Here is a 576716-nt window from a genome sequence, read left to right as displayed (position 1 = left end):
GTCTACCCCAGGGTACAAGTGTGGAGGATACAGTCACTGAGCTGAACAAGGACATTTTCTGGTCACTGAAGGAATGTTTTTGCTAGGGTTTTGGATAGGCTGCTTTGTGCCCTCCTAATCACTAGAAGGAAACCTTGTCTTCACTATAAGGCCATTTAAGGAATCACAGCTGTTTTCTTTTTTTAAAAAATTTCATTTTAATTCTAGTGTAGTTAACATGCAGTGTTATATTAGTTTCAGGTGTATAATATAGTGATTGAACACTTCCATACATCACCCAGTGCTCATCACAAGTGCACTCCTTCATCCTCATCACCTATTTCACCCCTCGCCTCTCCCCTCTGTAACCATCAGATTGTTTCCTATAGTCAAGAGACTGTTTCTTGGTTTGTCTCTCTTTTTTCCTTTGCTCATTTGTTTTGTTTCTTAAATTCCACATGTGAATGAAATCATATGGTATTTGTCTTTTGCTGACTGACTTATTTTGGTTAGCATTATACTCTAGCTCCATGCGCGTCGCAAATGGCAAAATTTCATTCTTTTTTATGGCTGAATAATGTTCCATTGTGTGTGTGTGTATACACCACTTTTTCTTTCTTTTTTAAGATTTTATTCATTAGAGAGAGAGAGCACAAGCAGGGGGAGCGGGTTAGATTTACTCTTAGGTATCATATTATTTTTGGTGAAATTTAAATGGGATTGTTTTCTTAATTTCTCATTCTTCTGCTCCATTATTACTGTATAGAAATACAATAGATTTCTGCATTTATTTTGTATCCTGAGACTTTTCTGAATTCATTTATCAGCTCTAGTAGTTTTTTGGTGGAGTCTTTTGGGTTTTCTATAGATAGTATCATGTCATCTGCAAATAGTGAAAGTTTTACTTCTTCCTTACCAATTTGGATGCTTTTTATTTCTTTTTGTTGTCTGATTGCTGTGGCTAGCACTTCCAGTACTATGCTGAATAAAAGTGGTGAGAGTGGACATCTTTGTCTTGTTCCTGACCTTAGGGGTAAAGCTCTCAGTTTTTCCCCATTGAGGATGATGCTAGCTTTGGGTTTTTCATATATGACCTTCATTATGTTGAGGTATGTGCTCTCCAAACCTACTTTGTTGTGGCCTTTTATCATGAATGGATGTACTTTGTCAGATGCTTTCTCTGCATCTATTGAAATAATCATCTGTTTTTTGTTTTTGTTTTTTTATTATGTTAATCACCATACATTACATCATTAGTTTTTGATGTACTGATCCATGATTCATTGTTTGCATATAACACCCAGTGCTCCATGCAGAACATGCCCTCTTTAATACCTACCACCAGGCTAACCTATCCCCCACCCCCCTCCCCTCTAGAACCCTCAGTTTGTTTTTCAGAGTCCATAGTCTCTCATGGTTCGTCTCCCCCTCCAGTTTCCACCCCTTCATCTTCCCCTCCTGCTATCTTCTTTTTTTTTTTTTTAAACATATAATGTATTATTTGTTTCAGCAGTACAGGTCTGTGATTCAACAGTCTTACACAATTCACAGCACTCACCATAGCACATACCCTCCCCAATGTTTATCACCCAGCCACCCCATCCCTCCCACCCCCCACCACTCCAGCTACCCTCTGGTTGTTTCCTGAGATTAAGAACTCCTCATATCAGTGAGGTCATATGATACATGTCTTTCTCTGATTGACTTATTTCACTCAGCATAATACCCTCCAGTTCCATCCACATCATTGCAAATGGCAAGATTTCATTCCTTTTGATGGCTGCATAATATTCCATTGTGTATATATATCACATCTTCTTTATCCATTCATCTGTCGATGGACATCTAGCTCTTTCCACAGTTTGGCTATTGTGGACATTGCTGCTATAAACATTGGGGTGCACGTACCCCTTCAGATACCTACATTTTTAACCTTGGGGTAAATACCCAGTAGTGCAATGCTGGATCGTATGGTAGCTCTATTTTCAACTTTTTGAGGAACCTCCATACTGTTTTCCACAGTGGCTGCACCAGCTTGCCTTCCCACCAACAGTGTAGGTTCCCCTTTCTCCGCATCCCTGCCAACATCTGTCGTTTCCTGACTTGCTAATTTTAGCCATTCTGATTGGTGTGAGGTGGTATCTCATTGACGTTTTGATTTGGATTTCCCTGATGCTGAGCGATGTTGAGCACTTTTTCATGTGTCGGTTGGCCATTTGGATGTCTTCTTTGCAGAAATGTCTGTTCATGTCTTCTGCCCATTTCTTGATTGGATCAAGAATGGATGTTGAGTTTAAGAACTTCTTTATAGATTTTGGATACTAGCCCTTTATCTGATATCTCACTTGCTAATATCTTATCCCATTCTGTGGGTTGTCTTTTGGTTTTGTTGACTGTTTCTTTTGCTGTGCAAAAGCTTTTTATCTTGATGAGGTCCCAATAGTTCATTTTTGCCCTTGCTTCCCTTGCCTTTGGCGATGTTTCTAGGAAGAAGTTGATGCGGCTGAGGTCGAAGAGGTTGCTGCCTGTGTTCTCCTTTAGGATTTGGATGGATTCCTGTCTCACATTTAGGTCTTTCAACCATTCTAGACCTATTTTTGTGTGTGGTGTAAGGAAATGGTCCAGTTTCATTCTTCTGCATGTGGTGGTCCAATTTTCCCAACACCATTTGTTGAAGAGACTGTCTTTTTTCCATTGGACATTCTTTCCTGCTTTGTCAAAGATTAGTTGACCATAGAGTTGAGGGTCCATTTCTGGGCTCTCTGTTCTGTTCCATTGATCTATGTGTCTATTTTTGTGCCAGTACCATACTGTCTTGATGATGACAGCTTTGTAATAGCGCTGCAAGTCTGGAATTGTGATGCCGCCAGCTTTGCTTTTCTTTTTCAACATTCCTCTGGCTATTTGGGGTCTTTTCTGGTTCCATACAAATTTTAGGATTATTTGTTCCATTTCTTTGAAAAAATTGGATGGTATTTTGATAGGGATTGCATTGAATGTGTAGATTGCTCTAGGTAGCTTTGACATCTTCACAATATTTGTTCTTCCAATCCATGAGCATGGAACGTTTTTCCATTTCTTTGTGTCTTCCTCAATTTCTTTCATGAGTATTTTATAGTTTTCTGAGTACAGATTCTATGCCTCTTTGGTTAGATTTATTCCCAGGTATCTTATGGTTTTGGGTGCAATTGTAAATGGGATTGACTCCTTAATTTCTCTTTCTTCTGTCTTGTTGGTGTATAGAAATGCCACTGATTTCTGTGCATTGATATTTATATCCTGCCACTTTACTGAATTCCTGTATGAGTTCTAGCAGTTTTTGGGTGGAGTCTTGAGTTTTCCACATAAAGTATCATATCATCTGCAAAGAGTGAGAGTTTGACTTCTTTTTTGCTGATTCAGATGCCTTTTATTTCTTTTTGTTGTCTGATTGCTGTGGCTAGGACTTCTAGTACTATGTTGAATAGCAGTGGTGATAGTGGACATCCTTGCCATGTTCCTGACCTTAGGGAGAAAGCTCTCAGTTTTTCCCCATTGAGAACGATATTCGCTGTGGGTTTTTCATAGATGGCTTTTATGATACTGAGGTATGTACCCTCTATCCCTATACTCTGAAGAGTTTTGATCAAGAAAGGATGCTGTACTTTGTCAAATGCTTTTTCTGCATCTATTGAGAGGATCATATGGTTCTTGGTCTTTCTTTTATTAATGTATTGTATCACATTGATTTGTGGATGTTGAACCAACCTTGCAGCCCAGGGATAAATCCCACTTGGTCGTGGTGAATAATCCTTTTAGTGTACTGTTGGATCCTATTGGCTAGTATTTTGGTGAGAATTTTTGCATCCATGTTCATCAAGAATATTGGTCTGTAATTCTCCTTTTTGATGGGGTCTTTGGTTTGGGGATCAAGGTAATGGTGACCTCATAAAATGAGTTTGGAAGTTTTCCTTCCATTTCTATTTTTTGGAACGGTTTCAAAAGGATAGGTATTAAGTCTTCTTTAAATGTTTGGTACAATTCCCCTGGGAAGCCATCTGGCCCTGGGCTTTTGTTTTTTGGGAGATTTTTGATGACTGCTTCAATTTCCTGAGTAGTTATAGGTCTGTTCAGGTTTTCTGTTTCTTCCTGGTTCAGTTTTGGTAGTTGATACATCTCTAGGAATGCATCCATTTCTTCCAGATTATTTAATTTGCTGGCATATAGTTGCTCACAATATGTTCTTACAATTGTTTGTATTTCTTTGGTGGTGATTGTGATCTCTCCTCTTTCATTCATGATTTTGTTGATTTGGGTCCTTTCTCTTTTCTTTTTGATAAGTCTGGCCAGGAGTTTATCAATCTTGTTAATTCTTTCAAAGAACCAGCTCCTAGTTTCATTGATCTGTTCTACTGTTCTTTTGGTTTCTATTTCATTGATTTCTGCTCTGATCTTTATTATTTCTCTTCTCCTGCTGGGTTTAGATTTTATTTGCTGTTCTTTCTCCAGCTCCTTTAGGTGTAGGATTAGGTTGTGTATTTGAGACCTTTCTTGTTTCTTGAGAAAGGCTTGTATTGCTATATACTTTCCTCTTAGGACTGCCTTTGCTGCATCCCAAAGATTTTGAACAGTTGTGTTTTCATTGTCATTGGTTTCCATGAATTTTTTAAATTCCTCTTTAATTTCCTGGTTGACCCATTCATTCTTCAGTAGGATGCTCTTTAGCCTCCATGTATTTGAGTTCTTTCCGACTTTCCTCTTGTGATTGAGTTCTAGTTTCAAAGCATTGTGGTCTGAAAATAGGCAGGGAATGATCCCAGTCTTTTGGTACCGGTTGAGACGTGATTTGTGACCTAGGATGTGATCTATTCTGGAGAATGTTCCATGGGCACTAGAGAAGAATGTGTATTCTGTTGCTTTGGGATGCAATGTTTGAATATATCTGTGAAGTCCATTTGGTCCAGTGTGTCATTTAAAGTCTTTATTTCCTTGTTGATCTTTTGCTTAGATGATCTGTCCATTTCAGTGAGGGGGGTTTAAAGTCCCCCACTATTATTGTATTGTTGTCGATGTGTTTCTTTGCTTTTGTTATTAATTGCCTTATATAATTGGCTGCTCCCATGTTAGGGGCATAGATATTTACAATTGTTAGATCTTCTTGTTGGATAGGCCCTTTAAGTAGGATATAGTGTCCTTCCTCATCTCTTATTACAGTCTTTGGTTTAAAATCTAATTTGCCTGATATAAGGATTGCCACCCCAGCTTTCTTTTGGTGTCTATTAGCATGATAAACGGTTTTCTACCCCCTCACTTTCAATCTGGAGGTGTCTTTGGGTCTAAAATGAGTCTCTTGCAGACAGCATATTGATGGGTCTTGTTTTTTAATCCAGTCCGATAGCCTGTGTCTTTTGATTGGGGCATTTAGCCCATTTACATTCAGGGTAACTATTGAAAGATAGGAATTTAGTGCCATTGTATTGCCCGTAAGGTGACTGTTACTGTATATTGTCTGTGTTCCTTTCTGGTCTATGTTGCTTTTAGGCTCTCTCTTTGCTTAGAGGACCCCTTTCAATATTTCTTGTAGGGCTGGTTTTGTGTTTGCAAATTCCTTTAGTTTTTGTTTGTTCTGGAAGATTTTTATCTCTCCTTGTATTTTCAATGACCGCCTAGCTGGATATAGTATTCTTGGCTGCATATTTTTCTCATTTAGTGCTCTGAATATATCATGCCAGTCCTTTCTGGCCTGCCAGGTTCTGTGGATAGGTCTGTTGCCAATCTAATGTTTCTACCATTGTAGGTTACATATCTCTTGTCCCGAGCTGCTTTCAGGATTTTCTCTTTGTCTCTGAGACTCGTAAGTTTTACCATTAGATGTCAGGGTGTTGACCTATTTTTATTGATTTTGAGAGGGGTTCTCTGTGCCTCCTGGATTTTGATGCCTATTTTCTTCCCCAAATTAGGGAAGTTCTCTGCTATAATACGCTCCAATATACCTTCTGCCCCTCTCTCTCTTTCTTCTTCTGGGGTCCCAATTATTCTAATGTTTCGTCTTATGGTATCATTTATCTCTCGAATTCTGCCCTCGTGATCCAGTAGTTGTTTTTCTCTCTTTTTCTCAGCTTCTTTATTTTCCATCATTTGGTCTTCTATATCACTAATTCTCTCTTCTTCCTCATTTATCCTAGTAGTTAGAGCCTCCATTTTTGATTGCACCTCATTAATAGCCTTTTTGATTTTGACTTGGTTAGATTTTAGTTCTTTTATTTCTCCAGAAAGGGTTTCTCTAATAACTTCCATGCTTTTTTCAAGCCCAGCTAGTATCTTTAAAATCATCATTCTGAACTCTAGTTCCTACGTCGTACTAATGTCCATATTGAGTAGGTCCCTGGCAGTCGGTACTGCCTCTTGTTCTTTTTGTTGTGGTGATTTTTTCCATCTTGTCATTTTGTCCAGAGGAGAATAGATGAATGAGAGAACAAAACGCTAACAGGGTAACAACGTCCCCAGAAAATATACACTAAACAAATCAGAAGAGACCTGAAACCAGGAGAAAAGGGAAAGAAAGAAAAAAGAAAAACAAAAACAAAAACAGAATATGATCAAATATGATCAGGCTGGTGCATAGATCAGTGCCACACATTAGATTTTGGGTGTATTTTGGTCTGTTAGAAGAAAGTGCCTCCCAGAATTTTAAAGAAAGAAAAACTTATATATGTACAAAAATAAGGATTAATACAATGAAGGGATGGAATATGACTGTAAAAATGAAAATTATAAAAGATTTTATAAAAGGAATTGATAAGTTGGTTGAAAAAAGAAAGAAGAGGCTTAAAAAAAAAGGGAGAGAATCTGATCAGGCAGACCCATACAGTAGAGATTTAGGGTATATTTTGATCTGTTAGAAGAAACTGTATTTCAAAATTTTAAAGAGAGAACAACTTATATATATACCACAAATAAGGGTAACTACTATGAAGGGATAGAACATGACTCTAAATACGAAAAAGAAAAATGTTTTTTAAAAAAGGGATTGATAAGATGTTGGTTGAAAAAGGGAAAAAGAAAGAAAAAAAAAAGTTAAAAAAAACCCCTAACTTTGAAAGACTAAAGAATCATGGCAAAAAAGCCATGGATTCTATGTGCAGTATTCCCCTAGCGCTTGAGTTCTGCCGTTCTCATTGATAGTAAACTTGGTCTTGGCTGGCTGTTCTTGCTGATCTTCTGGGGGAGGGGCCTGTTGCTGTGGTTCCCAAATGTCTTTGCTGGAGGTGGAATTGCCCCGCCCTTGCCAGGTCCGGGCTAAGTAATCTGCTCGGGTTTGCTCTCAGGAGCTTTTGTTCCCTGCAAGCTTTCCGTACAGCTTTGGAGGCCGAGAGTGAAAATGGCGGCCTCCCAACCTCCGCCCAGAGAACTCAAGGCCCTGCTCCTCAGTGCACCCCCAGAGAAAAGCAGTCAGTCACTCCCGTCCCCCTGGTCTCCGGCCGCACTCCGTGCTCACCCGGCCTGTGACTGAGCATTTCCATCTCTGGCACCCGACCCCATGTGGAGTCTCCAAACCCAGCAGATCCCTGCGGTGCGCACCTGCGCCGCTCCTCCCGGGGGAGGAAGGGGAGTCTCCCTGGATCTGCCACTTTTTGGGTCCCTGTTGGAGGAGCAGGGGCTCGACTGTGCCGCAGATCACGGTTTATGGCAACCTCGAGTTGAGATCCCGCGCCTCGGCTCCGTCTCTGCAGCCGGCTTCCCCGCTCCGATACTTGGGAGCTCTGTCACACTCAGGCACCCCCAGTCTTCCTGTGACACCGAGGGTCCTGAGACCACACTGTCCCATGAGGGTTCCGCCTCCTGCTTAGCCACTGGAGTGACATCCCTCAGCGGAGCAGACTTCTAAAAGTTCCGATTTTGTGCTCCGCGGCTCTATCACTTGCCAGAAGCAGCCACCGGAGGCCCCCTCCCCCGCCGTCTGTCCTCCAGAATATTACCTCGGATTCACTTCTCCACACGTCCTACCTTCCAGAAAGTCGTCGCTTTTCTATTCAGAGAGTTGTTGCTATTCTTTTCTTTGATCTCCTGTTGAGTTTGTAGGTGTTCAGAATGGTTTGATCCCTATCCAGCTGAATTCCTGGGACCAGACGAAATCCAGGTCTCCTACTCCTCTGCCATCTTGGTCCTCCTCCCATTTCGATGGGAGGTTTTTATCCTTTCTCTGATTGATGTGATGTATCAGGTTGATAGATTTGCAAATATTGAACCACGCTTGCATCCTGGGAATAAATCCCACTTGATCGAGGCAAATGATTTTTTAATGTATTGTTGGATTTGGTTTGCTAGTATTTTGTTGAGGATTTTAGTATCTATGTTTATCAGAGATACTGCCCAGTAATTTTCTTTTTTGTAGTGTCTATCTGGTTTTCTATCAGGGTGATGCTCACCTCATAGAATGAATTTGGAAGTTTTCCTTCCCCTGTTGTTTGGAATAGTTTAAATAGAATAGGGATTAAATTTTAGGTAGAATTTGCCTATGAAGCTGTCAGGTCCTGGACTTCTGTTTTTGGGAATTTTTTTGATTAAATCAGCTTGCTAGTAATCAGTCTGTTCAAATTTTCTATTTCTTCCTGATTCAATTTTGGTAGGTTATATGTTTCTAGGAATGTATCCATTTCTTCTAGGTTGTCTAATTTGTTGGCATATAATTTTTTGTAATATTTACAATTGTTTGTATTTCTGTGGTGTTGTTTGTTATTTCTCCTCTTTCATTTGTGATTTTTATTTGAGTCCTTTCTCACCCTCCCCCTACTTCTTTTTTGATGAATCTGCCTAGCGGCTTATCAATTCTGTTGATCATTTCAGAAACCAGCTTCTGGTTTCATTGATCTGTTCTATTGTTTTTTTTAGTTTCTATATCACTTATTTCTGCCCTGATCTTTATTATTTCCTTCCTTCTGCTGGCTTTAGGCTTCATTTGTTGTTCTTTTTCTAGCTCCTTTAGGTATAAGGTTAGATTGTTTGAGATTTTTCTTGCTTCTTGAGGTAGGCCTGTATTGCTATAAACTTCCCTCTTAGAACCAATTTTGCTGCATCCCAAAGGTTTTGAGTCATTGTGTTTTCATTTTTGCTTGCTTCCATGTACTTTTTGATTTTTTTCTGGTTGACACATTCATTATTTAGTAGTATGTTATTTAACCTCCGTGTATTTATGATCTTCCAGATTTTTTTCTTGTAGTTGACTTCTAGTTTCATAGTGTTGTGGTCAGAAAAGATGCATAGTATGACTTCAGTCTTCCAAAATTTGTTGAGACTTGTTTTGTGGCCTAATATGTGTTCTTTTCTGGAGAACGAATGTTCCATGTGCACTTGAAAAGAATGTGTATTCTGCTGTTTCAGGGTGGAATGTTCTGATTATATTTGTTAAATCCATCTGGTCCAGTGTGTCATCCAGAGTCATTGTTTCCTTGTTGGACGATCTGTCCATCAATGTAAGCGGGGTGTTAAAGTTCCCTACTTTTATTGTATCACTACTGATTCACTCCGTTATGTGTGTTATTAGCTGCTTTATGTATTTGGGTGCATAAGTATTTACAATTGTTATATCTTCTTGTTGGATTGTCCCTTTTATTATTATATAGTGCCCTTGTCTCTTTTTACAGACTTTGTTTTAAAGTCTATTTTGTCTCATACAAGTATTGCTACTCTGGCTTTTGACATCCATTTACATGATAAATGTTTCTCTATCCCCTCACTTTCAGTCTGCAGACGTCTTTAGCTCTGAAATAAGTCTCTTGTAGGCAGCATATAGGTGAGTCTTGCTTTTTTATCCATTCCATCACCCTACGTCTTTTGACTGAAGCATTTAGTCATTTTACATTCAAAATAATTATTGATAGATATGTATTTGCCATTTTGTTACTTGTTTTTGTAGTTTTTCTCCAGTCCTTTCTTCTCTTTCTCTCTTTCATGGTTTGCTGGTTTTCTTTATTGATATACTTGGATTCTTTACTCTTTTTTTGCATATCACTGTTTTTTGATTTGTGGTTACCATTTGGCTTATATATAATATCTTCTGCATGTAAGAGTTTGTATTAAGCTGATGGTCACTTAATTTTGAACTCATTCTTTATTCCTCTCCCCTCCACATTTCAGATATTTGATACCATATTTTTCATCCTTTTATTTTGTGCTTCTCTTGACTGATTTTTACAGATATACTTTTTTTTTTTTTTTTTTGCTTTCATGCTTCTATTTTTATTTTTACTTTGGGTCTTTGTTTTCTACTCACAGAGTCCCCCTTAACATTTCTTATGGGGCTGGTTTAATGGTCATGAATTCTTTTAACTTTCTTTGTCTGCAAACTTTCTCTCTCTCTCTCTCTCTATTCTGAATGATAGTCTTGCTGGATAAAGTATTCTTGGCTGCAGATTGTTCCTTTTCAGCACTGAATACATCATGCCATTCTTCTGGCCTGCAAACTTTCTGCTGAAAAATCAACCAGTAGCCTTATGGAATTTCCTTTGTATATAATTGCCTTTTCTCTTGGAAACTTTAAAATTCATTCCTTATCATTTTTTTTTTTTTTTTGCCATTTTAATTACTATGTGTCTAGGTGTAGATCGCCTTGGGTTGAATCTGTTGGGGGAATCTCTTTACCTCCTGAATCTGGATCTCTGTTTCCATCCCCAGATTTGGGAAGTTTTCAGGTATCATTTCTTCAAATCCATATTCTGTCCCCCTTTCTCTCTCTTCTTCTGGCATCCCTATAATGTGATTGTTATGCTGAGTTCTCTAAGTCTATGCTCATTATGCGGTATTTGTTTGTCACCTGTTTAGCTTGATTGCTTTCCATTACTCTATCCTCAGGTCACTGATACATTCCTTTGCTTCCTGTAGTCTACTACTTATTCCATCTATTGCATTTTTAATTTCAAGTATTAAGTTCTTCATCTCTGATATTTTTTATCTCTTTGTCAGGGGTCTCATTGATGTCCTCCATGCTTTTCTAAGTCCAGGGAGTATCTTTATGATCATTACTTCAAATTCTGTATCAGGCATATTATTTCTGTTTCACCTAGATCTTCTGCTCTGATTTTGTCCTGTTCTTTCATTTGGGACATATCTCTCTTGTCTCTTCATTTTGTCTACCTCTCTGTGTCTGCTTTTCCTGTGTGTTAGGTCAGTCAGCTGTGTCTTCTGCTCTTGCAAGTAGTGACTGTATGAAGAGGAGGTCCTGTAGTGCCCTGCAGGGCAGTGGCTTCTGTTCACCAGAACCCGGCACTTCAGGGGAGTCTTCTACTTGTGTTGCTTGTGTCCTGCTCTTGTGTCTGAGTCCCATTACCTTTCAGGCCAGATGTCTGTATGGACTCTCTGTTGTGGCCAGTGCTTGCTCTCTGTGATGTTCACGAGAGCCAAGCATGTAGGGTCTCAGGAGGCATGACCACAGAAGGACTCAGGGGCAGGGCAGCAGTGTTAGCAAAATTTGCACTGAGCTGCTGGTCCCAGGTTGTATCCCCTGCAGCCTGGTGGCTGCCGCGGGCAAGTCCTCAGAACTCGTGGGCAGAGCACATTGCTAGTGAGGTAGGTAGCAAGTGTCTGTGCCATGCCACCTCCCTCTGGTGGCTCTGTTTATGCTGGGGGGCAGGGGAGGAAGATAGTGCCTGCCAGCTCCTTTGTTCCCAGAGGAGTCCCCCCAGCTCTCTCTGAAATTACTATAATCAGATCTCCCTCCTGTTGTGCATACAGTGGCTTCTATGTTGATTCTCCTTCGGTTGTTGTCTCTTCAGGGGCAGAGACCCAGCTATTACTTTCTATCCTGGCTCAACCAGTGCTAACAGTGCTAAGTCAGCTGACTTTTAAAGCTCCAGGCTCCCAGTCCCACTGGTTATACAGACTCACAGAATTCAGCCCCTCTGGTTTTCAAGGCCAGATGTTATGGAGATTCATTTTCCCTGTGTGGGCTCCTTTGTGTTTTCCCCTCTCTGTGTCCACAGCTCTCTCCTTCCTTTGGTCAGCTCAAAACCACCATGTCTGCTCTTCCTAACCTCTCTAATTCCTAACCTCTCCAACAAGGCTGCTTCTCTACATTTAGTTGCAGAACTTGTTCTGCCAGTCCTCGGATAGCTCTCCAATTTATTTTCTTGGATATGAGTGATAACTAGTTGTAAACGTGGGGCGGAGTGAACTTAGGGTCCTCCTACTCTGCCATCTTCCCAAGCCTCTTTTTCTATCAGAGCTGATTTCTTTATATTTTCCTTTCCTGCCTCAAGGCTAAATAAACTTTAAGGTAAAGTCCATAAAATTCAGAACATTTGGGAAGAAGAGTTTGCTGGAGCACTCTCTGAAATGACTGATGATGTCTGCTCCTATTTGTGAGAAGCAGTGATTTTTTGGGGGCTTGTCCTTTTGTATTTATGTTTTCAGTACTTCAGTGAGATCTAGCAAGATGTTTTAAGCTGGTGCTGGGGTAGAATAATTCTCAAGACTTAGAGGAAGTTTAATTTCATAGCCTATGCAACAGCAATTAGCATTCCAACCCTTGCTTTAACAGAGAATCAGAGAGTTATTTTATGGTTTGTTAGGAATCATCCTCCACGCCCTGTGAATGAAGGGGATGCCATGATCATTTACAGGGCTGCTTTTCCTTTGGGAGATTTTGTTCTAATTTACCTTCGCTCATTACCGATTCATGAGCTGCTGTTTTGGCTAAAGGATGATGGAGGAGCAATATTAGGTGAGAGGCTAACAAAATTTGCTACAGACTCTTCCACCATCTCTCTCCTTATGGGATTTGCTATAAAAAACCCTACTCAAGACTTTCTTCTCCTCCATCCCTCCCCATGAGTGCTTTTTTCCTATTAAGGTCCTCTTGTAAAAGGACTGCATTCACGGTGCTTGTTTCTGTCATTTGCTCTTTACAAGGTACTCTGCTTTTATTAAGCACCAGTCCATAAAATGTTCTGGGTTTTTCTGTTCCCCACTGGCAGTTGATTTTGACTTAGTGGGGAGATAGGAACCCCCTCAACATTTCTAGCTCAAGTGGAGTCTTTGGTTAGATGGCAGAACAGTTTAGCTTTGAAGGCTCTTTGCTGCATCATTAGACTAGTTTGTAATTATTTTATGGTTAGTGCAAGGTATGTTTAAACTATTATTTCTGAAAGTGGACTTGGAGTTATCTTGGTAGACAGGTGTTTGTTTATTGAGTCTTATCACTTTAAAATTAGAGGTGGCTTTTTCAAGTGTAATACTAGCTAATCTCAGCTGATTTCTGAAGTGTTATTTTTCTGAATAATAGAAGCATTGACTTGTTTATTTAAAGATTGTACTTGGAACCTAGCAGATAAGGGAGTTGTACAGATAGTCCTTGGTAGATACTTGGTACATATAGTAGATAATAGAGTAGGAATTCTTGGCTTATGGAAACCAAGTACAAACTACTATTTTGCATGTGTTACTCTGTTTCTGATTTGGATTACGTGAACTCACCCAAATTTATTCAACATAAGAGGAGTGTTTTTCTGTTCCATCAAACTCTAGATTACTTTGGGACTTTTCAATTCCATAGCACTACATATTGATAGTTAAAAATATACAGATGTACATGTACATCTATATACCTAAACTCTCTATAACATTTGTGCCCAAGAGTGAGTGATTTTAATTAGTTTGTATGATAGCAGGTTGGGGGGAGTGCAGGGGACAGAGAAAGAGGGTTACAATATCAAATCACTGCACACAAAAGCACCCTTTTTCAGCATCACCTTGATTTATTTTCCTAGTCTTTTTTTTTCTCAGAAGGAAAAATAATTTCATCAAGAAAACAAATGTTCCTGCCAAAGTTAAAGAATTTAATGCTTTTCTTAAAAAAAAAAAAAAGTCAACATTGAATTAGAGCATGCTGTGCCCCCTTCCCCATTTTGCTGACCAAAGTTTTTTTTTTTTTTAATCCACTGGCAGAAAACAAGATATTTTCCTCCGATTGGATGATTATATTTTATTGCTGCTTTGTTTAGTATAGATTTTTCTCAGTTGGGAAAAAAAGTCTAGGTGAAAAAATTATCTAACAAGAAAAGTAGTTTACATGGTCATAACACGTAAATTGCTGCCAAAAGAAAAAAAAATGTAAAAAAAAAAAGATTTTAAATGTAAAATATCACATAACTTCAAAAAACTTACCTCAATTTTCTACCATGTATCATGTACTATAAGTCAACTTTCTAAATAGGATTACAGTCCTTTATTATAAGCCCCTAGTGGTCCTATGGTATACATTTAAAAACACTACTACAAAATTTTTCTGTTCTGTTTCTGCCTATTGTGTACTTAAGCTATAGATAATTTTTGAATAAAAAGCCTACATAGGTATAAATGCAATAGTTAACTGATCCTGTTTGCTGATGTCCTTTTCATGTTCCACAGAAGGTGGCATCTATTAGTCCAGCATCTTCTCCTGTTTCTTTCCCTCCTTTTTCTTTTTCTTAGATTCTGCTGTGATAAAAAAAATAGAAAAAGAAGCATCGCATTAGTAAACAGTGGGGGCACTTTTCTTATACAGTAAACCCTTGAACAATGCTCAGGTTGAGGGCGCCAACCCTCCGTGCAGTCAAAAATCTGCATGTACTTTGTACAACCCCCAAACTTAACAGCTTACTGTTGACTGGAAGCCTTACTGATAACGTACATAGTCCATTAACACATATTTTGTGTATGTATTACATACTGTATTCTTACAATAGAGCAAGCTAGAGAAAAATGTTGATATAGTTTTATAAAAAAAAAAAATTCACATCTAAGTGGACCAAGCAGTTCCACCCCTCATTTTTCATGGACCCACTGTCACTTTCCAGGAATGAAATGATTAGATGGAGAGACAAGGTACATGTGCGTGCCAGGGGAGTGCCTAGAATAGGCCAGAGTAACACAGGAACCTCCTGTAGATGCCGGTCATCTTATTGGTTGCCCCCATTTGATAGAAAAAATACTGAGGGTCCTGCTTAGAAAAGAGAAACAGGGCAGACCTCCCTGAGAGAATACACCAGGATACTCACTGCTCAATGGAGAGCTATAAAAGCTCTGCTTAGCCCCTCACTTCCCATACGCCCTTTCCATGGGGCTGTTGATAAGCATTTTTGCTGCCAATTTCAAAGTGCCTCCTCTCCTGATTTGCCCTTTGCTTATATATTTGCCAGCTATTCATACTTGAAGGACCAGCTGTGAAACACATGGAGCTTTGACTCTATAGAGTCTCCTAGTCTTGGAGGAAGCAAATGGAATGTACCAACCTGGGCTACACCAGGTAAGTAAAACCATGAGGATTTAAATCAAAACATCCCATCCTTTTCCATTCCGTCATCGTGCTGTCTCCCTTTGCCTAGGCAGAGGAGAATGCAGTGTAGAGTAGGACATGTCAACTTGGGCTCCAAAGATGAGAATGGTCAGAATCACTAGGCTACCAAGTGAAAGGATGTTGCTCAATGTTTGTAAGATCCTTCCCCCTGTTTGGCCCACAATAGTGGTAGAAACATAGGGGTTAGGTACAGGCTCTGGAGTCAGATGGCTGGCATGTAACTCGTAGCTCCAGCACTAAGTTACTTTGAGGCTTCCTCAAAGCCAATTCATGTATTTGTGTCTCAGATCTCTCACTTGTGAATGGGCATACAAATCGTACCACTTTATAGAGTCAATATCCATCTTAAATGAGTGGTAGAAAATCCCCTGAGCACAGAACATGGCAAAATAGCCTGTGCTCAATAAAGGTTAGTCTAGGGGCGCCTGGGTGGCTCAGTTGGTTGGGCGACTGCCTTCAGCTCAGGGAGTCCCGGGATCGAGTCCCACATTGGGCTCCCTGCTCAGCAGGGGGTCTACAATAATGATGGCCAGCAGGGATTGTTTACTGGATCACAGGGCCTGTGTCCAAGAGGGGCCTATGGGATATAATGCCAATCATGTATGTTATAAAAACCCAACCTTATACTTCGGGCAGAGCTTGAACCTTTTTTTTTCTTGTCCTCATCACTTCTGATAAGTTCGAAAGTCCATTATATACTAGTTGAAATAATATTCTATACAAAGTAATTGTCCTAAGCTCCCTTTACTCAAGCTTCAAGAGTACACTGTACACAATTACGTCAGGAGTTGTTGCTAACATCCTGCTAAACCACTGTTCACAGAAGACCGTATCTATCATCTACATCTGTGTCTTCAGTGCCTGGCACATAAGAGCTCATGAAATACCTGTTGCATAAAAGTGAAGAAATGAACACCTGGATGGGAAACACAGAGTCAATTCATTAGTATATAATTCATTAGTATTTCTCAAGGAAAGTACGAGTGTAAATTCACTCAAAATCTTGCCTTATTTCAGTACTTCTTTAAAGATACTTTATGAAGAAAAAAATTACATATATCCATGAACGTTACCAAATTTCTCAACCCTTTCCCGTCTTTACATAAAAGACTGAATTAACTCTAAATAAAAGTTATGTCCCATTTTAGTAGCCTGTCAAGCTCACAGAGTAATCTGCTGAGCATGAGGGTCACGAATTGGCTCGGAGCAGAACTACACCAGCGTAAAGCTAGTGCTTGGTAATAGAGTCGCATAGCGGCTACTCTCAAAGGTTTTAAGAGCCATTGTGATCAGTATCCCGATGTCAAACGGTAGGGCACCTTAGTTCACAGTGAAAAGAGCCAAGGCAACAGAAGGAAGTACACTCAGGCCATGCTACATGTCACTCTTCCCCACAGGGATGGAGGCTGTGAAGCCTCAATGGATGCAAACAGGAAGGGAGCCACTGTGGAAATGCGAGCACAAAGGGCACCTGCTGGAAAAGTGACTGGTTTTGTTCCCTTGGATGATCCCTACTGGGACATCACTGCATTGAACACTCAGTGTTGCTCTTGGTGTGCTTTAACTTCCTGGATTTATAAGCCTTCGTTCTTTCTCTGGCCAGTTTTTGAGGTGGTGGAGGATGGTATTCATCCTTCTCTCCTGGTATGTGTGTACTTTGTATTAAAACAACCTGTGTCTTTCCGAGTAAGATATAGTTGAAAGTGTTCAGAAAGTCCTAAGACTTATACCATAGAAAGGATCAAGGCTCCTCATATTGCTATGAACCACCTGGAGGGCCATCTTGACTGTATTCTATTTAGAAAACTCAAGACGATGCAGAGCAAGTTCTGATAGGGGAGAAAAGAGGCAGTAAGGAAACATAGGAATTAATATGAGTCATGGTACACTAAATTCTGAACCTATACATTTTAAAAATTCTGATTAGAAAACAAAATCCTTAAGACGTGGCATATGGCCCTTTGTTTAGTAGGGCAATGAGGAAACAGTGAAATTCTCCTAAAATCATACTAAGAACGAAGTCCTCAAAGAATTGATTCTAATCCAGATCTTCCATTTACCAGCCCTGTGATATTGGGCAAATTGATCATTTTGCATCTGCTTCCTATAAACATCTGTTTCCTATAAACTGGGGATACTAACACCTAGTCTGTCCTCCTCAGAGGGCCATCATGAATATTGTGTGAGGTTACCACCTCTAATATCCTATTTGACCACTACTGTTCAAAAAACACTCATTTAGCAAATATAACCCTATATCCACTATATACCTGGCACTGTTCTAGATGCTGGAATATGATGGCAAACAAGACAAACTTCTGCTTTCATAGAGCTTACAAGATTTCAAGACTGCTTGCTGTGAGAGTCTTTCAAAATTGTAAAGTACTCTAAAAGTATGTATTTTTTTAAGAGTCATGGGTATGTGACAGCTTATTTTTATGACCTGACTGCCTATTTCTCTTCTTCCTTGTTGACTGTGGCATCATAGATGCATACGATGTAAAAGAGTATCCACAGGGAGAAAAAGAATGAGATTTAGCCTGAAGGTAAGACTGACATTCTTCTTTAAAATAATTACTTGTCTGGTTTTAGAAGTAATACAGGCTTATATACAAAGTAAAGAAACAGATATGTTAACAGAAATTACCCATATTTTCACAATACAGAGATAACACGTTCCACAGTGGGTTCCTTTCAACGAATATATGTAATGTATACTTTGAGTAGGAATATATTGACAGTTGATAAAGTATTTTATACTAAAACTTGTTATTTCCATACCATTGCGTGTACTTTGCAGCATGTCCATGGAGGATTCCTTTATGACATTCCATTCCATTTGTAACCTTCTTCTCACTTTTTGTTACCATAAATAATGATGTAATGCACGTTCTGTAGACAAACCACTATATTGTCAAGTGTGGGCTTAGTATAGATTACTGGAAGAGGATCTGCTGGACCAAAGGGCAGGGCATTTGTAAAGCTCTAGATATGCGCTGATGAATTTCTTTCTTGAAAGGCAGTACTCATTGAAATTCTTAGCAGCGACTTATATAGGACCCCATCACAGCAGACTTGTTCTCAAAAGGCAAAGAAACAGCACGCATCATCTCTTTTTCATCTGTCACAGGCCTTTTTAGGAACAGGATTGCCATGCAGTTGGTACAAGTAAACACCTGTTTCCATTTTCAATATTTGCGGGGGGTGGATGTTGGAAGAAAGATAACAATGTAAAGGTTTTCCGAGAACTCGAGGGAGATGTTATTTCAAGACTGGAATAAGCTGATCTCATTTTCTTATCAAAATGTCTTGGTTTGATTCATTTTTCAGGCCTGCCTGCGCCACCAGAAAACATAAAAAGGAATTGGGAGATGAAATTTGAGTGGAGCCTGGATTTTTACTAAAGTGAGTTCAACTCTGTTTGCTACTGACTCCAGTGAAGTAGCTAGCTTTGGGTCATTAAACCAATGGCAGGAACTACTGATTTGAATAGGAAAAAAGAGATTTGCACCTTCTCAGGGGCAGAATTCGTATAGGAGGCAGCTATGGACAATCAGAAACGGACATTGTAGATTCAAAGAGCAGGAGGGCAGGGCCAGCCGGGGCCAAGCCCGAGAGACCATGGAAGCTAGCCTTTGGAGACTCATGCAATAAATCATGAGAACTGGGGTGCCTGGGTGGCTCAGTCGGTTAAGTATCTGCCTTCAGCTCAGGTCATGATCCCAGGGTCCTGGGATCGAACCTGTGTTGAATCCTGCTTCTCCCTCTCCTCTCTGTTCCTGCTCTCAGTCACTATCTCTCAAATAAATAAAATCTTCATTAAAAAAATCATGAGAACTGAGTGAAGGAAAAGGAATCACTGTCAAACAGTACAATTACAATGTAAATATGCCCACAAGGCTGGAAGCCACCAACATCCTTTTACTGTTTCATGAACCTATATTAAAAGAACTTGCCTGTGCTTAAGAATTAGCTGCCCACCTACCTGAAAGCTAGCTGTTCCTCAGAACTGGTAATAAGGCTTGTTGAATCCTGAGTATGTAAGGTACTGGACGGCTCATGGGGTTGCATATATTAAGTTGCACAACATAGGAAGAATTTTCTATTTAAAAGTCAACAGTATAATCTTTACAATTTTTCTTAAATCATTCTCAGATCTGTTTAGTCCAATGTCTGTGCAATTATTCTGTTATTTCTTCTTCAGTTTCTTCTTTTGTGATACCATTTGCTTTGTTTCCTCTTAATGACTCAAGGCATTTACTTCTAGGATTATGTATGGAATACACACATACAAACAACAACTCGATGCTGCCCACACGCTACTACCTGTTCTTTCCCTCACCGTCCATCTTCCTTTGCACAACACTACCTACCTCTCCCGCTCAACCATCCTCCTAACATGTCCCTTCTGCTATCAAGTAGATAGGATGGTACAGGCCAGATAAAAGACCGTATGCATCTGTCTAGACACAGGCTAAACATGTCTGGACTCCACTGGCAACCTCTGTCTTGCCCCCACTTACTCTGAGACGTGACTCAGCATTTAACTGCATCTCCTCAAAACAGAAAGTTTAACTATGAAAATGCTGGTGGGTGCTACAGATTTAACTGCACGTTTAGTGGATTATTTCATCGACCACACAGAGGAAGCTTAATAAAAGTCACTAACCATGTCAGTTACTTTCCAAAGCAACTCACCCAGCATTGGTAAAGTAAACCCCTCTCCCTTCACCCAAGACTCCTCTCTCTAGCCTTTTCAGCCTCTTTTCCTGCCCATCTCTCCATTCCCCTTTCTTTAAAGGAAGCAGTTGAGATACCTATTGGCTTCCCCAGCCAATCATGAAAGGGACCCTTGTTAGGATGCACTTTCTTTACTCAATAGGTCATGAGTGTGTGGGGGTCACTCCCTGATCTAACCTATATGTATGTGATACCAGGAAGAAAATCATCAACACACCTATGGTATCCTCATGTATTAGCTACACCTACTCATTGGTTTGGAACAGCTGAACGTGGGTGTGGATTTTCCCTCTGAGTCCCAGGAGAGAAGAGCAGTGAGGAAGGGAATCAGAAGTGCTTCCTCTGTGAGGCCTTTAATCCACGGTGTTCTCACTTGTATACAGTTAAAGAAGGAAGACAAAAGGTGTGTGTGGTGGGGTGGGGGTTGAATTTGATGTTCACTGGCTAAATTTTGTTTTTAACTACTAAATAAGCCCGAAGAGAGGGAAACATAACTAAGGCAAGGGAAACTGCATGTGCAAGGTGTGCGTTTCTGATACCGATGTTAGGGTGTGTGCACGCATGTGCGGTTGGTGTCCCAGTCATTATGTGTTGTCACACCTGCTAGTAATGGGGACTCTAACTTCATTCTCCTGTCTTTCAAAGTTTGAAGAACTCTACGGAGTTAGGCAGAGCGATATACATACATATGCATGCACACACACACACAACCATGGAGGGGGGAATTAACGTAGGGTTTCCTATGTTCAGCAAAAGCATCTGCCCCTTCCTCAATCGGTACACCACTCTGAAGACCTCACACTTCTTCCCTGTGACGTCCCCAACACAGATGCACTGACTTCTTCCACCCTCACCACAGGAAAGATATATTTCTGCTATCATATGTAAATGTTCAAAAGCTTGTTTCTGCAAGAATGAGGGCCCAGGTAGAAAATGTCTTATTATCAAATCTTATAAATTATATTGGTACCCTAAGCCAGAAATGAAGTGTATTACTAGCACATCATTACTTTCTCTTATCATACCTGATGTTCAACATTACATGACTGGTGCTACTGAAAAATCAAATTTTGATTTATGTCAAAGGGGAGAAGTTTTAAAATTTCAGTAGGTACAGCTCCGTAAGTCATTTCTTATTTGCTTCTCCAACTGATTTTTTTTTTTTTTTGGTCCCAACTGATTCTATGTATCAATTGTTATGGGCTGAATTATGTCCCCCTCAAAAATTCATACTGAATATACCTCAGAATGTGAATATACTTGGAGAGGGTCTTTATAGAGGTAATTAAGTTAAAATGAGAACATCAGCATGGGCCCTCATCCAATATGACTGGTGTCCTCAGAAGAAGAGGGAATTTGAACACAGACGTGCAGAGCGCAAGACTATGTGAAGACACAGGGACAAGATGGCCATCTATGAGCAAAAAAGAGAGATCTGAACAGCTCCTTCCCTCACAACCTTCGGAAAGAACAGACCCTGCAGAAGCCTTGATTTCAGCCTTCTAGCCTGCACAACTAGGAGAAGACAGACCACACTGGCTGAGGTACTGTGTTGGAAGGCGTGCTAGCGAACCCACACATCAGTGAATTAGACTTCACGCTTGCATTTCTGTATAGCTTTCAGAGTGCCCTCATTAATTACAGAAGTGCAAAATATGTGTCAGTTTACTGTGTCTTAAATGTGTCCCCCAGCATTTTAAATATACATCATTTAAGTATGTGACTTTGGTAGTATGCAGTATAGGATTTTAGGCCCCCTTAATAGTTTCACGGATGCTCCCTGCAGTCGCCCGTTCACCCGTCTGCATGTGTGTCCTCCAGATTTCCCCACCACCCAGTTCCTCTCGCCCCCATGCACCCGGTGCTCTGTCTAGGAAGCGGCCAAGGTTAGACTTGAAGAGGTGCCCCCAGACTTCTCTCTCTTCAGAGAAAAGCCTTCACAGCCGCTTAATTTCGTGCTTTTCTGCATCTGGGTGAAGATCTGAAAATATGCTTTTCTATGAATGAAAATAATACTCAAAAGCCTTGCAAGAGCAAATGAATATGTGAACCCACAGTAAATAGCTCCGGGTCTTGTCCCCTGTGTGCCCGAGCAGTAGGACACCGGGGACAGTTTTACCTGCTTTCTGCTCTTTGCATTTCTAATGAGCTCTTGTACAAATATTGTTTATCCCTCTAGAAAAAGTCTGTCGTTCGTTTTTTTTTCCTTTCCCTGCCTCTTGTGCTGAGCAATAGCTAGCCTGCTGTGATTTCCCTGATGCTTCCCAGAGGCCTCGCATCGGTGCAAAGCTGGCTGGAGTCCCTGAGGGTACGCGAAGCGTCTCCCCTGGTTCCCAGGACAGCAGGGCCTCAGATCCTTGTGAAGCACCAGAGTCGCTGTGACCCTCACCGCACCACGGCGGCAATCCTGAATCCAGCTCAGGGCCCGGCCTGGGAGGCCGCTGGGTAGCAGGCTGCACTGCACCGCTCTTACTCTACAGGAGTGTAGCCCCTTTAAAGGACCCCAGCTTGAGAAATGTAGCACTAAAGGTTATTTGCTTTGGAGCGCTTAGTACACAAAGGCTTGAGCCAAAAATGATCTAACACAATTCAATCATCAATGACCCCGAACATGTGTTTTAGGATTACTGTAGAAATACAATCCAAAATTCTTAATTTCTTTCAGAATATCCAAAGAGATGCCATACGGAGCACTCAGTTTGGGAAGCATGGGTATGATAGAAAGAACTCTGGAAAAGGACTGTTCAGAGTTCAAGTTCAAACCTGACCCCTCTCTGGCTTGGTGACTTTCTGCACATTGCAACCTTCATGTCCTGTTTGCAAGATGGGAACGAAACTCCTTGGAGCTCCTGTGAGGATTGAGACAATGCACGCTAACAACTGAGTGTGACAGCAGTCACATCATAAATCCTCCGCGGAAACAACTTTGAGGTTGCTCAGCAATGCTCATGATGAGCGCTACAACTTAAAACGCAAAGCACACGTTTTCAGTCCAGAAGTCAGAAGGGAGAAATGCAAAAGCTGCAGGGGGCAAAGAAAGAAGGTCCCTCAACCCAGGAACTCATTCGTGTGACCACTCTTCTATTTCGCAGCCTTCCTTCATACTCTGATTCTATAGCTGTCACGTGTGTGCACAGCTCGTGAGCCTCTGAGCGTGGACTTCATCAAGGGAGATGCAACCAGACACCCAGAGTGAAGTAAACCCGACAAATATTTATAGTCCCTAGTTCTCACATCTGTCCCAGCTATGAGGACTCAAAATCCTCTCATAAGGATGGGAGTAAAACACCCAGGTGACTCTTCTTCCAGGTGAGCAAACGGTGCCCCAACAGTGATTGCTCTGTCGGTTCGGAGCCAGTGAATGAATGATATGCTCTAGTGAGCCCACCCAGGACAACTGGGTCGGATGCTTCAATGATTGACTGACTGATTCATTCATTCAAATCAGTGCTATTCATTGAATTCCTCTCATGGACTAGGGACTACAAAGGTGAACAAGCTGTGACTCCTGCCCTCAAGAGGTTCGGGGCTGAGAGGCAAAGATGCACTCACTACAGAGGAACGAATGAGTGTCTAATCAGAACAGCCAGGCCTGCCGAAAGGCAGCAACCTAACGCTTGGGAAGGGAAGCCTTGCAAGTTTTAACCCTGATCTCTTTTCTAGTCCTTGAACAAAACAAAGTCTGTTTGGCCTCCAGGCCTTTGAACTTGTCCTTGTTTCATTTAGAAACTAGTATGGCTAGCCCCTGCTCTATATTCAAGACCAAGTTCTAAACTTACTCTCAGAGAGGCTTTCCCTGGTTTCTCTAACTCAGCCGCCCTCCCCGCCCCCAGCCACTCGAACACTTGGCTCTTCAGTTTGTAAGACCACTTACTCTAATACGGAGTAATCCTTTTAGTTCCTAATGGTCTCTGTCACTATTATCTACCCACCACCCCCACTAGAACATAGCAGTAAGAGGGAAGGAAACCTGCTTCATATCACCAGCACCTGACATACTGCCCACTCCACTGTGGCGTGGCTGGGGCAAAGATCAGGTGAGAAGCCAGTCAGGTGATGCCGGAGCATGGCGTGCTTAGAGCCAAGGTCTGATTCTATTGCTGATGGGAAGCCAGGACAGAAGAGGGAGTTTAGGGCTGAGTCTGAAATTCATTCTTTCTTCGATAAGAAACTGAATACCTGTATGGGGCGCCTGGGTGGCTCAGTTGGTTAAGCGACTGCCTTCGGCTCAGGTCATAATCCTGGAGTCCTGGGATCGAGTCTTGCATCGGGCTCCCTGCTCGGCGGAGAGTCTGCTTCTCCCTCTGACCCTCCCCCCCGCGCCATGTGCTCTCTCTCTCAAATAAATAAATAAAATCTTTAAAAAAAAAAACAAAACTGAATACCTGTATGTATTTGTATTAGCTGTACAACCTCACACTAAGCGTCTAACTTCTCGGACTCAATGTCCTCATATGTAAAATTAGGAATGATGATGGTAACTATTTCAGAGTTTTTGTGATTATTCAATGACACAGTGTTTCCTCAATATACTAAAATATCCTCCAAACATACAAGTCTCTCAATAAATATTAACTGTAATTACTACTGTTCTAATGGCCATAAGTTCTTTTGCCTAAGAAGGTACGGAGGGCAACACCCACCTCAAGATTTTCATTTGGAAGGAAGGAAATAGTTTTAAGAATACCGCACATTTATCAAGCATCGTTACATATTCACTCCATCTTGACAATAATGAGGTATTCATTGTAGATTTTAGTTTACAGAAGACAAAACTGTTATGCTAATAAGAAAGGGGCAGAACTAGATCTTCTCACTTCAACTACAGTATCATGAATGGGAAATACATTACAGATGTTGAAAGACATTTCCACAGCAGAATGAAAACGAAATCAAACCTTAAGACCAAACTGAGCAAGGGTTTCCCTCTGATCAAGAAGGACAAAATTCCCGCAAGGTTCCCCAGGCTTCTCTTTCTGGTCAGATGCAAGGGCAGCAACCACCAACCCTGTCGGGGTCTCAGGAAGAAGGGAGCCCGTCCCAGGCTCCCTTCCACCTCCCTCAACACAGTGGAGAGTCTCTCAGCCTAGCAAAATGCATCCGCAGAGTAGTGGCACACTCATTGCTAAGGGATGGCAGAGCCCAGAGTCTAGAAAGAAATGTTGGGAACTTCTTTTATCTTTAAAAGAAGCAACAACAACAAAAAAATCTCTTGAGCAGGGGAGAATTGAGAATGCTGGGAGTAATCACTTTACTGACCCCCTTTCTCATTTATAATCAGCTGCCAAGTGCTATGTCCTGCACACAGCTGAGTCCTGCATTGAAACAGTTGCTGTTCTTTTGATCTTTAAGGATGAATTGTCAAACCTAAGAGAGGGCTAGGCAACTGTCCAAAAAAAAAAAAGAGCAGCAAGATGGTAAAGCTTTGAGAAATAGCTGGGAAGAAGTAAAAGGAATTGGGGTTCTCAAGAGCAGGGGAAATGTAACAAGGCTCTGGTGACAGTTAATAGTGAGACCATTAACACGGTTCCCTGGCCCACCTGTAGCACAGACCCGCATTCCGTTGCTCCCACCTCGCCCTGTCCCAGGCAAACCTGGAGGCCGACACAAATGCCATGCGCCTGTCAGTATCCCCCCCCCCCAAAAAAGCACCACCCCTCACAATACCCCTTATTTATGTATCTTGTTTAAATAATAATGACTAATAATTTCTATTTCAACAATAACAAGATTCTAGAATGTTCTAAGATAATCATTAGGCCACATCTTCTGTAGTCCCTAGGAAAATCTCAGCTCTTACAAAGCCTTCTGCACGAGCCCTGATTCAGCCTCAGCTTAGACTCTGCACTCCAGTGGTAACTCCCAGAAGCCTGCTCCACTGTTCTGCACCTGCTCACTCAGACGGGACTGCCTGGAAGGCCACGGCTCTCCCACAGGTGGGCCATGTTGCCAGTTCCTGTTAGCTTGACCGTCTTCTCATTCTGTAGTGAGCCCATCCTCCAAGGGGACCACTGAGAGACACTGCGGCTTAGAGACCCATTCTTTGCCCTCTGAAGGGTTCTGTGCTCTGATCGTTCATGCAGCACTTTTGGCATAGACTGGCCATGGTTCCCACTTTCTTCACTTGTCCACAGCTCAATTATCCCCACTTCCCCCCCCCAAACTGAAAAGACCATAATGACTCAACAACAACAACAACAAAAAAACAACAAAAAACTACCTGTGGTTCCAACAAGGAGAGACCTAACTCGCTCTACAGTGGAGGAATGGTCCCGATATGAGATTACTCTTGGCAACGTCTTTTCGAAGAAATATCATCAATGCCTCATCTAGGCAAAAGGAGTAAGGGTTAGGTCTGATGAGGACTTCAATACATTCCAACAGTCCTGCACACTTCCTGGCCGATTGCTCACTAAATACCAATTCAAGACCCACTCGCCTGCTCCTCTCATATTTATAGGGAGAGTTTTGAAAGTTAAAGATGCATTTCCCAGAGTCTCTTGCAGCAGGATTTTATAGGTGCCCTAGTTTCCAGCAAGCAGGCACACTTTGAGTCTTAGAGGTAGAAGTCAGCAACCAGGACAAAAAGTGCCAATTTTGGGGAAATTGGGTATTTGGGCAAGAAGGGAGGCAAAAGTATCTAGTTTCAAGGGAACAGGTATGGTGTTCAATTCTTAGCATATGTGCTGAACTGTGGGTAATTTTAGCAGCAGGGCTTCTGCTCCATCAGTCACGTTTGGCATGATTAGACATTTCTCTTGGATCTATTGCCTTCTGCTGCAATCCTGCTGGACCCAACTCAAATCCTCTGGCCCTTCTGGAGATTCTGTGAGCTATATAATACCCCTGAATAACCCCTTTCTGCTTAGCTAGCTAGAGTAGACCTTGCTGCAACTAACAACCTGGACAGATACAGGATTTGCTTAATTAACAATTGTAATTCATACTCTCAATCTCTTTTCCTGAAAAAATAAAAATCTCCAGTGTCCAATGCAACTGCTCGCCAATTTAGCCCTGGTAGATTCTGGCAGCAATGAAGCAAATTCCAGTTACAATCTTTCAATCGCTGACCTCTCCGGAGTGATCCCCCATCCCCAGGAAAGCTATATTCTAGTTATGCACCTTTCAATTCTTATGTTTACATAAGAATATCAATATTCTCTCTTCTCTGGGTATATAATACTAAAACCTCTTCTCAGATTGAGTTTCAACACAGGAGAATCTTCAGGTAAGAGTTTCCAACTTGATATCTAGTGTCACTGAAATTGTACCAAGGCTAGAATGTGGAGTTTCTGCAATATTGACATAACAACAGGAAGAACCATTTCTATCCAATGGACTGGAGTGTGGTGAGTTTTAAGGCGATTTTTAACTAAAGCAGGGGGGGATAGTTAGTAATCTCCCAGAGTTCAGGTGTCAACTCTGGATATTAAGTGCCCTCTCACCCCCAAGCAAGTCTTTTAAACTTTTGGCCTTATTAGGAATCAAGTCACAATGATATTCTCCTGACTTTTCTCAATTTAATGCTGGGTAGTCACAGCCTAATCAGGCATCTTAATGTTCCATTCTAAAATTTATTTATTTATTTATTATTATTATTTTTTAAAGATTTTATTTATTTGAGAGAGAATGAGAGAGAGCACATGAGAGGGGGGAGGGTCAGAGGGAGAAGCAGACTCCCTGCCGAGCAGGGAGCCCGATGTGGGACTCGATCCAGGGACTCCAGGATCATGACCTGAGCCGAAGGCAGTTGCTTAACCAACTGAGCCACCCAGGCGCCCTCCATTCTAAAATTTAAAGAGCATCTTTTCCACACCAAACGTTATGTCATTTGCATATTAAGCCATTACCATTTTCCAAAACAAAAGAGGACAGAAATCAAACCAAAAAGATGTATAAAACAAACATGTAAAAAAAAAAAAAAAAAAAAAAGACAAAAGACCAGAACCTGATGCTGCGTTTGATGAGAAGGATGACGATGGAAGGCGAAAAGGTACTTTCTGGCTATGAGCTCAGGGACTGGGTTAAGAAGGCAGAAAATGGCACTGAAAGACAAGAAAGCCCAGAACTGATTCTGCTCCTAAACAACAGGATGGATTTAAATGAATCACTGATGTTCTCTGTCCTCATCTATTCCATCAGGGTTACATCAGATGACAAGCAAGGTCCCCAGAAGCTCTACTATTTAATGATTCTAGACGTCGAGACTTATCTAACATGGCCAAAGCTTCATGGGTGTATAATACCCAGACGCAGCACAATGCAATAGAAATGGCAGCGGGTCTTTGCTGTCAGTCTGACTCTGAATCTGAATCACCACTTACAAGCTGTGAAACGTTAGACAAGTTGCTTACCCTCTCTGGGCCTGTGCTTTCTCAAATACAAAGTAAGATAAATACAATTTAGTGCACAGAGTTGCTTTAAAGCTGAAATGAGGAGTGCCTATCATATCATAGTGCCTGACTCAAAATTAGTGGGTTCCCTACCTCCCTCTTTCCTGAGTTAAAGTAGCAGGAAGACCTGATGAGTTATTCTTTCCTGAAGAAAGGGAAAAAATAATTTATAATTGTGTAACTGTATGAAAATATTACTTAAATGACTTCTTTACTGCAGCTTCCACCAGCCTATGATAAATTTAATGTGTGAAACCTTTTTTCTTTTAGCATTTATTTTTTATACACATTCAGCACCTACTATGTGCTACTCCTTGTTCCAAGCAAAAGGGATACAGTAGAGAACAGCACAGGTCAGGTCCCTGTCCTCCTGAAACTTACACTCTGGTAGATGTCTTCCAGAACAGTTTTAGAAATAATATTCGAGAGAGCACAGGCAGTAATTTCTCTGACATCAGTCATAACAACATTTTTCTAGATATGTATCCTAAGGCAAAGGAAACAAGTGAAAATAAACTATTAGGACAACATCAAGATAAAAAGATTCTGCACACAAGGGAATCAATGAAATTAAGACAACTTACTGAATGGCAGAAGATATTTGCAAATGACATATCCAATGAAGGGTTAGTATCCAAAATACATAAAGAACTTCTACAACTGAATGCCAAAAACCCAAATAATCCGTAAAAAATGAGAAGACATGAACAGACAGTTCTCCAAAGAAGACATCCAGATGGCCAACAGACACATGAAAAGATGGGCAACATCACTCACCATCCGGAAATGCAAATCAAAACCACAATGAGATTATCACCTCACACCTGTCAGAATGGCTAAAATCAGAAACACAAGAAACAACAAGTGTTGGTGACGATGTGGAGAAAAAGGAACATTCGTGCACTGTTGGTGGGAATGCAAGCTGGTGCAGCCACTCTGGAAAACAGTATGGAGGTTCCTCAAAAAGTTAAAACTAGAACTACCCTAAGATTCAGTAATTGCACTACTGGGTATTTGCCCAAAAAATACAAAAACACTAATTCAAAAGGATATATATACCCCTATGTTTACTGCAACCTGATTTATAATACCCAGATTATGGAAGCGGCACAAGTGTCCATCCAATTGATGAGTGGATGAAGAAGATATGGTACAGATACACAACAGAATATTATTCAGCCATTAAAAAGAATGAAATTTTGCCATTTGCAATGATGTACATGGATCTAGAGTACAATGCTAAGCAAAATAAGTCAGAGAAAGACAAATACCATATGATTTCACTCATATGTGCAATTTAAGAAACAAAACAAACAAAGGGAAAAAGAAGAGGCAAACCAAGAAACGAACTCTTGACTATAGAAAACAAACTGGTTACCAGAGGGGAGGGGAGGGGGTGGATGGGGGAAATAGGTAAAGGGGAATAAGAGTACACTTGTCGTGATGAGTCCCGAGGAATATACAGAATTCCTAAATCCCTGTATTATACTCTGAAAACTAATATAACACTATGTCACTGGAATTAAAACTTCTAAAAAAGAAGAAATCATGCTCTAGAAAGTGTCTTCCATTTGGAAGTCACCTTTGCACACGGTGTTGGGCTTTACCTAGTGCTGTGAAATACAGAACTCACTCCGGCTAATCCCATTTTCAATTAATTATATACCGTAATTTCTGATACAGAAATAAATGACAGAATGTTTACCCACTTGAAATATTTTTACCACCATTTTTCAAGGTGAAAGCCTGACCAAACTTATAACCTTCATTACATATTACCAGATGAGAAAATGTAAAAAGTCAACTATCTGCTGGACCAGGTCAAAAGAAGTCCTCACTTAATGTCTTCACCAAATACCCTGAAGGCTCCTTCTGAATTATGTCCCCACTTTGTCCTATTTATTCCAAACTTTTCAACACTTTCCGGATCCATCTAGCCCTACCACCACCCACCGCCTAATCCCTCTCTTATTTTTTCCTCCTCCTTCATTAGACTGCAGTTTCTCTCACCCACTGGAGAGAAGCAGAACAGACTGTGTACACGTGTATGCACGCATGCATGCGTGTATGTGTGTGTGGTCTCTCTGAGTTTCATACTAGCACAGCAATTCTTGATTCTGGCTGATACTGAAATCTTTTAAGGAACATCTTAATTTTCAAAGCTACGGAGGCTGAGACAGTTGGTCTGGATTATGCCTGGGTACTGGGATTTTTAGAAGTTCTCACAGGAAATTCTAATTTGCAGCCCAGGTTGAGAACCACTGTGGTAGAGCATGGGGACTTCTTCAATTCCTTTTCTTCTCCATGCTCTATTTATGCTGAATATTTTGGTTCTCTGACTGGCTGAAAAATAAATTAATTTGAAAACTGTGTATCTCTGAGTTCTTCCAGTTTTGGAAATGTCTCACTGGATGGATATGGCCGCTAATTTTCATTAGATCTGTATGGTTGTCTTCAGACAAGTAATACTTATAAAGTTGGCCCATACATTCATATACTGACCCCACTTCATGCCTTCCAAATACACACTGCAACCAGCAGATTTCCGTGATCTGAAAAGGGCAGCCCGAATCCTCGATGTGCCATCTGCAGGTCTAGCCTGCATCTGGCCACCCTACCGTTGGGGGCAACCATGTCCACGGACAACTCCATCAGAGACTGAAGAGCTTCGTCCGTGAAATGAGTCCTTTCTGACTATCAGCAGCAAGCCAGCCTATCCTTCTGATTACTGGAGGTATTTTTTCCCCTATTTTCATTTACTGTAGGCTTCATGTTCATTTTTTTTTCTGAGTTTCTCCTTATATTTAATCTGGACAGTATGGATTTTCCAGTCCCGTATTTATTTGCAAGAGCTGCCATGCCCCATACCACAGAGCAGATCGCTTCAACAGCAGGAATTTACTTTCTCAGAGTTCTAGAGGCCAGAAATCTAAGATCAACTGTCAGCAGGGTTCATTTATTCTGAGGTGGGTCCTGTTGGCTTGTCGATGACCATCTTCTCGCTATGTGTTCATATGGTCTTCCCCCTGCATGTATCTGGGTCCTAATCTCCTTTCTTTATATGCCAGATTGGCCTGGGACCCACTCATACTACTTCATTTCACTTTAATGACCTCTTTAAAAGCCTTATCTCCAAACACAGTCACATTCTGAGGTACTAAGGGTTAGAACATCAACATTTGAATTGGGGGGGTGGTGGTGGTTTAACACCATTCAGCCCATAACACCCATGAAATAAGAGTATAAGACCTCCTTGTCTTCCCTCAGCTGGGATCCTATTTCTATGAAACCACAGCCATGCTATTTGTTTTTGGTTCCCTTTCTCTGGCAGGAGAGCAGAGTGTAACTTTCTGGGAATGAACAGAAAGACAGCTCTACATAATTTGAAAATTCCATGATGAATGTAGTTGGTAAAAAAGCTAACAACAACAATATATATATATATAAAGGCTGAAAGAAGCGGAAGAAATATAGGACCTATCAATTTATGCAGTGGAGAAAGGAAAAATGTAAAATAATGTAGCTGACTTCATGAAAACTATGTTTGTTGGATAATCTAGGAGAGACCTGATTTTAGATTTTCTGCCTCATGATCTTCATAAATTTGTTCCTACTTGTCCAGGATGCAGTCCCAGTTTAGGGCTCGGAATATACAGTCACCATACAACAACTGTCTTAATTGGCCTGTTCTGCTAAGTTGTTTATTTGTGCGAGGAGACTGTTCCAATCCCCGCCCCCACGCCCCATCTGTGCAGAGGACTCTAATTTGAACTCATCAATTGCCTGCCTAAAAGCACTGGTGTGATGCTCAACATACAGGGCTTGTTCAATCCCTTTCTTAAGGTAATTCACCTAAGATTTCCTTCCAGAAAATTCGAGTTTCCACATCTGAAGATCCTGTGTGAGTCCATCAACATTTGCACCTGAAAACTGTGGTATAATGACAGGAACCTACCTTGAGGTTTGGGCTTAGTCAGCTTGCCACAGGGCTTGGAGATGGTGACTGTCTTCTGGCAGTCGGCGTTGTGGAGGGCTCGCTTCAGACTTCCAGTTCTGGTCTTCAAGGCGGTATTCAGGTCGCATTCTCCCCAAGCCTGGAACTGGTATTTGCACTCCGCTAGAGGCAGGGTAGGACCAAACAGAAATCTTTGAATTCCTCTAGTAGTGCCATAAAGGTAGACACACTTCTGTTTTTACCTTTTTGTAGTGAGATCTTTGCAGAGTCCCATGCAGTTGGAAGAAAGAATATGGAGATCCCTATATCCTTCACCCTATTTCCCCTCAATTGTGATTATCTTGCATAACCAGAGTTCCTGAGCACAACCAGGAAATGAACAGGGATACATCCCACAGAAGTGATCCAGGTTCTGCCAATTTCCAACGCACTCATTTGTGTGTATGCGTGCGCGTGCGCATTCAGTTCTGTGCGGCGGCGTCACGTCTGTAGGTAAGAGTGAACACCGACACCATTAATGTGCAAAAGAGCTCCAACACAACAGTCCTTTGGGTTAATCCCGTCACAGCCTTAGCCGAGGCACCTTCCTCCCTTCCCATCTGCTTGAGCCCTGGCCATCACTCATCTCTTTTCCATCTCTATAATTTTTGTCATTTTAAGAATATTATATAGGGGCGCCTGGGTGGCTCAGTCATTAAGCATCTGCCTTCGGCTCAGGTCATGATCCCAGGGTCCTGGGATGGAGCCCCGCATCGGGCTCCCTGCTCTGCAGGAAGCCTGCTTCTCCCTCTCCCACTCCCCCTGCTTGTGTTCCCTCTCTTGCTGTGTCTCTTCTCTGTCAAATAAATAAAATCTTAAAAAAAAAAAAAAATGTTATATAAATGGAATCATGCATACAGTGTATAACCTTTAGAGATTAGCTTTCTTTTCACTCAGCATAATTTCCTGAAGGCCCATCCACTTGTGTTTCAACAATCAGTTCCTCTTTATTGTTGAGTCATATTCCATGGTAGGTATGGATCACGGATTGCTTAACCATTCACCAGTTGAGGGATACCTGGGTTGTTCCCAGCTCTTGGCTGTTACAAGTAAAGCTGCTATCTGCTATTCGTGTACAAATTTTTAGAGGAATGTAAGTTTTCGTTTCTCTAGGATAAATGGCCAAGAATGAAACCACTGTATTGTATGATAAACAGATGTTTATTTTTTTTTAAGATTTTATTTATTTATCTGAGAGAGAGAATGGGAGACAGAGAGCATGAGAGGGGAAGGGTCAGAGGGAGAAGCAGACCCCCCGCTGAGCAGGGAACAGATGTTTATTCTTATTAAAAAAAAAAAAACCAAAACCTGCCATACTCCTTTTTAATGTGGCTGTACCATTTTACATTTCCATTAGCAAGGTATGAATGATCTAATTTCTCTACCTCCTCTCTAGCATTTGGTATTGTCATTTTAGCCCTTCTGATAGGTATGTGGTATACAGTGACAGCTCACTGGTTTTTATTTCCATTTCCCTAACAGGGAACAGATGGTCAACGTCTTTTCGAGTGTTTATTTGTCACCTATATCTCATCTATGGTAAAATATTCGTCCATGTCTTTCACCCACTTCCTAATTGGATTCTTACTTTTGAGAGTTCTTTATATATTCTAGGCATTCATTCTTTAAGACACTTTTAAAAACTTTTGTAGGTGAGTCTTTAGGGAACCCATATATAATTTAAGACCAAATGTATCTGAATTTCACCATGTGCTTATAGAACTTACTACCATTCATAAAAAGTACCCCAAAGGTTATAGAGAATGAAAAAGATACAGTGTGTATATTCATTGTCCTTCTTTACTGGCTTATAGGTCAGAATACATTTCTGCCAAGAATAAGAACATTTGGGGCATTGAGTACCACCACGGCCAAGAAAGACAAAAAGTCTGGAACGTGGAAGAAACAGGTAATCTGGGTGTTCAATAGTGGGTTTCAAAGTTGGAAGTGTTGAAGGACTCCTTCCCAGACAGTCAGAGGAGGCCAGCAGGAGAATGACAATAGTCAGCAAGAGAAAAGTCTATGAAAAGTGACTATAAGCAGCCTTGCTGGATTTGATAAGTAAATCTATTAACCAGTGTGGATGGTGGGGAAAGATCAAAAGGGGGGGGGGCCTGAAAGGCCCAGAAAGACATCTGGAGAAGGAGGAGAATAAATAAGAGAAGGGGGAAGGAAGAAAAAAGGAATGAGAACTAGAAGAAGGAGAGAGAGGAGAGAAGATAGATCAATGCACACTTAGGAGGGACCCAAGGGTATATTATGTCCCGAAGGGTACGAGAGTGGTTCTCGATCTAAGACTATTTTGACCCCGGGGATCATCTGGCAATATCTGGAGACATTTTTAGTTGTCACAGCTGGTGGAGATGGGGAGTGCTACTAGAAACCAGTGGAGAGAAGCCAGAGATGCTGCTAAATATCCTACAGTGCACAGAACAATATCCTGCATTGCTCTCCCCAACAAAAAACTACATGGCCCCAAATGGCAGTAGCACCAAAGCTGAAAAACCTCGGGGGTGAGGCAAGATACCTGGTTATCTGCGACCTGATAAAAATCAACTTATTTAAAATAAATGGTAGTCAAGCTCAAAAAGGTAACTGGCGGAAGAATGCAAGCATTATCCCAGCGTGGAAGGTTAAATTAACAGGACAGTAGTGGTGGGACTTACCTCCAAATTGCTTTTTCCAGTTGCAGGGGATCTTACATCTCTGGGTCTTCATGGTTTGCTTACACTCGGCTCCGGTCCGGGTGCCCTCCCGGGTGCCCAGGCCACAGTCCCCACTGGTGGGCACGCACACACTCCACTGCCATTCCCCACAGTCAGACTTCTTCACTTTTTTTTCTGGAAAGAAGAAAGGAACCGCAGTCAACCTCTGGGAAACCCTGATTTCTATAACAAAGTTCACGCCAGAGCACCGTAATTGTGGGGTCTGTGCTTTTGACCTCCGTCTTCACTGTCCAGTGAATCGTAGCACCTTGACACGTTAGCCAAATGACTGAGTCGGTGAATGATCAAGAGAAGGGAGAAGGAAAACTGAAGGAGACAGAACTCATTAATTTAACTCTACGTGCTAGGGACTGTATAAGGGATCTAATGACATCCCCTTTTAGAAGCAAACACTTCTGTTAAAGATGTTCAAAAACAGTGAAACATGAAAAATAAGGCAACGTTCTTTTAGAAGTAATGGTTGTCAGATTAGCATTTCATTGCAAGTCAATGTTCCTTTCTCTGTCTTGGAGATGGAATAACATAAGCTAAATGTGGTGGATCACAGACATAAACAGACTCCCAGCTCCACAGCCTACTATTTATGACATGGGAGTGACATAGAAAAGCGGCTGTATCGCTCTGAGCTTCAGTTTCCCCCTTTGTTAATATGAGACAAAACAAAATGTCCCTGCAGGACTCTTTTTTGAGGAAGAGACTCAACATAAGTAAAACACCTGCTTGCTCATCACTGTTCTGTACATAGTAGCTACGAATATGACCATTATGTTCATCATCATCATCTATATTTTAGGACTTATGGTGGGGGGATCAGGGGGATGTCACTTAGGTTCTTCTAAGGAAGGAACAAAGGAAAGGAGAGAGGGAGGGAGAGAGGGAGGGAAGGAGGGAGGAAGGAAGGAAGGGAAGAAGGAAGGAGGGAGGGAGGGAGGGAGGACAAAAATCAGGCAGTTTGGATTAGATGGACTTTAATCCATGAACAGTCTTGCCTTCATAACCCTACAGCCTACCTGGCTTGTCTTTCTTCCCTGCTTCAGCAGTGTCCACAGCTGCCAAGATGAAAATGAATGCCAGGAAGGCAGCTGCAAGTTTTCGACGCGGCTGCACATACTGTTGGGACTGCATTCTAGGAATAAACAGAGAAACAGAAGAAGGTGGTGTCAGCCTAAGTCAGAGAGGAAGGCTGGTGGAACTCCTTAATGAAGGGCGCCATTTTCCATTTCTGGAATAGATTTTCGGAAGATTTCTATCAGTGCTCTTGGGCAGAATTCTTTCTTTTCCCTCCAACAGCCACTAAGTGTTCTTCTGCAATTAGTCAGGTATTCACTGAACAAAAATACAACAGTTCTCCATTTAAGAACTTCACACACAATCACTTGCTAAGTATGACTCAAGAATTATGGAAGCAAAAGAATTTTCATGGCATGTTTTGAATGGACTCCTGCAGTTGATCTTGCTGATGGGGACACATGGTAATGTCAGTAACTATGGTCATCTCTGTAACTCCTGACACTTCCTAGCAACAACCTTGGTGTTGCAGTCCACATGGATAATTTGAATGGACACAGTTAATGGATTATCTGTGCCAGTGTATGGTTTGCCTTTATCTTTAGATGTGTCATAATAACCAACATCTCTGACTTTGTTTCCCATGATCATGATTATTTTATCATCACTGTTCCATTATTCACTGGTCCACCAAAGAGGGAAGCACAAGACAGAAGTTGAACTGGCACACATTGATTTATATCAAATACATGTGTATGCTCACATAAAATCTAAAAATCTTCTCAATTCTAGGGTATAATAAAGAGATTACACTCACTCATAATTTGAAATTCTCCACATTTGATATGAATCAAAAATCCCAGAATAACATTAGAAAGACTCCCTTGGAACTTGAAGTCGCTCATGACAACTAACTGTCAACATGGTTACCCACGGTCATTAGCTCTGAGGATTTTTTTTTTTTTTCTAGAAGAATGACTTTACATTCCCTTGAGTGTGAATAAAACCTCTCTCACAATAAAACCTCTCTCTCACACACACACGCACACACACACACATTCTGTTCTATAATTTCTCTTGTTCAAAATCATCTATGAAGTGACATCCTTGTCAGTAAATTTGTCTCCCTTTCTATGTCATGGGAGTGCCATTCTTTATTTTTTTTCAATTGATGACTTTGGATTCCATGGTATAAATGAAGCCTATTTCATTTACTAATTAAAATGAATATTTTGGTCATTTGGCCCTTTCACTGATGCTTAAGTCCTAACTAGCTACTCACCATCTCCATCACTTTCTAAAATCTAATACCGGATGCTTTGTTAATCCTCCTAATGCTAAATTTTTGTAACTGTACCTCACTGATGGTCACACAGAAACGTTCCTGTTGATTCTGAGACTTTTCCCGTGCCTTTCCTTGGGCATGAATGATATGAGGAGCCAGTCTAGACTTCCTGGCCGGCAAGACTTCTTAGAGTTGACCACCCTGGTGCCTCTATACTGCTATACATTCTCATATATTTGAACATCACGTAAAATTATTAGGGGTGAAGTGAATCAAAGTGGAGGTCTTCTGTTGTTTTCTCCAAAGGCTGTCTGAAAACCTACTCTCAGTGACTAACCGCTTTAGAGGCAGAGAATTTTCATTTGAGTTTTCTTTTTTTTAAGGATTTATTTATTTGAGAGACTGAGAGTCTGCATACAAGCGTGCAAGTGGGGGGAGGGGCAGAGGAAGAGAATCTTCAAGCAGACTCCCTGCTGAGCGCAGAGCCCAATGCGGGGCTCAATCTCAGGACCCATGAGATCATGACCTGAGCCAAAACCAAGAGTCAGATGCTCAACTGGCTGAGCCTTCCAGGCGCCCTCATTTGAGTTTTCTTAAAGGGTAAATTAACTTTTAGATTCAAAACTTTTAATGTATTTCTTTCCAACTTAGAATTTGCCTTTGCATTTAACAATTACCTATGAACACCTGAAGCATTTACATTGTGATTTAGAGTCCTTTGAGAATTCAGAAGTTCCCACTGAGAAAGCACAGCTCATGAGTGAACGTTCTGACCACACAATGGGCTGATCCTTGTAATGCCCTTGGAGACCCTCTGAAGAACCTTGGCCATCTAGGCGGGCACAGTTCTTAATGGAAAGGTGCTGTCACTGGCTACTTTTAACCTCAGCATTTCTAGTTTTACACTGCTAAGTTCTTACTTTTATATTTATTTTCAAAAAGCTTCTCTTACTCAAGTTAAATTCACTTATAATTTCAAGGAAAAAAAAAAACCTCACCCAGACCAGAATGTCCTAAGGATACACTTGTTTTGAGTCATGGGATTATCTTACCCATAGTGGGAGCTGACAGGAAGAAAGGAGAGAGAGGAAGTGGATGAAAGTTGGAGAGTTAGAATAGAAACGTGCCCTCTCTGCTTCTGATATTAATTCAGAACAATTCAGAGCCTGAAGAAGTGGATGAACGGTGCATTTCAGTTGTAGATGCACTAAGGAAAAATGCACCCTAGTCCCCGTGCACAGAAAGTCGCCTGTGTACCATGTGCCATCATCAATGGGGCTGAGTTGGAGTATATCTTTGTCCTTCTCACCTCCTTCTCCCGTTCCTCCCGCTTTGCTTGCTATCCTGCTTGAGCCTCTATTTTGATAGCTTCGATTTTTCTGGCTGGTGAAAACGAACAAAGATTATTTAAGAGTAAGGGGTTTTAGGAAAGGGAGGATTAAAATTATCCCCCAATTCAAGTGTTCCCCAACAATGCCCAATTAGCACGCTGATGCCTCTGTTGCTGTAGTAAATACTTGAGTAATTAGTACTTGTGTAGCTAATAGTTCCCCTGCTTGTGGTATTTGCATAGCTGATTGTTTATTTGTCCTCAGCATCAAGTAAAGGCAGAAGTTCTCTCTGTAAATAGTTTAACCCTGTCCGCTCTCCAGGGGCGTGCTAGATGAACAGAGGCAAGGACCTTGATCATGGCTAATTTTTTGCACTGAAGGAAATAAAACAGGGGAAGAAGAAGACTTGCGAAATCGGCTGTTCTTCTGAATCATTTCCTTATCTTCACCTCCTCTTACTGCCATTCTTCGTTTTGCTTGCCCTGACAGATTGAATTTCATCGGGTTGAATGGTCAACTGGAAAACTGCCATAGAGGATCGTGGTGTCTGGAAATTCCTGTTGAGTTCATCTCAATCACTAATAAGTCTAAAGCTCAGAGATTAAAGGAAATTAAAGTTAAAGAAACTAACTCAATGGAAAAGCATTAGTTTACTAAATCCTCGTCCCTTCCCTGGAGAAAAAGGTGAGGAGAAGGAAAAAGAGAGCTCCCCTTCCTTTGGCATTTTAATAGGATCTAGAATTTTAAAAGGCAATCAGCCTCTGGGTAAACACAAGACAAGGATGCTGGAATCGAATTGGCCCCTTAGTGATCTGTTCGGAAGGACAAACGTGGGACCCTGAGACAGAAGCCTTGGCTCAAACTTCAGCTCCACCACCTAATTTGGGGGATGTCCTCAGGCAAATCACAACCATTGGCACTTCTGTTTTGACATCTGCAAAGTGGGAGTGATTATAACAACTACTTGAGAGGCTTGCTGTGAAAATGAAGATGTAGACATACAGCCAATCCAGAATATGAAGAAATGTATTATTAGTTGCTGAATAAAGTTAATTCACCCTTACACTCATCTTACTTACTACCAGGAAATACTTCTCTTCAGTTTTTTAAATTGAGGTATATTGACATATAGCATTATATGAGTTTTAGGTGTCCAGCATACCGATTCAATATTTGTATTACAAAATGATAATATTGCTTTTTACTGAGAAATAACAGGCATCATGCTTTGAACTATCTAATATTATTCAAAAGCAAAACACAAAACAATGAAACAGAAAAAGAGAGAGAGGGATGATTTGATTGTCAACTAAAGACTTGTTCAGCATTATCAGGGCATAAATTCATTCTGCCCTTTGACTTCTTAGGTTAAAATAAACTCAAGGCCCTTTAACCCCAGTATTTTTCTGAAGTTCATGGAAGTCAAGAGGTTCCATGTTGAGAATTAGGGAACATGTCAGCGCAATTAAATTTGTATGAAATGGGGGGAAACAAATCTCACTTTGCAACGTACTTTATGCCCTCTGGTTGGAAAAACCATTCCAATCCCCTCTTCCTGTTTTAAATACCTAGGCCAGGGCCCCAGCCCATAGTAGCTGCTCAGTAAACCTTTTGCTAGTGAAAAATATCACCAAAACATGATATCAAACAGAAGAATTAATATGCATGCTCAACTGATTTCTCCATCCTTTGTCTAAGCCAGGGGATATGAAATTTACTGAAGAAGTTGGGCTTGAGACCACAGCCAGAATCTAAAGCAGAGTCATAGGTAATCAGTGTATACATAGTTACATACTCAGAGTCATCAGTGAGTGATGTGTAATGTTTCTGTACCATGTATTACACATCACTAGGCCTTTCTAGGCTTTTTGTGATCTATTTGCCCAAACTCCTGGGAAATAGTTTTTTACCTTTTTTATTGTAAAATAAAACACGAGGTATAGAAAACCACACAAAGCAAACATATAACTTAGTGAATTATAAGATAAATTAATTTTCCACTCATATCCAAAGGCTTTACCATGTTCCCCACCCCCATTATTGCTCTGTACCTCCAATACTAATAGGCAGTAATTACTTCTTTGCACTTCTTGAGGCTTTGATTCGAGTGAGCTTCCTTAGACACATCTAATTTTAAAAACTGATGTCTTTTAAATTGCTTTTATTACATAGGATTATCCTCCAGCCCCTTTTGTTCCCTTTTCTTGCTTTTCACTTTTTACAAGAACCAGGACATTTAATCAGCAGTATCCCACATTCTGGATTTTGATGATTGCAATTTCACGGTGAATTTCAACATTCCTTTGTTCAGCTGCAAATTGGCAGCTGGATGCAGAGGCTTAATCGGACTCAGGTGTTACCCGTTTGGCGAGACTGTAAGTGGCACTTCGCTGTTTCACCAGGAGCTGCATAATATTTGTGTTTGGCTCTTTTGTGATGGTAACAGCAATGGGTACTACTCAGTGATTACTGGTGGACTAGTATGGACTGAATATTCGCATCCCCCCAAAACTCGTATGTTGAAGCTCCTCATCCGCATGGTACTAGGGAGGTGGGGCCTTTGGGAGGGAATAAGGATCCAATGAGGTCATGAGGGTAGAATGGGATCTGTGCCCTTATAAGAGTCCTGGGAGAGTTTTCTTCCTGTCTCTACTCTCTGTGTGAGGTTACAATGAAAAGCTGGCAGTCTGTGACCCAGAACCCAGTGATCCTGGCACCCTGATCTTGGACTTGCAGCCTCCAGAGCTGTGAGAAATAATAATAAATAAAAAATCTATCCTGAGTGTTGCTTTAAACCTTGTCCTTAGGTTGTAGTTTTGTTATCTGTAAAGCTGCCCCGTCTGTATTTATGTGAGGGTTCAGGAAGATTCCAAAAATATCCTGATACCTCCTTCCTCCCTACATTAGCACATTATTTCATTAAACATTTTTGGGACACCTACCTTATGCCAGCCATTGAGCTATATTCTCAGGATACAACAATGACCAGTGATAAGTTTTTGGTTGTTCTCATGAAGCTTGCACTCCAATAAAGTTTATACTGTCAAAGAGCCAATTATGGTTCACTATATTCTGATAAGAACTACAAAATGTCATGAAGTATAAGGGAAGGACAACTATTCTGCATTTCTCTTTCTTAAAGGTAAACCAAAGACAGGGATTCAGTTAAGGCCAAAGATTTAATTTCCTTTAGGTTCCCCATAAAGCAAACAAAACCACTGATGGTCAGAAATTCTGTTACAGGGGTGCCGGTGGCTCAGTTGTTAAGCGTCTGCCTTCGGCTCAGGTCATGATCCTAGGGTCCTGGGATGGAGCCCCACATCGGGCTCCCCGCTCAGCGGGAAGCCTGCTTCTCCCTCTCCTGCTCCCCCTGCTTGTGTTCCCTCTCTCTCTGTGTCTCTTTCTGTCAAATAAATAAAATATTAAAAAAAAAAAATTCTGTTACAGAGCATTAACTGTTAATCATGTTCTAGATGATTGCAGTCATAGAATTAAATGTCTATGTTCTTTTATCAGAAGTGACTTTAATTTAGAATGAGGGAGATTGGTCAGCTCGTATTAGTCAGGAAGATATTCGTTTAGTTAACAAGCATGTATTGTATTATGTGCAAGGACCTGTTTTAAGTACTTTATAAATGTTATGTTAATATTAACTAATACTTGAAGTATCACAAATGGTGTATCCATTTACTCAATTATTCAAAAATCCTGTGTATGTAAGAGTTGCATCCTTCATAGCATAGGTTGGTCTAGGCAGTGGTGACAAGGAGTTGAGGAACATGGACCAGAGTATTGACCCCGTGGTGCTTACACTTAGTGGGCAAAGTCAGAAGATAACACATAAGCAAATAGGCAAGTAAATAAGGTAATTTCTGACTGTGGTAAATTTTATGACTAAAATAAAAAGGTGACGTGATAAACTGAGTCGAAGAGGACTAGTTAGGTAGAGGGTGGTTATAGATGACTGAGAAAGAGCCAGAAGAATATGGTATCTCTTACTAATACTTTGCATCAAGGCCCCTAGTTATCATTTTCACTACTCATTATTGTCTTCTGAGATGGAATAGTATTAATAAGCTTTTATAATTCCTCTGGAATTCAATAATTAGCCATCTGATCCTCTTCTCTGATCTTGTTCTCTCCACTCTGCTACAGTTTCTGGGTCCACTTATGGTTTGACCAACAATCAACCATTTCTCACTCCTACTGACTTACTAGTAAGCAGCCCAGTCAAACCTGAAATCTTACCAGCATATAATCTGTATGAATATCTCATATTTCAAAAAATAAAACAAACCAAATCATTGTTTTAAGAAATGTTTACCTTTCCCAAGAAAAATAATGACCACTGTTTATTTAATTTAAACATGATATCCCAGAGTGTTCTTTTCTCCTGTTTTCTGACTTGGTAATACAGCAGGAAACCCATTTTGACTAAAACCACGTAGGCTTCTCACCTATGACCCTTATTAATCTTTACAGGGATGTGGAGGTTTCTTGAAAATGGGTTTCCACTTCAAATTCAACTCTAAATACACAAAAACATTCAGGGATGAGAAAGGGAAAAAAAAATCAATAAACTGAAGCAAGTATTCAATGGAAGTCGATTTGGCTACCCTTCATAATCCGACAGGGATGTGAAGGCATGCTTTTTCAACTACTTTTCGGAGCCACATGAGTTCAAATGCGACTTGGGTTAGTTGTATTATTCCTTCACTGCTTTCATTTGTCATAATCAAAAGCAACTGGAGAGCGACTTTTAGAGTTTTAGAATATTCTAGTTTCCTCCTAATCCTTTTCGTATCTGTCTGCTGCAATCTGATACAGAGGCCTAAGTAAGGGTTTTGTAGTAAGCCAGCCCTCAGTTAGGATCCCAGCTCTGGCTAGGTAATGAAGCCCTACATTTAATTTCTCTGGAACTTACTATCTTTAGCTGGAGTCATGGCTATAAAGCCTGTCTCACCATGTTTTGAGGTGAGAGAGGACACATGAAAAGTTAGCACCACACTACCTGGCACATGGCAGACCCACAGAGCCTTCTGTCAGTAGACTTTCTTAACTTCTGTTGCAGCCCCTTTGCCCCTTCATCCTTAACGGTATTAGGACAACAAACTGGCATTTGGGGTGGGGTTTCCTAGAATAGAAGGTAAACCACTGAATTTCCACTGGGCAAAAATGGCAATCCAATTCTCCTCACAGCTGACTGTACTATCTTGTGATTTACCTTCTAGCACGAAGTGGCCTTTCTTGCTTCCTTCTGATCTATACTCCCGTGAAGCCAAGGTGTAGACGGAATATCTAGAACATTTGCAAATCTTTCTTTCTCACAGGAATTCCTTTCACTTATGCTCTCCCTCCTGCACCCAATCCATGTGTCTTTAGCCAGAAAGAAGGACTTCTAATTCTCTAAACTCAAAAACACTGTTTCAGTCAACTGATCCTTTGCTCCTGCCATCCCACACAACTAGTTCTTTCCCACATCTCTCTACCTAGCAAACTCTTATCACCTCCCAAGGTTTGCCATAAGAGATTTCACCCTCAACGAAGCCTTTGTCAAGGCAACATTGTCCTCTTTATCTTGGGAGCTCACTGTGCCATGTCCAATCCTTAGGCTCTGCTCACTTGCAAACCCTGAATGTAAAAGTGGCATATTACTGACTCTATAAACCGAAGCATATAAAACTGAAAAATATGAGCCCACTACACCATTATATTTAGTAACCATCACTTGGCAAGGCCCCTTTGACTTTTCTTTTGTTACCATTACTAGCAATTGACTCTCTCTTACAATTATTCCTTTCTTAAAAAACAAAACAAAAAGATACATTCTGATTGTAATGCACAAAGCACGTAGAGAATTAAAAAAACTATAGTCACTGAGCAGTCAATGGATTTTCCTCAGGTTCCTGGCTAGCTAGTTGACTCACTCCCACACACCAGCCAGGAAGTAAATGCTCATCTTTGGAAAACTGCCAATGATACAAGCCATGACCCTTTTGAGGTCCTATTAGAATGACTGACAGAATATCCTCTAATGCTGAAGTTCTATCAAAAGTCTTAACATCAGGGGTGCCTAGGCGGCTCAGTCAGTTCAAGCGTCCGATTCTTGATCTCAGGGCAGTGAGTTCGAGCCAAGCATTGGGCTCCACGCTGGGTGTGGAGCCTCCTTAAAAAAAAAAAAAAAAGCCTTAACATCTAGTATAACTTTCAGTGTGCGCATGTGTGATTGAGCCTATGTTTGTGTATTTGTGTATATAATTGTGTGTGTACACAAACTGTATGCATTTTCCTCCAGGAATCCATAAACCTTTTAAGGGACAGGACACTATCTTTTCCTTACGTTCATTTATAAAGTTTAGAAGTGTTTGACATAGAGATGTCACTGATATATTTGTTAAATGAATGAAGAGAATCACATAAATAAGAAAAAAATAGCCCAGTGTCCAGTAGGATAACTCACGCCACTTCCTAAAATGGCACCAATTTCACACATGGATGGTTCCCTCACCTGGCTTTACATTTTCCTTGGCACAAATCCATGTTGGCTGTATTACGTCTTTATTTGTGTTTGCTAATTGTCTTCTCTCCCAAGACAGCAGACCTCTGGAGAAGAGCAGTAGGTTCTGGCCACTGAGATCATACTAAGGCTGGGCTGGGGAAACACCCAGAAATGTAAAGACATCCTAGGAGATGTGCTGCGCACCGGGTGTTATCTAGGTGCAATAGTAACAAAAACACATTTGAATTCATGTGTTCCTTAAACAGCTCAAGACCCTTGATTTTGGAGTTTATTATTCTTTAGTTAAGTCAGCTTTCTCCACCTTGCTTGTGAAATGCAGAGTATTCATTAGAGGTAGTTGACTTCTAAAGTTACAAAGGGTCAGCTAGACAGATACACCGTTGTAAATTTATCTTTCCACATTATTGCTGTACTTAATAATGGTGATTTCTTCTGTCTCCTACATTTGAGAGAGATTTGTTTCTATGGGGGGAATTTAGTGGTTTTTGGGTTTTTTTTAAAGATTTTATTTATTCATTTGAGAGAGAAAGAGAGAGCACGAGCAGGGAGCAGGAAGGAGGGGAGAGGCAGGCTCCCCACAGAGCAGGGAGCCCAACATGGGGCCAATCCCAGGACCCTGGGATCAGGACCTTAGCTGTTGGCAGAAGCTTAAGCGACTGAGCCACCCAGGCACCCTGGGAATTTAGTGTTTTAATTTTATTTTTCCAGGGCACCTGGGTGGCTCAGTTGGTTAAGCAACTGCCTTCGGCTCAGGTCATGATCCTGGAGTCCCGGGATCGAGTCCCGCATCGGGCTTCCTGCTCTGCAGGGAGTCTGCTTCTCCCTCTGACCCTCCTCCCTCTCGTGTGCTCTCTCTCATTCTCTCTCTCTCAAATAAATAAATAAAATCTTAAAAAATATATATATAATTTAATTTTATTTTTCCTTATTTATATGTTCCCTTTATTTTCAGTAACTTTTCTTCAAGACTAAAATCATCATACTGATTTATTCTCGAATGGTTTGATCATTCCTAAAGTCTCACATAAATAGGCATTATGTTTATAATGAAAGCTGTTACTAAATCAGCCCTTCATTTTGGCCTTGTTAAGCTGTCTTATTTAAATACTAAGCCTTGAAAAGAATGCATCCCAAGCACATACATGCATAACTTCAGATGTACTCTGCTCACAGCAGAGAACTAAATTCAACAGCGTTCCACCTTTGATTTTAACTAAGTGCATATCAATTAGATTGATAAAGTAGGGCATTCATTTAATTTTGCATAACTCAATGCAAATACAGGGAACTTTCAGGCCAAAATATTTTTATGGCATGGTGGCACCTGCTGAAGAAGTGTGATATTTTAGGACATTTTTGTTAGATATCTATTTGCCAATTTTTTAGAGCACCTGCTAAGGGCCGGGTCTGTGCTAGGCATGGGAATATGAGAAATGAACATGATACAGCCCTTCCTCAAAAGAGTTCTAACTGGGAGAAAAGAGAGATAAGTACGATGATTCACTGTGGTAAATAATATGGAAAAATTATACACACAGTGCTATCTGAGCGCATAGGCCCAAGTAATAATTTTGCTTAGCAAGACTGAATGAGGTAGAGGGTTGGAGCATTTTTGTCTGTTTTTTTGAAAAAAAAAAAAAAAAAAGTAGTTGAAGTCTTCTAAGAAAGGAGGCAAAAAGGGAACTTCAGGCAGAAGAAACCACATAAGCAAATATGTGAAGATGTTTGTAATATCTACAGGGGTGAAAAGTGATTAGAATATAGAGTATACGGTAGCAGGTAGCAATGGATGGACCTCAAGAGGAGGAAGAGGAAATGAGTACATCCTGGGAGCTGTGAGAGAGGAACATAGAGTCACTCAGTAGTCTGGAAAAGGGAAGCAAGGGAAGATCACAGAGTGAGGAAAGGCTGATTGTTGTACAAACATGGCTGAAACTGTAGGTCACTGCCAAGGGGTCAACCACCACACTCAACAGTCCATCCAGATACTCTTTATGTGATTACTCTTTGGGCTGTGTTTTGTTGTTGTTGTTTATCAATTTCCAGATGTTTTAGGGACTTCATTTTGGGAGGTTTATTACAAAGGTACTATAATTGGGAGTCAAGAATAAGACCTAAGACTCAACCCCCCCCCACACACACACACCCCTTCTGATTTTCTTTAGGAAAAAGAATCACTGGGCTAAAGCAGTGATTTTTTTTTTACAGCACTGGGGTTTCCACAGAGAGGCATCAAAGGCTGGTGCAAGGTGTTAAGTGCATCCTGAGCAGGTCAGCTGAAGCTTCCCATGTCCCTCACATTTATCTCCGCTTTGGCTAGAGCAGCTCTTCTTTCACAACTTTCCTCATTGGTTTCCTTGTAAGTTTCATTAGTCAAAAATGAAAAATGAATTTAATCATCACCTGTCTAGCCAATCTCATGTCTATACTGGAGGGGATATGCCAATAATACAAAATTATTTGTTTAAAAAGCAGAACTGAACAGATGTCTCAAGTATGGTGATGGAAATATTAAATATATTTTGAGTATGCAAAATACCTTGCTTGTGGTATTAAGAGGAATTTATGTAATTCCTGTATGTAAAAATAGAAATTTTACAAGTGTATGTTTCAACTATTCCATACTTTACAAGAATTTGACAGGATTTTATCCTCTTATCAAAGATCAAACACATAGTCTAACAAGTATGATCATAATTATGAGGATGATATAACAGGAAAGTCATATGGCAATAAAAATTTTGTTTTAATACTATGGAAAGAGAAGAGGCTTTGGAGTCAGCAAGATTTCCTCCACATTGACTCCATTGTTTATTATATCAGTGATCTGGACAAAGTAGTCAATCTTTTACACTCAATATCCTCCTTTATGGAAACTTACTATGTAGGCTTACAATCTGTTTGAAGATTACAATGAGATAACAGATATAATATGACAGGCATCTTAGGTTCTCCATCCGTGGTAGCTCCGGTGGTTCTTAGAGGAAGATAGTGGAAGAGAGTGTATCTTTATGAAAGGATACCAGGGACAGCTTAAAAAACAGGGTGGCAATATGATCTTTTAAGATGGTTTGGATTCCGATAAGTAAATCTGGAACAAGAGCATTCCAGTGAGAGAAATAAAATTAGCTAAAGTTTTAGGTGGGAAATCAAGAGACCAATTTAAGTAAATAGTTCAATTTACAAGCTATAGTTTACTGTAGTTTTGTAGTAAAAAAGAAGAAAGTGTAGTGTAGCTAAGCTGGAGTCACAGCAGGCAGAGATTTGAAATCCTAATTATTATCAGTAAATATTTAGTGACCACCTGTTACATGCAAGATAATAGGCTATGTTATAAGGGAGACACAGATGTGAATTATACCTGATCTCATGAACCCTACAAGATTATTAACTCATTATAGAGACCAAGGCAATAAAAGTATATACCATATTTTGTGTGAGATACAAAAATGCTATAACTAAAAGCAAATGTGTTTATGATAAAAGAAAAATGTCTAATGTTCTCCCAAAATCTCTTCTGAATAGTTGAAAGGACACTTCTCAATTTGGGGCTGTAAAAATCAAAAGAAAGTCATCTGTATTGATGAACTGAGTTAATTTCTCAATAGTATTAACAAGTCATAAACAAATGCCCCATGTGGCCCGAAAACATATTCATTCAGCCTAGCTCAGCAAAGCAACCACATGTTCTTGACCTTGATCTGAGCAGTGGTTTCATGGACACACCCATATGCAGAGATTTATTGCAACTTTCATGTTACTTAAAAAAAAAAAAAGAGTATAAAGTCTCCTTAGGTTAAATAAAAAAGCAATATCCACAAAGCAATCAAAGACAGTTCATTCCAACCTTACACAACTCTCCCAGAGAATAAGAAGAATAAAGAATATTCATTAACTGATATTATGTGGCCATATAATCTTCATGTCAAGACCAGACCAGGAAAATGAGGAAGTAAAAGAGCAGGCCCTTCTTATGAACAGAAATGAAAAAATTCCTAAACAATGTACCACCAAAATCAACCAGGAATTATGCTGGGTTTGTTCCCAAAAATGCAAGGTAGGTTTAACAGTCAAAAATCAAGCATCAGCCACATAACAGATATAGAAGAAAAAAAAAAAGTATAAATTTCAGTTTCAAGTAAAAAGGTATTTCCATCAAGATCACTACCATGTTTTCATACTCTTCTCAACAGGTCAGTACAGCTTAATTAACTACTGAGTTCAGATGGGATCTCTAAGAGCTGGTGGCTTTATTTGTCCACATGAAGTGACTCAATTAAAAACATAACCAGGGGCGCCTGGGTGGCTCAGTTGGTTAAGCGACTGCCTTCGTCTCAGGTCATGATCCTGGAGTCCCGGGATCAAGTCCCGCATCGGGCTCCCTGCTCGGCAGGGAGTCTGCTTCTCCCTCTGACCTTCCTCCCTCTCATGCTCTCTGTCTCTCATTCTCTCTCTCTCAAATAAATAAATAAATAATAAAAATCAAAAAAACAAAATAGCATGCAGATTTTCATGTTCACTAATATACCACTAAGCGAATGAAGATTATCCAACAATATTGTGTATTTTGGGGAGGTAAAGAATAAATATCGTATGGCTGTGTGAGACAGAGAATTCTCAGGAGAGCATTGAGCACCAACTCAGAGAAGAAGCTCTTCTACATTTGCCAAAAGTCAAACACCTAATGAAAGTGCCCACCTGGGAAGTGAGACTTGAAGAGGGACCTAAATTTGTTGATGGGTCTGTCACAGACTATTAAATCCGTACTCACAGACTATTAAATCCATATCAGAAAAGGAACTGATTATTACTTTTGATTGCAAAGAATTTACGGAAAATCTTTATCCAGTAAATCTTAATTGTACCTCAAAGGCTGTACCGGGTTTCTCAAGAACCTAGAATTACCCAAGAGCCTGCGAGGAGCAGGATTCTATTCACAATTTAATGGAATTACCCAAAAAGCTACCAGGACTAACAAGCGAGTTCAGTAATGTTGCAGGATACCAGATCAATATACAAATACCAATTATATAACTATATATTTGCAAAATATGTATCTACCAAAGGATGTTTATCTAGACTATATAAAAAAAAATTACAACTCAGTAACAATAAGAAAATCCAATAAAAATATGGGCAAAAGAATTGAACACTTTTCAAAGAAGATATACAAATGGCAAATAACCACATGAAAGATGTTCGATGTTATTGGGAAAACCTCAATGTGATACCCCTATATACTCCCTCAAGTGACTTAAAGACTGACCATAGCAAGTGTTGGAAAAATGTTGAGTAACTTTAACTCTCTTAATCTTCTGATTACAAGCACGTTGGAAGTCATTTTGGCAGTTTCTTAAGAATTCAAACATATCTACCATACAAACCAACGACTCTACTAATTGGTCATTCTCCCAAGAGACATGAAAACTTAGGGCTACACAAAGACTTATACACAAATATTCATAGAAGCTTACTTATTTCTAATAGCCAAACTGGAAACAACCCAAATGTCCATCAACAAGTAAACTGGTAAATAAACTGTGGCATACCCATTATGTTATCCTACTAAGCATAAACAAAGAAAAAATAATTGATACATGCAACATGTATGATTTTCAAAATTGTGCTGAGTAAAGGAAGTTATTCAAAAAAATAATATGTACTGTACAATTCCATTTTCATAAAATTCTAGAAAATGCAAATTTATATAGTGACAAAAAACAGATCATTACTTAGATATGGAATCTGGGGGCATTGGGAAGACCATGAGAGAAAGATTACAAAGAGGCATCAGGAAATTTTTGGAAGTGATGGACGTATTAATTATCTTGATTGTGTTGATAATTTTGCAAGTATATACATAAATCAGAAGTCATCAAATGAATACATTAAATGTGCAGTTTGTGGTATATCAGTTAAATTCAATAAAGCTTTAAAACTGCACATGCCAAAGAATTGTGAAATAGGGCATAATTAAGAGAAACTGCAGTCAACAGAAATAGATTCCAAGGGGTGCATGGGGGGGCTCGGTTAAGCAGCCGACTCTTGATTTCGACTCAGGTCATTCTCTTGGGGTCATGAGATTGGGCCCCACATTAGGCTCTGTGCTCACTGGGGAGTTTGCTTGGGATTCTTTCCCTCTCCCTCTCCATCTGCCCCTCCCCCTGCTCACACTCTTTCTTTCTCTCTCAAATAAGTAAATCTTTTTTTTTTTTTTTAAAGATTTATTTGTGAGAGAGAGAATGAGAGAGAGCATGAGAGGGAGGAGGGTCAGAGGGAGAAGCAGACTCCCCGCCGAGCAGGGAGCCCGATGCAGGACTCGATCCCGGGACTCCAGGACCATGACCCGAGCCGAAGGCAGTCGCTTAACCAACTGAGCCACCCGGGCGCCCCTCAAATAAGTAAATCTTAAAAAAAAAAAAAAGATTCCAAGATGACATAATGTTGGAATTAACTGAGAAGAGCACTGTAGATATAAATACTGTCAATGGTTCCATGAAAAGATAGAAACACCACAATAATAAATGAGGAATCTTAGCAGAAAAGTGAAAACTGTAAAAAAGGATCAAATGGACATTACAGAACTGAAAAAATACATATGCAATGTTTCCTGGATGGGTTAATGAAAGATTAGATACAGCAGAAGAGAGATTCACTGAACTTGAAAATAGATCAATAGAAATGATCTGAACTCAAAACTTGAGGTATAAAAAAAAAAAAAAAATCAGTGCTTCAGTGTCCCGGGAGGCAGCATTAAACAGTCTACCAGGGAAGGAGCCCCAGAAGTAGGGAAGAGAAAGAATGTGGCACCACAAGTATTTGAAGAAATAATCACTGAAAACTTCTATAGTTAGATTAAAACATCAACCCATGGAACTAAGAAGCTCAGCAAACCCCAAGCATGATAAAAATAAATATACCTCACATAGGGACTTCATATTCAATCTATTGAAAACAAAATTTAAAGAGATGAACAAAACAAAAAATCTTCCAAGCAACTACGGAGGGAGGTACACGATGCCAACTAAAACAACAAGGATGACATTTTCTGATTTAAACACAGGAAGCAAAAGACAGTGGAAGAACATCTGACAGAAGAAAAAAAAAATCACAAACTGTAATTATATTTCAAAACTGAGGGCAAATAAATACATTCTCAGGAAAAAAGCTGAAAGAATTAGATGCTGGCAAGTTTTCTTTATAATGAATTCTAAATGCAGTTATTCAAATTGAAGGGAATAGTCTATGTATGTATGTATTATAGATGTTAAAATGTATGTAATAATTATAGCCATATATATTTCATATATATAACATGTTATAAATATCATATATTGTAAATAAATTGTTGTAGAGTTTACAGCACATGTGGAAGTAAAATGTATGACAACAATTAAATAAAAATGAAGGAAATGCAATTATACTGTTTTAAGGACTTTTGCATTTTACATAAAGTGATATAATGTTCATTTTAAATAGAAAGTTATGTGTCAAAGATACATATTTTGATTAACCCAAAATAATCAGGAAAGGAGAAACAAAGGAAAAAAGAACAGATGGGATAAAAAGAAATAGCAAGATAGTATATTTAAACCCACACAAATAATTGCATTAAATACAAATACACTAAATATATTGACCCAAACACAGAGGTTGTCAAACTAGATAAACAAGCAATACTGAATTGTATGCTATCTACAAGAGACACATTTTAAATATATATATTTTTAAAAAGGTTGAAAGTAAAAAGATAGGAAAAGATATTCTACCAAATTAGTAATCATAAAAAGGCTGGTGTCTATAGTCGTATTAGTCAATATAGACTTGAAGAAAGAGACAATTAAGAGGGACATTTTGTAATTAGAAAATATATATTAATCTATAAGACATACTACCAAATGGATTTGTACCTAACAAAATTTCAAAAAACATGAATTACTCAATCACTCAGAACTCTAGAAGGAAATAGATCCAGAATCATAATCTGAGGTTTTAAAAATCTGATTAATTAAAATAATTAGGAAAAAAATTCAGTATAAATGAATTTTACTTGATACCAAAACCTGACAAGGATATTAAGGAATCTGCAGACCAATATTCCTAATGAACATAAACATAAAAATATTTTTTAAATACTAGTAAACCAAATCCATACATCAAATATTTAAAGAGCCAATAAATCATCACCAGTGGTGTTTATTCCAGGATACAAGGTTGTTTTAACAATCAAATGCTCATGTATTTCACTGCATTAACAGGAGACCAGAATAATGGAGAAAAATCATAGGATCATTTCAATAGATGCCATAAAAGAACTGAATCAAATCCAACACTATTTCTATGTGTAAAATTACGATGCACTAAAGTTTAAAAACTGCTGTAATCATTTTTTTTAATGGGCATAAAACAGTTACCTAAGTATGTTCAGAGATTTTAAGAAAAACTTCCAAAGAAGACTAATTTTCAGTTTCGTTCCAAATAACAGATGAGCTGAGGGAAGGAAGAACACTCGGGCACAGGCCAGCAGATCTGAGTAAGTGTGATATATTCCAGGAATCAACTATTAGTTAAAGACTGCTAGAGCATCAGAGAGAAAAGCTCGGAAATAGAAAAGGAACTGAGAGAAGCCACGTTTCTGGGTGTTTCTTCCTTGTGTATAAGGGTCCCGTGAGGACGGCAGTGATGTTTTACCTTAGGACATGTGAACTCCAAGGAACCCTCGATCGGCTGTGGTTTCTGAGAGGGCACCCTGCGAGCAGTCAGCACAGTGACTGGAGGACACAGGACTGGAGTCAGGGAGGCTGAGAGAAGGCCGTCTGACCCAGTCCAGGTGAGGCATGACAAAGACTTAAAACTGTGACACTGGAAAAGGAGTGAAGGGAGAAAGAAAAGGTACCGAAGAGCTAATACTGATTGGATTTATCAAATTAACTGAATCTCCTATGGATGAAGAAATCTCGGCCATCTCCCCAATTCTGATCTTAATCCAGAGACAGGTGCCAACGCAGAGAATAGGGGCTCATAGACCCCTTCCTGAGGAATACGGACTATGACCTATTCTAAGGACAGTAATCTAAGCCTCTGACATGGATTAAATGTGACTGAATTCTCAGCAAATACAATTTAGTTTCTTTTCCTATCTTGACTTTTCAGATCAGTCATTAAGGCTTAAAGACGTTAAGTGACTAAGGTTAAGAAGAGACAGGAAAGACCTGTTTGGACATGTTGAGTTTGAAGTGCCGGGAGGACATCTGAATTGAAATCGATAGGGGTAACTGATCGGGAAGAGAGCTCTGGTCTGATCAAAATGAAAGTGGAATCAACACAGGCTACTTGAATGAGTGGGAAGCGTTGGGGCTGCGCAAAGAGACCAGAGAATAAGAAGACACAGAGTAAGAACTGAAGAGGTACACAAAACGTGAAAACAATTCTAGATTTTATGTAAGTCGGGATAGCAGCAGAAAGGTAAGAGTAACAGGAGTAAGCAAAGGGAGTCGAATCACGGAAACCAAGCAAAGAGGAAGTTTTCAAGAAGTAAAAAATGATGAGCAAAGTCAAAGTCTACAGAGAGGTGGAATTAGCAATAAGAGGTCACTAGCAAAGTCAGAGAGATACATTTCTGTAGAACTGTGAAGTTAAAAAAGCAAATAGCTAACTCAGAAACAATCACTAAGATAACATTAGTTGAGAGACCGTTTCTGGGCCAGTGAATATCCTGTGTGACTTTGCCAAGTTATTATGTTAGAAGAGCCTAATAAATATTCAATGCGACATCATGAAAGGCTTTGAGAACCAATACAATATAATGGAAAAGGCTGTCCAAGAGTCAAGGGACCAAATGCCTGCTAAAGGAGCTGGTGTGACTCAAAAGGATGGCGAAGACAATGACTCCCGTTAGAAACAGAATCCGATGAGACCCTGTCAGGTAAATTTGATTAGAGAGAGGACGCTTTTACTCATAAAAGAATAAGAGAAATAAGAGACCATCCCACTGCTTTTGGTTGTGATGCGAGGAGTCCTAGCACTGGATACTCTGTGTTTTTATAAAGCTCTAAAGATGACATCCATACCCCGCTTCTGAAACCGTTACTGCACAAAGTGCTGCTGTAGGGCCACGTGGTATCCACCTCACCTGAGAACATGTTAGAAATGCAGATTCTCAAGCCCCGCCCCAGAACTTCTGACCTAGAATCGACATTTTAACAAGGTCACGGTCCCCAGGTGAACTCCTACATAGATGGAAGTTTAATAGACACTTCTTCTGAACCATAATTTCTTCTGAAATAAAAAACTGAATATTGGGGTGCCTGGGTGGCTCAGTCGGTTAAGCGACTGCCTTTGGCTCAGGTCATGATCGTGGGATCCTGGGATCCTGGGATGGAGCCCCATGTCCCCAGCTCCCTGCTCAGTGGGGAGCCTGCTTCTCTTTCTCCTCCCCGCTCGTACTCTCTCTTGCTATCTCTGTTGCTATCTCTGTCTCTCAAATAAATAAAATCTTTTTAAAAAAATTGAGTATTTGCTCTCCTTCCTTCCTTCCTCCAGCCTCTTCAAGTTTAAAGTAGGTTTTAAAGATACATACATTCTAGAAAGATTAAAAAATAAAGAAAAAGGCTGAGGGAAAACAAATGTAGGGAAAAATTAACAGCCACCATGGATTAAAGACTGCCCTGTGCTAAGAGCTTTATCTGACTTTTATCCACACAACTTTAGAAGGCAGTCGATATTATTCCAATTATACAGGTGAGAAAATTTAAGTGAGAAAGTTGAGATAACTTGCCCTCGATCACGAAGTCTGAGAAACGGGGTCAGAACCTAGACCAGTTAAAACCAAATTAGTCACGTGCTCTTATCCACAAAGTGAAAATACAAAACGCCTGTTACATACTCTTTATGTGCATGCTAATGATCTACCCTGTATTTGGCTCTACACTTTCTAGAAGCTGATGTGATGGCAGCACATAGGAAGAACATGCACAGAGTTTGTATTTAATTCTTTATCAAAATGTAATATGTGCAGGGGCGCCTGGGTGGCTCAGTCGTTAAGCATCTGCCTTCGGCTCAGGTCATGATCCCAGGGTCCTGGGATCGAGCCCCCCATCGGGCTCCCTGCTCCCTGGGAAGCCTGCTTTTCCCTCTCCTGCTCCCCCTGCTCGTGTTCCCTCTCTCGCTGTCTCTCTCTGTCAAATAAATAAATAAAATATTTTTAAAAAATTTTTTAAAAATGTAATATGTGCAGAAGACAGTTATCACTTTTTTTTTAGAGGAGCTATACGTCTTTGTAATAAACTGAAATGCCTACTGATTTAAGGTCCTGTTCTTAGCTAATATGTATATAAAGTATATCCAGAGAAATGTTTAGATTACAGGAAAATCTTGTACAAACTTTAAATGGATGACTGATAATTTATTATTCTGAACTTGACAATGAGGTGGGAGGCAAGTTGTGGTACAGAAGTAGAACACAGGGTCGGGAATGAATTCCTGGCATCCACTATATTCAGAGAGTCTAGAACCAGAGGCTTTTTGGAGGGTCTTCAAAAATGTTTGAAATTTGGAGGGAAAAAAAAAAGGGTCTCTCTAAAACAAGAAAATAGCAAATAACAAAAATTGAAATTAGTGTTTAATAATGGCCACAAAATAAAGCATGATGTCAACTTCATAAAGTATAATATTTAGCAATAAAAAAATGCACTATGCTTGAAAACCATCTTGAGATTAGATTTTCTAATTCTGCAGGAATTCTTGGATACACTTGGTCTAGAAATGAATTACTTGCAAGTAAATAATTTTCTAAAGCAAAATTACAATTAATTTTGCCCCCTCCCCAAAATGTGTGTATATATGGAGACAGATATATATCTGATATATACATATCTGAGAGGGCATTAGAAGTCCCTGCCCTTGACATAGGTACCAAAGTGAGCCCTGTGCTAGGCTAGGATGGAACCGGAAATATCGAAGAGCATGAGGGCTATCCAGCTTCCCTCCAACCCCATGACTCAAGTAAAATCCCTTCCTCCACAGTTCCCACACTACCAGGAAGTGTTCAGATGGGTACTAAGACACCGCAAGGTAAAGACGTGATGTGTATTTTCTTGGGTTAGCTTGCAAGAGCTGGGTTATTAATGTCTGGTTCCATACCAGGAACAAAGTCCTAGGATAATCAAAGAATTGCCCAGGAAGCCATTTGGATTGAAGTTAGCCTTTCCTTCAAGAACGGAAGAGCTGAAACTTGGCCGCTTTGATTTGCATGCCTTTCAGCTACTAGTTCCAGCCAATTCAGTTCATACAACTCCAGCTTTCATTTGGGGCTGAGTTCATTGACTAAAAAAATAAAGAAGAACGGGGGGAAAAAAACCTCACAAGAAAAGAAATCAAGGAAAGGCTTAATTGATTATGCAGAGTGTTGCTTTGGGAAAGGGGAAAATCTTATTAGAAGGCTGGCAAACTCACTTCATTAGGGACCTAGTGACATCTTCTAAAACCAGAACATTACATCAGGTTAGTTTAAAACATCAAATGACCTTGTCGTTTGGTCGGGATACCCCAACCCCATTCATTCTGTCTGGTTCATTCCTCGCATTTTTTAACCATACTTTTATTGATGGCGAAAAGGTTGCAACCAAACAAGCTGAATGAAATGGGACTTATTAGAAATTAGAAACACTAAAATCAGGGATTGTGATTCTGCTCGCTCACTTTGTCCTCTAAAAGCCCACTTTCTTTTTCTACTTTTTTTTTTAATTTTATTTATTTATTCATGAGAGACAGAGAGAGAGAGAGAGAGAGAGAGAGAAGCAGAGGGAGAAGCAGGCTCCCAAGGAGCAGGGAACCCGATGAGGGACTCGATCCCAGGACCCTGAGATCATGACCTGAGCCGAAGGCAGACCCTTAACCATCTGAGCCACCCAGGCGCCCTTTCTTTTTCTACTTAACATGATCATTTGCCCCTCTTTCCACCATCCTTCTCTCTCATACATAGTCCCACTCATTATCCTTGCACCTGATGATTCTCTGTATGCAATGTCAAAATAAATGCAGACATGAGCATCAGATCTCATAAGGGTGTGTGAGAATCCACTACTTCCTACCCCTTCAGAGATCCCCTGAAGTGTGCCTGCATGGTTTCCACACCAAAAAAGGGGCTTATTTGTTTCCTTCCTTTCTTTGGGAGCATCAAATGCCCCACTCACTGAAACCCCCTGCTTCCTAGAAATAATTAGCCTAAGGGATAAAACTACCATTGCAACTTATAAAAGAGGAATTAAGAGATCAAAATGGTTCAGTCATGCCAAATAAATCTTATTCAGTTATGTGAGAAAGTGGCTAATAATCATGATCTCATGGCCAGTTTCCTTTTTGCTTTAGAAAATTATTTACCTGCAAGTAATCCCTATCTTGGTTTCAGGCAACATTTGACACATAACTGAGAACATAATTCTGAGTAAGACAATGAAATTCGAATTAGACAGTAATGTTTTAAGGTGGGTACACTTAAAATTTAGGTAACTACCACTCTGGAAAAGTCAACTGGAGAGATACCTACAAGAAAGTCACAGAAGATTCTCTCTTTAACCTTGTTCTGTAAAACACTGTATGAATAAGCGAAATAAAAGTTAAATGTGCACGCTACTTCAAATCTGAGCAAATATGAAATTATTTTGATGACAAAATCAAAATGACATGCTCAATGGACTACTGTATCAACTTGAAATAAATTAATTAAAATAGAACAGTGAAGACCGTCAAGTCCTGCATTTAAATGTATTTAAATCAATAACTGAAGCAATCAAAGATAACTTGCTTCACAGTGGTTCACAGGATACCAGGAAGGTTTTACTGCACCACAAAACTTATACAGATGGTAAGTATGAGTGGGAAAAGGAAGCTAATGAGCAAATCAGTACATTCCACTTTTGAGAGGCCCCAATTGTTAAAAAGTTCTTCCTTATATGGAGCTGGAATCTATTCACTGTCAATTTCATTTAATTTTTCTCAGAGAGGAATGAGGTTGAGTTCCTGGTAACTCAGATATAGACACCAGGATATAAAATTAACTCTGATTATGTCTAAATGTGACTCTGACAGCAGGGAACAACACTCAAATGGATTAGAGATTATTACCTTGCAGTTGCAAATTTGAACTAGATTTTGAGTAGTTGCTAACCTAGATCATATTTATTTCCTTAAAAACCATACAATAACATCTTATTTTATTGGCATATAAATCCAGCAACTTCATGTTTCTAAAACACTGGGTCCTATATGTCTTTCTACCCCCACACTTACTAAAGTACCTAAGTACTTGGCAAATATTTACTGAATGAATGAATAAAATTTAAAAGACTGACCAGCCAAACCTAATGAAATGATATAATGTGGTGGATTCCCTTAGGGAATTAATCACTGTATGTTGAATTATACTTGTAATTCTGCAGGCTTGGCTAATTGGTTTTCAGGCCTATAGTAAATTGGAAGGAAAAAAAATAAAGGCCGTCATCAAGAATGCTGGTATCAGCATAAAAATAAAGGAAAATAGGGAAATTTTTAAAAAATTCATATGCACATATGGGTCATTTAGAGTAGAGTCAAATAACCCCCAACAACTCAGTTTTCCCCGATTAGAGCGCCCATAGACGTCAGAGTACTGGTAGATGTACGAAAGCACCAAGGTACACTTATGTTTATAAGGCGTTATGTGATCAGCAACATAGGAAAGTATGCACAAAGTAGCTTTACAAGACTACACCCACAAAGTTAATTAGTTGAAAAAATTATTAGTACACAAAGGCATAAACCTTCAGCTCTCTAAAAATACTCCAGACTCCACTCATTGTGGTGACTTGCTTCGCCTGAGCTCCTGAGAGCGTCAGTTTCATGACACGTCCAGAAAACCTCCTTAGCAACTTCCGTTCTTATCTTCTGGCAATTCCTGCTTTCCCCTCAATTACCCTAACAGCTCAGAGTGGTAGAATGAGGACATTAAATCCAGTTTATGGATATGCAAGCCAAATTAACACAAAAGAAAGTCAATCAGGAGAAAGTGAGGCTGGTCTCCTCCTCAAAGGTCAAGATTTTTGTTTTTCACTTAATCATTCATGTAGACAGAAAACATTTATGATGTGGATGTGTACTAAACTCTAGACACCAGGCTGGGTGATGCACGTGTAGAGCTAAAGCAACTCTCTTGGGAAAACAAACACATAAATAATTGGAGGATGTGCCCAGCTAGCTCAGTCGGTAGAGCATGAGACTCTTAATCTCAGGGTCGTGGGTTCGAGCCCCACGTTGGGCACAGGTCCTTTTGAAAAGGAAAAAAAAAAAATAATAGTAATTGGAGGAAGAGTCGAGAATGAGTTAAAAATCAGAAGGCCTGATAGGTTTAAAACACCATATACGGTACTAGATGTTTTTCTTTAAAGCACTTTTCCATTTGAAGCTCTAATTAGACTAAATAACCATTAACTACTTTTCAACCCCCAAAATGATGTGATTCTATCTTGTTCAATTTCACAAAATCACTGTGAAATAACCAATGTCAAGCATTGTTAATCTGCAGTTAATAGACTATGAAATTGAAGATTCTATAGATTGCATAACTTACCCCAAACCACACACCTAGTTAACAGTGAAGCCAGATAAGAAGCTAACTTGATTTGGATCCTAATTAATTATCCTATTATGTAATAAGTGTCATTCATGTTTTATGATAGGAAATCACTAGCTGTCCCATTCCATAGACTGAAATCTCACCCTGCTGTTATATTTATGATAAAGCACATCAAATAAATGAGGCTTGTTCCCCAAATGGTGGATGATTTGCTGTTTCGCTAGCAAAGTTTTTCTTTTTCTCCTCTTGGCATTCCACATGGACAATTTGTGTACGAATCCACTGTTATCTCTGCTTATAGTGCTTCTTTTAAATAGCTACTGCTTCCAGAGTGCTTGTAAAAAGCTTATGAATTGCCAAGCTTCATTACTGTGTATACGTAAAGCTTGTCAGCTATTTTGGGGATGACACAGAGTTCTTTTCTACTTAGGGTCCTTCAGGATGTGATCTAAGTACAAATAAAATGTGCATTTTTTTCCCAGAGAAATTTAGAAAGAGGAGTGACCTTAAATTGATCCTTCAGCTACTCAATCATCAATGAGAATTTATTTAGTGCTGATATATACAAGACCCTGGGGACATAAAAATAAATACGTGACCTTCATCCTTAAAGAACTTAAACTAAAATTTGAAGATTTTCATGAAAATTTAAGCGTAGCTCCTTTGCTCGATATGACAAGGTGTCCCACAGAATTAAAAGCTTATGCTATGTGTGCTTGTCAAAATGTTTATAGCACAGTCCACTGGTAAGCCAGGGAGATCTATTAGAGGACTTCTTTTCTTTAATGAAAATTTTCCAAGTTATAAATGGTGGGTATGGTAATTAATATCAGCTGTGGACTTCCCCCCCCAGAAGACCAACCAAAAAGATCTATTGACTAAGCAAAGCTAGCTTCACTAAATCTACAAGAGTAAGGAAGAATGTAACCTTGACTATGTCTCAGTGTCTCAGAAAGAGTGGGTTCAGGAGGCTATTTGTGGGGCTTTGAGGTCCGATCTCAAGTGGTTGAAGTTCAATCTTTCAAGGCAAGAAATTGACCAGGAATGAGAGAGTCTCAGTAAGTGAACTGTTGTTTAATAAGGAAACTGTTTACCCAGGTAAGCAATCTATTGTTCTAGTAGGAGAACAATTTGCTTAGATGAGTAAACCGTGTGTTTGGATATATTAGCTCTCAGGAATCTGATGAAGCAACAAAGTTATGACTTGGTTTTATAGCCCTATCTTGCTGGCCAATATTTCCTAGGATGATGGGAGCTCTGTGTAGGTCTAGTTTTTGCCTCACTTCCCATTTTACTTACATGTAAAATACGATTTATGATTATTGTTTATACTTTAAAGGATATTCAATCACATTCTAGGGGCTTCCAATGAAAATAGCACATGCATTTATTATCAAATATATTTAATGTTTATTGAAAGCCAATTTTTTTTTTCAGTTTTTAATTTAGTGTTCTGTATATATTCATTTGCATAGAGGTGGAAAGAAACATTTCTTTGGGGAAAACAAAATCTTCATTCGGAGTTTGCCAAGTTTGGACCTACTGTTCAAGAAAGCTAAAAATATAAATTATATATTCATTAAAAGTGGTATTAGTATGGGATATCACTTTCAGTAAAAGCACTAAAAAGGCAGAATCAGCCCTTTGGCTGGATGGTGGATTTAATTTTAAAAGTCCAAGAGAAAAAAATAACCTAAATCTGCATTTTCTCTGTTTTCCTCCCCACTGAAGCAATCCTGAGATTGTTACTCATTTTGCACTTAAATGCAGGTGCCCTACCAAAGCTTGTTACACACGCATTCTTACTTCATAGTCAGAACGCCCTTGTCAAACAGGTAGCATTCACCATTTTACAGGTAGAAAAACAACAGAATCAAATAGATGACATATGTTGCCCAACTCATAGAGGTGTTGGTATATTTGAACTTCGTATATCTGATTTTTTCCTTTTTTTTTTAAGAGAGGGAGAGGGGTGGGGGGAGGGGCAGAGAGAATCTGAAGCATGTTCCACGCCCAGCGCAGAGCCCAACACGGGGCTCCATCTCATGACCCTGAGATCATGACCTGAGCTGAAACCACCAGTTGGATGCTTAATCAACTGAGCCACACAGGTGCCCCTGTATATCTGATTTCTAAGCCTGTTCTCTTGGGCCTGCTAAGAGGAGGTTATCATCATGAAGTTAGAACCTCAGTAATGAAATATCATCTCCCAGTTCTCTAGAACGCAGACCTATTAATGACTTTTGCACTGGGGTGGGGGTGGAGTCTCTTTATTCAGAGAATAAGAGCAGTCCTTTGAATCACTGGGAGAGAACCCTGGATTCGGGGGATGTGGTAGGCAGAATACTAAGATGTCCCCCAGATTCCCAGCCCCTGGGTACACATACCTTCTCCTAGTTACTCAAGCAAACACTCATGTAAGTGTTGCTGCAGGGGGATCTCACAGATGCAGTCAGGTCCCAAAACAATTGACCTTAATATAAGGAGACGATCTGGGTGGGCCTGACCTAATCCTATGAGGCCACTAAATTAGGGTCATGCGGTCAGAGACAAGGGAAGTGTGAGAAGTATTTGGCACAAGGGACATTCTCCCGCTGGCTTTGAGGGTCACGTGGCCAGAAAGTGGATGGCTTCTAGGAGCTGACAGTGACCCCTGCTGAGAGCCTCCCAGGAAAGGGGGACCTCAGTCCTACAACTGCAAGGAACTGAAGATGACTGAAGATGACTAACGATCTGAATGAGTTTGGAAGCAGATTCTTCCCCAAACCTCCCAAAATAAACCGATACCTTGATTATAGCCTTAAGACCCCGATGGGGGGACCCGACCACATCACTGCCCAAGCTGACCTGCAGAAATGTGAGCTAATAAACCACAAGGTTTATAGTAATTTGTCACATGGCAACAGAAAACAAAAACAAAGGGCTACAGACTTCTATAAAGTGAGAGTGTTAACTTGTGATTAGAACTTGTGATTCTTAGAAGTAAGAATGCGTGTGTAATGAGCACTTCTGGTTAGTTTGAAAGTGAGCTTGCCTTATCTGCAAGTAGTATAACCAATTTTCTACAAACACAGTTTCAAGAAAACATCATTGCTGTATAAACAAATTACAGGTCCATCAAATTCCTCTGGTCATCTAACCATGTGGACTTATACATAATAACAATAATACGGAAATAATGATTTGGAGTGTTCAATGTACTTCCGCATTCCCTGTATCATTTGAGCCTTATTATAAATCAGTGGAGCAAATTATTATTATTATTATTATTCCTCCCTATAGCACAAGAAATGAGCATGTAGAAAGGGCAGGTGACTAACTCGAGATCAACCACAGGAATTCGGCGGCGCAATGCCGTGGCCAGTAGGTGACAATCAAGGTCTTCGGATTTCTCTCAAAACCACATTTTACTCTCAGGGCCGACTAAAACATTTTGGCAAAACAAAGAAGTTATGTTCTCCTTTCCTCCTCTGTTTTAAGAAATAGAAGAAAAATAGAAGAATAACTAGATGATTTTATATTTGGAATAACTGCTTTTCTTCCCACATCACCTTTCCTACCCTTCACACAATGTGGGTTATTAAAAAACATTTTTTAAACATTTATTTTTATGTTGAAAAACATCTTTAAAAAATTTTTTTTACTGTTTTAAAAGAAACAAACTGAATTTGTAAAAGTTTGAACTACGCTTCAAAATGATTCAAGCTGTAAGGTAATGATAATTTTTCAATAGCCAATATGGGATTCATTAAATGTGTCTGCGAAATGAAATTCTATTGTTCCCATTAAAGTGAGATCTACGGGGTGCCTGGATGGCTCAGTCGGTTAAGAGTCTGCCTTTGGCTCAGGTCATGATCCCAGGGTCCTGGGATCAAACCCCGCGTCAGGCTCTCTGCTCAGCAGAAGCCTGCTTCTCCCTCTCCCTCTTCCCCTGCTTGTGTTCCCTCTTTCGCTGTCTCTTTCTGTCAAATAAATAAATAAAATCTTTAAAAAAAAAAAAAACGAAGTGAGATCTACAGTTATCCACATGAAAAATGATATATATTTATTCACACAAGAAGTTGTTGATTCCCTTTGTACACTCCAATCCTATTTTGTAAAAAAATATATATATATACACATAGGCACGCATCCACACACTGATACATACATATACCAAATTTTTGACAGAGGTCATCTGTGGAATGGGGGCATTTTAATGCTTTTCTAAATTTTCTGCATTTCTTCTAAGGACCGCATTTTATAGTGTATTTTTATCCAAAAAAATCCCACTTTTATTCTTTTACAAAATAATTTGCTTGAAACTCTCAGTCTAGTTGTATTAAAGCAACACGGTTATGATAAAGTATTCAGGAGTCTATATGAAGGTTGGGAATTAACGCTTTGTTCCCATGCCCCTAGCTGGCTGTGCTCCCAGACACCCCCCGCTCAGCATCTACACCTGCGAGCACGGCCACCCGTGGTGACCGAGTGCCAAGGGCCAATTACCATGGCCAACAGCATCCGAGAGCCGGCCAGGAGCCCAGGCAGGCAAGTGAGCCTGAGGGAACTCCTACTCCTCCCTGACTCCATGTCTTCAAGGCTCCAACTGAAGTAAGCCGAGGAGAATTTTCTTCCTTCATTCTCTCCTTCATGGCCTGTGAAACGCCAGCCTCTTTCAATGGGGCTTCTAATCAGGGTTGCAGAGACCTATAAATCTGTCGCCAAAGGCAGTGGGATAAAAATGACTGCGAGTTCTTGTGACACACTTAAAAAAGTAGGTGTAACTTGGCCGGGGTTTCCACCGCCCCCTCGCACGGGGACCGTGTCCTGGGGCCCCCTCCTCTTGTGGCCTCACGTCACTCAGCCCCCGTGTTCCTCTGTGTCTGAAGAACAAAGCTATGAGTCTAATAAAGCGTGGAGACCCTGAGTTGTCCTTCTGCGTGCTTGGAACCGATGAAAATGTACGTGAATTTAATGGTTTTCCGTCCACTGCCGCCCCTAGAAAATATTCCACTTAGGGTCAAGGGGCTGAGTTTTGGCATCTCGGGAGGGTCATCTTAAAAACTGGGAAAAGAAATCATCACAATGCGGAATAAAACAATAGTTTTAAAATGTGAAAAAGAAGAAAACCGGATTCCTTCGTCCAGACACCCTACCAAAACTACAGTAATGTTTAATTGTCTTTGGTACTCTACCCAGCTCCGTATTTACTTTCACACAGTTGCCATCTTGGGATACTCACAATTTTTCATTGTTCTTCTCAAAATTTAACAAGCCGTAAGGCTTTCTCCATGATTCTAGGTAATATCTTAACTTCTCTTTGTAGGAGGCTGCATCATTCCTCTCAAGTAGATGAACCACCGTCTGATACGCCAATTGTTTCTCCAAAATGAAGATTCTTGCCTGGACGTCAGGCAAAGATGGGTGGAGAGCAAAGCCCCATCATGCGGCCCCCCCTCGGGTCTCAGACTAGCTCTGCCCATGTCACTCCCAGGGCTGCCCTGCTTTCCTAAGCTACTTCCAGTCCTACACACGGGTTAACATAAGCTGGATCTGACTCACGGGACCAGAAATAAGTAACTGAAACTGGTCTGTGCTGGTATGGGGCCGGCATTCTTCCACCTCCCAAACAGTACAACTACTCACTGGGGAAAAAAGCAAAACGCAAGCTCTCCTAAATACATCTACAAGCCATTCATCATGCAATTGATAAAGTTTCTAGGCTAGCATACTTGAAGTGATCAAGGGTGCATTTCTTTGTGCAGGGTGCCAAGGGAAGATAGAAATATTTTATCTTGGGAAACGAAGCTTTGGATGAATCTACCAGACGCAGCACCATGAAGAGGGCAAACTAATGTCCTGACCTTACTTTCTAAATTGAACGATGTTATGAAAATAGAGAGCATGTTAAGAAAGGGCAGAATAATTTGCAACGATGTGGATGGAACTAGAGGGTATTATGCTAAGCGAAATAAGTCAAGAAAGACAAGTATCATATGATCTCACTGATATGAGGAATTTGAGAAACAGGATAGAGGATCATAGGGGAAGGGAGGGAAAAATGAAACAAGACGAAAGCAGAGAGGGAGACAAACCATAAGACAAACCATAAGAGACTCTTAATCTCAGGAAACAAACTGAGGGTTGCTGGAGTGGAGGGGGTGGGAGGGATGGGGTGGCTGGGTGCTGGACATTGGGAGGGTATGTGCTATGGTGAGCACTATGAATTGTGTAAGACTGTTGAATCACAGACCTGTACCCCTGAAACAAATAATACATTGTATGGTTAAAAAAAAAATAGTAGGAAAGGAAGAATGAAGGGGGGGAAATCGGAGGGGGAGACGAACCATGAGAGACTATGGACTCTGAGAAACAAACTGAGGGTTCTAGAGGGGAGGGAAGTGGGGGATGGGTTAGAAAGAGGGCACGTACTGCATGGAGCACTGGGTGTTATATGCAAACAATGCATCATGGAACGCTACATCAAACACTAATGATGTCCTGTACGGTGACTAACATAATAAAATTTAAAAAAAGGGCAGAACAAGGAATCTTAAGTGTTATTTTTTCATTAGGTGTGATAATGGTATTGGCGGTATGATTTTTTTAAAGCTTTTATCTTGGCAATTTCAGATGAAAGAATAAAACGTCTAGGATTTACTTTAAAATACTTAAGGAAAAGAAAAGCCTTGGCACACCATCCGAGCAAAAATGTTGACAGAGCATTACATGTATATCTTGCATCTGTTCTTTATACGTGTACTTACAGAGTTTCATTGTGTTTTTTTCCTTTTATTTCCTAGAAAGAAATAATAGTCACTCATATTTAGACCAATTTCAAGTATATTAGGGGCTTCTGTATTTTAGAGATTAGCTATAAATTGCTTTTTCATTACCACTGTTATTTATTTATTTATTTATTTATTTTACAGCTTTAGCAGAAGGGAGCTCTTCCTTCTAGCCATAGCTTGAGTGTTGAACGTGACTACTTAGGTCCTGGAGGTGGCCACCAATGCTCCATGAAGTATCCTTGTACAGAATCTAACAAGGTACCACTTCCTCCGGGTGAACACGAGCCCCCCCACAGGGAACACTGGATATGCCTTTTGCTACGCCTGGGTTGGGTGCCCTTGTGGGGAGCACAATCTTGCATCATGTTGCATGACCTGGAATAGTCCTGGTCCTGAACACTTGGGGTTTTTTTTGGTGTTGTTGTGTTTTGTTTTGTTTTTTAGTCTCTGGCTGCTTGGCTTGGCAGTCAAGTATCTAGTCAGAAGCCAAATTAGGATCACTTGCTCCCCAACGGGACATCTCACGCCCCACCAAGAGAGGCTGGCCTGTTAGCAAGTTTCTCTGCCATCCACCCTGGCCACCAGAAAACAGGCCAAGTTGTAGTTACTGAAAAGCCTATTATCTATTATGTCTTAACATAGCCTCTCAGTGCTTCTAGTTATGTGTGTTGATAGTATTGTACATGCGTACCTTGCGGAGAAGGTGAGGAGGGCAAATAAAATCTATGCCATTTTCATTGGCCAAATTATTTGGAGTGTGAATGAAGGTAGCGGTAGTTGCTTTGGCTAAGTTAGCATGGGAGACGGGCATCTCTGCCATCTTGTTTCCTCTTTTATAAGGGGACTCAGAGTTTTAAGTTGGAATTCAGGCTTCCAGAGAGCTGGCAAAGAAAGAAAGAAAAGAACTCGCCCCGGGTCACATATCTGGTGACTTAGTTTGGCGACAGAGTCAGTCCTAAATCCCAACAGCCTACACCTACCCTGTCCAGCCCGAGAGCCACTAGCCACACGTGGCTGCTGAGGACACTATTCCATGGGGGTGGTCTGCACTGAGATCCTGTGTTGTCGGTGTGAAACGCACACCAGAAGCTGCAGATCCGGTGTGAAGAAAAAAACAACGTAAAACTACCTGAGAGATAGTGATCTTATTCATTTCATCAGTGGTTTCTTCATTCATTCAAGAGCTGGGCACTGTGCCAGTCATTAAAAATAGAGCAAGAAGACAGACAAGGTCAGTCCTCGCCCTCGTGAAGCTTCAAGTCTAGTAGATGTCATGGGAGAGTCTCTTCTCTCCGTGGTTGGCCGTTCTTATGAATACTAGGACTACGCTCCTGATACTCTCAAAGCAAACACCACGGTCACCCCGCTGCTATTCAAACACAGGGGTGCGTGCTAGGGGTACATGCCCATGGCCACCCAGAAAAGGCGCCATTTCTCACCGTTCAACCAAACAGCCACTCCTCCCAAGCGAACACCTGAAATGTCACTACTCTGAATTTCCATGTGCTGGCCATGTACAAGGCACACGGGATTTCAAGGACAGGCTGAAAAAAAAAATGAATATAAAGTATTTCCTTCCTATTTGGTATTGATTCCATGATGAAATGATAATACTGTGTATGTGCTGGATTAAATGAAATGGATTAGGAAAATTAATCTGACCTGTTTTTTGCTTTTTTAAAGGTGTTTCCAAGAGAAAGAGGACTGTGGCTCACATAGTCATCTACACTTCTCTATACAGATATTTTTCTACTCCACCAGTGCAAATAACCACCCCAGCCGGAGCTCTGCCCCCAGGGAAGCTGTGGAACCACTGATGGAAGAACTTGATCTAACTAGGGGCGCCATAAGCTGCCTCCGTTTTCCCTTCTTTTATTTTCTGCTTGAGGTTACTTTTACCTTGGGTGACTAACGGAGGCAGCGTAAGGCAAGGGAGAGGTACTAGTTCTCAATCAGAAAGCGGACTCCTTCGGTTTCAAGAGTTCTTACGGAAAAATCAAGAGCAAATCCTGAGATCTTGCAGAATTCCCATCTCGTTAGGGATAAATATAAAAACAACCTGTCCTATTTCAGACAGAATTGTAGTTAGTGAGATAAATGTATATGAAACCACCTGATAAACCGTAACCCAGAATGCCATTATCATCATTTATGATCATAATAAACACACCCGTAAAGAAGAAAATTTTTGAGGTAGAGAAGATTAAAATGCCTCCATTCTGGGAAAATTCCAAAACAACAAAAATTCAAAGACAAATATTACAATACTAATGTTTCAGTAGTAAAGTTAACAAGGGCGGAGGTGAGTTGAAGAGGTGGGGACCTCGAATGGAAGCATGTCCAAGAGTTGGAGACAGTTTGGTTTCAGAGCTCACATCTGTATCAACTGCCTGCTTCCAAGAGATCACTTTGATATTATTTGCCTTTCGAATGAAAATTCTCTTATATACACGACTGATTAAAAACCAACCAACCAACAAGCAAACTCACCCTACTTATATTGTGATCAGCTGTTGGGAGTGTTTCTGCAGTAACAAAGGTGGGCGGTCAGCCTTGATTTCACACTGCGTAAGTGGAAGCTTGTTGGAACAGAGGCCGCTTTGTATAACTTCTGGCTTAGCAATGCCAGGCACCACACCACTTAGCCCATAATCACACACAAGTGAAACACAGAGACGTGATTATTTTTCCTGGTGTCTGAACTGGTCCCAACATTCCTGGTCTCCATCAAACCCTAAAAATCAAGGCAGATCCAATGGCTTCAGAAATCCTACTTTGGTTGTGCTTGCTGCAGTCTAGGAAGCTTTAAAAAACAAAACAAAACAACAACAAAAAACAAACCTGGGTTGTTTTATGCCTGGCTGCACAATAGATTCAAAAAGCATTCCAAATCAGAGCTAACTTGAACCAGTAAATACATTTGCCAGGATGTATGACAAAGAGGTTGATATCATGGGGAAATGTATAGAGTTGAAAGAAACTGATTTTTCCTAAAGAAGCTTCCAAAAGACATGATTAGATCATGTTGAATTTTTTTTTAATATACCATGTTATAAGACAGCACATGATCATTTTTTCCAAAGAATCTGGACCATCACTTTCCTTCAGAACAGCCAGCCAGGGGAGCATGGTTAAGCTTAGATCTAGTGTGGTTTTGTGGCATGAGAGGGCGTGGGACACCACACACGTGGAGGTAGGAACGCCACAGTGAGGGTGTTTAAGACCCAGCGAGCAAACCTGTCTGAAGGAACAGAGGTTTCACCTCACGGTATAGCGGCATAGCGAGGAGAGTCTCAGCAGGACGCAGACGGCGGCATGCTCAAGTGGGTTCTTGGAGGAGAGTTTAATGATCTCATTGTTTAAAATGATGCAAGGGGCACCTGGGTGGCTCAGTCAGTTAAGCGTCTGCCTTCGGCTCAGGTCATGATCCCAGGGTCCTGGGATCGAGCCCCGCGTGGGGCTCCCTGCTCAGTGGAGAGCCTCTTTCTCCCTCTCCCACCTGCTTGTGTTCTCTCTATCTCTGTCACTATCTCTCTCTCTCTCTCTCAAATAAATAAATAAAATCTTAAAATAATAAATAAATAAAATGATGCAAAGAGAGTTAAACCAAACCAAAGGAGATACTGGAACATACTGGGGTGAGCAATGGCAAGAGAGGTTGACACCATTAGGTCTAGATGGAAAGTAGAAGGGATAATTGTCAGGGCCTCAAGAAACAGCGAGAACTACAGGAGAGGACAGGCCAAAGTCGATCACACTCTGGAAACTCACCAATGAGCAGAGAAGGAGGGACAGAAATAAACAGCCTGGACTCATTCTTTTCCCCTTTTATGAGCCCTTGACAGCACCTCTGTGGGCCAAAGCCAACCAAAAGCCAGATGGCAAAGGAATCTGGTTTTCCATGAAGGTCAGCCTCCTGGTATTCAGAGCAGAATAGAGAAGATTGGAGAGGGGGCCTGGAGGGGCAAATGGAACATACCCCAGAGAGCTGATGAGTTCAATCGAGAGGATTCTGTGGGGCTAGAAGCTTCCCTATGGCGGGCGGGCGGGCGGGAATGGGGGAAATGTGCGTTTCCCATCTACCCACTCCTGTCCTAAGCTTGCCCTCATTCTGGTTCCCATTGTCCAGTAGCTCGAGCTGCAGGCAGCAGAGAACTGGTACAAGCAGTTCAAGATGAAATACCTGCATCAAGGATTAAGGTGCAAGAATGAACAAGAAATAAGTCCACGTGCAACTTTAGGAATACAATAAGAATTCTTAGATATCAAAACATTATTGCTTCTAATCTTGAGCCTTCTACAATCCTGAGATTTGGGTTAATCCAAATTTTGATTAAATTTTGATTGAACTAATCCTAAACTCTGTATTCATTAGCTGAGCAAATATGCTTTGGATTTTCTTTTTCCTGACTTGGCCAGATATTGATCTGAACCGCCTAAAAGCTTACAGTCTCTGAGTAGATATTAAACAGAGAAAAGTATCCTAATCATTTAATATAGCAGATTCTTTAATGAGAATTTTTTTGGTTCAAATTTTCTGATCCTTCCACGGGCTTTAACATAAAAATGTTGGTAATTAAAGAGTTCTAAACCTCTTATTATAATTCATAAGTACATGGCCACTGGGTGGCTGGTCAGGAGACACCGTGAGACCCAGTGAAAATTCTCTTGGTGGCTCAGCACAGCGCATTAAGAACAGACTGTTTTAATAGAAGCCCTGCTTTATTCCCAGCCCTGTTGCCCATAATTATTGTAAAGCAGGACTATTTCCTGCCTTTCTGCCCAAAATAGCAGGAAGCATCCAACTCTTTCAACCCACTTTGCTTATGGCACCACCTCTCTGCAGGGGTTAGGGTTCACTGCCAAGAATTTCAAAAAAGCTAACTCTGTTTTGGTTACTTATCCAGAACTTAGCTTGTGAGCAGAGAAATGAAGGAGGATCTGTAATACATCCAGGGGTTTAGAGAAATGACATGGCTCCAGGCCTGGTTCAGCGCCCCGAGGGATCGCCAAGATGGCAGCCCTGCTTTTTTCCAGATTCACTGTGAGAATCAGTTCCAGGTGACACCTGGTGAGCCTCTGGCTCATGAGAAACGGTTGGGGAACTCGAGAGAGTTCTTAGTAAGTACTAAGAGCAAGGGACCAATCACTGGCCCTTGGGATTTAATAAAAAGTTGCCCTGAGCCTTCCTCCATGCTTCCCCTATGGGTCCATGTTACTTGCCAGTGGGCATTCACAACCTGACACTTCAGCGTGTCCAGCCCCACGTCCAACCTTTGGTAGCTTCTGAGGTCGTGTTCTTCAGGTATCCCAGAGCTTGGACAGGATGACTCCTAACTATAAGAGTTCATGTTAACCGTGATCTGTTTCTTTTTTCTTGTTGGTTCTGGGCTCCATACTCAATGCCTTGCATGTTCTTATCCCATTAATCCTTACCACAACCTCATTAGTCATCACCATTAACCCTACTGGTCAAACAGGAGAGCAGAGTTTAAAAGGATCAAGTCATTTGGCAGACTTAAGGAACAGAGAGCTAGGGCCCAAACTAGGAAGTGCTGTACCAACCAGTGCAAAGTGCACGGCACCAGGCACCTCTGAGTGGTCTCCAGGGGACATGTAATAGCCTCGTGCAGCACAAAAAGTAGCATTCCCAAGGAGACCACCAAATACGGTGGGTAGTTATCTTCAAAGGGGAGGCAGCTCTAAAGAACTCAGCTTCTGACTCTTTTGCCAGAGACCCTGTCCTGGCTCTAGAATCATAGTGGCCTCCAAGTAAAACGTACTTATTACTTAAAAGGCCAGGGAAGCCCCAATTTTACCAAAATCCTCAAAGTCCCCTTCATTAGATCTGAGCTGAAAGTCCTTTCGCAAAGAGACCAGGCCCTTTTACCCTAAGTCTTGTGGTGGAGGCAATGTGGGGACCAAAGACCTCAGGGGAAGTGACTGCCCCACCCAAGGAAGCAGCGTCCCTTCTTCTCTAACCCTTGAATCCTCTTTCTTTCTAGAAAGATAGATAAATGGACGGATGGATGGATAAAAAAATGAACAATGATACTACATAAAAATTCACTGTTTAAATGCTTTTGTATCTTCTACCCCATTTGGCTCAGAATTTTGTGATCATCAGAATAGCCTTAGGGCTTAAGACACAGGTTACGAAAACAATGAATTGTGGATCACTACATCAAAAACTAATGAGGTATATATATACCACATCTTCTTTATCCATTCATCTGTCGATGGACATCTTGGCTTTTTCCACAGTTTGGCTATTATACAATGGAATATTATGCAGCCATCAAAAGGAATGAAATCTTGCCACTTGCAACTACGTGGATGGAACTGGAGGGTATTATGCTGAGCGAAATAAGTCAATCAGAGAAAGACATGTATCATATGACCTCACTGATATGACGAGTTCTTAATCTCAGGAAACAAATGGAGGGTTGCTAGAATGGTGGGGGGTGGGAGGGATAGGGTGGCTGGGTGATAGACATTGGGGAGGGTATGTGCTATGGTGAGCACTGTGAATTGTGTAAGACTGTTGAATCACAGACCTGTACCTCTGAAACAAATAATACATTATATGTTAAAAAAAAAAAAGAAGAAGAAGATAGCAGGAGGGGAAGAATGAAGGGGGGAAATCGGAGGGGGAGACGAACCATGAGAGATGATGGACTCTGAAAAACAAACTGAGGCTTCTAGAGGGGAGGGGGGTGGGGGGATGGGTTAGCCTGGTGGTGGGTATTGAGGAGGGCACGTTCTGCATGGAGCACTGGGTGTTGTGCACAAACAATGCATCATGGAACGCTACATCAAAAACTAACGATGTAATGCATGGAGATTAACATAAAAAAAAAAGACACAGGTAGCTGATCGCAGCAGTACAATTTGAGAAGCATAAAAATGCACCAGCTATTTCAAGTGAACTTAACAATTTGTCCCTTCTTTCTTCATGCATTCGTTTATCACTAAGGGCTTCCTAGATGTCAGCAACTGTGGAGAGCAGGGGCACAGAGCCAAACACAGCACAGAACCTGCCCTCATGGAGATCGCAACCTGATGGAGGAAACTGACAAGTCAACAAAAGCAGAGAGGATGTTGGGGCAGTATGGAAACAGAGAAAAGCACGGACCTAACTCTTCCTTGGGAGTCAGGGGTGAGTTAGGGCAGGTGTTTCAGAGACAGTAAAGCCTGGTGGACCCTGGAGGGAATGAGAGGTCATTAGCATTGGCTGATCTCATGGCAGAGACAAGGAAGTTCGATGAAGAGGATATCGTAGGGCTAGAAGCTTCCCTATGGCTGGAGGTGAACCAGCTGGGAAAAATCTGGACTGGATGTTTAAGAAGAGAGAGGAATAGTGAGCATATTGATCAATCAGATAAATAAGTAATAAATAGAAGGATCCACAGTTTCTCTGTAGGATGCCAAGAGCAGCTGAGAATTACAGACATAGAGTCAATAGAATTGTATAGCAAGCCTGCCTGGGGGCAGAGTGCCATGTGTCACAGAGGTTTAAATTTTGGATTCTTGTGGAAACGTACCAAGGAGCTCCCTGACAGATGCAGAATAACCAGAACTCCGGGAACTCAGATTAAAACGAATAAACAAATATGCAAACCATTTTTTTTTGTTCTTTGAACTCAATAGAAGTATGTTTGTCCTGTTTTGTTTTTTCAATCAATGTCTTAATTGAAAAAAATTATCTTAGCATTTGAAGATCAAGACCTAACAAAGTAGGGGGTGACTGGGTGGCTCAGTCAGTTAAGCGTCTGACTCTTGATCTCAGCTCAGGTCATAAGCTCAGGGTCGTGAGTTCGAGCCCCAGGTTGGGTCTACTTAAAGAAAAAAAGACAAACAAAAACGACCTAACAAAGTAGAGGTAACCCCCCAAACCCTTTACTCTGGATTGTCAAAAATCCAGGGTAAGAATCACAACATGAATACATGTCCCTTAAGAGTTCTAGTAATTTATCATTTTTGTTAATTGGTTTTATTTGTTTGTTTGACAGAGAGAGAGAGCACAAGTAGGCAGAGCAGCAGGCAGAAGGAGAGGGAGAAGCAGGCTCCCCGCCAAGCAGAGAGCCTGGCATGGGACTCAATCTCAGGACCCTGAGAGCCGAAGGCAGACACTTAACTGACTGAGCCACCCAGGCACCCCAACTGGTTTTTTAAATAGTAAATCCTAAAGGCATTCTTTTTAGAAATATGTATTATAAAAAATTTTTGTCTGTGTAAAATAAAAATTATTCCAAGGTTTAAGAGAAGTCAATATGACACAGAAAGAAAGTAAAGCCTAATCAGTCCCTACACTGATTTAGTAATTTATGGTTTGCAAAGAATGTGGTACATATTTTCTTATTTGATCCCAGCCATCGTGTGAAGCAAGCAGGGCCATTTATATTATCCCCATCTTCCAGAGGTGAAACCTAATCCCCAAAGAAACTAAGTATCAGGAAGAAGTTAACACAGCTAGTTAGAAACACAGCAGAGGCAACAAACTTCATCTGCTGATTCTTAGTTCCCCAAAGGCTTGAATGTTGTCCCTACTGTAATGTAGTTTTTAACTACTGGTAAGAGGAAATATTTGCTTGCTTGTAAAATGAAAATAAACACTTCTGGCAGTCAGGTGAAAGTCAGTGAAAAAATTCCGAAGACAGACTAGATAAAACAAAGAAAATGCGAATCAGAAATGAATACAAAGGAGTTGAATTTACCACCAACCAATGCCAGACCTCACGTGGAGTTCTACTGGACCACGGGGCCCGCTCCCTCTAAGCACTTCTCGGTTTGCTCTGCAGACTGACATTTTTGATAAGGAATTTTAAGAGGTATCCCTCACTGCTGTCACTCTTCCTGAAATGAAACTTTGTAGAGAGGAATACAATAGTGAACTTCAGCTCACACTTACTTGGTGCTTATAATATTGTAAGGTACTTCCATTTGAATGATCTCATTTTATTGTCTTGATAGGTGGTTGAGACATCAAAATGTCTCAAAAAGCCTATCAGTTCAGCTCTGCTCTCCCTTCCATCAGTAAACTATATACAACGCAGTTCCTTCGTGAAACAATAGCTATTACTTATATGGCCTCAAAGAGCGAGCACCTGATGTTCATGTTTATTCATTGTATAGTATTTATTGTGATCATATCAATAAGGCACTGTTTCTATGGGCCAGCTGCATGAGACACGGAAATAGCTTTGTTTTATAACATTCTCTTTGTATTTGTTGTTGTTGCTGTAATGGAATTTGTCATATATAGCCGTGAATTCTACTAAGGGTTTCAGACTTGGAGAGTGTATTTCCAAGACTCATTCCCTCTTTACTTTCCCTGTTCTGTGATAACAGTTTACAAAACAAGTCACACACTGGAATCACAAGTTACAGAGCCCAGGAAGAATTTTTATATCCCCCCTCCAAGTGATTCCGAGGACTTCCCAGATTTTAAAATGACTGTTCTACGGAACATTCTTTTATTTTGTTGTTGATTTGAGTTGAATCACTGTATTCTGAGGATTCCATCTGATTCTTATTGTATTATTAGCATGAAAATCTTTCCCCAGACAAAACTAAAGCCTAATCATATGAAAACCTCCCTTAGTAAGACTGTTTATACTAGGACCATTTGCTATAGGCCAAGTAATATCCTAGCATATAAAAAGTGTTTATGATGTCCGAGAAATTCTTAAATCCTCCTTATCATCTATTCTTTCCACACACATTTACTGAACACTGCTGAGGTTTGTGCTGTGAGCAGAAAGACAAATAGGATGGAGACCAAGCCCTTAAAAAGTCAGTGGGAAAATAACGGCTTGATTTTGTTGTTAATCCATTTCTCATCAAAATTAAATCTGGAGTGGTAAATAGCACGTATGAGTGAAAAACCAAGCAAATCTCATTCGCTGACCTACTTCTATAAAATTTCTGGCAGTTTAGCCACGAGACAATCACTAACACCCTAAAAGAGGCACACTTAAGTGTGTGCATATGTGCAATAGGACACAAATGACCTTGAGTGCTGGTCTTGCAAAGTCTCTAAGAAGAGACAATTTAAATTTAATTTGTAGCGTAACCTCCCACCTCCCAAAAAAGCTTTGATGTTGCACAATAGTTTGCTACCTAAATAGTTTTGAGTAGAGTTGTCTATAAGATAGGAAGGTTGTAATCTTCTCTGTATAGAGTGCACAATATACACCAGGTCCAACCCTTGAGAAGATATGCAGAGCGGTATGAAGCATAACACCTCTTGTGTAGAGTCACCAAATACTATCTTAAAAGGCCCTGCAGATAATGTTAACTGACTCCAGGGTCTGCATTCCTTCCCTTCTCTCTGATCCTTCCCTCCTTTTTTTCCTCCCTCCCTTTGCTTTGAGCCTTCTGACAGCCAACGACTTGCAGTTACTTTGGGTTACAATATGTTATCCCCAGTGGAAATCAGAAGCTTTAATTCAAAACGTGACCAATCTTGACCTCTGACCCCAGTGCCTCCCACCCTGCTGCTCCCCTCCATTTTCTGTCTCCATGGAACTGAACAGCCAAGTGGAAAAATGGGAGCAAAGTCTATAGCTATTCACAGACCACCCCACTCCTCCTTCCCCTCCCCCCCAAAAAGAGAGAGAGAGAAAGATGAATGAAACTCATTCATCAATAAGCAGGAGATGAAGAAGAAAGCCTTATTGGCTGAAAAGCAAGCTAAGAAATAGGGAGAGCAAAAAACAAGGAGTGCCAGGAAAGAAATAGAGAGGAATAAGGAACCAGCATGGACCGTAAGTTGTGAGATCTCAAAAAGAAAAACCCCAAAGATGAAAAGCAGCATTGCACATTTTCTTCCCCCAACTGCGTTATCTGCGAGGGGCCAACTGTTCCAAAATGAATGCCTGTCACTCGCATCACACCTTCTTACAACAAAAGCACCCAAAGAAGCACCAAAAGGAGAAGGCGCAGAGTCTCTGGGACTGTCTTTTCTCTAAGCACCGTGGGGACACCCTGGGGCAGCTGGGAGATATGGAAAGGGAGTACCTGCCAGAGAGAGGGGAACCGAGAACTCCCCTCCAATCCCACACTCATTCAGAGGAAGAGTTTTTATAAGACAGAAAGCAAGTTATAGCCTTGACAGCCGATGTATTCTTTGGGTTCCTCATATAGTCGATCTTTATTTCAACAGTTGTGTCTCAGCAACTGGACGTGCCCAAGGTCAAACCGCCACCTAAGGAAGTGATCCAAATGAGACTGGCCAATGGCTTCCCCATCCACCAACTTGGTAACAGCACAGAGGTCAGCAAACCCAAGAGCATTTCCTCCCAATAGAAGAATGTTAGATGGGGGGGTGCGGGGGTGGGAATCAGTATTAAATTCAGGTCAATCTCAAGATAATCTCAAGATAGAGCTTGATATTTCTGCAGCATTCACCATATTTCTCCTTCACCCATGAGAGATAAACATTTCTTCATATATTAATCATCTATCTGAAAAGCTGTTTTGTTTTTCCCATGTGAGTGCTAAGCTCGGAGATTAGTCCCCCAAAAGGTTCTCAGTTTCTGCGCATCATGTGCAACATTGGGCAAGAAGATGTTTCCATCACCCCTCAGTTCATTCCTCCTCCACCAAAGGGACCTTGGCCCTATCATTATAGCTCAAAAGGTAGGAAACAGTCTCCCTCCTTCTTCATGGACAGAGTCCAGCTACTTTCTAATAGAATTCTAAAACTCTTCTGCCAGAAAATTTCACCTTAGTCCTCAAGAACTGTTTGCATGCCCCTCACCACCTTTATTTTGATCTCTGGTGATGCTTGTCTAGCACTGTCAGATTTTGAAGCATGGGAATGTGCATGAAGGAGGTGAGGTATTGTCACAGGGAAACAAGGATGAGGCAGATAGTAAAAGTGGCAAATCTACATGAGCTCGAATCATCAGGTGGAAGCTCATGCACTTCAAGTTCACTAACTTACCACTGTGAAGAGCAAGGACCCTGAGCATCTCCGGAAGTCACAAGATGGGACATAGAGATGAGTGTGGAAGAAGCCCTCATTGAAGAAACACCCAGAGGCTCTTTGCATTGTCACCAGACAAAGGACAGAGATGACCCTGCGGTAAATATTGGGGTGGGTGGTTACCCCTCCCCTGGGCTGTTCCCTTACCTCCTCCACTTCCAATTCTGCAGCTTCTCATGAAAAGCAGTGAAATGGGGACTAGAATGCAGAGGCAGAGTGGATTCAATTCCTTTTGGGCCTCTGCCAGATTCTCATTAGGTCCTGGACATGTGAGCCAATGCTGATTTCCATGGCTGATCTACCCTAAATCTGCCCTTCCTGAAACACTAGCCTTTGTCCTTCCAGTCGCCGTCTTTAAATGGGGATTTGGGTGAGAGCAATACCAAACGGACCGTCATTATACACCCATTATTATGAAATTGATGGGCTCTAAGTCTTTCTGGCTGAAAGCTCTGACAGGGTGAGATCACATCAGATTGTAGAATCATGGCTCTCCCTGGTAAATCAGGTTACAAATGAGAGCTAGAATTGGGAGGGAGGGTCAGTAGGAGGATAAAGGAGGAGTGTTTTTCCTCAAATTCACCTCACTTCATGCTGGAGTGAGAGGCCATCCATACTCACGAAAAGCTAATTATATAAATCAGATGCCCTGGCTGAGTTTCCGACCCCCTGAGAGCAGGGAGAGCTAGGAATAAATGAGTCCTCTGCAAAATGAAAGAAACCCTTTGAAAAAATGCCAAAACCAGTGGTTATACAGCTTAACTCACAAATTTTTTTTAATGGAAAAAGAAAAATCTGGACCAAGGATAACAAAAATAGCTGAGTTTTCATCTTCCAGCAGATTTGGAAATGTACTCTGCATTTGTTTACCTCATTGCCAGTATTTACCGGTCTTTACTTTGGCATCACTAAATATGACCCCTGAGATGCTTAGATTTCTAAATACATGCTCAAAATGAAATCTGACTCGTGTCTTAGGAAGATCACATTTATGTTAGGATGTCATGATAATAAACCATTGTTCAAGGAGGAGGCTAACTGTCGTGGGAAAAATCACAGCACTAAGAATGAGGGATATCAACCTTTAAGTCTCTGCCACTCACCAGCATGCCATCTTGGGCCGTCACTTCCCTTTCCAAGGTCTCAGATTCTACAGATGAAATAATGGGATTGATGTACACTAGCAACTAGCACCACGTGATCTATGATACTAAATATCCATACAGGCCACACGCTGTCAGCGCTCATATGAACAACTGAAACTGAATCCAGATATCAATGGTGCACATGCCACTTAATTTGAATTTCAGGTTTTAAATTGGGGCTTTGATGTTGACATTTACCTTCTCTATGGATAGTCTCAGCCTCCATGAAAGCGCATTCCTATTCCGTTCCCAACTCACCGACATGGCGTCCTGCAGCATCCACTGAGGTCCAGTGTCTGAAAGCTACTTAATTCCTGACAATGTAAGTTCCTTTTTAGGGCAAGACAGAAAAGACGCCTGGATTCCCAAGCCTGGCACCTAGAAGTACTCAATTACATTCGTTTATGAACTGAAAAGCCACTTAAATGTTTTTCAGAATGCCTCTAATTGGATGGAGGGCTGACTTATTCACACTGGTTTTGCTTTCCAAAAATCCATTTTTCCTAATCTTTATTTCTGACCAGATCAACTGATTAAAATTAGTTGCCTGATTAAGAACTCAGACTAAACATATAAGCATAAGTTGTCAAAATCATAGTGATATAAAGAGATGGAACAGATTACAGAGGCCATCTGGTCTATCCCATTTTTCAGAGCTACAAGGCTAGGAGAGAGATGAATTTCTTGCTCAAAATCATACAATCATATATATGGCTTGTGGTGGGGCTGAAATCAGAATCCGTATTTCAGGATACCTAAGCCAATTCGTTTTCTATCACATCATATCCTGATTCTATTATAAGTTTCTCTTATTTGAATATATATTTATATATAGTGTATATCTATTCAATGTATACATATATAGCTTTAACATGTAGTTAAAATATATATTTAATGTGAGCCACCAGGTTGGTGTTTTCTGTGTGTAATATGGTTTATAATTTTGTGATTACCACTCCCAGTGTGCTTTAACATATAGCATTCCACCTGATAATATCAACAACACTGCCCAGTAGAAAGAGATGCTGAGTAACTGGGCAAGGTCACTGGTAAAGGACAGAGTCAGGGCCAGAATATATCTGTGACACCCCTCACCACACCTCCCCCCCCCCAACACACACACACAAATGCCCTGCACAGCCACTTCTACTCCTGCCCTTATCCCATGCACAGTGTCAGGGGCTAGAATGAAAGGACATTGCAAGGTTTGCTGTGTTCTTTGGAAGTGAGAAATAGCTTCATCTGTTCATGGGATCTCTCAACTATCTAGGATTATATTTTCTGCCCTCTTTTCCTCAAGTTACAAAATCCCTACTGAGAGACACACCTACGTCTTAGCAACCCTTCCCCCTCTGACTTGCTTTTCTTATAGCCTATAAAATCTTTATCTAGCCTAAGGGGAAGAAGCTAGGTCTTCTTCATTGTTCAGTTCATTGTTATGGTTACAACTTTTATGCCCTGAGTCCCCCATGGCTTTGAAAGCCCCCAAATTGATTGCTACTCAAAAGTCAAAAATTTTGCCCTTTTCTCATGATCTCCTATAACCACTTTCTCTTGAGGGTTGCATTATGGTTTTGTGTGGCTGCTCAAGGGAAAAAGGGATACAAGAAAATTGGATTTACAAGTAGGGAAAAAATTCAGTTGAGAACTAATTCTTCCATTGCACATCATTACTTCATAGAAATACATACATACTTATGTACACTCATATATCCTACCAGTGGTGATTAGATTCTCAGATCAGCTGACCAAAGCCTATAGAAACTTCTAGAGAAATTAGCCATCTGCCTCATTTCCTTTTCAATGGTAGGTTATGCCCAGTTGCTCATGAGTTCTCATGCTCGGACCTTGGGAAGGCAATATTTGTTAAAGATATCACCATAAGGGCTCTCCATTGGGATGACCAGGTCACGATCACAGTTTATATGCTAAGATAGGTGAGGATTAAAATCTTCGCAGCAAACAGAATGGCCAAGGATAAGATACTCCCAACCCAAATTTCATCTCTCCAGTTCTCTCTAGCACGTTGGCTTTCTGTAAGTTCCCTGGAACTCAGACACTATTCTGGGAGTTATAAAGATTAGGGAAGAGCAAGAAAGTTTGAATCAACTGGCTATCTCTACATTTACTGGATTACTCTCAATTGTCTGAGAATGGTATTCTGCCATCTAACAGGCTTGGCTGGAAATTAAGTTACCTCTCCACCTGTGAGGTTGATTTATTCTATCAATTCAAATGGCCATAGGAAGCTGGGACTGAAAGAGAAAGTAAGATGATGGGATACAAAATAGACACTGAAATACATCCTAAAGCAAAGTGAGGAAAGAGAGTTGGATACAGTTTCTCGGGGGAAATGGATGGTTGGAATGCCTAAGGAAACCAGTTTGTATCAGTGATTGGCCATGTCACACAAAAGTAGATGGATCTGGTTTTCAGATGCAGGTAGCAACTCTGAAGCTCTAAGAAATCTTTAAAACCTACCAGACAATGTCGACAAGGGAGAAGTGCGATGTCTTCCAATCTGAAGGACAGTTTATTAATTACTGTCTATTTTTGGTGCCAACAGTTTTCAAAGCCAATTTTTAAATTATACTGTTGCAATCATTCTCCAAAAAAAAAAAAAGAATATAAATGAGGTGTACAGCCATGAGGCAGCCAAATGAATCCATCCCTTTCTTTTTGGGGAATCTCTGCAGTCTACACTTCTGAGGAGAGTTTTACCTGAAGGCACTTTCCCTGCTTTGCTACCAATGCCAGAGAGCAGGGTAAATGAGACAGGGAACTAGGCTGCGGGATGTCTACTAAAATGGAAGTGGAAGATGCTCGAAGACAAGTATTGCTTGGTTCGACAGTATGTTTGGTTTGCGCTGTACGCTGCTTTCCTTTACCTTCTGCTTAGTTATAATCTCTGCCCACTCTTTACCCCGGCTTTCCAATTCACTTTCACTACCTACCTTCTGAAAGGTTGTGGCAATTTAACTTGCTTTAAAAAAAAAAAAAAAAAAAATTGGGCGCCTGGGTGGCTCAGTTGGTTAAGCGACTGCCTTCGGCTCAGGTCATGATCCTGGAGTCCCGGGATCGAGTCCCGCGTCGGGCTCCCTGCTCGGCAGGGGGTCTGCTTCTCCCTCTGACCTTCCCCCTTCTCATGTGCTCTCTCTCGTTCTCTCTCTCTCAAATAAATAAATAAAATCTTAAAAAAAAAAAAAAACACTCCGCCACGCCTCCCCCATATTTAATGAAAAATAGAAGCTGTTAACATGAGATTTTCTACATCTGGTCCATGAGGGAGACCAAAAAAAAAAAAAAAGTAGGGTTAGGAAAGGGCTAGAAAATTCTATTTCTTTTTATAAAAGTTTTAAATATTTAACTTTAAATAGACTCATACTCTGGTTTAAAATAACTTACCACAAAACAAATGCATAAAAGGCCTGAAACTATAAAACTCCCAGAAGAAGACAGGCTGTAAGCAATTTGACATTGGTCCTAGCAATATTTTTTTGAATCAGTCTTCGCAGACACAGGCAAAAAAAAAGTTAAAATAAACAAATGGGATTACGTCAAACTAGAAAACTTTTGCACAGCGAAGGAAACCATCAATAAAACCAAAAGGTAACCTACTGAATAGGAGAAGATATTTGCAAATGATACATACAATAAGGGGTTAATAGCCCCCAAATATAAAGAAGTTACACAACTTAATATCAAAAAGGAAAAAAAAAACCCAACCTGATCAAAAAATGGGCAGAGAGCTTGAATAGACATTTTTCCAAAGAAGACGTGCAGAGGGCCAACAGGCACATGAAAAGATGCTCAACATCACTCATCCTCAGGGAAATGCAAATCGCAACCACAATGAGCTATCCCCTTACACCTGTCAGAATGGCTAAAATCAACACAAGAAACAGCAGGTGTTGGCAATGATGAGGAGAAAAGGGAGCCGTTGTGCCCCGTTGGTGGGAATGCAAATTAGCGCAGCCACTCTGGAAAACAGTATGGAGGTTCCTCAAAAAACCTGCACCCTCTTGGAGTATCCCTCTCCTCAGGACTGGATGTTCATCATGCCCTGTCGTACTGGCCTGGGCCCCAGGCAGATTTGTTGCTCGTCTTTAATCAGCTGCTGGGTGAGGAGCAGCAGGTGGGAAATCACACTATGAAGGCAGAATATCTACTTTGGAGTCATTGAAGGCTATCTTTCAACTATACAACATAGCCAAAATTTTCAGAAGGCTATATAATGCCCTAAAACATACAAATCCTAAGACATGCTCTCGAGAATAACGTCTATACTAAATACTCCATTAACTAAAGCAAGTTCAGGGGTATCATGGCCCACTATTCTTCTCTACGTTTCTTGACCTACTTTGTTCCATGTCACCATTGAGATACCCACCGTTAATGAAAGATAGACATGTATAAAGATATTTATAGCAGAATGCAAAGTTGGCATTTTAGAAGTGGACCATGTTGCAAGAATACAGACTCTATCTCAGGAGATTTAATAGGCTTAGAAGCCCAGGGCAATTATATATACAAATGTACGATATACACTATGCCTATTTTTATCTCTTAGGTCCAAACCCAACCTTCTTTATGCTGCTTTGTGATGCTCCAGGATTCCTTAGTGTTTTATTTTCAGTTATCTAGTTAACTTTATACATAGTTAGCTAATATTTATATTCATTCTGTTAAAATACTTGGTACGGTTTCTCTCTTGGCTGGTGCTAATTGATACAGAAATTGATAGCAGGCGTGAGATCAGGAATCAGACCCTCATAGATGGCCTTTAAGATTGGTTTGGTTGTGTCCTTGGGTTTGAACACAGGGATGGGCTCGCCACCAATGAAAAATAGCATGCTAATAATTATGTGATCGACGGCATCACAGTTACTCAAATGAACACCTGTGGAGGACTGTGATCAAGTGCCTACTGAAGAAAGGTCTTGAGAGCCCAGAGGTTGCTGTCCTTGACCATTATGTCATGGTATGAGCACTGTGATGCGAGCTGGATTCTTCTGAGTTCTCTGGAGAGATTACAGAGAGAAGTGATAAGCTCAATTCTAAATTCTTACCACAAATCACTGAAGAGAACCTATCTAGCAGCCCGAAAGACTCTTATCTCTTGTAAACTCTGGGCTGATCTCCCCGAAAATCAAGCACAGTATCTATGAGTGTGTGGTACAGAATGACAAACCATGTTGAAATTAACAACTTGACCAATTCTCTCACGTGCCAGTCAGGACATTATTTGGGAAGTAGATTTCCCGAAATTTGAAAAGGGGAGATCTCCCTGGGCTCTGACAAAAATACCCAGGCTCTTGAACCTCTGAGTTACCTGGAGCTTCCCTTTAGCGCCCCTCATTGACAGCTTCACATGGAGCCTTACTGGCCAAACAGAAATGTGGTCTGCGGTGTCCCAGCCCCAGAATCCCAGGACAGAGCGGAGAAGGGTGGGTGCGGAGCTGGGAGAAAAGAGTGCTGTACCCAGAACGCGTGAGCAGCTACGCTGTTATGTAAGTAAGCCCATACTGCAGTTCTGTGATCTTAAGTCAGTCTCAGCCTCTGTTTCCACATTTGCATACTGAAAAGAAAATACTGGACTCGGTGGTAGTTTCACTTTGGTTGTAAGTAGAAAAATCCTATCTAGAACTCTAATATATAAAATGCATAAAAACAAGCTGCTCTGATTTGATCTTGTACCAAAACAGGAGACCCTCCCCTTGCTTCCCGCATCTACCCTGAGGCCCCTCTTCAGAACCCTACACCTCTACTGCATATAATCAACTTCTGAAGAACATAATCTCTTAATACTCATTTTGCTCTACCCGTAACTGAGGCAGAGATTTTTCTCTTCACGTCTAAGGAAAGTATTTTTAAGTAGGTCCCCAGACCAGCAGTGCGCGCGACCAGGAGGCTTGGTAGAACATTCTCAGGGCCCTGAACTCCAAAGGCCTCTGCCCACGGCTCAGCCTCCCCGCTGGCTTGCTGTGTACCTTCGGGGCAAGGTGCTTACCCTCTGGCTTTCTACCCCTGGAATTCAGATCTTGAAGGCCTGCTCCAGAGCTAGGGAACACAATTCACAGAAGAAAATCCCTTGGGGGCACAAACAAAGTCCTGTTCCTGAGAAACTGAGAGCGAGGCCTTTTCCACGACTCCACATGTCAGGTGACACAAGGGGAGAAAATGTTATAAAGACAGGCCAGGGTCACCTCGCATTAATAACGGGGGGGGGGGGGGGACTCGAGGCTTTCAAACAGGAGGGGGCTAATTTCAAAAATGACGGCTGGCAGAGACCAGAGGACCGAGAGAGCCCCAAGGAGAGTGCAAAGCACTTTCTTTGCTGTAGAAACTGGCCGGCAATTCAGCAAGAACAATAAGCAGGAGACTAAAGGCCTCCTGGGGCGCGTGGGGTTGCACAGTGGGTTCCCAAAGCATTACCTTTGCTACAAACGAGCCAGCTGCCAAATTTGGTAAACATCGTAAATCTCCCAGAACAGGGCTGCACTCAGGAGGTGACCCAGGTGTTTGATCATCGAGGATGCTGGAATATGCACAGCCAGCACTGCTTGTGCCAAAAGGGTCACAGCCGCCCCTCTGTGCTGCCCCGTTTCCCAGGCCCCCGCGTGGACCAGCTCACAATTCCCTGCTTTGTCTGTCCCCAAGCCCGCCTCTCCGCCAGACAGGGGCTTCCTCTCAGTTTGGTGGACCCTCTCCCTCCTGCCCACACGCCTAGCAGCCTTCATCAGAAACCCCATCAGTCAGCTCGAGCTTTCCTGACGCCGAGTGAGCGCATCCATCACTTGCGAGGGGACACCTTACTACAGTGAAATAACTTTCTAGAGCACCCAATATGTATGTAGTGATGCCTTGTGGGGTATTGTGCTATAGGGAAATTTTTAAAATAGGCACATAGTTTACGGTCTCTGCAGGAAGAAGAGGCATCAACTGAGAAGGTGAGTGACATAGCACGTGTGGATAAGGGTCGACATGGTTAAGTACCCTTGGAGCTCGAGGAATGGATGGTCAGGCGGGCTGGAGGGTTTAAAGAAGACTTTCTGGAAGACATGGACTTGACTCTTTGTTCACAGGAAGTAATCTAGTGGCAGAGAGCCTGCTGGAGATAAACATCCTCAACGCGCCAAGAATTTCAGCACCTCGTCCTTCCCAATTTCAGCGACTCCAGACACTTCCAACAACAGGATAGTCAGGGAGAATTACAGATTCTTCTAGATAGCATTTTATCACATGTGACTCCACATTCAGTATTAATTTTTGTATACATCGGGCTCATCATACATAATTTTAAGGCAACAAATGATAGGCTCTATGCCTCTTTTAACTCTGTGTTCCTTTCTGGAGACCTGACACGCGGATGTGCGTGCTCTGAAGGAGTGAGTGAAGGACCGGCCGCGGGCGTTTCTGGAAGGCGAGCTCCTCCTCCGCCTCTCAGGTGTTTGCTTTCATTCACCCTGAGGCTGGAAACAGCATGGATTCTGGAGTCAGACAACCAGAGTTCAAATCTAGCCTTCGCCAAGTACTGGCCGGTGACGGAGAAATTGACCTGCCCCTTCTGAGCCCTCATTTTCCTTATGGATAAAATGGGATAATACCACCTCGCATGAATTAAGGGATGTAAAGGCAGAAGCAGAGCATCCGATGCTTAGAACTAACTTGCCTCCACCAGCACTTAAGTTGGTTCGTTCTCTGGCATGTTGGTGACTAGTGTCATTTGTCTCTCTCTTTTGGTGTTATGAAAGGAGACCTTTCTGATCCACATTATCGATTAGCTTCCCCCACTAATGTCTAAGCTACAGATGGTACGGATATCGTGTGTTCCAGAGCAATGCACACACCTGCCATCCAACCTCACCTACTAACCCAAAGACCATGTGCATTTTACTTACCGGCTCTCAGCCTCAACTTTCTCATCCATAAGATGGGACCAACTGGGTCCCATCTTACAGAATTACTGTCAGGATTCACTGAAGTCCTATGCATTAAAGGATTTATCAGAGTTCCTGGCTCAAAAAAATGTTAGGTACTATGAAGGTCAGCATTTCCTCCCTTCCATTTCTTTGCAAGCAGAAGCCTCCGAAGAGGGCATGACTTGAATACCTATAACCAGAGAGCTTTCTTTTGAGTACCTTCTTAAAACTTGACATTGAAGCAAGGCCCTCCAAGGGACTGAAAGCAAATATCTCTTCCTCATTTCACCAAGACAGCAGTGGCCCTCCTCAAATAGCTCACAGGTCTTTTTTTTTTTTTAAGCTCTTCAGCTTCCTCCGTAGTGACTGAAATGGAAAACTTCAGGATTTCTCCCCTGTAGGGTTTTGTTTGCCATTTTATCAGAATCTGACTGAGATCTCAGACTGTCCTCTTGGCATCCATAAAGGGTATTCAAACCTGCACAGATGAGGAGGACAAGCTGCCAAGACTGCAGGCCCCAGAGCCTGGGCTCAAGGTCCGTGCTACCTTGAAGCAGGCAGGACACACAGCCGGTTCTACACCCTCTCCGGGTCTGCTGGGACTCAGTGACATTGCAGCTTTCTATATGTAGGGTAGGACTTCAGTGACATCAAAAGGTCAAAAGGACTGTTAAGATGGTCTGGACCGGGGTGCCTGGGTGGCTCAGTCGTTAGGCGTCTGCCTTCGGCTCAGGTCATGATCCCAGGGTCCTGGGATCGAGCCCCGCATCGGGCTCCCGGCTCAGCGGGGAGCCTGCTTCTCCCTCTCCCATTCCCCCTGCTTGTGTTCCCTCTCTCACTGTGTCTCTCTGTCAAATAAATAAAATCTTAAAAAAAAAAAAAAAAAAGATGATCTGGGCCATTTTTCCAGTCTGTACTCAATACTCCTGGCTTCCTTGATAGGCCCCTTGAATACACATCCCACCCATTGAAAATCCACATGTCCGTGTGCCCACAATACTAAGAGGCAGAAAACAAATCCATCCCTCTTTTCAGCTCTGAAATTCCCTTGCATACCGTATGTATGCCCGATATGTGCTTGCACGCTTGGAAGACACAAACATAGGTATTCATATTTGAATGACAACTTTTGTGCATCCTCAATTTTATTATTTCATGCCACAGAGGAATAAAGTAGTCCTATATTTTCTTTTTCTACTCATCGTTCACTGACATTCACCCATGCACCCCAACACCTTTGCTCACTTGCCTGATAGAAAATTAAGAGCCACGCATTGGCACGTAAAATCTTTCTCGAACATTTTAGTGTTAAATTTAAAATGTGGACTGCATTTCCTAACTATCCTATCCACTGTACTCAATTGTCAACTGGATCATTTCACACTTCTAGGAAATTTCACACTGCTCTTTTTCTGTGTTTAATACCTGTCTCTGCATTAATAAATACGTATTTATTACAAAGATTATGACCACGTTCGCTCCTTCTCAGGCTTAAAGCTGTAGTAGAGAAAGTAAGGGGGGGGGGGATCTCTAGAAGATGTTTAAATAGGATAAAGAGCTAATACACAAATGGGGAGTCCTATAGAAAGAAATATGATGCTAGAGACTGAATTGAGAAAAATAAGCAAACTTCTATTACACTATGAGTTTTTTTTTTCTAGTTTGCACTATACACTTTCTCTTGGTTTTCTGACATGAGCTTGTCAATTCAATTTTATTCCTAACAGCAACAGCCTTACAAAAACCAGCACCCTGGCTTCTCTGGTCCATCAACCCTATAGCCAACCTGCCTCACGGGAGACCTTGTTGTTCCTCTTTGGAGGCCCTGATGTGGCCACTCATCTTACGGAGCAAGCTCGGATTGGGAGAACCCTCCGTGCTTTAACTTCAGGCTTTATTTTTCAAAGACTCAAAGTAAGCTTTGAGGTGAAGTGTATGTGCTGACTCTATAGTGAGTATTCAGCAAAGCCCGGAGAGTCCACAGGTGTTCAGAGCATCCAAGCTAATGGACAGTTAAGGAAACAATCCAACAGCTGGAGGAACTCCCTTGCTATCGCCAACCTAGTTTCCAAGCTCCGGGCGGCGCTCGATTATGGGACACGTGCACAACTCAGCCAGCAGCGATGCTTCCCGCTCATGCTCTCCCCGCCCATCCAAGTCCAAGGTTCATACCATGCATCCAACTGGCTTCAGGGCAGGCTTTCTACCTGCTCACAGCTTGGCTAAGAATCAAAGACATGTTGGTTTTGTCAAAAGAAAACCCTTTAATCCAAATATGGTTTGGATTTCTGTTTGGCTTCAAAACAGTTCTTAACCAAATACTTTTATATATATTTTTTTATAGAGATTTCTCTAATTGGTGAAAAATACATAGGTTATATAGAGTATATACTCTCAATATATTTTATCTTTATATTCTCTCTGTATATATTCATATGATAACAGTGGCAAGATTTCTCTTATCAATAATGTTTTATCATTGATGCCAAGTTCCTAGATGACAGGTGATAAAAGACATTAAATACATGAATTTATAATGTCTCTGAAACAATATTATCTTTGCTAGATATTGACTAAAGCTTCAGAGTTTGTTTTTTCTTTTTCTTTTATGGACATCAGAACATGGTTTCCTCTTCTTGTCCAAACACTATTTAATATCTGTTTCTCAGTTGAAGTATGGCCACAGCCTTTGGAATTCCAACACAGGATCCCAGATTTCAATATAAGTGTTCAGCAGAAATAAAATATTGTCTAATGCTTAAGTTATGTGAGAAAAAAATGTCATAGTTGTAAGTTAAGGGTCTATTTATAGATTTATGATTTTTTTTAAATTTGTTTTACTTAAAAGAGGCCACACATGACTAGGATAAGTAAAACAGTATGTTTATTATTAATAACTATTTTATTTTCATAAAGATATTACACTGCAAGTTACAGAATAAGAAATTTGGACCCAGTCATTGAAATTGGAGGAGATAAAACGTAACAGTGGTTTTATCCCCGCCCAGGGACAGCGTGTGGTGGAAACTAAATAGGCCTCTCTTGACACCCTCCTTCCCTGGCCCAGGCACCCTCATAATGCGTCTCATTCCCCTCTTTGATTTTCTTCCTAACCCCAACACTAACTGAAATTGCATCTGCTTATTTGGTTCTTCTTCCTTTATCCAGAATGAAAGCTCAGTGAGAGCAGGCACCTCTTTTCACCCGTTTTGCAAGGATTAGAAGAACAGTATGTGAGTATCCTATAAATATTTGAGAAGCAAATAAATGGATGGATGTTTTCAGGTGGTGACCTCTATTCTATTTTAAAAATACAAAATGCATCATCTCATAGTTATTGTTCGGAAGTGACACACACACACACACGTAGTCATGGCCTTGCACAGTAGTGCCTACGTAAAAATGGGCATGCAGACTGAAACCATGGGAAGCAACCTTAATAATCACTAGGAAAAATTATGATTGTTCCTTGAACTTGGAAAATTTTCACCAAATCATTAAAACCTGTCAGTTATAAATGCCCTGGGAAATAAAAAATACAGCAAAACTAATAGTATACTGTCATTTACAATGTTAGCAATATTGAGATTTAAAGTGTTTCATCGTTGTTTTTGTAAATACTTCTCAAGAATCCTCTGAAGAGCTTGCTTTCCTTTTCTCATTGTCTAAATCACAATATAGAGCAAGCATCTTTTCTATGTCTTGGCAAATGTCTGCGCCATTCTAGGCTGAGATTATTTTATTCTTTCATTCTTCAGGTTTTCAAGTCTTAGCATACACTGGAGAATTCCATTCAAGTGAGTTTTTGGCCAGCATCAATCACTTTGGCACATCTTCATCCTCTTTGTCTTATCTGTCTTCCTTGTTTATATCAAGTTTGCACTCACCAAGTGTCTTTGGCTACATATGTGCGGTCTCTCAAAAATGGCCGTGTGTCCACATTCCCACCTCCCGTTTCTTCCTATCTCCATTTGGGTGTCCTTTTAATTTCACTTCCAGTGGTAAACCACTTCTCATTTCTTGCCCACACTTTCAACGTTATTGGCCAATTTCTTTTTTTAATTATCCAATTTTGGAAAATGTCATGTGGGTTTATACTGGGGGACAAGGAGGCAAGAAGACTACCTTCTGCACTCTCCTTGCAGAACATGAATGACAGACACAAGGTGACCAATCCGGACAAATGATCAAAGAAGTGATGTGATTGGTCACCGATTAGAAGGCACATTTGTTACTTACACAGTGATTTGCGGAATGACGAGCCGGGGTGAAATCTATACTGTGTACAATTACTTATGGTTAATATACTAAAATCGAAATCATGTTATTGGGGGATTAGGGTTAATTAACTAACCTGTAGTAACCAAAATTCATGCCTACTGGAACCATGCAAAGTAAAAAGTGCCTATAATTGAAAATTTCATTCCTCTGCCAAGCTTTCCTGTACCCTCCAAATACTTCTGTGTATGGGAGAAGCTACTTTAGAAACATGGGGAATTGGGGTTTTACCCTCAGAAGTCTTGGATTATAAAGAGGGATTATACTTTTCTTAATGTCTTTCCCTGAGAAACAGACAGCAGCATGTAGTCACAGCCCAACTCCAGGAAAACAAAAGGTAATTATAGAGCAACAGATTTGCATTTACTGGCCAGGATCAGAAATGCTTACACTGGTGGTTCTTAAGTTTGATCATGTATTACAATCACCTGGAAGGCTTATTCAAACACAGCATGCGGACCCCACCCTCAGAGTTTCTGCGTTAGTAAGTTTGAGGTGGTACCTGAGAAGGAGGCTTTTTAGCAAGTTCCCAGGTGAAAGTGACGCTGCAGATGAGGAACCCCAATTTAAGAACCACAGATTTAAACATAGTCAGAAGGTTATTCCATGGGGAGAGTGCAAAGTCTCAGGAACCAACGTCTGGTAGGAGCATAGACATTGAATCCAAGTGCTTAAGGGTATCTTAGCGATCCTTTGGCTAAGGCCCCTTATTTTACAATTAAGGACATGAAAGCCTGCAAAATTCAAATGATTTAATTAAAATACGAAGTTAGCCAGTCTTAGAGTCTGGTCTAGAACCTAGAACCTATTTCCTATAATTTCTGGAAGACAGCCAGCATCATAATAGACCCTATTCTCAACAGACATATGATGAAAATATCACACACACACACACACTCACACTCTTTTCTCAAACTTCACTGACTATGAAATGGCCTGGCTAAAAATTGCTGTGCCTAAGCCCTCACCTAAAGGTTCTGACTTCACAGGTGGAGGACGAGGCCCTTTAGATTGCAACCCCATGATTCAAATGCAGGTGAACTGTTGTTCTTCAAGAAACATTGGCTTATTTGGGGACCTTGAGAATAGCTGGCTTAAGAAAATACATCAGAGTAGAAAGACAGAAAAACTGTCCTTGATGACACAATGGAGCCTCTGAATCCACAGAATTTTTATGTTAAAATTGTGGGTTTTGTGTTAAATAAATAAATATTTTGTTAAAGTCAAATTAAAAAAAAAAAAAAGAAACATTGGCTTACCCAATGTTTTAAGCCAAAGAATCTACACAGAGCAAAGAATAGAATACCAAATGTCTTTGAATTTTTTATAAAATACTTCCACAGATTATGAGAAATCCCCCAATTCTCCTATGAGGTGGATGAGGTAACATCAATTCTCCCTTCTTAAAGAAACTTTGGACAAGTCTTCCCCTTCCTAGAGCCTCCTTTTCTTCATCTGTGTAAGGGGTAAAAGTATTTTTTTTAAATATTTTATTTATTTATTTTGAGAGAGAGAGAATGCAGGGGTAGGGGCAGAAGGAGAGAGAGAATCTCAAGCAGACTCCATGATGAGTGTGGAGCCTCACTCAGGGATCGATCTCACAAGCTGAGATCATGACCTGAGCTGAAATCAAGTGTTGGATGCTTAACCCACTGAGCCACGTAGGCACCCCAAGGGGTAAAAATATTAAACCTGATCTCATACAACTGGTCTGAGGACAAAATGAGATAGGACCTTTGAAAGCAAATTGCAAAGGGTAGAATATTATCGAGATATTAGTTACCTTCATTACAGAGAAGCCTAAAGAGTATGATTTTTTTTTAATCAAGTGGGATATCTGCAGATAAAAGTTTTTTTTTTTTTTTAGGATTTTATTTATTTATTTGAGAGAAAGAGACGCAGCAAGAGAGGGAACACAAGCAGGGGGGTGGGAGAGGGAGAAGCAGGCTCCCCATGGAGCAGGGAGCCTGACGCGGGCCTCGATCCCAGGACCCTGGGATCATGACCCGATCTGAAGGCAGACGCTTAACGACTGAGCCACCCAGGTGCCCCAAAAGATTCTTAGTTGTATTATAATTGGCTCATCCTGGCAGAAGCTTACTGATTGGTCAAAGGAAACAGAGGTGGCAAAATCTCCACGAAATCACAAGATTTCAGCCTCAGAAGCCCCAGATTACCTGGCCCAGAATCTGCAGACTAACCTCTAATCTGGAACAATTTTAAGTATAATATATGCAGGGCTAAATGGCTTTCTTTGAAAATCTCTTGTCTAATCTCTATCCCCAGGCCATTTCCTGCCTCTTCTGACTCAAACTGGATTGGAAACCAGACAACTGTGACTTTGAGCTTTCTTTTCTTTTAGCAAAGGTGCAAAAATTATTTTTAAAGCAGAAAAACGACAATGATCCATTTACCTCCACTCTGCCCCCACCGTGAAGAAGAGCCCCGGGGTTGGGTGAAGAAAATGCCAGAAAGGAAGGGAGAGTGCTCCTACCGCCGCAGGCTGTGTGGAGGGTGGAGGAAGGGGTGCTGAGTGAGGCCAGCGAAGCAGCCATCTTGGTATAACACATCCTCCCCCACAGGAGCCCTTTCAACAAAGAACACAAGAACCGTTCTCCCTTTGACGGCCTGGCTCTTGTTTTTCCCCACATATTTCCATCAAAATTTGTTGATGCGCAAGTCTGGCTTTCACGGTTCTTCTGCTATCGCGTATCGGGCTCACCTCTTTCTTCCACTGGCTGCTCAAGTGAGGACTCTCCCCTGACAGGCACGAGGTCGTCCATTTGAGGAAAGGAAAAGAGGCGGTTTCGGGGAAAGAGTGGGCACCTCGGTATGAGTGACTGGTGCTCATCTCAAAGGTGGTTACTTGAACTACAGAAGGCTCCCGGACAACCACTGATCTCTTTTAGAAGATGTAGCTTCAAACCCATTCCGTGTGAAATGCCTGGGCCTGATTACAGAGCCTTCTCAAAAGCCGACGCATCCAAGGAAGATCTAAAGCGAGGAGCAAAGGAATCAAAAATATTCCCCAGAAAATAAAATTGTTAATGGGGTCTTAGCTCATTGTAGCTAGAGTATGTTGCAAGATCTCCTGGGGCAGAAGGTACAGCAAGGAGCCTGGTGACCGCTGACCCCGTGGTGACACGCCTGGGGCTCGAGCTCATCAAAAGGCCTCCCCAGACACTGAGGAGGCCCACAAAATTCAGAGAGACCTGGGACACAAGGGTCCAGCTCATGCTCGGGTCTGGGGGTAATCCCATCTTGCCATATTTTCTTCAGACCCAGGACATCCACCTCTTCTCCCAAATCAGCCCTTTCTTTAGATGTCTTCTTTCTATCCATGGCACCAGAATTCTCCCAAACTGGTCAGCTTCAATGTCCCATTTTCCAACCACCCTTCAAATACCCACCTTCCAACCTAACATCTAGACTTCAGATCGCTTGTCTCCAGAAAGGATCCCTCCCAAGTACCTCGTTACACCAAGGCATCAGAAATGCATTCATTCGGTATTGTGCCCAAGCATTGGGCAAAGAGCTCCACAGATAAGTAAGGAAGGGACAGTCATTTAAAGTAACTGTTCAAGAATAAACTCAGGATTCACACTGTTTTCTCTATCTAGAACGCCCCCTTCCTTATCTTCTTCAAGCTTTAAACACAAGTTAGGAGACGTGATCTCCTAGAAGCCTGCTTTGAATCCACCCCCAGCGGACTTAGGTGTCTCTCCTACGGACTTTCAGACGTGCGGATCTAGATCACTGCACGGGCACTCCACTGATGTGCGTGCCTGTCCCCCAGCCAGACTGTGGGATGTGAAGACAGAGACGGGGCTGTATTCATCTCTGCATTCCTAGCACTTAACGTAGAGCTCAGCACACGGTGTTCATTGCATGTTTTTGAATCAATGAATGAAAACTAGAAATCATAGAAAGTTGGGGAACAGAAAAAGAAGTATTCATTTCAACTGGGGCAGTAAAGACAATTTTCATGGAGGAGATGGTATTTAAGCAAAGCGCTGAAGCATGAACAGGATTTCCAGAATGTGAAAGGATCAAGGACTTGAGGGGGAGGGCTGGTATGCAGAGGATTATTTTTTAAAACCTAACAGATTCTCTCCACCTCTAATCTATTACTTTTCTAAAAATCATCTTTCTTATACTTCACCACTTTTTTTCCCCCCCTTCCTTACTGGTGGACAACCTTCAGTGATTCCTTTCTGTCTAACACAGTGCAATTCAAGCACGTTAGCTTGCATTCAGGGGTCTTACTCTTGCTGTCCTATGCTTTTTTTCTGCTAACTTTGGTCCTCTGGTCACCTACTGTGTGCACACATCGGGCCCGTCTGCAATCAGTCCCCTGTATCTTGATTTTGTCATCTCCTTGGCTGTCCCCTTCCTTCACCCCTCACCTGGATGCTTCCCCCGCCCCACCCTTCTCCCACTCTCAACAGCCCTCTGTCTTTGCAAATCCTACCTCCTCATGGGATCCCCCTTTGCCGCTCCAGACCAGAACACTTTCTTCCTCTAGGTAACTTGATCGAACTATTCTTTTACCAATTCATCATATGCTATACTGTATAGTTTTCTAACTACAAGTCCACTGTGTCCCTCTTAGGAGGACCCAGACAAGGGACCTACAGGCTAAGATAATGGATGGTGTCCCTCTGTAACATGCACAGTGTCTCAGACAAATACTCTACTGGCTAAAAATTCTCACTGAATTAAATACTCCTCTAAGGATCTACGAGGGGTCTGTAATTCGGGCAGATACCTTCTTATTCAGCTACCAGTGGATAGGGTGCTTATGACAGAAAATTTAATGAGAATAAAATTCTATTATTCGTTTGTTACAAAATGACTAACTCTGCCTCTGTTACGAAATAAAAACTTCCCACTTCTCTCTTTTGTTGATAAAATTACAGTCACAGTTACTCCTACCTTGTCTACACAGCCAAGGTAATGCCTTTTTTTTCTTCATACTGGGTGACTAGCCCTTTAAGACAGGTGCACCCTTCCCACTGTTTTCACGCCAGCCCTTGTAACTGTGGGACTCCTTCACGCTCTTCAGCCTCCCAGGCTTTGCCTCGAGTCAAACCACATCAATACCAGTCTCAGACCTAATCGTGAAAGACATCGGGAGGCAGAGGGCTCAACACTTCATCCCACACAACAGGCTGTGGGGCATGGAGAATCCATCGCCTAACCTTTCCCAGCCTCTGTCCATCTGGGCCCCACTGTTGGATGTCCAGGCTTGACAGGGAATGCTTACCAATGGGGAACTGTAGCAGGATTTTTTTCCCCCATCCTTTGGTCCCTATTGTGTGTTCAGCTGCTGGAGCTAGCTGCTAATCAAAGCCAGAGGCTCTCATACACAAACACAGCATTGTGGCCTCCCCAGGGCTGGAACACAGCAATCCAACAATTTAGTCAGGTGATAGCAGGCCCAGACAGAGCATCTCCCGGACACCCTCCTGCCTGTGTTCCCCTGTCCCTTCCTCAGCACAAGCCCCTTGAACCACCAGGCCAGGCCAAGTGATGCTTGAGGAGACAATGGAAAATGAACCAATACATGATAATATGCAGCCGAAGAGGTCTAGCCTAATGACAGACTTCTTTGTCCAAGGGAGGGTATTCTCCCGATCGGTGGGAGGTAGAAATAAATTACACAGTACAAGACCTTATTTCTAGACCCTGGCCAGGGGAAAGAAGGGAATACTGAGCCAAAACCTCTTCAGATACTCACGAGACCCTTGTCATGGACCAGGGGGAGGGAGGTAGAACAGCATGCTGCTTAAGAGCCCTGTGGTCAGAACTATTTGGACTACAATCTTAATTCTACCTCTCACTACCTGTGATCTTGGACAAGTTACTTAACGATCCTGAGACTCTGTTTCCTCATTTTTAAACTAAGAAGGAAAATGGTCTTTCTCCCACGGGGTTGTTGGGAGTATTTAATCTGGAACTGAATGTAAAGTTCTAGCACTGTGTCCTACACGTAGAAAGCACCCGGCAAAACATTAGATAGCATTATTCGAGCTGGTGGATGGTGCTCAGAAGGGAAAAAGGGGAGGAAGTCACACAAAGAGTGAGCAACGTCTGCAGCTTCTAGAAATCGCTGATGGTAAGGGACAAAGTCTGGCCCTGGAAGTTCCCAGAAACAGCACCTCAGAGGTGCTGGCAGGTCCTGAACTTGACCAACTGCCATGTGCGCCCAGAGCACAGCAAGGGAAGCGAGGGATGCCAATGGCCAGCATGAAGCCTGGATAAAAAGATGCCTCATAACAGCAGAAGGCAGGCCTCTGGGTGTCTGAACATTGATAGTGAAAATATCCCTGAGTATGAAGGATCGAGGGGAAAAGAAAAGCTGGAGATGCCAAGGAAAACAATTGCTCAGGTCACAATTTGCGGCTAGGGCAGCCAAGTAATATTAAATCTTGCCAGGGTTGGCGGGGGGAAACCAGTGGGGATGGGAGGTGGGGGGTAGAAACTAGGTAAAATGTTATCCTAATTCTATGAAGCAACAAATGTGAATTGAGTACCTGGCTCTATGCCAGTTGCTATTTGGGCAGTGATGAAGAGAAAGAACTAGAAATGATTACCAAGCAATAGAGTTTTAGAAAGATGAGATTCAGTGACAAGACACATGACCACTGAAACTCAGAATTAATATAATGATTTCCATTAAATACAAAGGACCAATGACCCAAAATGATTTAACAACTGAAGCATCTTCAGAGGCTCCTGAATGCCTCAATCAGTTAAGCGTCCGACTCTTGATTTCAGCTCAGGCCATAATCTCAGGGTCATGAGATCGAATCCCACGTCGGGCTCCATGCTCAGCAGGGAGTCTGCTTGGGATTCTCTCTCTCCCTCTGTCCCCACCTCCCCACTCGTGCACACCTGCACACATACCCTCTCTATATAACAAAAAATAAAAGCTTTTAAAAAAATGGAAGCATCTTCATATGGAGATCAACAAATGGAAATAGTATCAGATGTTATCTTGAGGAACAGGTCCTAAGATCTGCAGATTTGTTTCAAGAAACACCAGTCAATATTTGTATGTCTTACCCTTTCTAGTATGTACCTCAAGTGTCCCTCCGTGAAGCCTTACTAATTGGTCTGTACTTCACTGCCCTGTTTGTTACCTCTTCCAACTCAGAGGTTCCTGGCCTCTCTGCAGGTCTCACGGATATCCCAACCCCACTGCAGCATGATGAGTCATAACAGATACAAATATTTAACACTCTCAAGGGACAGAGTGTGATTTTGTTAAAATTGCACCAAGAATAGAGATAAGCAATCCCTTATCACTCTGGAGTCCATCCCCTTTTGAGAAAAACAGCCTCTAATACTTAGGTTGATCTTCTTCACCAAAGATATACTTAAAATCACGGTAAGAAGAGTAGTTACACTTTCCCCCGATTCTGTATTGGTTTTCAAATGTTGCTTAGGTTCTAATGGATGATAATAACCTGGGCCACACCTTGGTGTGAACTTGGAAATCAGATAAGGAAGAGGTCAGTTGGAGGAGGGAAGAAGACAAGGGGATACCAATTTGTTCTTCAACATAATATTGGACTTTTTAATAGAAAGGGCCAAGCCTAAACTTTTTCTAATTTAAACAAGATACTTAACATTACCCATTACAGCTGATAAATGGATGGCAAGGTACAAAGCCAACCCAGGAAGCTCATTGGCATGTGTGCAGCCAAGCCGTGGGCCTGGAGGATCCTGCTGTGCTCCAGGGCATGAAAGGGAGCCTCTCTGTCTCCTCCTTGATCCCCTTTCATGATCCCTCCTGAGGGTGGAGAACACATGGATGGAGACAATGGGCTAGAGGACGTGCACCTTTATGGAAGAGTTGGCTCCAGCGACCAAATCGTCTACCTCTCGGTCTTGCACCCAAGATTGTTCAGGTCCTAATTGAGACACTGGAATTGCTGCTACTGTTTTTGTCTTCAAAAGCTTCCTCTGAGAAGAACAAAGAGGGGCCACGGTTGCTCCACAAGAGCTTGACTTCATGATGTCTTTATACCAAGAGGCATCAAGAGCCCAGGAGATTGGGAAAGCAAACAAGACCAATCCAGCCCAGAGAAGTCTCCTAACAAACCCCACCAGAGCCAGTGGGCTCATTGGTTCCTCCACAGTGGAGGAAACCTCAACTCTATCTAATAGAATTTTCTGGGAGGCCTGAAGTTCCTCTCCCCAAGCACAGGGCTTCCGACTATTAGGTTTGGGGATGTTTTCCCTAAAATCTCAAACCAAGTCCACTTCCATTTCTTTTGTCTACTGGTTCTGCTGCCTTTGAAGTTAACCACTCTCATTTTAACCACTTGCAAGAGCACATCACTGGATGAGACGTGAGACACCCAGAGTTAGGCTGCCTTTTGGAAACATGGATCTATTTTGAGAGAAATTTGTTAGAAATCCACCTCTACCCACTAACTCCTGCTGAATTATTCTGATCTACTTCTCCAAACCAAATTCATTTATGACAGCCTTGAAGTTACATCTCCAAATCCCCAGATATCACATATCAGAGGGCAAACTCTGTGATCCCTGTCAGACTAAAACCGCTATTTAAAAAAGGCTAAAAATCATTTCAGGCTCAAGTTGGTGGGAATCCCAATACTGACATAGACAATCAAAGCGTTTAACTACCGCCTGTCCTCTCCGATCAGGAATGTGGTTGTCAAACGCCAATTTGATCTGACTCACTTTCAACTAGAGCCAATTTGTACCTTAGTCATTCCAAGTAACAACAGAGCAAATGGACAACTCCCCACTGGGTGCCAACGCATCAAAGAGCCACAGGCTTCAAAAGGTTTGCTGCCCCCGCAGGTTACCCACCTGCAGTGCTTTGGGCCCAGAGGGTGCCTAGCCTCCTGGGAGTGGCTAAAGGGGTTAGATGGGCCCTGGGCAAGATCAGGCAGCTGTGGCTTCCCTGGGGACACTTTTACCCCCCCCCCCCGCCCCCGCAAACACACACATGTATCTGGAAGGGTCCTCAAGGATAAGAATGGAAGATACTGTTTACTCAGCTTGACCTTTAATTGGCATACACTAAATTCCACAGGATTGCTAAATTCCACAGGATTACGTGTTCTTGGTTAAGCAGTACATCCTTTGCTGGGACAAAGATTTTGTTTGTTTGCTTCCAGGGATTATATTTGTTTTCATTTTTCTACTTCCAACTTTATTAGGAGACTCTGTAATAGTAATTGACTAGCTTTTTTTTTTAGGATTCAAAGTTCCCGATGTCAAGCTAAATAAATTGAATTTCCATCTTAATTGGCCTATTTAGTAAAAAACAAATGCACATGAATGTGTGTAAAGCTATTAAAAATATAGCATGCATTAATTATAATGTTGGTTTTTGAAAGACATATCATTATTCATTCAACTACTTTTTAAATAGTAGATCAGTAGATCTGAAACTGTAGATGTAGGTCAGAGATATCAGTAGATCCTAAAACTGTAGATGTCAGAGAGATCAGTAGATCCTAAAACTGTAGATGTGTATCAGAGATATCAGTAGATCCTAAAACTGTAGATGTATATCAGAGTGTTAATAGCAGTATCTGTTTGGAGCAAGACTGAGTTTTTCTTCTTTATAGTTTTTAAAACTTTGAGCATCTTATACCATGAACACATATTTTTCTAGGATGAGGAAAAAATGATGTTTGTTTCAGGTATATATTTCTGTTTTTCTAATAACGAATATAATAATGAAAAAACCTTTATTATTTTTCATATGATTAAAGTGAAGCCACCTTTTCACAAGTTTGACATGCATGGAGCTATATTTGAGATTCTGAATATTGCCAAAGACATTGAATTTAATAGTTAAATGTATGTTGTAAATTAAAAAAGAGGATAGGAATAAAGGCTCTTGTTACAAAATTTAAGTATCTAAATTCGTTAAAATAATCTAATAAACTACCTGCTTCCCTTCCTAGAACAGTTCAGTCTTCCTCAGTTATACCCCTTGGACCACATCCACAGAAATATATTGCACAGAGAAGGCAACATTTTTTTTTTTTTTGTAGAAAATATTTTTTGAACAACAAAACTGACCCTTGCCTAAGATTCTCCAAAGCTGCAGGGTATTTCTTTTAAGCTAAAGATCCCACTTCAGGCTTAACATGGACGCCCCATAGGACCAGCTTGCACATACCCACTTACAGCCCCTATGGTGTTCTTAGGATCTCAAATGAAGACCACTATCTGTCAAAACCTCAGGGATGATCCTTGGATATTATGGGCAAGAATCCCAGGGCTAGGTTTAGAAAAGGCTACATTATTAGCAAACAAGGAAGGCCGGTGTGAAAATATCATTTGAAAATTGTGTGTGGTCTCCATTTGTTTTAGCTTGAGTGAAGATTTTCTATTACCCAAGAATGGTACTGAGATATGTTCCTTATTGCTTAAACCTGGCTCTGAGGCAAAAATCTCTGGCTCCTTCTCTGGGGAGCCCAGCGTCTTCTTGGAAATCACAAAGATGGAGGACACCTGCTCGACTTCCATTACAGTATGGAAGGGACAATCAAGGAGAATCCTACTCAAAGCCTAAAGAAGAGAATATTCTAGCATCAAGAAGACAAATGATATTATATCCTTTTCATACTAAGAGTGAAGTTTCCTAAACACGTCTCACTAGCTTTTAAGGCCAATTAAGGCAGCAGGATTTGGATCACTTGTCCACTCCAGGGAAAGCACTGGAAGGAGATAATTGTACACACCTGGCAGGGGGGCCTCTTACTCTAAGGGTCTTCAGTTGAGGCAAGTAAGAATTCAGATGGTGATTGCGCTTTTATAAATAACCAAACACTGTAAATATTTGGACATGAAGTATAGGCATGAGCAGCTTTTGCCTGTAGCAAGAAGGGTTATTGCCCATGACCCTCAATGTTTGTATTAAGCTGTGAATGTCATGACCGGAGAGTTCGGATCCCTCTCCCATTCTCTCAAGTTCGTTCATCTCCACCCTGGTGGCTGGCTACTCAAAGTCAGGTCCCCGGGCCAGCAGCTGGCTATTGCTATCTGTAGGAGACGTGCAGGCTCTAAGAGTCTGCCGAATGCCTGCTAAACCACAGTCTGCATTTTGGCAAGATCTCCAGGGGACTGAAATGCCCGTGAAAGTGTGAGGAGCGCCTGCTACAGTGTAAACAGTGTTGCTATTCAATTGCAAAGACTAAATTTAGCAAGCATAACCGATTGAAAAATTTGGTATGTCTCCTTGACAACTCTTAGGAAGAACTATAATATAATATTTAGTAAAAGAATGCAAAACCATTTTAGTTTAGCATTTTTTTTAGGATTGTCTTGGTTTTTTTTTCTCCCCCCCACTCCGACTCAGATTTTCGTTTCTTCATACCCTTCACACATCTCTCCTCCTACTCACTTCAACCGGTCAAACGTACCTTCGGGCACCTTAAGCCATCTCTAGGCATCCTCAGAAAGTGACAATGACAAGCAGCAGAATCAGGGAAAAAGAAAGAACTGGCCCCACTGATTTTATTAGGAACCGCTCACATCTAGCGTAAGAGTTTACAGTTTATGAACGCCGGATTGTCACAATGTACCTTTATCACCGAAGGCAAAGCAAGTGATACCATCACCATCCTCACCGACACCTGACGGCTAAAAAATCCTGAGGTTGCATGAGATTCCATGACACACGCACCATCCCACACCGAACAACAGGCAGAACTGCAAGGAAACCATGTGGGTTTCTGCAGCTTCACCTGGACTCCTTCCTCTGAGCTCATGCTTCCTTGGTGGTAGCAGGAGTCAGGGAGAATGCGGTTATGGGCATCCCCAGTGTCAGCAATGGGATGGCTGCATTGGACTGGGGGGTGCCCTGAACGCACAATGCTCTCCTAGATGCTACAAGAAAGGCCACGGTCAGCAGAAGCCTGATTTGGAGACCCCAGGCCTTAAGCATGACCACACGTTGTAGGTTTCTTTTCAGAGGAAGGGAGTTTGGGAGCTGCCTTTGCAGAGAATGATCTGAGAGTGTGGAGAGCAGCAGAAGGGTCTCACCCAGGTTTCCGTCTGCCTATTTGAGAACCCAACTGGGCCTGAGAAATAAAAGCCGTGGGGGAGCGTGGTGTCATTGGGCACAGTGTCATTGTGTCCCCCCCGTAATTAACACCTTCATCACCCTCATCCAACACTCCCTAGCTATCAGACTCTGGGTTCAGTCCTTCATGTTAATTTTCTCGATTAATAGTCATGGCAATCCTACAAGGGAAGTATTTGTGCTCTCATTAAAATGAGAGACCAGGCAATTGAAGAAAAACCACAGTATCTGCTGATGGTCACAGAGCTAGTAGTAAGTATTTCTGTGGTTTCTACCTTGATTTCCTTGACCTTGGAGCTCAAATATGGGAGTGTTAGAGCTAATATGTCTACTGCATCACCAGCATCCAGGTGGCCTGTCACATGTCCGGGTTCCTTGATTCCACCCCTTAAGTCAGAATCTGTAGGGATGGGCCCCAGGCATCTGGAAGCTAGGACAGGACTCTAGTTATTCTGATAAGCACTGAAGACAGGGAACCACTACCCTAGGTTATTTGGCCTCGTACTATATATACTTTGGAGTTTAGGTTTGATATAAGAGGCAACTGGGACATGAAAATTAATTAGCCAAAGGAAGAAATGGCATTATGTTATAGACGAGAACAAAATACCCAAAGTAGGAATTTTAAAACCTTTAATTTTTTTTTAAGATTTGTCAGAGAGAGAGAGCATGAGCAGGGGGAGAGGCAGAGGGAGAGGGAGAAGCAGGCTCCCCGCTGAGCAGGGAGCCCCATGCAGGACGTCAATCCCAAGACCCTGGGATCATGACCTGAGCCAAAGGCAGATGCTTAACGACTGAGCCAACCAGGCACCCCAAAATCTTTAATACTTTCATGGCACTTACTGAGAGGTCACCTTAACCTCTCTAAGCTTAACTGTATCCGTTTGGGGAAAAAAAAAATCTTTCTCAGCCTACCTAACTAGAATTGTTACAAAAATATAAAAAAATAAATGTAAAAAGTCCTGAAAAGCAAATGTTTTATAGCCACATTGGAGTTATGATGAAAATAAGTCTTCAAGCGATTAGTCTTATAGCTTTGAATTACATGGTCTGTTAAAGAAGAGATAAGTCAGATTTCTCTCCCCATTATGGAGGTAGCCATGAGTCAGAGACCATTCAAGGTTTGGGCATAAAGTGGACAAGGGGGAGTATGATTAGGAAGACAGGTCAGAGAACTGGCAGGCTTAGATGACCCTTGGAATGAAGGAGGTGAAGAAATGAGAGATGGAGAGGCTTTTTATAGAGGTTCGAGGCTGAGAATGGGGGTGCTCAGATTTAAATAAGAAACTGGCACCAGGTGATGTTTAGAGGGATTATGTATAGAGAACAGATCATCAAGGTCTTTGGAGCATGAGAGGCAGAGAGAATGGTATTGAGTCATTTATTTTTTTCACTCATTTCCCAGACATTATTGGTCATTTTCAATGGTCTGGTGCTAAATATTCTAGGGTTCTTGAGATGAATGGGAGAGAGTCCCTGGCGTTAAGGGTGCATGGTGTGGGTGGGGCGGAGCTTGTGGTAATGGTGAGTAACTATGACAGGGGAAAGATGAGCTCCTCCAGGGTCAACCCTGCTGGGAAAAGCAAGAGTTAAAGTCACTTGAAGGGGAGAAGAGAAGAGCAGGGCAGAATCAGAGCTCCACCTAGAGGACAGATTTGCCTGGGAAACCCTCCTTGGGTGCCTTCAACCTCTGACTCACAGTTTCATCCAAATTCCACAGCTAACAGGGAGGATTTGCTTTCTTTTCCTCCATGCATAGATTTCCACTGAAGGACAGTCATCTCACGTCCGGTATATATTTTCCTGAAGAGGCCATCTACGGTGATGCGTCAAGTCTTTAATATTATATTTATTCCAAATAACTCCGAGTGAATTCTCAGATGTCACTTTCACTCATTTCCTATCTGCCTTATCACATGGCCAATGTGAAATGAAACCACAAAGGAATCGAGAGTTCAATTTCTCTTCCAGAACAAATGGCAATGAAGTAACCGAAAGACAGTGATGATTCCGAAATAAATATTATCACCTTCTCCGTTCAGCCTTTTTGAGTTAAAGTTCCTTTTTTCTCATTAAAAATTTTTTTTTAATCACTTTTTTGCTGGAACTGCTTAGGAAAAAACTTTGTATGTACATATCTTACTGTAACTTGTGTTGTAGTTATTTTAATGGTATTCACACATACACTGAGTGGCCCATAAGCTATTTGAAAGCCTATTTATTTTTGTATCCCCTATTACACTACCTGACATGTAATGGGACAGTCAATATGTGTAGAAGTCTGTTGGGATTAAGAATAAAATAACAAGAAGTCCTTTGCTTTAATCTCCTTCCCCAACTAGGATTGTGCTCAAAGCATCCCCTTTAGTATTCATTTAAAAAAAAATTTTAGGGTGCCTGGGTGGCTCAGTTGGTTAAGCGACTGCCTTCGGCTCAGGTCATGATCCTGGAGTCCCGGGATCGAGTCCTGCATCGGGCTCCCTGCTCGGCAGGGAGTCTGCTTCTCCCTCTGACCCTCCTCCCTCTCATGCTGTCTCTCATTCTCTCTCTCTCAAATAAATAAAATCTTTAAAAAAAAAAAATTTTAGATGTGACACCAAAACTCAATAGAGAATGGAGAGATTTGAGAGTTCTCTCATGAAAATTGGAGTAGAAACTCAAAGAGTCATGATCAATACTGAAGCATTTGGAGAGAGAGGGAGGGGTAGGGGGCGAGATCTGAATATTTGGAAATGAATGTCCACATGTCTACATTTGGAAGTTGGGAAAAGAAAAAAAAAAAAATGCTGAGAGGAGTGGCCAAGGAAGTTGGAGAAAGTTAATATGTCAGAGAGGTTGCACTAAAAGATAATCAGATAATCATAAGAAAGCAGCGTTGGCAAGCCATTTGTTTGATGAAATGACCTGTAACTTTTAAAGTGTTTTTCCAGAGATGGGGGGGGGGAGCTATAAATGGATTTTCACTGTCTGACATCTCTTTTAAATGTATTTGTAATAAAGGATTTCACAAGTTAGCACCATTTCCATATACAAATGGAATTGTAAAACTGTAAGCCTTAGAGAAAAGAAACTGTTTTATTTCTTGAGCATATTACATTGTCTAGCACGGCATTAGGCAGCTAGCATTTATATAATAAAAACTGTTTATTATGGTTAAATTGACTCGTCATAGGAGCAAGAAACATTGCATTGCTGTGGGAGGACCTGGGGGGATGGAGGTGAGTAATCCTGGCTCCACTGAAGTTGAGAAACTAGAGGAAAATGAAGCCAACACCTCTCATAGTGATGAAAGCATAAACTGATCCTAGCCAGGGTCTTAACCAAAAGGGAAACAATCCAGGGTAGTCCACAGAGAGCACATTGGACCAATAACCAGATTTCAGTGAACCAGGTCAGAAAAATGTGAAAATTTCAGCTAAAAAAAGCCCAGCCTTCCATGAATCCCAAGATATGGGCAACCCTTCCCGATACATAGGTACATGAAGGTGTATACACCACCACAGATATGGCAAAGGAATTGGGCAAGACACCCTGGGACTTGTTAAATGGGAAATGATGGCACTGGATGAATAGAAGGGAATAATGAGAGCCAGACGAGGGGGATAGGGAAGTGTTAAAGTTGGAAGAAGTGGAAACAAAAGGTTAGGAATACAGCATGCTATTTGCCTTTTAAGTGACATTTTGGTTTGTACTAAGCACATTTCTTAGAATTAAGAGTCAGTTACGATGACTCACTTCTTTCAAGATTCATATACAAAATGACTTTTTTTTTTTTTTTTACTAAGTATGATGTTTAGGAATCTAAGAATTCTGCTTTTAGGAAATACATCATGATGATTTTTTTTTTTTTTGATATGTCACTTCACCTAAACCCACTGTGAAGAAATGGTTAAAAAAACAAATCCCAGAAGAAATTAAATTTTATTTCTCAAACTATCTCAAGCATCAACTATTCACTGTATTCTTTGCCTATGCTGAAGAAATAGGGATTCATGGCAAATGTGATCTACATAATCGAATCCACAATGTTACCATAAATATAACACCCTCTGATGATGTCACATTATAGCTACTCTTTTAAACCGCAGACATTTTAACTTTTTTTTTTTTTTTACCAAATATTAAAACAGGGCAGAACGAAAGCCTTGTTATATTTGACAACCTAGGAAGATCGTATGACACTGAGAACTCTGCCACATATGAGACTGGCATGAAGTGGGTGGAAAAATGGCTCGATGGATGGAAACTTGAATTGGCCATAAACATCAGGAATGAAGAACAACTTTCCAGAGTCAGGCTGTGGCCCAAATCCCACTCAGGCCAGTTGGCTCTGGATCGAAAAAAGCCAGCCCAGCTCGTAAAGAGAAGATCCGTATCTGAATATTACCTTACACAGAGCAAAGGCATGGCCTTGTGCCAAGAGGAGACAGAAGTGCTTCTGATTATTCATTAGAACGGCAGCCTTAACCTTTTAAAGGAGCCCCAATCAGCATCCCAGCAATGGAAGGGCACAGAGCCTGGACTCCCCCCAGGGCTCCAGAGTAAGCCACACCTTAAACTAGACTCCAAGGCACTCAGGTGTAGACCATGCTTGCTCTCTGATCCCCCTGGGTGCTCTCAATGTGGACATTACCTTCAGGAGAGAAGTCAAGGACCACTCCCCAAAGCCCTACGCCACCATATTAAAAGCAGGAGTGGAGAACTTTTACACTCCGAATTTTGACTTCTGGCCTTCGATCTGCCGTTAGCTAACCACACAGACCATTTAACTCAGTCTCCTGAGAAAATTTGAAGAGTGATAAAAAAAACAAACAAACAAACAAACCCAAAAAAAACACCACATGTGAGAAAGGATCAGAATCCACATGAGAGGTCATTTAAATGAGAAAGCGAGAGTATCTTCAAAGGGGGGGTAAAAAGCATCTAAACCTAAAATATTTCATTTCTAAGATTGATTTTATTGATAAAAGCGATTAAACTATTTGGGGACCTTATTTCTCTCAGGTTATTTCCAAAGATCAAGTGTCGTGAAAAATTCAAACAAGGCAACTGGCTTTACTAGAGAAAAAAAATGCCCATTTAAAAAAAAAAAAAAAAAGTGTGTCCTGCTACATATTGCTGTATGTAAAGACCAAATGAGGTGCACTGAAGCTCTCAATAAATGTGCAAATTTATTACTCCAAATATCATGCAAAGAGGTCTAGGAAACCACAGAACTATGTATTATGATATAATATATATTATATTATATGTACTGTTAAATTATCCTCATTCTCTGTAATACCTCATTTAAACATCAGGTAATACAAGTTATATATTAACAGAATGTTAATTGGGCATTAACACTGCTCCCTCTTCAAAAATACAACGCGGGGAGCCTGGCGGCGCAATCTGCTAAGCGACCCCACCTGGTTTCAGCTCAGGTCCTGATCTCAGGATCGTGGGAATGAGCCCTGCGTGGGACTCTGTGCTCAGTGCGAAGTCGGCTTAAGACTCTCTCCCTCTGCCCTTTGCACGCGCTCTTTCCCTTTCTCAAATAAATCAATCTTTAAAACAAAGAAAATACAATGCAGTTGTATCCCCACGTGACCAGCTGAAAGAGAGCACCTACTGTGGTCCTGTATGGCTTCAGGTGGGCACTCCTCACAGATCTCACTCATGAGAAAACTGTCCTAAAGGGAGCCTGGGAACAGTAGGGATGGGGGGGGTGGGGGTGGAGATTACCTTCTGAAGATGTAAAGCACAGTTAGAGAACTCACAGCACAAAAGTTTCTTAAAGCACAGAATAATGGAAGTAGGGTATTGTTGTTGTTTAAATAAGAAAAAAATCTGCTCTAGTTTCAATGAGAAAGTATGAGTATCTCCACTCTAAAGGAACCCATAGCCCAAAAGAGGAAAAGAGCTAATACCCGCTCTAATTTCCTTTGAATTTAACTGGACTGTGAGTGTTTTTTAATGATTTGGTCTTTAAAGTGCATAATTTACTTAAAAAGGCACATAATGAAGATGGAAAATGCATGCTTTATTTTGTGCTGGGAGACACTTCTTTTGTTTCGCTATCAATACCTTGAAATATCTCCACATATCAATTAGTCCCCAGTAATCAAGGGGCTAAATGGGCTCTACTGTTTCATCAGCTTCACATTTGCCTGGAATCATGAAACTGCTTCCTTATGTTACTAGTCCCAAAGCTCTTCTTGGTAGCTCCTCAACCTCCTCCCAGGCCCTTGCTCCCACACTCACAGGCACACACCACCTTTCTCAAGCTGCTAAAACAACATGCCCAGCCAGACGAAAGATGCTCAGACAGAGGGAAACTTTGATGTCCCGCCCATTGCTGATTCTCCCTCATCTGCCTCCTCTCCGCCCCCCATGCCACTCCTATTTTTTTCAATGTATCCCCAAACTTAGAAAGCAGCTGTTAACATAGATAAAAGGAGTTAACAGCAAAGTGTGTCTAAACTAGAGGTGTGTGTTCTGTGTGTTTTTGTTAAGGAGAAAGAGGTGTGTCTGTGTGTGTGTTCAAGACAGGAAGTTTGAGGTTTTGCATGGGAAGGAGGAAAGGAGGTGAGTACGTTCCTTGCTTTAAAAACGTTAATTTCTTAGAAACTAAGTATCCGGCAAGTTAGTAATAAACATACCCCACCCTTATGTACGTGAGCTGCAAAGTTCAAGTGCCCGCGTCCAGGGCGGTGATTAAAGGTAGCATTCAAATGAGGAGACGGGGTTAAGGTGTGTCTTTTAAACTTTGGATGCGACCCTTTCTAGAGCCCCTCCCGGGCTGGCGGGCAAGACCAGGAGCGTCGCGGCTCCGTGCGGGATTCTCGCTGTCCCCCGGCCCTGGGAGGAGCAGCCCCCCGCAGAGAACCCACAGGAGCCAGCGCGGAGGCCGCCGCTGGCAGGCCCCGGTGCAGGCGGAGACGCGGGGAAAGGCCGGGACCCCGAGCCCCGCGGGCTCAGGCGCCGCAGACACACCTCCCAAGGCAGGTTTTACAAAGCGCGAAGCCCCGGCGTGGTGCCCCGCTGCAAGCAGGCGCGCGGTGCACAGGCATGCAAGGCAGGACGCAAGCTGCTTTCCTCCCACTCACCTACCCGCACCCTGACTCCCAGACCCGCCCCCCCGCCCCCGCCTCCCCGGCCAGCCATGCCTCAGTTGGCCTCCGGAGCAAGTCCGTTTTGGAGGCAGCCCCCTCGCAGGGACTACCAGGCAGCCTCTCTGCCACTCGTCCCGCCATCAGCGGCGGCACCCGGACAAGTGGGCGAGGGTAAAGGAAAGTCGCCCGGGGCCGCCGCCGAGGATCGCGCTGCTTCCCACTTACTTGGAGTGGCAAACGCCGCACGCGCTCGGGCTGCCTTTGTTGAACGCGGCGAGGCTCTGCGCTCGGTCGGGTGCCGGGTGGCCGCTGGCTGCGCCCTCGCTGCCGGACGCTGACCGCCCGGGCTCCCGCTCCCCTGTGCCCGCTTCGGCTCGTCCTCCGCGCGGCGGCTCCGTCGGCGGGATTTGGGACGGGCAGGCGGGGAACCCGATCCAGCCTCGGCCTCCGCTGCGCCCTGCCGGGGAGGGAACGGAAGGGAAGTGGAGAAGGGGAGGGATGAGCGGAGCGGGCAGGGCGAGGACGCGGGCTGGGCGAGGGAGGGAGCGCGCCTTTCCCTCGCGAGCTGATTGGGAAGCTCATTAAAGGCAGGAGTCTCCAGGGCCGCTCTCGCCCCGCAGGAGCGAGCGCACGGGTTTGAACCAAGAGGCCCGGAGATGAAACGTTGTTTTGTTGGGAGCAGAGCCCCGCACAACCTTTCTTGTCCAAACTTTCGGCCCGACCTGTGCTTTAGGTGGGTGCGCACCCCGGCTTCACAAGGGGGGTCGCTTACATGGACAGCTGATAGCATTTTAGGATACAATTTGGGCCCCATTTTTTTTTTTTCAAATGATATTCGGGATGAAAGAGCCCAGTCTTCAAAAGCGGCCTCTCATTCCTCCCCCCACGCGCACACACCCTCCCCTGCACCCAGCTCCGGTTCCTCCAGCTGTCAGTCCCGTCCCACCTGCGCGTCACAAATGTGTGAAGTCCTTTCTTGCGCTTGTCACCAAGAGTGACAGATGTCTGGAGGTTCCCAATTAAATGCCACTTTCCTTTAGGGGGCTCTTTCCTTTCTTGGCTTCCTTGGTGCCTGGAGTGACCTACTTAGTGACATGCCTTTGACACCCAAGGGTTTAGAGGCTTAATCAATGTAGCTCAAACTCTGGTCTTAGTGAAACTCAGAGGCTGGGCTGCTTGGCTTTCTGGATTTCCATTATGTTGGCTTGAGAAACAATGCTAAGGTAATACAGCTAGGGTTGTTTGGATAACCTATAGATGTTTCTGATACAGATGAGATAAAAGTATCGCATAAAATAATTGGGAAGTATAAAACAAATTTCCCCAAACATTTCAAAAAGTGAGTTTTGAGATTTTCTGCTACTCATCAGTTCTTGCCTGCTGCGTCTTCCTTTTACTTCCTTCCAATTTATCATTCGATGGCATCCTCCCGCAAATGGTTGCAAAATAAACTTCCATTTTCCACAGTTCTGAGGTCACATCCCTTCAATTCAGTTTGGTAAATATTAAGTGCCTTAAATAACTCTGAAAATTTACATTTGCTGAGAACCATACTCAACCCCCCAAATTAGAAGCACTGTTTTGTGGCAAGTAGTTCTCAGAGATTTGGGGCTCTTACGTTGACTGCTACCTGGACAAATGTCCCAGGAAGGTGCCCACTAGGGTCCAAGAGGTGTCTCTACAAGTAGACCTTTTAATCAGTCAACCAACCATTTTTTTTTTCAAAAGGGGAGGCATCAGAAATTCACTTACAAACCTCCCATCTATCCCTATACCCAAATTCTTCATACACACACCACATATCATCCTAAAGCAGAAATAAATGAATAAGGAGCTGTGTCCCCTCTACTCACAGACTTTATGTGACTTCTTTCCCCCTTGTGATTCCATTTTCCCAGTGATGAAGCAATATTTGTTTTAGTGTGATTTCATCTGTATAAATTAGGGAGGAATGCACATTGTTCTTCATTATTTTTATTTTGCCAAAGCTCTTTTCTGAAAGAGACTTCTCAACATTCACTATCACTCCTGAAGGGTAGAGTTTCTAGGCCTTTAAACAAGGGGGTATCCATTTTCTATTTCTTCCTAAACTTTATCTTAACATTTACAAATGTAAATGTTGCTACCGGTCATTATGTGCTTAGACTACAGGGTTGAGAAAGCAAGCATGATATCCCCATGACTTCCACTCCATTACATGTCTTATATCAAAAATATAACCCCTTATTCAAATAGGAATATATGAAAATTACTGATATCAGTGGTTCTCAACCAGGAGAGTGTTGCCCTCCAGGTGACATTCACCAATGTCTGGAGACATTTTTGGTTGTGACAGCTCAGGGGAGGGGCTTGCCACCAGCACACCTCGCGTAAGGAGAGACCAGGGATGCTGCTGATCACCCTACGATACACAGAACAGCCCCCACCACAAAGAGTTATTTGTCCCAAAATGTTAATAGTGCTGAAATTAAGAAACCCTGACTAAATTATTAACTATCGTTCTTTTAAAATATAATGGAAGATTAGAGTCTTTTTTAAGGAATAGCAATCTCTGAGGTTGAGATTAGACATAATTTACTTCAACCCAGCATTTACACCAAAGTTCAAGTGGAAGATATGTTCAACCGCACTCCAAAGTGTTCACTCCAAATCCAACCTTCATCCTGCTGCCTCATCATGAGCCTGCTGATTCAAGATTTCAACTCATTCTGTTCATTTAGCCAATATCCTTTGAAGACTCAAGTTTTTGAGTGAATAGAGCCATGAGCAAAAACAGATGAAAATCCCTACTGTGCTAGAGCTTAAATTTTTGTTTACATAAATAGACAAGTTTAATTAGCTAATTAATTAAATTTTTAAAAGATGTGAGGAGTGCCATGGGGGGAGGGGGAAGGCAATGAAGGAAGATAAAATTGCCAATTTGGGAGAGGAAAAGCTCCCTGGGGTGAAATTTGAGTGAAAACTTAAAAGAATTGAGGGAGGGAGTTGGCCAAGTAAATATTTGGGAGGAGACTCACCAGGCAAAGGGGTCTGTGCAAAGGCCCTGAGGCCTGAACTTGCCCCACGTGTTAGAGGACCAGGAAGCAGGCCACTGTGGCAGGAGCTCAGTGAGTGGAGATAAGCATCCAGGCCAGATCATGCACAGCCTTTGTCTAATGTAAGGAATTCCACTTTTGCTCCGAAGAGGTGGGAAGCCTTTGAGAGTGACAATATCTGACTGATTTACTATGGTCCCTCTGTGTTGAATAGACCACAGGTGGGCAAGGACAGAAACAGAGGTCCCATATAAGAGGCTACTATAGTAATCCACTGTCTGAACTTCTTCTCCCTGTTTCTTGGTGAAAAATAACTGCAAACACCCTTTCGCACTTTTCTCTGGCCCCCAGACATGCCGCAGTGGTTGCTTCAGCTTACTAATGCTTGCCCTCCCTGCCAGGGACCAGCCTCTCTAGGTGTAATTAATGAGCCCCTTCATAAGGGCTACAGGTGAAAATATGACCCATGTAAGACAATCTGAAACCACAGAAATTATAACATGTCCTAGGGGTGTTCTGAAAATGAGGCCACTGATTTTGCAGTGACAAATACAAGAAGTGTGAGCAGCATGGAGTGAAAAGATGTGAAGGAACCAGATGAAAAGTTTGTCGTGTATCTCTCGGATTGCCTACTTGTCAGGATGTTTAGATTCTTGGTTATCATTCTGAGCGCTGCAATATCCCTAGAATGCAAAAGGACAAGCCATCAGGCTCACAGAGTTTGATAGAAGTCCCATTAATATACTTCTCTTCCTCTCTCTGAAATATTCCAAAGGTCATAAAATAAAACTTTATTGTTTTGATCACTGTAACTAGATTACAAAACGTACTTCTCTATTAGATAATCTTTGTAATGCTTGTGCTTTTTTTTAAATTAAAAAAACAAAACTCAACTAAAATGGCTTACGTATTTTGGGACTTTATCTCAAACAAGACAGGTTGGTAAAGTCAGTATTTCAAAGTCTTCAAGGACCCAGGTGTTTCCACCTTTTGACTGCATCTTCAGTTTGTCAACCAAGACTTTTCAGGATGGTTTTGAGGAGCATCAGGCATATTTGGCTTAAAGTAAATAAGGCCCAGGTGGGTGGGGAGGGATGGGGCCATGGGGTGATGGGCATTAAGGAGCGCACTGGATGTAATGAGCACTGAGTGTTATATGTAACTGGTGAATCACTAAATTCTACCCCTGAAACTAATACACTATATGTTAGCTAAATTGAATTTAAATAAAAAATTTTAAAAAGAAAAATAAATTAGGCCCAAACCCCAGTGGAGAATAGATCCAGCCTCCCCAGTCATGTGGCCACACAGACCATGCCAGCAAAAGGAAGAGGTAGACTAGATTTGGGAAGCAACCAACAATGCCTATAAATTTTATAAATTTACACTTTTATCAGTCAAGCTGCTATGAGTCTCAGTAGCTTGACTTAAGCCCCTCAATCTTGTCTCTCTCATCAAGAGCTGTTAAAATAACAACGTTCTCAACTGGCAAAGCTGAGGAGCAGGCCTTGAGTCTCCTCCACACTTACCCAGCAAATCAGGCCTGAAATACCCAAAAGAGTTTGAGCACAAGAGTTACAAGAAAACTAAATCTGCAAACCAATATCCCTCAGGAGAATAAATGCAAAAGCCGTTAACACATACCATCAAATCAATGCCAGTAATGTGTAAAAGAATATGGCTGTATATCACATTGGGTGTTTATCCCTGGAAAGCAAGTTTGGTTTTCCATGTGAAAATCATATAGCATAATTCACTCTATTAGCAGACTAATTAGAGGAACAAAAAGAATATGTTTGCATATAGAGGAAAAGGCATTTGAAAACATTCAACACCCATTCATGATAAAAATTCTCAGCAACTTAAGGATATAACTGAACATCCTTGTTCTGATCAGACCTTATTCTTGCAGAAAGCGCCCAGCTACGGTGAATACTTACGTGAAAGTGAATGCTTTCCATCAAAGATTAGGAACGGGGCAAAAATCACCATTGCTATAACTTTTATTGGATATTGTACTGGAGATCTTAGCCAGTAAAATAAGGCCAGAAAAAAGAAATAAAAATAATGGAAAGAGGTACAATTTTTATTCCCATGTGACATGAGTGTATATATGTAGAAAATTGTACTTTATGGAGAAGCTTCTAGAACTAAGTGCCCTTAGCTAGATACAAGTTCAAATTATAAAACTCAATTTTATGTCTATATGCTAGCAATTAATCATTGGAAAAACAAATATTAAAAAATGTATCTTGAAAGCATGAATAAGTAGTGAGATAAGTTTAAGAAAACATGTCCAAGACTTAGACACTGAAAAGCACCAGACATATCTGATGGAAGCGGTGGAGATAAGTGGGAGGGATTCGTTATGTTCATCAATCTGAAATTTTAACACTGCTAAGATGTAAATTCAATCCATATTTATCTACAGATTCGGTGTAATCCAAGCCACATGCCAATAGATTTTCTTTTTTTTTTTTTTTTTTAAAGATTTTATTTATTTGACAGAGAGAGACACAGCGAGAGAGGGAACACAAGCAGGGGGAGAGGGAGAAGCAGGCTTCCCGCCGAGCAGGGAGCCCAATGCGGGGCTCGATCCCAGGACCCTGGGATCATGACCTGAGCCGAAGGCAGACGCCCAACGACAGAGCCTCTCAGGCGCCCCACCAATAGATTTTCTAATAGAAATTTATACACTGGTGCCAAAATTTCTACGGCAGTGCAAAGGATCTCAAGCAGGCAAAACATTCTTAAAATAAAGAACACAGTTGGAGGATTCATACGGCTTGATATCAAGTCCCAGAAAGCAAAAATAAGATTATTGTGCAATATTGGCATCAAGATAGACTTTTAGATCAATGGAGAACAAAACCATCAATTTACAAATAAACTCAAACATATTTCACGAGGAAAGGATTGTCATTCCAAATGGTCCCCAGAGAACTGAATAATCGTGGGAAAAAGGTAAATTTTGACACTGCAGAGAAAAATAAACTCAAAATGGATTGTGGCCCTAATTGCAAAAGCAAATGCTATAAAATTTCTCGGGAAAATAATAGGAGAAAATCTTTGTTACCTTGGAGTAGGCAAAGGTTTCTTAGATAAAATATGAAAAACACGTAAATTGTTATTAAAACATTGATAAATTGAATTTTATAAAAATAAAATTTTGTTCTTTGAATGCTACCACTAAAAACAATAACAAGGCAATCCTGAGAATGAAAATAAATATTCTCAACTACATGTCTGACAAAGATTATGATCTAGGAAATTAAAGATTTCATGTAACTGAATAATCAGAAGTCAATCAACCCAATTTAAAAAATGGTCTCCACAGACACTTCACAGAAGAAAATCCACAAATCCCAATAAGAAAAAATGCTTCGCATCCTTTTCCTTATCAAGGAAATGCAAACTAAAACCCCAAGGAGATACCACCACATACCTACTGAAAGAGCTAAAATTAAAAAGACCGACAATCCCAAGTGTTGGTGGGAATATAAAATGGTACAACCACTATGAAAAACAGTTTGGCAGCTTCTCATAATTAAACATACATCTACCATCTGATGGAGACTTTTCCCTGTTGGCTATTTACTCCAGTTAAATACATACATGTGTCCCACACAAAAGTGTACACATAAATGTCCATCACAACCTTATTTATAATTGACCCAAATTGGAACTCTGTCAGTTGATGAATTTGTTAATAAAATCTGGTTGATCCATTCCATGAATATTATTCAGAAATAAAAGAATAAATGTTGATACATACAACAACATGGATTAACTGCAAAAACATTACACTGAGCAAAACAAGCCAGACACTTCTGAGCACATACTGTATGATTCCATACTGCTGTTATTAATAGATATTCAGTTGATAGTTAACCCAAAAGGATGTCTGGTGCGTTGAGGCCTGACCAGGCAACCCTCTGAGATTCTGCCTCAGGACCCGCTCACGCAGGGCAGCTAGGGACACACAAACACAGTGCCACGTGTGAAGACGTGTCCCCTGTCCTCAAAGAACTTACACATACAGCATCACTGATAAAAATATAGTTTATAGTAATAGGTGGTTTTTCTCAGTTTAGAGGAAAAAGGATCCACATCAAAGGTTAGGAAAAGAAAAAAAAAAAACAGAAATGGAAGGATGTATATTTGGGTTTTGAAGAATGGGTTTAAAGAAGTGTGGCTGGTGGAGTCAGAGAGAGCAATTATTTCAGCGTGTGAAGCCCACGACGTCCAGCAAGAATAATGGGTATGATTCATAGACCCCTTTGGCTGAAGCAAGGGGCTAGGTCTGGGAGCAAACCTGAGCTGAAGTGAGGTTCACGTGTGGCAGATCTGGAATTTGCCTTTGTGGTGGACAGGACAGAGACATGGGGGCTTCTAAAACAGATGGACATGGTTTGGGTAGTATTTATGAAGAGTGATGTCATAAAGCATGGAGGCAGCCTCAGTGCAAGAAAATCTACGAAGAACTTGTCATCTCATCAATCTCTCATTCCAGAGCCTAAGCTCTGATAGCGTCCGGTAAAATTTATTTGAAGGGCATCCTCTGAAATTTGGCCTTTAATAATGCACTTAATTTCTTACTGTCTCCAGTGAATTATGTCTACTGGAGCCGGGTGGCTGTCCCCGGTGCTCTCTGTGTACAATGCGGCATGACGCCTCACTGGCTCTTGCTCTGTTCTGTAAGATAAGGTCTTCCCTGCTCTGCATTCACTAACACCCTACCCTTCCGTCAAGTGCCTCCTCCTGTGGCATGAAGCCTTCCAGAATGACACAGCCACACGGAGCTGCCCCATCCCCATCACCACCTCTCTCAGAGTTCATAGTTCATTTATCAACAACAGCAAAACCCAGCGAGTTGTCCTTTGTAAGGAATGCAGTTACAAGAATATGGGGTTAAAGTGAAGAGTGAGATGCCCTCCAGCTGCTGCTGATTAGTTTCAGACTTCGGATAAATCACGGATGGCTCTCGATCTTGATTTTCTTATCTCTAAAATATAGTAGGACCAGGAATCTTCAAGCTTCCTGCCATTCTGGGTGTGGGATTAGACATTTTATTACAATTTTTGGAGTTTGGAAGCCCTAACATGTATTCACAGGAACAAAATTCATCTTTCTTTTAATTTCCCCTCTTAAACAGTGCCATCCCCAAGTGATACGCAACTTCACCCCCTTTGAATAATGTTAAGTTTCACGAAGTCTTCCACATGTATTTTCTCACTGAGTACACATCAGGAACCCTATAAGGATGGATACCATTATTACTACTTTATAGCTGGGGAAACAGAAGTTTAATCCAGTAACAAGGAGAGAGGAGGGTGACAGCTTTTCACAAAGACATTTATATGTCTTCTCTCCCCACCCTTCGCTGACTCCCTCTACCACTCAACTGGTTCGAGAAAATATACATATTTCGTATCTGAGATTAATTTCTCACTAATGACAGTTCTGTAATATAACGAAAAGCTTATGCACATGCACCCCATTTAGACCTTCCTTAAGACTTTAACACTTCCTTTCTTGTATCAAAAGGGTTTTTTTTTTTTTTTAGGGGAATCAGGCAAAGAGATGTGAGCCTGAGTCATTTTGTTATGATATGTTGGGGCTCTGTGGTTTATTTTAAGATCAGTTGCTATTTAGCAATTCATAGTCCTAGTTTTATTTTGGAAATGACTTTCAGTTTCTATTGCATATGAATATTTAAGACAAGATGAATATTATTTGAGACCAAAGTTTACTCTGTGGAACTCAGCAGAACATTTTCTGAGATTCAAGTAGAATGTGGCTCTAGGACCTATTAGTACAGATGGATTCTGCCAAGCATCCACCACCTACCCTTGGACAAGTACACGATTATGCACACACACGCAAAGAAGGAATGGAAAGGAAAGCAATACACGCAGGTACACACGAACACACGTGTCTAGAATGGAAGGAAATGTGCCTGCAAGTTCTGTTTACGAAAATTGCTGCTCCTTGAGATGAAATTTCAGAAGTCATTAGTTCATTCGAGAGGGAGAAAGCAAAAGAAGCCTAAAGATACTGAATACCTTGTTTGGCCAAGGTTAACCCACAGTATCTTATGTCTATAAGGCAATTTTCCTTTCAAGGACACACAAGACTATCCATTTCCTGCTAAATGTGCATAACGAAATAGATACAGATGTTGGATTGCTGAGTTGGAAATAGAAATTTTCTTCTTACTCCAAGGGGTACCAGAGCCCCGAGTCTGCAGTCATTTCTGCTTCTGCCCTCCCCCGCCCTGGACCCCCACACGGGCTTGGGTTGTGCATGAAAAGGGAGATTCTGTGACTAATATCAATGAGACAAAGAAATGAAAGCTCTCTAATCCCTGGGCCGGGCGCCAGTCGTCCCCGCTATACGGGGCCATTGGCCAGAAATCCCACTGTATGCTGGGCCCAAAGCCAACCAGGATTGGATACAATGAATTTCACAGCCACCTTTTCAGAGCTGACAGCAAATGTCGGGGCACCAACAGCCTTTGATAAGAGCTCCAACTTTCTCTCTAACATTTCTACCCAATAATAATAAAGCTTTTTTTATTTATTAAGTGGTACTCTCTTGAAGATTATTTTGTGCTTTTAGAGACACCAACTCATTCATCTTAATGCTTATAGTGAGAAGGGGTGGGGCTGGTGGCCAAGGCTGGGAAATCAATATTCTCTTCCTGTTTTGAGAGAGAGAGAGAGAGAGAGAGAGAGAGAGACATTACTTTATGCAACAGTTGATGCTATTATTGAAATTTCTAGACAAAGTCTCACATGAATATTCTTCCTTAAATTAAATGTGTTGCTGTGTGATTCTTAATGAGTTGTTTACTTAGAATACCTTCTCTCCTCTTGAGACTGGGGGCTTTTGAAAGGCCAAACACATACACAAACCAGTTAATGCTGGCGCCCTTCATGGAACTTTCTGGCTGTTTCAGATTTAAATATTGATTTCTTTCTCTCACTCTCCCTGTCTCTTCACAATGGCAGCAGCTGTCAGGAAGCTGGGAACTTCGTGCCAAGAAAGTACCCAGGAGAATATGAACACCATTAAAATATTTTTTACCTTTTACCGTATTGTTGTTTTCCAAAGCTCTTGAGTAGCTCGCCGGATATCTGGTAACCAAGAAGGGCTGTGCTTCCACTGGGGGAACATTGGATCTGATTTCCATTAGGGATTCTGAATTATTTAGTGGGACTCGAGTGCCCCAATCAGCTGCTTTCTGAGTAGTTGCCTCACGGCATTCATTCACATCCAGTGTGTGTTGAGGTCTTCTCTTGAAACCAGAGCATTCACAACTGGTCACTGCTTCATTTTCATTTTCTATAGTGTAGAAAAAAAACCCTTACTTTCCAAGAATTAGGTTGAATATAATACATATCTTGTATGCAAAGGGAGGCGTAGATTATTGAAAATTTGAATAATTGCGACTACCTCACTTAATCACCACCTCCTTCTCATTTCCAAATCCTGTCATAATGTATTCTGGCATGTAATTTCCAGATTTTGCATTCTTTCAAACTGTAAACGAATAGTAATTGCTGTAAGAAGTTAAATTCCTAGCCCTCGCGTTACCTTGCTGACTCATCCTGTTGTGTTTAATGGGTTGACATTTTTGATTGACACCAGTAGAAATTCCGGTGGAAATCCAGACAAGAAAATAAAAGGTTGGGTTGAAGGGAGAAGCCAATGTATAGATACTTATATAGATAGATATCCCTTTCTATTTCTTGTTTGTTAGAGAGAAATCAAAACTGAGACACAGCAACTGACTATTATATATAGATTTGCCACTTTTTAAATACATAGCATGCTTAGAAAGAGACTGTAGCAAACATGTCTGATGAGATGAGCTTGGGTCAGGTCTATGGATAACCTTGCCAACATTCATATGGAAGCTAGAGTTTATTGTATTGTTTTAGGCATTCGTTGGTATATTGTGAGCTAAGAAGCACCATATATTGGATTTCCATTTTAAAGGTCTGGTTCTGGCTGCCTGGATGAGGGGGAGTGAAGATGCAGTGGGGATATGGGTTAAGATACTGCAACTGGGAAATCATGGTGGTTGAATAAGTAAGCCAGCAATGATGATGGAGGGACAGCAGATTAGAAAGCAAATAATGGACAAGAATCAGTAGATGACTGGCTCTGGATGGCAAAAGGAAAAAAATGATCAGAAATAACCCCTAGGATTTGAGCTCTGTGGATGGTTATGCCAAACTTTGAGACAGGGAACAGGACTGGGCAACTAGAAATAAGTCCACTCTCAGAAATGCTCTGTTTGGAGGTTTACGTGAGATTCAAGTGGAGAGTGCATTACTTAAGCAAGATTTAAAAGAACTATATACCTATACCACGGCACAGACTGACAGTTTTAAATTCACTTTTTATGTATTTTCAAAGCATGATCTAAGCCTCTGGGCCACTCACTTTGATTAGTCCATTTAGAATGCCTCTCTAAATCAGTTCATGTAAGAAGCTCTCAACCCTGGAATAAAAATCTTCCCAAACTAGAGTTTGCCCATTAAAAGGGGGTGTTTAATTTTCAATGCTTCCATTTCTGAAGTGAAAAGGAGAAACTTTGCTCATGACTAATTCTTTCATTTTGCCCCCACTTGGAAGTAACCATATTTTGGAGGTTCCTTATATCGAAGTGATTAGAGAAATAGGAAGTTGTGTCTTTGTTTAAATAAAAACCTGGTTATCTGCTACATAAGGGACAAATTTGGTAGCTTAACTAAGCCTTGTTTTCCACCCCAATTCCTCCTCCCTGAGTGCCCTGCTCTTATCCATTTAAACAATTATTCTCATGAATATTTAGTACATTTGTAACCAGATTTTTGCTATTGCCCTATAATTTCAATGTCTTAAATCCTACTTGCTTCTTACTTTGCTTTGTGTTGTATGTTTGTGAGTCTTCTTTCTCGTCATATTGTTGTTTTCTTTTGTTTTGGCTCTCTGTGTACACAAGTGAGAGGATCAGAGCCACCCTAATTTATGCTCCATTCCCCTACCCCAGCTCATTGACATTTCTTGGGTATTGCTTTTATATGTGTAGGGCTGGGTATTTCCAGTTCCTTTTACGTAGCCATCTTGCACCTTGTTCTCCAAACTTCCCTTATATGACACTAATTTTGGTCCCATCCTACTCAGATGAGTCAGGGAGAGGTTGGGAAGAAGAATGCAGTGGTTGATTTGTGCATAATATCTAAAGTCAGTCTCCTGACTACTCAGGAGAAACTTGGCACCAATGGGAATTTTATCAAAAAGGAAGAATGAGTATATTTAAGAAGTAAATACAGAACAAAGTTTTCCTGAAAAACTGGAAAAGAACAAGTTGATACCAAGGAGATGACTATAAGTCGAACATATATTTTGCAAATTCAGGAGTATGTAATAACAGGCCATAATCTTCTTCATCTTCCAAGCGCTGAGGTAAGCAATTTACAAAGATCACATGTAATTCTCACAACAACCCCATGAGGTAAATGACTCATTATCCTTATTTTTCAGACAAAATCACACAGCTTGAGGTGGTCAAGTCGGCGTCTGAGCCAGGTCTGACCTAGAATGTACTCGGACCTTCTTTGGTCATCATCTTCCCAGACTCTTCATTATCTTTTTGCCACATTACATAACATTTTGATCTGTGGGAAATGAATCGTTATGGTTATTTACCTTTTGAAACTAAACTGTTAGAGAAAAATCATGATGGAATTCAGACGAGAAGATACATTTCTGTCCTAAAGTGTGGCCTCCATTTTTAGGAATAGTTAGGAATGCTTTCAGCTTCAGATAACAGAAAACCTGCCTAGCAATGTCTCACATAACAAGACTTCTGGAAATCTGTGGTTGTTGGCAATGGTTCAGTGTCTCCAAGATTTCAGAGCCCATTTGGTGTCTCTGCCATGCTCTTGTCCTGCATCTCGTGTCTCACAAGATGACTACATCTCAGGAGTGGTGCTCAGCAGAGGGTCTCTCCTTGAGTATCTCCTTCATGTGGGGAAAAAAATAAATCCTTCCAAGGCCCCCAGAAGACCCTTCCTTGCATACTATTAGCCATGACAGGGTCAGATGTGACCTTTCTTGGAAGAAAGATTGAGTAAGTTGGAGATACGATTTTTTTCAGCCTCCATAATGGGGGGCAGGCAGCAGAGATGGAGTTTGCAGAAGGCAGACATCTGCACCAACTCTTCCACAAAACAGGCAGACTTTTTCCCCTCGGTATGATGAATAAACTGTAATCACATGATCTCTTCCCCTGAAGACCAAACACTGTTACCTGTACTTAACCTGGGTTTTTGTTGATTTGTTTTGGTTTGTTTTTCTAATGCTGGATTTCAGCTCCTTTATCTGTACTAAGTTTTAGCAACATTTTAATTTCCTGTTTTAATTACCACAGGCTTAATAAAAAGCTGTTGCGTGGGAAAATAGTTCTTTTCCTCTTCATCTCCATCAGGTTACTTACTTCTGCCTGTGCAAACAGTCTGTAAGCAGTTCTGTTCTTTTCCTTAGACTTTTCATTTTCTATTTCAGTCTCTTTAGAGTTCTTTGTTGATCTCACCATATAAACTCAGAACTCCTTAGCAGGATCTGCTGATAACTGGTTCATGTTTCAAGCACTTTTTCTGTCATAATGTTTAGAATAAGAAAACACTTAGAGCCTAAGATAGACTCCCAATAAGTGATACTAATGCCTCATTCAGCCAAATATTTTATCTCTAACAGTGGCACAAAAGATGTGTGTGTGGCCACATGTTATTAAAGGAGGAAGTTATGCTAAAGAAGATTATTTTTCCCAATCAGCCAATCATATATCTCTTGCTGATGAATTTTCTAGACCCCAATTGTTCCAATTCATAGTTCTTTTCCACTTCCAGAGTAGGAAGACTTGAGGAAACAACATGCAATGCCATCCTGTGGGCTGTGTCCTTCTAGAAGCCATAACAGCAAGCCCACTAGTCCATCCATATGAACCACATTTCCAGTATCACATTTATCATTAATAAAAGCAATATTTTGGGCTCCCATTTGCTTTGTCCTGCTTTATTTGTATTTATTTATTTTTAATGTCTCAATTGGCTTGGAACTTAAACAGTAAGGTGGTGTGTTATTTAATGTCTCCTTGAACCCCATCGATAAACAACTTATGATCATAATTCCTTTTCTTTCACACAGTACCTATCTGAATTTATACAAGCTACTTAAATCCTAAACCTTGGTTTTTCTCATTTATAAAATGGGATTACTGGTAGGTACTTACTCCAGAAGGTTGTAACGAGGATTAATAATGAAAAAATGAGTGTAATGTGTACTCAGAGCAGATCATGGAATGTAAAAGACATTCAATAAATGGTCATCTCTTTCTGTCCTTTGTATCAGAAGCTGAATAATGCATATAATACAATTAATAAGTACAGGAGGGACTCATTATCTGAGCATAATTAGAACCTGGAAAATACCTCTTTAGATAAGTGACCACCATTTCATAGTAAATGGGGATTGTTATATTGAAGAATAAAATGAAAATATTCATATTATTTAATAAATTTAGGTTATAATTAAAAATACGCACTAATTATTAACCCAAAGAATACGTCAAATGATAATTTATTTTTTACATTTTGTTTCTGTTTTTCCAGCAAATTGTACCACAATATAATATGCCTTATTTCACGTTTTAAATCTGAAGCATGATTATATTTACAATAATTTGTAAAGCTTTCATCAATTTTCCAAGATTCCCCCTTTTTCTTTGCAATTCAATTATTCTCACTTCCAGAAACTACACTGCCATTGTTCTATATCTTTTAAAAGGTTTGTGATTTATTTTTATAATTTATTTTCCTTGTATTATGATGTATCGTTAAGATATTACAGCATTCAAAAAATCAGTGAGAGACTGCCCAATAAGATGTTGGTTCAACAGTTGAGGGTAGATGCTAGCATCAGGAATGAAAGGCTAAGTAGAGACTAATTTTGCTTGTGATGTGTTCAAAAGCTAATGGTTCTATGCCACCGCAACTTTTGATCTGCTGTGCCTTTGCAACCACAGGAACCTGAATAGTGAAGTGTTGAATAACTAGGATATTACTGGTCAACTATCTTAAGTTTATTGTAAACTGGATAAAATATGTCATAAACAGTTGGGTTTTCTTAACCTCAAAGATGTATCTTAAGAACCTACAGTACAGAGTAATTTTTAGTAGCTTTTCTAACCTCACGTTTTGTGATTCCTTGACCCCATGGCCAGAGGCTTATCAGACCGGCATACCTGGGGTTTAGAAACTCACAAATGATTAGTGTGCACTATCTTCCCCAAGAACCTAAAGTAGCTCTTCATTAGGAGCCAAAAACTCCTCCAAATCATTGAGTGAGTGGCTTTTTATAAAAAGAAGGAAGAGAGGAATGTAGGAAGGGAAAGAGAGAAAGAGAGGAGTAAGGGGGAAGGAAGCAGGGAAGGAAGGAAGGAAGGAAGGAAGGAAGGAAGGAAGGAAGGAAGGAAGGAAGGAAGGAAGAAAGAAAACAAATAAGTTCAAGTGCCTTGAAAGCTTGGGACTGCAGCTCCTTAAATGTCCATCAAGACCTGAAGCAGAGTTCTCAAATCAGGGGTCATTGAGGCTGAAATACCATATTATGGAGTGACTGCAGACACAGCTGCTTCTTTATGAAGTGAGAAAGTGGCTGGAAGCTATTTTCCTACTGATAGTTTCTCAGTCTTTCACCTCACCTTTCCTCTCAAAGACTTGATTATCAGCATAAACTATGTCCTCTGATATGGATATAGCCATAGATCTGATAGCTTTAGATGAACATTAGCAGAAAAAGTACAGTAAAGCAAACAAATTAATTCACATTAATTTAGCATTAACTATGTTCCAGTGTTGTTAACAGTGGTCTGTGTCCATGAAAGTGTTGGAAACCACTGGAGTCAACATAATGCAGATACTGGGAGAATCATGAGGCTTGAATTCTATTCCTAGTTTAATTTCTGTGGACTCCAGTTTTTGTTTTTGTTTTTTTTAATTTTCAAAGTGGAGTGTTTGAAAATACAAATAAATACCTTGTGAGGACTGTCCAACTCCATAATTCTGATTCTATAGTGTGGTATGGGCCACTTCAATGCACAAATTCAATTATTGGTGGGCTAAAAAAATCATGTAACTATTCCCTCTCCTGTCTTCACTAACATAAGGGAATGGATCACAAATGGTCAAGCCAATTGGGCTGTGTCATTTCAGATGCTGAGACTCTGATTCAGTTATCCATGGCTTTGTTTCAAACCACCCCAAATTTAGTGGCTTTAAAAATCAGCAATCATTTATTTGCTCATGATTCTGCAGTTTGGACTGGACTTGTCAGGGCAGCTCTACTCTGCCACACACTGGGACTAGACCATCCGAGATATCCTCTTCAATCACACATTGGATGGATGCCTCCACTGGGGTGGCTGAAACAGATCAGGGCTGGCTAGACATCTTTCTCTCTCTGCATGTCTCCCCATGTGGCTAAGTTGGGATTTGTCATAATGGTGCTGGGTCCCCAGAAAGAGCAGACCAAAGGGACAAGCCCCAGTGGGCAAGTGCCTATGAAACCACTACTTGCTTCACACCAGCTAAAAGGGACATTAGCAAAAGGGACAAACCCAAAGTTAATGTGGAAGGGGATTATACAAGACATTAAGATCAGGAGGCAAGGTTCATTGGGGTCATAAAATAACAGTCAACCAGAGATCCCATTCTGGTTCAATTTATACTAGTGAGGAGACTGGAATAGCTTCTGATCCAGGCACCCACAGCCTCTGTTTTATTACTTGAAAATAAAAATTACAATATAACTAATAAATTTCTGAAAGATTCATTTTTCTTGAGTGGAGCTAATAAATCAAGTGACTAGGACATTATTCTAGCACGAACCATATGGATGATATTTAGTATTTGTTGCCCATCCAACCTTTACTCCCCACTTCTTTTTAGACAAGATAAATAGAATGAAAACTATGAGTTGGGTTTGGGTTAGAGCAAGAAAATTCCTTTCCTTCAGTATCACCCTACTCGTGACAACCTAAATGGCTATTTTGCATTTGGGAGTTAAGCATGTGCTTTTTACCAGAGGCTACTGCTAACGGAGTTGAGAATCTCACCCCTGATTGCCTCTATCAGAGGAATGAGTATATTGTTGGCAGACAGAGCAGCTGTAATCTCTTCCTGCAATGAGCCAGCCACTCACTGAGCTGGCGCAAACTGCTGCTATTGATTTTTCTATACAGATAATTAAAAACAGCTTGTATGCCTGTATTTCATACCCATCATCAGTGACAATGAAAGGCCTTAATTCCTGCGACTATATCATGGTGTTCATTGCAAACCTTAGGTTTGGGCTGAAGAAGCATTTTCCTTTCTGTGGAGTACAAAACAAAAACAAAAACAAAACAACACACACACACACACACACACACACACACAAAACCAACCACAAAATACCAAAAACCTAAATTCAGAGGAGTCAGACCAAATGTAATTCCAAAGCTGAGAATAAAAGTTATGAATAGAGGATGTTTAAAGAGAGGCTTCAGGCAACGGGGCTAGACACAGAAACTGGAACTGAACCCTATGGGTAGGCTGGAGAACATATAGAATATCACTACAACTTATGCATTGGCAGAGGTTTCAATGTTATGAAAGAATCTTCTGAAGTTTGGCTCTATACCATCTGAATCTGGAAATTTGGTGATTCTCAGAAGAATAAAGACAGTTTTAAACCAGGCAAATTAAAATCAGAAAACTATCCCAAGACCTAACCAGATCGTTAACAGGGTTATGTGTGCATGCATATTAGAAGAGACAGCACAGTGGTTTCTTCTTAAACCAGCAATGCCCACAGACTGACATCATATGAAACTCAACTTAGGACAAGCCTATGAATGTTCTTTTCCATTCTCAGTTCAAGCTTTTGGGTCTATTTATTCCACATTTCTCCCAGTTTAAGTTTTCAGAATTGTACCTTATTTATCACCGTCAAAGTGTGTATATCTTTAATTTTTAAGGCACTTTTACAAGCCAGAGGGAGTAAAAAGGATTGAGGCATACTTTAGATTAGGAACTTCCATGTCAGAGCAAACACGATTAAGTATACTAAGTCATCTAAGTTCTGTACAGGCCCTCTCCTTTCACCCGTCCCCCACCCCACAGTGCAGGGAAAGTACAAGAAATGTGATAAGCATGTCATCAATGTTATTCTCCCCAGCATATTTTCATAGGTACAATTGACTGAGCACTTACTATGTGCTAGGCGTTGTTCTAAGTATTTTTCCAGCCAATGTCTCATTTCACGTCCACAAAAATCCATTTGGTTGGTGGTACTGTTTTCTACAATTTTGATGAGGATGCTGAGGCTGAGAAAGAGTGTTACATGACAAAGTTCACCCTGTCTGTAATCAGCAACATAGGTGTCAAACCCAGGGCTGTCCCCAAGGATTCAGAAAATGTTAAGCAGAAAAGAAACCCCATGACCCAACTGGATTGGTCAGTGAAGGAGAAACATCCTTGTTATCATTACCATGGCTACCATGTAGTTATAACACCTAATAGTTACAAGCATTTGTGCTCCATGTAAGTTCTGGTCCTTTCCATCTGTATAAAACTGAGCTAATTATCTTTATACCTCTGACGTGATAGACTGTAGAGTTGGGGAGCTAGCCACCTGTGACTCACTGTACCGATCCCTGAAAATAAAGACACATAAAAATTCTCAAGGGTTGGAGCCATAGATATCTTATTAAAAAGGCATTTGTTTTAGATTTTTAAAATGCTGACCAGTTATGAATGCTATGGCAAATAGTGCTCAAACAATACATTTGGGGGATAATTTTAGTAATGTTTTCCGAAGGGAGGACCTTGAATGGAGATCATTTTGAAGCTTTTTCCATCTTTATAATGACCTTCCATTAAAAGATCCTCTTCAGGGACACCTGAGTGGCTCAGTCGGTAAGAGCTCAACTCTTGGTTTCAGCTCAGGTCATGATCTCAGGGTCGTGGGATGGAGCTCAGCATCTGGCTCTGTGCTCAGCCTGGAGTCGGCTTGAGAGTCTCTCCCTCTCCCAGGTCCCCTCTTCCCCCCACTCTCTCTCTTTCTCTCTCTTAAGTTAAATAAATAAATCTAAAAAAATAAATCCCCTTCAGAGCATCTTACTACTTGAGAGAAGAAAGGGGCCCTCTGGAGACCATCAGTTTTACAGGCTCATTCTACCAATGAGGAAAGTTGGACCCAAGGAGAACAAGAAACATACCTTCTCAGGAGCAGAGCTGGGCTGAAATCCAGTGCATTCTCTTTGTTTCACCCCAGTAGCTCCTTCAGGCGGCATCTGAAGCATTTGAACATACCATTGCAATACAAGTTGCAAATGGGGAGCCCCTGAGCTTTGGTGAAGTCTCCCTATCACAGTTAACTATGTGATCTTGAGCAGAATTTTCAGTCTCTTTGAACCTTGGTTTCCTCCTATGCAAAATGAAGTTATTCAACAGGCTTTCTAGAGTCATTTTGCTTCCATAACATGTGACTCTGTGATTTGAATGTATTGGCAAATTAGTTTCTACTTTTCACAAAGCACACGGGCCTTCTTCTTCCTAAGATTCTCCAGATTTCTAATGAAAAATATCACAATTGGAATCCCAAAGTCAGACAAACTTTAAGTAAAAGACAAAACAGCCATCTTCAGACATGCAAGAACTCAGGGAATTGATTTCCCTAGTGCTTAGTTTTAAGAAGTAATTTGTGACTATACTCCAGCAAATCAAGAAACTAGTGCTTAGTTTTAAGAAGTAATTTGTGACTATACTCCAGCAGATCAAGAAACTAAGAAATATGTGAGTCAAAAGTGGTAAGACAAATGCAGGGGCACCTGGGTGGCTCAGATGGTTAAGCGTCTGCCTTCGGCTCAGGTCATGATCCCGGGGTCCTGGGATCGAGCCCCACATCAGGCTCCCTGCTCAGTGGGCAGCCTGCTTCTCCCTCTCCCTCTACTTCTCCCCCTGCTTGTGCTCTCTCTGTCAAATAAATAAAAAATAAAAAAATTTAAAAAAGTGATAAGACAAATGCAGAAGTCCAAAGAAGAAAAGCATAAGGTGATAATTATACAGCATGACTAGGAAAAAGTTCATCAAAATTAGAACAGGAAGCCAGTGGACTCCGAGATGCCTTCAGAAGAAAGAATGAAATGGACTCCAGAATGACAAGGGAGATCGATGATACTAGAGACATAATGAAAAAATTGTGTGTGTGTGTGTTGTATCTTTCAACAAAAACAAAGACAACCAACACCAAAAGAAAGAAAAAACAGTATCAAAATGTCCAAATATGAAGCAGAGCAATCTAAAAAAATAGTAAGAAAAATGATTTGATCTGAATGAGAGAAGCATTGTCTTTCATTGGCATTGGGGTCCTGGCCTTGAAAAGCTTCAGAAAAAAATGGAAACATAGCTTAATATTTGCCTCTGAGAAACACATTAACCTGCCATGCTAATAAATGTCCATGTTCTTAACTTTCAAATCTTAGAATTAAAAAAATTGACAACATGTAGAATTTTTAACATCAGTACAAAATAGAATGTAAAATGTACATCTGTAGACTGTATCAAAATCAACAGCTTCTGCACAGTGAAGGAAACAATCAACAAAACTAAAAGACAACCTATGAATGGGGAAGATATTTGCAAATGACATATCTGATAAAGGGTTAGTACCCAAAATATATAAAGAACTTATACAACTCAATACCCAGAAAACAAGTTACCCAATTAAAAATGGACCAAAAACATGAACAGGCATTTATCTAAAGAAGACATCCAGATGGCCAACAGACACATGAAAAGATGCTCAGCATCACTCATCATCAGGGAAATGCAAATCAAAACTACAATGAGATAAAACCTCACACCTGTCAGAATGGCTAAAAGCAAAACACAATAAACAAGTGTTGGTGAGAATGTGGAGAAAAAGGAACACTTTTGTACTATTGGTGGGAATGCAAACTGGTGCAGCCACTGTGGAAAACAGTATGGAGGTTCCTCAAGAAATTAAGAATAGAACTACCTTACAATCCAGTAATTACACTATTGGGGGTGTTTACCCAAAGAATACAAAAAACTAATTTAAGGGATATATGCATCCCTATGTTTACTGCAGTATTATTTACAATAGCTAAACTATGGAAGCAGTGCAAATGTCCATCAATAGATGAATGGATAAAGAAAAGGTGGTTTGTGTGTGTGTGTGTGTGTGTGTATATGTGTATGAAATATTATTCAGGCATAAAAAAGAATGAAATCTTGCCATTTGCAACAACATGGATGGAGCTAGAGAGAATAATGCTAAGCAAAATAAGCCAGTCAAAGAAAGACAAATACCATATGATTTCACACATATGGGGAATATAAGAAACAAAACAAAGGAAAACAAAGAGAGAAACAAATGAAGAAACAGACTCTTAACTATAGAGAACAAACTGGTGGTTACCAGAGGGGAGGTGGTGGGGGGATGGGTGAAAGAGGTGAAGGGGATTAAGAGCACACTTACGTGATGAGCCCCAAGCGATATATAGAATGGTTGAATCTCTATGTAGTACACCTGAAACTAATATAATACTGTATGTTAACTATACTGGAATTAAAAAATGTAAAAACAAAATAAAATGCACATCTGTGACAGGGAATGTAGTTAACAGAAGTTGAGAAGTGGAAGAAGGGAGATGAGACGGGGATGTGTTAAGATTCACACGAAACCCTTATGGTGATTGCCAATGTAGCCCGAATGCGCAAGAAAAGGAACCAGAGTGGAAGCAGGAGATTTGTAATGTTTTTGTTAAGAAATAAAAAGCTGTGGCCGAGTAGATGGTAGGGGTGCAGCATGGCTCGTGGCAAAGGGCATTATTCCCAGTCAGGTGTGAGCATTGGTCGTTGTTCCTTCTCAGCATTTGGGATGGTTCTCCAAAGTCTGGGTGGGTCTCTCTCTCTCTCTCTCTCTCTCTCCCTCTCTTTCTCTCTCTCTCCCTCTCTTTCTCTCTCTCTCCCCCTCTCTTTTTTCTCTCTCTCTCACACATACACACACACATACACACACACTGGCAAATGTTTTACTGAATACCTAAATGGAGGTCTCCTCAGATATGTGGGGTTCTCTGTGCACTTTCCTGATACTCTGCTCTATAAGCTTGAGTTGCCTTGGTCTCCCCAACTCAAGAAATCTGCCAGGCTCTGCCTGAATTACCCTTCCCTGAGCCACTGTCTGGAAACTCCAAAGTCTGTAAAATGGCGTAGTCATGCAGCTGACAGCCATCTCTTAGGGATCACTGTCTTTTTTTGCCTAATGCCTGGTGTCTTAACAATCACTGTTTTATATATAGATGTTCTTATTTCAAGTGGGAGGGTCAATCTGGCTTCTATTAGTCCATCTTGAAAGAAGAAATATATTTTTTTTAACTTCTGCCTTGTCAGGGATCCCTTTTAGTTTCTGCCTTGTCTAACAGCCAATCTTTGCTTAGTTCCTGATATTGAAAATCTAACTTAACCACTGTTAAGGACAGTACTCATACCATCTACATCTAGCAGCCAGTAAGAGAAGAAAAGAAACTAGTTATGTTTCTTAATTTTTATTCTGTACATTTCCACACAATTCACAATACAGAAAAAGTGTCCAAAAAGTAACTGTAACTAGTCAATTTCATTTTCAGAGATTAGTTCAGTCTCCCAAATTAATTCCGTTGAAAATCTCTGTAGAGCAACACAGTGATCAAGATACTTTATATAAATAGGAAATGCAAGAAAATTAGGGAAAAATACTTTATGACTTTGTTACAAAAAAAACTCCATTCTTCCCTTCCCCACCCCCCCTTCCCACCCCCCCCCTCCATTTCATATTCTCTGGATCCCACTTCACCTGGAAATAAAACTTCATCAACTTACTGCCACAGCTGCTACTTTTTTGTTGTTGTTTGGATTCCACCTGCTAGCTGGCAGCTTTGCAAAAGCATGTCTCTGGGATGTGATAGGGCAGAATCAGAAATCATGAAAGAGCCCTTTATAATGTGACTGAAACTCTTCATACAGATGTAGACTCTGAGAGGGAACTACCCACAGCCAAGGGTATTCTGGGTGCCTAAGAATCTTTTCCCACTCAGAAATCAAATTCAACGAAGTATATTCATTTGTATGGAACTGAGATTGTCCTCTGTTCCTTAACTCTTTACAGGAATGGTTTGCCCCACTTTCAATCAGCTGTGATCCATACTATATTCAGATTCATGGTTGTCACTTAACCATTGGTAATAAATAAATAGTAATTTAAAAAAAACAGACTAGCTAACCTTTACTGAGACTAATTCAGACTCTACCTTCTCAAAGACATGAGTTGCAAAATATTCTATTGTGCTAGAATATTTTATCAAATATTCTATTGTGCTAGAATATTTTGTCTATGAAAGTTCTGAATCTCATTTCCCAGGATAGCAAGAAACCCACACTTCCCAGCCCACAATCAGGATGTTAGCAAGCATAGAACTGAGTTCTAATCGCATTGGAAATTAGGCATGTGGTCAGAGCCTCAGTCCAACCAATAAGGAATGGAGGGCAGGGAATGAAAAATTGAAGTGTTAATAAAACCCAAAAGGTCAGGAACTATTTGGATTCCTTATACAAGGTGCAGTAAATATCAAAGCTGGATAGCATCTTAAAAATGATAAATCTCACCAACATATCTCACAGGGTTACCCATAAATTTAAAACAAAATATAAGGTAAACCAATTTAGAGCTGTCATCGGTTTATTTTTACAAGTAAAAACAATTTGTAAACATCTCCTATTCTATAATTTTAAGAAGAAAGGTTATATGTAACCCCCAAAATAAAAAAAAAAAAGTTAGCCTTTGAATTTCTAAGGATTGAATATATTTAGACTTATGAAAAAACCCTAAGTCGTCCTTATTTCTCTCAAATTTTACCATAGAACATCACAGATCTGTGGACAGGTCTAACCTCCTATGAGCACGTAGAGAAAGTCCTTCAACAAACAACCCAGTCCTGAGGAAAGCTCTATTAGAGTTCTCTTATAGGAACTCTCTCCTCCCCTAAATTCCACACATAATTCTTCTAAGCTGCATAGATTGAAAATTTCATGATATTCCTTCAAGCCACTTTGAACAAGTTAATCTTTTTCTACATCTTCTGAATTTGCTTTTCATGAGGATCAAAGTTTGCTGAGGGTATATATTATTTATGTGTGGGTTGTCATGGCAATTTGTGTGAAGACTGGAGTCTTATTATTGTACTACTCTTGAGAATCTTTTTTGCTCATATCTCTGTTCTTCCTTTACCTTCAGGGGCAAGAGGTGGGGGAGAAGGTGGAGTGGGAGCATTTTCTGAGCAAGAATCCAGATAAAAGTCCATTTTTTAAGACTATCTCAACGGTGCCTTCCATCAAGCCAACCTGAAATCTAGGAACTCAGGTCTTATTATGGAAGAAAGGGAGGACAGGCAATTAAAACTATAGTCCACAGGACCCGTGGGTGGCTCAGTCAGTTAAGCGTGGGACTCTTGGTTCAACTGGAGTCGCGATCTCATGGGTTGTGGGACTGAGCCCCACATCAGGCTCCTCACTCAGCAGGGAGTCTGCTTGAAAGATTCTCTCCCTCTGCCCCTCCCCCAACTCATGCACGCATGCTCTAAAAATAAATAAATCTTTAAAAAAGATTAAAAAAATGGGCTTAAAAAAACTATAGTCCACAAACATTATAGCAACACTAGTCTAGTGATATAAGATTAAGTCCTACTTAATGGCAATAAGTTATAAAAACTGTCTCTATGCCTCTTTACCAGAAAATAGAGATCTTCTGCCCCTTCTCCAAGCCCCAGCCACAACCACATACCCCAAACAACAAATGGGTAGAAAGTAGGAAAATGAGCACTAGATCCTTTTTTTTTCTCTTTAATTATTGAACCTGTGACTGTTCTGCCTTAGTAGAAACATATCTTACTCAAGAGATTTGGAAATTGGCTAGCAACAAAGAGAGTTATGTGTGTGTATGTGTGTGTGTGAGTGTGCACGCACATGCAAACGTGCAGGTGTGTATGTAAGCAAAGCAAATTGTTTTAGGGTCATGAAATACCTGCTTCTCAATGATCTGGGATATATTTGCAATGACTAGTGTTTTTACAAAAAAGCTTTAATTGCCATCTACATGGCAGGAACCTAGAGAGGCTTAGGGTTCTAAATGAGTTCTGCTTGAATCCAAAAATCACAGAAATCCAAAACTAGAAAATATCACAGAAGTCTTTTAGTCTAAGCGTCCTCACAGTTAAGGAAGGGCTTTTTCCTGTTCCCTCATTTGGTTGTTTAATTTTCACTGAAATACTAGGAAAAAACCCTAGCTACAGTAAGTCACTTTGTTTTTCAGAAAGCCCCATCCATTTTTCTGGATGTAATGTTTAGGAAAAAAAGAAATCCTTCTAGAAGTAATAAAGCCACCTCCTTTTCATTTCTGTTCTGAACTCTTCTGTCTTTGCTTTCTTCTGCAAATTGTCTGCCCTAGAGAACCTAAATCTCACCATTCTACTTCACCCGTCTCCTCCAAACATTTCTGTTCCTGATCTAACTTTGTCCTCTTTCAAGATCAAACATCCTTCTTCTACATAGTCACTGATCTGTCTGCCGAGGTGCCTTATAAAAGATGAGAGCAGGAATTGAAGAATCTCTCTGGTTTGTTTATTCTTCCCATATCAAGGTCAACAGAACTTCCCACAGGTGTATCAGACCTCTGTGTATGTGACAGTAGGACAGACATAGCTTTGCATGCCCACCTGCTTAGAGCAAAGAGGTCTTGAATGGCAAGCCCATTTTCAACACTTTTTGGTACAGAATTCCAAAATATCATTCCAATAGAGACTTCCAAGGAGAGAAGACAATACTAACATTTTTAAATGTTGAGACTTATAGAGAAACCAGGAAGTCATCCTCAGTATTAGCTTCTCGTGAAATGCCCCCCAGCACCAAAACATTTGACCTTTTTCCCCTTGAACTTTGCCCAACCTGATAAGCTTCTGATAGCAAAAACTCTGATTTTTAACTTCATATTTTCCCTCAGTTCTACCCAACTCTTACTGTGGGATGCTATGTCATTATCTTTTCAAGGAGGCACCTTCTAAATTATGGAAATCTGCATGATGTAAAACAGCAGTGAAGGCTAGGGTGGGAAACTGTTTACTTAGCAAACATCTACCGTGGATGTGTTAGTCTGCAATATGTAGAGATGTCAGTTCTGATGGCAGTTCTACCATTTACTATATGAATCTGCACAAGTTGAATACAGTGTGTTGAGATTTGGTTTATTCATCTAAAATGATCTGCACGATCCACCTCATGGGTTTGTACTGAAGTTCAAAGCTGTCACAAGGGCATCGAAATGTTAAAACACTAAAATTTTAAAAATTACTGAAATTGTAATAAACAGTATAATAACAGTAAGCAGTATACATTCATTCGAGGTGTTTAAACTATTTTCTATTGAAAGCTATATGTGTTTCACTAAAAGATTGAGAGACAAGATCATTTCAGTTGTTCCCACCACGAAGTGATCCCTTTCAGATGCCATTTGGCTCAAAATATGAAAACTCTGGAAAACGTTCAGAATCATCACTTATCTCCATGGGTGAGTGCTCCCTAGCAGTTATCATGTCTGCAGCAGAAGCAAAGCCATTTTCCATGATTGTCTTTTGTGTCTGTTACTTGGATCCCAAATACCTTTTAGGCAAAATTTTCTTCTGTGGTTATAGTAGATTACATTTAATTGTGAGAAAACCAGTTTCCAATATGACTTAAGAATGCCTAAGAATATTCATCAAAATCCGTGATGCTTCCAGAAGCATTTTGGAGTAAGTTAGACCCCTTAGTATGTTTGCTTTGCACTAGCTCTTAAATTCAGGCTTAGTTGGTTTAAAAATTTTTTAATGATAACCAAAAGTAATTCTCTCCCAGATTTTTCCTCTCAATGTGGTGTTTTAAAGATTAAAAATCAAGATTTTCAAAAATTTAAAAAATGAAGTCCTGCCATTCATCATTAAAAAAAAAAAAAAAAAACTTCAAAAACTCACAGCATCTGATTCCAGCCCCTTGGATAAAGGTCCCTAATCACAGCATCCTTCCAGGTAGTCAGGAAGCCCCTGTTCAAACAGTCCCACGGGCTGAACACATGGAATTCTGTAAGGGTGCCCACTCCACTCTTGGACAATATTTATACTTCATTGTTGTATTCAGTCAAAACCCACTGCAAATTTTGCCTATTGCTTCTAGTTTCGTCCTTGAGAAAGAGCATGAGTTTTAGCTCTCATATGAGTCATATTTCTGTCTCATCTTAAAGTCTTGGTTGCAAATACCTTTTGAAGAACAGGACCAAGACTCTTAGGAAAAAGAAATGCAAAATATCACTTCTTTCATATTCATATTCTCATTTCATATTTCATAGAGCCCAAACATTGCTGGCTGAAGAGTGACTGGCACGATAAAGGCCTGATGGATTCCCCAGTGCACGCTTCCCTGGTACCATGTGCATTTCCCCTAGGTTGCCAGCTCTGTGAAGTCAAGAGTTTTGGCTCTTGCATTCATTCTTAGATCCTTAGCATGCTGCCTGCATCAGAATAAGGGATAAAATTTTTTTAATATAAATGATTAAATATACGAATGTATGCTTGACTCATGAACATATGATTGCATGCAGAATGCCTGAATACATATATAGACTCTGGAATCTGTCTACCATGAGGATACCATTCAATATTCAAATTTCTAATTTAAACGACAATGCTTCAACAGCCTAAGAATTATTTTTTCTGCTTTCTTTTTGGGACCAGGTCCGTGCTATGTGTCCTGGGAGAGCAGGTTTTCCGAGGGCACTCCTCCTTGCTTAGTTCCTATTTTTAGGCTTCTCAGTAAACTGTGGGGAGACAGCCCAAAACCCACGGATGGCCACTAGGGGTATAACACGTATCTAATCCAGTTCATCTAGGTGACTTAGGGGAGTACATGGTTTACGTCACCGGATGTGGAAGAAGCTGCCATGATTGTGGACACCCACGGTGGAACTGAGACAGACGTGTGCTAAACCTCTATGGCAGATGGCTTCTCAGAATAAGGCATGTTGTAGCTCTGTAAGATGATCAAAGACAGTGGACATCTATTTGTCCTTCAGGCAAAATGGATACTTGTCCCAGAGGGTAATTTCATTCTGATCCGTTCTGAGCAGAATACCTGCAGAAGATTTGGGTGTCTGTATGACAAAATGACTGAAGGTGGTGGCCAAAAGTCCAGGAGGACTCTTGTCATGGTCAGAAACTGGAGGGACTAGAGATGAGTCAAGACCAGGACACAGAAAGGGACGGGGCCAAAGTCCATCTGAGAGACCAGACAGAGAAAAAAACTACAGTAATCAGCTGAATATGGAATTCAGAGAATGAGAAAGTAGACAGATTCAGAGAAGGTTCTAATGAGACCTGGGCAGAAATGATTTTATACAAATAAATGTTAAAAATCAGTTAGAAAAGCCTCTCATTTAATAGATGTTCTACTTTTTTCTTACCTGAACTGAAAATAATCCATTTAAGTAGAGCAATTAGTTTTTTTTGATGGCTATGATGCATCATTTCAACAATGATCCATCTTATTTTTAAACAGCATAACTGAATAAAAGATGGTGCTGTTTTCAGTGATTTTCATGAGCTACTCCTACTGGAAGGAAGCCAAGCTCCTCAGACCCCAGCCCATACCCAAGTTCCTACACCTTCCTGGCAGCAGCTTGCCCTCATTAAATATCATTAGGCAATGTATGGAGTGTTAGCCCTGCAAACTCAGCCTTGTAAAGTGGAATGAGCATGACAGAGAAAGAAATTTTCCATCTGTGATCCAAAAATAGCACAGACAAGTCTCTGGGCTCAGGTAGGTCTCATGCTTCATGGAAGGTAACATAAAAAATTATAAGACCTCTTGGTCATGGATTTTATGACACAGGCAATAGCAAAAGCCACGTGTAATTGGAGTGGCTGCAATAAGAGAACTGAGCTTAGCAGCAGTAAAAACAACAAAGAATAAATGAAGAATTCCTGTTAGCTTGTCTTTGCCTGTTGGTGTTAACTATACATAGAGAGATGATTAGCATGCTTCTAAAATGTTTTGTCTACTGGAAACCTATGCAATAATGTATGTATAGTATATATATATATTATATATTTGTATATTATGTATACAAATAAATACATTTCTATATGTGTGTGTGGGGGGGGCTGTGTGCACAGAGTCTTTCTGACATAACATACAAGCAACAATGCTGATCAGTGTTAACACTGTTTATCTCTGGGGTGTGGGACTCAGGCCACTACACGAGCACAGAGGAACATCTTGACCTTGCCTGTGATTCTCATCTGTGCTATTAGAACTTTTTTTTTTTTTTAATAAAAAGCATGTCCTATCTTTATGATAAAAAAAAAAACTAAACATGTGAAATAAAATTGACATGTAAAAAAATAAAACTGCTGCCCCACATATTATAAAACATGGATATTACGAGAAGTCTAGGAAATACATTTCAGAAATCCTTTAGGCAAAGAAATGGTTACAAGGTCCAAATGCAAACTGCCTGTTGAGTATCTCCCAATGCAAACACATCGGCCTAATTGCTAAGGCCAGCTACTACAATGGGCTAGGGGGGGCTGTCACTAATGTCATGGCTGTGCACTTGCCAGCTAAATTCTCTTCTTCAGAAATTGCATGGGTTTTAGGTTATAGCCTCCATAGAGGTAACCAGAACTCTCAAAGTGAGATTTGCGGCCATGGTATTTATTTCCTTCTTGGCTTCTGGTTTTTTTTTTGTTGTTGTTGTTGTTGTTTTTAATCAGTCCTTGAATGTGATAAAGCACAGCTTAACTAGGTGAAGCTGGGTTCTAAACTGGGTTCTGTTTCATTAAATGTGTACTCCTGGAATATAGGGCTCCGAAAATGACTACCTTTAAGGTTCTCTCATGTGGTCTTGTAATAACTCTCCATTTCTCATACCCCTCCCTGTCAACCAAACCCACAAATGGAATGCCCATGAGGGGCTCTTCTGAGCCAAACACAGAGGATTGGCAGCTAAGCCAGCCATGCTCCAGTACTGTCCCGGGAGGTTTTGTAGAAAATGGTATTTCTGTGAGTATACAGTGTCATGTCTTTTAAATTAAACGTTTGTGGGTTTACAGATCCAGACCAGGGCCAGACCATTGGCTTCTACCCTTTCTGATGGCCCATTAAAGGGGAGACTCTATACTTGAGCTGAGCTGGAAACTCTTGGAGCATGTGGCCTCAGCTCTTTCTGAAGGCCAGGACTGTCCCACGCAGTGATCAATTTTAAAAAGTGCTACAGGAGGTAGGTTTAATATTGAATCCATTAAATATGTAACTGTTCCGTTCATTTTTGATGTCCTTTCCTCGGAAAACCCGAGTCCTGAGGGTGTTTGCTTTTTCAAAGAGACATTTGCTTGTTGTACATAGTTTCCCATCCATAATGTAGAACTTTTTTTGGCTTGGAATGATTTCCAAATGTACCAGAACCCCTATAGTAGTCATTACCTTACCTATTTTCATACCAGGAATTTACTGTGACTTCAGTCGGACCTATTTAAATTGGCCTGTAGCCTTCTATACCCTAAGTTTTCTCTGGGCTGCTTTGAAGCATCACAAAGAAATATGAGATGGTAGTTGGTGAAAATAGTCCTTTATCCCAGAAATGGCGGCTGGGTAACTGACTGTGTGGCCAACTGTTTGGCTTAATCTGGGGAATGGAAGGCACCATTCAAAGCCAGATCCAGTCTGTTTTAAGGATTATATTTCTGTCATCACAACATCTCTTAGACAGTCCCACCAACTGAAAAACTCCCAGATGAAGCCCAGTGATTAAATTCTCCTGGAGCCTATTTTTTCCAGTTTCTGGAAACAACATACTGCCCTCCTCCTTACCTCCCCATAAAACCCAACAGATAATTCCATTTCTAAGACTGATAGATGGAAATAGATTACTCATAACCAACCTATTCTCCCCCCACCGGAAATAACACCAATAATTTGATTTTGAAAAGGCTAAAGAGATGCTTCATCCCCACCCACAGAGAAGATATTCCTCCTTAGTACAGTACTCATATCTGTCCTCTCAAAATGATAGGTGACCAAAATGCAATTCAGGTAAGCAGTGCGTCACCACTGGACCTTTAAAGTAAATGCAGAAATACGATCATTTATGTGTTCACATGCAGAGACACCAGGGAAGCACTTTGCTTGTGTCTAAGAGCCAAATGGAAGAAAGCTCAGAAGACCTCAGCTTTAGTCTGAAACAACTTTGGATCACCCACTTGTGTTTCTGACTCCTACCCACGTCAAGTAGGCCTCTTCACTGAAAGTTAGAAGCCTTTTCCTCCTGCTCTTTTAGTTATCACAGAGTCCCTACTGGAGGGACCTGTAAGTACCAACTGATCCGTGGCAGGATTCGAAGTCGTAATTCCAACGCCAGAGACACATTTCTGGCTCAGCTCCCACAGTGGTTTTGTACTAAGAATTTCCTGGTAGGGGGAAACGAAGAAAAGAATAGATTAGACAACCCCGTATGTAAGAAATGGGGTTACAGTGCTATCAGGTATAATCTTGGGACCTGACAAGTAAAAGGTGAGGCGTCCATCGGGAAGATCCAGCCGTCCTGGAAATCCAGCAGTGGAACTCATAAAACAAGGCTTTGTCCTTGGGACAAGGCTTACTCGGGGTAGTGAAAACCAAACACTTAGAAGGAAAACCTAAAATGGGCCCCCTCTCACCACTACACCCAAGAGTCTCTACTTATTAGCCTCTGTGCAACATGCCCACAACTGTTTTCTTGCTTAAGTGAGTTATTTTGACATATGTTGCTGCTTTTGCATTGGCTGTTTTATTTCAAGTCAGTTAGCCTGCTTTCTATTATCACTAGAGAAAGTCTGGAAGGGAACGCAGTCACAGTGCTCCATTTCCTGGAACCACAGTCCCCACACGTGGTTTTCTGCTCAGCACCTTCAACCGCACTTAAAATCCAGCGGTTCCGCCAAACCGGCCGTGGGCCTTCGTTCAATCCTGTGCTGGTCTCTTATCGTCTACATCGCAGCAAAAGGCAAAGATGGCTACACGGAGGCAGTATGGGGCTGTGCAAACAGCCCAAGCTGAACCAGTCCTTCATGGCTATCAGCAACAGCCCCGCCCCCAGGGCCGGGCCCTGGGTCCCCTCCCATGCCACCTCACCATACTGCAGAGGTACAGCACACAAGTTGACATTATCCATGTGGCACGTCCCAGCTCCTACAGAATGACAAGGGATGAGGGAGGAGGGCAGGGGAGACATGCAAACGGTCACTAATAGTCTCTGTATATTTCATCTTGGAAAGAGAAGCAGCTTTACAGTTGTGTTTCTGCGGGACTTCCAGAGGGTTTTCAGAGACCTCCAGAGTGCCTTGTGGTCTTCAAAGACTGAATGTAGAGAGAGCAGATCGTATTTACTTTTTTTTTTTTTTGAATGATGGGTAGTTGCAGTAGAATTGTGGGGTACAGAGGAGTCGTGAATGCACAGGGGGAGGAGGGAGCAGTGCCATTTGTACGAACATCCTTTGAATCTCGAAAATAAATTATACAGGTGAACACAGAAGTTCATGCTACTTGCTGGAAGCAATAAGGATCAAATTTTGTGGAATGTGTATTCCACAAATCTCCAGGTACCCTGCCTCTTCCTCAGAGGGCTATCGTGTTCTGTTGGACATCCTGGTAGCCCTTAATAACTGGTGGCATGGTCTCAGATAGATTCTTGCAGAGAGAGACAGATTTGTGGATTCCATCAGCTTCTTCCAGGGGAGCTGCCCGATTGCCGGGAGGGCACAGGTGATACGCTTGCTTAGGTTCTCTTTGCAATCTACCAGGGTCAAACAGCAGTTTCCAGGTCCTCATGGCCAATGATCTTATAGTTCTGGCGGCTTTCTAGGTATGCAGCCAAATCTGGGTCTCCAGCCTGCTGTGCTCTGTCTTGAGGTGTCTTCCCCTAAAGGTGACAGTGGGAAGGAAGGAGACACAAATACGTGGAATGAGATTTATTTTTTTTAAATCATGGGGGTATTCAAAGATTACTCCCCAAAGGATTTTTCCATGCTTATGGTTTTAGAGTTGACGAGACACTTTCAAATCTATTGTCACATTAAACCCATGAGGTAGGTAAGTTCGAGAGAAAGACACGATCACTTGACAGGTGGGGCTGAGGAAAAGGGGGTTCGGAGTAACAGCTGAGGAAAAGGGGGTTCAGAGTAACAGCAGGAAAGAGTGTGGCACAGTGAGTTTGGGAACCCCAATTCTTTCTGGGAGAAGGGGGATAGAAATCACTGAAGAGAAAAGTAGGAAGTAGGCTTTCAGATGCCCGATGCCAGACTCTTCCTATTACACTAAACACTAAACTCTGGGAAGCAGCAAGCAGAAAATGAGAGTACCGGATGGTTGTAAATGATCTAAAGATGTTTCTTTGCTGGTTTCAAAGTCTTCAGTTAAGTTCTCCCAATTCAGAACTATCTCATCTCTCCAAAAAGTGAGTTAATTTCTGACTACAAAAGTGATGGATGTTGATTAGATAAACTTGGAAAAGCACAAAAGTGTTAGGAAGAAAATAAAAATCACCAGTAATTCCTATACTACACTAAGATAACTGCTGTCAACCTTCCACAGAGTAGCTATTTTGTCTTTTTTTATGGCTCTACACATAACAATTTTTGTAAATAGAAAACCATACTATGGGGCACCTGGTTGGCTCAGTCGGTTAAATGTCTGACTTCTGATTTCAGCTCAGGTCATGATCTCAGGGTCATGAGATCGAGCCCCATGTTGGGCTCCATGATGAGTGTGGAGTCTGCTTAAGATTCTCTCTTTCCTTCTCCCTCTGCCCCTCCCCCTGCTTGCATTCTCTCTGTCTCTCTCTCAAAAAAAAAAAGTCTAAAAAAACCCCATACTCTGTTTACATACTATTATATAACACACTTTTTCACTTAACATGTCAAACCTTTATGTCATTCAGTGTTCTTCTACATCATCTTAAAGGACTGTATCATTTCTTGCAGCCTACTATAATGCCATATGCATGTTTATACACACAAATGATATTTTTGGAATAAGGTCAACGAATAGATTCGGTAGTAGAAGGAAGGAAGGTCTCCATTCTTTTGAATGCATATAGATATTACGTAATGCTCCTTGAAACTTCTAATTTTTGTTCAGGGATAATGGCTTTATCTATTTAAAAAGTAATATAAGGGGCGCCTGGGTGGCTCAGTCGATTAAGTGGCTGTCTTCAGCTCAGGTCATGATCCCAGGGTCCGGGGATCAAGCTCCACATCGAGCCCCACATTGGGCTCCTTGCTCAGTGGGGAGTCCGCTTCTCCCTCTCCCACTCCCCCTGCTTGTGCTCCCTCTCTCGCTGTGTCTCTCTCTGTCAAATAAATAAATAAAATCTTAAAAAAAAAAAATAAAAAGTGATATTAAATTCAAAAAGATGGAGGCATGAACATTGTACCAAAGAAATAGCTCCATGTATAAATGCACGCGAGTTTTACGAAAATTGCTGAAGGCTTCTCAGCCTCCATCTGAGTCACTGCAATGGAGAGTGTCAAGCTCAATTAAGCCTGTAGCTTACAAGGGTATGTGGGTAGAGAATAAAAGGAAAGTAACAGTGGCTCTGGATTCTTTCTAAAATTTTACTTATTTATCTGGGATTTAATATTGAACCACTAGCTTAAAGTTCCTATATAAGTTTTTCCAACTTGTTTATAGTATTAGTAGATTATCTGATCTTCAATATTAATAAGGTTGGAATTACTAGCTTCCAAGTATTCAGAGAGGTGGACTGGAGTGGCCCTTGAGTTGATTTTTAAAGGAACTGTTCTCGGGGCGCCTGGGTGGCTCAGTTGGTTAAGCGACTGCCTTCGGCTCGGGTCATGATCCTGGAGTCCCGGGATCGAGTCCCACATCGGGCTCCCTGCTCAGCGGGGAGTCTGCTTCTCCCTCTGACCCTCCTCCCTCTCATGCTCTCTGTCTCTCATTCTCTCTCTCTCAAATAAATAAATAAAATCTTTAAAAAAAAAATAAAGGAACTGTTCTCATCAAGAGAAATTATCAAGATATTGCTTCTCCCCAACCCCAAAAAAAAAAATCTAGGAAAAGATCCAGTCATAATTATCATGTTCTGCTTTAACTTAGCATAAAATTACAAAATGGGAAAATTAACAGGTCTCCCAAAAGGATGAAGCATAGACTATTTCATACAGTAAGACCTCTAGAACACAATGTTGGGGGAACATAAGCATTCTATAATAGCATGAATAGTATGACTTCACTGACTAAAAAAAAAAAAATGAGAGAGAAAAACAGGCATACCTACATGTGAAGAGAGATCGTTAAAATTTTAATAGTATATAGGTCTAGAGTGTGAGATTTCTAGTGATTTTTATCTTTGAAGAATATCTTTGCATTGCTTGAGTTTTCTATATAAGAATGCACTGTATTTATAATCATAAAATTAATGAAGCTGTGTTTTGAAAAAAAAGCACACACATACATAACACAAAAGAGGAAGCAATCTCAAGGCATGTTGAGCCCATTTATCTGATTCAGAAACTTAGAAAGATAAAAAAGAGCAATCTGCTCAGGGGCCAGGTCTCCTGCCCAGTCTTTTAAAGAGCAATCTGCTCAGGGGCCAGGTCTCCTGCCCAGTCTTTTGTTTGTCTCTTTCAGGTTGCTCCTCCTTTTCTTTTGATTTCCTGAGGTGAGTGTGAGAGCAGTCTTTTGTGTGGTCAATAGGCAACTGCCACGCTGGAGTGTGAGTTGGCCCCAGACAAGCCAAACCTACCTGAAATCGAGGCCTCCCCTGATCCTGTCTATAGGGTTTGTGTTCCTCCATCGGATTACTCGACGAAGAGTTTAAGCGCAAATATCATCTGGGAAGAATATCACATGGAGCACTTATCTGCCACTTGAAATCCTATACCCACTTAGCTAACCAGGTAACAGACCAGCTTAACATGTCCCACAGCCCTAGGGAGGAGGAACCCAGGTGGCCAGGGTCCTCTGTCGGAGAGCAGGGATCCGGTGGACTGCAGGGGCGTGGAGAATCACGCAACGCAGCTGGCTCAGAACTGGGGTCGAAGGAAAAGAGGCCCACACAGGAGATAAAGTTATTTTATGGCACTCACTGCAGTTTGAGGAACCCCCAGGGTGAAAACTGCACATAAGCAGTTGCTCGTCCCTTAAAGAGGTCTCATGGGGAATATGTCTGTGTTCCTTGGCTACATTCATCAGCCCCAAACTTAGGCTATTCAGTGCCTTAGCTTAATGAAACCCTCATCTCTATATTAAAATTCTTCTCTGCAACCCTCTACAGTTAAACGGTTTGTCCTTAGCATCTACCCAGGGCTGCTCAGGCTCCCCTGCGGCACCGAGGTATTAACCGTCTTCCACCCCCCTCCACCCCGCCCTTCCCTTCTCCTGGGCTGCAGTCCCCGGGCTGCACCACTGAGCTACACCTCTTCCTTTGCTCCAGCTTTCAGCCCTTGCCTCGGTGCTCTCTGTAAATGAACAATTCACAGTGCAGCCTGATCTCAGGTCTCCTGAACGGAGTTTCTCCTGATGCCTGACCTCTACCTGTTGGCATCTTTCCGGTCAAGGTCGGCACCGTAGGTCACTCTATCAGTTTCTGGCCTCACTGCCCTCTCCTTAAGACACTAACACACTTTAAAGCCAGATTGACATGCCTTTTGCTGCAGGGGAACCAACCACATTTCAAGTCACGATGCCGTAAGTACCACTATAAGGCAAAGACATGATCCAAACCATTCAAGAAAAACCCACTTTGTGACTTTGTTGCCACACTTCATCCCATTGGATCCAGGGGGGTGTTCTGTCACCACAGGAGAACAACTCATCTGCTGCGCTGGGTGTCAAAAGAGCTAAATTTGGATTTGGGCTCAGCTCCTGGTCTAAGGGTACAGAGCTTTCTTTGGGTTTCAGTTTCCACGTCGATGAGAGAAATTCCCACCCTAACTTCAGGGGTTAACTTTCAGGGAAAAATATAAGAAAATAAGTAGGAAGAAACTTTTAAAAATAAAAAGCCAACGTAAAGGCACCAGATTTAAGGCTGTAACCTCTCCAAGTCCGGGCTGACCATCCTGACAGCGGCGGCTAATAACCCAGGCACCCGTAAACCACAGATCGGAAGCTACCCTAGATAAAGCCACTGAAGGAGAAATTCCAAAGCAGGCCAATGTCTTCTACGCCTCTCCTAGGGCTTTGAACCTCACCTCCCCGCAACTTGGCTGCTGGCATTCGGCAGGACAACCCCAAAGTCCCAAGGCCAGCACATTCAGAGGTTTATAAAGTCCCATAGGCAAGCACACACCCTTCCCTTTGTGCTTATACATTTAAACTACAGTTGCTCTAAATGAAGCACTTTATTTTTTCCTCCTTTTTTCCAAAGCCCCAGGCACTTCCATAAGCACAGAAAGGATGCCTTTGCCCTGGGCACAAGTGAAGGCAATGGTGCCGGTGATCCTGCCCAGGAGGAGGATGTTTGCACTCACTCATCAGGTTACCTTGGAGTCCGTCTTTCTCAGAGATGCTCCCGCATCCACCAGAAGCTGGCACACGGCCCGGTTCCGCTGGCAGGCAGCCTTGTGCAGGGCGGTCTCACCCCTAAAGCAAAGAGGAAATGGGAAACCACCCATAAAGGGGTTGGGGGCGGGGGCGGGAGTGGGGGTGGGGCTGGAGGCTGCAGGGAGGGGGTGAGGGTAGCTTCCTATCCCTGCTGCTGAGGTTCTGGGCTCATCCGCCTCCTTCGCGATCTGCAGCTGAGATCCGGGCACATTCTGGGGAGGCGGATGAGGGGGTGTCTAAAAATGCCTTCAGTTAGTCATCAACGAACCAGAACTCCAATCGCTGTCTCAAGAGTGTTAACTAGGCTGAGTGATTTTGTTTTCAACCACCGACGTTTGATTTAGGTAACACTCCATGGCACTGTTCAACAAACTGATGTGTAGAGATGGGTCTGAGCACGGTGGAATGATTTTCTCTGTGGACACATGTGGGCAGAACATAGGGGCACCGGATCAAGTACACACGGGGCAGGCATGGAAAACCACAGGCCCCTCAGGCACCTCACACAGGTCTTGGCAGACCACCATCTGGCCCTCCGTGGAGTATCTCTGGGGGACTCGGCGTGGAAGGACCAGGTCAACACAAGCCACCCTACCTACTGATTTCATGCGAATGGCAGGTGGGAGGGTGCGGGCAGCCGCAGAGGACATCTGGGAGAGCTGGGAACACAAGCTCTACCCTGTTGGCCATAGGCCTCTCAGTATAGGAAGAGGGCAAAGCAAAGTAGCCATTTCTACCCCCTCTAATGGGCAGTCTAGGGAGGAGGAGGTTTCCATTCTGAGTCCAAAATTGAAAAGATGCTTAATGCCAAGCATGTGGAAAATCAAATGTAGTCCTTAGAACAAACGGGTTCATGACAACTTTGCCAGTAGGATGTGGTATGTGGACAAACTCTGTCACGACAGTGTCTTCCCTGTCTAGTAAGTCATAACTATAGAACTCTACCCTTCCCACTCAGCTTCCATTCTATTCATTTCTACTTTTCCTCCTCCAGACCTACTTAACTACTCCCCATCCATCTTTATCTCTTTTCAAATGTCTTTGAAGTTTTATAGTGCTTCTTATATGGCTTTCAGGGTGAGATGGCGAGCCTTTCTTTGTTCCTACTTGGGGAGTAGGAGCTATTTTGCTGCCCTAGGAATAAAAATGTTGAAAACAAACATTATCAGTTTGGGGACCACCCGAGAGAAGATGACTTTCTCAACCGGAGTTTCTCTTCTGAACCACAGAACATAAAAATGATTGGATTTACTATAGTCTTAATTCTCCAATGGTTGTATATACCTAGTTCCATTCCAGACCCGGTATAGAGGTTTCATTACAAACAAAGGATTCCGTAGGGTATTAGGACTTAATTTTCTCACAAACCCCAGTTGAGAAAGAGTAAATAAAAAAGGTAAATGTATTTATCTAGACTTCTCAGTAGTCCAAGATGCATCAGTGCAAAACTACCTTGCCTATAGGAAGCTCTAAATGATGACTAGCAATGACTGTGCATGCAACCATTATTGATTCTTGTCATCAATTTTTATTGTGTAATTTTTGATTTAGAAGATTAGCCCTGCACAGTTATAAATACAATTGAAAGTGAACTTCTTATCACTGACATTTAAATTATGTGCTGTATGCTCTATAGGCTACATTCTTCTCCCAGATATGTTCTAAAGAAAATAATCTAGACTATGTAATGAAAGGAAACACTCACGTTTCGCTGTCTGCCATATCCAATAACTCGGAAGGTCCTAAATAAGAGGAAAACAAGATGCCATCAAAAATAAGTTCAGAAACTAACATTAACAAAAAAATCTATAGTCACAGAATTAAAACACGTTGGAAAGCTGAATAAAGTAGAGTCATTTGGTGCAAGGGATATTAAGACCACCTCCCCTGCTCCACCCCCCCCCAAAAGAATGGATTTCTCTATTCCCACTCACCAACCTCCCAACCGCCACCAACCCATATGTGTGGAATAATACAGCCTATGCTTTTAAAGCAGCTTTCAATCAGGTTGAAGACATAAAATTAGTCAGAATAGAATAAGTGAGAAATAACTAAGTGGTTACCTTGGGGGAATGGGGACACTTCAGTGGGCTTTAAGGATTGTTTATCATTCCCCAGAGGCAGGTTGTTTAAGACGGGGTTTTATACTGGATAATTTTAAAGCTACAAGATACCAGAGATATCATCCAGTCCAATATCTATATTTTAGAAACAGTAAAATTACATTTTTCATAAAATTTCCCTTCCAAGACCTGGAAGAAATGTTATGCACAGCAAATGATTATAGATGCTTCCTTAGGAACTGAGATGTCTGATGAGTTTGTGCACTGATGATGTTCTATTTGTTCACCAATTAAATCATTCAATCTGCAAACAATGCTTGGAATGACCACCTTTCCACCTTCTGCACCAGTGATTCCTTCCCCAACCCTCCTGTACTCTAATCAGTCTACGGGTATCAGCTGAGACACATTTTCCATAAAGCCCTCTGCAACCCTCACTCCAAATACTGCATTAAATGTCCTGCCTATGTGCCCCCTCATTTTGTACACTAACCCTATGTCCTGTACTTGGGAGGGTAACATAATTTATCATCCAAATTGAGACTGTCCCAGACAGGTGGGGATATGTAATTACTTTAGTGATCATGACATTTAAACCAGAATAAAACCACCTGCGGATTTGTCTCTCTCCATAACTAGACTGTGGTAAACCCCCTGGAAGCTGTGGCTTATGCCTTGTTCACCACTACATCCTTCCTTGGTGCCTGGCATAGAGCCTGGTACCAAGCAGATGCTTACATGTTTGGTTGAATTAATGAATAAATGTGCTTGGACATGCCAAACACAGTTCTAGGTATTGAGCATTTTAGTCTTTAAAAATATGATCCTATTGATTTGCTCTCTGTCTTGTTGGATATCATTATAATTGAAAATTTGCTTTTATGATTACTTATTACATAAAAAGAAGAAAGGGGAGAGATTAGGACTTCCCAACCATGAAAGTCACTGGCCAAGAAGATGACTAAGATGCCATGGGACCTTCACAATCCTCTTGGTCATCCAAGAGCTGGCTCCTCTTTCACATCTACTGGCCGTCTAGGCCAGGTGAATTTTCCCTTGCATCCTCTGCCCTATTTGTCTCTCCTCTTTGTCCTATTTGACAAATAGGCTTCCTAATTGGTCTCTGCCTAGAGCATAATTAGCATTCAGAAACAGGTACTAAGAAAAATGAGAAGGTCTCTCATCATTCAGATTTCTAATTCAGCATATTGACTGCTTACTGCCAAGTATTCAACCATGAAAGTTTGCAGTCTTTCACCTGGAACTACCCTTCCTCAATTTGTTCCAGGTTCCATTTCTTCGTATCAGCTCAACTGGTAACTGTGCCATCACCCGCCTCTCTCTGGGGCTCTCCCAGCTCAGAGAGCTTCTTCCCTCCACTCTCCCGACCCAGAACAGCCTTCCCAATTTCTAGCCACATACCTAAGTCTGACCTGTCCTGTAAAGCCCAGTCTGTGACAAGGTCTTCTGAAACGACCAGCTTTGACAGAAAGAATCTATCCCTTCTCTGAACTCCTTCTCTCGTAACACTTACTTGGTTCCACCCTTGTATTATGTATTTGCTTTTCACTCATACGCCTTGTCTCCCTAAATGAATTATACTAAATCCTTGCCGTGTAAGAACATTTATTATTTTTCATTTATTATTTTTCTAGCACCTATCCTACATTAAGGATTCAAAAAGACGTAATGCATTTATTTTTGTTCCTCAGTCTTGTGGTTCTAAGGAAACATGAACGATAATGACCACAACAAACACCCAAAGAAGTGCAAGGCAGTACCATGTAGTGATGGGTACTAGAGCTGAACCTCCTTGCTTCAAAATTCTGGCTCTACTTGCCACTTACTGGATCTCGGGCCAGTTCATTTAATCTCTAGGTCTCTTGATTGCCACGTACATTTGAGAAGGATTGATAATATGTATCTCACAGGATTCTTGTGAGGTTTCATAAGTCAATATAAGTTATAGGCTTAAAATGGGAGCTGGCACGCTACATGCAAATTCAGATCGGAAGTGTCCTATTCTCTGACTTAAGCAGGTTACGCTAAGTGGAGATGTGGAGCATCAGCCGAGGGAGGAAATGTACTGGGCTCTGCACTTACCTCCATTCACTTCTGAAGCCACTTGTTGACTCAAATGCTAGGTCCTGAGAACCAATACTCCAAACCCCTTCAACTGTTGGCAGGGCATTCTCCACAAGGTCAAGAACAAGGACACTTACAATGTCCAGTGGTCCCCAAAGAGAGTGCCTGCCACCTTCAGCCAACCCTTGGAGCCGTTCGTTTGCAAAGAAATTCCATGAATAGGAGCACCCCAGCCCCACTCCACTCCAGCAGCTCTGTTCCCACCATTCACTGCTAAGTGCATTCTTATCTGGGCACCAGAGGCCTCAGCCCCTTCCCCCTTCATTCAGCACTCAGAGCTGCACCCACGGTGGGTCCACCAACTCCAGGGTCCATGCCACCATGTAACGAGAGGCTGTGGGACCAGCTACATCAGTGCCAAACCGCCGTTGTTTGACACTCTGAACGTGGGGACAAGGCAGAGAAGGGACCTTGTTCCTCAAGGGTCTTACAAGAATCGCCATAAATGCAGCCAACCCAGAACAATGGCAGAGCTGATTATCCAGTTTCTGAGTCAGGCATGCCTGTAGCTGCTTATCACCCTCCCCTTCTCTCCTTTTAATCCTCGGCAGCTGACAGAGGTGAGAGGAAGAGGTGCTGCTCCTAAAATGAGACATTCTTGCTCTTAATTAAAACCTAACAAAACTCCAATTACAGGTTTCAGGAATGGAATGGGCTCTGGAATGATGGACTTAATTAACCCAAACTTTCCTCATCTGCCCATCAATACATATAATCACCAAAGAGCAGAACGTTTTGAACAGTGTCAGGCAAATCACCAATGAAGAGGCAAGGGTGGCAGCGAACTGATGACAGGCGGGAGTGTGGAGCTATTTTTAATAGTACAGGTACATTTTCTAGTAATGTTTTAACCTGCTTTAAAATAACTGTGTTTGCATAATGCTGGTGAGAGGGGGTTGCAGAGGAGGAAATAAGAAGAGGCCTGAGTGCCAGGTGCAGCCCAGGAACAGGCTGGAGGTTCCCTCCCTTCCAATGATCTGCTGGGAGCTCCTTCAGTAGTATATTGTGCTGTTTAGTAGTGCTCCGTGCGGGTTAGTAGCATTGATTCTCCAATCTTACAATTTGGAGAAAGGGGGCATGGCCAGAGAGACAAAAAAATAATCCACCCAGACCTCACAAATTCTCTTTAAAGGAAAAAGTATTTTAAAAAAATAGAATCTATGATTTTTGGAAAGTTAATTTGAGTCTCACTCATAAGGGAGAGCCCAAGAGAAAGAAAAGACGATGGAATTCTTCCAGTTTATATCCATGGTGACTATTTGGATCTAAGGCTTATTGCATATTTTAGGTATGCATATGGTCTGATTGTGGATATCATGCCATCTCCCTTAGGGAACTGGAAGGAATACCATGACTTTGTTAGCAGTGAACTCACATTTATTCCCTGAATATAAAAGGACGTCTTGGTTCTCTGTCCCTTCTAGGGTTTATTACAATGTCCACACTCAGTCCCACAGGTGACCTACACCAGAAAACAACTGTTAAGTCCTGACTGAAGGGACACGTGTGCAAATTTCTCCATGAAACTTTCAGAGGCTGACGATCGATCACTGCCCCTCCACAGCTCTGCACCAGTTGTCACTGGAGCCCTGCATATAATACCTCTATCGATCTACCCTGCATTGTGGTTGTTTATCCGTGTTTCATTGCCCTCACCAGGTTTTAGAACTGTGGAGGGCAGAGACCATATACTACATACAAGTCTTGGCAAGTAACCTAACATCACTATGCTTCAGCTGTCTCCACCTGTCAGATGGAGATAAGAGAGCTCACTATGTAGAACTGTTGTAAGAATTAAATATGTTAATACATACAAAGCAGTTAGAACCATAAAAGTTAGCAGTGACTATCACTATAATATTTTTTCTCAAAAGTTCATGGGGGCAGAATTCATTTTTTTTCTAATAAATGAATGAAGACCTTTAAAAATCAATGTGGATCCCAGCCAGCATCCTATTTTTTCTCAGAGAAAGATCCATAAAGGTAACATGAATTCAAAAGACTGTGCTACATAGGGAAATGGTCCAAAAAATAAGGGGGAAAATGTACTAAGAGGATACCCACATCAGTATTCGGGCGAAAGCCAGGGAATGCGAGAGGAAGCCAAACTTCACAAAGCTCCCAACACGAGAAAGTGAACAGCATGGTTAGGCAGTCAAGCCTTCCAAACTGCAAGTTTGCTGCCCGGTGCTCATTCCACTGGCTCTCCCACTGGACACCCCAGCTTTTGCTGGCGCAACCCTGTCATCAATACTGTCCTCGTATTCTATATGATGTGTCTTTTATCATGTGCACCCTTTAGTTTGCTTCCCACATCAAGGCATCCAAATCCCCTTTGCTATTCCTTCCACCTCTCCATGGCCTCTCTCTCCCTGGACCTCATTTCCCATTAGTCTCCCAGACGCTGCCAGCAGACCATTCCAAATCCTCCTCTGCCCCAGGACAAAAGCCGCACAGATGTGGGGAGAGCTGGCTCTGGGAACTCTAACAGCACCGTCATCCTGTCCCAGCGGGGTGGTGGTCGTTTCTCTCGGGGGACCAGAGGCTGAAAAAGGGGGGTAAAAAAGAAGAAAGAAAAGAAAGACTAGAGACAGAAAACGAGGGAAGACAAAATAAGCCATTGAAATCAAAAAGGAAATGCATGAGTGAGATTTCTATCAGGACACACGGTAGGGGGGCAAAGGGGTGGGAGTGGGGAGAATAAAAACAAAGGAGCGAAATGTGTGGGGTGGTAAAAGCCTAAAACAACACAAAAGTCTCTTGGAGGGGTACAAGGCGGGAGGAGGGAGTGGGTAGAAAATATGGTTGAAAGGAGCTGAAAAGCAGGAACCACTGGGGGACCCAGGCTGGAACCCCTCGGCATCTTTCCCTCTCCACCCTGTCCCCATGGAATTTTAGCTCTCTTCCTCCTCCATTCTCTCTGCAACCCTCCCAAGGCCCAAATTCCAGTTTTTCATAAAGGAAAACAGCAGGTTGTGCATTTGAGAGAAAGTCCCAAAGAAGATGCAGGACAGAGAAAAATTCAAACCGCCTGCGGCTTGTCAGAGTCTACCACACACTCCTGCCCCTCGCCCCACAGCCTGGTTATAAAGAGCACTTAGATGAGAAATACATTGCTTAGTGTGGTGTCTGGGAAGACAACGAATCTCTCACGACTCCTGTTCAGGGGGCGCCCTCCTGACTGTGGACCCCATTGCTCACCATAAATAACCAGTGAAGAGGGGGGCAAAGCAGAGGGAGAGGGGCTCCCGCCTGAGCAAGAATGCAGGGCGCAAACAAGCCCCTACACTCTCAGGCATCTTGAAAAGGGCCCACGGATTTCTCAGAACCCTTGTCAGGAGGCCTGTTGTCGGGTATTTGAACAGATTTTACGATTTATATCATATGAAGCCACAGGAAAGACTTAAACCAAATTAAAAACAAAAAAACTAAAACTTCAAAAGATTTGCAGCATTCGAGATTGGGAGGAATGTCCCTCTCCATCTTTGGCACCGTGTAAAATTGTACTCTTTTCCCATTTACATGAGTTCGAATTGATCAGACTTGTCTACCACAAATCTGATGCTGGTTTATAAATACAAAACTTCAAAAGATTTGCAGCATTCGAGATTGGGAGGAATGTCCCTCTCCATCTTTGGCACCGTGTAAAATTGTACTCTTTTTCCATTTACATGAGTTCGAATTGATCAGACTTGGCTACCACAAATCTGATGCTGGTTTATAAATACATTGCTGGTTTATAAATTCAGGATGCATCCCAGCCTCACGGAGGCCTCTTGGAAAAGGCTATTTTCCTTGTCAGACCAAGGGGATTCTAGAGCCGCCACGACATAAAATTGGAGAGATTATTTCACTGACCAGGGGTCACATTAAGAGGATTGTTACAGAGCAGAAAAAGGGTTGTGTTTCCCTTGAGCTTGTCCCTGCCTTCAAGAAAACTGTAATTTACAGGGGTTTCTATTATTTAAAAGAGACAAATTTTTCTGCAAAAAAAAAATAGTTTACAATCGCAACATGCACAGGCTAATATAAATTGTTATCAGCGACTAAAGATGTAAAAACAAACAGCAACAATGAAAACAGGGGAGCTGAAGCGCTTAGCTCTTGGGGAACCTGCTGATTTAGGAGGGCTATGTCAAAAGATTTGCATGCATATTCCTGAATAAGTAGAAATAATGAGATCAACGTTAAGGCTGAAATCGACAGTGCCTATCAGGTTGATAAATGCTAGTTTCAGTAAAAAATCAACTGCGAGTTAGTTCGACTAGAGAACTATTTGACTAGAGAACTGAAGGGCTAAAAACTGCCATCCCTCAAAACTGCAGTGATTCTTGGACTGGAGAGCATAATAAGATTTTATTTTCATACAGAAAGATGGAGTGTGCTTCATATCTCTAGTCTCTCTCTCGTTTGTACTGGCCAGTGAGATCCTGGTGAGGCAGGGAGGGAATCAGATGCCTCCCGTGACCTTGACCTTAACCTTGAGCGTGACCATGGGAACTGCTTGCCTGTGAGGGAAGTAAAGATGAGTGCAGGAATCTCCAGTTGTTTTTCTCATTATCATAAACATTAAACCAACTAATTTATTAAATCTAACCCCCCCCAAAAAACTGGAAAAATAAACACCTTCTCCCCCCTAATTAACAGATTGCTTCGTGTCCTTCAGTTTTGATAGAGAGAGAGCTGTATTGTGTGATTCACCCTTTACAAGAGATGCTGGGGATGGAAGAGAGACGACTGTAGTATTGGAATGTCAGGCTTTGGTTACAGCACTAAGACTAACATACCAGCTTGATTTCATGCCAGGCAAAGTACGTGTGCATCAATCCACAGGTGGGGTTAGAACTTGCAACCTTTTAGAGGCCCTATTATTTAAGGTAGTGGAAAAAGGAGTGGGGGAAGTGAAAATCTGTGATTTTAGACTAATATCATCTCATGCCTCATCACTCATGCCCCTGGGGGCATGCAACTGAGGAGAGAGATTTTGGTTTGTTTTTAGTATAAGTATGTCCCAAACATTGCACGGGTCATACTTAGGCTTAAAAAGGGGGGAAATTGCTGTTGTTGAAGAACTTGCAAATTTAAAGAATTATTGTTGCTAATCAACCTGAGGACCCAGAACCAAAGGAAAATATAAAAGCTGAGGTCCTGGGGATTCCAGGTGGGACAGTAGTTCAGGATATTGAGAAGGTAAGCTCATCATTTTCAAATGAAGAAGACAGAGGGTAAGGGAGGATGGTAGGTTAAATCTGGCCACAGATTATTTGCAGCTCCTTTCATGGGGCGGTGGGGGCCATTTTGCCCTCCTTTGAGTCAGGGCCAACTCTGTGACCTATTTTAGCTAACAGAATGCTGCAGAGATAATGCAGAACTTTCCAGCCTGGCCTCAGGACATTTGGAAGCATCTATCCTCACCCACCTGGAACCATAGGACTATCATGCCGTGAAGAAGCCTGGGATAAAAGAACAGGTAGAGAGGGAGGCTGTCCCGGGAGGTGTCACAGCCATTCCGGCCATCTCAGCTGAGAGCCCCAAATGTGTGGGGGAGTCCATATTCAAGACAGACTCAATCACAATTGCAGCTCCCCCCAGCCTTGTGAGTGAGACCAAGGGAGACACCAACAGGTGACTAATACAGGGAGGTTTCCAGAACTGTGCGTGGTGGGGGCGGGGGGCGGGGAACACTAGCTCTTCAGGAGAGGTAGAGAGAGAGAGAGTTCCTAAATTGTGTTAGCACTCAAATAGATGGCCAGTGTCTGACCTAACTCGGGAGAGGGTCTGTGGGTATTGAATAGGTTAAGGTATGCGAGCAAACATTCAGTCTCATGGGGTGAAGGACAAACTAGGAAGAAAGGATTGAGAGTGGTCAAGAAGACAGCAACCAGGAGTACTTTAACCCAGCGAAAGACAAGTAAACTGACAGTATGTATATCTAAAGCTCATCTGCATTCTGTGTGGTAGAAATCCTGAGATCTTTTTGATTACGAGAAAGATAATCATAGAAGCTCTGTGACTTTATGCGTTGTCTGTGGGAGCCGGGTTCTAACATTTGATTTTGCCTCTCACCAGCCTTTGGAGAAGTCACTATGGGAAAGAAAAAATACCTATGGTTTTTTTGTTTTGTTCTTTTTTTTTTCCACAAAGGAGGCAAGCAGAACTTACGCCATCACTGCTTTGTAAGTCTTGCTCCCCCCCTGCCCACAAATGCTTTTGTTGCAGTGGGTCTAATGGGTAGGGGAACAGCAGATGAGAGGATGCATATCCCAGACACAGCACCAAGGAATACAGCTTACCACCTGAGCTTTCCAGCATAGACAGGCTTGGGACTGTCCAGCCCAGCCTCCAAGGGGAAAAGAGATGGTCTAATGATCTCCATCCTGCTTTCACATGCTTTCCTTTTCCTAAACTGTTCTCTCCACCATAACTCAGGCCAAGGGTTCAAGCAAACTCATCATGGTGAGAAGGAACTGAAGACAAAACAAGGTGAGTCAAACGTACCTGATAGTCTAATACCTACCTTGCAGGTCCTTGTAAAGATTAAATGATAGGATGTTTAGTATAAGCATCTGAAAATCTAGTAAGCGTGTGACAAATGGTAGCTATGTTATCTACCTGTGGCTTACAACAGGACTTAAAACATCCATATAGAACTATTTTCAATTTAATTCTGCATATGATTATGTTTTTTGGCCTCAATTGCCTGGAAATAGTGACTATACTGTGCGTGTGTGTGCGTGTGTGTGTGCGTTTGCATGCGTGCGTGTGTGTGCGTGTGCGTGTGTGTGCGTGCGTGTGCGTGTGTGCGTGCATTTGCAAGTGTGTGTGTGCGTGTGCATGCATGCGTTTGCATGCGTGTGTGTGTGTGCGCGCGTGCGCGTGCATTTGCATGCGTGCGTGCGTGTGCATGCGTGTGTGTGTGCGCGTGTGCGTGTGTGTACACACTGGTCTATAACAGGTAGCTCCTCTTAACCACTCCCCACAAATATGTGTTGACTGAAAGACATGTTGAAGTGAATAAAAAGAGGAGTGGGGTGCCTGGGTGACTCAGTCGGTTAAGCGTCTGACTTGATTTTGGCTCAGGTCATGATCTCAGGGTTGTGAGCTCCATGTTGGGCTGTGTGCTGAGCGTAGAGCCTACTTAAGAGTCTCTCTCTCTCCCTCTCTCTCTTCCTCCTTTGTTCATGCACGCATGCTCTCTCTCTCTCTCCCTCAAAAAAAAGAAAAAAAAAAAAAGAGGAGCAAAAAGGACTGTGCATGTCTACGAATACGCTTACTATTTTCAGCCTGGATCTGGATGCCAGAGCTTCACTGCTAGGGCGCAGAGAAAATCCTCCAGGATCTCTGTGTACCTACATCTAGCAGACCTAGAGGCTGCTCGAATCCTTCCCCTCTCAAAGACAGCCAAGCCAGGCAGGTTTTTCCCTTTACTCCTGTTCTTAATTCCTAGAAACACTATGAACATGGGAAGCTGAAAGTACTGGTCAAGATATGGGATCTATCCATGTGTTTATGCCTCTAAAGGACCATGAGAGAAATATGCTAAGGTACATGCTACTTCCAGCAACTATCTAACCATGGAAGACAGGGGAGTCCCAGATGTTTTCAAAGAGAATGAAGCGTGGCTTAAGTTGAAAAGATGAATGAGATCCAGGCAGAAAAAAAAGAGAGAGAGAGAGAGAGAGACAAGCCAAAAAACTGGAAAAAACCGTGCTCATGTAATCCTCAGAATGATCAGCTATGAACATGGATTTGGTACTGGGTCCCAACCAGGCAACTTAAAACGCTTCCCAAAACAATCCAGCGTATTATGTCGGGATGCATTTGTTTTTGTCTTTTATTTTTCAATCAATCAGCTCACCAGTATCCTGCGAAGACCTGGATATGAGAATTATTTCTAGGAGCCGTTCGGTCACAGCGACCCACATGGGTCAGCGGTCTGTGGTTCCATTTGCCTCACATCAGCAGGGGGTGTCAGCTAAAAGGTGGGGAGCATTTCTACTGTTCTGAAGACAGCCAGCTTGAGAGCCCACTTAGACGGTTCAGTTGCTTCGTGGATAAGTGCCCCTTGGTTCGTTGCGCCTACTTACCGTGGTCCAGGATGTACTTCACGATCTCCCCGTGGCCGGTTTTGGCTGCATGGTGGAGGAGGGAGCAGTGGTCCGGCCCCTGAATTAGCAGACTGCCTCCATTTTTATAGCTTTCCATTAGCTGACAAAGAGACACAGGAAAAGAAGCTCAGGCAGAGTCCGGAACAAGGGAAAGTACAGCTAACCGGTGATAAAATAAGAGTGATGTAGCAAACCACAAATGTTTCTAGCCTCAGAGGACGCCGAGAAGTCAAAGGGATGAAGCAACGTTCCTGCACCGTGTTAGCACTCAGATAGCTGGCCAGTGTCTCCCCTCACTCTGGAGAGGGTCTGTGGGCACTAAAATGTGGAAACTGAAACGTGCTGAGTGAGTTATTTCTTTTCTGTTTGATGTCTTTTTCTTTTCTGGGCACTGGTCGCTGTCCTAAGAGAGTGAAGGGCAGCAAAGAGAAGAAACGCTTTCCTATGTTGGCTCGGGTTTCTCTTGAGTGAAAGAGTAATTAAGGCCGGAGACAGGAAGAGCTTGGTGTCTGGTAGCTAAGCTCCTTTCCGAGCCTATGGTTTCTCTCCAACCTCTAATGAACCTAGCTACCAAATACAGAAGCTCCTTCCCATTTTCCCGTGGGAGATGGTGGCACACGTGTGTACAGCCTCTTTCTTCTTCCAGATCTGCAACCCAGCCAGCACGCCTTCTGTTAATCATCCAATCCATACCCAGTGAGGCTAGAGATGATCCACAGGATGAGAACCCAAAGGATTCAGAGAATGTGGCAGGAGAAACCTAAAATACCTATATTGTGAGAACAGACTGGAAAAGGACCAACAGATTTTGCAGCCTGAGAATCATGTGGTGAAATGAGGATGCGGTCTGATTTCATGAAATACTGAACATTACAGAAAGTGTAAATGGGTCCCTGTTCTCCAGGGTATGGGAGATATACCTAGAGCAGTATAGGAGAACAAAAAGAGTCTTTCTGGAACTTCTAAAAGGTAGTTTCAGGACAAAGAAGAATACAATAACCCGGCAGGTACCAAGCAAAAGGAATGGATCTATCACCAAGAAGTTAGATGGCACACTAAAAAAAAAAAAAAAAAAAAAAAAGGTAAGCATCTCATAAGGTCAAAGAAAGTAAACTCATATCCAACCATGGAACTGCCATTGGCAGATGCCAGGGAAACAAAGATGAATAGGACTTGGTCATTGGCCTCAAGACCTTGCCATCCACGGCGAAGACAGATATCAAAGACACATACAGGAATGGAGAAGAACATAAGGAGGTTATCACGGGGTGAAAAAAGAGTCAGGGAAGGCTTCCTAGAAAATAGGCCAAAAAGGAATAGTTGAATGGAAGTAAAGAAGTTATGGGGACTTTTTCCCTAAACTACGAGGCTATAGGACAGCAAGAGGTAGCTAATAGTTTTCCAGAAAGAATCTAAGCATATCCAGTACTGTTCAACATTAGTCTTACAATGACACTCCCTTTCTTCATTGGCAGATCCATAAGGGATTTGGGCTCAGTGGAGCAGCACAGACCCAATCCATCAGCTGCCTGGATGCTGCCTTTCTGTGGGGTTTTTGGACACTGCGGACATGAAGTTAGTCCGTGGGTATCTTATGCAGCTCAGGTGCACAGCAGACGCTCCCAACAGCCTTCACACTGGATGGCTCCTGGGGTCTTCGGTTCTCTGCTATCTGCTGTGTGCTCTCTCTCTTACAGACACGCACACAGTTTAATATCTAATATTTCTTCTGCTTTCTGCATGGCATGGAATAGACAAACAGAAGAAGGTGGAAAAGAAGAAAGAAAAGGGGAAGAAAGACTTGGGAAGGAAAGAGAGAAAAAGAATGAGAAAGAAAAACTAAGTCACTGTATTTCATCTTTCCATAAATAAGGTTAAGTAATTTCTTAGGCACTTAGGAAATGATTGTAACAGAGAATGTAGTAAGACAACCTACTGAACATGGCAATTTCCTGTATTTCAAATAGTTCTCTATTAAGTACAAAAAAAGTGGGGTTGTATACACAAGGGACCCAAAAAATATGCTGCCTAGACTAAAAGCATATGCAAAATGAGATAAAAAGATTTCAAATGTACAGTAGTTTGCACATTTTTTTGGCTTAGAAGCTCTGCGAGGGCAGGAATCACGCCTTACTGCCCAAAGCATCTAATATAAGGCCTTGCAGGGAGTCTGGGATAATATTGGTTCAATCCACTGCTTGGCAATAGCATCAAACTCCCAGGTACACTGCTTGGAAAGTACTTTTTCCTTGTGGGTGACAATTCTTCGATGTAGACTGTGCCATGGGCACCATTTCCAGAATTCTGTGTCTAAAGATGGCAGTTTATCAAGATGCTTGCAACCTTCTCGCCACTTCTTTCCTATTAGTAACCTGTTAACACTGTAGCACAGAGGTTTCTCAGTTGATTCAACAGATGTGCTTTAAAAGAAGTTGCATGCAAGGTCAGTGCTTCTCAGCTCCCTTTTAAGGCTTTTGGTTTCTCGATCTGCAATGGCACCATACTCCACAGGCTGGCGAGTAAGGCAGAGCCTCTGTCCCTACACAGCTGCTGATCTTACAGAGCAGATCGATGCCAATGTGGGTTATACAGGGATATACAGGCAGTCATGAGTCCCAATGCCTGAAAATGACATGAGGCCAAATAGAGCTTTTAGAATACTCATGGACTATACTATATAACAAATATTGGCATCTTCACTATGTTTATTAAAAAAACACAGACTAACACTACTAGCTAGCATTTTAGAGTCCCTTCTATGGAATAAAAACAGTCTTAAGAGGTTTACATGTATTGTTACAGTTGATCCTCACAACAAAGGAGAGAGGCAACATTATTCAAGTTTACAGATGAAGAAACTGAGGCGCAGAGAGAATCAGATAATTATACAAAGTCACACATACAGTGAATGGCAGAGCCAAGATCTGAACCCAGGCAGTCTGACTCCAGAATGTACATTCCCTCTAGAGGCAGCAGGGACCACTTCCTTCTCTCTGAACTAAGAAAACATAAGCATGAATTAAAGTGTTTGAGGGAGATGAGACGGAGCATGTTCTTTTGGTTTGACTGTGATCCCCAGAGTACAAAACTGTAATCATGTTGGAAGCTGTAGGCTCTGGCCTGGAGAATGTATTTCTGAGTGTTGTCCAGATAATTCTTACAGATGAACTCATTTCAAGACCTGTCTATAAAGAAACCTTTAAACTGCAAATATCAGCTTCTAGAGAGCAGGAATTCCAGACACTGTGAGCACTGCATCCGGGGAACATGCAGCCCATGTTAACTAGTCAAGACAACCAGCATGGTACCCCTGCATACATTCTCCACTGTTGGGAAATGTGGAGATGCTCTGAAGACTCCTCTGGCCCTCCCTGCCCGGTCCTCAAAAGAGCATCCTTCCCCTTCCAAGTCATTTAGCACAGGCAGGGGGATGATACATGACATACGAGAGACCATGACTATTTGGTGAGAAATGATGTTAAAGTTCTTAAAGAATCACCAGAAGTTTGGGTAGGAACATATCTTACCTTCATAAGATCACCAGCTATTACTGCCTGCAAAATTGCTGTGGGAGACAAAAGAGAGATGTCCCATTAGTAGAAGACCCTCTCATTAAAAAAATCCCAAAGGGCTGGATCCATATTTTGTAGAAATAGTCTACGTTTGGGGCAGGAATCAGGGAAGGAGAAGCATGCCAAAGGTTGAATCTTGCAACAGGCTAAAAAGCCTTCTCTTCATCCCTTTGCTACCCGGGCACCCATTCTATCCTACCAGGACACCCCCTCATGAAACCTGGAGCCACAGAGATTAGATTCAAATCTTAGCTCCGACACAAGTTGTGGGTGAATCACGGAAACCCTCTGAGCCCGGTTTCCACATCTGTCAACCAGCAAGTCTAAATCTTACAGAACGACTAAAATGATCGATGAAATCATACGGCTGTTCTCAACTCATCTATGAGGTGGACTGGGTGCCTAACTGTGATTGCTTCTGCTCCCTTCTTTCCAGTTCCTTCCACTTGGTCCTCTTGGGGTTCCAAAAATCACTAATAATTTTGCTCTGTAGTGAGAGACAAACACCTACCCTTATGGAAATGAAGAGGACTAGAGGTAGTGAGGAAAGAACATGCATGCTTTTTTATGTTCTGAAGAAAATAACCATACGGTCAGCATCTAATCCACTGGCGACTCTTATGGAAAGAACTCAAAGACTTAGGAAACCTAAACTAATTGTAAAAATATGTAACTCCAGGGGCAAAAATCGAAGCGCACATACAAGTCACTTGGGAGGTAGAGGAGGAGGAGGGAGAGGAGCGGACTGGTGAGAGAGGGCAGGATGTGTGAGCATCTAATGACAGTGTTGGTTCCTGAAGGGAACATGTGCATCAGGTTGGAAATGGTCCTTTAGAAAAACAAATACCTAGATTCCAGGACTACCGAAAAAATAGATTATTGTAAGGCTTGAATAGCACAAAATTTTAGAAGTAACTTAAATTTTATTTCTTAAGGTGTCATTTTATTTTTATCTTTTTTTATGATTTATTTGTTTATTTTAGAGAAAGAGAGAGCGTGAGTGGGAGGGGTAGGGGGAGAGAGAATCTCAAGCAGACTCCCCGCTGAGCTCAGAGCCTGACTTGGGGCTCAATCTCTCCCTCTAGGGCCTCGATTCCCAACAGTCTGCATATCCTCACCACCCTGAGATCATGACCTGAGCCAAAATCAAGAGTTGGACGCTTAACCAACTGAGCAACCCAGGCGCCCCAGTGCAGTGCCTTTTCACAATACTATAAACTTGATAACTTATAAAGACTATTTCCTTCCCTTTTCTCCAGGCCTTACAGAGCTGGTGGAGCTCTACTGGACAGAGGCCTGGATTGGACACAGGGACCTGCATTATGGTGACAATTGGGCTGCTCACTTGCACACGCATGTGTACTCTCTCTCTCAAAATAAATAAATAATTTTTTTTTTTAAAAAGGCACCAGACTAGAGTCTAGTCTATTCTAATCTCTAACTTAGCAGACATGTAAGCTTAACAAGTCAATGTTTCTGAACTAGTTTTCTTATTTGTATAATAAATAGCTGTCTTGCTCATCTCTCTATCATAAGAACAAAACCAACAAATGAAAGCTTTATAAGTTCAAAACAGTAGAGTGCTTACTTTTTCAAGATTATATTGAAACATTTCCCAGAAATGAAAAGAAAAAGAAAAAGAAAAGAGAAATAGAGAAAAGAAGAAAAATGAGTTCATTACTTTAAAGCACTTCTGTCATAAAATTTGGTATATATAAGCAGCAAATCAAGACAATAAAGGAATTCCCCAGGACAAAGTCTATTCGAGGAGCAGCAGGAAGGGAAGAGAGAAAAGAAAAAGAAAGGAAAGGAAAAGAAGGGAGGAAGAACGAAAAGAAAGAAAAATATCAGAAGTTGGGGGAAAACTTATTGGTTAGCTGTGGAGTTCAAAGATTTCTTGGAGGAGGCGAAGTTCAAGCCAACTCTTCCATGGTAAGTGGAATTAATTAGCAAAGAGGATTTGGAAAATCTTTGCAAGACAAAGGTAGGATCCGAACAAAGACATGGAAGTTAAGTTGTGATGTCTAAGGGAACCTTCGAAGAGCTGAATATCATCCTCCCTGGGGTGGGGAGTGGCTGCAGATAAGGTGCTGCAGAGTCGGAGGGACCCCCCCCGCCCCCCCAGTGAGCACCTCTTCTGTCAAGATAAGGCACTTGGAGTTTATCCTGCAGGTGGTGAGAAACCATTGCAGAGGTAAAAGTACACCAGAGAAGCATATAAATGTCAACCATGCCAGTTTGATCCCACCTTCCCCTCCTGGAAAGAGAATTATGACCTGCTCTCCGCTCATTTTCTCCAGATTGCCCAATATTATAGCCTCTTTAAATGTCTACCCCAGACTCATTCACAAGTACTGCTACGTTTGTTGGTTTCCAGCAGCCTCCCGATTTAAAGTCCCCATGAACAGGTAGAAGATCATATAACAGAATCATAACCACAAATAATTTCCAATTGTACTGGAGATGGAAAGCGGGATATTTATTCTTAAGTCAAGCAATACACCCAAGGGTAGCTATTATGCAAACATTATTAGGCTCCAGGCTCACTTCTCTCTCCTGATTAATGTCCTTCCCCATGAACACTGTTGTTTAAGATTTCCTCTGCATAAAGACAGCTTGAATCTATTAGTATTCAACTCCAGATAATAACCTTCTGAAAGATCAAGCTTCAAAAACAAATAATGAGTTGTTATGATTACAGTATTATTCTTTATTATTTCTTGAGCTCCAAGCTTACCTTCCTGCCCTTTCCAAAACTCTTTCCAACTGGGGAAATCATGATCCCAAATGCAAAGAAGGGAAGTCAAATTGCTGATGGGACGTAAAGGTAATTGAGTAGATGGATAGTAAGTTTCCTGGACAATTAAATCACAGAAACTTATGTAGTTAGGCAGGAGAGTAAGGGAGTAGAGAACTGAGAGATCTGTCATTTTTAGAGCTTAGAAGCAGAACCATTAATTCATATGAAGTGGTTGATATTTCCTTCAGTGCTCTGCCTTCCAATAAATTGTTATCCAGTAAACATCCTGGGACTGAGAAGTCAGGACTGCCAGAAAGGAATCCCCCATCTTCCTTCTTACTCTCTCCTTCTAGGGCCTCGATTCCCAACAGTCTGCATATCCTCAGAAATCGTGCATGAAGGCACAATGGCTACCCACTGGAATCAGGAGAGGGACAAAACAATCCACAGGGTCACTGGCTGGCCACCTGCTCCTGCCCTGCCAGCCCCTGTTTGAGGTTCTGGGGATACCCCCATACAAAGCAAACTCCGTCCTCTTAGGGAACTGGCATTTTTGGCAAGAAGTCCAAATTAGGAAGGGATACATCATAACTGAGCCAAGAATCAGACTGCCTGTGAGTCCCTGGGAGCACCATGAACTGGCTGTAACCTTGGGCAAGTTATAGTTTACCACTGTCAGTTCTCTCATTAGAAAAATGAAGACAAAGTCAATACTTTTGGAACTCTGCCTTTCAAATCAGCTCCAGGAACAGAGGACTGACTATTACAGTCCCCTATGTAGAACACCATGGAATCCTGATGTTTTTGACCTCATGACACAGAAAAAGAACCATTTCTCACCTATGAAATGAGAAGGTTAGATTAAGGCCAATTACAACTATAGAGTTTGCCATATGATTACTTCCAAAGGGAGAGTTTAAGGTTGCAGTTTTTGCTATGCCAATGAAAATATTTAATAAAATGTACACAGGGCTTGGCAAAGCCACGTATATGCGTTCCCAATAAATCAACTGAAATAACTACATCATATAGTCTCAACTCTGAACACTTAGGTCTATTTAAAAAGTTTAAGCTTTCATGTTATTTCTCAGTTCTTAAGTTAATATTCTATTTCCAAACTGCTTGTCACCTACTAATGATAGCAGTCACATAAATCTTTTTAAAAAAAATTTATGGAAGAAAAAAATTAAAAGTACAAACAACCACCATTAAACAAAGAATAGCTTGTAGAGCCCTGGGTTGGGGAAGAAATCAGTTGCTGCACTGAGAAGCATAAATATATATCTGGCTTTGCCAAGTTCTGCATACTTTTTACTCCTAAATTTCATCCGTGAAGCAAGAAGCACATCCTAGAACTGTCCCTTCAGAAGCGGTCATATTCTACATTCCAGGGCTATTTTGGGTCCTAGCCTAAACTTCTCATTTCATAGATGAGAAAACAGGCTTGAGAAGTAAATGGACTTTTCCAAGGTCACACAGATAGTTAGCAATCCAGATGACAGAGAGACTCTTATTTTTTTTCCTTTGTTTCTTTTACATTTTCTTATGTTATTGCATCTGACCCCTATGTTAGAATTCCTTCCACCATGCTGTTTCCCCTTGAACCTGGAGAAAGGTGGGCAAAAACTAAAACAACCCCAAATAAAAGTTTCATGAACGCATCACATGCAAAATGAAGTCAATTTAAGGCTTCAAGGCCCAACTCCTTTCATGCCAAAGGAGACACTGCATATCGAGTGCACCCAGGGCAGATGTTGCGTTCACAATTCCATTGATCTGATCATGATGGGCATCTTCCTACTTCTCCTTTATTCAAAGTCATTCATTGCTTAGGCACCAGATGGCTTGCATTGTCAGCTGCTCAAGAGCCTACTTCTTTTAGATACCTACTTCTGCAGAGCTTTTCCTGCATTTTCCTTACCAGAAGTATTCTGTCCAATTTTTCTACTTTGTAAGCAGTCAGTCATGGGACATGAACAACAAACTGAAGGCTTAGCTCCCCAAAATGGAACTTAGTATAATCATCAGATACGGCAAAGGTAACTAACACTCATTCAATGGTATGGATAACTACTGTGAATTATGCTAATGAGGCATAAATGAGAAGCAGCTCATGAAAATGACTGTAATTAGTATTATTTTACATAGTCATACTCAACAAGGTGAGGTGAGAGAAAGGAGGAATTAGATATTTTGAAAGACCTTTGCATTTTAATATGAGCCTAGAGGAGGTTTTGACAACTGATAATAAGCTACGTGCCAAATTATTTGTTAATAGCTACAATACTGAGGGTTTTTAATATATTGGAACAAATTCAAGATTATTCTTATAATGACGCACAAATCTGTATCAGCTCTCTGTGACTGCATAACTGTTAGGCAGTCACAGAGAGCTGCATCATCCCAAAACAGAGTGGCTTTAAACAATTATTTTTGGTCAAAAATCTGCTATTGGGGCCAGGTTCAGCCAAAAGTTTGTCTTCCCTCCACCTGGCATCAGGTGGGGCAGCTCCACTGAGAGCTCAAAGACCCACTTTCAAGATGATTACACACGACAGGAAACTCGGTGCTGGCTTCGGCTGGGAGCTTTCACTCCCTGAGCATGGCATTCCATGGCTTCTTGGGCTTCCTCCCAAAATGGCGACTGGGTTTCAAAAGCAACCATCCCCAGAAAGCTTCGTGGAAGTCACCTTTCCTTGGAAATCATGGGGTGTCACTTCTGCCGCTACAGTCTTAACTAAGTCTGCTCATATTCAAGAAGACCCAGACCCCACATCTCAATGAAAATAATGTCAAAGTCATACTGCAAAAAGAATGTGTGGGATGGGAGATCACGCTGTGACTGTTTTTAGAAAATTCAGTCTTTCACATCATGCACTTACATTGTGATGCACTTTGAGTAAGAGGGTTGACACTGACTTTTGGTTAGCATTGGGAAATGGCCATGAATGGCCTTTGTTACCTGTGTCCTCTATGGGCGTGTGTTTTGCACGCAATATCATCTGTTTATGTCATGAGTATCTCAGTAGAAAAATGCAAAAGGCTGACAACTGCTTATCTCAAGGATCAGCTTTTTGGAGCAGGAGGAAGAAAGGCAAGTAGAAGATGATGCAGACAACAAGTGTTTGTTGAGTTGAATTAAGACTATCTAAGGTAAGCTTTACCTTGAATCTCTCTTTAATAATCAGATGTAAGAAAAAAACACTGTCTCTCCTCTTTTTCCTCCTCCAGTCAAGCAAGCACTCACTTATCAAACTCGAGCCCCATATCCCTCCCACCTGGTCTACCAGCTTCTCCTCCTTTGCCAAAATACAGAGTGGAGGGCTCAGGGCACACACTTCCAGGATCTCCTCCTCATTGGGATTAATCCATCAGCGGTAACCATAGATGGGAGACTTAAATAGGTTTTGTTTCTCTCTAATGACAGGGTTAATCCTCAAATTGAATTAGTCCCTGCTAACTGAATGCATGAACGCATATGGGTTCTTTCCATCTGCTGCAGCAATCCTTTTGAAGCTACTATTGGCATGGAAGGAGTTTCCTGTTTGGAGAAAAAACAAACAGCCCCCTATCCAGTGTTCCCTCCTGGCAGAAAACCTGCACCTTGTTGCCAGAGGACTGGGACATGCTCCCTTCCAAAGCAGTTGGTTCTATTTCTCTTATTTCCCCCCCTAGAATTAGCTATAAACAGCACGGGGACCAGATGTCTCTCCCCGACAGCCCATTTGTTTACCTGTGGTTGCGAAATTGTTCTCTGGTTGCTGCACATGTGGAAACCCCAGCTCTGCCCTTAAGCCACAAGCACAGGAGCTGGGTTTTCACTTTATCTATATCCCATCTTTCAATAAAAGCTCTAGTACAAGAAATACCTGAAGTGCTTAATAAATACTTGGTTGATACCTGGGTCTGGTGATTCTGCGAGCTATCATTCAATATTCTTCCAACCCCGAATCAAGGAAGACATGTTAAGGAATGGAAGAAAGCCCACTTTACTGGCCCCTGCTACACCCGGCAGTCAATTTTGGAGTTGGGAATATTTTCCTATCTTTTCAGGTACCTAATCGTGTTTATTAGATGCAGCAAAACAACATCATAAGTATCTCAATAAACCAGAAGTATTTATATTATGGGTCAAATCAGAGCCCTATACTAAGCAATAGTTATTTCCTAGAACATCAGTCGTAAGCCTTGGACCAGTGTTAAGAGAAATTTCATGGGTTGATTTGCTTTGAGCACTGGGCTAGAGAAGCCAAGTTCACAGGTCTTCCTTGGTCTTCCCCAGTCACGGTAGGTTACTTTCAGCCAGCTGTGTAAAATATATGCCAATAGTCACAGGAGGAATGAGAGAGGTTCTTGAAAATATCCTCCTGAGAATCTATGCAACTCAAAATTAATATGTTCTCTAGTAATGACATATTAATATTATGATCTTTGGATGTAGTAGCCAACACTTTTTAAAAAATAGAGTCCACCTTCTAAAGTAATATCCAACTATTCCTTTAAAACTAGAAAAATATCAATTCCTTTTTAGTGTCAATATTACAGAATCCCATCAACTATTTCTGTCCAATAACTATTAAGCCTCCACCAACAGGGAAGATTTTTCATATATGTAAAGGGTTTTAATCTGGTTACACTTTATTAAATTCATATTTATGAACCCCAAATAATCATAGTACATGATAACACTCTTTCTCCTTTTTAACATTTGAATAAAGTAGTTACATATTCAAATCCATAGTATGCTTTATCTGTTTTAGTGATGGAAGAGATTAAAAGAAAATTCTAGCCTTCTCCAAAAGTCCCCCATCTCTAGAATGTCAAGAGAATTTAACTTCGATTGATGAACTTTATTTTTGCTTTCCCGGCATTTGGATGATAAAGCTATAATCCTGAGAGGCTAAGAGAAATGGAAGAACTAATAAATAAGGTCCTCCTTCACCTCACAGGTGAGAGGAAGGTGCCAAGTAGAAGCTGGACGTTGTTCCTAATGACTTTGACTGAGGACCTCAGAGATAGCATCAGCGCCTTGGCTTCATCCAGCTTCTCAACGTCAGGCCGCATTCCTCCTACGAGAGGTCTCCTTGAATTCATCTGATATATTGTAGCTGTGTCCTTCAGGACGTCTAAAAAGAACTTAGGTTGAAAAGCTGTGCTCATATTTCATTCCGTGATAGCCGCGAGCAGATCTGACGTGTCCTGCAAGTGATGGATGGTTATTGGTTTTAACCAAACATCAAGACTGCATATGGGAAACAGTGTTTAAGGTCAGGATCCAAGTACAAATGAGTGTGCTCTGGAGCTCAGAAAGATGATGGGTTTATGGGTCATCCGGTCACCGGGATGCACAGTAAGTACCTTATCACTGCCTAGAAGTGACCACTCTGGACAATGAAGGCCTTTTGAACTAAGAACAGGTTTAGCCAAAACACTCCTCACTGAAACACAAGTAAAACCAGGGAGGAGTTAACACAGCAAAGTCACTTTCAGGGACAAACACCAGCAAAATGCACATTTTTTTAAAAAGATAGTTTCTAGAGCCTGCTTCACTTTAAGTGTAAATATAGACAATTTGTACTTGTAACTAAGTTATAATCAAATGCTAAGTTTGAACCTTCCCTAGATTGGCATAACACTAACTGAAAGCATAGAAAAATAAAGTATTTGACTTCAGAGAAATGAACAGTAAGTTTTAACTTTTACTTGGACATTACGCTAAGTTGACTTAAGCAGCATTACACCTTAAAAGTAAGAATTCTAAAGTAAATGGTTAGTTCTTTTTTTTTTTTTAAGATTTATTTATTTATTTGACAGAGAGACACAGCGAGAGAGGGAACACAAGTAGGAGGAGTGGGAGAGGGAGAAGCAGGCTTCCCGCGGAGCAGAGAGCCTGATGTGGGGCTCGATCCCAGGACCCCGGGATCATGACCTGAGCCGAAGGCAGACGCTTAACGACTGAGCCACCCAGGCGCCCTCTTTGGGTTATTTTAATGTTCTTTTTCTAACTTCTTAAATCAAATACTCAGTTCCTAGATTTTTAGCCATTTTTATTTCATAATATAAGTGTTTAAGGCTATAAAATTCCCTATAACTGCATTTCACAAATTTAGATATGTTGCATTTTCATTATTTTCAAATCAGAGCATTTTATTTTTCACAAAACAGCATAGAGCCCCATGATTTATTACAAAATGAACATTCAATTAACCAACAACCAGGTTGAAAAATAGAATATTACTTGTACCCCAAAAAACCCTGAGCATCCCTTTTCAGTCAGTACACTATCCCACCCTCCCCGAAGCGAACCATTACCCTGACTTTTATGGTTATCTTACCCTTTTTTAATATTTTTTTACTCTTAAGTGTTCACCCCTAATCACAACGGTTTTGTTTCACAACATTTTTGGTTTTTCTGTTTGTTTATATAAATGGGCTGATCCAGAATATATTCTTTTGAATCTGGTTTCTTTTTTTTCTTTTTTAAAGATTTTTTATTTATTTATTTGACAGAGAGAGACACAGCGAGAGAGGGAACACAAGCAGGGGGAGTGGGAGAGGGAGAAGCAGGCTTCCTGCCGAGCAGGGAGCCCGATGTGGGACTCGATCCCAGGACCCTGGGATCATGACCTGAGCCGAAGGCAGATGCTTAACCGACTGAGCCACCCAGGCGCCCGGTAAATGGTTAGTTCTGAAGCTTGCTTGGAAGATACAAAATAGAATAGGCTTCAGTATATGGACAAATCTTCAATAATATTTACTAAAGAACAGATTTTACCAGTTGCTGTGAAGGGAAATATAAAACTAAACCTTCATTCTTCTTAGGAACTCCTATATTCTTAAGGAAGAAAAGAGTTATCTAGAAAGTAACACGTGTGTCCTTACACATCCACACGGAGCCCCTGACTGCTAAGAAAAGAGAGTGGTGTATGGAATGATTTCCTAGGGAAGTTGTAAGACAGTGTCCATAAAGGGAAGATCTGCATTGGCAGAAAATACGGATGGAGAATTTTCTACGGAGACGTCCAGCTGGCTGAGAGGCATGGGTAAATAAGCGATAAGCAGTTTCACTTGATAAAGTGGGATGTCAAGAATGGGGGTAGGGGGCAAGGAGGCAGGGAGGGAGTGAAGAGGGCATCCCGGGAGAACAGCTTCCAAGACGCAGAGAGTGATGTGAGGCCAAAAACTTTTTTTTTTTTTTAATGTCACTGAAAATCACTCACCAACTCCATTTTCAGAATCCAACTTTGGCCAAGATTATCACTCTCTTTCTCAAATATAAAAGAAGCTTAAATAGAAAGACCACTGGGAAATCAGAGCCCAAAGAACATCTTGGGGTGAGCCATGCTTTCTGAGAATGAGAAGGAGCCCAGAGAGTTAGGGAAGATATGAGGCCCAGAGAGGCACATGGTCAGAGAAATACAATAAGCAGCTACACAAACGATATGGTTTCAATGACCTTTTTTGTGGTCTTATAAAACACCACCTCTAATTTTTTTTTTTTGCAATGGCTAAAGTAATTGCCTTTACTTAGTAGGGCAAAAGAGCGGATAGAAGTGTCACCGGACTGCACAAAATTGAGGGGGCTCTGGCTGATTACAAATCCTTTTTCAATAGGCACTGGGGCCTCACTTTTTCAGGAGAAAAGCTAGAAACTGCATAATTAAGTAGTAATGTATTTTGTTACCTTGTTAAAGAAAGCTACCAGTGTGAAAGCTGCCTGCAGCATTTATGCACTTGCAAAGATGATTTTCTTTCTTTTCAGGAGGCGAGTACCTGGTGAGGTGTGGAAACAGCAGGTCTGTGTGTCGTCACAAGCAGAAATAGTAACAGGCCAGCACTCCTCTGCAGGCATCCATATGCCTGCCCCATAGAAAGCAGGACATGGGTGTCTCCCAAACACCCTTCCAAAACTGAAGGTGACATTTTGGGGTTCTCCTCATGTATCTCATTGCCCAGGATTCTTCCGTGCCTCGGAGGCCTGAGTCTAGAGGACAGAAGAAGCCTTAAATGGCAGCCAGCTCAGCCTGCTCTCGAAAGAGACCAAGGCCTAAGGGGAAACAATCTGCCCCAGATTCCCCCACCCTGCGGAGAACAGAGCCGGGGCCTGGTCGGGTCCTCCCCACTCTGAGACAACACTCTCGTCCTTGCCCGACGCTACCATCCATACTCAAGTGTCCACTGCCCAGAACAAAACGAGTCACTCTCTGCCCACTGGGCTGTAACCTGAAGGACATGTTTGGTTCCAGCAAAGTTAGAAACCAGTACGCTTGAAGAATATCCTAAATCCATGCAAATATGACATATCAGGTCTATTTATAGAAAAAAGATGTTCCCATTTTGGGTATTTGACACTGATAACTTCTCTTGCTCTCTGTGGCACATCTACTCTCCAGCTCTGTCCCTTTCTTTTGTGAATATTTGCAAGTAAGCTATGTGCTAGGCATGGAGCTGAATACTATTGAAATTAATCCCCATGATACAACTGCTAGATCTGTACTGATAACTGTCATCATCCCCATTTCAGGACAACAAACTGAGGCTTCGTGGGCCGCCACGTTGACCGGGAGAAGGCACGTTGTGTGGGGCTACGACCATGGTGCCCCGACATGCAGAGCCCCCGGGAGCACCCAGAAAATGAGGACTGACTCAGAAGGCTGGCCAGATGAGGCAGCATTTCGTTGACCTCATTAGCTTGAAAACGAGCCGACTGATGGCCATTTCTACAGCTCCAAGGAGCTAGCGTAGACAGCGTGGACAAAAATTCACCCAGAAAAAAATGCTTCCAACTGGAATGTGCCAGGACGGAACATACTACAAAATACCCAAGGCTAATCTTCCAGGAACCGACTGAAAAAGTGATGAGGCATTCTAGTGTTTTGCACCTGGTAAGCATGATAAGGGAGGCTTGGGCCAAGACCATCATTCAGGGAAAGTAGTCACCAGCACCCACACAGTTCTTTGTGGGAGGAAGGCATTAAAGAACAAATAAGCTTTCAGTGGAGCTCACTGGGGAAAAAATGTTCATTGGATCCTGGGGTTTCTCTAGTCAAGTAGACAACAGACAAACGGAGTAACAGTGACACTACTTTCAGGACTGTACTACCATCACTGTCAATGTATCTGCCCCGCCCCTTGGGTGTAAACACAGCTCAGATCCTATCATTTCATACACTAGAAAGCTTAAGTAAACATAGTATACTTTAAAAAGTAAGCACAATTCAGTTCTTCGTTTCTGCTCTTATACATGACTACTTGGAGACCAAGTCAGGCACCTGCCAAGCCCTTTCACACACTTACCTGGGGGACAAGTGACCGATTTGCAGGCATGAAATCTGTGATAGCTTCATCCCCGGCCAGAGGAGCCATGACACACAACCTTCTTTGATGACCTCTCCTGACCCATCCATGTACAAGCAAACCAGGGGGTTAGCCTTCTCCCCTCCTCTCTCCTTTCTTGTCACTTTCTTATTTCGAGATGTTGTAAATACTTAGAATATTCTCTGAGGCCAGAGAATCTCAAGCCAAGTTGTAGGTAAATCTCAATAAAGAGCACTCTTCCTCCTCAACATATACTCATCTCTAATGAGGCTTCAGAAGAGAATTAGATGATGATCACCAACAAAGCCCTCCAAAGAAACTACAGGATCAAAGGATTATGTGGTTATAGTCAATAGTGAGATTTAAGAAGGCGGGAGGAGAGAGAAGAGCAGGGTCAGGACACATAGAAAGTGATATAACCTGATCCTGGAAAGCCCAGGGGTTTGGGTTTTGTTTTGTTTGCTTGTTCTGTTTTATTTTGTTTTTTAATCAGCAGTGATTGTTTTCCTAGGAAATGTGAAAGAAGGCTAGCCAAAGAAAAGCATGCTGTCATTTTTATTCCTTTCCTTTCACACAGTCTTTGGGGAGCACCCAGTGAGACCACCATAAAAGGCCATTTTTTTTTTCAGCACAGTACCAACTGAATTTCTTTGGAAAAGGACCAGGACTAACCTATCTTCTACAACAGGGAACAATGTTAATGAGGCTACAGTGGAATTCAAAGATGCGTATTGAAAGTTTCTGTTTGCCAACACCACATACTGCAGCGAATGTAACAGATTTGTATAGAGAAAATCAATTCTGTGCCAGGGCACAGGATAGAATGGGGCAACATCTCTATTCACTGGGTTCATAGTCAAATAAGAAGGCCAACGCCACCCATGGGGAAAAAATTTTGGAATACACTCAAAAAAACAGTAAGTGAATAGGGAAGGGAAAATCGTGGGCATTTGAGTTGTCGGGAAAATTCATCATTGTTTGTCCTTAGAATCTATGGAGGTGGTTCCAACATGCAGGAATTAATGAGCACCAAAGAGGGGCTTGAATGAAAGACAATGAAGGTGGTCTGCCAGGGAGATGGTAGGAGGTGATACAAACCATATGGCTGGGTGAATATAAGGGAGATGAACCTGGAGAGGGGCCCACAAGCAGGGGAGTAGAAATAATTCACTAAAGCAACATGAACTAAACCAGGGTAAGAAAGGGCCTCAAAAGTGAGCACTAAAATGTTTGAATCTAATTAAAAAGCCAATGGGGGATTGGATAGTCAGAAACAGAACATGGGGCAAAGAAGAACACTCTCGCAACTTAGCATTAGCTAGCCCAAAGTCATTGCAAAGTGGCATACTGTGATGGCCAACACTGAAAACTCTTCCCAGAGAGGCAATTAAAGATCTGTGAGGTTTCCATCTGTATCATCAGTCGAGTTTACTTTACTCATTGCATTTTACTAATAAACAACTTATAGAAAATACAGGGAAAAACATCTAACTTTTCAAATCTACATTACTATTCTGGTCATAATATTGTCTTCCTGTTGTGATATTTCCTTAAGGAAATAGCTACCTTTCAAGAATTCTACCTTTTTAAAAATGGATGTTATTGACAGGAAATTGTTTCCTTGATTAGTTTCCTTGATGAAGGAAACGGTTTCCTTGATTATGGAAGTATGAGGATAGAAGTGGATCAAGAACACATCTTTGAATTGTTCTGTGTCAAGGGTACTGGTCACTGATATGAAAAAATACATATACCTCATTTTTAATGATAAATTACCGCCCAATAATTAGGAGATCTCCATTCAACTGAAAGAATCAAGATTTCCTACTACATGAGCTCAACCCTTCGCGATGCTATTGAGGGACTGTATGGAGGAGGGGCTGAAAATGGGACCTGGATCTAGATTACCTGAGTGTAAATCCAAGTTCTAAGCTTTACCAGCTGTGCATGGGACCTTGGAAAATCACCTAAAAGGTCTGTGCCTTAGTTTCCTCATCTGTAAAGTGGGAATAGTAGTATTACTATGATTGTTTCATAGAATAAATATATCTAAAACATCTGGAGTAGTTGGTTCAGTATATACTAGTTTGGTGTGACCTAAAAGAAAGCATTTAACCTCTCTGAGCCTGAACAGAACATACCTTAGGACAATGCCTGGCACTGATTACGTTTTAATAAACACTGACATTTTTTTAAGTTTTAAGTACGTCTAAGAGTATATTAACCCACATAGTTCCAAAGGAGTAGTTGAAATTATTTTGCTGAAACACAAGGACCCAAACCTTAATTAATCCCTCCATTCTGAGTTTCTCAAAAATCAATTATTCTTGTTTTAATTTTTCAATTTCTGGAGATAGCAGAAATTTAAAAATATATATAACTTACAAGATGTTTAACTTTTATTTGAATAAAGATGAATATAGGCTTCTCTTTTTGATAATAAGGGGAATCACAGACACTAACCTTCCCTAACAATTTAAGTTAAGATGATGGATTTTTAAAAATCAGGAAATATGGGAAGGTGGTGGTAATAGTTGCAGCAGGCTTTTTTGTTGTTTCTTTTTTGTCTTTTTCTCAAGTTTTTATTTAAATTCCAGTTAGTTAATATACAGTGTAATATTAGTTTCAGACACAGAATTTAGTGATTCATCACTTACATACAGTACTCAGTGCTCATCACAACAAGTGCCCTCCTTACTGCCCATCTGGAACTCCACAGTGAGAGAGAAACTTGGTAAAAGAACCAAAACACATGGTCAATCCTTTAAAGGAGGTAACAAGATATCCTCATAAACTTCAAGATTACAAATGGCTGAGGAGAGGCCATTAACAGCCCAAAGACCTGCATTCTCCCAGTGTCTGCACAGGGAGGCAGTGGGGTGGCTGACGCACCTGACGGCAGGAATGCCACAAAACAGCCAGTAGGTAGTCGTGGAAAAGTCCAGGGCGCCCGTATGAGAACAGCCGCAGAAGCTGTTCCCATTTCCTTGACAAATCCATGCAAGGAGACCCAGTAAAAACTGAACTACCCAGAGCATTGCAGCTCCTGGGAACTCTCAAAACTGACCACCTAGGATGCCCCTTCAAGACAGGACCCAAACTGAGGATGAATTTCTGAGTGGAATACACACTGAGCTGAATATGGCTAATAGGAGTAAAGGAAGAGGTCTGGATAAAAGTGAGGATATGGATCAAAGCCAGGAAGTCTGAGAAAGCAAGCCATCACATTTCAACAGGACACAAAACCAATAGAAAAAAGAGCCCTCTGAAGTGAGAATAGCTAACTGAACGTATTTTTCTTCCCACAATTCAGAAAAATGAATTTCATATAAAAATAGCAAAGAAAGAAGTAAAATATCCTATGAAGTTATTTTAGGAAAAAAAAAGAATAAAGAACAGAATAAAATCTTAGAAGCAATGAAAGTGTACCACAAAATCTTGCTCAAAAAATAGTAGCATACTATTTCAAATAAGCTTAATGGCATTAGTAAAGTGATACACAACCTCAAGAATAGCATGAATCAGAATAATACAGAAATGAGGCGATGTCATTCAACAAAGAACTAGAAATAAGTGAAAAACTCATTTTCCAATGAAGACAAACTAGAAGGAACACGGAAACAAATTCAACCAATAAAGTCTGAAGGAAAGTAGAAGAAAAGTAGATAAAGAAACTCTTAAAAAAGTAAGGAAAGGGGCAAAAAAGAATGTGAGAGGAAATGACAAATATTAAAGATACGTAGAGAAGATCAAACATACAAAAGGAGCTCCTGCAGAAGAAAACCAAAGCGAAAGAACAGAACACATATAAATACTTTATTCAAGAACACTGTTCTGAATTTCAAAAATGAACCGCACATTTAAACAGTATATCATGTATCTGAGAACTGGAATGTCTCAAAATGATCTACACCAAGGTATATTTTTGGAAATGTATTGGACATTAAATAAAAATATCCTGGGGCACCTGGGGGGCTCAGTAGGTTAAGCGTCCAACTCTTGGTTTCCACTTGGGTCATGATTTCAGGGTCGTGGGATCGAGCCCCGCCCACATTGGGGAGTTGGCTTGTGGATTCTCTCTCTCCCGCTTCCTTTACCCCTCCCTCTGCTCATGCCCTTTCTCTAAAATAAATAAGTCTTAAGAAAATATATCCTTTGGGTATCTAGGAAAAAAAAAAAGAATTTTATAAGGAAAATATCCAGACTTTAAAAGCAATGCTTTATGCGACATGTGACATGATGAGTCTGTATGGACCACAACTAATTTTTAAGGGTAAAAGTCCCAGAAAAGCTATTACATGAAACAACTCAAAAAAATAATGTTCTCAAGAGATTTTCCTAAGGGATCTAGTGGAAAACATGGTTCAGAAAATCAAAATAACTAGAGAGACTTCAACCTAATGACTTGTGATGAGCATTAATTAGTTACTTTTGCAACTAGGTCAAAAATGAATATTAAAAGGGAGAAATTATAGTATGCAGTGGCTATATGATCTTAATACCAATATATCATAAATCAATAAAAATGCAAGGAAATATGTTTTAATTCCTTTCAGTAATTCTAATTGAATTGTGTGGGCTAAAATAAAAGATTGAGCATATACATGTGAATATACACACATATAGACGCACACACACATATAAATCCCGAATGCAAATATAATTGTCTTATCTCTGCTCAACCAGAAACAATGAACTAGTAGTATCTAGTGCCCAAATTGTGGTCTTGAAATACTATTTTTCATTGAAAGAATCTAAGAGGTTTTAGAGAAATGACGTCTAGGGCAAGAAGCAAGAACTACAAAAGATGAGCCTGAAACATCTTGTAATGCTGGGTATCAAGGAAATTATCTAAGAATATTAGGATAATGTTAGGAAGACTTAGAAGTCAACATGAAGGGACTGCCTTCTTGCCAAAGATAGAAAAATTTAAACTTCAATAAGAATAATAACTGCAATGCACTGAAGCCCATGAAATGTGTTAAAATTCATGGGGTGCCTGGCTGGTTAGATCAGTAGAGTATGCGACTTGATTGCATGAGTCGTGAGTTTAAGCCCCACACTGGGCATGGAGCCTACTTAAAAAAAAAAAATCAGGAATTCATCAAGATTTTTGAACTTGGTCATTTTTACAGTGATAAGGAATCAACTAATTATCTTGATAACCAGATAAATAAAAGGACAGACTTGAACATTTATTCTGTTTTCCTGTATGGGCCTGTTTCACTGAATAATCAAACAGTAGAGGAGATGAAGTGGCTCTTTATAAAATGACAGAAGTGGAAAACTCCCAAAGGTAGAATTAGAACAGCACAATTTTATAACCCCAATTAATAAATCTAGGTACTGGACATCAATAAAACAGTGAAATCCAGACATCACTTGCCCTTGATCAAAGAACACATTCTCACCAATAGACTTGCCAAAGAGATCAGACCTGAGTTTGATCAAGCCTCTGTGCATCAGTGTTCATTCACTCAGCAAAATCCCCCCTGTGTGGAAGTCTGCAGTTCAAATGGCCTGAGCACTTCAAAGATAAATTCTAAATAAAAGAAAGGAATAGATGGAGAATGTGTGTTTGAAAGAGACCCAAAAGACATACTATATTTTTTTAAATGGGCAAGATTAAACTATAGTATCTAGAGTGTGCTAGATGAAATTAGAGTGAGTGATAAGATTTTATAGATACGCCAAAAAAAAAAAAAAGAAAAGAAAAGAAACAAAACAACACACATAAAAACAGAAGCCAAGGTAATGGTTACTTTTAGAGGCCTGGAGACATGCAATTAGGATGGAGACACATGGAAGGAATTCCATTTTTTTTTTTTTAAAGATTTTATTTATTTATTTGAGAGAGAAAGACACAGCGAGAGAGGAAACACAAGCAGGGGGAGTGGGAGAGGGAGAAGCAGGCTTCCCGCCGAGCAGGGAGCCCGATGCAGGGCTCGATCCCAGGACCCTGGGATCATGACCTGAGCCGAAGGCAGACGCTTAACGACTGAGCCACCCAGGCGCCCCTTAATAGATGAATTCCTAAAAAAAATAGTTACCAATACTGATTTAAGGAGAAATAGAGAATCTGACTAGCTCTTTAAATACTATGAATCTGCGATTGAAATTTTCCCACCAAGGAAATGCCATCCCTAGATAGTTTTACTGATGGGATCTTCCAAAGTATTCCAGAGATTGATAAACCAAGTGCTATACAAAGTCTTCCAGAGATTAGAAAACAGGGGAAAATTTTCTAATTCCTTTTATGAAACTAGATATATCATACATGCTCTGTACAATAGAAAGGAAAATGGGAGGCCAAGCACACAAATGACCATGGATGCAAAAATTCTAAATAGAATAGGAGCAAACTGAATCCAACAATATATAAAGGAGACAAATATAATAACCAATTTGAATTTATCTCATGCACATGATACTGGTTTCTACTAGAAATAGAAGCACACCGTAACACCAAAGAAAAAAATCAGTATCTCAAAAGATGAAAAAAAAAGTATTCATTTAAATTCTAATGCCTGTTGAATCTAACACATTTGGATGAAAGGGAAAATCCTTAAGAGGCTATCTACAAAACAGGGCTGTTCACCTCTCAGTGAACTTCACACTTATTGGTGACTTATGGATGGCAGCCACTTTGAGATAAGGAAAAACCGATGATGCTGACTATCTCTACTTCTATTCAATACTGTACTGTTCTAATCAGCACAGAAAGGACCAGAAAGAGATATAACAAAGCATAGTCACTGGAAAGAATGAAACAAAATTCTCATTATTTGCAGATGATAATGCCTCTGCAGAATTCCTTCCTCATAAAAGACCCTTGAAGTAAAGTTTATGAATTTAAAAAGTTTAGCAGGAACCTTGACTCAAGATTTTGAAGCAAGAACCTTGAAACAAGATTCCAAGTGAATTTCACTTTACTGTGCCAACAATGATCATTTAGAAAATACAATTTTTAAAATAGAAAAGATCACCAAAAAATATAAAGTACCTAGGAATATATTTAACAACAGATGGCCAAACCCTTCATGAAGAAAATGATGAAATTCTATGGATCATAAACAATTAAATGTAAACAGATACGGTTTGAGATGGAAAGACTTATTGTCATAATATCAATTCTCTTTACACTGATTTTTAGATTCATGCAATTTCTATGAAAATTACAACACAAAACTTGGTGAAGGGCTTCTAAAATTTATAGGAAGGAGCAAAGGTCCAATTTAGACATTATAGAAGAAGAACAAATTTTAGAGTATGTGCTCTCCCAGATAGCAAGATTTATACCAAAGTTAGAGCAATTAAAACAATGTGCATTATACAGGAATTGACATATGGATCAATAACACAGAAACGAGAATCTAGAAACCCACATATAGGGGAAGATAGAACAGGCTTTGCAAGTCAGTGAAGGATTAAACAATAATGACTGGTTATATACATGAAACAAATCAAAATAAAACTGGATCTTTACCTCTCATCAAACCACAAAAGCATTTCCAAAATAATGAAGACACAATTGAAGGTGAACACTATAAAAATAGTAGAAGAGATAATGGGAGAATATCCTTAGGATATTCTATCCTATGAAAGGATTTCTTTAGAGAACATACCAAAGGTAGACACCATAGAGAAAATACTAATAATTTGATACATTAAATTAAAGAATAACTATTCCTCAAAAAAAGTTTGGAAAGATAAATCACAAACTGGAAAAAATTGCAACACACATAGTCAACAAAAAACCTTTACCTAGAATCTACAGAGATGTTTATGAATCATTAAGAAAAAGACAACCCAGTGGGGGAAAATTTGGCAAAAGAAATAAAGCGACATTTCATAGAAAGGTAAACACAAATGGATTATATAAAAAGTGCTTAATCTTATGTGTAATCATTTGACACAAATTAAAACCCCAAGATAACATTTGACACTCCCACTAGATTGGCAAAATATTTTTCATTAGTTAACATCAAGAGTTGGCAAGGATGTGGGTCAATGGGAACTCTTCTTAACTGCAGTTCTGAGAGTAAGCTGGAATGATTACTTTGGAAAACAACTTGTCATTATGTGATAACTTAAATAGGTGTATAACCTATCACCTAACTATGCCATCCCCAGGTTTAAACCCTAGAAAAATGCTTACATATGGAAGCCGGAGGAGTTATGAAAAAGAATGTTCATAATGATATTGTTTGCAATAGCAAGAAAACAAACAAAACCAAAAAACTTGGAGTCTATACATTCATCAGAATTTGGATAAATAAATTGGTATATATTATTCATACAATAGAAGACTATACAACATGAAAAATTAATGAAATAAATATGGCACTCAACAAGGATGCATCACAAAAACATTTTGAACAAAAGAAGCAAATCACAGAAGAATTTACAACAGGATTCAATTTATGAAAGTTCAATATAAGCCAATCTATATATACACACATACATACACACACACACATATCTGGAATATATATATACACACACATTCATATGTGGAATATATGTATATGTAGTAAAATGATCAAAAGAAACAAGGAAATTCTTAGCAAAAAAGCAGAATAGAGGTATCTCTGTAGGAGAGGGAAGGGAATGTAAACAGAAAGGGAAACATGAAGCTTCTAGAGGACTACAAATGCTTTATTTCTTAGGTTGGGGGCTTGGCAAGCAATAGTTCCTTTCGGTTATCATTTAAACTGAGCTGGTAAATGTTCTGTACATTTTTATGAATATTATCTATGTCAGTAAAATTGCATATATATATATGTTTATATTGTAGAAAAAAATCAATCTATGATTTTGAGCCAAGAGATAGTTATTGATATATTAGAGAGCTTTAGGCCACCGCACAATGTGTCGTTTGGGGGTTTTGTTTTGTTTTTGTTTTTGATTTTTTGCACAACTACTGCAAAGTAAAATTGCCTCCAAGTCCGATAGTAGACTCCTCTTTGGGCACTTACGCTAGTGATTGTGGTCGTTAAAATTTTATTTCTGATACACCTGCTATTCCCACCCTTGTCCACTGTGTTACTGTTGCAACAAAAAAGCTACCATATAATGTGAGAGCCATTATTGCCAACAGGTCTAGGAGCGAGGACAGGAAGGGGATGCCTGCTTCAGACTGCCAGGGGAAGCAAACAGATGGTTGGCTGGCAAGAGTCAGTGACTGTCCTGTATTTGGGAAGTGAGCAGACATTAGCTGGAAGATAATCTTCCAGTGCAGGGCCATAGGTAGCAGGTGGCAGAGAGACATTCTCAGAGGCCCCCCAAAATAAGCAGGCTAAGATGACAGAACAGAATCTGAGAGCTCAGGCAAAGCAGCCTGGGCATGGGAATGGCTCCTGGGGCCATTTAAATGATGAGGTGATAGGCACTGAATGCTGAGGAAACTCCTAGGGCAGGGCAATCAGTCACTGCCAGGCTTATCTTCTGACAAGGGGTAGGACCCCAGCTTGCAGCTGTAACATTAAAACGTAATGTGTCCACTGGGATTTGGTGTGGCAGGTTTCCCTGAAGCTTCGGTTTCACTCAGTTAACTAATTATGAGAGAATGTGACATTGGTATTTACTTTTTCTACAGGGACAAATCATTCCCAGCAGGAGAGACAGTTTGTTATTTTTGTTCTGTTTTGTTTTGTCATTAAAAAGAGATTACTTACACAGTAGTAAATAAACTCTTGTTAGAGGGAATTTTTTTTCCCTCTATAATTCTATCACTTCACCTTAATGCTGACAATCATTTCTTTTGGTTTCCAGAGACATGGTACATAAATGAGCAAGAAGTGGGTATTAGAACTGGGTTTGAAAATTAACTCTACCACTTACTAGCTGTGTGATCTTAAGCAAGTTATTCATTTAAGTACCACGAGCCTGTTTAACACATCTACTGTGTACTATTTGTTCAAGATGAAATGAAATAACATAGTTGAAGTACTTCAGCACAGTGTCTCTGCATAAAAAAAGTGCTCAATAAATTTTAGCCTTTATTCTTAATGACTCTGATACTATATTATACAAATAGGAACATTTTACATTTCATTTATGCCTCATATGGTCAGTTTTCTATAGGACCCCGCATCTAATCATGAACTGTATCTTCACTTTGTCACTTCAAGCTGCACTGTGTATTAACCATCTTACTCCTCCTCATCCAGATATAAGAAGGTTTCCAATGAAAACACAATATTTAATAACATAGAAGCAAACAGTTTTCTACCCCTCCTCCATCCCCAGTACACCTTTTAACTTTTCAAAGACAGTAGGCAATGCTGAGCAAACATCACTAATCAACTCACATCTCCTTATCCACTGCCTGGACAATAATAGCATTGTGTTTGGGGTGCTTTTAGCAAACTGGAAAGTGATTGCACAGATGATTTCCCACTTGAACTCATAATCCCATGAGGTAGGCAGGGTAGGTATGATGAGCTCCACCTTACAGATAAGGAAGTGGGCTAAGAGAGGGTAAATGACAGAGCCATGACATTCAAGTCTATTTTCTGTGAAAGGTAATCTGTGGGAACTGAGAATGCTGGGCCTATTGGACTTCAGAAAATTAGATTTTCTCAAGAACAAAGTCTGTTTTGAAGGTAGCCAGAGCAACTGTTATTAGAGAGAAAAGTAAGATCATTGGTAGTAAGCTAACAAAATAGAAAGTCAAGAGGCATGGGGCTTTATATCCCAATTTCACAATCCCTTTGCCCAATGAGCCTCAATTTTTCTATCGCCAATCTGAGAACGCAAAAATGTTACTTCTCACCATTCTTAAAAGCACACATACTGCAATATCATTATCACTTACAAATGTAAGCTTGATAGAATATTCAGGTTTAATGAGAATCACAAAAACATGAACAATTAAAAATGTATAAGCATGAGAAAACATATTTTAAGTGCTAGTAGAAAATCTTGGTGGTAAAAGAAAAGGATAAGAATATTCTACAAGGATACATGGGCTAAAAGCTGATGGGAAATTAGTAAGATTAGACAAGTCAGCACTGAAATTTCACATTACATATTTGAGTAATTTTTCGAATTTGCAGAATCAAACCTAGACGCATGGACATGTAATAACTTTTGAAGCCATTCAAATTTGGATAATGTTTCTTTAACTAATCACATATACTAGTTCTTAAAATGATTAATTTGGACAGGCTATTCATACTGAGCAAGTCTTTCTGGTGATAGGCATTTTTCAAGGACTTCCAACGATGCTACCACCTACTCACCGATAGCTCATAATCCCTTAAGAATTCCTAGCAAACTACAGAATAACAATTCAGAAGTCCTCCCCTCCCCACCCCACCCCTTGTTTAGGCCTAGGGGATAAGTTCCAATAGATTGGAAGGCCAAAGCAAACAAAAGTCATTTAGGGGAACCATAGATCAAAATAAAAACAAAACACAAGTTTTGAATCAATGGAACTTGGAAGCTCAAGGATCTCTAAACATGCAATAAAAAACCTAGTCATACCAACACCGATGAGCAAAATAGCATGCCATAATAGATCATCATTAGGTGGTTGGTTACCTAATTCTGACTTAATAGGTCTACACATGATTTGCCCTATGATCTTCAGAGAATGTGATACAACTTCATGTCAGTATTATGAGAGATTTTACGATATGGCAGAATATGCCTGCCTAAAACTCCCTCTTTGTCCTTAACTCACTCACTTAACAAGCATTTGTTGAATGTTTGCTATTAGTTGGGATCTGTATCAAAGAACTCACAGGGGAGACAGGTAAATCAAGCATCAAATTTATGTGTTAAATTCTAGAAGAAAACTATTTCATGCAAATGGTAAGTGAGTCAGAAAGCTCTCAGAGAGGATGAGATGATTAACAAGGTCTCAAATGGTAAGTGTAAACCATGTATATCGCAAAAGGAGTAGATTCCTGTCACAAAGAACAGCACGGATAAAAGCAGGCAACGTGAACACATGGTGAGTTCCAGAAACTAGATGCAATACCACATGGCCAAAGCATTCAGCATGGGTAGGAGAAGAGGGAAAAGATGTCAAAAGAAGCAATAAGCAGTAGAAGTAAACAAAGATACCATCATTTAGGATTTCCATTCCGCATTAAAATACAATATTGGAAATCTGAATACAATGATTGGTCTATTGATAAGATTTCAGCCCATAGGCAAAGGGAGTAGATTTTTGCTGTAGAACAGTGTGGTGTTATCCAAGTGTACAGTGAACTAGAGGACAGAAAACTAGGGTATGGACACCAGTTTCAAAACAATTTTAAAATCCAAGTAAGACATGGAGAGGTCCTAAGCTACAACGATGGGGATGGAAAAGAGACTAGAGATAAAAGAAATATAAAAACCAGAGTTAATAAAATTTAGTGACCAACTAGAATAAGGGGACGAAGAGGGAAGCTTACAGCAGCTTTCCTGTGTTATACTTAGCTGGCTGAATGCATAATGGTGCCCTTCACTATTTAGGGACAGCATGAAGAGGAATGCCAGTAGTACTCAGAGTCCTGGTGTATCTCTCTTTTATAAGATTAATCACATTTCACTTTATATTGCAGGAGGTATGTGTCATTCAACCACCCCCTTCACCACTAGACATATAAAGCTCTTTGAGGGGGGAAATTCTGTCATATACCACATTGTCTCTGCAGATGGCCCCAAAAGCATATTTGTATAAAATGATTACATAGTATCACGGACCCACTGTAGACACTTAGTGAACATTTTTGAATGAGTGACTGAATGAACTCCCAAAGTTAGATGTGACAAAACTATTCATTTCATCCTTTGAATGAAATAATTGTGTCTTAACTGTGAATAACTCACTTCAGCTGGGTAACAATTCATACCACTACTGACCTGGTTCATTTCAGTCTTCTAATACTTTTGGCAAATTCCAACATCCAGTCTTGAAGGGACTTTTGGGAGTATCTACCACAAACTCTCATTTTAAAGATGAAAATCTATGATCATCCAGAGAAGTTACATGGCTAGCCCCAAGTCACAAAAAGTATCCAGTGATGGGACAGAAATCAGGCAGATACATTAAGCTTCGAAATATCTGTCGACCAAAATGGTTATAATAGATTTGAAGATACTACAAGATACCACATTTAGCTAGGATTCATTGAGTTTTTAAAAACGCATAACATTTCACATGAAAAAAAATACAAGGCCAATGTCTTAGAAACATTTCCTTGAATAATTCTTTCCTCTGACAGTGAAATGCAAGGAATGAAGCTCAACCTTTAATCTTGAATTAGTATAAGTAAGACAGATTCTTACCGTGATCTTCTGAAGAGACTGGTGACCTAAAACGAGATAATAAACATGATAAATGTTTTGTAAATGATACTGATAATTATAAATGCAATAATGATCAAGGATAATCTCCTAGAAATAGTACCCCCCAAATTCAATTAAATAGAAAGTCAATATAGCAGAGAGTGTAATTAATTTGTTGGTCGCATGGTATATTCTAATTGATCACTCCCAAAGCTTACCTGGATTGGTTGGATGGTTGGGGTTAATAAAATTTCAGTCCACTGCACCATGTCACGGGACTGCAACAAACTTAATTAATTCTGGATTTATGACACACAAATAGAAAAGTCATAGAAATGTGGTAATGGATGGAATCCTGTGATGTCACCAAAGGCCAGGCCTCCAGAAAATGTAAATAAACACTAGACTGAGTGTAAGTAAAAAGAAATCTACTTGGACAGTAAAAAATGAGACAAGTAAAATAAATGATATGTACCCTTATCATTATTGTTTTTTGTTTTCACTCTTTGTGGAATTTAAGGTTTAAGTGAGCATGACATAGACCCTCTGTGTGCTGGCCTCATAGCTCTAAACCATAATGAGGCAAGAGTGCAACCACTGGAGTCCCACAGAACTTTTATAAATCGATGACTTTTGCATACCATTTGGGGCTCAGCTCCAATTGTGTTAGGAAGACACCGATGAAGCATCATATCAATATCAATCAATTTTCACAATAAAAAACCTTTCTTTCTTCCTCAGCTGACCACTGATTGAGTTACTCTGAGCAATACAGATACAACCTTGAGGATGAATTCCCCTCAAGCTTGAAAGATACAGTCTTGACTCTACCAGCTCATTCTTTCCTTGGGATAAAGTGAGATGTATAATTCTGTGCTAACAGGTGATAGAATTTTGAAGGGAAAGGCAAGAAACCAGCCAGGAGGCAACCTCTGTTCTAAATGATCAGCCTGCTGGGGACCATAGCAGGAGGATGACAAAGGGAAATGCCAGAGTTTAGTAATATGCCCATTAATATAACTAGTGTTGGGGCAAGAATGATTCCATGGATGCACAGCAGTTGAAGGAAGATTTTGGCTACTTCGGAATGCTTTACTTTATCTACTGATCAGTGATATTTTGTCCATTATGTGACTTATCAGTAAAGTATAAGGACACAGCAGTCATGGTGGGAAAGCCTTAAACTTTCCTTAGTGGCAAAGTGTCAAATCATTTCAACCTTACCAGTCTCTTCAAGTGAAATTTTGCATGTGAAAGCAACAGAGGATCCCCAGATTTGGTAGGGAGAAAACTGGCATCTGGGTGATGGGCACAGGGAGCCCTGAGAGGGAACCTGCCCCAGGCTAAGTCATCCCTACAGTGTCGGCCGCCTGAGAAGTGCCACTTGGCCTCCCCAAGTGGAGCGGATCTGGACTTTCTTTGGGATTCCCCTGTTTCACACTATCACACACCCATCTTCCCCACTGGGCTGTGAGCAAATAGAAAACTAGGACCATTTCTTACGTAGTACAGAATGGGCCTCTGATTAACATATATTGAATTGAATTAATGTCAGCACCACCACACTGGGTGTTTAGACTCAAACGCATTTTGGAGCACCTCAAAAAAATCATCATGTCACCTTCAAACCACACGCAAGACAGGTTTGCCAAGCTCCTAGGCCAGCCATGAGGGAAGGGCCTAGGGAGTGAGACAAGCGCCAGCATAGGGATAATGTGAGCACTCCCAAAGCCAAAAGACATCCAATACACCCAGCAACAGAGACCCACAATCTGCCCTAGTGGTTAGGAAAAAGAAAGGGGGAGAGAGTGCTGAATAGAGGTGAATGGGATTGAAAGGTGAGTCTAATGAGAAACATATATTTGAAATAAGATCGTTTCTTAAGATGCCTAGGGCATAAAAAGAAGTCAGCAACAAGGTAACATCTTCAACCCTGGTGTTTTCTGTTGGGAATTAAGCAAAAACACATCTTGGATTGTTGGCAATTAATTTCTCACAGAGCTCTGGGAACAAAGAAAAATCCATGCCAACAGATAACTAAATGTCTCAGGTAGAAGGCTTGCGAAGCACGGCTTTTGGTGCCTTTTGTGAAAGCAAAGCACTAATATTAAATTTGAAAAATTCCAGATGGCTTTGTTAAAGTCCCGGGAGGATGCAATCGTCCAGGCAGTGGGGAAGAACTATCCATTTCAGAGTGTTTGCTAAGGATTAGTCATGTTGAGTTTCTGTGCGGAATGTTTTCCACATGCCTGGATTTGTGGAATTTTAAGACATATGGAGTATTTCAATCCTCACTCAGTATTTCACCTTTCACTCTAACGAGTCACTAAATTATACTACTGAGACATGCACATCATCCATTATTGCTGTAAAGGGGCATAAAAAGTTTTACAGAACTTAGCCCAGGAGAGAGGAAAATTCATGAAATCAGCAAGAGAAGTAGTTATTTTTAAAACAGAGGTTGAACCCCAGGAACAGATAATCTTCCTGAACCTGACAACTGAGGAATGCAGGAGAGTTCACTGCTCATTCCTCCCACTGTACCTGCAAGACTTGTGGTTCTGTTCTAGGCTGTTTACTTCTCCTCCATCTGCACTTTATCTTGGTGTTAGCATTGTTCTCATAATGCAAATTATGACCAGCATTCAAAGAACTCCAGGATTTAGAATTCTCGCCTCTTTCCTCAGTACCAGCCTTTTATGACAGTCTGTAGAATATTTACACTTGATTTTGCTTCATTTTGTTTTGTGGTTTTTTAAAAAAACATTTTTATTTACATTTCATTCAAATTCAGCAAATAACAAAAACAAAGTCCTGGATTTTAAAATCTCTCTATTTTAAATCTTTCTATTTATGTTGATTCAAACCTAAACAATAATGATTATTTGAGACCCTATTAGGTACCAGGCCCTGTGCCTCATTAAGGGGGTACAAAGACGAACAAGCTACCAATTTCAAGGAATTCAATCTAGTGAGGGAGAAAAATAGGTAAAGAAATGATTATAGTGAAAAAAGTGTAATCATCAAAATATGTATGAAGTAAAGAGGGAGCATGAGAGAGAGACCCATTCTGTTCCAGAAGAGTGAAAGAGACTTCAGAAAGCAAGAACCATGGGAACTGGGCTTGGAAGGAAAAGCAGAAGCTTGTTAGGTAAGTAAGAAAGGAGAAGAATGCCAGGCAGAAGCACCAGGCATACGACAAGGAATGTGGATAGGAAATTTCATAATACATTATCAGGCAGACAAGGAACTCAGTGTTGCTAAAACATAAAGGAGTGATAAGTTAGGACTGGAGACAGAAGAGGCAGGGGCCATTTCATACAGGGCCTGGCAGGCCATTTTGACGTGCTGGTAATTTACCTTCTAAGCTAAATGAAGTGAATTTTGGAAGCAGTGAGGTCATACATTTTCATTGGTGCTTCTGACGAGGCAGGCTGTGCAGAGTAGAAGAAAAAAGCAAGAATAAAGGCAGAAGATAAGATAAAAACTATTACTGCAAAGCTTCTGCTATTTTCTTTGAAATTCATGAAAAGTAACAGGGCGAATGAGAAACAGAAAAGGAAGCATCATCTTTGACTAAGCTAGAAGATACCCATAACCCGAAATCATCTATAAAGAAGAGCTACCAAGTGCAGGAAAAACTGGGCCAAGTTTCAGGGAGACAGAGAAAGCATATTTTGATCTCAAAAGATATGAGCTACACCATGCACCATAAAATCTAGCAAAAAGCCCTCCGCTCTGAGCCAGGTGTCCTGCTAGTCAGAAGTGGAATCAAAACCCCAGAGGTTAGTGCTGTTAAAAAAGAATTTGAAAACAGACCCAAAGTCAACTTCCAGGAACACACAAACCCACTATCCCTAATTATCCGTTCCAAACTAACAGTTCCAAAAAGAACTCCTCCAAAACAAATATGAGTAATAAAGAAAAAGGATGTTATATTCGACATCCTTTTATTTTGTGAGTTCCTTGACTGATTTTTTCTTTTTTACAAAAATATTCATTTTTACTGCTTTTGTTTCCTACCTTTATACTGTCACTTTTGGTCTCTCCTTTTCACTCAAAGAGTCCCCTTTAATGTTTCTTGTAGTGCTGTTTCAATGGTCATGAATGCCTTTAGTTTTTGTTTATCTGGGAAACTCTTTATCTCTCCTTCTATTCTGAATGACAGTTTTGCTGGATAGAGTATTCTTGGCTGCAGATTTTTCCCATTTAGCACTTTGAATATAGCATGCCATTCCCTTCTGGCTTTGAAAGTTTCTTCTGAAAAATTCCCTGCTAGCCTTATAGGTTTCCCCTTCTAAGTTACTGTGTTCTTTTGTCTTGCTGCTTTTACAATTTTTTCTTTATTGCTATATTTTGCCATACAATTTGTCTTGGTGTGGATCTGCTTTTGTTGATTTTGATGCAAGGTCTCTGTGCCTCCTGGATCTGGATATCTGTTTCCTTCCCCAGATTAGGGAAGTTTTCAGCTATTATTTCCTTGAATATATTTTCTGCCCTCCTTTTCTCTCTTCTTCTTCTGGAACTTCTATAATGTGAATGTTATTACATTTGTTGGGAGTCACTAAGTTCCCTAAGACTATTCTCATTTTGCATAATTCTTTTTGCTCTCTTTTGTTCAGCTTGATGACTTAACATTACTTTGTCTTATATGTCATTAACTCATTCCTCTCCTTCTTCAGCCTGCTGTTCATTCCACCAAGTGTGTTTCTGATTCATTTATTGAGCCCTTTATCTCTCTGTTATTCCTTATCTCTGTTAAAAGTCTCACTCATATCTTCCACTCTTTTCTCAAGTCCAGTGAGTATCCATATGATCATTGCTTAAAATACTCCACCAGGCATGTTACTTACATCTACTTCACTTAGATATCTGGCCATGGCCTTGTCCTGTTCTTTAATTTGGGATAAATTTCTCTGTCTTCTCATTTTTGTCTAAGTCTCTGTGCCTGTTTCTCTGTGTTAGGAAAGTCAACTATATCTCCTGTTTTTGTTTTTTTTTTTTAAGATTTTATTTATTTATTTATTTATTTATTTATTTGGGAGAGAGTGCTTTGGGGAGGGGCAGAAGAGAAGGGAGAGGGAGAGGGAGACAGAATCTCAAGCAGATTCCATGCTGAGACTGATATGGGGCTCCATCCCACAATCCTGAGATCATGACCTGAGCCAAAACCAAGAGTTGGACACCTAAACGACTGAGCTGCTCAGGTGCCCCTACATCTCCTGTTTTTGAAGAAGAGGTCCTGTAGTGCCCTACCATGTAGTGTCCCCTCTTCTCCAAGGCCTGGCACTTCCAAGAATGTCTCCAATGTGTGTTGCGTGTGCTCTGCTGCTTTGTCCTGGTCACTTTATCCTTCAGGCCAGTTGTCTGCAGAGGCTCTCTTTGCCTGTTGTGAGCACTGTTTGGTCCCTGGCCTGAATGTGGCATATTTTAAGTAGGTTTGCTCTGGTCTGTTTATGAAATGAGACCTGTCACCACTACCCCAGAACTGAGGCTCTGCAAAAGTCCCCTGTTGGGAGACATAGCGTGAGTAGGGTTTTAGGCCGGTCTTCTGGGGGTAAGGAGGCCCCCTGTGCTGGGACTGAGGAAAGTGTGACTGGGAGGGGCAGTTCCAACAAAGGGCAAGGCTTGATGTAAGCAAGTTAGGCAGTGAGTGTTTGCCTTGCACTTATGCTGAGGGATGGGGAAGGGAAATGGCGCTGGCCACTTTGTTCCCAGAGGGGTCTCCCTTTGAAAGCTGGCCCTCTGGGACATGCTCCAAGATGAGTGAATAACCTCCCCATTGTAGGTCCTAGGTGCTCTTCAGATTACTGTTTCCATGCTGTATGTCTGCAGGTTGTTTGTTCTGCCTTTTCTCCAAGAGCAGTACAATGCTCTCCAGGCTCTATCCCAGCCAAGCTTGTTGACCTTTAAAACTTCAGGCTTTAAGCCCTGCTGGTTGCAAGAACTCATGAAATTTGGCTCTTCTCGCTTACCAAGCCAAATGCAACAGGAATTCATTCTCCCCATGCACTCCCTGTTAGTCTGTCTCTTGCCCTTCTCCACGACTGTGGCTCCCTCCTTTCCACAGGAACTATGTGTTTATCTCCCAAACTGTGTTTCCACACTTCCTACCTTCTTCAATGTGGCCTCTTCTCTTCCTTTAATTGTGGGGTTTATTCTGCCATTCTTCAGGTCAATTTCTGGGGTATTTAGGATGATTGATAGTTATCTAGTTGTATTCATGGGACAAGGCAGGTCTAGGGTCCTCCTACTCCACGGCTATCTTCCTGGGATTAAGACATCTACTTTTTATAAATTTTGATTTGAAGATTTGCTGGTGAAAGTCCTCTTTCCAATGTTAACCGTGCTAAGCAGGATATTCATACTGTTCTCTCCTTTTAAATGAAGGTAACACTTCTCAAACTAGGATATACACAGGAACTTGAAAATAAGGGAAGCCCCCAGGAAAAACAGCACACTAGTTTTAGATGGGGGATTATGTAATTTAACTGGTAAAAATTAAAATATTATTTTTTATTGAAATCGGCACAGACATATAATGGGTCCCAAAGCAAAAGTCACTTGACTTCTTAAAATCAAACAACAAACTTTAAAAAAAAAAAATCTGTGTAAAAAAAATCTGTGTTTGAGGCAGTTAGCCTCAGGCAATGTCTCTAAGGCCTCAATGGGGTGAATTTGTTCTCCACCAGAATAGGAGTGTTTCCGAGGAAAAAGTCTGAAAACATGAAAATATACAGAGCTATAACATTTTGGAATAAATCATTTTATCAGATTAATGTATGTACATATTAAGAACCTGAAGGAATGAGACATCAGGCACACATTGGCTAATTGCTACTATATTGAACAGCACAGCATATAGTCCCTGTCATCAGTCACTAAAACACAAGGAATCTCTAAGAAAATCAAAGATAGTTATTTAGATTGCCTTCCATCAGCAGGTTTCCCTTCAAGGCCTCTAATTCTTCAAGTAGACCAATTACAAGGCTTAAAGACATTGGAAAACATGCCCAGTTTTCAACCAGCAAAATAACACGTAAGAGCCAAAGAGCCAAAGAGTGATATATTTATGAAGGCAAAGTCTTTAACAGGTACTACACTTCTTGTGATGTCTTGTTGTTTTAATCAATAAACCTAGGCCTGAGATGATGAGCATCATAACTACTTCAGCCTGTAGGACATGGTATGATCCTTTTCAATACATTTCAGATGAATGTTTTTTCTTGGCAACCTCCATGAAATGCTCTAACCCTATAAGCTCATCCTAACACAAGATCTTTTTATTTGACTACTCCTGTCCTATTTTTTTAAGCCTCCTTACAATATTTTGCTTTTATTTTCATTTTGTGGCTTAAATCAATAGCATCCATGGCTTTCCTACTTGGCCCTTCCTCAGAACGTCTGTATCGTTTCCTTCCTAGGAGGTAGGTAGGAGATCAAGACTGTCTAGTTTAGATGAGGTCTTTCTTAAAGACAGATGGGATGAATATTGGGGACCCATGTACTTTTTGGAGAGAATCATTCACAAATAAATGTCAATGTCCCTTCCCAGTGTCCCCAACCCAAATATCCTCTACTTAGCATTTCTAAACCATCACCTGATGGACAGTGGGCCAAGGGATGGGGTTACCAGACAGAGGTGAACTTGGAATAAACAACAGAACAGGTATAAGAACCAAGTCTCAATAGGCACAAAGGCAGAGATCCAGATTCTGAAAATACTCAGCAAGAGAATATTTCTCTGTGGATGGGGGAAGGAAGCTCTGACATATTCATACCAACTCACAGGCCTGTCTGGAAGAGCCAGGGCCCCTTTATTTCCTGGTTACTAACATGGAATTATAATAGAAAGCAAATGAAGAATGGTAGGTTGAACTAGAAGCTCTGCTACCCCACAGTCCACTCGGCACACTACGAATAAATAAACTGTTTCTTGGCTGTGAAGTCCTCATGGGGAAGACAGCCCATGCCCTCTACACTGAAAGCAGCTCTATGAGTATTTCATCAATGTTCCTTTTTCTGTCTGTCTTCCCTCTTTTACCCTCCAGCTTTAGGGATGAGGACCACAGCAAAAACACCACCTTCAATAAGCAAAGGTGACCATCCATCCTACTCAGGAAGAGGAAGAGAAAATCGAAGTCTCTTGTTTCTAGCTATTTATTTCAATTCTGAATGTTCTTCCCCTCTCTCTTTCATCATTCTCCTTTTATTTCTCTTTCCTTCTCCTTACTGCAGCCCTGAGCGTTCCCTGGGCTTATCTCACCCACCTTCCTCACATTTTGGTAGAACCCAATCTCTCTGTAAAACAGCCTCCCATCATGTGCTAACTAATGCTCTTGTTCCAACTGAAGAACACCAGGAACATTCAGGTGTGGGCCAAGTTCTCTGGGTTGGATGCTGTTCCCTGCCTGTTCCATTACTGCTAATTGTCTGTTACCAAACTCCTGAGAAGTGGCCCAAATGGAAACTGATTTCCCACCTGGATACCTCTTCCAGGCACATTTCAAGAGTCCATACCACTGCTGCAGAAACACTAACTTTATTTTTCCTTAGTTTTACCTTGAAGTAATGATGCTACACAAATTCAATTTGTTTCCTGAAACTGTTGATAGACAAAGAATTTTCATTTAAGTAAGCCAAGGGATGATTTAATGTGATTTGAAGGTGCCTCGTTAGCGCAGTAAGTAGCGCGTCAGTCTCATAATGTGATTTGAAAACATGGCTGTAGATGATCATCTCTGGCAATAGCTTTTCTCCCTTGAGATTCCCTCAAGGACATGCACTGCCTGGAGTACTGTTATGTCCACCCTATGACATCATTTTGAGAGCTTGAGGGAGAAATAATGAAATCACAGATCTAGGTGACAACTTCATGACCATTAACTCTCACACCAGAGCATCCCTAACTAGGTAAAACAGAACCAGGAATCCCTGAGCACTGAGAATCTCCATCAACCAAACAATCCTCTCTTTGTTTGCTTTTCCTCCCTCTAATTATGAATATTGCTTTTAAGACAATAAACAAAGCACATACAGTAAAAGAGCTACGGAGAATGGGAGCCAGAGAGATGAAAGTTACAGCAACCATACAAAGTGGCATTGAGATGAGAGACAAACACATTCTCTATTCAAGTGGTCACAAACCCATTCAGGGAATGCCAAATAGCCTCAAAGGTAACATTCACCACAAATGAGGTGCCGGGGAGGGAGAGGGTGGCTTGTGCTGCGGAAAGAGCAAAATTGAAGGAAGGAGAGCGAGATGGGTATTTGTATGGAGGTAACGAAATAAGACCCAGAAGCTAAATAATAAAGGCTGTTTGGTAATTTCTCCATTTGATGTAAATTTCCTCTAATTCCCTTCAGGCTCCTAATTTCCTATTCTTTGAGAGTCTCCTACCCAAATATATACCTGATGATCCCCACATGAGTTGTACTTGAAATAATTTCTGGGTTTTTTAAAAATAAGTTCCTGTATTTAGTTGGCATTTTAAAAATACCACTGTTTTACCACTGGCTTGTAACAATTCGATTTCTCCTATCCATCCTCCACAATCAGTTTGCTGAGGAGGAAGCCCCTAAGGGCCCTTTGAGCTTGAAATTGTACTGCCACCTAATGTTCATGCCTGAGAACTGCAACAAAATGAGGGGAAAGGCTTTTTGAAATCTGAGGGGAAAGATGAGGACAAATGGGCAAAAGTGGGCAGTAGACACAGGGAAGAAACAGAGATGGTGTTGAAGAAACCAACACTGACCAAGTTCATTCAGCATGAGAACTTGACCATCACACTTTGTTACCTAAAATATGAACATTCCTGGGCGCCTGGGTGGCTCAGTTGGTTAAGCAACTGCCTTCGGCTCAGGTCATGATCCTGGAGTCCCTGGATGGAGTCCCGCATCCGGCTCCCCGCTCGGCAGGGAGTCTGCTTCTCCCTCTGACCCTCCCGACCCTCCCCCCTCTCATGTACTCTCTCTCTCAGTCTCTCTCTCTCAAATAAATAAATAAATAAAATCTTAAAAAAAAAATGAATATTCCTGGGAAACATTTTAGCGTTTTTGAAGACATGAAAATAATTGTGTATTAGACACAGTGCAGCCGTGCAGGTACAAAAGATGTGATACTTCATGTTAGAAATCAGTTTTTGCAATATAGTTGCCTGCTTAATTTTTTTAAAAAAAGGGGGGGAGAGTAAAGGAATAGAAAAGGCATGTTATTCTGAAATCAAACCAAAGGAGATACACCTGCAGAGAGCCAAGAGGGAGTATCAGTAGGGAGAACCTGTTAGCAAAAGCCACTGGCTTGGGTGCCTGGGGGGCTCCGTCATTAAGCATCTGCCTTCGGCTCAGGTCATGATCTCAGGGTCCTGGGATCGAGCCCCGCGTCGGGCTCCCTGCTCAGTGGGGAGCCTGCTTCTCCCTCTCCCACTCCCCCTGCTTGTGTTCTCTCTGTCAAATAAATAAATAAAATCTTAAAAAAAAAAAAGGCATTGGCTCTAGCTTAGTGACTCAGTGAATGCTGGTCAACAACTCTGTTGAGGCACAACTGACCTGGAGTTTTGTGAATGTGGACTTTTTTAAAGTGTAAATTGAAATGAAGCTCTGGGATCTGAAGGCAAATTGTTTAGTGTTAACACAAGAAACTTCCATGCAAGGCTATCTCACATATAACAATATTCAGGATAAGCAGTATCTACCTTGTGGGGCCAAGGTAATTGGGCAAAGGCTTACTCACAACTAATTTTTATTTTTATTAAATAAGGACTTCTGAATCCAGCTTTAGACAATGGAAGAAAAAAAGAGGTGGGGTTGGAAGCTGCTTTGGCACTTCTCCTGAAGATAACTGTGATATATTCCAGAAGTTTTCCTATCAACATCTCCCACCTCACCTACTTCTCAGAAAAGGGAATTCATGTTCAAGATACTGGCATGGGAAACAGAATCTGAAAAGTGTCTGTCTCCTCCCCACGTTTCTGTGTCCAAGGACAGGACAGTTTCTAGGTAATAGATTACAAACAACCCAAAATAGTAAAGGAACTCTATGAGAAAATGAAAAATTAATACAAATGAATCCCAGCAAAAATGAGAAAAAGAAGTGAAAGTGGGCTCCACAGACTCTATCTTTGAGAATAATTAATTCCATATGTGAATATCAGGCATGACTATAAACTTAATTCCATTCCAGGAGTTGTCGGAGGTAGAGAACTTACATTTTATCCCACTTTTAAGGAGACTCTAAGGGGTTTATGGAGTGAGACTAACATCAAAGAGAGAATTGGAGAAACTGTAAAGCAATGCTGTTGATGTTCTTATGCTTGGTGATTAGCACAAGAGCCAGAAAGGTTAGGAAAAGGGAAAACGTGGTCCTTGTCTCCCTGAATTCCAAGCAAGTAGTTTCTCCATGTTACAGAGTTGTTTCTTGTGCTGGTCTCCTCAGGGCTGTGGGCTCAGGGGTCCCCAGAGGTTCATGAGAAAAGTTCCACACTCTATACCCACCCCTTCATTTCCAAAAGCAATAAAGCGACCCCTTCTCACCCTGACCCCACACCTGCACATACCAGGCAATTACTAGTCAACATCCCTCCGACCCAAGATTCGTGGGCAAATATTTTTGGAAGGATTTCAAATTTATCACTCATACTTTAAATCAATTTAATCAAATTACTCATCTAAGGCAGATGCATTGAGAAAAGAAGGGCTTGGGTGGCAGTTTGAGAAAGAAGCAAAAGGATGAGCAGGGTAGTGTGGAGGTAAGTCAACAGGAGGCAGGTGAAACCTTGAAACAGACCCTTGAACACTGAAAGCCATGTACTCGGAAGAAGCAGGACAAATGGGATGAGGAGGGGAAGGGCAGGGCAGGAGGCTCTCTAGGACTGCCCTGCTCTCCCCAGCACCTCTTCCTCTGTGTTGCCTGAGTGCTCTGCCCCTCTGTGGAGGTAGGGAGGAGGGCAAGAGGCAGCCAGTACTGAGCTGACTCCTCGGGGACCTTCAGAGGAATGAGGGGATGAGGGCAGCCGGTGGTCAGGACAGAGGACTCACATGCATCAACATTTCAGATCACGGGGAGGTGCACCAAAATCATATTCAGGAAAAACTACAGCCTCTTCTCTCTACTCTGATTGTCAAAATTAAAAACAAATATTTAGGGGCTGAGTCGGTTAAGCATCCGACTCTTGATTTTGGCTCAGGTTATGATCTCAGGGTCGTGAGATAGAGTCTCACTTGGAGCCCTGAGTGGGACTTTGTGCTCAGTTCCGAGTCAGCTTGAGATTCTCTCTCTCTCTCTCTCTCTCTCCTGCCCCTCCCCCACTCACGGACATGCGTGCTCTCTAAAATAAATAAATAAACAAATATTTAGTTCCGATCTTATTAGGCACCCTTACTTGTAAAGTGATCATCTATGGGAAAATTGCCTCCCACCTTCCCTCCTGTTGCCAAAACCTGCTATGGATGCCCAAGGACACAGCACACGTCCCAGGGAACAAGGACTCCACAGGATGGGATCCTCTGGGAATAACGTGACAGAAGACCCAACTCTAGATTCTGCACCCTTTCAGAAAGGAAGAAGAGATCACTGATAGAGTCCCCAGAAACTATACAATCCCCTGATAGCAGGGACATTTTCCCAGCAGGCTCTGGGAGATGATTCTTCTCACACTTGACTACATTTTAATCCTGATGCTTAGAAAAAGTGGGCCCTCAAGGAGAGACGTGCCATCATTTTGTAGGATTAACATCCCCTACACCTATGCCAGCTGTTTGTTTCTTCGTTTGTTTTGTTTTTGAAGCTTGGACCCCATTCAACACACCCTAAATCCCTCCTCTACCAAACTGACGAGATTTCAATGTCAAGCTCTTAAAGAAAATCCAGGGACTGATTCAGAAAAGAGAGGACCAACTGTGCAAAAATGGACTGAGGAGTAAGCCAGCCACGAGCACACAGCTACTCCCAGGGGACACAAGACAGAGGAATGAGAGAAGATTCCCCCTTGCACCCAGGTCTCCATCTCTGGCACAGCCCCTGAAAACAAAGAAAAATTCTCATTCCTCTATTGGCTTAACAATACCTGCTCTCACTTTTGGAGTACAGAGGGAGATGGCGTTATTTCCCTAGTTTCAGAATGGTGTGTAAGTGCTTTTGTCACGAAAGACTGTCACCTTAGACTAGCTTTCCTTAATGCCCTAAGGCAGCATGTGTTGTTGGAAGGAGAGAGAAATCTCCTTTGTTTTGTTGAAGACTGATAATTTCCTGAGGTCCTTCTACTGCTCCCTGCTTGTTAAGGGAACTCAAGAAAAGTGCTTTCCTTCTGCACATCTTGCCCCCATATTTTCTCATGCTCTGGCTGTCTTGTCTCTTTGGGTTGGAAATCCTTAGGCAATCCCAGAATTCTCTTCCATCCATAAAAGTTGATGCTTTATGGTTTCCCACTTGCCAATGTTCTTCCCCTCCATCCAAAGAACATCCAAAGCCTCCTCAAGTACTCAACCTATAACCCAAAGGATCCAGAGATCTGACATGGGAAACATGCTGGCATCACAATGCACAGGGTTCTAGTTGGGGTTCTTCCCCTCCACCCCCTGTCCCCATCTCACCTTTGTGCTCATCATCAGTGCCTACAATTCTCTATACTCGCCATCGTTGCCTTCTACTTTCTCACTTGTAAAACAGCAACCTCTCTCTGAGTGAGGGAATTTAAGGCATCTTTATTATTTTAATGCGAATTCCCTGGGTCAAACAGATCTACATGAAATTTGAAATATATAAATGGATTCCACAACTTAACAAAAACGTCTAACATTTAATGTATCATTTTGTTACATTTGTGTGTGTGTATGTGATTAGAACTGGACTTGCTGCAGTATTATAAATAGACATCTCTATTTTCATTAGAGTGCCTTCTCTCTAACATCCCACATTCATCCATTCATCCACTGTAGCTGGTATACCAGCTACAGTGCAAAGGGCTGTGGATGTGGAGTGAGCAGTACAGTTTGTCCATCCAAGGAACTCAGATGCTTTAAAGAAGGATCTGATCAACTTTCCCTCATTCACCATGTTCCTCAAGCATGAGTAGGTAAGGCTACCACATCCTTTACAAATGAAAAGAGAGAGCCCTTTAAGTAATATTTCCTCAGGTGGTAATCACCGACCAAACTTGAACTCATCAAAATGGAAGGGCAGGATTTCTTGGCATCATTTTAAATCAAATGGATGTTTAATATTAGAGCTTATTTACCTTAGCAAGATTTTTCTTCCAAGTGGGTCAAAATGAGATCTGATATCTAAAGAATTCTATTCTGGCGCTGCCCCTAACTGAACTTGGAAATGGTACTCCGTATCTGACAAAAGGTTTAGGAACCCCTATGCCTAACTGTTTGAGGAGCAATTATAAGAAGAAGAGAGCAAAATATTTTATTAAATATTTTGTATACCCAAAGGAACAGAGTATCGTGTGCTTGGCTAAATAGGGTGGGGGACAACTGGAGGGAAGTAGGGCAGGGAGAAAAAGAAGAAAGGAAGATGTATGTCAGATAAACTGGAGCTCTTCCAGCTTCAGGGATTAGGCAGGGAGAACAAGATTTAGACCAAAGGTAAGCAGGATGGGAACCAACCATCTTAGTGAAACAGACGCAAGGGACTCCAACCAGACAGCACTGATTTCATCTCTAAGACAGATTCCAGCAAAACCCACATCCCACTAAGAAGATTAATTTTCTCCCTCTTATCAGATTGTGATGCTCAAAGGATATTTCCACAACCCAATCACTGCCCTATGGTCGGTCCTCCTGGTGAGAACTTGGAGCCGTGACAATAAGCACAATTATCCTTTTTATTAGAGTCAGGCCATCACCTAATGTTCCCGAAGAAACTGGGTAAGGGAAATAGTTGGGAGACAAGAGCGGAATCTGAAGCTCTTACTCCCTCTCACTCCGAGAGTGACTCTGAGTTTGTGGAAGGGGGAGGTTTCAGGATTATCTTCTTGATATGGTGATTCAAAATTTTAGACTACCTGAAAAAGCCAATTTTTAAAGTATTATTAGGTGTTCCGGATATCCCTAAATAACTTGCTACTTGTACAAACTTCCTTAAGCACACATCAGGTAGAGTGATGCTAAACTGAGTACTGAGTACATTAAATTATTTGGGGAGCATTTCTGGTTATATAATGGTGAAAAGCAGATACTTATCTGCTCATGTACAAAGGTGGAAGAAAATAAGCTTGGAGTCCTTAAAAAGCCTCTTTCCTTTGAGGCTAAATTTTCATTATTTCTTTAAATACTCATTCTTTTCATATAAAAATAAAAAAGTGAAATCTGGAGGAAGCAGCAAATCCTATTCCTCTTGTTTCCAGAACACTTTATGCATCTATCCATTACAGCACTTAGCAGAGAGAACTCTAATAATTGATTTGTGGAATATTTCCCCTTTGAATGTAAACTCTTCAAAGGCAATAATAATTTCTTGTTGCGCTGTATATCTTCAGTGCCTAGGTATGTAGGAGTGTGTGTATATATACATATACTAGATATACAGTTCCTACCTAGAAGGTGATCAATATTTATTTGCTCAATAAATGAATGAATGACTCAACCTGTTTCTTGGAATCCCAATGAAAATAATCAGACCAGATACATTATAGTTTGATTTTTGATAACATAATCTCTTAGAGACTGCAGATCATATAAACCCATTAGCTCTGCTTAGCTGATCAGGTAGCAAATACTTGCCTAGACACAGATGTCTGGATGGAATGTCTGCCTTCGGGTGGTTCTCTACACTCTTCCCCCTTGTCTTAGTCCTGTGGCAAGATATTCTCTTTTTACCTGTGTGACCTTTATCTTAGTTCTTTCAGATTTAGGATTTGGAGACACTAAGAAAAAGTGCATCTCTTTTAGTGAGTTTTGGGGGTTTCACATAAACAAACAAACAAAAAAGAACTAGAAAAGATCATTATTTTTCAGAAACTAAATACCTCCCAGTCCCTTAACCTGTTTTCCCTTAACCCATCTGACTCACGGTAAGTCTGTCCTTCTCAAAAAATTACTTGTTAAGAATATACTAGAGTTTTCAGTCAGCGCTATTTTTTTTTTTTTTTTTAAATCTCAAAGATCCTGAAGTTGAGAAAAGTCTGCCTTAGGACTGAGATTCTGTTTGCTAAAATTTCAGTTAATTCCTCCCTTACAAATCTTCTGCCAAAATGAAATACAGCCTTGTCACTAATTTTGGTGGTATAATTAATGATGAGAGCAAACATGTTTCTAGAATCATATTATTTTAAGTAGAACCTTCTTAAACACTGAAAACAGTTTTGAACCTAAAGACAAATTCATTATGGTTCTAGCATTAGTAGTATGAGTCAACCACCTCTCACCAATTTATCTCAAAATTGGTTCTTAAAGATTGTTTTTTACTATGTTCACAGGTTTTGAAGACCGTATATGTGTGTACATCCTTCTTTGGAATGATATTCTCTCCTAGAGGACTTGTGTGTAATTGGACTATCTATACCTTCCTTATAAAATTATGATGTTTCTAAATGGAGTTACAATATAAAGGTAATAATAGAATCTAAGAATAATAATAGAAATCTAATTCATTCTATTTGTTCATTCCATCTCACTCTTCCTGAAGTAGAAGGGAGGCTGATGGCTCTTAGAAATAAAAGTTAAAATGAGGAGAACTCTGAGGAGACCCCCAGGGGGTTGGGTCATATGGAATTCGGAGGGGAAAGGGTCACCTTGAGCAGGTGCAGGCCAGGTACCGTGGAGGAAGAATGCGGTAGTAAAGCATTGCAATTATAGTCCTTTCTGTTTCCCATATTTACTATTTTTAAAGTCACTTTTCTCAGGATTTTGTCTCTTACCTGCCTTTTTATTAAAGAATCAGTATTTTAACATTTGAGTCTCGGTTAATCATTTCTTTGTTTTATTCTCCTCATCAGTGATTTCTGTCTTTATTATTATTCTTCCCTCTTGTTTGTTTTCTACTCTGGGATTCTTTTTCCAGTTTATAAAACTGAATGCTTTATTTGTATGAATCATTTTTCCTTTGATAAGTGAATTTAGAGTCATAAATCATCCTGTGAGTAAGACGTTAGTGGGTTCTGCAGACTCTGATAGTTATTTTCAGTTCTAAGAATTTAAAATTTCCCTTTTGATCTTTTTATATAGTGAGTTATTTAATATTGTGAACATGATGTTAAATTTGGACTTTCCCTATCTCCAAGCTGACTGGGGCTTTAAAGCTGAAAGCGGCAGATGCTGGTAGTACCTAAAATGTTACAATAATTCTTTTTTCATGTTTTTCATATTCCTGATGGGAATATTAAGCAAAGCTGAAACTGCACATACACCCTGCAACACAGGACCCATGCCCCAGGGTATTCATGGCATTTTTTAAATAATATTAGAAATTGCTATCAAAATCGAGAAATAAGTTATGGAGTATTAATGATGCAATATTCTATACCAACTAGAGTTAATTAAAAACTACATATATCAATATGAACACATTTTAAAAATACAACCGTTGAATGAAATGGCAAGTCTGAAAAGCATATACATTGTTCAATACAGGTAATGAAAAGTAGAAAGATAATACAAACAAAAAAATTCCATAAAAATATATATATATTTGTATGTTACTGTATGTTGTTTATGGACTGAAAGACCTAATGCAAATAATAACATAAAACAACATAATATATCAGTGTGTTTGGCACATGAGTACCCTTCATATAATTTTTTTACAGTTTTTATTTAAATTCCAGTTAGTTACCATACATGTAAAATTAGCTTCAGGTGTACAATAGAGGGATTCAACCCTTCCATACAACACCAGGAGCTCATCACAAGTGCCCTCCTTAATTCCCATCACCTATTTCACCCACCCCTCCTCCCACCTCCCTTCTGGTAACCATCAGTTTGTTCTCTATAGTTAGGAAGTCTGTTTCTTGGTTTGCCTCTTTTTTAAAAAAATTTTTAAGTTCAATTTAATTAACATATACTGTAATATTAGTTTCAGAGGTAGAATTCAGTGATTCATCAGTTGCCTACAACACCCAGTGCTCATTACATCAAGTGCCCTCCTTAATGCCCATCACCCAGTTACCCCATCCACCACCCACCTCCCCTCCAGCAACCCTCAGTTTGTTCCCTATAGTTAAGAGTCTCTTGAGGTTTGTCTCCCTCTCTGTTTTCCTCTAATATTTTATTTTTCCTTCCCTTCCCCTATGTTCATCTGTTTTGTTTCTTAAATTCCACATATGAGTGAAATCATATGGTGTTTGTCTTCCTCTGACTCATTCTGCTTAGCATGATGCCCTCTAGTTCCATCCACATCGTTGTAAGTGGCAAGATTTCATTCTTTTTGATGGTTGAGTAATATTCCTGTGTGTGTGTGTGTGTGTGTGTCTCACATCTTCCTTATCCATTCACCTGTCAATAGACGTCTGGGTTCTTTCCATATTTTGGTTATTGTGGACACTGCTGTATCTTTGGGGTAAATACCCAGTAGTGCAATGGCTGGGTTGTGGGGTAGCTCTACTTTTAACTCTTTCAGGGAACTCTATACTGTTTGCCTCTTTTTTTCTCCCCCTTTGCTCTTATGCAGAATTTAAGAAATAAAACAAATGACCTTTCGAATAATTTTTGTGCTTATTTAGATTGGGGCAAATTTAATATATATTTAATAATTTTTAAATAAAAGTCTACTTTTTTTTAATAAAGATTTTATTTATTTATTTGAGAGAGAGAGCACAGCAGGGGTAAGAGACAGAGGGAGAGGGAGAAACAGACTCCCCGGTGAGCAGGGAGCCCGATGCGGGACTCGATCCCAAGACCCTGAGATCATGACCCGAGCCGAAGGCAGACGCCCAACCGACTGAGCCACCCAGGCATCCCAATAAAAGTCTATCTTTTTAAACATTTCAATCTCTTTTTAAAGCTTCCCCAGACACTTTACAAATGCTAAAATAAATAGAAGCCAAAGTAAACCTTCCTCAGGCCACGGGGCTGTAGGCACCATGCCTTTACACCAGGCCTTCAGGAGATAGTACAGTATGGTCAGAAAAAGCATGAAGGGGCGCCTGGGTGGCTCAGTTGGTTAAGCGACTGCCTTCGGCTCAGGTCGTGATCCTGGAGTCCTGGGATCGAGTCCCGCATCGGGCTCCCTGCTCAGCGGGGAGTCTGCTTCTCTCTCTGACCCTCCTCCCTCTCATGCTCTCTGTCTCTCATTCTCTCTGTCTCAAATAAATAAATACAAAATCTTAAAAAAAAAAAAAAAAGAAAAGAAAAAGCATGAAGTCAGAAGTCAAGCCAACCCGACTCAAACCACAATTCCCACTCCTGCTGTCTTGCGTGATCCAAGATGAGTATTTTAAACTCTGTAAGGCTCACTTTACTCATTGTTAAGCAACGGCAAGATTTAAAAGTTGTTAAAAGAATTAAAGATAATTTAGCTATGATACAAAGCAAGTAGGAGACATTCCATCAATACTAGCCATTACTAACACGGTATATAATATCTATGTATTATATAATTGAATTATTCCGTAACAGCAATTATACCTCTTTGCATCAGAGATGATCTCTGAAGGAAATAAAGAGATGTTCTTTCTAAGGAATTAATGGACACAGTAATAATAATAAAAAAAATTAAAGATGGGCGCCTGGGTGGCTCAGTTGGTTGAGCGACTGCCTTCGGCTCAGGTCATGATCCTGGAGTCCCTGGATCGAGTCCCGCATCGGGCTCCCTGCTTGGCGGGGAGTCTGCTTCTCCCTCTGACCCTCCCCTCTCTCATGTGCTCTCTCTCACTCTCTCTCTCTCAAATAAATAAATAAAATCTTTAAAAAAAATTAAAGAATTAATGGGCAAATTGGGGTAGGGTACAGTACTTACTTATTTTAGTGATTTAAAACAACTCTTTTATTATGCTCCTATGTTCTGTGAGTCAGGGATTCAGGCAGAACTTGGCGGGGGGGTGACTTGTCTTATTTCACAATGTGCAGAGATTCAGCTAGACAGACTCAGAGGCTAGGGGTGAGTGTTTGAGTGTTACTTTGTTTTCGAGTGATTTAGCAGGAAAAAAATTTAAAGTTAATTGCTCTAGTGCACCTAAGAGCTAAGGTAGTGTAAATGACCAAGGCAACTGACAACTGCCAAGTAAAGATCAATAAAAAATTAAGAGAAATCTCTGAAAGGATAATACAACCCAAATGAAGAATAAGAGTTGATTTTTATATAGAGTTTTAAGAACATGGCTATTACATGAAGTAGTATGTATATTTGTGATTTGGGAAGAATATTTACTACCTTACACTTCATATATCATGATATATATATACTTTAATATACTCCACAGAGAAAAATCAGGGAACAGGAAACCAGAGTGAGATCACTCTACTTTTTGGAAATAGCTTGTCTGTAAGAACAACTACAATACTCATCTGGTTTGTCTAGGCATAATTCCTTTGTCTGTGTCTAAACTCTAATTTTTCAAATAAATCTGCCCGCAGCTAGGTGGCCACATTTTTAGCCATCAGGGGGTGGCTGGCTCATTGTGGTTCATAAGCATCAATTCCATATAAAAAAGAAATGGAAAAACACCCTGAGTTGTAAGCAATCAAAATGTGATCAAAATCTAACTTGGTTTGATTAAAAAGGAAAATCCACAGTAATTCACTTTCTCCTTTCTACTCTTCACACAACAAAATAAGAGGTAGTACAGAGAAGCAATTAAAATGAAATTGCCTTTTGCCCCTGGGATATCTGAGTAGAACCTTCCCACCAATGAAGTATTTAGCTCCAGATTTCTCACTTTTCCCCCCTTTGCCATACCAAAATTGCTGTGGTCTTCCTTTAGAAACAACGTCTGTTCGGTTAACCCTGGGCTTCTAAGACTCTTAATCTTTTTATTTTGTAAAAATTGTAAGACTGCACAGTAACAAGGCCATCGGCCCTATTCAGTTAGGACCTTGGATAGGATTGGAAACCAGCCCAGTATCATGAATTCCAACAAACTTGTATAACCTCTGAAATGGGGTGAAAGAATGTATCCGTGACCACTGACCGCACCTAGAATCTGCTCCTGCAGGGAGATATCACAGGAAGAAAAGAGCGTGCAGACATAAATGTGGCAGCACTGTTGCAAAACTCCAACATTCACCCTCCTTTCTGACCACAGTCAGACCTCAGAAGCCAACACACTTACTATTCCGACCTAGGAACAAAAGCTGCATCATTTACCCCAGAGACCCCGAGTCACGGGAGCAGCTCCACTTCAGCCAACAAAACCACGTGACTATACTACAGGACTGGAGACACATGAAGCAGAATTGTAGCAGCAAGAGGAAATGTTCCCACAAATGAAAAAACTCTAAGTCACTTCCAGACTCTTCATGATCTCTCTCATGCATGTCTTCACGATGCGGCAAACACGGGGACATCTAGTAAACACTGGATTCCAGTAAAGCAAACACTAGCGAGGTTCAGAGTATGTATAGATACACACGTGTGGTCTCAGTGCGGCTCGGGAGCAAAAGAAATGGAAGGTGAAGCTCCATCAGGAGCTTGGGGCTGGGAAAGGTGAGCCAAGTGAGTAAGATGGGGGAGCACAGAGTGGCACAACAGGCAGTTGGGAGCACCACTGAAAAGCGACCCCTCACCCCTGGTGAGGTACCCGGCACTCCTCCCCCGGCGATCACAGGGTCACAAAGGACAGGGAGAGCGCTCTTACTGTAGCACACGGGAGTGGCTGAGATCTCTCAAATCCGAGTCCTCATAATGCGGAGTTATCGTTCCCAGCCCGCTGTCGCTCAGCATGCGCTTCCGTAGGGCGGGATTCCACCAGTCGGAAATTCTGGGAGAAAGCAGGGCACCAGGCATTTAGGCATTCAAAGCCAGCATGGCACGTACTCTGCTCTGTCTCAAGATGGTTCTTGTCTAGATGTGAGATGGCAAACTAATCTTCACTGGGTATTTACTAGTTACTTCTTCACATTCATTATTTAATTTTCTCAAGTATCATGAACTATTTGTGTGCTTCTGCCCTCTACAGATGAGAAAACTGCCTTTCAAGATTAAGTAATTTTAGGGGTGCCTGGGTGGCTCAGTCAGTTAAGCATCTGCCTTCGGCTCAGGTCATGATCTCAGGGTCCTGGGATCAGCCCCACTTTGGGCTCCCTGCTCTGCAGGGAGTCTGCCTCCCCCCCCCACCCCCCACCGTGCATGCACTCTCTCTCTCAAATAAAAAAATGAAATCTTAAAAAAAGATTAAGTAATTTTAAATGTGATGTAAATAAGAAGTAATGGGACCTGATGTAGAAATGGAAATTAGGAAATAACAAAGCCCATCCTTTTTCACTGCTTTCCTGTCCTTGTTCATTTCCAGAAGGGGCAACTGGCCAGAAATAAGAAAGGGACTGATTGAAGTGCTAATGGATTTTCAAGCTACTTTGAGCTACTTTATTTTTGGAGCTAGGGCTAATAGAGGATGCCCAGGACAAAGCCATTTCTTTTGGCCAATTATTGATATAGAGAGAGGGCAAAGAGCAGGGTGAGTGTGGTAGAACGGGTTTACTCTTAACCAGATTGAAGACTGCAGCCAAGATCATGTTGGGCAAGAGGACAGCAAGACTCTAATGCCCACTGCCCCTGCAGGATGATCCAGCATCTCACTAGCTTTCCCCACTGCGGACAGGCTGGATTTACAGACATGGACTGTGAAGATGGGCTTCTCCACCACCTTCTGGGACTCCCGGGGGTACACATTTGTTATCACTAGCTCTGGCTTTCCTAAACGCCGCTATATACCTGCCCCATCCTGCCACTTCTGTCTTCTCTGGACTTGATACATATCACTGATCCCAGCTGGCCTTGGCAGAGTAAGAAATATTCAGAAATGGCAGCAATGACCAAATAAATTAGTGCACAGGGGTAAACAGGCATAGGGTTACCTCAAGTGAACATGTCTACATATATGTGTGTGTGTGTTTGTGTGTGTGTGTGTACACAATTCACAAATGCTATTTGAGTGCCTGTGTGTGTGTGCTTTCCAGGGAAATCCTTATTTTAACTATTTGGCCTTCATATACCAGTTAAGACATCAAAATTCATCAGACTTTACAAGGGCAGAAATGTTCAATTTTTTTATTTTTGCACTGTTGTTTCCTAACGGCTTCTACTGGTAGCTGGCACCTAAAAAGGTCTCTAAATAAGTATTTTGGAATTGCTGAAATAACCTAGAAATATTAATAATATTTTGGTGGTTCAACATAGTGATTAAATGCACGGGCTTTAGCATAAAACCTGGGACCAAATCTCAATTTTGCCATTCATTTTCTGTGCAATGGTGGCAAAGTTAAAGAACCCTCTGAGTCTCAATTTTGTTATCTGTGGATTTAGGATAATAATAGTACCAGACATGCAGGGGCACTGTGATAGGATAGTGATGACGAGGATCATTTTAATAACACCATACTGAATGAGTGTCTACCAAGTGTCAAGAACTATCCTAAATACTTCACACGTATCAACTGATTTAATTTTCAAACAATTCTCTGCATAGGCTTCATTTCCATTTTACAGATCAGGAAATAAGCACAGAGCACTTCCAATGACAAGGTTACTATGAAGCGGTGGTAGGGATATAAGAAAGGCATTTAGGACAGTATGTGGCTCATAGTAAGTGCTTGATACGTCATAGTTATTATTATACCATCTATGTCTCAGGCTGCCTGGATCTAGCAAAAAAGGAGGAGGAAGTGGTAGAGGAGAAAAGTAAGAGTCAAACCACCTGTGCCCATTTTCCTTTGGATGATACAAGCATTATAGATATATATGCACAAATGCAAATACTAGTACTTTATAGTTTGGTAAGAAGTGTGGATGTAGTGGTTAAAGAAAGTTCAGACATGGTACAAATCTTGGTGGGAAAGAGTAATTCTATGCAGCCATTCAAAAGACAGACACAGAATGGAACCAGTTATGCTACATGCTAATGAAACCCAGCAAGAAAACCTGTATTTCAAGATAGTTCAATGTCATTAGAAATGTCCAGTGCAAAGCCACGTTGGACACGGATGTCACGCTGTGGCCAGCCTCACTACCACATCACCAAAGAAGGGCGCACTCACCCTGAGGCTTGCTCCACCACCAGGTCAGGCATTCCTGGAGGTGTTCCTGCCTGCTGTGACAACACCATATCTGGATCCAGAATAAAAATCTCATCTTGGGAAATCTCCATCACAAAGTGCAAATGTTCCTAAGGAAGAAAAAAGAAGTCTGTCAAAGGATTGACAAGATGCTCAAATCTATCATCTGATAATATCAGTGACAAAACAAAGCATCCTTGGTCTTGAGGGATAATGAAAGTCGATGGCATATCCAAAGACCACAGTGCATTTTCAGAGGTCAGACCAGTGGACATCCATCCCTGAAGCGACATGGTAGCAAGAGACTGGTGAGGGGAAGAGGTGAATCCTTCTTGGTTTGGGATTCCTACTTGACCAGGATCTTGTCAGGTGTAACCAGAGATGGGCTTGCCTCTTCTTCCCAAATACTTTTGAAGAAGCGACACCCCACTTGTGGCTTGGTCCAGCATGAATTGTGCAGTAAGCTGGACTTGGACCCCCAGGATCTGGCCAAAGCTAAGTGGCATGATTAACAACTGGTTTTATCACTGGATTCCATGACATATTATTATTTCTTCTCCTTCTTCTTCTTCTTTATTGCAGGAGAATTTGGGCAGTAGGAACATTTATTATCATTGAGCAGAAGCATTTTTTTTTTCTCATTACGAAATCCCGGGAAGTGATGAGTTGCAACTGAGTAGCATAAATATACACCTGAGGTGTCAAACTTGCTAACCAAAATAAACTGAAAAAGCCATAAAATGGATCTAGGAAGTAGTAAAAGTAGCAGTGTGCAAGAAAATTTAGAGTGCAGGCTGGTGATAACATCTATAAGCCTAGTTATTGTCTGTACTCATTTACAAGGTCAAATCTTGAGTCCACAAATCACAAAATGTGTGAAGACAAATAAAAAAACTCATAACTTAGGCTATGAGTACCATTCCGGAATGTGTAAATGTTTTAGGGTTTACATTAGAAAAAATGTGTAAGATTAGCTACCAATAAAGTCTATTGATTGTGGAATTTTTCACTTTTACAAATAGGCTCAAGAAAGCTTACCTGAGATCTGTCTATTCGGTAAAAGCGATCAGCGGAAGTTGCTAGGAAAGAAAAACGTATATGGCATTCAGAGTCCTGTGATCTAGCACCAAATTTACAACCTTCTCTCCTACTATGCCACTCAAAATCTTTGCATTCCAGGCATGCCGGCCTGCTGGCCAGTTCCTAACTTTAGAAAAACTCAGAACTTCCCTGTCTGCTATGGCTAGCCCCCAGCTTAGAAAGCCCTTCCCCATTACATCTCCCTAACTAAATCTTACCTGTCTCTTAAGGACCAACTTAAATGCTGCCTCCTCTGAGAAACATTCTTCCATCCCATCTTCCCTACTCTGGACAGAATTCATTGCTCCTACCTTTAGGCATGTTCACCTTTTTTTATACTTCTTGTAGACACCATCTTCATAAATAACTAGGAGATAGAGATATCTGCCTCTTTAAAGGTCTGTGCTTCATTTACTCTTTTATGTCTACAGACACTAGCACATGACCTTAAACAGAGCTGGGACTCAGTGTGTATTTATTAAGTAAATAAAGGTGGTGGTGGGGGGAGGGGGGGGGACCCGTAGGTAGCCAGACTTCCCAAGGAAGTGATTCTCATTTTGAAAAAAAAAAGCTTGAAGATGCAGAGCCAGGGACCCCATCTGGTACTGAAGGATTCATTTCACTTCAAGATCGAATTCCTAAGCCATGTCTAAAGAAAGCCAAAACAGTAAAAATAATTATTTAAGCATTCCTAAAAGGAACTGGGTTGCATCTGTGGTTTGGGGAAAAAAAATTGCAAACTTTCAGTTTGTAGACACTATTCTGATTATTCTTAATACTTTCAGTTTGTAGACACTATTCTGATTATTCTTAATACTCAAAAGAATTATGTTCCTCCTCACTTAAATCTATCTAACAGAGTAGAAAATAAATAGATTTTCTACAAAGTACATAGTCCTAGAGGGAATAACTCAAAATGCAAATAATCATTCAAAAATCATAACTATTTAATGAGTAGCTTCTCTCCAAAGGACATGAGCTGAGACACAAGACAATCACGGTCCCTCCCCGCTAAAAGCAACAAAGGAATAAAATCTGAGGACTTATTCTACTTTGGTTCTTTTTAACCTTAAGTGTGATCACCTTTTAAAGGTTTTTCTATCTATAGAATATAACTAACATCACACTTGTAATTTTATCTAAGAATGTATATAGAACAGACTACATATAGAACAATTCATATAAACTTCTAAAATTTTCTCAAATATAAGTTGTTTCCCTGTGAATTCAGGAAAAAACACATGATTGTGCTTTTCATCACAAGGGAATAAAGGAGCCGGAGGAAAGTAGTGTCAGTTATCTTCAGAGTAGGTGATGAGCTATTAATGAAAACCTAGGTCATGATTCACTTGGGTTAGATCTGATATAAATACAAGTGTTCATCTTCATAGTACTGTTTACATACTCACACATCCTGTCGCACTCTTGTCCGCATTTATATCTGCATCCCCAGATCAACCAAAGAAATGTCTACAGTGAAAACCACATGTCCACATAGACAAGAGAGATACCTGGTTGTTGATATACTGGGCAGTAGATAAGCAGGAGTGTACTGTAATATGGGTAACTAACTGATAGAAAAACAGGATTAGGCAGCATCTAGTGAGTGAGGGATGCTTGCAATGGAAAATGAACCCATTAACCAATCAGAAAATAACTGAAATACATTCAATAGGCCATGCTCAGCAGAGCAGATCTGAATGCAACTGAAAATTTCTACATTTTTGCAAAAATGTATACTCATACTGAAATGATGGCTAATGGAAATATACGAAAGTTACAATAAGCAAACAATAGGGAATTAGTACCTGTCTGCTGTGTACTGTATCCATCTACTGGCCTGAATTTAAGATAAGCCCTCAACATGTTTCAGGAAAAGGGAGGGGGGGCGGTGGGCACGGAAAGGGAAATGTCAGTTTGGGCAATTTGATGCTGAGTTCAGCCCAAGGTAACCAACTTTCTCTGAAAAAAATGACTTCAGGAAAGTATGTCGCAACATCAGTGAGTCCACATAGTTTGAGATGCAAATACCAGTCACACAGAGCCACATAAAGAGTTTCTGAATAATCCCTTGGAAAACCAGGGTCCACTCCACCCCATCTATCAATGCATTGTTGTCCTGCTACTTCTGCAATCCCCACTGCTCCATGAAATAGAGAAACACTCACCATCTAGAAAGCACCACCGTGGGGAGAGTCTCTGAGCTGAGAGCGCCCTGGGGAAGGAGGTTTCGTGGTCCTGGAAAGAGACACATACATCCTCCTGACTCCATTTGAATGATCTGAGGGTTTTAACTTCACTGTACCATATCGACTACTTCTAAGAGTGAGCATCCTTTCCTAAACCGAGCACTGGTGAGAGGCCAAATCGTATTCTTACTAGAAAGAGAGGCTGTCCTTTGAAATAAATTACTTCACACGGGACCTTCGAAAACAACTCCCACATAAAATTTCTATGAAGTTCTCAACTACTCTATTAAGCATTCAGAAATGACATAACTGGGGACATTTACCTCGTTGAGGGAATTTCTTTGCTTTTGTGAAGCTAAGGAAGTAGGGGCAGCTGGCTGTCATTTACACTTTGGTTCCCCACATAGATATAAGGAAGGCACTGGCACAAAATGGGAAGGGGCTGAGCCTCATCTACTGGCCAGAATGGACTCGCAGCATTGAAGAAACACAAGAGGCCATCCATCTGCAGTGTAAAACCCCTTAACTAGATTAGCATCTGTTATACAGGGCAATTTGTCTGCATGAAAGCAAAGAAAATCAACATCACATATTGAGGCCATCATTACCTCAACCTTATCCACTGAACCTGACTGCAGAGCTGCGCACAAGGAGGAAGAACCTTCTGCCAGGCTGGCTGGTGACAAAATCGTCTGCCCAACATGGACTTAGCCAACGATGTACTCATCCGCCTTAGCATTCTCCAGCTCTCTAGCTTCTAAGATGCCCGATCCTACCCCCTCTCATGTGTGAACTCAAGGCCATCTGCTAGCCTCCATCTCCTCTCCTTTAGCCTTAGATAAAAAGGTTGTTTCCTGTTCAAAGCTAACCACTTCATCTAGTCCCCAGATTACCCTCTTCTTTCCTTTCAAACTTTATTTCTGTATTCTTACTGAAATCCTCTTCCCTACCCAGAAATTCATTAATTTTTCTGCTTTCAGTGGCTCCCCCTCTCTAAAACAAATTCCCCTCGATTGATCTTGTTACATCTTCTGAAAATTAATTTCCCCTTCCTTGCCCTGCCAAATCCCTGAAATATGCCTCAGTATCTCCTGCCTCCAACTTCCCCTTAGCCATTTTGGCCCGACCTCTAGAAGAATGGCTTCTGATGCATCATTCTTCAAAAGCTGCCCTTCCAAGAGATCACCAGGACTAGCATCCTTCCTGATTTAATACTACTACCAGTTCCCAAGATTTCCAGAAGTCTCTGAAGCTTTTACTTCTTACAAGGAATTAAGGCCACATCACAGAAGAACAGACTAGGGAACTGGCAGATTGAAAGCAGAAGGGATTATCTCTTTATAATTCCAAACTTTCAAAAACTGAAAATCTCCCCTAAGAGAAACTCTGTCAATGATAATTTAAAAATAAAAAGCGCATTCTAGTTTACAACACATAACTTGGAGCATTCTAGCCCTGGCTTATAATGACACTGAAATCGTTGACAGAAACAGGACAAATGAGGAGGGAGGTTAGGTCTCTGTGGGGAAGGCAGTGGGAGTTTGACCCACATTAGGGATTTGAGATGTTCTAATACAGGTAGCATCCCTGGAGTGCAGCTGGGTGTGGCGGATCCATGTGTACCGGAGGGGGACAGGAGAAGGAACTAGGAATAACATAGGACAAACAATAAGGAACTAATCAGAGGTTGCATTGACTTGTTTGGGGTTTTGATCAACACTCCCTCATGCCTCACTTGCTCCTCAGGCAAAGCCTATGCTTAGATCAGCGGGTCTCAAAATGTGAACCGTGGAGCAGCGGCATCAGCTAGGAACTTGTGAGAAATACAAATTCCCTGGCACAACCACAAATTTATAGAAACCCTGGGAGTGGAACCCCGTAATCTTTCAGGTGAAGGTGATGTACGCTAGAGGTTTAAAAGCATGGACCTAACAAAAGGGATCCGTTTTATTATAAGAAACCTTGACTACCTGGAATTTTTAACATGAATGGATTCTGCAAAGTAAATAATTGATAGAGAAAAAAACTGGTCTTGGGTCTGGCACCAAAATTTTATATTTATATGTGTAGAATTGATATAGCTATGGATAGACAGATAAATACATATCTCTATGGATATATATGTAGCTATGAACACAGAGATATTTCTCTCTTTTCTGAACGGGCTTTGCCATCCTGCTGGTTGCACTAAATGAAATTGTGATATGTGCTCAGTACCTATTTGTATGAAAATCACATTTAACATTTCGAGAAGTACATTTTGACACGTGATATACTGTTTTAAAGAAACTTAAGGTTCTTACTGTATTTTTATAAAACATGTAAAGTCACCAACATGTCCGTTTAGTGTCAAATGTAGTAAGTCAGGAGATTCAAATGTGATTTGAAATATTTAGTGCCAACTATGAAAGCTCCTAAATAAAAATATTAAACAGAAACATGGCTGTCTTCTCTAGAAATAAAGATGGCTTAGACACCAAGGACAGTTTCTGAAATCTGATGTCAAATGTGCTACAGAGAGCCCCCCACACAAAAATGAAATTTCCCTAGGTAAAAATCTACTCTGAAAGAACTCAGAAGTGCTTAATTTATCATTTAAAAAAACCTAAAGATTAATAATGTTATTGCTGGAGTATTCAAATTAGAGAATATCAGATATTATTTAGTCTCATTTAATAAAATGCAAATTGAAAAAATAAATAAAATGCAGATTGATATACTGCCTCAATCACGTGACTAGCTTACCACAGGCTGGTAAAATAATATTGGTATAATTGTATACATGTTTATATATGAAGGTCTGTGTGTCAGGAGAGTTTTATGGATGTGCCTATTTATTTTGTATATTTTCTGTTTGTTTATTTTCTCTACACCTTAATTCACAGGCATTTGCTACAACTCAACTTCCTTAAAGAGGTTTTATTTAAAGAGAATGTTACCAGTTTGCTCTGTGAAAACACACTGGCTGCCAAAGAATAGAGATCTTTGAAACACTTCAAATAGGTTCAAGTGGACCCTCGACTAAGTTCAACAAGCCTTAACTCCCTGAAATTTTATGCTAAATTCAGTGTGTCTAGTGGAGGTGCATGTTTCACTGCTTTCTATAGGTTATCAAAGTGATCTGGAATCCCAAGAAGCTCATGAGAAAAATGTCATTGAAAAATAACTGGACACTCTCTTGGTCACATGCAGATTAACCCAGCGTCTTAGGAGATGGTTACAAGTGCACTGGGAGAGCCCTAACTTCTCTGATGTAGCTCCCCTGAACTAGGTTTGCATCCTCTCCCTCCTTTTACAGAGCTCCTTCAGCCTTGTTCATAAAAAAAAATTGTCAGCTCTTAAAAACAGAATTATTAATATAATAAAGTCCTATGTTAAAAGGCATTTGAGGAGTGCCTGGGTGGCTCAGTTGGTTAGGCGTCTGTCTTTGGCTCAGGTAATGATCTTGGGGTCCTGGGATTGAGCCCTGCAGTGGGCTCTCTGCTTAGCAGGGAGTCTGTTTTTTCCTCTCCCTCTGCCCCTCTCCCTACTTGTGCTCTCTCTCTCTCTCTCAAATAAATAAATTTTTTTTTTTTTTAAAAAAGGTATTTGAATTCCAAAGTAAAAATGCAATTATCACCTACCCCAATCTGGGAAGGATTTATAATGCAATGCAATTAAACTACTTATTTCCAAATGTTACATGTCAAAAAGATATATAAAAGCAGTCAAGTCTCAGCAAAATTTTCCCCTTGGATCTAATCTAGCCCACACATATATATGCAGATGAAAGGATCTCACTTGCATTAGGACCCTAAAAGTTGGAGATTACCTAAAATCAGTGTTAAAATGATGTTTCACTGCAGCAGATGGACAAAATGTAAAAACATACCCACAAAATATACCAACAATCTATAAAATAAGACACAAAGAAATTCAGCTAATCAGCACAGCTGGGTGTTGGATGACATCTAAAAGATCCAGGGGAGAACAGGAGGTAAAGAGCAGGTGAGGGATGGGAAATCTGGTGGTGGTTGAGGCTGATGTATTTCACTTGAGTTGAAAAATGGAGCCCAAAACTACTTTTAATGAGAAAGTCTGCTTTGGAAAACTGATTGTGTGTGTGTGTTCCAATACAAGTTTATTTATGGACACTGAAATTTAATTTCATATAATTTATGTGAATTATAAAATATTCTTTGGGGTTTCTTCAAGCATTAGAGTATCTGAAAACCATTCTTAGTTCACAGGCTGTGCAAAAGATAAATAGGCAGCATACTAGATGTGGCACTTGAGGTATAGTTTTTCAGATCTGTGGTTTTATTCATTACAAGAGTGCTTGATTTGTGATTATATTACATCTAGATTTAATAGGAATTGTGTTCCCCGACAGGCCCATTTTTTTTAAATCTGATCTTGTGAGTTATCATGTCATTGCTGCCTCATCAAAGGTTGCTCTGTTTGAAAATTCTGTAAGTGGAACTCAGGAAGAAGACATACTTCAGCTAAGAAAATCCCTTATGCTGAATCTGGTCCATATAGTACTAGGAGTTTTTCACTGGTAACCCTTTAGTGATGAAACCCAAAAGATAGCAGTAGATAATCACACTATAAATTCTTAACATCTAAAAGTTAAGTCAAATGGCGTAGGGGTGGGTTTTCTGGAAAACTCATATTTTTGTAGGATGACATCATCAGACTAAGAAATGAGATGACAAGAGAGTCTCTGTCCTGGAGGTGTTTCGGAAAGGCAGTTCTATGGATGAGAAGGGATAATAGTGCAATCCATGGTACATGATCCAGCCTCAAGTAGAAAACCCAGAGGCAGCGGAATTCTGGTAGCCGAGAAGACCAGCTCGTGAACAGGACAATCTTGGGGCTTCACCACCTACTAACTGAGATTTTATGCAAATTTCTTATCTACTCTGTACCTTGGCTACCTCATTTGTAAAATGGCTACCATGGTATCTATTATAAAGGATTCTTTTGAGAAATAAGTGCAAGGACACGTGGAATGCTTAACCCATGTGTTGGCACACGTAGATATGCTGATATTGTTATGCTACGCAAGTAATGTTGGGGCATCTGGGACTTTTTTTTTTTTTTAACCTAAAACAATTATGACCTTTAATCACCTTTGGGGCTCACGGAACATAGGCCACATTTCAGACTGGGTCATTCAGATGGTGCTACACCAACACAAAACTATTTTATCCATAAACGTCCTTGTGCTCAGAATCTGGATTTCAGAGAAAACAAATGGAACAGATTTGTACGCACGGACACAAAAAAGAAATACATCAAACCAAGACTGAACTCATGCCATTGTTGGCTTGGTGTTTGCACCCCACACCTCTTTTCACACTATCAGATGCTAGATAGTTGCCTTAAATACAGGGTATTGTCTTCAAGGCTGAGTGTCTCCTGTCACCAAAAGCAATATTTTTCAGAACACTGCACTTTACTGTCCTCTTCCCATTCAATAATATTCCCCATTCAATAGTAACTGTGCTTGATATTTGCTTAGTTTCATCAAAATTGCTCTTTTCTTTTGCTGACTTGGATCGTCAGGTGTCACATAGCTATATATTACTCTTATTCCTTTGACACAATTATATTCAGTCTTTTCAACTAGTATTTTTTTTTTTTAAAGATTTTATCTATTTATTTAACAGAGAGAGATGCAGCAAGAGCAGGAACACAAGCAGAGAGAGTGGGAGAGGGAGAAGCAGGCTTCCCGCTGAGCAGGGAGCCTGATGCAGGGCTCGATCCCAGGACCCTGGGATCATGACCTGAGCTGAAGGCAGATGCTTAACGACTGAGCCACCCAGGCGCCCCGTCAACTAGTATTGATTGGAGCTAATGAGGCACACTGCATGTGATGTGAGGGTCACAAAAAAGAACAAAGCACAGGCCGTGTCTTCAGAGGGTATCTACCTCACTGAGAACCGCCGAGGTGCTCACCTTCTCACCCCAATTTTTGGAGTTATTATATGTCTGATTTACCAGATTTCAACATCTTTTTTTTTTTTTCCAAGAGATGGCTATTTTAGTTATGATTTCATTTTCCTAGCAATTGTCAAAAGCCATTGATTTTGGGAAAAGGATCTTGAGTCGGCTCCCCACAGAACGGGAGCCTGGTAAGGAAAACAGCAGAAGATATTAATAGCTGGGAAAGCACATGCAAGGGTCAGCTCACATTTAAGAAGGCCCTTTTGTTTCAAGTCTGAAATGTGGGGCTAGCAATCTTTGGTCTGGGCCAGCGGTTTTCAGGTAGTCCTGACACTGATGGAGAGCTAAGACGTGCTAATAGGCACAATCCTGAATCATGCAATCCACTTACACAAAGGCCAGTGGCCAGGATGTCAAGCAGAGCAGCAGGTTGCTGACCCTTGCTCTCCTTCATCCCTTCCTGCTACGTTAAGTCGTCCACCTACAGCTCCTGCCCAGACTCATCTCCACTGTCTGGCATTAAAGGATATGGAACAAAAATGTCAACAAGCTGTCAACTACTCAGGGAGTAACAGTGGGTGACTGGTAAACTTTCCTTCCTTTACCTCCTTTTATAGTATGCTCCTTTTTTACTTCTGAGAATTTTCCATAAACATAACTCTATTTCTGTATTCCTTGGTGGTTCTGTATTAAATGAAATTTAGACCACCAGTCTTTTTATGTTATTGCATCTACTTAATATTCTATGTTGGAGAAAATATCCCCTCGAAGCCTATGTATGGGAGAGATTATGATCAAAGTTCACAGAACCATCTGTCTTGGATTTAGGGTTACCCGGCCACCACCAGAGTTCATTTAGGAATATTAGGCTAATGTCCTATTTGGTAGGTTGATTTGAAGGCATATTCTTATGGCATATCCATTCTGTCATTAGAAAACTGCATAATCTAGCTCCATCTACCTCTCCTTCATCTATCTCCAGTATTCTTCTTGAACTTCTTCTCCAGCACCTAGAACTGAGCCATAATGAAGAGCAGAGGCTTTGGGAATTTAAGTAAACTCTCACAAGTATCCAGCCATTTAGTGCTGGAGTCGCAATTCAAATGCAGCCCTCTTTTACTTCAGAGGTTATGATCTTATATACTCAGTTTTATAATTCTTGAGGAATTAGAATTAGTGGGGGGTTTTGAAGGATGGGTGGAATTTGTGTAGGTCAAGTTGGACAGAAGTTGCTTTTTGACTCAGCTCAAGCAAAAACATGAAGAAAGCAAAAGCCAAAATAATTTTAATGGTTATGAAAACCTTCCTTTGCCTCTGGCATTCAAGGATATTTCATAGTTTCAGCTTTCATTAACTGTCAAACTAATCTTCCATACTTCTTATCAGAGTTCACAGCCTGGTAAATCAGAATTTTTCCTCTCTCAAATTCTCCAGTCACATTGCTGGCACACTTTCCCCTCCCATGGTCCCATCTGCTTGAGAATCCCACGGGAATATGGCAATCAATGAAAACAATAGTGAACCACAATTCAGAGTAGAGAAACTGAAACAAGATTCATATAAATTCTGATTACATACGTTTAAGATAACTTTGCTGTGTTACATGGTTACAATTCTCAACTCCATACAAGTGACCAAGTTGTTTAGCATGTGATTATCACTTCGGTTACAGCTTTATTTTCAAATCTGCACAACTATGCTTACTACAACTTTGTTTAGACAAATAATGGCAAAAAGTGCATATAACCTAAATGTCTATCCAGAGAGACAGGGTTAAATATATACCACAGAGTAGAGCAGTAGTTTTAAAAAACTGAGTTAGAGCTTCATTTATTAGCAAAGCATAATCTTCATGGTACATTACTGTTAAAAATGAGTTGTGGTATAATATATATATATATAGTGAGTGTGCAAAGGATGCAAATCCATTTTTATTAAAAAGAAAAAAACCAAATGTGTATCCATGTATGTCTTTGTGTATAACTTTTACAGATTTGCAGAAAGTAAACAAAAGGTACACACTAGAAAGGTGTTGTCCTAAGGTCTACTTTGAGTGGGGAGTTAAAAACCAAAGAGAAGTCTAGAATTATACACACTCAGAAAACTAAGATAAGCCAAGATTATAAAACCTGGCAGACTTCACAAGTGGCTAATGAAAGTCAAGAGAAGTACCTCAAGGACCCTAATATCAAAGACAAATGCATATGTGGATGGATTAAAATTGGAACAGGAATAAAGAAAAGGTTATTGAAAAAGAATTCGCAGTAACTTAAAGCCATGGTCCATAAACTCCCTTATATACTGACGTTTTTAACTAATGATGACCACATAGGTGACTAGGTGAGCAGGATTCATGTACTTCCTACATCTTATCTCTCTACGCCCCTTTCTCTCCTACTCAAAAAAAGAGAATCAAAATATGAGTGATGGTGATGTCAGTAGAGAGATACTACTGAATTTGAAATAATTGTGTTTTAGATAACTGGCATTGCTAACACACTGTGGGTAATGTACCTCCTGTCAGGTAAACAGCTGACTGTCTCCTCACACTGGGGATGGCACACAGGTAGAGTGGGTGACCCTGGCATTAAGGGATCCTGGATTCAGGGGTGGCAGGAGGGTCACGAACAGTGCAGCGAGGACTATGAATCGGACTGAGGCTGAAAAGGGGAAATGAGAAAAACAGAAGAGCCCCTCACAGGAAACTGAACACTGGCCCCAAGGATAGACCTTCCTCAGCTTCGTGGACCGCTAGGGTGAACACAGCAACATCCATGCCACTAAGCAAGAGTGGCTGGAAGTATGTTTGCTTTGCAAACACTGCACATTAAAATAAATGTAAAGAGACTTAATTTCTGATGGAACCAAAAATGAGCCGAAAAATACGCACCTTTCAAAACTGATCTGACTATATACTTTTTTTTTTTTTAAAGATTTTATTTTATTTATTTGAGAGAGAGAGAATGAAAGACAGAGAGCATGAGAGGGAGGAGGGTCAGAGGGAGAAGCAGACTCCCTGCCGAGCAGGGAGCCCGATGCGGGACTCGATCCCGGGACTCCAGGATCATGACCTGAGCCGAAGGCAGTCGCTTAACCAACTAAGCCACCCAGGCGCCCCAATCTGACTATATACTTAAATGCACTTGTGTGAGCGCAGCTGGGTTGCAGAGGGAATTCACATCAATAACTGAGCTGCACCACTAACAAGGACACTGATGCTTTCGGGGCTAATTTAGGGCTTCCAGTCCCCTCAGTCCTCTCAAGTTACATAATCAAATCTACAGTCCACCAAAGAGATAGAATACTTGATCATTTTGTGATCTGTTATTCTTCTTCATATAAATGGTGTGATTTAGATAACTATGACTGTCCTTGTTCTTTAACATAGGCAGAATCATATACCTTGGACAGACCAGGCTCCTTTCCATTTTAAATATAATAATCATGTAAAACTGCATGCTCTTTAAATGAATACTATTAACAAATTTATTTCAAAAATGCCTGATGTGATTTTTTTTTTACTATATGCTAATGGAAAATCAGTTTTTCATGCTAAAGATACAGCTGCACGCACAAAAGCAAAGCTGTTATTTCTCATATATATTTTTAAAAGTCAACTGGCATCAACTCTATGTAATTGATAAGGAAATGATCTGAACCACTATTTGGCACGCATAAGCGAAACTTGCCCTTAATTTACATTCAATTACTCATAGCTGATGCACACAAAATTTAATGAAAGCACAGCAGCCCCATTACACCCTCCAGTAGGTAATTCAATTAAACAGTATTCACCTAGCGTTTAACTGTGAATGAAACTTTTTTCTTTCATAAAACTGAGGGAAGATGTAAAAGACAAGGAGGCAAAACAGAAGTCCCTTTGGATTGGGCATCCCTGCTTCATTCAATAATGTCCAGTCAGTAACCACTTTACTTTTAAATTGATCTCTTGTTTACCCACCCACATTTCTCATCTGCCTGTACAACCCATCTATTCATTTTGTTTTCTTTCCATTCATCACCAAGTTGTATAAACATATCTCTTTATCCTTGTATAAACATATCTCTTTATCCTTGGTGAACAGATCCACCGGGGATGGGTAGAAACTATGTGTTTACACATCTCTGTCCAACAATAAGCCTCCTTAATAGACTTACTGCTATTATTTTTATCTTTCAAAACTCTTTCTCCTCAAACCTACTTTACCAGCCATAACTCCCGTGGCAGCTGCATATAGAAATGGGATGCCCATTTCCAAAAGCAGCTTTGAAAAAATGAAGAAATAATGACAGTGTAGAAGATGACAATGGAGATACTATACATTTTTAAGAACCCGTTTGTGTGAGAATGTCCTCTATCAACAACAACTACTCTCTGTGTGTATGTGTGTCTCTGTTATTAGCAGTCACGCCTTCACTTGCAACAGACCTGGCCCCAGGCAAGTCTTATTCAAATTCCTTTTCTGATCCATTTGATCCATTTCGGACAGCTTTGATCTAGCCCAAAGGAACAACACTCTACTAGGTTCCTAGCTAAACCCTGTCCTTCCCTGAGACAAGATAAATTAATTCTCAGGACGACTTCCTTAACCTTGTTTCAACCCATCCATTGAAAGACTTCTAAAATCCAGGAAACGAATTAAGGAGAAAGAGGCTACAGAGAAAGAAGAGAGATGAATAAGGATAGTCAATATGAAGAGACGAGAAATAGATCAAGTATTTATGAGCAAATGCTGTTTGCCTAGGACAGCGCTCTGATGGAATATATAGATCCATCTCCCAGCAGATCACGTCGTTATGTAAAGTAGGGAAAGGGATCAGAGGATGAACAAATTGATACAGACTCAGATCTGATCAGGAGTTTTTTCTTATGAAAGTGAAAGACATCTCTAAAAGATGAAAGAACTTTTTGAAAATGGTGTATCTATTTTGAAATACCCCAGCCATTCTAGCGTTAGTTTTAAGTAAATAAATTCTTAAAGAAGAAGAGTCACCTGGATAGATTCCTTTTTTTGCAGCTACCATTGAATCCTACTGTAGTCTTTAAAAGCTCAAATTGGTCGCTCATAATATTCTGAAAAGCATACCTCTGTGTGCCAACTACATCAGTCCTCCACAGAGCAAGCACTACACAGGGGAAATAGGGTGTCTACAAAAAACCCTACCTGCTCCTGGTTGCCTTATCCCTGGTTCTCTGTTATTCTCCTCTGCCCTAGCCACAGATGCCTCTGTTTCCCTGCACTATTTTTTCTCATCCTGCTCTTTCCTCTATGCCTCTCCTCATCGAGGACTTACATCTGCCTGTGGTCCTCAGGAATGTCTTGAGAGCCATCGGAATGACTCAGGGCTTCACAAGGCTCTCACTATTGACATTAGGGGGCTGGATAATTCCTTGCTGGGGGGGGGGGGCTGTCTTGTGCATTCTAAGATGTTTAGCAGCGTCGCTCGCCTCTACTCAACAGATATCAGGAGCACTGCCTCTCCTACTTGTGACATACGAAAATGTCCAAATTGCCAAATGTCCTATATATAGGAGCAAAATCTCCCCCCTGTTGAGAATCCCTAGAACAGTTGTATCGGCTTCTACTCCTTAACTTAATGACTTGGGATTAAAAGGGGCTATAATGAAGACCGAAGAGGGAACAGGGAAAGAATTATCTTATTGCAGATGGCCTCAAGAAGCATATCTATCAAATAGGTAGGCAGAGTCCAATTTCTCTATGACTTCTACCCTATCTGTCAAGCTCAAGAATATCCTGAATCCACCAGCACAGTGCGTTTATCAGTTGCAGGTTACAAGAGATGCCATTAAGATCGAGGGGCCTTTGTATTTTGACCTCAGAGACAGTGTAGGCAGGAATTTTCAGCAGGCTATAAATATCCAACGCATTCTCGTATAACCCATAATGCCTTGTTAGGTTAATATAAGGTGTCATTTTTGAGCCTTAGTGCTTTGTTGGCAATTCACTATAGATTAGGGAAAGGAAGAAACCAAACCAATGACATGCTAAAATGACTAGGAACTGCCATATGGCTCACTAATAAAGTGACTTGGGCACTCATACACCTTTCTAAATGCTGGTTTTCTCTTGAGTTTTTCCTAGCCTTAGAAAACAGTCAGCTAAAATGTCAGCTGCCAATCAGTGAGCTGAGAGGAATTTCTCAACTTTTTTCCCCCTTAACTTACTGGTATTTATTCATGCCATCACAGTTAATTCTCCCAGCTTATTTTGTGTTATCCCATACACAAGAAAGTCCATTTAAATGCATTTAAGGCACTTTGTGGTCCGTGTTTCTGACAGGCCTTTCTCTTACATCGCCCCCTAGCCCCCGACACCGAGACAGGCTAGAGAGTATGATATGATCAGTTTCTGCATGAGGAAACACAGATTTAACATTAAATTTCCTTCCAGTTGGTTTGGCCACTTTCTTTGTAAAGCTAATAGCACTTCTATGCCATGGTTTTTCTATGCGCCCTCAGAATACTACAGAATTCAATCTACTTCATCTCAGCCTCTCCACAGCGCTGACACATTTCACTGCTTCCTCCTCTGAAATACATTTCACTCTTGGCTTTCATGATACTACCTTCTCCTTGATTTCCAGTTTTCCTGCTGCTCATCTCAGTTTCCACGACCCTTCTTGACTGATGGTTCTCTTAAACTTGTGCTCTTTTTGACCCATTAGTACAAGCAGGTGTGACATCGAGCCTTCTTCTTTATCTAAGCTCTCCCTGGGTGATTGCCTCCAGCCTTATAGTTTTAAGTACCATCTACTTCCTAATGACCCACAAATTTCTATATCCAGATCTGAATTTTTCAATGAGCTTTAAAATTCACAGATCTCATTTTCTACACACCAAAACCTCCTGGGTCTAACAGGCATAACAAAATTAGGGTGGCTAAAACAGAATTCTCTATTCACCATCCCTCTCACTCACTTCTCCTCTTCCTGACTGCCCAAGGTCCCAGCCATATGTGAATGTTTATCTTCCCCCAACTCCTTACCTCAAGCAGCTCTCCTTTGCTCCACCCAGGAAATTTCCTCACCACCCTCTTTCTACTCCATGGCCATGTTAATTCAAACAGTCTCCCTCAGGTAAACTTCTTATTCCATGAGCAGATCTTGGGCTGCCCGAGATTTCCTTTATTCCATTCCTTCCTTAATACCCAAAGGCCCCTGTTTTTTATACCTCTGCAAGGAGGGGTGTGGGCACAGTAGTAATCCTGACACTCAGGTTTGGTCACTGAATTGGTTATCCTATGTATCAGTACATAAAACCTTCTGACATGACATTTATAATGCAGCAGTTTGGACACCAAAGTCTGACTTGACTGCAAGGAACCCAAAAAACACAACAAGCTTTTGATACAGTTAGATAAATACCACAAATTCTTCTGCATGTTTCTGTTACAAAATAACTACTGAAACGAAGACCCTTCTCATATTCTGGAGTCTCAACCATCTCCTGATCTCTGGGAAAACATGTACAAATATGGTATAAAGAAAACATGGTACAAAATATCCACCTACCGAAACTCTCACACCAAAATGACAACATCAAATAAGCCAGAATAATAAATAGATGTATTAGTTTCACAAAACTACTTAGAAAAAAATATCTGAAATGTCTTGATAAAAATGCAAAGATGCAAAATGTTCATGACTGAAGAGTATAAACTCTTGAAGAAATCAGACAAATTTATAACTCTTCTACATAATAGGGTCAGTTTTTAAAGACTAGAGATAAGCCCTAGCCTCTAAAAGTACCAAACTTTTAAAAATAAAATTAAACTTAGTGGCTTCAGGTAAATATGCAAATAACCAATGGGAGGAATGTTGTGCTCTATCTGAAAAAATAAAGTGGAAATTAGTCTTTTAATGGTTGATAAAAAAGTCTCAGAAGTAGAGTTTATTTTCTCAATGTAAACAAACCCGAAGTGAATTCTTATCCTTTTTATTGCGGCCAGATGGAAAAAAAGATTCTTGAATAGTGGGGTACTTTGTTTGCAACATAAACCTACAAACAAATAAGAACACCAAGGCTGTTCCTGTCATTAAGCCTCAGGATAATGAGGCTGCCTTGGCTGAGGGTATAGGGTATCCACCAGCAGACAGAGAAGCTACCTAGAGGTTACAAGATAAAGTTTCAAAAAATTGTTGTTTAAAAAAAATGTTTTTTATACGAGAGGATGCTTAGGGTGTAGCAAAAAAGAAACCAAAAGTAAATGTGAGGTGCTAAACCAGGATTCACAGATTGAGACATCTTTAAACACCTGTCCCCCACATGGAAGTATGAAAGGGTCTAGGACAGGATTTATTTATGGAGGGAGTCTTGGCATGCTCTGACTCCCACACACCTCTCTAGTAGGGAAGGGGAATGGCTTCTCAGAGAAAAGGGCTTTACTGGGACCACTCAGAGCTTCATGTTTGCCCCTTACAGTTTGGGGTATACTGTACACTGGGATCTGAACCATGCCTGAGAAATCTAATTTGTAAGAGGATGGCTAGAAAGTGCAACAGATTCGGGACAGGGAAGTGGGGAGATAACTGTCCTCCCAAAGATTGTTGGGGCAAAGGATATCTGAGTGTTCTCCTGAGGACTTCATGTGGGTCACGAGAGGCAGGCTGGATTTCTTAGATTCTGTCCAAAAGACCAAGATGTGCTAGTCAGACTGCATTTTAGAACATCTGCTTGATGGTTGTGGGAAACAGAGAACTCACTTTTCTGGATGTGAAGAAGACACATGCAGCCCTGGTTGCTAATGGCAGCCATCTTGGGCATGGAAACATCTAGTTCAGAGGTGAAATTGACAGACAAGGGGAACAGAGCAGAAACACCAGCAGAAAAATGAAGCATGAAGGTTGGCCAGTGGTACATAAAATCCACCTTTGATCTGAACTTTTCGCTGATGTGCACAAGTAAGACTTTCCCTGTCAAGCTAGTTTGAACTGAGTTTCTAATATTTATCATTGAAAGTACTTCATTTTGTAATCTCTTCTAAATGACCTGGGAGAAAATCCACAGTCCAAAGTTGTGCTACACCAGAGTAGTCCCAAACCAGGAAAATATAAAAGAATCAGAATGTCCACTTCACTCGGTTCTTCATGTGAACTCTATCCTTAGGGAAGATGTGGCCTCTAATCCAAATGAAGCATTGATTGAAAGATGGACCTTCTTTTTGCAGGGGAGCTAAGAAAACAACCACAGGGGGTCAATTATGTGTTACCTGGTAATGAACTCTCTGGAAGCCAGAAGAAACTGACTGCAGGTCCTAATGAGAAAATGGAAAAAAAAAAATCCATACCTTAAGATTAGTTTGGACAAGCTGCCTCTATAACTCTATCAACTGAACCCCCAATTTAGTATTATTAAACTCATCTAGAAAGTATCTATAACTCTTTCAAATTCATCAAGCTTAAACAAAGAAGATAATGCCCAAAATAACAAAAACACACCGACCTGGAATGAAAGAAGAAAGGCCATTTAGCTACTGAAATCTATATATCCTAAATAGTTTTAGAGGGGAGTGATACAGTTTCAAGGATCAAGAAGACCAAAAGTAAAAACCAGGCAATTTCATTTTAATAAATGGGGGGCCATATTTAATTTGCACCTGAACTTTTGGCTTATGAAGAAAGCTTCTAAAATCCCTTTAAGTACTTAGAAAGAATTTATTGATCTTAGACCAAATGCAAACTGTACAAGTAATTGTGTTTCTACTGCTAAGTGCTTGGCAAACACAGGTTTTCATAGACAGCCAAGAGAAAATCACTGGCCACCTCTGCATGATCATGAAGTGCAAATTAATAGGGTTGAAATTAATGAGGTTTTACTGGCAGATTCTGAGAGTCTGGCTTCCTTTATAAAGTTTTATAACTAAGTTGTCACCATGATCATGTCCTGAAGGCTTCCTTGTTAATGAGGATAGTGATTCTATTCACAGATGTCAGCAATCCTGGGTACCTCTGTCCTCATACCTGCTTCCCACAGGGCTTTACCAACCCACTCTCTGTGCCCAACTTAGTTTTAAAACTTTTCCTCTTTGAGTTCATTCATTCATTCTTTTTTCTTTTTTTTTTAAAAATCCCGCTTTTAGTTGAATATTAATATTACATGCATGCCAATAAGTTAGTTTTCAACAAAGTCAATTCATCAGTCATGTCATGGACTACCATGAAATCTTAAGTTACCCAAGAGTTAAAAAAAAAAAAAGGTTTTGTATCATTTATGATTTGTCTTTTTATTGCAGGTTTTTTGAGGGAGATTTCACAATAAAATAAAAACATTATTTGGGAAAGTGAGATACTGTGGTATTCGAGGAATATCGATTTGAGCCTGAGTCACACACTACTAAGTCCACAAATTTTAACATGTTAAAGTTATCTTTGGTAAAAAAAAAAAAAAATAGCCAAATGAAGCCACAAGCGTATAACTTGCTGATTTTACTTCTCTCACCCATATCAGTGTTCAAAGTTTGGTCTCTACCTCAAAATATATTGTGTTTACAATTCCATCTCTATGCTTAAAAATGTTGAAAAGGAAACTTAATAATTTTTCATATTACTTTATGCCTCTTACCTGAACTTACTGCCACCAAGAGAACTAGAATCTCATGTTTAAAGCTAAGTGGCTACAACTTGATGGTATTTTAAGCGTTATATATCTTCTTTATTTGTGGTATTTACTTAATGGAGAACGTGTCATCTAGAAGAGAGTTGTTCAGCTTGTGGTATCTATAAGAATTGCCCAATAGCTTAAGAAATACAAATGTCTAGACCACATCCAGGAAAAAATGATTTTAATGCACATCTTTCATCAAGGAAAAATGATGAAGAAGTGGCTATTTATGCTTTTCATCATTTGTAAAATGAAGACAGAGAATACTCCCTCTCAAAGTTTGGCAAAAACAATCAATGACCACCGCAGTGATGGGTCTGGGTCTCCTGACTTGGCTGGTGCAGCTCAAATTCGTGGGAATGGCATATATGAGGTCTCTTCCATTGTCTTTCTCTATGGTAAGCCAGACTGAGGAACCAACTAGAGTACTCTTCTGTGTTCGGACACACATTCCTAGGAAGGACAGAAGGTTTTTCTTTCCTGTGGAAGTTATATTTTTAAAAAATGTAGTGATCTCTGACCGAAGTCTGTGCTAAATACAAAACATTAAATAACCTAACTCTCTGTTCTCCTTCATTATTCATCAGGACCCTTTGAAATTCTATATAGCTCAAAAAGCACTGGATGTCGTCTGGCAAAAAGATAAGAAGTTCCAAGCTATAGTTATGGATCACACTAGAGCAACGTCCTTTCCCATTTCAACCACCTGAGGAGGGAAAATAGCAGTGGGGGTCAGGGAGAGAGATGTGGTCAATGCTTAAAGGACGAGGACACCACGCTTCCATTTTCTCCCCAGATGCATTATTTCAGAAGTAAATATATATGGCTGGTAATTGTTTACAAAAATGGAAAATTGAAAATAAATAATTGGCTAAAGAAACTCACCTCCTGTAGGCGGTCTATGTACATACGGCAAGTCTCCAAATCACAGTCTCCACGCACAACTAGAATACCCAGAGGGATAGCTAAGGGTGAAGGAAAGAGAAAAGTCTAAAATAACATATTTGATTTTTCTAGACTGGCATAAATGTGTTTCTTAGGGTTAAAAAAGTATCTCATAAATATTATTAGTGTTTTGGACATTTCAATATCCAAAATTCTCCTCAAACCTCCCCTGGGACCCAAACTCTTTATTGTGGATGCTTTCCTTGCATGAGTCGTGTTGTCCCTTGCCACCCGGCCAGCCTTCATTTTGTCTCGGTGGCCCTGATATGAAGTGTAATGTCATGTGAACAGTGAGGCATGGCCGGGAGGCGACTCACAGCTAGCTAATAATTTATGCCTGCATTTTCCATAGTCAATGTACCACCAGAGAGGAATTTAAAAATCATGATTCTGGGCCCTTACTCCTTTCCCTCCTGAATGCATGGGGTTTAATCTTTCCGTCAGTTTGCAACGGTTCCCTATTTAAGAGACTCGAGCTACTCAAGGCACTGTTGCTACCTGGTGGCCAACACCAGAACTAACTAGGCATGAAATATTTAAAATAAATAAAAGCTTCTAGAAGGTTTGCAGCTTAAAAATCCCATTGACTTTAAACATGGTCAATGTAAATGTGGTAGCAGCAGGGCTTCAGGGAACAGTTAGGAAAAGCTGTTACGTGTCTTAAATACCCTCTATTTAGGGGGTGGCAAATGTTCCACAATGGCTTTAATGGATAGAACTTCCTAGGTCAGAGATCACCGCAAGATTCCTGAAAACTTGTCTCCTTCCCAAAACTTCAAAAAATATATTGCCTATTTCTAATTGTAAAAGTACAGTTGTACTATTAAATCCATAATTTAGCCAAAAAAAAAAAAATACCCTTTGAAATTCTGAGTTATCCAACTAGAGTCTAGCAAGCACATGACAGGACAGTGGTGTTTACTAAAGATTTTCTAAAATCTTTCATTCATTGAAGTTCTAAAGTCTCATCATCAATAAATGGGTCTGAAAATGCAAAATGCATTAAAATTAATAATACAGAGCATAAAATACATATAAGATGCAGGGAGAAATCTTGAGGAACTCACAAAGTCATGGAGAAGATACACATAAACAATAGTGACTGTAGCCTAGGCTACATTAAATGTATGAGCTTAGGGGTGCCTGGGTGGCTCAGTTGTTAAGCGCCTGCCTTCGGCTCAGGTCATGATCCCAGGGTCCTGGGATGGAGCCCCGCATCGGGCTCCCTGTTCCGCAACAACACAGTCAGGCAGGCAATGAAACAAAGCCTTCAACATTCTAAGACTTTTACACATAATCCAAGCTTTCAAACAATTCCAAGGGTTGAATAAAGGACACACCTTCTATCAAGAAGCTACTGTAGTACTTCCCCGAACAAAAGTTGAGTTTGCAACAAGGATGAGGAATGCATGCAATATAACATATGGGGAATACAACAAAGAAGAGGAGCAAAGGAAACTTCCAAGGTGGGGCTAGCCAAGCCTAGGACGACATATGCAATGAGCTGCCGAACAATATATACAGGAGCACTGTGACTCAAGAGACTGCTATGTGGACAGTTGTCATCATTGAGATATTCACAATACTTGGAGCTTTTTTTCAACCCAAGGATACAGCCCAGGTGAGTCCTAACCAGTTTCTTATATATAACAACACTGTAATCACCCCAGATATACTCTGCCTTAACCTGTCTTTGAGAGCAAGAGTCAGGTTATGATGAAGCAGAAAGTTCAGAAGTTCATTCCCTCTAATCATATTTCTGCTTGATACCTACAACCCACCCTATAACACCTTGACAAATGTTTCTCAGAATTCAATCACTACCTGGCCCCCAAAATCCTCTTAGAATGGGCTCATGTGCATTCTCAGGGAAGCTGAAGCCAGATATCAATGCAGAGATTCTTTTCAGCTCTCCTGAGAGCCTTCCTCTAAAAGTGAAATCATCATCTTTTCCTTATATGGGGAGGTTTAAGTCAGTCAGTCTGTCTCTATCTCTCTTTATTACAGTATAATTCCTACTAGAACAGAATTGCAGCTGACTGGGGCTGCTAACCTATTCAAAACACAAACAAAACTATCTCCAATAGGATCATTAAAAGAAGGTGTGTGACCTTAGAGAAAAGCTTCTCAGAAACTGCAAGGATTTGCAAAGACTGGGTTTTAAGCTCTAAATATATACATAATAATATTAAAATTGCCGAGTCTTGAGGCTAACTAAAAACAATGTCACTTCCTGAAAAGAATAAATCAGAGTTAAAAATTCCTAAAATAGGGAAGTATTTTGAACAATATGGTAAATCATCAAAAATACAGATAATCTTAGAATGAATTTATTTTATGTTAACACTATTAAGAGATACCCTTTTTAAAACTTAACATTTCCTTAAGCATCAATTGTAGATTTACTGACATAATCAATAGGGTTTATGTCCAATACTCACTCTCTTTGTATCAACTTATACGCAATCTTGAGAAACCAATAGGCTGGAAAAAAACCCAAAAAACTGTTCCCTGGAAAATAACACAGGTGAAAATCTAGGCAAGCTTGTGTTTGGCAATGATAGCTGAGGTACAGCACCAAAAGTGTGATCCATGAAAGAGAAAAGTGATAAGCTGGACTTCATTGAATTAAAACTTTTGCTCTGTCAAAGATACTGTTAAGGAAATGAACAGACCAGACACACCAGGAAAAAAATTCTTTGCAAAACGCATATCTGATAAAAGACTGGTGTTCAAAATATGCAAAGGACTCTTAAAACTCAACAGTAATAGTCAATTAAAAAGTAGGCAAAGATCTGAAGAGACATCTCACCAAAAAAACCCACAGAGATGGTAAATAAGCACATGAAAAAGGTGCTCAACATCATATGTCATTAGGGAATTGCAAATTAAAACAATGAGATACCATATATACCTATTAGAATAGCTGAAATTGAAACAAACAAACTGATAACTCCAAATGCTGGTGAGAAGGGGGAACAACAGGAACTTTTTTATTCATTGCTGATGGGAATGCAACATGGTAGAGCCACTTTGGAAGGTGGCTTGGCAGTTTCTTACAAAACTAAACAAATTTTTTTGAAAGATCTATTTATTTATTTATTTATTTATCTATTTATTTATTTATTTATTTATCTGACAGAGATAGTGACAGCGAGAGAGGGAACACAAGCAGGGGCGAGTGGGAGAGGAAGAAGCAGGCTTCCCGCTGAGCAGGGAGCCCAATATGGGACCCAATCCCAGGACCCTGGGATCATGACCTGAGCCGAAGGCAGACGCTTAACGACTAAGCCACCCAGGCGCCCCAAAACTAAACAAATTCTTACCAGCAATAGTACTCCTTGGTATTTACCCAAATGAGCCAAAAATTATGCCCCCACAAAAATTTGCACATGAATATTCATAATTGGCTTTATTCACAATTGCCAAAACTTGTAAGCAACCAAGATGTCCTTCAATAGGCAAATGAAAAACAAACTTAGCATCATATGACGGGATGTTTTCCGCAACAAAGAGAAATGAGTTTTCAAGCCACAAAAGACAATGGAGGAAGCTTAAATGCATATTGCTAAATAAAAGAAGCCAGTCTGAAAAGGTCACGTGCTGCATGATTCCAACTACATGGTGTTCTGGAAAAGGCAAAACTATGGGGAGTAAAAAAAGCCAGTGGTTGCTAAGGGTTACAGGAAAGGGATGGATGAATAGGTACAACCCAGGGTGTACTTAGTGCAGCAAAACTACCCTGAATGATACTGTCAGAGTGGATATGTGTTGCACATCTGTGAGAATCCATAAAACTGTAGAACACAAGCATGAACCTTAATGTAGAAATGTGGACTTCAGTTAATAACAATGCATTAACATTGGCTCATCAATTGTAACAACGAATGTAACATACTAAAACAAGATGCTAATAGTTAAGGGAAACTATGTGTGTGGCGGTGGGGGGCGGGGCATGAGTTGAGGGGATATATGGAACTCTCTGTACTTTCCACTTAAACTTTGTGTAAACCTAACACTGCTCTAAAAAATAAAAAGTCTACTAATTAAAAAAAAAATAGAAAAGAAAAAGAAAAGAAAAAACAGGCTCTGAGTTTCCTATAGACAGATACTTTGCTAACATCCGAGAATCTGCTTACATATAGAAAAACAAATGTTACCTACTTTCTTGGCCATAGTTTTAACACTATTCAAGAAGTCATAAGATGATGGGAAGAAGGGACTAGAGGTAAAAATCAGGGTGGGGAGGCAGGGGACTAAAGAAAGGAAGGAAAGTCCTAAGGAGGATGGGAGGGGGCAAGTGGAATTTTCTTATGGTCCTCATTAGTTTTGAATGTGTTAGGCTGATCAGGGAACTAAAGTTCTAACTTGATGGCTGGCAATAATTAAAGAGAATGAGTTGGCAATGTTTCAATCCAATTCTACCCCCGCCCCCACCATGTGATACAGGTCCATTTTACAACAACCTGTCATCATTAACTGCCACAGCTCAATGGAAACAACAGGGGAAATTGATAGGCATATTAGCATTCAAAAGGATACACAACATCCTAAGAACTTTATGCTGCACCATGCCATAGCTGGGGTCTGTAAAGGGTTTCATGAACCCTGGTTCTTGCTATTAAAAGTGATCCTAGAGTTTGTACTCCATAGCTTGAGCTAAACCTTCCCATAGGTAGTTCAAAATGTCACCCACAACATAAAAGTCAACTAGGTAGTTTTCACTGCATTCTATGTGAGGATAGTATTTTGGAGGTGTGCTTTCTAGCAAGTAGCAGTTTCTCTACAAATCCGGGTTTCAAACCACAATCAAATTCTGCTTCTTGTCCTAATAGTAAACTAACTGAGAGGGCAACCTAAGGGATATCCAACTCACTTTTTAAAAAAATCCTCTTAAACGCTTTGTCATTTATAATCTCAAATAACCACTCCTGGTATTCATTTTCACTTAACTGGGCAATTGTGTTTCAGATATATACATATATAGGGAATTGAACAAAAATATTTGTCAGGTCTACAAGTCATCCACTTAATCATCCAGCACAAAAGTTTTAAGGATTTTCTTGTGCCAGAGACAACTGTAGTGCTAGGAGGTGAGGATGCAACACTGAGTAAGACCCAGTACCTGCCCTCAAGGTGTTACAGACTGGGAAAAAAGGGATGTTAAAGATACCCTCTTGAGTATATACCTTGTGATTGGAATTCAAAGATCCAATACTCTTATAATAATAGAAAACAAAGGTCCAGATGAAACAGTTCTATGAAATGACATAATCTTCCAACTTAATATGAAAGTTTACCAACAATGATGTAAATTTCTACTTTTGATGGAGAGAACTTCATTTCAATGAAAATGCCTAATGTCACATTCAATGAAATTCTTGCACAACAAAATGTGTTATAAAATTCCTTGGGATTTATTCCCAGGGTAAAATGTAATAGCAACTTTTAATGGTGGGGTTCTAGAATGTATTTGACAATGGGCACTGGAAAACAATAGAATTTTTTCCCAGGTGCATTTATCGGTAAGGTAGTATTTGCAAAATTCCTACATATAGAGAAGAACCACCAGTGATAATTTACCGGAGTCAGTGTTCTAGTAATTAGGAGATAACAAATACTTGGTTATGACATCAGAATCTTGACTACATGGCCAGCCAAATAAATATGAAAGTCAAAGGAAATACTAAAGGCCCAAAAGCAAAGATTCACAACTGTACCCAAAACTTAAATACTCAAAATGATGGTTAGAGACACTAGTTCAAATACTTTCCACAATTTCAACATCACACTGTGTCTCTGCACCGTTTGGTGAAGGACAGGGTCATCAATAGATATGGAGGACACAATCAGTCATGCAGCTCTGAATTTCTGAGTTCATTGGATACATGTGGAGAATTAATAACAGAAAGATTTCCTAGAATCTTCTGAAGAGGCCTCAATCTCTTTCTGGAAGCAAAAAGAGTAAACAAATTACATGTAGACAGCTGCCAAGTAGAGATGTGAAGCAGGGTAGATTTAAGCAAACACATCCTTAGAACCTGACAACCCAGGGTACTCTCTAATTCTGTTTATCAGTGATTCCAGAAGAGTGCCATGGATCAGTGATTCAGGAAATCCACTAAGTATTAAGAAAGAATGTTTTCCCCAGTATGAACTATGAAAAATCTACAGCTTTTCCCTGGGTTGGGAGCACATAAAGTTGTTGTTCCGAGTCAATCTGCAAAGAGGTTATTTTCAGATTAGCATACATTTCTGTCCTTGATTCTATTCAGTTCAGTATCTTTACCAATAAATTGGAAGAATACATAGAAGAAATGTCCACCTTGTTGAAGATCAAACTCTGGAGTTATCTCTGACTACAACGTCGGGCTAGAAATAGCCTGAAATTTAGATTGCCTTGCATTTATGTTTCCAATTTTAATCACTCAAATTCCAAGCGAAGAATATTTGGCTTAATAATAGTTCCTGTCGAAAAGAACTTTTACGAAAAGGTCATCATCAACATTTTGGGTTTCTTTTAGCTAATTCTGACACATCTAAAGAAGGTAACTGATATTCCAATTCCCTGAATTTGGAATAGTAGGGGGGTCAGGTCAAAAAAGTACAAATTAAAATCTGGAGACTAGTGGTCATGAGTCTAATCCCTAGCACCTAGAACAGTGCTTGGTACCTGGTAGGTATTCAATAAAGAGTTTGCTTCCTCCCAGGGGACAGCCTGACCTGTATCTAACAATCCTTGCTTCCACTGGGACAACCCTAAAAGGCCATCCCAGGTGCAAATGTCCCTGTGGGAGGCGTCTGTTTCAACTGTAGCTTGACATCTTCCTCTGCCCTGCACTGATGCTACTTTCCTCCCTCTTCCCAACTGTTGTTCCCTCTTGGAGAGTCCCCAACAAACCTCCTACATAGAAAACTCAAAAGCCTCAGATTCTATTTCTGAGGAAACCCAACCAATAACAAAAGCTATTATCTTAACACACATTTCTACAAGTGCACAGCTATGTCTTTACAAAGAAGTAGACCTGTGTATTAGGAAAGTGTACTAGATTAGGAGAGAGATGTAAGCTCTTAGTAATATCCTGTCACAGCAATGTGACCCCGGGTGAGGCAATCTTTCTAAGTGTCCCTGTGATAACACATGCATAGAGCATATTATGAACGCCCTCTGTAAGGCATGAAGCAGTGTGCTAATACTAGGTGTTTTAACCAGGAAATATGATGCTTTGACTGCAGTTGCTGACCCCACACCACTCACATGTTAACACGATGAATAAAAAAGCAACAATTTTATACAAGGCCCCTAGAAGGAAGTCTTTAATGAGAAACCTAACTGCCATCTGAGTTGATATGCTAGAGTCAACCCGGGAAGGTACCAACAAAATGAACGAGGTTGGTGTACAAACAGTAAGAATTGGTCATTATTGTGTGTGCACAGAATAAACTAATGAACGTGAAAACTATTCCCCTGGGCAGGGACGTGAGGATAGACCTACAAAGGGTGGTGTTCATCACCAAAAGCTGAGTTTTAACAATGAAAGAAGGATCAGAGATCAACACTTGAGGCTTATTTCCTTTCTGAGACCTATCGTCATCAGCATCTAATTCACCAAAGCTCTGGAAGCATGCATTTTCTTATAAACAAAGCAAGGCTTTGGATCATAAACAGAATTAGGTTGCAAAGGGACTGATGTTTAAAATAAGATCATCATCTTCCAGCCCAATATTCTCCTGGCATCTGAATCTTTGAAGCTGGAAAGAAAGAGAGTGTACTCATTTATAAGTCAAGACCCTTAGGAACTGACAGGTCAGGCTCTACGCACTTAGGAAAAACCAATGAATTAAGTGATCCGTATCTAAAGTGCTGCTCAGCCATTCTGCCTGGGCCATGGATTGTGTTGCCCTTCAAATTGATTATTTCCAACTTTCTCTGCTCTTCCTGAACATTAATACCCTCCTGACCCTGCTGTGAGCTAGTAGGCTTGCTTCTTATTTCACTGAGAAAATAAAAGTCACCAGAATAGAACTTCTGCTTCTCCCTAGTACCCAAACCCCCAACTCACCTGTCTCTGTATCATTCGTCTGCCTTTCCGGCTCTGTGCCCTGCAGAGCCTGCCCCCACCCCTCCACTGGGCACTGGGTCCCATCTCTACCCCCTTCAGAGGCATCACCCCTGCAATTGACCCTCTCTTCTGAATTGAGTTCTCCCTCTCTAGGAAATGGGTCCCGTCAGGAGAGACAGCTGTACTCTCTGACAAAGTAGAAAAAAATCCTCCCCAGATCCCATGTCCCCTTCCAGCCACCATTCCATTCTCTCTTCCCCTAAAAAGAGCAACCTACGCAGACTCACTTCCTTCGCTCCCATATGCACACATGCCCATTCTATTCACCTTCACCTTTTCACTCTTCAACCTCTTGTGCTGTGACTAATACCACCCTCTGCCCAAATCCGATGACTAGTTCTTAGCTGCAATTCTTACTCCACTGCTCCCACTCTGGGGCATTTGGCAGAGTTCTCACTGTTGCTGCATAAAACATTTTTCTTCTCTTGGCTTGCAATCAACAGGCTCTCTCTTTCTTCCTAGCTCACTGCGTGCTGCTTCTTGGTCACAGTGGGTCCTCTACATCTCCCCTACCTCTATTTACGAAGTTGCTCAGGCCAAAACCACAGAGGTTTTGGGGAGAATTAAATTATACGACAGGAGTAGAAATGTTAAGACATTTCCTTGCTCACAATAATGGTGCAATATGAGTTAACTGTAATTTTTACTTGTTACATTTTATCTTATTTTATTTATTTTTTTTTAAAGATTTTATTTATTTATTTGAGACAGAATGAGAGAGAGAGAGAGCTCATGAGAGGGTGGAGGGTCAGAGGGAGAAGCAGGCTCCCCGCCGAGCAGGGAGCCCGATGCGGGACTCGATCCAGGGACTCCAGGATCATGACCTGAGCCGAAGGCAGTTGCTTAACCAACTGAGCCACCCAGGCGCCCCTGTTACATTTTAAATAAAAAATATACGATATAGACAAAAGATAGGGAAGAACAGTAGAAGAAACTAAACACAAAACTCTGGGTAAATGTCAACTCATGAAAAATAGGAAAAGACAAACATGCTCCCAAAGGGATGGACAGTTCCCTTCAGAGAATAGACTGACATCATTTAAGTCCTCAGACATTTCAAAATGGAACACCTACCTCCACCAAATGGAGGCCTAATCTCTACTGAACAGCCCAGTTGTCAACTTGTTAAATGAGAGGGGAAAGATTCAATTTTAGATGAAGCAATCAACAGGAAAAAAAAAAATCAGTACTTACAGCAAATTCATGAAGCAAAATGCACTTACACAATTTTCTAATGTTCACACTCATTATGAGTGATGCACGTGCTTTAAAAACTTCACTAAGGAAATACGTCAGGAGGAAAAATGTTAAACCCTAGGAAATTTCTATAGGACTAAACATTTATCATAACACAGTAGTTCTTAGGAAACACCTAGGTTAACCACTGCACAGAGCAGATAAGGCAAATGAAGCCTGAAGAGGATAAATGTATTGCCCAAGTTCGTACAACTAATTAGTAGTTAGATTGGCTTTTCTCATTCTTGCTTATATATTCCCATCCCTTTCTTTAGTCATTTAAGTGATGTTTGCTAGGAAAATACATACCTAGTGTTTCCATAGCCCTATTGGAATTCTCATCACGTGAGAAAAAAGCTCCAGTGAATCAGTGACTATTTCTGGTTTTTTTCCCCCTACCACTGTTTGCTAACAGTAAGCGCTTAATAGTTGTGTACTGAATAATTGTGTTAAATGTCCCAGTTTCATCTTCCAATGCCTACCATCTAACGTGGTATCTAGCATATAATTGTTGCCAGTATATAGTTTTTGGAAGCATGGATGCATCTGAATGAATGGCTCCACTTTGACATGTGTTAAATGAAATTCACTTGAGGTAAAATATGGAAACTAGAAACGATGAAAACCCCAGTGATCCACCTCCCCCTCTGTCTGAAGATGGGCTAAACTTAGCGACTCACAAAAAACAGCATCGGGGAAGGAAAAAAATTAGTAACTTTACAGTGGAGAAACCTAGCAAATACAACCTTAACCAAGTGATCAGGTTACCATCATCACGGATGTCATGTGGACATCAGGTAACCCCTGATATAATGGGATAAAAAAGGAGACTTCACCTTTGCAGTATTTTTTTTTTCAAGAATATATAACTCCACTCTAATTATGTGTTAAACAACAGACAAAGCCAGACTGGGGGATATTCTACAGGATACCTGGCCAGTATTTCTTAAGACCATCAAGGTCATGGGGAAAAAAAAAAAGAGAAAGTCTCAGAAACTGCCACAGACCAGACAAGACTGGGAAGACGTGCCCACCCGATGCCATGTGATGTCCTGGATTTGGATTCTGGAGTAGAAAGTCCAGAGTTTAGTTAATAATAATGAAGCACTATCTGTTTCTTTGACAAAGTTAGCACGGGAATATAAAATGTTCAACAACAGGGAAAACTGGGTGAAGGGTATACGGGATATCTTAGTAGTATCTTTGTAACTTTTTTAGAAATCTAAAATTATTCCAACAATAAGGTTTTTTTAAAAAGATGTATTTACTTTATTTTTAAAGATTTTATTTACTGATTTATTTGAGAGAGAAAAAGAGAGAAAGAAAGCATAAACAGGAGGAGAAGCAGAGGGGGAGGGGAAAAACATCTGAAGCGGACTCTATGCTGAGTACGGAGCCCCACTGGGGCTCGATCCCACAACCCCAAGATCATGACCTGAGCTGAAGCCAGGAGTAGGACAGTCACTAAACCGACTGAGCACCTCTTGATTTATTTATTTGAGAGAGAGAGAGAGAGAGAGAGAGAGAGGGAAGGAGAGCATGAGTGGGGGGGGGGGCAGAGGGAGAGGGAAAGCAGAGTGCGGAGCCTGACGCAGGCCTCCTGGGACCCAGAGATCAAGACCTGAGCTGAAACCAAGAGCCAGACACTTAACCAGCTGAGCCACCCAGGTGCTCTTAAAATAAGAAGTTAAAAAAAAGAAAATCAGTGCCGAATACCAGATGATGCACATAGGGGGCTGTCTTAGGACTGAAGAAAGCAGCATGCAGATATGTGGTCAGATCACCAAATACGGGCATTCAGTGTTTACACGTCTCACAGTTTTAAATATCCTGCCATCAGAGCCGTCCCTTGCACTGGCAGACAAAATACATATAAATTAAGTGATTAATTATGTTAACATTCCTGTGGTATTTATCAGTGTTTTCCACACCGCTTTTGAAAGTGAGAACGTGAGTTGGAAGGTGGTAGCAGGTGTACTTGGAAGTGAGAGCCATGAGTGGAGCAGGCTGGCTGGCTTCGGGACCTGCAGACCGCAGGGCAGCCCGCGTGCCTATAGCGTGTCTTCAGCAACAGCAACCGCCACAATCCGAGCTCCTGCTTTTGGGGGGCACGCTAGCGTGCCAGACTTGGCCCCGGCGGTTTCATCTACGAGATTACATTTCACCCTCTTAGTCTAGGAGGCTGCAGTGATAGTCTCATTTTAGAGATGAGAGGTAGGATCATCAGAGACATGAATTACTTGGTCAAGGTTGCAACTGTGATTCAAACACAAACATTTCTGACTCTTTCACCACGTCAGTAAATAAAAGGCACCTCTTAATATCATTCGTCTTTGCCAGAGAATAATACACTGAGATATTATATATTATACATTATATACACCTCTAAACATCCATATAATTCCCATTACACTGAGAAAATGTAAAAGGGTCATTGAACACTACACTTGATGTACAACAAATGTTAGTCCTCTCCTACCTTTATAGGCTACGCTTGTTTTCGATTAGTTCCAAACTGGTTTTGGCTTGTGTTTTAGGGCCTGGGCTTGTGTGAATTATCACGGCAATTCAAAAGCGCAGAGTAAGCTCATGCCAGAAGTCAAGTTTAGCCCGTTTACATGGGATAGAGTTAAACCCTGGCCAGGACCAAGTTTTTCTAGATATAAAAATACATGTTGTATCAATGAAACTCCTTCAGAGTTAGAAATATAACAGATTTTCAAAAACTAACCACCCTCTGCCTAGACTATATGATTACGTGCTTTATTAAGGACTCATTTATATACTCCATTCAGATTATGGGAGTGAGTTTCTGCTATCATTATGGATTGACTTTATGGATCTTTTTAACCATTTCTCTTTATGTTCTACCTTTTAAGCTGAATAGACTTTCCTCTTGGACATCATAATCATTATCCTGAGGGTTAATAATTCATAAAGCCAGTAATGAGAGCCTAATTATTTTGAGTAAGTCTGAAATTTACTGGCAAGCGCTGGAGGAAGGGACTGACAAAGACTAACCCACTTCATGCTATTATTTTAGAGGGAATTTCCCCAGGCAAGTTGAAGCTAAATGGAAGGGGGATGGTAAATCTTTGAAATAGTGTAGTCATCTTTCTCTATGCTAAAATAAGCAAGGTAATTAAAAGGGCTGCCATCCTGTAATTACCAAGGAGTCCTGCCTTACGGACGGAAGTGGGGCTTTGTTAGACAACAAACGTTCGAGCTTGTAATCTAATACGAATAATGATCCAGACACATGAGCAAGATCTATTAAACAGTGATGGCAAACAGCCACATGCTGCCTAGATGAATCACTCAGTGTATCATCCAGAAAGGGAACTAATTTTTTAAGCCCAGTAATGCAGTACTGCTCTGGTTTAGGGTTTGTAAGGTTTCCAATCAATAGATGGCCTAAGAGGATTCACTCCCTTTGGGATGCAGGTCAGAGTACAGTCCTCAAATCCCTTCTATCTAGATGTGTTCTATGCATTTTGTTTAATCAATGCTTCTGAAATAACAGATCTATTTTGGCATTGTATGTCACATATGGACTTGAACTGGTTCTTGTCTTTATACTCTGTTTGAGCTCTGCCAGACCTGCCTGTGAATGTGTAGTTGGTTGAAAGTTGGAATCAGGCAAGAGAGCGAAGGTAAGAATCAAATATATAACTCTGAAGGACAAACTTCCGCGAGCAACCACAGTTTAGAAGCATCATAACTATATATTAAATGTGGAATGCCTGACTTGGCCATCTTTACTTCTAATTAATATATTGTTTCCTTCAGACTCAATCTTTAGAACGAGTTAACTCCTTGATTCCCTCTTTGAGTGCTTCTTTGTCCTTCTGAAGCCCAAAGACACTGCTGAATTTACTGGATTTATATTTATACCAAGTCACCTCCCCCAATTTGATATAAGAAGTTTCCTTACAGAGAAGTTTTATCACATAAGATACGATGAGTAAAGCACTTGCTAGGAAATTTCATCTTCTTGTAAAAACTCAAATCACAATTACCTCTGGCAATGGTGGACAGATAATGCCATGGAAAAGATAGGACAAATAATTGAAATCCACTGATAAGCCTCAAATCTCATTCCAGCCCCAAATTTCAAATGCTTCCCTACTCCCAACTGACTTTCTTCAGAGTCGAAGGTAAGCTGAAAAATATTAACTGACTTGAGATACATTATTTCTTTTTTAGTTTTCAAAAATTATAAGCTATTTGTCTATAAGTTTGAAATGAGAAAAGATAAAAAACACTCTTCTTTATAATTAGTAGCCTTTAAAAGTCAGTTTAACTCACACTGTAGCTACACGTCCCAATGCAAACATGTATATCCATCACGTTATGAGTTAGATTTTGTGCTAGTCTGTCACTTATAATCTCATTTATATTAGAAAATATAATCGGTCATTTATAGAAGGGAGAAATGTAGAGGTTCAGGGAATTGCTCCTTCCCCACTTCAAAGTTTCCCACCAAAGGAAATGAGAGAGAAGAACAGATAGGGGTAAGGCAGGGGAGAAGCTAGAAGGTACTGATGTTTAAGGAAAAGAACCAGAAGGGCTAAGGAAGCTGAAGCTGCAGAGAGAATTGAGAGAGGAGAAATTTCACAAAGAATTCTCTGGGCGGTTCAGTGATTGGGCTACCAGGGAAATGGACCCTTGCTTGTTGCCACATCCAGATCGTAACTCTCTGCCCTCACCCCTGAGACTGACCCTGGATTTCAGGATTTCCATCCACTAAACCCCATTCCAGATCACAGGTGGAGAATCAGAGCTTGGAAGTCATTATCCCAGGAATGTGTCCCCTTCTCAATTCCTGCCAGTTTTAGCCGTTCGTGTCTTCCATAACTCTAGGTAGGTCCATATTGGAACCAGTTGGTGGTCTTAAGTTTATAAACCTCTGGTTCTCTATCAAACTCCTTCTGTTCTGTTGGCATCCCTGCCTGTACCCTCGGATACTCGTCCTGATCTTCTTGACTTTACTGCATTTGACTATTGGCCTCCACAATTATGACAGAGCCCAGAACCCTAATATCTAACACACCTGCTGTCTTAATATCTTCTGGCCTACTTTACCCAGTTACCTCATTTATCACAGTATAGACAGGGATCTAACATAGTGAATGGAATGTAAAAAGTGCCCAACAAATACTGAATGATAGATAAGATGAACTAAAAATCAGCTATGCATTTAAAGAAGCATATGGAAAATATGAACATTGAGAAGTATTCATACATGGAGTCAATTTAAGATTTCAGGAACAATGTCACCTCATCAGCTGTGAATCACTTTATCATGACAGTAAGTATTCTGTGGGCCTCTGATATTTATGCAATCACATAATAGCTAGATGTGTTGGACATGTCTTTGCGGATAACTTTGTCACACCTGCAGGAAGAATGGGGACAGTATTTGGTAATGTAGACTCCAGGAAGAGACTTGTGCTGTCTTCGAGAGTTTTCTAGACATTATGATACCTTACGACATTCACCAACTTTCTGCTTTCTCGTCTTAGGTAAATCTGAGACTAAAGTGGTTAATAAACCAAGAGATCCTAACTTGGCCTCTTCAGCATAATAATTTTCTTCTGCTGTTTTCCTTTGCCCAGTTCCATTTTCTTCAGTCCATAAATCATCGCTTGGGGTTCACATGGTACTATGCTTCCCTTCATTTTCCTAACCATTGTTTTCAGACACAAGATGAATCTATCCATCAACCCAAGGAGGATCAAGCAGCTGAAGATAGGCTGATCACATGAGATCAACTAGGCACTTCCAACTTACAAGCTTCCCGAAGTTTCTCTTTGTCATAGTGAAATCCTTCATAGTCTTGTAAACTGATTTTGTTCACCCGGATCCTCAGGCGGTCTGGGACAGACTGGGGACTGCAAAACAAGAATCAAGTAGTCAGACAAATGAGAGAGTGGAATTGAGAGTCACATGCACCTGGAAGGACTAAAGGCAATAATGTCTCTTCATGCTTGGAAGAAAAAGTTCTCATTTAAACAAGAATTGTAGGTTCTTTACGAAGAACACGGCCATTATCTGGAGAATACATCCTCAGAAACCTCAAGTTTCTGGAATTTAGGTAAGAAGATGGAAATAGGCAGAAAAAGCTTCTGAAAGCTACGCATATCCTGTTCACTATTAACTTATTAAAAGTTCTAGTAAGATCATGTGTTTAGCTTCACAATAAATTAGACACAGTTTATCTGAAACAGTGAGACATGGCATAGAGCTGTAAAAAACTGCTCTAGGAAAATATGCCCCTATCAGCCAAATACAGCAGTTTGACCCTCAGAAGAGACAAAAACAAACAAACAAACAAACAAACAAAAAAACCTTCTAAAAAGCAAACCAAGAACTGAGAAATCACAGGATTGAGATCAAAATACCTCTATGTACCCCAACAGTCTGAGAACACCTCTCAAAGCTTATGACAATAAATGCTGCCTGTGATGGTGATTTTGAGGGCCTCAAAATGATGAAAAAAATTTAAAATATGCATGATGTACTTTCTTTAGAAAGGGAATGAAGTTGTAATTCATTTTAAAAGAACTCAATCCAAACTGGTTCAGGATACATGTCCAACAATTAAAAGAGGGTAGCACCAAGCTTTCTGAAGCATCCTGTTCACTCACAGAATGTCCTTGGATTTTACATAATATTTTCAAAATAGTCTAATTATCAGCATTAGTTGAGTGAAACAATTTAATTTTCATCATCACCACTATGGATCAACGCATTTCTTCAATGTATCAATATAACACGATCCCCACTTGTCCTTCAGTATTACCTTATACTTAGATTTCATTGGTTCAGATAATTTTAGCAAAAACAGGATTGCTTCTCCTTTCTTGTGTTAATTGGATAAAAGTCACTATTGGCCAAAGTAGAAAGAATAGCATTACTCTTCTATTCATTTCAGTAAAGAAGGGAAGGACTGGAAGGGGGAAAGGGGAAAGAAAGAGAAGAGTGGGAAGGAAGAAGAAAAAGATAGATGGCAGGAGGGAGGGATAAGATATTGTCAGGACCCCCATCTCAAACACACACATGGAATTTCACTGCAACTCTGGAAGGAGGGAAAAATAATTTAATCTCATTCTCTTGCCTAACACCTCATCTTTGGGCAAAGTATAGTAACTCCCTCCATATACAGACTCCCACTCTAATACCCCTAAAACAACATATAGATCCAACTATGGATACATACGTGCACACCCATACATAGTTCTCTTCCTCCTCCCACACAAAGATATTTAGATACAAGTGCATAAATGCTAAAGAGAGATGGTGGACAAATAAAAATGTCTGAGGTTCACTGGGTTAAAAACTAAGCCAATATGAAATACAAGATGGATAATTCTGAGGGAAAGTTTTGAGAAGACAAATCAATAGACTAGTCCATTCAAAGTGTGTCTGTTGGGTGTCCACTTTGTATTGGGCATTGTACTGGACATGGAATAGGCATTGATAAATAAAATGGGCATAAGCTGTGATGGGAAATAGGATTTTAAGGCACGTTTTGAATTAGTGTTAACTATACACCTTAAATATCATGGGTATCCTTACATCATTTACAGACAGGGAAGCTGAGGTTCAGAAAGGTAAAGTGATTTTATGATCACATAGCTGGGCATAGTGGCAGAGCTGGGAGCAGAGTCTCAGACTCTTCACTCATCAGTTTCATGCTTGTTTTATTGTGTGGTGCCAAGAATCCCATGGATTTGACAACAAAACCACAGAGCCTGAATTAACAAAGTCAAATGATCTCTATGTGGTGTTCAGACTCTTATCAATAAGCAATCACCTGGGGGATAGTTAAGTAAACTGTGGTACACTGAAACAAGAAAACACTGGGCAAATATTACAAATGAGTGTGTAGATCTACATCTTTTTAGAGGGAAGTCCCACTATAACATTGTGACATTGTTTAGTGAAAAAAAAAAGTCATGGAAAATTATATCTGGAATAATCTCCTTCATGTAAACTGTGGAATTTCAGCATTTGTATATGTACACAAGTGTCTAGAGAGAATGTTCGGCGAGCTATCCCAAGTGGTTATCTCTACATGATGGGATTTAAGGATTATTTTACATCAAGAATCATCATTTTTAGAAAAAGATTTTAAAATTATGTCAATATGTAAATAAATGATAACTCAGAACCAGAGTAAAAATAAGAGTTACAGCAAAGGATGTTAGGTATTAGATGTGAGTAGGTAGGAAAGGATAGGAAAGAATTTAAGCAATTAACAGAGTGATCATACAGTGTACAAGATGCTTATCCCGAAATTAAGAGGGTTCTGATCCTTTTATTTTCAAGTTCACCCTAGTGACCTGAAAAGAATGTAATTAAGAAATATTTCCCCACAAGTACATCAGGTAAGAGGGAAGCAGGAAGCACAGAATGTGGTGGCCCACCATACCCTCTGACGGGAGCTGGGGGAGGACAGAGGTTGAAAGAGCTCTACTTCAATACATTTTGAGATGACAGTAGGTCTAGTGACAGTGAGCTCTAGCATTCTCCAGTGGGCTAGAGACAGCAGGAGTAAGACCTGGTTCCAGCAGTAGCTGTAGAGTAGAAAATAGGATTCAGAGAATGAATACAGACCAGTCACTGTACGTCTTTCTCCCAGGAGCTCCCCACTAGCTAACCAGTGTGTACCGCCTTTCTCACGGTCCGTCTGTGCCCGTTCCCTGCCCACATGCTTCTACCTCCCAGCTTTGCATCTGTGCCCACCAATTCCAGACACACACTGCTGCCTCCTGAGCCACAGCCTCCACCAATCTTCCTTACAGGTGGCACACCATGGACATACAACAGGAACTGTCATTTGAATGGAACTTTCCAGAATCCAAATGAATTCATGAACTATCTCACTTCATCTCCAGAGCGATCAGCTAAGTAGGAGACAAGAAAATGGAGACTCAGTAACTGCTTGTCACTCTCCCCCATCCCACCTTCTTATACACTCACTTGCTCGCCCTGAGCGCCCATCTGTTCCCGGCGACCAGCAACGCATCCCACGTTCCCACCAGCAGCAGCTGGCTTAAACCCACTCTTCTGATGAGGGTACCTGGTGTTTGGCCTGCTGTCAAGTGTTGGGGCTCATCTGCAAATTTTAGGGCAATCACGCGGTCCAGGATGGAAATCTCCTTTGAATTCTTTTGGATCCTGGCGTAAAGACTAGGCAGCTCAGCAGAGTGCAAGAGCTCAGGCCCTGAGTCAGATTGCCTAGCCGTGAAGTACACTTCTTCCACCGGTTAATCAGGAAACCCTGTGCTTCAGTTTCCTCCTGGGTAATGTAGAGATAAGAACAGGATCCACTTCACAGTGATACTGGGAGGATGAATTGAGTCAATACAGAAAAGTGCCTGGCACATGGTAAGTGCTCAGCAGACACTAGCTATTATCAGGATAATCATTATTCTGAAAATTGCTCCCCTACATAAGGTTCTGCTAATAAGCAATAGCATCTGCTGCTGCCAGTTAGTGGGAGAAGTGCAGGGTACGTGCTGGGGCCGCCCTAGGCCCTCTGACCCACTGCTGGGCTTCCTCGGAGGGGAAACTGTCTGGTCTGGACAGTGCCATCATTCTCCTGGACCTTCTCGCATAGGTATTTTACAGGCCAACCAATAACATGAAAACAGACAACCAGAAGGTGGGAAAGATAAAATACACAGATATTAAGTGAAAGCCAGGTAATTCAACTGGGTCCCTTTATGTCAAAATGTATTAATGTTCCATTAATGGCTGAGTGGAGGCGGATGATGACAAAGCTGTTCCTTGGAGTCTGGGGTAGAGCAGTGCCATTAGTTTTCTAAAATTACATTTTCCCAAGAAAGTTAGTAGAGCATAGAAGAGATGAACATCCTGGATAAAAATGGATTTGCCTCCATGCCAACATCTACCACCAACTATCCCGATACTGATGCAGGCTCTGTAGCAGGCAGGGGTTGTAAACCAGACTTCCTTGGAATCACTCAAGGTTCTGAAAAGGGACTCAACAATCTTGGAATTCCCTTTGAAATCAGGACAGTGACCTCAACCTATCACTTGCTCACAAATTTCCTCTGAAATGTCAAGAGTTTTTTGTGCATGTTGGAATTTCATGGCTCTGGACGTAACTCCCAAATGTCCCCATGACAACTCCCTCAAGAACTACCATAAAGCATCTCATTAAATTCATGCACTTGGGCTCCAGACCACACTTTCCCGTATCCACATTACACACACCTGTTACTCTGAGGTGCTAGGAGGGGTGAGGTGGAGCACCATCCAGACAACTCTCAGAACACTCACTGCTATTCAACTTACATCTTCCTTACTACACAGGTTTCTCTCAGTCCTCATAACACACTCTGCTCATTCCAACCTTCTCACATGGATACCCCTTACGGACCAAGAGAATGAGTTGGGGGCTTTCGTTCCCCAAGGTCACTTCACGGCCAGCAACACCACATTAATTCCTTCTTTTATTGGAAATATGAATCACCTGGGAATAATATCCTTTAATATTAAGACACTAAAACACAGTGTGTAATGCAAGACGCAAACTCAGAAGAATCTTAGTTCCAGTCAGAACTCTGTCAATTAATACATGGTTGACATTGAGAACTCTGAAGTTACCTTGTCTAAACTATTTTCTGATTGAAAATGGAACTGATAATAGGAATATGTGAGCATTAAATGAGAAAATACATGTAAGGCAGTTAGCATATCCCTGGTAAATAGTGTTAAGTATATTGTTGTTCTATTTTTATTAATACCCTGATGCTTCAACTTCCATAAGCCTTTTTTAAAAAATTTAATCCTAGATAATACCATAGCAGAAGCCAGAGTTACAGCTTTAAGTAGCAGTTAGTAGATACCAAACCTTAGCAGAATGACAGTTTGATGACACAGGAAGGGAGACAAAGACTCAGAGTTACGTAGGCATCTTATAATCTGTGGGATGAGAAAGCAAGTGGGTCCCGCGAATGTTGGCAAGATATCTTAAAGATACTGAGAATATAAATCCTCATTCATGTTACAGGAGGCCCTTAAAGTTCTATAATTACTCTACATTTTGTACTTTGTAAATGTCCAATTTTCATTAACATTTTTAAATGCTTCAGGGTAAGATCTGCCCCTTAAAACACTCGTGTAGATTCACTGATTTTTATGATGAACTCTAATTTAACCAGGAATTTGCTACTCATATATAAAGAGTTAGTTTTCCTTTGCAAGGCAGAAAACATCACAACTTTGTCTGCCTTTCTCCTTCCAGGCCTGATTTAATCGGGATACATTGCTTTAACTTCTTTCAAGCAATGTAAATGTGAGATTCTACCTGATTATAAACTTGATGTAATAAAGTATATTTCTAACTGATCTTTAATAGGATTCATTTGAACAGGTCCTTGTTTTATGAGTGGACTTTAGTGTGAGGTCATGGCACAAACCACTATTCCTCTTCTTTACAACTCCAGCACCTAAGAGTCTGGCCCATGTTGTTTACAATAAATGTTTTTAAACAAATAATGAATGAAATGCAGGAAAGCGGAATTCCTCTGGGACAACACACGGCCCTTTAGCACATTTGACATCATCTGAACCTCTCCATAACCGTTTTTCTCTTTGTGAGCCCTAGGCAAACCCTGTTTGGGTTGTCCATTTCTGTCCTTTTTCCATCCAGCTCTCTGAGATCAGGAGGTAAATCCATGCTGGATTATGCTCCTTTGCATCTTATCTCTAGGGGGATCTGCACAAATAGAAAAGAACATACAAATGGTAGATGTCCCTACCAGAAAAGTATGTATACCATTTCAGGACTGCCTGTTCTTCAATTAAATAAAAGTGAACCAGAAACATTTACCACCACCTTTCATCAGCTATCAAGCTGGGCCTTATTTAGATATAATTATACTCAATAGCTTCCTTTAGCAACTTCCTAGAAATTGCTGCAATTTACCCTGGGACATTTTCAAGCTGCCACTGACAATAACCTATCCAAAAACACATCCAAGTGGGCCTCTTTGCATTGAGCAGTAAAACCAAATTGAATCAAAGCTTCTGAACAGAGATTTAAAATGGATTTCTGACACCTGCTGAGTTCACAGAGAACTCTTATAATTCAGTTGTCTTCTGCCGTGACCTCGTGACACAATGGTAGCGCGTCTGACTCCAGTTGTCTTCTGCCTAGAGTAGAGAACAATGCCTCTGATACGTGAAAAAAAATTTAAAGGAGTTTTTGAATTTGGAACCGAAGATAAGCCAAAATCACACTAACAGCAATCGTGAGCTCCCACTGTCCAACATGTTCTTCTAGAGAAAGTACTTTTTTTTCCCACTTCCAAAATAGGGAAAGTACTTTTAAAGGTTGTTAATTCTTTTTCAATAGACGTTGTTGGGGTGCCTAGGTGGCTCAGTTGGTTAAGCATCTGACTCTTGATTTCGGCTCAGGTCATGATCCCAGGATCCTGAGATAGAGCCTGGTGTGGGGTTCTGCACTCAGCAGGGAGTCTGCTTCTCTTCCTCTCTCTGCCCCTCCCCCCACTCACAATCTCTCTCTAAAATAAAGAAATACATCGTTTAAAAAAAGATTCTCTCTCCCTCACCCTCTGCCCTTCCCCCGCTTCTTGCATTCGCTCTCTCTAAAAAACAAAAACAAAAACAACCCTTAAGTTAATTAAGTTCTTGACTTAAGACATCCATCTGTGAGGTGGTTAATATGATATGTCATAGTTACAAATTATCTGAGACAGCTATCCCTCTAGATCTCTAATAAGATAATGGAATTAAAGCATTGCAGAGTTGGGAGAAAACTTAGATGTTCACTAATTCACTATTTGCTATTCCATCTGATTGTCCATCACTCTATGATTGCATCCATGGCTGTTCCATCTCTGCTTGACCCTCCTCAAGTGTGGAAGGTGCAGGATAGAAGTGCCCTATTCTTTGTTTAGACTACCGTGAGCATTTATAAATTCTTCCTAAGGAATCTGTATCTCTCTCCATAATGCATTGACTTTTCTTCCATCATTCAGGTCAGAATTGGGTTTTAAGTCACTGGGATAATCAACCACAGACACTAATGGCAAAAGAATGTAAACCTGAAGCACCAGCGCTAGACACCTATTAAAGAAACCATTTGCTGACTTAATGGCTAATAGATTAAAAACAGGTTTTAAGTTCCAAATATCAGAGAACTTTTATGCAATTTGTGAAAACAAAAAAAATTTTTTAAGTTTTCTGGACATCTTCAAATACATACTAACACACACATTTTCATGCTTTCTAGTGAAATATATTTTCATGTTTCTGAAATTGCAAGAAAGGAATATGCGGCAGAGTGAAATTAGCATGTGGTCATTACAGACGGTCTCTTCTGCTGGGCGTGAGGTTCCTGGCATGCCAAGGAGAAGCAAGGACAAAGAACTAGTAGCGGCTTCACTTGGTGGCACCTGCAAGCAGCGCAGCAAGTATAGCAGCTTCATTTCTGCTTGAAAGGAAAAGAAACAGGCCAATAGCCTTGGTCAATATTTCAAGGTCTCCTGACCATCCACTTCTTTTTGTGATAATGAACGTCACAGCTATTCCTGACCCAGTTTTAAACTCTGAGACTTTTATGTGCGTCCCCCCTGCCCACATATACGTAACATTACAACTTCTAGGTACCAGAATCATAGATTTATTGTTTAAGTTGCAGACCCTCGAACTTTCCTCTATATGAGATCACACTGTCCCCTCACCTTCTCCTTTCCCTTTACTCATGCTCATTAAATCCACTTCTCAGTCCACACTCAAACTCCCCCTTCAGTAGCATTCCTCACTCTGGTTAACTCCTGAAGCACTTTTCTCTGGATTTCAGCTCAACCTGCTCCTTCTTTCTCTCCCCTGCAAGTCATCCTCCTTTAAGTAGTGTTCAAATATGTATGCTTCTCTACCCCCTCTGGGAACACCCCCACAGACCAAGCTACTATCATCTTGTACTAGACTGAGTGCTGTAGACTGAGCAGTCAGTGTGAAATGTAAATGTATTCATGACATGGTGATTTTTCCCCCATTAAATCATGAACTCTTTGAGGAGAGGATGCCCAGCCATATCTATCTTTGTTAAGCTGCTGCTCCCATATAGACTTACTAATTTTGAAATGAGAACTATTTTCCATGACAACGAACTACATTCTTCATCCCACCCACCTAATCATGCGTGCTCTGTAATGTGCATCACTGGCCAGGATGGGGACCAGTCAACAGAAACTGGTTCAAGGGAAAAGTCAATTCCCATTACTAAACTAACAAACAACAACAAAAAAATCTCAAGGCTCATGCTATCCTCACAAATGGGGTTGATTCTCTGGTTTTCCTCTGGTTAATACGAATGGAGAAAAATTTCTACTTGTCATTAGATACCACCTACAGGTTTAAATCTCCCGAGAGTCTCCTGTCCTAGTATTTGCTGAATTGGCAATTAGGGATGACAACGTTTCAGACCTTAAGTTCCCACTTATACTCTTTTTATACTGTTTTATGTTTAAAGAGTATAGGAGCTGGACAAATATCATGATGAAAGGCAAAGGAAGCAAATACCTCCAGGAAATACAGAGGGATAGAAATTAGAGGTAGAAAATACAAAATGCATTTTTGTAGAATCCTGCAAATTCAAGCTGCTGAATGAAGAACAGTTAAGAACAGTTGGGATGGGAATAAGAACTCAAGGCTGGTCTTTCGTCATACCAGGTGAGAATCATTTCTATCTCATGAGATAAGTCCATTTAATGGAGGTTTCCTGGCTATTAAAAATGACTAAAGATTCTATCATAAAATACTAACATGGGCTACTTTTAATAGCATAGCCTGCAGTGGCTTGGAGAATTCTTTTGCTGCTCTGATTGTACAGAGGTCCATTAATTACTATCCACAGTGGAGTAAGGCACCACTGGGCCTGAACCAATGAGACAGAATCGGATAATGTTACTCTCAGGCCATCCAAATGGCTTCAGAGCTCATGTGCTCAGAAAGAGAGGCTTTTTTTTTTTTTTTTACTTCAGGTTTCAATCTCTACATATCAAACAAAAGGAAAATCGAACATTTATTGGCTATTTAAATGCTAAAATCTTCCTTTGGGTTTGCAGTCACAAGCTGTTGGAATATCCTGTTCTTATCTGGAACTGATAAAGAAATTGACTTTCTTTGCTGGAAAGGAGTGTAGAGCAAGTACTGGGATTTATATAGTTTAAAAAGTGTCATTTCAGGGCACCTGGGTGACTTAGTCGTTAAGCGTCTGACTCTTGATTTCAGCTCAGGTCATACCTCAGGGTCATGAGATTGAGTCCCAGGTAGGGCTCCACGCTCCACGAGGAGTCTACCGGAGATTCTCTCCCTCTCCCATTGCCCCTCTCCCCGCTCAAATGCTCTGTCTCTCTCAAATAAATAAATAAATCTTTAAAAAAATTTTAAAATAAAAATTAAAGTGTCATTTCACAAAAGAAAACACTGCAGCCCTTCACATATATCATAAAGGACTAAAATAGGCTACAACTACTAGCATATTTGCTCATCTTCTAGAAACCCTATGCACTTTGATGAATAAAGTTGTGGTATTTGAGTGAGGGTAATATTTATTAAAAAAAAAAAAAACAAACCCTAGAGTACATGTAATTTTTAAATGTTGAACACTTATTTCACCTCTGATCCTACAGGAAAAAAATAAAATTGAGAACTTCTTTTAAGGAAAAATAACAAACAAAGCAGAAGCCGAAAATGCACAAGGCAATAATGATGTGAAAATAAACATGGCCATCTTATTAAGGAGAGATGTAACCTGACTTAATTTGAGCAAGGACCGAACACATGAACTACCAGATGTGTTCCTACTGAAAACCACAGAGCAAAGGAAGTGGTTCCGCCTCCCCTAGGAAACATGCTCGGTAAGAAGAGGATTCCACATTTGGTTCATATCAAGAAAATTAAAAAGTATTGGCCTAACAATAAGTGGCATTACATAAGAAATGCTTCCTTAGATGGTTTCAGCTTTCTATATAAAACATTTTACGGAAGGACACAGATACTTTCTTAAAATCTGGGGACTTAAGAAAATTCACAAAACCATTTTTCGTATTAGGTATTTAGTATTTTACCGTGTTGCATTCTGACTCATGTTCCCCTCCAGGTTGACCGTGGTTTGCCAAGGTCTGGAATACTCAGTGGTGCTGCATCCGGCTCCCGAGAGGGAGAGGACACCACCTCTTTCCTATTCATCTGCCCACCACGGGGGGGAAAAACTACATCCCGCACTCAAAGCACAGATGCGCTCCTGCAGTCTCCTGCTTGCTTGTCAGAGATCCATGAACAAATCAGAGTCCCCAAACCTGACTCCCCTGTCCAAGTCAGTAAATTTAGCCAATTAGGCAGAAACTGTCCTCACCACTCTCTAATCTCTAATCCAGTAACAAGGGGAATTTTTTTTTTAATCATTCTTTTTGTTGGTGTCAAAAATGGACAGAACAAAGACACCCTGATAGAACAGGACTTGTAAAAATCATATAGTTCTATCCCTACAACTACTAATCAACAAAAACAACTGTAAGATTTGATAGTAAACTTGAGGAAAAAAAAAAGTTCCTTAAGATATATGTTTAGTGCTAGACTAATAAATTGCTTGGGTGATGAAGAGCAAACACAAATTAGTTAAAATACTAATCAGTTACCAAAACTAAAAAGAAAATAATGGAAGAGAGAAGGAAAAGGATGGCTTCTGCTGAGAATGTCATGATAGAATAAGAAAATAATTCAGGGTGCTTTTGCTTGGGTACTTTTCCCTCTCTCCTTTCACTTACCATCTTCCAGAGCAAGCCTCTACCGAAGGCAGTATTTTAACATTTCATAAGCCAAGAACCTCTCATGAAGGAAACATTTAATTGCTTTACTTTGCCTGAGCAACAAAATATCATCAGACCGAAAGACTTATATCCCAATTAGAGAACATAAATCACCTCTCTTGAGAACAAGAGAGTCTACATGATGAAGAAAAAGAATATCATTACAGTTCTCTATAATATAAAGCTGAAAACTTTGGCCTTTTTGTTCCATTTATAATCCTTCCAACACTACTTTCATTTCAGTCAAATATCTTAGCTACAACTTTGGAACTTGCCGAATTCATTTTTAGAATTTCATTTTCTGACACAAAATGTGGTAAGTTCTGGGGACTAATTAAGTGTAGCATCAACAAGGATTTTCCTTTTCTGCCTTGAACAATGTACTTCCTCTTTATTTCCTGTAAGTGTTTCAGGGCATTATGACAGATCGGGAAGCTAAAACCACATTGGTATAATTAAATTAAAAATCTACAAATGAAATGTGCATTGCAGTTTGTTACTATCTCAGCAAAACAATCCAAAATAAATACCCTCTTGGAATGCTCCAAAGAAATGTCGAGATTTCTTGGTTATTGATATATTCTTCCCACCCTCTGGTGGAATAGAGTATCAGTTACTATTGTAATACTGGAGTAAAAACTGAAATGTTTCTCTTTTTCTCTTTGAATGCAGTAAATTCCATTAATAACACCGGAGATTGCAGTTTATCTAAGATGTAAATAACTATTTTCCAGAAGTATTTAGGGTTTTTTCCCTACATGTAGTGTCCATTTGTAAATAAATCTTTCGTTCACAAACACTAGCAAAATTACTCCCTTCCCTTTCATTTATAGCCTGTATTTCTATAGTTGGCTTTTATTACAGTAATACTTTAGAAATTCATATATGAACAAAAATTTAAAGTTCATATTATTTGACCACCTTATTTTACAGAAATTGGATTTGGGTCCAGAGAGGTCAACAACAACCTTATTGCACCCAAACAGTTAATATCCACATTCTCCTATAAATAAAAGAGCAATACTCTTTAGCCCTTCTCATACCTTTTAATAAAAAAGATTTTAAAGAATTAAACCATACATACAAGTCATATACACAAAGTTCAGTCTTCACACAGTTGGTGACAGGAAAAGAAACAAAACTAAAATTCAGTCAAATTTATCTAGTATGATGCTGTTATGGGCTGGGTTGTGCACCCTCCTCCAAGTTCATATGCTGAAGTCCTAACCCCAGTATCTCAGAATGCGCCTATACTCGAAGACAGGTCTTTAAGGAGGAATGAAGTTAAAATGAAGTCATATGGGTGGACCCTAATCCAATCTGCCTGGTGTCCTTATAAAAAGAGATTAGACAGGAGGAAGACCACCAGAAGACAACCACCAGCTGTAAGCCAAGGACAGAGGCCTCAGGGTTGGTTGATGTCAGACCTCCAGCCTCCAGACTGCGGGGAAGTAAATTTCTGTCGTTTAAACCAGTCTGTGGTACTTTGTTATGGAAGCCCAAGCAAACTACACAGATGCCTACTCAAGAGAATCACTAGAACTAATACATTTTATTTTTGTCCTACAACTACTGATTATAAAAAGATCACATAAATAGAAGAATGAGAGGCATCTCATTTTTTTACTTTCCCGAATTCCTGCCTGGTTTAGAAATCTCTGCTGGCTTGATGTTACTGTTTAGGATACTCAGACCTTAATTTCTACTTCTCCTAAAACTCAAGGTACATAGAATAATCTAAAAAGTTAATAATATATATACATATACACACACACATATATACATACATACATATATAGTGGTGTTATTGAACTAATGTTACTTATAGAGTCATCTTTAAATTTTGATTTCTTAAAATTTATTTTGATTAAATAAACAAAGAAATTCATAAATTTTCATAAATTCAAAAAATTCATAAATTTTCTTCCTCCTTTGCCCTGCCCAATGGGCCTGGAGCACACGCTGTACCTGAACCCTCCTGCAAACTCGCCCCATGCCCCTGAAGCTGACTTGTGCAGTCGCGTCCTCAGGCCCTGCACCTCAAGCCAACAACACCTGAGTAAATACTCCCTTCAGTTCTGAGGTGACCTTTTACTTTACGAGAAGTGCTGACTCGTAAGTGTAAGACTGTTTCTACACCTACGCAGACATGAATAATTCATCTCCAAAAATAAATTTTAAAAGCAACGAGATATAATTTTAAATGTTGAGGGAGTCCTAAATGTATTTTGCCTTACATAACTGTACCAGACGCTGTCATCTGTGTTTACCTTTGCTAAGAGAAGAACACAGGCTCCATCCATCCACCATAGTTGTGGGCATGACCCTTCCTGCGGAGCCACGTTCACAGACCAGACACCACTACGAACAGTTTTAAAAGACTCTCTGGGTTCTTTAGCTGTACTAGAACTTATTTTTAACTGGGGTTTGTGGTTCTGACATTTTTCTTATAATAACACTTGAACTGCAAACCTGTACTACTAAAAAGTCACAAGCTGAAACACTCAAACCTGAATTCTAAGTTATTATTTCCAAGTTTTCTTAAAAAAGGAAGAAGTTAATCTAGTGTGACTGAATAAAATATATAAATCATATATGTGAAAATAAACACACACACAGGAAAATGATCAGAGGTTAGATCAACAGTGGCATTTAGGGTCTTAAATGCCATCTCCAAAGCAGAAAGCCCTGGGTGTGAACTTTATCACTTTCTGGCATATACTCTTAGTTGAGTTTCCTAATATTTCTTATTCTCAGTCTTCTTGTCTATGGCATGGGAATAATGACAATTGTTACCACGAACAGTTATTGAGATATGAAATTTGATCACAAGTCAAGGTGCTGATTAGCATAATATCAGACACACACTACCTTTCTGGCTAAATGAAAAAATCCACTTGGATTCTTATGGAGAGCAAGGAGAAACAGCAATTAAATGTACCAAAGCAGTACAGAGCCTGGCTTCCCTGATCAGTCCTAAGGATAAAGGATGACCTGTCACGTCCCATGGTAAGTCTTGTTGCTTCAAGTCTTCGATCCCTTTAGGGCAGATTTTCATATACCCTGGGGTCATGTCCTGAATTTTAGCATAACAGAACTTCAGAGCTGATAGAAATCCAGGGGAACAACTGCATTTCATTTTTAATATTTGAAAAACTAAAATGCAAAGAGGTTAATACTTGGTCAATGTCATACAAACGAAAGCAGAGTCCCCCCTAGATCCTCAAAACAGTAGCATGTTACCATGGGGGTGCTACAGAATAAGGAGGAAGACACCCCAGTGAGAGACCTACATCTGCTCCTGGTACCCCTTTTCTTTAAGGCCCTAGACCCCTCTGGCCATCTGAATGGGGATAAACGCTCAGGTGGAGTGGGGAAACTCTTGGGGGAAAGTTGCAGAGCATAGGGAAGAAAACCACCATCATTCCAGTGGCAGCCTGGGCTCAAGTTTGAAAAGTGATAGGAGATGAAGCTCAAGCAACTCTTACCTACTTTTCCTTGGAATTCTCAGTTCGGTATATCTGTTTTATGCAACCAGGAGAGAGGGTGCCATGAGAAGGGAGGAAAGCATGACATGACATTATTAAAGATCAAGAAACTGGACAGTGGAAGGTAAAATCACTAAGACAATAACCCAGAAAATGTGAGAGTTGGGAGTAAGAGAAAAGAAAGAAGATGGGTTAGCAGTTTCCTCTGGTCAGTGGTTCCGTGAACAAATGGTTTTGTATTCCAGCCAGCCTGAAGCCAACTCTGATGTTTCCGTGTCTGACTCTGAGCTTCAGCAAATGCCATTTTTTTTTCTGTTCTGTGGATGTAGCAATTCTCTCCTGTCCTTTTAAAAATATGAACTTCTACTTTTCTCCTTTTATGGAAGTAATGCATGTTCACTAAAATCAATCAGAAAATACAGAAAGCCTAGGAAATATTATCCATAATCCTGTCATCCAGAGATAATCACTCTGAGATGCAATAACAATGAAAACCTTAACAAGACATATATTCATAATTTCCTGAGTGCTTAGGCACTTTTGGTATCCTTGCAATTGAACTGGGGGTCTAGAAACTATGACCTAAAAATTGTAATCCGTGAATCAGAATCCAGACAGATTTCTGCCCCCGACATGAAGCAGTCTTTTGGAGGCTCAAGTGGTCCGACAGGAGTGCTTTTCATCCTGACGTTCTCAAGAAGGTTTGTGTGTTAGCCACCATCAGCTTTATTCATTCTCAGGCAAAGTAAGTATGATGGATCTTCTTAGCCACTTTAGAGGTAACTCTCACAGTTTACAGAGGCATACATGTAAATTTCTACTTTGGTAATGTTTTTGCTACTCCCAGATAGTGTAGCTTGTAGTGAAATGGAGTTTATAGATAAAGAACAAAGGAAAAGAGAAAGGATCTGAATAGAGCACATCAAGTCTTACTTTCTAACTAAAGGGCCAATATTAAATAAATGAAATAAACAGACCCTTGACAGCACATTCGACAAATTCGTAAAAATGCTAAAACAAAAAATTTGATGTGACTATTTGGAGAATAGAATTACAGCATTTTTAGAAAGCACTTCCAAAGATCAGCTAGTTTACTTTGCTGGCCAGCACGCAAATGTTAAACTACATATGACCAGTTTGTGTTTTCTTCCATCATGAAGACTGAAGATTCTGGTAGTTTCTAAACAATAAACTTCTTAAACTCAACCCAAAATGGAACCATTAAAAAAAAAAGACCTATCAAAAATACTTCTCTTTCTCTTACTAAAACTCCCTCTCTTCTTGGAACAAAAATCAATGTACTTTCATCCTTTACCATGAAGACTTCATTTATGGAAACCAATTTTAGAGTGCTGAATCATATTCAGCTTGTAGTCAAACATGACAGTTTATGCCTTTTTCATGGATCCATGTCCAACTCCGCCTTTCCCAAGGTAACATGCAAATCCACACAACTTAGCAATGGGAAATATCTTGTTTATGTTTACATTTTAACTGTTGTGAAAGATGGCATATTACATTGAACACATGTTGACTGTAGTTCAAAATACAGTGGTTTCTCTGCAGATTTGTTTTGCTGAGTTAACTATAATACTAAACTACAGTGGGAGAGTAGGGGATACAGTGTTGTAGCTCTCTGCTTTTAAAAGGCAGTAGAGAACTTCTGGTTATGGGCAAGGTAAGTAAGCACACACCATTCTTTCTCCCCCCAGTGAATGAAGTTATAAAATCTGGACAGGATTCATAAAGCAGCTGTTTGAGAACTTTGAAAAGTAAATGAGAGCAGCAGATTAGAGAAGAAGATCAGAATATAAAATACTATCAAATAGTGGTGAGCTCTCTCTTCTTTTTCCCTCCAATAAACCCTGGTGTAGACTCCAGAGAAGCACAAAGCCTGAAATGAACATCAAATGCAGGTAGAGAAAGCTCTAAGAGAGCCCTTGAGCTCTGGCTTAAGGAAAAGAAAGGGACTCTGAATGCTCAGAAAAATTCAGATCTATCTTCCCCTTACCATTTTCTTACACCCCAGCATTCCCCACAGCACCAATGATAAAGGCCTTCAGGGGCTTACAGTTGTGATGGAAGAGAGCTCTCCTCTCTGATAAAAGGAGCAGTCATCCCAAGAAGATGGGATAAACCAACATTGCTTTTATTCCCCCTCTTTCTGTCATATCACGGCTTGGTCCTGGACATGAACACAGTTGCAGGAAATATGCAGTAGAGCAAGGTGACTAAAACCTTAGATTTCTGGCTGAAAGACCAAAAAAGGGAGCCCTAAGGAACAGCAAAGGACTGGGATGACAACAGAGAAGGAGGGGCACAGGAAAACAGCTCCATAAAGATGCTCATGAACTCTCAGGTTCATCTTTAGGCTGTAAATGGGTGAATCTGGCCCTAAATATCTGTACAGTAGAACTGTACACTGAACTCAATTGAGTCAATTGCCTACTTAAATAATTAAGCTTCTTGGGGCACCTGGGTGGCTCAGTCAGTTGAGTGTCTGCCTTCCACTCAGGTAATGATCCCAGGGTCCTGAGATGGAGCCACACGTCGGGCTCCCTGCTCAGCAGGGAGTCTTCTTCTCCATCTCCCTCTGCCTTTCCCTGAACATCTATATGCATCTCTCTCAAATAAATAAATAAAATCTTAAAAAAAAATTAAGCTTCTCCTTTAAAGAACTGGGGTGGGGGGGGTACAAAATAAGCCTAAAGCAAGCAGAAAAAAAATAACATAAAGACATAAATCATGAAATAGCAAACAGAAAGACAATTGTGAAAAATCAATAAAAACAAAACCTGGTTTTTTTAAAAAAAATTAATAAAATGGATAAGCCTTTACTAAGAATGAAAAAGAGAGAAGATCCAAATTATTAATAATAGGAATAAAAGGGAACTATGAATGCAGACCCCAAAGACATTAAAAAGATGAGAAATACTACCAATAATTCCACATATATTAACAACTGGAATAAATGGGCGACTCCTCAAAAACATCAAAAAACTACAACAACAACAACAACAACAAAAACCCACTGAAACTCACCTACAATGAAATAGATAACCTGAGTAGTCCTATAACTCCTAAAGAAATGGACTTATAGTTAAAAGGGGAAAAAAGAAACCTTGAGACCCAGATGATTTTTTGGCAAATTCTAACAAACATGTAGAAGACAAATAACTCCAATTCTTCCTAATTTTCCCAGATATCCTAATAAAGTACTTTAACAAATAAATCTACAACTAACAATTATACTCCATGGTGAAAAAATGGAATGATTTCTCCCTAATATTAGAAGCAAAGCAAGGATAGCCACTGTAACCACTTTTATTCAGCATCATACTATAAATCCTAGCTACTGCAATAAGGCAAAAGAAAAAAATAAAAGGCATATGGATTGGGAAGAAAGAATACCAATCCTACTCACGGTTCACAAGTGTGACTATTTAGAAAATCCCAAGGATGCAACCAAACTCCCAGAACTAAAATTGACTTCAGTAAGGCCAAAGGATACAAGGTCAACACATGAAAATTCATTGTAGTTTTATATACCAGCAACCAAAATTGAAAACCAACACATATCTAACAGAGGCTCATATCTAACAAGATATGTACAAGACCTGTATGTTGAAAACTACAAAACAATGATGCACAAAATAAATAAATGGAGAGACAATGCAGTATTCATGGATTGGAAGTCTCATAATAGTAAAGATGTCTACATTCCCCAAGTTGATCTATAGATTCAACACAATTCCAAAGTTCTAGTAGAATTTTTGGAGGTATGGCAAGCTTATTTTAAAATTTATGTGGAAAGGTAAAGGAACTTGAATAGCCAACACAATTTTTTTTTTTTAGCCAACACAATTTTTAAAATAAAGAATAAAGTGAAAAAATAACACAACTAGATTTTAAGATTTAACATAAAAGTACAATAACCAAAAGAACATGGCATTGACAAAGACAAATACACAGATCAATGGAACAGAATAGAGAGTGTAGAAATCGATACTTATCCATCCATATATATCCACAAACCCCCATATATACTTCCAATTGATTTTTGATACATCTGTAAAGGCAATTCAATGGAAAAAATAGTCTTTTTAACAAATGGTGCTGGAACTATTGAACTTCTAATACAAACAAAACAAAACATTAACCTAAACCTCACATCTTATACAAAAATTAACTCAAATCATAGAACGGAATGCAAAATGTAAAACTCTATGCAAAGGAACAAATATTTATGACCTGAGATTAAACCAAAAGTTCTTGAATATAACACCAAAAACACATATATAGAAAAATTTGATAATCTGGACTTTGTAAAGAGAATGAGAAGACAAGATATATACTGGGGAAAAACATTGGCAAACACATCTCTAACAAAGGACTTGGATCCAGAATATATGAGATACTCTCAAAACTCAACAGGAAGAAGCAAACAGCCCAATTTAAAAATAGGCAGAAGACTTGGGCAGATGCTTCATCAAGTAGTATATAATAGATGGCAAATAATGAAAAGACACTCATTAGAATGATTCAACGATTAAAATTTTAAAGTGCTGGCAATACCTAGTGCTGGCAGGGATGTAGAGCAAATGGAACTCTCTCTCATACACTGTTAGTAGAAATGCAAAATTTGCACTCTAGAAAATGGTTTGTCAATTTCTTATGAAGTTAAACATACACTTACCATATGACCCAGGAATTCCCTTTCTAGGTGTTTAACCTAGAGAAATAAAAATTTATATTTACACAAAACTTGTTCATCAATGTTGATAGCAGCTCTATTCATAACTGCCTAAAACTGAAAATGACCCAGATGCCCTTCAACAAGTAAATGGGTAAATAAATTGAAGCATCCATACAATAGAATACTACTCAGCAATAAAAAGGAACATGTGATTGATGTAGGCAACAACTCTGATAAATCTCAAAGACGCTATGTTGAAAGAAGTCAGTTGGAAAGAGTTACATATTGTATGATTCCATTTATGTGGCAATCTCAAAAATACAAAACTATAGCAATTGGTGGTTGCCAGAGGTTGGGATGGGAGATGCAGAGGTTAGGCAGCTTTCTGGGGTGGTAGAACAGTTCCGTATCCTGATTAGGGTGCTGGTTATATGAATCTACACCTATTTTAAGACTCCCAACTGCATACCAAGAAAGTCAATTATTGTATGTTAATTTTAAATACTAAAAAAATTAAAACAAATGTAATAAATATTTAAACAGTCATTCACATGGAAATACAACCAGAATCTATACTTGGATGCTTATCACATGGCACTGTGACTGTATTGTAAGCAACAGAATAGGTCTATCCCTGGCATGTCCATTTCTCTAGGACATTATAAAGCTAGAAACCTTAGCTTTATAATCTCTGTATCTCCAGGATCTCACAGAACCCCTGGGATTTAAAGAAGGCACTCAATATTTTTTCAAAGATGAAAAACTGACTAAATTAGGTATAAATGGTTTACATTATTTCATTTGGTGGAGAACAGGCACAAATTGGAATTTAATAAGCAGTTAGTGAAGGATAAAAGTTCTAGAAAGGTATTTTACAATTTTATACCTTTGTTATTTTTGGCATTAGCTGAACAGGAGCTGGTAGTTGGAACATTTAGCATGAATATTCATGATTTTATCAAATTTATAATATTCATGAATTTATAAAATTCAGTGTGCATAGGTGCCCTTCAGCGAGGACTTTACTATGAAGTCACTTAATTATAAAGATTTTTTAATTGAAGTATTGCTCCAATAATTCATTAAGCTACATGCACAAGATTTGTGGTGAAATATTCTATTTGTTTAGTTTTGTTCTATTGGATAAAGCACTAGTTTTCAATAAAACTCAGGATTTGTATGTGGTCATATATGATCAAAAATAAAATTTCAGAATTCTTTGTATAAAGATGAAATTTCCCATGTGCACAGACACTAGTACTATGTTGTGATTCCTAAGAGTCCATACATTCGCTGCTACTGCCATGACCTTCTCCGAACCAAAAAAAAAAAAAAAAAAGTTTTTAGAAAGCTAGAGAGAAAGAAAGACCATGCAAGTTGCTTTGGGAAATGAACATTTACTACAGGAACAGGAGAAAGAGAGGCTTCTCCCCAGAAGAGATCATCTACAGAAGAATTTTTCTGAGCAGAAAATGGCTGACCAAGAGTCAAAAAAAAAAAAATCAGACAAGCTGAGTCCAAGATACTGGGGTCCTGACTTTCATGAGGACCAAAGCAACATTAATGTGATTATTAAACATTGCTGAAAATAGCAAATAGCATGAGAGGGGGTCAAAACTCTCAACCACTGCTATAATATGTAAAGACACTGCTTGTTCTCGGGTTTTTCTACAGGCTCCTTGACAGTGTTTTATCTTTTTTTTTAAATAGTCTAATTTAGGGGCGTCTGGGTGGCTCAGTCGGTTAAGCGTCTGCCTTTGGCTCAGGTCATGATCCCAGGGTCCTGGGATGGAGCCCCGCATCAGACTCCCTGCTCCATGGGAAGCCTGCTTCTCCCTCTCCCTCTGCCTCTCCTACTGCTTGTGCTCTCTCGCTCTCAAATAAATAAAATCTTCAAAAAATAAATAATTTAAAAATTAAAATAAAATACTCTAATAAGTTTTGTTACATAAATATTTCAGAGATCTATAAATATAAAATCTATAATATGTAATATTTAATATACCCTATATAGATATAAAATATTTTAGATCAACTTTCAAGTATTAAAGTGGCCACACCTAGGTGTTCTGCCTGTTACACCTTATCACAACAGTGACAGTTTACCGTGCTGTAGTATGCACACCTGGAACCAATAAAGAAGAGCCTCGTTTAAATTATACAACTAAAACTGTGATAGAAATGAGACAAACTCCACATGCATCTCTATTGTTGGTATTCTCGATTCTTTGAACTCTATCAATATAGCCTCTGAAAATCACTGAAAGCCATTCCTTGGGCTCCAATTTATTGAATAGGCCTTTTGTAGAATGTAGGATATACCCCCAGAATAACCTCCAAATTGAAAATTAAATGTTATTTTCCCATTGATTTTCTGGCCACTCCATTTTAAGGTCCATGCGCAGCTCTCTATTGCGCACAAAATGGTGGACATAGAGCAAGTACAAAGTAATGTTTTTGAAAAATGAATGAATAAATGTGTATCTCTAAGACTAGGACTGAAAGTAGGATTATATGATTGAACTTCAGGAATCATTTTGGCATATTCCTAGATGACAGACATTGTACAATTCAATAAGACATGTATCTTTCATTCCTTCATCCTGCCAACCAATGACTCCGTTTGGTTTCAGAATACTTTTTGTTAAGATCTGTGATCAGGGCTGGGGACACAAAAATTCCATAAGAAGATATGGTCATTGGGTGCCTGGGTGGCTCAGTTGGTTAAGCAGCTGCCTTCAGCTCAGGACATGATCCTGGAGTCCCAGGATTGAGTCCCACATCGGGCTCCCTGCTCGGCGGGGAGTCTGCTTCTCCCTCTGACCCTCCCCCCTCTTGTGCTCTCTCTTTCATTGTCTCTCTCTCTCAAATAAATAAATAAAATCTTTAAAAAAAAAAAAGAAGATATGGTCATTAATCTCAAGTAGCCTAAGTCTAATGCACAACACACACACACAGAGCTAATGTAATTAATACCAGACTATTAAACCTTGAGAACTATAATAAGTGTATCAATAGTGAACTCCAGTGAGAACATAACTAATACAACAAGAATCAACAAAGAATTCCTTGAAAAGCCAATGATTCAACTAGGGCTTAAGAGATACATAGGTTCCTCATAGGTGAAAGGTGGCAGAATGTATATTGTGAAAGGTGTGAACTTTGAAGCCAAGCCATCTGAGTTTGCCTCCCAGTCTACCACTTGTTAGCTGTGTGACCTTGAGCAAGTTACTGAACCGCTTTGTGCATCAGATTCCCCACAAGACCACGGCTGGAGATAACAGCACATGTGCTATAGGGCTGTTGGGGGAGTCATTAGTTAAGCAGTTCATGTCAAGCACCTGAACCAGTACCTGAACCAGAACAAAAGCTAAGTATCTGTAAGAGGAAGAAAGGGCAAGACAGAGACCACAACTTTTTTATGTAAAAGAAGTCCCAAAGTGCTAAAACAATTTTTTTCACCAGAAAAAAATAAAAGCATAAATACATTAAGTACAAATTATTAACTACGGATGAAGCATGTTTTGCTGATTCAGAGATAGTTTTTGGTCATTCATCTTTCATTACAACCATGGATTCTCCACCCAAATAATGCCCGGATGCATGTGCATGCACTCAAAACTCCACACATAATTTTAGGGGTCCGTTCACAAAGCAAGGGCAACAGGCACCCTCCTTCGACCTCATCCCTGAGTTACACATAATGGAATGGTCTATGGCTATTACAAACGTTCCATAAGAACCAATGCTTAGTATGGAGTTTTATACAACCCCATGCGATCATGGGCCTTAAAGTAACGCACCAAAAACCTACACCTAAACCCTTAGAGGACTGAAACAAATAGAACACAAAGAACTGGACAGCTCCATCTCAAATGACAGAGGGGCAAAGAAGGCAGTTAGGGTTGGCGGGTCCTTGTCTGAGAAGCAGACCTGTGAGAGAAAAGGAGGCAGGTAGTCTAACCCGAGGAAGACAGGAGGGTGCTAGACAAAATGGAGAAACGGACCGGCTTTGTACTCACGTGGTGAAGGAGCCCGGGGGAGCAGACACTCTCCGCAGGTCAGCAGCTGCCACCTGATGGATGCTAGAGGCAGCAGGGAATGAGCAGCGAAGACAGTCAGCACAACAGCGTGGACAGACAGGGAACAAGCCAGGAGAGAGAAAGAGAGACACACAAAATTTAAACAGAAATTAAATGAGCGCGTCACCAAACAGTGAATGAAAAGAAAAGGAAAATCCAGCCAGCCACGGACATAATCCAAAAAGCCAGTGACAGCAATGAAGCCAACAGGACACATGGCGAGGCCTGGCTCTAAGGCAAGCTGGGGACCGCCCGCAGGGCAGTGGGGGTGTGGGTAGATGCGGTGGGAGCGGGACACCGGGCAGGGCTGCAGGTGGGTGGGAGCATCCTCATGTTCCTCCCTTGCTCTAGGGACATCCAAGGAGAGGATGCATGCATGTACACACACACACACACACACACACACACACTAGAGAGGAGTAGGCTGGCATAGTAAACTCATCTTTGAGGAAAGTGAAGGTAACTTTAATCCTTTAACATAGTCCTCTTGATTCCAGAGCTCTGTAGGAAATTTGTGTCAAAAGACAGCCATCTTGAAAAGCGTGGCTCAACAAAACCTGTAATGACTGCAGGTAATACCAAGAAAGCCTAGAGTCATCACAGTGATGCTGCAATTTCACTCATACTCCTGGTGGAAAAGGGAAGCCATAGACTTCACCCTTTTCTCTCTTCTTTTATAATGGAAAGGACTGGGGCACCTGGGTGGCTCAGTCGTTAAGTGTCTGCCTTCGGCTCAGGTCATGATCCCAGGGTCCTGGGATCGAGCCCTGCATCGGGCTCCCTGCTCCGCGGGAAGCCTGCTTCTCTGTCTCCCGTTCCCTCTCTCACTGTCTCTCTCTGTCAAATAAATAAATAAAGTCTTTAAAAAAAAAAAAAAGAAACTTCAGTAGCTATTAGAAAAGATGAAACATAAAATTTAAGAAACTAAATCCAAAATGTGTTGTCACACTTACAGAATTATTCTCTCCACTCTCTCAGAGGATCTGAAGAGCTTCGCTGTAACTGTAGTAAGCACAGCGCCCCCATCCCTCTTTTCTGCTGGGTATGTAAGTTCTCACATAAAGTCACCCATGAATCAACTCCTTGTTTTCCTCAAAGGACTATCAATTCCAGGATGATGGAATCCAATCAATCGAGTTGCCCAATTCAAAGTTTACCAACTAGAAATCTTGCCCCTAAATAATATGATTGCCTTTCACAGTGTAGTCTTAATTACCAGTGAGCTCAGGATTTCAGCTAGCTTAAGATCTCCCTAAGCACCTGAGAAATTTTAAATTTCTGATCTCTTTCAAAGGTGTCTTTTGAATAGTATCATCAAATTTATGTGGGTACCATGTTATTAGTACATGAATATGAACCTAGACAAATCTCTTCTATTACTTTATGGGGGGATGATATTTATTGTAGCTCTTATTTTGAATAGATTCATAAGCCATGATAAAATGAGATATGCTCCTGTCCCAGCGGGGTGGGGGTCTACTGAACACAGTAAGTCTAGCCCTTCAGTTTCTATATAGTAATAGCAAATGGGATTATAGACCAAGAAATATATTTTTTTGGAAATAATTTTCTTTTTTTGGTATAAATGAAGATGTAGTGGCATCATGAAGGCCTACTAGTTAACCATTTCTCATGGGATTTCCCCCACCTATCCAATCCATGTGAACCAGATCTTAAAATTTTTAAGTATGTACCTTCCATTTATTCACATAAAGTGTTACCAAGACATTATCTCCATTACTTTTATATTCATGGATTTTAGATCTATGTTATTTTAGATGCAGTCTCAGAGCAATGTTAACAGATACAGGATTATCGATCTGATCTATGTGCAAGCCACTTATTCAACACATAATCATGTCTTAGACATACTGGTAGGCACTGAGGACCCTAAGAGGAAAACTCTAAGCTGGGAGGAGAGACAAGTAAACCAAGAATTATATTATTCTTGATAAATGGTGTGATGAACATAACCTAAAACACTAACAGGAGTATCTAATGTCTAGAAGTAGATCAAAAAGGATTCTTAGAGAAAATGATATTTCAATGGGGTCTTAAACTTGAGCAAGAGTTAATCGACAAAAATGAAGGAAGGAAGGCGTGCAAAAAGAGCAAAAGAAGTGCAAAAGAACAAGGATGCACGAGGCAGGCCAGTGCTCCAGACGAGCAATGATCTTTGGAGCGCAGGAAGAGGACGATGATGGCAATGATCAAAAAGCTCTGCAAAGCTAAGGAATATGAGTTTAACTTTTCTAGAAAGATCCTTCTAATTAGTCTACTGGAAAAAGCATTATGTGATGAGCAGTGACACAGGAAGCAAGGAATCATGAGCATAATTTAGTGATGCTGTGGTGAAGTAACTTAGATGGCCTTTGGACACAGGCTGTATTACTAGCAGAGGGGATAGGTGGTGTGAGTTAAAGACACGGGGAATAGGGGCACCTGGGTGGCTCAGATGGTTGAGCGTCTGACTCTTGGGTTCAGCTCAGGCCATCATCTCTGGGCCATGGGATCAAGCCACATGTCAGGCCCAGCACTCAGCGGGGAGTTTGCTTGAAGATTCTCTCCCTCTGCCCCTTCCCCCCTCTCTCTTTCTGAAATAAATAAATAAATCTTTACCAAAAAGAAGACATGGGAAATAAATAGAAGGAGCAGGTGACTGCAAGGACTCCATGGCAGGGACGTGGTGAATGGGTAGATGGTTCCATGTAGACAAATGTGGATGAGGAGGGCTCACTGACTGATAAGCAGAGAAAGCAAAGGGAGCAGAGTTAACAAGCCCATTTTCAGCCTGCAGTCTGAGGTTGCTAGGGGGTATCCAGGTAAAGATGTCAGCTGAGATATCCGGATATGAGTCTCTGGCTTTTAGAAGGAACGCTGGGATAGAAGACACAAATGTGAAATTTATTCCCTTATCAGTCATAGATGAAATCTCACGTACAGATGTGATCTCCCAGAGAAAGGCAAACCTGTGAGGAACACCACCGCTCAAGTGGAAAAGGAAGCCAGTTGTTTAGGGAACCACAGTACTTGATTCTCAAATATTCACAGTTAACTCCCTCCCTCCACCCCCCAATCCTCATCACACACAGAGGTTTCTAAATGAATTCTCCAGACATTTTAAACCAGTTCTCTTTCTTCTGAAAGAAGATGGGCAAATGGAACAGAAGTAACAGATAGTTGCAGAAAACAAGGACTGCTAAGAGAGAGAGAGAGAATGAAGGAGGAAAACAGGAAGGAAGGAAGGAAATAAAGAAATATCTTTCGATTATCTCTCTGCCTTGGCTGCAAAATGAACTTGGCCCAACCGTGGCTGAAACAGAAAAGCCTAGAGGACTTAGAAGGTTGAAGAAAACTTGTGGAAAGGTCTTAATGGCCAGGCAACCCTCAAACTAGAAACTCCACCTGGAAATCCAGTGGAAGAAGTCAGATTTCAAAACAAGGATTTCTAGTAAAAGAGAAAGAAGAACTCTAATTGCAGAGGGTGAAAAAGAGCAGTCAGGGAGAGCAATTGAGGTGTAATGAGCACACGTGACAAGATAAGTGGGTGTTTGGTTTTCCTCTGAAAATATGCTATCTGTATTGATTTCCTAAAAAATATAGTGTTTTGATAGTTATTCATCATCAGTAGTAATAAATATCTTTGCTAAGTTTTACAAGTGTCCTTTTGGGAACTGAAAAGCACATTATTGTCCTTCAGAGGTTTCCTGAGGCCAGAGGCTGTTTAGGTGGACGCACCACTGCCCCCTGGTGGGAAGGAACTATTTTTGAGTTGAGGCTGTTTTCTCGAGCACCCTGCAGCTAAATCTATGCCATCGCATCATCTATCTGCCATATGTAGTCTAAGTACGAAAAGAAAACAACTATTTGTATTGGTTTTTGTATGTGAAGAAGGCCCAAATGAATTCTCAAGAATACAGTTGCCGACAATGAATCATGGAACACTACATCAAAAACTAATGATGTAATGTATGGTGATTAACATAACAATAAAAAATTAAAAAAAAAAAAAGAATACAGTTGCCAAGCAGATACAAACTCTTTCTCACTTCAAGGGCAAGAGCTGTTTGAAACTAAGCACCTGGAAACAATTTCGTGTCTGGTAAGGTTATTAAATATAGCATCACCAGGCAGGAGGACGGGAGGTCTTTGCCTGCAGATATTAAGAACTTCTAGTTTTATTATAGCTTCTTAATGATCCACAAGTGACCCCAAACAACCTCAGCTACCATACTATCTCCAAGGTAGCTTTTCATTTAGTTCAGAGCTTTCTCCCCAACCACTGGTTCATGGATTAACACTAACATTTCTAGAGAGCATATGGTCAACCATATACTGTTGTTGACATCCTACCTTTTTAACATATAAACTTGCCAGCTGTATATTTAGCCTAATAGAAGCTAGAGGCAAGGAGAAAAGAAAACCATTGGGAATGAGCCAGGAGTTTCACTAGCTGCAAAATGTAAACAAAATAAGGAATACAACTGAACAAGCTGCCTGGATAATGATCTGGGGAAAGTGCTGAGTGACTCTGATGTCCAGAGAGACTCTAGGAAAGGAGGAAGCAGAGGAGAGAGGACCTCTCACGCCAGCTTCAGACTTAGAAGTGGATGCCAAAAATGCAAACACTTTAAGAGCCCTGTCTAATGCTATTCCTCAACATATGCCATCTCAGAAAGAGAGGTGAAGTTAGGTTCTGGCAGCGAGCTACGGCACCTCTGTCACTGGTTTATTCTAGGCACTTCTGTCGATTGTCACAGTGACTCCAAAAATACGTGGCAAAGCATGCCCTGCTTCACAGGCACCGCAGGAAGCCAGCCATTCAGGACATATCAGTAACCATGCACCACAGGCCACAAACAGGAGTAGCACCTTGGAGGGTCCCTCGCTGTGACAGAATAATGACCCGAGGCTGAGCCCAGAAATGGCCCTATCTTGAGTTAGACCAGGCATTTGGGCATTATATATAGAAGATACTCAAAAAGAGGCCCCAAATCCCCATTCTTCTCCATCCCTTTCTCCAACCCCGGACAGACATCTCCATTAAAAAAATTAGATGAAGGGGTGCTACAAAGAATATACACTCTGAATATCTAGTTATTATCTCCTTATCTCAAATCAGTTCATCAAAACACCTAAGAAAAGAAAGGATCCAAGAGGGATACATCTTATTTAGATATTCAGTAGTGAGCTAGGTTGTATCTAGACAATAGGATGCCACTCAGAATGGCAAAATTGAGTTGAAGCACCAGGGTCCATGGGACCCCAATATGGGGGCATCAGGAAAGTGATAACTCACTAACAGGCAGAAGGGGATGCAACGTGGAGAGAGGTGAGCTCCGAACATCCAGCTCTGCCAACCTCCTGCTATTGGGGAAACCAACACTCTCCAAGTGACCTGGGTAAAAAGGAGGCCAATAGCATGCCGTCTTAAAACAAAACAGAACATATTTATCTTGATGCATTTTATGACCCTAGAATCACTCTTAATGATTTTCTGTTGTTTCCAATAAATATAGACCAAAGTGGTCAATGAAGAAGAGTTATCTATCTCGTATACAATACAGTAGTTATTTCTAAAAGAAGAGTGTGGTTACTGTGTAATAAACATGAAAAAAAGGACGTCAGAGAGACCAAGGAACTCCTGTTTCTTGGACTTTGTTCCTTTCTTAACACAGTAAGGCCCCTAGACCATGCACATGCTTGGTGTTCTCTTCATGGTCTTTGTGTTCACAAAGGTAGGCAAGGGGCAGACTCACTCATTGAGTAAAGGCATGGATGTTCTCCTCTTGCTCTTCTGTACCATGTTGGCTTGATTCCTCAAGGAGATCCGAATCATAGCTGGGGCCAACCTACAGGGCTCCCCATCCACTTGCATGGGGATGGATTTGTAAGTGAGCAGCATGACCTCCCGACACTGGTGTAGCCTTTCCCCGTGGCCCCCAACTTGCAGGGCAGCCTGTGAATTCAAGAGTCCAAAGGAAGCTGGAAGTTAGTTCTTAAGAGTCAGGAAAGCTAGAACCCCCAAGTGCACTCTGAATAACCCAAAGGCCATTGATAAACATAGTGAAACTTGCTAGCCAGGAGTAGAATGGGAAACCTTGGGTAAATCACCTTAACAAAAATAAATTAAAATTTCTCAACTTTTGATGAGCTTGACCAAAAATTCTCGATAGCTAATTTTCAGTGTTACGTATTTTCAGTCTTAATTTAATCAGATTACTTTAATACAGAAGTTGTTTTCTGTGCGATTTATTCCCATTGAATAACCAATATAAGGAGAAAAAAAGACTATAAAAGATATAAAGCACAGTTTAAGGCAGCTTTTGTACTAATTTAAATATAAATATTATAATACATATTATTTAAATATAAATACATAATATAGTTACACAACATAGATATGTATATATAACATACATCTTATGTACATACATGCTATAATATGTAACTATATATTATATATTAAATATATTCATATTTAAATTGGAGCCCACCCTTGGTTAATTTTCAAACTTGGGCAGGTTTTTCCTTTTTACCAAAAACCTCCTCAAGCTACTTCTAATCTGTATAAGATCAATGAAATGCAAAATAATATTAATTACTCAATTACAAACATTATGAAAAGTAAAGCAAAGGATCAAAATCAAACACAGAGCTCAATTCACCACGGTGGCCACAAAATGGAAAAGTCAATCTAAAATGAAAAGCTCGGACGAACCATGAGAGACGATGGACTCTGAAAAACAAACTGAGGGTTCTAGAGGGGAGGGGGGTGGGAGGATGGGTTAGCCTGGTGGTGGGTATTGAGGAGGGCACATTCTGCATGGAGCACTGGGTGTTATGCACAAACAATGAATCATGGAACACTTCATCTAAAACTAATGATGTAATGTATGGGGATTAACATAAGAATAAAAAAATAAATAAAATGTCACTACAAAAAAATTAATTAATTAATTAATTAAATAAATAAAATGAAAAGCCCGTTGTTAAGGACAACAAATTAACATAACTTTACTGCATTAGTTAAAAAATATATTTATATGCCCACATATATATTTATATATGTTAAATTATACACTATATATTTTTATGTTGTGTATGTTATTACACATTTAGTATCATTTACCTTTTAGGGATGAATGGAAATCATACATGTTTGGTTATAAAAGAGTACACAAATTCTACAACTTGATGAGTGTCTTTATATACATATGTGAATCACCATCCAGATCAAGCTTTGGATAATTTATAGTTTTCCACGTGCTCCTTCCCAATCTTTTCATACTCCTCCCACAAACCAGTTAGCAGCCAATACTCTCACTCCTATCACCATAGATTCAATTTGTTTGAACTTGAACTTCATACAAACCATAGTAGATGACTCTTTTGTGTCTGACATCTTTTGTTCATCATTATTTTTAAGTACTATATAGCAAAATATATTTATTTGCTCTTCTGCTGGTAAACATTTGGTTGTTTCCAGTTTGTAGCTACTCTTGATGTAAACTTTCTTATAAATATCTCTTGGTAGATACTCTCTTGGGTACATACAATGAGAAGAATTGCTATGCCATTAAGCTGAGATTATAATTAACTTGAATAGATACTGCTAAATAATTTTTCAGTAAGGTTATATTATGTATTTTGAGTTATTAATTAGCTTATAATAAATATAAAAAAAGGAGTCAAATTGTAACTTGCTCAAAATCTAAAAGATTAAAACATACTATCAACCTGTTTCCATATGTCTCGTTTCCATGAATGAGGAATAAACTTTGTTAACCGATATTTGTGAAGTCAACCTCGCCTTATTTGGTTGCCAGATATTTATATTTATCTGAGGCGTTGAATTTCTTTTTTTGTACTTGCATTAATTTGAACAAAAGAAACTTGATTATCTATAAATGCAAAGAGAAAAGAAACACAAAGGGACAAAAAGGACAGAAAGAAAACAGAATAATAACTGAGAAGAACTACTTATTGAACACCTGTAATGTTAAAAGCATTCCGTTGTGTGCTTTACATACAATTTTATTCAGTTAGTTGGAAGAACAAGAAAGCAGAGGAGAATGCAGTGAGAATTTACTAAAATTCTTTTTGGCCTACTCCCCGATCCTTTGTTATTCAGCTGAAAGTTTTTCTTGGCTGTACTCAAATGATCCACTTAAATCAATTAGATTAGAGCCACCATCTCATGTCCAGAACTTTTCTAATATATTTCCCTTGCCTGCAAGTTCTTCTCAGCTGAGAACTCTATCCCTTCATCCACTGTTCTGGAAATACCACTTCTTCTTCTCCCCCTCAGCCACCTTTGACTAGGCCCAATCACAAATAAAAATGCAGAACCTGCCAGGCAAGAACTTCTTCCTTGGAGTTTAACAGAACTGAAAACTGTTTTAAATACTTTCCAACCCCTTGGTATGAGAAGGTATACACGGTACTGTAGAGCACTTTTAAGTCATCTTCCCAGCCTCAAAAATACAGCAACAGCAATACCACAAACATGTAAACAGCTGTCCCATTGGCATTTCAAAATCAATCCAAGATCACTGCGCAGGCACAAGAGGAATTACGGTAAATAGCTTTTCAGGGTAAAGACAGTTCTATTATTGCTAGCATAGCCACAGTATTTTTGGAACAAGTTAGAGTAAAGGTAATTTTTAAAATGCTCATTAGAAATACTTATTTTTCATCACTCAGGGTGGTCTAGGCTTAACCACAAATAACCCCGTGATTTGCTAGAAGGAATCATTTACTGGTAATAATATGGTGATTTATTAGTGACAGAGATTCAATTATCTGTTCAATCTAGGATCTATTACTCTTGTGAAAATTTCAAATATTGCCTTTCTGATAGCATGGGCCCCGATAGAAAAACAAAGACATCCCCTGAACTAAGTACTGCCATTTACTGCCCTGTTGCCCAGACCACAACAACTTTCCTTCATGTCACAGGTGTGGCTTGAGATCCTGTGTCTTTCCACACTATACTTGTCTCCATCTTCCTCCATGCCTCATCCTCTTTCTTACCACTCAAGTCCTTATTCTACTTGCCGTCAGATGGGAATGATGGACGATCCTGGGTTGGTGGGAGCGGAGAAGAAAACATAGAATGCTTAGGAACAAAATCAGCAAAGGGTATGCAAGAACCTGAAAACCATGCTGAAACTATAAAACTATAAAACTTTGCTAAGAGAAGTGAAAGAACAGCTAAATGGAGAAAGATATATTTGTAGATTGGAACACTAAATACTGTTACTAGGTCAATTCTCCCTAATCTATAGATTCAAAGCAATCCCAATTAAAATCCTAGCAGTTTGGTTTTTTTTTGTCAACACAGTCAAACTGATTCTAAAATTTATATACAAATGCAAAAGACAGAATAACCAAAACATTCTTAGAAGGGCAAAGTGGAATGATTCATATTACCAGTTTGAAGACTTACTATGAAGCTATAGTAATCAAAACAGTGTGGTACTGCCATAAGGATAAAGAAATAAATCAATGAAACAGGATAGAGTCCAGAAATAGAACCACATACAATCGAAGGGCAAAGGCACTAAGGTAATTCTATAGCAAAGTCTACTCAACAAATAATGCTGGGAAAAAATGGGATAAATGTATTTTTTAAAAATGAATCTTGCTATGTACTTCACAATGCACATAAATTAATTTGGGCTGAATTAAATACTTATACACAAAAGCTAAAACTATAAATCTTCAAAAATCAAACACAGGAGAATATTTTCCCAACCTTTCTTGGAATGAGCAAGGTTTCTTAAGAAGGGCACAGAAAGCCCTCACATGAAATAAGCCTTCCTCATACAACTGGAATTCAGAAGAATGTTTAAAGTTCTGCTTGTCAAAACAAACACTAAGAAAATAAAAAGATCAGAATAGACGGAGAATATATTTGCACTAAATATATCTGTCAAAAGACTTGTATTCGGAATATATAAATAACTCCTGAAATTCAACAATAAAAGATAAACAACCTATTAAAATATGCAAAAAACACACTTCAAAAAAACAAAAAGCCACACAAGGTAACAATAAAGTTGAACAACAATGTGTCCTTACTCTCATTTTTTGCTGTTTAAGAGGACATCATGGGATGGACAAAACAGGCATGATTTCTTTCTTTCTTTTTAGGGATGAAATTTTATTCTCATCTCTCCTTCTGTTTCATCAGGTGTAATATAATAGCTTTTTGTTTCTATCTGTGAACACATTTCCAGCACCTGTGGGATATTACTTCTTAACAGGTATTCATGTACATTGCTATTGGGCAAGTAAACAGAACAAAATTTCTAGAAAGCAGTTTTATAACTGTTATTAAGAGGTTTTAAAATATTTATGTCATTGAGAGTAATTTCTTCTGTGGGGATATGTCATCGGAAAGTATTTTGAAATATGAACAGAGGTTTATGAGCAATTATTACAGGATTATTTACACCACCAAACATCCAAAAACCTCAACATTTCATAAAGGAAGCTGTTCATGAAGGAATAATTATTACATAAATTGAGATATTTATATATGAAAGAATAGTCAGCCATTTGTGCTATGGGTTTTACTTATGAGTTCCTATATGTTTAAAAACAGAAATAAAGCAATTGGAAGAAAACACATCAAAATATAAATAGTTACAGATCATTTTACTTTTAGTTCTTATGTGTACTATCAAAATAAGCACACATTTAATATTTTTTCCTAAAAAAATAAGGAATATACTCTCTGGTATGTATAAAACCTCAGCCCTGGGAATTTCTCCATGTGATTTTTCTCACCAAATAACATTTAGCTTTTCTAATTCATAAATATAAAAGAGCTTACATATTTTAACTTCAATTAACATAAAGAAAACTGGCTCTACTTTCTTTAAAGTTTAGGAGACTGAAATCTCTGGATTTCATACTGCATAGCAAATTTGGTGACCAATGCCTCAATCTGTATAATGCTTTGGACTGTCTTAAAGAGTTTTAGATTACTTAGAAACAGACTCAACATGAAAAGACCTTCAAAACCATGAAGGCAAAAAATTGTGGCAGAAATAAATACAAATTACAGTGTCTCATTATGGTCTGCATAGAATCCAAAAAGGTAATCAGGGGGCGCCTGGGTGGCTCAGTTGGTTAAGTGCCTGATTCTTGGTTTCGGCTCAGGTCATGATCTCATGGTGGTGAGATTGAGCCCGTGAGCCCCTGTCAGGCTTGTCCTCAGCAGAGTCTGCTTCAGATTTTTTCTCCTTCTTCCTCTCCCTCCCCCTCTGCCCCTCACCCCACTTGCTCACACACTCTCTCTAAAATAAATAAACAAAATCTTAAAAAAAAAAAAAAAAGGTAATCAGGTTACCAAGCACCCAGCGAAGAATCATCTTAATTTGTAGGAATGCATTTCAACCAGGGAAATGAATTGAAGACTACTATTTTGAAATTTGCAATCAAAAGATAAAGAGTCTAGTTTCAAGAAACACGAAACCCAAGTCCTGGAAATGAAATTCTTTCTTCTAGAACAATAGTGTACTGTTATATGAGCAGTCAGGTAAGATGTGAATGAAAATAGAGAAAGAATGCCCATATTCTTCAGAGAGCATAGGACGTTCAAAACTGTGCAGTATACACTACATTTAACTCTGCTTTCTTGAAGTAGAATTTTTTTTAATCTTGGAAGCAATCTAAAGTTATTAGAATCTGAGATCCACATTTGATGCTAGGTGCTATGCATTTTTACATGATTCATATATAAAGAGAAAAAATAATTGACATAATTTTAGTATTCCATTTTCTCTTCACCAGCCTCCATCAACTATTACTCTTTTCCTTTTCCTACCAATGATGGGACGGGAGAGAAGGAGATCTGATAGACCCCCAAAACCCTCTCTCCCAACCTGGAAGGATCCCGTGAGCTCTAAACATGTATTTCAAGTTGCCTCTATCTCCCTAGATGCCTTACAGGAGTTTCAAATTTAACTTACATAAATTGAGCACTGGGTAATATATAGACCTGTTAAATCACTATATATCTATATATCACAATATACAGACCTGTTAAATCACAATATATAGAACTGTTAAATCACTATATTGTCCATCTGAAACTAACAACACTGTATATTAACTAGACTGGAATTAAAATAAAAATTTAAAATATGGTAAAAAAAACCACAATTCATTTTTTGGCAATATTATCTTTCTTTTATATTCCCCCCATCTCTAACGTATTCACCATTTACCTAATGGCCTCTGCTGGCCAGCCAGGATTCATGTATACTCCTTTTTCTTTTCTTTTTTTTTTTTTTAATTTTATTTATTTATTTGAGAGAGAATGAGAGCACATGAGACGGGGGAGGGCCAGAGGGAGAAGCAGACTCCCCGCTGAGCAGGGAGCCCAATGCGGGACTCGATCCCGGGACTCCAGGATCATGACCTGAGCCGAAGGCAGTCGCTTAACCAAATGAGCCACCCAGGCGCCCTACTCCTTTTTCACCCTTCAAAATAAGTCACCGTGTCTGAATAACTCTTGAAGTTTCCTATCCCCCTACCTTTATTACCACTTTCTTCCCCAGATTCCAGGCCTCCTCATTTCTGCACCTGGACTTGCTTTGTCTCTGGGCCTCCAGCAGGAGAGATTCTGGTCACCTTCCACCCAGACATCCAGGCAATCTTTCTAAACCACCATTCTGATTCTGTCTCATTCCATCTCTGCCAACCTTCCTGCTTCACAGTTACAAAAAACTGTTCCTGTCCTCTCCTTTCTCCACACCAGTGTCTTTCTTCCCCATCTGTGTCATCACTGAGCCACCATGAGTGCTCTAGGATACCATGCTCTCTCAGGCGAGTCTCCCACAGAACGGACGCTCACAATTGCATCTGTAAGCACTCCTGACTCTTCTGCGTAATTTTTGCTAATTTCCCCATTTTATAAATACTGTTTGGTTTCAATTCTTCTTCCTATCTCCACACATGCCTTTCTCCTAGAATTTATGATGCCAGACCACAATTGCTTGTGTTTTTCACATCCTCCCATAACACTAAACTGTGGGCACCCTGAGGACAGGGCTTGTCTCTGGGTCCATTTCATAACTGTTTTATGTAGCAGAGTGCCATTTCTGAATTCAATAAGTATTTGTGGGTTCAATAAATGTTCAATAAATATTTTTGACTGACGCTAAATGAATGAAAGCAGGGAGACATTTTAAATTATAAATATTACCTGGAATTTATAAAATTCCTATTAATTAGAGACCATCAGTATGACCTGTATTGCCCATAGGCTGCATGGCCTTTCATAATCCAGAACCCCAAGTTACCCAGGGTCACTTCCACTGTACCAGACTTGCCAAGTATTTGTAAGCCCACCCAGATTCGAGGGGAGGGTACAGAGACCCAAACTTAGAATGGCAAGTGTCCAACAAACTCAAATCCATTTAAACCAACGATCACCATCAGAAGATGCTATTGAATTACTTATTTTGAAAACATATAAATAAAAATAATCTGTTATCCTGCTTTCCCTATACCAATTATGTAACCAAGTAGCCAAATAATAGGTGAAATTACTCTTTATAGAAATACCCCAGTTAATCAATGAAAAAGGATAGAATTAGAATATCACTACTCTGCCAACCTCTAATGATCACTGGATCCAGACAATGCTTATCAGGGACTATTAGTCAAAAAAGAGACACAACTAGATATTACCTATCCTCTTTTGGAAGAAGAAAACACTACTCACAGAGTAGATTTGGGGGGGCTGGGGAGACGGAAGTGTTGTATCTACATCCAACTATCAACTTAAAGGAAACAGCAAGAAAGAAGAGCATGTTAATTGACACTTCCGGAATATTATCAGCACAATTCAAACACAGGGAAACTACAGGATGAATAACCTGGTTTCTTCAATAAATAAATGAAGTTAAAGAGATGGACAGAAACCTATAGATACATAAGAGTCACATTAATCAATTACAATGAATAAATTTTACTTGGATCCTGGTTCAAACTCACAGAGCACAAGAAAACAAAGGACATTTGCAAGACAACTGGAAATTTGAGCACTCAGTAAACAGTAATATTCAGATGCTACTGTCTTAATTTTTTCAGATATAAGGCATATAGCTGTGTTCATAAAAGAAGTCTTATCTTTTAAAAACACATTCAGAAATATTTACAAGTAACTGATAAAATGCCAGAGATATGCTTCACATTAATATAAGGGATGTGGTCATAGGTGGGGACAGATAGAAGATTGCCCATGAGTTGAACATTATAGAAGCTAGGTAACGACACATGAGGGTTCAATCTATTGTCTATTTTTATATTGGACTTTCCCCATAATAAATACTTACTTAAAAGCACACTTTACTAATTCCCCAGTGACCTTGGAATAAAGTCAAAACCTCTAGATGAATCCTGTAATCACTCCATGATCTGGTCCTTGCCTACCACTCTCACTTTTCACCTCCATAAAATGAATTACAGTTCCCACAGAGGACTAGGATCCCTCATACTGCTGAGAGTATGTAAATTTCTCTTTCTATAGAATGCCCAATCCCACTCTTCTTCTCCTGGCAAAATGCATTCACTCTGCCACATTTGCTCAAGCCAACTACATGTATCAGTCTTTGCTGTGTGGAAGACACACACTGGAGTGATGGGTACCCACCACCTGCCACTCCTGGCTGGCACTCCATCCTTTCCTGCCCTCCTTCTTGCCCTGTGAGCCTGACCCACTCAGGCTATATCAGTAGCTGCTTGTACCCTGGCTTCTGGTTAGACTTCTCCAGAGGGAGGCACCAGTGGAAGATCTATTGGGCCAAGAAGAGTAAGGTATCTATATCTAGGGCTCTGGCTCCCTCCCTGACGGGTTGGCACTGGCTCACTGCTTCCACTTAGCAAACACTACCCCTATCAGGTGGTCCTTCCCAAACAGTCCTTCTTCTGGTGCAGGTGACTGCTTCGTTACCTCTGCACCTTCAGCTCAGGAATACACCACCATCCATCATTCCTTCTCATAAACCTAGTTCACTATTTGTCAAGTCCCTCCACAAACTCTCCTCCAGTTATTCAGTGTCAGTCTGCTATCTCTTTCATGTCCAGACACTGTGCAATTGTCAACAAAAATAACCCAAGCAAGACTCTAAAAAGGACCTGACATAGATATGGGCTGAGAAGTTATAGAAGATGGAGAGTCAAAGAACATTTTAGAGAGAAAAAGCATGTGCAATGGTCCTGTGGTACAAAAGCAGCAAGAGATGTTCCAAGCTAAGCTTGACTTGAGAGGCTACTTGAGCTAGAAAGCAAAGAGGGCAGTGGAAAGGCTTAGAGAACCAGAGAGAAACTCAGTCTTGCAGGCCTACATTTCGATTTTGATCCTGAGAGCAATGCGGAAGAATCTAATATTCTCTTTGCTCCCCCTCTACCCCGCCCCCCACCGTCCAAGCCTGGGTGAAGGATCATCTTCTCTTCCACATTCCCTGACAGTCTTCTGCCACATAGTCAGGAGTAGGAAGCTCTGGCACACTGGTAAACATTCAATAAATGTTACTGAATCCATGAATAAATGAATGAGTAAAACACATGTGGCCAAATTTGAACCTTTTTTGGTTGCTTCCAAGAATTCTTCCTTGCACGCATCCTTGAGTTTATTCCTACATTTGCTCTCAGCTGAGTCTTTGCCTGTAATTAGCACACAGATCTTTGGAGAAAAAGAGCAGGACATGAGCTACAACCTGAAAATTAGATCAATTCCAGACCAATCTTCGACACTTAACAATCATTTCATCCCAGAGAGGGCAGATTTCATGAGCAGCATCGCCATCTCAGGTGATGGACATTTGCCACAATCACAAGAGGCTATTCTCTCTGATCTCAGTAACCCAAGGTGATTGAGGAAAAGTCAGTAGGAATCCACAGAATGAGTGATGAAGAGAGCTGCTCTGGTTTGTTTAGAGCAAGAAATGCAACCTTCTTACCTTCAAGCATAAGGTGTAGCACAAACCAAGTGCTAACCATGGGTTGCAAGGAGATTTTAATTTTTTAATTCATTTTATAACCTGATAGGGTGGCCTGATTTACACCAGATAAGATGATAAGCATAATTTTTAATTCGTTTCCTCATCATTCAATAATAAGTTGAAATACATAGCTAAAACCTGCTTGAGGGGGTTTGTTTCAGTCTGCGCTGGGCAAGAGGGACTCCGGGCACTAGCCTCCACTCTGTATTGACACCCTTTTATCCCAGTCCTCCAACAACCCCTTGTTCCAGGTTGGATTGTGTCCCCCAAAGAGATATATTGCCGTCCTAACCCCCAGTACCTTAGAATGAGACCTTATGGATATAGGAGCAAGATGGCAGAGGAGTAGGAGACCTGGATTTTGTCTGGTCCCAGGAATTCAACTGGATAGGGATCAAACCATTCTGAACACCTATGAACTCAACAGGAGATTGAAGAAAAGAATAGCAACAACTCTTTGGAAGGTAGGACGTGAGGAGAAGTGAATCTGAGGCGATACTCGGGAGGATAGACAGCGGGGGAGTGGGTGTCCGTCGGCCGCTTCTGGCAAGTGACAGAGCCGCGAAGCACCAAATCGGAACTTTTAGAAGTCGGCTCTGCTGAGGGACATCACTCTGGTGGCTAAGTGGGGGGTGGAACCCTCATGGGACAGTGTGGTCTCAGGACCCTCGGGTTCACAGGAAGACCAGGGGTGCCTGAGTGTGGCAGAGTTCCCAGGTATTGGAGCGGGGAAGCTGGCTGCAGAGACGGAGCCGAGGCGCAGGCTCTCAGCTCGGGGTTGTCATAAACCGTGATCTGGGGCACAGTCGGGCCACTGCTCCTCCAGCAGGGACCCAACAAGCAGCAGATCCGGGGAGACTCCCCTTCCTCCCCCGGGAGGAGCGGCGTGGGAGTGCACCACAGGGATCTGCTGGGTTTGGAGACTCCACATGGGGTCGGGTGCCAGAGATAGAAATGCTCGGTCACAGGCCGGGTGAGCACGGAGTGCGGCTGGAGACCAGGGAGATGGGAGTGATTGACTGCTTTTCTCTGGGGGCTCACTGAGGAGCGGGGCCCCGAGTTCTCGGCTCCTCCGGGGCAGAGATTGGGAGGCTGCCATTTTCACTCTCGTCCTCCAAAGCTGTACGGAAAGCTTGCAGGGAACACAAGCTCCCGAGAGCAAACCCGAGCAGATTACTTAGCCTGGACCCGGCAAGGGCGGGGCAATTCCACCTCCAGCAAAGACATTTGGAAACCACAGCAACAGGAGATCAGCAAGAACAGCCAGCCAAGACCAAGTTTACTATCAATGAGAACAGCAGAACTCGAGCGCTAGGGGAATACTGCACATAGAATCCATGGCTTTTTTACCATGATTCTTTAGTCTTTCAAAGTTAATTTTTTTAAGTGTCTTTTTTTTTTTAATTTTTCTTTTTCCCTTTTTCAACCAACATCTTATCAATCCCTTTTTAAAAAAACATTTTTATTTTTCATTTTTAGAGTCATGTGCTATCCCTTCATAGTAGTTACCCTTACTTTTGGCATATATATATATAAGTTGTTCTCTCTTTAAAATTTTGAAATACAGTTTCTTCTAACAGATCAAAATATACCCTAAATCTCTAGTGTATGGCTTTGTGCTAGTCTCCTGCCTGATCACATTCTCTCCCTTTTTTTTTTAAATCCTCTTCTTTCTTTGTTCAACCAACTTCTTATAATTCCTTTTACAAAATCTTTTATAATTTTCATCTTTAGAGTCATAGTCCATCCCTTCATCATATTAACCCTTATTTTTGTACATATATAAGTTTTTCTTTCTTTAAAATTCTGGGAGGCACCTTCTTCTAACAGACCAAAATACACCCAAAATCTAGTGTGTGGCACTGATCTAAGCACAGACTGATCATATTTAATCATATTCTGTTTTTTTTGTTTTGTTCTGTTTTTATCTTTTTTTTTCCTTTCCCTTTCTTTTCCCCCAGTTTCAGGTCTTCTCTGATTTGTTTAGTGTATATTTTCTGGGGACGTTGTTACCCTGTTAGCATTTTGTTCTCTCATTCATCTATTCTCCTCTGGACAAAATGACAAAAAAACCACCTCAACAAAAAGAACAAGAGGCAGTACCAACTGCCAGGGACCTACTCAATATGGACATTAGTACAATGTCAGAACTAGAGTTCAGAATGATGATTTTAAAGATACTAGCTGGGCTTGTAAAAAGCATGGAAGTTATTACAGAAACCCTTTCTGGAGAAATAAAAGAACTAAAATCTAACCAAGTCAAAATCAAAAAGGCTATTAATGAGGTGCAATCAAAAATGGAGGCTCTAACTGCTAGGATAAATGAGGAAGAAGAGAGAATTAGTGATATAGAAGACCAAATGATGGAAAATAAAGAAGCTGAGAAAAAGAGAGATAAACAACTACTGGATCACGAGGGCAGAATTCAAGAGATAAGCGATACCATAAGACGAAACAACATTAGAATAATTGGGATCCCAGAAGAAGAAGAAAGAGAGAGAGGGGCAGAAGGTATATTGGAGCAAATTATAGCAGAGAACTTCCCTCATTTGGGGAAGGAAACAGGCATCAAAATCCAGGAGGCACAGAGAACCCCTCTCAAAATCAATAAAAATAGGTCAACACCCTGACATCTAATAGTAAAACTTAAGGTCTCAGAGACAAAGAGAAAATCCTAAAAGCAGCTTGGGAGAAGAGATAATGTAACCTACAATGGTAGAAACATTAGATTGGCAACAGACCTATCCACAGAGACCTGGCAGGCCAGAAAGGACTGGCATGATATATTCAGAGTACTAAATGAGAAAAATATGCAGCCAAAAATACTTTATCCAGCTAGGCTGTCATTGAAAATAGAAGGAGAGACAAAAAGCTTCCAGAACAAACAAAAACTAAAGGAATTTGCAAACATAAAACCAGCCCTACAAGAAATATTGAAAGGGGTCCTCTGAGCAAAGAGAGAGCCTAAAAGCAACATAGACCAGAAAGGAACACAGACAATATACAGTAACAGTCACCTTACAGGCAATACAATGGCACAAAATTCATATCTTTCAATAGTTACCCTGAATGTAAATGGGCTAAAGGCCCCAATCAAAAGACACAGGCTATCGGATTGGATAAAAAAACAAGACCCATTGATATGCTGTCTGCAAGAGACTCATTTTAGACCCAGAGACACCTCCAGATTGAAAGTGAAGGGGTGGAAAATGATTTACCATGCTAATGGACACCAAAAGAAAGCTGGGGTGGCAATCCTTATATCAGACAAATTAGATTTTAAACCAAAGACTGTAATAAGAAATGAGGAAGGACACTATATCCTACTTAAAGGGCCTATACAACAAGAAGATCTAACAATTGTAAATATCTACGTCCCTAACATGGGAGCAGACAATTATATAAGCCAATTAATAACAAAAGCAAAGAAACACATCGACAACAATACAATAATAGTAGGGGACTTTAACATCCCCCTCAATGAAATGGACAGATCATCTAAGCAAAAGATCAAGGAAATAAAGACTTTAAATGACACACTGGACCAAATGGACTTCACAGATATATTCAGAACATTCCATCCCAAAGCAACAGAATACACATTCTTCTCTAGTGCCCATGGAACATTCTCCAGAATAGATCACATCCTAGGTCACAAATCACGTCTCAACCAGTACCAAAAGATTGGGATCATTCCCTGCATATTTTCAGACCAGAATGCTTTGAAACTAGAACTCAATCACAAGAGGAACGTCAGAAAGAACTCAAATACATGGAGGCTAAAGAGCATCCTACTAAAGAATGAATGGGTCAACCAGGAAATTAAAGAAGACTTAAAAAAATTCATGGAAACAAATGAAAATGAAAACACAACTGTTCAAAATCTTTGGGATACAGCAAATGCAGTCCTGAGAGGAAAGTATATAGCAATACAAGCCTTTCTCAAGAAACAAGAAAGGTCTCAAATACACAGCCTAACCCTACACCTAAAGGAGCTGGAGAAAGAACAGCAAATAAAGCCTAAACCCAACAGGAGAAGAGAAAGAATAAAGATCAGAGCAGAAATCATTGAAATAGAAACCAAAAGAACAGTAGAACAGATCAATGAAACTAGGAGCTGGTTCTTTGAAAGAATTGACAAGATTGATAAACCCCTGGCCAGACTTATCAAAAAGAAAAGAGAAAGGATCCAAATCAACAAAATCATGAATGAAAGAGGAGAGATCACAATCACCACCAAAGAAATACAAACAATTATAAGAACATATTATGAGCAACTATATGCCAGCAAATTAGATAACCTGGAAGAAATGGATGCATTCCTAGAGATGTATCAACTACCAAAACTGAACCAGGAAGAAATAGAAACCCTGAACAGACCTATAACCACTAAGGAAATTGAAGCAGTCATCAAAAATCTCCCAACAAACAAAAGCCCAGGGCCAGATGGCTTCCCAGGGGAATTCTACCAAACATTTAAAGAAGAATTAATACCTATCCTTCTGAAACTGTTCCAAAAAATAGAAATGGAAGGAAAACTTCCAAACTCATTTTATGAGGCCACCGTTACCTTGATCCCCAAACCAGACAAAGACCCCATCAAAAAGGAGAATTACAGACCAATATCCTTGATGAACATGGATGTAAAAATTCTCACCAAAATACTAGCCAATAGGATCCAACAGTACATTAAAAGGATTATTCACCACGACTACATGGGATTTATCCCTGGGATGCAAGGTTGGTTCAACATCCACAAATCAATCAATGTGATACAATACATTAACAAAAGAAAGAACAAGAACCATATGATCCTCTCAATAGATGCAGAAAAAGCATTTGACAAAGTACAGCATCCTTTCTTGATCAAAATTCTTCAGAGTATAGGGATAGAGGGTACATACCTCAATATCATAAAAGCCATCTATGAAAAACCCACAGCGAATATCGTTCTCAATGGGGAAAAACTGAGAGCTTTCTCCCTAAGGTCAGGAACATGGCAAGGATGTCCACTATCACCACTGCTATTCAACATAGTATTAGAAGTCCTAGCCACGGCAATCAGACAACAAAAAGAAATAAAAGGCATCTGAATTGGCAAAGAAGAAGTCAAACTCTCACTGTTTGCAGATGATATGATACTTTATGTGGAAAACCCAAAAGACTCCACCCCAAAACTGCTAGAACTCATACAGGAATTCAGTAAAGTGGCAGGATAGAAAATCAATGCACAGAAATCAGTGGCATTCCTATACACCAACAGCAAGACAGAAGATAGAGAAATTAAGGAGTCGATCCCATTTACAATTGTACCCCAAACCATAGGAAACCTAGGAATAAATCTAACCAAAGAGGCAAAGAATCTGTACTCAGAAAACTATAAAATACTCATGAAAGAAATTGAGGAAGACACAAAGAAATGGAAAAACGTTCCATGCTCATGGACTGGAAGAACAAATATTGTGAAGATGTCAGTGCTACCTAGAGCAATGTACACATTCAAACAAGCCCCATCAAAATACCATCCACTTTTTTCAAAGAAATGGAACAAATAATCCTAAAATTTGTATGGAACCAGAAAAGACCCTGAATAGCCAGAGGAATGTTGAAAAAGAAAAACAAAGCTGGCGGCATCACAATTCCGGACTTCCAGCTCTATTACAAAGCTGTCATCATCAAGACAGTATGGTACTGGCACAAAAATAGACACATAGATCAGTGGAACAGAGTAGAGAGCCCAGAAATGGACCCTCAACTCTATGGTCAACTAATCTTCGACAAAGCAGGAAAGAATGTCAATGGAAAAAAGACAGTCTCTTCAACAAATGGTGTTGGGAAAATTGGACAGCCACATGCAGAAGAATGAAACTGGACCATTTCCTTACACCACACACAAAAATAGACTCCAAATGGTTGAAAGACCTAAATGTGAGACAGGAGTCCATCCAAATCCTAAAGGAGAACACCGGCAGCAACCTCTTCGACCTCAGCCGCAGCAACTTCTTCCTAGAAACATCTCCAAAGGCAAGGGAAGCAAGGGCAAAAATGAACTATTGGGACCCCATCAAGATAAAAAGCTTTTGCACAGCAAAAGAAACAGTCAACAAAACCAAAAGACAACCGACAGAATGGGAGAAGATATTTGCAAATGACATATCAGATAAAGGGCTAGTATCCAAAATCTATAAAAAGCTCATCAAACTCAACACCCAAAGGATAAATGATCCAATCAAGAAATGGGCAGAAGACATGAACAGACATTTTTCCAAAGAAGACATCCAAATGGCCAACAGACACATGAAAAAGTGCTCAACATCGCTCGGCATCAGGGAAATCCAAATCAAACCTCACACCAGTCAGAATGGCTAAAATTAACAAGTCAGGAAACAATAGATGTTGACGGGGATGCGGAGAAAGGGGAACCCTCCTACACTGTTGGTGGGAATGCAAGCTGGTGCAGCCACTCTGGGAAACAGGTTCTTCAAAAAGTTGAAAATAGAGCTACCATATGATCCAGCAATTGCACTACTGGGTATTTACCCCAAAGATACAAATGTAGGGATCTGAAGGGGTACGTGCACCCCGATGTTTATAGCAGCAATGTCCACAATAGCCAAACTGTGGAAAGAGCCAAGATGTCCATCGACAGATGAATGAATAAAGAAGATATGGTATATATATACAATGGAATATTATGCAGCCATCAAAAGGAATGAGATCTTGCCATTTGCAATGACGTGGATGGAACTGGAGGGTGTTATGCTGAGTGAAATAAGTCAATCAGAGAAAGACATGTATCATATGACCTCACTGATATGAGGAATTCTTAATCTCAGGAAACAACCAGAGGGTAGCTGGAGTGGTGGGGGGTGGGGGGGATGGGGTGGCTGGGTGATAGACATTGGGGAGGGTATGTGCTATGGTGAGCGCTGTGAAGTGTTCAAGACTGTTGAATCACAGATCAGTACCTCTGAACCAAATAATACATTATATGTTAAAAAGAAGAAGAAGAAGAAGAAGATAGCAGGAGGGGAAGAATGAAGTGTGGGAAATCGGAGGGGGAGACAAACCATGAGAGACGATGGACTCTGAAAAACAAACTGAGGGTTCGAGAGGGGAAGGGGGGTGGGAGGATGGGTTAGCCTGGTGATGGGTATTAAAGAGGGCATTGCATGGAGCACTGGGTGTTATATGCAAATAATGAATCATGGAACACTACATCAAAAACTAATGATGTATGGTGATTAACATAACATAATAATAAAAAATTAAAATAAAATTTAAAAAAACCTGCTTGAAATTGCCCTTACGCTATAATTCACAATTTAATACAAACAAAATTAAAATGCAAAGGTGATTTCAACGCTATAGCAAATGAATATTCATCTTTGTCACAATAATGATGTCTTTCTTTATTCAGGTATTTTGTGATAATGGAGATATCCACCTCATTCGTAAGCAGGCAAGATAAAGATGAATGCAAACGACCACCCTCCTTTCTACCTAAACAAAGGTAGGTCCTCAGTGAAACAGAAAGGTATCAAATGGCAAGGTTTCTGCATTAGTGCTGAGGTATTTCTGGGGCATAATGCTCTCTAATTTCCATAAAAATGTTGCATTTCATTCTGGTAGAAAATTAATCAGGAAAATTAACAAATAATATTTATTTTTGAAATTCAATCAATTGTGCATCAATTTCCTGAGTGACATAAAGAATTATCTTCTGTTCTTCTTTTCCCCAAGCAATTCTATACTGCATAACTTTATAAATTGGTAAAACAGGAGAGAAAATTAAAGGCCAAAAACCAAAAATCTATGAGATGAATAAACTCTGGAACTAAAATGTATTTCATTTCAATAAAATATTGCATTGCTCACCAAAGAGGCCATAGTGAACCCAATGACTTCAATATAACCATCATCATGACGCTGAGGTTCAAAATCATGGTGATCTCCTGGGTTCCCCCAGGGCATTGTGCCAGCACAATATCTGCAAGATAAGATTAAAAACAGAATTAAATTTATTCCATCGCTCTCACAATTGTCATAAGGTATTACCTTACAGTGAGATCCAACATGTATCTCACCTAAGATCAGTTTTCTGTTCTTGGTACATACCTTCTGATAGAAAAGAAAATGGTCTTATCATTTCCAAATATCCATCTGTGAAAATGGCCACAATTTTATAACACAAGCGTCTCTTGGTGCCCAACTATCCCCCAACTCATTATTTATTAACATTTCTCACTCAGTGATCCATTATGTCTGTTTTCTATGACGTGCTGTGAGTTACCCATAGGCGGTTCCAGAATTTGGTCTTGGAGGAAGACATTGCATCCCAGCAGAAAAGGGCCAAGAAACTGAGGTGGGTACACAATGGTCATTATGTGCATAACTAAGATAATAAATAACCACCGGGAAGGTAAGCAGAGAAAGGTAGCTGAGGAAGAGGAGAAAGGTATGGGAAAAGATAAGAGATGAAGAAAAAGAAGGAGAAGTAAAGGAAATTGGAAAAGGAATGGAGAGATGGGGAGCAAGAAGAAAAACAGAGAAAAAAAAATTAAAGAAGCTAATGTTTCCTGAGAAAATAATGTTTCCTGAGAATCTAGATCTTTTATGGAAATAACGAAGATGAAAATCATTCTGGAATAGGATTGTAGGTGACTATACAGAGTACTGCCAAAAGTAATCAGGAGACTGTTTTCCTAGCCATAGATTTACATACAATTCTCATTTCAATTAAATTCAGTCTAAATAGAACCTATCTGCAGATTTTGTGTCTTGAGTCGTGTGGTTTGCAAATAACAAAGGGTCATAGATTCATCCCCTCCAAAATCTTGCCTTGGGAGCCCAGACTCTAATTTTGTACCACTGAGATAATGTGCTTATTTTGAGTCTAGTTAATCTTAAATATCCCTTTCTCCTGAGGAACATAATAGCACCAAAGAGAGTTGACATCCTGGCTAGAAAATGCTACTCTAATTGATCCTATTTTTTCAAAGCAATCATCTAGCAGCAATTTTGAATGAGTTCCATGCTAAAATCAGGTTGGATGGTTTCCTAACAGCTTTTGGGAAACTGAGAACAGGGCTTTATTCAAGTCTATTATTCTTGGGAGGGAGAGGGAATCAGTAAATGAGAATTATATTAAAATGTTCCAGTAAATAGGGGTGCCTGCGTTTCTTAACAATGGATAAGTGTATACCACGCATGCCACATCACATAAAAACCACCCACCCACCACCCAGAACACTAAACAAACTGAGGAGGAGAACAAAATGATCAGACCTGGAAACCCCTAATGAGCCAGTAAGATAACTTACTTTCACTGTTTGTACCCTGGACATTTTCTATAATGAAACCCGATAACCTCAAGTCAAACGGAGTTCACATCAAACCAAAGAAAAAGGATGAACAGAGCTTACCTGGGTATATTTAAAAATACTATACACTGGAACTTCAGTTCCTGAATCTTTGGAGTGAGATCTGTTCCATCACACTGCAACAATCAAAGTAGAAAAAGGGTTTTGAAGTAGTCACAAGTCTAATATATATATTATGTATTATGCATATATATAATATATAATATATATCCTGGTCTTCTCCTTGCCCTCAACTCGCTTAAGTGCATGCCTTATGACTGAAAATGCATTCTGATTAGAACTTTAGCAGACCCAGGGTTCAGAGCATGGTTTTGTTTTGGTATAAAAAACAAAGCTGCCATTTGACCAAAATAGTTTTTCTCTGGCTTCATAAGCAAAGGAACTGCCATCATTCTTAACCTTGGAATATTAGCTATTTTAACTTGTAGTATCAACCTTAAAAGATTTATGAACATTTAAAGGAATAAAAAGTTCAGGCAGTAGGGATCTCCACCAAAGTTATCCGGGATAGTTATTTGCTTTCTGAGATCAATTTTTATTTTGAAAACACCAAACATAATATTTTGAAAACTGTTTAAGAGGACTGTATATTGCAAGCTTTTAAAAAAACTATTATAAATCAGTGGTATCTCCATTAGGGATTTGCTCTTACACATTTAATGTCTTACAGACGTTGACTGGTCCTCTGAGATAAACTGCTTTCCTGGACCTGGACGTGACCCTGGGTGTCTCAAGGGCCTCAGTCTGGCCTGGCCTCAATACCTCTGTATGGAGCTTCCCTCACCGGTTAGCACTTCCCTTGAGCATCCTCTGACTAATCAAAGAAAAGGCTTTCATTTCCCTTTCTCATTTCCCACTGGTGACAAAAGTCAAAAGAAGAAAACTCTGGTCGCGACTATAGACTTCTCAATGTCAAAGGTGTACTTTTGTATTTGCTCTCCCCAAAACCTCACCACAGAATTCCCCATTATCTTCTCTTTTGGAGAGCAAAGTAATGCATTCCCAAGCTTCCTGTGAATTTTTAAAGACTTCTTTAAAAAAAGTGTTCAGGCTAAGAACAGTGATTCTACTAGCTTTAGCATCTCATTGTTTTCCCAGCTCATCTTAATGCAGCCTAATTTTCATGGGCATGCTCCAAAAATTGTTTCCAGGAAATAATACAGCCCTAAATAAACAAATTATTTTAAAATGTTACGTAGAATCATATTCTAGATATTGATTGAAGGTGTTTTTACAATATCCTCAGACACTAAGAAAACATGCAGTCTCCAATGTAAGCACTTGGAATGAGATGATACATGACTATACCAAGGAAAATATCTTAAATTATCAAAATTGAGTGTTGTAACTAAAATTTTAAAAATAAAATACAAAGCAGTACTGTTTACCTTACAGAAAAAGAAACTGTAAAATTATTGTATTTAGAACAGAAATCTTTTTAAATTTTCTACTTTTTCTTCCTAGGAAACATGTCAGTGATTCTGGGAATTTATCAAATTATAAAAGAGTGCAATATACCATGAATCATGCTTCACAAAGTTTTCTTACATATTACTGCCTTTAAATTTTGTGTGTCTTTAGAACAGCACCCGGGTGGCTCAGATGGTTAAGCAACTGCCTCTGGCTCAGGTCATGATCTCAGGGTCCTGGGATGGAGCCCTGAGTCAGGCTCCCCGCTCAGCTGGGAGCCTGCTTCTCCCTCTGCCTCCTCCCCCCCTGCTCCTGCTCTTTCTCTCTCAAATAAATAAATAAATAAAATCTGGGAAAGAAAGAACAGCAGCTTTTAACCTTTCTCCTATTTCAAACACATGAAGGAAAATATCTGCACATAAAATACGTTCCTATACACAAGCTCACGTACTAATAAATAAAAAGAAGAAGAAGACATGGGAAAGAGAAAAAATAATGCTGTACAGAGGATTTTGTTATTGTCCTATGCTTTTCTGATGTAGTAGTCATACAAACTACACTTCTGTGAGAGATTACTACCTCCGAAATACTGACTTCACATTGCAGCAAAGATGAGATGGTCCGTTGTTACCTATACATTGCATCGCTCTAGCTAATCTACTATCCGTTCCATCTCTCACTCAAAAAACATACAGTGATGTCCTTGCAGAAATATCCTGTGTCCCTGCGTGACACATCACAATGGTCTGTAGTTGTGGTTTCAGAGACATGTCTTATGATGCCTGTTTTAAACGAGGAAAGCAAACTCTTCCGAAAGGTCACAGGATACCCCCAAAGTCATATACCTCATAAAGGTAGACCTAGGAATGAATCCTAAATATTTAGATTTGGTTTCTAATGTGGTTTTTTTTTTTTTTTCTCATCTCACACACACACACACACAAGACAGGATTACACAAACCAATTCACCTGGAATCTTGCCTGTATTGACTGATACCAAGTCTTTCCTAGTTATCTGGCAGCCATTTTGGCCTCTTTGCATTTGGATTATTAGATATTTTGACTTGTAGTATCAACCTTTTTTTTTTATTATGTTATGTTAATCACTGTACATTACATCATTCGTTTTTGATGTAGTGTCCCATGATTCATTGTTGGCGTATAACACCCGGTGCTCCATGCAGAACGTGCCCTCTTTAATACCCATCACCAGGCTAACCCATCCTCCCATCCCCCCCCGTCTAGAACCCCCAGTTTGTTTCTCAGAGTCCATCGTCTCTCATGGTTCGTCTCCCCCTCTGATTTCCCCCCTTCATTCTTCCCCTCCTGCTATCATCTTTTTTTTTTTTATTATGTTATGTTAATCACCATACATTACATCATTAATTTTTGATGTAGTGTTCCATGATTCATTGTTGGCGTGTAACACCCAGTGCTCCATTCAATACGTGCCCTCCTCAATACCCATCACCAGGCTAACCCATCCCCCCACCCCCCTCCCCTCTCGAACCCTCAGTTTATTTCTCAGAGTCCATCGTCTCTCATGGTTCGTCTCCCCCTCTGATTTCCCCCCCTTCATTCTTCCCCTCCTGCTATCTTCTTCTTTTTTTTTTTATTATGTTATGTTAATCACTGTACATTACATCATTAGTTTTAGATGTAGTGTTCCATGATTCATTGTTTGTGCATAACACCCAGTGCTCCATGCAGAACGTGCCCTTTTTAATACCCATCACCAGGCTAACCCATCCTCCCACCCCCTTCCCCTCTAGAACCCTCAGTTTGTTTCTCGGAGTCCATAGTCTCTCCTGGGTATCAACCGTCTTTTAATCCCTGCTATATAGCCACCCATGAGTGAGATATTCATCACCAGGGGACTGCAAGATGCAGGAGGTAAGTGGTTAGGGAGTATACAGAGGTTAATTTCACTGCAGCTGATTTGAACAGTAAATGACATTCAATATGGCGTTGACCCCTGAGCAGGTGCCACCACCATTCCTCTCAATGTGAAACATACTGGAAAAGTAGGGCAAGTTTATTTTTGGTTGGGTTGCCAGCTGAAGAAACAGGGAGGTTGCTGTTACTTTAATAGGCATAATTTTATCAATAAAAGACCTTCATAGCTCAGGGGACCACTGTCTTTCTTGCCTCTGGCTTTAAGAAAGCAGTACGTGTACTTTCAAGAGTCTCTGTTACTAAAAGATGCTTGTTTTCACTGCAATTGTATGAGACCTGAACTACCTGAAAGCGATGCCAAGGGCTATTGACACCAGTAGTAATGGCCTCTGTCTCTTATTTCAACTGAGTCAGGAGATTGATGTCTTCCTAGGAAACATGTTTTTATTGTTCATTTGTTTTCTGAATTCATTAATCAGTTCTAGATTTTTGTGTGTGTGTGGAATCTTTAGGGTTTTCTATATATTCATTATGATGTTATCTGCAAATAGTGACAGTTTTACTACTTCTTCACCAATATAAATGCCTTATTTCTTTTTTTTTTTGTCTGATTGCTGCAGCTAGGACTTCCTGTACTATGTTGAATAAAAGTGATGAGAGTGGATATCCTTGTTTTGCTCCTGATCTTAGAGGAAAAGTTCTGTTTTCACCATTGAGTATGATGTTAGCTGTGGGTTTTTTTGTATATGGCCTTCATTATGTTGAGGTGTGTTCCCTCCAAGCCTACTTGTTGAGACTTTTTATCATAAATGACTGTTGTATACATGTGCTTTACTAATTGGTGAGTACACATTTTTCTTACTGAAGTATAATTCACATACAGTGTTATTAGTTTCAGATGTACAACATGATGATTCAATATCTCTACACATTACTCAGTGCTCATCCAGTGAAGTCATCATCTGTCTCCAAATACCATTTTATAATCTTACTGACTATATTCCCTATGCTGTACTTTTCATGTCCATGAAATTTTATTTATCTTATTTTTTATAATAATAAAGAATAAATTAATAATAATAAATAAATAATAAAATAAAATAAAATTTTATTTTATTTTTTAACTGGAAGTTTGTACCTCTTAGGCCCCTTTATTTCACCCATCTCCCCACCTACTTCCCCTCTGGCAACCACCTGTTCAATCTCTGTATTTAAGAGGCTTTTGTTTGTTGTTTTTTTTTATTGTTCATTTGTTTTCTTAAATTCTACATAGGACTGAAATCGTGTGGTTTCTGACTTATTTCAGTTAGCATTGTACTTTCTAGGTCCATCCATGTTGTTGCAAATGGCAAGATTTCATTCTTTTTAATGGCTGAGTAATATTCCATTGTGTGTATATATGTATGTATGTATACGCACACACGTACACATACATACATATATATATATATACCCCATCTTCTTTATCCATTCATTTATCAATGCACACTCGGGTTGCTTTCATATCTTGGCTATTGTTAATAATGCTATAATAAACATAGTGCATATATCTTTTCAAATTAGAGTTTTTGTTTTCTTTGGGTAAGTATCCAGTAGAGGAATTACTGGATCATATAGTACTTTTATTTTTAAATTTTTGAGCAAGCTCCATACTGTTTTCCACAGTGGCTGTACCAATTTGGATTTCCACTAATAGTGTACAAGGATTCCTTTTTTTCCTCCAAATCCTCGCCAATACTTGTTATTTCTTGTCTTTTTGATTCCAGTCATTTTGACAAGTGTGAGGTAATACCTCATTGTAGCTTTGATTTGCATTTCTCTGATGATTAGTGATGTTAAGCATCTTTTCACGTGGCTGTTGGCCATCTGTACATCTTCTTTGGGAAAAGTGTCTATTCAAGTCCTCTGCTCATTTTTCAATTGGATTTGTGTGTGTTGTGTAAATTCCTTACATATTTTGGATATTAACCCCTTATCAGATATATCACTTGCAAGTATCTTCTCCCATTCAGTAGGTTGCCTCTTTGTTTTGTTGATGGTTTCTTTCACTGTGTAAAAGCTTTTTATTTTGGTGTAGTCCCAGTAGTTTATTTTTGCTTTTGTTTCCTTTGCCTCAGGAGACATATCTAGAATGTTTCTATGGCCAATCTCAAAGAGATTACTGCCTATGTTTTCTTTTAGGAGTTTTATAGTTTCAGGTCTCATATTTAGGTCTTTAATCCATTTTGTGTTTATTTTTGTGTGTGGTGTAAGAAAGTGGTCTAGTCTCACTCTTTTGCACGTAGCTGTCCAGTTTCTCCAGCACAATTTGTTGAAGAGATGGTCCTGTCCCCATTGTATATTCTTGCCTCCTTTGTCATAAATTGACATATAAGCATGGCTTTATTTCTGGGCTCTCTATTCTGTTCCATGGATCTATGTGTCTATTTTTGTGCCAGTTTGATATTGTTTTGATTACTACAGCTTGGTAGCATATCTTAAAATATGGAATTGTGATAACCCCAGCTTTGTTCTGTTTTCAAAAAAAAAGATTTTATTTATTTGAGAGAGAGAGAGACAGAGGTGGCGAGAGAGAACATGAGCTGGGGAGGAGGGGCAAAGGGAGAGGGAGAAGCAGACTCCCCACTGAGCAGGGAGTCAGATGTGGGCTTAATTCCAGGACCCCCGGGATCATGACCTGAGCCGAAGGCAAATGCTTAACTGAATGAGCCACCCAGGTGCCCCTAGTTTTGTTCTTCTTTCTCAAGAAAGGCTATTTGGAGTTTTTTTGTGGTTCCACACAAATTTTAGTATTATTTGTTCTAGTTCTGTGAAAAATGCTTGGCATTTTGATAGGGATTGCATTAAATCCAAAGATTGCTTTGAGTAGTATGGACATTTTAACAATATTGGTTCTTCCAGTCCATGAGCATGGAATATCTTTCCATTTGTGCCATCTTCAATTTCTTTCATCAGTGTTTTACAGTTTTCAGAGTACAGGTCTTTCATTTCCTTAGGTGCAGTTGTAAATGGAATTGTTTTCCTAATTTCTTTCTGCTACTTCATTATTAATGTATAGAAACGCAACGGATTTCTGTGTATTAATTTTGTTTCCTGTGACTTTACTGAATTCATTAATCAGTTCTAGATTTTTGTGTGTGTGTGGAATCTTTAGGGTTTTCTATATATTCATTATGATGTTATCTGTAAATAGTGACAGTTTTACTACTTCTTCACCAATATAAATGCCTTATTTCTTTTTTTTTTTGTCTGATTGCTGCAGCTAGGACTTCCTGTACTATGTTGAATAAAAGTGATGAGAGTGGATATCCTTGTTTTGCTCCTGATCTTAGAGGAAAAGTTCTGTTTTCACCATTGAGTATGATGTTGGCTGTGGGTTTTTTTGTATATGGCCTTCATTATGTTGAGGTGTGTTCCCTCCAAGCCTACTTGTTGAGACTTTTTATCATAAATGACTGTCGTACTTTATCAAATGCTTTTCCTACATCTGTGAGATGATCATGTGATTTTTTTCCTTTCTCTTGTTAATGTGATGTATCATGTTGATTGATTTGTGAATACTGAACCACTCCAGCATCCCTGGAATAAATCCCACATGACTGTGGTGAATATTTTTTTTAATGTATTATTGAGTTCAGTTTGCTAATATTTTGTTGAAGGTTTTTGCATCTATGTTCATCAGAGATAGGAGCCTGTAGTTTTCTTTTTTTGTGGTGTCTTTGTCTGGTTTTGGTATCAGAGTAATGCTGGTCTCATAGAATGAATTTAGAAGCTTTCCTTTCTCAACTATTTTTTGGAATAGTTTGAGAATAGTATTAACTCTTCTTTAAAAGTTTGGTAGAATTCACACCCTGAAGCCATCTGGTCCTGGACTTATGTTTGGCAGGAGTTAGATTACTGATTTAATTTCATTGCCAATAATTGGTCTGTTCAAATTTTCTCTCTCTTCCTAATTCAGTTTTAGAAGCTTATATGTTTCTAGGAAAGTATCCATTTCTTCTAGGTTGTCCAATTTGTTGGCATATAATTTTTCATAATATTCTCTTAAAATCCTTTGTATTTCTGTGGTATTGGTTATTATTCCTCCGCCTTCATTTCTGACTATTTATTGGAGTCTTCTCTCTTTTTGTCTTGATGAGTCTGGCTAAGGGTTTACCAATTTTGTTTATCTTTTCAAAGAACCAGCTCTTGGTTTTATTGATCTTTTCTATTGCTTTTTTAGTCTCTATTTCATTTATTTCTGCTCTAATCTTTACTATTTCCTTCCTTCTATTGGCTTTGGGCTTTGTTGTTCTTTTTATAGCTCCTTTAGGTGTAAGGTTAGGTTGCTTGAGATTTTTCTTGTTTTTTTTTGAGATAGGCCTGGCCTCAATTGCTATAAACTTACCTCTTAGAACTGCTTTTGCTGCATGGTGATTACAAATTTTAATTTGTATCCCTCTCCTGCTCCTCTATACACCCATGTATATTTTTCTGTATTTCTGTCTTCTCATGTATTTCTGTTGTTCTGTCCCCTCTCATCACATAATCTATTCTTTATCTATGCTATGATAAATTCAAGCATTTCTATATCACATTCCTTCTACATCATATATTTATTTTTTCTTTTTCTTTCTCCTTAGACTATTATGTACAATAGTCCTGTTTGCTCCTTTTAACTTGGTTGCTATAAGGAAGCATTTTAGGTCTTTCTTAATAACTAATGATACGCTATTTTATTTTTTAAAATATTTTATTTATTTATTTATTTATGAGCGAGAGAGAGGGAGAGAGAGAGAGAGAGAGAGCAGGCATGCACACAGAGGGGCGGAGTGGGAGGGAAAGGGGAAAGGGAGAGAATCCCAAGCAGATTCTGCCCTGGGCTCAGAGCCTGACTTGGAGCTCAATCTCATGACCCTGAGATCATGACCTGAGCAGAAACTAAAAGTCAGGTGCTTAACCAACTAAGCCACCCAGGTGCCCCTAAAGATACGCTATTTTAAAGTACAGCTCCTAGAGAAAAGGTAATATTCCCTCTCTCAGTGCGTGTCTAAAAACCTGGGATAGAAACTCAGGAAGAAATAGCACCAAAAACAAACAAACCATTCAGTGGTGAAGAAACCTGGCTAGCCTACAGAGTGAATCATCACAAAAAAATAAAATGAATGCATTTTTCTAAAATGGAGAGTCCTCAAGTAGCCTTGAAATAAAGATATTTGTTGGGTGAGCACCTATTTCTACATCAAGACCCAGCTCAACATCACTTCTTTGATGAAAGTTTCCCTGAACCCACCACAGTCAGTTTCCATTTCCCTCTTTGCGCCACCACCATACTGCATACATAGTCAACAATATTAACTACAGTGTTATGCAATGACTTACGTACCTGTCTCTGCGATTCAACTGTGAGTTTCTTCAGGAGTGAAACTAGCTGTCCGTCCATCCCCAGCAACTAAGACAGTTGCCAACACAGGGCTATATTCTCAGAAATGTTGGCTGAATGAACTACATTAAATGATTTCTGGAATTAATGTAACCCACTGATTAATCTAAGTACATAAACTGGTATTTGGGGTATGTTTTTTGCAGCATGTTTATTTATATTCAAATGAACTGAGTCAACATGTTCAATACTTACAACAACTTTAACATGTTTGGATAGATCTCTAGAACTTCTCTGTAGGAAATCAGAAAAAGCCGCCTATACCACAAAGAAATAAAGGAGAAAAACCAAACTTAATCACATGGTTATGCCAAATCCTTGCTTCCATATTATAAATAGTTCCTAATGCTTCTAAATTATTGAAAATATAAAGAAGTTCTTTTCTTGCTAAATGCAAAGCCAAATGCAGTGGCTGTCAAGCTGAAAACTCTCTTTGTTTTCAAACTATAACCTATAATAAAATTTAAGAACACAGTAGAAAAGTTAAAAAGTAGGTAATTCCAAGGGTCAGTTGGAAGATTTATTCTGATGACCTTTCCTGACCTCCTACTTGACCATTGGGTGCTGATATCATCTTTAACTTGCCACTAAGAATGTCTTGCTTCACCCTCTCCCCTTTTATTTCAATTCTCTCTATCCGGTGGTCTAAATTTAAACTACATTTTTTTAAAATCAGTAATTTGGAGGCCTTTCCACACACCTCCCCCCCTTTCTGGCCATTCATCCCCAGGGATGTCCCTGAGGAGAAGGAAAAAAGACGTCCTTTATTCACATATATGCTTCCACGAGAAACTGCCCAGCCTCTGCCAATTTCTCCTCCAAACACTGATGCATATGTACTCCTGTACAAACCACATTCTTACCCAAGACTTTCCATACATCTTTCGGTCTGCCTAACTCCCCCATTCTCTAGACTGCCTTTGATGTTTCTCTTATCGCTCCTTGAATATCATCCCCTCCATATGATAGGAAGCCTTCAAGCTTTGAAGTTCAAAGACGATGAACACCAGCTCCCTTTCTACCAACTTAAATACATCTTAATTGTAAACCAAGGCATTAAACTGTAATCATACATAGAAATATTTAGAAACATCTGAGATGGATAATGATTTTTCATATAGTTAGTATCCTTATTACCAATGAGTAATTAGTATTTAATTAGTATTAAATAATACATAATTATAAAATAGAAGATATACTTACTCCTGCATAGAACATTTTATTTCGAAAACGACTGTTGAATTTCTCTGGATTTGCTTCTGTGAAAGGAAACAGGTAGTTTTGTTATGGAGACCTCATTAAAGGTAGTGACTTCCATTAACACTCTTCTTCTTCCCCCTCCCTCCCCACCCCACAGATCCAATAGAGTCAACAGCCTTATTATCATCTTTCCCTTAGTTACAGGCCAGTTGGTATAGTTGTCCAGGGCTACAAAAGTGTAGCCCCAAAATGGCAGCATCAGCATCAACTGGAAGTTTGTTAGAAATGCAAATTATTAGCTCTATTCCAGACCTGCTGAATTATAATGTTTAGGGGGTGGTGTCTAGGAATCATGATTTAACAAGCTCTCCAGGTGCTTAACATTAAAAGTTGAGACACTCTGGACTCTATTCAGAATAGAGGGCTGGCAGGGATCCAAGGCAAGGGTGACAGGACAAAGGAGGGTGATGAGGGGTGATTATCTGCTTTGACCTCCATCGGGCACATCTTCTATAAACTATGTGTGCAGCTTCCAAATGTAATTAAATACTGGAAATTTGGATCAAAATTAATAGAGAATTTGCTTTCACATTTTACCAAACCTCCTAACTACTATCTGTGCTTTTGTTTGTAACAGGCCTTGAAAAATTGATTTACTGGAGATACATAAATATACATATATGCAGGGGAACTGCTAAATGGATTCAGGGCATATGACAGCAAAGGCTGTGGGCGAAAAATGGTTTAATTTTGAGTATGGTCCTGTTTGTTACATAGGTTGAAGACCACAAAAAAGGTTAAACAAGAATCTGCATCAGAGAATGTTCACACAAATATAAGGGATTATAAAATCCCTAAGTGAAAAATTACTTCCTTACATTCTTCCTAATAGAATTCCAAGACATTCCAATGGGACCCACGGTCAATGTTTTGCCTTCTGCTATTTTATCCCATATGCTCATTAATCCCTTCTTAGGGCAAGGTCTCTCCTCAAATTGTTTCTCAACAGACAGCTGGCTGACTAGCTGAAACTGTTCAAGTCCTGGCCCTGTGTTTGAACGGCAAATCTCAACAATTGTCTAGATGAAGAAAAGTAGCACAGAGCTCCCTCACTAAGATGCCATAGAGTAAGAGCTGCACAATCTCAAGGAATAATCCTAGACCTAGGATCGTTAGATTATTTTCATGATTATTAGAATATAATATTAGCACATAACATGGAAACTGAGTGAAAGCTTGCAAACTTAAAAAAAAAAGTCGTATGTTGTAATTTGACTCTTGAGAGTTTTTACATATTTAAGTTTCTGTATCTCATACCTCTCCTTAAACATTCCCTCTATTCTATTGAATTAAGTACTCTGAACCCTAGAAACAAAATCAAACAAAAGTTAAAGGTTAATTTACAGGTTAGACTAAACAAAAAAAAGTGATAAAAGTGGTACTTAGTGCTCTGTCTCCCTGGTCCCCATTTGTGGACCCAGAATTCACCATTTTTACAGTATGGGCCTTTAGGATAAATTTGGCTGCTAAGTAACATTGTTTGTTTGTTTGTTTGTTTGTTTGTTTGTTTTTTAACCTTTCTTAACTCAAATTTGGCTGGGTACCATTTTCAGTTGCATTAACTCTTGCTTTATGGAACCAGAGGCAAAATTAGAATTTCTGTTGCCATGCAATTTATCATGGGTACATAATCCCTAATTTTAAAAGGAATGAAAGAAAGAAGGTCAGAGCTGGCTATCAAGCAAGTTATAATAAGAAAATGGAAAATGGCACCCACAGTTCTGGCATAGAACTTGTTCAGGGCACTAACATCTGCAGCTATCAAGTGAATCATACATCAACTATTAACATGTACTTTTTAGAACAGTACTTTATGGTTTGGAAAAGGTTCACATTCTTAAGGCGTTTTCCTATGAGCCTAAGCTTTGTTTTTTTGTTTTTTTTTCCCCTTTAAAGAAATAGTTTTCTCCCAAGAGATCAAAAATGTTTTGTAAGAACCAAAAGAGTAGAATAAAATTAATAAATAAACTGAGTTTTTGGTGATTTCACTGACACAGCTGATGAAAACAGTCACTTCAGATGTAATTTAACTAGATAAAATTCAATTAATATGTAAAACTAAACAAGTTAAGACACTAGCATTTAGAGAGGTGTCAGAAAGATAATGAGGTAGGAAAAGAGTCACACATATTCCTTAGCCCTGAAAATAGAAAAGATGGAGGTAAATTCTGTTATCTCTGCTGACAGTATAATGGTATTATACTCCTGACTCCCTGATTGAGCCTGTCTTGATGATTAAACACTTTTTCCATTTTAATATCTACCCTACTCCAAAAAGCCTCAGAAACAAAGGTTGGCTGGAGCTGAGAGAGATGTTGGGTAGTGTTAGAGCTTCCCTACTCCCTGCAGATGCCAGTCCCTAAGAAAGCAAGGGACAGTCTGCAAATAACAGTACTTAATCATTCCTTATTGGCTTTTAACGTGTTGAGTGGCTGAATATGTCTATGTGTATGTATAAGAACTGACAGGTCTTTGAGAAGGTCCAAGGAACGTGGTCCCCAACTATATCCAGAAAAGGGGGCTCACAGAATTGGGAAAGGACAGTAAGAAAGTTTAAGCATTCTTGTTCCTTAAGGAAGTTTTATCTGTTAATTGGTATGAGGTCAACTATGAAAGGCCATTCTCAAGAAATGCCAATAATACTCAAATTATCCCAAGATCCCAATAGTGGAAGCATCCATGACTTACTGCTACAGTTCCTCCATTGCCCATCTTCCTCTTCCACAAAGACAGGGTATAACCAAGTGAGATCTAAATGCTCACTGTGTATGTCTAGGCCATTAGCCTATTTATAATCTGATTGGACACCAACATTAATTGTATTTGTTTTCTATTCCTGAAAACGTGGCAGCTTAAAACATCCATTTGTTTTCTTATTCCCTAGGCCAGAATCTGGACTGGGCTCTCCTGAGTCCTCTACTTAGGGTCTTCCAAGGCCAAAATCAAGGTGTCAGCCTGCAGGTCTTCTCTGGGGGCTCTAAAAAGGATTCACTTTCACAGGTGCCTGGGTGGCTCAGTTGGTTAAGCTTCCAACTCTTGATTTCCTCTCAGGGTGTGATTTCAGGGTCGTGAGATCAAGCCCTGTAATGGGCTCCACACTCAGTGGGGTCTGCTTGAGATTCTCTCTCTTCCCCTCTTCCTCTGCCCTCTCCACTTGCACATGCTCTCTAAATAAATAAATAAATAAATAAATAAATAAATAAATAAATAAATAAATAAAATCTTTAAAAAAAAGGATTCACTTCAAAGTTTATTCAGATAGTTGGCAAAACCTATTTCCTTGCAATTGGAGAAGTGAAGTTCTTTTTCCTTGCTGGCTGTTGGCGACGGTTCATTCTCAACTTCTAGAGCCCTCCTGGAGTCCTTGGCTTGGGATCCCCTCCACTGTCAAAGCCAGCAGGGGCACATCAAATGTTTTTCACACTTCAAATCTATCTGACTCCCCTTCTGCCACATCTCTTTGACTTCCTATTTAACTTTCCACTTAAGCTTTGAAGGGCTCATGGTATCACATTGGGTCCACTCAGATAACCCAGAATTATCTTCCTGTATAAGGTCAGCTAATTACTGACCTCAATAACACTAAAAAAGTCTTTTTGCCATGTAAAATAACCTGACCAACAAGAATGATACCAATAGCAAAGGTCATAAAGGCCAAAATTCTACCTACCACTGCCCACCATCTGACCTCTATGATTCACATCTTTCCCATATGAAAAACATTCATTCCTTCCAAGGTCCCCAAAGGTCTCATCCCCATTAGGGCATCAACTCAAAACCCAAAAATCTCACCTAAATCTTATTAACTCAAACTTCCCAAATCTCATCATCTAAATCACCTAAGTGATTTGGCTCTAGATATAATCCAGTTATGGCGATAATAAGGTTCTGGATAACTTCCATTCCATTGACTTACTATATTAATCCTATTTTTATGTACAACACAATAACATCTGTGCCATCAGAATAGGATCCTAAACTCTACTTTTGTCTGTAATTGGTCTGGCATATTAGAGGAGATATTCATAAATACAAGTTCAAGTCTATGTTTATAAAAATCAATAAGCAATTTGAACTGCACAAAACTCACACTACATTCCTCTGCATTAGGTATGTACCTAATCTTAAGACTTCAGTTATATATACATAAACAATCCCAAAATCTATGCCTACACTAACAATGCCACCTTCAATTCAAATTGTATATATCCAAAAAAGTCTTGTCTTCCAACATCATCTCCCATTAAGGACAAGTAGTTTTACCAACATTATCCATTTTTCTAACACCGAAACTCTTTCATTATGTATTAATTGGTCATCCCATCTTTATCACAAGCTCATTTGTCCCTCTATACTTTGCTGTCTGAAATGCCCTCACCCATTTTACTTCTTTTCTACATATTTCACACTCCTCCTTTATCTCTCAGCTCCCTCTTACCCTTTCTGGAAAATTTCCCCTGATAAGATTTTCCCTGCCAAATTCCTGTATTATTTACTGCCTATACAACTAATCTTATCCCTACTATATATTCCTTTCTACTGTTACCTTTTACATTATATATGGGGCCTATCCTCTGATTACAGTCTCCATTACTGTAACTAACACTTATTGAGATAGCCATGGACTCGGCAAAGGGAATATAAGAAGATATGGTCTTTTGCCTGCATGAGTTTAGAGTGGAAGAGATAAATTTGAAAATGAAAGTATAACATCCTTTTGTATATGCCTATATCAGATGAAGTGAGAGTCACACATAAAGGGAATGATCAAAAGAGTTCCAGAGGCAAGATTCAACACTTGAATCTTGAATGAAGGGTAGGTGCCATGCAGAGGTTCAAAATGGAAAAAAAAGGTTATAGACAGAGAACCTTGGACAGTGAGAGTTTCTCAAATGTTTGAGTCTCAGTACCTAGATCTAAGACTGAGAGTGTGTGCTTTGCAGTGAGGGTGATGATGAAATTTAGCAAGCCATTGAAACGTCTTTTTAAAGAAATCTGTTCATTCTCCATATGAATCATGAAACATACATAATCCTTGAAAACATGCTGATCCGCATGTCTCTGTATATTCAGTGAAAATAGTAAATTTTAAATCAAATTTAAATACTGCCTCCTCTAGAATCATAATTGTATTTCCCTGACCTTGTAGCATAAGGTTCAACTCCTCTGAGTAAGTAATTTCAGTGAGGCAGTAAAATTTAAGCATCCAACCTCAGGCTAAATGTTTGAGGTGCTTAATATCCTTCATGTCCAAAAAAATGAGAATCTAATTCATATAGCTGGCAAAGTGAGACCTAACTTTGCCACCTGATAACCATAATCATTGTTAACATGGCTATACATTAATAGATGGGAATATTTTCAATCTACTTGCTCAAGCACTGTCATAATGCAATAATTATTAAAGTTCTGGGCAAGACTCCAGCTAAAAATTAAATCGCCAATTCTGTTACATCTCCAAATCCTGTTCCAAAAGACTGCACTTTCTGATATGCAAGGAACAGTTCAACCATGCATGGTTTAGCCACTTTAATAAGAAGAAAGCATCTCTATTTTCTAATCAAATGAACTAAACCTACTTTCTGATCAAATATAGAAACCCAAATTATTCAAATGTTTGCATTCTTTTTATACAAAGTCAATCAAAATGTTAAGACTATCTTTACTCCTCGCTTGATTTTCTACTGGTAATTCTAAAAGCATTTAAACAGTAATACCACCAATAAACTATCTCAAATGTTTTTAATTGTCCCCTCTATTTGATGGGCTATTTCACATCTATGCCAAAAATTGCTTCTGCAATTACATTTTTAAAGATTCTGCCTTAGTGAGATTTGTATTTATTACCCACTTCATATAGATAGATTAGAATAATTCCCAAGTACATACACACACACACACACACACATCTTTTATTAATACTTAATAGGTTATTCTATACAAGCTCATTTTTTTATAATGGCTCTCATGAGGCTTTTTTTAAAATGGCTCTCATGAGGTCACCCTCCAAGTATTTCATGGCAAATGATACAAGTTTTGTCATGATGTCTCAAACTGTGAGTGTCTGCATTTGAGAGCAGTTTGAAGTGTTCTTGGCTTGAGAATAGCCACTTAATACCAAAAGAAATAAGTCTGCCCCTGTTGAAAATGTAGCCATACTATCTTGCTTTTCCTTTTGCAGGTGAGCTTGAGATTTCTTGATTATCCAGGTAAAAATATGGGGAAAATCCAAATAAACAGAAAATAGCAAAAGCAAAAAAAGAAAATTAGCTTGTGTAATTATACTTTTCATCATAAATTAATGCAAAGTAAATAGATTAACAGGTACTAAGAAGTCCACACCTCTGATATAGGCATATCAACCAAATCTGTTTCCAACATTTTGTAGATATTTATCTCTATACCATCTTCATGAATATTGCAGCTATTAGTCTCAGTCAACATCAGTTTTCTCTTATCAGCTCTTCAGTGGCTGGTTTTCCTCAAGGGCTCTAGCTTACCTGCAGGTCAAATGTTTGCAATTCCATTTCATGCTGCTTGAAAGCACTTACACTAAGCCTCAGAAATAATCTATATAAGACTAATGCTTTGCATCTTTTAACCAATTGTTTTATAATCACACATATATTATACTATATATATATATATATATATATATATATATACACACCACAGTTTGCATATTCCTTTTCAAATGAAATAGTCCCACAACTTGTAAAAAAAAAGTCACTTTCCTTCAAGAATTCTCTTCTAAGCCTGGTCTTTCCTCCTTGATGTCTCTCTCTGTTCCCTTCACTCTGAGACACGAAAGTTTCATCATAGTACAAGGAAATGTATCATTAGGAGATTGTCAGATTAATTAGACAAAATATTAGGCTCCCTTAAATGAGCTCACTGTCTGCCACTTACTCATTTAGGCCCTTTTCATGCCAGGATGTCTATTTTGGAAGATGCATGCATTGGTGATAATTATAAGTATTGTTAAGAAACTGAAGGATTTTATTAGGAAGCCCAGAGCCAGAGTCTCCTGAAGAATATGAGGGAAAAAAATGGGTTAAGAAATGAGGAAAGTAATCTCCATTTACTTCCCCAAATCAAGTATCCTAAAATATAGGGAGACCAACAGACTATAAATGTGGGCTCTAAAGTAGGACTCCCTGAATATCTACCTCCAAGAGCTGTCCATGGCAGGGAAATGGGAGGGTGGTGGTGTTTCTGATCTGGGTATTTGATATTTGTGGTTCTGTTATCAACCAACCTTTCAGAGGGAAAAGTCAAACTATGGCTTTCTCTTCGATCAGCATTGCTTTTATTTTATTTTATTTTATTTTATTATTTAATTTAAATTCAATTAGCCAACATACCATTTACATCGACATGGATGGAGGATGGAGGGTATTACGCTGAGTACTGCTTTTATTTGACACAGCATTTGACCCTCAAAGCCTTATGAAAGCAGGAAGGCAAAGCCTACCAAAATTGCTGATCTCAGTAAGAGAATTACAGGTTTGGACTTCACTTATATTTTTTATTCTAACACCCTTAATCCTACTACTCCACTCTTGACCTTTAGTGCATAGAAGTGTTATCAGAATTTCCTCTGTGTTATTACTAGAATCTGGACATTTGAATTCTAACTTTTAGGTCTCTGTACTTCAAATTCCAGGAGTTAAAACCACTGATGCTCTTGAAGAATCTGGAGGAAAAGAAGTAAAATAATCCTCTCATGTATGGACTTTTATCTCACAACACACTCACTAACCTACTGCCTGGCATGGTTTTGGTTATATATTAACATTCACAAGAGACTAGGTACAGAAGTAGATACAGGCAAAGACACAGATGTATATAGTTACATTAATAAGAGATTTTGAGAGATGAAGACACACCAAGTGAGTGAGCTTGAGCACAGAAGATTGGGGATTCAAAACATAAGCCCAGATCCTAAACTTTCTCAGCTCTGAATGTCGTAAGAAATGTGATGAAGTATATAACTGCGTGCCATTATTTCATCTTATTTCTCTTTCAAAAATGGTTTTGTTCCCCAATCTTGCCACCATCTCTTTTGGCCCTTGACATGACCACTGGCTCTCATTCACCCCTCTAGCTTGTCCGATGGGCATTCCCAGCACCTCCACCCCCAATCCAATCACCACCCTTTCTTTCCACCTAAACCACGGATCAGCTCCCCTACTGTTCTAAGATGACTGCTGTCTCTTTTCTGCACCCAGGGAGGACTTGTATATTTTTGCTGCCAGATTTCAATGGCCCTGGTTTATAAAGTGTTGGACTTCAACAATCGGTGGTTCAAGAAGCTGTGAATATCTTAATGACTCAAATGAAAGAAACTTTATCAGTTCCTAGTAGTTCACTAACCTCAAAGTTTCTAGTCAAACTTAAAAATTAGCAGTCTGAGACCTGGAACATCCATCTGATGTCATCCTTTACATCTCTGAGACCCTAAACAACTAGGTCTCAGGGTCCTATCTGTAACAAGTTCCTATCTTGTCTAGCTCCCAGGGTCATCACGAAAGTTAAAATGAACAACACTGATGCACACTGTCAATACTTAAGTGATATGCAAACAGAAGGGAACATGCAAAACACCTGCTGGAAACTTCCTCCCTGGGAGATGGGAATGGGACGTTGTCCTCACCTCTGGATTCATGGAACTCCAGTGTGACGTGGGCATCAAATCCAAGGCTGAAGTAATTATTGAAAACATTCAGAGGAAGCTGCAATGAGGAACAAAGTAGAGGTGAAGTGGTGCGTAACCAGGCAGAAAGAGTAAAATGAAGCCTAACACCAGAAACCTTCTCTCGGGCAGTCCCTGGGAAAGAGATAAGTCACAACCCAAGGCAGAAGGTGTTTGCAGAGAAGGAACAGGGGATTTTTGAATTCATTAGTTAAAGCTCAAATCAAATAACACTCCCAAGAATTTTAAGTAGTATAGGAAACAAGTGATGCAAATACAAATTATTAAATGGGAAGTATTCTTGTGGATATTAAAAAGAGAGCCCAATTAAGCTGAGGGAAGCACATGCCCAAAAGTTACAAAGAATGACTCACTAAGCAAACTTAGAAAGTCAATTCAAATGGAAAGATCATGTGTAAGCTAATCAGTGAATATACCTTTTGAGAATTTGTGTCCAGAATATTAATATTGCAATTTCAAATGAGTAATATTTAATATGTTTACCCTTCCATTTTTTAAAATATATTTTTGACATAAGTCATAAGCAATAGGGCAGAGGGAAATATTCAGCTACCCCTGATCTACAGGGAAAAAAAAATATATGTGTATATACATATTTGTCAGTATTACTCAAATTTTGATTTAGTCTATGAGACCTTGTATCTTTAATATGACTGTGAAATATGTAGACACAGATGTGGGTACACACACAAGCCTTCCTAGAGTCCTCTGGGTCCCTGGCTGTTACCACCGCAAGCTTAGTAAAGGAGAGGACTATGCAACCTAAAATCCTTCATCAGAACTGCAAAATTCATGTGCTTTTAAGGCTTCAATGTTAGAACAATGAGAAAAGCACATGGAAAATGCTAGAAAGGAAATTGTGGCTCTTCCATTTTCCCTTCTGCAACTCAGAGTGGAAGGTAAATGTTAAACTAAATAGAGAAGCAATTTCATCTCAGCTTGGATAATGTTTCCAGATAATTATCAGACTTAGCCTCCAGATAGAAATCTACTTCTCTTCTGTTAGAAGTGTTTAACCCTCAAGACCTCAAAAGTAGGTTTATTACAGGGTTTCATATGCACCTTGACTAGTAAGATTTTGTTTGACTAGAGTGAGGACCTCATCCCATTAAGAGATAAATGAAATGAGAGGGAGAGTAACAGAGAGATGTTAATACAGAAGAAAAGAAAACGGATGGCCTTGGTTTCCAATGGAAATAAAGAATGAACCCTCCATGGAGGCCCTGAGTCAGAGCTTATCATAAATTCGGAGGTCAAATCAGCCCCCTTTAGAAATGTTTACAACTGACTGGAGAACAGACGAGAAACTAAACACAGAACAATGCCAAAATCATGTCTCATTCTCCTGGCTTCATATTTGAGAATGTCCAGTTCTTGCACTTTAACAAAATACCAAGCCTTAGTAATGACAGCAAGGGTTGGCGATCTTGCCAAAAGCACAGATATGTTCATCCCTACCATTTATGTTTTCTTGGCTACAAATCTAACTCATGTCTTAGCATTCACCGATAGCTTTAGGAGAACATCTGGTCACCATCCCCTAAATAATATCACAATTTAGTCTGTTACTAAGTTCTTATTCATATTTTCCAGGAAAAATTGCCCAATTTCCTACACATCTCCTCAAAAGCCCATTTTTCAAAGCCCTTTAATTATCTGGATTAATGTTCCCTGGCTGTACCAAGGAGTCTTTCCATTTCTTAAGCTGTTGGGAAGAGATTTAAATAGCGATTTCTACTGAGGGCCTAAGCATTCTAAGTTTGGTGGGGAAAGGACCTTAAAATTTCCATACGGTATAATTCTTTTCACTTTGACTATATCCTACCCAGTTTCTGCAGGTCGAACACATCAGAAAGAAGTATATCCCACGGTAATACCTGTGGTTTCAAACAACACTATGACATTATAAACGCAAATCTACTGAGCAGTCATGATAGCTAACAGAAACCTTGTGATTTCTGGATTATTGTTTAGGGGAAAAAATGTGAAGACAAGATAAAACATGTTTTAACCTATTTTAGCCAAATAATAAACTTGAGTGTTTATCATAATTGGTCAGGATCATGGTGCTAATGAATAACTGGTTTTGGTTTGGTTTAATAGGATATCTGGTTCTATTTATTTTAAAGTGAAAATGCCCATGACAATGTTGGCTCAATCAATGGCATAATCCAATAAAGCAGGGATGCTATTTATTATTTTTTTAAAGATTTTATTTATTTATTTGACAGAGAGAGACACAGCGAGAGAGGGAACACAAGCAGGGGGAGTGGGAGAGGGAGAAGCAGGCTTCCCACTGAGCAGGGAGCCTGATGTGGGGCTCGATCCCAGGACTCTGGGATCATGACCCGAGCTGAAAGCAGACGCTCAACGACTGAGCCACCCAGGCACCCGGGGATGCCATTTAAAGTACGGATCCAGGGCCTTAACCCTGCATTTACGTGATCAGAATCAATGGGGACTGGGCCCCGTAATCTGCACGTGAATGCTCTTATGCATGCAAAACTTTGAAAACACTATCACAGAAGAAAAGTGGAAAGTAATATGCAGGAAATGGCTACTTGGCAACCTGTCAGATTTATCTGAAATTGAGACCAGAACTTAGAACCAAATATTCTGCTGAGGCTCTGCACTAATGTATGCATGTCTCTTGATATGTCTTGGGTGCAAATGAAAGCTCAATCACTGAAGGAAAAATACTAAGTCAAAATATTTATTTAGACATCTTCAAGTCCCAACCCAGTGATGAAACTGACTTAGTTAACACTTCCTACACCTAAGAGATATTTAGTAGGAGACTACAAATCTCAGGAGGTTATCTTTCTATCGAAAGACCATATGCCTAATGCTTCAGAACATCTGTAGTTTTCACCTTCTCATGGGTTATGAGTTTGCAATGCTTGAAAGATTAGAAAATGAATACATTCTTTCTGGTGTGGAAGTTGAGGATGGAGGACAGCTCCCTGAGCTCTGGAAGCAGGTAGGAAGTCTGTGGGGCAGAATCACGGAGTAGTGTTACGCTCGTAGGCCTAGTAGCCATGAACTCAAACATCATCCTGTGATCTCATAGGAAGCAATCAGCATGATTCTCCAGCCAGGAGTGTATTTCTTTTGGCTCAGGTACATGCTCCAGGCTTCCCTTCTGCGGAAGAAAGAACTCTCTCACCTTACAGACGCCATCTTCAAGTTCTTCTGGAGGCAAGTCTGGGTTTCTTTCCACATGGAGGTTCCAGCGATCTAGCTGTACAATTGTCCCATCTTCCACTTGGCAAAGGATCTTAGAGACAGGTTCATCAGTGTAGCCCTAAGGAATCAAAGAATATATGCATTGCTGCCTGGAGCAGTGAACAGATTAACCAAAGGCATTTCATGCAAGCAAGAGCCCTTTTGCTATAGCTCTCTATTCATTTTGCAATTAGCAAGGCTGGGCAAGTAGACCGGTTTCCTTGCAGTACTTGGAATCTAAGACAACAGTCCCAGGTATTGTGCATAGAAATACTGCTCTAACTGGTTTGAGGTGAGGAGTCATTTTTGCCAGCACCAAGAACCAACAGTCACTGGTAGGCATTTGAGGGCCATGCTGGAGGGTTGCTTCTGTCAAAATGAAAACAGGACTCCCCAGGCCTCCTACTAGAGGAATCTGAGAGATACACAGAACAAGTGTATATGGAAGAGGAGGAAGAGAATCACGGTGGCAGAGGATAGACAACTTTTTCTATTAACCTTCCATCTCATTCACCTCTCCTAACCTTGTAGAGGGACACTACTAAGGCAAGTCTGTCTGAGGCGCTGCCCTACTAGGCAACCACTTACTCCTCGAGCATGTGTTATTGGCAGCATGATTATTAAGGATAGTCAAGTCACTGATGTGGATGAGAGGAGTCAATAGTGATAAACATATTTACATGAAGCAACTAATGTATTATCATTTCCACTATGCCCACTTGAAAAAATAAAAAAGACCTGTAGGAGGTTAATTCACCCAATACCGAATGAATATCTGCTAATATCCGAAGATAATTATCACCCAAGGGAGGTTAATTCACACAAAGGTCAAATTAATATCTGCTAATAGCTGAAGATAATTTTCATGGAGCCTAGCCCAATCTCTCCTATGAATAGATAAAAAGCTGGTGGGGCTGCATATGTTAGCAAATTGTGCCTTCTTACTATCTTAACACTGTAAAAAAAAATTAATAAAACGGCTGGCTAGTGACAGGTAAACTTCTTCCACTAAGCCTGCCTAAAGTTGGCTCTCCGGTGGAAAGGATGGCTGGCTACCTGAATAACACAGCCACGATGACACCAACCAGAAAAACAAAATGCTCCAGAAAAGCCATAACTCTCCCGAAGTAAGGAGTATAATCTGAACCAGATTTGCTATTCTGGCCAGGGGCTAAGGGTCAAAATCAATTCAGGTCTTTACATGCAGACCTGAGACCAACCCACCCAACTGCCTCTCAATGGATACCTCAAGAAGCCCCTGGCCTATATACTAACCCCCATTTTTATACCACACTTTCTTCTCTAGATGATTCTAAGTTTAAACTGAAAAAGGTCCCAGATGAAATCATGATGCATGGGCACCCTGATCCTCAATTCTAACTTATTCTTTGGACAACAGTAGCATATTGCCCTTCCATTAAAACATCTGTGGGTTCGAGGCTCCTTCTGCCTGACGGCCCGGGCAGCCCCTGAGAGCAGTTCTTACCCCTCCCCAGTTGAGAGTTCGAGCCAGGTCGTTCCCAGTCCCCAGAGGAAGGACCCCGACGGGAGGCTGAGGGCTCAGCTGCAGTTCATCCAGAATAGAAAGGATCCAGCCCACCTACAGACATTTCGGGGGCCAGAAGAGATATAAGAAAGATAGGTAAGTGACAAAGACAACCTGAGAGAAGACAGCTTTAAAAAGCAAATGAAATGGTTTGATTTTTCTTTAGAACATGTATGTTTTAATCTAGTGGCCAAGAAACAGACCACTTATCTGAAGTGGTTTCGAAATGGCAAGTCTCTTCCAGGGAGAAGGACTGTTTTGTATATGCTGTCATGTAAGCAAAACTAGACCCACTCATCTGTATGTTTAACTTGAGATCTACCTTAAAATTTAGAACGGTTTAAAATTTTTAGGGAGGTTTATAACATAGGCAGTAGAGACAATCTAAGACTCAGAATCAGACTGAATTTCAATTCTGGCTCATATTGGCTACATAATCTTATTTAACCTCACTGAGATTTATTTACCTGATTTTCAAAATGGAGATAATGCCTACCTCACAAGATTGTTTACAGATTAAATTAAAATGTATATAAAGCCCTTGACATAGTCCCTGTAAGCACTCATTAAATGGTTCCCCTCCAAAGCATCATCGTAGAAATTAGTAGCATTTTCCTAAATATCCCTATACTCTTCTTAATGAAACATTAAGAAAACATAATTATGGATGGTCCTAGTACTTATTATAAGTTTAGGCAGAAAATAGATACTTATATACTAGAATCATATTCCCACTTAATCTTTTTCTAAGATAAATAATACTTTAGGTTTGGTCTTGTAACTATTTAGAATAATTACACCAAACTTGGAAATAGCAAAAAGAAACTTGCATATCCTCACAATGTCAGACTAAAGTAGTGTTTCACAGGCCTAAGAACTTTATGACTGCAGGTTAACAGGAAGATTTCTGTCCTGTGGAGATACAAATGTCGACAATAGAAGATTACATTAAAGGTTTAGTTTTATTCCCCCATAAGGCGATAAACCAATTACGTCTCAAATATAGAAAAATTACTTTGGTATAAACTACATAATCCTTTTCCTCTATTTCTCCAATAAATCGACTGTATCATCTTGCTGGCTCCTTCATTAAAGAGCTAAATAAATTTGACATGCATTTGTTCTATATTTGTATGAGTCCTATTTAAAATCTTTTCTTAAACTGTACTTTAACAGTACATTTATTGAACAGTACTACATATAAAACACAGAACTAAGCAACTGAAATAAGATGAATGAGCTGGGCTAAGATAAGTAAGGTAGATGACTGCTCTCAAGGAGCTTACAATGAACAAAGAGAGGGATATACCATCGTTTTCTAGGTGCTGATCCCTGAGCAAAGTTCTGTAATTATATTATTAAGGTTCAATACAATTCCGTAAGGTAGGAATAATTCTCCTCTCCATTTTATCAGTAAGGAAGCCAAAACTTGGAAGATTCAATGACCTCCTTAATATCCTGTCACTTACGCGGTACAGCCGGCTTTCAAAGTCACGGATGCCAAACACCACGGCTAACCTCTTAGCCACTCTGGTGCAGGGAGCCTTTAAATAAAGACCTAAATCCCAGTCTGGATATTGCCTGATCATGCTGGAGACAGCAGTATGTACTTTTGGAATCTTTGGAGTGCTGGAGAAACCTTAGAAATTGCTCAGTCAAATTCGGTTAATTTGCATATTTATTAACTTAGGTGCAAAAAGGTCATGAAATTTTCTTAAGACTAAATAACGAGGAGTGTCAGTGTCAGAATTATATCAGGTCCCTTGATTCCATTTAAAGATTCCATCCTTTCTCCACCACAGTATTTCTTCCCAGGAAATAAAACTTGCCCGTGCATCAAGAAGCCTAAAATTGCATTTACCTTCTAGAAAGGCATACCACCATGGTCACCCAATACGATGAACTAAAACTCCAGATCTAAAGAAGTATCCAGAAGTCCCTCCACCCCCTCAAACTGGAAAAGTCACTCCTACACGACTCCTTAGATTCTGACCCCACATGTTCCTAGTTTTTACAGATGGTATTAAAAAGGCTTGCTGTTGAAGTGTAGGTCAGATGCTAAAGAGTTCTGATGCCTTTGTTAGCCCTGTGCTGCTAAAAACACAAACTGCACACAGAAGTAGATCCCCTCTAATAAACTATGACAAGACATGAAAACTCAGCAACCCCAGCAATCAGGGATCACCGACTACAGATGCAAACAGCCCTGTGTAGACCCAGAGACCCTTGGAGACACAATGGAACTCAGTGGAAATGGAATCCAACATCTCCTATACAGAAGGCAGTCTCTTTAGAACTTCTCCGAGAGATGAACACTCAGTCTCCCCCTTACGAATTGTACTCACAAGTCAGTCTACTTTCTTTCAGGTGGATTTAAATTAGAAATTTTTTTCTTATGCTCAGGTGAAACAGGTCTCTCTTTTCCTGGTAAAGATAATGCCATGTGTTCACATTTCCAATACCCACTGCACTCTAGGCACAATGATAGGAAAAATAAATCTTCAGGGACCAGAAGCAAACCAAACACAAAATGGCAAGCCGATAAAGCCAGGAGTTCAGCTTCCGTCTGATAATAGGGAGTAAAAGGTCACACCTCCCAGCAGGAGGCCATGTATGAACGAGGCTCCCTGTTGGCCAGTAGGAGAGAAGCTGGAAAAGAGCATGAAGGAGCCCTGCTCAAGGCCATAGCCCAAAGACAGTGGAGAGCCGTTGAAGCTGGAAGGAGGAAGCCTCTTGGTGGGCCCACCTTCCCAACTGGCTCACTTACAGACCTCCGACATGGGACATCTCCCTAGGATGGGTGCCTGAGTCACCTACAGAAAACCTGCTCGAGTCGCAGAGTCCTGGAAACCATGCAAACGACAAGGAAGGAATAATGAAAGGAGGGGGACAAAGCAAAGGGAAAGACAAAACACAACAAAATAACTTCCTCCGAAGAGAAGCCTGCAAAGAAATCTTCCAAATCGCAGGAAGAACGCTAATACCAAGATGGATGGGAAGGTTAGGGGATTAGTCCACAGTGCATGAAATACAAATATGTTTCAAATGACTGAAATGAGTGTCCTGTAACTCCCATGAATTGATGAGGTATCTTCCAATAATCCTTTAATCAGTATAACAGCCTTCATTTAAACCTTCTGAAGGGGTTCCTGTTTTCTCAAAGAAAGTGACCAAGAATCCATGTGATCCTGTGCCGTGGTTCCTCAGAAAGGCAGGAGCCCTCAGGACATGGGGACTTCTCACCCTCTCTCTTTCTCTCACACTTCGCCTAAGCAGCAAAGGAAAATGTATAACTGATTTGAATGAAAGGACCTTCCCCTTTCTTAGCAATTGATTTAAGAACCGCATAAATATATTCTACCTTCTTTTTCCAATGGCCAAATATACCCTTTTTCCCTGAATACAATCAGGTAGGTTTAGTATTTCATCATCACGTAACCCTGGACTCATCAGATGTCACCTGCCTTTCATAATCAAGATGTGTCATGCAATTCTCTCAAATGCCATCAGTGTTAGACTAATAATAGTTCTTTGGCAGAGGTGGGTCTGTATCTTTGCTTTGCACCATTCTTAAGAGTTTTTCTCATCCAAGAGCTAGATGACTCAACACCAGCTTCCTCCGAAGGCAACGGAAGGTAGGCCTGAAGAGGGAAACAGAGCCCATCACACACTGGCTAGGCAAGTTTAAGTAAGCCACTCAATCTCTCCAAGTTCCCAAGACTCTTAGGGTTATGTTATCAGTTCAATGACATGTAGACATGACTTAGTATATGCCCCACAACAGGAAATGCTTAATTAACATGAGCTGCTATGATTAAGCTTTATTTTTCTTCCTCTTCACTTCCTCTATGAAGGTCCAGTTTCCAAGAAGCAAAATGCCCTCTTCCTGTCTCTCCACTTAAAGCTGAACCTCAGGGTCACAAATCAATGCCACCTTTGACTGCCATCAACCACAAAGTCTTCCAGAGACTATCCAAAACAGAAAAGCCAAGCTGTACTGAAGCAGAAAAGCACTGCAAAGAAAGAGAGAGAATGTAAACAAATACATCTACAAAAGCAGGAGACGTAAAAGATCTTGAGTAATAACCTATATCTGTCCTTATAAAAGCAAAACTAATATAAAATATCTTCAGGCCCAAGGCTGTTACTGGGGCCTCTCCCTTACCAGGAACCCATTCCTTTGGGAAGCCCGGGCTTCAGGCTCGTGGCAGGGATTGTGTTTGCTGGGCTTTCACATTTACCCAAATCATCTCCACCAGCTCATCCAGCACTCCTTCAGTTAAATCTAATTAATTGCAAAACACAGCACTTGGCATTTTTTCCACCACAACTGAAGAAAACGGTCCAGACTGGGTGAAATCATTGCCCAGTTTGCAGCGTTCCTTTCTGCCTTTGTGTTAGGAAGAGCAGGCCTGCCAGATCTGTAAGGCCAGGCTCCAGGGCTCTGTGCCTGAGCCAAGCAGCCTGGCCGGTGAGTGCCACCCCCAGCTGGCGAGTGCTGCCACCACCTGTCCACCTGTCCGTGGGGCACCCTAGCCATCACCCAATGTTTGCCCGGTGCGTGCTGAGCAGTAGTTTCATTCTGCAATGTACTAACATTAGAGGCGGCGGAGGGGCAGGAAGAGCAGTGAATTGACACTTTCTTTGAACAGACCAGGTATACGTTGCATCGCCTTATATGCTGGCAAAAAGTGAAGGATGGGCATACTGAGAAACCAAAAGGAAACAAGGCTCACATTTCTGAACTGAAAGATCATCAAGATAGCACTTAATGCCTGGGTGTCCCTTTTGAATGTGTACACTACAATTCTTCCTTTTGATACTTTATGTTTGCACTTCATAGCTTACAAGTCGCTGTGTGTTAAAAGAAATGTTTAAATTCAGCCCTAAAGACATCAAGATAGAAGGTGAGGGAGATGGGGGCGGGTAGAGAGATTGAGATAAGCTGAGGCTTTGGGAGGAAAGGGGCTTGGAATGATGTGCTTGCCACTGTCAGTTAAAGGGAAATACCACTTTCTTCCCTGCGGTGGCTGTAGTAAGTCAGGGCACGGAGGTGCCTACTGTTTGGGGTGTATCCTCACCTAGGGAAGCCAAGTGATCAAGAAATAAGCATGAAGTGGATGGCCAAGTAGTTTAATTCCAGGCCTTCGGATAGACGTTAACATGGTCAAAGGATGACCAGCAGATCCAGCCCAGTTACCAAGGTCAGGAGCCAGATAGGTCGGGATCACATTACACCTTGAGAAGCCATCAGGAGGGGAGGGTATGTGTGCCTCTGGGGTCTTGGTTCACATGCCCTTCGATATTTAAGCAAGGGGATGGCTATGGGGAGCTGGACAGGTAGAGATGTGGCCACAGAAGGGAAAGAGTATACAATCGCCACATGACCAAAAAGCAACTAGTTTATAAACATGAAGGTCTGAGATCATTCTTTTTTTTTTTTTTACAATGACTATCATCATTGATTTTTTTTTTTTAAGATTTTATTTATTTATTTGACAGAGAGAGACACAGTGAGAGAGGGAACACAAGCAGGGGGAATGGGAGAGGGAGAAGCTGGCTTCCCGCTGAGCAGGGAGCCCGATGCGGGGCTCGATCCCAGGACCCTGGGATCATGACCTGAGCTGAAGGCAGACGCTTAATGGCTGAGCCACCCAGGTGCCCCAGGTCTGAGATCATTCTTGAGTGAGGGGAGTTTTCTTTCAGCCTAGAGATCAAAGGTGAGACAAGCCCATCCAATACCCGCAACTACATGACCACCTTAGGACTGTGCTAACCAGTTCCAAAGAGACCACACCTGCACTGTCCACTGAAGCATCCACTGGCCACAGGCGGTGATTGAGCGCTGGAATGTGTCTAATACAAACTGGAGATGATGGAAGTAGAAATATACGCCGGATTTTGAAGACAAGCACACATTGAACACAAACTATCTCATTAGTGATTTTTCTATGATCGCATGTTGAAATGGCAAATGTATCCCTTTGCAGACTTAGAAGGTCTCAAAGGAGGGTTAGAAACCTGCTCCAGGTGCAGTGCTAAGAGATGGGTTATTTAAAAGTGCAAGGAGGCAGAGCGACACAGAACTAGCAGTGAAGCCAAAGAACTTGTTTCCAAATTGACGCGAGACATCTATACATGAAATACTACTTTGTGCACAAACTAATGCCATTAAGGGTTAATATATCCTCCTCCTAATCAGTCAAAAAAAAAAAAAATCCATTCCTGATTCTCTCTGGGACCTTGTCACTATACTGACAGAATTCTGACAGCTTCTACAGTGATGGATATGCTCCCCGAGTAAAGGCTGAATGCCTTATGTCAAATGTATACCTGACATGCTCAGGAATTATTCTTCACTTGCCTCAAGCCAGCAAGCTTTCTTCATAAATCCATCACGAGGCCTCGCCTTTATAGAAACTCTGCCCCTACTCAAAATTAAAAGTTTCATATTCTAAACTAATCAGATTAAAAATATCAATCACTTACCTAGAGAAACATTTCATAAACTCCAGGCCTCTTTCACAACACATCCATTTTAACCAAGTAAAGTAAAATAAAATAAAACCTGGTTTCATATAAGGTACAAGATAAGCCAAGTCTTGGTTCTGAGTGATTAAACTACAGAGGTTACCATTGAGAAAATAATTAGTACAAAAGTATGCACCAACCCTCGGGTAAATCTACTTTCCTTAGGAGCATGCCTGTTGCAAGGGACCCGAGTATAAATGTCAAGTGCATTTGTAAGTTATGTGGAAGGATGTGAAAACCGAAGCCAGGAACATAGATACGGTCCCCAGGAGGAAAAACTACCTAGGACATAAAAGAAGAGTAATATCTAGCCTTGCAGAGTACCTATTAATTATGGTATATTTAAAGAAAGGAGGCTAGAAAAGACAGGCTAAGTAGGAGAACTAGCTGGTCTTCATGTCAAAAAGGTGTTATTAATGGCATCAGGGCGTATTCACAGATATCCAACACTGTAATTGGGTCTGGTCTTTAGGATTCATTAGCCATCTACCAAGTGTCACTTGCTTGTCATTCTGGTTTTGTCCCAGACATGCTACTGAGATGGTTTTCTTGAAAACCACTAGTTACCTCCTAGTCTCCAAAATCAACGATAATTCTCCAGTCTCTCCTTCAGGATATAACCACTGCGTCTTTCTTGAAACTCCTTTGTATTTTGTTTTTGTTTTTTTTTTCTTGACAGAATAGACTATGAGTGGTCCTTTCTACCTCGATCTTTTCATTTTTCTTTGGAACCTTGGCCCGGATTCCCTAACGGCCACTGTGTCACGAGTGTCTGGACTCGGCTCTCTTCTCTTCGTCCTTCAGGCTTTAAAGCCCCAGGTTTTCAAATACTTCTCTAGTTGCAGAGAATGCCTCAAAACCACATAACCTAGAACGTGCTTCCTACACATTCCCAGTGAAAAGAGGAAAGGAAGAAGAAAGGAGAAGCGAGAGCGAGCTGCCAGGAGGCTCCAGGAGGATGCGAGAAATTTGGAAGGGGTGGCACTCAGTCAGTGGTGAAGCCCAAGATGTAAAGATGGAATGCGAAGTGGACATGGGTTTGAGGTCATGGTCACTTCGGTTGAGCCATGAAGAAAGGCTAAGAACTATGAATTCAGGACAACAGGCATAGCCTCAACTTCTCTTCTATCACTGTGATTGAGAGAAGGAGAAAAGATGGGAGCAAATGCTGAAGCCATATAGAAAGATAAGGAGATTCTAAAATAAGGAAAAGAACTGTAGTAAAGGGTCACAATAAGTTTATATTTTAAGATAACTAACCTGGGGACAGCTGAGCTAAGAACACTCTGTGTGTGTATATGTATGTTACACATAATAAATATACTAATATATATTTAATATACTTATATATACAAATATATATACATATACATATATATGTATATGTGTGTATATATATATATATATATATATATACACACACACACACATACTATATACTAAATACAAACATATTCCCAGAGGATTTGTTTGGATATAATTCTACTAAAAAAGTTGGGAAAATTCCAAACCAGCCTATCCTAGAACACTTCAACTGATTGAACTTTAATTAGTATTGTGGCAGAAAATATTCCATGGTCAAATAGTTTTGGAAAACACTGGGTTAAATAAAGTGAAACAGGTTTGGCTTCTCAGCTGTAAAATTGTATAATGAATTTTATAAGCTAATAATGTGCATTGTGAATCTTGACAAAGGTAAACACTATTTTCCCAACTGAAAAATGTTTTCATCTTCAGGGAGTATCTTAAAGGACCAGTGGAAACACTGTTCTGTTTTTTTTCAGTTGCATTTATTGGTATATAATGTATATCCAATGCTGTATTAAGTGCTATGAGAGGTAGTTAAAAGATTTTGTTGCTACCTTCAAGAATAAAACATTCTAATTAGGGAGATTAGAGAAAAGCCAAAGAGGGTTCATAATAAAAATTCTAGGTCCTGTGAGAGCGGACTCCAAATACAGAAGAAAAAGACACTGGGCAGCAGAGTCTAAATGTCATGGTTCTCAATTCTCTGCTTTGCTAAATATACCAACATAAGTAGAGGGCAAATGGAGAAACAGATGAGACAAATAGAGGAAAATATACCCATAATATTAAACTTCAGCACAATTCCATCTTTTCTTCAAAAATGAATACAAAGGAAACCAATCAATGATCTTTAAGGTAAACCACTGCCAGTATTCTAAGTTTTATCTCCTCTCATAAAAGAACAAATGCAGTAATTTTGTCCATATACTTCTCCTTAATGACTGTGACCAATTATTAAGAACCAAAATAAATAAGTTATTTTTTAAATTAAGAACTTAGTCATCTATAACCTTCATTCTAATGATCTGACTCCCTTCTTACCTTGTAGAACAGGAAGGGGTAACAGTAAAGCTGAGGGAGCAGAACATAATTTAAGAATCCAGGAGACAATAACAACATCTCTTCTAAGCCTTTATGGGCTATGATTCTCATAGACAGAGACCTAGGTCTTAGGGGACTGGAAAGAGGTGAGGTGGGAATGAATAAAGAGAACTGTCATACAGAGAGCAAAAGAAAGATGGAAGAAATAAGGGAGAGAGCTTGATTCTATCTCGAGGACCTACCGTTCCATCCCCACCACAGGCCAGAATTCGCAGATTTGGTACTTTCCTATACAACTCAAGCCTGTAGAGGAAAAAGAACATGAAGTAAACAAAAGAGCTCATCACTGGCCATCGCAGAGAGAAAACATGAGCAAAAGAGGAGGAGGGGATGTCCACTGGAGAAAATGTATAATCATGAGGATAATGATGTCATCAAAACTAGTTACCAAGTTATCACAAGGGGATGGACCCCAACAACTGGATCAGAGGTTGGCAGCAAAAATCATTTTTAAATGGCTGACATTGGAATGGGATTTCAGAATGTCCCAGAGTTTTATTTCCCATAATCCCTATTAATGCATCAACTCACATGGTTTTCCTAATTAGTTCCGACTTTCTTTTCTTTTCCCATCATACTCCTTCCTCCTTTCTCAAAGAAAATCCTCATTAACTGGTAGTCACTAGTCATTATATGTCTCCTCCTTATTTTTTGTCAGCTTTTCCTGGATTTGCTTTTCAAACTTACACTTTCCACTCTTAGTCCCAGTAAACCTTTTCCGAGAGACAGGGTGGAGGGAGGATGCCCACAGCATTACCACACTCTTACAATTCTAGTTCTCTCTCCACTCATTCACTAACACTCGAACCAAGTTTATACTCCTCAGCCCAAAGAGGGAAGATTTACTGATTTTTCTTTATTTAAAATTTGTCTGCTTAAAATTAGATCATTTTTCATGCTGGCTCTTGAGAAAACACAACTATAGCACCCCTGCTAAAACATTTCCTTAAGTGAAACTGTCAATGTCTCTGTTCTAAAAAATATCATCTTCCAAATCAAGTTATTTTTTTTTCTGGCAACATCTCCTATCTGGCCACATTCGTTAGGATAACCTATGAAGGCTCTGCCTAAAGTCTAACCAAAGTGATAAGATTTTAAGAAAAGCATCTGAAAGGGCAAAAGCCAGGGTAGCAGATTTGCCTTAGCCCATCCAAATACAGAAAAGAAAATAGAGAAGTTTTATAGCGAACTCTAGTGGTGAAGAAGTTCATAGATTAAAAGAATGATGGCAGAAATTAATTTTTATATTTAATGTTCTCCTGAATGCTTCAAATATAGGATTTATTAATATCATACAGGAATATTATTTCTCTAGAAATGATCTGAGCTGGCTACTTTGCCTCTGATATTATTACTTATTTAAAAATAATTAGTATCCCTTAAGTTCTGTTTATCCAATGACATCCAAACTATGTTAATACATGGGTTTTAAAAAGGGAATCCCACAGTAGCAGAAATAGTCCTGCTCTTTTCCACCACATACAGGACTACCGCCACCAAAGGGAAGATACAGGATACATGTCACCTACATCTAAACTTTATTTTCAGCACTTCTAACAAAAACAGAATGAAACTTATGAGAACTTCAGAAAAAGGGATTGAGCAGGAATTAAAATGTCTTCCCATTCTGGTGTGGAATCCATAGGCATAATCAATTAATCTGTCTCAAATGGACACAGGTGCACACACAAACCTCTTATTCAAATACACGAACACATTCATAAACAAATATGGCCACTTTCCAAAGATACACTTCCATTCTCACTAATGTACATCTCCCAAGTTGTACATGCATAAGTAGAAAAAGGACAAATCCTTTCTCAGTGCAGACTTGTAAATAATCTACAGTTGCATGCACATGAACAGCAAACACACAAGAAATATGCCCTGAGTTAACAACTGTGTAGCTAGTTTGGAAGGGAATTAGCCCAAAGAAGAGTCGGAGGAGAAACGTCAGATGAAGGTTTAAGGGAGGTGACTACAGTTGAGAAAGTCAATGAGGGATGGTCAGAAAATATTTCACAAGGTAATCTAATAATGAAGCTTGACTTCACAGCAGAAGTCCTTCTTGCTTGCCTAAACCAGTGTGGACCACGGGGGGGTTATTTGCAGACTTACGCATCTTTGGGCCCTTCCTGAGAAAGATCAAACACCTGCCGTGGATTCAGGTACCACATGAACATCTGCATGACTTTGGTTCCCTGTAAGAAAAAAAAATTTAAAAAGACAATAGAGATTTCCAAATATTTGCTGCTCATTGAAAAAATAAAAACAAATCCTCTTATCTAAAATATCACCTAATTATAAATAGCATGAAGTAGTAGTTAAAATCATGGGCTTTGGCCACTGATATACAGGTTGAATGTCCAGAGGAGGCTTTTGTCCAACCTGTGTAACTCTGGCCAAGTTCTCCAATTTCAGTAAGCCCAACTTCCTTCCCTTTAATGTGGAGATAAGAATGCCTCGTTCACAGACTTGTTGCAAGAATTACGTGCAATCACATTTGAGGAGCACGTCACAGTGCTTGGCATGCAATTAAGTGCTTACTGAACAGTATCTACAGGTTTTACGATCACTCAACATAAAAACCCATGTAGGGAAGTTATTAGTCAGTCCACGTCATTTGACATTAATTTTAACTTCACTGTGAAGATTACTTTTATCTTTGCATAATATGAAGATAGACGGTATGTGCTAAGTGTGATTTTACTGAAAGAATTTCTCTTAACTGAAGCAAAAGTCTCACAGGCTCCTCATTATCTAGGATAGATATATGTAACTTTCCTAGTTACAGCTTACTTTGACTTTGTTTCAATTTCCATGTCCCTAAGTCAAACAGTTCTCACATGAACATTTTTGGAATGTCTTAAGTAATTTATAACTGGCATTTGTAGAACTGATCGTCATGGAAAACACAAGGCCGTTCTGGAGATCCTTGTTTTTTTTTTTTTTCAAATATTTTATTTATTTATTTGTCAGAGAGAGAGCATGTCAGGCGGAGGAAGAAGCAGGCTCCCTGCTGAGCGAGGAGCCGGATGTGGGACTTGATCCCAGGACCCCGGGATCATGACCAGAGCCGAGGCAGACGCGTAACTGACTGAGCCCCCCAGGTGCCCCTGGAGATCATTTCTTTTTCTTTCTTTTTTTTTTTAGATTTTATTTATTTATTTGACAGAGAGAGACACAGCGAGAGAAGGAACACAAGCAGGGGGAGTGGGAGAGGGAGAAGCAGGCTTCCCGCGGAGCAGGGAGCCCGACGCGGGGCTCGATCCCAGGACCCTGGGATCATGACCTGAGCTGAAGGCAAACGCTTAACGACTGAGCCACCCAGGCGCCCCTGGAGATCATTTCTTAACAGTGAACTGAGCAAAGAAGAAATGAAAGAAGGATCATTTCCTTAAGCAGCATCAAAAGAGCTTTAAAACTGCGTAGGGTGCCCCATTTTAGGTCATTAACAGCCGCAGCAAATGACATTTGATCAGTTGGGCATGCTTGTAGCTTATATTAATAGTTCCTTTATTAGCTATCCTGAGTGCTCTTAAAATATTCCCAAGTTTGTACACCTACTATGCTGTATCTGAGAGTCATCCCAGGACAGCAGAAATAGCATGGTATTTGAGTCAGTAATAACGTGGGTGTTCTCATTAGGTGATCGTGAGCATTTATAATCCTGCAGAAATCCAGCATATTAAATAGGAGGGCAACATCTACATTCCAGAGGGATAATGAGAATTAAATGAATCAGTAACAGTTACATATCTAACACAGTATGTGGTGCAAAATAGGCCTTTGTAAAAGTTAGTCCCTTTCTTTGTTGCTCCTTGTTAATCTATTCAGTAAATTGCACTTGAGGGCGTGAGGGCTGAAGTGTAGCTTGTAATTATCACATTGTTATGCCGGTTGTTACAGGGGCCAATGCAGGTCTTTTGTTCCACATTTCATCCAAACCTGTAATTTAAAAGTTCTGCTTTATCATGTGCTTGCTATAAATTTAGGAATAACAGTCTATCCTTAATTATTACAACTAATTCTTCAACTTCACCAAGTGACATATTTTGCTTCCTATAAAATTCAGACATAGATTTGGATACATAATACCAACTAAATACTGGATCATTCTCTTCCCATACTGCGCCTTGCTATCAAGTCAGTTGCGGGTTACGTCAAGTAATCTTTGATGCATAATTGGTAACGCCAGAGTCATTTTAATGACAGATTTATAAAAAAATTTCACACTGACTTGCTCAAAAATTAATTTTTCAGTTTTAAATTCCTAGAGCAATATGAATAGTTAATGTTAATTACTCCTTTCCACTTCTGGCCACGGCTGAGTGCTCGTCTCAATTTCAGCTTCTATGTGCCTGCGATACCAGGGAATGGTATCTAAAATAAAATAAAATAAATAAAAAATAATAAAATAAATATAAAATAAAAGGCATTTGGAGGTGGTTTTTCCTAAACTAAAATTTCTCCAAAAGGTCTGAGTGACCACACCATTTTGGTTTTGCTCCTTTTAAGTGTGTGTTCATGGCGATGCCCAATCATCTACATTTTTCCTTTGGAGGAAGGGGAATTCAGGTTGGCAAGTTTTAAGATGCACCATCTCCAGGAGGCCCCATCGACACCGCAGCCTACTGGAAGGATGCCCTCAGAGCTGTGCAGGGGTAACGTGCAAAACCATACACGTCAGAATGTAATCAGAGGTTACATTCAGGTGTGAGAGAATTATTTCTTTTAAAATGAGTCTTTCTAAAATATATGCATTAGCAAAACCGGCAAGGGTCTGAAAAGTACTGCGTTGTTTTAAATCCACCATGGCGGGTGGAGAAAAAAAAAGGTGGTCCAACACAATGAAGTCAGTTCTCTTAGGTCTGCTGTGACCTCTAGGATGAGTTACTTTAAGGCTTAGGTAATTCATTCAATAGAATTGAATGGCTCGAGAAATGCTAATTCACCAGGAAGAGAGTCATTTCTTTCTCACTGACAGGATTAAACTGACTCAGGGGTGCCTGGGTGGCTCAGTCGTTAAGCATCTGCCTTCGGCTCAGGTCATGATCCCAGGGTTCTGGGATCGAGCCCCACATTGGGCTCCCTGCTTGGCAGGAAGCTTGCTTCTCCCTCTCTCGCTCCCCCTGCTTGTGTTCCTCTCTCGCTGTGTCTCTGTCAAATAAATAAATAAAGTCTTTAAAAAAATAAATAAATAAACTGGCTCAGACATTTACACAGCTAGTGAGTCTCAAACATGCTCGTCGTTGTCACTGGCCACAAGCCAAATCCCCAAGCTGCACTTTTTTTTTTTTTTTTTGTAGGCTATTGTGCCAGTTTGTTTCTTCCTGCTCTTTCTCCTCCCTGATCCCGTCATACACCTGCCTTTCCTCCTTGCTTTCACTCCCTCTCTGGGCATGCAAAGAGCAAGCCACTATGTTAAGCCCCGGGACTACAAAGATAAAGGACATGAAACCGCCTTAGAGTTCATCAAGATTTAGGAGGAAAGAAAGACACAATGTTTGAAGAACATGCAACATAGAGTTCTCAGTTGCTTTCATGTTAAGGTCCTATGGCTAGTGAGCAGGAAAGGAGGTGCAGGGTCCATGGGCTAGAACTTTCAGCCTTGGGCTTTTGTCAACCTCAAGTCTAGGTTACTTGGGGTTTTTGGTTTTCTGTTTTGTTTTATTCTTGAGAAAAGCTGCCACTTCTCTGTGAGAGTAGTCTACTTTTCTCTAAATGGAAAAAATAGGTTGCATGTCAATTCTAACACACTCCGGGAGGGTTCTCATACGCACAGCTGTAGCTGTATCATCTCATTGACTATTGAGCCTGTTAAGATATTGTGAGAATGGGTATTCCTGTGGAGTGACGAATAGGTTCTTTCTGGCTCCAGGTGTTGGAGAACAGGCTGGGAGAGGAGAAAACAATTTCCCAGAAAACAGGTAGATTGTTCTAGAGGGAAATAAACAGGATCCATCAACTTACCTACTAGGTGCCAGACACCCTGTTGGGTGGGAAGAGAGAAAGATGGGCAAAACAGGGAAGATCCTGCTCTCCAGAGGAAGTTCTAGGCATTATTCATAAAAGAAAATACGATAATGACTTAGGGGTATGGAGAGTCAATAAAGAATGAATCAGCTCCACTAGCTTATCAGTCTTCATCGAATCCTTGTAACTCTTCTATAGCCTGAAACATGCTGGTGGGTTACCGAGCAAGCCTCAGTTTATGTCACAGAGAGATTATCTAGATCACGGCAAAAGCTGCTAGGAAAGTCCCGAGGAAAATAAAAGCTAGTGGAAGGAAGAGATTAAGAAATAATTATTTCAAACTGGCTTCAAACAACCCCAAAGGAATACCTAATTTACTTAAAAAACACATGGGTACACTCAGGAAGCTCAGAAAGAGGCAAATACAAAATGAATGAGTCTGGGCGCCTGGGTGGCTCAGTCGTTAAGCGTCTGCCTTCGGCTCAGGTCATGATCCCAGGGTCCTGGGATCGAGTCCCACATCGGGCTCCCTGCTCGGCAGGAAGCCTGCTTCTCCCTCTCCCACTCCCCCTGCTTGTGTTCCTGCTCTCGCTATCTCTCTCTCTGTCAAATAAATAAATAAAATATTAAAAAAAAAAAATGAATGAGACACCTGCTGAGGAGCAGGAGTGGCCGGAGGAGACACTCTAAGCCCCAGTTTGGGGATTAGATGAAGGCATCCCATATATGATATCTGAACTGTTTCTTGAAAGACGAGTAAAGTTAACCATTTCTTTACACGTGGAGAAGAGAATGACGAGGCACCAGACATGTCATGGGGACACTGTGTCCTGTTCAGTCTCTGAACCGTGAGGCAGGAGCGGTGGGAGATGAAACTGAGTTGTGGATTAAGTTGCTAAGGGGCCTGGGCTTTGTTTTATAGGAAATGAGAGTCACTGAAATGTTTTAATCAGGGGAGCCAGACTGACATTTTGATGTATCAGTCTGGCTATAAACTAAGAAGCTAGACAGCCAGGCAGGCCCTAGACCTTTCAAAGGAGGTGGGGCCTTGGGGGAAGTGGAGCCCTCGTGAAGGGATTAGTGCCCTTATAAAAGGGACCCTAAAGAGCCCCCTCATCGCTTCTGCCACATGAAGACAGAGTGAGTGGACACAGTGAGAGACGGCACTCCGTGAACCAGGAAGTGGAACCTTACCAGCTCCCCTATCTGCTAGTGCCTTGATCGTGGGCTTCCCAGCCCCCAGAACTGTAAGGAATAAATTCCTGTTTTTAAACCATCTAGTCTCTGGTATTCAGTGACAGCAGCCTGAGTAGAGTAAGACAGCTGCCCGCCCCCCACACTTCCACGAGTATTATTACTGGGAAAAGGGACTTTCCACAGATTTGTTGTTTCCTTGTTTTAATTCCATCTGTTGAGGTTGGCTTGACAAGAATATCTTGAGCGTGGATTTTGACACGTGTGATTATCTGCTGCCTACCCTTCTGCCCTCTCCCTAGCCTATTCTAAGCATTAGGAGCCTAACATTTTATCCAAACATCCTGATTCTTGATTTATCCCCAAGTTGTACATCACAGAATATCATTGAGGTTGTTTGCTCAAGTATTTAGAAAGTTTGGGGACTCAAACATTTGAAGTTATTGACTTTTGTCTCCTTCTCCCACCTTGGTTGACTTGTCCCTGACTTAGGAGGGGTGGCCCTGGGGTGACGGTGCATAGATCCAGCCATGGGATGGTGGTGAACTCAGCGTGAGCCTGCCCACAGATTAGACACCCCCTTCCTCTTGCCATCTACTGATAAAGCCCCTGGGAAGTCAAATGCAACTCATGCCACCCCTCAACCCTGGGATTTCACATTGAACAGTGTGAGAAGCCAGGGTTCAGACCCCCCAACTGTCAGGACTGACAAGGTAGAATCACTCTAGGGGTCAGAACACCTGCTTAACCCTGAACATACAACCTAAGTTCCTGGAAATGAAGTCCTGAGAGGGAGCCTTCAGAAGAGATCGTATGAAAGTAGGAAATATCGAGAGATATCAGAAGTGTCTATAAGACTCAGGGAGAAAGATGCTAATGAGTCAGGGACATCCAAGAAAAACACTTAAGAGCGGAGGTTAAGTTATGTAAGGGAGGGTGGCTATTTCTCGAGTCCTCAGGTTTTCAAACACAGAGGAGGGGACTGTACTGGTGTAAACTTTATCTCCCAGGTATTACATCTTCTCCACAGGAGGAAACTCAAAGTTGATCTTGTGGTCCCTGATTCCAGTTCCTGTTCCCCCAACAAGAGCACTGCCAACCTCTAAAACTTTCAAAACACCCACTATCATCTCCACCTTAAGTGAGGGAAAAATAGAGACAATTATTGTGAAATAAGTGTTTAATACAAATTATTGTTTAAAAGGTACATAGAAGCAGTTCCAAATGTTTTCATCTCAATGTACTCCTGCAAAGTGTTGGAAAATTTCTGCATACGAGAAAAATACGGTTTTTTAAAAAGCTATAGGTATTTTTCTTGCCAGAAGGTGGCAAGAGAGTCTAGTTGTTTACTTAAGAGAAGCCCAAGCAAGTTTAAATAAAAGTTTGAAGTCTAGGCTTCAAATAAGGAGTGCTTTCTATCTCCCAAAGATAAGCAAAATAAATCAGTCATTAAAAGGCAAAAAACAGGATTGAACAACAACAGCGGTGAAGTACTTCTAGTCAGCCCTCGCTAATCAGAGTGTGGTCTTTGAGTTGCAGTAACAGTCACCTGGGAGCTTGTTAGAAAAGCAGAATCTCACCGAACATAATTTAAAAAACAAAAACAAAAAACACTTGCCGAATCTATAGGGTACCAATGGCAGGCTCTAATTCATGATTGCAAGAGGCATCCAACCTGGGAAGGCACCTTTATTGAATGACACCATCCAACAGCACATTTAATAAGCTCAAAGACAAAAAACTGATTGAATGAGCTTAACTTGACTCTTTACCCTTGAGTTGTATGAAAACATGGATGTTAAAAAAAAAAAAGAAAAAAGCAGAATCTCAGGGCCAACTTCTTGGGGTTCACTTGCCCTGTTTTCACTGCCATCCTTAGTCCTCCTTTGACCCTTTAGTCTCAATGAAGGTCGGGCAGGGGAGGGGGCAAAATTATGGAGGAAACAAGATTCAAGGGAGCCAAGGAGGGAGAAACTTTCACAGTTCATCCTCGGACTCTCCATCACCCAGAATCTCCCCTCTTCTGCAATGTTAAGGGCATAGACAGCGACAGCACAGGAAAAGGGGGGCCCTAACAGAGGAATTAGATCATCTATGACCACGACCCTTCCCTACTCACTACAACTGGGAATCAAGCTGTGCCTTCCTAAGGAGATCGGTTTGAATGATTGCAATTACACATAGGTATTCGGATGTCTTTAAAGTTTCTCAACATTTCATACCATGCTTAGAAGCAATGCTCTTTATTAGGCTTAGTAAAGAATTCTATTTTATAAAGAAAGTATATAGAAATGTAAAATTATGCAATACTCATCTTGATTTGGTTAGCCATACTTCTGAGAATCCTAGATATTCTAGAAGTAATCTCATAAGCCAAAATGCACAAAATGAGAGCAAATCATTAAAGTCTTTTGTCTCTAATGACTGGGCATTTTTTATTTGAATATCTCACAGTCACTTCCAGTACCTCAAACACATCTCAACTTCTTTTCCAAAATAATTCTTCCCTTTCCTGAATTCTCATCAGTAACGAAGCCACTGTCCAGATAATCTGCTGTAAAACCCTGATTGCTTATTATACAATTATTTGTTCACTTCTATAGCCCACGTACTAGAAAGCACAGGTTGAAAGGTGCAGCCCCAGGTATTATGGAGCGTGTAAGTTAGCAGAACCCCCATAGAGCACTTACCTTGCAACTCACAAAATACAGCTTTTGTGTAAATAGCTCCCAAGTGCTATGGGAGCACAGTGGACAGGGTGATTCATTTTGAGAAATCGTTCCAAGCCTTAAAGGATGAACAGGAGTTTGCCACCGAGAGAGAAGGAAAGGGGCACTGCTCCCCCAGCTTTCTCTCTCTGCATAAATAAGTGGTGTCCATCTTCAATTCAGCCATTTCCATGACACCACCTTCTTACCACTACCACTGCTCTGAAATTCCAGAGCAGTCTCGGTTTGATCCACTCAATTTAGAACTCACATATAATTAATGTTGCTTGATTTATTTTTCCCATTTGCCCCTTTGGTGTCATTAACAGGATGTCCTTAGAAAATTTACTTAAACTTTCTTATTTTCTATTTAGTGCAATAGGAAACAACATCAGATCATCTCTGAAGTCCCTGGCATTACTAATTTACGCAGAGATCCCAACAAAAATGGGCTCTATCTTTACTGGCCTGTCTGCTCCTGAAACCTACAAGTTTCTAAATGCCCTAGGAAAAAGGCTTATGATTTAATGAGTGCATCTTCTAGAATGACCCTCATGATAAAATATATTGGGAATTAGCATGTGATACTCAAGTGGTCAAAATCAATGGAGTCAATTACATCAGCTTTGCTCTGTTCCGTGGTCCCCAAATACACCTCCAACCCTCACTAGGCTCTAGGGAGACCAGACCTAGGGAGTGACTATGGTTCAGGGCACACTGAACATCACCCCCAAAAAGCCCCTCTAGTGACAGTCTCAGGATCGCCATCATTACAATATCGCCAACATCACTCACCAACTTAAAAAAGCAGGATGCTGAAAATAGATTTTCCACTCATGGCACATTTTTTTTTTCCCTGTTCTCTTCAACATTAAAGATTTTTAACACAGCAAGTTATCGAGAATTTTAAAGTAAAGAAAGAAATGGAGAGAAACTATTTTCTTTAAATCACAAGCTCTCCTAAGAGAAGCTTTACTGTAATTAATCCATTCTGGAAAAATGCCCCTTATGCTTGGTAGTAAGAACATCAGTCCTAATTATACGACTCCCTCCTTACGTGGCGTTAACTAGACAGTTTCAAATCTGTCATTGTTAAGTGTGAAACTTCAAGGAATCTCACCTCAAAATGTAAAATGTGCACTTAGTGGACAGAGAAAATATTTTATCATTTATTCTCACATGAAGGTAGAGAAAAATCAAAGCCAAAGAAGAGTACTGATAAGAAGCCTCAGGGTAGGAAGAGAAGGGTATGAGGAGACAAAGACCTAGATTCTAGAGCAAATTCTGTCCTTTAAAGAGCTCTGTCACTTCAGGTATGTCATCATACTTGAGTGTTGTTAGGCTGTTACTTTCTCCTCAAATGAGGTCGTGATTACTTATGCTACAAGATTTGGGTTTGGACCAAATGAAACCTTTAGAAGGTGATATTTTTGATAGCGTTGTTGGCATCTGCTGTTAATGATCATGGGAATGATGAGTCATTGTTCTCGCTTTGCTCTGAGGATAGGGATGAAAGTAGTCAGGTCTAACTTATAAGGGGAAGCCATAAAGAGAAGTCCATAAAGAGCTTCCTAACAGTAAGAGTTAAGAAACTCTGAAACATATTAACCAAGAGATTTGGGGATGACCTTTTTTGAAAATCTGTAAGGAAAATGTCAGCAGTTTTGGAGTGCCGCTGGTGTAGTCTTGCTTGGAAGCTGAGGGTTAAATCATAGGACCTCTAGGTTTTGCCTAACCCTGCAGTATATAAGGCTGTGCCCTACATCAATAACCCTGTCCCTGAGAAACTGGTTGTCTTTCAGTACTTGGGGTTCTAGGTGGTGCCATTTTAACTGGTGTTGGGAACTGTTTGCAAGAAAGCACTGAGGCTTCCAAGTTAAACTCATGAAAAATGACTTACCTGGTTGCCTCCACTCTTGGGGTTCACAAACACAAGCAAGGGTTTCATGAGAGGAGAAGAGATAGGTTTTATCACAAAAGGACGACCTTTGTTTTCCTGCTGAAAGAAGCAACACTATTGAGACATTCATCCATGACTTGGACAGGCAGCCCAAAAGCGATGAAAGGGAAAACTATCAACACCCCACCACTGCTAACCCTTGATCCCGTCAAATAAAAAAGCTACATCTTGTTTCATGGGGCTTACTCTTTGAAAGATAGTCCATATAAAGTTTAGAAGAAAGGATCTCAAGCTATAATTTGCCTTGGAGAATAAGCCATGTTTTTTATTTTATTCTGTATGCTCTGAGCATTCTAGAAATGTGAGGTCTTCATCTTCATCATCTTTGGGATAATACTTCCATGGACGAGTGCAAATTCTCTGATCCTGAAGTAGCAGGAGGTTATACATATACACATTTTCCAGAGATAGAAAGGAATTCCAGCATGTGGTTTGAGTGTAGTGAAGGAGGGAAGAGGGATTGAAAATTTATCAGGAAAAGAAGCTTGGGCCAGATCAAATCACACAGAGGTAGCTACGGTCAGGAGGATGTAGCTGCTCACTGGGACGGAGTCCTGAAACACTTACTTCAGTCCCTCTTTTACTGGCTTTTCTTTTAAAGCTTGTCCTCTTCTTCTTCCGGTTTGAAGCCTTCAGTGAGTTCTGTAGGGAAAGAAGGAAACAGCTTAGCTCAGAGGCAGACAGTGCCCGAGATTCCCATGCAGACCCATGTAGGAGATGAGGGCAGCGCATGCTGTTCCCCCGCATGCTTCTCATGCTTTGACACTTCCAAGCCACTGTTCATGGGTAAGCCACAGACAGAAACCAGTCGAGTGCTTCAGAGTGAGCGACCGACTCCCCACCACACGGAGAGGCAGGGAGTTAGAACCCTGGAGGCTCTCATGGACTCACATAACAACACAAGTTATACCTGCCAACCCTCCCAGTAAAAATGGAAGAATCCCAAATTCTCTGAGGGGCTCCAGTGTCCCGCCCAACCAGGTCCGTCTCCCGCCCAACCAAGTTCAAGTTCATCTCCTGCAATGGAGATCACCTATGTGGAAATGTAAAAAAGGAGGCCATTTTTCATGTTTTTCTTTTCTTTCTTTCTTTCTTTCTTTCTTTCTTTCTTTCTTTCTTTCTTTCTTTCTTTCTTTCTTTCTTTCTTTTCTGTTTACTTTTTTTGGTAATGACCTTTCTACTAATAGTCATAAAGTAACTCGACCCCTGTGGAACATTATGATCCAACTATCCTATCAGCGCTGGTGGCTACGTTTTAAAATGCAGAGATAAGACTCACTTTAAGTTACTTATATTAGTAGAGGTCTTTCTCTAGAGACCTATTAGTTTAAAAAGCCTTCCTTCCCCCGGTAGCCTTGATTTGTTCTTCTCATAGATGTGCCTCCAACTTGTGGAACACAGTGACCCCAAATTTACTTTCCCTGTTTTTCTCTTTCTAGGAATTTTATGGACCACAACTTTGTGATTACTTCAACTAACCATTTACTCTTAATATATGATACAGATGCTTTGAGAAGAACCTCTCTTAGGGGACAGTCACAACTCACTGGTTTAATTAGTGGAGAGTCAATAATTAATTAGATTGCCATCTTCACAAAGGCAAGATGTTACTATCACATCATAGATGTTTAACAAAGTGTTGAAAGCCTGAAACACAGAATGCTTAACTTAAAAGTTTATATAAGCATATACACATGCATTGCTTCAGCAGATAAAGATTTTCAAACAGTTTCAAGAAACTTAGGTATCTATTCTTTTAGGTTGCTGGGTGTTTTTTTCTTACCTCATTCAAAATAAACCTTAGTCTCGAGTACATATATTAACACATTCAAATTAGCAAGATTGAAACTATTTAACTTTTGATTTTACTTTCATTTGGACCATAAAAACGTATGTTGCTCTGTAGCCGGTGCTCATGAAGGATGAAGGAAACTTTCCTGAATCACCATTTGCCCCAAAGCCTTCTTCCCCCATCAGATTAAAAGAGTTTTCAGGTTCTGAGTCTCACCAGAAGAGAGAGATCCAGAAGCTCAGAAGCTCATGGCTGCTCTAGACCCCAGGTTATTTCTTACACTCACCATGGACTATACTTCTCCTACAAAATGATCTCCAAGTTTCTGAATTCCTCTTTAAATTGGTTTATTACCATGTTCCACTTCGGGGGAAACTTTTGCATTATTAAAGTATTTCTTACATGTGAACTACTTTGTTTAAAAGGGAAGAAAAGCTACCTGGAAACTGCAAACACTTAATCAGCCAAATGTCCCAAGAATAATGTTAGAAACTCTTAGGATGGCAATTAATGATACTGAGTGGTTCTTAACCCATCACTACACGTTGGCCTCACCCAGAGCTCTTTTAAAAATGCAAATACGTGGACCCCCGAAAATTCTTTGTTTGGAGTGAGGCCAAGGCAAAGGTACCTTTTAAAAGCTCCCCAGGCAATTCTAGTGTGCAGCCAGAGTTGAGAGCCTCTGAAGTCAAAGGGAAAAGTGAGGGGACGTACATACTGCACGAAAGCATCATTTCAATGGGATAAGGAGCATTAGCTATGGAATCGGACACATTGGGTGGTAATTCTGGGTCTTCTCGTTATGAGATCTGTGACCTTGGCCAAGTCAGTCAAGCTTTTGAAATAACAGTTTCTTAATTTTAAGATGAAGGTGATAATACCTACCTCACAGGATAGTTGTGAAGTTAAAAGGAGGAAAGGTATGTGAAGCAGTTAGCTTGGTCTCGGCCCATGATAAGCGCTTCCATAAACGTTAGTTGCTTCGTTCACAGCTGTATATCCCCAGCACCGAGCACCAATGCCTGGCCCATAGTATGCACTCAAATCATTGTTGAAATGAATCAATATTATAATTCACAACACTTACTGAGTCCTTCCTGATTTTGGAAAGGATCTTTCGGAAGTGAATGCTTGTCTCCTAACTTCTTTGTTTGTTTTAGTTCATTTATTGCCAAGAGCCACGCAGGGAGCCAAGTGCTTTCAGGAACACACGATAGGCCTCGGTTCCTGGCAAGACTCAATAACTAAGCTCTAAGAGATAAGTCTAATGGATCGGGCTAAGATCGTTCCCTAAACTTGCCTGATCACAGAAATCCCAGTTCTTTCAGGCAATTCTGCTGATCAAGCATGTTTGGGAAACAGAGTTAGAAAAGCACATCCAAAGAAGGCTTGATGTCTGAAAACAGAGCAGGCAAGAAACTCAACTCTAATAGGGAACAGACATACAAAATGGCCTTTTTCACACAGATGTAGCAAATATGAAGGCTTCTGAGCCTCATGGAGCCCAATGCCCTTGAAGTCTTCCTTATTTTACAGAACAAGAAGAGGGCTCAGATGAAGCACAGTGGTTGACTTACAGTCCCTGGATGCTTCTATGTGAGCTCGGAGTAAGCTTACAGCCCTATAGTCAAATAGCAAAAGATAAGCAGTATGGGATTTCACAGCACACCTCAAAATTCTCGAGGCTTCCTTCTGTTCATGTGTAAATATGTATCTTGGTCTCAACAGAGAACTCCTTTTAGAAGGTATCATTATCCAATGAGGAACAGATGGATGTGGAAGCATATTTGGGTTGTGTTTCAGCCATGACAAGACGAGTCAGCTAGTCTTGCTAATCTAAGATATTGCTCACCCCGCCTGGGTCAGTCTTGTTGTGAGAATTAAAAGAGCATGATTTTCAAGAACATAAAAATTATTCCAAGAAGTTATTTTGTAGACTTGCTGTGGTATTATTCAAGAAACCATTAATAATACTTGTGCTGTGTTCTACAACAGAGCATCCCTGTTATCAAGGGCAGCTAACTCAGTCATATAAAGGGTTTGCTTCTCAAGCTGAACACCATCCCAACAGTGAAATGTTGTACCCTCATGTGGATTTTTGCATTTTTCAGACTCTAACAACATTTGCCCCCTGTACATTTTGTGCCCACTGTTATGTTCAAATCCTAAGAATAGATAAAGGCCTTCTGTTTTTTTGGACCAGGTATTGGGGTAGTACTACTTTACTACAGAAATAATCCTACCAACAAAGTCTCTATCATAGTCAGGACCCCTTCCTGGGCCGTTAAAAAAAAAATGCCTATGGGTAAATCACTCAACTGGGAATAAAACTTAACTACTTCTTAATATTCTTTAGGGCTTTTCCCAGGTTATGGGATCACAAGGACTGGTTATAACAACAGCTCTAAAGAGAAGATATCTCACACTTCATCATCCCAAATGAAGCCTTCCCCCATTGTATACCGGAAAAAACTCTGACGGGTGGTAGGAGAGGCATGGACTTCGTCTACTAGTGAGTGTTCTCATGCTGCCCTGCTCTAGCTGCACCATTGGGACAAAAGTTGTTCTGAGGATAGGCAAGCAGAGAAATAAAGAAAACTACTTCCAAAAGATAAGGACAGGGTCTCTGCCATTTCTCAGGCACATTTGGTTAAATCATAGCAAGTATTGCCTAACCTTTAGAATTGACCAAAGGAAATGGCTGGAGCAATTTTGAGAGATATGTTTGATCCTAGCTATTATATATCCTGGGTCTCCAGCATTTTCACATTATCCAATTATAAGGAATAAGGACTAACATGGAGAGAGCCCACACGGGCTAGGAAGGAGTTGATTGCAGCATTTTTGTAAGTAGACCATTAGAACCAATATAAATCTCCACCAGTAGGGAATTGGCTAAATAAACATATTTATAGTATGGAATATATATATATACATATAGCAGTTTAAAAAGGAGTTAAATCTAGATGTATTAATACAGGCTTCTCCCCAATATTTTTTTAAGCTAGGAAAGCCAAGTTTTAAAGTATTACATTCAGAGTGATGTCATTTATTAAAAACACACACCTCTAGTCTCCTATAACTTGACCCCACAAAAATTCACGTATCATGGGTCTTTCTCCATCAGCTCCAAGCACTCGCACTACTATTTCAACATCTTTAACTTATTTATACAGTCAAAATATTATCCTCTAACATTTTCAGTCCAGAGGAGAAACACTGACATCTGTAACATTAAATATAACTTTGCCTTTAAATATATGAACAGATTTGTGCTTGATTCTTAAAATTTGGTTCTCTTTTAATTCTGGACTGTCATCTAAATTTCATCATCTTTTATTTTCTAGGTCTCTCCAAATAATTTGGTGATGAAACCCAGCAAATCATCCAGACCAGCCCTGGCTCCCCTTACCATCCAAGCTTTACACAGCTGGTCCCAGAGCAATGATCTACTCAGAACCAGCAAACTTTTAACAAATACGGAAAATATATGACTTAATTCCACCTCTTTACAACCTGCTTTTCCTGACCATTATACACTCAAGTAGGTTTCTTTCTCTTTAGAGTCATTTTTTAGACACAAGCATCACAAATAAAGCTGACTTTATTTGGTGATCCACCTTAACAGTTGTTCTCAGAATGTTCAATAAACTTGTGTTGTCCTTCTTCATCCGTCTTCCCAGTGAGTCCCCTCACATCCTTCAAGACCAAGCACAAACAGCATTTTCTGTTTAGCCTACAATGATCTCCATCACCAAAATTGCTCAGTTCTTCATGTTTCTACCTCATCCCTACATCTCGGGTCACACTCACCCCTCAATGCCTTAGAAGTGTTAGCCTCTCACAGACCATGGCTGGTCCAACCAACCTGTGAGGCATCCTCCTCTCACCACCCTGTGTATATCCATCCTACAAGATGCATGCTGACGACCAAGGCAAACCTTCCAGATACTTGAAGACCACTCTTTTTTATTAAGGATTTATATGTGGCTGAATTCCTTTTCCAGAATCCACGAACTTCCTGCCCAGGGATTTAGTCTGTTGTATCAATTTTCTCCCATAAGGAGGATATTCTTTGTGGACATCAAATGAACATCTGTTTCATCTGTGGGCCTCCTGCTGCATCGAATGGCATCTGTGAATGGAGTTAAATGTCTACTTCATGCAGTTAAGAATATCTTCTTGTTTTTAAGCAGTGTCCTCGCATACAGAAATACACAGAAAAAAATATACATAAATTCTACAAGTAGGGAACACATTTTGTCTGCTGTTCTCCAGCTAATTTCCACATTCTTTTTTTAGCCTTTCTCCATGTCTCCAGTGAATTCTTGAATCTCACTGCTTCCACGCCATCACTAACAGCTTGCCACCCACACTCTACAAACTATAGTTTTGATGGTCATCAATGCTCTAGAGCCAAACACAAAGACTCTTCTCAATCCTTGTTATCTTGTAATGCATAGGGAATTTAACACTGATGACTTCCCTATTTTTCTTTCCATTTTTCATAATGAAACTCTGTGCTATGAGAGGCCTCTCCCTGTTCTGCAGGATTCTCTACCTCCTCTCACTTTCTGGTTGTGGATGCTCACCGCGTCTTCTTCAGTTCTTCAATTCAGTAAATGAATAGCTCTTAACTCTCTGCCATGGGATGAAGATCATGCTAGTGAGCACACAATCCCACTACAGTGTAAAATACAACAGTTACAGTGGCGTAGGTTGAGATGCCGCTTGAGAGCACACCCACCACCAGGCTGTGGCCCCTACTCTGCCTCTTTTCCAGGAGAATCCTTCTCTCCCCTTATTCTCTCAGTGTAATACAGATGGCTCGGGAACAATAACTTCTGTTACTGGTTTTCATCTGTTGATGTAGAACTTCATTGGGTACCCTGTACTCAACAAGGAAAATAACAAGAGCTAAACTTTGAGTTTTACAATGAGCTAGGTTCTTTTTTTTTATTATTCTTATGTTAATCCCCATACATTCCATCATTAGTTTTAGATGAAGTGTTCCATGATTCATTGTTTGTGCATAACACCCAGTGCTCCATGCAGAACGTGCCCTCTTTAATACCCGTCACCAGGCCAACCCATCCTCCCACCCCCCGCCCCTCTAGAACCCTGTTTGTTTTTCAGAGTCCATCGTCTCTCATGGTTCGTCTACCCCTCCGATTTCCCCCGCGTCATTCTTCCCCTCCCGCTACCTTCTTCTTCTTCTTCTTCTTCTTCTTCTCCTTCTTCTTCTTCTTCTTCTTCTTCTTCTTCTTCTTCTTCTTTTTTTTTCTTAACATATATTGCATTATTTGTTTCAGAGGTACAGATCTGAGATTCAACAGTCTTGCACAATTCACAGCGCTTACCAGAGCACATACCCTATCTGGTGTCTATCACCCAGTGATATCTATCACCCAGTGTCTATCATCCAGTCACCCCATCCCTCCCACCCCACCCCCCACTCCAACAACACTCAGTTTGTTTCCTGCGATTAAGAATTCCAATGAGCTAGGTTCTGTTTTATGTGCTTTATTTTTATTTTTTTTAGTTCATTAGTCCTCATGAAAACCCTATAATTAGGTACTAGTATTAATTACACTTTGCCGATGAGAAGCTGAAGAGTTTAAATTCTTTGAGATTATACAAGTCATTAAACAGCAGAGCAAGTTTAAGAATCTAGGCAGTCTGGCTCATGAGCTAGAACTCTTTTTTTAAAAAAATTTTTTGTTATGTTAATCACCATACATTACATCATTAGTTTTAGATGTAGTGTTCCATGATTCATTGTTTGTGCATAACACCCAGTGCTCCATGCAGAACGTGCCCTCCCTAATACCCATCACCAGGCTAACCCATCCTCCCACCCCCCTCCCCTCTAGAACCCTCAGTTTGTTTCTCAGAGTCTATCGTTCATGAGCTAGAACTCTTAACAACTGTATTGTCCCCCATGATCGTCATATACTGGCTTTCAAATGGAATTTAATTAATTAAATTATTTCTTTTGGGGGCCCATAGGAGGAGGGACTACAAAATTTTTAAAGATATGTGACTCAGCAAGGCTTGCTATAGTAAGACAGTGAGGCAGCAGGACATATCATTAAGAACTTGGTTTCCAGAATCAGAATTCCTAGGTTCAAATGTCACCTCAAACTATTTAATAACTATATGGCCCCAGGTAATTTATTTGACTTTAATTCTCACTTTCCTCAGCTACAACGTGGGAATAGGATACCTGCCTCAGAGGTCACTTGATGGTAAAATGAGATACTGAATGTAAAGTACTTAAAATATTTCCTGATACATATAAAAGCATTCAATATGTGTTAGTTTTTCTTATTCTTAATTAGTACTTTCTGAATCAGAGGAGGACAATAAAAAGGCGTGTGTGTGATGAAATCAATATGGACTTTAGCATCCAGACTGTGAACTGTAATACCATCCGCCATTAAAAGTAACCAAGATTCCTCAGAGAAATGGCTGCTTCCAGGTATGGGCAGGAAATGCATAAGATGATCCTGGAACATGGTATGATTCCTGAAACCAAGGAAGGCATCAAAACCCTCATGGCTCATGAAAAATGGAGACAAGAGCCATCTGAAAGGGGGTCTAACTGGTCAAAGATAAAACAATATGAATATAAAAAAATGATGCCGATGGATTTTTATATATCACATAAGGTAAGTTGACAATTCATAATGATACTCTCTGAAAACCACCACCACCACCCTTAGCCAACTAATAACGTTGCTAAGGTACCAACTTATTATTCTGAAAATTTACAAATAAAGGTAAATACTCAAGCATCTGTCATGTATTGGCTTTATTTTTTAGTTCCCTTATTAGCAGCAGGAAAATAAAGAAGAGTAAAAATTGGGAAAACCACCTCTTGGTAACCCCTAATATAACAGATTTAGGTAATAATCTTCAATGGATAAAATGGTGAAAGGCTGATGGACAAGTTTATGATAGATGGATTAGAAGCATAGCTCCCAAACTCACTGATCAGTCTTAGAACTAAGAGTGAACAATCTGCTACCCCATTCCTTTGAAAGCAACATCACAGAAATACACTACCGCCCATGTAGTGTAAACTAGTCTCACAGCTTCATGAATATAATTTTGGACACAGCACCCTTGCTCATGCCATTCTCCTGCCTGCTATTTCCTCTCTTCTCCATCGATCTAAATCCCACCCATCTTTAAAGAAGTAGAGTAAAATTCACCTCCTTCATGAGATTCTCCCTGATCTTTCCTTAAGAAAACTACACAGTTCTTCAGAACAAGGATCATGCATTACAACATAATGCCTAGGAGCTTTCTTATTACCATCAAAGTTTTCAGTGAAAACATGTTGATTTAACTGAATATTTAATATAACACTCTTAGAGAGATTACTGAATTTTAGGGGTTGGGGAACCAAAGAAGTAAAAAGGTTAGAGATTTTAAATTAACAGTAAATTGGAATTGGTACTTGAATTTCAAATGCAGTACTACACTTGCTATCACCTTGGGCCACTCATTTAACAGCTCTAAAATGTAAGATGAAAAAGCTAGACTCTCCATTTTTTAATGTATAGATACTGCACTTGCCTCTGGAAGAGATTTCCCAAGGGCTTTTGTGGACTGTAACTAGGAAAGCTTATTACTAAATGTTACTCATCAACAGAAGCTGAACTTTATGTAAAAACACACAAAGCAAAACAGTGTCCTTGATCCACCAGTTTTTTAAATACAACTGAATCAGTGAGAATAAACTGCATGATGATTTTGAAGACCGTATAAAGTAGGACTGCCATATCTTTTAAAGATATTACATTCAATAGGCCATCATATGGTAGCTGCATCTCTAGGAGAGGTATCATCTTTCCCACCATAGCATTACAAGTCTGCCATCCCATAACTTGGAGCTCAAGGTCTAAGATGTATGGTACGAAGGTAGAAATTTGGCTATCAAAGATTACGACCTTTTTGAGAAACCCCTATGGTTTCGCGGCATATTGCAGAGATGCTCTAGGACAGAATGTACAACAAGAACTGAATACAGAATGAGATTAGATATTAAGAGGATAAATTCTACTTTGCCTTAAGAAAAGAGTGTTGCTCTCTGGGCAGGCCTTGTGTATTTAGGAAGGTCATGACCCACAGTCTGCCGTTCAGGTTGGAAGTGGTGGTAAGCTCAACCAAACAATGAAGCCTGCACAGTTTGCCCTCACCTTCACTCCCTGGGGATGCCCAGGCTGGAAGAGAAGAGAGGTGTGTCAGAATTAGCTGCACCCACTACTAGTCTTTAACGAGCTTAGGAGAACACCCAAAGTGAGTACCATTAGCACATAAAGGGGAAGGAACCATTCCTGCTGCGGAACTCGGATTTCTTCAGGAAAGGGAGGCTGGTTCCATGAGAGAGCCCAACTGCAGTAAAGTGATGGGCTAATGGAATGAACTGGGGAAGCTAAGCATGGGGCTGTGGGGATGAGAGAGCAGAGATTTTCGGAACCCAGAAAAAGAGTCAGGGCAAGAAAAGCAAGAAGCAGCAGTTCCTTTTTCTCTGCACTGGCCCAGCAGCACCAGGGGCCCAGAAGTTACCTGAGGTTTCTTCACCTTAATGATCCAGGTGGGCGGGACAATAACAGCAGCGTGAGCCCCCAGGGAGCAGGGTTCCTCAATTTGATGCAGCATGAAGCAGGTCACCTTATTGTGAAACTGAGGAGAAAAAAAGGCCAATAAACAATCCTGGGCCAAGGGCACCACTAAAGCAAGAAGGAATTAAGAACATGCGCACACAGGCACTCACCCAGCCTCGCAGACATGGAAGACACATGCTCCTTATCACCACCCAAACAGCCCCGGAACTGAGAGACCAGATTTGGAACTCATTCCACTTTACAAACTGATAAAGAAATCAATCTTGTAGGTCAAGGCCAGCTAAAACTTTGTAAGCTTTTAATGGGATATTTATATAACGAGGTCTCGGAGGGTTCTATTAATCCTAACCCTGGATATAATTTTGTTGCACTTGACTTGCACTTGTCACAGACTTGATGTGGGATAATGCTGGGGAGGCAATGAAGGCAAGCAGAAAGGCAGGTTCTCTCACCTGTCCCTCTTTTTTCTAATCATAGGCGTAAATCCAACCCAGGTAGTCCCTCTAGTTTAGGAAACCCAGGAAAGAAGCAGCAGGTCTGTTCTAGAGAGTTCTTAATGCAAGAGGTAATGAAGAGATTGCCTCTGCTGGATTTGTCTGGGGCTGCTAAAAAATACCATGACCCTAACTACACTTGGTAAGTCTAAAAGGCTTCCTGTTTTTGAAAGGAAGAGAGTAAATGTAACTGATGATCATAACAATACCTCAGGATTAGTGGTTTAGCTCTGTACCAGTGGACTGAGTGACCATCATCTTTTGTGTGTAAAATGATAATGATGTGTGGTAACAATTTTTTCCTAGTAAACAAAATCCACATTATACAATAATTGTGGGCCTTAAAGTTTTAATCAGTGATTTTTAAAAACTTTAACATCCGTTTCTACTGTATTATACTTAGTGGAACCATACATTGTCATCTTAATGGGAACAATTTTAAGAATGAAAGGGAGCACTGCTAATAATTATGTTGGAACAACAAACATAAATGAGGACTGTCTCAGGAAACCTGGCAAATATGGCCACCCCAATTATGTCACAGAGGGAATTTGTCTTCATTTCTGCCTATCCTCACATGATCCCATAGCAAATTACTAATTAGGTATGAATGCAAAATAAGTCAGTAATTTCCTCTATGACCAGTTATTTGTGATCTGCAAACAGTGACATACTAGAGAATATTATTTGAATACCTTCTTCAAAAATTGACTTTTTCTCTTTTTTTTTTAAAGATTTTATTTATTTGATGGAGAGAGATACAGCGAGAGAGGGAACACAAGCAGGGGGAGTGGGAGAGGGAGAAGCAGGCCTCCCGCGGAGTGGGGAGCCCGATGCGGGGCTTGATCCCAGGACCCTGGGACCATGACCTGAACCGAAGGCAGACGCTTAGCTAACTGAGCCACCCAGGTGCCCCCAAAATTGACTTTCTTTTAAGCAATTCAAATAAATCCCTAAATGGATGTTCAGTGCATTTCTAAAATGGTCAAGATCCCCCAAGATGACCCATTTCAACTGTCAATTTATAGTCGAGTAATTGCCAATCCAACAGACTAAGAGTTATGTCCAAAAGTGCCTAACTTTTACAAGGTGGAGTCAGAGCCTAAAGCCCAAAAAGCCAGCTCTTGAACCCATTTTTTTCCCCTGCTGCAGAAAGTGCCTATAGACAGCACTTGTTTGACATCAGATATCCTAGAAGGGATTACCTGGAGGGTTAAAATATATCACTGGTGTAATTTGTCTCAAAATGTTTTGTATCTTTAATTCTTGCAAAATCACCTACAATGTGATTCAACTGGACTATGAATTAATGACAAGAGAACATGTGCGCCACGTAAAGTGGGAGTGAGTTCCCAAATTAACGGACGCTGGATAACCCATCTCATCACAGCCTGGTAGCACAGGGGTGGAGCAGACGAAGTCTATAGGAGCCCAAACCACCAGTGATGCTCTCCCACAGGTGGGGCCTCAACAGATCAGGGAAACTAGCAGCACAGATACTGTCAGGGACAACTGGAACCTGGATTAGCTTCTTTCTCTCCAGGTGGATATACTGCTTTGCTGGTATAGTTTCATTCAAGAACTAGGATGACCTTACATTTGTGAGCATGTTCTTGAACAGAAGCACAAAGATTATTTGTGTAAAAACTGACGGGAGATGGAAATGCCTAGAAAATGTGGCAGGATAGGGATACAGTGAGCAATGAGCTTTCCAGACCAATGCATCCCTACCTAGCAACAGTAGGTTCTCCTGATACTTGGGTGCCTAGGGAAATTATGCCAGAGAGGTTAGGTCAAACTTTATAAGATTCCCCAAATTCAAAAGTTTTTGACCCACAAAAATGTCAATTTTATGTGTTTCAACTAAATGTATCTGCTCCTGCCCTGTGGGCTGTTTTGGCTAGTTAAGTCTGATGTGTGTAGAGGGCTGAAGTCTTCCTGTAGACCCTTAAATTACCTGGAACACTACAGCCCTTTCTTTTCAGGCTGGCTGTGCAATGAGTGGACTCTACGTCCCAATTATATAGTCATTCAACAAAGTAGGTGAACTGGGAGATTAGAGCAGGGCTCCACAAACTTTTTCTATAAAAGGCCCACATAGTAAATAGTTTAGCTTTAAGGGGGCCATACTTTCCCTGTTGCAACTACTCAACTCTGCTGTTGTAACCTGAAAGAAGCCATGGACAATATATAAATGGATGGGCATGGCTGTGTTCCAATAAAATGGTATTTATAAGAACAGGCAGCAGTCAGATTTGGTCTATGGGCCATAGTCTGTCAACACATGAGTTAGCACTGTCTGGTTAAAAACAAAACAAAACAAAACAGGTGCATAAGCAAACAAGAAAATGAACCACCTGATTGGAAGAGAGGTGTTAAAAAATGGACAAAGGATAGATAAAAGAGGAAAACAGGGAAACTACCATTGGATCCTAATGAATATATATGCTCAAATGTAAAGAAGAGTTACATTTCAATGAGTATACACACAGCTATAACAATATCCAAGCCTAAAGAAGGGTACGAGACCACTCCTTACCCCAACAGCACCCCGTAAGAAAGTCACCCACATCAAAAACAAGAACCAACATGGCTGGATTCTGGTGTTAGAGGGATTATCTAATGTTGCAACTTCCAACCATAGAGGAGTTATCAACAATCTAGTGTTGTGGAAGAAATACAGTCTATGGGGTGAGAAGTCCTTGATTCTAGGCCCAGGTTAGAACCAGGGGAGGATTTCCCAGTCTCTGATCCTAGGCTTCAGTGTATATAAATGAAGGGGTTAATTGATCTCTATAGTTTCTTCCAGGTCATATAGGCTATAGTTCTATAGTTTTAATCTTTCTTCCTTCAAGGATCCTACATGAGAGAAATAATACATAAATTAGAATAACCTTCCACTTATAGACAGCAACTTGGGTAATGACATAAGTCTACTGTGATAAAACATAAGCCCATTTTGTTTCATTTTGTCCCCAAACTTACCGCCTGCTTGCACCAGGAACAGCTGATAGCCACAATCTCTTTACTGTGGAAGGAGAATTTTTGCTGGAAGCCCTGGGATGTTAGGACAAGAGATAGAGAATTTAAAACCACTTCAATCACAGCACGCATTTGACCTCCTGAAGTCCAATGAAGCAAGTAAGGCCAAAAGTGGCCCTACCACTCAAGGTAACTCAAGGGACTGCAAATGCCACATTCAGCACTTATGTCCTCCACTCTCTGCCATCCAAGAACTTCCCACTCCTGAAACATCTGGATCATGAGAGGAGGCACCAGTATTTTCTGTGCCACTAACTACTCAAAGTCAGCCACAAAAAGAGTTGTTTCTTTTCCCCAAATAAATGTGGTTCAGATAGGATTTTATTATAAGCAAAGGCAAAGCCGCTATTGGGTCATGTGGTTCTTTGTAAGGCTGGGCATCCATCTCAGAGGGGCTGCACAACGTTAACATCTGAGAACCCACAAAAAGAGAAATTAAGTATCAGTGTTAGGACCTAGAAGTCAAGGTCTGGGAAGAGTCCAAGGGTGTTGTAGGAAATTCAAACACTTTCACCATCCCCTTGGGACTCAAAACAAGCAGTTTTCAATTTTCATTCTTCACTAGCAAGCAGCAATGAGATTAATGGAAGAGCAAACACAATCCTCTTAAATGAACAAACAGAATTACTTTTCCATCAAGAACGGAAGAGATGCTTTTTGGCGGCTGTTGTCCTTAAATAATTACCAGAGAGAAGTAGGCAGTAATACTCAAAGAATTTTATTTAGCCTTACCAAAGCTCATCCATTTCTATCTGCCTGTGACATCTAAACCCAAATAAACTAATGCAAGACAATGAAAAAAAAATTGAAATAGGGATTTTGTAAAGTGATCAAAAGAAAACAAAGACGCGATGGGCAGGGAAGCTATTAAAGTGCTGGCTGGAAAAGTCTTGCTTTAATGTGTACAGATCATTTTAAGAAAAAAAAATCAATTTACACATTACTATAAGAATTCCTAATGGCACTTTTTTGCAGTCCCCAGGATTCCTACCAATCTATAGCATTGTACAATGGAGGACTTCTTCCATTTTGAGCCTCTCCCTTCTCTTGGGTTCCTAAAACACACTCATGTTCTCCATCTGCTTCTCTTATCTCCTGCACGTGACAGAAGACCAGGACCACTTTCAGCCCTCTGGGCTCTGTGGTTCCTCCTTGAATCCTCTTCTTTTGTCCCCAACTCAAACCTCATTTCCAGAAACATGACTTAATATCAGACTCCCCTGAATTTTGAAACATTGCTCCATCAATACCCCTTTCTCAGCAACTGAAGTGCTAACAATCATTCCAAGTGCAGAGGACTTAATGCAGCAGGCTGGAGACTGCTGTCCTTACAAGGCCTGCTTACAAGGTTGACCCTTGGCTGGCATCTAGAAACCTGGATTTCAAGAGGGTTCCCCAATTCCCCCAAACACTTAAGAGCGGCTCACTGCACCGAACATGTTGGTACAAACAATGTGGTTTTGCTGAACACCTGCTTTCCTTTGGAGAGTCTGGGATTTGGGTATGTGCCATGCAGAACGTGCTTACGTAACCAGTCCCCAATAAAAACTCTGGGCACTGAGCCTCTAATGAGACCAGTAGACAATATTTCACACGTGCTGTCACAACTCGTATTAAAGGAATTAAGCACATCCTATGTGGCTCTGTTAGGAAAGGACTTTCAGAAGGTTGCACCTGGTTTCCTCCAGACTTTGCCCCATGTATCTGTCCCTTTGCTGATTTTGCTTTGTAGCCTTTCATTGTAATAAATCACAGCTGTAATACTTACTGAGTCCTAGGAGTAATCCTAGCGAATCTTCAAAACAGGTGGTCTTGGGGACCCTAACACGCTCACCTCTCCCCCAAAAATTGCCTCCTCCTGTCAACAATACTGTCATTTTCCACAGTAAGGACGCACTGTTTGTAAAACACACATGGACTTCATTATTAGGATAGGTGTGGTGTTCACTGCTGTGTGGCAACAACCCACACTTCCCCAGCACCGGGAGTGAGAACCTCCTGACAGAAAGGGCTCACAGAGAGGACACAAAGTCAGGGGGCCAAAGGGTTAGGTAGCCCGGTCCTTTCAATTCAATATGGTATAATTCAATTCAATATGAGTCTATGTGGTATAAGATGGAACCAAGTACGAAGGAATGAATTCACACGGGAGGTGTTTGCCAAGTTCGCCATCACCTCTCGGGCCACTCTTGATGGACCGGGTGAAAGGGAGATAAATAAAACTTCCCTTTAGGGCCATAGCAACAATTTGTGAGTGTGTGAGGAAGGAAGCTGTAGCCAAGAGCAAATATACTGAAGCAGGTGCAGGGTCTGCACAGGGACCCCAGAGGCCAGCCGGGGCAGCATGACCAGGTCCCCCCAGCCTGCTCCTCCCAGCCAGCAGCCCTCAGGCCCCACTGATGGGTCACTTCACATCGGGACATCCAATAGAAACTGATGGAGAGATGGCAAAGTTAGCTCCATTTGCTAACTTCTTTCTCCCGGGGTAGTCTGTTTCCCCCTGTGTTCTTTTTTTTTTTTTTTTTTTAAAGATTTTATTTGACAGAGAGAGAGAGACAGCGAGAGAGGGAACACAAGCAGGGGGAGTGGGAGAGTGAGAAGTAGGCTTCCTGCAGAGTAGGGAGCCTGATGTGGGGCTCGATCCCAGGACTCCGGGATCACGACCTGAGCTGAAGGCAGACGCTTAACGACTGAGCCACCCAGGTGCCCCCCCCCCCCCGTGTTCTTCATTCTATCCTGGGCACAGCCACCAGGGAAAAAGCTACTTCTTATATATCAGTGTCTGTCTCAAAATACCCAAATAACTACTTTCCTCAAGATTACAGAATCAACTATCATACTGGCATTTAGAGCCATCCATAATCTTCCCAACATTTGTACATCAATCTCCCAAACCTCACTATTGTAAATTCTTACGTTTAGTGGGATGGATTTAATTATATTTCCAACATGCTCTATTCATTTCCATGTTTTTGCCCACTTTTTTTCCTCTGTTATCCTCAAGCCATCATCTAGATGCCTACCACTATTTCACATACAGCATCGGACTTTACTTCCACTATGAAAATCCAAGTCTTCTAAGATCCCCTCAATTCACTGTGATGCTCCTGCTAAATTATAAGCCTTTCCACCTGGTCCTCCCTTTAGCATTAATGAACAGGTGCCCTAAGTTGCTGGTTATTTTATGTGCACATGAATTATCTCTCCAATGGAATTATGAACTCTTGGAGAGAAGTCCTTGTAATACTTCCTTTTTTTTTTTAAAGTAGGCTCCATGCCTAGTGTGGAGCCCAATGCACAGCTTGAACTCATGACCCTTAGATCAAGAACTGAGTTGATACCAAAAGTCGGACGCTTAACCGACTGAACCACCGAGGCACCCCATAATATTTCTTAACAGGTCTCTACAATTCAGCATAGTTTTTTGAAAATCACAGGCATGGTGTATTTTCTAATTGAATAAGAAAGTCACTGCTACCACACTGTGATCCAGTTATAAATTTTATGCTATCCAGACCTTAAAAACTTAACCCAAACCACCTGAAAGTATGCCCCTTACTGCATCTTCCTCCAACCGCTCTAGACATGGCAAGCATAGTAGGATTCTGATTTTCATTTTTTAAGTCTGTGACCTTGACATGCTGCATGGCTGACAATCAGTATGGTAGAATTGGTGACGTCACAGCAGTAGCCACAACTGGAAGTCTGAATGTTGCTGGGTCAGATGTACTGGTGAAGAGAGTCTTAAATGCTATTACACAGCCACTATTCTGTCAACTCATACAGCAGGTGATTGAAGATCAAATAGAAGCTGATGGAGAGATGGCAAAGCTGGGAATAGTTCTTGGACCTGTTAATTATTGGCCTGGTGATTGGAGGCACACCACTTAACCCTTCCAAATTTCTCCTTTCACCTGAAAATGAGAATAAAAATACAAACTTCTCCTATACCACAAAATAGTTTTAAGTATCAAATGAGGCAGTGTACTGGAGAGATATTTATAACCCAGTAAATATAAATGAAGGAATACTTTTATTGCTGAGTTCTATCAACAGGAACCTGTCCCACCACCTTGCCGACGGACCCTCCAGTGACTAATAGGACTAGCGATATTCTATTTGATGGTACAGAGTGTATTAGCCCATCCCTCTACTGAATATTGGCCTTCTGGCTTCAGGGAGAAACAGACACAGTCCACTGTCGTCCCGGCAGCCAGGCCGATAGCAGAAACAAACAATAAGGCCATCCACAACTAGGGCTCTGGGCACTGTGCTCATATGGAATTGTGGTGGGTCCCTTGGAAACAAGGTCTGTGCTTTGTTTTGGATGCTAGTCTGGCAGAGTCACAGGAGCTATGGCTTCGGGGTTCTTGTCTAACATAGAGACATAAATAGAACCACATCAAAGCCTTCATGAACCCAGTTCCCACAGACCACCTGCAATGGGCAGATTTTGGCTGGGATCTCAGCACAGCAAAAAGAGCCAGATTCCTAATTACCCATTTTTAAATGCTGGCCCAAATCTAATATTATGGTACTGACAGATGCCCTTACTGAATTTCAGCTGACTCTGATTTTTAAGGACTATTTTGTTCATCACTATCAAAGAGTAAAATAGGAATGTGAGGTCAGATGCTTTGGATCTGACTTCAGAATCATAAATGCCATGAACCCTGAGAGATAAGGTCATTTTTTTTTTGGTTGAGTTTTTAATAAAATTGAGTCCTTGGAATAAAGTTTAAACAACACTTATTCTGAGCAGCTAAAGCTTTGCTGTATCTTTCTCTTCTGCAATCTAGAGCATATACCAAATGGCCCTCAGTTCTATAGCCTTGGCTTAAACTAGAAAAAAAAGGGGGGGGAGGGGGCTTGAAACAAACAAATGATTTTACTGTTTATGTATTTAACTGAGGTTTGGATAAGGGAATCTCCTGACCACTGCCTGATTCTGTTTGACTTCATTTTATCCAACAGAATTGATACTGCTCTTGCCTCTAAAACTTGAAACAACAAAAACAAAATAAACTTCCGCACATCCACTCCCATGTCCAAGATTCACCAAGTATTGCAAAAGGCAAACCCAAGGAAATTATAAGACGAAGTCAATATTTATCTCCAGAGAACCTGAAGCATTTTTGCTCAAGTACCTTCTATAATTTTTGAAAAATATGTGTATTTTTACACATTCTATATTTAATATCTACAATGTTCATCAGATGCAAGTTCATTAGTTCTAGAAAAATAAAAATGAAATTTTAAAATAAAAACTGTTATACCACTCTTGTAAGCTTATCCAATGGAATATAAATACCACAGCAATTTAATACAATGAGAAAGGAAATGTTTCCAATTAGGGCAGAACCTCACTAAAGATCTCAAACTGGTTGTGCTGTTTCAGTGCAAATGCTTTTAACTTAACTAGTTTAGGCTCACAAACAACCATGACATTTGAGCACCACCAGCTGAAGCTGATAAATAACTAAGACCTTTAAATGACCCCAAAGTAGACCCACACCAACCCAATTGAAAACATCTTTTCAGCCAATAAAAAATGGCACTTGTTTGACCTTTGAGTGACCCAAGCCTAGACCCACACCAATCTAATCTAACCAATCTAAAACCTTTTTTCCAACTAATAAAAAGTGACACTTGTTTTGACCAACTATCAGTAGACTCATGGACTAATCCTGACCTATCCAGAGTACAACCTTTACTCTTTAATTAACAAAACCACCATAAGCCACCACCCAACATACAAGTTGTTGACTTTTTCCTCTCAACAAACTATTCAGTCCAGTCTTCCATATGTGTACCCTTGCCTACAATGTGAATCAGTAGATATTAGGCTATTTTTATAATATGCCTTTTTTCTTGGTCTTCTCCCAGTGAAAATTTAGTAGCATTGATATATATACCCTTATGGCTAGTGCAACTTTATAATAGCCAAGATATGGAAGCAAACTAAGTGTCCATTAATGGATGTATAAAGATGTACACACACACCACAAATAGTCAGAAAAAGGAACTCAGCCATAAAAAAGAATATGGACTATTACCCAGCCATAAAAAAGAAGTTGCCATTGAGATAATATGGATGGACTTAGAGGGTATTATACTTAAGTCAGAGAATAACAAATACTCTATCATCTCACTATCTGGGGAATCTAAAAAACAAAACAAATGAACAAAAAACAGAAACAGACCCATAAGTACAGAGAACTGGTGGTTGTCAAAGGACAGGGGTGTGGGTGGATGGGCAAAAGAGGTAAAGGGGAGTGGGAGGTACAGGCTTCCGATTAGGGAATCAATAAGTCACAGGAATAGAAGGTGCAGCATAGGGAATATAGTCAATGATGTGTCATAGCGTTGTATGGTAACAGATGGAAGCTATACTTGTGATCATACAGACTTGTCAAATCACTATGTTGTACACCTGAGACTAATACAACATTGTGTCAACTGTACTTCAGTAAGAAAACAAAAAATACCAAAAAAATGGCATCATTAATATTCTAGTTTATGCAACATTAGAGTTTATTTACTCATAGAAAATCTAATTTACCTGAACTTCCTAAATTTCCTATACTGGTTTTGCTAGTCTTAAGCTAAAATTTGTATGAATACCAAGATTTTCAAAATGTAAATCTATGTGGTCATCTAAAATGAATTATAATAAATGAAACTGTAGGAAGCAATGTTTTTATAACTTCTGACAGTCCTGCAAATTATGAATCTACAATAGCTTTATTAGCATTACCTTCGAAAAATCTTAAATTCTTGTCTCTTGGGTTTAATTATAATACAATTTACAGCATTAATTAAAGGCTCTGAAAATTTATCGATGCCTTTATTGTCCTAATATGCTCTTGCTCTGGGATAATTGCTGACTTAAACACACAGATTGACACTTTATTATTTTTCAATAAAACATTCTGTGTCCTTCCATTCTGATGTTGCCGGTAATTACAATGCATTAATCAGAGCTAGTCAATCTTATTATCCTCATAGTTTCTGCTTTTTCCATTAGTTTATCTGAAGGCCCCTGCTATAAACTACAGATCATAAATTGAGGAAGCAAAATTTGGGGCACAGCCATCTTAGTAAAGTTAACATTGCTACCATGAACTTGTCAGACTGTATGGAGAGTCTAAGATGTGATTTCCAGAATTTAGTCATTTCAGAGACAGATGACTTCAGGGAAGCAGACGACTTGCAACCCAGGACCTTGCAATTAAGGAATAATTAAGATTAAGCCTATAACAATGGCTGCTGATTTACATTTTAATTTACATGTTAACTATTTTTAACTGTGATATTTATACTTCATATTTTTATGACTAGCTGGATTCTAGGACAAAAATGTTTTATACAGATACTTACTGTTATACTCAATATGGCCCAAACTGCATATAAAACATTAACTGTTGGGTCTGTATCTTTGTCCTAGAATACCAGGGAAGTTCCTTCTATGAAAGTATTTTCCTAATGATACAACCAGCTACAATTATGATAATGATCCATGAAAATTAATTTCATCTGATTGTCCCATGATTGATACCAATAAAATTATAACACGGATAATATTCACCAAGCAGGTTGTTTTGTTTAAAAACAACTTTTCCCAAAGATAGGACTGATGTTACTACAGTTACCAAATACAAATCATTGCAGCTTCTCAGAGAAGCCATATAACCTATAATCTTGCTGACAGTATGACATTCCAGGAGATAATTAGCTGTACTTTTACCCTTAACTAATTGAGGAAAATGGTCTTCTGCTGGCAGAACTAACTACACTTTCTTTTTGTGCAAATTTAGGCTATTTTGCTCTAACAGCCCCCAGACAGCTGAGAAAGAGACTTAGAATATTTGCCAAAATTCTCAGATTGCGCCCCTCCTGGTTTCATAAATTTATGTCAAAGTAATATCACCATATAATGTATGCCTTTAGAGAAAGAAAGGATTCTGCTGTCTAGAAATAGTTCTGACTCCATTTTAAGGGTTTAATAGTCAACTGATGGATTTTCCAGCTCTACCTAATAGAGCCACTGTTTCTGTGAGATTTTGATGGTCTCTTTCTCTATCACAGCAATTCTGGCATTTCTATTCGACTTAATGAGGACTGTTTTTTGTTGTTGTTGTTGTTTAAGATTTTATTTATTTGACAGAGAGAGACACAGCGAGAGAGGGAACACAAGCAGGGGGAGTGGGAGAGGGAGAAGCAGGCTTCCCGCCGAGCAGGGAGCCCGATGTGGGGCTCGATCCTAGGACCCTGGGATCATGACCTGAGCCGAAGGCAGGCGCTTAACGACTGAGCCACCCAGGCGCCCCTTTTTTTGTTGTTGTTGTTGTTCAAGTTTTCAAACACCACCTAATGTTGCATTACTCTTCCTGGTAGTATTTCAAATGACCTAATAACCTTTCACATCAACATGCTCAGCCAGGGTGGTATATAGGCACTAAGAAAGAACAGACTGCATCTCAAAAGATCTGGCTGCAGGACATACCCAGTATGTAGCAGCTGGAATGGGAAAGTATATACGGGACTGCATCCTGAAGGTTCAGAATAAAAGGAGGCAGGACATCAAGTTGGATAAAGGAGTCTCTCAGTGTGGGATCACTCCTCTATAATAGTGCATTTAGCACATTATCAGGAACCCCAGAAGATGATGCTAACACTCAATGGCATTATTAAGTAAAGTAGAAATTTTAGAATTGCTGTGATAGAAGTGATGAAAATCTCACAGAAATAGGCATGATAGAGTTGCTGTATTAGGTACAGCTGGAAAATCCATCAGTTGACTCTGTTCTGCAAGAGGATGCAAAGGATACTCCCCTTACAAAAGCAGTGAAAAACTGGTAAGAAGGACACCATCATTGTTGAGAAGCTCTCCTCTGTAGGTTAGATCTGATGGTAGGAAATGCCTTATGGAATGAGCATTCTGACAGCAATGGATTGCAGCTGGGCCCACCCAACTTTATGACTTAGTGATCTGACAGAACCCAGGTCATGACCTTCTGGTGATTTGTAGTCAGGTATTCTTCGAGCAGAGCAGAGTAGTGTAGGAACGGTTTGTTGAAGGATATGTGGTTCTCTCCTGCAGATGGCACAACCCAAAATAATAGGGACCACATGACAGCACTTAACCACTGAAGCAAGGTGGGTACAATTACTATAAGATTGAAGTTGCAGCCAAGGGGGCTTGACCTATAGGGAGCTATCAAATGGTCAGTACAGCATGACCTCCCTAGAGGTAAGGTGGATTATCAGATAAAATGAATATTGCTCAAGCCATACAATGACAAGAAATTAAGAATGGAGGATCAAGAGATATGAGGACAAATGCTCCCAAAGACTCATAATCTTTTGCCTCATTTCTGTACTTAAGCCAGTTTTCAAAGATAAAACACACTGATTAGAGAGAGCAAGTCCACAGGAGAAAAATCCTGTAACATCATAGCAAGGGTCTATAGCAACATTTCCCCAGCCTCTAACTAAAAGGATCTACAGACATTTACTTGGGTAATTATACACTGGGGAAGCAGAAATGTCCAAATATTCTAAAGACTACTGGACAAGAGTCCAAGTTGATATGCATACCCAAGTACCTGGGTTTGAAGAAACATCTTGGTGCCCTGTTAGAGTAGGGATGTACGAGGTCCAATTAAAAAAATAAAGCCCTGGGCCTGGACGGGTTCACAGAGAGTCTACCGGCTCCACAAATCCACCAGGATTAATTTCCCTGATCCCTCATTGTGTAATTAGAGTGAACATATCTGGTATATTTGGCAGAACTCCAATTATTGGTTTCTTGGCCTGTTGTGCAAGAGCTGACATAGGGAGGAAGCCCAAGTGAAACCATAAACCACCCTCCCAGTCATATCTAAATCAAAACCAGTGTCACATTCTCAAAAGTAATGGGCACTAGGTGATATTAAATGATCAATTTTTAAGTTATGACAATGGTATGTGTTTATGTTTTTTAAAATTATTACCCCTTTATATGCCATCCTTAAAGACTACAAGAAGCCATGGTAGTGGTCCCCAAAACATCCCCATTTAATTCACAAGCAGAGCTCTTACAAAACCAGACATTATACTGGAGAATAATGCTGGATTACCACAAATTCAACCCAGTGTATCTAAATGCAGGGATCTTCTGACCTTGAGTGTATGACATAGGGCCACTGATTTGGCCAATTTTCCATTCCTTTCTGAAAAGAGAATCAAAAACTGTTTACATTCACCTGGTAGAGTTAACAGGGCTTTTAACTCCTCTGAATCCTATCCAAATGTAGTGCAAAGGGACATGAACCATACGAACATTCTGCAGAACACCACTTGGTTTACTGTATCAATGACATCATGTCTAAATGGATGGCAAGAAATGGCAAGTACATTGGAGGTCTTAATAAGACTACTAAAAAAGAGAGGTCCCACACATCAGTGAAGCTTCTAGGGTTTAGTGGTCGAGGGCATGCAAGAACATCCTGTCCAATCTAAAGGAAAGATTATTACTTTTCACAATTTGACTACTAGCAATGATGCACAGCACTGTGTAGTTCTCTTTGAATTCTGGAGGCAGCATACTCTACACTGAGGAATACTGTCTTGATCCATTTATTGGATGACATTAAATGCTTCCAGCTTAGAGTAGAGCCCAGAGCAGAAAACAGCTCTGCACCCAGAGCCAGTCTGCAAAGAAAGTACCCCTATCACTTGGGCCATACAACCAAGACGACTCCATGCTACTAGAGATATTGTGGAGGAGAAAAGATGCCCTGTGGGGTTTATGGCAAGCACCAATGGGAGAATCACAACATGGACTGGATTCTGAAACAAGGTTGTGCCATCTGCAGGAGAGAACCATATATCCTTCAACAAACCGCTCCTACACTACTCTGCTCTGCTGGAAGAATACCTGACTACAAATCACCAGAAGGTCATGACCTGGGTTCTGTCAGATCACTAAGCCATAAAGTTGGGTGGGCCCAGCTGCAATCCATCATTATATTTAACTGGGACCATCTGGGATTTGGCATGAGCAGTTCCAAAGACCACAAGTAAGATGTCTGAGTAGGTAACTCAGACTCCCCATATCATCCACTCTCACGTATAGTACCAGGCCTCTCATTTGACTCACACCTATGGAAATATGGAGGTCCCTAAGGACCATCTGACAGAGGAGGGAAAAGCTGAGATTGGTTTACAGCTGGGTCAAGTTGGCCTATGAGTCCAGGTCATAGGTGGCTACTGTTTCACTAAAGTCTACTCAGGAATGGCCCAGAGAAATGTAAGTAGGAAGAAATCTTCCCAATGAACATAATTTCAGGTAGGGCAGCTGGTCATCCACTTTGTGTGAAAAGATAGATAGCCTGATATATGAATATATAATGACTTACAGGCAATGGTGAATAGCTTGGCTAGTTGATCAAAGGCTTAGAAGGAAACAGGGAGGTGTGGGAAGAGGCACGTGGATGAACATATGAGAGTAAGTACAAGGAGTGAAGATCATTGTATTACATATTAATATCCACCAGTGAGCTCTCACTTTATAAGAACTAAAAACTTAGTAACGTGGACTCCACACTGTCATGAGCCATCCATGGCACAAGGGACTCCTGTGGAGTTGCCGTGATAGCAGCGTGAATGTTGTTTGGGTTCAACAGCAAGGGATTTCACTCACCAAAACTGAGCTGGTCACTGCCCCTGCTGAATGTCTAACCTGCCAGCAAAAGATACCAAGGCTGAGCACCCAATATGGCACCATCCTTCAAAGGTAATAACCAGCTACTTGATGGTAAATTGATCGCACTGAATCCTTTCCACTGTGGAAGGGGCAGCAACTGATCTTGACTGGAATCAACACACATTCTGGGTATGGGCTTACCTTTCCCTGCTGCTGGGTTTTGGTTGGCACCACTATGCGAAGGCTTACAGAGTATGTGACCCACCAACACAGGAGCTTGCATAACTCTGTCAGACTGGAGAAACTATTTGACAACAATGGAGTTGCAGAAGTGAGTACACAGCCATAAAATATACTGGTCCTATCACATCCCACACCATCCAGGAGCCTCAGGCCTAACAGAGAGTTGGAATGGCTTTTGAAGATGTTAACAGAATCCAGCTTTCAGAAGATACCCTAATGAGCACCACTCTCCAGGCTCAGTGTACTCACTAAATCCATGATCATTTCACAGTGCTGTTGTTTCCAGGGTAAAATACGTGGATGCAGAACCCAAGGAGTAGGAGCAGCCCTGTCTTCCATCATTCCCATTGGCCCACTTGGGGAATTTGTGTTTCCCATCCCCAGAACTCTGGGCTCTGGGGGTCTGAATCCCAGATGGGGAACATCTCCACCGTGGGATGTAACAGGAGGCCCTTAAAAAACTTAAACTACCACTAGGCCAGTTATTTTGGGATCTTTGTGTCAAGAGAGTAGCAGGCACAGGAAGGAGTCACCATCTTGGCAGTAGTAATTGCTCCTGATCATTAGGTAGAGGTATAGTTGTTATTTGACAAGGTAGGCAAGAAGAATCTATTTGGCACCCAGATTACCCACTGGGGCAAACTTTCTGCAGTTCAACTCCTCCCTCTGCACCATCCTAGTGCCTTCACAGTGAAGGCACTTCTGAAGAAAGAGCAACAGGGATCAGGGTGATCAGAGCACCACATGAGCTGTAACTCCCAGGACACTGACCAAGGAAAAGTGGCCATACCAAAATGGACCTACAGAACTGAGTGAGAACTGAGTGACTCAACCCCTGGGGACTGAAGTGCACTGCTTCTGAGCCCTCAGCCCTTGTTCCCTTTCTTTTTCTTTTTTTTTTTAACTACCTTGTGGAGGTAGGATTGACATCCTTGATGAGTCTGGAGATAAGTATATACTTATGAAGCCATCACCATAATCTATGCCATAAACTCATCCATCACTTTCAAGCGTTTCCTCCTGTCCTCATTAGTAATTGTTTTTTGTGATAAGAACCCTTAACATAATATCTATCCCCCCACCAGCAACATTTTAAGTCTAAAATACAGTGTTGTTCACTACAGGCACTCTGTTGTACAGATCTCAAGGTTTCATGCATCCTACACAACTGAAACTCTGTACCCTTTGACTATTACTTCCTCATTTCCCCTTCCTTGGATGAATCTGAAGGGCATTATGGTCAGTGAAATAAGCCAGACACAGAAAGACAAATACTATATGATACCATTTACATGAGGAATCAAAAACAGTCAAATGCATAGAAGCAGAGAGCAGAATACTGATTGCCCTTGTCTCCTTTCTTGATACTCAGCCAAGGACAGAAAGGAAAGCTGGGCTCCCAGCAGCTATGTTGGCAGAGGCTTACTGGAGAGGCTTGATTTCTTTGCCCTGGTTGTGTTACCCACTCCGCACCTCCTCATTGATCCTCTTGAGGTTAAAGGCAGAAGATTCCCCTGTTATAGCAAACACACAGGCAAATAACCAAACCTGCCTAACCAGTGCATAGATCCTCACTCTTGAACTTCCATTCCTTGCTCCTAACCTTGCAGGATCTCTTGACAGCTGACCCCAGGGCACACACATTTTCAGATTGGTGGAGAATGGTGCTTTAAGGTGGTAAGGGAACATCTCTCATAGTCCCAGGTCAGTATTCTCCATTATTTTCATTTTACCTCCATTATTTTTCTCTAATCCCTTTTCACCGTTCATAGAATATCTCAACCATACCCCATGGAATGTTTTTAAGCATTTTATTCTTTTAGCAATAAAAAAACTGCTATTAAATATACTTCCTTTAAATATATATATTTTAAATATTGTACCATAAATTCATTTAAAATTAGTTGTTAATAATATTCTTTATAGTAAAGAGTAGTTTTGACATTTTCCCATTTAATTACTGCTACGCTCTTTAATTTACTTAAACTATATATGATAGTACATATGATTTACAGACAAATAATTCAAAATGATGTAGCATGTTTGGTTAGAGAACTGGAAGGTATCAAAAATGCAGACCAAAGTTTAACTATGTATTGTTGTATTAGAAACTGCTTTCAAGATTTGGTGTTTGAAAGTTTATAATTCTGAGTTTCAAAAAGCTAGCTTATTTATTTTTAGGACTCTTATATGTGTTTCTAAATGAAGAAATAAAAGATAAGGGCTCAAGTTATGATTTACAAGCATATTTTCACAATTACCATACAGCTGGGTTTGGAGGCTTGGTTCCTTCAAAAATGAAAGGTCAAATTAGCCAGAATCACGGGTATATTTTTTCTTTGCGTATTGATTTTTTAAAGTACTGTGGATAACTCAATGTTGAGTGAATTTTGACTGAATGAATGTGTAGATGTGGTGAAGATCAGTAAGAGATAGGTTTGTGGAATAAGTACGCATCCTTCCTTTAATCACTGACTGAATATAGCTTTACGTTAAACAGTATGTGCTGGATCAATCCCACTGCCTCTCCAGATCCACTTCTTTCTTTATCCCACATCTCACTGTAAAAAGTTGACTTTCATGGGTTGCCTCAACAGTGCCCCTTGTAGTCTGGTTTCTACTAGATTTGGCCACTGGAGGTACTGAAGGTAAGTGAAGTTGGGGTATTTATTCCCTCAGCTGGTAGGTCACCTGGGCTGGCTAAGTCTTGTGACTAAAAGTTACAGCTCCTGTGAAGGGGCTCTCTCCATCTCCCCCCCTCACCTCTTCAGACTTGACTTGGCCATGACTCCTGCTGAGTTCTTCACTATCCCTTGTAGTTTCTCCACACTCTGCTCACACATTTCAAATCTTCTCTCTATTAAACACTCATCAAATACATGATTTAAGTTTGAGTATGCTACCTCTTTTCTGCCTAAACCCTAACTCTTATGTAATACAAGACTATGAATGAAAACAATGTGAAATTATATAATGTTCATAAAACGTGGCAGCTCGTGGTAGTCAGCAAATGTTAAAAAGCAATTGAATCATGAGCTCTCTCATCTGATATCTATCAAGTGCCACACGCGCTTAGCCAAACACATATTCAAGGCTCAAGAGAAATTCAGCTCAAATATTTACTTTATTCTGATTTTTAAAAGTAGAACTTGAAACCACAACATCTTTAACTATAAACACTCCCTAACAACCCCAAAAGTCTGCAAACCACCAGTTGGGAAAAAAAGTTTTGCTAAGTGAAGTGATTGTTTTTCACCCCATCCCAATGGGTAAATTATGAATAATGTATATGGGATATGTGTGTATGTGTGTGTTGGAGGGTGTGTGATGGTTTAGAATCCCTGAATATGTAAGAATGTACAACCTTACTGATGGAAATTAAGCATAGCAGCAAAGTTTGAAATGAATTTCCAATCCCTTAATCTATAAAATGGAAATAGAGCCACTAGCTTTCCTCTAATCCAGAGTACAAGCCGGGATCCAAAGAAGGATTATTTACCGTCCAGCGAGAGACACAGGTCTAAGACCATCCCATCCCATAACTGCCTGAGTCTCTGAGAAGCTGCGAGCAGCTGGATTATACACAGGGGATGAACATAGTAATACATTATTGTGGGAACATTATGTGAAAAGTTGGGAATCACTGACTTCTCAGCTAATAGCTATGATGGGCAGAGAGCTGTGAGCACTCCAAGATTGCTGCCTGAGAACAGAGGAAGCAAAGGAAACATGGTCACAGCAACTCAGGGTACAAACAGTCCAGTTTTCCCCCATTTGGTTGACCATGCCAACAGAAGACAAGGCCAGAAAAGGGAGCATAATGTGACACTAGGGGATACCTGTCACAAGATATGTTTATTGATTTTCTTTTAATAAAATTCCTCCAACTCTATTATGGCTTAAAAGTTACTGGGGGAGTGTCAGCTATTAGGCTGTCCAGTGAAGATATGTTTGCAAGGCAAAGAGCTTGTTTGTCCAGATCCTTCCTACCCTGCCCATCTCTAACCTCAAAGCTAGCTGTGCCTAAATACCTGTTTCTTCTATCTCTCACACACACACACACGCACACACTCTCTCTCTTATGGGAGAGTTGAAGATAGTCTACAATCTACTAAGTAAGAGAAAGTCCACAAGCCCCAAGGCAACACCAGAAAGAGTAGGGTAGATGGACCCAATGAAGGAAGGCCACATAAGAGTAGAGGGCTGACTTCCTTCTCCCTCACAATGTAAAATGCTAGTAAAAATCGTTCCACTCCCCCTTCCTCCTCCTCCTCATCTTACTTTTACCTCCTTCCCCTTTCAACCTATTTCATCTGTCCTCTTTACAGGCTAGAAAGGAACCAACTAAAGGTCACTGTGAACTGAGGAGATAATACCAGTTAAAATGGAAGGCCATACCCTTGAAGCAGAGATAGGTAGCCTTCCAAAGAAAAACTTGGTAACTAATGCTACAATATGATATTTTCTTTCCAGCACTGGTCAAAACAGCAAAATTCATGAAACTTTTTCTAAGTCTCACTCACCCTCAACACTCCTCAGATAGCCAATATTTCCTTGCATCTCTCTATTGTCAAAAATGCTATGCTGGTCAGCTCATCCCAGTGCTTGATCCAAAAAGTCAATTAACTTATGAGGAATATATTCTTCCAAATTGTCTTGCTTTACTCAATCAAAACTTCCCTTTACTGAGCCCAGCTTACTATCAATTAAAAAAAAAAACAATCTTTGTAGTGTGATTCACCACCAGTTTAACCTTCCCACAGGGTCCTTATATCCCTAAAGTAGATCTTTGTACAAAGAAAAAAGCCATAACACAAATCAATATCATGTCAATAACATGTAGAATCTATGGGGTTTCATAGCATGTGGCCTGAGGACCCACCCTTTCCCCCACCTTCCTTTTCCCAGTGGCCCTCCACTCCAAGAGGCCTTTTACCAACCAGTCACACTGAGAGAGAGAGTAGACATAAACAGCTACAAAATGAGGAGGCCATCTCATTCCAGGAATGGGATAGTGTCCTAAGAGAGCAACACATTTCTTGCTTCTGTGTTGTCCTTTCTCTGTTGAGTTCTGCTCAACCACAATACTGTGTCAACAAAAGTAGAGCTGCTCAACAACCCACGGATTTGCTGCTGCTGAGCCAGGAGTGTGACCAGCCAGTAGTCCCCGGGAGGGGGTTTTAGCAAAATAAGCAGTGGTTCTTTTTTTAACTATGGACAATGAAATTCACCGTAACAGTGTAGCCAACTCTCTTAAAATGTCCTCATACCTGGATTAAGACCCCTGCCTCTTGCAGTGAGTTCTACGACAACTAAAACACCTCTTGAGGAAAGGGACCTGGAGAAATAAGGCCTTTCAGAAAGGGAGAGACGTACTGAGCACTGGATTCGGGTGAGAAGACTCATCTACCTCGGGTGCTTGCAAAGACCTGGGGAGCCTCCCGCGATGGCCATGGGCTGCCGGGCCCCTTACCTTACCACACTGCTTACATTTTCCCTCCTGTCGACGCCTGTGTACCCAGTGATGACGCACAAAGTTCTGTGGGAAAACAAAATTAAATGAGTATGTTTAAATTTGCCAACCCCATTATTAGTTTTTTTAATGTTTTAAGCATATAGATTTCCATAAACCATAATCTGAGCCCCTATTAGCACAAAACCAAATACGTGTCTGAGTGATTTGTTTAACAATAAACATGAATCCGCTTGGAAAACTGAAGCTACTCCCATGCCCAGTGATCTTTGGTATTTGTAGAAGCCGTTCATCGTGTCCTCCCTCCATGTCTTCCTCGTGGCCACACCATAATGCCATTTCTCTGCTTCCTTCCTAGTAGAACACTGTGCAGATGTGGGAGGTCACTGAAATCCCCTCAGAGAGGTAAAAAGGTGGGGGAGATAAGATGGAGCAACAATATCCATTTTTAAAAACAAATATGTATGTAATGCTTTATATACGCCGGACACCAAACATCCGCATTAGAAAGAACTTCAAGAAATTAAGTTCTCAGAAAGAAACAGATCTCCTCATTCAGGACATACAGGAGGAGAATTTTTCATTAGCAAAAAGTGAAGGGAAAGAAAAGCTGAAGGAGAAAGATGACAGAGGCAAGAAATGCGGGCCCATCGTGATGTTTGTACAATGACATTGTGTTTAAACTGTCCTTGGGTTCTAGAAATTAGATCCGCTTTCAAAGTCTATTCTGGTCTTGGGCCATAGGAAATACAGAACTTCCTTTTCCTCCCAAATAGACAATCAGTCCTTGGGCAGGGAGTTAAGGAGCCCCATTACCACTGCCCTTAGGATATATTATAGAGAGAAAGTTGTCTTCAGGCCCAATGGCACAAATAAACTTACATACAACTCATCCTTCTTAGACAAATATATGTAAAATATTTCCTCTTTTTTTCTCTTGCACTTTTCTGAGAAAACACATTTTACCTGACACTAACATGTCTATCATCAGGCCACAACCCATATTTCCCTTTAAAAGGTCATTCAGCAAATACTTACTAGATGCCTACTACCTGCCAGGCCCTGTTGTAGGTACACAGGTTTACAGGAAATAGATCAGCATTGAGGAAAAAAAGGGTTCTATCGACACATGAAATTCAGAGTGACGAAAATACCTCTAACAAACATGAGCATTATCTAAAATGTTACCTCCATTTCTCTTTATAATGTCAAATCAATTCAAGTTAAAACTAAACAAAGATCCTGGAGGAATAATGGTCTTTTAACTATAATAAGATATAAAGAAGCATAACAGTCCCCTAATTAGTCTAAATTTTGTCTTGCTTTTCCCACTGAGGCAGTTTAATAAAACAAGGACACAATTCTTATATTGTTCTCAGAAAGAAGTTAATAATATTTTTGAGTACTCACTGTGTCAGGCACTTTTAAAATGCTTTAAATGTAATAATTATTTTAATTTTCATGAGAATTTTTATGAGTAGAGGTGCTATTCAGTCAGTATGTACCAGAAAAATCCCATGGATTGTTAAAACACTGAAATATTTCTATACTGGTTGATAAATTAGTTTAGTTCCCCTATGATCCCCCTGGCTCCTCCCTAACTGCCATAACACCCCACCTCACCCCACCCCCTCAACATTGGAAATCATTTCTATCCCCTCACTATTAAGCAACTAGAATGTTCATTTTTGGCAGGTGTCTGGGATTCTGTTCCAATGACCTCTCTTTCAAAAACAAATCACATTGCCTGAACAATGCCACTGGGATCCCTCCAGCCCAGCACACTCAGAAGACTGGGCTGTGCCCAACTGATGGTTTTTGTCCGTGTAAGTTTAAGTATCACACAAACAATGCTGGGTCCCATGGCCAGCTGTGGCTCTCAGAACAGTGGCAGCAAGTCAGGAACCTGCCCAGTTATCAGGGTCCACACCACCTCCTGGGGATGAAGTTGCTGGACCCTGCGCCGCTGTACCTCACAGGTGAGGCTGATCACTTCAGCCTTCCATCCACTCAGGTGATGAGAACTCTAGCCCACTGCTGGCTTAAGAATGGAACTAGAGGGTATTATGCTAAGTGAAATAAGTCAATCAGAGAAAAACAAGTACCATATGATCTCACTGATATGTGGAATTTGAGAAACAAGGCAGAGGATCATAGGGGAAGGGAGGGAAAAATGAAACAAGATGAAACCAGAGAGGGAGATAAACCATAAGAGACTCTTAATCTCAAGAAACAAACTGAGGGTTGCTGGAGTGGAGGGGGTGGGAGGGATGGGGTGGCTGGGTGATGGACATTGGGGAGGGTATGTGTTGTGGTGAGCGCTGTGAATTGTGTTAGACTGAATCACAGACCTGTACCCCTGAAACAAATACAAATAATGCATTATGTGTTTTTTTTTTTAAAGATTTTTATTTATTTGACAGAGAGAGACACAGTGAGAGAGGGAACACAAGCAGGGGGACTGTGAGAGGGAGAAGCAGGCTTCCTGTGGAGCAGGGAGCCCAATGCGGGGCTCGATCCTAGGACCCTGGGATCATGACCTGAGCGGAAGGCAGACGCTTAATGACTGAGCCACCCAGGCGCTCCACATTATGTGTTAAAAAAAAAAAAAAAAAAAAAAAGAACAGGGCTGGGGAGGACCTGGCCAGTTGCCAACTATACCATATCTCAATTCACAATGTTTTAGGGCACATTATCAGAGGGTTTTGCTTGAATTATCATTATCATCCTCCTTTTAGAGATCATAAAACTAAGGTATTGAGCAGTGACTTCAGATGTAAGGGTCAGAGCAAGGATTCAAAGCCAGGCAGGCTGGCAACGGAGTCTACACTCTGAACCCCTGGGTCGCTATGCCTTTCCTCTGTGCTGAAAGCTCGGGATCAAGCTCCTTCAGGAAATGATTTCAATGACAGTCAGTAGTAGAAATATTGAATATACAAAAATGTCAGACAATACTATGAGAGAGAAAAATTTACTGTAATTGCTGTTAGTTTAGCAGAAGCGGTGGGAACATGAACAATGTCATTGATGATAAGGGAAATTATCTGCTTATGGAGATTATAAATCACCTAATGACTATCAATTGAGGGAGAGAAATGTTGGAAGAATTTGATGCAATTGCCTATGAAATCAGGGCTGACTCATAGGGTTATTTAGCTAGTGACAGCTCTAATCAAAAGATTAAGGCAACAATTTCCAGAAATCAACAATTATTTAGAAATTATAAGACTGACTTAATGAATCATTTATGTTGCAATATGTGTCACTTGGTAAGCAGATTTATAATACCATGTAATTTAATCTGTTTAGGGAATATAAGGGAACACTTTTAAATTGTTTATTTAAATATTACTATATGACTCAGGAAGTTGTTAAATATTTTTAATATCATTCTTCCTAGAAATTGGGTCACAAATTAAGGCACAGAGAAAGTAACTGAAACAAAAGCACTCCTTGAGAAGAAACTGAGTAACTGCCTCCCATATGGAGCTCTGATTTGAGAGGTCAAGCATCCTTCTATGAAAAGACCTTCTTAGGCCTAATAGAAATTCTATCACTGCTTTAACAGTTTGAACAAATATCCAATAAATGTGTGTTGAGTGGAATGGAATTCTGAACCTAATTTTTTTGATGATCAACTCATGTAGGTGTCACTTGGGAGGAACATCAGTTGCCATATCAATCAGGGGGAAGAACCCAATTTCTATGGAATCACTGCTGTTTTCTAATCCTTACTCCCAAGTACTTTCATTTTTCACACTCTTTCGACTATTATTCACATCTCCTAAATTATGAAGCTGAAATTAGACTCGGGATCCTTACACTGCAAATGTGAGTGACACACTGCTGTTAAGATAGCAAAGCAAGGCTTCTAACACCATGACATCTTTTTATTGTTCATCAATAATCTCTGAATTATTCATATACTATCTTCAAGTACTGGGCAAGGAAAGGGCTATTACTTATGGGTGTTAAAATCTCAGTGATACACTATTTCAGGGTTTATACTCAGTATTGTTAGCAGAAATACATAACACACTTGCTTATTTTCAAACAGCAAATTCAATTCCTAATATTACTCATAGAGTGCATGAAAGAATCTTGAAATTATAACCTAATCTATATAGCTTATGTCTTGGAAAACCGAGGTCCAGAAAGATTCCACCTAGAGGAGTCCTACCAATGTTCATTAACAAACTTCCACATGTCAGACATTCCACAAAGCACAAGGTACAGCGATTAACAATCGCTGCTCTAGATCCCTGCACTGGAGATACCAGAAAGTGGAAAAGCAGCAGAGGTATGATTTGAACCCAGCCAAACTATTTCTAAGGTGACTGTTCTTTCATTGACATTCAGTAAACTATGCAAGGTCTCTTAATTAAGAATCTCAAGTGAGTCATAGCCCTCCTTAAGTTTCATCTTCAAACTGTCCTCTTAGAACAAGAGTTCTTAGGCATTGGGGGAGAAATTAACTCCTGTATAATTGCTTTCAGTCAACAGACAGTCAACAGATCACATCCTCTATGTCCTGGTACAGTGAGTTTGGGACAAATTCCATGAGTGACCTCCCAAAGCTTACACTTCAGGGGGACAACAAACGAGCAAATGAGTAATACCCATAAATAATTATGACATACAAAGTGCTCTGAAGGGGCAGAACAAGGTACTTTGATAAAGAACAATGTGTAACCTGTTCAGAGGAAGTCATCAAAGAAGACCTTGGAGGGGATGATATATGAGCTGAGGCCTAACTCTAAGAAACTGTTAGCCATAAAGAGGTTTCCAGTACAACAGTGAACTACATAAATGTCTGAACGTGGGGAATACCGGGATACATGCCTCAAGAACTGAAAGAAAGTCCATGTGGCAGCTGGATGGGTCTGGAGAGCTAGGCTTGGGCAAGACTACGCAGGGCTTTTCATGCCATGACAAAGAGTTGGGTTTTACTCTAAGTGCTATGAAAACTAATGGAACATTTTAGGATGAAAAATTACAGGATCTGATTTCTGTTTTAAAAATCATCCTCTTAAATCCCGATGGATTAGAGGGGGAAATTAAGGAATCATAAAGAAGCTATTGCAGTAGTCAAAAGAGATCATGGTGTCTTAGTCTAGGGTGCTTGTTGACAACAGAAATGGAGATGAGCAGGTAATTTGAAATATATTTCATAAATAAAATTGATAGGCTGGCAAATGAATTAGATGTGTGGAATACATGAGAGAAGGAATCAATGATCCCTCAGTCTTTTTGACTGAGGACCTGGATCAAGCGTCATCTCATTTTCTGAGATGCAAAAGAATTGAAAAAAAAAGTTTTTATGGTGATGTTCATAAAGAGTTTAGTTTTAATGTTTAGGTTTGAGATGATCATGATGCATTCAAGGGACATGTCAAATGGAACTCTAAGAAGTGTGGACTGGAACTATAAAGTTAGGAGTTATCAGCTCAGATATGATTTTTAAAGCCATGAAATTGGATGAGCTCTCCCAACAAGAGTGGACAGAGAGAAAATATGGCCAAGTACCAAGCCCAGAGGATTCTGTATGACTCAGGGGGAGTGAATGATGAAAGAGAGTGGGAAGGACCCTCCAAAAAAGATAAGAGGAAAATTAGGAAAGATGTCATGACAGGAGAGGTATTTAAGAAGGGTGGAACCTTGAATAATTTGAATATATTTGAAAGATTAAATAAGAACAGAAAAATATCTAATGGGTTTGGTATCTGGGAGATTTTGGCAACATTGAAAAAAAGCAATTTCAGTGAATGGACAGAGTAGAAATCAGATGAGGACAGGTGAAAATGACGGGGAGGTGATATACTAAAAACAGTGATAGAGACAACACTTTGTGGAAGTTTAGCAATGAATGCAAAACTGAGACTTGAACAGCAGTTAAGACACAGTTGGAGGCTAAGAAATATTTTTGCTTGTTTATTTTTTAAGAGGGGAGATGTCAGAGCATGTTTATGGTGATGGAAATAATCTAGAGGAGGGGTGGAGAGTTGAAGATGTAGGAATGGAAGAAATTATTAAGTTCTTGTTGCAAAGACAAGAGCAGGTGTTCAAAATACTTGTGGAGGAGGGTCTGGCTTCACAGAAGAGAAGGGATACCGCTACTAAAAACTAAAAAAAACATATAACCCCTTGCATTAGAAAATGGCCCACGCAATCACAACTGTCTATCTATCTAGAAAGAGAGAAATTAAAGGACAGGGAGCTGAACGTGGACATATGGATCCCCAGGTGGAAATTCACTCAGTTCGTCTTAAAAACACAAAAGGATTCCTTCTAATTTTCTCCTTCATTAGGGCTCTGAGTTATCTTCTGGCCAATGCTGCTGTGCACTTGGGCGGCACTGAAGGTACCCACAAGCCTATCATTTTTCTTGCACTTTCCTCACCCTATGTATAGCCCGCCACCTTCCTATTGCTGACATAATGGCCAAACACAGTGGGAGAAGACAAGTGACGGGGACAACTATTTTTCATCTCTCCACAATGTCCACTCCCAAACTACCCTCCTTCCATGTTTTCTCCTAATCTTGTATTGGTAACGAGATCATTCTTTTTTCACTGTGTGTTCTTCATTGTCATTAAAATGTCAGTGACCCTCTCTGTACTGACACAACTTCTCTATTCCTTTTCTACACATTCATCTATTCTCATAGCTTTAATTACTATCTATATATGTGCTGACAATTCACAAATGTCTTCCCTCTAACCCAATCTTCTTCATAAGCTCCAAACTCACGTACCCACTCAGCGTTCTACTGGGCATCTCCAACTGAGGCCTCAAGGACACCACACACCTGAAAATTCTACAACTAAATTCATCAACTTACCTCCCCACCCCATTCTCAAATCAACTCATTCTCTAACATCTCATTGGTTTTCCAGGGCAGAAGCCTGGTTTAACTCTGGGCTCCTCTGTCTTTGGGCCCATCATCCAATCAATTATTACATCCTGTCAATTTTACTGCCTTCAAATTCATATGTACCAGTTATCTCCACCCTCAATATTACTCATAGTTCAGATCAGCCGTAGAAGAGCTCCTTAAATTGTCTCCATGCCTCCAATATGGCTGCTCTTGAACTATATGGTATTCCCTCCACACTGCAGCCAGAATAACATATTCTACTTAAAATAGTTTAATGCTCCAGGGCACCTGGTTAGTTCAGTCGGTTGGGCATCCAACTCTCGATTTTGGCTCAGATCATGATCTCAGGGTTGTGAGATAGAGCCCCGCATCCGCGGGGAGTCTACTTGAGATTCTCTCTTCTTCTCCCTCTGCCCCTATCCCTTCCTTTCTCTTTCTCTTTCTCTCTCTCTCTCAAATAAACAAATAAATTTAAAAAAAATAGTTAATGCCCCCCCCCAATTACCACGATGATAAAACACTCAGCTTGTAACATGGCTTACAAGGACCTTCATGGCCTAGCCCCTGCTTATCACTTGGATTTCACATATTTGTTATGTTCTCTCTCATTTTTGTGCTTGGGAGCATGTGCTCTTTCTGTCTAGGAGACTGTCGCCTCCTAACTACTGTCCCACCTCACACACCTTCACTTAGATAACTCCTCTGGATCTCAGTTTACTTGCCACCTCTTCCAGGAAGCCCCTTCTCTGGTATCCTACCTCTCTCGCCTATTCATCAGTGCACAGAGCTAGTCTGAGGAGTGTACCAGCTGGGAAGGTTTCCAAGGAGCTAAATCTATACGTGGAACTGAAAATAATCTCCCTGGGAATGTAAATGAAATGGAGAACATATATTTCACAAAAATGACACCTACCACACTTTCTCTTAGGAAGAGCACCATACACAATGGTAACACCTGGGCAGCTAAACTGTGTTCTAAGAAGGATAGGGTCTGTTCATTGCAGCCTTTTGTTTTGCCAATTGAAGAGTGCAATTTGGGACCTGGAGCTAGACTATCCAGGATAACACAGAAGCGCTGAGACCCTCTACCAACAACCTCACCTTCTCTAACTTTTCCATGTTGTGCTCCCTTTCCTTGAAAAAGAGCTAAACGAACCCATCTGACTAAGCGCAGCTCTCCTCCTGTCCTCCCCACTGCTTACCACTAACAGAGCAACTGCTCTTCGCTATGATTTCCTGTTTACTTGCTTGTCTTCACGCCTGGGCCGTGAGGTCAAGGACTGAGCACTGAATGTAGTTCTTCCATCTACCTAGCTACCTACTGACTTAGCAGATAAAAACATTGCAATTCAGAAAGATGAGGTAAGACGCCTCAAATCACACAGCGTCTAGACAGGTATGGAAACCAATCAGGCTCCAGTGTCTGTGGGAATACTCGGTAACTATGCTGCCCCCTGAATAGTTTCTATCCACTCAAAATTGAAAAATGGAGTTAAGATGGACCGTAAGACAATAAAGTGTTATTTACTTCTTACCTCTTCAATTCTACCACTGCCTCCCTACCTGCTCTTTAAGACCTTAGCTCCCCAATGCATTTCATGAGAATAGTAAAGGGCCGTATACACATGCTGAAGAGACTGGGAGATTTTACTCATGGTATTTATTGATGTATTAACAAGAAACCGATGTGGCTTAGAGGGAGCTAGACTTCAGTTTTTAATCCCTGGTGAATGTCTGTTAGCCCAGTGCATCAATGGGAAATAAAGGTGGTATCTGAAGCCAAGCTCTGAAACACTCACTTCTCTTGGCGATCTTGAGCCCCCTTCTCGAAATGTTGGTTTACATCTGAAATTAATCTGTCATTTAAAAAGAAAAGTGTATTACATTAGGGATAAGCACCGGACTAGATTGACTTACCTGAACAAAGCAACAGTGACATATATGGAGACCACAAAACAACCCAAAGAATAAGGAACACAGTGTAACACTTCAAATCATCACCCTAGATAACTATAGAGACCCCAGGCGATCCTCTATCTCCAATCCATGTCTCTTCATTCTCATTGATGAAATCAACATATCTCTAAACAATAATCCTCTTACACTGTAAGTTTGAGAAAAAGAGATAAAGAGTAAGAGAAAATATGTAAGGCAGCTGAAATCACCCAGCTATGTTTCAGATTTTAAAAGTAGGACAACATAAACTTGAGAAATATTTAATATGATGATGATGATTCACACACTGAAATTTTTCTTTAAGTCTTCAGTACTGCCTTTCTTTTAGATAGGCAGGTCTCCCCGTAACATGTCCATCCTCTTTAGTTACTTGATAAGGTGAAAGGAGTATAGAAATGAAAGAGGACATAAGTAAGTGGGATTGGAGCAGCAAAAAGAAATATATATATATATATATATATATATATATATATATATATATATATATATATATATGTTGGTAGTCATCCCTACAAAATAGCAGTTGGCAACAATCGGTAACGTGTTCATGAAAATAATGAATGTTGCAGGGGATGAAAATATTTCAACACATTCACACATGGCAGCTCAAGAACACAGATAACACAGAGACTTACGCATGGAAAGACAGGAGAAACAAGAAAGAGAAGACGGCAGACGACACAATCACGGCTGGAGCCCCCCCTTTCCTGCAAGTGACTGATCCATGGACTCTGCAGAATCTGCTTCTTCTGGAGGCAAGACACCACGGGGATGTCACCTCCAGCCCACCCACACATTTGTGCTGTGCAAGCAGAATGGTCCCCCCGAGGAAGAAAGGAGAGCTGCCTTCTGGCCTGGCTCTCTTCCTTACAGCCACTTTAGGAAGAAGAAACTCAAAAGGTCAGACCAATCTAAACAATGATTTTAAAGAGCTTATGGATTTTTTTTTCTTAAAGAAAGAAGATTTTTCTTTAAGGAAAAAAACATCTTGCGGAAAATTCTATGGGTGAACAACGTTTGTCATTGTAAAAAAAAAAAAATCTCGTGTACCAGGCTCTTCTCTCTAACCTTACCACTCCTCCTCCCAAGAGGCAACATAAAATGATACCGAATTATCCTTCAGCAAACAATAGGGTGAATTAACCTGAAGCACTGGTTTTCCATTACTAGTCTGGTAACGATGTCGGTCTTTCAGCGTTTTCAAAGGGCATGGTTTTGAAAAAGTTGAAAATAGCAAGTGACAGCTTGTCTTAGAAGCCCAAACACTTGCAATGTAGCCAACACTGCAGCAGGTGGCGCTGTCTCACCTTTTCTAGCTGTTCAATGCAGGCGGTGTGGACGACGATTTTACAGACCGCACACTTCCTCCTCAGGGCCGATTTCTACAACATTCAATTCAAAATACAAAAAGAAACGTTACCAGTCTGCTCTGGAGAGCTCCCTGGCATTAAAGAGAGTATACATAATGAAAGCAAACATAAGCAAATTTAAAACACCATCTTAAGCATTTGAAAATAGGGCAAACTTTAGTCTTTTGACCCACCTCCCACCTCCGTATCTCAATGACTTAGGGAGGCTAGATTTTCTCTCCAAAACAGAATACTTATAATAGCTGCTATATACTGAGCATATAATATGAACCAGGCTCTTTACTCTGTTGTTCTTAAGTTTTATAACCTAACAACGTAGACATTAGTCGCCTCCGTTTTTATGGGTTTTTGTTTGTTTTTGTCTTTTTACATTTTTACGCCAGTAGGTAAGCAGCGGGACCAACATGCAGAATTAGGTCTCAGCTCAAAACAGGCACTCCTTCCCTACTGCCAAGAGCCGACATCTCAAGGGGCCAATCGCTTTAGGCTTCTATCCCAGGCACGAATCTCTACGAAGCTACTTGGGTCTTCCCTCAAATCTTCAGCAAAGTAATAAGACAAGCCTAACTCTTCCACCTGGTAATAACAATCAACAGTAATAATAGCAGGAGCAGCTAACAGGAATGCCAGACTCGCTGTGAGTCAGGCACTCGGAAGCACTTCACAAATAGTAGTAATTCATTTAACCTTCAACAACGCTAAGAAATTGGTAGTATTTTTCCTCCCATTTCACGGATGAGAAAGTGGTGGCACAGTAAGCGATGTGTGTGAGGTCTCATAATGAGGACACAGCAGAGCCGGGGAGGCTAGCTCCGAGCTCATGCTTGTCCGCATGACACAGTTTGGCCTCTTGGATGGTCAGTACCAGTTTCAATGCACAATAAAAATACTTTTGGAGGTGTATCTTTCCCCTAACAATAAAACAAAAAAACAAAAACAAAAACAAAAAACCCCAAGCAGCAGGGTGAGAGAGGAACAGGGAGAATCTCGATCCTGCCAGTGCCATGTAAAATCCAAGCGAGGAATGTTCAGGCCTCCCCAGACGGCACAGGCTAGAAGGTAGGTCCGCATGAGTAACTTTGGGGCTTGAGCACTGAAAGCAGCTTCATATAACAAAGCTAATCTGTGAAATAGTGAATCAAAGCATCCAAGTGTGAAAGGCCTTGAGTCCTTATTCTTAGGAAAGGTGCTAGTATAGATTGCTGGCAAGCTGCCCTCTTCTGATGTGTGGCTTCCCCTGTGGAGGTATAATTTGGGAGCCAAAAATCGAGGTATTGCTACTACCAAAGAAGATTAGAAGGACTGCAAACCGCCCCCTTGGAAAGGGCGGTATCAGGAACGTAGCTTCAGCCGGCTCCCTCCCAGACGGTTCCACGCATTCAACGTGGGGTATGCAAAGAGCTATCTGCCTCCCACGAGGCACCCAGAACCCTCCAGCAACTCCACTTGCAGTCTAGACACCTGCTGACTGAGGTTTAGTTACCGGCTTGCAGAGGGCTCTCCTCTGCCTGAGGAAAGAACATGGTCTGGAACATTAAATAAGTTTGACAATCAATTGATTTTGCAAAGAACAAAGGATAAGGGAAACTCAAGCATCTAGCCCCACTACTGGAAAGTGTCTCAGCTCTACTTCTGAAAAGACAGGAGGGGGAGGAGAAAGAGGGTGGGAGGGGGAAGAACAAGGAGGAGCCCTAGTAGAAGCCGCACCAGCACTCAGGGCAACAAGAACAGGATTCTAGTTGGCAAATTTTCACAAGCACAATGCCCATAAGCAAATTCAGGTTGCTCTCCTGTTTCCTTCAGATCTCCGGGCAGAGATCACTGAGGTGGCACCATCTGCAGAAAATGCATGGGGCATTTGAGTCACGTGGCCAGTCAGAGTTGCAGTGATGCTAAGGAAACTGGAATGGATTCCAGTCTACTCGTTATCCACAAAACCCCTGGTAGCTTACACTGCAGACAAACGAAGCAACTCTGCTCACAGTAGGCAACCACTGATGGGCTACGGTTTTTTAAGCACACAGACAAGCCTCCTTCCTTATCAATAAGTCCTGCTCCAGTCTGGCTTTGCACCTGCAGAGCTCCAGGGACTCTGTGAACCTCCTAAGAGGCCACTGAGGATTGTAGGAAGAGCACCAAGCAGGTGCAGGGACCCAGAATACCTCTTCCCTGCCTTGTTTTCCATACCAGGATTCTAAGTCAGAATCTCTTTTGAATAAGGGGTCTGAGCTCACAGTAAGAGTTTGAGAACCACAAGGTTAACCTATGGTATCTCTCAGCCCTCCGGGACAGCATGTAAATATACCAACATCATTCACAGGGACAATTCAAGTACAATGTTCTCGAGATGATAATGTATGAAGTAAAGTGCTTTAAGTTATAAAGCCAATTTTATTTAAACAATATTGAATTTTAAAAGACCCTCATAACATGTATGTTTTCGTGCCTTTAGAGCTAGTGATATCGACCATAATCTGAATTTTTCTTAATAAACACTATAACACGATGCATTTTACTATGAAGAAAGTTACTTTTGTTTTCTAACAGACTAGATATCCTTTCAATGTTGTGCCTGTCTCTTGTTGCCTTCAATTTCTTCAATGACAGCTTCTAAACCGTTTATAATCTAAGAAATCGGGTAATTCAGGTTTATGATCATATGCAAAATTAAGCAGATTCTGAATGAAGGCCTTTTTTCATAGTAATGAAATACATGGGGTTCAGTTCCTCAACTGATAAAAACTGTTACAGTGAATCAGAAATTTTAACTGCTGAATTCTTGGTTTATGACTATGTTTCAATTGGTCAAAGTTATTTGAAGTTGCTGGATGATAAGTTTCTGTGGGTAGAAATTGCTCAAAACAAAGAACTTTTTGGGCTTGGTTATGTTACAATTTTTATTTACAAGACTTAAACTAAATACAAAGTTAAAATATCAGAATCTAGACTGTATTTACTTTTTCTTACAAACAAAAACAACCGAACTCGTATCTAAACCGACGCTTCCTTCACTATGAAAAGTGATGAATCAAAAATGTCATTAGTTCCACATGTTTACAGATTCAAATTTAAAAATTTTAAAAACTCACTCTCTTCAATGAATTTAAAGGCCAGACTTACTGTTTTAAATATCAAGTAAAGTAACTTCAGTGTTCTTACTAAGTTCTTACTAATCAGTTTTCTGATTTTGTCAGTATCCAAAGGAAATCCATTAGCTTGTCAATTGTGTGTGTGTGTGTGTGTGTGTGTGTAACATCTATGAAAAGTAAGACAATATAGGATGTAATACGGACCATATCCCATCACACCAGGATCAACATTTGTTTGCATAACAACAACAAAATGATATGCTGTACGTCCAGTCAGTGGGCATAATCCCACTAGCAGACTAACGGTGATCGTAGGAGAAAACATTCTAAGTTCTGACTCTGCCCTCTGTTTCCCCATGTAACAGGCACTCTGGCATTCAAAGCAGTAATAGCTCCTCACCCAACTTCAGCTCCTATCAAGCACAGAAGTAAAATTATCACAGCCTTAGACCACTGGAGCTGGGGCTGGGACAGAAGGACCCAAGGCAAGCAGGGGTAGAAAGTGTGTGAATTGTTCCTGACAAAGAATTTAAGATCTAGTGCCCTCCCACCCACCCATCCACCACCTCTGGTCATAAGTCCCTGATCCATATGCACGCAAGAAAGCTATATTTTCTTCCTCTGAGCCAGAGATGTGATTTTCCCTAAGTAGCAATGAATATCTGGTCATAGTTAACAGAGTTTGATAGAAAGAAGAGAGGACAGAGGAAGGAGGGAAGGGAAGCAAGACCCAGCTGCACAGGCCTATGATTTGTAAAAAGGCTGGGGCTTCTTAGTGTCCGAGGCAACTGAATTGTTACCCCTAATAGTCTGAACTGTGACCCCCAAGAAACATGTACAACAAGGCTGGCTGTGCCCCTTCCCGATAAGGCATATACCAAACCTTATTTCTCCCTGAAGATGAAGCAGATTATCTTGCCTGCTGACCTTCTCTCTCCTGCTGTATAATTAAGGATACACCCCCCACCCTCACCCCCACAGACATCCACAGGTTTAACCACCAGAGATCAGAAGAAGAGGAGTAGGAGGAAATATTCAAGAATCCTGAGAGCTGACATGGCAACCCTTTCTTGGTCTCCCTGCTTCAGTAGAACTTAGGGACCAGAGCCTGCTGCTGGCCAAACACAGTTTGGGCTCGCAGCATCTCTCCCCAGACAGGGTTCCCATGCTTGGGCTCACAGACTTATTGCAAAGAATCACTACTTCCATTAGCTCCATCTCTGCAATGAGGCCACAGTGATAAAAGGATGAATGGCTGGGGAACGGTTGGGAACCCAATCCTGGGAGCAGGGAGGAGGCAGAGAAGGCAGTCTGGGGAAGGGGCCTGATGGAGGACAGAGCCAGAAAAAGATGGGGGGAGGATGGGGCTGGGGGAATGGGCATCAAGTTCTAGCCTAGCTGTCTTCTTCCTACTGATTGTTTAGCCCCTTGGTTGGTCCCAGATCTAAAGAATCATGCCGAGGAATAGAAACTAAGGAAGGGTGGGGAATCAGGCAAAGGGGAAAGAGCAAGTAAGGCAAGAAGAATCGCATCCTCCCTTCTTGCTCCCTTTCAGAAACAGAGCGCAGTCTACGGGGCACGTTGGTGGGAGGGAGAACTGGGAGGGGCAATAGGGTAAGGCCATCCTATTTTCTTCTCCAAGGGTGGGAGAACGGACTGCTCAGTAAAGAGGAGAGAAGGAAAGCTCCTAAGCCTTTGGAGCGTCTGGAATTCAGTGTCCTTTCAGTGGAATTGCCTCTGTGGGCAACATGAACAAGAACACTGTCGCTGTATAATCCAAGGTAAATGAAAACAAGAGTTCTTTGATTTATTTAAAAACCTAATTAGAAGAAATGACAAGCATACTTGGCAAGTTCTGCTTCTCTGGGGAGCCTGGGATGCAATCTGTAAATTGGTATTAGGAAAAATGAAGAGTGACATTATCTGTAAGTTCCATTTACGTGATTTTAGGATCAAACAGAATACAGGACACTTTGGACAAACCAGGAGGGCGGCTAGCTGAAGTCCCACTGCACCCCTATTGTGGTTCCTCATTACATCAATAAGTCTCTCTATGACAACAGGATTTCAAAATCCCGGACGAAGGAGCAAAAATGCCACACATCTGGAGGAGTCCGTGGCTCAAGGGTCATCTCAAAGCAGCCTCACAGGGTCTGCTGCAGGGAGATCTCCCTCTGTGGTAAAGGGGCCAGCCCTCAGCCTGAGGACTGTTGGCCATATCGGAAGGTCACAACCCTCATTTGCCAAGGTCCTATGTGTTTGCATGCTGTGTCCTCTGGACAGACAAGGACTTGGTGAGGGCTAAACTCTGAGATAGCCCCTTACCATGGACACCCTAGATTCTAAGTGCCAGAGATACCTCAGACTATCTGAGATTTCCTCACGCAGTGCTCAAATATATACCAATGCACCTAAACCTGCGCATGCCCATCCTCTGGAGCCATGATGGCCTGAGGTGCCTTACATAAACGAGTTTTCCATGTGGCTGAAACAATCTGTTAACCACCGACTTGTCCAAAGCATATTTATAAGTATTGAGTCAATAAATACTTTTAGCCATCATTCTGAAGATAAGGCGATGCTAAGTGCAGTGCAGGAATTAGAGGAAGGAGCTTCTGTCCTTCCTAGGAAAAGCTGGCAAGCCACTTGAGAAGACAAGGACTCAGGCGGGGTGGGGGTGGGGGAGGTCATTAACGGAGAAGGCCACACATAGCTAAATGCTAAATGAACAGCTTAGACAATGAAAGCCATCATTCAGGGGAAGGTAAGACCTCAGAGGCTGAGTCAGTAAGAAGGACCTAACAGAAAAGCAAATTCTTGAATTGGGCCTTAAAAGATGTATTTATTTCAAAAATTGAGGGCACTTCAGAGGAGTGCAATCCAAAAATCTCATTATGTAGCAGACGCTGAGCTCTCCTAAGGCTGGCTTTGGTATATTCAGCAGGGTACAGAGTCACTGGTCTCACAGGGGTCCACTGCATGGTCCTTGGGTGCCAGGTTGAAGCCTGGGGTATGGAGACTTCTATGTGTGTGCTGGGTTGGAGGATCAGGTGGGACAGGGCATCCACAGAGGTGAGGAGTGGGAACAATGGCTGTGTTAAGAAACCACAGGAGCTGGATCACAAGGGGCTGCAAACAAATGTCAAAGCAGAACTATTCCCCAGAGGTCCCAGGGTTAAAAAGTGTAGAGTTACAGGGGCGCCTGGGTGGCTCAGTCGGTTGAGCATCTGACTCTTGGTTTTGGCTCAGGTCATGAACTCAGGGTCATGAGATCGAGCCCCACGTCGGGCTCTGTGCTCAGTGAGGAGTCTGCTTCTCTCTCTCTCCCTCTGTTCCTCCCCCCACTCGTGTTCTCTCTCTAAAATAAATAAATAAATCTTTAAAAAATTATAGAGTTACAAAAAGAAGGAGATTCCTCTGTGTTTCTTAAAATCCAACACCAAGCATACTGCCAGACACATACCAAGAGCCCAGCAGACCTTCTGGAAGGGAGGGAGGGAGGGAGGAAAGAAGGATTTGCAGAGAAGGGCTTTCTCCCTTTTGAGCCCCCAACCCAGCCCCAGTCTGGAGAACTGGTGACTTTGGGATCATGAGACAAAACCGCCAGTAGGACAGAGGCAGTCTCACAGTCGGCAGCCCCAAAAGAGAAAATGAGGTACCTTACAGGGACAGAAGACAGGGTAGAGGCTTCATGGCGATTACAGCTGTACTACTTTTGTGTCACATGGTAGGGGAGGGGACTTGGGGACAGTGGATGGGAAGGCTACTGTGCAGAAGACTGAGGTCTACGTCAGAGGGCAGAGTTAAGAACAAAAAGTCCATGTTACTGCTGCTCGTGTTATGCTGCCTGTATCTAGAGGCTAGTTAAATCAGAATCTGTACTTGGAGAATGGTTGTGGGGGTGGGGGGGAACATGCTGGACAAAACTGGGGCCAGCAAGTAGGCCAGTCTTCCCAAATAGAAGTCCCGGTTGGGTGATGCTGATTGGGCCAGAAAGTGAATCTAAGACTGCTCAGGTCCTTAAATCTAGGCTGAGAAAGACAAATTTCAATCTAATTGGCAATGGAACACTGACGGAGCAGTTGAGACGAATGTGGCCAAAAATAATCATTTAATCTGGTGGCATGATGTGGCACCATCTGAAAGCAGAAGGAAGACAAAAGGAGAGGAGGAGATAAAGTAATTTACTAATTCAGTCAATCAGTGAATACCAAACACCTAGTAGGTGCCAAGCACTGGGGATAGAGCAGTGAACAAAACATCAACAAATAATTTTTTTTTAATCCCAAGGAGATTACTTTATCCTAGGAGAGACAGACAATAAACATGATGACATAAATATAATGTGTAATATGTTGATAGACAGAAGTGCTAAAGAGAAAAATTAAAGAGAGAACAAGGAATGGGAGAAATACCAAGAGTAGAGGGGAGTTGAAATTGGCTAGGAAAGGTCCCCATGAGAAGATATGTTTTGAGAAACACCAGCAGGAAGTGTAGGAGTTTGCCTTGCAGTTATCTAAGGGGAAAGTATTGTGGGCAAAGGGACCAACAGCAAGTGCAAAGCCCAGAGGCATGAGGGCCTTGGGAGGTTTAAAGAGGGACAGACGGGCCCGTGTTGTTGGAGTAAACGAGGTAGAGATGAGGCCACACAACAAGAGCAGGCCAGATTATAAGGGGTCTTGCAAATCATGGTTAAGACATGCTCTTTTTCTGAACGAGATCAAGTACTCAGAGGCCACAGTGGTAACTCACGTATCAGGCAATTAGGGCCTGAACTGGAGGGACAAAAACAGAACAGGAGAGAAGGCAGAGACGCATGAGTGTTTTAAGTGATAAAGTAGACCCCTCTCCAGTCACATGCTGGCCTCCATTAAGCGTAACACACATGGCTCCTACTTGGGCCGTATGTCTTCCGGTAGCATCACTGACCGCCGAGCCCGGCCAGCTCGCTGCTGTGTGTACCCGCTCACTACACAGACTACAACCTCATACTGTGTTAGGGCTGTGATTGCCTCTAAAGTCCTGCAATAAAACTCACTTCTTATGCTTTTCAGACAGCCTGTTTTGGTGTGTTCTGAAGAACACATTATCTGAAGCAACGTGTATGTGAAGTGTTTACCTTTCTAGAGACACCCTACCCTGAGTAACCTCGGATGTGCTGATAAATGGGGAGGGTGGGCAGGATCCACCTGAGCTGAGGCACAGAGGGGTGGATTCCACAGCTTCCCTGGAGACACACAAAGGAAGAAAGTGCCTTCTCATGACTATTCCTGCACAAATACAAGTTTTATATTTCCTCAACAGTCGATGTTTATTTTTTCATTTGAAGAGAAGACCCAAATCTTGGAGCAGAAAACCAAGGGGGGCGGGGACAGACTTGGCTAGCTGAATGTGAGGACTAAAACATCTCATGAAAACCTTTCCTCCTCCCGTAAAGTGGGCAATTGGGGCTCACAAGAGAAACGATTTGGTAAGAACCAAATTGCTAGAAATCATGTTAATTAAAAGTTAAAGTTGATGGGTGGTTATGAAGAGTGATACCTTGTCATATTTTTAACATTATATTAAGGTTGGTAAAAGCTACGGTCAGGATGGCACAGGGTTCACTTTATGTGCGGGGCGGGGAGTGGCGAGGAGGAGATACTTGCCTAGATCTTAACAGTTCACACTCACAATCAAATTTGTACCAAATTCTCCTAAGAGTGGCGTAAAAATGGCTTATGCTAGTGAATTCAAGGCACTTTTCTCTAATGAAAAAAAAGTGATAGGTGCTGATGGGTTGCAGTAGAAAGCTACAAGAACATCTTAGGAGGAGTCCACATCTTGGAACTCAATGGAGTTTAACGAGCACTCCCCACTCCTTTTCTATCTCTACGTAAAATGCAGGTGCAGTTATAGAGATATGAAGCAAATACATGCTGCAGTTGTCACTTAGGGAAAGTGTGGTGAGAGGCCTGATAAATCTGCACAAGTCTGATGGAAAGATACCAACATGGCGCTGCTCTGAGAGACTGCTGGGCCAGGGGGTGCGTAGGGTATGCATTCATTGACGGGCACGGGACTGCTAGGCTACTTACGCATTCGTTCTGCCACCTCCTTCATGGTCCTGATGTATTACAAAAGGATTTCAGCCTAATGAGCTAGAAGAAATCTTCAAAAATCCCTAATGCTATTTCCCATTCTTGGTTGTCATTTCACCCAAGGATACTTCATATTTCCATAACTATTATTATTATTATTGACTTTCTCTATACTTTATTGCTCTCATCTCTTTTTACTTTTTTTTTTTTTTTTTTTGCTTCTGCCTGCTTGTCTTTTCTCTTATTTATTTTCCCATACATTTCCTCTATGCTTCTCAGCTTAGGTGCCTGCAGGTCCTAGCTTATATGACCAAAGCCAGTCAATGGCTTCAACTTTATTGTGTGCTATCTTCTTATTTTTGGTTCTTTCCAGATGATTTTGTGGCTGCTGCCTGTTGAATTTTTAGACTCTTTTCAAGTGATCTCAGGTCAAAGTGGCCATGCATCTTACAGATTAACTGAAGAGTTACTAGATGTGCAAAAAAATATATGGGAATAGGATTATAAGTACACAGACACTACTAATTTGATATTTACACAATGAGAGCCCTACACACCCAAAGGGATGTACAGCTATGAATTTCAAGCAGATAGATATGAGAATGGGCTGGACATACTACGTAAGTCAGAAAAAAAATTAACAGGAAATGGGGTGCCTATGTTGTCTTAAGGGCTCTCTCGAGCTCTGAGGCAGTATGTCAAGTGTGTAGAGAGCTGAGGCTCAGTATAAACTAGAAAACACCAAAGTTTGCCTTTCAGTCTCTGCTGGTGTGATGGCACCATACACATTCCCTAACCTGCAGCATGAATCCTAACATGTCCTCATTATCAGTTTATATTGTGGAAGTAGAGGAATTTTGGTTTTTGTTTTTTGTTTTAGTTCACAGCTTGAGATTTCTAAAAAATAATTTAGATACATTTGCTTTAATATGGAACACGGTACCTGCTTAAGAAGCCATATCGAGCCGTGGTAAATAAGCTATTCTTCCATCGCCGTTTCCTACATCCCAAGCTCTTGGCCACTCTAGCCCAGGGAGACCACCATTTCAGCCACAGTTCACCCAACACTATATTCCCAATTAACGATGTGGTTCTCACTCACATACACACACCTACCCATACCATTTTTCAGTGAGGACATCACTACCAAACACGGTATTTAGCAGTATGGCTGGTAGTAGGATATACACATTATGTGCGATGTAAACACAGCTCACTTCAGTCACGCAAGGTGGTACTTCACCCATTTTACAACTGAGGAGCTGAGACCCTATGAGATGGAGCAACTCGCCCAAGATAGATTAGCTAGGAGTGAAATCCAGGTCTTTCTGGCACAAAGCTATCTTTCTATTACAACTTACTACTTCCCTGTCATTTTCCTCACTAGTGAAGGATTAGGGGAACAAGACTGATGAAGATAAATATATTTGATAGCCAAACTATGGAAAGAGCCTAGATGTCCATCAACAGATGAATGGATGAAGATGTGGCATATATACATATATACACATATACACTGGAATATTATGCAGCCATCAAAAAAGGAAATCTTGCCATTTGCAACGACGTGGATGGAACTAGAGGGTATTATGCTAAGCGAAATAAGTCAATCAGAGAAAGACAAGTATCATATGATCTCACTGATATGAGGAATTTGAGAAACAAGACAGAGGATCATATGGGAAGGGAGGGAAAAATGAAATAAGATGAAACCAGAGAGGGAGACAAACCATAAGAGACTCTTAATCTCAGGAAACAAACTGAGGGTTGCTGGAGTGGAGGGGGGTGAGAGGGATGGGGTGGCTGGGTGATGGACATTGGGGAGGGTACATGCTATGGTGAGTGCTGTGAATTGTGTAAGACTGATGAATCACAGACCTGTACCCCTGAAACAAATAATACATTATACATTAATAATAAAAAAAAAGATAAATATATTTGACATTGCTTCAGATGATCTGACCTCATGAGAGCCCCATGGGGATGGACTATAGACCATCATACCATGACCACCTGTGCCAAGAATTTTAAATACCAGTCTTGATCCTCCATGAGAATAAAATAAGCTGGGTTGCCATAGGCATGACACCAGCTAAACAGGGCTTAAAACCCCACAAGAGCCTACTAAGCAGTGAGTGGTGAATCTACTGGCTGAAGACCCTGAAAAAGAAGGCAGGAACTCAAACATCTTAGATGCTAAGTATGATGATACTTAATGGCAGGGTTTGATCTGGTGACAGGTGTCCATGTGTGTATGTGTGTCTCTCTCAACAATCCCATCACTGAACTCATTCATTCCATGAAAAGTGGCAGGATAACTACTCACTGCCATCACTGTTCTCAGTGCTGAGGATCCAAGACAGTACAACACAGGCCCAGTCCCTGAGCTACATGGGACTTATATGTTCTAAGGTAGAGATACAGGCAAGGAGACGAGTGATTTTTTTTTTTTTAAATAATAGAAAGTGATCTGCGCTATATAAGATCAAGAGAATGGAGAAGGGCCATAGAGTTGAGGGCGGCTAGTCATTTCAGATCATGAGAGCCATCCTCTCTTTTATTCAGTGGGAGACACATGCTGATTATAAGGCCCTCCCTCCAAGGTTTGTACTCTGGCCTTGTCTTTTGACAACCCATTGTAGCCACTTCCATGGAAGGAGGAATGACTGTAATGGGTGATTTTTACCATGTGTTTGTGACTTGCCATGCTTTTGGCTGCTGTATATGCATCATCTCATTTAAACTTCACAGCAATGGTAAGAAGAAGGTACTGTCCACATTTTTAAAGATGGGAAACCGAGGCATCAAGAGGTTAACACAATGACCAACATCACACAACTAGAAAATCCCAGAGCTTGGATTCAAAGCCAGATCACCACTTGATGCCCAAGCCCACATGCCTCCTCAAATGAAAGCATCAAAGCAAGCTTTTCCATCTCCATGTGTCTTTCTGGCATTGCCCTCTGAAATCTCTATCTGCCTGGTCTAAGAGGCAGGGACCAAAAACAACACCAAGCTCCTAACAATCAGACACAATGTCCACTTAGGAACTGATAGTAGTTCTGAGGGACACCTGAGGCAAATAATGCTTCAGCCACGACGGGGCCTCTGAGCAACAAGAATATTGGTTAAATTCTATTTTCTGGGTCTCTGCACTGAGGAACAGTGGAAAAAGGGAAAGTATTTCTGTATACCTGGGCATTGCCTAGGTGAGACTGTAAACCCTATGTTCAATCAGATGCAAATTATTTTTATTAAGTATCAGGGCTGTGCCAGTATTAAATAACAACAACAAAGCTCTGCACAAACATATACCCACATACAAACACACCCCCAATCTAAAATTATCATTGCAGAAGAGATGACAATTATTCTCAGAGGCTCAAACTCTAAGAATAAAATACATGTGCATGCACGCACACACATGTACACTTGGCTTAATGAAAGTTTAGTATAAAGGCAAAGTAACTGCAGAAAGATAAAGAAAAGGTTTGAAACTCTGGATGGTGATTAAGCTTCTCTGACGTTCCTTCACCTTCAAGTGGGAGGAAACTGCCTCAGTGACCAGCCCAAAGGGTTATTGTTATTGACTAACATTGCCAAGTCCTAGGAAAATGGCATTATGTGAGCATTTCTCAGCTTTCCACTGAATACTGAGAGCCCACAAGATTCAATGGATTCAACAATCATCTCTTCCCCTGAGGAAAAAAGTAGGAAATCCTGCACACCTTAGGTCTTTCTTAGAGCTTCATAATACATATTTGTATATCAAAGGTGTTCAGTGTTTTCTAAACTTATTTGGTCATAAGCCTGCTTTAATGAACAATACCCCATATTGTTTTTAGAGGAGCTTAGTGCTCTCCAGAACATGATTTGGTTTAAAAAAAAAAAAAAAAAAAAGCAGACTTTGCAAAAAAGCCAATGATGCTGTTGATCCAGGGTCACCTAGGAGTAGAGAATCCTAAAGTTCCCTGGGCTCTATAACCAATCACTGTCTCTGTTGCATGAAGTGGGCAGGATCAGTATGATACTGCCCTCAAGTGTATGGACAGCACTCTGTGCCAAATAATGACACTAATAACAACAATGATAGCTAGACTAGTAACAATGGCTAACATTTACTGTGGGCCTACCACATGCCAGACACAATTCAAAGTGTGCACTTGGATGATCTCATGCAAATGCCCAACCATCTGGCCGGACACATATGGAGTACCATCACCTGCACCCACGGGAACACCCCACTCCCTTCCTCCATTCACATCCACTGACCAGGGAGTCAGGAGCAGAGAATCTGTCTATGCAAATGTTTTTTCAAAATGATTTCTGTTGATGGCTCTGCTCTCCCTGAATCATCCTGATTCATTAGCTCCTCAATATCCTAATGGTGGGAGAGACCTCTGGCAGACAGCAACTTTGGCAGCTCCCTGGAGATGGTGCCTTCAAGGCTGGCACCCAAACAACAGAAAGCTGGCTTAGCCTCCTGGGCTTTACTGCCACACTCACAGTTCCCTCTGACAGCCCACATTCCACTCAGCCAAGCCACCATCTGGGGGTACGGCCCATCAATCTGCCATGCTGGACAACTGGCATGTGAGGGATCAGCAAGTAGGCAGGCAGGCCTGATACATTCTGAGGCTCGAGTCCAATGTTGGTGCTCTGTGTTATACACCTGCCAGACCCAAGTGCACAGATGGGCAGAAAGGCCCCAGCAACATGTGCTGGACCCTGCTTTGCCTATTCACCCACAGCACGGAGATGCACACGGAACGGCATCTGCACAGGTTGCTGTCCAGTGTAATCATATTCCAGAGATGAAATAAACAGTGTGTGACTAGGTTCTGCATCTTTTTTCTTCTTCTAAGCAACAAAAAGCTGAAAGCGTTCTTCAAACAGGCAGGGAGCTCCTGCACTTGTACTCTTACAAGGTTCTTCCAAGGATCCAGTGAAGTGGCCAGCCTCCTTGTGAGTGGATGCTGTGATATAGCAATGAGGCTTCTGGTCTACCAATAAGGAGACACAGCCTAGGAGATGTTTTCCGGAACAGGTTACTTCGATTTGCCACACTCAGCTGGTCCCACCCATGACCTAGGGATACTATGGATATTACACACAGCAGCAAAATGACAGGTAAAAGTTTAAGTCTCAGTGTTGGGGTTAGCAGAAGAATCCCAAACACAAGGTCTTGTTGAGAGCAAAGTCCAACCAAACTACTCATTAGCTCATTTAGTTTGACGACATTGAAATATAAGTAGGGACAAGAGAAAACAAGAAAGGACATTAATGTTTGTCGACTAACTTAATCCCTCTACCAATTCTGAGAGGCAGATACAATCACCGCCATTTTACAGAAGGACCTGGGACTCAGAGAGCCGGGCAGAGCTAGGATTTTGATCGACATCTATTTGTCTCTAGATCTGCGTGATTCCTCACTCGCCACACCCCCCACCCCTACATCACATGGTCTCCCTAATGCAATTCATTCATTTACTCAAGAAAACTCTATTTTGGGGTGCCTGGGTGGCTCAGACGGTTAAGCGTCTGCCTTTGGCTCAGGTCATGGTCCCAGGGTCCTGGGATCGAGCCGAGCCCCACATCGGGCTCTCTGCTGAGCGGGGAGCTTGCTTCTCCCTCTCCCTTTGCCTGCCGCTCCCCCTTCTTGTACTCTCTCTCTCTCTGTCAAATTAAAAATAAAAAATCTTAAAAAAAACCAAACAACTCTATTTGTTAAGCTTCCAGCAATATTGGAAGACACCTTAGAATAAAGGGCAGGTGGGGTGGCTATTTTTGCCAAACTTTACCCACAAGGAAAAGATTAAAGCAAAATGCTTGAAGAAAACAGTAACAAAAGGAAAACAAGTACCCATTAGCCTACCCACAAACACAAGGTGACATAAGCCCGTTTAAAAATAGAAAAGATATCTGGTAACAGCGCTCTGAAGTCTGACAGCTCCTTTTTTCTCTCACCCAACCTACACGTTCTCACTCACCTAACGTCTAACTACTCTCTTCCCCACAGTTCTCACTCAGCTGCGGGCGCCTCCCTGCCTGTCTGCTCACTTATCCAGGAAGCCACAAATGTCTCAATGAAATCTTCAGCCAGGGCTGTTTGCAATAGACCTCTGGGTGTATGCCCATCTGTGAGCCTTGCGGAGGTATACATGTGGCCAAATTAGTCGCCTTATATAGGACAGCTACTGCATGTGTTTCCTGGGGCTGCCCTAATCAAGTCCCACAAAGTGGGTAGCTTAAAACAACGGAAATATATGAGCTTACAGTTCTGGGGGCTAGACATCTGAAATCAAGGTATCCACAGGGTTGATATCCTTCTGAGGACTCGGAGGGAGAATCTGTCCCATGCTTCTCTCCCAGTTTCTGATGAGACAGCCTGCAGTCCTTGGTGTTCCTTGGGCTACAGCTCTCTCGCTTCAGTCTCTGCCTCCTTCCCTGTGTATCTCTGCATGTCCTCCTCTTCTTAGAAGTCCATTTGTCATACTGGAGCAGACAACCTAACTAATCATCTCTGCAACAGCCCTATTTCCAAATAATGTCATAATCTGCGGTACTGGGGATTAGGACTTCAGCATCTTTTGGAGGTACACAATTCAACCCATAACAGCCACTATATACAGCCCCCTTCACTGGGTCCTGACACTCTTCATGAAGGAGAACAGGGGCCTCCTGCACCTATGTATGACAGCAGAGAGTCACCTATAGAGTTATTTTGTGGTTTTAACATATTCACACCCCGTGCCACCCAAGAGATGCTGATGTGGTAGATCCAGACTGGGATCAACCACTTTAAAAAAATAAAAAGTGTTTATAAGTTCACAATTCTCATCCAGCAGTAAGAGCCAGTGAGGCTGATCTTAATGACAATATTTTAAATCAGGAAATGGAGGCAAAATAGGTGAAATTTGTCCAAAGTTCACTCTACACAGATGGAACAGCAGGGTTTCAAACCCAGGTCAGTCTCACAAAATCCATTTCTTTCCCATATCCCACACTGCCTATCTCTGTTTACTTCTATAGAGGCAGGCTGTGGACCGTGACTACGGTTGTTGTGTGCATCAACATATCAATGAGGCAAGTGTCATTTCAGTGTAAAAATAGGTGTGCAGTAGTATGTGCTCTATTGATTATTAATGATAATGATCAGATTATTCCAATTTCTTTAGAAGCCAACATCTTTGTATATACTATCAACAAAGCACGACAAGGGTTTCTACAGAGTGTATCTACCGAACTGTGATACTGTCACTTCCACTCAACGGTCACTCTCAACACTGTCTACAGTTTCTGGGACTGGTACCCAGCCCGTAACACTTACAGAATAAATGAATGAAGAAATGTCCACCTCAATAAATAGCACCAAACGACAGTGGTCCTAGTTGGAATTTTCAGTTTTATCCCCCCCATGATTGTGTCGGGAAACAGTGATCCTTCTGCTCCAATTTCATTACTGCTGCATCCCTTTCTCCTCCAGAAAAAGAAACAGTTACTAATTTTGGGACTGTCACTGATTTAGGAACAACTTTAATCCCATTAAATTTCTGCTCACAGACGTTCTGCAGTATTAAATGTTGCCACTAGAGAAATGCAGAAGATGAAGGATTTTAAAGGTCATCTGGTTCAGCCCCAAGGCTTTGGAGCAAACTCTCCTACAAACGTCTTTGTGTCCTTATGACGTCACTGCCTTGCTTTCAATACCCTCCAACACCAGCCCCAAATATCAGTCCATATGGCAGCAGGAAGTCCTGGATTTGCAGGACAGCTTTGGTTTTAAAGAGACTACTGCAATGTCCCTACAAGTTAGGGTGACTGTCTCAGTGTCCCTGATGCAGTTCTGGTTTATACTTAATGTTATGGCACCTTACTACCAGCAGCTTCTTTCACCCTCAAAATGGTCTTGCTTTAGACGATTTATTATATGGCCAGGCTTCCTAAGCCACAGGCATTTATAATATGCACTCCAAGTTTCAGTTTGGAAGACATGGACACACACAGCCCCCATCTGTCCTTTTTTCCATTCTTACCTAGCACATGCCCTCTGGTGTGCTCATGCATGTCTGATGATCGCCTCCTCCCTTGTTCAACACTTGTTCCGGTCTCTGAGTTTGCTAATGTTCCTCTCCCTTCCTGAATGTTCTCCTGCCCCACTCCACTTATGTAAATCTTACCCATCTTTCAAACTGTGCTCAAGCCCCACTCCCATGAAGCCACCTCTGTCTACCTCAACCCACACTGATCTCTCCCTTCTCTTAACTTCTACCCATGACATTTGCTTTGCTAAAACAAGGTGAGGAGGGAAAGGCACATCTTTGGTAATGGACTCACTCCTCCTCCGAATGTTCTGCCTGCACATTGTTTAGGAGCCCGCAGGTAGTACCTGGTAAAGGTAATTTGGTCCTTATCTCAACAGGTTGGCTATCTTCAAAGGTGCTTCATTGAAAGAAAGGAGAATATAATGCATAATCCATTTGCACATGCTTTCTTCTTATAAAACGGTTGTTCAACTAAGAAAGCTGCAAATAGAACATTTAAACTGGAGGCTCTCTTGGAGATTAACTTGCCTAACCCCTTGCCCAAAGCAGATGTGCACCCCCACAACACACAGCATCCTTGAAAGATGGCCATCCAACTTGTTGGTAAACACTTCGTTTGAGCCTCTCTCTCCAGAAACCTTGATCTCTTGCTGGACAGCTCTGGTTGTTAAAGTCCTTCCTTATAATAGAGTATTTCTCAAAGTTAAGTCTGTGGACCATCTGTAGCATAGTTATTTGAGGTGCTTGTTAAAATCAGATTCCCAAGTCCAACTCTGGCATATTTAATTAGCATTTGGAGCAAGAAGAGAAACAGTAATCTACACTGTTAACAGGTTTTCCAGGTGATGTTTATGATACATATAAGATTCACTGCTGGAGTCAGTGGATTCTATATCTAGAATTTAGTTCTACCTTCCTCACTATGGAGAGCAAGACCCTTTCCTCTTCTTCAAGGCAGGTCTTTCAACACTGGAAGAGGTCAGTTCTCTACCTCTCCTCATTAATACTCTTTTGCAATCCAGGTTATTTCCCTCTTCCTCCTACTACAAAGTTCCTTACCCTGAACCAAGTTGAGCACACTCCTTCCGGTGTTTTCCTTCTTGCCAATGTCCCCCTCCCCCCACCAAATATGATGCCCAAATGAAAGAGAGCGAGCTAGATTTGTAATGCTTTCACTACATACTGACAATTTTCTGAAGTACAGTTGACCCTTGGACAATGTGGGGGTTAGGGGCACCAACCCCCTGTATAGGCAAAAATCCACATATAATCCTGACTCCCCAAAACTTAACTACTATAGCCTGCTCTTGACTGGAAGCCTTACTGATAACATAAACAGTCGATTAACATGTATTTTGTATGCTATATACTGTATGCTTATAATACAGTAAGTTGTAGAAAATATTTTTTAAAATCGTAAGAGAAAATAATTTACTGTATTTATAGTACTATACTGTATTGATCAGAAATAGTTCACATGTAAGTGGACCTACATGGTTCAAACCCATGTTGTACAAGAGTCAGCTGTGTATCAATTTATACTCCTACCAGCTGACAATGAGAATACCCATTTAGGCTTAAACTAACCAGCAGGTATTATCATTTTGTAATTCTTTGCTAATTCAATGGGCACGTGACGTTGACTCCTCATAAGTTGTTTTATTTTGGGTGCCTTTTTAAAATATTTTTCATATATATATATTGGCCATTGGTAGTTCTTTTGTGAATTGTCTGCTTCTCTCTTTTCTGTTTTCTTTTCATTTTTAATTCATTGTGTCAGTTGCTATGGCAAGTAAATCCTTTCAAGGCATTACCTCATATAATGCTCCAAACACTACCCCCACTCTATAGGTGAAGAAACTGAGCCTTCAGGAGCCTATAATGAGGAAACAGATCTTCTGCTTCCTCACTGATTCATTCCTTCTTTCAACAACCTTTTTTTGGAGGAGAGCTCTCCATCTTCCAGACACTTTGTAAAGTGAGTTAATAGAGCTGAGTATTGGAGATGAAATTTGGAGAAAGATTCAGAAGAGCACCAGGAATATTCATACCTCTGTTGTCTCCTACTTATACTTACAATTTCCCTTATTCTTTGTTATTTTTCCTGGTGTAGAGATAATGGTGACCAAGTTATAATCAGTTGGTGGATAGCGATGCTGTTTAGGAGAATATATGTATTTGCGAATATATTTGCCAAGAGAGGTAATATGTGGCTGACCCTAAAAGACGACCAGGAAAGGATCAAAGGGAGTAATTTGGGAATGATGCAGAACTCCATTACAGTAATAGCAGAAATTGTTCAAAAGCACAGACAAGTAAAATTGGCTTTCATTTTTTCCATTTTATATTATCTGATATCCCAAGACCAGTGTTTACACAATTAACTGAGATCCTAATGTTAATTCATTATTTATAGCATTTCAGTCCAAACAGCTGAGCATCTCTTGGTTTTTGGTTAATTTAATCAAATTTCATGCAATTATACTTTAATTCAAAATACATATGCATAAAGTTGAAATCCTGATATTTAAATCAGTTGAATTTACAAGATTAAGAGAAATGCAAACACCCAAGTACAGATCCGAGTTAGGAGCAAAATTTAAAATAATTTCATTCCACTCTCTTTTTCTAAGAAGGTAGCCAATGCCCAAAGGACAGGAGTTCTCAATATCACACAGCGATTGCTAACAGTGAGATTCAAATTGAGATCCTGTACTGGTGGGCCTTTCACTGATCTCTATTCCTAATATTACTCAAACAAATCCTGGTCCTCTAAACTCTTACGAAAGGTTCCACACAAAACCTATAAACCAGTCGTCAGAACAGCTAATGCAATTTTTAAAGTTTCGTTCCTCCAGCTTTGCAATTCCAGCCAGACTGATAAAAGTCCTTGAGGGCTAGATTTTTCTAAAGGCTTTAGCAGAAACTCAATTTCTTCCTTATTAGTCATTGGTAGAAACATATTCATTTGTAATTCCAAAGCCCTGCATTTTGCCCCAAATCTTTCTTTCATGTAATAAACAAACATACTGAAAAAGAAAAAAATGTATTAGATGCCATTTACAAGGCCCATTTCCCCAAATATAAAAGAACTCATTTTGTCTTTCTTCTTTACTATTCTAGGTTTCCCGTTACTCTCTTTTCAAACCAGTAATTTTGAATTACTCAAAAATGTTAACTTCACTTTGTCAACAATGAAATTTTAGTTCCTCACAACTTAATGCCTGGCAACCATGCTCTTTTCACAAAACATAAAGACAACCTTGACATTTAAACTGATGGTTCTAAATAAGGATACAAAGCAAATTTTTAAAAGCATGGACTATTCCAATGTATCTGTTAATTGTCCAGTTTCTAGAATTTTATCCTCCACACTTGATCCGAATTGCAGGCATACCTCAGAGATATCGTGGGTTCAGTTCCAGACAAGTTCATAAAGTATCACAATAAAACGAGTCAAATGAATTTCTTTTGCTTCCCAGTGCATAGCATAGGAAAGTTATTATTTACACTACTCTGTAGTCTATTAAGTGTGCAATGCCATTATGTCTAAAAAAAAGTACAGACCTTAATTAAAAAATACTTCATTGCTACGAGAGCTAACCATTAAATCTCTGCTTTCTGCCAGTCATAATCACCGATCACAGACGACCATAACAAATAACGAAAGTTTGAAATACTGTGAGAATTGCCAAAATGCGGCACAGACACAAAGTCAGCAAATGCTGTTGGAAAAAATGGCGTCAAGGCAGGGTTGCTACAAACCTTTAATCTGTAAAAAAAACAAACAAACAAAAAACCCAAAACGCAGTGTCTGCAAAGCCCAGTAAAGCGAAGCACAACCAAACGACCTATGCCTGTATTTGCTGGCCCGCACCCACCGCCACACAGGTGTTTCACCTTCCCCGTTTTCATGCACCAGGAACACCGCCCCGCCGTACACACTCCTCTCTCTACAAGCAAGTCGCCCCCTCCCACCAATACGCTTCCTCCACACACAGACCTCTCCCCACACAGACACCCCCTCCAGAAGCAATCACTCATGCACCTTCACCCTCTCCCCCACCCCCAACACACAAATAAAACCAATCCAGGGAATCATCAGAAAATAGCACATTCTACCAAAGTTTAACCTGCAGAGCCAAGCCCTGAGGCCATTAAAACCGGAAGCCATGTTAACTGTCAACTGTCTCACAAGGGACAGGCTCTTTCAAACCTCTCCTTGGAGATTCGGGCATGGTGGCCCTTCAATGCTGCTGGAAGACTCAGCTTGGCAGCCTTCCCCAGGGAAGGTGAGAGCCCAGAGGTCCGAGGAGCACACTCACTGCAAATCTGACTTGGCAGTTCTCCTCTCCCAGGTAACACAGGTCTCCTGAGACGTTGGTCTCCAGCCACAGGTGCTCTCCGTTCACGGCATTCTCCTGGAAGGAAAAGACCCACCTGACTTCAGGTTTCTTTTCAGGCATAAAGGGGAGAGATCTCAAATTTAGATTTTTGGATGCAAGAAAGTAAGTGCACCCACAGAGTTTAAACCCTTCTCATTTTACCCCTGAAAATATGGCTGGTGTTGGGCCTATCAAAATTCTAGAAACAGAACAGGTGTTTAGAAAAACTTTGTCTCAGACATCACTAAAACAGACATGAGGCCTATGAAAGCTTTATCCATAGTTGTGGTAATCTGTGAAACATATTAAACAAATGAAGAAAAATCCCTCCCTCAAATTGTTCAATGTAAGGCCATATTTATCCAGGCCCAACACTGCAGATTCCATGGCAATCAAGACCAAAATGCTATTAAAGGTTGCCTCTACTTAGCAAATTAGCTAAGAAGGATAGTAGTATTAACATACTTTAGAGACTGTTTGAAGACATATTTGTATCAGTAATGGGTAAGTTATACTCTAAGGCAGAGGCTTCTTAAAACTTACTCTAAGTCACTGTGTACTCAAAGCATAATAAATTGCTACCAATTCACACTTTTCCTACTTCAGTAGGGCTTTCACCCATATAACTCTAAATTTCTCAAATTGAACGATTTCCCTGCTTCTATAAATAGTCACATCTGATGGCAAACAGAGGTGCTGTGATGGGTGACATGAGTGCAACAATCTGATGTTCAGGAATGCATACTGTTTCGTTAGGGAGGGTGGGTGGGGGGAGTGTAATACTTCTTAAACAGGATCTGGCACACTACCTTAGAAACCCAAGGGATTTATGTATTAACTGTGTATTTTGCTCATTTGCTTGAAAAGGACTCTGAGCTATTAAGGAAAGCACTGGACTGGACTGGGTTAACCACAAAGAGATGAAGTTTACTGAACTTGAACTGAGGAATATTGCCCTGGTTTTTATCTGGTTCATCTGTGGGGCATATCATCACTTTTCCATGGGGGATGTTATAGACTGAACAAATTCATATGTTGAAGCCCTACTCCTCAGTATTTGAGGATAAAGCCTTTGAGAGGTAATTAGGTCATGAGGGCAGAGCCCTCATGATTGGGATTAGTGCCCTAATAAGAAGAGACATGAGAGGGATCTTTCTCTCTCTCCATACATACACCAAGGAAAGGTCATGTGAAGATAGAGTGAGAAGGCAGCCATCTACAAGCCAGGAAGTGGGTTCTTACCAGGAACCAAATCTACCAGTGCCTTGATCGTGGACTTCCCAGACTCTAGAACTGTGCGAAATAAATTCCTGTTGTTTAAGCCACCCAGTCTATGGTATTTTGTTAAATGACTTCAATAAGGAGCTTTATAGAATAACCAAGTAATTTAGAAGTCCATCTTATATGAGTCGACTTTATAATAACTGACTCCAGAAATGTCCACATGACTGCCTTCTGAATCCCAAAGCTCAACATGAAGTAGCAGAAACATATACCAAAGAGAAGCTGAAAAAAATACACTGTCATCTATTTCTTAAAATAAATATATTTCTTCAGATTCCAGTACAATACCTTTCCTTTCAGAGCCTATAGGCACAAATGATTTTCAGACAAGAATAACTAAAGGTTATAGATACTTCACAATCTGAGAAAGGTGACACCAACTCTTAGAGGAGTGAGAGTGAGAGGCAGGAGAAATTTCATGAGTTCTGTAGATATTGAGGGATCAGGAACAATGCACAAGGAGACTCTAAGGTGGGGGCATGCCATGCATGTCTCAGAGTACTTCAAAACTATTCCAGAAAAGAAAGCAATGCTAATAAGAATCATCACCCTCCATGTCAAAGGGTGACTGATCATCTTTTCACCAAAACTCTTTCTTCTCTATTGGTCATTTTTCCCTGTAGAAAGTCATGTTGATTTGTTTTTTATGGAAGTCAATGGGAAAACAGGGTTCACCTCCCAGTCAATCTTGCAGAAAAGCAACAGAAGCAAGAGAAGAACAGCTATAGGTTTAGACCCTAAAAATTTTCAGGTAGGAATGGACAAGGACAGTATATATATTTATTTATTTATCTTATACATACATACATATATACATATACACATGAATACATATATATATATATGAATGGCCTGTCTCTGTTAGGTATCCTAAAGAAATTGATCCCCACGATCTAAAACAGTCTATTACTAGGAACTTGATATCCAACTTTAGTTTATAGCCATTTATAGAATAAAATCTTTTTCATTCTGTTGTTCTTTAATTCATTCAATAAACATTTATTCCACACCCCTGGTGCCCGGCACTGGGTTAGTGGGGTAACCCGTGGCATAAAATCTACCAGGGAACATGAAAACTAAACACATAATTACAGCATCAAATATTAGGGAAACCAAAAGAGCAAAGATCCTGCCAACAGTTTTAGAAAATGAAGAATAAAATGTTGCAGTGGGTCAAATGGTCAAAAATCACTGACAGTAAATACCAAACTGATAAACCTTGAGTCAGATTCAGGCATAGCAGGGCCACCAGCATTCGCTAACCTCATTCTTGAGTGAGATCTGATTAGAAAGACTGTCCTTTGTAAGGGAAGAGGGAAAAACAGACAAGAAGCTTCCTGCCACAGTGGTTTTGACCCACTGGTTCTCAAATTTGACTGCTCATTAAAATGAACTGGTGAGTTTTTAAGAATACCTGGGCACCATCCCCAGAGAGTCTATTTTAACTAATGTGAGATAAAACCTGGACATCATGAGTTTTCAAAGTTCTGAAGTGACTAATGTGCAGAGAGTCTGAGACCCCATAATCCAGCAGACCCTGCCCTGCCCCCTCAAGTTAATTGATAATAGATTCTAGAACTTGTCTATGACTGGTCTATTAAATTTGATACTTTTCTGTCCTTGTACAGCCACCAGAGAAGAAAGTAAGAGGAAGAGAGATGAGGAGGCATTAGGTAGCCCAGAGAGATTTTAAGGAAAGAGACAGGAAACCACAGAAACATAGCGAGAAGGCTCAAAGTTCACAAGATAGATCCCGGGAATAAGGGAAAAGTCAATGCACAAGCCTTTAAGGAAGCAGCAGAATAACTTAAAATGTTTATACACTTACTAGTAATCTTACTTGAAGAATGTACCCTCAGGAAATAATCCTAATGGAAGAAAAACTATTGACATCAAGAAGTTTATTTCTATCTTGTATAATCAAAAATTGGAAACATCACAAATGCCCAGTGCAGAAGAATGTTTGGTAGAATAATACATGAAATGGAGTATTATAAAGTCATCAAGAATTATGAAGATTGGCCATAAGGAAAATGACATGATGTAAAGTCAAATAAAAATAAAAATAAAAATAAAAATTACCTGTATATTATGATCACAACTCTGAATATAAATAAGAGCTGAAAAAATTGTTATTTGTAGCTTGATTTCTGGATCCACACATCCCTATTAGTTATTTCTACTTGTTCTCCTTTCCTGGAAAAGTTCAACAATGAGTTTTCTTTTTTTGCTGCCTCTACTTCTTTCCACTCCATTATTTCTTGAACCCAACTCCATCAGGCTTTCTTCCTTCTCATTCCACTGTAACTATTTTTGTCAAGATCATCAGTGACTTTACATGGCTAAATCCAATAGCCAATTCTCAGTCTTTATCTTAATCAACGGCTTTTGATACAGGTGATCATTCCCTTCTTTCAGGGACACTTGCTTCCTGGAAACACTATACTCCTTTTGTTTTTTTGCACCTCAATGGCCACCCCATTATGATCTTCTTTCCTGGACCTTTCCCAAAAATAATCCCAAACTCTAAATATTAGGGTGTTCCATAGCTCATTCTCAGATCTTTACTCTTCTCCATCCACATCCAGTCGTTAGGTTATTGTATTTAGTTCTCGTGGCTTTAGAATCCATCAGTTAATTGTTGCCTCCCAAATTATTCATACAGCACAAACCTCCTCTTTGAACTTCAGATTCATTAAAAAAAAAAACTGCCCTCTCAATATCTCCACCTGAAACCAATAAGCATCTCAAAATTTTAGTCTCAAAACTCAGTTTGTGATACACTCCTTAAATCTGCTCTTACTCCAATCTTTTCCCTAAATTTTCAGCAAATGATATTTCCATTCTTACAGCTGCAAATATTTACTAAAAACTTTGGGGTCATTCTAGATCTCTCTTTCACACTCCTACCCATCTCTAATGTTACTGACTCCAGTTTCAAAATGGGCATGCAACTCAATTACCTACCACTTCAACTGTCACCACCTGATCCTCCATAATCTTTGGCTTGGAACGTCCCAATAGCCCCCTAAGTGGTGTCCCTGCTTCAGTCTTGCCTCCCCATGGTCTGTTCTCCACAGAGCAATGAAAGTAATTGCTTTAAAATGTAAATCTGACTAAGCCACTGATCTGCCCAAAACTCTTCAAAGGCTATCCACGAACTTGGAAGAGTGCAAAGTTTTTCTATCTAGTCCCTGGTGCCTCCCTTACTTCCTGTCTGTCTGCAACCTCATTTCCTGTGCTGGTTACCTCATCTTCTATCATATTCTGTCTGAGTCATTGACTTGCAGTCACACTGGTCTCCTTGCTATTTCTCAAGCAGGCTAAAGAAGCTCTCACATCAGGTCCTTTAAATTGGCTGTTCCCTTGACTAAAAATTGCTTACATGAGATACCTACATTGTGCCTTCCTCATTTTGTTTTTTTAGGTCTCTGTTCAAATGTCCCTACATCAAAGGCTGTTCACTGCATATGCTGTTTAGTACATCCAGACTGTTTACTCCTCTCCATTTTGACTCTATGTGGTTAACTTCTATTCACTTTCTGGTCATCAGACCAAGTGTTACTCCCTCCAAGAAGCCATCACTCACCCCAAAGTCTAAGTCAAGTTATTTTTTTAGTTTCTCTCATAAAACCATGTACCCTTCCCATTATTTATCTCCATTGGTAATTATCCATTCATTGGCATGATTATTTGATTAATGTTTCCTCATATATGAAATTCTAAACTCCACAAGAATATTGAACGTCCAGAACTTAACTTAGTGCCTGGAAAATAGTAGATGACAAATAAATTTTGAAAAGATGAAAGACTAAAAATCAATGAATAAATGAATGAATGCACATTTTTGTTATATGCAACTCCAAGGGGTAGAAAGGGATAATTATTTTTATCTGTCCATTAGCCTAGAGTCATAAACTATGAGAAGTAAACATGGATGCCTAATTAGAAACATGACAGTCTTCTAAAATCACAAACAGAAGAAAATCCTTTTTAAAAAAGTCATGCAAAAAAATGATGAAGCATACCTTTTGCTAGACTACATTTTCCCCAGGCCTCATCCTTTTCTTGCACATCTGTCTTGGCTGATACCTAATAAAGTACATTTATAGTAACCTTAGCCAAAGAGAAATCTGGACTTTGCCCTCAGCTCTAGGAAGGTCATCTCTCTAAGTGCTTGGAATGCCCTGCCTGATAAGAGTATATGTTTACCTTGGGGCCTTGAGCCATGCCAGATAGTCTGAGAGAACTACGATTTATGGTGGGGCTTAGAGCCATATATAAGCTCAACCTCCAGAGGGGCTAGAGATTAAGGTCAGCCATGCAGGAATCAACCATGTCTACATGACCAAGCTGCAACTAATATTCTAGACACCAAGGTTCTGATCGATAGGCAATATGCCACATGTATTGTCGTCACACATCGTTGCTAGGAGAGGTTAGCACTGTCCACAAATCCACGGGGAGAGAATAACTGAAGCTCCCCCTGTGGAACTCTCCTGGACTCTGCACCATGTACCTCCTCCCTTGGCAGATTTGAATCTGTATCCTTTCACTGTAATAGGCCATAAATGTGAGTATAACATTTTCAGTAAATTCTGAGTCCTTCTAGTGACTCATCAAACATTTTGAGTATGGTCTTGGGGATTCCCAAACCTTCAATTGATGTCAGAAATGAAGGTGGTCTTGAGGACTCCTGAATTCTGCAGAAAGGTATCCAGCTGGGGTACATTCACACAAAAATAGAACAGACAAATGAACCATTGTGGTTTTCTTCTTACATTTCTGATTCATCCTTCTCTAGCTCAATATTATTAAACATGAGATAGACTTTCCACCTACTAGCTATATGACCTTGGGCCTCTCTAACCTCCCTAAACCTCAGTTTTACTCACCACTAAATTGTAATAATAACTCTACTTCACTCACAAGATCTTAGTGATATTTAAACGTGAAAAATGCATAATGTTCAATGCCTTGCTTACAATTAGAAGTTAATAGATGTTCAATATAGTTTCTATTATTATTATTGTGGTTTCGTTTGTGAAACTGAATACAGGACACCTCATTTAAAATGGAGTCAGGAGGTCAGATGGGGGAGCTGTCACACTCTGCCACTAGTCATTAATTGCAGACCCCCAACAGGAAGAGACTTACCTTGCATTCCCAACAGGAATTTTACTTTTACTTTATTACTCCAGCAGGAGGAAAGAATTTCTCCTTGCCCAGCAACAAGCTCAGCCAATAAGAAAATACCAAACTCAGCCAATGAGAAATCATCACCTCCCTGAACTCTTGCTTTCCTCCAGTGGTCTTCCATTCAAAGCAGCCCCTCCCACCCTCCTCCTTTTCTCCATAATGTTTCTCTTCTTTGATCTCCAGACTCACCTATGGTTTGCCATAGCTTGCATGTCCCAAATTGTAATTCCTCTGCTAGTCCCAAATAAACCCACTTTGCTGGTAAAATAACTGGCAGTTATACTTTTAAGGTAGACACTCTCCAGTTTTCCTTCCCTTCTAATCCATAGATGTTGGTATTATCCAAGTTTCTTTCCTTGGTCTTTGTAGCCAAGACTACTAGCCATTCACCAAAATTATTTTTTTCTTCTTCCTGGACATACAGCTAGACCTTATTACCCAGCCTCCTTTGCAGTTATGTATGGCCGTGTGACTAAGATCTAACCAATGGAACATAAGCATGAGTGACATGTACTGTTTCCAGACTTGGCCCATTGAAACCTCCCACAGGCTTTCCTCCATGCTCTTTTCCCACACTGGATACTTGAAAAGTCAACTTCTGGGATGATTTCAGAAGCCATCTGGTGAAGATGTAAGAGCAACTGTCTGGGGCATTGAATAACTATGCAAAAGAGGACCCACCTCCCACCCAACCTACCTGGAACAGTCCTGGTCTGTTACATGAGGGAGAAATATACTTCTCTTCCATGGTGATTATATGTTTGAGTATTTTATTTATTGAAGCCTAGTCTGTACCAACTAACACAGGCCTCATATTTTTGTCTGGATTTCCTTTCATTATCTACATCTACCCCCAAGTTACTTACCATATACTGAAGAACATGTCTAACCTGAGTCCTGGTTTCTTCTGCTCTGAACTCTAATTCTGACATTCTCTCTGATATTTTACAATGCTGCAAAATTAATTCCCTTAGAACATAACTATGCTTTTGCCTCTCTCTTGCTCAGGATGCTTAAATGATGCCCTATTATTTATAAAATGAGATCCAAATTTAATCTCACATAGTAGACCTTCCACTAGTGATACCAATTTGTCTATCCTTAACCTTCCTTTTATTCACCTTTGTACACTTTCTTCCATCATCGCTCTTCTCTAAATATAGCCATATCTTCCTTCTTTGGTGCCATATTTTTTGTTTTTTCCATTCTCCCCACCCAGGAACCTCTTTCTCTCTCCTCTATACATCCACCTTGAAATACCATCTCAAACAATATACAACTCAGAGTATCCATCTGTGCCAGACTGAAAAAATAGTTCTCCCATTTCTAAATGAAGACAACATTTCTTCTGTATCTCTGAGTACTGAGACAAGTCTCTATAGATATACATATGTTTATATAGACTGATCTGTATAAAGACAGATCTAGCTACCTAAGAGTAGAGATCCTTCTAGGTATAGATTAATAGACAAGATATGATTCCTTGCTCTCAAGTTCTACTAAAGTCCTAGTAATGGTTATAGGTAAAAAGATATGTGTGTATATTGGTGGGGAGAGGTTTAGAGACTTTGAATAACACAGAGTGCACTGACACTAGGGCAAATAATCTACACAAAAGGAAGACACTTGCTTATAAAAATGTTTTGAAACAGTAAGGAAGTTATAAAGATGTATCTCATGTAAATGTCCTTACAAATTCAGAAAGGAAAAAGAACTCTGAACTGTCTCTCCCTGAAAATCTTCATGATAATAATAGGTAGAATTTGTCTTGGATGGTTTAACTGTGTGCTGTCCAAGAAGCATATGGCTATTGAGAACTTGAAATGTGGTTAACACTAATTGAGATGTCCTGTCAATGTAAAAGTCACAGCAGACTTTGAATACTCAGTGTGAAAAAGAAAATGCAAACCACCTTACTGATAGTTTTTATACTGATTACATGTTGAGATGGTAATATTTTTTGATATATTTGGTTGAACAAAATACGGTACTAAAATTAAAATTACCTATTTATTTTTACTTTTTTCAATGTGGCAACTAGAAAATTCAGAATTATTTTATGGCTCACATATATTTCTTATTGGGCAGTATTAGCTTGGTTAATCACCTGCTTAGAGGCAGAAGTTTAGACCCAGTCACTTCTCAATGACCTGTGAAACTGGGATTCTATGATCTCTCCCAGCAGCCAGTGTGACTTAAAATTCTCACAATTTGGTGAACTAAAAGACTATGAGGGTAGATGAAATCATGCTTCATCTGTCCCACTATTAACGCGGCTGACCAGGGCCAAGGCCTCCACTGATTTATAGTTGGTTAGCTCCTCCTGACCTCTCAGCCAACAGATACTTTGATCAACCTGACTTAACAGTTTTTGAAATAGGGATGGGAGTGGGGAAAATGTTGAGGTGAGAGTCCCTATCGGGGACAATACCCAAACCCGAAGGTACAAGAGCTAAGGCCTGAGGGCACAGGTTTGTTAGGACCTGCCACCTGAAATAAGACTGAAATGAGAACATGCACACGCACGCACCCATACATACCTGCCTCCTCCTGGCTCTTCGTTCAAGGTTTCTAAAGATAAGATGACCTAGTTTCATAACCCAGTTTAACCCAATCCCGCATGAAGACTCTGTTTCCCTAATCTTGTCCCTGAACAAAGTGGTGAGGTGGTGTATAACTGTGTTATGTTTCTACCTGCCTAAGAGAAAGCACTTCTTTTCTTAGCATTGTCAACTAGAGGAAAGAAAATATGGTCTGGATTTAGAATCTGGCTTTGTTTGTGTTGAACCTATTTTCCACAGCCCTCAGGATTGGAGGAAATTTTCCAAGGAGGGAGGAAAAAAAATGAACTGAAATTAAAATCGACATCAAAACCAACATGCCCTTTAAGAAAGATCTGGATGGCTTTTCCATCATTACTTTGAAAGTTGTTTTAGGCAGTGTAATGGGCAAAAACAAATTATAAAACAGTGGAGAGAGAGTAAGACCCACCTCCTTGCTCCCTGCTATCATACTAAAAAGTAGAAAGAAATCTCTAAGTACAAATTAAGTCTCCACCATAGAATCAGGCATGCGACATTTAAGAGAAGACACACATTATCTATACAACAGACATACTTCTGAAGGATCTAACTCACTCTAAACCGGAAACTTGGATTCCAGCCCAGGGGATGAGAATATTTTTTTTCCTTTTTGAGTATTACTCCCTTTCTGGCAATTTAGCTTGTTTTCCCCAAAACTGGCTTGGCCAATATGCATGACATGGTGCCCATGGGAGCAGCCCCTGTAGGTTGTCCCCGTGAAGGTGAAGAGGGGGTAAATTGGGAGGAATGAGATCAGACCACTGTTGTGCTTTAAGACTTAACACAACGCATCATACCAGGAAAGAGATTTTAAAAGAGTTACCTGGGGTTCAAATAGCATAAACCCATATATTTTTCAAAAAGCAGCTTTGGACTCTTTGTCTACCAATCCTTTCAGGAACTGGAGATTATCTAAAGCTGGTCAACTCCCAGTAAAATGTCCCCTTCTCACTGATTGAACAGAAAAGCTGCAATCAATTTGTCCCCTGACATCTGTAGCCAGATAGTGGGTAGGACTATGATGCTGTGCTCTCCATTGTGAAGAAGAAAAACCAAGCAGAAAACACTGTCCCTTCCTTCAAGGAGCCTGAAATTGAACTGAGGACCTACAATAAGAAAGCAACTAAAACCCACTAATTTGGTTCTAAGGTTTATAAGACAGTGCACCGTGGATAGAGGTACTTTGAGGAAACAAAGCAAAAAGTGAGCACGATAAACAGAATTAGTTCAGTTGAACAGATGAGCATGACCTGTCACAGAGCAAGAGAGGAAATCTCTATAGGAAATAGCAATTTCCATATGTGCCTACTGTTGTCACTAGAAGGCTCAGGTGCCATAGTGAAGACTGATTTGGCTACTCTCCACACATCAACATTCAGGGTTCTATCCCTGACATGCATGGAGGGGCAGGCTTATGCTCAGGCTGCTGGAGTGCATGTTCATGAAAAGTCACCAAGAAAATGAGCTCATGTGAGACAGAGAATCTGGTAAGTCATAACAACTATTTGAGTAAATCACAGCACTGACTTTGAGGACCAGCTAAAAATAAAAGAGGGATAATATATATCACTAAGTAAGGAAATGAGAATATAAATACTTTAAGGAAATTATTAAGTCTGCGTACACGTCAAACCAACGTATACACCTGGCCAAAGTACACAGGTGCCTACAATCTAGGCTCACCAAATCAGCACCCTTCTGTGTCTCAGGCACCCCCACCAGTAGGCTGCTCCTCAAAGCCCTTTGCACAAAGATATTTAGGAAACAGCTGTGCCCCTTTCTGAAGACTTTGGCATGAAGTCAAAAACAGGACCCCTTGGGATTCTACAATAAGTATAAACGTAGGGACTAAGTTTTCATTCCAGCTTTTAATTCACCCTGAATTGTCTTGCAACTTCAGATGCACCATGAACAGCTTCGGTATCTGTTTTCTCACGGGTGAAATGCAGAGAGGGGAGGTGACATAAGTCAGGGGGTCAAAGTCCTATAGACCTTTGAGATGATCCTCATTCCCCTAAGCCCTCCCCCTCATCTGGGAGATGCATACAAGGCTCCAAACCAAATCAGAGATCAGTAAATAGTAAGAGTGAATAAGTGAAGATTGATAATTTCAGTGCCTTTAGTCCAGAACAGTGGGCTGATAGAGGCGGGGAGGCGGTCATGCTGTTTTTCCACAGGGGCCAGGCAGGGTGTGGGATGAGGGAACGGCAGAGACAGATCCAGCCAGTGGCCTGGGCTTACACTTTAATCCGAACAAAGAAAATCCTGGTTCAGCAACTTGAACAGACCAGCAAACCTTAGGTGACATAAATGAAACTGGTGAAAGCACATTTGTTAGGAAAAGCCAAAAATTGTGAGGCAAGGGCAAGTCTTAGCCAAAAAAACAAAAATAAAAACAAAACTTTAAAATGTTTTTAGCCATCTTCCTCTCTTCTGAGAAAAATGTTTTACATGATCATAATAAGGAAATGTAGTTGTTGGTCACTGCTCGGTTCACTAACAGCAAAAGCAGCCCACAGTTAATTTTTTTTTCACTGTCACATCTTTATAGCTCCTTGCACGTCAGATCTTCAAATATGCCCTCAGATGGAGTATCTTCAGAGGAGGCTTTCAGCATTCCCTCCATTGTTAAATATCCCCAAAGTGTTTCCTGCCATGCCGTAATCTCACCGGGGCACCAGGACAGGGTGCCCACGATCAAAGGAGAGGGAGGAAGAGAGAACTTGGTTCTTACTTGCTCTTCCCCTGCTGTGTAGTGCAGCGTCCCACCACTGGCCCAGAATACCATTCTGATGAAATATTAGAGTGCATACATCTCTACGGGAATCAGAAATAATACCTTCTTGCCAAGCTTCGGCCCAAGCAGGACACTTCTTTTTAAAAGCCTTTTCTGATAACTATTTCCACCGTCAAATAGGGATGGAGCATCCTTCCTGGCGCTCCACGCCTCTGGGCCCCTCTATTCCAGGTGCCACCACCCTATATGCTTGCTGGTGACTTCTTGTCTGCCGCCTGCTTCCCAAGCTTCTTGAAGCAGGAACCCCACCTTCCTCCCCTCAGAGTCCCAAGGAACCAGCACAGGCTCCAGCGCAAAGCAGGGACTCAAATGTGTGATGAATTAAGGAATTCATCCACTGTTTTCTTTCTGACTAAATAAATCTGCAGGCTGTACCGTTTACAAAGAACTTTCACACTTACTGCCATGTTTGATCCTAATAATGCCCAGGAAGTCTCCCTTAGAGAGGGGCCACAACTGTCCCCGTCTACTGATGAGGACACTCAGACTGAAAGAAATCAAGTGACTTGACTAATGTCACACATGGGGCAAAAGGATTTAATGACTTTTTCTATGTCAACAATTTAAACTACCCTTCATTAGAATCCTGCCTCTCAGACAGGGTCCTACTACTCTAGGTCAGAGGATTGTTTAGGCATCATGAACATTAAATCCACTGGTTTGGGTCCCTGACTCACAACATTCTCGTAACTGGACCAGGAATGTTGCTCTTTGATCTTATTTATCTGCTTGTTTATACGTTTAGTTCTTGTTGATTATATAAACACGGGTATGAATATATTCTATATTCCATTATGATTTAAGAGTTTACCAAGTAACTGGCCTGGACTAAAGGGAAGCTCCAGGAGACGAGCATTCTTCCTGAGCACCAATGCAGAGTACTGAGTGAAGAATACAATACCAGAGTATTCCAAGACTCTTATCAAGGAAGAAGCTGCATCTCAATTAAGTCCAATCTTCTGCCAGGTACGCATACATGGGCATGTGTCCAGAATGTAAAATAAGAATGTCAGTAAGTGTGTGCTTGGGAGAGAGGAAGAATTGTTTTAATATAAAAGGACATTAAATCATGACATATAGGCTAAAAAAATATTTTAATCAAAAAAAAAAAAAACAACTCTTTTCCCACCCTGCCATGCTCTTTCATATGGGAGAACATGAATTATCCTCACTGTTCAATTCAACCACAAATGCTAAACAAGAATCACCATCAAGACCAGACCGGAAAAATTTTAGGGCAGGCCTCCTCTACCTTCAAGCTGCTCCTTACATTCATCCCTTCAGGAAGAGACAAAGCCTTTCAGTCCACAGTGATAGATGTCTTTTTGACCAAGAACTTGACTCACCAAAGAACCTCAATAAATGTATTCTGATTGATTTAAGAACTTCAGAATGCAATCTTCAGCTCATGTTAATAGTTTCTGTGGATGTCTTTTGGTTAAAATTGGTGACTATATCAATTTTATAGACAGGAGGGCATGAAGTACGTAAAATATAAAATGAAATCATCTTCTGTCAGGGAGAAACAAACAAACAAACAAACAAAAAAACCAAAAAACATAAAAGCAAGCTCCTAAAAGGAAAAGAAGGCAGTTTGAGCTGAGGAAATTAAGCTTAGATGACACGAAGTTGCTAAGGGTAAGCTCTATTCATCGTCGAGTTGGCAAGAACAATAGAGCACGTGCACAGAGATACTTTTTATCTCACAGCTGCAAACCCAGGCAGTAGCACCTCAAACGATTCATGGAGTTTTTATTTTAGTCTGGAATGCATCCGATTTCATATACAGGAGCTATGTTGCTGGAGGTTTGAGAATGGAACTATGGCTTAGGTATCTGAAGATGGGTCGGTGAGCAATATTGGAAATGATTAAGTCTTACTTTGTAGCCATAGCGATCCTGAGAATGAGAGAGACACACATACAATTGAATTACGTTGAAATGAAAAAGCCAACACCTACACTCCAGTCCAGAGTCGCTCTGGGCTCCTTCGCTGGACCATTTGCCACAGGAAGGCTGAGGGGATGTGCAGGAGCCAGGTGCTGCAGGCCTGCCCGGGAGATTGCTTTCCTGCAGCCAGAAGAAAAAAAAAAAAAAAAAAAAAAAAAAACACACACAAAGAAAAACCAACATCAGAAGGTCATACACAGCGAAAAATTTCCCTGGGGTAAAAACAATGCCTGAGTTAGTCTTCCGCATGCAAAAACCTTTGCAAATGTATTGGAATCTATGTCTCTGAAGTGCATGACCAAGATAGAGGGTGGCAGGTCTCAAAGACGGGGAGACTGAGGGGACCACTTTGGGGGGGCAGCATTGCTTCAGAAATAGAAATTAAAATGTAAGCCCCTATTCAGGGTAGAGGGCAGAATGCAGGTCTCTCCGTTTACAAAAAAAAAAAAAAAAAAAAAGACAAGGGCCTGGGTGGTGATAATACTTGGACAATTTTAAAGCTGTCAGAGGCTAAAGGCAAGAAAAGTAGGCTCCTGGGGTCTTCTATTGAAATTCCTCCATTTCCCAACAAAGTGTTCTCCAAGCGGGTCACAGCACCAAGTTCAGTCTTGCTCCTCTCAAGAACATCCTTAAAGTTCCAAATGGGAAAAGACTGATTGGTAGCTGCCAAGAAACAGCACATGCTGAAAGAACACTATCTTACCAAGGCCCACGGAAAGATAAAACCAAAACACGTGGCTTAGATTAGGTTTGTAACGTGGAACACAACAGAATGCTGGTCAGAAAGGAGGGAATGAATCAGGAGAGGTTGAGAAAGTCAGCCCTGACCTTGGTCTGCAAAGATAAGAAATGAGAGGAGTTGCTTTAGCAAGCAAATATGACAATGGCAGGGTAAAGGGAAGGGAAGGGAGATGAGAGCCTGGTGGACTGAATGAGAACAGCAAGATCGAGGAAGAAAGCAGGGAGATCTTGTGATACCATCATTAATAATGTTAAGTTCAATTTCTGCACAGCTCCATGAAAAATGCCAGACAAGGGTCTCAAGCTTCAATGTAAGTGCTGATTAATGAATTAACTAACTGGCTCCCTGGAAAGGAGAGGGGTTTTCCCTCCACAGGACTGTCCACATGTGCTTTGAGAATCACCTGAACTAGAATCAGGTGGGTCTTGTGACCCTGCAGCTGAGCCCTGAGTAGGTCTGAGGCTGAGGCCCAGGAATCTGCATTGACACATGCTTCCTTCTGTAAGCTAACTTTCAAACTGCTCTGTGGGAGTGTGGAAGGACTTTAAAGAGGATAGGAAATGGAGAATCTCCCATATGCACCCTCAGGAAAGTGAAATTTAAGAACTTAGAGACTGATTTCAGGTTAATGCCTAATTTCCAGAAGACTGGAAAGCTATCCCTCAACCAATGAACATCTACCAAGATTGTCTCCCCATCCTCAAGCCGCTGAACTTGCTGCTTGGACTCAGGCTAGACTCCCTGCACTTCTGGCCATAAAAACAGCCCACCCCAAACTGTTAATGGACTTGCCTGGGGCTTGCTACAGTTTTTGTGTCCTGAATTGCAACTCCTGAGCTATTCTCAAATAAACTCAATTTCTGGTAATTCGAGCTTGCCTTGGTTTCCCTCTTTATTTAGGTTGACAAGAGCAAGTACGTTTGGGCAAGTGGGGGAGTATTAACTTACCCAGGCCCATCAAGGGGGTGGGGAAGCCCTGAAGGAAAGCATCAGCAACTTCATTATGTACTTTACCCCCATTAGCTCTCAGCATCCTATCTCAGAGGATGTGAACACTGCAGTAAGAATCTGCCGTCTCGGACACTGGACCTGCAGACACACAGGGTCCCCAGGGAGGCCCAGATCCTCAGACTCCTTCACCCATCTCACTATACAGAGGAACAAGGCTGCTGACAGGTAGATGGGGGAAAGGAAGGCAGTGATGGCCAGATATATGGTGAATCCCATCAGGACTGAGCCCCTGAAGGGAAAGGAACTTGCCCAGGAAAGGGGGAGGAGTGAGAGCAGAATGTAAAAGCTCCATTGGAATCTAAAGGCAGATAATCTCTCTGTTCTGTTCACTGATTTCTGCAAACTCCACCCAGAAATGGGATTTGTAATTGACCAAGATCAACAGTAACCCCAAAACTCAAAGAAAGGCTGGGTAGAATACAGAAAAGAATCCAAGATCGTGCAGCCACTGATTAATGGTCAAGTATGTCTAAGAGCTCAGCAAGTGCCCGGCCCTTTTTCCCCCTCTCTTATATTCCCACACAGGAAGTCTCAGAAATAACATCAAGGTCTTTAGTAGTTGGAAGTGATCCCACCGAACTTGCCAGTAGCCTACTTTCAGAAGCTCCCACAGGGTCACACACAATGTACTTGCTTTATGTAATCCTCCAAAGAGTCATTACAAGTGTGTAGACCTTTAATGAAGACATTCCGATGACAATTTTCTCTTTCCTCACTTTCGTCAAGGCAAATAATTAACATCAATTTTGGCCCCTTCACTGACACCAACCCTTTTGGATTCCCAGATCCAATTACAAAGTTGGCAGACAGGTGGGGGGTGGGGAGTGGGAAGCTGGGGGTTCCTCCAATATCAAGCAATTCTTAGACACCAGCAGGGTGTCCCAGAATTCAACTTAATTCTGACACTACCTAACCAGAGCTAGCATCGGATTCCATGGGCTTAGCGTTCAGTCCTACAGGACCACTCCCCACCCCCACTTCAGATGCCAGTCACAAGCCCCGGGCTGTTACCTGGGCTTCTGGCCAACCAGCTACAGATCAGAGGTTCCAATGACCTCCTCCTTAGGTTTGATTCATTTGTTAAAGTGGCTCACAGAACTGACAGAAACACTTAATGTTTACCCATTTATTAAAGGAGATGATAAAGGATATGAATCAACAGTCAGACAAAGGGATACAGAGGGTGAAGTATGGGGAAGGGGTGTGGGGCTTCCATCCCCTCTCCAGAGGCCTCACTCTCCCAGCGCCTCCACCTGCTCACCAACCTGAAAGTTCTCTGAACCCCATCCTGGGTTTTTATTGAGGCTTAATTATATAGGCACGATGGATTAAATCATTGGCCATTGGCAACTGATTCAACCTTCAGCCTCTCTCTCCTCCCTGGAGGGAATGAGGGCTAGGATGGAAAGTTCCAACCCTCCCATCACAAGATCAGTCCTCATGGCAAACAGCCCCCACCCTTGGGTGGGGTGCAAAGCCACCTTCATTAACATAATGAAAAACACCTCTTTCGCCCTTATCACAGGTTTCAGGAGTTGTGAGCAGAGGTCTGTGGATGAAGACCAAATACATCCAGATGGCCAAATACATATTGCTTATAAATCACAATATCGCAGCCCTTCACCCCAAAGTATATTCTGTTCCACTGTGCAATAAGCCAAGAACACTGGAAGATTCTTATATGGTGCTCCTTCATGGCCCATGCATTTTTCTCCACCTGAGTTCAAGAACTTGTGTAACGTTTTTCTTTAGGACTTTTCTCTGGCTTTGAAGCAGGCTGTGTGTGATTCTGAGTCACGGCTTCCATCACAAGAAAATCAGATCTCTGCAGCATCAGAATCTACAGGTCCCACCTTTGAATCCTTAAAACACAACTTAAATGTCAGTGTTCTAACAAAAGATAATAAACAGTGCCTGAGCACAAGGCCGTGGAAGGGCTGAAGAATTCCTCAATCTTGGGTTAATGAGGAAAATACAAGTCCCTCATCTTTTCATGAATAGCCACAGAGAGCTGTGGTCAGAATAAAAAAGAAGGGAGGGAATACAATTCTGCTGGCCCAGTGGACATCACAGGACAAATGAGCTGAACTCTCCAGAAGCTGGAGACTGACCATCAAAACCTATGTTCCTAATTAAAACCGCCGGGAGGGACACACTGCCGAAATAACCAGATTAGGGCGCGAGGGCTGTGTGTGTCTCCAGAAGAGCAACGTGGCAATAAGAGAACAGACATACAAACCTTCGACCCTGACTAAGCCCTGCAAGGAAAGTACAGTCAAATGGCACTCTTTCCCAGCCAGTGAATAGAAACAATTAAGTAAGGGCTTTTGCTGCTTATTTATTCCTCATTGTCGGTACAAATTTAAGGGTGGTTTTCTGTGACATGAATAGGGGGAAATTGTATACGTACGACACAGATAAACACTGATTAGGAGGAAAATAAGTAAGAGCCATCAAAGCGGTACCGGTATATAACTGTTAAGGGGCCTCACAAGAGGTTATTACATAAGAAGGAGAATTGGAGAAAGGTCTGTAGGAACTACAGTGAGGTAGGAGGCGACTTCTGATTACAGCTTTTTCCATCTTTATAAACAGCTGTGTGAGAACATCCTTTTCTCCAAGAGCTCATGTATGTATACACCTTTTGTTCCAAAATAAGAAAGCAATTTCATTATTTCTCAGACCTCAAATAAAATTAGTGTAAGTTAGTTTTCTATGTGCGTTCATCTTGGTTGTAGGAGATGACATTTCAGAGTGGTAGAATTTGGGGTGTGTTGAGGTGGCAGGGGTTTTATGTTACAAGATGCTCCGGTAAGAAAATCAATGGGGTTTCAGCTTCTCATTTTTTTCCTCCTGCCCAGAATCCTCCCAAACCTAGAGTCAGTGAGACAGTGAGATCCTTCCTATTAATTTTACAACAGCACTTTGTTGGGATGGTTATAACGGCAAAAGAATCTTTGAAAAGGACAACTGGGATATTAACTGTGAAACAGATATACGAAAAGAAAATATTCTATAATGCAGTTCCAGCCGCACAAAGTCACGGTTAATGTCAATTACCTGCCATGAAAGACCTCAAACATATTTAAAGTATAAAAGCCATCATACATTTTAAATAGCATTCTATTATTTCCTTTACTTCATTCAATAAGACTACAAACTCCTAAAGGACAGGGCTCAATTCATCTACTAATCTTATTACATTCTAGCCCTGGAGTAGACACAGCAAATATACTATAAATGCTTTCTGAGTTAATGAATGAACTTGACCAAAAAGCTAAGCAAAACAGCTTGCTGATTAGATCAAGGGTTGAGAAATCTGATTAGGAAGATTTGAATTATTTCCCAGCCTGTGCATTTCAGTGATACACTTTGCAGAGAGGGTCAGAAATCCTTCAAAGCAGCCCTTTAAAGAAAAAGGCAAAAGAGGTAGAATTCAGGGTTAAGAAGCCTAAGAGACATCAAAACGGCTTTGTGATCAATGTAAAATAAAATCCTATTGCAGTAACATTTGTAAAGGGCATAGGGTAGTGGTAATATTTTTATAATGTATTTATTGAAAGATATGTGTGGCATATACTCTTCACAAAGAGAATTTTTTAAAATTTATGGGAAAACATGTAAGTGGTTATTTAGCCAGGATACCCTCTAATTATCCATTTTGCAATTTTCTCTCAATTTGCTCTGGTTCCACCCTGATTCCAAGTTTATAAGGCTCCTATATTCAATCCATCCCCATCTTGCCAACTCCCTTTCTGGGTGATTCTATGAATAGAATAGAATGAGGACCCCGCCTGCTGAGCAGAGAAGCACCAGAGAATCAAGAGTTTCCCTTAGCCAGGATGTCTCCTAAGAGAAGCAACTGACACATTAGAGATTGGTGAACTCATCTCCTTGTTTTAGAAAAAGAAGCAGCTGTCTAGAAAGGTACTCCATACCTTGGTTTAATTCTCCAAGTGCCTCAAAAGGGATCTTAATCACTGTGTATGTGTTGGTGTGCTTTCCCCCATATGCTATTTTGGTAGTTTGTTTATATTCAAAGCAGCCCACAATGCTCCTTGGTTGATCTAGACGAGATGCCTGCACTGTTAAGGATAATTCACATGCTTTAAAAAAAAAAAAAAATTGTCCGAAGCTCCACACAAACTCCAAATATCCCACTAGAGATTTATTTAGGGGAACAAACCTTGTGTAATTATTTGAGCCTAAATCCTAATCCATATTACATATGAACGCAAAGTAGTTTTTGACAATTTTAATGTACACTGAAATTTTTGAGAACGTAATTATTATTGAAACAAAGGTTGTTTTTAGTTTCCTACGGGTTGTAAGTCATTCAAAAAATTGCTTCTGGTGTTGAATCTTCAACACGGTATGCCTGTATTACTCATGTTTTCAGCTGTTACTTTCACAGTGATTCTCCGAGAGCGGTGCTCAACCTTGGCCTGTGGTGGAGCTTGACATCAGTCTACTTAAAAGTTTTCCAGGTATTTCTAATGAGTATCCTGGGTTGAGAGCCACTGTTCTACATAGATGTGCAAGCATGTGACTATTTCATTACATCTGCAAATGTGACTAAGCCCTGGCATTTACCCATTGAAATATATTCATCCATTCAACGATGTATTTACTGAATGTCTATTTTATACCAAGCACCGTTCTAGATGCGTAAGATGAATGAATGAATAAAACAGATATAAATTACTGCCTTTGGGAAGCTTATATTCTAGCAGGAAATACATTTTGCCAGCTACAGAATCATTTTACAGATCTTACATATCCCTCACAACAATGAGGGAGGTACTTTTATTATACCCTATTTTATAATTTTTAAAAAATGATACTACATGGGGGCGCCTGGGTGGCTCAGTCGTTAAGCGTCTGCCTTCGGCTCAGGTCATGATCCCAGGGTCCTGGGATCGAGCCCCGCATCGGGCTCCCTGCTCCTTGGGAGCCTGCTTCTCCCTCTCCCGCTCTCCCTGCTTGTGTTCCCTCTCTCGCTGTGTCCCTCTCTGTCAAAATAAATAAATAAAATCTTTAAAAAATAAAAATAAAAATAAATTAAAAAATAAAAAAATAAAAAAAAGATACTACAGAACAGTTGTGTGTCCAAAATCACGCAGAGGGGAAGAGGTACAAGTGGGATTTGAACCCAGGCGTCTAAATCCAGATTGTATATACCTAACCATGACACAAACCCACACTTCTATGAAATTTTGCCAGCACACACGTGTATAGCAAAAAGACATACAATGCTCTTACTATGCCAAATTTCCAACTGCCTCAATTATAAATGTCCCATCTCCACAACCAGAACATAAGCTTCTCCTAGGAAGAGGCCAGTCTGGGAGGCACTCAAGTGTACAGATTAAGAACCCACTTGACCTTACCAATCACTAGCTATATAGTCAAGGTGCTTGAACTCTCTTAGCCTTGGTGTCCTTATATGTAAAATAAGAGCAACATTACCGAACTGAGAGACAATTTTAAAAGAAGTGTGCAGGGGGCACCTGGGTGGCTCAGGTGGTTAAGTGTCTGCCATGATCTCCAGGTCCTGGGATCATGAACTCCAGGTCCTGGGATGGAGCCCCATGTCGGGCTCCCAGCTCGGCGGGGAGTCTGCTTCTCCCTCTCCCTCTGCATCTCCCCCTGCTTGTGCTCTCTCTCTCTCTCAAATGAATAAATAAAATCTTTAAAAGAAAAAAAAAGAAGTGTGCAGGATGCTTGGCACATAGTAAACAGAAAAAAATATTCACTACCATTATTATTCTCCTACATATATTGGCAGCCCCACAGCATTTGGCCAAAGCTAGGTATATGGTAAATCTCTGAATACATATGTGCCTTTTATTTGATTCCTGTCAAATATTCCAAGTTCCCTGAACACTTCCGTTCATTCAATAAACATTTAACAAGCCTCCATTATGTGTCAGACAGTTCAAAGGGGTTATTCAAACAGAAGGTTCTTCTTCAACTCATGGTAAATAATTCCATGATTGCCAAAGGAATCATTCATCCCCCACAACCTGCCTACCTGCCCAGTGAAAATTAAAAAGCACCATGCTCTCCCCTCTGACAAATTTACCAACGTGTTTTTTTAAATGCCATTAAAATTATTAATTTAATTATATTCATGTAAATGAAAGCAATACCAAAAAAGGCATTTTTTGTTGTTGCTGAACCTGTAAAGCACCCGGGCTGCTAAATGCCCCTGAGAACTTGTGAACTCATCTGTTAAACAGGATTTATTTCCCAAGCCTAATTCATCGTAACTACATTCCTACAGCAAGGCCAGCATTGGCTTGTTGTGAGATGTGGCAATAAAACTCACTTTAAAACAAGGAGAGAGATTTCCCAACTGGGATTCATCAGGAGTTAATCACATTCTTCTTAAGGTATCGGTTGAGGGGAAAAAAGTAAACCTTGGGAATGGAGAAAAAGAATCATACTGTTATGGGTTGAACTGTGACCTTATTTGGAGACAGGGTCTTGACAGAGGTAATCAAGTTAAAATGAGGCCGCAAGGCAGGTCCTAATCCAATACGGCCGATGTCTTTATAAAAAGGAAAAATTGGACACAGACACAGAGGGAAACACTGTGTGAACATGAAGGCAGAGACCAGGGTGATGGGTCTACAAGCCAAGGAAGGCCGAAGGTTGCCAGCCAACAGCCAGCCGCTAGGGGAGAGGCCCCAAAGAGATTCTTCCTCACAGACCCCAGAAGAAACCAACCCTGCCAGGCCCTTGATCACAGATTTTTAGTCTCCAAAACTGGGAGACAATTCATTTCTATTGTTTGAGCCACCGAACGTGTGGTACTTCATTACAGCAACCCTGGCAAATACACATACTTCAAAAACAGACCCAAAGTTTGGCTATAGTATGATAGGGTTTGGCTAAGTTCAGAATGTTGACTTCTCTTTTCCAATTGCCCCATGGAACTTTGGGTACCTTCCTGTCATAATGCTACCTTTCAGAAACTAATAATATTTAAACAGAAACACATTACTATGAAAAACCAATGTTCAAAACAACATTCTCATACAAATAGGTAGTGAGCATCTGACAAAGTTTTATTTAACTCATTAAGGAGGTAGCCAGCAGCAAAGACAAATGCAAAATCAAAGCGTGTATAAGAAATGGAGATTTTTGATAGTCAGAAAAGAAGTATCTAAAACGATTGTAAATAAAACAAATGAGCAAAGAGGAAACAAAGAGAGAGGCAAACCAAGAAACAGATTCTTTACTATAGAGAACAAACTGATGGTTACCAGAAGGGAGGTGGGTGAGGGGATAGGTAAACAGGTGATGGGGATTAAGGAGGGCAATTGTAATGAGCACCCGGTGATGTACGGAAGTGTTGAATCACTATATTGTACACCTGAAACTAATATTACTGTATTATTAATATTGCTGTATGTATGAATTTAAATAAAAACTTTTAAAAATACAAAATAAAATAAAATAATTGCTAAATCAGATGTAAAATTAGTTATCTTTCTACAGGTCGATCACAACTTATCAGTTTTTCATAGGTTAACCTCTTGTATCTTATGGGGATATAAACTGTTTAGCACCTCTATCAGTTTGGGATTATTAAGCAAATATACAGAGACAATGAAATTACAGTGCCCAGAAGTATCAGTTAAGAGTCTGTTACTCAGTAACAAGGTTCTACTTCTACCGGAGCTGGCTAATTAGAATATGTTCTAGTGAGATAAATTAAACAAATAATAAACTTAAATAATTTTAAAAAGTCAAATAACCATTTTTCCATTGTCAAAATTTGGAATAATTTTATTTTCACTACTCATGGTTCAAGTTATTATATAGAATTCCTGTGTAGCTCTACACATGTCTGGAATATTCTAGAAAATCTCCTAAAATAAATTATCTCACACCCCAAATAATAATAATAACGATTTATTCCCTATCTTCTTCAATTTCCATAATTTTAGCTATTTTCACTCAGCTTGGAAACTGATTCTGAGATGGACGTGTTCAGGTTTACTGGAAAGTTTGTGGGTAGAGCTTGTGAGGGAAGCAGAACCGGCAGTGAGAAGCTGAACTGTGATGCACTTGCCACAAAGTCTGCAGCTGATCGAATGTGAGGTTCTGGAGCTGGAATGGCCCTTCAGAGCTGTTCTAATTTCAGGCAGAGACGAGACCTTGCAACTCCACATCCACCAGTCTTTGGGTATGGGCCGCCCCTTGGGAGAGCATAACCACAGGCTAGAGATTCTCTTACACAGGTGCCATGTCTGAGAAGGGGCGCTGCTGTAGACCATCGGCAGCCAAGGCTCCCGGAAGCTGGAAAGAGGAGCACTTTGGTCTTGGGAAGGCATGTGGGCAGCAAAATAAGCATCCACTACACACTTCTAATACTCATGACAAACTTAGGAAATGGGTAATTTTATCATGCCCGTTTTGCTAATGGAAAAACTGACATTAAGCAGTTGGAATAACTTATATAAGCCATACAGCTAAATAAGTAATAAGGCCAAGACTGGAGCCCAGATGTCTGGCTCCAAAGGCTCCATCGCTCAGCATACCCTCTGACAGGGAAAGAGAGAAGGATCCAGAGATAGTGCAAGATCTGGGTGTGCAATGGACTGAAAGTGGCCATTGACAATGCCCTGGTGTCAGGCTGGCTGAAGGGTATTTTAAAAATGGCAGTTGTTGAATGCTGTGATGGAAATGCTTTCTTCGTCTCCTCCATATTTTCCACCTGCAGCTGAATCTTCAGGGAAGTCTACTCCTTGTCTTAGAGGCAGCAGAGTTTTATGAATGTGGAAATTGAAGCAGCTGAATTTTACATCTAGGTCAATGAATACAGAATAGATGTTGCCTACTGGAATAGGAAGATAATCCAAAATTGAACAAATCTAGAAAAAGCATGAGCCTGAGAGCAGAAATAACCTTAAGAACATAAGCCCTCCGGGAATTCACAGAAATTTTAGGGGAAGGGATTTGGATTTCCATAGGGCTCTTCCCAGTAAAACTATCAACAGGAAAAATTTAACATTAGAGCCTCCCTCTCCATTTCCATGCTAACACTCCACTCCCTACCCGCTTCCATTTCCATCATCCTGCACCTACAATGCCTCAAACACAGTCTTGCTCAACTGGTGGTATCACTGAATAGATCACCCAACACAATTTTGTCAACTGAAGGGAGTTTAGGATGTCTCTCATAAGAGTATTTGCATTCTCAAAGGGGACTCAGAAAAATGCAAGAACTTGCATGACCCAAAGGAATGGAGTCAAATGACATTCAAAGTCGTTAAAATAATTTTCCTAAGGCACAATCCAGAATATTGTAAATACAAATGAGGTATGGGGTGGGAGGCTGGGGTTAGAAGCAGAGACCTGCTTACCTACTTTGAGGTCAGCCCTAGGCAAAATGGCTAGGTCTGCAGAGAGAGAGACCCAAGAGCATATCTATATGTTGAGAAGACACTGCCAATTTGTATCAGCGAGGGAAGGGTCCTGGCAAAAAAACTAAAGATTTTCCCCAGATTGTTCCAATAAAGAGACTGTAATAAAGCAACTAGTTAAAGGTAGGATTAGGGAACAAACCACTACCTAATCTCAAGACCTACAATAAAGCTAAAGAAACCAAGAGCATGTGGTATTGGAGAAAAGGGATATCAAGGCCCCATGAAACCAGAGAACAGGTTTATGGTTGTCTTGGTGCAGTAAACCAGAATTAGTATAAAACTAATCCAAGTCTTAGCCTTCTCTTTAGCAGACAAAAGAAGCCCAGGCACATCAATCTGTTCTCATATTTCTTATTTTTCAAATCTTTTAGTCACATTTGCAACTCTACTAAATTCTGAGATCAACTTGGCTCTCAGCTGTATCTCTGAGTGCTAGGTAGACAGCAAAGTGACTTATTTGAGGTCAAATAGCTAGTTGGTGACAAAGCCAGGAATAGAAATCAGGCCTATTCATCCATTCCAGTTTGTCTATATTATCATTGTAACCTCTGTCCATCCCATCCAGTTTGGCCTGCAGGTATACATTTTCATTTCTCTGTCTCCCTAGCAACTAACTTATCACTCCCCAAATCTTCATGTTTCATATATGTTTTGCAGGCCTACTTGCAAAAGAAAGAAAAGGAAAGAAAGAAAGGAAGAAAGGAAGAAAGAAAGAAAGATAGGTGAAGGAAGGAAGGAAGGAAGGAAGGAAGGAAGGAGGGAAGGAAAGAAAGAAAGAAAGAAAGGAAGAAAGAAAGAAAGAAAGAAAGAAAGAAAGAAAGAAAGAAAGAAAGAAAGGAAGGAAGGAAGGAAGGAAGGAAGAAAAAGAAAGAAAAAGAAAGAAAGAAAAGAAAGAAAGGAAGGGTCTGGCAGCCAGCCATAAAAGGAGGGAGGGAGGGAGAGGGAGAGAGAGAGAAAGAGGAGGGAGGGAGGGAGGAAAGAAATGTAGAAAGAAAGAAAAGAAATAATGATAAAAACTTTCAACAAACCAGAGAGAGAGAAAAAAAATGTCCTCAATGTGATAAAAGGTATGTATGAAAAATCTACACATAACATCATACATGAGGCTAAAGATCAAACCCTTTCCCCCTAATATTGAAACAAAGTAAGGAAGTCTGTTCACACCACTTCAGTTGGACATTGTACTGGAAGTCCTAGCCAGTGTAGTAAGAGAGTGAGAGAGAAAAAAAAAGTAAAGAAGAGAAAAAGCATATATGCTGGGAATAAAAAAGTAAAACTGTCTTCATTTTCAGATTGTATGACCATGTAAATCGCTAATAATCTACAAAATCTACCAAAATTAATGTGTGACTTTACAGTCATAGTATATGGAAGCTATATTCAAAATTCAACTGTATTCCTATACATAAGCAACTACAAATCGAAAAATAAAATGTTCAAAATATCATTAACAATGGCATTCAAGAACGTGAACTATTAAGGGATAAATCTAATAAAATACGTATAAGACCTTACACTAAAAGCTAGAAAACATTACTGAGAAAAATTAAAGCAGTTGTAAATGAATGAAGGTATTATATTTGTGTATTTAAAGACTCAATACTGTTTTTTTAATTTTTTTTTTTTTAAGATTTTATTTATTCATTTATTTGAGAGAGTGAGAGAGAGAGAGAGCACATGAGAGGGGGGAAGGTCAGAGGGAGAAGCAGACTCCCCGCCGAGCAGGGAGCCCGATCTGATGCGGGACTCGATCCCGGGACACCAGGATCATGACCTGAGCCGAAGGCAGTCGCTTAACCAACTGAGCCACCCAGGCGCCCTATTTTTTTAAATCTTTTTAAAGGATTTTATTTATTTATTTGACAGAGGAAGAGACAGCGAGAGAGGGAACGAAAGCAGGGGGAGTGGGAGAGGGAGATGCAGGCTTCCCGCTGAGAAGGGAGCCCAACGCGGGGCTCGATCCCAGGACCCCGGGATCATGACCTGAGCTGAAGGCAGACGCTTAACGACTGAGCCACTCACGTGCCCCAAGACTCAATACTGTTAAGAAGTCAAATTTTCCCAAAATGATACACAGATTGAACACAATCCCTATCAAAACCCAGCTGATTTTAACATTTTATAGAAATAAAAAATGACAGAAATAGTCAAATAATCTTGGAAAAAAAGTTGGAGAATTTTCACTACCCAATTTCAAGGCTTACTACAAAGACAAATACATCAAGAGTATATGATAATGAAGAAAGAACTGACAGACTGATAGAAAAAAAGAGAGATTCCAGAAACAGACCCACACATGTATCGCTTCAAAAGAGACACTGAAATCACCAGAGAAAAGAAAATCCTTTTAACAAACGGTGCTGGAAAAACTGATTATTCATACTGGGAAAAAAAAGCTTGACACCTACCTCAAACTATATACAAATAATGCTTCAGGAGGGATCACAGATATAAACCTAAAAGCTAAAACCATAAAGCTCCTAGAAGAAAACATAAGAAAACACCTTCATGCGTTGCAGTAGGCAGTGATTTTTTTTAATAGGATGCAGAAAGTTCTAACCATAAAAGAAGAAATCAATAAACTGAACTTAATCAAAAATAAAAAATGTACTTATCAAAAGACATACGAAAAGATACTACTACTCATTCTGCCATTCCCCTTCCTGCGCCAGAAATTCCGAAAAGCTGTTCCTTTTTTTTATTTTTTTAAAGATTTTTATTTATTTGACAGAGAGAGACACAGCAAGAGAGGGAACACAAGCAGGGGGAGTGGGAAAGGGAGAAGCAGGCTTCCCGCGGAACAGGGAGCCCGATGTGGGGCTCGATCCCAGGACCCTGGGATCATGACCTGAGCCGAAGGCAGACGATTAACGACTGAGCCACCCAGGCACCCCTTATTGGATTTTTTTAAGATTTAATTTTTTATATTTATTTATTTATTTTTAAAGATTTTTAAAATTTATTTGATATAGAGAGACACAGCGAGAGAGGGAACACAAGCAGGGGGAGTGGGAGAGGGAGAAGCAGGCTTCCTGCCGAGCAGGGAGCCTGATGTGGGGCTCAACCCCAGGACCCTGAGATCATGACCTGAGCCGAAGGCAGATGCTTAACGACTGAGCCACCCAGGCGCCCCAAGCTGTTCCTTTTAAAAGTGGTAAGAACACTGGCAAGGTTTGTCAAGATTATTTTTTTCAGAACTCTGGAAATGACCACTTGAGTGGAAGAGGTTGACTGCAGCCCTGGTCTTGGCTAGCCACAGGGCAGGCTGAGCTCATTGTCTTGAACTCGTGGGGGCTTCAGCACACCCCACTGACCGGGGGCTTATCCTCACGTGGCTCCCTCAGCACTGGCCATCCTGACCAAGACCTTGTCCTATTTTTCCACTGATGCCAAGATGTTCGTAGCATCATGTAGCCTTCTCCTAACGCATTAAGGTTTTGTTGTAGTTCTGTTTGCCTCCAACTCACTCAAAATTGTGATGATACTAACAAGACTAGAGTCCCCTTTTCCCCAAAAGTTTCTAGAACTTGGGCCTTAAAGCATGGGTGGGACTATGAAGGGAAGAAGTGGTAGAGAATGGGCATGAGCAGTGATTAGGACAGGCTACCCTGAGCAGGTTAACAGAGATGGGACTTAAAGTAACCTGGACTGGAAGCTTCACTCTCTCACTTAATAAATACATGATCTCTCTGTTACTTAATGTGTCTTAGATTCAATTTCCTCATCTATAAACCAGGAAGAATAATTTGTACCACGTGCGGTTATTGTGAAGATTCAATTAAGTAAGAATATTAAAGGCAACTTTCTCCTATTACTTTCTTAGAACACAGTCGAGGTTTTTTAAAAGGCATCTGTCACCATTAAATAGAGGATTAGCATCAGAAAGGGGAGAGTGAACTGGACAAAAACAACAACCACCACCAGATTCAACACTTACTAACTTTGTAACTCTGAGCAAGCCATGTTGTTAATGCTCTAAGCTTGCTCTTCCTCAACTGTAAATGAGAGTAGACTGTACCTTACAGAACATAAGACTATGAACTACCTTATAAAATAAAAATATTTATTTGTAAAGCTCCAGGGGTCCACAAAAAAAAAATCCGTCTTGAATATTGGCACTATGTGATGGAAGACAATAAAGATCTCCCTTGGATATCTGACTACAAGCTAGCCTTTACATGAGTTCATTCCTGGGTTGTCCAAAAGACTTCAAATATTTTGTATAAAGTAGCTACGTTTTTTGTTTTTTGGGTTTTTTTGGGGGGGGAGGGACCCATGAGAGGGAGAGAGTGACTCTTAAGCAGGCTCCACGCCCAGCGTATGAGCCCGACTTGGGGCTTGATTTCACAACACTGAGATCATGACCTGAACCAAAATCAAGAGTTGGACGCTTCACCGACTGAGCCACCCAGGCACCCCAAAATTAGCTATGGTTTAATAAATTTCCCTGAGTGGGCGCCTGGGTGGCTCAGTTGGTTAAGCGACTGCCTTCGGCTCAGGTCGTGATCCTGGAGTCCCGGGATCGAGTCCCGCATCGGGCTCCCTGCTTGGCAGGGAGTCTGCTTCTCCCTCTGACCCTCCCCCCTCTCATGCTCTCTCTCATTCTCCCTCTCAAATAAATAAATAAAATCTTTAAAAAATAAATAAATAAATAAATAAATAAGTAAATTTCCCTGAGTGCTTAAGAAGCAAATATGAATCCTCCCTAGAGAAACCAATTTGCAAACCAGGTCTCGGAGAATTCTAAAAAAGTATCCAGACACGTGAAATCTTCATCCAAAATCTCAAACACAGGAAAATAAAAAGGACTCAATGCGTACAAGCCAGAAAAAACAAGACTCTAGAATACTAAAACTGTCATAAATAGAATATAAAATAATTATGTTGGATGGTTTTAACAGAATAAAGGATGAGGTTAAAATTAAAGAACAAGAGACTATAAAAACTACTGTTTAAGGAATAAAAATAACTTTTAATAAGGAAAACTAAATTTAAAAGGAAATAATAAATGGGTAGATGGCATATAGAAGCAACAGAAAAGAAAAATTAGTAAAGGACAATGCAGATCTAAAGAAATGACCTGAATGCATAATAAATAAGAAATATGAAAGGAAAGGAAAATTAGGAAACATAAAAAATTGTGAGAAAGTAAATCTAACACATGCCTGTTAGAGTTTCAGAAAGAAAAGAGGAAGAACTGAGCAGAGGCAATAGTTAAAGACATCAGGAAGCCATTAAAGACACCCAAATAAAAGGAGAGCTCTGTTCATGTGGTGGAAGACAATGTTTTAATAATGTCAGTTCTCCCCTCAATGATCTTTGGATTCATAAAATTCCAACCAAAACTCCTATAAGCTTTTGGGTGAACCTGACAGGTGACTTCCATGATGTACATAGAAGAGCAAAGAACAAGAGTAGCCAAGACTCCTGGAGAACCAGAAGTTGGAAGTAGGGCTATCACGAACAGATAGCAAGTCTTGTTACAAAGAGCTAACAATTAATACAGAGGCAGTAATAGACAAACTGACCAATGGGAAAAAGAAACCAAAATATATATATGAAAACTTGATTTATGACAGAACTAGCATTGTAGAAGAGTAAGATACATTTTTCAATCAATGGTCCCAGAAAAACAGTTTATCCTTAGAGAAAAAAAATGAAATTGACCCTACCTCAAAGGATACATAAAAATTGATCCAAGGGAGATTAAAGATGGAAAAGTGAAATCAAAACCTATGTAACTTTTAGAAGATAATATAAGAATCTTTTTTTTTAAAATAAAAGTGGAAAGAAGCATTTAAGAAATAAACACACACAAAAATGCAGATATCCTTAAAGGATTTATAAATTCAATTAAATTAAGTAATTCTGTTTATCAAAACATTATGAATAAAATAAAAAAGACAAGGCACAAAATAAGTTATTTTCCACAAATATAACTGACAAAGAATTAATAGAAACCAATAAGAAAAAGAATCCCCCTCTGCAAAAAATGGACCAAAGATTTTAACAGGTAATTTACAGAAAGGGTAACCCAAATAGAAAAAAAAACAAAAAGTGAAAACATGATCAAATTCATTACTAATCAGAGAAATGGGAAATTTACCCCCTCTTCTCCTTCTCCACCCCATTCCTCCAAGTCTGACATGGAATGAGTTAATATACTGTTAGAAGGAGTTCAACATGGCACAATCGCTTTAGGAAACAAACTGGTGTTACATAGGAACGCTAAAGGTGCACATAGCAGAAGAATTCCTAATTACACTCCAAGTTATATATCGTAGATATCTCTGGCACACATGGATAAGATGGTGTCAGAAACATCATATCGGCACTATTTATTATAGAAAAATGTGGAGGGGCGCCTGGGTGGCTCAGATGGTTAAGCGTCTGCCTTTGGCTCAGGTCATGATTCCAGGGTCCTGGGATCGAGCCCTACATCGGGCTCCTGGCTCAGCGGGGAGCCTGCTTCTCCCTCTCCCTCTGTCTCCCCCCTGCTCATGCTCTCTCTCTCTCTGTATCTCAAATGAATAAATAAAATCTTAAAAAAAAAAAAAAGAAAAGAAAAATGTGGAAACAGCTCAAATGTCCAATGAAAGCAGAATGGATAAATACATTACAGTATATTCATACAATAAAATAATGCTCTTTGGCAATGAAAATGAATGAACTACAGCTCCACAGAACAAAACGGGTAAAACTCCAAAACAGTGGTGATTGAAAAATGCCAATTACAGAATACTACAGTTGTATTTCATTTACATAACATTTAAAAACACAAACAGAGCTATAGTATGTTTTGTTTTATTTATTTTGTTGTGTTTTTTACCTGTATGCATGAATGTGTGTGTATGTGTATTTAGTTCTACACAGTTTTATAACACACATAGGTCCACGCACTTAGCAAGTCAAGATACAGAACAGTTCAATCACCATGAAGATCCCTCATGTTGTCCTTTTATAAACATATTCACCTCTCTTCATCTCACTCCAATCCCTAATCCCTGGCAACTCTAATCTGTTCTCCATTTCTAAAATTTCATTGTTTCAAGAATGTTATAAAAATGGAACCATACAGTATGTAATCTTTTGTTTATTGGCTTTATTCACTTAACAGAGGGAATTCCCATCCAAGTTACTGAGTGTATCAACAGTTTGTTCCTTTTTATTGTTTCATAGTATTCCATGGTACAGATATACCACAGTTTGTTTAACCATTCACCCTTTGTTGGACGTTTGGGTAATTTCTGGTTTGGGGCTATTACAAATAAAGCTGCTATTAACATTTCTGTACAGATTTTTGTATGAACATAAATTCATTTCCCTAGGATAAATGAGGTTACTAAATTGTATGGTAATTGCATTTTACTTTTATAAAAAACTGGCAAGTTATTTTTCAGAATGGCTGAGACATTATACATTACCACCAGCAATATATGTGAGAGATCCAGTTTCTTGGCATCCTTGCCAAAATTTGGCGTTATCGCTATTTTCTATTTTAATTGTTCTAATAGGTACGTGATATCAATATTGTGGTTTTAACTTACATTTCCCTAGTGTCTAGTGATATTGAACATCATTCCATTTCCTTATTTGTCAACTGTATGCCTGTTCAGTGAAATATCTGTTCATATCCTTTCTGTTTTCTAGTTGGATTGATTTTTTTAAATTTTTTATTTAAATTCAATTTAACATATACTGTATTATTAGTTTCAGAGGTAGAATTTAGTGATTCATCAGTTGCATACAACACCCAGTGCTCATTACATCACATGCCCTCCTTAATGCCCATCACCTAGTTACCTCATGCCCCCACCCACCTCCTCTCCAGCAACCCTCAGTTTGTTCCCAACAGTTGAGAGTCTCTTATGTGGTGAAAAAAAAATAATGAAAAACAAGGGAATAAGTAAAAATTTCAGGCCAATTAGGGAGGCTAAGGGATGGATTAATGAAGATATCTACATGGACTTCAGAGATTATGGTAGTACCATTCATTATTAAAATGGATAATAAATACTCAAGCATTTGTTCATTATTATTCCTTACAATTTACATTTTATAAATAGGTTGTTGTATTTTATGTCCTCTCTCTTCAATAAAAAATATTTTTAAGCCTTGTAAAATTAGAAGCAGAAAAGTGATGGGTGACTCTTTACACAGTCAAGTTACTACTGTCCATTCAAAGTTGCCACTCTAGAAAACATGCACAAAATTTCTCTCAAGAGCAAATGGTATTTTCCAGAGATTCTAGTATCTTGTTCAAAACTTTAGAGATGCCTCTTTTTTGGAAATGCCTTCTGAACCTGCAGCTGTTCTTTTGAACATTCTGAATGGTGACAGTCCTTATCCTTTGAGGATAGATTTTATTTTAGTCAAACAGCAACAAGCTATTTGAAATCAAGTTTGATGGATGAGATGGGTGATTTAGCTCTATAATAGATAAGTGAAATGACAATGTGTTTCATAAAACAGTTTCTCAAAGTAATTCCAAAGAATAATAGACTTTCAGGGTGAGCAAAGTAATCTAATCCAACTTTCCTCACAACTCAGGAACTAGTTCTGCCAAGAATCCTGACAAATGGCCAGACAGCTTCAGTTTGGAATTTCCAAGTAACACAGACTACAACAAAACAACCTAGATCACCGGTGGTGATGAGCATTAATACTTACCAATTAATCTAATTGCCATCTTTTCTAAATGTATAATCTTTTGTTATATTTTATGGGTTATTATTGGTCCATTGTTCCAGTAAAGATACCTAAATCTAATTTCCATCATCATGGTATTAGCACTAGTTCCCAGAGAAGAACAAGTACAAGGTGATAAGTTGATAAGCATCTACGTATGATTCACCTAAGTCATTAATGAAAGTAGCAACCGAACATGACCAAGTGTAGAGCTCCTACTCAAATAAAAACTGCTTCCACTTGGGATTAATTAATAATATTCATGGGGATGGTTTCCATCTTGATCATAGGGAAATCACGAAGAACTAACTATCAGATGCATTGCTGAAGTCTAGATACAATTTATCTTTGGAATCTCCCAAATCTATCGCTATTGTAATCTTATCCAATAAATTATATGAGGCTAGCCACATATATTTCTTTAGGGAACTCTTGCTAGCTCATTGTGATTTTCCTTTCTAAGTCTACATAAAATATCTGTGTAAGGACTCTTAGGGGAATTTTGTAGAGAATTTTGCTATTAATCCTATTAAGTTATAAATTCACCTGCCCAATTTTGAGAATGAGAGTATTTTTCCTATCACCAGTCTTCCAGAAACTCTACCATTTTCAGTATTTCTCAGACATTATTGGTCCTTTGATCAAATTTGCCAGCTCTCTCACTATCTGTGATGTAATTTATTTGAGTGTGAAAAGCTTCCCTCTTCAAAAAAGTGGATTATTTTGAAATATGTTCTTTCTGATCTTGGGTTTTTCATATTATCTATATTTATTCCTCTCTTCCAGTTTTAAGATAATTCTCCTTAATGGAAATATCTGAAGAAATAATGGGCAAAAATTCATGTCCATTATAGATCTAAAATACTAATATTATTTTCCTTAGAATTTAGGATTCTTTCAAGGGCACAAAGAATTAAAAACATCCAACACATGCTTGCCTTTAAATATATATTTTAAACTGTATTGTTTGTGCCTTAGGACAGTGTGTATTGACAACACAGTCAATTTTGGCATTGTTATGCCTTAGGACAGTATGTATTGAAAATCTTAAAAAAATCAAGAGTTCATAATTGCTTCTTAATTTTTCCTCTATTCCTTTGCACTGACGCTTATTTACCCTAGAGAGAGGGTAACAAAATACTTAGCATAGAAATGGAGACAAGAAAGTGAAAAGAGTCAAGAAAAGCAGGGATATGAAGAGAGGAAGGTGGCATGGGTTGCCCAAATTCCATGTTAGAGATTGGTTCATCTTTGGACATGCAAAATAGGAAGTAGTCAGCATCTCAGAACTACCACACAAGTTGGTCCTGGACAAAATCCTTCCATATTACCATTCATTTCAGTTCATCCTGTTATGGACCAAAAGTTTGTGTCCCTTCCCAAATTCAAACATTGAAGCTCTAACTCCCAAAGTTATGGTATTTGAAGGTGGGGCCTTTGGGAGTTTTAGATGAGGTCCCATGATGGGATTAGTGTCCTTATAAAAAGAGGAAGAGACGAGAGTCTTCTCTTCCTCCCCACCTCCCATCCTTGTGAGGACACGGTGACACAAGAGAAGGCCATTTGCAAGCCAAGAAGAACACCCTCATCAAGAACAAATCAAGGAGCACCTTGACCTTGGACTTCCCAACCTCCAGAACCATGAGAAATAAATTCCTGTTGGCTATGCCACCCAGTCTATGGTATTTTTTTTTTTTTTATGCAGCATGAGCTAACTAAGACACACCATAACCATAGCAATAAGATATCTTATTGAAATGAAATGCTATCTATAAAATTAGTCCCCTGCTTAAAAACAAAGTAACTCTGTGTTCTTTCCTACATTAAATCCACACCCAGACTTTAAGTTTCCCTGCCCACTGCATCCCTGCATCCATTCATGCAAGGGTCTACCTTGCTAATCCGCATACTTAGTCCTTCCATCAGTGGAAGTAAATCGTTCATTTCCATGCCTTCACAAATACTAATTCTACCACCTGGAATGGCCTTACCCTTACCTTCTTGCTGTTCATATTGTTATCCTCTATTTCTCCTTCCTACAGAAAACGAAAATTAAAATAACCACGATAAAAACTAAAACTACTAAAATTAAGCCTTCTCTGTGGTTTCCCATAATAAAATCACCCCTATCTTTTTACTGCCCTGCTCCCTTCCATGTCTTGTATCTTGGTAGAAAGCAGGAAGAGAAAATCTTAAATCAGCGGTTTGGTTTTAAAGCTCCTGATTTAAATGATGTGGGTAGGATCTGGCCCTTGATATTTGGAAAACCTCCTGTGGGAATCTAATGTGCAGCCAGGGATAAAAGTCACTGTGGGATCAATGCTCCTCAGTCCAGTTGTGCACAGAGTCTCCAGCCAAGTTTTGGAAACATGCTCTTAATTAGGAGTCATCCACAGACCTACCAAATTAGAAGCTCTGAGGCCCAAGCATTTGTACTATTAAACAACTCTAGCCAAGCCTAGATTGAGAAACCCAGGCCAAAACCATGTGCTGGTCTGATGGTGGAAAAGGGTGGAAGGTTATGAGGCCCACTGCCCTCTTCCCTCCCATTTTGAAAGTCCAAAACATTGCCCTTTTAACATCGTCCAAAACATGTGGGTATTATATAGTGCCCTACTGGGTCAGTATTAAAGCCCCAGCTTCATTTAGGGTGGCACTGGGATATATGACCAACAGAATAAGCAAGTGTGGGCACATGCAAAAGTGTCCTGTTTTGTGCAAAAGAAGAAGAGGAGTATGCAAAGCAACCAGGAAAAACATGTGTTACTCCGAAACACTCCGTATTCCCTGAAGACTAACCACGTAACTGTGATACAACCCCCAACTCGTTACATTAGTGGTATGGCTAGTCTTCAAGGACCACAGAAGCGTGAATTCCGCCGAGAGAGGAAGTCGGGAAGGCTTCAGTGAAGAGGTGGCATTTGAGCTCAGCCTGAGAAGAATTTCACCAGATGAAGAATTCGGTTCAAAGTTTGCTATGAAGAGGGGAAAGCATAGCCACGGCCTGGAGCTGTAACAGTGAATGTCTTGTGCTGGTTATGGAGTTACTCATTGTGGCTCACACATAGAAAGCATGAAGGAAGGAAACAGAGCATAAGGCCGGGATGGTTGAGGGCAAGAGGGTGAAGTCCTGAATGGCCTACTAAGGAGGTCACAGACAATGGGAATCACTAAAGCTTTTATGTAAGAGAACCCATTATTACTCCGGTCTCTGCCAAATTTTTATTATTAATAGAACTTCAATAGAACCACAATAGAATGGTCAATGTTACAGTTTCCTGGGAATCATGGAACTGTCTTATTATAAGTTTGTAACATCTTCAGACAATCTGAACATTCATGAAAAGGTTCACTGTCAGAATAAAAACTGCAAGAAAGGACTTTAAGTGACTGTAAAATTTCCTAAGGAAAGCTTGCACACTATTCAAGCTCATGATCAATCCCCACAGGTATCCCCAACTGCTATCACATTCAGTTGCTATAACAACCTGCCACTCACTTCTGCTTTACACCAATAACCCAAAGACAGCTGGATCCAGAATAGGTTAACTCAGACATAAAGCACAAGATGCCGGTGGAGGAAAACTCAGCAGGGAGGTAATCAAAAATGAAATCGCTGTTCTCTTAATGATCTTTAAAAGCAAATGATACTGTAGACTCTTGAATACATATGCAGCACATGTTGAAAAACTGAAGGGGACACTGAGAGTAAACACTTCATCACTGACCAAGAAACGTTCTCTCCTCAAGTCCCAAACTTCATCTCCACCCCCTACCCACCTCCGCCCCGCAAAAAAACCTCTGTGCAAATTCCCAAAAGTCAAGGGGATTCCTCCTTAAACTTTCCCTCCTCAGCTTTAAACATGCCTCAGCCCCATCACTGACCTATTTCTTTGCCTCTCCCTCTGAAAAACAAACACAAACAACAAACAACAGCAAAACACCACCCAGTTCTATCTCCCAGCTTGAGCTAAATTTTCCAGCAATGTTTTTATTCTGCCTGCCTCTTGCGGAATGTTATGTCAACACCCTTTGCTCACTGCTAACTTGACTCTCTCCTTCCAGACTAGCTCGTATCTTTTCTTGTGTTACTCATGCTATTCCACTGATACTGTAAGGTCAGTTCACCTTTTATAACCTTTCTTACTAGATGACAGAATACTTGGGACAGGGACTTGTCTTATTTTGGAACATGAAGTGACCAGCAAAGAGTGGGGGGCCAGTATTTATGAATGTGATTGGAACCACATGAAGGAATTTTGCCCTGCACACAGAAAAACTCGAACAGGGTTGCATTCTTCAATTTGGTGGTTTAGAGCCCATGGGATGTGGGAGTCCCTACTACTTAATCATGGGCAGAAATGTCTCAGACGTGCTTTTTTGGCTCTCAAGAAGGAGAAAGGAAAGAAGGAGTATATACTTTTTTTTTTTTCTTTCTGTAACTTAGAAGAAGAAACCAGAACTCTATTTAAAATGAGTACTTGGCATTTTGGCAGCAGGGAATGGTTCTCAGGAAAATGAAAAATGAAATAAAATCAAAGGGTAGACAAGCACATTTTAGGTGACATCAGCATTTTATAAGAGCCTCTACAAGCCTTGATGATATGTCTTTGGCTCATTTATTATCAAGTGTGGGTACCACTCAGTAACAGCCACACTGCATGTGTGTTCACAGTCATGCAGAAATACCCTTTATCTTCTTATTTTTATTTTAATTTTAGTATTCTACATAGATATTTGGAAGTGTTAAATTTCCATGAAAATTAGAGAGAAGAGAAATATTATGTGGGGTAGAGATGAGGCATGCAGGAGGAGAAGATGAAAGCCTGACAAGGGGCTAGGACAAACAGGGTTCACGCTTCCTTTCACACTCCATGAAGCCTTCTCACATAAAGCCTGCTGTCCAATGGACATTCCTGGCTGAAAAGTATCTCCACGCATACTTATCAAACTGTTTTCATATATACCACCTCTGCTTTAAACTTCCCCCTTACCGTGGTTTTTGTAAACTATGTAACCTACCAGTGTAACAAGAAATCATGAGCTCAACTCCCTTCCACCAGGAGAGAAGTGCTCCTTGGAGGCTGCCTTCTGAGAATGCGCTCCGAATGCAGCCCCGCCCAGCATGAGGAGCAATGACTCAGCCCAGTGCTGCCCACTCGCAGCACCTCAAGTGAATTAAAGTGAGAAACAACTGGAGTGGCCGATCGCTCCTAGCTTTGTAAGGATCACAGTGATGAGCAGTTGAGGATTTACTTTCTAGCAGACAACATAGGAGGTTTAAAAAACAAAACACTAGGGAGTAGTATTAATATTGTTAGAGCAGCTTTATGGATGAGTATCATGCTGCCCAGGGAGGTTACACAACTTGTCTAAAATGGCAAGTGAATAAAGGATGGAGTGGGGATTTGAACCCAAAGGACAGTCTCTTGGAGAAGAGATGCACACCCTGCCAGGAGGTGTGAATGATGGCAGGGGAGGCTGAGAAAGGAACCAACACCAGTGAGGAAGAGGCACTGTACCTAAAAATGTGAGGGTAATGCCAACGACTTCTATCTGACTCAGGACCAGTCTGGGGGACTCAAGAGCTTTGTCTATAAAACACACAAGGTTCCAACCAACACGGCTCCAGTCACAGAATCACTGCCTCGGAAGAACAGGAGACTTGTCGAGGGCAGCCATACCCCAGCAGACAAGGAGGGGAAGCCCTCTGGAGACCCCGGATGTCCAGGGAGGACAGTGGAAAACATGTAGGAGAACCCAGTACCAGGAGGCTCGTCATTCCTCCATGTGTGAACAGTGGTCTTCAGGACTCTGGTAGTGGTTCCCCCAGCCCTAAGCAACGAAGGAGAAAAGAAGCTCCTAGTGGAGGCACAAGAGACTCTAAGAGCCCAGAGTTGGACTGTGCTGTGTAAGATTAAAGGCCATCCAACAGAAAAATCTTCCTGTTGGAGGGACTGGTAACAAATGGGACCACAATGAAAAAGGACTAGATTTTTCAGCAGGATGGATTTCTTGTGTATAAAATACACAAGGGACATGGCCTTTTACATTGTCAGTATGTCGATCAGCAGAAGTGTCTTGGTCTTGACACATAAGATGTTAATGTCTTAGACAACTAGATTTCCTGCATCCATATGCTATCTTTACTAGATTTTAAACAGAGTATAAAACCTGAAATCCACACCAAATGTGCCCTAAAAGGCACCTGTTGTTTGTAGCCCAACTAGGACTCTCGGCAGTCAATCGCTATCTGTGTTGAAAAGTATCTGCTGTCGGATCCCCTGATGGACTTACAGCTGCACTGGGTGACGTGGGGACACAGCGGCTCCTCCCCTGAGAGACCCCCTCCTCAGCAAGCCTCTCACAGCGGCCCCCTCAGCCAAGAATCACTTACAGCTGTCTCAACTCTTTCAGGATTACCTCTTAAAACCAGATGATTTTCTTGCTGAGCCCTGCTGTATTTGACCAATAGATCACAGAGTTTAAGAGTTACATGTCTCCATTTCCCCCTGAACACAAATCCATCACTTTCTGAGCTGAGTTCACCAGGGTTTTCCAGTGGAGCCCGCTCCTCCATAGACCCTGAATGGAATGGTATTATAGAAAGGCTGGGCAAAGCAGGCCTTGACAGGATTCATCTGAGGCTGGTTGGGAAGGCATCACCTCTGAGCACCAAGGTCCCCAAACTATTTCCATTAGAATCACCAAAGGAGCCTGTACACCAAAAATTCCCAGCTCCTAGGTGGAATTCTGGTCCAGTGGGGGATGGCCACAAATTTACATTTCCAATAAACTCCTCAGGAAATTCTGATGCAGGCTGTCCACAAACTACATCTAAAAAATACACTGCCCTACCAGGGAAAAGCAGGTGGCCAAAAGAAAGAATGAACATTTACTGAATGCCTAGTATATGGGAGTACTTATATATACTGATATATGTATCAGTTCACACAACCCTCAGACCTGCTCTCTGACATGGACAGTATTATTAATCCCATCATACACATACAGAAACTGAGGTTCACGTTAGTATTGTAACATGCCCAGGTTCACACATCCAGTAAGATACAAGTAGCATTTGAACCAGGTTTGTCCATGTAATACCCAAAGTCAAGCACTTTCCCCCACACAGCGTGGGTTTCCAGGAATAGCAACTCCACAGATAGGTTGAGGACTGAGACCTAAAAGAAAGTATTGGAGTTTAAATTTGGGGATAACTTAAATACCCTATACCCTTAGAGACTGCTGCACTTTATATTTTTGGGTTACTTAAACATCCAAGTGTCTATTTGTGTAACCTCAGGAAATAGGTAGACCTTGGAAACCCATTTTCTCCATCAGGGTACACTAAGTGTCCCACCACCTTTTATCTCATGCCGCCCAGCATCACTGTTCTCACTGGTTATGACAACAGGTAGCAAGACCAACCAAGAAGAGATCTCAAGAGAGAAGAATCTCTTAGTGAGAAGCCAAAGAGAGAAACTTAGAAGTTTGTGCATTCTCCCAGAACACGAGGACCCAAAGCTTCATTCTTGCTTCTCTCTGTATTTAAAATGGCATAAATCAACATTGTCTTCAGAGACAATTACACTGATCACGCTGACAAGGCCATCAGAATGTTAGGACTTTTGTCTCTGGAAAGATGATTAGAGAGAAATGATTATCAGACAGTATATTTATTTTTATTTTATATTTATATGTATATATGTATTATACTTTCAATTGTTTAAGTTTGAGGAGAAAAAGTATTTTCTAATACTGGAACTTGCCTTTAATTTGCCATTCCTTTTACTCAAGACTAATTTTAAGGTTTTCTGACATCCATATAATGCCAATAGTGAATTTTATTACTGCCACCATAAAATTTTCCAATTCCAAGCTCACCTAGAACCCAGGCAAGTTCTGAAAAAAGTCACCAACCTGGTCCTCAAGCATTTTTGTGGATGCACAGATAAGGAGGGCTGGTGAAGTCTGCCCCTTGTCAAAAGACCACGATTACTTACAGAATAAAGTTAAGTCCAGAATGGCAAACTTGATCTCATATTCTGGATGTGCTCACGTCATTCTTCTTGCTTACAATGCACATCCATTTTGTAGAAGGTTCTCCCAAGTCTCGGTGAACAGAGCAAATCCTCAAAGCTCCACCAGCAGCTGCACATCGATTGTAGGACACTGAGCTCCTCACACTTTCCAAGGAACTAATATTATCTTAGAACTGAAAGTATAATGTAAGATTCATCAATCTTAAGAATTTTCACACTTAAAAGAACCTTGAGTCCTCACTGTCATTTGCAAAGTGGAATTTCTGGTAAAATTATGAGATACTTCAAGTTGCTGTGATGGTATTTCTAAATCCAGCTCTTTTCTTTCGAATCTTAATCCTGTGTGTCCTTAAGGTCAATTAATTATACTCACATGCTATTACATTTTATATTTACAATTTTTGTTATGATTTGTTTATCCTAGAGTTAAGAATTTCATATGCTGCCCTTCCCCCCACACTATTTCAAATCCTGTATTTATTACATTCGTATTTAATTTTGCCTTGAAATTTATAATTATGATTTAAATTTTTCTGGTTTCAGAAGCTTTTAAATAGAAAAATAGTTATAAACTAGCATATGTCTGCTTTACTCCCATTTAACTGTCACTACATTATCAAGTCTCCCATGATTTATTTTTTAAATTTTGTTATTTTAATAGTTAATTCCTACAGATAGAAAATAGACAGTACAAAAAAGTAAATTTCCTTACTACTATTACCCTTCGGTCGTCCAATCCTTTTAGAATTTTATATAAAATCTTTACATTAAAAGATTTTACGTATCCTTCTAGAGCTGTGTTACACATTTATAGGTATATACTTGTGTGTGTATGAACAGGTTTTTATAATATAAATCATAGCATACTATTCACTGTTCTGAACCTTTTTTTTATTTAACAATATTATCTTGCAAATCATTATTTATCAGTACATGAAGACTTGCATCCTTACTTTCTAACTGCTGCATCCTATTTCATTGTTTGAACACACTGTAACTCAGTAATTAATTTGCCAGTTGCACTAATTCAAGGAGCCCTCCACATTGTCTCCTCTGTGAATGGCAGCCCTTGGAATCATGCGAGGCCCTGCAGTGTTCCTGTGTCTAGTTCAACTACAAACAGTCCTACAGTGAAATATCCTTATAAATAAGGTCTGTGTACATGCACCAGTAACTAGTCTATCTGTAGAATAAAACCCAAAAGTGAAGTGATTGATTAATTGGTCCCTCTAAATGACATCATCTACCCCCCTCTTCCTCACCCTGTCACTGAGTCCTATTGGTTCAACCTCACATCTGTACTACCTCTCCATGGCCTTTTCTAGAACAGGTATTCATGACCCCTTCCAGAACTGTTGCAAAACCTTTCTAACTGGTCTCCGTGCCTTCCACTTGCCTACCTTCCATCCCATCCTCTACAGGGCCACCAGCGTGACTATTTAAAAATGTAAATCTGTGCACCTAACATTTCTGCTTAAAATCACTTAATGCTTCCCCTTGCCAAAGGCAAGTGTAAACTCCTTCTACAGCCTACTGGCCTCCCCAGTCTGGTCCTTGCTTAATAATAAAGCTCATCTCTTACCCTCTTGCATGTCTCTGTCATGTCCTCAGTGGAAGTGGTCATGATCTGGCCCTTGGCATATATGATTCCATTTGCCCAGAACACTAACTCCTACCTAACTGCACCCTTCCTTCTAGCCAGATACTCCTCTAGTCTGTCTTCAGTTTAGACCTATAGCACCATGCTCAAGAGCACAAGCTCTAGAACTAGACTGCCTGGGTCTGCCTCTATCAGTCACTAGCTATAGATCTTGAGATAAAATAATCTACTTCTCTGTACTTTGTTTTCCCCATCTATACAATGGCACTGATCATAGTATCAACCCCATCGATTTGTTGTGAGGATTAAACTGGTTAGTGCACATAAGATACTACGTCCAGAAGATGGCTCATAGTAAGTACTCAGTACGTGATAGGTAAGATTACTGTTACGTACTCTCTAGAGGTCTTCATGGACCCTTTAGACAAGTTAGATTCCTTTGCTATACTAACCCTGCCATAATGAATGGGCCGAAAGAGCAGATGAAGATGTATTGGTAACTAACTTACTAACATGACTTCATCCATTTACTTAATCATTCATTCACTTACTCAACACGTATTTATATGTGCAAACTCTGCTCCAGGCACTATGCTAGACACTTGCAAGCATTGGGCAGATTCTCCCTCTTTCCCAGGGCTGCCAAAATAAGAAGTCACACACAACAAATCTGACCTCCCTGGTAATTGATTTTGCTAAGTCAGCTAATATTTATAGAGCTAATACGTAGGCCTCATGTGCAGCCAGTCTTCTGAATATGAGACATGAAACAGGAAAGCCAGACCAAGCCCCAGGCTCAGAGAGCTTACCACTGGATAGAGAGTCAGACAACAGAAACACATGCTTTTAACGTCGATTTAAATCATAATAGCAGCAGCGGCAAACAAGGATGAGAATGGAGTAAGAAGTGCTGTTCTAGATAAGGTGTCAGCAAAGTCCTCTCAGAGAAGGTGACATGTGAGCAGAACCTTAGATGAAGCAAGAGAGAGTCAACAGAGCTTCAGGCAGACAGAAGGTTGGGTGCAAAGCCCCTCAGATTTTTGTCTTGTTCAAGTAAGTCGGTAAGGCTAGACCTGAACGAGTGAGGCAAAGTGACAGGAGGGCACTGGGGTAGCATCTGGGGTCAGAACACGTAGAGCTTCCTAGGCCATAAGGAGGACTTTGGATTTCCTAAGTATGAAAAGAAACCATTAGAGGTGTTTGAGCCAGGGAGTGCTATGTACAGAATTATGTTTCAAAGGACCACATTTGCTGGTGTGTGGAGAATAAATCTTAATGGTGTGGAAGGGGACAGGTGTAGTTGGAGAAACCATTTAGGAGGTTACTGCAATAGGACCAGACAATGGGACCTTGGATTAGAATGGCAACAGTACTGATGGCAAGAAGAGGTAAGATTCAAGGTATATCTTGAAAGCAGAGATGTCTGTTAATGGCCTGAAGGTGGATTGTGAGCAAACAAACAAACAAACAAAGAAGCCAAGGACGACTGAAGGTTTCAGGACAAATGGTACATTTCCTGAGATGGGGACACTGAGGGAAGACCAAGTGTTGGAGACGTGTAAATCAAGCATTTGGTTTTGTACAAATTAAGTCAAAGACACCTGTAAATCATCTAAACAAAGATGCCCAGTAGGTAGTCTGCAGCTCAGGAGACAGATAAGGACTGGAGACAAACATCCCGTTGTGCTCAGCATATAATGGTCAAATCGCTGGGCCAGATGAGGTGGGGAGCAGCTGGAGACAGAGAGGAACAGAAGTGCTAATACCGCACCCGGGGCTCTGAATAATTTTAAGTTGGAAAGGCAAGACTGTTCTAGCAAAAGAGGCTAAAAGGAGCAACCAGTGATAGAAAAGGAAAATCAGAGTGGAAAAAAGTATTAGTATTTACCAAGGTAAGAGGGGGTGAGAGGTGAAAAGGAATGAAAAGGATTCCTGAAAAACCTCATCATAGGTATCCGGCTGGTACCATCCCCTCTCTGCTCTTTAACCCCACTCCTGCCCAGAGCCTGTGGTTTCTCTTCAGTGCCTGCTCCCTACACGTTTTCCTCCCTCCATTTTTGCTACAGCAAATGTGTGTGTGTTTGCGCACACCACAGCCAAGAACTAAGAGCTGGTCAAAAAATACTCAACCTAGAGGAGAAATGATAAATCAGTGGGATTGTTGCTCTTGTTTTTTGCTGTGTAAGAAATCTACAACTCAAGATATTTGAAATATATTCTGGGCAGAGATACAAGCAGGACCACCTCAGCAAACGGTCAAAATAACCAAATTTTCCCCAGTCCCATCACTCTTTCCCTAATGCATTAAAATTTTAGGTCTGTAACATCCTCCCTTTGGTTTTTCCTATTATATCACATGTCCCTGAGGTGACCTGGTGACATCACAGGACACCATTCAAGTCTTGAGGCTTGCTGGGAAACTTCCTCTCAGCTAGAAAAAGAGACTCTAACAGACGTATTTCTCTTTCAAATAACTTAAAAATGGTTGTGTCATTAAAAAAAAACAAACACTTTTGCTACATTGTCCTCATTATAAAGCAGAAATAGATTTAATTAACCTTAGCAAAACAAAAGTGGTAAAGCAATCTGCTTACTTTCTCTTCCTGTGCTTTTGCTTCCCGACTTCTGACAACAGCCTCTCTTTCCCATTCAAACATGAATTTCCATGTAAATCAAACCAAAAGAGAACAAAATGGAAAGTTTTAAATTTCTCTTTGAGCCTGACTCTCTTATTCTCCTTAAGTCCATTGACAGATTTTTATTGGACCTGACCTGATGTGTTTCTTTGTCCTTTTTTGGGGGGAGGGAGGGGTATTATCAAGTATATCATCTCTTATTTTTATAGCTGTCACATAGTGCCTAAAATTAGTTTTAAATACTCAAATCCTCATTGAATGTCAGCTGTTGTAACATGTCATATCGGTGGTCCCACAGACTTTTAAGCCCCAACTCATAGTTTCCACTGTGTGCTCTGTGTCCCACTTTGAAGATCCCTCATACCTACCATGCCCCAAACAACTTTTGGTCCTTCCCTATCTCAGCTGATGATCCTTTCATCCATTCAGTTGCTGGGAGTCCTCCTTGAGGACTCTATCACCCTCAACCTCCACAATCAATTATCATTAAACCTGAGCAATTCTATTTCTACAACATGTCTTGAAGCTCTCCATTCCCTACACCTCCTCGGCCCCCACACCAATCCATGCCATCCTCACCTAGGTAACTACAAAAACCACCTAACTGGTCTCTCCTCTTCTATACTTTCCCCTCCCAGTCTGAGTCCAGTCTCAAAATATTTTTCTCATGGACACCGTTCTGAGAAATATAATCAAGTAAGATAATTCCCCAGTTACCAAAACCAACTCCACCAGACCAAAATCATTCATCAAAATACAATGATACTGAATTACAATGTTAATTGCTAAGAAGATCTGAGAATTGAAAAAATCTGAGAAAAAATGCAGATTCTAATTTAATAATTCACACATGATATGGTAATGAGCTTTCTTCTTCTATGAGTTCTTCCATGGAGGGGTCAAGGATTCACATATCAGCCAAATCATCAACCACTCTTACTTCTTAAAGAACAAGGTGATTTCTAAAACTTTATGCCTTTAAAAAATATCTTCTAAGGTTCACAAATTGTTGCTATATTACTATTGACCTCTACCATGGACCATACAGATTTAGGAAAGATGAGATGGTATATCACTTGCTCTGTTTTAATTTCCTCAAAAAATTCTTCTCTTAAGCATAGTGGTAAAGCTTTTATGACTTCCCCTGGGAGTCTATTACTCATTCCTAAATGACCTTTCCACTTTGTTATTACCGGTCTGATATAAACTCTGGTAAAAACAGTTCTTATATATTTCTATTTTATGTATCAAAGCATCTATTTATGCATATTGCCAGTTAAAGGAACTATTGTTTTCAAGATGTACAAAAGAAAACAAAATGTTGCCTCTTGAAGAGGAGATGCTGAGCTCCCAAAGATCCTTCCTAATGCCATTTCCATGGAAACAGGACTTTTTTCCTTACCAGAGATGACATTAATAATCAGGTGTCTAAAGTCATACAAAAGGGAGAAAAGGGGACAGAAATTACCAGCCAATCTTTCCTATGCCAGTGGGGAACACAAGGATTATGACCCTTATCTAGGAAGAGCAGACTTCAACAAGTTAATATTTCATCTTATTTTCATTTCTAAATACATCATATGACAATAACAAAAAAGTTGTCATCCAGGAAAGATTTTGTTCAAAGCTGCGCAGTCAGGCAACAACCACAGGGCCCAGGCTCAATCCCACCACCTCTCTGCAAAGCCGCTCCACACCCATCATGTAACGCCAGAGCCAAGCACACAGGGCATTCTGATCAAATGCCAAAGAAAGGGCTATTTGGGCAAAGAATTACTTCTCTCTCTCTCCCTCTCTGAAGGGCTCTGTTTACATAATGACAAGGGAGCAAATAAAGGAAGTAGGGAAAGAACTCAAAAGAGTCAAAGCAGAATGTTTATAAATGTGTGAACTTCTGGGGGCCTGGGTGGCTCAGTCAGTTGAGTGTCCCACTCTTGGTTTCAGCTCAGGTCATGATCTCAGGGTTGTGAGATGGAACCCCATGTTGGGCTCTCTGCTCAGCATGAAAAATGCTTGGGATTCTTTCCCCCTACTTCTCCCTCCCACTCTGCTCCTTCCCCTGCTCCTGCTCTCTCTCTCTCTCTAGAAAGAAAGAAAGAAAGAAAGAAAGAAAGAAAGAAAGAAAGAAAGAAAGAAAGAAGGAAAGAAAGAACTAATAAATTAATAAAGTTTTTTAAAAAAATATGCGAACTTCTCAAAATGTACACCAAACACTCAAATAACTAAATTTAAAAAAAAAAAAAATGTCCCCCTCCCCACATGCTCATTGTCATGTCAACAGCCTTGAGCCTTAGGAGTGAAATACTTTTCAAACCATGAGGAAAACTGCATGTAATTTTTCATAGCAAAAACTTAAAACATTTTGTTTGTGATAGGAACTAGAGGTCTAGGAAGTTATCTTGTTTAAACCCTTTGATTAAGTTATCTTGATTAAACCCTTCTCTACCTACCTCTTTCAAGATCTGCAAGACAAATAATCCATCACAGCAGAATTGAGGGCAGAGAAAGGGGAAGAGGCTTAAGGTTTATCATCACAGGACAATCCAAAATCACGTTGAATAAAATTCTGTGCATAAAAAAATTTCCAAAAGTTTGAAGCAACTCTCTATAAGAAACAAAGAAGAAAATTTGACTGAATACTGCCTGAGGAAAAAACGGCAAATGTTACCCTTTAACACAATTTTCTGCAGAATGTCTGGTCAATAAGTATTCTATTAATTGGGTGTCTTCTTCAAAATGGTAATTTGGGGGGAAACTTTAAAAGAAAAATTATGGCAAGTCACAATGTAGTCCAAAACACTGACAATGTTTCCTTCAGACATACACCCGGGAGTAGAATTGCTGAATCATATGGTAGCTCTATCTTTAATTTTTTTAAGGAAGCACCAGACTATTTTCCATAATGGCAATTTATATTCCTCCCAATGGTGTATAAGGTTTCCCTTAATCACTCTCTTGAAGAGACATCTGTACCCCCATGTTTATTGCAGCATTATTCATAGTAGCCAAAACACGGAAATAACCTACATGTCCTTTGACAGATGAATGGATAAAGAAAATGTGGTGTGTATATATATATATATAGCCATAACAAAGGAAATCCTACCATATGTGACAACATGGATGAGCCTGGAGGTCATAATTCAAGTGAAACAAGCCAGACAGAAAAAGACGAACACTGTATGGTATCACTTATATGTGGGATCAAAAAAAAAAAGTCGATTTCATAGAAACAGAATAGCGTGCTGGTTGCCAGGGAGTGGAGGGAGGGGGAAATGGAGAGATATAGGTCAAAGGACACAAATTTTCACATGTAAGAAGAATAATTTTAGAGGATCTAATGTACAGCATGGTGACTGTAGTTAATAGAGTATTGTATACTTGAAAGTTGCTGAGAGTATGCCTCATGCATTCTCAACACGCATGCACGCGCACACGCACGAGTTAACTATGTGAGGTGAAGGGTATGTTAATTATCTTGATCTCGGTCATCTTTCCACAATGTATATATATACCAAATCATCACACCGTACACATTAAATACATATAATTGTCAATTTTCCTCAACAAAGTTGGGAGAAAAAATAAAACCCAAACAGTGGCAATGCCAGAATTTGTTCCTACCAGGGAAAAGTCAGAGCTCAGAGTCCTGCTGGCCAATGTTGCAAGAGTCTCAATCAATCCTCATACTCCCAGGCTCAGAAACCAGATTTTGTCAGCACATTAAAGAATCCTTCTCCCACAGCTGAGACTGAGGGATGAATCCAGATTGCCAGTATATTAATTTCTATCAAGAAAAGATCCACACAGGGACTTGAATTGTCAGTCTGTTAAAGAAGCAATATTTTACCCCCCAGCACTATAGCATTCTCTTCCTTCTTGGAAAGCTAGAAAAAAAGAGGGTGGAAAGAGACGAAGGCCAGGTGGATGCAGTAAATGTTGGTTCATACAGCCTGGCCTCTCTGGCCCAAAACATCCAAAACACTCTGCTAGTGTAACCCTAGCCCCCAAAGACGCTTTGCCAAGGTTCTTTGTCATCTAATCAGTGTTCGGATAGGCTCCACCAGCTTTGCCCCATCAGCTTCTCCATGTTCCCTTGGCTAATCAGCTTCACTGCTCATCAAATGTTCTTCTATTAGACATACTAATAGTTTTAATCAATTAAAGTCAAGTCTGGCTGGCAGGGGAGCCATTCCGAATCTTTCAAGTAACTTTGTACATTTCTCTATCACGACAGCTTTTAATGTCCAATTTCTGTGGGTAATCTCATATACAAAACCCTTCACATTTTTAAAACATTTTTCGTTACAACTTTCTGAGGCATAACTGACTCCAATAAATAGCACATACTGGGAATGTACAATTTGAGGAGTATTAACATACATCTACATGCATGAAACCATCACCATAATCAAGATAATGATCATATTCATCACCCCCTGAATTTCCCTTGCATCTCCTTGTAATCCCTCCCATGCAACCTGTATGTGCTCTAAAATCAGACTGCCTGGGTTAACAGCCTCCTTCCAAAACTTCAAAGCTGCTTTTGGCAAGTCACTTAAGTTCTCTGTGTCTCAGCTTCCTCTGTAAAGTAAAAATGGGATAATAATATTACCTATCTCGTACAGGTGTGGGGAGGATAAGCTTCCGAATCCTTAGAGCAGCCTCCAATGGCTTCGCATTTCACTAGATTAAAAGACAAAGCCCCTAAAATGACCACCAGCGAGGCTCTGCAGGATCTAGTCCCCATCACCTCCTGCCTCACCTCATCACAGTTCCTTGTATTTGCCAACAATCGCCTACTACAGGGGCTTCAAGCCTGCTACCCCCTCTGCTCAAAACATTCTTCCCCAAACCCATCGGGCTTGTCCCCATACTAATATTGTACCTTTGTTCAAAATCCCAGGCTTTTCCTGAGTATCCTACATGAAATTATTCCCCCTTCCCCAGCCCTGTTCCGTTCACTCCACTTCTTCCATTTCCCAAAGTGCTTATCATTCTCCAATCTCCTATATATTGGCCTATGTATTATTATGTGTCTTGCTCCAATTAAACAATCTTCATGGAACAAGAACTTTGTCTATTGTTTCTTCAGCACTAGACATAGACTAGGTACTAAAAATATTTGTTGAGTTAGCAGTGCCTGGCACACAGTACAGACCCAAGTAATGGAGATGTTGTCAGTACGGTGATCATGATCGTCATCATCATCAGATGTGCCCTAGCACATACCAAGTAAACCTCCAACTCTAAAATAAACTGTTGGCCAGTTCCTTTCCTCCCAAATTCAGGCCCACATCTGTATTCTGATGTCAATGCCATTATCTCAACTTACATTTCTCCTCAAGTCCTTGACCTTGCCTAACCTTGATTTCTGGAACTAGCTGTTCCCATGATATTTCCTTTCTCAGCTTCCTATGTCTGGCCACTGAATAAACCACTGTGGAGTTTGGCCCATGTGACCCTCAAGGATCTGCTGAAATTAACCCCAGAGTTGCTGGTCCCCCAAATAAAAACCCACACCATATCTCTACTGTAAACTCTGGTTGATCAGGCCTTCCCTGCAACAGATGCTTGTGCTCTAGCTGGACCATGTAACTTTAAATGAATTACATGTTTAAGAAACAATCTTTAATTCAATCTTAAACCTTTCATGTCTTGGTAAAAGTTTCCATCTTCCAACATACTTGAAACCTATTCACAGTTCTTGAAACACCTGCGGTTCTGCCATTTGTAATTTCAATTTATTTGCCCACGTGGCAACTGCTAAGCTAATGTTAGTTGTGTAAATACTAGCTAGTAAGCCAGATAGTGATCTAGCCTCACAATAGTATGTACAATCACTTTTCAATAGATACTTGTCAATATATATTTTGTATGCCTCTCATACTACGGAGACAGAGCTCTTCAATGAAGATGTTTTAAATTAAGTTTGGTCATGTTGTAGAACCTGTGTGATAGAGCTCAGGTACATCATCCTGGGTCTTTTTAAGCCTTGCCTGATTTGCAATGTCTGAATACTTTGCATACAACATATTTGTTACAGTCAAATATTCTAATTCAGAGGCTCTCACAAATATCATATGCTAGAAGAATGATCAATCGTTTATTCACTTCTATCAGTGGCTTTCACTATGATAATTGCCTTAGAAACAGTGGTGCTAACTGCCCTAACCCAATGACTTCTTTTCACAGTGCAGTCGAGCTTTTAGTCTTAAAAGAAGTTCCTGGGATCTGACAGACACCAGTCTGAATGATGCAGACTGGGTGAGTCATCCGAAGTCACCATACTTTTTGCTTCAAACCTCCCCATGTACCACATCTCTAGCTATTTGGAAAGCTTGGACATTGTTTGTGAGAAAGGGTGGCATGAGAGGTTGCTTCAGTATCCTTCCTCACTTTCTCCAACCCACTTTTTATATTATTGTTTGTTTATGATTTAGAAGCTATATCTCCAAGTGGCCTTCCACCCCTGCATTGATTGTCTCCATAACACACACATGCACACACACACACACGCACACACACACCACTGCCACTACTCCTCCCAGCCTCAAATCTCACTCATCCTTTGTAAAGAAGGCTCCCACATCTTGCATCCCCCAGCTTCTCAACCACTCCTCAACCCACTGCAATCTAGGCTCTACTCTGAGCATCCCACTGAGCCTGCTCTCACCAATGGTCTCCATGTTGGTAAATCCAATAGGAATCTTGGTGCTTGTCTTACTTAGTACCTCTATAACTGAAATTTTTTTGTGGTAAAATATACATAACAGAAAATATACCATTTCACCCATTTTTAAGTACATTCACATTGTTTGTGCAACCATCACCACCATCCATCTCCAGAATTTTTCATTTTCCCCAACTGAAACTCTCTTACCTATTAAACATTAACTTCCCATTCCTCCTTACACTCAGCCCTGGGCAATCATCATTCTCTTTCTTATCTCTGTGAATCTGATTACTCTAGGCACTTCAGGTAAGTGGAATCATCTATTATCTGTCCTTTTTGTGAGTGCCTTATTTTGGCATAATGTCTTCAAAGTTCATCCACACGACAGCAGGTGTCAGAATTTTCTTCCTTTCTAAGCTGAATAATACTCCATTGTATGTATGTATTACATTTTGTTTATCCATTCATCCATCAATGGATACCTGGACTGCTTCCACCTGTTGGCTTGGATATTGTATCTGAGGAAAATTTTATCCTTCCTTCCCTAACTATTGTCAACTATACATCAGGTACTCAACTCAGCACTAAGGATAGATCGGTGTACAAAAAGAAGTCTGCTTTCATGGAGCTTGCATTCTGGAGAGGGGGGAAGGGACAGACAAAAAACAATAATTAAGTAAAGCATTAACATGCTAGAAGATAATAAGAGAGGTAGGCTATGAGAGTGAAAAAGAAGAGCTACAAGTTTAAACTGATTAGTCAAGAGAGACTTCATTGAAAGGGTGTCCTCTAAGCAATGATTTGAAGAAGGTAAGGTGGTCATCACTTTGACAGTTTCATACGCCACCTATAACATGATTGCCACCCCCTCCCCAGTCTACATCTCCAGTACCTGCTGCTGTCCACTTGAATAGTTAATAGTTTACTTATGAAATAGAACTCTTCGTTAGGCCCCTAAAATTTCCTCTTTCAATTGAATTCCTGATCTTCGTTAATGTGTTGCCTTCTACTCAGTTATGCAGGTGTGATAGGCAACCCTTAAGGTGGCCACCAAGGATTCCTGTCTCCTGACATTCATGCCTTTGTGTAATTCCCTCCCTTTATGTATGAGCTGGACTTATGGGATTCCTTCTAACAAACAGAATACAGGAGAAGTGACAGGATGTCATTTCCAAGATTGGGACTGTAGTTTCCAACATGGGCACTCTTTCTTACATGTCTTTTGGGGAATCGGCTGTCATGTTATGAAAAGGACTCATGGAAAGGCCCCCGAGACAAGGGACCATGGTTTGCCATCAGCCTCCTGAGTGATGATAGAAGCAGATTCTCCAGATCCAGCTATGTTTTGACATGACTTGAGCCCAGACAACAGGTTGACTGCAACCTCATGGGAAACACTGAGACAGAGATCCCCAACTAAGCCATTCCTGGATTCCTGACCCACAAATAGATTTTTTCCAGCCACTATATTTTGGAGTAATTTTTTTTTTACCTTGGACCCTTTAAATATTATGTTATGAGATGTTGGTTCTTATTTGAATCCTATGGAACATGATCATGTTTAATGGGCAATCAACCTGATTAGACTCATACCACAAGTTTGTGTCTTCTGTGTAATATGATTCAATGTTAGTTCAGTTAGTTCGGTTTTCAAAATATTTGCAGCGCTAGCTGGACCTATCTCAAGTGTGTGCCATCCAATGGCTATTCTGAAACTTGAATGGTGTTCTGTCTGTGAATTCAGTTCTCACAGACTTTGGTAGGCTGACTAGGGTCAGGAACATTCATTCATAGCTTGTGGGTGAGCCTGGTTGTTCATAAATAACTTTATGGCATTGCTTTTTATTTATTTATTTATTTTAATTTTTAATTTTTTTTTAAAGATTTTATTTATTTATTCATGAGAGAGAGAGAGGCAGAGGGAGAAGTAGGCTCCCAAGGAGCAGGGAGCCCGATGCGGGACTCGATCCCAGGACCCTGAGATCATGACCTGAGCTGAAGGCAGATGCTTAACCATCTGAGCCACCCAGGCGCCCTATGGCATTGCTTTTTAAAACTTCTCCCTTTCCATTGTCTCCTTCTTAATATTTTCTGGTTATATGGGGTTCCCTTTTCCAGGTAACTGGCCAGAAAGCCGAAAGTTTAGTTATCCTGCTCTGCCATGCATGGAGTAATTTCTTATGAAGCAATAGATAACTCATTCATAAGGGGAAACCTTGCAACCATTCTCTAGATTTTTAGAATTCCAGATTTCTGGACCTTTAAAGTGCCTGGCACAAAGTAAGTGATCAATAAATATATGGTAATTCTCCTTTACACATCATAATTAATCATCAAGACCTGTCAAAGAGCCCTGCTACATAATATGAAAATCATCTGCACCCCCATCATTAGTACCTGGGTAGGTCCTTTCTCATCTCACATAACATCTATCTCTAACTAACTGAATCTCCCTGCCTCTACTCTAGCTACTGCCCCTGAAGTCCACCCTTTACACTGCTAGTAGAGTTATCAACATGAAAAACATATCTGTCCTATTTAAAACTCTTCAGGGGTACCCAATTGCCTGAAATAAACTTCAATCTTATTGGCATTGCATTTTAGGGCTCTGTATCAGGACTTCTAACGATATGTGTAAACCTATCTTCTGCCGTTCTCCACCACATATTTTGTGCTTTAGTGATCTCCATCTATTTTGATTTTTGCTTTACAAGCCATCACTTCATTACCCCTTTCTTTTGTTCACACTATGCCCTCACCTGAAAACTCTTTCCACCTTTTTCTACCTAAATTTTACTCATTCTTCAAGACCAGATCAGGAGTCCTCCTTCCAGAAAGCCTTTTCTGAATCCTTCAGATTTAGCCAGGTAGCCCTTTCTGTGTTCCCCTGGGACCCTGATAAGCCTGTGTTCCAGCAGTTATCACTATCCACTTATAGTATCTCTGAGGTAGAGGGGTCTTTCCTTTAACCTTTTATCTAAAAGAAATTAATTTTTCTTGGTGGAACAAAGCCACCTCTTAGGTATTAAAATGTCGATTGAGGGGCACCTGGGTGGCTCAGTCGGGTAAGTGTCTGCTTTCAGCTCAGGTCACGACCCCAGGGTCCTGGGATCGAGCCCCACATCAGGTTCCTTGCTCAGCGGGGAAGCCTGCTTCTCCCTCTCCCTCTGCCTGCTGCTCCCCCTGCTTGTGCTCTCTCTCTGTCAAATAAATAAATAAAATATTTTTAAAAATTAAAAAAAAAATGTCGATTGAGTAGCAAGCCATTTTCTTGGGATTAGGAAGTGCCACTATGTAAAACTGGTCACTATGAAGAAGGTGGGCCAAATTGTATATGAAGCCCCAAGGAACTCTGGGAAGGAGGGAAGAAAACCCTAACCCCCGGTTCCTCCAAATCTGACAGTAGGGATCCTAGTTGGGACAGACCAAGGGGTCCCTTCCAAGCCCAGCAACAGGAAGGCAATAATTCCTGAGAAGTGCAGTGACTAGGAGCCCAGGATAGGGGCCATGCCCAGCAGCTGGGCTGGCTGCCATGCATTGTGCCAGTGATGCTGGATGCTCTCCTGGACCCTGCCTCCCCAGCACTGCAATCACCCTAGGAGACAATGGCTAAAATGAGAGGATGACCATGTCTGCGCACACAACACAGAGCTCTGCCCACAGACCATATGTGCCGTGCCCAGAGCCGGTCAACACTGGGGAACACGTGTGTGTTTAAGCCCCCTGCCCTCCCACCGCCCCCCCAAACACCCACACACACACCCCCACACACACACCTCCATACCCACACAACTCCCTCTTCTCCTTCCCTGCCTGGATCCTTCTAACTTCTCCTGAGATAAGCCAAGGCAACATTCAGAGAAGACATCATTAATTTGTCCTCACTCTCTTAATAAATGTCCAAACAGATTTTGCAGCCAGACCAATATAAATGCTGGGAACATCAATAAACCATTTCCAATATTAAAACAGAATATATTCAGCATGAAATCTCTGTCAGGCTAGGTTTTTGTACGAGGTAGCCTACCTTAAAGTTTAATCAAGGGTTTTGGAGACAAATGAACCTGAATTTCAGACCTGGCCCCATCTCTTACTAGCTGCTTGACAGTGGGAAAATTATTTAGTTCTTCTGCAGCTTATTTTTGAAAAGTTAAAATGGGATTAATAGTAGTCTTTACCTCATCAGGTTGCTGTGAAGAATAAAGGAGAGAACACCTTAAAGCGCTTGGCAGTCAATAGATTTAACTTTTAAAATAGTCAGCGGAAAGAGAAAACACTTAAAACCTTTTCATAAGAGAAGGTCAAACAACAAACCCACAAATAGCATCCTGCTTGTCCTAAGCAAGACAAACATCTGGGAGAAACACTGGAAGCACAAGGAGCTTGAGATTGACCATATGGGATCTTCTTCAGGTTATAAAAATAGCTTAATTTAATCAGAAGCCCCTAGCTTCCAAAAGGCCTGAATGAACATGAGGAGGAAATAGATCTTGTCAATCAAGACCTTGTGTCAGGCCCTCAACATTTGATGCAGAACTGGGATTAAATTAATCGGAGGTCATGTGGACCACAGGAAGAGATAAGCTCCCTATCCACTTTTTTTCTAATATCTGCCCTCACCTCATTAATAATAGTGGCTTTAAATGGTCTTTATCTGTAATCTCTTATAAGTCAGGGTGAGCCAGAAGTTGGAGCGATCTGTGGACTGACTCAAAAAAAAAAAAAAAAGATAAATAAAAAAATTAAAAAAAAAAAATCAGGCCTCATCAGTTTCAAAGACTTGGGCTGGAAACTACAACTGGATGAACAGGATGGGATGGCAGGAAACGTGACAGCGTTTTGAAAATGTAAATCCCAAAATGCTTAGTTTCCTGCCTTGGGCATGTGTACACGCATGACGTGGTGTTAGATTTCCTTGAAAATATTTGGATGGGCCTTATTTTAAGGAAAAAAAAAATAATGCATGCAAATTTTCAAAGCAGAGACATTAGAAGAAAACTATTTGCATTAGAAAAGATTCTTGATTTACAAGAAATATTCATGGAAAGATCCCTTGGAATATAAAGAAACACCATTTGCAGAAACTGAATCTGTATTCTATGATATAATGTTGTACCTGTATCAGTGCATTTAAGGAATTAACAAAAATCACTAACACATTAGTACCATAAAATATAAAAGCAGGAAAAGACCTTGAGGATCACAGAGGCTAATCCTTCACTTAAAAAAAGGGGGTAAATTTAAGCAGGTGAAGTCATATCTCCGATGATCTTGGGCCTGCAACCCAGAATCCCTGATTTGGTTCTTTCTTCAGGTACTTCTCATCAGGCCAAAACACATCTCCTATTTCCCTACATATGATTTGGAGACTGTATTTTGAAATACCTCTAAACAATAGCTGTCAATTTTTAAGAAGCTAAGAACCAGAGCTCAAGCCCCCTATAGATTACCGTCTTTCGGTGAGGGCAGATCAATCTGGAGTTAAATGAAGTGTGACAGAACAGATAAACCAACTGCAGAAAAGGCCCAGCCACATGGGAGCTAATTTCACACATAACATCGTTGGCAATCTGAGGCTTCACTGCAGTGGAGCTATGAAGAAACGAGACCATTAATTTATTCAACCAAATGTTTGTCTATGTGCCCCACACTCTGGGAATAACTGAGGGAATAAGACAGAGACAGTCCCTTACAGTTCCATCAACAGTAGCCACCCATATTTCTACTAAGGACTTCCAGGTTCTGGGCATGGTGCTCAGCAATCACAGGGATGACCTCATGTAATGCACCCAACATACAGCCCTATGAAATATGTCCTATGATGATTACCATTTTACAGATGCAGAATGAAGCACACAGAGAGATGAAGTAACGTAACCGGGGTCACATAGCTGCTAAGTGACAAAAGTGGCATTTGAAACCAGACCTCAGAGTCTGAACCCTTAGCCACTGTGCTATCCTGACCCCAAGCTACTGGGGGTGGGGGGGACACGCATTAAATGCATACCTACAAATAATTATTTACATTATAAGAGTAATGAGTTATACAAAAGGAAACGTTGGACTACTCAGAGTTCATTTACGTGAAGGGTCTAGTCACTGTGATGCAGGGCTATTTTCACTACCAAAGAATTATTTACTACTTGTAAATGTTATAGTGACATTTACCTTCCAATATAAAATGTCATATTAGTAAAATGCATTTGTAGTCATGTGGCTGGAGGGGGGTTATGTTTATAAGCTTTAATCATCCAACCACTGACACCAACCCGACTGTCCATTCAAATTCTGGCCCCCAGAGAAAATCCTCTTGTATTGATATAAGCTTGGAAAAGAGTTCTTCAAATTGACCAGCCCTGTCTTGCATGAACACTCTTTTTTTAATACACTGAAAAGGTGAGAGTTTTTTTCCTTTCCTTTTCACATCCAATTCACTAGATATTCATTGTGAAGTTTGCCAGACTTTCATTCAGTCTCTTTTCTTTGCTCTGATTCTGAAAATGTCCATCATCAGTCAAACCCATACATGCAGGCCTGGTTTCATCGTAATTATTCATGCCTATCACTGCAAAAAAAAGAAAGATTTACCCCCTTGTGCCCCCAGTCTGCTTGATTTATGCCAAATGAAGGCAATTAGCAGACATATGGACACTCTCATCTACCTAATGGAAAGCTGACTCCCTCATTCAGTCATGTTTTCCATCCAAATCTGTTTTAAATGAACTGGGAAAACGGTGCAGAGCCGCTTCGTATAGTATGCAGTCAGTGCATCTCAAATCGGGGATCAGGACCTCAAATCCGTCCTATCTCAGTCATCTAAGCCACGTGCCCCACACAGTTCTGTGTCCATCTGAAAGAAGGGTATCTTTGCCTTTGCACAAAGACATCTCAGCTTGCCAAGCGATGTGCCCGAAAGGCTGTGTTCTCACATGGTGCGTTTTTTTTTGTAAATTCACACCAGGTATTTTATAGACTAGCTGGGACCTCAGCATTGTTCAATCTTGTCAAAGTGACATCTCCCTGGGTCTCATTTTCCTCATCTCTAAAATGAAAAAAAAAAAAAAAAAAGAACAAAATAAGTTCTAAGCCTCCTTCCATGTTTAAAACTCTAGATAAGAAAAAGCTTAGTCTTTCCTGGATTTTTCAGAGCGGCAGTGTGACTTAAGAGGGAAAAGAAAAACAAGCCAGCAGGAAGTAGAGCTCACAGAGGCTTCCTGTGGGACTTCTCTGTGGACTGAGCCGTGGCTCTCCTGCAAGCTTCCCAAGGGGCTGCCTTCAGATCTCCTCCCTCCTGACCCATCTAGCCAACACATGACAGAGTCAGAACAGCCAATGAGACGTGGCTATGAACTATGAACGTTCTGGGCACGTGTAAAAAGTGCTGCGTTTTGACATGAATATGTATCCTAGCTCCTCCCCGTGGCGTTTCCCCGCCAGACAGTCCAGAGGAAGTTAGTTGGGGTCATATGCCTCCCAAGTCCCTCCTTCCCTCTTTTTCCTATTTGCCCACAGAGCACATGAGAGTGAACAGCTGCTTTCCAGTCTGTGTTTGCGACTTGTGGGGCGGAACGCGCAGTCCAGGGAAGGTGACACTGAGGTCTCTCTCTGTCTAGTGACAACCACTCTAGTTTTGGATTATTCCTGCTGGTGTTGCCCAGTGGTTCCACTCCACCACAGCTTTCGAGGTTGGCGGAGGAAAGAAGCAGCATCTAACTGCCACAGACAGCATCCACCAATCAGTTGCTTTGGGATAAAGTCGAAGAGCAAACCCACCACAGTATGACACAGCCAAGTTGAATCTGGCTGTCACCTCTCCTTAAAGCCCCGTGAGAGAATTTAGAAATTAAGGACTCTGAGAAATCGAAGCCCAAATTCTGTTTATGCAGCCTGAGAGACATACTGCAGAAATCCGCAGTCTTGGGAAACAAATTGAAAAGATCTTAGTTTATTAACTCTGGAGGAAAGACCAGCTTCTTCTATCTCCTGCTTCTGATTTTATCCACATTATTCTGGGGGGAAAAGGGAGACTGAATCAGTGCTGTTTGGCACGAATGCAAGATGTCTGATGGGAGGAATTTCCACAGGGAGGACGCCTGAGGTCAGGCTGCATAAGGAACTCCCCGGGGCATCACCGGGCCACCCTTTGTTTCCGTTTCAGCCCCCAGCAAAGAGTTCAGCAGCGACAGGGTGTAGAGGGAACATGCATCGAGCTGTCTCCCGGGATTCACCACCAACACTCCTCCCTGCCTCAAAACTAGAGAATCAGACAATGTCTCACTGTAGGTAATGGAGACTAGCAATTACCTCGACCGGCCCAATCCTTCTCCCCCTCCACAACAATCAGCCCCAGGTGTGGTTGCTCAGTGTGCTCAGGAGCTGTGCAAATATTTCACCAAAGAAACAACTCTGGAAAGCTCCCGTGACTTGCTGGCATCGCAATGCTCAGCCTATGACTATAATTTTAAATACCCATCCAACATCAACTAAATCCACACAGAATAAGGCTGCTTTCATGCAGGAGCTGACCGGACCCTCCCACCATACCCTGTTTGTAGGCGGCTATGACGGCGGGAGGAGAATGACCTTCGGCGGTGGCTCTGGGTCCAAATTCTAGTCTGTCACACTCTGTGTCATTGGACAAATCAGTTAACCTCTCTGAGCCTCAATTTCCCCATGTATAAAAAGGGCTAATAATCATCTCCCCTTGAAGGGTTATTCTGAGATAGAAAAACACACTTCCACAGGCCAATGAAGAGCCTGTCCCAGCGAGGTAGGACATGACCATCGCAGCCTGGTGCAAGCCATTCAGCAATCCTTTCTTGCCTCCCCCCGATCAGAAATACCAAAAAGGAGAAAAATCAATTCAGCAGGTGCTGTGCACATCAAAGGTCTTACTGCACAAGTCGTCTTGATTTTAATTAGTAAAAGGTAGTACGAGTGGGAAAGTCAGCTTGCCATGGGCACTCTTGTCTGCACAGAAATATCCGGGGCATTATTCATTCCAGCAGCTTCACAGCTGCCTCTTCACACAAACCTGACATTTGCAATCGTTAGAGCAAATGCAGATGGACAAGTGAAATGCTGCCATTTGAAAAGGGGGTATGTAAGAAAACATTTCCCAACTTAAAGAAGAAAGTTAATCCCACAAGATTCCTATGGGCTTATCCCAGCTTCTCATTCTTAATATGTCACATCCCTCTGTACACGGACTCCTTCTTGTTAGGATCGCGGAGGGGTCGTGGCTGATGCAGGAAGATTTCATCCAAAAGCACAATGCGATGCTCCAAGAGGCATCTGTGCCTGACTGGTAAGACCAAACAAACCACAGGTGCGGAATCTATGTGGCATCTGCTTGCCAAACATGACCACCCGTACCCAAATCACCATTTGAACCCCTGAGAGTGGAGGCCCTTATGGGCTCCGGGGTTGAATCTAGTTACGATAACTCTCTCGACAAATTTGGACGCTCATTCCAATTTCATGAATTTGCGACACTGGGTGGTTAGGGATAGCACAGTCACTGGTTAAAACAAATAAACCCCCCCTGAGGCTAGCACCACCCCAAACCACAGGGCTGCTATCTAGTAACAAAGCTCCAGGTTTGCTAGTGCTCTTACATCTGCTGAGACAATGCATAAGCATAACCTGGATTCCTATAAAAAGATGGCTGTAAAGAAGTTAGATTTGCCTTACGGATAGCTGGAGAAAAGTTACCCGTGAACAAGGTCTTAGGGGCCCATCTCATAATCTCGCCGAGCCCATACTAATTGAAAAACCAAATATCGGTTCTTTAATAATGCTCTCCCATAAATAGTTCCTGGCTTGAGTCAGATTTATAGCATAGCTCCTTCCAAGGAGGCAGAGACAAACTCTCTCTCATATTGTTCTTATATGCCAAAGGCAGTTCCTTGGCTCAGAGCTTGTTCCCAAACTGATGATTGCCACCCCCACTCCCCTCACCCACCTACTGCCATTCCAATTCTGTCAGCTCTGGCAGCGCTGGGTGAGCTGTTACCTCCAAAAGGGGGGAAAAAAAGGATCTAGAACTTTAAAATCCTTCTTAGTTGGGGTCCCCTTGCATTAGGAGCAGCCGCAGTGATGTGAGTCGCTCTGGGCAGAAATAGAGCTTCAATTAAAGGAGATCCAGGGAACCGGTCTGGGACCCAGGGTCTTGGCCACATGCACACAAGAACTCCCATGGGAGGAGCGCCTCGTTGGCTCAGTCAGTTGAGCGTCTGACTCTTGGTTCTGGCTCAGGTCCTGATCTCAGAGTCCTGGGATCAGATCGAGTCCCAAGGAGGGCTCCCCGCTCAGCAGGGAGCCTGCTTGAGATTCTCTCCTTCTCCCTCTGCCCCTCCCCACCCCGCTGGTGCTCTCTGTCTCTCTCTGGAAATAAATAAATAAATCTTAAAAAAAAAAAGAGAGAGAGAGAGAGAACACCCATGGAAGTGAGAACCTCCACTCTGCCCCACAGTCACCCAGGACCTTCACACACAGATCCACCTGCAGAAACAGGTGGACCCAAGTGACAAGATTGTTAGGCAAACCACAAACATGCTCATTATGAAGACCTAGGTATATAAATAGCTTATGTTTTACTCAATATTACCACAAGAAAGACAGTAAGTTACTACGAAAAAATTGAAGTTGACAAAGAAAAATGAAGTGTGTGAGTGAGCAAAAAAGGCTTGACCCCAGAAGGAACCACTAGCAAGACTAAAGTTTTATGTATAATAGAGTTTATTAAATAAAAGAATGCAGGGAAAGACAAAGACAGGAAAGAGTAAAACTGTTTCATTATAATCGTAATACCTACTGTTAGGGAGTTCTGGTGGGAACTAGACTAAAATTGACATGAGGGGCACCTGGTTGGCTCAGTCGGTTAAACATCTGCCTTCAGTTCAGGTAATGATCCCACATGGGGCTCCTTGCTCAGTGGGGAGCCTGCTTCTCCTTCTCCCTCTGCCTGCCCCTCCCCCTGCTTGTGCTCTCTCTCTCTCAAATAAATAAATAAAATCTTTTTTAAAAAATTAATTAAAATAAAATTAAATAAATAAATAAAATTGACATGAAGCTGTAAAAACATCCATTGGCGGGATTCTGCCTTAGAAAGTGAAGAATGTATTTTTTGGTCTTTTGGGCAGAATTAGTCTTTGTTATGGAAAGGATTATCTTGGTGAGCCTTTCATTCATACAGATGGAAGGCAACAAGTACCTTCCCATTCTTCTTGGGAAAGCCTGAATCCAAAGAAACCCAGCGTAAAAACTTCAGACTAACATATTAGGTACCTATTTAATAATGTGAATTGGCTCTATTAACAGAACTGTGTCCGTAGATGTAGAATTGTTTCTGTTTTTGTTTTCCCAAAGTTTGATTTAGAACTGATCAATCCCTGAAATTCTCGTTTGTTCTTGAGATACCATGCTTGGGGCTGCCTGGGTGGCTCAATGGGTTAACAATCTGACTCTTGATCTTAGCTCAGGTATTGATCTCAGGGTCATGAGATCAAGCCCCATGTTGGGCTCCATGCTGGGTGTGGAGCCTACTTAAAAGGGGAAAAAAATAAGAGAGAGAGATACCATGCTTGTCCAGGTATCTGCTCTCAGGAGATGGAGCTGAAGCTAGAATATCAGGAGGGAGGTAAAGCCCATCTTCCCTCTCCATCCCCTGAAGGAAAAGCCACAGGAAGGTGATCCAGACTTTATCAAGCACAATCTGGATAGGCTGTTGGATTCCACAGTGACGTGATTTGAGTGCAAATAATCCAGATTTGGATTGATGCACTGTGAATTATTACATTATATTTTCAGGGCTATGGGGCCAAGACACACTGTGAAATCTCCCCTGGAGGGAAATGAGTTTCTCACTGGCAGTCATCCTGGGAAGAATACACTTTTTTGTTATTGTTAGTTTGGAGTTTTTTTAATGCCTTAAAATAGGGCAGGGAAGTCTTCCTCGCCCTCTCCCCAGGCCACGAAGGGTCTGGACTCTCAAGCATGTAGAGGCTTGAATTAGTCCCTGTAGAGGGGGAGAGGTGGAATGAGCCCCAAATTAGCAGAACAGGAGCTTCTGAAGTTAGGTTTTGGTCTGAAGCTCCATGAGTCCAAACACGTCTGGTAACGAGTGTGAGCTATTCTCTAGGTCTTGCTTGCTTTAACCTCAAGGCTTCAGTAGGGTCCTATGAACTGAGAGCCTCACGGTCTAAAAGACGTCTCGGAGAATACCCAGGAGCAGGACCCTGAGAATTCCTCAAAATCACTGAAAGGTACTTTGTGGGGCGGGGAGTTATTTCTAGCAATTTGGCACATAAGGTTCCTTGGCATAGTAATTTAAGATTAAAAAACAGAGTGTAATCACTTCTTTTTATCACGGGCTGGTGAAGGTTTGGATTATACCAACGTTTGTTGAAGTTATTGTTATTAGGCTCTGTTGTAAAAACTAGCAGTGCTTACCCATGCCTGGGTCTCCTTTTCTTCCCAGGTATCTGAAAACTTGACTTCCAGCCCCTCTCCTTAAGTGAGGCACTGTGCCGAGATCTATCCAATGCCATGTGAGCGGAGGTATCTAATGTGTGACTCTGATGTCAAGGCAGCTAAGAGCTGCGTGCCATCACCAGACCTTCTTCTCCTTTGCTACAGACACATTAAAGATCACATGATGAGATAGGAAGGCAGCATCACAAGAAGAAGGTAACCCGGATCTTGAGTCATTCGAAAGAGGAGAGCATTCCACCCCCGCCTCCTGCTCCCCACCTCCCAGACTTGGATTGGACTTGTGTGAATGAAAAATACTCTCATGGTCCTAAACCCATTCAATTCCAGGATTAATTTTTTTTAAAAGATTTTATCCATTTATTTGTCAGAGAAAGAGCACAAGCAGGGGGAGCAGCAGGCAGAGGGAGAAGCAGGCTCCCCGCTGAGCAGGGAGCCCGATGCGGGACTTGATCCCAGGACCCTGGGATCATGACCTGAGCCGAAGGCAGATGCTTAACTGACTGAACCACCCAGGCATCCCTCCAAACTTTATTTTTTATGGCAATATACTCTAGCTAGCCTATCTAACAAATGCAAACCCACATTATGGACAAGCTAATAAGATTTATAAAATACAAGATACGTTTCCAAGGTCACCTAATCTAGTCCTTTAGGAGAGAAAAAAAAATCAAATTTGGGTGTTTCTGACTCCAGAATCTGAGCTCTTAACTTTGCCTCATCCTCATCATCCAACAGTGACTATCTGCACCTAAGTGAGGGTTCCACAAATACAGTTCTATAGATGGTGAAGTAAGGCCCAAAAGGAAAGTACCAACTTCAGATTTCTTAATCACCAGGAGTTGAGATATAAACAAAACATTCTTAAATTATTCCATATGTAATGCTATTTTCATTGTTTTTTCTTCTGAGCCCTCAAAGAACTTCTGAATATGAACACATCTATGGTTGGAATGAAAAAAAGGGACATACAAAACTGAAATACAGAATATGATTCAAAGATGTAAATGCAATTATTATATAATCTTCATACATATGTATGTAGGGAAAAAAAAGACTGGAAGGAAATACACAAAACAGTCAGTTATTCATTGCACAAATATTTACTGCAGGTCTACTATGTGCCAAGCTCTTTTTGGCATAGAAACAGAGCATAAGACAGGTAATATCTCCGCCTCATCTCCCCTTACGTTCCTGTATTATTTCTCGGGGAAGGGAAAGCCATGGGGAATTTTTATTTTCTTCTGTATGTTTTCCTGTGTTCTCAATTTTCTCAAAGGAATATACTCTTTACATTCTATCAGAACTTCATTTTAAACCCACCATTCCCAACCTAATCTCATCATACAAATCATGATCCAGTTCTTTAAAAATCTTTAGAAAAATATTAGTCAGAATTGAGAGTGTCTTTTGTTTCTTTAAAGATTTATTTCATTTTATTTTAGAGAAGGAGTGTGTGCACACAAGTGGGGGAGGGGCAGAGGGAGAGAATCTTCAAGTAGACTCCCCGCTGAGCGCAGAGCAGATACCGGGGTTGAGCTCATGACCCAAAGATCATGACCTGAGCCTAAAACCAAGAGTCCGTTGCTCAACCAACCAAGCCACCAAGTTGCCTCAAGAGAGAGCATCTTAAAGACATCTGGTAAAAGAAGGAAATTATGCCTGGGATTATTAGCCTTTTATGATTTATGAGTTCCTAGTTTCTTCCAATAAAATTGCCAAAGAGATAATGATAAAAATCGAGTTGGATGACAAGATAATTTAGTATCATGCCTTGTAGATAATAATAGCAACCACTGATTGTATTTTCTGAACCAGATATTGACATGCGGGTTATGATGACAGGATTATTTATGGAGACAATAGAATACATTATTTGAAATTGGCATGCATGGTTGCCAGATCCAGAATGATCATCGAATATTTATTAATTTAATCATCTTTTCCAGCTCTGGCCGTTTTATTATCAATAAACTAGTAAAACAAGATTCTTAAGTTCACCTAAGATAAACTCAAGCAGCTCTCCTGCCTTCTCTTTCCATGCTCAAACCATAAAATACGCACTGCTTGTGCTTCCTCCATTTGTAAAAGGTACGAGAGCAGAGCACTAAAACAAGGTGAGGAGCCTGGAGCTCCCTGCCCTTCCATACCCTTCCCCTCAGCGGTACACCCTCCATTGTTTCTGTGGACAGTTAATTTTCCCCCAAGCAGTCTCCCCACTCAAACCATTGGTGAATCCCAGATCACAGGCATCAAAGGGCTGTCACTTCTACTACATTATCCAATAGGCCCATATTATCTAGGATCTAAAGAATTCCTGTTTTTCTCTCTCTTTCTCTTTTCCTTCTTTTAGGTTACCCTAAAAAAAATCCTGGTCATTTTTATAACTTTAATTGAATATAATAATCAATCAGCTGTAGGCAGAGGAAGTAAGAGAGAAGGAAATGAGAGAGAGAGAGACTGAAAAGGAGAAATTTTTTTCTCCTTCTTTCATCCATCGTCCAAAAGGATGGATGTTTGAGCTAAAAAGGATGTTTATCAACTCCAAACTCATCACATGGCATATGAGGAATCAGTCCCTGGTTCTTCATCAAATTCAACCCTGATTCTTCATCTGCAAATATAAGATCTATGAGAACAGGGATTTGATCTTCTTCACCATTATATCCCTGTCTAGAATCATGTCTGATAAACATTGTTAAATGAGTGAATTAATATGCAGTGAATAAATACCATCCCAGAAGTGGAAGGAATGTGACAAAAGTCCTGATTGCAGACAGCGAGGGGTTGAGCTGTTCCCCTGAGGTGAGCTGCCCCCTGGGTGGGATCTGGAGCCAAACATGCTCAGTGGGTTTGGGTAGGAACCAGAAAGCTGGAGCAGAGCAGAGGAGAGCACCACACAGGCCAGCACAAGGACACACAACTGACACCAAGGCCCCATAGAAAGAGGTGACAGGAGAACCTAAAAGGGGAACCTAAGGTCAAGCAGAATTAGTAGAACCAGGAAAGAAGGCAGGGAGGAGACCCTAGTCCTAGAGGAACCAGGGTGTAGGTATTCTGGAGACAGGGACTCGGCTACAGGGAAACAAGATAACGAGTAAAGAGATGCACGGAGTTATGGAGATGGCCAAGAGGTAGTGCTGGGCTCAGACCTAGGCCTTCCTACCCAGGTCCAGCAGCACCTCAACCTGTCCACATTCCAAGCTGCATCCCCATGAAAAACACTCTTCTATAGTGAAGCACCCTTAAATGTGAGACCCACATGGGGAGGATCCTTGCCTGTTTAGACCACTGTTGTATCATGCCTAGAACAGAGCCTGGAATATAGTAGGTGCTTAATAAACACTTGTCGAGTAAATAAACAATGAATACTAATTGGCAGTTAATACAAGTTCAAGCCCTCCCCCATTATTACCTGTGGTCACTTTCTCAGCTACCCTCTCCTATCCTCCTCCCCACACTGATAAACCCTCATGTCGGTGTTCCAATCAGCAGCAGTATAAAACAGAGGACATCCCAGCAGAGCAGAACACCCAGCCCAGCTTAAGAAGTTCTGTCTGCCTGTAAGTAGTCCCACAGGGCAGCTGGGAGCAGGGAGAGTACTAAGGGGCTTTGTCAATACTTTATCCCCCCATCTGTGATTCTGGGGATTGGAGAGGACCAAGAAAAGAACTGACATGTTAATGAAGGTCTTTAAGGCCATAAAGACCTCATGCTGATAATTTTGAGAGGTTCTCCACATCCCCAGAGAATCTGGCTTAAAAATTGGAAAGAAAACTACAGGGAAATTTAGTAAACACCAGGAAGTCAGAAATCCTAGGCTCCAGAGACAATTTTATACAACTACCCAGATCTCTTAGCCTCAGTTTCTTTTTTTTTTTTTAAGATTTTATTTATTTATTTGTGAGAGAGAGAATGAGAGAGAGCACATGAGAGGGGGGAGGGTCAGAGGGAGAAGCAGACTCCCTGCCGAGCAGGGAGCCCGATGCGGGACTCGATCCAGGGACTCCAGGATCATGACCTGAGCCAAAGGCAGTCGCTTAACCAACTGAGCCACCCAGGCGCCCTAGCCTCAGTTTCTAAGACCAGGAATTCAGAAATCCTAGGCTCCAGAGACAATTTTATACAACTACCCAGATCTCTTAGCCTCAGTTTCTTCAGCTGTAAAAGGAGTGGACTATTAGTAGATGATCTCTATGGGTCACTTCTAGGTCCAGGCTAACTTTGGTCTTAATCATATTTTTGTCCCTATCTAAGGCCTAAAATGAGGCATCTCTGAGTCTATTATAACTGTGAATCTCATGCCAAATAACTGGCTAAGATTCCTCCTATTTTGTCTTTGGAAAAAATAAGACTCCCTCTACTATAGAAGCAAAGGTCAATTTCAGTGAACAGCCACAGACTACAGATAAGGATCTCTTTTACTGATATAAGAAGCAATCATGATTGTCACTTCTTAATTTCCATTCCAAAGTTTCTACCTACTAGACTGGGCTATAAAAGCCATTTTACCTCCTTTGAGTCCTATAACAATATATATTTTTCAATAGCCACTATTAGAACCTGTCCGATACTCCAGTCATGGTAGCAGATTTCTCCTATTAGTTAACTCTGAGAATAGGACTGTATTCTGTGCACTTGAGTATCTGCTAGTCCTGACAGGCTACTTGCACTGGGTGGGTCCTGTAAATACTTGCTGGGTATCTTTTCATATATTTTTATCATACATGTTCTTATACATGTTTCAGGTATATCTTTCCCCCTTTTTTGATCAGTTTAGAATCTCCTTGAGTAGAGACAGTACTCATTCTTCCATTAAAGACACCCTATTTAGTGTCACTGTAGATCTTTTGAAAGTATGTGAAAGAGGAAATCAAACCAGAGCATGGGTCAAATACTAAGTATTTTAGGCTTTGGGGGCCATAGAGTCTCTGTCACAACTACTTAACTCTGCAGTTGTAGCACAAAAACAACCACAGACAGTATTTTTACATATATATGAGTGTGCTGTGTTTCAATAAAACTTTATTTATAAAAATAGGCAGTGGGCCAGACTCCTAAGTTGAATCTTGGAACAAAAAAACAGGCATAAGAACAATTTATTATCATTTTGCCAATCTCAACGGGAAAGATTTGGTCCTATATGGATGCTTAATGAGCAAGTTAAGAAAAGAGACAATAATAATATGGTAATAACAACAACAACAACAACAACAAAAGCGACATCTCTTGGTTTATTGGTTATGTCTAGGAGCTAGCCAATCATTTAATTGTATTAATACAATGTACAAGTTTGACTGTGGATTTAAATACATCGCTACATACAGTTTATCAATATGTTGCAAAATCATAAGCCTTGCCACAATAACCTTCAGACTAAAAATCTGGCTATTTCCAAAACCTATCCCCAGAACAAACCACCCCTAGCCAGAAATCTTCAAATAGATCTCCCCCTGGATAATAAAAGCTGGGGGAAACAATGGAGAAAAGTTGGGTAAGTAATAACAATGCAAAACTGTGGGTGGCGAATTCCCACCACTCGAGAATAACATCATCAACAATTAAAAAAAAAGAAGAAGAAGAAAAAGAAAACTCAGATCACACATTCCCACACAGGTATAAATATGGGGTTCTGGTTCACAAACTTCAGTCTGTGAAGAGGAAACAGGAAGATCTAGTATGTGTCAAATAAATGTTTTGTTATAACCTAGAACAGAAACAAAAAGGAGGAAGTTCCTCTTTACTTACCAGCCACCTAAGACCTCTGATACTGGTGTTGGGCACCTCTCTTGGTTCCTGCAGCTTCTGCAAAAGAGATCCATCCATCCTGGACTCATCTTTCCAAGACAGTAGCACTCAGGGACTCACGTGTATGTTCCTTGTGCACTAGTGTGCGCTTGAGTGCACATGAGCACGCACACTCATTCACACACACACACTATCCACCTGGAAGCTTGGTGCTCCGTACTCAGAGTGATTATCTCGACTCCTCCCCACGAAGTCCCTAAATAATAAACCAAGTTAAATTTGAGTGGTCTGACCCCCAAGAAGAGGAGAAAGAAAAAGATAGGGTGGCTCTGCCAAAAGATAACAAAGGCTGCAAACTGATCCTCAGGAAGCTGGAGGAGGTTTAAATGGCACCAGGATACTCGAAGACCCAGACACTCTCTGGCGCTAGACGCTGGCCTGGAAAGTGGATTAGCCGGGCAGATGGTATTAGAGTCGGAGCCGGGATCCCTGGGAGAGGTTGCCAGGGACCGTGCAGTGCCCTCCACATATCATTAGGAACCTCGCAAGGAGTCCAAGGCCTTTCAGGACCCCGCCGCCCTGCCCCCCAGGAGTCCGCAAGCACACACCAAGGGGACCGTTTAATCCCTCAAGGTCAAAAGAAATGGAAGGGAAGCTGGAAGAAGGAAATTACAAAAATTTATTATTTTTTTAATTTTTAATTTTTTTTTTTTATTCTTATGTTAGAAATTACAAAAATTTAGAGAGGAATGGGGTGTAAAGTCTGAGCCAGTTTATACCTGAAATCAAGGCTGATAGAATGTTCAACAAATTCGCTTTCTATTCTCTGTGACTGGAACTCAGTCTTCCTCTCATTCAGATACCAAGTCCAAGGTGGGCAGAGGCAGGGACATAAGGCCCATACTGAGGGGTTAGAGAAGAGAAGTCCCCCCGCCCCCGCACCTCCAGGAGCTACTCAGTTCCTGGGTCAGCACTGTCAGAGCGGCTGCCGCCCCAAATTGCACCTGCTCCTGCAGGACAGTCCCCAAGGAATGGCGGCTGGGGAAGAGGACCACGCCGGGGGGGCCAGTCCCACTGAAGCGGGGCAATCAGTGTGTCGGTTACAATATTTAAAACACAAAAAAAGTTGGAGGAGGAAGAAGAGAAACTGTTTCCAAACATGGAATCGAAATTGTCAGTGAGGAAAAACAAAACCACAGCAACAGCAAGAACAAGAACAAAAACAAACAAAACCTAGTCTGGAATCCGAGGGGTCAAAGGGAGGGTGTGGGAGGGAGGTGGGGGGGCCAGTCTTGTTGCGGTGCTGGTGCCCCTGCAGAGAGGCAGCCCTGTCTCTGCCCCGGGGCAGCTGCCTCTCACCAGAAATGCTCCAGGTGGAAGGCAGGGTGCCCAGCCCCCGCCTGGCCCCCCTTCCCCCACGAGCTTCTGCACTGGGGCCTCACCCCCACCCCTCCGGGCACTGGAGAGTGTAACAAAATGACTTCTCAGGAAGGGGGTCACCCTGTCCGCCTCCCGCTTCCCGTGTTTTTCAAATGGGCTTTTCAAATGTAAGCAGACACAGGTAAGAAGGGCGGAGTGGGAGTCAGCGGGGCTATCTGCTCAGGATCCCCACCCCACCCCACCCCAGTCTGGAACCCTTCACGGGCTTCGAGGCAGCAAGGGAATGTCTGTTTTCCCCTTGTCCTCTGGGGCTGTCCCCAGGTGACCCTCGCCCCCTCCCTCTCACCTCAGGGCACCTGCCTCAAATAACTTCCCTGGTGTTGTCATTCACCTCATGGATAATTGATGGCACGTCAAGCTGATGCTAAGAAAAGAACAAGGTGGTTAGACGTGGGCCTACTATAAATAGACCCACGACATGACCAGCATTTGCCAACTTTTGAGCGAAGAATGGCAGAAGCAGAAACGGCAGCTCTCCCGGGTCCTTGGGAGAGCCGGCTTCTCCTTGGCCAGGCAGCAGCACCGCTGAGCCGCTCCGGTGCACGGCAGAGGGCTGGGAGGACCAGAGGACCAGAGGGCTGGGAGGACCAGAGGACCAGAGGGCTGAGGACCAGAGGACCAGAGGGCTGGGAGGACCAGAGGACCAGAGGGCTGGGAGGACCAGTAGGCTGGGAGGATCAGAGGGTTGGGAGGACCAGAGGACCAGAGGGCTGAGGACCAGAGGACCAGAGGGCTGGGAGGACCAGTGGGCTGGGAGGATCAGAGGGTTGGGAGGACCAGAGGACCAGAGGGCTGGGAGGACCAGAGGACCAGAGGGCTGAGGACCAGAGGACCAGAGGGCTGGGAGGACCAGAGGACCAGAGGGCTGGGAGGACCAGTAGGCTGGGAGGATCAGAGGGTTGGGAGGACCAGAGGACCAGAGGGCTGAGGACCAGAGGACCAGAGGGCTGGGAGGACCAGAGGACCAGAGGGCTGGGAGGACCAGTGGGCTGGGAGGATCAGAGGGTTGGGAGGACCAGAGGACCAGAGGGCTGGGAGGACCAGAGGACCAGAGGGCTGAGGACCAGAGGACCAGAGGGCTGGGAGGACCAGAGGACCAGAGGGCTGGGAGGACCAGTAGGCTGGGAGGATCAGAGGGTTGGGAGGACCAGAGGACCAGAGGGCTGAGGACCAGAGGACCAGAGGGCTGGGAGGACCAGAGGACCAGAGGGCTGGGAGGACCAGTGGGCTGGGAGGATCAGAGGGTTGGGAGGACCAGAGGACCAGAGGGCTGGGAGGTACAGAGGACCAGAGGGCTGGGAGGACCAGAGGGCTGACAGGACCAGAGGACCAGAGGGCTGGGAGGACCAGAGGACCAGAGGGCTGGGAGGACCAGTGGGCTGGGAGGATCAGAGGGTTGGGAGGACCAGAGGACCAGAGGGCTGGGAGGTACAGAGGACCAGAGGGCTGGGAGGACCAGAGGACCAGAGGGCTGGGACGACCAGTGGGCTGGGAGGATCAGAGGGTTGGGAGGACCAGAGGACCAGAGGGCTGGGAGGACCAGAGGACCAGAGGGCTGAGGACCAGAGGGCTGGGAGGACCAGAGGGCTGGGAGGACCAGAGGACCAGAGGGCTGGGAGGACCAGTGGGCTGGGAGGATCAGAGGGTTGGGAGGACCAGAGGACCAGAGGGCTGGGTGGTACAGAGGACCAGAGGGCTGGGAGGACCAGAGGGCTGACAGGACCAGAGGACCAGAGGGCTGGGAGGACCAGAGGACCAGAGGGCTGGGAGGACCAGTGGGCTGGGAGGATCAGAGGGTTGGGAGGACCAGAGGACCAGAGGGCTGGGAGGACCAGAGGACCAGAGGGCTGGGAGGACCAGAGGGCTGTGAGGATCAGAGAGCTGGGAGGACTAGAGGACCAGAGGGCTGGGAGGACCAGTGGGCTGACAGGACCAGAGGACCAGAGGGCTGGGAGGACCAGAGGGCTGTGAGGATCAGAGAGCTGGGAGGACCAGAGGACCAGAGGGCTGGGAGGACCAGAGGGCTGGGAGGACCAGAGGACCAGAGGGCTGGGAGGACCAGTGGGCTGGGAGGATCAGAGGGTTGGGAGGACCAGAGGACCAGAGGGCTGGGAGGTACAGAGGACCAGAGGGCTGGGAGGACCAGAGGGCTGACAGGACCAGAGGACCAGAGGGCTGGGAGGACCAGAGGACCAGAGGGCTGGGAGGACCAGTGGGCTGGGAGGATCAGAGGGTTGGGAGGACCAGAGGACCAGAGGGCTGGGAGGACCAGAGGACCAGAGGGCTGGGAGGACCAGAGGGCTGTGAGGATCAGAGAGCTGGGAGGACTAGAGGACCAGAGGGCTGGGAGGACCAGTGGGCTGACAGGACCAGAGGACCAGAGGGCTGGGAGGACCAGAGGGCTGTGAGGATCAGAGAGCTGGAAGGACCAGAGGACCAGAGGGCTGGGAGGACCAGAGGGCTGACAGGACCAGAGGACCAGAGGGCTGGGAGGACCAGAGGGCTGTGAGGATCAGAGAGCTGGGAGGACTAGAGGACCAGAGGGCTGGGAGGACCAGTGGGCTGACAGGACCAGAGGACCAGAGGGCTGGGAGGACCAGAGGGCTGTGAGGATCAGAGAGCTGGGAGGACCAGAGGACCAGAGGGCTGGGAGGACCAGAGGGCTGACAGGACCAGAGGACCAGAGGGCTGGGAGGACCAGAGGGCTGTGAGGATCAGAGAGCTGGGAGGACTAGAGGACCAGAGGGCTGGGAGGTACAGAGGACCAGAGGGCTGGGAGGACCAGAGGGCTGGAGGGTCAGAGGGCTGGGAGGACCAGAGGACCAGAGGGCTGGGAGGACCAGTGGGCTGGAAGGATCAGAGGGCTGGGAGGACCAGAGGATCAGAGGGCTGTGAGGTACAGAGGACTGGGAGGACCAGAGGGCTGAGAGGACCAGAGGACCAGAGGGCTGGGAGGACCAGTGGGCTGGGAGGATCAGAGGACCAGAGGGCTGGGAGGACCAGAGGGCTGGGCGGACCAGAGGGCTGACAGGACCAGAGGACCAGAGGGCTGGGAGGACCAGAGGGCTGGGCGGACCAGAGGGCTGACAGGACAAGAGGACCAGAGGGCTGGGAGGACCAGAGGACCAGAGGGCTGGGAGGACCAGTGGGCTGACAGGACCAGAGAACCAGAGGGCTGGGAGGACCAGAGGACCAGAGGGCTGGGAGGACCAGAAGGCTGGGAGGTACAGAGGACCAGAGGGCTGGGAGGACCAGTGGGCTGGGAGGATCAGAGGACTGGGAGGACCAGAGGACCAGAGGGCTGGGAGGACCAGAAGGCTGGGAGGTACAGAGGACCAGAGGGCTGGGAGGACCAGTGGGCTGGGAGGATCAGAGGACTGGGAGGACCAGAGGACCAGAGGGCTGGGAGGACCAGAAGGCTGGGAGGTACAGAGGACCAGAGGGCTGGGAGGACCAGTGGGCTGGGAGGATCAGAGGGCTGGGAGGACCAGAGGACCAGAGGGCTGAGGACCAGAGGGCTGAGAGGACCAGAGGACCAGTGGGCTGGGAGGATCAGAGGGCTGGGAGGACCAGAGGACCAGAGGGCTGGGAGGACCAGTGGGCTGGGAGGATCAGAGGGCTGGGAGGACCAGAGGGCCAGAGGGCTGGGAGGTACAGAGGACCAGAGGGCTGGGAGGACCAGAGGGCTGACAGGACCAGAGGACCAGAGGGCTGGGAGGTACAGAGGACCAGAGGGCTGGGAGGTACAGAGGACCAGAGGGCTGGGAGGACCAGTGGGCTGGGAGGATCAGAAGGCTGGGAGGTACAGAGGACCAGAGGGCTGGGAGGACCAGAGGCCTGGGAGGACCAGAGGACCAGAGGTCTGGGAGGACCAGAGGCCTGGGAGGACCAGAGGGCTGAGAGGACCAGAAGACCAGAGGCCTGGGAGGACCAGAGGACCAGAGGACCAGAGGGCTGGGAGGACCAGAGGGCTGAGAGGACCAGAGGACAAGAGGCCTGGAAGGACCAGAGGGCTGAGAGGACCAGAGGGCCAGAGGGCTGGGAGGACCAGGGGGCTGGGAGGACCAGAGGACCAGAGGGCTGAGGACCAGAGGGCTGAGAGGACCAGAGGACCAGAGGGCTGGGAGGATCAGAGGGCTGGTCGGACCAGAGGATCAGAAGGCTGGGAGGTACAGAGGACCAGAGGGCTGGGAGGACCAGAGGCCCGGGAGGACCAGAGGACCAGAGGTCTGGCAGGACCAGAGGGCTGGGAGGACCAGAGGGCTGAGAGGACCAGAAGACCAGAGGCCTGGGAGGACCAGAGGACCAGAGGGCTGGGAGGACCGGAGGGCTGAGAGGACCAGAGGACAAGAGGCCTGGGAGGACCAGAGGGCTGAGAGGACCAGAGGGCCAGAGGGCTGGGAGGACCAGGGGACCAGAGGGCTGAGGACCAGAGGGCTGGGAGGAACAGAGGACCAGAGGGCTGGGAGGACCAGGGGGCTGGGAGGATCAGAGGGCTGGTCGGACCAGAGGACCAGAAGGCTGGGAGGTACAGAGGACCAGAGGGCTGGAAGGACCAGAGGGCTGGGAGGACTAGAGGATCAGAGGGCTGGGAGGTACAGAGGACCAGAGGGCTGGGAGGACCAGAGGACCAGGCGCACTCCTCGCCCCGTCTGGGCGCAAAATTAAAAATACCACTCGTGCGGGAACTTGGAGGCTCGTTTGACAGATGCAGCAGCAAAGCTCAAGCAACACATGTTTTAAAACGTTTGCCTTCTTCCTCCCATAGTATCTGTTTTCTCTTCTGTGTGTGTTTCAGGCACTTTATTTCTGTATTCTGCTCTCAAGGGCATTTCTGGTTATAAGCTTTCATATAAATACACCAGCACAAGTAAACAAAAACATAATCGGCACCCGGGTGGACTGTAAGTGAGTACGTGTTAGGCCCTGCAGATACAAAGAGGAAAAATAAAATAAGGCCTCCAGCCTCCAGAAGCAGTCATCAGGAATCCGTTTGTTACAAGTAGCAAAAATCCATTCAAAACTGAAATATAAATTATAAGGACGCAAGGCCTTTCTCAACACCTCCGACTATGAGCTCCCAAACAAGGGGGACAGTCCCTAGCAAAGATCGGATGAAGGGTGGTGTCTTCCCATCCAAGGCTGTTCTGTTTTGTTTTGTTTTGTTTTCAAATGGCCTCAAGATGGTGGCCTTTAATTTGAGAGAAACACGGATACAAGGGACAGAAAGCAGAGGCAAGTGGACAAAACTTTTCAGGCTAAAAATTACTTCTATGTGAAGACTGAGATCTTTGGCTTGGTTACTCACATATGGAACAACCTGGAAACGAATCGATCTGAATGCTTTTAAATATTTGAGAGCACTGAGTTGCCAAATAAACAAGTCTAGTCTGGAAAATCCCACTCCCCAAAGTAACCCCAGCTTCCCCAAAGCTCCACCAACAAGAAGGAGGCAGTGAAAGTTGTACAAGACTTGGGAAGGTGCCCCTCTCCTGTGCCCACTTCAGGGATGTCCTGGAGAACAGTGGGGGAGGAAGAAGGTGGACAGCAATTGTAGAAAGAGACAACTGACTTCAATCTCTGTAAAGGAATACACTCTAAGTGCTGGGGTTCACAAAGAAAGCAGCAAATTGGAAAACACTGCACATTTGAAGGAAAAGCCTTGGGTCCCTGGTCCAGTTCCTAAATGGCTGACTGAAAACACCCCTGACCTCCTCCTTGCATCGGAGGGTCTTAGGAAAGGTAGACTTCAAACCAGACATTCACCAAGTACATCAGTTACACAAGATGAGAAGTTCTTCCTTTACCCAGTCATCAACCCTAAGTAAGAGGGAGGGATCGGAGCTGAAAACACAGTAGAATCAGTAATGTACATATATCACCAATAAACCTGTTTCCTGCAGAGGCCTTAATAACCAAGCAGATAGGAGATCTCTCCCCTGTTTCTAAGCAGAGCATCTCATCAATAATCCAGACAGGAGATAATATGCCAAGACCTGCTGTGCCCTCCCAGCCAAGTATGACCTCAGGGGCTCCAGGTTATCATGCCGCCATTTCACGCCTAGGAAATGATGGAAACATACCCTTGGCTGCACAGCCTTTTCTGATTCATTTGTAAGCTACACTAATAATCCCATGATGCAAACACAGGGAAAAAAAAATCATTCGGGAACTGTCAGAAAGGTTATTTTTGCAAGACATAAGGGAATGATTATAATGATTTATTAAAATCTTACAATGTGAGAAAGTAAGATCGGCAAACAAAATCCAATTAAGGAATTCACCAAATAAAAAGGAATTGAACTCCTCCAGCCTGAGGTTGACAAAGAAGCCATTCAGTAAAGAGCTTTATATGCTAAACTTAGCCGGGTAAACCTAGTTATTTTCCACGCACTGCTGTTCTTAAAAGAGCTATTTAACTTCATCCATCTCTAGGATCTAAAAGACTAAGTATTTAGACTTGTGGAGGTTTTTTTTTTTTATAATTTAAATTCCAATTTTAAAATGAACTACCTTGAGTAGATTTAAGAGTTGATTAATACAGTGTTCATCAGGCTAACCCCTCAACGTCCCCCCCACCTCCCGCTTCTCTTCCCTTACCTAAGACCTACGACCCCTTCAGTGTTCAGCTCCTTTTGTCCAGATAGGTCTACCTACCTTCTGTCTCTCTCAACCATGTGGGCTCCATATATTTTTAATGTGTCTCTGCATAAATAATCTGGTATTTTTTAATATTTCCCTTTTGCATTTGTTTCTCCTCTAAATTTTATCAATAAACCTACTTCAGGATCCCCAAGACAAAGGCAAGAAAGCTGTGCTTTGACACTTCAGACTCCCCTTTCCTGGGTACCTACGCTCTATTTGGCTCCATTTGACACTGGATTCACTCCTGCCGAGTCCTGAGGGAGGACTCTCTCAGGCTCCTACCTCTCCACTGGAGGGAAACCTCTCACCAAAGCCACCAGTTCTGTCCCAAGGACCAGATTCTACTGACGTTTCTCAGTCCCATCTGCAGCCACCAGTGTTGGTACCCAAGTCCTCCTTTGGCTTCCGGACATGATGCAGTCCTCATTTTCCTACCCCATCTCCTCCCCAGGCTTCTCGTTCTGCTTCCTCAGCTGCGGTGTTTCCTGGGTTCTGTGCCCAGCTCAGTCCTCCTGTCTCCTCCACATCCTTTAACACCCTCACGCTCTGGCTCCTCCTCTGTGCTGAGGGGTCCCAACATTTCATCGCTGAGACCTCGCTCCTGACCAGCTACACATGAACAGCTCCCATCCATTACCTGTCCCTCCACACCTGCCCCCAACACCTGTTCCCTCTAAGAACGCATCCAGCAAGCCAGGACAGCAGCTGAATAGGCTTCACCTTCTGCTCTTCTTCATTCCTTACAGCTGGGCACCAAATCCAGCCAGTCCTGCCTCCCCTCTACTGCTATCATGCTAACTTAGGATGTCGCCCCTCTCACCTGGCTCTTTCTGTTTCCGGTGAGGCTAGACATGCTGCTCCCACCTTAATGTGAATTAGTGGCTCCATATCAACTACAAAGTAAATCAGAGCCCTCTGATGTGTCCTTACTCCACATTTCCCTTTCTACTTTCCAGCTATCTCAATTTATTTGTAGTCTCCCAAATGCAGAAAGTCATCCCATCCCTTCCCATCTATTCCTTTTTAGGGGGTGGAATGCGTCCCCGTTCTCCTTTGCTTAGGTAACTTTTTAAAATATATTTCAATTGTCATCTGCTCTATGAAGGCTTCTGTTATGGACGGAATGTTTGTGTCCCCCCCCAAATTCACATGTTGAAGTCTTAACCCCCAGTGTGCCTGTATTTGGAGGTGGGGCCATTAAGGAAGTAATTAAGGTTAAATGAGGTCATCAGGGGAGGGCCAAGATCCCAAAGGATTAGTGTCCTTATGAGGAGACACTAAGGAGTCCCCTCTCCCGCCCTCCCTCCCTCCAACACGCATGCATTGAGAAAGGGCCACGTGAGGACAGAGCAGGAAGGTGGCTGTCTGCAAGCCAGGAAGACAGCTCTTATCAGAAACCAAACACCGCTGGATCCTTCATCTTGGGTTTTCCAACCTCCGGAACTGTGAAAGAACAAATCGCTGCTGTTTAATCCACCCAGTGTATAGTATTTTCTTATGGCATCCAGAGCAGTCTTACGGGCCTCCCTTAATCCCCTTCTTTCTCACCCTAGAGAGTTGATGATGCTTTCCTGTAGCTTGTACAACGACCCATCTATTATAGCATCCACCATCCTGTGATACAACCACATGTTGGTGGGTCTTTCTTACCTACTAACCATAAACTCCCCAGGGCAGAAACAACGTCTCACATTTCTTGGTGTTCTTTCTCTCGGTCTAGCACAGGATCCACCTGCAGAAAATGTTCAGGAAATGCTTGTGAGGTGAATGAATGAATTCGTAAATGAAATGGGCAAAGCTGAATTTCTTGTTTGCATCTAGGTTTACACGCGGGCATTTATGTGTGCAGGCGTGTGTGTTTGTCTGTGCATGCACGTCTATACAGTGAGATGATTTATTTGCAAGGGGTGACGGTGTGCACTTCAGACTCTATTATAAAACCATCTCTCCATTCCCTCCCAAAGTCCTCCTGAATCTTTCTAATGCAGTTCCCACCCAAAAGGGATCACCTCGTATCATTTTATAACCGTGCATTCCTTTGGTTTCCCTCTGCTGGGAGCACTTAGCCAGTTACCTCCCACTGCATGTGGCTCTATTTCCCTTGGCTGGTACTGACAACGTGAGGCCAGACTGAAGTCACTAGTTCTGGAAATCCCTCTGAACCAACGAAATCTCAGTGTAGAACCCATTCCCCAAGGTGCTGAGAATTCTTCGCAACACTGCTGAACAAATCTACACGAGTTATAAGGTAGCCAAGAAGAACAAGATGACTATATCTACCCGGCAGAAGACAGTTTTTCAAAAAAAAAAAGGGGGGGGGCTGTAGCTTTAGGCTTATAGCAAAACCAAAGAATTGTGCATACTCTTTCCAGCTTTGAGAAAGATCTCTGCACCCTGGGGAAATCAGTCCTCTCTCTGTTTTCTCTTCTCACAGCTATTTATGACAGCTTGGAACAAAGAGCTTAAGTCCTATGTCTCTTGTTTTAACCTCTCTTTGTGCAAAGGAACCTTCTTTTTTCCAAAGGCTTGGGCTATACATGCTTCTTTGGAGAGAAAGAGATTAGGAAATGGATATGAATACACTCTATCACCTCCTTCCAGTCAAAATTGGAAAATCTTGGAAATGACAACTGTGGCGCCTAAATCTACAGCCCCAACGTGGTTCCAAGAACCCCTGGGTGACACATAGGGCTCCAGTCCCCCTGCGGTTCCCTCGGCACCTCAGGCTATGGCCCATTCCTCAGTGAGTCTAGCTTTTATTTCCTGAGGGAGAAACTTAGTTGGAAAGGGAGGAAGGGAGTGGACTCCCAAGGCCATGTTCGCAAATCACTTTGGTTTTTTTTAAATATTTTATTTATTTACTTGACAGAGAGAGACACAGCGAGAGAGGGAACACAAGCAGGGGGAGTGGGAGAGGGAGAAGCAGGCTTCCCACCGAGCAGGGAGCCCGATGCAGGGCTCGATCCCAGGACCCTGGGATCACGACCTGAGCAGAAGGCAGACGCTTAACGACTGAGCCACCCAGGCGCCCCCGCAAATCACTTTAAATGAGCCTAAGAGAAAGTCTGACATGTCTGCCCTCAACAGGGCGACTGGTACTATTTGGGGTGAGATCTCACTGGGGTGTGATGAGGAGATACTTAAGCTAAAAGCATCATTTGTTTGGGATCATGGCAATTTCTTACATTTCCCTTTCAAGTGCTTTGAGCTTACCCAGAAAGGACCTGCATTCACGTATTATAAAGCGTCTACATTCTATATGGATAGAGATTCTCAAGCAGCTATAGAAGTGGTTGGCCACAGAGCAAGGATACAAGACTTCTAAGAAGTTTTTAGATAATGACAGGCCTGGGTTGGGTGAAGAGGCTGCATTAATATGAATTCACAGGAATAAAAGTTACAGTGTGAGGAGTATAGTCAATGGTAACGTAATAGTGTTGTGTGGGGACAGATGGCAGCTACCCTTGCGGTGAGCACAGCATAACTTAGACACTTGTTGTCACCATGCTGTGCACCTAAAACTCAAGTAACATCATGTGTAAAAAAAATATGAACTCACAGACATACACACACATGCATGCGTGCACGCACACACACACACACACACACAGACTGAGCAGCCTCAGGAAAGAGTCTTGAGGGGCTTATAACCTCATTTGTTTACAAGTGGAAAATGTGATATCCTGAGAAGCTAAGAGCAAAAGGCATGTTCGTTTGTGCCACCTTCACTACCATAGCATGAATGACGATGAAATGTGACAGGATAAAGCACCCGCGCCCGGACGACACAGGGGTAGGCTGAGGCACCAAATACTGACTCCCCCCAATCCTCTTCTGTACCTCCCAACAGGAACCCTGCTTAGTCCTTGGGGGTTAGTCCCTTTCTTTGAATCAGCTGGACCCATCTCACCTGCTGATCTTTCCTGATGATCGCCCTCCTTCCCTGATTGCCTTTCCCTTCCAGTCACTGTTGGTGACTAGGGTGATTTCTGTAACAGGTTGGTGACTAGGGTGATTTCTGTAACAGGTTGGTGACTAGGGTGATTTCTGAGGGAAGAAATGGCCTTTTCCAAAACTCTAGGCTTATACCCAGCCAACAACCTCCACCTCCCCTCCACCTCCCTCCCTCTTCCCCAAATCCTAAGTGCCTGAGCCAGAAGCCTGTTGTCATGGTTACTCTAATCTTTATCTGCTTTGCTTGTTAAACAAGCTGAGTTCACTCCAACCCACCTCCTGGTCACCCCCCCTCCTTGTCCTTCATTGCTTCCCTCCCTCCCCACGCTCAGGTCTTTCCTTTCCTGGGGCATAAAAGGAAAATGCAGTAATCACTTTTGCCTTCCTACCTTTCCAGTCACCCAGATCTTATCAGGAGGGTCTTCTGTGATATCCCAAAATGCAAAAGTGCCACTCATGTCAGAAATAAGCAGTGAGTGGAAATGAAGATTCTACACAAGTTCTAGAAATGGAGGGGAAAAGGGAAGAAAAGGAGCAAGAAGGGATAAGTCCAGTGAAAACTATTTTGGTTAGCAAAAATAGGCTGACGTCTAGAAAAGTTATATGCTAGGCCTACTGAGGTCCAGTAATGCCAACTCCACCCACTGAGCTCCCCTCTGCACAAGACCTTGCATCCTACCCTACAGAGACCATCCCTTTCACCTCCTCCCATGAGATCCCTCCTTCTCCCAGCTCACAGGGATGACATTCCCTCCTCTGGTCCAGAGCAATTCTCTTTAGGCTGCTTTGGATTCTCTGACCTCCTGCTTCCTTAGGGATCTCTTTTTTTTCCCCAGCTTTATTGAGAAAAAAAAACAAAAATTGTATATATTTAAGACATGCAACTCGATGTATAGATATTTGAATACATTGTGAAATAATCACTACAATCAAGCTAATTAACATATTCATCACTTCACATAGGTAACCATTTTCTTTTCTTTCCTTCTTCCTTCTTTTTTTTTTTTCTTCTTCTTTGTTTTGTTTTGTTGTTTGTTCATTTGTGCGGTAAGAACACTTAGGGATCTAATTCAACCAAAATTGCTCAGGCTCCTGAACCGTAAACCAATTTCTCTTTATTCTTCCCCTGCAGCATATAAACACCATTTCCCATCTTAGAACAAAATCCCCTTTGGCCCCATTACCCTCTAGGTGAGGCCCATTTATCTTCCTTCCCCCGTCTCTACTTCCTTGTTATGTATCAGCCCCCCCCCCCCACCCACCAGAGCCATGACAGAGCCCTGGTCTTGAGGAACTTCCCCACTGTTAGCCTCCTAGCTGTTGTACTCCCCGACAAGTGGTTGTGGTGGTTAACAGATAGGACTCTGGAGCCCTTTTACTTATGTTAAAATTTGGGCGCTAGCATTTGTCCACTGGGTGATTTTAGCCAAGGTATGTGACCTTCCTATTGCCTTAGTGTCCTTCTATACCACTCGGGTAATGACGTAGGTAGCTACCTCAATGGGTTATTGTGATGGTTGCATGAGGCAACACGTGTAAAACGACCAGAACAGCGTCCCCTCGTAAGAAGCCCCGAAAATAGCAGCAGCGACATTCTATAATCCAACAACAAAGTCAGGACACTAGGTCACACATCTCTCTGTTCCGGATCCCTGCCATCGATGACCTTTGTAAACTGGCTTTGCAAGTTGTCTCATACCCAGCCCCCATTGCTCCTGGTCACTAAACCATCATACATTCTGCTCCCCGAATACAGAACACACGCACCCCTACATGGATTCCACAGCCAAAAACTTCTCATCTACCTTCTCCAGGAGAACTTGCTTGGTTGAGGAGCTCCCCCAGCCTTCTTGGGGCTCACTGCGTCCATGCTCTTCCAGCATCCTGGGTCCACCTCCACCAAAGCACTGTTACGGGATACTATCTGTGCCTTGTTCTCCCTTCTTAGCTGTGTGCTTCCTAACCCCCAGAAACTAGTCCCAATTCTTGGCAACCAGGGACCTTAATATTGATGACTAAGTGACAAGGAATGACCTCAGTAGGATTTAGCTCCACTGTCTCAATTGTTCGTATCTGTTTGAAACCCACTCATCCAAAGTATTCACTGCAACTTCAGATCACCTAAAATTTTGGTATCATGTACTCTTTATCTCCATCTATGTTATGATTATAAAGTTTCACATATGGACCCAATGCACAGAATCCACATGAGAAATCTCTGTGTCCCGTGAAGCATCGTATGTAAGGACCCAGGAGAGTCATTCAAATGGGGATGATGTATCTGACTGTCTTTTTATGCAGCTCATACTTCTCGATCTTGTCCAGGAAGTTTGGGGTGTGAAATGACCTGACACAGATACTGTCAAATGTCTTGCTACACCCCAGATATACCATATCTATTGTACTTAACTCCATTTACGGCTTGCAACTAAACTTCTTAAAAAGAAATCATGCTACCTGGACAAGAAGTTCTCTGTGAACCAGTATTTGCATTTAGGTTCACTCCTTTCCTGTCCAAGTACTTACGAATTATCTGTTTCATAACCTCTTCAAGAATGCCTTATAGAAATGATGTCAGACTCTCTCATCTACAGTCCTCTCATTTTTGAAAACCTAGAAAATGTTTGCCTAGCTCAGTTTTCCACTTCCTGTCCCATTTATTATCCATGATTCTCCAAAGATTCTAAATAGTAAAAATAGCGTCTCTACATTCCCTAGAATGTAATTCATCCAGACCAAAAAGCTTGAATCGTGTAGCTCAGGCCCATGTTTGCAGACAGAATCTGAAAAAAAGGATTAGGACTAGCTTTCTTCTACGGTTACTAGAAAGTTAGAGGTATAGCCTAACTTTCTGTAATTTCCTTTGTAGACTTAGACAAATCAATCATCCATTGATTTTCCAAAGCAGAGTGATGTAACTACGCAACACACACACACACACACACACTTTTTGGAGTCAGATAGACCAAAAATAAGAATTGAAGCTTCATCACCTAGTGGCACTGTGCCCATGGGCAAGACAATTAACCCCTGAGTCTCAATTTCTTCATTTTCAAAATAAGGAGAACAATAAAGCTATCTTTCCGGATAGCTTTAAGATGTCAGTAAAGGCTCCTAGAAATGGTGCATGCTCCCTCAACTGCCACTAGGCTTTCCTTCAAGACATAGGAGTAATTTTTGGCATGTAATTCCTGATGTGAAAGGGTCCCGAATAATGTCAGGAATCAAATGGCAAGAATAATTAAAATAATCAAGCACAGCGACGCAGGACTTCCCCAAAGGAATTGCTGAAAACCACTTATCCATGGATCTTACTTTCCTTATACATTTGATGTGACGTTCACAATGAATGCCTAAGAGTAAGGTAAGCCCCCTTGTGTCACTGGAATGCTCTGTAGAAAATAAAGCGAAAAAAACAACAACAAAAACAAAACAAAACAAAAAACGAGCAACATAGACTACATAGAATGGAGTTAAGCAATGGCAGAAGGAGACTGTCAGGATCAGACCTTGCTAAGAACTCTCAGATACGGCCAGAAGCCAAGTCTAAAGAGCAGGTGAACTGCATATAGTTCCTGTGTCAGTAGGCAAATCCTGCTGTACCCAGTTCTTATTTTATCGGGTGCGATCACCTCAGCCATGCATTCCCAAAACACTTATCCGCCCATATCTGAAGGCATCCTAAGGAATGTCTATGATGGAAATGCTCAAAGCTTTCTTCGCCTTCAAGCCCTGTTTCAGTTTTTAGACACAAAAATAGCTGAAATGTATTTTCGCTTCTACTCGGGTGCCCAGAGCTTCAATGACCTTACTTCTTAATGAGCCCATGTCAGGCTGGATCAGCTAAAGTGTGAGATACAGGGAGGAATGTGAGTCCTCACAGAAATCAGCTTGTCAGCCATTACGTGGGATGGACCCTTAGTTCTTAAACCTTTCTACGTGTCTATGGTTGTTGAGATATATTCAGGTTTCAGGGGGGAAAAAACACTTTTTTAGCCTTCTGAAATAGGAACTATATTATAATTAGCCTGGGAATTTTGATTTGCCTTTCATAGGGAATTATTTTTCCTTCAGCAAATTTGACCTTTTTCTCTAATTTCCCTCCATATCCTTTCTAGGCTTCGAGATAAAATCCTTCTGTTTGAAAAACTAGAAAGCAGAGAATTCTTAGGTCCAGCGTCACCCATTCTCAAGGGGAGACCTCTTCCTTCTCAAGAAGAGTCACTTTGGCAAGTGAAAATGAAAACCGAGAGAGGATCACTTGGGATCTCCTGGACTGGGGGAACCCTGCCTTTTACAAGGTCCACTGCTTGGTTCTTGGGCACAGTCATGACTTAAATGCTCGGTGGGAGAGAAGCTGTCAGGAGAAAAGTGCTTCTCGCGACCTGCTTGGATGCTTACCTTCCTCTTGAGGCAAACACCAAGGTGCCTATCCATCCAAGAGGAGCTGCTCCTTGCGTGTGGACTGCTAGCACCTGTCTGCTCCTAGTCCCCAGGAAGCCCTCCCCTCTTCACGAAGCAAATGTCAGTCTCCCGTAACAAGGATCCAAGCAGGCTGTCCTACCTCTAACAGGTGAGGACAGAGTAGCCCGGGCCTGAGAACCAGAGCGCTGAGTAAGTGACAGGGTGTCTAACTGCTTTGGCATTTGCTCAGTGTTTGCACATCATCATAACATTTATTTTAAGACTGTAAAGGTGCCAAGGGATGGCTCCTGGGCTGACTTTGATCAAATCCTATCACAGGTCCAGCAGGTAGTTAACAAATATGTTTTGCTGCTTATCCCAGACGTGAATGGTGTCACTCTGGAACACAGGATGTTTCCTAACATGACCCAGCCCTGGGAATCAGCGTTTTTAAGAAGCTCCGTGAAGCACACCGGAATCATTGGTCCAGATAAACAGACTCGGACACTAGTTTCATAATTCAGAAGGAACGGTCTGCCCTCTTTTTGCCAAATACATACATTTTTAAAAATCGGGAGAGGGCCAGGATGGTTTCAGCTCAACTTGTTTCCTGCACCCCCAACCGAGCATCACTTAGATAGAGCAGGAGTTCGAGAGGATCTTAAAGTTCATTTCGTTCATGTCCAGCTACAGCAGAAGCGCTGGGCCTTAACCCCTGTTCCTCCAAGTTCCCTTAAATGCCTCCAAAGGCAGGTCATTTACATCCCAAAAGGCAGTTTTCCCCTACCAGCAACACCCATTACCAGGACGGCCTTTCCTCCTGGTTGGCCTGGGGTGCCCTTGACAGACAGGTGACAGCAGCATTTTACAGCTGGTGTATTCGAAACTAAAGAAGCCCCCCTTTACTCTCAAATGTCCTGGTTTGGAAGATAATAGATGGGACGGCCGTATAATTTACATACAGCCCAGGATCAACTTTAAACCCCTTATCCTGAAATACCAAGATGTTCACAGTCTCATCCCCACCTCCTACCTCTCAGGCTCATGCGGGCCTTCCTGCCATGCCCTTCCCCACTCCCCCTGCACAGAAATGCTCTCCCTTCCCCATTTCACACCCAAGGCAACTGAGCACAGGCAGCAACTTGTCTCGAGTTTTACAGCTAATAGTAGACAGTTTTCTTATCCATCTGCATACACCCAGTTCCATCAATGGTTTCTCCTGAGACACACTGATGCCAGAGCCTTGGGCTCTTCGCTAATTGCTCTTCTCTGACAAATTCTTATTTGCTCAATCTAATCAAAGGTACACCAGCAAACACAAGTCTCCAGGTGCCAGCTAAGCACTGAAGGAGGTGTTTCTTCCTGGGATCAACACATTATGGTTCCATTTTTTTTTTTTTTAAGATTTTATTTATTTATCTGAGACAGAGAGAATGAGAGAGGCAGAGAGCACATGAGAGGGGGGAGGGTCAGAGGGAGAAGCAGACTCCCTGCCGAGCAGGGAGCCTGATGCGGGACTCGATCCAGGGACTCCAGGATCATGACCTGAGCCGAAGGCAGTCGCTTAACCAACTGAGCCACCCAGGCTCCCCATTATGGTTCCATTAATGCAGCTTTTTAGTTGCCTCCTCAGATTTAGCAGCTTACATTGAGCTTTTAGTCAAACAAAACCTAAATGTCTTTTCTCTACCAGAACTACTGCCAGGAGATTTTTTTTTCCTACCATCATTACCATTGATTTTTTTTTTTTTTCCACTTCCAAATAAGATTTTACATTTATCTCTTTGAAATGTCATCTTGTTATTTTTAATCCAGCATTCCAGCATATCCAGATCATTTTGAGACCTATTTTTGTTAGCGATTACATTGGCCATTCTTTCCAGCTTTGTGCCTGTTACAAGTTTAAGAAAACACGCCTTTATTTTATTTTATTTTTATTTTTTTAAAGATTTTATTTATTTGCGAGAGAGAGAATGAGAGACAGAGAGCATGAGAGGGAGGAGGGTCAGAGGGAGAAGCAGACTCCCTGCTGAGCAGGGAGCCCGATGCGGGACTCGATCCAGGGACTCCAGGATCATGACCCAAGCCGAAGGCAGTTGCTTAACCAACTGAGCCACCCAGGTGCCCCAAGAAAACACGCCTTTAGTGTCTTCTTCCAACCTGCTGGCAAAGTGACTGCTCAGGGCAAGCCCCGGAACTAGGAATTTCAAAATCATTTTACTGATGATACTCCTCATCTTATCTGTGCCATCAGTCTTCCAAGGAGCATTCCTGCAAAACGCACTTTCTTGTGGACATTTAGAGCCATCCCACCCCAGCTCTCTGCAATGAAATGTGAACATGGGCGTCTTCCTAGAAATGATGGAGCTGAATCACACCATTGAATAATTCACTTTTTTTCCAAGAAGGCCCTGAAGCCCCAAAGCAGTCCAGCCTTCCAACTGGCTAAGGAGAGAAAAATTCATTATTGGGAATTTTATCCTCAAGGCCTTATCCATGTTCCCAAAAGAAGTTACACTTACACCTTAAGCTGATAGCCGATATTTGTACCTCAGTATGATACAGAAAGGTTTTCAGAGTACATCTTTGAGAGGAAAAGGCCAAGAGAAGCCTCTTGCACAAGTTTCCCTGAATGTTGGATCTAGTTCCTGAAACCGGACTGTCCGTCCCTTTCATTTACAGATGAAGATCTTTAGAGAAAGAGCTGAGAGATCACAATCTTGAGAGAAAAGAAAGAAAGGCAGAAATCAAGAAAACTCAACAAGGGAGGAAGAAAAGCAAACCCACCCCATTGTTTTGAAACAATTACTTTGGGGTTCTCCAAACTAACAGGAAAATGAAACAAATTCAAGAAAACACTTTTTTTTCAATCATGATGTAATCAGGCTTCCATTGAGCGTGGCTTATTAACATGGTATTTATCTCTGCTCCCTTCCCAAACTACAATATAAGGAAAAGTAAAATAAATTTAAAAAGTAAAACTCCACAAGGACAAAGAGAAAAGGAAAGGTGATAACAGTAAGAAAGACATTCAACAGCCTTCCAGAAGATGGAAATTGAATAAACAAGGCGTCACTTACCTATTGGAACAGAGAAAGCTAAAACTCTCCAAGAGCAAAGTCGAAGAAAAACAAGCCAGTTTCTACTGTGGGTCTTTGAGGGACTGCAGAATTAGAAGTAGTCATGAACTCCCTCCAAGGTGCAAAGAAGCCTCCAGACCCCCTCCTGCTCCCCACTTGGCATGTGACCAGGTCTTCCCCAGCAGAGCAGAAGAGGAGGGATTTTCTTGCTAAGAAATTGAAAAAGCAGTCCTCAGGAACTAGGGACACAGTGGTGAGGGTGGTGCAGTGGTAAATGTGAGCCTGGAAAGGGAGAAATGAGTGAAAGTCAACATACATTATGAGTTTTTTTCTGGCCCCTGCTCCAAACTTGGCTCTCAAAACACCTGCAGCAGGGACATGTTCCCAGGAACAAATCTGGAAGATTCTGTTCTGGAGAATCTGACCTGCCCATGGGAAAAGCTTCCAGATGATAACTGGGGATCCTCCAACGGAACAGATGTGGGTCCTAGCTCACTCAGCAGTGAGATGCACTGGCTGACAAGCCCAGGGCACCCTCAGAATGTGCCCCTTCAGCCCTTTAAAGCCTCCCTTGTCTATGTGAACTGATGGCCACAGATCTCTGGACACTGGAGGAAAACCACTCATACAGAGGACAAGACCAAAATACAAAGTCAGGAAGAAGAAGGAAAAGAAAAACAAAGGAACGTGCCAAAAAGAAACATCATTGGATGAAAAGTCAACAGAAGAGTCAAACGATAAAGTTGAGGCAATCTCCCACAATGTCTACCAAAAGATAATGAAGATGTAAAGATTAGAAATTCAGAGGTTTAATTCAGGACACACAACTTCCAGCTACTGGGAGTTCTAAAAGGAAACAAATGAAGCCATAGTGAAAAAATTGAAATGAAATGATAGTAAATGAAATGAAGGTTTTTAAAAAAGTGATACAATGCATACGGCGCCTCTATGATTAGTCTTGATAAAAACCTAGTAATTTACAGAGTATGGCAGTTAAAAGCAGATTCTAGAGCCAGATTTACTTTGCTTTGAAGTCTGCCTGCCTCCACCAACTACTACCTGTCTGACTTCAAAAAAGTTATTTAACCCATGTCTCAATGTCCACATATGCAAAATGGAGAACAATAGTAAGTTCATCGGTTGTTGTTATAATTTTAAGTTGTTATAAGTGTTGTTATAATTGTAAGTTCATAGGTATCAAAAGCTCTTAAACAGTGCCCTGCATCTAGAAAGTCCCCAATAAGTGTTAGCTACTATTCAAAATGTTATATAATATCACAGTACAGATAGTACAATCACTAACTTAACCCAAAACTTTGATGCACGTATATGAGGAAGAGAGAGGAAAAGGAAGTATATCAGATGACACACGGGGATGTTAGTCTAAAACCATATCATTCAGAGGGGAAGGCCGTGTAGAGCATCTACACCCGGCAGGCAGATAAGGGAACAGTGACAAACAGGATAGTCAGGCTATGGACTCTGAGAAACAGACTGAGGGTTCTAGAGGGGAGGGGGGTGGGGGGATGGGTCAGCCTGGTGATGGGTATTAAAGAGGGCACGTTCTGCATGGAGCACTGGGTGTTATATGCAAACAATGAATCATGGAACACTACATCAAAAACTAATGATGTCATTAATGTATGGTGATTAACATAACATAATAAAATTAAGAAAAAAAAAAAAAGAAAGAAAGAAATGCAGAGGTAAATGAATACCAGAAGGAACAGCCAGAAGTGACAGCTGCTGCCAGGGAGATCAGGACTCGATAGTGGGGAGGGGGTGAGCCACATTAATACGAAGAGTTTATTTAAAAACACACACACATATTTAAGTAACCTTATCACACTGAGTTGGAACCAGAGGGACAACAAGAGAGGACTTTCATGAAGCAGCTTCTTCAAAAGCTAAGCACTGACTCAGAGCAAAAAAATATCTTTCCAGGTGCTTCAAACAAAAAGTAAGCAAAGGGCATGTTTCCAGGGGAAAGGGAGGGTCCAGACCTCGTGTGCAGGCCCCAGGCAAAAGTCCTGCTGTGCCTTCGTGGGCCGAGGCGCCCTGACTTTTCCCTCCCTCCTCAGGACCCGCCCTGTGTTCTTGCCTTCCGCCTCCCAAACCAGACCTTCCCTTGGTGCCTCCTTCCCACGGAGGGACAAGAGAATGGCCGCGGCTTGATTGAATGGCTGTTAAATTGTGCTCTCACGTCTTTTGAGTTTTCTATGAAATGGCCCATATGGTGGTTTCATCAGCAAAACTAACTCTTGCAGAAGAAGTATGCCTTTTATAAGATAAAATGTTGGGCACTCTGTCTTTTATCTGAGAGGCACATTGTAATAGTGAAGAGGTGCCCGGCAGATGAAAATACCAGTTAATAGAAGAGATCTCTGAAGAAGTCAGGAGGGCAAGAAAGACAATTTTGTCATCTTCTAAAAAAGATGGAAAGTGGGTCAGGAAATTCTGAGGAAAGGCAGCATTTATGTGGAGGGATTACTTATTCTGATTATGGGGCCCGACTACATAATAATAGTCACACTTTCTGCTTCTGCCACTTTCAAGGGGGACATCGAGATCCAGTGCAGAAGAAGCCAGAGCACGTTAAACGTGGTAAATAAACTTTGGCGGAGGTAAGAATCCAGCTATGGCAATTGAGGGCAAAGTTCTGTAAAAAGATTTTGACTCCAGACATACCTGAAATTTTGGAGCTAAAATTATCTCAGCCAAAGACATGGGTTTAAAGTGAGCTGTAAAGAACGGTTCTAATCAGAGAGGATAAAAGCAGTACTAATCACTGGTTAATAAAAATTAAATATTAGTTTTTAAAAGTAATAAATTACATCCAGGTGGATTCTAATAAAATATTGTTGGAGTTTTTAAGGTTTATTTATTTATTTAAAAATTTAATATCACCAGAGAATCTTGGAGTTAACTGATAAAACACAGACAATCGCTTACTGTGCCTGTGACGCACGGTAAGGCAACCCGTGAATGAAATCAGTGAAAGTTGAATCCATTTGATCATTAACTTCCATTTTGGTATAATTCTGCTTTTTATTCCCAAATCTGAGTTTATGCTTTAGCTTTGAAATTAATGAAATCAAAGCGTTTCTTTTTGCACAAATCAAGCTCTTCCTTAAATCTCTAACAAAGCATTTCCCAACTAGATAGTGGAAACAAGAGTCCTGGTGCATAGTACACATTGCAGATATTTTTAGTTTTGTGGAAATCACAAACCCATAAAATTAAGTAAGCCAAAGCGCTTTTTTGTACAAACGTAAGTAAATTTCCCTCGAGCAAGACAGAGGAAGAGATAGACACCACAAAACATGAATCTTTATTTGAATGACATTTTAATGATATCTTTCAGTGATATTTCAAAAATCAAAGTGACTTGGTACTCTCTGACGATATGCAGAGCGATGCTGCTTTGCTCTTTGTTCATTAACTGCTGAACAATCTGATAGATTGAATGAAATGTGTCTAACAGACCCTAGATGGGTTTGGAAGCTTTGTCAGGAAAACCAGAAGTACCTATAGCACCCGAGACAGCTGCTCAGCTAGCCTCCAACTCAAGTTAGAAAGACCTCATAATAATAAGAAGCCATTGTTCCTGGGTGCTGCAGACTCACTGAAAAGCAGTGGAAACCTCTGGGTGTCGACACAGGAATTGGCAGCCGTGTGCTTTGGGAAATAAAGAATGTCCTGGTACTGACACAGTCTTATTCCGAGTTGTGATTTAGGGCCTCTCTACGCTGTTGTTCACGTAAGCCAGAGACATAGGAGCGAAATAAAACTTGTGACTGGTTTTATGCCTCTCTCATTCATTCTGTGATCTTCCATGTTGGGGAAATGAAGATAAAATCTCATCTATTCTTTTTCCACCAAAAACGAAACAGTGATCATTAGAACACTGGTGACATACACTCACCATAAAGATAGAAAATCTTTAACTATGAATAAAACATCTGGGGAGGAAGATACTTAACTTCATGGTTACCTCTCTGTAAGCCAGAATCGTATTATTTAAATATGCCTCTGGTCTGTTCTGTCTCTCCAACTAGACTGTGAACTCACAAGCAAGAGCTAGTCCTTATTCGTCCTTAGGCTCAGATGACCAGCACAATGTCTGGCACGAGGCACTCAATAGATTTTACTTTAACTGAACTGAGCCTACTTAAGGGAGGTATCAAAAAAAAAAAAAAAAAAAAAGTCATGCATACATCTGATCAAGAAAGTGTGCAGGTTTTTAATAAAGAGCCTAAGTCCCCAGACCTGCTGCTGCTGGTCCTCCTGCCCAGGCGCAACCACTCCTAACTGTGAGAATTTGTCTTAAGGTTCCATCACATTTATTGCTAATGAAGAAGATGAAGAAGACGAAGACAAAGACGAAGACGAAGATGAAGAAGAAGAAGAAAAAAACAAGGATGCCACTTTCAAATTATTCATGTCTCTCTACTTAAATAGGCCAAAAATATTTGGGAACACCGCCAACAGTGGTTCCAAGTTGTTGTATTCATGCATTCAGCAAATATATATTGTTCACATTGAAAGTGGTGGCACTTCTGTTGTCATACTTTTATTAGCGGAGACCAGCTTTTTCCCGCTCAGGGTGCAAAAGGCAGAAGTCAGTGCAACCCTAGAATTAGAGGGGACAGAGCACATCAGCACCACACAATGGGAGTGGAGAGGAAGAGTGAGTCAGTGTCAGAATGGGATAAAGTGCTCAGAGTTCATGCTGCAGGATGGGGAGCACTGCCAGATGCACAGATCTGATCCCCGTTGTACTTTCAGCAGGTGCCATTCTGTACATGATGGAACCCGCAGGGCAATGGCACTGTACCCCCATTTTACATTTGCAAACTTTCTACTGCAGCAGCTCCACGGTCCGGGGAATGGTCCTCTTATTTTGCACTGGTCAAATAATCGGCAAAATCCCTTGCAATTATTTATAATGGGGTTTCTCTGACATTAGTAAAAACAAAAGTAGGAGCATAAAACGATGCCACATGTGTAGCCCATAATGGTAGGAAACCCTCTGCAAAGGCATGACAATTTGGGAAAATACTCTCTCTAATCAGAGTGGATAAATATGATGAACTGGCAAAGACGCTATTAGGCTATTTGCCAGAGAAACAGATTACTGCTTCATGGAGTCAGCCTGATAAGGTGACCTGACTCCCAGGAAATGCTTGAGCCCTGAAATGGTGACCCTGAGGGACATCCCTGTCATGGTGCCTCAGTAGATCCAATGGGGCAACACAGGAACTTGGAAACCAGATCTTGATCAGAGAGCTGGGCTGAATAGGTGGCTATTTGTTGAGAAAAGGCAAGAGACCAATTCAAAAAAAATTCTGTTAGCAGAATCCAGATTTCAATACCGCAGGAAAATCACCTTCTACCTAAATTGGAGAAGAAACCCAAGGCTCAGAAAGACAAACAGACAAACAAATAATAACAACCAAGGAACAAGAAAAATGGTGAAACTGATGTTTTCTATCTAAATACTTAGTATGAGCCAAGATTTTATGGAACTAATCTGAATTAACCCTCATTCCAATGCAAACCTGTAGGCAGTATTTTCATTTTCTAGATGAGGACACTGAGGCTTACAGAGGCTACGGAAGTGATACAGTGACTTGAATCCAAGACTGCTGGACACTAAATCCATGTTCTTTCTATCATGACAGAGAAGATGTCTAGAAGGTGAGAAAAATCAAACCTCTAAGTGCATAGACATTATGTATAGTAACACATCCGAGGTTTATAAACTAAGTCTGCCTCCATGAAACTTTGCCAAACTTTTTTCAGTCACTTAAACTTATTTCTTACCTGAGTGCCTTATAATATTTCCAAATGGGTGACTCATTTGGGCCAATGTTTTAATATTCTATTAGAGGGGCACCTGGGTGGCTCAGCCAGTTGAGTGTCTGCCTTCAACTCAGGTCATGGTCCCGGGGTCCTGGGATTGAGCCCTGCGTCGGGCTCACTGCTCGGCAGGGAGCCTGCTTCTCCCTCTCTGTCTGCCGGCCGCTCCCCCTGCTTGTGCTTTCCCTCTCTCAAACAAATAAATAAAATCTTAAAAAAATCAAATAAAATAAAATTCTACTTGGTTCTGATTAGAGGATCTTTGACATTCAACAGCAATTTTAGTTCTAAAAAAGTGAATTTTGCTTTACCCAGCATTTAATAATAAGAACATGTATGATTAAGTCTTCCGGTGGATCCGTGCCCTGGGCTGGCGCCTCCAGACATCATTTAATTGGAGAGGTGAGAACACGCACTCATCTACCCCTTAAAGACAAGTTAATGAGGAATGACCCACAGCCTGACACAGCACACTCAGCGGACGCATCTGCTAAGATTGTAGGGAAAAGTAATCACTATTTCAAACAAGACAAATTCCACTTTTTATGAAAACAAAATAGTGAAGCACACACAGCATTTAAAAGTGGCCTGTGTATTTAAACTCTCCAACAGGTTCCATATTAAATCAAAAAGAAATGATGGTCATAATTTGGGCAATGTGAAAAGCACATCTAAAGCAGTCTCCCTGTTTAAAAAGGAGGAATTCGTTTTAGCTTCCATTTTCCAAACTGCTTTTTTTTAAAAATCAAGCTTTGAAAAAGGTCAGTCAAATAGAGAGTTATTTCAGAAAGTTACATGTTGGTGAAAACAGAGTGAAACGAGGAGCCTCAAAGCAATTTCCACTATACCAGATCTTCAACTCTGAAGGGTTTCTTCCCCTACTGTAACTAGAACTAAAATGCTCACCTGTATGTACATGAATATAATAAAATCACATCCACTATTCTGCTGCGTGTTCATGCGTCTGCAACAGATACACTTATCATTACCCTCCCCCCAACTCCCCCGATCCCGACAATAGAAACAAAATTGAACTCAACCTTCCCCCCATCCAGGGGTGTTTTTCTTTCCAGCGGTCCCACATGTTGGAGTTGCTGGTAGTAACCGAGTACTCACGGGTCACCTTTACCAAATGGCACCTCCTCCAAAAAAAAAAAAAAAAAAACCACCTAATTTGTGAGGGAAACTGGCCTGCCAGGGAAGGACAGCAGCTCCACCTGCCTTACTCCCTCCTTCTCTCCCCGATCCCCTTGTGCTCAAATCCTATATGATAAGGAAGTGGGATGGGCTTAGTAAGAGAATGAGAAGGACCAGCAGGAGTCAAGATTTCTGTGATGTCATGGAGCAGGATTAGTGCCTGCTAACCATTTCTGAAAAGACATCAGAATTCACCATCAAAGTCTAAAAGCTATGCTCAAATCTTTCCATTCAGCAGTTTTTCCAGGCAGGTCTCTGCACACAGCTTTTCTTTTTTTTTTCTTTCTTTTTTTTTTTTTAAACACACTAAGCTGACTCAGGCACACAGGCAGAAGTTCTCTGACTCACTTCTCTCTTCCTTCTTTCTTTCTTTCTTTCTTTTTTTTTTTTTTAACTCCTTGACTCCTGAAAACGTATGCTTCGCTGAGGATTAGTTCTTCTCACATAAGGGAGGAAAGCAGTTGAAAATCACGCAGAGCAGTTTGTGATCTTTAATGCTCGGAAAAAAGGCAAATGCAAGGTATCCTTGGAAGGACAATGAGGAACAACAGTAACACTCAAGAAATGTTCTCCAAGTTTGATAGGCAGATACTCATGCCAGGCAGGTGAATCCTGACACTTCTCTGGACCTGCAGTCTTTCCTCTTCTCCCTTACTTTCTATACAGGTACCTCTGCCATTCCTAGCTCTTGCTTACCTTGCTGTGCCCCTGATCCGGGGTCTGCGGATGCATAAATGCTTGGGTACGCGCACACACACACACACACACACACAGAATTTAATACAAGGTTGATATATAAGATTACACCAGTACAACCATGCCAGTTGTTAAATTATTTAAATACTTCCATATCAATTTGGAAACAGAAATCCTATGCTTACTGAGTTTACAAATCACTCAAGGACTCTGTCCAGTGGTGGCCACAGAGGCAGGTGACTGGGCCAGGGCCCAGAGATCAGCAGTGATGAGACAGTGGAGCAAGCAGTCTCTAGGATGGCACTTGACTGGGGGCTAAGACAGCAGCTCCCCACGTCCATGCATTCATGTGCATGTCCAGCCACCTTCCAGCTACAACAAAATGCTGGGCTCAATAACCCAATGCTTATCAATGCAATGAGTAAATTGTGGAACAGATTCATGTGTTTCCCTATTTCAAATGATGGTTCATATAGCACTATCCCCTAACTGCTGACAGCTGAACTGTGCCAACTTTGGAAATTATCATAATGATTTGATGAATGATTTGCCCTCTAACTTATAACTCTTGGCAGTCATATATAGTTAGTATGCTCAGAGAACAGAACATATTTTTAAGTGCTGAATTAAATATATTTATTTACATTCCCATACCAGTGGGCAAATATTTTCATCATTATCTTGCTATATATAAGTACACATGTGCATTCATAGATGCTTAGAAAAAATATGGAAAGATACACAACACAACAAATAGTAATACAGTTACCCCTGGGGATGGGGGAAGAGGTATATCTGGGGCAGGTGTATTTAAAGGAGAAACTTCCTGTTTTTACTCTCTATTATCTATTCTATATGAATAATACATTTGTTGTTTTTGTAACTACAAGTTTTTTTTAAACAGAGCATACACCTCCATACACACTTACAAACATGCAGTCAACTATTTGTGATCAGTGCAGGTGAACTTAATGGATGAAGTGGTGCATCAGTGCTATAAAGTGTGATGAAAGGACAGGCTCTTGTAAGAAAGGAGGGGCACCTGAAGGTCCAGGTGTACGGTGGGGAGGCTTGAGGGAAAAGTGGAATGAACACAGAAAGATAATTTTCACAGATTAATCTAAGGGAAGAAGAAGGAAAAAAATGCAAGAGAAAAGGGGGAATAATGAGATCATTGTTAATTACAAGGAAAGGCCTTTGAAAAATTAGGAGAACTTTCCAACTTAGTTGATGCACAAGATGGTAATATGGAAGATTGTGGCATCATTAAAAATAAATAAATTTAAGTGGAAAAGTCACTGCCCACCAAAAATAATTTACATGAAAGCAGTATTTTAAATTGGGATTCCACCAAGAAAGAATCCATTTAAAAGTAAATAATGCCTATATGATTGTGTAGTGGAAGGAAGGAAGGAAGGAAGGAAGGGGGGAAGAAGGAAGGAAGGGAGGGAGGAAGAAGGAAGAAAGGAAGGAAGGGAAGAAAGAAAGAAAAGAAAGAACAGAAAAGGAAAAGAGAAAAGAAAAGAAAAGAAAAAAGAATAAAGATGGATGAGTCCAAGTAAATGTGCAAAGATTTTGGCTTCCTGTGTCCCACAGGAGCGTCAGCTACGGTTAAGCTTCCGTCAGTGTCCCCTGTATCACGGGCCAACCGTGAAGATGAAATCTTCAAGAGGCTGCTTTATTTATGAAGTCATTATCAGCCTTTTTCTTCGTGTCAACAACACTTTAAATCATATCTCAACAGGGCGCCTGAGTGGCTCAGTCGTTAAGCGTCTGCCTTCGGCTCAGGTCATGATCCCAGGATCCTGGGATCGAGCCCCGCATCGGGCTCCCCGCTCGGCGGCAAGCCTGCTTCTCCCTCTCCCACTCCCCCTGCCTGTGTTCCCTCTCTCGCTGTGTCTCTCTCTGTCAAATAAATAAATAAAATCTTTAAAAAAAAAAAATCATATCTCAACAGGTGAAATGTTTTGCACCACTGGCTCTTTATTTTTTTGTCATTGCTTTCTACTCATAGATATCCTTTATTCTCTTTAAATACATATATTTATAAATATAAAGTTATATATTATAATGATTAATATCATTACATTATATAAACCATAGTATTATATAGCATTATTATTTATATTTATTGTTTTTGTAATTAAAGCTAAAACAAAGAGTACAAACCCACATACACACTTACAAACATGCAATCAACTGTGTATATTTTTATATATATTTTTTGCTCTGGATATATATGTATATATTGCTCTAGATAATTGAGGTATTTCTGCAGTTCTAACTTTATCTTGTTAATTTCACATTGGCATTTAAATATCCAGACCCATGAGCAAGAGGACTGGAGAAAATATTTTGGGATGGTCAAATACCTACAATTTACAATGCAACCATAATTTAACTATATAATCCATCCATCCGCCTGTCTTTCCTTCACATGAATGCTAGGTGATGGGTAATCAAACATAAGACCCTATTCTCAAGGACCTCACAACCTTGATAGTTGAGGTGACAAATAAGTGACTGAACAATTACATACAAATTGACAAGCTTTGTGATACTAAAATATAACAAGAACAATGGGAATATAAGAAAGCATGAGTAACCCAGTTTGAGGAAGTTTTTCTTAAAGGTTGATACTTTGAGCTGACTTTTAAAGGACCTTAGTAGTTAGCCAGGCTATGAAGGTAGAGGCATTTGAGGCCCGGACCATGATACCTGCAAAGGAGGGGAGATTTTTAAGGGAAGGGTGTGTCTAGGGAATGCCAAATGGTTCAATAAAGTCAGAAAGCACATGGGATAAATACGGAAGAATCCAGAAAAAGAAGATGGGAAAACAATGAGGAACAATGAAAGCAATGAGGAGCCATTGATGGGCTTTAATTTAGGGAATGGTTTGCTCATGTTTGCTTTTTTAAAAAAGATTTTATTTTTAAGTAATCTCTACACTCAACATGGGGCTCGAACTCACAACCCCGAGATCAAGAGTCCCATGCCGATTGAGCCAGCCAGGCAGCGCTCATGTTTGCATTTTTGAAAGCTCACTCTGGGCTTTCAAGTGTGAGAGGGGAGGCAAGGAGACCACTGTATGGCAGCTGACGGGGCTGTCTGCTCCTAATAGCACAGCACCTTGGGCATAACAATTGATAACAATGGCAAAATCTGGACAATTAAAGAAAATATTACTCAAAAGCACTGAAAAGTGACCAAGGTCAGGCAAAAACTTGGAGCAAAGATAACCATTAAAAGGCAATGAATAAAATGTGCAAATTTGCAAATTCTTGCTGAGGGCACTCCCAATCCACACAAAGCTGGGGCTTCAGAAAACCACAACTTCCTTTCTTGACCAAGATGTCAGATGATTTCAGGGAAGGCAGAACTGTCAGAAAGTTAGGAGGAAATGTTGGAAGGGAGGAAGTCACAAAGGGAGTGAGCCCTAAAATCTGCAAATAAAATCCCCCCAAATCCCTGGCTAACCAATAAACTATGCATGTAAATTAACCTCTTGAGTCAATGCAACACTGATCATAATCCCAGGGCTTTTTTGTTTTTGTTTTTTTCCCAGCAGGGCTTTTTAAATAAAAACTGACATGCTAATTCTAAAATTTAATTGGAAATATAAGTGTAAAGAATCTAGAATAGTTAAACAATCTTGAAGAAATAATACAAATGGGAAACTTCGAAACCAAAGTAATTCCATAAAGGAGAGTCTTTTCAACAAACTATGCTGGAATACCCAGGTGGAAAAAGAATGAGTCTCAACTGCTGTCTCATATTAAGCACAAAAATTAATTCAAGATGGATCACAGATTTAAATATGAAAGCTTACATATAAAACTTCTAGAAGAAAACAGAGAATATCTTCATGACCTGAATATAGGGTAAAGTTTTCTCAGACAAGATATAAAAAGCAATACCATAAAAGAAAAATTAAAAGTATCTGTTTATTAAAAATAACATTAGGAAAAGGAACAGGTATGTATCAGATGGGGAGAACATATTCACCAAATATATATCTGATAAGGGATTTATATCCAGAATTCTTTTTTAAATCTTAAAACTCACTAATAAATTTTTTTAAACAATTAAAATATAGGCAAGAAATGCTTGGACAGACTCTTCACGAAAGAAATTACATGAATGGGGGCACCTGGGTGGCTCAGTTGGTTAAGCGACTGCCTTTGGCTCAGGTCATGATCCTGGAGTCCCGGGATCGAGTCCCGCATCGGGCTCCCTGCTCGGCAGGGAGTCTGCTTCTCCCTCTGACCCTCCTCCCTCTCATGCTCTCTCTCATTCTCTCTCTCTCTCAATAAATAAATAAATAAATAAATCTAAAAAAAAAAAGAAATTACATGAATGTCCAATAAGAAATAATGCTTTACATTGGGGAGGGTATGTGCTATGGTGAGCGCTGTGAATTGTGTAAGACTGTTGAATCACAGACCTGTACCTATGAAACAAATAATATATTATATGTTAAAAAAAAAAAAGAAAGGGAAGATAGTAGGAAGGGAAAAATGAAGGGGGGGGAATCAAAGGGGGAGACGAACCATGAAAGACTATGGACTCTGAGAAACAAACTGAGGGTTCTAGAGGGGAGGGGGTGGGAGGATGGGTTAGCCTAGTGATGGGTATTAAAGAGGGCACGTATTGATGGAGCACTGGGTGTTATACGCAAACAATGAATCATGGAACGCTACATCAAAAACTAATGATTTCCTCTAGCTGCCATCTTGCATCCCCATGTGTGTGCACCTAATCTCAGCTGGTCCACCCGAGACCCCCTGAGCGCCAACCCTATTCCCCTACGTGGTCCCATTTCCGCTCCACCAAGATGAAAGAAACTGTCATGAACCAGGAGAAACTCACCAAACTGCAAGCACAAGTGCGCATTGGTGGGAAAGGAACTGCCCGCCGAAAGAAGAAGGTGGTTCATAGAACAGCTACAGCAGATGATAAAAAACTTCAGTTCTCCTTAAAGAAGTTAGGAGTAAACAATATCTCTGGTATTGAAGAAGTGAATATGTTCACAGACCAAGGAACAGTGATCCCCTCTAACTACCCCAAAGTTCAGGCATCGCTGGCAGGGAACACTTTCACCATTCCAGGCCATGCTGGGACAAAGCAGCTGACAGAAATGCTACCCAGGATCTTAAACCAACTTGGTGCAGACAGTCTGACTAGTTGAAGAAGACTGGCTGAAGCTCTGCCCAAACAATCTGTGGATGGAAAAGCACCACTTGCTACCGGAGAGGAGGATGATGATGAAGTTCCAGATCTTGTGGAGAATTTTGATGAAGCTTCCAAGAATGAAGCAAACTGAATTGAGTCAACTTCTGAAGAAGATAAAACTTGAAGAAATTACTGGGAGCTGCTATTTTATATTATGACTGCTTTTTAAAATTTTGTTCATGGATCTGATAAAATCTAGATCTCTAATATTTTTAAGCCCAAGCCCCTTGGACACTACAGCTCTTTTCAGTTTTTGCTTATACACAATTCATTCTTTGCAGAAGCCTGGGAAAAAAGGCCTGGGAAAAAAGTTTGAAACAAAGTTAATAAAGTTCTTTGCCTAGGGAAAAAAAAAAAAAACTAATGATGTAATGTATGGTGATTAACATAATAAAATAAAATTTAAAAAAAAAAGAAATAATGCTTTACATCATTAGTCACCAGGGAAATGCAAAATAAAACCACAATGAGATACCATTATGCACCCATCAAAATGGCCAGATTTAAAGACTGACAGCAAATATCAGTGAAAATGTGGAACAGCTAGAACTTTCATACCTTGCTAGTGGAAGTGAAGTGGTACCTTTGGAAAAGATCTAGCAATTTTTTATAAAATCAACATTATTCCTACTCTTTGATCTTCAAATTCTACTGTTAGGTATTTATCCAAAAGAAATGAAAACATTTTCCCACAAAAAGACTTCAAGACGGTTCAGGGACACAATATGTAAAAATTTTAAAATGTCCATCAAGAGAAGATTCACAAGCAAATTGTAGTTTATTCATATAATGGAATAATCTTCAGCAAGTAGTTCAGGCATGAACTACTAATACAGGCAGTGATATAGATGAATCGCACATGTATTATGCCGAGTGAAAGATGTTGAACATGAAAGAATATATGCTGTATTCCAGGTATATAAAATTCTAGAACACACAAAACTAAACTAAGTTTTTAAAAAAATCAAGTGGTTCCCTCTGAAGGGCAAAGCTGGCCTGGAAAGGGACTGGGAAGGAAGGGAAGAAGGAACTTTCTGGGAAGTTGTCTCTTCATAAAGGTGTAGGTTTTATGCTATGAAGGGTGGGTTATGGATTCATGAATCCAAACTGTATATCCAAAATTTATTCCCTTCAGTGTTTATGAATTTTACTTTAAAAAACAAAACCTGTAAAATCATCATCATCATCATCAAGTAGGAAGTAGAAAGTGGGTTGATAGCTGTCAAAACTAGGTGATGGCTATATGAGGTTTCATTATACTATTTTGTATACTTTGTACATATTTGAAATGTTCCAATATGAATTCTTTTAAAGATTTAACTGCAACAATTCAAGTGACAGATGATGAAGGCCTGAATGAAGAAAGTAGCATTGAAGTGAGACAAGATGAAATGAGTCTGCTACCCAAGTGACTGGGGACTGAAACTAAACCTATGTGAGAGGTAAGAGAAAAGGGGAAATTCGCAGATTCCAAATCACCCAAAATAGAAAGGTATTTTCATAGCGCTGGTTTCCATAATGGTCCTCTGTGTTTAAAAACATCATTTTGAAAAGTGTCCATATATAGCACTAGATTGCTGAAGGGGGCACCCACGGTGCATAAGAGCTTAAGAACTTATAGATGACTCCCAGGTTTCTGATTTGAGCAATTAAGTGGATTTTCTAGATGCCATTTATTAAGACTCAAGAGAAATTACATGAAAATGAATGGGTACTCAGGATGAACAGTGGAGTTCATGGTAATGATGTGAGTTAAGTCTGTAACATTTTCATCAGAGAAGCCCAGTAAGCTGTCAGATATATGGTCTGCATCTCAGGAAGAGGTCTGGGCTGTAAAGAGATTGGGAGTCATTAGCATGGAGGAGATCAGTCTTATAAACTGAGCTCCTGTGAGATGCACAGCTTCTCATTTAAGGATGCCCTGTCCACGTGGAAGGTACACATGGAATCCTCACAAAGACTACCTGGTTCCACCCTCATCATCCACTAAATCCACCCTGGAAGCAGCCAGTCCTACCTCCGTGTAACAAAACTGTTTCTACAACAAGATGGGAAAGTTTAAAAGAAACAAGGAGAGAGTAGTAATATATATATGCAACAAGATGTTCTGACAAATACTCTCTCTGAGACTTCAAGAAACAATAGATAATACATTTTAAAAGAGGATGCTTGAGCTGTCTCCCATGGAACAAGGTGTGGGCTATGTGCTAGAGACAGCCATCTCAGGATTGGCTTAGACACTATCCAAAACATCACAGCAGAGTGTAGCACCTTGGTGCTACCAGGATCCTCAGGGTTGAGAAAACTGTAGCCAGGAGAGCAATGCATTGCCCTTGACTCGGGGAACTGCAAATATGAGATCCTCAGCAATGAGGGTGGGAAGACTAGAAAGACTCCACAGAAGAACTCCAAAAAAGCCAACTTTACATATCTGCAAGATTCAGAGAGCACTAACAATAGAAGGATAAATCATCACTAGCCAGGTAGGGGCTTAACTGTTTCCTCCCTCCTCTTCTCTGCCAGCCCAACCCCAGCTTGAGAGGAGTCTACAGCTGAGGCCAGCAAACAGGAGACAAGGGTGAAAAGGCACCATGGAGAAAGACAGAAGAAGCTGGCCCATCTCTTCTCCCCAGACTGCAGCAGTCCTGTGCAGGCCCATGTTGGGAGGGGGAAGAGACCTCAATTCTAAGATGAGAGTTTTTATTAGTGCCCAGCTCTGGAAGTTTTAGTTCCTGAATTAGTACAGTGACTTGCAGTGCAAAGGTTTTTTATTTCCTAAGACTGGCCAGCAGAGCCAGGGCAGGGCATGCCCCACCATGCAGGTTTAAAGAACGAATACAAGGAGAAAGGTAGGCTGTTTTATGATTAAATCCCATGTGTTGAGTTTAGAAATCCCAGGTGAATCTTGAAGAATCATGAATCTAATGACTCTACTTCTCTACTAATGACTCTTACTTCCACTTCTTTTGACTCTACTCACATCAATCCTTCAGAATCTTTTTTTTTTCAAATTATTAATCTTTTACTCAAAGTGAGACACCATGTTAAGGCACTGTGAGGGTATGATAATGGGCAGCTCCTCTTCTGGCTGCTTCCCTCTCACCCACAAGCCTCTGATGATACCCAGGTCTCTGGCACCCACCCACATTTCCTTTACTCTTGGACCCATATTACCAACTGCTTACTAGACAATCCAATTTGGTGGGGCTTATCTCAAGCTCATTATGTCCCAAGAGGAAACTTGCCATCTTTTCAAATCTCCATGTTCAATCCAATCTGCTCTTACCCTTCATTATCTACCATCCCACCCGCCACTAACAGAAAGATCTTTCTAAACCAGAACGTTCAAGTTGCTACTCTGAATTTTTCAATGGCTCCCAGTCTCCAAAATCCAACCTCCTAGACATAACATCTCTTGATGGGTCTAACCCCTACCTCCAGACTATCCCAACACCACTCAACTGCATATTTTTTAAACATCTCCTCATACCACCAAGGGCTCTCTCACCACTCTACTCCCAGTCTTGCTGGTCTAGAGTTGTTTGGAATGCCCTACCCATCCCCAGAGCCCTAAATGGAAAATGCCATTTGTCTTTGAATCAGCCCAAATGTTGCCTCCCTTGCAGAATATTTCCTCCGATCTCCAGGCTGGAAAGTTAAGTAAGTTACATACTTCTGTGTTAGCATCAGTCAAATTTTATTTTAATCACCTCAGTGCATAGCAGTTTGCCCTTCCCTGTGCCGCCCAACAAAACAAAACAATGTTTTTTGACCAAAACCCCTGTTTTTGTATGCCAGGATGATGCTTGGTATAGCGTATGTCCTCATAAATATTTATTTAACTGAATTATAGTGAAGTGAATTAATGACTTTAAGGAACTTGTAATTTAAAAGAAGAAATGAGAACAGAGATTCTGTCTTACTCATTTCTACCACAGAGTAGGCCTCAATGAAATGAGGTGAAGAAATGAATAAAAGATCAGATAGAAAGCAGGGTATCCTTACAAATGGAGCAGATAAAGACAACAGAAATTTAATGGAGACAGACAGGACACCTTTTTTTTTCTGTTCATTTCTCATTCCAGTACCCTACACGGCTAAGCTTAAGATAAATGAATGCAAATGGGTTGGAAGTGGGAGAGGTTTTCTTAAAAAAATAAAATAAAATAAAAATAAAAAGACTACCACCCACTACCCATGCTACCCTCCCACCAGAATGACTATAGTTTCAGCATCCATAAGAGGATTGTTGCAGTTTTGAGAATGTTGCCATGGTAACCAACCTCAGCCCTTCCCCTAATATAAGATAAAATTTAGCAAAAGAAATAAATAACAGACTCCCATAGAAACATTATCAGACCTTTCCATATAAATAACCTGGGTAATTAAATGTTTCAAAACAGAGTATTTAGAGAGCTGTGAAAAAAAAAAAAAAGATTCTACAGAGTTTATTTTTAAACAAAGGGGGAAAAAAATCACAAAACATCAGCTGGAATACTTGGCTCCCTACATGGTTTCAAGGAGTCACAATTTCCTAACTTGCCTGGACAAGAACCACAGAACAGAGAATCACAAGTCTCTATTTTGTTGCACAAGCAACATTCCTACCAGGAACTCTCAATCCCTATTACGAGGGGATAAGAGAATTCTCCCGTTTGGATTCCCCCAAATAAACCATGGCACTTGCAAAACATTAACTGTAGCAGACCCTCACCGTACTATGGCCTAGATAACATCCATGCTCCCTTTTCCTTTCAAGAATTCTCTAGGTGACTTGTTAATCAAGAGCAGGGGTCCCAGATTTGTTATGTAAAGGGCCAGTAATAAGTATTTTAGGCTTTGCAGGTCATAGGATCTCTGTCGCAACTACTAAACTCAGCTGTTGAAGTACAAAAGCAACCACAGAGTACGTAATGAATAAGCACAGCTGTGTTCCAATAAAACTTTATTTACAAAAACAGTCAGGGGGCGCCTGGGTGGCTCAGTTGGTTGATCGACTGCCTTGGGCTCAGGTCACGATCCTGGAGTCCTGGGATCGAGTCCCACATCAGATCGGGCTCCCTGCTCGGTGGGGAGTCTGCTTCTCCCTCTGACCCTCCCCCCTCTCATGCTCTCTCTATCTCATTCTCTCTCTCAAATAAAGAAAATCTTTAAAAAAAAAAAAAATACTACAAAAACAGTCAGCCAGATCAGGCCCAAGGGTGAGAGTTGGCTGACTCCTTAGTCACACTTACTCCTCATAAACTCTCAATTTCTGTGTATCACGGGAAACACTGTCCCACCTTCTTCAGCCGAGCAGGAAAGCCAGGCCCGCACGGTATGCAGCACTCAAAGGAAGGAGCAAAAAGGATAGTCAGATTGATGCTCCTAAGACTGATCTGGAAATGACTGCAATAAGCTCTGTGAGAGCTTCTTATTGTGTGAACTTCCCTCCTAGAAAAATTTTAAAAGCCAAATAGAAAGCCATCTGTCAGGGAAGGGTAGGTACAACACTCCCTACAACCAACTGGATGCTGTTCTACTTTAAATGGATAAGAAGCCCGACTGGCTGGCATGGGGCCCAGTGATGCATCTCTATTCAATAAAAGCAAATGATTATCAGTCTGAAGCCTGGAGCAACTTTAACCAATTTGCAAATCTGGATGATTTTCTGAAGTTCCTTTAAGTTCTAGAAAGAGACTTGGATACAGCTGGTGAAACAGAAAGTACTGGACTCAGGGGACGGATGGTTATGGATTTCGGCTTTTCCTTCAAGTAGTTGTGTTACCTGCCAAATCCCTGAATGACTGTCAGCATCTGTAGAATGGGGGTAACAGTGCCTGTTGCTGGACTTGCTGAGGATGAAACTAGGTAACCTATGGAGAACATGTTACAGAGTCAAGGATTCAACTGTGTTACTTGCATTCCCTTAAAGAGAGCAGACGAAATTCCAGCTTTTGGCTTAATTTTATTTGTTCTTCCAGAGAGAAAGCACTCTCGGGTCAATGTTGCTACAGTCCAAAGAATAATTTTTTTTTTCTCCTGGCAAACTGCTGCAGAAGGAGCTAGAAGAAACAACTCATTAGCACAGAAATCAGTCCAAGTGAGCAGCAGCATGTGACAAGCATCTCATCTCAGAAATCACAAGTCCCCTCCCTTCTCCTTATCCCTCTCTGCAGCTATAGGCATCTATCTACTTCTGAGTGCATATTTTCCTCTGTTCTTTTCCTTCTTCTAATCCATTCTATTTCTCCCCCTATGTTTCCTGCCTCATGCCTCTCTCAATTGGACATGATAGGAAGTATATTTATTTAATGGTTTCATATTCCCTCTCAGATAACCTAAATTAGGTTGCTCTTTCTTAAGGGTGCCTGATTAATCTTTTTGGTGAGTCAGTCACCCTGATATAGATTCTCTCTATCCGTGTTCAAAAACCTTTGTAGCAAATCTCTTCCAAAAGGCTAATGATTATTAAGCATTAAAGAAAAGACTGGTTTAATGGCAAAAGGCAAGCCAACTTTAAATAGAAGAATCCAAAGAAATCAGAAGAGCTGGACTTGAGGTTTCCATAGACTTTCAAGTGAAACTAAGTCCCTTAAAAGTTGTAAGACCCTATAAGATTCCTTGGTTATGAAAATCAGCCATCACCACATGTGGAAACTGCTCTTTTCTATCACAGAGATTCTCTGGTGATACATGAAAAGAACCTTCAGCTTCTTGGAAAGAGATGCTAGATAACTGTCTATTTTACTCTCCAACTTGCCATCATATGGTGATAGTGGTGGGAAAAGTTTCTAACTTTTGCTCAGGAGAATATTTTATCTTAGCAGTGGGTGAAAAAATAGAAGTGAAAATGAACCACTCAACCCTTTCCCCCTTACTTCAATTATTCTGTCAAATAATCATGAAACTTCTAGAGATTCAGGCTTATGCACAAATGTGCAGTTCCATGTATTTCAGCCACATGAAATAGAGGACTTCAGCCACAACTCATTAATTTGGTTGTACCACACACTTCAGTGATCATTCAGAGAGGACAAAGTATTTAAAAGGACTGGATTACATATGGTAGAGAAACATGGATATCTTTCTCACTGATAGCAGTGCTTTGAGGTGTGAGTCACAGGTTTAGAAGACATTGGTTTACCAATTAACACATATATTTACTGAGCATCTGATATAAAACACAGACAGACAGGGAGAGCTGGCTTCCAGGAATTATGAGTAAAGAGATAGGAACCGTTGGTATGGGAGTAGATAAAGAGAGAAAGAGAAAGAGAGATAAAGTTGGTTTGGAGAGCTGAAGATGAGAGATAAATAACCACTTTCCTCCAACCCTCTACTGGGGTATAATATTTATAATAGACATCAACAGTAAAATGTGACTTTATTTAGAATCAATATTTTTGGTTCCTACATTGACAAATATTTTAGTTCCCATTCATTAAACATTTATCATGTGTCTATTACCAAAAAAGGCACTGAGTTGGGTGCTGATTTTGAGGAACAGAAGCGCTACTTGACAGCGCCAGGAGGTCCCTTCTTCCAGGAAACAATAGCTAACAGCTAAAATTTACACTGAATGCTTACGCTGTGCCAGGCATTTACCTAGGCAACTTATAAGAGTTAACTCATTTAATTCTTACCACTGTCTTATGAGAGCGGTAAAGAATAGTTGTTGTTACTGCTAACTATTGCACCAGGTGGTTTCTCTCTGTCCTCCTTTCTTCTTTCTCTCTAATGTAAGACCCAAGCTGCTTGATAAGATTTCTCTCCTTTATAAGACCAGGAACTTCCAATAGCTACTACCCTCTGTCCTGTAGACCGTGGTCCACCTCTACCTGTCTTCATCCCTAGATTATGAAAACACCTCCTGGCTGGTCTATCTGACTCCATTCTCTTCCCATTCCAATTCACCTAGTATTATTTTAATCACTGTCAAACCCCATTTTTCATATGTCATTTCCCTGCCTAAGATCCTACAACATACACAAAGTTGAAATGTGCCGCTACTGTCTATCATTTTTCTCCAGCTTTCTCTCTCCTTAATGTGTGATTCCCATAACACAGTCGCACTCAAACCTATGCATATCTAGAATAGCCAAGAAGATTTTAGAGGGCTTTATTTTCTGGAGTTTGAACATAGTTTTTTTTAATTTTTTAATCATTTTTCTAATAACAGCCCCAAATAAGCCTCCTTCCACTTCCACATGCCTTATTGAAAATTATCCAGCAAATTTAAATACAAACTCCTACCTAGTTTTCAAGGTCCCTATCATCTGCCCATATCCTAAGCAATCTGTATTAACTCCCATAATTCTTATATAAATCCTCATGTCCAGTGAAGCTAATCTTCCCACTGTTTAGTTCACAAAGAATTTATACAGTGCCTACTCAGTGTCAGTCACTGAGGACGTATGGTATGAACAAGACATAATCTATGCCCTCAAAGATTTTACAATTTGAAGATCTACTACATATGATAGATAATCCCCACCTCTGTAGGCTGGCCCATATTCTGTCATCTACCTGGCATGCATTCACTTCTTTCCCTTCCTTTCCTCAAAGTCCAACTCAAATAATGCCTTTCCGGACCACTTTAGCTCACACACTTGCTCCCTCTCTGAGATTCTTGAAGCTCAACTCTTTATCTTCACTATAAAAAAAAAAAAACTGCAAGAATGACAGACTGTGCAAAGATTGGTATTCTCTGAAGTTTTAGGAAAGCAGATGACTACATCTGAGATTTAAAACATGAAAGAGATGAGGCTAGCCAATTACAGGAATCTTCCCAGGACGACCACATAAAGATGTAAATATGCTATAGGCATGTACTTCTCAAACTCCCTGTGTGCATAAATCACCTCGTTAAAATGCAGATTCTGATTCAGCAAGACTGGAGTGGGATCTAAGCGTCTACATTTCCAGCAAGCTCTCAGGTGGTGCCGACACTGTGGTTCCTAAGCTACACATCAAGTAGCAAGTCAACAGCAGCCACTTCTCAAGGGTCCCCAACCAACAGCTCATGATCAGCCAGTCAATTCTGTTCTGCCAGCTTTATTAGGGTTCCCAGCTGAGACTTCCACTCAGACTTTATTATCAGCCAGCAAGTGCCCCTCCTCCTCTTTTGTGATCTCAAGACTTAAGGGAAATATCTCATCCTGGTGGCTCTTGTACACAGAAAGATGAGGTACAACATTCCCCTAGAGACATAAATATCAATCTCCCCAGAGTGGAAACAAGTACCAGACTTAATCATCCAGCTATATCCTTCTAGCACACCCATTTCCATTTTTCTGGTTCTGTACGCACCAAACAACTTTCTGGTCTGAAATCTATGTCTCAAAAGCAGCCCTGATATCAAGGTCACTCAGGAAGAAGAAACACTTCCAGAGTGGTGCTCCATCAAAGCAATGAAAGCAGTGGCAAAATAGTCAAAATAAACATTTTCAGAATTCTGTAGGTTCACCAAAGGATGGAAAGAAAAATGGCTATTTCTCTAGAAGAACAGTGAGCTACGTGGCATTTATATTTGCTCTTTTCCCATCTCCCTCTCCCCAGCATTGCAATAGCCTTGAAAACCAGCAACTGTAGAAACATGGCAGCTGTGAAGAACAGTGGTCTGCCAGCTATCTGAGAGAGTAAAAGAGGTCTGGAGCTCCCCAAAAAGCCCCATCTTCAGAGAATTATCACTATTATCTGGAAAGTCCCATCCATGGGATTTATCTTTAGTTGACCTAACTCAGATATTATTAAGTGAGGAAATCCCTATATTCAGGGTGTGTTTCCAAAAGAATCAGGAATTATTTAGCATCATGGCTGCTTGAGGTGGTGAAACCAGTTGAGGCAAACAGGAAGCCAACCAAAGAAACTTGAAATAAATCTGGGAAATGAGATGTCCACAGAGGGCTTTGAAAAGTTCTGAATTCCTCGGGAATCTAGGAAGCCATATGTATGTGCAGGGATGTGCATATTCTTGGGAAAGACCTAAGAAGGCCCTCATCTCTCACCTATGGCTGGCCATGCAGGAGATGAAGGCTATGGCAGAGTTGTAAACTGCCAGAACATGGAAGGCATACCCCAATTCACATGCATATATCTGTAGCAGAAGGGTGGGAATTTTTTTAGTTAGGAATTTAAGGAAATCTATGCCAACTCATTAGCTGACCACCACGCTAATCAAGCGGAGACTTTAGATGCTGCATACAACAACAAATACAGACTTTAAAAATTAATAAAGTCACTAATCAAACAAACAGCACTGGTAAGAACAACTATTACAGTGTACTACAAGCAACAGAGCAAACTGGGTGTTGGGGCATGGAGACAATCTGATTCCCAGAGAGGTTTCATGAAATTATTCTAAAAACCCAGTTTTCAGCAACCAAAAAAATGGCACACATAATGACATAGGAAAGTATGGCCCATAAATAGGAAAAAAGAATCAACAGAAACTATCCCTGAAAAGCTCAGATGTTTGAGTTACTACACAAAGTTATAAATGAGCTGTTATAAGTATGTTCCAAGAACTAAAGGAAATTTTGCCTAAAGAATTAAAGGAAAATACGAGAATGATATCTCACCAAATAGACAATATTAACAAAGAGATACTACGAAAGAGTCAAATAGAAATTTTAGAGTTCAAAAATACAATCATATCAATGAAAAGTTCATTGGAAGGGACCAACAGCCCAACTGACTGGGGAGAAGAAAGAACTAACAAACTTAAAGACAGATCAGTTGAGATTATCCAATTTGAGGAACAGAAAGAGAAAATAATGAAGAAAAACAAACCAAGCCTCAGAGATTGGGACATGAACAACACACCAGCATATCCCAAAAGGAAAGGAGGAGAAGGATAGAAAGAATAGTTGAAGAAATAATGACTGAAATGTCCCAAATTATGAAAACATTAATCTACACATTCGAGAAATTCAGGGAACTCCAGGTAGGATAAACTCAGAGACCCACATCTACATAGTCGTAAACTGCCAAAAGCAAAAAGCAAATAGAATCTTGAAAGCAGCAAAAGAAAAATGACCCATCATATGAAGCAATCTTGAATAATATGAACAGCTGACTTCTCACTGGAAAACGTAGAAGCCAAAAGCCAATAGGATGACATGTTATTAAAAGAGCTGAAAGAAAAAGACTGTCAGCAAGAATACCAAATTAGTGGGTGCCTGTGTGGCTCAGTCAGTTGAGCGTCTACCTTCGGCTCAGGTATGATCTCAGGGTCCTGGGATGGAGCCCCAAGTCAGGTTCCCTGCTCAGCGGGGAACCTGCTTCTTCCTCTCCCTTTCCTTCTGCCCCTCCCCACCGCTCACTCATGCTCTCTCTCTCAAATAAATAAACAAAATCTTAAAAAAAAAAAAAAAAAAAAGAATACCAAATTCAACAAAATCATCCTTCAGTTTGAAGGAGAAATGAAAACATTCCCGGATAACTGAACACTGAGAGAATCCATCACAAGCAGACCTACCCTACAAGAAATACTACAGAGCGTCCTTCTGGCAGAAATAACAGGATGTTATACGGTAACTTGAATACACATGAAGAAATGAAGATTACCAGTAAAAGTAACCCATAGGTAAATATAAAAGATAATACTAATGTATTTTATTCGTAAGTCTTTTTTATGAGATTTAAATGGGAAGTGCATAAACCAGTAACTCCAAGATGGTGTTAGTATGGCTATAATGTATAAGGAGGTGATTTGTATGATGATAATAGCACAAAGGAGAAAGGGAGAACAGAGCTGCATATGAGCAAAGTTTTTGTAATACTACTGAAATTGAGTTGGTATTAATCTGAACTAGATTTTTTAAGAAAATATTTTAAATGTAATCCCCAGAGCAACCACTTGAAAATAATTCCAAAATATTTCATTAAGAAGGGAGGTAATTAAAATAGTACATTAAGAAATGTATATTTAACAAAAAAGAAGGCAGTAATGAAGAAATACAAGAACAAAAAAATATAAAGGGTCTCAAATCAATAATTTGTCTTCCCACCTTAAGAAATGAAGGGAAATACATATATATATACATATATATATACATATATATATATGGAAACTGGGAGAAAAATAAACCTAAACCCAAAGCAAGCAGAAGGAAAGAAAGAATAAAGTTTAGAGCAGAAATAAATGCAATAGGGACTAGTCAAATAATAGAGAAAACCTACAAAACCAAATGTTGGTTTTTTTGAAAAGATTAATAAAACTGAAAATCCCTCAGCTAGGCTGACCAAGAGAAAAGGAAGAAATTGCAAAAAGCAGGAATAAAAGAAGGACATTTCTGCTAACCTTACAGAAACACAGGGAATACTATAAACAACCCTATGCTAATTACATAACCTAGATGAAATGGAAAAATTCCTAGAAAGAAACAGACTACTGAAAATGACTCAAAAAAAAAAAAAAAAAAAACCCAGAAAATCTAAATAGACCTATAACAAGTAAGGAGATTGAATTAGTAATTTAAAAACTTCTCACCAAAAAAAAAAAAAAAAAAAAAAAAAATCCCCAGCCCCAGGTGGCTTCATTGGTGAAATCTACCAAACATTTAAAGAATTAACACCAGTCCTTCAAAAACTCTTGCAAAAGCTAGATGACTAAGAAGCACCTTCCAACTTATTCTATGTGGCCAGTTTCACCCTGTATATTAGTCAGGGTTCTCCAGAGAAACAGACCAATAGGAGATATACAGATATATAGATAGTAATACATACAGATAAATAGATTGTCAAGGATGTGGAAGAATAGAACCCTCATTCATTGCTAGTAAGATTATACAATGGTGCAGCACTTTAGAAAACAGTCTGGCAGTTCTTCAAACTGTTTAACATAGAGATCCAGCAATTTTACTCCTCAGTTTAAACCCAAGAGAAATGTGTCCACAGAAAAACTTTTGTATTAATGTTTATAGCAGCATTATTCATTATAGCCAAACAATATGTAGAATATCCATTCAATGGAATATTATCTGACAATTAAAAGGAAGGAAGGTCTGATACATGCTACAACATGGATGAACCTTGAAACACTGTGCTAAGTGAAAACAAGGAGGCTGCAGAATACCATGTGTTGTATGATTCCATTTATTCCAAATGTCCAGAATAGGCAAATACATAAACAGAAAGTAGATTAGCGGTTGCCAAAAGCTGCAGGAAATAGGGATATGGAGAGTGACTACTAATGAGTACAGAGTTTCTTTGGGGGATGACTAAAATGGTCCAAAAATAGATAGTGTGGATGATTGCCCAACTCTGTGAATATACAGTACTAAAAATCTACTGATGTGTACACTTTAAAAGGGTAAATTTTATGGTATGTAAATTGTATTTCAATAAAGCTATTATAAAAAAAAGCAGCCCAATTCTTCAGAAGAACATACTGAGTTCAGTTATTCTGCCTATAATTTATTCCTTTTAAAAGCAATCATTTTGACATTATGGTTCATTAGTCTTGGGCTAGACTGGTTAGGAAGTTGATCACCTACTTTCCTAAGGAAAAATGATCAAAATATATTTTGAAACCTCCAAGAATTAAAGCCAGAACATGAAAGCCCAATATGAAATAGTAGGGCGATCAGCCTCATCCATCTCAGTCAAGGCATGCTTGAATAAAAGAACGACCAAACGAGAAATTAGTTACAAGACCTCCCATACAATGTAAGTCCTGCCTGCTGTTCCATCAGATGGGTCCATTTTGAATTTTTAACTAGCTTTTAAACTCCCTGTGATTATGAACCATGTGTTTTTATTTTTCGAAATTTCCCTCTGTAGTGATTAGTTCCTTACTAATTTTTAGTGTTCGGTGACTTTAGAAATCACCTGTTTCAACTGTTCAATATGCTTATCTCCAGATGACTGCTGGGAATAAAGCAAGAAGAAACTACAAGAGACAGCAGGAGTACAGGGCATGGTTGTTTTAGATAAACAGTTCCAGAACTTTCTAAGAGGAATGAGAAACCTCAGGTACCCAAGAGATTGGAGAGTGACAGCTTCTCCACTGCAGCATGTGACATGATAGGAAGTGAGGTTGTCTCGCCAACAGAATTGGCAAATATTTACTACATCCTCAGAACAAGCTGGAGTGACACTCTATCCAGGGGGCTTCTCCCTGGTTTCAGGAAAAAAGATGAAACAGTTTGGTGCTCATTTTTAATAGGCATAAAACTAGACCCAGACAAGATTAGAAGAGCAGAGATTCAATTCAGACGTTCTGGCTTCGAAGCTTATTGATACTCAAGTCTTATTTCGGGATTGTATGCTCTTTGATATCTGCCCCCATCCAATGCTCATGATACCTAACGAAGTGTCCACAAGTCCATCATCAATAATTATATAGTTAGTGGAGTTTGGTAGTTAATCATTCCATCAGATTCTAAAGCAAGAATTATGTATAACTTGGAGCGAAGAATGGCTGCCTCACCTTAGACCATATTCAATTTCAAGGGTTTCATACTAAAATGCACACCTTCCAGCTGCTATCTAAGTACTGATGCCCCTTCTGTAGTACAAGTGTCAGTACTGTTTGCAAATTTCACTTTGCAATCTTTCACTCACTCCATCTAATGAAATCTTGTACTTCTCCTCTATCATTCGTACCCAGTGATTTGCCGTTTTTACTCCAGGGCCCTGGGAAACTTTTGATGAGGCGTGACTCATGGATCAGGGAGAGAAGAGAAGAAAGTACCAGCTGGTGCTTAAAAAACTGGAAGGGCAAATGTCCCACTAACTTTCAAGTCAACATTCAACTTCCTTCATCTATGCACTTGTACATTCGTAACTCTCCCACTCACAGGGAGGTATATCTTCTCCTTATCCTTCAAAGATATTTTTGATGTTGTTTTGAACATACAAGAAGGAAGGCAAAAATAAATGAAACAAGGAAGAAAAAGAGCCATGGTGCATGGATGGATGAGTAACAAGAGAATGCAGGAAACCACCACTTCTCCCCATGCCCACCTGGACTTGCCTATTTCCTACTCCCTGGTGTTGGAAAGGAGGTCAGCTTTTCTGAATCTGATGATTCAGGGGGAAAAAATCACGATTGGAAGAAGCAAAGGGACTGGACACTGAAAAAGTAAACAACAGTGTCCTTTGCATCATTATAGCTATGAAGCATATGGCAAAAGCAAACAGCAATAATAACAAAACATGAGCCCACTAGGACCAGAGAGCTATGACCCTACAGTTCCCAACCATTTGCTTTTGAAAAAGTCAAACTGTAAGTTTCAGCACTCAGTTTCACCAACCACAAAATGGATAATAATTATGACTGACTATATTGTGAGCAACGCTATCACCCTTTTGGCCAACTACTACACACTGTGATTTGAGTCCTCATAGGGAGTCCTATGAATCAAATGAAGACCATTCTCTTTGATGATGGGTATTATTTCTAATCCTGAATGGTAGAGAATGGAATGTGTTTACATGCCCAGCCATGCACCCCCTGGGGGTGAGGGCAGGAGAAAGAGCATTATTAAATGTTCTAGAAGAAATAAATATGGGTTTGCAGCTGAGAAAAACGCTATCTGGAAGAACTGTAGGCCTCAGCTCTCTCTCTGTGGGGAAAGTTTTAACTTTAGGATGTGCCCCTTGTCCCTGCATGGGAAACTTGATGCAAAATGTGTTTTCGGAAAGAACTCTGTTCTAGCTCTACATTTACTACATCTCTCCCTTTTGTTGCTGACTTTAATCCTTTGTTCCAGTTGTTTTCACACCTGAGGTCATAATAATACTCTATCTGTGATACCGTAATTGTTGCTAAGTAACTGCATGTGCTGTCATCAGTAGGGTTACAGCTGTGGGGCTTAAGAAATGTTCCCAATGAGTTGTATAAGCGCCTGTCTAATGAGGAGATATTCTCCCTCATGAGAAGAGTGAAGGTGGTTTGTGGAGACATGCCGATTTTCCATTGTGAACTTCGTGTCAGTGCCAAATTACAGAAGTACCTTCTTCTCCCATCTTGCTCTCTCCTCCAACTCCTTCCCTTGCTGGAAAGCAGTTCATCCACAAGTCAGAGAGAGCCTGATGCCTGGCTGTCCTGACAGCACATTCCACTCTGGCCTTACTTAACTGGGCTTCATTTAACTAATATCTACTGATATTCATTAACACAACTTGTAAACTCTGCCAGATGCTAAAAAGAATAAAAAGAGATGAGAAAAACCCTCAAGAAACTTATAGTTTCAGAGGTAAAGCAAAATGAGTACAAATAGCAATTAACACAAAGCAAAGCAATATAAGGATCACTAGGTGAATATCAACTCTTCATACAGGAGTCCAAGGGAAGGCCGGTCAGGTCACTTGCAGTAAGGAAATATCGTCAGCCAAATCATCCTGGAGACAGAGTGGGTGTTTAAAACGTTTTCACATTTGGAGAGAAAGAATGGAAGGGTCCTAGCCAAGAGGAACAGAGGTGAGACAAAACAAAATTCAGGTTATAGTGAGGAGATGAGATTTTTGTGATAGCCAGATAAGGTATTCATACAAGGAAGTGCCAAGACTGGAGCTCTATTTTATGATTCTATTATCAGTGGGTATATTAAATAGATCCTCAGAGGAATCCTCCTCACTGACTTTGAATTTTTTCAAGAGTTATGTATACTATTTATATCACCAGAAGTTTATTTGTACACTATTTTATTTCTTTTTGATACCATTTCTCTCTCTGTGGTCTACCAACTAAGATAGTCCACCTTTCACAGTTATGTGTCTTTGTCTAATAGACTTAACATCGAGTGTCACTTTGAAGAGTCTTGACATTTTTCCCTGAGCAAAGTGATTTCCCCCACTTACCACCTACGAATTGCTTACACAAATGCAGTTTCACCTGCAGGATTTTATCATAGGAAACAGATTGAGGGTTGCTGGAGGGGAGGGGGATGGGGGTGAGGTAAATGGTGATATACTATATGTTAATTAATTGAATTCAGATTTTAAAAAAGATCAAAAATATAAATAAATAAATAAAAATAAAATGGAAAAAAATTTTTTTAAAATACAAATACTTCTGCAGATATAACATACCAAGTCCATATCCAGTATCTTGGAAAACTCAATAAGCATTAAATATATAGGAAAAGAACAAGGGTTGAGGGCTAAACATAGCTGAGTCCAGACCAAGGTTCTAACACTCATTCACTGTATGATCTTAGTTGTGTGAGATAAATAGTCTGAGCATGTGCTTTTCATTATCTGAAAAATAAGCTAATAAGCATGTCCACTTTGCATGATTATCTACTATGAGGCATGACTGTGATTTCCCTTTGTGAGAGTACCTGACAAACAGCAAGCATTCAATAAATGCTTTGTGAAGCACTCGGTTCTTTTTCTCTTCATGTCTCCAGTTGCCATCAAAATGTCTGGCATACAGTAGCTGTCTAATGCGTAATTCTGATCTTGTTGTCAAAAAAGGGAGCAGTGAGGCATTGGCGTTGGACTTCCTCCCGAGGGGATATGGGAACTTAACCAGTTACTTGGCTTCTCCGAGCATCAGCTTCCTCTCCAAAAATGGAGAAAATTACCACTTTACAGTTTTTGTAAAGAGCTTCTATAAGAAAAGTATGTGGAATGTTCTGGGCATATAAATAAAAGTAAGTGGTATCTGTTTTAATAAGATTTGATAAGATTTCATTATTGGCTCTCTGCCCTGTTTCCTCTCTGGAAGAGAAGTCCCTCACTTATTCTGTCGTCCATGAGTCTCTTTGGCCCACTACACATCCATTTAACATAAATAAAACCACATCTGCTATTAGAAGTTATCCGTAAGAACAAAAGTGTGGCAGTTTTAAATTCTTTGCGGAAAAAATTAAAAGATTTAAACTTTTTTAGTGTTTCTGTGCTGGGTGTTTTAGCATTGATACAGGCTGGGAGAAGACACGGAGGGACTCCTGAGTTAAGAGCCTGAGTAGACACAAGGAAGGAGGAAAAATAAGTATATTTTTCTTTTCATAAAGAAGCCTGCATTTAAAAAATTATTCACAGCATAGCTTTGCCAACCCACCAGAAGAAATGGAAAATGCTATTTATCCTTTGAGAGCAGAGTAAAATTTCTGTCTATTTAGCCTAATCTTACTCTGTAGGCTTATGAAGCTGAATAGATATTCTTTCTGAATCTTCATCCACATCTCCTTTTCGATGTTCAACTTAAATTACTCATTTTCTAAGTCTGTGTTTTCAGCTGTGTTTCCACCAACTCATTCTCAAAGAGAGCACGTTAAGACAAACCGCAGAAGCAGCTGGGCTGTATATTACCTACTTGTTTATACATCCCTGTCATTAAAAACTACGGGTTGACACACATGAATGACTCCGCTATTGTACTGATGTGTATTGAGCGCTGTTTTGCCAAGATGCTTTAAAAAGATAATTTCACTCTGTATGCCTTTTCCTTCATTTTATTTATGTTTTTTAACATAATAGGTTCTGGTTTGTGTACATCTCCAGTAAATCCATTTCTTTGTCTCTCAGCTGTGCTTGGGGGAAGTTAACATTGACTCACGTCTGGTCTGACATCTCTATTGAGCATGACGGCATTCTCCTCACCTGCCTGACGATCACCAGTGCCGTTTCTGGTGTGGGAGTGAATGGAGAGAAAATGCCTACTATCCCCTCTAGTGTCCAGGGCAGGGAGGAGAACAGGTCTTTGGCCAAAGAGGAGCCACCAGGAGTCATCATGAATTGTTGAGCAATCTGCTGGCTTGAGAGCTTCCTGGACAAGGATCCAAAGAGAAGTAGCCGTGGTTGCTTTCCCAAGCAGACGTGACACAATGATTTGTCACAATACAGTATTGTCCCCACTAGAAACAGTGGAAAAAACCATGTTCTTCAAGGCCAAACAAGGGCAGGGCATAAGCATGCAGCCAGGCAGACGAATACAGAAACCTGCCATGAGCTTCTCCGAGCCCCAAAACTGAGATGATTCACATCTATTCTTGTCCTCATCTCCAGCGTTTCCCCCTTGAGGACTCCCCTTCATCACATTAATTCCACTTGCTCTCAGATGGGCATAATCTCTCAGAACTTTATAATTTCAAAGATAAGGAAACTGAGGCTAAAGAAGGTGAAGGAAATTGTTTGAGTCCATACAGGTCAGTCAAGGCTAAGCCAACGTCAGCACTGTGGCCCTGAGTTGGGGTGAGCTAAACAAAGCATGAGAAGATTATTTCTGTGATGCTAAGTGATCATACAGGCAGGGCTCAAGTTGAGTAAGAGCCGGGGAACAGGGTATTTCATTTCCTCTTCTCGGCTTCTACTGTGAATCACTTGTAAGCAGGAATAATTGCTCAGCCTCCCTTTTCTACCTGCCCTGCCCATTCTTCTTCAGCATTCGAATTTACCACATGAAGGTCCCTACATAAAAGACAGGTGAAGGGATGCCTTTAGAAGACAGAGCAGATGATAACAATGAATATAGCCATAGTAGCAGCTCTCAACGATGGGGAGGATATGCCAAATGACTTGTGAATTGCATTTCATTTTTTAGAAGAGCCCTCCAAGTCAGATTTGTTACCCCTATTTTGCAAATGAAGAGATGGAGTCCTACAGAGGTTAGGTAACCAGCCCAAAGTGATGGAGACAGGATTTGATGATGGGTCTGGCTGATTTCAAAGTCAGTGCTACACTAGACCGGGAAGAACCAGGTGCTAAAGCTTTGCATCTGTCCTCAGGACTGAGATGAGTAACAGAGCCAGGCTTCTCTCCTGCAGCCTTCCACACCAAGCATGACATTGTCCAAGCCAGTAATCCAGCTGAGGACAAGAAGTAGAATAAGAATTGTATAAAATGCCTAAATTTCCACTCCCACACACCAATCATCACCACCAGCCAAACTGACAGAGGGCACCGGGAAAGGGGAAGGAATAGGACCATGCAGGTACTTGCTTCCCCTATCCTAGGAACTGTAGGAAGAAGAAGTTCATACAGTACAAGACCCTGGATCAGGGAAACAGCTTGTTATGGGTTAGGTGATTTGTTCTGTTTAATGAAGAGATGCATTTCATTTTTGATTCCCAGGTCTGTCTGTGAAGACCCAAAATATTGTGCATCATGCAGTACTGAAGGTATATCAGTTTCCAAATACTGGTTTTCAAATATTAAAACCTCTTTTTAATTATTTCAAAAACCTTCACTCAAGAGCTGTTTTCTTTTAGATTTGGATGCCTGAGAAACCACATAATGATGAAAAACTACTAAGAATCAGCAACACTTCCAAATGAATTTTGTATTTTTTCATAACAGCATCTAGGTACATTTGGAACAAAGAAATGTTACATTTATGCATGAGCTACATAGCCTGGGCAGTTTTCAGACTGCATTGGACGTGCAGATGGACTTATGGACCCCCTGTAATGATCCAGCAGGATCCAATAAAGTCAAATTCCTGAGCATCCTCTAGGTCATTGCTTCTCAAACTTTCATGTGCTCAGGAATCATCTGGGGATACTTTTAAAATGTAGATTTTAATTGGGCTGGGGGAGGGGAGGCTAGGCCTGAGATTCTGCACTAGTAGTAGGCTCCCAGGTGATCCTGATGCTGCTCTGTGCCGACACACTCTGAGTAGCATGGCCCTGGCATGCTACTTATCCCACGCAGCCCAAGCTTTCACCTGCCCACCTGTTCGCTCTACCGTATTTCCTCTACTCATCAAGCCACACCCCCTCCTGCCACCATTTTTCCTAAGCAGTGAATATGGGTACGTGTGTGTGTGAATGCAGCTTCCAAAAGGGTGAATCTTGTCTCTCAGGCCTCATTGATTCCCCTTGCATTCCCATTGCACTTACAGCCGGCACCGTGATACACGGCCAGTCAAGCTCTCTGCCTATGACCACCTCACTGCCGTTTGCGTGCATTTGTGTTGATGTTGGTGCTGTTTAGTTATATCTCTTTGGAAGCAAAGATGAAGTAGTATATATTCTCCACAGCAACTAATATTTGCTAAATAAATACTTGGGAGTTGAAACATTATCTGGATGAGAAAAACATGCATCCTGGTATGGGTATGAACGTGCAGACAATTCAGCATATGAATGAAAGAATTATATATATTGACTAATTGCTAAAAAATTATTTCACAAAAAATGATAGGTGCCATCTATTGAGCACTTAGTAAGAGTCAGGCACTGGGCTAAGTGCCTTGTATGCTCTCATTTAATTGTCACGGGGCCCTAGGAGGGAAAACTCCAAAACTCACACTTCAACAGAGCTCTGCCTCTCATTAAGTGCCTACCAGGTATCAAAACTCAATTGAAATGTGGTAGATCACAGAACAAGGCATTCTCTGCTCTCCAGGAAGTTGCAGGCACAAATAATGAGGCTGCCCTATGACAAGTATAATAATGCAGGTCAATGCACAGAGCCATGAAAGGAGAGAGACAACCATCCAGTAACATTGGGAAAGGCCTAAGAACTGACATTTAAACTAAATGTTAAAAAAACATGGACCCAAGCAGAGAAAGGAAGAAGGGCATAAAAGGAAATGATAAGGCATATGCAGAGCAAGGCGGTATGACAGAGCTTGGTAAGGTTGAGGAGGGCCCCAGAAGCTGGGAACCCACACTGCATGTGGCAGCATGGTGGAAGAGCAGAGTGGGGGGCAGTGGTTCTATCTGGGGACAGTGCGGGGTGGGGGGTGCTAGGTGTGGAATCCACCCCAGGAATGTGTCATGTCTCCGTTCTACATCACCCATCAACTGATCGGCGTATCTTGGGGAAGAGAGTTTGGGGATGGAGAGTTTGACCAGATCCCTCAGTGATTCCAATATGGCTACCATGAGTGAGAGCCCCCTGCCAGAGGACGATGCACTCGGGTTTGTGGACTTTACCCACTACGCTCTGGAGGCCAGAGGGCTTTGGAAATGGGGAAAAGACAGAATCAGATCTATTTTTCAAAGATGCAGAGGACAGACTGGAATGTAGAAAATATGGAGACAGGGAGAACAGGAGGCTGACAAAACAGCAATAATACAGATACACAGATAAGAATAGCTGTACTGTTCTAATTTAATAGTGCAATCAACAGATTGAAGAGCCTGATCTGTAGTGATGTCAGGAGAAATTGAGAGAAGCAATTGTTTCAAGAGAGATCTCTGATTGGGCAGGATATGTGCTGAATGTTATAAAGAATAATATTTTGTCCCCAGGTATCAGACTGAGGTCTTGGGCTGTCCTAACCCCTGTCCCTTTTCCTCTCAGCACTTGGGACAGACATCTCAGATGTGTCCTAATGGGAAGAAGTTTAGAGACAGGGCTCTCTAGGGTCAGAGTGGAAACTACACAAATTTGAAATTTTAAAAAGGTGAAAATTCTTTTCCACAGCTGGTAGCAGTTTGGGTACTGTGTCCTTGGCCAAAAAATGGTGCCAGATTTAGGGGATTTTCCTGCCTGGGTGAGCAAGAGTCCCCTACATTTCCTGGGGTTGCTGAGCTTAGAAGATGGAGATGCTCTGTGTTGCTCTCTCCAGAGAGGCCACTGCAGCTACTGAGAAGCCAGAGCAGGGCTGCCTGTCATCAGGGGAGGCCTGAAAATGGAAAATGGTATGACTTCCGGTCGAATTAATAAAAGGATAATTGGCAACAGTAAGTTCGGAAAGAGTAAAAAACAAAACAAACAAACAAAAAAACCCAACTTCTATAATGCTAATGGTAAGTTCCCTTCAAATCAGTGGATTTGTGTATAAATGCATTTATCACTCATTTACTGAGTGGCTGCTCTGTACCAGGCAAAATAGTACGGGCTGGGACAAGGAGATGCAGGAAAAAAAATTTTTAAGAAAAAGAAAAAAATTAGACTATGAAGCAAGCTTGATTGCCCCTAAAGCATTTATTATCAATTTCTCAGACTGCTAGATGGACTTTATGGTAAAGGTAAAACAAAGAAAGGTAAAACAGGCACTCATATATCTTGACTGCTCACCCAAAGTGCAAGCCTTTGACTACGGATCATTGCATTAGTTGGGATGGAGCAGGATATCCTGTAGGCACATAACAAATGTCTCCTTTGTTAAAATAACAGCAGTTTATTGCTAGTCCGGGCTGCCTGTCTATAAAGGGTTGGCTGGGGCTCTCTGGGACCAAGGTGACAATGGAGAATGTTGCCTGTAACTGTGGCAGAAGGAAAAGAGATCCCCGGATAGGCTCATGTTGGCAAATAAACATTCCAGCCCGGAAGCAGTACATCACTACTGAATGGTGTACAATCACAACATATTGTCCAGAACTCCTTATGTGGCCCCACCCAAGTATAAAAAAGCCAGCAAGTACAACCTGCCATGCTCCCAGAGTGGTAAGAGACAGAATATTTGGTGAACAGCACCAATGACTACCAGAGACATGGGGCAGAGTTGGCCCCATTTGAACTGACCATAATCCCAAAGATGGAGCTCAGGCATCAGCCTTGATCAGACAATCTAACATGTTTATTGTCAAGAGATAAATTAAAATTGTTGCTTGATTTCTGCTTCTGAAACAATGGTGTGCTACCCAAAGATGAAGTGATAAAGAAGGGGGATAGATCTGTAATAACACGTGAAATTGAGCTTGAAGTGATTAAACAGAAACATCGCTGAGCTACTCCTTACCGACTGCTGTCAGGAGGCTCTGTAATGGCATTACCTTGGGAACGTTACGGGTTTCACAAATGGCGAAATCCATTCTAAGCTCCATTCTGACCAAGAACTGACAAAAAAGGATTTAATATGCCCCCTCCCATCACCATCACACATAATCATAGCCCACAAACCTAGCTTCTCCCCAAATAATTTCCTGACCAACCTCAGAAGGAAACAATCACAAAATACCCTGTTAGAAAGACCAAGAGGTGCCAGCATTTTTGCAAAGTCTATCAGAAAGAACTGAAATTTGTCATGTAAATTCCTTGACATTGAGAAAGACTGAGGCTGAGTATAAGGGTTGTGTCACAGCCTCCCAGACTGATCAGACTGTGCAGGACAAGAGTAACATGTGCGCCCACTTTAAACCAAAATCATCCCTCAAGTCATGCTGCTTAATGGCAATTGAGCTTTGGTTCCATTGTGGAGAGAAATGGAGACTAATCTCAAAATGAACTGTCCCACCTTTATCATGTGCATTAAACATGTATATGAAATGAAATCTTCGTAATTTCTGGTTGCCCTGGCAAAGCCAGGTAGGGAGCAACTCTTGAAGTACCTACCTGTTCTGGCTTTGATATGTTTTTTACTTTGTTTTACATCTCTCACATAACCTGTGTAGTAATTGTCTTCTTCAGTATACAGATGAAAACTCTGAACTTCAGGGAAGTTGAGTGCCTTCTTCAAGTCCAACAGCTCATAAGCAGTGGATCCCAGAAATATTTCCTTCTCTTCTCATTCCCCCAGGCTTCTGCTTTGAAGGAGAACCAGTCCATTGTTGTAAAAGAGGCAGTTTACAGTAATGGTTAATAGTGCAGACTTTGGGCAGATAGACCTGGGTATGAACCCAGCCCCAAGGCTTTGAGTTGCAGCTTCCTCAACTGTAAAGTAGAGATAAGCCTCCCACCATGTAGTTTTTATGAAGAATAAATAAGATTATATATAATGCCTAGGATGGGCCTGGGGCATCAAAAGTATTCCATAAATGTTGGCTATCATCATCATCATCTAAGTTCCATGTACTATAAAGGGGAGAGGCACTTAACTGTAGCAAAAGTTATACCAAACCTCTTAAGCAGTTTCACATATATTTTCTTGGAGTCAATATACAGTAAGGTGTCAGGGCAAAATGAGTGATGAAGAAACCTTGCTCTTTCAATTTTTCAATAACTAAAATTTGATATCTTAATCTCTGAAAGACACTATTTCAAGCCCTTGGTATGTACTAATTCGTTGAATCCTCACTCACAATAACCCTCTGTGGCAGACTCTATCAACATCCCCATTTTGCAGCTAAGGAAATTGAGGCCAAGAGCTCCTAAATAACTTGTTCAACCCTACACACCTACCCACCTACAAAGCAGTAGAGTCAAGATCTAAATCTAGGAGGCCTGACCTCAAAGCTTGTGCTCTACCCATTATGCCAGGCTGCCTCTATGTAATATTAACTGGGTGTATAATAATATTTGAGGCAATAACAATAGGGTTGTGTGATGTGTGCAAAACAAAAGACAGAAGCTTCTTAAGTTGTTGCAAGATGAACTGAAGCATAACTTGTGAGACCAGTAGAAACAATCAAGAATTCAATATGGCAGAGCCTCAAACAATGACACAGTGAAGGTACGGCAGGGACACAATTTAACACGCAATCAAAAGGAAGGGAGTCCCTCTTTTTAAGCCAGGTAAGTAGACCAATGATGATGCTAAGAAGCAGGATCCATCCACATAAGAACAGACTTCGGGGAACCAGCTACAGTGCCCATGAGTGATGATGTTAATGCTCCCAGCTTTATCAGCATTGCTAAGACAGAGAAGAGATCATTCTCAGGTGCATCACCTAGGACAATAAGGAACAACTGCATATGGGCCCACATCAGTGAAGAGGCTGAAAACCAATTCTTAACTTGGCCTTTGATTTCGTATTTGCATTTGGCACACTCAGAGGCTTCTTTACGTGTGTAAGGTTAGGCATGTAAGGATGAGTCCAGTGCTTATATTTCCAGGGCAGACTCAGGTCAGGAGGAAAGGATGAGAAGTAACCATGATCATCACTGTGGGTCATGTACATTGGAATATGTGTGGCTGTGGGTGCAAACACTCTGGGAATCACCCTCCCGGGTGTGGAGTGTGCTGGTGCTGACTTGACAGTATCAGACATCAAAGACATTTACCATTAAAGGAACTAAAACAGAAAGAAACTGACCTCTACTCTACTTCGTCCTCCACAGCAAGGACAGCTCCCAAGGACTTAGAATCTTTATCATATTCTCCAGTTCCAGACCACTTTGCAAAGATGGCAGAAAGTCCTTAGCTATAAATTTCAAATGCTAAAACAGCTCTTACCATGGGACAGATGGAAAATGCATTTTTGGCAATATTCTAACCCACTCAAATGTAGTGATTTTTCTCCAAATTGAATTTTAGAATTTCAAGCTGCATTTAATGCTGGCGAAATACAACTTCCTGGTTCAAGATATTTAATAACTCTAATAGTTATTGAGTGAGATACAGACAAATGAGACTAATATATGGATATAATTTCCCTTGAAATAATCTCAGAAACGAAAGCCCAAGGGAAAACACGTTTATAATGAGGCAGAATTGATTTTTGCTAAATACAAAAATAGTGCAGGACACATTATTAAACCCCAGTGGGCAGCTCTGCTGCCTCTTTTGATTGATGGTTTGTTCTTTCAATGCTCTGCTTTCAAAGGCTCTCCATGGTGGGATGAAGGGGTGGGTATGGAGGTTCATGAAGGATGGAGGGGAGGAATGAGGATAAGAAGCTACCAGTGAAGCATGATGTCCCCCACTCACAAAAGCCTTCATGAGACCTTTTCTAACAGAAGGGCTTTCAGTTTAAGAATTAAGAAAAACTTCTCAGCGCTGGAATGGAACACTGTCAAGTGCTCTTACAAAGTGGGGAAATGCCAAGAAGGGTTAAAATTCCCTCATCAACTTCATCCCTCTTAGAAGGGGCGAGTCCCTTGCACTCTTGAGCATTTGACAGCTTCTTTGACTATAGGGATTTGAGCTATTCCAAGCAACCTGGCACACACGTTGAGGCTTGGAACTACAGTAAGAAGTGCCCTGGATTCCCTAAGTATTATTAAATAGTATAAGCCTCCCTAGAGAACAAGTATAGAGAGAAATCAGAGCCTACAAATATTCCAGAAGCAGAACAAACTATGTAGGTGTATCATTTATACTTAAAAACAAATGGTATGATGGTTTTAGGTCAAATAAGCATATAAACTAAAATAAAATACATTCCTTAAGCAGCAATTTCCTGTCTCCGGATTACTCAAGATGTCTCCAAATTTGAACAATGGAAGATAAGCTTCTCCTTTGCTAGTTTGAATCCCGTTGCAAACATGGAAATATCAATAATTACCCAAAAGATCTGCTCTCTTTTTGCCTCACGGTAATAAACAGCACTAAATAACACTAGCTTTCAGTTCATAATAGTAGAATTACTTGTTTTATCCTTATTTTTCTTGGGTATTTACAGAATCTGCATTCTTTCCCTTAAATCTTTAAAAACCCATCCCCCTGTTTCGCCCTGGAGCAACTAAAGAAAAGAACACAATTCTGTATGCATCTGAGAGCAAGGAGAATGTAAGAGCCTTCTCCATTTGTGAAACCAGCACATCTGATCCCTTTTAGAAAATCTTTTTTTTTTTTTTGAGTTGCTGGGCCAGCTTCTGCCAACGTCTATGGTACTGATCTAACTATGGTACTGATCTAGCTAATTTCAGATACTAGCTAACTGGTTTGCTCAACTGGTGTTTGAGTCCATTGTGAAATCGAGAAAAAAAAAAACCTAACTGGTCTATAAATTTCTACTTCTGATGTGGGTTAAAAAACAAATTTTCTGAAATGGTACATTCATCCTCTCATGAAACATTTCTAATTCATGCATTTAATCTATTGAATCTATCACGCATATCATCTATTGAAAGCCTATGACTACACATGAGCCACTCAAGTTTATACTAGGGACATGGATAACCATGAGGATCTAGGCCTAAAGAAGCTTATAGGTAGCTTGCATGACACTCAAAACATTAGCAACTGTCTAATGCCTCTATAATATCACTTATCCCATTGTAAGTAAAAAATAACAATGGTAGAACAGAATGAGAAAGAAAGAATCCTACAATGGAGAGAAGAGACTTCAGACTGAAGCTTGCATCTAATACAGATCTTGAGATCTGACTCTACTGCTGTTTCTGCTTCCTGTGTGGGCTCCTGATGGGCCCTTTTATGTTGATGTGACTTCAAAGTGCCCCCCACATCCTCTTTCTACTCCTCCTATAGACTATCCCTAGACAATCGCATTCATTCTCATGATTTCAGCTCCCATTGCAAAATCTACACATCTAGCCTAGACTGTTCTCTTGAGCATCAGATTCCCTTACACATCGGACTTCCTCATCCTGTTGGCACACAGAGACTTTGCATGCAATAGGACTGACATTCCATTCATCCTTTTCCCCGTCTAGTGTAATTCATCATCCTCTACTCTTTATCTGAAGTGTTAGCTCCACTAACCAAGCAAATGTGAAACATGGAAATATCAAAGTCACCTTTGATTCTACCTTCATTCCCAGTAAATCTCACTCACTTAATCACTACGTCCTCTTCACTTTAAATTCTGAAGACTTCCTCCATCCCCGCCATCTCTTAGCTCTGTCCTTGCCCATTTCCTTTCACCTAGACTGGCACAAGATTCTCTATTGACCCATCTACTATGCAGTCATTTGAATAATCTAACTGAAGACAAATCTGAAAGATGCACTCCCTTATCTAAAACCTCTCTGTAGCCACCTGTACCAGCCATAAAATGGCAACAAATGCTTCATTTTTAGTACTGGCTCACTGCCCCTAGCATCAGCCTCCAGGGCCCAGGGATTCCCAGGAAGGACCTCTCCCTCTGTATAAATTTCTCACAAGAATTTTCCAGCCTTTACCTCCCAACTCTACTCTTCCAAACTTTCTATTTCACAAATTGAGTTTGACTTAAGTCCTTGCTTCCAGACATGGCTGTACCTATAACTCAGACTGGAAGCCTCCCTTGCTTCATCTTCCACTGCCAGACATCGGTTCCAGTCAGTGTCATGTCAGCTCCAGTTTCTGGAGACAAACCTCAGACAAGAGTGCAGGATAAAATATCAAGACCCTTTCGGGTTCAGGGCTGGCACAGTAGCCCTAGCTCTCCACTATCACCTATATCTACCTGTTGCCCCAGTTGGAACTATTCTCTGCTGGATATAGAGGAGGTTGAACATTCAAAAACAGGGCCCCAAGCTCTCCATATTCCAGTATCAGCAGCCCCCACTGATACAGATGCAGCTCTAGTCCCTCCTCATAACCTATAGTGCCCTCCAGTGTCAGGAGGTCTAACTGCATATGAAGAAGGTACGAACTCAAACCCAGTGTGCTCTGCCCCATTAATAATCCCAATGGCCAGTGGTGAAATGTACTAAGACCCAGAAATCCCTCACCCCTTTTCTCCATAAGGTGTACTTACACCAGCACTCACTGAGTTCCAGATTGTAGCTCTACAATGGGCAAAAGGAAAGAAGAAGAAGAAGGGGGTGCCTGGGTGGCTCAGTTGGTTAAGCGACTGCCTTCGGCTCAGGTCATGATCCTGGAGTCCCTGGATCGAGTCCCGCATCGGGCTCCCTGCTCGGCAGGGAGTCTGCTTCTCCCTCTGACCCTCCTCCCTCTCATGCTCTCTGTCTCTCATTCTCTCTGTCTCAAATAAATAAATAAAATCTTTAAAAAAAAAAAAAGAAGAAGAAGGAAGCAAGGCTGTCATCTTCCTTGTTTCTAGGTAGTTGACAGCAGTAACCACCTGCCATTCCAGCAGTGCCACACTAGGTCAGCAATGTTATCTGTGGAGGTCAGGTTCATGGCCTTCCACAAAACATAGGTTGGGGGGACGCCTGGGTGGCTCAGTCGGTTAAGTGGCTGCCTTCGGCCCAGGTCATGATCCGAGGGTCCTGGGATCGAGTCCCATATCGGGCTCCTTGCTCAGTAGGGAACCTGCTTCTCCCTCCCTCTCCCTCTGCTTGTGCTCTGTCAAATAAATAAAATCTTTAAAAAAAACATAGGTTGGGTTGCTTACACAGGAACTAGAACGAAATGACTTAGCTGTGTGGCCTTAGTTCTGAGAACTCCAGAGCCACCAGGTCAAGAACCTTGTAGATGCAAGCAGGGAGCAATCCCACAGGGATGACAAGCATCCTCTGCCACCCAGCCACAGAGACTCTGCCTAGAGGTTGCCTCTGAGGCAAGCTGTCATCCTAGTTATCTCTGTAGCTCATTCCTGACATGGAAAATGGTCTGTAGAAACTTCTGATGGGCCTATGTCAGGAGTACTGCTCATCATTATGCCACTATTTAAGGTGCAATTTTTCTCAAGCCTGGCCAGGATTGTCTTGGAGGCCAGGGCTCATTGTATTCTCCCCCCTTAAATAAGAGCACCCTAGACAAGAACTTTGACCTATCTGAGTCTTGGACACCCTCACTAGGGTAGCATATTCCATTCTTTGCAAGGCACCAGCTACTCACCCTCTCATTTCTATCTGACCTGGCATCTCTGTTTTGCAGCACATTGTTTGAAACTCTTCAAATCCAGTTCACAAGCCCCTACCCACCCCCCACAGCATACTCAGACTAACAGCCATAAAGAGCTTGTGTGAACACACAAAGATCACATGAGGTGTTATTCCTCCCTAGCACTTGCCACTTCATAATCTTGGGAAAATATTCAAACTCTCTTTCCCAGGTTCCTCATATGTGGAATGGGAGTCATTATCATGCCTACTCCCTAGGGTTGTTTTGGGAAATAAATGAGTTAAAATACATAAAATGCTTAGAATAGTGCCTGGGATATATATATAGTAAAAATAAATGTTAACCACTCTTATTATTCCAATACCCCAGAATCTGCATCTAACTTGCTGCATGTCTCCATCCAGAACCCACAGATATCAAACTTTTCCATGCATTTGCTCATATGCCCCACACTATTCTAGGTTTGGGAGATATAGCGGCAAAGAAATCAAAGATCTCATCATGTTTATACTTTAGTGGGGGAGAGGCAGATAATGAAAATAAATAAACACATCATATAATACCAGATGGTATCAAAAGGTACAAAGAAAATAAAATAGGGATAATAGAGAGTGACAAAGAAGAAAAGGCAAACTTTTCTATGACAGGTGGGGTGGCAAGGCAGTGCCTGAAGAAGTGGCCTTGAGCTAAGACTCAAAGACCCTAGAAGACTCTGAGCTTGAAGCTGAGACTCGAAGAAGTCTTTAAGCTAAGACTCGAAGAAGTCTTTAAGCTAAGACTTGAATGATAAAAGCCAGACATGAAAAGGTCAAGAGCAGGGTTGCTCAACCTTAGAACTATTGACATTTTGAACTAGGTAATTCTTTGTTGTGAGGGGCTGTCTCATGCATTGTAGGATGTTTATCAGTACCCCTGACCTCTAACCACAGATGCCAGTAGCATCCCCAGAGTTGTGACAAAATCGCCCTCATTGAATAACAATGAAATGACAATTTAAATTTAAATGACAACATTTGTTACCATCTGGTCTCATTTCTTGACCCAAGCCATCACTTTATATTCCTGGATTACATTTAATTTCATGATTTTAATTTTATATCCTGGATCACTTTTAATTTTCTATACAATCGTATCATTTCTACGGCCACGTGTCTCTTTATGTTGACCTCTTGACCTCTGTGGAAAACCCTTCCCACCCTCTTCCATTGAATAATTCTTCCTCATCCTTTTTTTTATTTTTTATAGATTTATTTATTTATTTTAGAGAAAGAGGGAGAGTGTGGGGGAGAGGGAGAGAGAGACAGAATCCCAAGAAGACTCCGTGTGGAGCATGGAGCCTGGAGCCCAATGCAGGGCTTGATCCCAGCACCCTGAGATCATGACCTGAGCCAAAACCAAGAGCCAGATGCTTAATCAACTGTGCCACCCAGGTGCCCCTTTCCTCATCCTTTAATACTCAAAGTATCCCATTTTCTAATTCCATGTGCATATCTCTATCACTATAAGATGTGCTATAATTATCCATCTACTTATTTATCTCCACCCACTCATAAGTGAGATTCTTGTGGTCTGGAAATGAATCTTATTCATTTATGCTTGATGCCTAAAACACACACTGGGTGCTTGACACACCCCAGGTTCTTAATAAATGTTTGTTGCATGAATGAATTACTGAGCCCTCAAGGATACTACAGTCACTCAGAGGCCGACAAGATATATGTAGACATAACTCTCAAATAATACCAAAAATAATACGTGACATAAGTGAAATAACAACAAAGTGTCATTAGAGTTAAGATTCAAGAAAAAATTACTTTCCACTATTTACTCATTTGCATAGAAAAAAGCAAATACTGTATGTTGTTAAATTGTGACTCCCTCAAGCCCCCAACACAGTCCTATAATCACAGACCATGGTCGTAATTTCACTAGTGGTCAATAAGGGCCTCACAGACAAGTTGTGAGCATGTTTGTGATTCGTACTATCACTCCCACTGGAAAGCCAACCTGCAGAACCAGCGAAGTATTTCAATGCTAAGAGCTCTAAGAACGTAGGGGACCCAAACTGTGTCTGAATGAAGCCAGTGCTAAAAGATATCTTCTGATGCTCAGTCTCTTTAAGATATCACATCTGCTAAGTTGTATTCCTGTATGTGTGTGTCCCACACCTCTCGAGCCACAGCTGGGGCAAACATCAGACAACGTACACTGGAATGAAAGTATCGGTTGTCCACAACCACATGCCCACACTTCACTGCTTGTTCCATATTTCGAACATCCTTCTTGCCTACACCCATATTTGGCTGTCAGACCATCAGTGACACTGTCTCAGAACATGAGAACCGAACCACATAGAAATCGTTTATCCCTTTAGTTACAAAGATGAGCTAACTGGAGAGTAATTTGAGAAAATGGACAGGCTAGTGACCAAGAAACCCTTAAAGCAAAATTGAAGAAAATACACCCAACTCAAAAGCAAACAGGCAACTCAGAGATTGGGAACTGCTCTGGAGTTAGGCCAAAGTGTTCGTCATGTGGTTTCAGAAAATAATAATCCCCTGGGGTTTAAAGTTCAACAAGCATAAACTAACACTTAGGAGTCCAGGAATGTGTCATCAGCCACACAAGTGCATTCCTAAAATGGCCCAGCTGGAACACTCAGCTAAAGCTTTGTGTGTCTGTACGGTTCACTAAGTTAGTTCCGGCAATGCTGTTTTTTACACATATTCCCAACTCGCTACCCTAACTCCCACCAGATTCCTACTCTAAATATGAACCCAAAGTCAAGAGAAACTCCTCACAAGTGTATTACACAAAATTCATGAACAGATAACTTTTATTTCTATGCTTACTGATAACTAGTAATAGAATTAGAAATAATGCTAAAGTTTTAAATAACTTTTTTTCCCCTCAAATGCCCTAAACCACAGCAAAGTCATTATCAAATACAACTATTCCAAAACAGAAAACAAACAAAAACCCCTTCTAACCATGCACAAGTGCCATTTCACATGTGGCAATCCTGAGGCACCGACAGCAAGTGCTTTAGCCAGGGTCAAAATCACGATCAAAGGCTAAAGCAAGACTTGGACATTTATTTATTTATTTTTAAAGATTTATTTATTTATTTCACAGGGGAGAGACGCAGAGGGAGAGAGGGAATCTCAAGCAGACTTCGCACTGAGTGCAGAGCCCAACGCAGGGCTCGATGTCATGACCCTGAGATTAGGACCTGAGCCGAAACAAAGTGAGAAGCTCAACTGACTGAGACACCCAGGCGCCCCAAGACTTGAATATTTAAACTCCAGCTTAACTCAAAACCTGGAGATCCACACCCCACTTCATGTTACCTCTTAATATAGCTATTGAGTCCAGCCCACATTTAAACACCTACTCACAGACATTACACCAGATAACACTCCTCAACGAAGCTGTGTTCCCAGACCCACATCTTTGTACCCACACAGAGAATCCAAGAATTTCAGACTACAAGGGATCTTAATCGAGCCCAGCCTCCTCACTTAGTAAGTTATCTCAGTTCTCCACAACCCACCACAGTGCCCCATCACCAGTAAGGTGAGGTCCAAACTCTTCCAGCGAGCAGCACCCTCCATCATATGAGCCCATCTATTTCCAGACCCACAGCCTGCCAGGCACGTGGCACCTGCACCCCAGGGTCAACAACTTCCCTTTCTAGAAGATGCCATGCTTTTTCAAGCCGCCATGACTATGCTCTGATCTCTCTAGAGCACACTTTCATTCCTTGTCTGGGTACAGAATCGAACTCTGACAATCTGTTTGAATGTCACCACTGCTATAAAGCATTCTCTGACCCTTTCAGAGAGCATTACTGGCCCCTTCCTCCATCATCTGTGACACTTTTTATACGCCTCTGATGTAGTGCATTTCTCGTGATGTGTAAATCTGTCTTGTTTGTATATCTGTCTTCTTCCACTGGAAGGTGGGTTCATTGAAGAGAGGGAATGTATTTCATTCATTTCTGTCATCTTTGCATCAAGACTGGCACCCAGTAAGTTCTTTATAAAGTCGGAGGAAATGAGATAAAGAGAAACAGAAGAAAAGGCGGACGGTGCAAAAGTCAGAGAATTTAAGAGATTTGCTCAAGATCACCCAAAGAGACCCACAGATTCCACATCCAGGGGCTCCAATCAGTCACAGCCCTGGAGGCACAAAGTCACTTCACCATCTATACAACATCCCCCACCCACTCCATTTTCTCTCTACCAGAGCAGAGTTTCTGGTTCCGAGTGTAGTTTCCACCCATGGCTCTGCCACAGTTCTGGTGGGAAGACTCGCACGTGAAAAGGACTGTGAGAAGGGTGAACCTTCCAGGAGCCTGTAAGAGCAGCTGATGAGGGCACTCAGGCAAACGGTTTAGCGGGTAAGAGTCTTCCATGCAAGATGGGTGGGCAAATGCTTAAGAAGAATAGACACACTCCCTCTTCCCTTCAGTTGCTCCTGGAACTGCTACTCCACCACCCAACCCCAGCCCTGTGACCTTTTAGCATACCAGCCCCGAGGACAGTCTCTGGGGACTGTGGGTCTTCCTGGCTGTCTCTCCATTGTCTGGGAAAGCCCCATGACTGAGCATGGCCTCTCCTACTTGCAAGAAAATCCAGCCAAGAAAACTAGCCAAGAGATTAGCCCCTAGCTGGGAGCGGCTCTAGAGGTGTGGCTGTGGGAGCCCCGACCAATCTCCCAGCACTGTGAAAGGGCCTCCCGTTGTCAGGAATCAGTCTTTCCAGCCCACAGCCAGCCTCCTCGGCAAGCGTCATAGCATCATAGCTATCCACCCTTCCCATGGGGCCTAGCCCAGGGAGAGCTGCCCCTCCCCAGCTACTGCCAATTTACACCTCATTAGCAACAGCCTCTCCCCACTGACAGTCCCTCCGAAGTCCCCGACCGAGCACCTCCTTGGTGCTAAATGAACTCTGGGTGTTTGGGGAGGATGGCATCTGAGCTGCTAGAATGACAAGGCTCAGGGCTTCCCAGAAAACCAGGAGAGCACAAGCTACAGACAGGAGACAGAGAACATTGCGTCTGGCAGCGACCAGTGGTTTGAGGTTAGGAGGTACTAGAAATCAAAGGGACGTTTTGCGACTTTAGTTGATGGCTGCAAGGCTAAGGGTGAACTGAATGAATGGAAATGGATTGTGGCAAAAATGCCCCAGGAAAGTGACAGGAGGTATCTCCTTTACTTGGATGCTTGAAAAATAATGCAAAATTACCACCCCTTCCCATGTCACAGAGAGTTGGGACAGACAAAAGACCTAAGAAAACTCCTTTAGATGAACTAAAAACATTACTGCCTGTTCAAAAATTCTAAAGAAACACACTGATTTGTCAAATTTCCTATTGTTCTTACTGAGGAAGAATACAGTGAGCAACTTCTAGTTCACCGTGGTGAGTTGGACACGTACCTCCATCCCAGCTCCCTCTGGAAATTCCCACTGAAATGAAAGTAAAGGAAATAAAAGACATAATTTCACAAGAACAAAGAAAACAGGCAGGATGCCAGCAAAAGGGATGACAACAAGATATTTGGAAGCTGGAGAGTGAACTGCGTAGAGGTGATTGAGTGCAGGCAGGACAGAAGATGCTGGAAATTAAGTATATCAAAGAGGGAGAAGCAAATGAGAGGTGGATTCTCTCCCCTCCCCCCCCCAATCAAGTACAGAAAAGCTCTGGATTAGAGACGTGAGGTACAGTGGAAGGTGAGGCTGGGGGAGGGGCCTGAAAGTGAGCTAAAGGCTTTACAGAGACTCCTTAGAGCCCCATCCTCAGCAGCCTGGCGGCTACTCCTGCCACACAAAGCCAGAAGGCTGGAGACTTAATTCCTAAAGAGACCAAGCCAGAGAGACCCAGAGACACCAACCACACCTGGGTTTGAGCCTGAGCGCCTCCACTGAGGGCTGAGAGACCCACCAAAAATCTATACACTGATTAGTAAAAGTTCCAGCCCCAGAGAAGTAACAGGTGTAAACCTCTTAAAAGGAAAGTAGGGCATTCTCCTCAGAGAACTGAACAGAAAACATTAATGTTTAGGATTTTCCCAGTAAAGCAAACCACATCCCCAACCAATCACTCCATAGTGAAGCTTAGTGGTCTCACAAGTGACATACATGTGCACACCGAGCTTGCATGCAGCCTTTTGGGGCCTCTCCCTTAAATATGGATGGATCATCAGATATTTGAATAGAAACCCCAACATGAAAAGAAGGTACTAACATAAAAAGAAAGATAATTTTTTTTTTGAAAAAGAAAACAGAGTTAATATAGACCAAAGAAAATGTCCAAAAATTATCATTAATATCCTCAGAGAAATAAAAGAAGATATTAAAACCATGAAACAAGAAGAGTACTATTAAAAAAAAAGAACTCTGGAAAATAAGAAAGAACTCTTAGAAATTACAAGTAGGATCACAAAAAATTAAAAATCCAATAAAAGGATGGAAAATACATGAGGAAATCCCCCAGAGGGCAGATAAAAGGAAAGGAGAACTTTTAATAGAAAAGAAAATTAGGGGACTATTCCAGTAGATACAAGAAGCTATATAATATAAATTCCAGAGAAAACCAGTAGATAAAGGGGAAAATAACACCAGAAAATTGCTTAAAACTAAAAGTTTTCAGATTGAAGAGATCTAAAAAGTTCCCACACCATGAATATATACACCTATGTTAAGGCATATATTCTCTTTAACTATAAAGAGAAAAAAAATTAAACCCATACAGCATGAAAAAAAACCACCCACCAAAGTTATTGAGAACCAGGTGGATTTGGACTTCTCAACTGCAACTCTTGGAAGCAGAGCAGCAACCCAGAAACGCCCTCACCACTCTGAGGTAAAATTATTTCTGATCTAGAACTCCATACCCTGAAAAACTCTTGATCAAGAGTGAGGGCAAAAAAAAAAAGAAGGTATTCTCAGACATGAAAGGACTCAAAATATCTACCTCCTATGCACCCTGTCCGAGGAAGCCACCTCCTGGGAACCTTTTTTCCAGTTGGTCATCTAAAAATATGATGGGGAAAAAAAATAAATAAAAAATAAAGAAATAAATAAAAATATGATGGGAAAGAAGCTTATCCAAGAATGTGGTGGGTCCTGGTGCTCTTGAAATTGTTGTATGCTCCACCAAATGAGGCATAAACCAAAGAAGGAATCTAGGAAATTCAGAAAATGGGAATGAAAGATCGCTGTGGTACCCACCAGCCCAGAAAGGGGGGGGTGGGAGGGAACCAGGACAGCTGTCTACTCAGAAACAAGGAAACCAATACATTACTTGCTATGCATAAACGCCACAGAAGATGGATGGTTCTTTTAAGAAGTGTGTGGAAGAATTAGAAACTAGTCCACATAAAAATATATATATATTTTTTTAAAGATTTTATTTATTTATTTATTTATTAGAGAGCAAGCAAGAGAGAAACAGCATGAGAGAGGAGAGGGTCAGAAGGAGAAGCAGGCTCCCCGTCGAGCCGGGAGCCCGATGTGGGACTCGATCCCAGGACCCCGGGATCATGACCTGAGCCGAAGGCAGTCGCTTAACCAACTGAGCCACCCAGGCGCCCTAAAAATATATTTTTTAAATGAGACCAATAATACAAGGAAGGAAATGTCTTCAGTAGCACACCGGATGGCTCAGACATACAAAAGATTTACAAAGTCAATAACAGAAACATTTATGACCAATTTAAATAAAATTGTGATCTGAGCACACTGGAAAGATGAAAGAAGAGGTGCATGCAGACGGGACAAAAGAGAATGAAATCCTCACCTTCTCATAGGAAACAGTTGAGAGAGATTACAAGAACACATCATTTATAAACAGAAATGTGGAATCCAGAAGAAACAGCTAACCCGTCACAGCAGCTCTGGGGAAATGGGAGTTGATGGGAGAAACACAGAGAAGGGAATCACTGATTTGTTATAAGCCTGCGCTAGTTAACTACGAACTATGCATTAAGCTATACTTACATACTTACCTTGATTTAAATAAATGTTATATTTACAAAAGAAAACAAAAGTCAGTTCCAGTTAACTATGAGCTAGGCATTAAGCTACACTTACATACTACTTTGATTTAAATAAATATTGTATTCAAAAACTAAAACAAAAAGTTGGCTAATCCTCACACACCTGCATTAGCACATCTCCAAAACGATGTGTACCATTGGCAAACCTATGTTCCAGAGCTGTCGTGAAGAAATGTAATTACCCTGAGAAGTTCACAAGGTCTTCACGTCATTCCATGGCAGATGGCACACACCTGATTTAGCATGGTGGTAGCATGGTCATATCTTGCGTTTGGACAGGGTTTACAATCTACAAAGTCTACAAAGTGCTTATGTCATTCCGTGCAATCTCCACCATCATACTGTGCAGTAGGTATCACCAGCCTCATTTTTCAGATGAGGACACCGGACTTCAGAGAGAGTGAGACCTCTCCTAGGGCTAGCAAGCGACACACAAACAAGGTAACCCCATTTTCGAACACACACACACGCACACACTGTAGCAGTATTTGCCAACAGGGATAAACAATGACACATTAACAGACTTATTTTCTAATTTTATTTATACCTTTGTCGATTTAGGACAGTGAAGAACAAACATTTTTGAAAGAAGGCTATTGGGGAAAAAAAACCTGAGGGTCACTTTTTTTTTCATTTAAAACAAAAGTGGCTTCCCTGAGTAACATGGAAAGGAATACAAAATTCTGCATCTTAGAGTTTACTATTATCAAATCCAATTATGACATTGTTTGGTAGTCTCTACTTTATTAACAAGTGGGTTTGTTGAAAGGTAGACAAAGAGAGTTTTCTCATCTTAAGCCTGAAATTAGTTTGCAGGCTGCGTCCCCACATCAGACAGGTCACGTGGGGCTGTGGGCCCACGACTACTACCACTCATCACTCTGGGTGGCCTTGACCCAAGCTCCTACTCCTTCCTGCATGTTAATATTGCTTTGAGCTCCAAGTTGCTCTCTCTTCTACCCAATTTTTCTCTATTTTCCATTTATATGAGAAAAATGATGATTTTCCAGAATGCAGAGTGTGGGCCAGCTCTTAGGCCTTGAAATGCAACGTACATAATGCAGAGAATGAACTGGGCATCGTCCTAATCCTTCAGGAGCAGGCATGAAAGCCAGGGGACAGAATGGGTCACACTGACTTCCCACCACAATGCTGCGCTCCATTTACTGAAGATTAGGTCTAAAAAGAGTGTGCAGTTTGCAGCTGAAAGCAAGTCTTTCCTGGCTGCAAAATTATATGTATTTCTATCAACTGGTCCAGCCAATCCCTATTTACTTAATAGTGTTAGACAGTGACAGTCCTCTGACAGCGAACAATGTTTAAGCTGCTCAACTACTATTTTCTAATAAATTCAGAACATATATTTCTCTATTAATTTGTTCAGTACTTTCTAGGTATTGGAATCTGGAAAAAAAAAAAACTTTCTACTTCATTAACAAAATTTCAGTGATGTGATCTGGGGAGTTTCTCCAAGCAGATTAGGAAGAAAGTTCCCAAGGAAGGTGGGTGGGGAGATGGGGTTTAAGGAGGGCACTCATTGTGATGAGCGCTGGGTGTTATATGCAAATGATGAATCACCAAATTCTACCCCTGAAACTAATACTGCACTATATGTTAACTAACTAGAATTTAAATAAAATCTTGCAAGAAAAAAAGAAAGTTCCCAGCTCTAAGACACCCTAAACTCCCAAATTTTCACTATGGTTTACCTGGATAGAACTTAGGACAATATTGTCTAGCTACAGTATTAACTAACGACATCAAATCTAACTACTTATTTACATGACTTGATGTAAAAATGAGTTTCAGTTTCAGGCTCTGAGTACATCTCACATTCTCCTTACTCAATCTTTCCCAGATTTTCATGGATTTGGGATTCACCCTCTTTCCTCGTGTCCTCCTTCCTCCTTCCTATTGTCCCAGAGGCATGAGAGGAGCATGGCTCTCAGCCACTATGGCCACTGCAGAGAGAACAGGGATCTCCCTTCCCTCTTCATGCCCTGAGGGAGGGAGGGAAGCTCTTGTCCACTCGGGAAGGTTTCATGACCCAGGAGAGGACAGGTGTCACTTTCCCCACAATGGCTTTTGCAGAAATAACAGTGTCTCCAGAAAGAGGAATTAGCAATGGATCCAAGAAGAACAAGGACTTTTCCACATTTGTAGCCTCACCTCTCTGCCCCAAAACCTCCAAAGGCTCTCTGTTAACTACAAAATTCAAATCCTTCTGATGGCATTCAGGCTTCCTGTAATGAGCACTGAAGTTGCTCTTCTTGCCTCACCTTTCACGACGTATCTCCACGCTCAAAGCAAAATTATCCCACAATTCACATGGCTGCCCCAGTACCTTACTCATTTCCACCCCCCAAGTCCTTTCTCATACAGTCCCTCTGCCCTGCTTGTTTTCCATACCTTCCCTCCTTGTGCCCTCTCTTCTCTTGTTGGAATCCTACCAATCCTTCAAAGCGACTGTTTCAAGAAAACTCCCAAACAGAACTAACTTCTCTCCCCCTCTCTGGTGTTTCTACAACCCAGAAATGATCACGTACATCACTTTATACCTGCTGTTCACCTTTGTTCAAGCTGCTGACGTCTAAGAGGTACAGAGTAGATACAACTCCTAGTAAAGATCCTTCATGTGTGGATTCCCAGGTAGCGGAGCCTATTGAAAGCTTCCATTTCAGAAAATTCAAATGGCTGATTTCAGGGGCTGTTGAAAAGAGAGCAGAAGCAAATGGAATGTGTTCCAAAACTCTGCTCCTAGTTTTCCATTTGGAACTTAAGGGTATGTTTCCTCCATTGAATCAGGGATATGAACAAATTCACTTAGCCATCCCCTCTTCCATCTTGAAGGCATGTTTAACCGTTTTCTGCTCTAGAAGATCTTTTTCCACTCTTCCATCTGATGTAGGTCCCCTTCCTCTGGGGCCCCCTGACCATCCCTCCATCTTGTACTTACCACTCTGTATTGTTACAGGTCAATTCCCTGCGTCTCCCTCACTAGACCACAAATTCTTGATAACAGAACTTCTTACATCTCTTTTATTTCTAGCACTTAGCATAGTATCTGGCACACAGTAGGCACACAACACATTTTTTATTTATTTCCCCAATAAGTTATAATCAGTTTGAATCAACTTTAAGGTAGAAATCATATATTATTCGGCTCTGGATTCCTCAGCAAGGGCTTGAATAGTGCTTTGTGCATATAGCATGGGAATATTCCATAACTATTCCTATAAAATGGGTAAGTTTTTGTCCAGGGAACTGCTCTTGTTATAAAACATAGGTGAGAAAACCCAATGATTCTCCCCTTGATGCCTTTTCTTAGTACTTTTTTCCTGATTTTCAATATCAAGACTTCAAAGAAAGCACTTGATGCGTGGGAGAGCCTCAGAGACCAGGGAGATTCATGTATTTCATTTCTCATGTTCTAAAGCTTCTCTTCTTTTCCATTTCTCATCATCCTCACAAATTATCTCACTCCCTTCAGCTGAGGATGCACATTACTCAGGTTATTTTTAGAACACCCTTGTGTGCAATATTGGCAGTTCAAAGCACCAGAGAGAATCCACCAAACACACAAGGAGTCTCCTGGGGTTTTTGCTTTGTCCTTGAAGCTCTTTTCCTAGTCTCCTAAGGTCTTTCCTGTAAGAACCAGGTGAGCCACAATTAAAGGTTCAAGTCCATGTATTCACGTCCATGCCTCCCTGGCAAATGACAATAAATATTTATTGAACATGATGAGAACTAATGTTAAGAATAAAACAGGGAGCATAATAAGCAATTCCTGTGACCCAGAACCTGAAGCTACACATCCGTATTCCAAGTTCATACCCTGAATCTTGGACATGCCTTGCCAAATTTCAGGAATCTCCTGATGGAGAAGCAGTGATGCTCTTCCCCCACCCTTCGCTCTGGCTCCAAATACAACTACAAGCTGAGCTAAGTATTCTTTTTTTTTTTCTTTTTTTTAAGATTTTATTTATTTATTTGACAGAGGGAGACACAGCGAGAGAGGGAACACAAGCAGGGGGAGGGGGAGAGGGAGAAGCAGGTTTCCCGTGGAGCAGGGAGCCCAATGCGGGGCTCGATCCCAGGACCCTGGGATCATGACCTGAGCCGAAGGCAGATGACTGAGCCACCCAGGCGCCCCTGAGCTAAGTATTCTTGATGGCAGGACAGCCAGTCCACCCAAAAGCCACAGAACTTGTTCCCTCCTGCACAGAGCTCTGTATTTCTGGCAATTTGCAGGAGGATGAAGCTTACAAAGAAAAAAGAGGACAAATTTCCTGTCCTTACCCGTATGGAAATCAGTCACTACTGTAGTGAGGAGGAGAGAAACATGTGACAAGCAAAATGACAGAGAACACCCAGAATGACTTTCCTCTTTCCCCTGCCTTCAATGTTCTCTTCTTCCTACTTACACCTCTGAAGTATAACTTCGTAATTAGAGAACTGGACTTCTTAATTCAAGAACTGTATCATTCAACGTTGTCTTTTAGGGATGACTGGCTAGACGTTTCTAGGGGTTTGATAAATCAGTGTCTTGACACTAATCTCTTAAAGAAGCACTGTTCAATAGACCTGTCTTCAGTGACAAAAATGTGCTGTTCACTATGGTGCCTACTAGTCACCGTGGCTTTTAAGCACTTAATGTGTGGCTAGTGTGACTAAAGAATTGGATTTCAAATTTAATGTATTTAATTTCTTCTGCTAGGCACATGTGGTTAGTGTCTACTGTATTGGGCAGCCCTCGTATCTGAAACAGTAAAATGCTATCCTCTGGACAAATAAATAATTTTTTGGCCACCAATTAGAGATTTAGTCAAAGCACAGATGGATTTCTTTATAAGCTCTGTGTCAAAGCACTAAAAGAAAGTTCACCAGGGGCACTTGGGTGGCTCTGTCAGTTAAGCCTCTGTCTTCAGCTCAGGTCATGATCCCAGGGTCCTGGGATCGAGCCCCACATCAGGCTCTCTGCTCAGCGGGGAGTCTGCTTCTCCCTCTCCCTCTGCCTGCCACTCCCCCTGCTTGTGTGCTCCCTTCCTCCCCCTCTCTCTGTCAAATAAACAAATAAAATCTTTAAAAAAAAAAAAAAAGTTCACCAAAACCTCACAGACAAATAGCTTAAGCCAGTTTTAGAAGGGTTGACCACAGGCATTTCTCCATCAGCAGCAGGGTCAAGGGGAGGGCGATGCAGACATAAGCCTGAAAAATAGAGATAATAGTAAATAGTTCTTAAGAGAGAGCTTGACATTTCTTATTTAGGAAAGAAGAGAGAAAGGGACTCAGGGAGGGAGGGAGAGAGAAAAGGAAAAGGAATCTGGAACATTCTAGAAGTGCTTGGTGTCTGAAATAAATATGAAACATGCCAAATAAACATTTAGCCAAACTGAAATGACAAACCTGAAGTGAAATGGCTGCAAACTAAGCAAGGTATTGGAAATTTCATCAGTAAATTATCGAATTGGCAACCTGGATATTTGGCTTTTGGAACAAGTTTAATAGCAATTGTCCTGAACCCATGCGAATCCATATACTCACGGCAGCCAAAGGCCATAGCAAGGAAGCTAAGTCCCTAGAGCCATACCCATATACACAGAGGTTGTGCCCTGCGTTAGGACACCCAGAGGAGGAAGGCATGTGGAGACTGAAACCCACCCCTAAGTGCTAGCCACCACATGCTAAATCCTGGCTCTGGGGCTGACCGAGCTCAGGAGTAAGGGAGGATTTTTATTAACTTGTCATTTAGACTTGGAACCTGTTTCTAATTTGAACAAAGACACCACATGTGCTGGTGGTGGCCCTGGTTAGACCACATTTTTAATTTACTGCTCAATTCTTATGAAGAAAGCCACGGATAAACCAGGATGCTGTCCAATTAGGGACAGACAGAACAGTGGCTTTGCAATCACCTTTAGATAAGGGATTAACTGAAGAATAAAAGTGGAGATGCTTTAGTCTAAAGAAACAGAGGGCTACAGAGAAATGTGATACCTGACTTCACATACTTGAAGACCTATCATATAGAAAAAAAGGGAAGGGTTAATCTGAATATCCCCCAGAAATGCAAATATAATGCCAGTAGGCAAAAAATAAAGGAGTCAGGTTTAGCCTCAACATGGAGGCAGCATGGGATCATGGGGAAAAATATTAAGCCTTGGGTGACTTAGAACTGAGTCTGAATCCTGATCCCATCAACTAATACCTCTTCGACTTGAAGCAAATTACTTCCCTCTGTGAGATTCAGTGTCCTCATTTGTAAAATAGAAATAACTAATTCAGACAGTTGTTATAATAATTAAATAAGAGAACAACAAAACAGGAGGCACAAAGTACCTAAGTCATGCTAAATATTCATTAAATGGTAATACCTTATTTTTCCCTGTAACAAAAACTTTACAACATTTAGACGGTACATCACTCTCCCTAATGTAGCCAAGAACTCCTGACATGGAAGACATTCACCAGCCTCTGCTGGGGGACCATTTGCCAATGACACTTTATCAGTTAGGTTTTTTTTTTTTTTTTTAACTTAAACAAAGAGGAAGTTCATTGGGAAGATGTTGGATTGTTCACAATTTAATCTAAAGGCTAGGGGATCCATGCTTGGAATGGACAGCAGCAAGGGCAGCAGGAACGGTCCTACCAGGGAACTGCTAATGGATATGAACAAACTGGCACTCCCTTTGACAGCCTTTAAGAGGTCAAATCCAAAAGAGTCTGAATGTCCAGACTCAGGTCATATGCCCTAAGATACTATCAGTGCGGTAAGAGGAAACAAGCCATGACAGCTTCCAAAGACCTCACTGGCCTCCCTCGTGCAGAGCCAGGTACCTTGATGTACAATCCCACAGGCCTGAACACAACAGGAGAGAGGTGATTCCCACGAGGAAAACAGGGTATATCTATACATTCATACTGGGATATAGCACACAGCAATGTTTAAGGACACTGGCCAACGAGTTCTCCTGACATTCAAATCCTGGCTCCATTGCTTGCTAGCTGTGAGGTCCTGAGATGGTACTTCATTACCCTGTGCCTCAGTTTCCTCTTCTGTAAAACTGTAAATGGTAATAGCACCTACCTCATAAAGTCATTGTAAGAATTAACTGGAATAAAGTATACAAATCATTTTGCACAGTCCCAGCACATACAATAAGACTTCAATAAATGTTATTGTTGCTGTTGGTAATATTAATATTAGTAATGCTGAGGATACACCACCGAGCACCTCGGAAGTGCTTTTTCTGAAAGACACGGAGGCTCTCACCCTTCTGTGTCTTCATGCCAGGGGAGACGTCCTCTCCTTTCCAGACCTCTTGACTTGATTTCCCCACGTAGATAACAATTTCCTCTAACACCAGAACTGCTTCACTAAAGCCCTTTTAAGTAATTGTAAAAAGTGCACAATGAAACGTATGAGAAGCACTAATTGCTGGAGAGATGCTAAAAACAACTATACTAATGAACCCACACCACAGTGGGAATAACTGTTCGCCATTTGTGGATTCATCCATGTATTATTTCTTCTGAACATTACTTTTAGTTCCTGGAAGAGGTACTTTGCCATAAATGGGAGGGCAATTTACTGGAAGTTAAAGACCAGCTTCCAAGCATCCCATCTGCTCCGGGAAAGAGATATTTTCTCTCAAATGGCTTGGGGAGGGGCCTGGGGGAGTGGTGGTGTGCAGTGCACACTTAGAAAACAACAAAGTTTGCTCCCTTAAAAACTCCCATGAAGCAGTTTGCTAAAGAAAATGTATTTGTCTAGATACACATAAATTTCACAACGGTCCATATAAGCTAGGGCAGAAATGACAGAAATGCCTGGAAAAGCAGGGCCATGGGCTTCCACACATGGATCATGCAGCCTTCAAAATTAATGATAGTGCAAGCAGAAAAAAATATATCACCTGACAGCTCTGAAATTTGACAATCTCCTCTTCTACACACATTACTATAGAAGAATCACACACATCCATGTCTTAGATACATGCCTTCCTCTATACTCATATGCTTTTTGACGATTAAACTCCCAGACTTATGCTAGCCATGTACAGTATTTTATCTTCATTTTTAAGAGCCTTCAGTTGCCAGCAAAATCTCAATACAATGAAATCTTGTCCACGATCCGACTTTTCGCTGCAACCAAATTACATTCTATGTCATGTTACTCCAAAAACTTCGAATTCTAAATTATCCAGAACATTCCATGGAGATGGTCTCAGTTAACGTCAAATACGCCCTCAAAAGCATACCTGTTTGGCAGTCGTGTTTTCTGGAGACACTTTCAAATCCTTAAAAGTGCAAGGAGCTTGTGGGTGTTGCGCAATCTTAGTCACAGATCAAGGGGGTTTGGTTTTTTGGTGATCAGCTATATGGAATTTCCTCCTCATATTCAACAAATGTGTTGAGGTGCCCACTTCTCCCCTTAAGATCCCCAAGCCACAGGAGCATACGCTACATGGAGACGTGAAATGCGGTTGCTGTAAAAACGAAATAGTATTCTTGGAAGACCTATGTCATTGCTCGAGCTGAATCTCCTTTACAATGAAATGGCTTCTGCTTAGCAACTAATGCAAAGGAAGAAACTGAATATTTCTCTTCCCAGCCCCACCCCCCAGTAGAAGGAGTGTTAAACATAAACCATTCTACTGGTGGTTTCACGTTTTTGAATCTATGGAAAGAGTAAATGAGGTTGACAATGAGATCATCCTCCTTGTCGATGCGATATGGATGTGATAAGCCACCCAGCAACCGATTCCAACTTTGCCCGTTGTGATGAACAACAGAGATAAATTCAAGTAAATAAAATTAACCAAAGGGAGATATTGCTGTCGACCTTCCCAGAGAGTGGTGCACGGAAGCAGCACCCCGAAGTGAAAAGAACGTGGGACTTCACATCCAAAAGCCAGCCTAAGCCTGGCAGTGCCCCTCACTGGCCCGTGGCTTTGGGATCCTCGGTTAGCAGTCATGCCTATTTCCTGAAATGTACAACGGCTGTGAAACCAGTACCTACTCCACCTGTTGCCTAAGATTGTTCTGAGAGTAAAATTAGATCAAGTACATGAAAGCAGTTTATAAATGGTAAAGCCCGAAGAGCGCCACACACATTTTTATTATAAGGGCTTAAATTTAGTCAGTATTAACAGTGTAAGAAATCTCCAGAAATCTGTCTTTAAAAAAAAAAAATCCCTTAGATTTTGTTATAATTCCACACTGGCTCATAGAAAGCTTCTGTTTTAATCTTTAAATAGCTTTGTCGTCTATTTTTGAACTAGAGATTTATTTTGCTAAGAAATTCTGAAGGTTTTCTTCAAACGGGAAAGAATGACTCAGGTTTTTAAAAATCATCCTTTGGAACTTTCTAGGTGAGTATAACAGCACACATGCAAATACTTATGAATTCTGAAGGGTGTTGTTCTGAATAAACTTATCCTGCAAGTACTTACCGCCTGAATAGGCCCTCCAGTTAAAGGTGAAGACTCAAGTCTCCTAAGAATACTTACATATAAAACAAAATCCAATGGTGCTTCTGTGCCATTTCAACCCCAGAAGGTCCACATAAATCAGTGCTAACTTCTTTGCTGGACCCCAAGCCGTTGTAGCGTTAACCAATCCCCTCAAGTCCCACTCTGCTTCCAAAAAGTCACAACGTCTTGTACTGGAAGTAGGATTTGAAGGAGGGCGCACGTACGGGGCTATCATCCCTGCAAATCACTTCCCTGCCCCAGGAACCTGGATTTATTCCCCCGTCTCAGGCAATGGAAAATTCATATAGTTGTAGAAAGAGCCACCAAGGAAAGCTCAATCTCGGCCCCCCTATAGTTGCCGGTAGCACAGAGCTCTTCGCAGAGCTGAGTCCGCAGGAAAGGAATTCCTGCTCTGTCGGCCCATCAGCCTGTCTCTATGTCCTGCTAGCCATGTACAGCATTTTATCTTCGTTTTTAAGAGCCTTAAAAACACACCTCTCCACACCACCACTCAGGACTGGCTGGACCCACCAAAGTGATGGGTCCCACGGGTCTCTCCTCTCAGGAGACCGTGAGTCTAATAAACCATCAGATGGTGAAAATAGGGCTTTTGGCACACAGGGAGCGGGAAAGGGTAAAAGAAGAACCAGAGTGAAAAACTGCATTAGGAAAGCAATAGGCAAATAAGGGCATGGATCTTTACCATCTCACTAGCTTTGTGACCTCAGGCAACTTGGTTAAACTCTAAGCCTCGATACCTTATCTGTAAAATGGAAGTAATAACAGTTCAGACTTCAATGAGGTGTAAATGAAATACGATCTATAAAATGTTTAGCAGCTCTTGGCAGCGAGTAAACAATAAAATCGGTACCTTATACTGACTAATAGTCACAAGTAGGTAGTTAAGTAAATTAATACTTGCAGTCCAAGTCTGAACCCTAAGAAGAGCTTGTTTCTTCTCTTAGCTGCGCTGCACGAAAGCTTTGCAAGTCCGTGGGCTGTCTTTGCTGCCTCGGGGGAATGGTCTTTTAGAGGCCACTGGGAAGGACGGGACAAGTGGTGTCTGTTTGTTTGGGGCCCCTGTGAGAAAAGGCAGGGTAGACCAGGAAGGCTCAGCGGCCCCATGGGTGTTCCCTCTGCCAGGGAAGATCATGCTCTGAGGCTGCTGGGGTTCAAGGTTTTTCCACTTCCTGTCTTACTTTAGATGCTGAGGACAGTGCTTCAGTTGGACAGAGACAAAAATATGCTATAGCTTAGTCTTTGCATGGAGAGGGGGCCGATTTAAAAGGAAGAAACCGTTTTAAATCAGGCTCTTTTCTCAAAAACCCCTACAGGGAATGCTCTCCGTCTCAGAGAGAGACTGCCTCAAACCCGGTTACATACATAAGGACAGTGATGAAAACACAGTCCTTTCAGTTTGAAGAAGGCTCCAGAAGTTAGTCTCCAAAGTGATACACGGAACCCTTTCCAACTGCTTCCGCATAAGCTTATATAAAGCCCCCTTTCATCTTTAAACAAATTGCTTTCAAGTGTTTTTAAAACAAAAATGTATTTTTCCATAGGATTTTTAACATCTTGCTGACATACAAAGGAATGACATATTTTAAAAATGTACTTTGGATTTTTCAAGGAGTCTATTTTCTGGCTATTTCCTGAAAATCTACATGATACACAAAAGCAACCAAACTGCCTTTCCTTTGCCTTTTATAGGAAAAAAAAAAAAATGAATTAACTTCCTCAGTACTTATTCCACAGTCCTGAGCCAGTTCTATTTGTTCAACAAATATTTAATAATCACCTACAATTTTAAAAAGTAAATTCTGTTGTTTGGCCTAGTTGAGAAAACAGACAGCACATCCCAGAAGGCTGAGCCTTCCATTTCTGAAATAATCCAGGACAGGTAGCACCTGAGAAGCTTTTTCTCTGATTGCCAGGACAGGGCAGCTGGCCATTGTCTGGACACACAAAGCGGACACCATTGAGCCAGGCCAGCAGAGAAATAACCTCTGTCCTGCAGTCCCTGTGACAACTCTATTTCTAGGACCTCTGTCTTTATCTACTTATCTACTCCTGACACTTGAAGCTCTCAGACCCCTGTTATCCAATCCTCCATGTCTGGCTTCCTGTTCCCAAACGACTGGTTTAGGGGTGTGGGGCACTGTGGTTCTGCACACTCCCCATGCCCATCTTCTCTGACCTTGTCTTCCTTCCTACTCCAACTTCCACAGCACTCGGAGGCAGCTTGGTCCCCTCCACACCCTCTGGTTAAGAGTCAACTCATTTTTAATAAGTTGTGAAAGGCAAAGTACCTCTTCTATACCTGGGTGAATGCCAAAACTTCTAAATGTTTTCTAAAACTTCTAAAACTAAACTAAATGTTCAACATTTTGAAGAATAAAAAACAAATCTCCTCAATTGGACTTAAGTATGAAAGACACCACTCAAACAAACACTCATAGCTTACTTTGTGACGAGGAACATTATGAGTATCAACCTTCCAACAATCCCACAGGCTGGGGTACTCCTATCACTGCTATTTTATAGAGGAGGAAATTAAGGCACAGAGAGATTAAGTAACTTGCCTGAGGTCACACAGCAGGCAGAGACAGATGGAGAACTGAACCCCAGTAGTAGGGCTCTGGAGTCAGGGCTGTTAACCACAATTCCACGTGTCTCTCATGACATTGGAGAGTAAGAACAATGAGATTTGGTTGCCGTTTAATTCTTACTATTTTAAGCTTTGATTGTTTCCCCACTCCATCCAGCATGTCAGACCATTAATGTTATAGCTTAAATCAGAATTGGTTCTTATCAGAGCATTATTTATGAATCTGTAAATCTACCAGCAAATCTCCACTTAACGCAAAATGCAGGGAGGTTAAGGACTACAGAAGCCCCTGTCAGAAAGCTGTTGCCTTTAAAAAACAGTATCTGATCCATTTCAAAGGCTCATAAAACCCCAGGGCTGGAAGGACAGACCAAGAAAATTCATCTGTGAAGGCCCTTCTTCCCACCTCTGCCCAAGCAAGCCCCCTCCCTCAGCCAGTGCACACACACCTGACGATTTGCTTTTTCTCTAGAAGACCAGAGCAGTGCTCACGCCCCCTCCCTTTGAACGCTGTGCTGTCAGGACACTAACCAGCCATCCTTCAAGTGTTCTAAATGTACGTGAATAAAAAGTAGCCGGTGCTTTTTTGAAGGATTTGTTATTGCGTTGAGTGAAAAACAAAACAAAAGCTCAGAGGCACTAAGTCGACAAAGGAATTCTCCCTAAAACAACTTTTCCACCAAAGTCGATCAGGTGAGCTGCAAGGACAGAGTGAGAGGTAATACAGCACGGAGGTCGCTGGAGTCACAACCCGGGGCTGGCCAGGCAGCTGTCAGGACCAATTCCAGAAACGTGGGATAGCCATCTCTCTGCTGTCCCTAGTTCTAATCACAGGAAAAGGAGTCCACGGAAAAATTCCCCGAGAGGAAATCAATGATGCCCCCTTGGAAAGGGATGAGACAGACAGAAAGAGAGCCAGAGAGCTAATTAGTGCTGCTCAGAAGGCAAATTAAGGCCTTTTCTTTGACAAGCTGCAAATAGCTGGTTAAGTCAGAGCCCCGCCGCCCCTCCCCAGCCTCCGACAGCTGGCTAAACGGCTGATGCAGGTACTCACACAGGAAGCTGTAAACAGAAACAGAGTTCTGGGCTGTTGGACAAAGTGTAAATGAGAAAAAAGCAAACCTTTCTTTTAGTAGAAAGGAAAATCACAACTGAGACGGACAGGGAATGGTAAGAGAAGTCGTTTATTTAAAGAAGGCAATTAAATTCCTTCATCCAATAGATATTTGTCCAACACCTACTGAGTAATAAGAACAGGATTCAGAGAGTCAAGTGGCAAGGTGCAATTGGCGTCTTCAGAGGAGCTAACTACTTAGCAGGGAATAATAGTAACTGGAAAAGTTAACTCTGTGCTGAGTCCTCTCCATAAAGTAACTCGTGCAATTCTCATCACAAACCTCAAAGGTAGGTAGGTATTATGATTACCCCATTTTAGAGATGAACATGCCAAGCCTGAAAGGGGTTACATAACATGCCCAAGACCAGCTAGAAGGCACCAGGTTCAAATCCTAGTCTAATTCCCACAGCAGAAAATTACAATGAAGTCTGAACACAGCTTTTTGAAAGTGCCACGTGAGGACATGGGAAGACCCACCACCTATCACAGAAAGTGGACACTTTGGAGCTTACTCCTCAGAAGGAGTTTGCCTAGTAAACAAGCCAGAGAGGAATTATGGGGGCATTATGTGCAAGCAGACATAACTTGGCATTTTTAATTTCTTTAATCTTCTTCTACATTGCATTGGTTTGTTAAGCTTTGCAATAGGCAGAGCATTCCAACCAGTTCAAACAATTCCAACAGTTCAAATAGTTCCAGCCAGTTCAAACAATGTGAAATTACTCCATTTTTGTAGTTATTTCATGCAAATTAAATTTCAAAGAAAAAAGAAAGAACCCTGCAGCTTAGACTTTGTTTCGCTCCTTACCTTCATCCCCCAGTTATCCACCATTAATTTGGAGCATGCCAAAATAAAATTAAAATTATAAGGTCTAAGAACTAAAACTAAAATTATAAGGTCTCAGAAAAAGTAATTAGGATCAGTGTTATCAACATAAACCCAAGTAAGAAAGCAAATGTCATGTCAACATCTAGGCAATGGTCCTTCCAGATGTTTCCAGTCTCACACAGTGAATGCCTCTGAGCCCACTCCAAGAACAACTCAGGGTTGCCTGAAGGATGTGTATCCCAGAGCCCAGCCCAGTTGGACAGGGAAGATGTAGCCAGCCTGGGCCCTCACTGGGAGTCCTCATTTCTCAATGAGAGTGAAATGTTCCAAAGAGCTAGCTCTACTCTAATTTAATTTGACCCTATGAGGCACTGTTGTCGTTGCCACAGCAGAAATGAACACCAGCAAAACTCCCTTCAACTCCTCCTCCCCCTGATGCCACAGGGTCCAAGGCTGTCACTCTCCCATGGTAAAAAACAAGCCTCTGGAAGATCAACTAGAGCAGATTAAGTACTCTGGACGATGGTTCAAGTTGGTGTCCTGATTGAGGAAATCAACACTTAGCCAAGTCCTAAGTAATTATTGAGGAAGGAAACATTAAATTAGAACCAAAGTTTTCATCTGATCCTGAAGCCTCTAAATAGTGAACAAATGTATAAAACATAAAAGAAATAAAATTGATTTACAAAGGAGGATGCTGCACACTGATAATCCAGGAGAAGCAAACTTCCCCCCCACACAATTGATTCTTGTGCAAAAAACAAAAAAAACAGGGCACATGCAGTCCTATTTGGCTTTCTACATCCCACTGGTCTTTCTTATAATCACATAATCTTGCTTTGCAGGACAAAACAAAAATGGAAATACTATGTTCTTATCATCAACCTGCAAAGAATAATAAATCATTTTTTACCGAGTTGTCTAACCTAAGGACTTTAATCCTTCCTGCTGGCTCCTATCTCTTACCAAAATGTCCCTGTAAGGAGGGTTTGGCAGTATCATTCTGGTGTAAAAGTAGAGATGCTGAAGCATACTATCAGCATCTTAGAAGTAATGGTAGTTGAACACCTTCTTACCAGCGAAATCACACCCCATCGTTTATTTTGGGCTGCTCAAAGAGGTACACACAGGCCAGTTCTTCACTGGATCTAGGTTCACCTACATAACATCTGTGTAATTTTTATTCAAAGGCACATAAAACTCTAACATGGGTATCTTCATAATGATGGCAGTTGTCATGTAGGTGGTTTTGTTCTAAGAAGCAAAACTAATATATGTTTTGGTGATCATTCATTTACATTCATTTTCATTTCTGAAATAGAGGAGGGATTCCTTAAAATTATATAGCCAGAGTGATACGACCCAACAAGTGTAAGCGATAATATATAATAACCCATGGCGTATTACAGAGAAGGTGAAAGGACAGATCACACTGCACACACACACACACACACACACACATGCATACACTTACACTCCACACCACACAAGTCTGTGGAGAGACTTCGAACCTGAAATGAATGTCTAGGGAAGCAGAATGTGGTCTAAAGACAGAACCCTTTAGAGTCAGATCTGGGTTTCCAGTCTGCCTCTCATCCAAGCTCTATACCTCAAGTTCATTGTCTATAAAATAGAAATAACCATAATCACACCATAGGACTCTCATGACAAGTAAATAGGATGGCATATGCACAAATAGTTACTTCAGTGCCTGGTACACGGAAGACAATAAACACCAGCTACCCTCTCCTTCCCCTCCCCTGTGTACTTCTGAAAGCCTTTTTTTTTTTTTTACTAACTTAAATGGGAATTCTTACAGCAGTTAAAAAAAAAAAAAAACAGTTCCTACACATTATATAGTCGTTGGCACATATGTATCATGTTGCAGCACCATAATTTGCAAAGAAAAAGGAAGTAGTAATTTTAAGAGAAAAGTACCAGCTCACTTGCACTGCCTTCTAAAACCTTCAGCTTCACAGTCTACAGAGACTATTTGCTCTAGGGGAGCAGAATCTGACATAAAGGAAAATTCCTCATGGGAAAAATGGCCCCCCCCCAAAAAAAAGCCAAAAAATAAAAGATAATGAGGGGAAATCTAGGGGCATATAAAGGAGTTTATTTTACTTAACAAAGTAAAAGTCAAGCAAAATGAATAATCTGCCTCCAGAAATGGTTATTTAAAGGCTTTTTGTAAAGGGCTCTAGTTCCTAAAAAGACAGGAGTCACTGCATATGCCCACCCACTCCTCATTTATTTTTAAAATCTAGCTTATATGTTCCTTAGCAACAGAAGGAGCAGATGAGACCCCCCTACACACACGCACACGCACACGCACACCCTCTCCCCAAGCCCCCTTCTTCTTTCCTGTCAAGTGTCATTCTGCAAATACCCATGTTCTTCAAAAGATATTTTTTACCCACCTGCACATCTCCTCTTCCCCACCTCAAACGACCCCCCCTTATACAAGCATCCATACTTCACTCTCCAACCGAACCCCTTGGCTCAGGCTCCATCCTGTGAGGTATTCCCAACCTCTCACCACAAACTCCCACCAGGCACTGTCCTCAGGTGCCCCCAGGAGCGGGGTGGTGTGGTCCTCGCTGAGGAGCCAATGCCCAACTCCGGCCAGAGTCGTACTTTCCTCACAGACCACTTATTAACCCGCTAACAAAATGGTCAAGGCCCCAGCTACATCTGAATCAAGCAGGAATGGCTGCCATGGCGAATGGGGAGGCCATTCACCATGACTCTAAAAAAAATAATAATAGTAATCAAAATGGAGACACTCTGAGGGTTACCCAGGACAAATGTGGGCCAGATGATATCACCTATCTTTTCACTCTTTCCTCTGACTTTGGGACCACCTGGCCTTGTTTGGCTGGGCACTATTTATGAGCTCAAAGATCAATTATTTAGCCTTTGGGAAAAAACAGGGCAGCAATCTTCAGATATTAATGTGCTTAAATATTTCTTGAGAAGGCTGTTGAAAATTCCCACCCACAGACTGATTTTGTAAGTCTGGGGCAGCAGGCATTTTTAACCAGCCACCTGAGGTGATGCTGATCCAGGTGGTTCCCTGAATTGGAGATTGTAAAGCTTTATTTAAAAGGAAATGTTCACAAAGTGGGGTTCACCCCTATGGATTGTAAGGCACATGCAGTATTATTATTTTTATTTTATAAAAAAAAAATGCTGTGCCCAAGTCTACGTTTGTGTGTGCACACATTTACACATGCATGTGTGAGCATGAAATCCAGAAAGCCATGTCCCACTCACACAGTACCCAGGTGCAGGAGAGAGACTCAGAGGATGACCCCCGCCAAGAGGCAAGCTGGAATGATTTCCCTTGCAAACCTGGGCTTTGCAGCCCTACCTAGTGTAGTGAGGAGTCTGATGAATACCAGGAACACATGAGAGTTTCTCAGCTCAGGAGCCCAGACCCACAATGTGCTTAATGTAATCAACTGCCGACCAACTCACAGTTCCTAAATTAGGCTGAATGTAGTCCCTGTCCCCCTAAGGGCCAGGCAGGCCATCATTACTAGGAAGTAGAACTGCCCGTGTCCTAGCATACCTCCCTAGAGCTACCCCACTCTCCAGCACCTGTCTATTTTTAGAAACCAAAAAATATAAAGAGAAAGATTCATTTGATCCTGATCTACGTGAGTAACTAAAAGAGCAAGTCAAGTGGGAAACTCCCTCAATGCACAGCGAACAAAATGCACGCAAGGGATGCAGGAGCAAGAACCTCACCCGGAAGACCGTTTCCGAGTCATTAGAAGACAACCAACACTTAGACACAGAGCCCATGCCCTAGTGCCTGGGGCTTCCTGTCCAGGCAATGCCTATGGGGATCCCAGTGATTCACACACATGCCCCCATAAATACAACATACACCCTCACAAACCCACACACCTCTGTCATCTGCTTTTGCTTACATAACAGCACATGGTGGGGCAGGCTTAATACTTCATATGGGCTTCTGGAAAGGACTGCTGGCTCAAGGGAGAGGGTCACAATAATGTTGTTACTGACCCCTTTTCAAGAAATGCTCAGAGCCCTAGCAAGTGCAAATTTTTGTAATTCTATGCTTATGTATTTTTTTGGCTTTAAAACTAGCAAAGCAGTAAGGGTAATCTCTGAAACTCTCTGAACCTCTCAAAATCTTTATTCTTGCCTGGGGATGGGGGTGGGGAGGAGCCGCGGAGAACCTACTGAATCCTCATTTCTTATTTTTAGATCCTGAGACAATGTGGGGTAATCTTTTATCATAATTTGGTGGCCATTTACCCTACACTGTCCTTGTCTCACAAATGTATCCATCCTCAGGGCCAAGCGTGGTCCCATTCTCGCACTCACCCCTGGCTTGCCAGTGGGTCCCTACCTCCTCCTGCTGGGCACACCCAGGGGTGGGGAAGAGAGCATATGTACAGGTAACCCCCTAACCAGTCGGGTAGCTACAGACTTCGATCCACATCGACCCTTCCTTCATGGGTGATTTCGGTGCAGGGCCAACTTCGTAAGGATTTCTCTTCAGACCGTGCTGTTCTATCCTGCCTGTAGGGCGATCTCAACTATCAAGTTAGTGCCAAAGGTTCATCCAAGGAAATCTAGAAGGTAGGGGGAGTGGTTAGAGATGACACACCGGCTTAGGGACAACTTTGAAGACTTCTCTCAAGAAAACTAGGCATCTCCATCTGTGTCTGCACCGCCCCCCGCCCCCGCTCCGGCGCACACACGCATTTTGTTGTTGTTGTTCTGACCTCAGGGCCCCAGTCTTCTGTCCTGTTCCAGAGGGAAACCGGGCGCACCTAGCTTCCCTCCAGCCCAGAATGCTGGGATGAGAGGAAAATACATCTCCCCGCAAGGGGGAGAGGGGAAGAGCGAGCGAGCGAGCGAGCGAGAGGGAGAGCGCGCCAGGTGCCCCCAACTCCGGGGAAGCGCCTCCGTGAGGGGCAAGCGCGGGTCCCAGCCCCGCGGCGGCACCTGCCTGCCCGCCGCCGCGGCTCCCGCGCCTACCTGTAAGACACCTGCTTCCGGAAAGTTAAGTTCCTCAGCTTCTCCTCCAGCGCCTCGTCCTTCTCCTTCGGGCCGGCGGCCGCGGGCTCTTCCAGAGCAGCGGCCCCCGCCGCCGCCGCCGCCGCCGCCGCCCCCGCGCCCCGCGGGTCCGCGCCGCCCTCGGCGCCCAGGCAGCAGCTCCCGGCGCCGCTGCCGCCGCTGCCGCCGCCGCCGCCCGTCGCCCCCTTCTCCTCTCCCGCCGAGGAGCTGGGGTTCATGGCGACCGCTCCGGCGGCCGCGGAGGGAGCCGAGGCGGCGGCGCGGCAGAGGCCGGGCCGGCTGACGGCGCGGGCGGCGGCCGCCGCTGCAGGAGAGCGAGCAGGTCCGCGCGCCGCTGGCAGGGGCAGCAAATGGCAGCCCCTTCCCGCAGCATCCATCCGCGGCTGCCCCGCACCGGGGCATTGTGGGAAACTCCGTGCCTCCACTCCCCCTCCCCGACCAATCAGAGGCCACCTCCCTCCGCCCCCCTCTGCCTCCCCTCTGCCAACCCGCGCCCTCCAGGCCCCCTGGCCTTTTCCTAAATCGGGGGCACGAGCCAGAGCCGACCCTGAACTCTGCCCTGAGGCGTCGCGCTGCGGGAGAGGAGGACTGAGGGAGGGGACGAGGAGCCGCCCGTCCGGGCGCGGGGCGCGGGGCCCGAACGCGGACATCGGGAGAGGGGAGCCCCGGAGGGAAACTCAGAGGGAAGCGTGCCGCGCCCTGGTTAATACACGAGACGGCTGGGACCGGGACTGGCGAGGTGCCCTGCCCAGGCAGTCAGCCCTTGAGCGGTAGCGCCCACCTTGGTCCCAGGGCCCTGGTGCCCAATACCCGATGCCCCGGGCGGCATTCTCTCCACCACCGCTCGCGGCTTGTGCGGAGCTCGAGCCAGGCAGGAGCCGCCCCCCGCGGGAAACCTGTGGGGGATGTAGGAACGTGTTCGGTGCGAACCCGGGGGAGAGAATTCGTGAGCAGGGTAAAGTAAGCAGGGACGGGGAGGTCAAGTTTAAGACACAGACGAAGCGCCTCCCTCCTTTCTCTCTGGGCAAGGGCTGGGACCCCTTCCTTCATCCCTGCATCCCCCAGCCAGCCCAGCGTCTTCCTTACACGTAGCAGGCTCTTCCTAAACAGCTGTTAATTCGACTGAATGGGATGGCAGGGGCCCCAGGGAAACGGAAAGGCTGAGAGAATCCAGGAGGCAAAAGTGAGGATGGGAGCGCAGGGTGCTTGTGCCTGGTCGAGCCAGGAGAGGAGGAGCTCACCCAAGGAGGGGCTTTGAACCACGTCAGCCCCCACTGCTAAAAAACAGCCCAAGCTTGCAGTCTCTACAGATTTAGTCATCCACTTCACTCTGAGTTTTTCTTTCTAAGATTACCCAAAGCTCTGTGGGGTTTGAATGATGCGCTACAAGGCGTAAACCAGATTGTTTTTCCAAATTAGGAGTTTCCACCCAAGAAATCGCTGCTGTCAACAAAGAGGAGAAAGATCCATACTAAAGGCTAAGTGTAGTAACCAAAATATATACCTACATGTACCTGGGATAAAAGAACCAAACCAGTAAGGAATTTCAGGTCGGCGCTGTGCAACCACAAACGACTGATTTTTTTTTCCCTTTATTTTCTCATAACTAGAATTAGGAGATTGAACAAGAGATCTCAAATCCCTCCGAAATTCCAAATTCTGTAATTCTCTCCATATGCACATTATAATAAGCCAAAGATCAGGACATTTCTAGAGTGGAATGAGGGCAGGTAATACTAAAAATGATAAAAACAGCTAGTGGTTATTAAGCCTTCATTTTTATAAGACAAGTGATGTGCTAAGTGCTTCACATGCCTCTCTCTACATCTTCACAGCACCCCTCAAATGTTAGTAACTTCCCCCATTGCTCAGACTCATGCAGCTAGAAACTGGCAGAGCCAGGAATCATACCCAGGCTGTCTGGTTCTGGGTGGTTGCTCTTCACCCCTGTGCAGTGTACCTCACCTTCAGAGGGGACTGGGAGAATTCAGTGCTTCAGTAGTAATGTTAAAGGAGATCTACGAATATCTAGTGTATCTCTAAGACCGAGGAAACATCATCTTCCCTGAATTACTGGACGGCCTCCTAAATGCTCACCATACCTTCTCCAATCAGTTCTCTAGCTCAACCCCTAAGATACTTCTGCCATGTTATCCTCTATCTGAAAATCTTCCAGTTACATCATACTGTCATGGCAAAGTTCAAACTTTGAACTTTGATTCAAAGAGATGAACCGATTTCCAAGGCCACATTAGTGGGTGGAGGGCCCGCCCTGCCACCTCCCCTTCCTCCTATCCTGACAGTGCCACTCTGAACTGGACTATGCACAAGTCACAGGTGCTCTCTGTTCCCATCTCTACACACATAGGTCTGCTGCCTCCTTTTCCATATTCTTCACATCCCTAGTGTCCACCTAGATAATGACTATACCTGCCTTAGATTTGAGTTTACAAGTCTCTTCCCGCTAGAAGCCCCATTGATCTCCTTTTGTGATGGGTTGTGCCTCCAACAGGTTCCCATGATACCATTATACTAAATTTTGACCACTGTAACGGTTGGTCATTGGTCTGTCTCTCCCACAGGTTTGTGGAGGCTGTATATTGTTTATTACCGTATCTCCAGTAAGGAGCGTAACAATTATGCATAGTGTAGGCCATCATTAAGTGTTTGTTGACTTAGACAAGAAAAACAAATGGTTTTGAACATATAAACATATGCTCAAATTCACTCATTTTAAAAGAAATTCCATTTTAAACTATAATAAGATGTCATTTTTTAGAATAAACAGTATTGATGATGGATTAGGAAAACCAACACTTTCTCAAATTATTGGTGTAGTTTGATACAGTCTCTCTGATGGGAAATTTGCCAATATCTACCAATACTTGGAATGCACAACCCAATTAACCTAGGAATTCCACTTCTAGGAATTTGTCCTCTGATAGTCTTATCGGTGTACACCAAAAATTTAAGACTGAAACAACCTAAATGTTTGTTAAAATAGGACTAATTACCTAAATTATTATTCATCCAAACAATGGAATTCTCTGTAGCCATTAAGAGGAATAAGGCAAAGTGATATTTAATAATATAAAACAATCTCACAAATGTTAACTAAAAAAGAAAAACAGAGTGGAATTTCAGAAACAAAACAGGATCATAGGGGAAGGGAGGGAAAACAAAATAAGACGAAATCAGACACGGAGGCAAACTATAAGAGACTCCTAACTCTAGGAAACAAACTGAAGGTTGCTAGAGGAGAGATGGGTGCGGGGATGGGGTAACTAGGTGATGGGCATTAAGGAGGGCATGGGATGTAATGAGCACTGGGCGTTATATGCAACTGATGAATCATTGAACTCTACATCTGAAACTAATGATACAGTATATGTTAACTAATGGAATTTAAATAAAATAAGTTAAAAAAAGAAAAACAGTTCAGAGTATTTAATACACTATCATTTACAGGAAAAAAAGAGGATATCTATAGATATAGTATTTCGGGGAAAATGTATAAGAAAGCAGTGACACTCGGGCAGATTAGAATGGTCCTAGTAGAAGCTTGAGTTTTTATCTGATTAAATCAATACATACCAACAGGGGACAGAATGTCTCCCAGGCTAACAGGAAAGCTCCCAGCTAACAGGTCCCAGGCTAACTGGACCAATAAGCTGTATATTTGCATGTTTAAAGAGTGTATCACAAAGATGGGCTGCTAAGCAAAGGAAAATAGGGTTAAGAAAATGGTCATTGTGTGGGTGACCTACAAACAGATTTCTGAATTTAATAGAGAGAAAGAGAGAAACCCTACACCCAAGAACTACAAATAATTCCAGCATAAAACAAATGAATTCTTGTTGTAGGTGGCCTTCTAAGAAGTTACTTAAAATAGCAATTATTCTTTTTAGACAGTGTATTTTCCTTTTTTGTTTTTCAGTGGTCACTAGGCAACCTTGTAATTACTCATTCAACTTCTTGGTTACCTTGACTCTAAAGTGGAATCCTTGGAAATGGGTCAAAAGCATTCCAATCACAGGAAAGGAAATTGTCATTCAGGTTTAAAAATGTATCTTGTGTGATTTTGCATAACATAAGTACATAAACAAGAGAACAAGCTTCTCTGGGTATGTTGAAACATCCTGTTTCTAAGTCTAGACCTCACCTAGACAATATCTCCATCATTGGACCCAAAGCCATGCCCCATTAGGTGGGCTTCCTATTTCACCTTTCTATGATCAATTCCTGTTCATTCAAAAACAGGTATCATCCCTGTCCTAAATACCAAACTGGAGTCTCCAAATTCTAGCCTGATCAAAAAGTCTTCAAGCATGGAATTTTAAAGAAAGAACGATTTTTGGGGGGGAGTTTAAAGTAATAAAGTAATAAAGAGAACATTATAGCTAACATTAAAAAATGTTTGTAGTGATTGAGAATTTTCAGGAAATAACACAATCATTTTTTTTTAAAAAGCAAGTAACACACATAAACCACACACAGACACACACACACACACACACACACGCACATGCACATTTAGGATCTCAGTTATGTATAGACCAAACTAAAGATAATAGAGCTTTTGAAAATACTGTCACCAAAGGGGAAAAGCTGAGTTAAGCTGATGTGTGTAGGCTTATTCCTGCCTTCCAATCTTAACACTCACTACTTGTGCTGCCTGGAATGTTCTACCTCAGAGGTTCCTAAACTTTCTCAGTTCACAGAACCCTTAGTGTCTCAGTAATTAATTTTCCTGGGAATCCCAGGCCAAAAGAAGAACCTAACATTTCTGTTGATTAGGTAGTTAGGTGCTAACAATTTAAGAAGTATTTATGTCTTAACAACTTTAACAGCTGTTTAAAAAAAATAGTACACGTAAATTGAAAGGAAATCATGATATTTGCATCTCATTCTTAAATAGCCACAATTCCTTATCAATGGGATAGTAAAGGCATGGCACAACTTCTCGAACCTTGGAATCTCATTAGATACCACCACTCTCATTTTCTGTACCTGGTCTTGCTTTCTATCAGAGCAAGCACTGAAAATCCAGCTTTGCCAAGATAATGAAATCATTGAAAGGAAGCAGTGTTGATCTGGTGTTGAAACTGTCAACTACCTTGAGCTAGTAGTTTGCACGGCATCTAACAGATGCTGAATATCTCTGTGTTTCCCTTGAAAATTTAAAATATCCTGAAATGCCCCTGTAAGTTCATTGCAGAAACCTGAGCACCTCCATGCACAGTTGGGAACGGTGGCTCTACCCCCAAATGTTTCCATGATGTTTGTTTTTGTGTGGGTACCCTAAACACAGATCCTGATGTAAATCTCACAAGCCAAGACTTTATGGGGAATTATAATTCCAGCAGTTGATGAAGGGAAAAGAGAAGAAGGCAGAAAAAGAGGGAAAATAAATTCAAGATGGTGGGTTATGAATGACTGCATCCTCACAAATAAACACACCTGGTTGCTTGGTCACCAGAACTTCTTCCAGACAGGATTTACATTCTCCTTGCAGCTGGGAACACTCTGTCTGCAGGATAAAGAAGACTTTTGCTGCCACTTTCTTCTTGTGTCCTGTCTCTCACTGGCTGAAGTTTGTCCCTTAAGGAATTAACTTGCCCTCACTCACTGACTGTGTTACCGGCTCATTATGGCAATTGCTGGGGAAACCAGACCCCTGCCCCACAGCAGGACTCTTCATCCCTTCCTGGAAGTGATGGGAGGAACCTCTAAGGATAGATACTGGTTGGGTCTGAGCACCATGCTGTTGAATCTCCTGCCAATACCATCTCAAAGGAGGCTGTGCCAGAGTTCAGCCCACCTTGGAGGAGACTGAGAAAGCTGGCAGAGGTAGGATAGGAGACAATGTCAATGTCAATGGAGGGGACTCTCTGTTAACCAAAAGAATGAACAAAGGGGTAGGAGGATAAATGGGGCCAAGCCATTCTGGAGAGATCCTATAAAGTGGGCCCTATATACTCTGCTTCTTCTCATCACTCAGGTGTTACTTCACATATCACCTTTTCAGAGAAGCTTCCCTGACACTCCCTAAAATGCCTTTCTCAGCCCTGGCTAAGATACAACTTTTATTTTCTTCATGGCACTTCCCATTGTCTAAATTATGTTGTCTATTTACTTTTGTCTTCTCCCTCTTATTAGAACATGAGCTCTATCTTAGCTAATGTGTTCAACAAAACCATACTAGGCACATAGTAGATAAGTAACAAATGTTTACTGAATGAATGAATAAATATTATCCAGCATTCATCTGCCTAGAAGGAAAATCAGAGAGCCAAGCAGGAAGATTCTGGGGGTTGTAAATTTACCAGCCAGTAAGGGAAGAAGGGATCGGCATGAGGAATGTGTGTTAAATGCCAGATCCTCAGGCTCACACCATTGCCATACAAAATATGAAGCTGCAGTGGAAACCTGATGAATTAGAATGGAGAAGAATCTTCAAGGTTCTACTGATAGGAATTGGTAGAAATTTACTAGTACATCGGTCTCTAAGCTAGAATTAAATAAAGGAGAACTAGTACATTTCCAGGATGGAAGGAGTCTTTAGAGCATTCGGTTTCAGGCTTCCATCCTTTTATGGTGCTCCAATAGCATCCCTTCATGTGATCTATTTTAACCTTGAACAACCGAAGTTACAGGGCAGTCAACCCAGTCATTTTCAACAGGCTATTTCATCAAATTCTTCCCATTTTAAAATTATTATTTCTTATTCTAATTGTTGGTGCACCCCACCCCCAATAATGTAATTTATGATGTCCCTGTTCTTGAGCAGCTTGTTTGGAAGCTACATTGAAGGAATTAACATTAATTTCAATTAAAGTTCCTCTTGCTATGATCTGACCATGATTCACCATCTAAATTCTTTGGAATCTCAAGTCTGTCATTCATTACATTCACAATCCCTCTTGGCTCCTTAGCAAGAGCAGGTCCGATCTGCAATATACTGTGAATTCATCTATAAATTTCATAAAAAGGATAAAGTTGGGAATGTGTGGTACTCCCAGAAACCTCACTCTAGACTGACTGTCATTTGTTTTACAAGCAGTTCCTAATTGTCTACATGTGACATACACCATTCCAGGCACTTAGTGATTCACCAAGGAAAACCTAAAGACTCTGCTCTCTTGGTGCTAAATATTCTAGTACTCTAATCAATAACTTTTATGAATAGTTATTAAACCCAAACTAAGACAGCAAGTTGGATTTTTACTCAATCCATATTTCCCTATTTGTGTACAAGTTCAGTTGAAGGACTATGTCCAATACTCTATTTCTATGGCATTTCCCCTAGTATCAGACAAGAAACCATATTAAAGAAATTGAGGCTAATCTAAAATTATTTTTTAATTAACCTATCCTAAATTCCAGGGATCAAACCTTTATTTTTCAACATATTGCAAACATTTCTTGAGCCTCTTCTATATGAACACTATGCTAATGTTGAGGATTTGAAGATGGGTTCAATAAATTCCCCAAACAAGGAGCACCTGGCTGGCCCAGTTGGTAGAGCATGAGACTCTGGATCTCGGGGTTGTAAGTTCAAGCCCCACATTGGGTGGAGAGATTACTTAAAAATAAAATCTTTGAAAAAAAAAATTCCCTGAACAAGTTTACCATTTAATTATAATAAATGAAAAACATTTATTTTTCACTGAAAGTAATAAAAGTAATGGGTCAACACCATGATCTTTTTACTCAAAAACCATTCATATCCCCCTTTGGCCCTCATCTTCCTAGACTCCAGAGATTTTTAAAAGATAAAATACTCTCTTTCCCAAACTGCCCTGCAGTGAAGTGTGACTATGTGACCTGGTTCTGAACAATGAGATCAAAGCCAGAATAACCAGATGGGGCTTCTGGGAAAGTGTTTTATTAGTACAGAAAGATAATATGCCCCTTCAGTCCTTTACCCTTCTTCCTTCTTCATTTCAATGCCTAGAGGTATAATAGCCATCTTGCAACCATGAAGACAAAAAAAAACATTTACTAAGGATGGAAGAGTCCGATGTGATGGTCCCTGGTCCTCAATGACTTCCTTGAGCATTTGCCAGCCTAGGACAGCTCGCCTACCACAAGACTTTTCATGCCAAGAAAAAATTAAACTCCAATCCGTTTAAGCCACTGTTGACTGGGTTTATTTTTTTCATTTGCTTGCAGCCAATTGCATCTGTAACTTCTAGATGGCACAAATGAATCCAGAAAAAAAATTAATGTATTGATTGAAATATTATAATAACATAAATCAAATTGGGTAATTGGGCTATACCCCCCAAAATTGTACTTTCCAAAGGGAACTATGAAGTTAACAATATTACTCTTTACCAAGTAATTCCACTTCTGAAAATCGATCCCAAGCAAAAATCCCTCGTATGAAGGTTCTGAGTAAAGGAAGATATTTGTTGTAGAATTGTTTATATTGATGAGGAGGTAATCTAACAAATCAACAATAGGAAAATAATTCAGTATATTTTCCAATGCCCA

General features: G+C 41.0%; 2 protein-coding genes, 1 non-coding gene and 1 pseudogene across 5 annotated transcripts; 2 read left to right on the top strand and 2 right to left on the bottom strand.

The window, feature by feature from the left end:
• Positions 1–13923: 13923 nt before the first annotated feature.
• PTN (pleiotrophin) lies at positions 13924–112678 on the bottom strand. Of its 3 annotated transcripts, XM_064574920.1 has the most exons (6): positions 112411–112677; positions 38745–38818; positions 36153–36268; positions 35083–35256; positions 32378–32539; positions 13924–14430 (listed from the first exon to the last, which is right to left on the bottom strand). In XM_064574920.1, the coding sequence occupies exons 3-6, from the start codon at positions 36265–36267 to the stop codon at positions 14375–14377; spliced, it is 507 nt and encodes a 168-aa protein (XP_064430990.1). In that variant the 5' UTR covers position 36268; positions 38745–38818; positions 112411–112677; the 3' UTR covers positions 13924–14374. The 3 variants fall into 3 exon arrangements, with proteins under 3 accessions (XP_064430990.1, XP_045720164.1, XP_045720163.1); XM_045864208.3 differs by lacking the exon at positions 38745–38818 and having other exon boundaries at positions 13924–14427; positions 112411–112678; XM_045864207.3 differs by lacking the exon at positions 38745–38818.
• On the top strand, positions 60509–60581 carry TRNAK-CUU (transfer RNA lysine (anticodon CUU)). Its single transcript has one exon. It is a non-coding gene; the product is annotated as a tRNA-Lys (tRNA).
• Positions 112679–141772: 29094 nt separating the features above from the next.
• DGKI (diacylglycerol kinase iota) lies at positions 141773–497949 on the bottom strand. Its single transcript, XM_064574919.1, has 33 exons — positions 497894–497949; positions 421304–421412; positions 407422–407517; positions 385820–385894; positions 384356–384412; positions 375680–375745; positions 358218–358289; positions 354680–354796; positions 344878–344952; positions 344251–344349; positions 334591–334673; positions 332655–332715; positions 323473–323586; positions 321928–322065; positions 318702–318780; positions 309989–310044; positions 308981–309043; positions 300100–300173; positions 298553–298664; positions 280409–280608; positions 251300–251400; positions 236088–236167; positions 233812–233856; positions 218630–218699; positions 216420–216460; positions 215364–215491; positions 212966–213088; positions 191232–191257; positions 165842–165879; positions 162294–162414; positions 151704–151740; positions 149938–150037; positions 141773–145355 (listed from the first exon to the last, which is right to left on the bottom strand). The coding sequence occupies exons 8-33, from the start codon at positions 354770–354772 to the stop codon at positions 145239–145241; spliced, it is 2274 nt and encodes a 757-aa protein (XP_064430989.1). The 5' UTR covers positions 354773–354796; positions 358218–358289; positions 375680–375745; positions 384356–384412; positions 385820–385894; positions 407422–407517; positions 421304–421412; positions 497894–497949; the 3' UTR covers positions 141773–145238.
• A 12533-nt stretch (positions 497950–510482) lies between these two features.
• LOC123835262 (transcription factor BTF3-like) lies at positions 510483–511042 on the top strand (annotated as a pseudogene).
• Positions 511043–576716: the final 65674 nt, after the last annotated feature.

This window comes from Mirounga angustirostris, unplaced genomic scaffold (genome assembly GCF_029215605.1).
Source record: "Mirounga angustirostris isolate CCGP_5_RB_7025 unplaced genomic scaffold, mMirAng1.0.hap1 SCAF_12, whole genome shotgun sequence".
NCBI classification, from domain to species: Eukaryota; Metazoa; Chordata; class Mammalia; order Carnivora; family Phocidae; genus Mirounga; species Mirounga angustirostris.
This window is presented reverse-complemented; position numbering and strand designations above follow the sequence as displayed.

Excerpts from the sequence above, each read along its gene's own strand:
- PTN (XM_064574920.1), bottom strand. The coding sequence starts at position 36,267 with ATGCAGTCCCAACAGTATGTGCAGCCGCGTCGAAAACTTGCAGCTGCC. Across the intron at positions 35,257-36,152 it reads AGGGAAGAAAGACAAGCCAG|AAAAAAAAGTGAAGAAGTCT; the intron begins GTAGGCTGTAGG and ends TCTTCTTTCCAG. Across the intron at positions 32,540-35,082 it reads CTGGAAAAAGCAATTTGGAG|CGGAGTGCAAATACCAGTTC; the intron begins GTAAGTCCCACC and ends CCCTGCCTCTAG.
- DGKI (XM_064574919.1), bottom strand. The coding sequence starts at position 354,772 with ATGCTGCATCAAATTGAGGAACCCTGCTCCCTGGGGGCTCACGCTGCT. Across the intron at positions 215,492-216,419 it reads ACCGAATAGACAGATCTCAG|GAACATTTGCACTTTGTGAT; the intron begins GTAAGCTTTCTT and ends TTTCTTCCTTAG. Across the intron at positions 191,258-212,965 it reads AGCCACTCCCGTGTGCTACA|GTCACCAGTCTCTTCAGAAG; the intron begins GTAAGAGCGCTC and ends ATCTCGTTTTAG.